This window comes from Anolis carolinensis, chromosome 5 (genome assembly GCF_035594765.1).
Source record: "Anolis carolinensis isolate JA03-04 chromosome 5, rAnoCar3.1.pri, whole genome shotgun sequence".
NCBI lineage: Eukaryota > Metazoa > Chordata > Lepidosauria > Squamata > Dactyloidae > Anolis > Anolis carolinensis.
The window spans coordinates 124,902,499-125,346,894 of record NC_085845.1 but is presented as its reverse complement, the minus strand read 5'-3'; the positions used below and the strand labels follow the sequence as shown (position 1 = coordinate 125,346,894).

Below are 444,396 nucleotides of genomic sequence, written 5' to 3'. Positions count from 1 at the left end.
GAATAATTTGCTGGTTAGCTAGCAAGCCATAAAAGGTAAAGGTTTTTCCCTGACAATAAGTCTAGTTGTGTCCGACTCTGCTGGTTGGTGCTCATCTCCATTTCTAAGCCAAAGAGCCGGCGTTGTCCATAGATGTGGACTGGCATGACTGCATGCAGCTCTGTTACCTTCCTGCCAAAGCGGTATCTATTGATCTACTCACATTTGCTTGTTTTCGAACTGCTAAGTTGGCAGAAGCTGGGGCTAACAGTGGGAGCTCCCCCACTCCCTGGATTCAAACTGCCAACCTTTCGGTCAGGAAGTTCAGCAGTGGTTTAACCCTCTGTGCCACCAAGGGCTCTAAAAGCCATAAAAGACACCAAATGGCTGCTATTTAGAACGGGAAATGCTGAGATGAGGATTCTGCCACCACACAACCAACCATTAAACACTTACTGCCTAAAATAGTCTCAGTTTAAGTAATGACATAGGTGGCTCTAAGAACTAGATCAGATACTTTTATTTTGATTTACAGCACCAAGTGTTTGAGGTGAGAAATAGCACTAATAGTATCAGGTGACTTTTCATATGAACTGGCACTATAGAAGAAGACATTATCAATTGCCAACACAAGGGAAGTTCCAATTCCATAAGAGCTAGAGCTATACTTTGAGCCACTGATGTCCGTTACAGAAGACACATTTTCCCAGTAGTGTGTGACAGAAGCTAAGCTGATCATAAGTGAATCTTATTAGCGTTGGATAATCCAGAACGTTGGATAAGTGAGACTCTACTGTATTTCACTGGGGAGGTAGAATTCTTATTGTGAGGTTCATCACTCCAATTACACCCTTGAAGATTTCTAGTTTTACAATCTGACAAAAAATGAAATTTTAAACACTGTGGTTAAGAGTATGGATGATTTTGGTAGCTTTTAAGAGGGCCAGGTAAAGCAATGAACAATATTGTGAACTTCATAAGAAACAACTAGCATGACTATTGACTAAACATAATTTTGTTTCTGTAACAAATTGGAAAAAACTACCTGGAATTTACAACAATTTACCTTATATTAAAACAACAAGAGCAGCAAAATACTAGCAGTCTTTCACAGAAGCGATTTCACTTAATAAAGTCAGTATTAACAACAGTTTCTATTTGTATCTAAGTTAAGTGAGCATACAATCTTTAATAACAATGTAACTATTCTAAATGGAACTCATGAATTATGGTAGACCACCAACAGGAAAAGTGCTTGCATTAGTTTCTTTTAAAAACTATTTTCAAGCAGTTGCTTTTGTGAGAGGGAACACATTAATGAAGGCCCGAGTCAATCCTTATTTAAGCATGAGGACCTTTTCCCTTGGCTCCAGCAGGCTTCGAATCAAAACAAATTCTTTTCTAATGACATGTTTATTTTCCCAGGTCTATTTATATATTGTAAAAGCCATGGGTATGTGCAGAACCCAAATGGTGTATGCTTTGCAGGAATATAAGGGCTGTCTACAGACGAGGAAAGATCAGATAACAAAACTGGCATCAGAGCTGAACTGATCTTGTAGGACTAGATGTTTCTTTTCTTTCTTACACTTATAACCATGTGTACTAACCATGTTTTATTAATCCGGTTTCAAAAATGGCACTATTTCATTTGTATCTGCAGATGACTTTTAAGTGTTGTCAACACAACTTGAAATATCTACATCAGTGAATTGGCTGCATGAGAAAAATGTAACAACTCTTTCAGTGTCTTGCAGCAACAATTGTAGCAGAACAGAGTGTCCTGTGACTTCTTGAAGTCTACAAAGCTTATTATGGTAAGTATTTTCATAACCAAGAACCAAATCAGATCTATAAAGCAGCAAGAATTTTACTGGATGTTTTATAAAGAAATATATGGCAGCATTCTAATGTTCCCCTTTTACTGTGATGTGAAGAAAGTAACTTTAAAGGGCCAGCCAAATGCACTATTGCCATTAATAGAAATCACTAAGTGGAGGAATAAATTGTAACAAACTACTCATAAGACAAACTGCATGGCAATGAGGCTGGCACTACTTTTCAAAAACCATACCCAAACATAAACAATGTATTTAATAATTATCAGCAGCTAATCTTTCTGACTCCTAAGGAACACTTGCTATTTTTAATACAGTATTGTCTCACTTATCCAAGCCTCGCTTATCCAAGCTTCTGGATTATCCAAGCCATTTTTGTAGTCAATGTTTTCAATATATCATGATATTTTGGTGCTAAATTGGTAAATACAGTAATTACTACATAACATTACTGCATATTGAACTGCTTTTTCTGTCAAATTTGTTGTATAACATGATGTTTAGGTGCTCAATTTGTAAAATCATAACCTAATTTGATGCTTAATAGGCTTTTCCTTAATCCCTCATTATCCAAGATATTTGCTTATCCAAGCTTCTGCTGGCCCGATTAGCTTGGATAAGTGAGACTCTACTGTAATTGTAATGAATTCATTTCAATAATAGTGCATTTTAGATTTCTGTAATTTTAGAAACTGACCACAAAGTGAGGAATGGGACACAGGGCCTTTCCACGCAGGCATATAATCCATAATATCTGCTTTGTACTAGGGTATCTAAGTCCACACTGCCATATAATCCATTTCAATGTGGATTTTATACAGCTGTGTGAAAGGGGCCTCAGAAAAGGAAATTGCATGATAAATTTTGAGTAATATTGCAAAATTGTTTTCTGCATATTCTTATGGGCTAAGTTTCAGATTTTTATATTTAAAGTTTCACTTCTCCCTAGTTAACACCCTTCTCAATCAGTTAGTTTAACATTGTGACATATCTTTACATTAAATAAATGCCTGATTGGGAATATGGCATCCTTTCTCTCTGCCCAACCCACATACATAGCAATTCTTTACGAATAAGATAGAAAAAAGCAGCAGAAAGACAAAGGCAAACCTCCTCCCGCCGAAAAAAAAAACATGCTGAGAAAACTCTGTGATTGGCTCACCTCAGGGTTGCCATATGTCAAAAATGACCTGAAAGCACACAACATCAAGAAACCTAATAAACTGATGGGTTTTAGTATACTGTAGAAAGGAGGAAATCATTGCCAAAAGTTTAAATAATAAAAGTGATATCATTTTAATAGCACTGATATATTTATACATCAAATGTACAGAGCAAAATGCCAGCATTATGAATTAGAATCATAGAGTGTTGGAAGAGACCACATGGGCTATGTAGCCCAACCCCCTGCCAAGCAGGAAAAGCACAATATAGAATCATTGAATTGTATTGTATTAAAAGAAGGGAGGCAGAGCGCAAAAAGGAAGCATAGGCATAGGAAGCTTTCTCTCCAGTTAAAGGAAAACAGAATTTGGTTCACAAAAGACAACAGTAGGTTATGATTGATCATAGCAGGCTCTGAACAGGACAGAAGAGGGGAAAGTACAAAATAAAAAGGAAAGGGTAACATAAGAAATATAAGTACCACAAATCCTACTTGTACAGCTGAAGACTTTCAAAAAAAAAAAGAGTATTTCCATGGGGAAAACAGTTGTTTAATTTCTTTAGAATTTTCACACAGACTAGCTGTACACAGTAATTGTTTTGCAAAATTAAGTCTAAACAATGCTGTGTTGCCATTGAGATATGCTAACTGTAAATACTCTGCTCTCGCGAAACTATTCCAAGTGATGTTATCTTACATATTTGAAAACTAAAACAATAAACAAACAGGGCTTGTCTTCTCTGTACACTGTCTGAAATCTGATTGACTGTATCAATTTTCCACAGTTAGAATCATAGAATCATAGAATAGCAGAGTTGGAAGAGACCTCATGGGCCATCCAGTCCAACCCCCTGCTAAGAAGCAGGAAATCGCATTCAAAGCACCCCCGATAAAGTTGATCTTTATTTTTAGAGCCTCTGCAGTAACAATGTATTCAACATAAAACAAGAGGTCCTGTTCTTCTGCTTACAAGTGAAAAGATTTGACATACAGGAGAATTGAAACAAAGTAAGAAAATAGGCAGAGAACCACAAGACAGTAAAGAGGTAAAGAGAGTAAAGAGGCATTTAGATATATCAGGAGAACATGGCAGTTGTGGTAGAATTCATTGTTGTCTGTAAATCCAGTTATGTGTTATAGGAAGGTCTTGTACAAATTCACACCAAAAATGATTTTACAAAAAAATCAATTTTAACAAGAAGTTACTTTAGTTTAAAACGAATTTCCTCAGGGAAGACATATTTTGCCTCTTAAAATACAGATGATCAGGGAGAAACCCCATACACAAGTGCTTCTCAAAGGCTAAAAGTACAGCAATGTTTATTAAACCACTGTTCTTGTATCAACATTATGAGTGACTGAAACAGAGACAGAAAAATTACTCTGGCTTGGACTGCAGTTTATTCTTTTCTGGCTCAAAGAAATATTTTTCAATAGCATCAACCAATTCATCCAGTTCTTTCTTCAATTTTTCAAAGTCACTAAAATTAAATAAAAACAAGACAAGCATGATGAAAACATTCATCACATATATTTCTATCTGTAGATTCTATAATGCATAAACTCCTTGTTCATGATATGAAACAGCAGTGCATTTGAGCCTCTCAGTCTCCTTAACACATCATTTTATCAGTTAATTCTAACTATCATCAACTGAATTTCCACTTCCAGGCTGTCTTCAATAAATTAGAAAGCAAGGGAAAAATATTGAAGAACATCTTTTCTGCTTTGTATAAGGCATGATCAGAACTGCACAGGCATTCAGCTTTCTACATTTTTGGGTAAAGGATTTCTGGAGTTGATTACTTATGGATTACAGTATACGTCACCATCTCCACTCCTGCCCTGTGCTATTTTTAATAGGGGCTTTGATAACACTGCTGTCACTGAGAGGAAAGTAAACTATACATGTCTACGAGGACATTAACACAAGTTAATACAGTAACAAACAAGGTGGATGGTATTGTACCACTGTAATACAATGGGATATGATTTGGTGGCTACCAAACCATGCAAACTGGTAAATGATTACTCTGTGGCAAACTTTCTTCCTAAATTTTAATAATAATCTGATAGAAAGAATATTTCCAAACCATACCTGTTCCCAGGAGGTGCACAAAGCTCTGCATAGTATTTGATTTTAGGTTCAGTCCCGCTTGTCCGCATAGTTGCCACACATCCATTATTGAAAGTGAATGTTATCATCTGGCTACTCTTACTTGAAGGGAGAACCTAAACCAGAGAATTTGATTTCATCAGAATTTTTGCCACTAAAAAACTAAGATGTGTGAAGTTGAAGTGACAGAAGATATCGTCTTTGTATAAATGCATTTTTGTATAAATGCATTTTTGTCGAACATTACAAAATTATGGTATATTTAACAACAATTAGCCAAATGTTCAACAGTTTCTCATGCTTTCTCACTGTGCAGGGAAATATCTCCAAGTGTTGTTTACCTATCCTAATTATGAAAAGGAGAGTTAGGCCAGATGGTTAAAATATGAACTTCCTCTCTTTATAAGGAAACTATACAACTGGGCACTGATAAGACATAAAGATGGTGATACTTGCGCTGGTAAACTCAAGTTTGCACTTCTGCGATGTGCTTTACATTGGGCTACCTCTATAGCAAGTTCGGAAACTTAAATTAGTTCAAAATATGGCAGCAAGATTGGTTACAGGAACATCTAGGAGTGAGCATATCACCTCCATGTTAAAGTCACTACACTAGTTGCCAATTTGTTTCAGGGCAAAGTACAAAGTGTTGGTTTTGATTTTAAAGCCCTACATGTTTTGGGTCCAGGTTACCTACAGGATCACCTTTCCCCATAGAATCTACCCTAGACAGTGAGGTCCTCTGAGTGGCGACTACTCCAACCAGTCAGAATCCGACTGGCAACTATTACCCAGAGTACCTTTTCATTGTCCACCCCAGTATTGTGGAACGACCTGCTGGAAGAGATCAGTCAGCTAAACCAGCTATCAGAATTTAAGATACAACTGATAACCTATCTCTCCTGCAGGCCTACCCAGTCAATTTTAACTGTGTATTTTAAAATCACATTCTATTTTTATTGCTTTAACATTTAATGTGTATGTTTTAATATGTGCTTTTATGGTTGTGTTTTAACTATGTTTTAATATGTAATTTTATAGATGTCTTTGACTGTGTTGTGCCCCACCTTCAGCTGAAAAGAGAAATAGGTAATACATTGTTGTTGTTGATATTGTTATTATTACTACTACTATAGAATGGCAAATATACTTTCCACACTCATCTGTGGATAAAATAAGAATTCACCAATGTCCTAGGCCAGAACTGTGCCTCTCAACCACAGGTGGCACTGACAATATTATGAGGTTACCTATTGTCGGAATCTGTGGTTTTCATGTCCAAATTTGCTGGTTGGCCACTATGCCACATTAGCCAATAAAACCGTTAGAAGACAATCATGTATACATGTATGTTGGTAGTGCCTGTTCTGCAATCAAATTTGTCAATTATTGGTATGCTAATCATGCTAGTACAATCTGTCTGTTCAGAATAAATACATGTTCTGATTTTCTCTAAAAATGAGTAATTAGGTAAAAAATTACAACTAACAGTATACAATGCTTTCATTGTACAAAGTGAAATACAATAATCTCAGTCACGCTTATTGAATCTTAATCTCCTGTGACACTATAGTAAAGCTGTTTGTCTATAAAATGCATTACACACTAACACCAAAGAGTGAAGAGTGGAATTTATTTCTAAACAAAGATATTTAAGAATATGGGGGGATGAATATATGCTGTGAAATATTGTATAGAAATAAGACAGCAACCTTTACGAGTTATACTTACAGCTTTTTTATCAGGCTGGTTACTGTCATACCCAGTAGTGAGATCCCTGACTCCAGACACTGAAAATCTCCCACAGGTCTTTGGGTATGTGCTCTTTCCATCACAGTTTCTAAGCTTCTCAAACAGTTCCTTAATGATCTTCTGATCGTGACAGATAAAATATGAAGCTTTGGTAACATGAAAGCCATACCTGTCAACATGAAACCATCACTTGTGAATCCATATAGCCTGTTTGTAGAAAGTATATTATATATATCATGAAATTAAACTCACTCATTGTAAATGTTCTTCAGTTGCTGAGACAATGATATATTCTTTGCTGCCAGAAAACTGGCCATCTCTGCAGTTATGACTGCAGCACTGACACCATCTTTATCCAAAACTACAGGGCTGCACATATACCCTGAAAAGGAAGGTTTCAGGAAAATGGTTGTTAAAATGGCTGTGTTGGATATTCTTGACAGATAATAAAATACATAGTTAGATTATGCTTCCAAGACAGTTATAGTTGCTAAAACCAAAGATAGTAATAAAAGATTTTATCTTCACACATATTCTAGTTTGTTTCAGGTGGTTGCCTATGATGCTTAAATCTTACTGAACTTAAAATAAAATACAACAAATAATTGCACGGTTCTCATTCAGCTTATTAATAACAAACTACAAGTATAAAATATATTCATGTATATTTTATAACCATAGAGCTTTGATCACTGATGAAAAGAAGTTCCACAGTCAGAAAGCAGCCACTAAGAAATTTGGATTTGGTACTAAGACAATCAGGGGCAGTGAGCTACATTGTCATTCTAATGGTATCTTGGAACACAAAATGGATACATTTTAAGATGCATATCAGTACATGTCAAGGCAATATTTGACAAAAATCAGCAAAAATGTAGTTTTGGGATAATGCAGAAGAATTTAGTATCTCATACTTAGTAAGGGTATTATTAAGTTCTTACACTCTTACATAGCAACAAAATTGAAAGATGGGATATGGAGGTAAATTATTTCTAAAACAGAATCCCATCCCCACTTTTAAAAACATTTTAGAAAAAATTAAGAACAATTGCACTCAATGAAGTTTTTTTTATTTTGTTAAAGAGACCTACCATCTAAGCATTTTCCCTATTTTCTTAATTAAACAAAGAGTTAAATGTACATGGTTCATTACACTAATATTTTATGAATTCCATTTTGTAGCTACGATTACTCTGAGATAATAAGTATTTATACATAAAGTATGCAATATATATATATATTTGTATGGAGGACAGTGCTTTATGCTATATGCAGTACGTACGTATGTGTGTGTGTGTGTGTGTGTGTGTGTATATATATACACACACACACACACACACACACACACACACACTGCATATAGCATAAAGCACTGTCCCCCATAGTTTTATACCTTATCAATTATCATGATCAGCAAAGGTGTTAACAACAGATGAAAATGAATAAATGCAGTTTTCGGTAACAAAATTTCATTACTGGTAAACAAGGGAAAATGTATTACCAATAGCTTCTTCAAAAGCAAATAAGACAGTTTTTCCTTGGTCTAGGAGCTGCTTTGCTCGATTTCCCATCCACTTGAATCCTGTTAATGTTTCCTGAAGAGAACAAGGGTCAGTGAGAGTATGTACTAGACTCATGAACAACATAAGGACATTTTTTTTACATATTTTATTCCTGCCGCTCAATCAGCTTACCTCAAAGTGAAAGCCTTCTTTAAGTGCGATAGCTCGTAGTATTTTGGAGGACACAGTGCTAGATAGCATGTATATGTCTTTGACGGCACCAGGATTCCGATTCTGATTTTTCCAGCAAGTGAAGAGCCACCAGCCTAAAAGAGCTCCCGATTCATTGCCAGAAAAAACTTTCCATTCACCACTGAGACAAAGGGAGAAAATTGTTTTTAAATAATTAAAAAAGCAATAGCTTGACAACTTTTGTGTGCAAGAAAATCAAGAACTGCAAGAAAAAAATCACTCTAATTCTTCCATGTGAAAAAAAGGGGGGGAGGGGTGTTTAGGTGTGCAGATCGATTTATCTCCCAGAGAAGTTGGAGATGTGTTAGGCATGGGCAAACGTTGGCCTTCCAGGTATTTTGGACTAGAAATTGCAGCCAATTTACCGACTGTTAGGAATTGTGGAAGTTGACACCTGGAGGGCAGAAGTTTGCCCATGTTTGATATATAGCCATTGAAAATAAAATGAATTAAGATATATTCTGCACTATCCCCAGGTACCATCAGAAAGATTTATGTTAGTTTTATAGAATAGAATAGCTTATATATAGAATATTCTATAGATTTATACTCCTATAAATCATGCTGAATTCTCCTCAAACCTCTCCAGTATGTTCAGTTGCTGATCAATTCCTCTGTTTGCTGTGTGCCATAGAAAAGAATAGGGAAGGGTAATGGGAGAGGCAGTGGGCAGGGTCATGCAAATTCCACACCAATTGGGAGAGTAAGAAACACTGGGATATTTGTGGTGGAGGAAAAACAGAAAATCTAGGATGAAATTATCCCCGTCTAAAAGCCCTCACTTGGGTGATGGGCAGTATGATGTTTGTGGAGGACACTGGCAGGGCTCTTGGACATGTTCACGGCGTTCTCTATAACCTGCAGTGTCATTGGAGAGAGAGCCATTGGTGTCTCCTGAACAGTGGGAGCTATAGCTATTTGTGGAAGTGGGAGCCTGTCTGTGTAGGTAGATATGCCAACAACACACACACATACATATTTTCACTTTTATTATGTGTACATATGTGCTGACAGGGGCTGCTGTTATGATTTTATGTACTTGTTTTATACTTTTGTACCGTTTTTACCTATTGTATGTTATATGTGCACCCTGGAGTGCCTTTGTAAGCCAGTCTGAGTCCCTTTGAGGAGATGGTGGTGGGATATAAATACAAAGATGATGATGATTGTCATTGTATTATTGCACAGTGAAATTAAATACCTTTTTATTTAATTTGATTTATTTTATTTTCTTATTTAATATATAACTTGAAGAGAAATAGGACAACTGTCAATACAGTATATAGGTATATATTTGGGTAATCGCATTAAAAGGAAAGGTATGTCTCAGCATTAGTGCAAGGTTAACTCTATAACCTATATTTATATAGGCTCTTGCACAAGGTCTGATGGATGGTTGTCATATATATTTGGTATTGCACTGTGTTAAATCTTTTATATATTGTATTTTACTATGTTATTTAACTATTTTAACTGTTTCATTATTTTATTGTATTATGATATACTGGTAGTAATCCTGCCAGTTGTGTAAGCTGCCCTGAGTCCCCTCGGGGAGAAGGGCAGGGTAGAAATATCAGAAATAAATAAAATATAAGCTTTGGAAAGCCTAGGGAGTGAATTTTCCTTTCTTGGGGTAATTTCTCTCACTTCCTGTTGTTTCACCACCTCATTTTTAAATATGAGTCATTTGTAAATCAAATGTTTGTAACTTGGGGAATGTCAGTAGACTCCCAATTAAAAATCTGTAGGAACATACATTCCGTTAAAGAGAAAGAAACAAGACATCAAAAGAATACCTTAAAACAAACAAAATAATGCCTACAGTCTTGTTTCATTATTTACTTTCAGCAGCTCTTGTGTAATCTTAACAATAGACTTGTTGCCAAGGACTGAAAGCAAACCAACCATACCCTTCTTGTTTCTCTGCAACAGCAAGCCGATCAGCATCAGGGTCATTGGCTAAAATGATCTGAGCTCCTTCTTTTTTGGCTAAAGCAAAGGACAGTGTCTGAAATGAAAAATGATAAAAGTGAAGCCTCAAGCACCATGAATATTGCAGGTTTTGTCATTAAAAAAGAAAATAATCACAGTTTTGTTATGCCCATATATAAAAGGCCAATATGCTTTCTACAGAGGCAAAATTTATATGACCATACATCAGACAGAAATTATTTAGCATAGATTCACACATTATTTGAATTGCACAGCTTGCAGAAACATGAATGTGGCAGCTTTCTGTTTCTGTGTAAACAAAAGGAATTAGGCTACTACAACGGCTTCTGAGAATGAGAACAAAGGAGAATGAAGGATGTTTGATAGATTTCCAAAAGAAAAAGCATATGTACACTTAAGAGAAAAAATGGACAAAGCATTTAGAAGTAATTCCAAAAACCAGTAGGAAAAGTGTCATAAAAGAAATGCAGAAAAGGTTTTACTAAATGATGATTACCAGTACGCCTTTACCCTCCTCAGGATTTGGGTATTTTACTGTTGGAAATTCTGGATCAGGATCTTTCTGCTCAGGAACAGCAAATGGAGGGATAAAGTCAAATGCCTTAAAGGCTGACTGCACAAATTCATGGCCTACACCATGCACAGAGGTATGGACAAATTTCAGCTTTGTCTCCTTGTTTATGTTCCTGAAATTAAGTACATCAATGGCATTAAATTTACATAAGTTCGTCTACTATTAAGTACAAATGCACGTGCCATATTACCATATTTCATTGCATAATAGTCGCCACCACGTAATAGTCACGTCCCCATTTTTTGGGTGGCAAAATTGGTATTTTTGTATTTTTGCATAACTGTCACAGAGCCGTTTAGGGCTGATTCCCCCTTCCTTCTTTCTCCCAAGGCAAAGCAGTTTAAAAACTATGAAATTGAGGTCTCTGGAACTCGGATCTTCCCTCCTTCCTCCTTTCTCCAAAGAGCTCTAGTTCATATTTTGTAATTGCCTTGCCTTAGGAAAAAGAAGGTAAGTTTTTTTTTTTTTTACTATAACTGGTTGTTTTTTTTTGTTTTGTTTTTAAAAAGCTGCATGCCCCAAACATTCTTATTACCCAATGCAAGCAACATGTTAATGTTCTAGCAATGTTGTGCAATTATAACCCTTGAGTTTAGGTGGACAACCCCCCCCCCCCCCACACACACACACACACAAAATGTAACAAACAACTACCTAAAAGTTTTTGAATGACTGTTGTTCCATTCTATGCTGGCACTACCAACAGCATTCGCACTGGGATTCTATGGAACGAGGTGAAGAATGTCAACATTAGTAATGGGCCCAAAAGTTGTTTCAATTGTTTCATCCGTGTTTTTGTTTCATGCCGTTCATTCGTTTGGCACATTATGGGAGACCCTCCCCAAACAGAAAAAGCAGTGAAACTAAAGGAAAGTGGGAACAGTAACCGTTTGGTCACCTGATTTTTGTCCCACTGGTGGCACTGAGTGGACTTCTCACTTCTCAGAGATGGGTTTACCCCACCAACCCTAACAACTCAAATGAATGCTGGAGAGAGGCTGAGGATCAGTGAAATGGTGAGACCCTCTAGCCCTTAAACTGAGGGGAAGGGGAACGTGGGAAGCCCTCCAATGTTGGCCAATGAGACGATGATTTTCATTCATTCGGATGAAAGAATGAAATAGCTCATTCAGAAAGTCCCAATTTTCGGAAGCAGCTCTGGAAAACGAGAACGAGGCCATACAAATGAAACAAAGAGAAATGGATAGCGATTCCATTCAAAAGTACAAGACTAGTCAACATACAACAGAGTTCTAATTATCCAACAATCTTTATTATCCGACATGCCAGCCGCGTGGCCCAGGGTGCTTGCTGGAGGGGCAAGATGCGGCTGGCGCAGACTTTTCCCTCCTGGCAAGCACCCGACACTTTGGAGAAGCCCGCTGCATATTGCTAGGCCAAGCACCCTGCTTGGAAAAGCCCCCTGCACGTTGCTGCCTAGAAAAATTGCTGTTTTTCTACACAGCAGCAAGCCTTTCCAAGCCGGTTGCTTGCTGGGAGGAAGGAGACTTTTCCCTCTAGCAAGCACCTGGCTTGCTGGGAGGGATAATAAGGCCTTCCTATTATCCAACAGTTTTGGTTATCCAATATTTGGCCTGCCCATTTCTGTCAGATAACCGGAACTCTACTGTATAAATAAGATGAAACACACAATCCAAAACTTTTGAGTTTTATTTTCCCAAGTATTTTTCCCCCTACAGAGAGAAAGGAAAATTGACTCACCACAGGGACTTCCTTGCGGGCAACAACCTCATTGTAGTTAATCTTTACACAGTTAAGATTTTATGACATAATTTTATTAATATCTTTGTCTCATAGAGATGTGGGCTTTTTGGGAAGAGCACACTTGTGCCTGCCACCCATTTCTTATTGTTGGCTCCTCTTGTTTATTTAATATAATTAGTGTAACATTTTACTTTCATCCTCAAATTACACAACAACACAAGCTTAAACCTTGCCTTTCTACCAGTGATCAGAAACAATCCCAATCGACCTTTGGGGAACCTGCTTTCAATTCTTCTTTTAGTTTTAAATATTTTGCAATAAAATTTAATCATAGAGATTCTGTTGGGATATTATTTTCCTGCAAATGTACCTGTGAAAGCAGTGTTTCTGTATGTCTTTGAAGTAGTCCTTGTTAATAGATGCATACGGATCATGGAGAAGGGAACTCTTATCAATCAGGCTGTCATCCCAGGCTTGAGGCCAGGGCTCTAGGTTTTCTTCAATAGCTTGTGCAATTCCTTTATCATGAGGAGCAATGATCTGAGAACCATTGTCCCAATAAACCTAAGAACATGTAAGATATAAGAAGATATTTCTTTCATTAGTAACAACTTGTATTAAGTTAATATAATCTGTGGCTGTAACCCTTGCCAACAAAATCAAATTATGAAATACCACAACACAAATTCCATTCTGGCTAACTTGGCTCATGCAATTAAAACTAAATCATTATATTCAGATGTAGAATCGAAAAGAAAAAAATCCAAAAAAAAACCATATGCAGAAAAATACCTTGTATCCATTATCCTGCTTGGGATTATGAGATGCAGTAACCATAATTCCAGCACAAAGCTTCAGATGGGTCACTGTATAGGGCTGTGGAAAATCATTAAAATAGTTAAATTAAAATGGAAGACAACTGATTGGAAAAAAATGCCCTACTTTTTTTCTCAGACCCCATAATTGCTATCAGTATACAAATTATTTTACCTGTAGTCAACAGATTCAGAGTGAACTTACAGAAACCCTTGCTTAAATGTTATCTTCTCTCTTTAAAAACAATGGTACTTCCACTGTTATTTCACCAAAGACAGCAGTTTTTCAAAGAATTGTATGAGATTCTTCTTTCAATTTGCAGCTAAAGTACAACATTGAGATGAGAAAGGGATGGGAAAATTCCCATTTAGCTGATACATTTGATATACATTTAAATAAATAATTCAATAAGTTTTATCCTTACAACACAACTGTGAAGGATGTAAAGATAAGAAATAATTATTTGTACAAGATTGGGTGATTAGATTTTGCAGCAAAGTCTCTCTGGTCCAAGTAGGACATGCAACCCACTGGCATTAGTGGTGAGCAATTGTGGCCTTCCAGACTGTACTAAACTGCAGTTTCCATCATCTTTCAACATTAATCTGCTGGCTAAGGAGATGCAAGGTAACATTTGGAAGGCTATGGGTTTCCAGGAAAACGTAGCAATAGCCCATAGTTTTAAAATAACTTTATAAAGACTTTTAGCTGTTTAAGAGATCACAAAATTACCATCTATAACAGGAACTGAATATCTGCTTGATGAATTCAAGTTATTTTCTGCACCAAAGACATAATGAGAGGTCTTCAGCTTAACCCTATTACAGGCACATCTGTCCAGATTGCAATACTTGTGTTGATATCATCATTTATCATAATTCTAAAATAATTCAAGGGTCCAAGACAACACAGAATGGAAGCAAAGAGTAAAAAAAATCTATTATATTTAAGCAGGCCTACTTTAAATAAATCAGTTCACAATAGTTTAAAAATTAACTATGAGGTCATCATACCACTTACACAGATGAAACTTTACTGAGTTCTGTTTGTTTATTGACCACTAAAGCAATAAATAGGCAATATAACAGATAAAATACAAACCTACCACGAAAGGAGTTGGTGTTATACCAGAAAAAAGGTATACAGGAACACCTTGACTGATGAATGTTGTTGCAGCAAGTCTTGCAAATCTGTTGGCATGGGCCCAAGGAAGGATATCAGAATTCAAAATTTAAACTTTTCATTTTTTTTTATCAAGCACTACATTAGACCTGATTCTAATTTAGTTGTCATCCAGGACATCCTAATAAATATTCTTTCCTCAACACAAAGATGTATCTCCATTTGTGCTGGAAACAGCCTATATTTCAAAATACATGAAGGGTGATATAACTATGTTCTCCATAAAAACTGCACAGATTAGATTACCAACATATAACGAATTCCTCCAAAGTGTGTACCATGAGAAAGTATATTCTAGTGCCTCACACAGATTAATAAATCATTAATAAAATAAGACTTAATAAAAGTATGAATAACGTATGAGTCCATGTACAAAGCAAGCCTACATCTAATTATTTATTCAGTTCAAACTGATTGTGTAGGCAGGAGCTTATCAAAAATCAAGGAGAGTCATTAAAGGGAAACCCATGACAAAGAGAATAGACAGGTTACTGCAGGTAGGATAATCATGGAAAATACCCATTCATGCATATGTTCTCATGTGATAATGCACAGAAGGAATTCATAGAAGATTATGAACTATTTCTAACACTAGAAGAAAAACAAGTTATCAGCAGGTCTAATATCTTCACCAAGCATGTGGAAAAATACTGGAACTCAAAAGCAGAACGCATACAAGATTGGCTTATGAAGATGTGTGAACTAGTTGAAATGAACAAGCTGATGATGTTGATTAAGGAGAAATCTTTGACCAGCTTTAAGAATGACCCTAGGGGCGTTAAAGCACTGAGCTGCTGAACTTGCGGACCAAAAGGTGCCAGTTTCAAATCCCGGGAGCAGAATGAGCGCCCGCTGTTAGCCCCAGCTCCTGCCAACCTAGCAGTTCGAAAACATGCAAATGTGAGTAGATCAATAGGTACCGCTCCAGCGGGAAGGTAATGGCACTCCATGCAGCCATGCCGGCCACATGACCTTGGAGGTGTCTACGGACAACGCCGGCTCTTCGGCTTAGAAATGGAGATGAGCACCAACCCCCAGAGTCGGTCACGACTGAACGTCAGGGGAAAACCTTTACCTTTACCTTAAAAATGGTATTTATTTATTACCTTTTCACACCAAAGATGGGGGACAAACTTTTACTACTTTTTTTTTAATTAGGAGAGTACTACTAATAGTCAAAGAGTGGCATTAGTGACATCCTAAGGGTATAGAAAAGCGAAGAAGTTAAAACCAACTGACAGAGAGTGTGAGGTTCATAGAGTAGGCACTGTTGTTGTATGTGTAGCATATGTTAAATTGTAGGGAGCTATTACTAGCCAACACTTATTTTGGTGCCTCTAATGTTAGCCCTGTTTCTGGGTATATGTGACCTGTCCATTCCAAAAATGGCACTAGTTTTCCCTTATCAGCTTTAGTTTTTTACGTACAGACGACATATACAAGTCTTTATCTGCTCGCTCATAGAAAACCATAACTATATCTAAGAAACTAGAGCTAATGCAATCTAGCCAATGTAAATTTTTGAAGCAATGCTCCAAATAACCACAGGAACAGGCCTAAAAACCACGACATCAAGATTTTCCCCCCTTGGGCCATGCAGTCATATGATGATGGTTGTTATACATTATATTGTATTAGTAGTAGCTTCTTTTTTATTTTTAGAAAAAGTACTTGTATCATTTTGTTTTGGTGGGTGAGGACGGTTTTGTGACTCTGTATTTTGTCTACTGTTTTATATAGTGGGTTGTTTGCAGCTTTGTTTGTTGAATAAAATTAATTTTAAAAAGCAGAACATATACTTTGTGCCTCAAACATTTAGGGTTTGATCATTGGTACCTTCCAGTAGGCTAAGTTAAACTTTCGAAAGCCTATGTAGACAGTAAGTGAGTTAAAAGTTGCTTAGGGCTCATCTACACTGACCAGTTTGACAACGTATAGCAGAGGGCTATACGTTGCACACGGTTAATTTAGGTTAACCTAAGTCAGGAGAAAGCCCAAATCCTGACCCAAGATTCAGGCTTTCTCCTGACTTAGGGGCAACAAGTATAAAGATACAGTAGTCCTATTACTAACTAATATACAGAATAAAACAATGCTAACAGACAAATTATAATCCTTACAGGCGCATGAGATTATAATTTGTCTGTTAGCATTGTTTTATTCTGTATATTAGTTAGTAATAGGACTACTGTATCTTTATACTTCTTATAGATTTCTGTGTACTTTAGTGTTTAGGGGCAACAAGGCCACTTGGGCTGGTTCCCAAGTGGAATCAGTTGCAACTTTCAATGCCATCCTGCATTCCTTGGACTCAGGCTGCTCATGGAATGACAGTCCTCCTGAGTGGAGGTGGTCCTCAGGCATGACAACTCAACTATATTGGTTGCAATTGGATGATTTTATTTTAGAAACTAAAATATTCATAGGATATGGCAGGGAATCTCAATGTATTTTTTTTTAAATAAACAGTTTAAAGGGTACTGTAACCATGCCCAAACACCTCAAGGTAGTTTACAGTAAAATCAAACATTGCAAAAACACAACTAAGACATGATAAATAAGCTTGAGGGATAGGGAAAACTAACTCAGAGGACCAAACAGTCTTTGAAATAAAGTTTACTTCATTTGGAAAGAATTTTCAAAAAATGGAAACCTTGATAAAGAGAATCTTCACAGTTCAGAACATATGTGTCACAATATTAACACATAGTATTTTTGTATGGAAAAGCCAATGTGTTTAAATAGTTTGAACATTAGGCTAGGATTCTGGAAACCAGGGTTCAAATTTGTGATCAACCGTGAAAGCCCTCTGGATTAGCCTGGACAAATCTCACACTCCCAGCCTTATAGGAAGCTAAAGACAAATCCCACCTGAAAAAATCTTGTGAAGTAAACTCCATTATAGGTTTGTATAGGACAAAACAACTTGTAGATACACAAGAATAATTTTTGTATAGAAAACAGTGTTTTGTAAATGTTTATGCAGTAAAAACTGTGCACAGTGCTACTTAACAGGTAGAAAATGTTTTCTGTGAAAAGTGTAAATTTGTGCATATTAAGTCCCTAATTACAAGATATTCTTTGCAAATGAATGCATAATGTTTGAGGTCTTTTCTTAGGAAACAGGTTAAATACATTTATAAATGGATTGTACAATCTTAGCAGAAAGTTGCTAGCTTTTCTGAATAAATTTGCCCAACCAGAGAAGCAGTAAGAAGTCTCCTAGTTCAGAACTGAAGGAAGACGCATTTCTTTTTTTCCAAAGAAAAAGAGGAACCTGTCACTTTCTCCTCTTCTACAACACCACAAAGGTCAGATTTCTGGCAGCCAGGGGGCAGCAAAGTAACATTTGGAGGCAAACCGGAAACTTTTCAGGCTGTAAAATTTTTAACTTTCACAAAACCTTTGGACAATTACATTAATCATATGTAATTTTATTAAAATAAGCAGTGATTCGACGTTTAAATTAATTTAACATGCTCTGATCTGTTTAAATTATTCTTACTCTCGCTGGACCATGTTCCTTTTTAATTAGTAAGTGTGCATGAGATTGCAGCCTTAACAACCCAAAGAAGAAAAATAAAAGTAACCACAGAGGTCCACCTTATCCTACTAAGGATGTAAATCTTCATTTGTTATGTTCTGACCTGCAGAAGTGAATGATTTCAAAATGTTCTTGACACTTAGTGATTTGAAACATTTTAAATGCTTTTTAAAAAGTATGTTAAAAACAAAACCACTATACTTTTTGCCCAGTATAAACAAACTTTTAAAACTTGGCATTTCAACAACACCAAGGTCACTGGTCCTTTTGATTGCAGGTTGCCATCCGGCTGGCAAAAGGTGGGTTATGACAATCTCTTTCTCTCCTCCTAGATATTTTCTTCCTCCAATAGTCCAGTTCTCTATTTGTGCTGCTGCTGATTTGTTGCCGCCACTGGGCAAGCGAGTGGTAGCAGTAATAGCAGCAGTGCAAATGAAAAACCAAGTTTCTGGAGGAGGAGAATAATGAAAATAGGAAGACTCTTGCCACACTTTACCTTTTGCCAGCAGAATGACAACCCACAGCAAAGCAGAGGGGGACCAGTGGCTGCAGTGTTGCTCCCTGCTGAAGCACCAACGAGTGGGAAGGAAAGTCTGTAACTGTGTCTAGGACACAACTTAAGAGGGGCTGGGAAGTTGATTAGGACTTCAATTTGGCAACTAAAAGGGCAGTGGAATCCCTTTAGCTACAGTCCCCCAACCTCAAGATACTGTACAAGTACACCTTGTTTTAAATATTGTGCTTATAATACGAACTATTTTTGTACCTTTTAAATTGTAGCAGGGACAAATTAATTCAACACATAGTCAAAAGAGTGGGCCATGTGTCAAATCAATGGACTCTAGCTATGATTTTTAAAAACCAGAAACACAAAATAACAAAAATGGAGTGTCAAAAAGCAAGGGATGCCTTATTTTCTATTAAATACATAGGTTTCTCCCACCCAGTGCCTCCAGATGAAAGTTCATCTAATCCCAACCTTATGATTTGTTAACCTTTGTAAAAGTACCTTTAGTCTAGAATACCTGCTTTTGATATGATTTTAGACTACTATTTGAAATGCTGATTCATGTTTTCACTTTTTGCTGCCACCCTTACTGTGTTTTGCCATGTTGTTTAGAATTACAATTCGTTTTTTTAAATGTGTTGCTTTTGTTTTAAAAAAAATCTTCTTTTTCACCCTGAACTAGTTCTAAGAAATGCAGGATACATGAATAAGAATGTTTGTACATGTGTAAAAATCCAACTATTTCAAATTAAGCCATGTTTTCTCTTAAGATTCAGGGGGGAAATGTGCTCACCCAATCCAAGTGTGCTCCTGATTGGCTTTTAAACATGGCAGGCAAATATTTAATCAATCAACCACTGCAAAGTGATCAACCTTACCTTTTGCTGCTGCCTCCACTTGAAGGATGAGCCCGAGCATCATAGCTAATTACTACTCCCCTTTTCTTTAGGTCACTGAAACTCTTTTCAAGATACCTACAAAATCCCTAGAAACAAAACAAGTTTTACAAGTTTTGTAAGGATGTCACATCATTTTGAAATACCTTGTTTAGAAGCAAATAGGGGAGGAGGAAAGAAGGGCTTGCAAAGCTAGGAAATGATCATGCACTCAAATGATGAGCCATGGGATAACTTGGTATAAAAAATACAGCACGAAAGGAGTATATCCCCACCATGTCCACTTTATTGTACTTTTTATTGATGGTCTTTACTATGGAAAATAAAACGATTTTGTCAGGTTTGCCTGAAAAGTGGTTTGTAAATATATGTAACATGAAGTGAAACTGCCACATTTTATTTTTCTCCTTTTTCACCAAATGAAAGAAAAACCTAAGGGGAAAGACTGCAAATAGGTAAATACACTGTTTAATTGACAGAGACGGCAAACACAATTTTTACTAGTAACACTCTTATACCTATTACACTTTTAAGAGAGCCTTGCTGTGGAATATACACAGTCTGTAGTGCCAATGCAGTATATTACCGGCAGTACATTTTGTGTTAAAGCTACATGGTCGTTATGTCATTGTGCAGATAGATCAGTGTGGTATTTATGACTGGGTCTCCTTTTTTTTTTTTTTTTACACATGCAAGCCATGAAAAAGGTACCACAGAAGAAATCTTGATTAGTCGTGTTCCTCCTTTATGGAAATCACTATAGAAACCAATTCACGTTTGTATATCTGGACTTTTGTTTATTTCTTTGACCATCTCTGGGTGCCATTTCTGATGTGCGACTTGAGAGGGGGAGTCCTTTCTCCCTCCCCTCTTTGAGTCAAGAGAGACCCTTGCAAACATCAGCAATGGTGCCTGGATTAAGAGAGGAGCTTCATACACTGCCTACTCCTTCCATAAATACTGCAGATAGATTAAGCAGCCTCTATAAGACTTGTCCCTATAAGTATTCTATTGTGCTTTATTAATTTACAGTTTTTGTACTAATCCACATTGCTTAATTTATACAAATGTCTTTTGATGTTCCTAGGTAAAGGTAAAGCTTTCCCCTGACGTTAAGTCCAGTCATGTCTGACTCTGGGGGTTGGTGCTCATCTCCATTTCTAAGCCGAAGAGCCGGCGTTGTCCGTAGACACCTCCAAGGTCATGTGGCCGGCATGACTGCATGGAGTGCCATTACCTTCCTGCCGGAGCGGTACCTATTGATCTACTCACATTGGCATGTTTTCAAACTGCTAGGTTGGCAGGAGCTAGAGCTAACAGCAGGCGCTCAAGCCGCTCCCGAGGTTTGAACCTGGGACTTTTCGGTCTGCAAGTTCAGCAGCTCAGCGTTTTAACGCACTTCGCCACCGGGGCTCTTATGATGTTCCTATTGGGTTATAATTCCTATGCATTATACAAGATATGCCTCACTAAGAGTCTATTTATATTTTCAATGAAAGACTTTCTTCTTGGCAGGGGTTGGACAGGATGGCCCAAGAGGTCTCTTCCAACTCTATGATTCTAGATAATAATAATAACAATAATAATATTTTATTTATATTCTGCTCTATCTCCCCGAGGGTACAAGGAGTGGATTACAACATACACAGTTAGGCAAACATTCAACAACAATAACAACAATTTTATTTCTTACCCACCTCTACTCGTAGCTCAAAGCGGGTTACAGAATAATTAAAAGACATGAAAATTGTAAAAATACCACAAATAAACATATTCAAATGTATTTCTAAAGAAGATATATATTAAAATGTATTTCTATAAAATATGTATTAAAATATACAAAACAGAAATTAAACAAAGGACACGTGTTTAAAATTCATGTTGAAAAGCATGTTTTAAATGCTTTGTCCTTTTAGTTTACAAACTGAAGAATCTGTAAATTACAGTTGTTTTAATGAATAATGTAATTGTTCCAAATAGAATTTAATGGGATTTTTCTAATGAAAAAGCTTCCAACATGGAAAACTTGCTTCAGTAACACAAAGAGAATGCTGATAAGCCTGTTGAAGAAAAACTGTGTAAGTCCTCAATCTTCCACTGTTTCAAATTCCAAGAAAATTTTACTCTGTTATTTTAGTTTTAAATCATGGCAAGTCAAAGTAAGTGGTATATTAGATCTCTCTGACAATGAAAAATACTATCAACTTTCTGTCATTTACAATCATTGTTCAGAAAATAGAGATACACTTGAGTTTTAAAGGCACATTCACTTAGATCTGGTACCTGAGTGGTCTGAATAATAGTCAAATCATTCATCTGAGATGTTCCTACTCCCATGGCTGCTCGGAGTCCTGCGGTTCCAAATTCCATCCGTGAACCAAAACATTTTTGGAGCTCTTCTGTCTTTCCATTTGCAACAAGCTGCTTGACAATTTCTGAGGTTTTAGGATTCTGTAAAATATTTCAAAGTTTTTTTTCTGTTGAGAATTCAAAAAGCCCTTTCCGTAACAATGCAGCATCTTAAATACGGTATATGATTACAGTAAGAAAACAGAAACATTTCTGAAAGCTTACTGTCCACCTCCACTGCCAATGTACCCACAGAAGATAAAGCTGGAAAAGAACATTGGACAGTCTGGGTTTGTGTGAAACTTTTGTCTGCACAAAAACATTGCATTTTGTACAAATTACACTTCTGTGGAAAGTACCTTGTGTTTTGTGTATATACAATATATTTCACAACACATACACTACATTTTTCCTAAATACATTTTTTTGCAAATGATTATTTTACAAAATTATCAAAGTCCTATAAAAGAAATGCAAATGTGTGCAATTCTTGTAATATATTGAGATACCTTCCTCACTGAGAAGATGAGAAATTGTGAATATGCTTCATTGCTATAGTTCTTAGTGACACTGTCAATTTGAGCAAATCAGGGCTGAACAGTGCTGCCTGGCATTCTATGTGAACCCAATGTTCAGGTTAGAACAAACTCCACATCTCCATTAATCTTTAATTTGCAAAGGCCCCATAGCAAAAGTGCTAACATTCTCCTAAAGTAGTGGCGACAGCACATGCCTCTCCTGATGTTGCTTAACTATAATGCCATTCATCCCTGAGCATTTGGCCATGCTCAGTGCTGATCAGAGATCAGGTACAATATTTGGAGAGTTCTGTCCTTTGAAAGCCACTGCATTAAATCTCTGAAGTGCAATTATTTTAAAAGGCTATCCATATTCCACACAATGCCTTAATTTATAGTCTGCCTTTTAGCTGTAAAGGTCCTCAAGGCTGCTTGCTGTTAAAACAAATGAAATCTTTATTCAGTTACAACACAATCACTGCACAGAGACACACGAATATAGCATCAGAAAACTGCAACCCATGTAGGAAAAGCCTATGTTGTAGCTACTCCCATATGCCAATCACCTCCCAAAACTGGGCAAAGCCAGCATGGGAAAGGGACTGTCTTCCTATAGTGCTCTCATATGACTTCTGGGATTACTTTTATGGCACAGCTAGGAGACACAACACAGCTGTTCCTATCTCATAAAAGCCCCCTGAGTAGTGATCCACAGCAAGAATGGATTACATCAGGGGTGTCAAACTCATTTTCACTGAGGACTACATCAGCTTCATGGTTGCCTTCAAATCACTGTTTGTAATTGTAAGACTATATGAATTTAACTATATTGCTCTGGCATTGAAAGCCTCACGGGCTATGTAAAATGACATGGAAGGCTGGATTCAGTCTTTGACATGTATGGATTACACTGTCATACTCTGCATAATGCCAGATATGAAATGAACTCCTATTAGATTGTTTGACCCTGAAATTTATTTTTGAGAACACATCAACTTTAGATAGCCATGGGACAAGCTATGGGAGAGTTTTTTTCACACCACATGCAGGCAGGTAAGTTACCTCTCATGCCTCTCACTGTTTACCCCTATTTAAGACCGTTTTAGTTAGAGGGGATTAGCATTTCATGTAAAGCTTTGTGGGGTTCAACCTAGATAGCCTCTTTCTCTGTAAGCCACCCCCTTCTTGCCCCTTTAAGAATCCTCCCAAGGGTGGAGGCTCAGGCAAAGCCCTTCTTGTTCCTTAAAGAACCAGTCATTTTAGAAGTGGAAGGTGAGGAAAGAGAGAGGCCAGGAAGGCCCACAAAATAGCACATCCAGATGGAGTTATGTTGGAGCCAAGTCAGAGACATTTCAAGTCAGAGATATTTTCAAGTAAAAGTTAGTTCAAGTCAAGCATTATTGCAAAGACAGACAGACATCAACATGAGAAGAAACAGCAGAGAAGTTAAGTAATTCAGAGCCCCTTTCTCAAGGACTTGAATTCTCTTACGATGACTGTGCTGGTTAGACTCGGGAGGAGAAAGGGGTTGAAACCTTTTTCAGTTATTAAATTTTGTTGACTGTCTAAGTGTCCTCCATCTGTTCCCTGTGCAACCGGTTCACCTTCCAAGCAGTTACACAACATGAGGGCAGAACATTACCCATTATCATTATGGCATTTACAAAGCATTTTATGTGTGTGGTACTTGAAAAACATCTGAAAGTATAAAGCCAGGGAATGAAATAGACATTATGTCTTCAATTCACTCTGATATAATAAACCTAATTAATATATTTAATTATATATTTAAAGCAGAGAATTGGAGTCCAACAACATCTGGAAGGTCACATAATTCTACTTCTGATTCTGAAGTTCTATACATCAGAACTAGAATGTTGAGTTGGTTGGGAGACATGTGACATGTGTTAAACTGGGTGTCCATTACAAAATCAAAACTGGAATCAAATAATTAATACTGCTATACTTCAACTCATTTGGACTTGTGCAGTGGTTTATTCTTTAACCCAGAAGTAGGTTCTATATTTTACATTATTACTAAGAATGGTTGTGGTTGTTATTCTTCTATATTCCACCCTTTTCCCATTAATGGGAGTCATTAATGGAAGTCTTATTGTTGTGTGCCTTAAGGCGATTCTGACTTTTAGTAACCCTAAGGCAGGCATAGGCAAACTTTTTTGCCATGGGGCCATTTGCCGGGCCTGGCCAGGAGGGTTGGGCTGGGCTGGAGGGCTGGGCCAGGAGGGTGGGTGGGGCAGGCCTGGGAAGAGGCAAGGTTGGGGGCGGGATGGGCCCGGGAGGAGGCAGAGTTGGGGGTGGGGTAGGCCCAGGAGGGGGCATGGTTGGGGGTGGGATAGGCCTGGGAGGAGGTAGGGCTGGGGTGGGGCAAGCCCAGGAGGAGGTGGGGTGGGGCACTGGAGGGATAAGGGGCATGGGGGGTGGGGCCAAATCACCCTCTGGCTTTCCCCCCAGCATAAAAATGGAGCTGCTTGCCCCATCCTTATGATGAGAGAAGGCTGAGGCTTTTGATCTCCCTCCCTCAGCTCCTGTCTGCCTCTCCCTTCTGCCATTATCAGAATGGGGCCTCACCTCATCCTAACGCTGGGAGAGGCAGGCAGCGGGTGAGGGGGCTTTGGAGCTCCCTCAGTCCCTGCCTGCCTCCTCCTTAGGGTCAGGCTTCTCCCGGCATCAGGACAGGGCCACACCTCTCCTGACACTGGGAAAAGGGGGACACAGGCAGCAGGTGAGGGGACTTTGGAGCTCCCTCAGCCCCTGCCTGCCTCCTCCTTGGGGCCAGGCGTCTCCCGGCATCAGGACGGAGCCACGCCTCTCCTGACCCAGGGAAAAGGGAGAGACAGGCAAGGGGGCTTTGGAGCACCCTTGGTCCCCGCCTACCTCCTTCTCCAGGCTGTGCTTCTCCCAGAATCAGGACAGAGCCACTCGCCACATCCTAATGCTGGGAGGAGGGCCTGAGGAAGGCACACAGTGGGCTGAGAGACTCCAGAGGGCTCCCAGCCACCACGTGCCTTCTTCTCGCATTCTTTCGGCATAAGGAGGTGGCGAACCATGACATCCTTATGCCCAGAGGACGAGAAAAATTGGAAGGCTGGGCATAAGTGCCCAGAGGGCCGTATCCAGCCCACAGGCCTTAGTTTGCCCATGCCTGGCCTAAGATGGTCTTATCACAGTGTTTTCTGAGACTAGCCATATGTGACTTGTCCAAGGGATGTGAAACTTGATCTCTAAAACTCAAATCACTATACCAAGCTTACAAATTCTTAAAACCAGTACAGATTAGAAACCATAAAAAGCATTAGAGAACTGTCTTCAGTAATTACAAACAATTTCTTGCTAAAGTTGTAAAAAGACAGACAGTAAAGAGCCATATCAAGAAATTGTAGTTTTTGAAAAAAGTCTTTATACAAAGAAAATATTGTAATGCACACTTGCAGTAAAACAGCATGCACTTCTAATTTGCCATCGTGAGTGCTTTATAAAGAAATCATTTTACACATGCACAAAAACAGCTGAACATCTAACCACATGGCTCCTATTAGCAGAGTGCTTTACAAAAAGAAAAGAAAAACTCACAGTACTTTGAATAATAATTTGTAATGGCTAAAGACCACAGTGATGGTTAGCCAAGTGAGTAGAAGGGGGTGGGGTGGGTGGCCAACCCAAAATGGTGAGATGACTCTCTTTCTGTTAATCTGTACATGAGCCACTTGAGTACACTATTCAGTATTGTGTACTGAGATGGAAAGGAGTAAAATGTTGGTTTAGAAAAAAAATGCCCCAAGTGTTTCACATGCACTATTTAAATCATTATAAAAATGAAGAGTGAGGCAGATGAATAAATGTTATCCATACGTTTCAGATTGAGTGGAGGAATTGAAGCTGACAATGACCTCTGCGAAGTATTTAGTAAGCTTGTGCCCAAAAGCTAGTTTGACAGTCACTAGAACTAGGGTTTCTCAACAATAGTCTGACTGTTATAAAATGTTTTTTTCTGAACAGTTTACTTAGCCTTATCTGTTACTTCCTTTGGGGAAGACAGAAAAACATTTGTGAAATGAGATCTCAGACAGCCTGAAGTCAAACATAATTGCTTTGTCCCTTTATTTTTGCTCACTGCTGATTTCTAAAACATTTTATTACACCCCCTGTTGTTTTGGCATAAATCTATATCAAATATATACAGGTTGGGCATCTCTTATCTGGAATTCTGGAATTTATAATACTCCACTATCCAAAATTATCCATATGGATATCTGAGAAAGTTATTCTTTTGCTTTCTGAACCTTTTTTCATGCACAAAGCTTTTTAAAATATTATATAAAATTGCATTCAGGCTATTATATGATGTGTACATGAAACATAAATTAATATTGTGTTTAGAGAGTTGGGTAATGCCACCAAAATATCTCTTTATGTATGAGAATACAAATTCCAAAATCGGAAAAAATTCAAAACCCAAAACATTTCTGATCCCATGCATTTTAGATATGCGATACTCAACCTATACACACATACATCTGCTGCTATTGCATTAGTTTTGCTTAATGTAATTTGAAGCAAATATTTGCAGGTAGTACTTTTAAGAACTAAAAGGAGCTAATGATGCACTGAATAGAAAAAATGACTCCCATTAAGTCTGCACTGTTTGCCCCATAATTCTACTCTCCTTCTGTTATCCAAACCTTTTGTCATTAACACAAGATCACTGGTCAATAAGATAGCAGTGGTTTTAGTTAAATTATGAATCAAGCTAATGTTGTAGTCTATTACTGAATCCTGAAACAATGAAACTAGCTTTCCCCCAGAATGATGTTCTAGTCAGGTGCTGTGTGAACCTAAAGATTGGAATCTATATGTGTAACAACTTGGAAACTTGAGTTCTTGTTCTGTAATAGTACAGATGGCACAACAATGCTTATCAGAACATTGATCTAGGATAAATTTATTTTTCGTAACCATCTTGATAGGAAGTGTGTGCACTTTGAACTGTTGGCTGTGTACATGATACACAGATTTAGAATCGGATATTTAATTCCACAGTTCATAGCATAAAGATTTACTTGTGCTTTGCACTTAAATCTTCAGAAGATGAATGACACATTACAAAAGACTTAATAAAATTTAATGACAGTGATAAAGCAGAGTAAGTAAAATGAAGTGAGTTCAATTATTTGGAGGGCATACCAGACACTAATGTAATGCAGAGTATAAATGTTTTAAATTAATGCACATAAATAAACTTTTTATACAAAACAAAACAAGTGGAGCAAAAGAACAGAGGCGAAAACCACTGAAGTTTAAGACACTCTGGAAAAGTGAATGATCTGACTCATCTTCAATTGCAGAGTTTGAATAAAAAGCCGCTAGACTAGAGAATGCTGAAACTCAGTTTGGTGGCCCTTAATGTTTGTAGAGCACAGTAAATAATATAGTTTGTACTGCAATCCATTCATCGCATAATATCATCCGGATGAATTGGACATGTGAAGGAAATAATATGATTTGTACTGAAATTCATTCATCGCGTAACATACTTAGGATGAATTGGGCATGTGACCCAGCATATGCTGTACAACCACAATCATATCTTTTCCCTACTGATAAAAGACACACTGGACATTGACAGAGTACAATAATACCTGTCAGAAGAGTAAATGTTCTTGCTTAGTTTTGAATACAAGAATTGGGGTAAAAGGTTCAGTAAACAGCACTGAGCAAGATTTTTGTTTCAAGGCTTTGTCTATTTTAACTCATACTAGTAAACTAAATCTGTGGTCCTAAACTCCACTTTTAGCAACTCACATTGAATTAAGTAATCCCCATAAAACAGAAGGTCCTAATAATTATTGAGGGATAACAACCAGTCCTAGACTTGAGGAGACCAGAATTTGACATGAGCCTCAGCCATGGTAACCCAGCAATTGTGGGCAAGTCACACTCTCTCAGCCTTAGAGAAAAGCAACATAAAACCTCATCTGAACAAATCTTGCTCAGAAAACCTTGTGATAGAGACATCTGAAGGTGGCCATAAGTCAGAAACGACCTGAAGGTGCAGAATGACAGTAACATCCGTTTTCAGGACAAGTCCTTTACTAAACATAACTTCTATTTTTAGTTTTTTTCATAAAGAGAGGAGTACTGCTGATACCGTTAAGAGGCACCTGAGTGCTACCAAAGCTGAAAAATAAATACCAAAGAAACATTGGAGGTAGGGAAGGAAGTGGCATATGCTGAAATAATTGTATTAATTTCAACATTTAGGTCATTCCAGCAATTATCCACCCACTCTGTGTAAGATGTTTCCCCATCACCATGTTTCTCTCCATGTGACCTTCATATGAACATTCACTTAAAGATCTGGGGTGTGTTTCAAAAAAAAGAATCTCTTGAAATCACATCAAAAAGCTAGTTGAAAGTGATTTAATTCAAAGTCTCACTAGAGCTGGTCCATTGAAAGATGGTAGGTCATTCAGGGTAAATACCACTGATTTCATGGGTTTGGTCTAGGAACATAATTGATTTTAGGCCTGAAGCTCCACTATCTTCAGCTGGACCAACTCAAAATGTCTCTCAGTCTATTGAGGGACAGCTCTTCTGTCATGTGGCCAGTTGATCTGCAAGTAAAAGACAGTGACACATTTCTGTACACTCCTGTATGCTATCAGCTCCAATAGGCTGGCCTCCAGTGATCCAAGGATAGTGGGATGGAAACGAAAAAAAGACCTGACCACTTTTCTATGCCACAGCCAGGCCTCTTAACACCCACAGGATGGACTGCTCTTCTTTTAGAGGGCTACTAACTCAGGATAGCTTTGGTGCTCATGGCTCACTATTACTTAACATGGTTTATGGTCCCCATGCCAGTGGAATGGTGACGTGACTCTGCACCAAATGTCAAGCAGAACTATAACTCAAAGGAGCTATTTAAGGTGCTGAAATCTTAAACAACAACCAAACAGATGAAAAAAGGCCAGACAAAGTGTTATTGAATGATTACAGCTGAACTGACTTGTAGAGGGCTACAAATCCCAGGCCCCATCTATATTGCCATATACAATGCAGATTATCTGATCTGAACTAGATTATTAACTGCATTTTAATCTAAACCCACACTGTATTATTTATTTATAATACAGGATTAGAGTTCTTTTTCCCATCCTTGACTTTCCACAGATATATAAACCCCACTTGCCTAATTTCCAACACACCTCACAACCTCTGAGGATGCCTGCCATAGATGTGGACAAAACATCAGGAGAAAATGCTTCTGGAACATGGCCATACAGCCCAGAAAACTCACAGCAACCCAGTGATTCCAGCCATGAAAGCCTTTGACAACACATTTATTTTTAATTTTTGTATTTGCTTTGCTTTAAATTGTGATCAAAGTGTGTGATTATTAGCCACCTTGAGTCCTCATTTGGGGGGGGGGGGGATGGAGTATAAATAAAGTAAGTATATATATAACCCAGTTCAAAGCAGATAATGTGGATTATCTGATATTTTTTTCGTGTCAGGAGCAACTTGAGGCGCTTCTGGAGTGAGAGAATTGGCCATCTGCGAGGATGCTGCCCAGGGGACGCCCGGATGTTTTGATGTTTTTACCATCCGTGTGGGAGGCTTCTCTCATGTCCCCGCATGGAGCTGGAGCTGATAGAGGGAGCTCATCCTCACTCTCCCTGGGTGGGATTCGAACCTGGCAGCTTTCCAGTCAGCAACCCAACCTTCAAGTCACGAGGCTTTAGTCCACTATGCCACCAAAGGCTCCATTATCTGATATGATAATTTGCATTATATGACAGTGTAGAAGGGGCTCCAGAAGTGATCCCCAACATCTATGGACCTCTGGGACCCCTGCCCTATATCCCAGGATTGGATCCCTGATTATCTGCTTTAAACTGGATTACTTGAGTCTCCACTGCCAGATAATCTCGGATAAGCATTAAATCTGGGATCAGATACTGGGATACAGGGCAGTGTAGAGGATCTTTTTCAATTTCCCAAACTTTGGGCTTCCAATGGTTTCGGACTTGTGGTTCCCAGAATCCTTCTTCCTTGGCCAAGGCAGATAAGGCTTCTGGGGATCAAAGTCCAAATCATCTGGAGGGTGAGAGTTCAGGAAGCACTGCCCTAGGCTCCTTCCACACAGATGAACTGGATTATACGGCAGTGTGAACTCAGATAACTCAGTTCAATGCAGATATTGTGGATTAAGTAAAGGTAAAGTTTTCCCCTGACGTTAAGTCCAGTCATGTCTGACTCTGGGGGTTGGTGCTCATCTCCATTTCTAAGCCGAAGAGCCAGCGTTGTCCATAGACACCTCCAAGGTCATGTGACCGGCATGACTGCATGGCGCGCCGTTACCTTCCTGCCGGAGCGGTACCTATTGATCTACTAACATTGGCATGTTTTCGAACTGCTAGGTTGACAGGAGCTGGAGCTAACAGTGGCCGCTCAAGCCGCTCCCGGGATTTGAACCTGGGACCTTTCGGTCTGCAAGTTCAGCAGCTCAGCGCTTTAATGCACTTCGCCACCGGGGCTCCTTATTGTGGATTATCTGCCTTGATATTCTGGGGACCCTTCCACACTGCTGGATAAAATCTCACATTATCTTGTGGGACTCAGATAATCCAGTTCAAAGCAGATACTGTGGATGATCTACCTTGATATTCTGGGTCATATGGCTGTGTGGAAGGGCCCCTAGACTCAAGACAGACAGCGCGGCCAGGAGGGAAAGGTGTTGACACTTGTGAAGAAGGAGGGCCTTCGTGGCTGCAGCCTGCGTGGCGAACTTCACCTGCCCACACTCCCTCTTCTGCGCAGGCGCAGTCGTCTCGGGTCATCAATAAGGATAAGAAACCGGCCTGTCTCTTCACAGCAGCGCGGCTAAGAAGGAGCCAGATGTTGCGTGTGTTGAGCAAACACCCCCCTCGAGCCACACAAACCCTCTCAGGCGAGGAAGGAGCGCAATGAAGGGGAAAGGAAGGCAGGGCGGAGAGAGCCTCTTTTTTCCGCTCCCTGCACGGCCCCTTTAAATCCCCCCGCCCGCCGCCTCTCACCTTGTCCCAGAGCAGCCACTGAGCCGCCGCCGCTTGGGCCCGCTTGGCCCCTTCCGCTGACGCAGCCATGCCTTCCCTCCGCAACGAGACAGCGACTTCACAGAGCAGCGCTCCAAAACCACTTCTGAGGAAAGCGCCTCACGCTGGCCGGCAAACGGTTGGCCCCGCCCCTGAGGGAGGAGCCATTGATGTTGGGCTGCCTCTATTGGTCAACCTTCGTCACCCCCTCACCAAAAGTATTCCTTGCTACGCTCCGGCCCGCCCCCCGTGACGTCACTGCACCATTGTACGCTCTGATTGGCCTAATGTACTCCTACAGAAAACAAAACTGAAATTCAACAACGCACACTCTTAAGAGGGTGTGACAGGACAATGGCTGGGTTGTTGTATGTTTTCCGGGCTGTATGGCCATGTTCCAGAAGTATTCTCTCCTGACGTTTCGCCCACATCTATAGCAGGCATCCTCAGAGGTTGTGAGGTATGGAGAAACTAAGCAATGAAGGTTTATATATACAGTAGAGTCTCCCTTATCCAACATAAATGGACCGGCAGAATGTTGGATAAGCGAATATGTTGGATAATAAGGAGGGATTAAGGAAAAGCCTATTAAACATCAAATTAGGTTATGCTTTTACAAATTAAGCACCAAAACATCATGTTATACCACAAATTTGACAGAAAAAGTAGTTCAATACATAGTAATTCTATGCAGAAATTACTGTATTTATGAACTTGGCACCAAAATATCACGATGTATTGAAAACATTGACTACAAAAATGCGTTGGATAATCCAGAATGTTGGATAAGCGAGACTCTACTGTATATATCTGTGGAAAGTCCAGGGTGAGAGAAGAACTCTGTCAGTTGGAGGCCAGTGTGAATGTTGTAGTTAATCACCTTAATTAGCATTGAAAAGCTTCATCTCCTGGCTTTTCCTGCCTGGGGGCATCCTTTGTTCAGAGCCATTAGCTGCCCCTGGTTCCCATGTCTGTTTTGAGGACAATGGTTGTCTCTAAGGCTTCTGTGCAGTGTTTCAACAGGAATGCACTGCTTTTCATTAAAAAAAATATCCAGCTTACATCTACTCAAGGGCAACCCATGGAAGGTGTGTGTGTCAAACAGGGATGTGTTATTGCCCCAATCTTATTTTCCATTTTATTTATTATTTATTTATTTATTTATTTAATACATTTATGTCCCGCCCTTCTCACTCCGCAGGGGACTCAGAGCGGCTTACAAATTAAATTTACATACAATATTATATTATTAGCATAGCACAATACTGGCAATAAATTACCATATTGTACTATACCTATATATTGTAATATTATTAGTAATATTACAGGTAACATATAATATATAATTAATATTATTATATTGTATTGTTAGCGTTATATTGTATTACAAAATAATATTAATATCATGCATATACAATATATTATAATATTATATATTATTGTAAATTATATTGTATATATGTATATATGTATACATGCATGTGTGTGTATACACACACACACACACATATACACACTATGTATACACACATATACATCGCTATGATGCTTCATCTTGTTGATGGGAAGCTTCCCACCTGAGTGGAAATGATCTTTCGGACAGATGGCAAGCTATTTAACCTCAGCAGACTGAAAGCCAAAACCAAAGTCACAACAACATCTGTTATAGAACTCCAATATGCCACTGATAACGTAATCTATGTGCATTCAGAGGAAGATCTACAAGCCACTCTAAACACCTTTGCAGAAGCATATGAGAAGCTCGACCTCTCATTGAACATCGAGAAAACCAAAGTGCTCTTCCAGCAGGCACCAGACAATCTTTCTGCAAGGCCACGAATATAGCTTAATGGTGTAACGTTAGAAAATTTTGACCATTTCTGCTACCTTAGCAGCCACCTCTCCACAAAATAATAATAAATTTATTTATTTTATTTATTTACAGTATTTATATTCTGCCCTTCTCACCCTGAAGGGGACTCAGGATGGATCTCATTACACATATAAGGCAAACATTCAGTGCCTTAACATAGAACAGAGGCAAACACAGGCTCCAAGCTGGCCTTGAACTCATGACCTCTTGGTCAGAGTGATTTGTTGCAGCTGACCGCAGCTGGCTGCTCACCAGCCTGCGCCACAGCCCGGGCCTGTTATTTATAATGTTATTTATATTTCACCACCATCTCCCAGAGGGACTCGGGGCAGCTCACAGAACATTCAAGGTGTGACATACAAAATACAAGTGCAAAACAAAACATAGACAATAAACAGTCAAACACAACATCATAAATTCACAGTACTCCCTGGTAAAAAACAATAAAAGGCAGCAATTGCTGTAGATAAAACAGCAGTATTCGATCTCAGAATTGTAAAGTGCAAATAAAGAATGTAAAGGTCCTCATATGTAATATTAGAGAGTCTAAACATGATCGAAAGCCTGTCAGAAAAGCCACGTCTTTAATTGTGTGCAGAAGGTTTGGAGGGTAGGGGCTAGCTTGATCTCCCTTGGGAGGGCAGTCCAAAGCTGGGGGGGCCACCACCGAGAAAGTCAACATTGACACTGAAATACAACACCCCCTGAGCTCTACGAGTGCAGCATTTTTCTGAATGAAGCAGTATTTGAGGACCAGGATATCCATAGGGACACCAAGGTGCTTGTTTATAAAGCTATTGTCGTCCCAACCCTGTTGTATGCCTGCAAAACATGGACTGTCTTCAGATGTCACACTCAACTCTTGGAACGATTCTATCAGTGTTGCCTCTGAAAAATCCTGCAAATCTTTTGGGAAGACAGGCGGACAAATGTCAGCATGCTTGGAGAAGCAAAACCACTAGCATTGAAGCAATGCTCCTACGCCAACAACTCCGCTGGACTGGCCACATTGTCCTAATGTCCGATCACTGTCTCCCAAAACAGTTACTATACTCCGAACTCAATAATGGAAAACGTAATGTTGGTGGGCAGAAAAAGAGATTTAAAGATGGACTTAAGGCCAACCTTAAAAACTGTGGCATAGACACGGAAGCCCTGGCCCTTGAGCACTCTAACTGGAGGTCAGCTGTGACCAGCAGTGTTGTGGTATTCAAAGAGGCATGATTGGAGGGCAAAAGGGATAAATATGCCAAGAGGAAGGCAAATCAAGCCAATCCTGACCGGAACCGCCTTCCATCTGGATACCGATGTCCTCACTGCGGAAGAACATTTGGATCAAGAATAGCACAGCCACCTACGTATCCACCGCCAAGACACTACACTTGGAGGGCCATCATACTCGGACAACGAGGGATCGCCTAAGTAAAGTAAGTAACTCAAGGGAATACTTCACTATTTTCCTGCACTGACACTATTTGTTTCAGATGGAGTCAGAATAAAAACTTTCTGCAACAGGGCTGAAGGTTGAGCTTGGGCCACCTCCCAACATCCACTAGGCCAATCACTAGTTTTCGTTCTGTTTGAGCTGGCAGAATATCAACGTTCAAAGCTTGGAGCTGTTTCTGACTTAGGAGGCAGCCAAAACCTCTACTCCCTCATCCCTTCAGTGGCTCCACTCCCTTTTGACCTTGGAAGCGGGCCCACAGAGAAGCATTACTACATTATTTCAAAGTCCACCTTGAGACATCCGGAGCTACTATTTTGGCATGTATTCAGGCCTCATACTATCTGTGACAGTCTGAATGTACGTGGCATTATGAAGTGAATGGTGGGTCATAATAAATTAGTAGTAACGTTGGCTTTCCATATTTACAAATTTAAAGTTTCGAAGATTTGATTTAAATGTATGTTTTTTTCTAGGACTCTCTAGAATCTACAGAATAACTCTGTCCTCAACGTCTGCCAGATCCAGGAATCTTGTTTATCGCAGTCATGGATTTGATCAAGGAGAATAATTGAATCTCTCAAAATACAAGACCCAGCATTTCTGCCATTGATTCAACTTCTGGGTGGTTTGCAAATACAGTAGAGTCTCACTTATCCGTCATAAACTGGCGGGCAGAATGACGGATAAGTGAAACTGACGGATAACAGGGTGGGTGCTCACAAGGCTTTCCACCAGCAGATTTCACTCATCCTGCAGCGTTCTCTCCAATAAAATCCCTGAAACAGAAATGTAATTTTGCCATGACCAACAATCATCCCCAATTTTTCCCCATGGTTCTTTCTAAGTAATTAAGTAGAAATAATAATGTTGGTTTGTGACTTCAAGTTATTTCTGACTTATTGTGAGCTTATCACAAGGTTATCTGGGCAAGAATTCTGACCCCAAGAGTTTCGCTGGTCTGCATACTTATCTTTTTAAACTTTTTATTTGAATATACGCAATTTTGCAATGCTGCAATGTTAAATTTAGAGAAAATAAATGCATTTAACTAGATAAGTGAATTACATGGGGGAGAAGAACAATCCTGCCCCTTGCCCCCGGAGACATTTCTGTGCTGGCATGCTGCCACAGAAACTGATCAGAAACTGGCAATAGGTAGTGCAAGATGTTGTATTATACAGTCCAGAGGTGATGGTCCTGCTTCTAAACTGGTTTACCACCCCATGTGGACAATTACAGATTTTGGAGGATTTTAGAATTCCAGATAAGAGATTTTCAACCTGTAATATGCTTTTTTTTGCCCACTACATTGATCTGTGGATAAGTCAACACTGTTTTTGGGCTGATATTTTGACTACAATTTCTAGATATATTCATGAGTATATAGAGTACTGTACTTCCATTACAATAGAAAAAACAGGAGCAGTGGGTCATATAGAAAGAACCTTTATTAAGCACTCCACAACAGCATTTAGGAGATGCTGTCATGTGGGTGGGTGGGTAGGGGGTGTCTCTTAAACATCCTAGGAAGAAACTATCAACTGCAATCCAAATAAACTCTATGAAACTAATCTTTATGTTGTAACACAATAAGCTAGCGAGATCTTCATTTCTGACTGTAAATATATCTACAACAATATGCTGAATGCACATATTGTTAAGAAGGGCTACATCAGGATCCTAACAGGCTCTAAAAGAAAAAGGAATCTCCATCCATCTCCTAAATCAGAACAGATTAATCTGAAAATGATTTCAACAGTGATTTGCTAGAGTAACTCAAGTAATATATAGTCAGGTAATGTTCATGGGCCAAATGTACATGTAATTCTAAATACAGTATTGTGCTGGTACAGCTGTACCAGAAGCTCCGACTTTATTTTCTTGCTGCAAATGTTTGCAATCATAGGACAGGCCACCAGTCAATCATCATTAAGTTTGGTTCCGCCCCTTGTTCAGGGCTCTGGGAGGGAAGGAGCCATTTTTGGGTCAGTCTCACTTAAGGAAGCTAAGCTATAGGACATAGACTAGCTCTTCCCGTAGAAAGGCTTCCTATCTCAATAACATACGAGGATACAGAATATCCGAGAAATCAAAAACAGGAGTCCCAGAGGGAAAGGTCCCAAAAGCTCTGGCTGAGAGCTTACAGCCTCTCAGCCTCACAGCTCCTGAGGGAAACAGCCCTGAAGTTTTCATAGAAACCTCGGAGAGAGAACAGCACCACAGATCCACGGGACCCCAGCTGAAACATCTGCAAGCCTTGGTTGGTAGGTCCACTCGATACCCAGACGCATTTGGAATCAGTAGTGGGTCCCACATCTACTAAGCCCATTTAATAGACAGCCTGGGAGAGATTATAAGAGGGTTTTCACAGTTATCCAAAGCCAATTGCCTGTCCCCTGGGGACAAGACTGAAAGGGCCAACAGTTTATTAAAGAAACCTTGAAGTGTTATTTGACTCCTTGAGGATTTATTATTTGTTCATCAATAAAGATTTTGTTATCTCATTAAAGACTCAAAGAACTATCCTTTTCGGGAAAATCCTCAACAACCTCTCTTTCGAGGCGCCCTGGCTTCCCGTTGGGCATAAAGTATACGTCCTATACAAAGACAATAGTTACAGGCCCAGCGCGTGACAGAACAAGTATAGTACCTGTTCTCTCATAGGACTAGGCATTCCTTATTATAAGCTTTTATTTAAGGTTTGGAAAGCTTTTCTTTTTATACAGACTAGTGCATATGGCAGAAATCCAGTATTTTGGATTATATTTGTAATGTAATTTATGAATGTGGACAACATGCTAATTTTACAGAAAAAAACAAGATTTTATTTTATTTTATTTTGGGTAATCTGTATGTTTCTGTGTTGGTAAATGAATGCCTATGCTGGAAACCGCCCCGAGTCCCTTCGGGGAGATAGAACAGTATACAAATAAGTTATTGTTATTGTTATTATTATTATTATTATTATTATTATTATTATTATTATTATTATTATTATTATATCTAGATGTATTAAGATCGATATTTTTGTTTAGTATTTTAGGAGAACTCAGAATTGATAACAATTACTCCCTGAATGTCAACCCAACATGTCATGAATTCTAGCTGCCTCTTGTTGCTATTTTGGAAACCTGGCAACACCAAGGGATAGAATTTTTTTTCTTCTGTCTGCATTATAGTATTAGAATTCTGACATCATAATATCTCATACATTTAATTCCAGAGCAATTCTTTCTTGCTTTCATTGTGACTCTTCCCCAGAAAAGTACTAGGGAAGGATGATTTGGCTGCAGTCCTAATATAACTCAGTGGCTGAAAAATAAAGACTAAACAAGGTAAATGATATTAATCACTATATATCCTTCAAGAACAGATGGAAGTCATGATCTCCTACCCAACTCTGCATTGTAAGCAAGCTCCTTCTTTTGAAAAAACAATTTTATTCCCCCCCCCCTCCACCCCCATGGGCTTTACCTTGTTGCATGAAATGGGTTGTTGTGTCCTGTATTTTTTCCTCTCATCACTGCTGTGAATGCAGCAGTACTATAGGAATTTAACTAGTGACCAAGCTTTGTCTTCCACTAATACAAAATGTGCACAAATATACCACCAACACCAACCAAAACCACCTAGTAGCAGTTGTGAAGCTATATGTTGAAGCTTTGTGGTCATCCATCCTGGTATCTTTGTAGTGAAGAAGCAAAAGAATTATCTTCCTTCCCTCTAGGGTGTTTGGTGGTGCTTTATTCTCATTTATTTCCAAAAAAAATTGGCAGGGCAACCAAGTTCTTTAATATTTCATAGGTGAAAAGAAATGTTCTGCTTAGGTCTTCCAGTATGATTCGATGGTCAACTGCTGGTGGAAGTCGACCACATAGTTGTGCTGGAGGACACTAGAAAGGATATTTGAATCCAAACCATGAATAATCAAAACCCACAAAGGTTACACCTGCAAATATTGAGGGCTGACTATATAACGTTGACATATCTTTGCACTCTTAGCAATATGAGAATATTAGTATCAGAATCTTTAGTTAGTGCTCCTCTACGCTGTCAATAAAATTATTTTATCAAATACAAACACAGAAAAAGAAGCTGTTGAAAGGTATCTTTCTTAGAGGAGGTGTTGGTTTATTGTTTAAGTGGCTGTAATATCGTACCATAATATTAATTAAAATTCATTTTTTCTTGACTTTTAATGGTTTCAGTGGTTGTTATTTGAGGTGAATTTCTCATAAAGTTACAAATTGGTTGTATGCACACTGGATTTTCTAGCTTTTCAGTGGTAATTTTGAAACTATCCTTGTAATGTACAGTGCAGATCAAATAACACTAGAAGCCTAGTTGGTTCTACTCTGGTTTCATTTTGTCATTAGTGAATATTCTGGTTTCATTTTACCACTAGTGTATATGTTTAAGTCAACTTAGTATATTAAAATTATGGATTTTGATATGATTTGTGGGTACACTGAGGATCATCCCACAGAGAGGGGAAAGTGCCAGTGCTGTCTTAGAGGGCCAGATGCCTGGACTTCTGTCACCACCATTTTCCCACCCAAGTATTCAAAAAGTGATGCTGTGGTGGAGAAAGTAAAGGAGTTTGGTGCTTCTTTGAGGTTCTCCAGGGACAGACTGAAGCCCCTTCTACACCACCATAGAAAATCCAGATTATCCACTTTTAACTGGATTATATGGCAGTGTAGACTCAGATATTCCAGTTCAAAACTGACAATCTGGATTATCTGTTTTGATAATCTGGATTATGTGGCAGTGTAGAAGGGGCCTAAACTCTTGCCTTTTTGCACTCTGCTCAGAGATGGTTTGATAAGACTGAAAGGATAGTACTTACATTGACCTGTAGATAAGTTTTACCCAGCTTTGGGTGGTTGATTGACTGATATTGAAATGGCAGACAAAGGTTTGAGGTAGTGAGACAAAGAGAGTTCTGGTTGCTGTAGAAAAAGACGTTTATTCTCAGTGGCCAGAGAGAATAAGCAATAGGAAGGACCTTCTCCTGTAATCAGGAAAGCGAAGGTACAGAACAAAGAAACACAGGTCCTTATATACCCTTTTTGCCTTCATCTACCTACGTCATAGAGGCATTATCCATCACCAATTAGTGTCAAAAAAGTCTTACTTTGCACTTTACTAAAAGCTACTTTTGCATTTTCCTAAAATATAGGCTACTTTCAAGACCTCTGACCCTCCATTAGGCCTTATTTAAGGAATTCCTATCTAGGCTTTCAGGGATCCCATTAATTGAAGAATTTTCCCGTATCTTAGCTTGTCAGGGAGTCATTAGCACTCCTACATGGCGCCAGGTCTTATCTTGACATCCTAAAAGCCTTAATTTGTCTTTTGTCCATTAGCATGGAGCTTTATCTATTCTTGTTGACACTTGACATATGTCTCTGGAACTTAGGGTGAATTTTGGTCTCTGCTTATGGGGAGACAGTTATTTGCTAGGCAGAGTGTATTTTGGAGCTATATGCACAAATTCTGCTAGGGATTACATATTTTCTATTCCCATTTCTAATATGATTACATTCAATATATAGTTTCCAATACAAGTATTATATTTTCCCAATACACCTTCATCAATATTATTAACTGTTATAATATTCTCATTTTACATTGTATTACTGTTTTTATTTTTTTATACTATGAATTGTGTTTATGTTGTTGTTTATTTTGTTTAATTAGGTTGTTTGGGCTTTTGCCCCATGTAACCACCTCGAGTCCCTGGGGAGAGATGGTGGCGGGGTATAAATAAAGTTTTATTATTATTATTATTTATTAGAAATTTCTAGACTTATACATGAGTATATACAATTTGGCTTTTTAATTTAAAACTTTTGGGGGAATCTTAATAGCTCTATACAACTGCAAATGTGCATGATTTCAACCATCTTAAAATGTATTTTAATTGTTGTATAGTTCACTGTGTTTTTAGACTGTTACCTTATTTTTAACTACTTTGATATTGTAAAACATATTGGATTATGCATTGCTCTCAGATTTTGGGTATGAGGAGGGACTGGACATTTTAACTAATGATAAAGCAAACACTTTGCTGAGCTTATTTCATCCCCTTTTATTTGTGATTTAAACTGCTATTATTTGTAGGACATTTGCTGGGGTTCAGAGCCTTCTCAGAAACACGACAAAGACGCTTTGCTGGGGAAAGTGCTGTTTGGACACTTGGTTATATGTGGAAGTCAGGGACCACAGCAGTGCCAAAATGGAAGCTGGTACTCCAGAAGGTGTCAGTTTCCAGCAGCCAACCAAAAAGATCCCAAAACGTCGGATAGTTATACCTTCTCTGCAAAGTTTTAAAGATGAGTATGAAAAAGTATCAAAGTATTATATGTCGAACAGAATACGGACTACAAAGTACAGACTATGGACTTTCATACCAAGAAATTTATATGAACAATTTCACAGGTAGTGTGTCAAGTACAAGTGATGGGAGTAGCAGTTCTCAATATTAAAGAGCCATAGTCTTCCACTCCCCCATTATAACTCCCAATGTGATCGTTTTATCAATATTCCATGAGCAATATCACCAAACTGTTTTGAGGTCAAATGACTGAAGTATTGCTCTTGGATGAATATATAGAGTATGGAAGCATCACAAGGAAATGCAAAATGTTATCTGAGACTATTTATTTATTTATTTATTTTATCATGTCAGAAGTGAATTGGGAATACAGTTACAATCTATATAAAAACTACAAAGTTAAAAACTTGGCATTATACTAGATTTCCTTTGACCAGAAGCTGGCCACTTTGAATGCCTCTGATATCACTGTGAGAAGGTCCTCCATTGTGCATGTTCAGACCTCATTGTAGTAAGTGGTCTGTGGCTTGCTTTTCTTCGCACTCGCATGTCATGGACTCCACTTTGTAGCCCCATTTCTTAAGATTGACTCTGCATCTCGTGGTGCCAAGGCGCAGTCTGTTCAGCGCCTTCCAAGTCTCCCAGTCTTCTGTTTGCCCAGTAGGGAGTTTCTCATCTGGTATCAGCCACAGATTGAGCTTCTGAGTTTTAATGTGCCACTTTTGGACTCTCGCTTGCTGAGGTGTTGCTGCGAGTATCTCTGTAGATCTTAGGAAAACTTTGTAGTTTCTCTATACATTATAACTGTATTCTCAATTCACTTCTGACATGATAAATAGACAACTCTTACTGCGATTTGTGATTTGGTGAAACACCAGCACTTTTTGGCAGAGAAAACCAAAGATCTTGCAGAACTGCAGTTCCCATGGTTCCAGAGCATTGATCCATGGCTGTTAACATTATACAAAAATATATTAATTCTACTGTGTAAATGCACCCATTGAGGGGTTCCATAGTGGCAATGATTATATATATATTTTGTTAACATGGGCACATCTTCTGATCTGACTGTTATGAACTATTTTCTGCTTTTAGTTTCATGGAATCTTAATATGCACAGGATTACTTTGCACCTAAATGGCATCTTACCTTACTGGATAATACTATTTGAATGTATTTGATTATATGCTATTGTCTGAGATGCATTATTGTTCCTTTTAAGTGTTTTATTTCAGCACCTAGTGGCTGATACTCATATCTTGTGTGCGCGCTTTTGCTTTGTTCCAGAGCTGCCAATTTATACTTCCTATTTATAGTTCTGCTAAATTGGATCCCCGTTGTGGAAGCCTTTCGAAAAGAAATCACAATGATTCCTCTCCTTGTGGTCCTCACAATTATTGCAGTGAAAGATGGCCTGGAGGATTACACGAAATACAGATTGGATAAAATGATAAACAACTTTGTCACCCATGTCTACTGTGGGTAAGTACACGAGAAACAACTTTTGTCTTTGCCAAAGTTAACCTTTTTGAAATAAAGCAGGACTTCCTGCAACCTAACAGTCTGGATTTGCCACGATGGAAATATCTGTCAAATGTTTCTTATTCATGACCAAGCATCTGATCTCCCAAGATTTCCTAGTATTGATTGTTTAGTTTCATTCTTGCAAATCCTGTTTTAGTCACCTCTGTGGATAATCTCCATCAAGGGATTGCTGAAATGAGTAAAACTGGATCAGATTTCCTGAACTATTCAATTTTTTCAAATGTCATTGGCCATTGTCTATTTCTAGGCCAATAGTTCCCAAACATGAGTCCTCTAGTCATGATCCCCATAAGGGCCATTACTATTTTTCTTTGTGCTGATGGACAACACATACCTGTTTTGATACATTTAGAAAGAAAATAATTCACTTTTGGATGTAAATCTCAAATGTGTAAGCACAATTCAAAATGTGGCATGGAACAGAAACTAGTAATTACCAGGTGAATGGTGCCTCTAAACTTTGTCGGCACAGACTTGCACTGTAGACAAGGCAAAATGAACACTCTTCACTAGGCATACAAATTATTTAGATGGCACAGGTGTGTAGTGTCTTCTTTTGAAAACATTCAGTTGCCACGCAGCAAAACTTGTAAATACATATACAGAAGACTTACTGCATAAAATCCTTCAGCTTAAAAGTGTTCATAAGACAGTTTTTGGCATCGAAAGAAGCCAAAATATAATTTATATATATAAAAAAACTGCAAGGTATATTTGCCAATACCTGCTTTGCCATTCAAGTAGCAGTTACTATTTCTTTGACTGAAATATCACTCAATAGACTGGCAAATGTATTGAAAGCATGGCAAATAAGAAGTACTAATCAAAATTAATCCTATAGCAATTTTGTTTATTGATTTAGCTAAACAAGTTGATTTTAATGAAGTGATTGAAATAATTGTATTGACAAAAGCTAGAAAATATATTTTGAGGTAATTTTATATTATTGTAAATTTTTATTATCTAAATCCATATAAATTTTTAAAATCAATATAAACATTACTTTCCCTCTTATACTCAAGAGACAATGGAAGTGATCAGTCAGTATCATGTATGGTTTCAGAAATGGAGAGGGGAGGAGGCAAAAAGCTGAAACGCAAGATGGAAGTCTTTGTCAATATTCCTCAGTCTGGAAGAGAATACAGCAAGATCCCCTTATGCATGGATTCTGTATCAATGATTTCACTTACCTACACTCCCCCCCCCCTCCCCAAGCATATTTGAGTCTGTCTAGGTCAGTGGTTCTCAACCTGTGGGTCCCTAGATGTTTTGGCCTTCAACTCCCAGAAATCCTTACAGCTGGTAAACTAGCTGGGATTTCTGGGAGTTGTGGGCCAAAGCACCTGGGGACCCACAGGTTGAGAGTCACTGGTCTAGGTCCTCCAGTGTGTTTCCATGAAATGCTTCCAGTGTATGTATCGTCAAAATATAGGGTTCACTGTTATCCATGATGTCTTAGAACATGCCCCCTGTGAATAAAGGGACCATACTATCCTGAAACTTGAGAATAATACTTTTTGTTCTACATCTCCTACAACACCAAAATGGCCTATATTCTCTCTGAACAGGTGATTATCATCTTTATGCATGGCCTGACATGGTCCATATAATCTATATTTCTCAATCGAGGACTAGTAATGTAACAGTGCTGACTGGGCCTCTGCGTATAAAAGAGATTTACTTCCAATGTGATATCAATGTTCTCCTTGAAAGGAATTCAGTAAGAGTTCTGTGTAATTACAGGCCACATCTATACACTCTCATACGGCCCATATGATATGGGTCCAATTTGTCATGCTTGATGCTGGATTGGTCTTGACAGGAGCTCCGTCAACTGCTGCAGAGGTGGGAGGGAGTCCCTACCATGCAGTAATGCTGCTTGTCAGCCACCCCATATGTTGCGGAGAGGAGCCCGGGTAACAAAGAATGGCAGTCTGGATAGTTGTGGCTGGGTCTGACGTTGTTTTAGCTAGGATCATGCCCAGTGAGATTCTGCTAAATCAGATCAGCCAGGACAGAGAACCAGCACTCCAGGTAGAATTATTTATTTATTTATTTATTTACAGTATTTATATTCCACCCTTCTCACCCCGAAGGGGACTCAGGGCGGATTACAATGAACACATATATGGCAAACATTCAATGCCAACAGACAAACAACATTCAGTTTAGACAGACACAGAGGCATTTTAACATCTTTCCAGCTTCACGATTCCGGCCACAGGGGGAGCTGTTGCTTCACCGTCCACTGGTGGCTGTTCTTCCTCATTCTTTTCCTCGTGTTTTGCTGGCAGTTTTATGGTGTTGTAAATTAGTTAAATTAGCCTCACGCATAAAGCGTACCTAAATTTTCCCTACTTGACAGATGCATAGGTCAACAGCAAGCCGGGGCTATTTTTTTTTTAATGGTCGGAGGATTAACCCGACCCGAGCTTCGAACTCATGACCTCTCGGTCAGTAGTGATTTATAGCAGCTGGTTACTAGCCAGCTACTACAGAGGTTTATTACAGTTCGGCTAAAAGGGATGCAAGTACCAGCCAACACTCAAAATGTACACACATAATTTCATTGAAAAATGGACACAGTTGACATCTATTCAGACTTCTCACACCTCCTCCTGATAGGCTGAGAAACCGGGCTGGCTAGGATCCATGCAGGGATTGGCCAGAGATTTCCCTGATGTCATTGACAGGAGTAGGGGATCCCTATGGTGGGAAGAGAAGCAGCAGATTATTGGTAGGTTTAAATGTCCAGCACATTGCAGATGCACTCCGTAGGAGGGTGCAAAACTGAGGTGGATGATGACGTGGATATGCAGATGATTCCCTGATTGACTCAAGTGTCCAGTTCTGTGGAGACAAAGGTGCAAAACCCAGAAAACAAAAAGTGACAAATCCAGATAACCAGAGACTTGGCTGCCTATTCAGAAGACTAGCGCGTATTCATATCTGTTTTAGCTTTCTCTTCTGTGGGAATGGTAAGTCTCTAGTCTTAGTCAAATAGGTAAACATTCTAAGATCTGATATTATCTGGCTTGGTAGATTGCTAAAGGGACCTTTTTAAATTGTGCAGTTGCCTAAGTTTCCAGGAGCTTATGTAAATATAGCAGGCACTAGGAAAGCAGATGCCTTAAGGATACATTTGAAACAAGTTTATACATTTAGAAATTGATGCAGTACACAATAAATGCAGTTTACACAAGAAATATTACTTTTATGCTTTTATTAAAAGATTTAGTTTTGATATAGTTTGGGGTACAGTTGCTGCTGGGTCTTCTCAGAGCCTCCAGCGGCTTCGACAATGTAAAACTTTGAAAGAGCAGAAAATGCTTACATTTTTTTTAAAATCATATCTCTAGCTTGAAGATTTTTTGAAGATGCCAGCCATAGATGCAGGTGAAAAGTCAGTCCCTGGACTTCCCACAGATATATATAAACCTTCCTTGTTGATTTTCTCCATTCCTCACAACCTCTGAGGATGCCTGCCATAGATGTGGGCAAAACGTCAGGAGAGAATACTTCTAAAACATGGCCATACAGCCCGGAAAACATACAACAACCCTGTGATCCCGGCCATGAAAGCCTTCGACAACACATCAGGACAAAATGCTACTAGAACACCATCATACAGCCCAGAAACCACACAACACTCCAGTGATTCTGGCCTTCGACAATTCAATCTCATTGTTTTTCAGTAACTCTTGGTGGGGGGGGGGGGGGTATGTGGCTCCACTGCCCCACTGCCCCAAAGTCGGGGGAGAGCCCGAATTTCCCCCCAACTTTGGATAACATTCCCCCATGTCAACCACAAGCAGCAGGTAGCCACCACTGGGCTGATCCTTTTCTGCACCTACCGAAATGCTCAGTTTAGATATGCCCAAATTCTCATCCAATCTGAGCATTTTTATGTGCAAGGTATGGACAATCCTGCACTTTTATTGACTTCATTTAAAATATATATTTTGAACATCATCCTCTACCTCAATTGTTATGGGTGCTTTTAAAAAGTAAATGACTCCTCATTTGTATTCCAGGCTAATATCAGAGAATCTCATTTTGTTTATGAAAAACCTAATGAGCTCAATCTTGGTTTTATTTTGCTTTTTCTGAGAAGAGAAGCTGGTAGGTTTTAATGAATTTATTGGCATGATTACTGATAATTAAAGAGTTTTCTTTTTATTTATCATTTAAAAATCTGCCCTTTTCCCCAGAAAGACTGGGGACTTTGTGGACAAGTTCTGGAAGGATGTTAAGGTCGGTGATTTTATCCAGCTGTCATGTAATGAGGAAATTCCTGCCGACATGGTACTGTTGTATTCTAGTGATGGAGATGGGCTCTGTCACATTGAAACCTCAAGCCTTGATGGAGAGACTAATCTAAAAGAGAAGCTGATCGTGAAAGGATTTGTAGAACAGGTATGTATTTGCCTTAGTTTTAAATATTGGATGGAGAAACCATGTGGCTATTACTGATATACCAATGAGTTTAATCAGAACATCTCTTTGACCTTTAATGTTGATCTTTGAACCTGATTATCTGACTCAGGTCTATGACACACACACATGCATGCACACACCATATACATAGAAAAAGTGTTTTTATGTGACAGTGAGGTGAGAGAAGTTAGGCCAAACCTATTTACTTTGAAAAGCCCCTTTTGCCGCATTTGTTGTTCCAGAAAGTGCCTTGAATTTGGTGAATGCTGATATTTATTCTATACAGTACAATACAAAATTAGCAGTATGATTGGGAACTGAGTCATGTTTTAAAAAATTAGCTGACTGCTGACTTAATTGTATTTATTCCCATGACTGCAAGATTGTTGTTGCTGTGTGTCATCAAGTCATTTCCTACTTATGGCAATCTTAATGCAAACTTGTGATGAGGATTTCTCGGCAAGATTTGTTCAGAGTGTCTGCCATTGCCTTCCTCTGAGACTTGAGAGAATGTGACATGTCCAAAGTTACTCAATGGGTTTTTGTGTCAGAGCAGGGATTTGAACTCTGTCTCCAGAGTTGTAGTCCAAAACTCAAACCACTATCTCTGACTGTGACATCCACTATGCATAACATAACATCAATTTCATAGATGAGTAATTGATTAAGGGAAACTGCCTCTCCAGACCATATTTTGGAGTTGTTTCTCATCCCCCAACAAAGGGCTTATGAGACAGGGTAAGGGCTTTCAGGGACTATAAGACGTGGTTGGAGACTACACATTCTCCACTCCCAACCTACTTGATCTCCTGTGATATAAATTCAACAACTAGGCAGATACTCTAGACAATATCACATGCTACTGTGTTATGTTTTCCATAAGTATATAGTTAAAAGAGATAAAAGTATGTGGGGTCCTCTAATTGGACAAATAACCCTTCTACTCATTTGGAGCCTCCAGTGGCCTAGGGGATAAAAGCCTTGTGACTTGAAGGTTGGGTTGCTGACCTGAAGGCTGCCAGGTTCGAATCCCAGCTCCATGCGGGGACATGAAAAAAGCCTCCCACAAGGATGGTAAAACATCAAAACATCTGGGCGTCCCCTGGGCAACGTCCTTGCAGACGGCCAATTCTCTCACTCCAGAAGCAACTCCGGTTGCTCCTGACATGAATTTTTTTTGATGGAGCCAGAATGATGTTTTGAGGGTTTCACTAGGGTTCCAGTGGATTGGAGCAGGCACAGCCATAGAAACCCACTAAATAACCTTGGCAAGGCATGCGCTTCCAACTTGCTCTATTCCATAAATTTAATGTATTTTTCTCCTCCTCCTCTTTCCCTGTGCTCATGTAGACCACTGAAATGGATCCAGAATCATTTTCATACAGAATTGAATGTGAAATACCAAACAGTGATCTCAATTGTTTCCGAGGCTTTATGTAAGTCCCTATAAGGACACCTATAAAGTTTTGATAGCATGCATATATTTCTCTTAATGAATATTCTGGGCAGATAAAAATTACAGCTATGTTTGTGTTATATTTTGCAGACAGCATACCAGTAAGGAACGAGTGGGGCTGAGTAAGGATAATTTACTGCTGCGAGGATGCACTGTCAGAAATACAGACATTGTCGTGGGAATTGTGGTGTATGCAGGTCAGCACTCATTGGTGAGGCGATGCTGGGTAGCACAACCCGAGAATCAGAGAAAGGAGAGCCACCCTTTGTAATCCTGACAAAGCCTCAAGTGTGGCGAGAAGTATTTTTGGACTGTTACAGTTATCCCTTTGTGATGCCAGATTAGAATGAAGATCCAGGAAATTTCAGGGAGACTTCAAAATCTAACACAGAGAGAAGTTTTAATAGTTGCTTCTTTAGTCCCATGAGATAGAATTTTGAATGTGTACAATATATATATTTGGTTTTAATGCCCACCAGTTTAAAATATTTCAGCACCACCTTTCCATTTAAAGGCCAAAACCTATCTCCATGCTGGTATTACAGTGCCAACATAGCAGAACTTTCTCACACCCTCACAGCCCTTGATACTAACTAGAAACTGGCCTTGGAGAAATCTCCAGCAGGTTTTTAAGATGCAAGAGGGAAGAGGATTCAGTGCAGAACAGAGGAAGTCATCCCCTCCTGAATCTGTTGACATATGCATTTCCATCAGTTTGATGAAGTACCCCAGTGGACGCAGGCCAGTTGACTAAGGACTCAGATGGGCAGAGGTAAAGTGGTGGATAGCAGGGGAAATCGTGGGGCAGTGGAGGGAACCCTCAGGCTCTATTCCCTCTCGTCAAGGTCTGTGGTCTTTCTTCCTTGGTAATTTCCCCTTCTGTCCCTGCTTCCTCTTCACCTCCTCTTCCCTTCTTCAATAAGAAGTCAAGTAAACATCTGACTCCTTTGGGCTCCATTGCCACAATGCATACTTTCACCCTCCCTATTCAACTTGTACGCAGAACACATCATGTGACATGCGGAGCTTGAGAAATCCAAGGCTGGAGTTAAAATTGCTGGAAGAAACATTAACAATCTTAGGTATGCAGATGATACCACTCTGATGGCCCAAAGTGAGGAAGAGCTAAGGAGCCTTATCACCAAGGTGAAAGAAGAAAGTGCAAAAGCTGGGTTGCAGTTAAACGTCAAGAAAATCAAGATTATGGCAACTACACCTATTGATAACTGGCAAATAGAAGGAGGAAACGTGGAGGCAGTGACAGACTTTATATTTCTAGGTGCGAAGATCACTGCAGATGCAGACTGCAACCAGGAAATCAGAAGATGTTTACTTCTTGGGAGGAGAGCAATGGCCAACCTTGACAAAATAGTGAAGAGCAGAGACATCACACTGGCAACGAAGGTTCGCATAGTCAAAGCAATGGTATTCCCCATAGTAACCTATGGATGCGAGAGCTGGACCATAAGGAAGGCTGAGCGAAGGAAGATAGACGCTTTTGAAATCTGGTGCTGGAGGAAAATCCTGTGAGTGCCTTGGACTGCAAAAAGATCCAACCAGTCCATCCTCCAGGAAATAATGCCCGGCTGCTCACTGGAGGGAAGGATATTAGAGGCAAAGCTGAAGTATTTTGGCCACATCATGAGGAGACAGGAAAGCTTGGAAAAGATCACAATGCTGGGGAAAATGGAAGGAAAAAGGAAGAGAGGCCAACCAACGGCAAGATGGATGGATGGTATCCTTGAAGTGACTGGCTTGACCTTGAAGGAACTGGGGGCGGTGATGGCCGACAGGGAGCACTGGCGTGGACTGGTCCATGAGGTCATGAAGAGTCGGAGACGACTAAACGACTGAGCAGCAGCAGCCACAATGCTGCCACAATGAAGCCCCACTGAGTCCTGCCAGAAATAGACCTGCCTCATGCGATGGACTCTGTGATGATCATCTACATGAAACCCCTGGGTGAGATCATCCGGAGTTTTGGAGTTCAGTGCCATTTGTATGCAGATGACACCCAACTCTATTACTAATTTTCACCGAAAGTCAAGGAAGCCGCTCAGACCCTGAACCAATGTCTGGCAGCTGTAATAGACTGGATGAGGATGAACAAATTGAAATTGAATCCAGACAAGAGAGAGGTTCTCCTGGTCAGCCGTAAGCCAGATCAGGGTATAGGGTGGCAACCTGAGTTGGTGGGGTTACGCTCCCCTGAAGACTCCGGTCAATAATTTGGGGGTCTTTCTGGATTCATTGTTAAGCCTGGAGGCCCAGGTGTTGGCGGTGGCCAGGAGGGCCTTTGCACAATTAAAACTTGTGCACCAACTGCATCCGTACTTTGAGAAGCCAGACTTGGCCACGGTGGTCCATGCCTTGGTCACATCCCACTTAGATTACTGTAATGGGGCTACCCCTGAAGAGTGCCTGAAAACTTCAATGAGTCTGCAGCCAGGTTACTTACAGGTCCTGGACACAGAGAGTGGACAATCCCACTGCTCTTGCACTGACTGTCAATCTTTTTCCAAGCCCAATTCAAGGTGCTGGTTTTGACCTTTAAAGCCCTAAATGGTTCAGATCCAACTTACTTATCTGACCACATCTCCTCATACCAAGCAACCCGCTCTTTAAGATCTTCTGGCACTGCCCTACTCTCACTCCCACCACCGTTACAAATGCAACTGACATTGATAAGGGAGAGAGCATTTTCGATGGCCGCCCCAACCCTGCAGAACACCCTCCCAAAATAAACTAAAACAGCTCCCTTCCTTTCTTCTTTCAAGAATCAATAAAACACTTTCCTGTTTAGACAGGCCTTTAGTGAAGGAAGCTAAGCTGGAGTGATAAGAAGCACCATAATGTTTATGGATAGGAACAAAGTGCAATATGATTTCACATGATGCCACATGAATGTGAATGTATATTATTGTTGTTTTAAACTGTTTATTTTATAATGTTTTAAATTTATTATCATTAGGAGCCCCAGTGGCAAAGTGTATTAAAGCACTGAGCTGCTGAATTTGTAGACCGAAAGGTCGCAGGTTCAAATCCCGGGAGCTGAATGAGCGCCCGCTGTTAGCTCCATCTTCTGCCAACCTAGCAGTTCGAAAACATGCCAATGTGAGTAGATCAATAGGTACCGCTCCGGCGGGAAGGTAACGGCGCGCCATGCAGTCATGCCGTCCACATGACCTTGGAGGTGTCTACGGACAACTCCGGCTCTTCGGCTTAGAAATGGAGATGAGCACCAACCCCCAGAGTCAGACATGACTGGACTTAATGTCAGGGGAAACCTTTACCTTTACCTTACTTATTATCAATGTATTGGATTGTTGTTTACATGATTGTAATATGTTGTGAACCACTTTGGGTCCCCTGAGGGAGAAAGGTGGGATATAAATAATGATTTATTACATTATTACTCCATTCTGGCAGTGGAGAGAAGGGGGGAGGGAGGTCCTTATAGAAGGTTATAATAAAATCACATCAAGATCAACATCATCAACAATAACAATTTACAAAAGTAATAGTCAGCACTCAAGCATCCAGACAGATATATTTTTAAAAAATCTCATATTAAAAGTTTGGGAATTTATACACATCTTTGAATAGCATCTAATAGACATTTCTATAGTCTCTAGGCAATCTTCTGTGCAATAGCTGAAAAGTAACAACTAGCAGTTGAGCTTGCCCTTTTGACCATAGTGTTTGCTGTCTGTATTATTGTTTTATTTGCTTGGTTACTTATGTCTTATGGTATGCAATGTTTTTAATTGATTATTTTATATCTTGTATCTTTGTTCTTAATTTTTGCCATGTTTTTAAACTGTTTATACTTTGTTTCTGATTGGGCTGTGCCCCCATGTTAGCCGCCCTGAGTCCCTTCGGGGAGATGATGGTGGGATAGAAAAAATAAAGTGTTGTTGTTGTTGTTGTTGTTGTTGTTGTTGTTGTTATTATTATTATTATTATTATTATTATTATTATTATTATTATTATTGCCCTTATAGTACTGATAAGCACATGGAAAGCCACTGATTTGTATTGGCTCCTAGGAATATTCCCGCCTAGCTCAATCTTACTGCTCAAGGATCTTCATCCAAAATACATTTATACATTCAGTCACTCTCTTTGGCAAGTATGATTAGATTGGCTCTCTGTGCTTTTCCCTTACTTCTCCTGATACTTTTGAATTGGCAGCATCACAATTAGTCCAAAGTGTAGGTTTGGGTTATTAGGCTTTTCTCCACCCATTTTTGATCTACCTAGCCAAGAATCTGAGAAACAAATTACACAGAGTTGGAATATTTGGCATGAGTACTAGGTATGCATCTTATTCTTCTTTGGCTTGGAGGAAAATGAGTTAGTTCTTAAGACTGGATCTCTTAAATGCAATGTGTTTTGTTTGTGAAAAGGTCATGAAACCAAAGTCATGTTAAACAACACCGGAAGCCGTTATAAACGAAGTAAATTAGAAAAGAAGCTCAATGGAGATATCATCGGGTGTGTCCTGCTTCTTGTTGTGATGTGCTCTGTGGTAGCTGTGGGTAAGTTAAGATCTAAGAAACAAGGTTGGATATTCTTTCATCCTAAATTTGTTTAGGATTTTTGGATTCTGTGGCTTCTTTTCTGCCACACCAGCTGTATGGTCTTATCAACTTTAGGCAATGCAGCCAGGGATGAGGAATGCTAACAGTTTCAACTCGATAATTTCTGGAAGGCTACACAGTTGCCTCCCCTACTTTGTAGAGCAATCTTATGACGGTTCACTCAGAAGTCAGACTGGCTGAGCCTAGTCCTTCTTGTTTCCTAGTAAGTCTACATGAGATTGCTGCCGAAATGGCTTCTGTATGAGTTCTGATTAGATAGTTATATCATAAACAGTTTGATATTCTGCTATCTGTGACAGTCTTTTATCATTGTACAGAATAGCACTACCACTTTTAAGTTATTTTCTCTTCATTTTCAAAGGTCGTGGAATTTGGTTGAGCAACCACCCCGGACAATATGTCTATAATAGCGGAAAACAGTTCGAGCCAGTCTGGGGAGGCTTTTTAATGTTTTGGACTATGATCATTTTACTTCAGGTAATTTTTAACTTGAGCAGAAAATATATCCCCCCCCCCGCCAAAGTTGTGTTTAGACTGCCATCTCCATCAGCTGTAGCTAGTCAACAATGAGAGAGGATGGAAACTGAAGTCTAACAATATGTAGTGATTTCTGTTTTGTTAGACGTGGAATGAACTTGATGGATATGTTCCAGATATTTCTTGGTACAAATGAGAAATGGGTCTGACCTAAAGAGAAACCAATGCCAAACCTACTTCTTTTTACTTTTGACAGGTTTTGATCCCAATTTCTCTATATGTTTCCATTGAATTGGTCAAACTGGGCCAAATTTATTTTATCCAAAATGACATTGATCTATACCATGAGCCCACAGACACCAAGATCCAGTGTGGATCTCTGAATGTTGCTGAGAACCTTGGACAGATTGAATATATTTTCTCCGACAAAACTGGAACCCTCACTGAGAACAAAATGGTTTTTCGAAGATGCAGCATTGCAGGGCAGGAATACGGCCATGAAGAAAATGGTAAGCCTGAGACAAAGAGATTGGTTTTCAGATAGTAACAAGAAATGAAATGTTTAATTAGAGTCTAACCCTGGATTTAAGTGAGAAGACAGACAAGTGACTTGTTGTTATTGACTTTTCCTGATCCACCTCCACTCACTTAGACTGGGAACCTGCTCATGGACAAAGATGGTTAGAACCAGTTGCCCTGAGGGGAGAAGTGCATAATAATAATAATAATAATAATAATAATAATAATAATAATAATAATAATAATAATAATAATAATGTGCGACTGTCACCTGGTATGGATCATTGATGTCGCCATACCAGGTGACAGTCGCATTGATGAAAAACAACAGAAAAAACCCAACCGCTATCAGGACCTCAAGACTGAACTTCAAAAATTCTGGCAGAAACCAGTACAGGTGATCGGCACATTGGGTGCCATCCCAAAAGATCTCAGCCGGCATTTGGAAATAATAGACATTGACAAAATTACGATCTACCAACTGCAAAAGGCCACCATACTGGGATCTGCACGCATCATCTGAAAATATATCACACAGTCCTAAACACTTGGGAAGTGTTCGACTTGTGATTTTGTGATACGAAATCCAGCATATCTATCTTGTTTGCTGTGTCATACAATGTCGATGTGTCAATAATAATCATCATCATAACAATAACAACAATAACAACAGCAACTTTATTTGTAAACCATCCTATCTCCCAGAGGGACCCAGGGCGGTTTCCAACATATATAGCAAACATTCAGTGTCAGCAAGGAGAAACATACAAACAAATTACAACAAAGCAGAGCACATCAAACAATATATAAGCGGCCTAACTTTAAAACTGAATAACAAACAAAAGTAGCAAAGATAAAACTTAAATAACCCATACAAATAAACACATAATATAAGTTTATCACAAGATAAAATATCTAGAAGTTAATTACTAAAACCTAAAGAGAGTTGGTGATTTCCCGCAGCCAACCGGTTAAAATCAATTCCAGTATCTGGACAAGATTTAGCATCTAGATAAGATTTAGCATATCTAGGTGAGGATGTAGGTCGAGGGGTGTTAGTCTTCCTCCTCTTCATATGCCAGAGTGCATAGATGGGTTTTAGCAGCTTTTTGAAGGTGAGGAGAGAGGGAACAGTTGTTAGTTCTTTTGGGAGGGAGATCCAGAGGTAGGGAGCGATCATGGAAAAGGTCTCCTCTCTCGCTCCCACTAGCCGTGTTTGAGGCGGGGTGGACCGGGAGCAGGACCTCCTTTGCAGATTGCAAAGCTCGAGCTGGTTTGTATACAGAGATGCAGTTCTGCAAATAGTGTGGGCCTGAACTGTTTATTGTTTAATTGTGCTGGTCTATGACTAAAAAAATTAATTGTTTGTTTGTTTGTTATTGTTTAACTGTTATTTGACTGTCTTCCATCACATACTAAGCAAACCTGATCCTTCTCAGCTTCCAAAACTGAATCTGAATAGGGTGATTCCTGGGTATCCATTGGAGTTTGATTTGAGGCTGCACCCTAGCCCTCACCCTCTGAAATCTGATAATATACAATAAGTATACAATACTTAATGAAATTGTGTATTTTATATAAAATGGCCAAAAATCAAGGTTTGCTTTTTGGAGTTTTGAAAACAATATAGTCAAGCTATGGATGGCTGAAACCATGGATGCAGAATTTGTGGATATGGAGGGCCACGTGTATTTAGGTTGCTTTTTTGGATCTCCTCCTATGCAATTAAATATATGGTTTCATTGACTTAGTAAGGGTGATAGATAGATTGATATGATCATACCATATTTGGAGCCCCCGATGGCATAGTGGACTAAAGCCTCATGACTTGAAGGTTGGGTTGCTGACCTGAAAGCTGCCAGGTTCGAATCCCACCCGGAGAGAGCGCAGATGAGCTCCCACTATCAGCTCCAGCTCCATGCGAGGACATGAGAGAAGCCTCCCACAAGGATGGTAAAAACATAAAAAAAATCCGAATCAATACAGTATAAAGGGCTCCAAAGGTACTACAATACAGCCTGGAAGTATACACGTGTCTGGCCAGTCTGAGGGCATATCAAGGCCACCACCACTATATTTCTCCCAGAGTTCTTAGGACATGCTGACTGTTAATTGTTAACTGTGGCCAAGGCACCAACATACCTTACAATTTAACTGATTGGGTAGGAACAGTCCCAGTTCTTTCTTGTTGGCCTCACATTTTCAACTGCTTCTAAAAAATTACAGTTTCATTTTTCCCTCCCTATTTGTTCTTATTTGGTCTTTATGTGAGTGAAGGAGAGAGAACTGAAGCTTATGGCTCCTTCTGTTGCTTTGCATGTTCTCCCTGTTTGGGTTTTTCAAGTGCAATGTGTAGCAGGATGCCTCTACATATGGCACACAATGGTAGGCTATTTTTGTCTATGCACATCATTTACATTTAACAGCTAAATAAAAACAAGCCAAGTTTCATGATTAAATAAAATAAATTACATTTTAATGTTAAATCCAGATTCTTTGGACTTAGCAATGATATTGTTGTGGTTCAACCTGATGAAGATGTGGGGCTTGGGGTTTCAGGGCCTGAGAGAATGCTGGGACCAGATGCAGTTTCAAGGCCTGACAGAATTCTGGAACCAGATGTAGCAGAGGAGAGGGAAAAGGAGGGGGGTTTAGAGCAAGATGCTGTCTCTGAGACTCCGTGTGAAAGTAGAGATGTTTTGGAATCCAGCAGCTAGGGAAGTGATCTTTCACCTACAAGGAGTCCGGATAACATTAGTTCATCTGGGGAAACAATTGACTTAGATACAGATTTGAGACTGCTTCTGAGGGGGGGGGGGGCAGAGATTCAGATGCAGAAGTGGGTTAGAGGAATGCACTAATGTTTTGCAGTTCTTAAAGCACAGAGAGCTCTGCTGAGTTTTTAGATCAAGCAATGTCGCGATCTATGCGAGGTGCTGCAGTCCCATTCCTAGTTCAGGCCTTTATCTCAAAACCCAAGATTCATTTTCATGTTTTGCGCCTTGTTTTCTGGATTTGCCTTGGGATTCATGTTTATGTTTCAAGCCTTGTTTCCTGGATTTATCCTACCTTTGGATTGTTTTCCTGTGTAGTTTGACCTGCCTTTTAGCCTGTGAGCCTTTCCTTCTATATTAACTCTTGGATTTTACCCTTTACTTCCTTCACAGTGTTTTCCTCTTTTTATATGTGTTTTCTTAATAAACTGTTTTGACTATCATGTTTGGCTTCATGGTATGTGCTGTGAGCAAGGTGAAATCCCGCTGAGGTGCAACAATATGTATATATGTTTGTGCATATAAACTCACTCACTCCCATATATTGAATCTCTCCATGGGGAAAGATTAGGCAAGTAGTAGATTCTAATTTCTCTTTCGCAGAGAACTGTTGTTTTCTCTCTTTCTTTCCTAACAGCCAAGAGACTAGAAACCTATCAACCAGATTATGAATCAGACCAGGATGAGGTGGCGTTATTTGCTTCACATTGTTCTTTGAAGCGCCTATCTAGAGGAAGAATTGGCCGAAAATCAAGTATAGGCCTAAATATGAAGTCTATGAGCCGTATGTTTCGCAGTGGCAGTATGCTTGGTACACAAAGTATGAAGCAACTAGCCTTCAGCAGCCCACTTGTAAGTTTCCTAGAATCCAAGGTCAATCTAACCTATTGTTGTATCAAAGCCACTAGCGAAGCCACACATATCTGTTTTTCTTTTTTTATTTCTGCCCTAAAAAAAGGAAGGAAATGTTTAGATTTTGTATGAATAACACTTTCAGTCATTTAGAAGCATATGCAACTTGTCAGAGCCTACCAGGACTATTGTTGTTTACAAAATTGTCTCATAAATCATTTGTCCACAAAAAGGAATGATGAACAGAATCCAAAATTACTCCCAACTAGAGGACAATTCAGTCAACACAATTACATTATTTGTGACAAATCCTGTTCATTACATATTGTTATTGGGAGTAACACTGAATTTAACTTTGTTGCTATGTAGGTGTTAGCCTTTCTCCCTCTATTAGTATACCCTTCAAAACTGAGTCTTCCAACAACACAATAGCCTAGATCTAGGAAAACATTGTCCTTTGGTTTGTGAAGCCCATAGGCACTGACAGCATAATCTCTGGGGATCTAGAGAACTGTAGTCAACTTTTTCAAATTTGGAAGAGCTCCTGAACAACATTTTTTAAAAATATCATTTTTAGGTACATGCCATTAAACTAGAGGAATCTAACTGTCCTTGTTTTTCGTGTACCTACAGGAAACTGATGTTGTCCCAGACCAGCGACTTGTAAGCAAATTCCGTCGAATCTCATTTAACTTCTATAAGAAGTATGAAACAGCTGAGCCAATTTCAGAGATAATGCAAATTTCTGAATTTTTCATTGCTCTGGCAATTTGCAATACAGTTGTTGTTTCAGAACCTGAAACAACAGGTACACAGCCCCCTCTAAAGGTAAGTGGGGGATAAGATGTGAGATGTTCAATAACCTACATCAACCTTGTCATCTAAAATGATGTCAAATAATATACAATACTTCTACACACATTTATTAAGCTGTCTCATCATTTGCCTTACCTGTCATGTGTCCAATTCTATGCCAGAAACAGCCTTAGACACAAGTGAAAGCAAATAAAAAAGGATTTACTTCAGCCAAAATAAAGATAATGCAATTTAGAAAACAGAAAGTACAATCTCGATGATAATCTTTAAGCAAACGCAAGATGATAACATGGTAAATGTTACAATGGCTGTGAAGGTGGAAGAAGGCTACAATAGATTGGGAAGCCACCATTGTCGTGTCAACCATACCACTGGTTGGGACCCACTCTGTGAAGACTGTGTGTTGATCGGCTGTGCACTGACCTCCACACAGTGGCGATAAGAACAGGACTGTGAAATCCAGAAGCCCCTAATCACAGGCTGGCACATGGGTGGTGGATATGGACTCAGTCCCACTACCTCAAAGTCCGAGGCAGTTGAGTAGCCATCAGACAAAGCATTCACAAGATTGGAAAGGGTGACCAAAAGGGCGCCCAAAAAGAAAATGAAGAGAAGCCCGCCGCCGCAGAAGGGGAAGCAGTTGCCATCAAGAATTCAAAGATGTTACCCAAATCCACACAAAAAATGGAAATGGAGAGTATGATAAATATGATAAAAGATAAAACGGGTAAAATCTGCAGATCAATGAAAGACAAATGGAAGGTTCAAAGAGTTTTATAATGAACTATACCAAACAAACGCCAGCTCCATAGAGGAAATCAGGAAATATGTGGAGGAAAACTGGGAGACTAAGCTGGAGGAGAAAGACAAAGAACTATTAGAACAACCTATTAAGAGGACAGAAATAGAGGAAGTTGTAATTTAAAAGCTAGAAAAACCCCAGGTATGGATGGATTGGGAACAGAGTACTATAAAAGTTTTAGAGACATATTGATTCCAAAATTGTTAGAATTGAATAACGGAATAATGAAAGGAGAGAAAATACCGGAATCATGGAGGAAGTCATTAATATTACTTATATCAAAACTTGATAAAGACATAACAGACCTAGGGTCATAAAGACCCATATCATTAGTTAATCAAGATGCAAGAAATATTATCAGCTATAATAACTAATAGAATGAATACATGCATGTACAAGTATATTTAAAAAGATCAATGTGGATTTGTAAAAGGAAGACAAATGTCAAATTTGTTAGGGAGAGTATTAAATAAAATCTGTGTGTCCCAAGACAGAAAGATAAAAGCAGGGATATTAGCACTAGATATATTTAAAGCTTTTGATTGTGTGGAATGGATAACATTAAGGGAGATTATGATTAAATTTATAATGGGAAGTAAAATAAAATAAATAAAATTGTTAGAAAAATATTCCTCAAAAAATTCAGCAGTAGAAGCAATTAATGATGGGGTGATAAAAGAAATAAAAGTGACAAGGGGAAAAAACAAGGATGTCCTCTATCACCAATTTTGTTTGCAAATGCCATTAGGAAAGATAAGAATTTAGAAGGTGTAGGAATAAAGGAAAAACAGAAGATGAGCTTATTTGCTGATTACACATTGTTATTTATTAAAACTATGGCTGGCAAAATGGATAGGATAAAAGAAATAAAAGTGACAAGGGGAAAAAACCAGGATGTCCTCTATCACCAATTTTGTTTGCAAATGCCATTAGGAAAGATAAGAATTTAGAAGGTGTAGGAATAAAGGAAAAACAGAAGATGAGCTTATTTGCTGATGACACATTGTTATTTATTAAAACTATGGCTGGCAAAATGGATAGGGTAAAGGAACACTTAGAGACATTGGGGAAAACAATGGGTTTGCAAGTAAATTGGAATAAATCAGAAATGATGTTATTTAATTATACAAAGAAAGAGGAAAAACTTTATAGAACAAGGCAATATAGGAATTAGAATCAAGAATAAATTAAAATATTTGTGAGTAATTATAACAAAAGATTTAAAAGAAATGGAAGAGGAAAATGTAGTCGCATTAAGGAAAATAGTTCAAAAATTAATAGAATATGAAAATATACATTTATCTTAGTTTGGAAAGATAACATTAGTAAAAATGAAAATACTTCAGAGGATAAACTTCATATTTAGAATGCTGCCACTTCAGATTATAGAAGAAGACCTGAATAGATTGCAACAAATGATAAATAAATACTGTAATGGCAGTAAAAGAAATAGATTAAATAAAGAGTTTTGGAACAGATCTCAAAAAAGGAGGAGGATTAGCACTTCCCAATATTAAAAAATATTATGAAGCAAATAGACTGAGATTGGTTATAGAAGGAATAATAAATAAGGAGGATATAGAATGGCTAAAAATAGATTTAAAAAAGTAGAGGACTAAATCTGGAATATTTTTTAAAAGAATTTACGAGAAAACAAATTAGTGAAATTGATAACCCGATGTTGAGTAATGTATTAGATATATGGAACAAATATAATGAAAGTTAATAGTGGATGGTTCATTAATAAGCCCAATTATAATGGAAAGGAAATTTCCAAAAAAAATCTAAAAAAACATAATGGATAAAAATTAAGAGAAGAATATGGATAAAATATGGGATTTGATAAAGGTTGGAATAAAAAAGGAAAGGATTATGGAAGAATTATGGGAAATAAAATTGTCATGGTTTCATTGTATACAACAAGAACAATGGATCAAAAACTGGGTAAAAAAACAATAAAAATGAAAGTAAGCTTAATCAATTTTAACAATTAATACAAAATGGAAGAGATAGAGAGGAACATAAAAATTAGAAAGGAATAATCAGTAAAATATATAAGATATTAAATGAAATCAATGAAGGAAAAATAAAAAATAACAATCTCAAGGAGATTTGGGAGGAGGATTTAGGGATGAAATGGAGTGGTCATAGTTAAGGAGACAGAAACATTTGAAAAATTTATCGATACAGGTTAAAGAAAATTATTATATGGAAATGGTATTTTACACCGATAAAAATAGCAAATATAAAAGAAAACTATTCAAAAAATTGTTGGAGAGGTTGCCAAGAAGTGGGCACATATATACATATGTGATGGCAATGTAAATATGCAAGTGAATTTTGGGGAAAGGTATTTAAAGAGATAGAAGGTATAATGAATATCAAGATAGAAAGAAGTCCTAGTATAGCTTCATTATCTTTATAAACAGTTGAATAAAGAGGAAAAAGATACGATATCAAATTTATTAACAATAGCAAGACTGCTGATAGCAAGGAACTGGAAAAGGGAAATAAATATACAACTGAAGAGTGGTATAAGGAAGTATGGAAATTGACAATAAATAATAAGCTAACTTGTAAATTAAAAGATAAAAGAGGGATATAGAAACAAAATGATTTCTGAAAATTTAGGGAGAGAAGATTTTAAAAGATGGGTGGAAAATTACCTCCACAAGAGGAAATGAAATTTTGGACAGATGATGTATAAAATAAATGGCTCATGGGGAGGGGAGCATGGTGGTATGGGATGTGTGTGTGTGTGTGAAAATTTATTGTAGAATTGTATTGAATATTGAATATTATTGGTCTGCTGTTTTAATAAATATTATTGTAATAAGAAAAAAAACCCATCCATGATTTTGGCAAGGAAATCTGCCCTCAATTTATACAGGAGGTTGATTTATACATTAGTAAATATGGTAGATAATTTGCTTGCATTTGTGTTTTCTCTTTGTTCTAAGAACTTGCAAAGCTTCCAACCAGTCTCTCTTATCAAAAGATCTCAGGGTGGTTAAAACAATATAAATATTTTAAAAAGACTAAAAACATTCTAGACAAAATTGACGAGTTAAAAACAAGTTTTTCAAAGATTAAAACCAGTTTAAAATCATGTATAAAACTTTTTGGAGTAAATCAGTGAGGTCCAAAGGCTTTAATTCACTTACCACTAAAAGTTAATCTGTCAAAACAATTTTGAACATTTCAGGAAAGAACATCCTTTTCTCCTTTCTTGTTTGTTTGTTTGATGGTGATTACTGATTCATTCTTGCTCTTTTTCAGAGGCGCTGGTCTTCAGTCGGCAAAGCATCTGCATTACCCATAGGTGATCTAAGGCATATGTTAAGCAAGTTTTCACCTCGAAAAATTAGCCCCACATCTGTTCAGACTCAAAGCATACGTGAAGAAAGACCACCAGAAAGACCCAAGAAATCACCAAATCTGACTGTCTTCCATGTACAGTTTCCAGCATCTGTAACTGCCCAATTCTCAGAGTCTTCAGTGAGCTCAGAAAGCGCTACAACATCTGAGCAAGAAGAAACGGAGCTTTCATGTTTACCTGATACTAGTAAAGAGGAATTAGTGTCTTTAGATGCACCAGACAAATTTCTTGTGCATGAAGGAATGGACCTTTTATGTGCACCAGGGCCTGATGTAGATGGATTGCCACTTGACTATGATCCAGCAGAGCTCTCCTATGAAGCAGAGAGTCCTGATGAAGCAGCACTTGTGCATGCGGCTAGGGCTTACCAGTGCACTTTGGTGGCTAGAAATCCTGAGCAGGTGGTGATAGACATGAATTATATGGGAATATTAACATTTCAACGGCTGCATATTTTGCCTTTTGACTCAACCCGCAAGCGAATGTCTGTAGTGGTTAAGCACCCAATTTTAAACCGTATTGTGGTGTACACAAAAGGCGCAGACTCTGTGATGATGGATTTGCTACAGAAAGAACCAACAGGTATTCATAACCCCTCTTATCTACTTTCCAAACTGACCCTACAGGAGACCTTTGCCTAACTGATATTCATATCTGATTGATTTGATCGATAGCCTATCTTTCTGGCAAAGCCAGAACTCACAGTATGTCTCAACATGAAAAAATTGATCCATGTGAAGTGTGAAAACAGTAACACTATTAGACAAAACTTTATTTTAACCGTGATGGTGTTTCCCACATTGAGAACTCATTTATCAAATCTTCAAGTACATTTATTTATAATTATTATTTAGCAACTTTTATTGTTCTTTGGTGAGATACCAGTTTTTTTGTTGTTGTTTGACAGAAAATTCTATAGACCACATGCATCTGCACCTCCTAGGATTCCATGGCACTGGGCTGCAGTGGTTGGGGTGGTGTCAGACTACATTGGCTTTCATAGGTTCCCAAACTTATTTGGCCTACCACCCCCTTTACAGGGAAAATATTATTCAGCACCCTGGAAATGATTTTTTTTAAAAAAAATTAATAGCAATTAAACAGATAGATATATGTACCTGTGGCCATCACTGCTCCCCTGGATTGCTGCAGTGCCCACCAGGGGGTGCTAACGCCTACTTTGGGAATCACTGGTAGATGAATCCTCAGGAGACAATTTGTTAAAATGCATTGCTCACATCAAAAATGAAAAGGCTCATGAATAATTATATTTTTGGTAGCATTGCACCTGGAAAATCAAAATATGTAATTATATATGATGTCAAGTGTGCAGGATTTATAGCCTATTTCTTCTCATGCTTTGTGAAAAGTCATTCCTGTGGAAAGTGGAAAAAGCTTTACAGATTCTAATTGAAGTAATAGCAAAAATGGTTTCATCTTGCTAGTTGGACATTTGAATATACTGGGAGTTTTTGGCATAAATTCCCCATACCAAAAAAGGGAAATGCTAAAGAATGTTCAAACTTCCGTACAGTGGCACTTATTTCACTTGCCAGTAAGGTTATGCTCAAGATCCTGCAAGGCAGACTCCAGCAATACATGGAGCAAGAGCTGCCAGATGTCCAAGCTGGGTTTTAAAAAGGCAGAGGAACAAGAGACCAAATTGCCAATATCCGCTGGATAATGGAGGAAGCCAGGGAGTTTCAGAAAAACATCTACTTCTGCTTTATTGACTATTCTAAAGCCTTCGACTGTGTGGACCATAACAAACTGTGGCATGTGCTTGGTGGTATGGGGATACCAAGTCACCTTGTCTGTCTCCTGAGAAATCTGTATAAAGACCAAGTAGCCACAGTAAGAACAGACCACAGAACAACAGACTGGTTCAAGATTGGGAAAGGAGTACGGCAGGGCTGTATACTATCGCCCTACCTATTCAACTTGTACGCAGAACACATCATGCGACAGGCGGGGCTTGACGAATCCAAGGCTGGAGTTAAAATTTCTGGAAAAAACATTTAACAACCATAGGTATGCAGATGATACCACTCTGATGGCTGAAAGTGAGGAAGAGCTGAGGAGCCTTATCACCAAGGTGAAAGAAGAAAGTGCAAAAGCCGGGCTGCAGTTAAAAATCAAGAAAACCAAAATCATGGCAACCAGACCGATTGACAACTGGCAAATAGAGGGAGAAAACGTGGAGGCAGTGACAGACTTTATATTTCTAGGTGCGAAGATCACTGCAGATGCAGACTGCAGCCAGCAAATCAGAAGACGTTTACTTCTTGGGAGGAGAGCAATGGCCAACCTTGATAAAATACTGAAAAGCAGAGACATCACACTCGCAACGAAGGTCTGCATAGTGAAAGCAATGGTATTCCCTATAATAACCTATGGATGCGAGAGCTGGACCATAAGGAAGGCTGAGCGAAGGAAGATAGACACTTTTGAACTCTGGTGCTGGAGGAAAATCCTGAGAGTGCCTTGGACCGCAAGAAGATCCAACCAGTCCATCCTCCAGGAAATAATGCCCGACTGCTCACTGGAAGGAAGGATATTAGAGGCAAAGCTGAAGTGTTTTGGCCACATCATGAGAAGACAGAAAAGCTTGGAGAAGATCTTGATGCTGGGGAAAATGGAAGGAAAAAGGAAGAGAGGCCGACCAAGGGCAAGATGGATGGACGGTATCCTTGAAGTGACTGGCTTGAACTTGAAGGAACTGGGGGCGGCAACGGCCGATAGGGAGCTCTGGCATGGACTGGTCCATGAGGTCACGAAGAGTCGAAAATGATTGAATGAGTGAGACGACAACGACAGGAGTTTTTGTACAAGATTAGTGCTTTACTTTTTGCCTACATTTAAAGATGTACCTTGCTATGGCTTTGTGTATAATCTTTTTCCATTATGGGTTATATTATAATAAAGATATATTTATACCCCCCTCCAAAAAAATGATTAGGGGACTAATGGTGAGTTTTATGAACTAGTAATATGTTACCATATATAGACATGGAATTATATAATACTTCTTAAAGGGAGTAAACTAGTCAGAACTAAAAAACATCAGACAGGGAATTGCAGGTTGGTAGATTAGTTTCTACATTAGCTAGTTTTGCTTTTGTATGTAGGTTTTGTGTATTGATTAAGTTTAGTAGTGTTGTTAGTTGTTGTCAGCTAGTTTTTTATATCAAGAAAAATGGGGGGGGGTTATATTTGATGCAAGATGTTGGCAGATCTCAGGATTGAACCTTTTCACTTTGTAGAAGTAATAACACTTTTTACAAAGGTGGAGGCATATTTCTATTTTACAAGCATATTTGTTTATCCCTTTAAACTCAGGTAATGAAAACACTGATAAAAACAGGAAGAAAATGCAGGAAAGGACTCAGAGGCATTTAGATGATTATGCATCAAAGGGACTCCGCACTCTTTGTATAGCCATGAAGGTAATCATTTTTTTTAAACTTAGCTTTATTCTTAAAGAATAGAATATATGTGTTACACCAAAAAAAAATAACCAAAAAACAAAACACACACACACACACAATAGAGCATCCCTACTTTGTGGCGATCAAGGTCTGTGATAAGGTGCACAGATATATATTCGCACATTGATCTTCCTTCAAATTGTTTCCAAATTAGGGTGACCCTAATGCAGTCATGGGCAAACTAAGACCCAGGGGCCGTATGTGTCCCTTTGGGTGCTTATCTCAGTCCCTCTTCATTTTCCCTGTCCTCTTGGCAGACTGACATGGCAGCCTACTGTTTCCTTATGCCAAAAAAAATGGGGGAGGAAAGCATGTAGCAGCTGATAGCCCTATGGCGCACTCTTAGCACCTTGTGTCTCACCCTCCTCCCGGCATATGGACAGTGCGAGCGAACCCATCCTTCTACCAGGCAGATGGATCAAGAAAGGCATGTGGTGGCTGAGAGCACTCTGAAGCACTCTCAGCCACTGCTTGTCTTGCCCTCCTCCTAACATAATGCCAAGAGAACAACCTGAGAATCGGGGGGAGGGGATGGGGAGGAGAATCGGGGCAGTCGCCATATAGCTCACCCCACCCTTATGCCAAGAGCTATATGGCATCATGGTGTTCAGTTGGAACTACAGTAGAGTCTCACTTATCCAAAATAAATGGGCCGGCAGAACATTGGATAAGCGAATAAGTTGGATAATAAGGAGGGATTAAGGAAAAGCCTATTACACACCAAATTAGGTTATGATTTTACAAATTAAGCACCAAAACATCATGTTTAACAACAAATTTGACAGAAAAAGTAGTTCTGTACGCAGTAATGCTATGTAGTAATTACTATATTTATGAATTTAGCACCAAAATATCACGATGTATTGAAAACATTGACTACAAAAATGTGTTGGATAATACAGAACGTTGGATAAGCGAGTGTTGGATAAGTGAGACTCTACTATACTTTAGGTCCAATGTTTGTCTTCCTTATTTACTGCTGCACTCCAGTTATGGTATGCCCCCCTCCACCTCCTGGAAACTCAATTTGTTCCAACACTGGTGTCTTTCCTGTGCAGAATCATAGCATGGCTTTTAATTAAAAACCTTGGGGCCATATTATCCCAATTTCATATGTGCTATGGTTGCCTTTTAATCCCACAGTGTCACTTTGGGGTGGTTTTTTTTTTTTTGGACTTCATGCCCCATAACCTGCCTGTCAACCCCAGTCGGTGTGGCTGAAGACTTGTCATTTAAAACTGCCTTTGTTCACTTCTTTTCTTGCTGTAATGGAAATGCCAAAGATATGCATCCTGACCAAAGTGTAAAACATTTTTAAGAGGAAGACTTTTAACTTCAGGTGACAGAAAGACTGATTGGAATTATAAAAATTCAGCTACATGTGCATTTTAATGGTTTTAAGTTGTAGTATTTCTCCTGTCTATCGTTTTGATGATTCTACAGATCTTGAGTGATGAGGAATATGAAGAATGGTTACAAGGACATTTTTTAGCTGAAAGCAGTATAGAAAACAGGGAAGAACTGCTCCTTGAGTCAGCAGAAAGACTTGAGAACAACTTGATTTTGCTTGGTGAGTTGGAAAGAAAAAAGTGGCTTACAGAAGAGTCTAAAACTCTTAAGTGCAAATCTAATAATTGTGACTTAATTCCCTGAAGTGGCAAAGCTGTGTCAAAAATATGCTTTTGACACATGAAAATGAAATTAAGGCCTCCAGACACTGAAACTAGGTAACTCTCAAAATCTCTTGGTTGTGTTGGGTGACCAAAGGTTCCACACAACCTAACATACAGAGCTCATTTTTTAAAGGAAGAAATTGATTAACAGTATGCTCCTTAATAAGTAACCTGTAATTAGCATGTCCAACATGATCATCTACAACACAGCAGGGGGAATAATGCAGACTCCAAAGACTTTTGGCTGCCCCAGAGGGAATGAATCTCCCAGCAATCTTTCCTCCCCAAGAACATTTCCCCAGCCATTTCTACTCTACAAAAAGGCACTTCTAATTCTTTCCCTGTCTTTTCATACTTATTGCTGAATGCAACTAATCAACATAACTCTTAAGTAATTCTGATCTTTCACTCATATCTCTCACATTTTGAAATCCCTTCAAATACTCAACCAATCACTAGTCACTCCCCAAAATTTCACATATTCACCTATTACCAACTGATCACTTATTCTATTACATGTAGTATACATCACACACATAACCATATACCATCCTTTTTCTGATAAGCACAATCACCTTTTTACAACAGTCCAGAGCATCACTGCAATCTTTCCCCATAGAAACGTGCAATGCAGAGCCTAAAGTGAGCAATGTTAAGTGACAGTGGCATGTCCCCTTAGGCATTCTTTTTCCCAAACCTGCAATAGGTTCCCTCCGTTATATTAGGGAGTGAAAGGCTATTTGCGGGTGTGTGTGTGTGAAAAAATGTGTTTCGGTAGATATGAAGGTCTCAAAATGGCCTTTTAAGTCCACATACGTTTATTTGCATTGCTCTTTACAGTTGGCTATTTTTTTTCTTTTTATCAACCTGCTTGTTGTCAAAGGTGCCACTGGGATTGAAGATCGCTTGCAAGAAGGTGTCCCAGAAACCATAGAGTCCCTTCGAAAAGCAGGGATTAATATTTGGATGCTGACTGGTGATAAACGGGAGACTGCTGTCAATATAGCATATTCCTGTAAATTATTGGAATCTACTGATCAGCTCTTCGTTCTCAAGAGTAACAGTTTGGTACATTTGACATTTTCCATAGTTGTATTTTACTGAAATGGTTTGCATTGCTCTATAATGACTGAAAGTCTGAATTTCATGGACTTTGGCCATGGCTAGGAGGCAACCCCTTTTGCATCAGAAAATAGCCAAGGTGGGAGTATCCACTGGATTGCTCAGGGCATCTAAAGTGGTGATTTTCCAACTCTAGTGCTGCAAGTGTTTTAGATTTCAAATCCCATAAGCATCAGCTGGTTGGTTAATGATCAGGAATTCTAGGAGCTGAAGTCCAAAACACCTGCAGGACCAAAGTGTAGGAAACACAGATCTAGAGATTGGCCATGCTGTAGAAGTGTTGAAAAATGAATGTTTTGTGCATTATTCCCTATTGAAATTTAAAACAAAATTTTATCTGTTACTCTGTTTTGGTTAAGACATGTATACATTTTAAATTGTGGTTGAAATACTTTCAAAAGCTACCCTGTTTTCCTGAAAATAAGACATCCCCTGAAAATAAAACCTAGTAGAGGTGTTGCTGAATTGCTAAATATAAGGCCTCCCCCAAAAGTAAGACCTAGCAAAGTTTTTGTTTGGAAGCATGCCCAACAAACAGAACACCAGAGCATGCAGAATTGGTAAATGTACTTACCATAGATTGTTGTACATGGAAATAATTGTAGTAACAAGAAATTGTTGATAGGATTCACAGTTTGTCTGGTTATGTTGATTTTTGATGACAGCTACTGTACAATATATAATAAATGTTCATTTTTTGTTCAACAATAAATGTGAATTCTTCTTCATGGAACAATAAGACATCCCCTGAAAATAAGACCTAACGCATCTTGGGGAGCAAAAATTAATTTAAGACACTGTCTTATTTTCGGGGAAACATGGTAGGTGCTAAAGAAATATTAGACTAACAGATGGCATAACACAGACTCTTGTCTCCAAAACTGGAGCAAATCTAAGTTTTCTAAGTTGATATCTGTTGTACTTTCCTGCAGCTTTGCTTGATTATCTTTAATGTGCTATGAAATATTTCATTAAAAGAGAATTAGTATGCCAGACAAATAATCTGTTTATATTTTGTAATCAAGAAGAGTCATAGATTTTTGCAATCTCTTTTGAAATACTCTGTATATGAAATAATGTGAAAAAGGACAAGATTATTTTCTATATGCTAATTATACCTTTTGATAGAAAAAAACATTGATATTGTTTGTGTCAAGAGTCAGACGCCAGTTACAAAACAGAGTTTATTCCGAAGATAAGCCAAAAAATAACATAAACACAGGAAATATCCTTGAAACACTTCACTTATCAGTGTTTCGAGAGTAGATTGGACAATAGTAACTCAAAAACTAGCCACGCTAATTTCCCATGCTGGCAATCAATAAAAAACTAAATTACGCTTCAATTCAGCTTTGGAAAACAAATAGAGTTAATTGCTGGAAAATAAACAAACTAGAAAAGCAGTAAAACTGCTTCCACGGTGCAGCTAAGCCGAGAGCCTCAAAGGGATGATGAATAGCCGTCGTCAGAAGAATCCAAGGTCAGGTCAGGAGGCAGCAGAAATTCCGAAAGACAAACCAGTAGTCAGAAGCCGGGAGAAGTAGTCAGTCAGAGGGCGAAGACAGAAGCCAGGTCAAATACCAATCCAGAGTCCGAAGAGGGTGCAGTCATCCAAACCAGGTCCACGAAAAGGCACAAAGATGGTATCAGCAGATCCGAATCACAGTCCAAGTCCAGTCTTCACGAAAGCACAGAGATCCCAATGGCGCCTCAGCAACACCTTGCCACACGCAAAGTGCAGTGGCCAAACATTCCCATTTTATTCCCCTTCCTCCTGGGTGACCAAACACTCACACCCAAACACCAGGTGTCCCAAATCTACTTAGAGTCTGAACTCCACACAGCTAGAGCTCGTGGATCTGGAGTACCTAGCAATTCGTCGGAGTCCCAATCATCCTGCCCACACTTAGCCCCATGAACACTTAAAGAACCATCCTCCCTTCTCCAAGCATCCCAATTGGGATCAGCTCCTGCAGAAACCCCAGGTTCAGAAGTATCCATAGACCCCAAATCCCCAGACATCTCCGGTGGCTGTGCCCATTCAGTGCCCGCTTCCCCAGCCACCACCTGTTCTTCAGCATCCATCTCCCCATCTGAATCTTCCTCAGAAGATCCCCCATATAGCTCTCTAAGTCGCTTCCTGCGCAACTCCTCCAGTGAACCCTCATCACGAGGGTTTTTTCTTCCTCTTCGAATTCCATCACCATCAACCATAATCCCCGAAGGCGCAGTCACAACAGTTTGATTCTAATCATTGCTATAACAATTAAAATTATTTAAAAACAAAAAATGAAAAATATTTTATCTCTTAAAATATGTTGTTAGATGGGTGGTAAGGAGGAGGGGAGCAATTTTTTGTTGATCACAAAATCAGGTCTTTGTTTTTTCATTTGACAACTGATGAATTATTTGAGTATCTTATTGAAAATATTGGGCAGGCAATCTAATTTTCCTTATTGGTATTTCACTAGCAATAATTGAGTTAGTATTTTAGATCAACTGTTGCGCTCTAACACTGAAAACATCTTTTCACCCAGCACCACACCAGAGTCCAGTAATTCTATCTAAAAATGTTTATTGAAAAAAGCATTTAAAAAGGGAAAGGGGCATTTCAAAAGGGGTCAACAGAATAAGAAATACAAAATAGCAGAAGTCCAAACATGCCAGAGTACATAAAATCAAGAGAACCAAAATCCACAACAGTAAGTTAACCATAAACCCATAAACCAGAAAGCAAGAACCTTTCCAAGATAAATCCTTCCAGGAAACAAAGACATGAACCAGAGAACTTGAATCATGAACTTGAGAGCATGGCAATGTGGTCTCCTCTGAAAGACATGAAGCCAGCTTTTCCTTAATTTAAGCCTGACCAAGTAGTCATGAGATCATGCCTAATGCATCTGGGCTTCAAGGTTTTCTCCTGGATTTTCTCAGAGCATCTAATTAGCCTATTTTTCATTCTCTCCATACTCAAGCCAAATCTCACTTTTCTTGAGAAATTCCCCATTAGATGAGGACCATTTCCCAGGGGATCTGGGACTTTCCCTTTCCCTTGTGGAGCCCAAAACATCAGCCCGTTCTTGGGTCTCTACCACTGCAGGGAAGAAATGAGGGTAATATCTACTAGCTGCAATTCTCTCCTGACACTAATAGCCTTGTCCTCTGACATGTCAGAGAAATCAGAAAAATCCTCAGCCTCTTGCTAACCAACAACACCACCTATCTCTTGCTAGAAATGCAGATCCATTATGGCAGATTTTTAAATAAAAACACTGGCTTACATTATGTTGTGAATAATCATGTATATCGCGAGCGCAGAAGAGCCTTTAAAATTCCCATTGATTTCAGTAGGAAATCTGTGGAATCTGCATATTTCATTAGTATTGAGCAAGGCAATATCCTGGTGTTTTATTTCCTTTTACAAACCCAAATTTCTACATGTATTGCTTGACTTCATAATACATCTTTCCCCCCAGGAAGCAGACAGTCAGATAGATAGACAGACAGATAGGAAAATATACAACTGGTTTCCAATTCCAGGTTAAATAAAAACAAAAGCTTTGACCGGCTTACTAAACACTTAACAAAGCCTTGCTCACGTGACAGGTTTGGACATCATGATTGTCCATAGTTTATCAACCATAAGCCATGTTTTTCTCATGATAAAAATGAGCCATCGCAACCCTGGAACTTACATACACACATTCTCTTCCTCAACACAGTTCAGAAGTGATTGCTTCCATTTTTTATTAAATGTCACATGCCATTTCATCCAAAGACAAAATTCCATGCTTAATCCTAATTCTCGTTTCTTTGAACCATGGCAATATCTGGTAAGAAGACTGGTTAGTTTCCCATAACCATAGTTATGGACCAAGCATATTAAACTAGAAATGAAAGCTTCTGATTGTGTCTTCTCATTTGTGTGCTAAAAGGAGGGGAAAGCACACTAGCTCATGGCTCTCTAACATTTCTAATTACTTATTTTTATTTATTTTTTCTGCCTCTCTGCAAATAAATAGCATGGAAAGCAACTAACAGTAAAATACAAATGAAAGCAAATACAGTCTTCCCTCTGCATCCATTGATTCTGTATCCATGGATTCAACCATCCATGACTTGAAAATGCAACTTTTTCAAATCTTGATTTTTTTTTTTAATATAAGGAACAGCATTTTACCCTGGATTTGTATATATCAGTGGTTCTCAACCTTTGGGCCCTCAGATATTTTGGCCTCAACTCCTAGAAATCCTAACAGCTGGTAAACTGGCTGGGATTTCTACGTGTTGTGGGCCAAAACACCTGAGGATCTACAGGTTCAGAACCACTGGTATATATGTCTGAAATGTTATATAAGCTCTGAGACATCAGCTCAGGGCCTTGGACGGGACCGGAAGGCTTGAAGACATCAACTTTGGCCAGCTAGATGGCACCTCACCCTCTTATTGCCATCAATTTCATATATTTTGGCTTCCACCCCCATCACAAGCTCTGTGTGTCGGGACAAGGGAGAGGGCTTTCTCTGTAGTGACCACCCAGATCTGGAACTCCCTTCATAGGGAGATTAGGCAAGCACCCACCCTCTCATCTTTTTAAAAGGAGTTAAAACTTGGCTCTTCCAGTGCACTTTTGAATAATCTAGTCCCCATGATTAAAACTCTATTTAAACAAATTTCACTATTTTTTGCACTTTAGTCTACTCTCTCCGGGAAAGTCCTACCTCACTCCAATTCTCTTGAGAATGTTTGAGTACTTTGTCCTTCTACGCTCCCAAATCGCACTATAATATATATCGCTGCACTTTTATCTAGACTGCCCTCCCATTTTACTCCACTTCTCCTAAATGGTGGTCCTTCTGTGTCATCATTCCATGGTTTTAAAATTGGGTTTTTACCATTATTGTATTATTGCTGTATTGTATCATTTGGTTTTATGTGTCTCATTAGGTTGAAGATGCTATCTTTACATGTATTTTACTTGCTTTTATCTGTTTTTTTGGGCTTGGCTCTGTGTTAGCCACCCTGAGTCCCTGTGGGGAGATGGAGGCGGGATGGAAAAATAAAGTTATTATTTATTTATTTATTTACAGTATTTATATTCCGCCCTTCTCACCCCGAAGGGGACTCAGGGCAGATCACATTACACATATAAGGCAAACATTCAATGCCTAAACATAGAACAAAGACAAAGACAAACACAGGCTCTGAGCTGGCCTCGAACTCATGACCTCTTGGTCAGAGTGATTTGTTGCAGCTGGCAGCTGGCTGCTCACCATTATTATTATTATTATTTTATTATGACACAACAAACAAGATAGATATGCTGGATTTCATATCACAAAATCACAAGTTGAACACTTCCCAAGTGTCTAGGACTGTGTGATGTATTTTCGGATGATGCGCGCAGATCCCAGCAGGGTGGCCTTTTGCAGTTGGCAGATCTTAATTTTGTCAATGTCTATTGTTTCCAAATGCCGGCTGAGATCTTTTGGCATGGCACCCAGTGTGCCGATCATCACCGGGACCACCTGCACTGGTTTCTGCCAGAGTCTTTGAAGTTCAATGTTGAGGTCCTGATAGCAGCTGAATTTTTCCTGTTGTTTTTCGCCAATGCGACTGTCACCTGGGATGGCAACATCAATGATCCAAACCTTGTTCTTTTCCACAACTGTGATGTCTGGTGTGTTGTGTTCCAGAACTTTGTCAGTCTGGATTTGGAAGTCCCACAGTATCTTTGCATGCTCATTTTCCAATACTTTTGCAGGTTTGTGATCCCACCAGTTCTTTGCTGCTGGAAGGTGGTACTTGAGGCATAAGTTCCAATGAATCATTTGGGCCACATAGTTGTGCCTCTGTTTGTAGTCTGTCTGTGCGATTTTCTTACAGCAGCTGAGGAGATGATCAATGGTTTCGTCGGTTTCCTTGCACAGTCTGCATTTTGGGTCATCAGCTGATTTTTCGATCTTGGCCTTAATTGCATTTGTCCTGATGGCTTGTTCCTGGGCTGCAAGGATCAGGCCTTCTGTTTCCTTCTTCAGGGTCCCATTCAGCTCAATATTATTATTATTATTATTATTATTATTATTATTATTATTATTATTATCATCATCGTTGCTACTACTGCTACTACTCTTATCCACACTGGGACTAAACAATACATTAAGGGCCAAACTATACATTAAAACAGGAAAAAATAAGCTATATTGCAATTAAAACTATAGCAATAGAAAGGAAGCAACCATCTTCATAAGCAAGCTCAGATGCCAGTGCCTGTCTGAATGAAAACGTCTTTGCTAGTCAGTGAACATACAAGAGAAATTGTGGTGTGGGTAATCTTGCTTCCCTCAACAGGGAACAGGAGAAAAGCTTGTGAGCAGCCATTAGTAAAGCCCTCTCTTCAATCCATACCAAATGTGATTCTTGGAGTGATAGTACTAAGAGAAGAGCTTACCACAGACATCTTAAAATCAAAACATGCTGGTATGTGACATGTCTTACCACCCAGATATGTATTACAATATGAAAGCATGATGTATAATTGTATAAGAAATTGAACACAAATTTCAATGTGTCATCTCACAAACCTCTTTTTCCTAACCAGGATGATTGCACAACGATGATAGAAGGTTTTTTAGAAGACATCAAGAGAAAAGCTTGTTCTAAAGAAAGGCGTAGCACAATTGCTCTCAGAATCTCAGCCAGTGCACATGTTAAGAAACCTCAGTTCAGTTATGCACTAGTTATAGATGGACCAACGTTAAAATTTGCTTTGCATGACCGTGTACAAAAGAAGTTCTTAGAGCTCACAGCAAGTGTTCGGGGAGTGATCTGCTGCAGAGCAACCCCTGTACAGAAGAGCCAGATAGTGACACTGGTGCGAAAGGAACGGAAGGTGATGACACTGGCTATTGGTGAGTGAGCGCTCTTTCACAATGTGTTAAAATGATTTTGAACTGTAAGAACAATGAATAGCAAGTAAATGTTTTGTTTTGCTGCTTACATTACCCTGTACAGCACCAGGTATAGTGGTGGTCCTATATAACAAACTGATGATGATTGTGCCAATTAATTTCAACTAGCATACACATCCATCTTGCGGCATTTCTTGCATGTAGCATGCTTTACTTTTGGGATTAATCATTGGAAAATCAGCCTGGGTTTGTCAGGGCTAGTGATGAGGATGAAGACGAAGGGCTGCTGCACCCAGCACATGAGTCAGGAGTAAGCAGAGAGCAGCAGCCTGACACTGAGGAATCTACCCCTGCAGAGCAGGGCCAGAAACCTCAGGGAAGTAAGGATACAAAGTTAGGGTAGGATCAGGAGCTCTGGGAAACAGATCAGGAGTTCCAGCTAGGATTCCAGCTAGGCTTCAATTAAGAACTGATGCCATCCAGATGAGGAGATCTAATCAGTTGGCCCAGAGGAGGACCAACAGGTGAGAGCATTTGGGAAAGTGGCATAAATAGCTGGAGGCTGGAACTGTTAGTTTGCTGTGAGCAACGTTTGTGGAATTGTTAAAGCTGGAATCGCTATTGGTGAAGTCTTAAATGGAACTTTGATTTTGGTGACTGAAGTACATTTTTGGACTAGGACTTAAATTGATGAGATTGATTGGTTTTGGCCCTTGGAAAGAACTCTAGATCATTTGTATGCTTTGCCTTTGTTGGACTGCTTGCTGTGTATGATTATGGACTGCTTTTGACTACGAAACAGTGAGCTGCTGCATTAACAGGTCCTTGACAGTTTAATTTACAAGGCTTAATTCTGAGGCACATATCTGTCTTGGGGCTGAAAATTGTTATTTTTGGGGAATACAGATTCTCTTTAATAAGCACATCAAAATTAATTCAGGATTATTATTCAGAGTAGCAATCACCACATTTACATGTCAAACAAAATAGGTAAGGGAACTTTAGGCCTTTGATTTGAGGCCAATCCCTTGGTGCAAAGCCATTCCTCACCCCTGCCTTAAATTGTGTTTGGCTCTGCATGGACAACCCACAAAGGCCTTTAAAATTCTACAATCAATGCTTGGCACACAAACAGATTCCGAGTATGGAGGAAAACTAAGATCATTGCCATTTTAAAACCCGGTAAAGATGCCTCCAATGCCAGGAGCTAATGACCAATCTCTCTCTTATGTCATCTATATAAAGTATATGAGAGGATGCTATTAAATCGATTAGGACCTGTTATCGAACCCAAGCTTATTGCACAACAAGCAGGTTTCAGATCAGGGAAAAACTGTACAGGTCAAATTCTTCATCTGACTGAGCATATCGAAGAAGGCTATGAGAAAGGCTGCATTACGAGAACAGTTTTTGTGGACCTTACGGCAGCCTATGACACATAGAAAAATGCTGCATAAAGTCTACCATATCACCTGGGACTTTGACTTTACAAAAACTGTCCAGACCCTCCTGGAAAACTTCAGCTTCTATGTGGAGTTTCAGGGCCGGAAAACTACATGGAGGAGGCAAAACAATGGTTTACCCCAAGGCAGCGTTCTTGCACCGACCTTTTTAAACATCTTCACAAACGATCAGCCACAGCCACCACTCACAAAGAGTTTTATATATGCCGATGACCTTGGCTTAACAACAGAAGCAAAAGATTTTGAAACAGTTGAAAACCAACTCACTAATGCCTTGAAAGATCTCTCCAGCTACTACAAAGAGAACCACCTGAAGCCTAACCCTTCCAAGACACAAGTGTGTGCTTTCCACCTACATTACCATGAAGCCAACAGGAAACTGAAAGTTACTTGGGAAGGCCAAGAGCTTGAACACTGTTTTCATCCTAAATACGTTGGTGTCACCTTAGTTCAAACATTAACATATAGGAAACACTGCATGAACACCAAGCACAAAGTAGCTGCACGCAACAACATCCTGTGGAAACTTACTTGCAGTGCATGGGGTGCAGACCCACAATTAATAAGAACATCAGCCCTGGCCTTGTCTTACTCAACTGCTGAGTACACCTGTCCTATCTGGCACAAGTCTGCCCATGCAAAGCAGGTGGACATAGCACTGAACGAAACATGCAGAATAATCACAGGATGCCTTAAACCTACACCTGTTGATAAACTCTACAAGCTAGCTGTCACGCCCTGGTAGCGGAGCACTAGAAACCAACACACGGAGGCCAATAACAATCTAATATCTTTATTAAGGAAATAGTAAAGTAGGATAAAAACAAGTAGAAAATGTAGTTCAGCAATAGACCTTTCAGGGAAGGTCAAATATAGTCTAGAAATATATTGTCCAGTACATAATATTAGAGTTCAAAGTTATAATCCCAAAACCGAAACACACTCAACTTCCAAGCAGTTTGAGTGGGGAAAGCTTCCAAGATTTTACTAGAGTTCAAAGTGAGTCCAAGGCAGGAAACTGAAGACAAGACTGGATACTTGGCACAAGATGCAAGGCTGGGAACACGGTGAGACAGGTCAAGAACACGGCAAGGCAAGGCACGGAGAGACTGGAGATAGCAGACTCAAAACGCAGTCCACACTTAGCTGGAACCGAAGTTAATCCTTCAGCTGACTCGTTGACTCCGCGCGGGCTAACCCGTGTGGGAAACTTTTAAAGAACTTCAAATCTTTCTACAAACAGGTGTCCAGAGCTTCTTTTCCCAAGGGAAAAGAACCGAAACACATCTTCATCCAGATGCGTTCCTCCCTGAAAATTCCCAGGAGAAACGAGCTAATTAGTACTCTGTCTGGCCGCTAATCTAGCGCTTTCTCTTGTTTGCGCTTTCTCTGAGCAACTAGTCTCAAAAAATTCCCTTCTCGCGAAGGGGGGAGAAGCGCTTGGAATAGCTTGTTCAAGGTCCGTTTTAATGAGCTCTTGGCAAGAATTGTCAACAAAAGGCATCAGGAATGGAACAGTCTCTTGCTGAGATGGCAGAAATCCCATGTCTTCATCTCCATGATCCATAATGGCGCTAGGGTCAGGACTCGGAGGCCCATGGGACATCACACTAGCTGACATTGCCCCTCCTGACATGCGACAGGAAGTTGCTGCTAACTGTGAGAGAAATAAGGTCGAACATTGTGAAAGCCACCCACTGCATGACTCTCAGCCTCCTCCCACCAGACTCAAATCAAGGAAGGGCTTTATGAGAACCACCACTCCTCTTGATGTTCCCCCAGCAACAGCAAGGGTGTCCCTCTGGGCAGCTAAACCAGGCAATTCCAACTGAATGGCCCCCATGAGGGTCTTCCTCCTGGGGCAAACCAAGAATGGGCAACTTGGAAGTCCCTAAACAGATTCAGAAGTGGAGTGGGCAGATCAAAAGACAACTTGGCAAGGTGGCACTACCTGGAGAAATCCTCCACCTTGTGTGACTGTGGAGCTATATGCTTTCCCACAATGTCCTGCCTCATGTAAGGAGGAGGAGTTGTTTAAAGCTACGGACAATGTGGTTGCTGTTGCCCGCCTTTGGTCTAAAACTATTTAGTTGCTTGTGATTTCCTTTATTTCACCACTTTTAAATTTATTTATTATGCAATGCTTTTGACATGAAATAAATAAAAGGCCTTCAGCTTGTGTTGCATTTGCAGCTTGTCCTCTTTGAGGTGTTGGTCAGATGCTTCCACCTTTACCAAACCGCACTTTTGTGTCGTTTGGCTAATATTAATTTTGAGCAGTATTAAAAAGCCAGCTTTTTATAACACATGGTCTGAAAGTGACTTGTATGAAATTAACTATAGCGTGAACCATAGTTTGTACCTTCAGATGACATGACAAGCAAAAGCTCCCATGCATGAAAGGAACAAATCTTGCCATAACTTGTTCCTTTCGACTACAGAATGGAACCAATCTCAGAGTGACTTCACACAGTAGAAATTTGAGTTAATCACACTTCATCTTTACAAACCCTCAATATCCTATACAAAGAATAGAATGCCTATCTATTACCAGATGGCTCCTTTCTACATCCTGGAATTATTCAAACTCAGGGAAGCACAATGACAGCAATTAGCAGTAGTGATTTAAGTCAAAAGTTTATCATTGTGGTTTGGAAAATCAAGATTGAGTAGCATTTCCCACAAGGAAAGATACATCTCTTTTTGTCTGCCAGGTGAAGTGTGTTCCATTAGATTTTTCTTATGGAGGAATATATAGCATAGATCTTTAACCAATGAGGAAGCAACATTTATAGCCCAGGAAAATCACCCTCTTCTTCCAGGCAGAAATACTTGATCAAAACTGTCTGGACAGATGGCCACCCAGGCTCCGAATAATGATAATAATGAAGACAATCTGTTCCTAGTTTGAAAGTGTTATTTCCTGTTTAATTGTGTAGATCTGGAGTCCAAAGGTGTGGGATGGCTTGGGGTGTGGGGATACATCTAGGCACACACACACACAGACAAGCCCCGGGAAAGTCTAGGTTTTTGGGAGGGATGGGAATCCACACCAAAGCATTTTAAAACCCGCTTTGGATTTTGGCACTGTCTGGAAGCACCCTTATATTGATACATGAAATGTAACTCTGAATATATGGTATGTCTGCCTTTTCCATCAACCCATTATTGAAATGATATCTTTACTTCTCTTCTGCAAGGTGATGGTGCCAATGATGTCAGTATGATTAAGCTTGCTGATGTTGGAATTGGAATCTGTGGCCAAGAAGGCATGCAGGTGGGTTAACTGATGAAATCATAAATGAAAACCTATATAACCTATAAATATATTGTTTAAGAGCTTTCAGGTCTGCAGAGTATGTAATACATTGCCAGTAGGATGAAAGACTGGGCATTGAAAATCTTAGCACTTTCATATTGAACTCCAAAATCTTCTACTAATTTAATTGTTTTTAAGTTGATTAGTTTTGTTACTTTGTTGGTTTTAATAGATGTATATGTTTTATTTATTTTTAAATTTTTGTGTGTAGTTATAATTAGTTATAGATGTTTTATTAATGGGACTATTTGTTTATTTTGTATTGTTTTATGGCATTGAATGTTTGCTACCTTCTTCTTCTTCTTCTTCTTCTTATTATTATTATTATTATTATTGTTATTATTATATTTTATGACACAGCAAACAAGATAAAATAATAATAATAATAATAATAATAATAATAATAATAATAATAATAATAATAAAACTTTATTTATAACCTGGCCTATCTCCCCAAAGGGACTCAGGGCGATTTCCAACAAAGGATAGCAAACATTCAATGCCATAAAAAAAACCAATACAAAATAAACAAATAGTCCCATTATTATTATTATTATTATTATTATTATTATTATTATTATTTTATTGCATGACACAGCAAACAAAATAGATATGCTGGATTTCGTTTCACAAAATCACAAGTCGAACACTTCCCAAGTGTCTAGGACTGTGTGATGTATTTTCGGATGATGCGTGCAGATCCCAGTAGGGTGGCCTTTTGCAGTTGACAGATCGTAATTTTGTCAATGTCTATTGTTTCCAAATGCTGGCTGAGATCTTTTGGCACGGCACTCAGTGTGCCCATCACCACCGGGACCACCTGCACTGGTTTCTGCCAGAGTCTTTGAAGTTCATTATTATTATTGTTATTGTTGTTGTTGTTGTTGTTGTTGTCACTACTGGAAGGAAAAGCACAGGTAGTCCCTGAATTGCAAACATCCAACTTAGAAACAACTCATAGTTAAAAATGGGCCCAAGACAACAGGAAATTAGAGAAATCTACTATTTTCCTAGGAAGGGAAGTTCACTCCTGGAAGAGTTATCATGGGGAAGTAGTATTTTCACTGAAGCTTTGTCACCGTTCCTTGTTTGCAAAAGAAGCCACATTTTTCAAAATCCAATTTCACAGAGATAGAAAAGGAAGTGAAATCTTCTGAACAGGGGCACAGACAGGAAAACAAACACTACAGGGATATGAACCAAGTTATCCAAAGCTTAAAGAATATATATTTTTGGCTGGAGTTATACTTAAAATGTATCTGTTCCATCTTACATACAAATTCAGTCTAAGAACAAACCTACAGAACCTGTCTTATTTTTAACTTGGGGACTTCCTGTACTGTGATATACAGTTGTACAGTTATAGATTGACCTAATCCATACCACTGCACTAGGGATACAGGTAGCCTTTGGACTGACCTCATGTGGCCCTTGGCATAATTTTTTTTAATGCTCTGTAAGTGACTAACTCCTGCTTCTTGCAGAGAGAGAGAAAAAGTGGGGTTTCCTATTTTTCATCTAGTTCAACAGGCATGATTGAAAACCACCTCTGGTTTCATCTTTCCCCACTGCTGGCATGGAGTGCTAGCTAAACTACTCATGAAGGAATGTATCCATACACAGAAAAAAATATTTCCCATTCCTGATTTACACTCTGTTAGTTCTCACAATAGCTTTATGTTCTGATGACGTAAAACTTAGGCAGAATGTATATTCTAATAAGATGCCTACTATGTTGCTGCAAGGATCTTTGTGGTACATATTCTTTGAAACTAATTCAGGTCTTAAAGATTATTCACTGGGGCTGATATACTCCTTGAATGTAGCACATACCTTGATGTTAAGTTAAAAGGACAAGATGTATTATTCAACTGGTAATGAATCAATGAGGAGCCCTGGTGGAGAAGTGTGTTAAAGCGCTGAGCTGCTGAACTTGCAGACTGAAAAGTCCCAGGTTCAAACTCCGAGAGCGGCGTGAGCGGCCCCTGTTAGCTCCAGCTCCTGCCAACCTAGCAGTTCGAAAACATGCCAATAGATCAATAGATCAATAGGTACCGCTCCGGCGGGAAGGTAACGGCGATCCATGCAGTCATGCCGGCCACATGACCTTGGAAGTGTCTACGGACAATGCCGGCTCTTCGGCTTAGAAATGGAGATGAGCACCAACCCCCAGAGTCGGTCACGACTGGATTTAACATCAGGGGAAACCTTTACCTTTGCTAATGAATCAATAGATAAACACATATTCTGAAATCAATAAATTAAGAACACTTTTTAAAAAGATATAGAGTAATGGTTGGAGGAGAGCTAGAAGACAAAATGGTGTGTTGATAAAATGGATAGGGAGAGGCAGTTGATGTCCATTGAAACTGGTAAGATTGGCAGGTGATACAATGTGTCTCACCCTAGACCTGAAGCCACCTATGACCAGATCATCACACAAGAGAGTACAGGCAATTTTTTTTATTGTAAAAACACACAAAAGATATATAGTAAAATCAGGGATAAGGAAATAAGGTGTAGCATCCAAAAAGTCTGCAATAAATTATCTCTTGTAAATCTAACAAGATACAGTAGATTCTCACTTATCCAAGACTCGCTTATCCAAGTTTCTGGATTATCCAAGCCATTTTTGTAGTCAATGTTTTCAATATATCATGATATTTTGGTGATAAATTCGTAAATACAGTAATTACAACATAGCATTACTGCGTATTGAACTACTTTTTCTGTCAAATTTGTTGTATAACATGATGTTTTGGTGCTTAATTTGTAAAATCATAACCTAATTTGATGTTTAATAGGCTTTTCCTTAATCCCTCCTTATTATCCAAGATATTCGCTTATCCAAGGTTCTGCCGGCCTGTTTAGCTTGGATAAGAGAAACTCTACTGTAGTTCACAAATAATCCCAAAATCTAAAAATGGCTTAAGTCCATAAGCAAAACGTGAACAAGGATACACAACAAGAACATGGAAAAACTCCCTGAATACTTGAATCCCAAAACCAAGACAAGAACTAGAGAACCCAGGCCTGGCTGTAACTTGAAAGCCATGTTGCCTGAACTGAAGAGCAGAGTGCCTGTTAGCTCCTAATAAACAGACATGAAAGCATTATGTCTACCCTGGAATTTTTGCTTGCCACAAAGCCATGTTGATCTACGAAGCTCAAATTTGCCTGCGAGCCTGGCTTAGGTCAATGTCACCAGGTGCATTTCCATGCAAATTTCTCATCAATTCATCTTCACTAGACTCCTTATCTGGAGAGGATGATTCCCACTGCCATGGCTGGCCTTGAGAATCAGAGGCAATTATATGCTCAGGTCCTTTATCTGTGCCTGTCTCTCTGTCTAAAGGAGTTTCACTTTCTGGCTTTGTATGTGAATGAATCCCAGGTCCTACATCAGAATGAATCCCAGGAAAGTCCACAATCCCATCTTACTCTTAAGTCATCAGTGAACTCATCAGCCCTTGACTGCTGCTGGGCTACAACACAATGTCAACAGCAGGCAGAAATGATTTGAAATGGTCTTGCAGCTGTAGCAATGATTCAGGACTGAGCATGCCAATGAAAACCCAAATGAATCAGAGTGAAGTAAAATCAGCTTCATGTTTATTGATTAATAGCTAGAAAGTCTGGCTTGATGTGGAAGGCAGATTGATTAACTAGCTAATTGTTGGTCGATAATTCACCTTTCTACCAGCTGAAATGTGAAGTTGGTTTTTATGGAGATGGAAGATGGAGATCAGGTGGCAGACAATCTAGCAATACTAAAGACCCTTAAATAATTCTCTTGCCATGTGCTTCATGCTATATTTAATTTCTATTTTGTTTGTTTTCAGGCTGTGTTGGCAAGTGATTTTGCACTTGCTCAATTCAAGCATCTGAAAAAGCTGCTGTTTGTTCATGGTCACTGGTGTTATACCCGGCTGGCCAACATGATCCTATACTTTTTCTACAAGAACTTGGTATGTAACTCTCACGGGTGGCATGATGCTTTTGCGAGTGGGTGAAAACAGTTCCTTAATACTTAGAGCAGGGAAGAATTAAGTAAATGTCTGTACTCAGAGTGGACCAGCAGAAAGTGAATCTGACCATCTGTTTGGGTTAAGGATCAGTGCTCCAGAGGCATTTGCAATCTATTACCCGTGAATGTGGTCTGTACCAAAATGTTGCCAGTCAGCATTAATAAGATCGTAACACATTGGCTCCATTATCAAAGCTTTTAAACAGGATCTTTCTGTGTCATTTCTGATTGGAAAACAATCACCCCAAACAGGCTCGTCTTGTCAGCTACTGGGTTTTCTTCTGAATTTTAAGAACCCTGAAAGATCTTCAGTGTGTCATGAACTGAGTATGAAAATAAATAGTAGCTATTTTATCAGGACAAATAAAAATGAAGTACTCTAAGGGCCCTTCCACATAGCCATATAACCCAGAATATCAAGACAGACAATCCACAATATCTGCTTTGGATTAGATTATCTGAGTCCAGACTGCCATATAATCTAGTTCAATGCAGATTTTATACAGCTGTGTGGAAGGAGCCTAAGAGTTTGGAAAACAGATTGCCTGTATCTTTTGGCTCCCGGATAAGTTAAACTGTATTGAATTTATGTAACCGTTTGATATTCCAAGAAAGCAGAAGTAATGTAATGCTTTTCCAATAGAAGTCTATTTGGTACTCATGTTGTCTTTTTTTAGCATTAAGTTCAATCTTGGTGGTTACACTTGCCCTGAGATGTACTGATCATGACCCAATCTATCACTAATGTACTATAGTTATAGACATGCATAAAAAGAAGATAATTTTTATCACAAGGTATATGAGAAAAGTGGCCCAAATTACAATGGTTACATAGAATTCACCTTTGATTAATAATAATCATACCCCAAAAAGCAAAAAGTAAGTCACAACACTCTACCTAAGTCAGAGTCTTCTACACAATCCCCCAGACACTGTGATGACCCATGGGCAATGTAGTCCCATTCCTGGCACTGTGGTGCCAGATGAAGAGGAAAACTTGGGTTTTTCACCGTTCGAGCCAGAATTGGAACTTTCCCAGCCAGATTTGGAAACCTTGCACCTGCAAGAGATTTGTCTTCCAGAAGTCTGTCAAACAAGCCCCGAGCCAAAATCTCCTACGTTTTCTCGCCATGCTTTTTGTAAACAACAGAGGGGAGTTCAACAGGCGTCTCGCAGGAGTGCTAGGATAGCTGCTAAGCATTCAGCTGATTAAGCCTGCTTTCCATGGGAAACTTTAAGGAGTCATGCATCTGGACTCAGAGAATAGCTTTCGTTTCTGGTTCTCCAGGGAACTGCTCTTTGGTGGGGAAACTAGACCCTATTTAGGTGTTTTGCCCACAAAGGGATCTTGCGGAGTCAATTCGTCAGCAACTGGAGTAGGTTGTGTGTGGACAGCGCTACTCCGCTTCTAAGCCTTTGTCCCTGTTTCCAAGCCTACGTTCCCGTTCCAGCCTTGTTTACCTCCGCGGACCTTGCCTTGCTTCCTAGGACTCAGCCTTGTTTTCCAGGACTCTGCCTTGCCTTGTTTTCCAGATTTTGCCAAGTAATTCCACGGATCTTGTTCTTGCTCCTCGTTCCTTGTTGCCTTGTATCAAGCCTTGTTTCAAGTTACTCCCTAGCCTCGCTCAAGTTCCATGGACTAAAGGACCTTGCCATCTCCCCTCACTTTGCCTGGCAAAGTGAGTGTTTCGGTTATTGGATTACAACTTTGGACCTTAATATTTCATATTGGACATTGTTTCTTTGGACTAATTTTGACCTTTCCTGAAAGGTCTATTTCTGGACTATTTCATACACTTGCTTTTATTAACTTTATATATTCCTTCAATAAAGATATTAGATAGAATCTGGCCTCGGTGTATGGTTATTGGTGCTCTGCAGCCTGGGTTGTGACAGTTTGACTCCGCCACCCTAAGCACCAATTAACCTAGGCCAGAATGTCTACCGGAACCGTGCCGGGTGGCCAGCCGCTCAGCTACACCATCGACAAGGACGAAGTGGACCGCATCCGTGACAAGCTCAATGCGCAGGATGGGGAAATTAGGGGTTTGAAGGAGCGCGGAATCCGCCTCCCGGCCATGGCGTTGCCAACCAAGTTCTCCGGAGAAGCTTCTAAGGTTCATGTTTTCCGTCGCCAATGCCAGGCTTATCTAGAGGCCCGTGCTGCCGAGTTTCCCCAAGAAGACATCAAGGTGGCGTGGATTTACAGTCTCCTAGACGGGCCAGCGGCCAACTGGGCGACGGCACTGTTCGACCAAGTCTCCCCACATCTAAGATCAGCGCAACACTTCTTGGATCACCTTAAGGCGACTTGGGGGATCGAGGACAATTTGGAGGCAGCCGGCCACAAACTCCGGCGCCTCTCCCAAGGAGACAGACCCTTGTCCCAGTACATAGCCGAGTTCCGAGTGCTGGCCCATAACACCGGCTGGAACGATGTAGCCCTCAGAGGACAATTTCGGGAGGGCCTCAACATCGAGATGCTGGAGGAAATCTCCAAGGTGGATCCTCCACACTCTCTTGAAGCCTTCATTGATCAATGTTTACGAGCTGAAGTCATGCTTGCCAACAGAAAGCAATGGATCCGAGGCCAGAGCGGTAGGGCTGGAGCGAAACCTCCCGCTCCCACCGGCGTCCAGCCGCGTCCTGTGTGGAGACCCCCGCCACCAGCCCCATACCCCCGAGGAAGCGAGGAGGTGCCAATGCAGTTGGGCAACGTGCGTCCCAGACTAGATGCCGCCGAGAAGGCCCGCTGCCAACGCCTAAATCTCTGTTGGTACTGCGGAAACGGGGGCCACTTTGCCAGAGAGTGTCCAGCCAAAGGGAAGCCCGCCGCTCGTCTGGCGGCGGCGTCCTCCACGGAGACGAAGACATCCGAGGCGGCTGGCGCGCAGCCGGCGGGGGAAGCCGGCGACCGGGCGTAGAGAGGCTCGCCAGCCCGGTCAAAAACCCCACTCAAGAGCCGCCAACCGGGGTCCTATTTCTCCTAGTGGTCACCTTGTGGTCAGTGAAAAAAGGACCCGTCATGGTCCATGCCATGATAGACTCAGGAGCCACAAACAATTTCATTGATAGAGAGTATGCTGACTCTCTGGGGTTACAATATCATGACTTCAAGAACGCCCGGGTGGTGCAAGCCATCGATGGCCGCCCCCTCAAGACAGGTCCAGTAAGCCAGTGGTCGGAACCCACCAGAATGTGGATAAGGGAACACATGGAAGAGATTTCCTTCTTTGTTACCGAGGTTCCCCACTTCCCTGTGATTTTGGGAATTCCATGGCTGACACTCCACGACCCAAGCATCTCCTGGTCCAACAGAGAACTGCAGTTTGCTTCAAAATATTGCCAAAACCATTGCCTAGTAGCCAAGGTCTGCCATGCCACAGACGCTGAACCCATTATCACCTTGCCCAAGAAGTACTCAGAATATTGGGATGTATTCAATGAAAAAGAGGCCGAGAGATTACCCCCACATAGACCTTATGACTGTGCCATTGACTTGGTGGAGGGGCCCCCGATCCCGCGAGGACACCTCTACTCCCTGACTGAACCAGAGCAAGAAGCTCTCAGGGAGTTCTTAGAGACAAACCTCCGCAAGGGGTTTATTAGACCCTCTCAATCCCCAGCCGCTTCCCCAGTGATGTTCGTGAAAAAGAAGTCAGGGGACCTACGCTTGGTGGTGGACTATAGAGCATTGAACAATATCACTAAGCGAAACCGGTATCCCCTGCCTTTGATCTCGGACCTCTTAGACCGGCTTCGGGGGGCTAAGGTTTACACCAAACTGGATCTTCGAGGAGCTTATAATCTAGTTCGCATCAGGGAAGGGGACGAGTGGAAGACTGCCTTCCAGACTAAATTCGGTTTATTCGAAACCCTGGTCATGAATTTCGGTTTATGTGGAGCTCCCGCAACGTTTCAACATTTTGTCAACGATATCTTTCAGGATTATCTAGACCGGTTCTTGATCATCTACCTGGACGATTTTTTGGTGTTTTCTAGATCGCAATCAGAACATGAGAACCACGTCAGAATGGTGTTACAACGATTGCGGGATCATGGACTTTATGCCAAGCTGGAAAAATGCGCTTTTGATCTACAAGAGGTAGATTTCCTGGGTTATCGTGTCTCGCCACTAGGGCTCACCATGGACCCGGCAAAGGTTGCAGCAGTATTGGAATGGCGGGCGCCAACCAACAAGAAATAGGTGCAACGCTTCTTGGGGTTCGCGAACTACTACCGCAAGTTCATTCCAGACTTTGCCCGCTGGTCTGATCCAATCACCAGCTGCATCCGAGGGAAACAGCCTTTCCGCTGGACAGAGCAAGCTGAGAAAGGATTCCAACAACTAAAGAAATTATTCACGTCACAGCCAATCCTTCAGCACCCAGATCCTGAAACCCCTTTTGTCGTACAGGCGGACGCCTCCGATGTGGCAATTGGAGCAGTACTCTTGCAACCAGTGGGAGAACATCTTCACCCTTGTGCCTTTTACTCTCGTCAACTGACTGCCCCAGAGAGAAACTACACTATTTGGGAAAAGGAACTTTTGGCCATAAAGGCAGCCTTTGAAACTTGGAGACATTGGTTAGAAGGGGCCAAATTTCCCATTGAGGTCCACACTGATCATCGGAATCTAGAACATCTAAGAACTGCTCGCAAACTAAATCAGAGACAACAACGCTGGGCTTTATTCTTTGAGCGTTTCGACTTCCAAATCCATTATGTAACCCCAGCCCAGACCAAACAGGCAGATGCTTTGTCACGAAAACCGGAATATGCTGCAGGGCGCAAGGAGACCTTTGAGTCCCAATTGCTGCAGCCCGAGAACTTTGCCACGCTCACAGTGGGAAACACCAAATCCACCCCAATTGAATCTACTCCCTCAACTCCAGGGCCCCTTTGTGCTCAGGAAATCAGGGCCAGTCAACAAACAGATGCCTGGGCTCAGGATCAACTTCGCCAAGGACTACATTTTCCCTTCTCGCTTAAGGATGGGTTACTTTGCTATAGAAATCATGTCTACATTCCCCCAGGACCGGGCAGAGAAAAGGCACTTCGTCTGTGTCATGACTGCAAGCCAGCAGGGCATTTCGGACTATTTAAAACCATGCATTTGATCCTAAGAGATTTCTGGTGGCCTAAGATCCGCAAGGATGTGGAAAAATATGTCAATACCTGCCCAATATGTCAGCGCTCCAAGACAAGACGGGAGAAGCCCTCAGGGCTTCTGCATCCCCTTCCTACTCCATCTCGCCCATGGGAAATAATCTCTGCGGATTTTATCACTGACTTACCACCTTCCTGTGGATTCACCACGATCCTAGTGGTGGTGGACCTTTTTACCAAGTTAGCCCATTTCATTCCCTGCGATGGCCTTCCCACGGCCAAAGAGACTGCAGATTTATTCCTTCAGCACGTTTTCAGATTGCATGGGTTGCCCAAGAGTTTGGTCACAGACCGTGGGTCCCAATTCACCTCTCGTTTCTGGAGAGCACTACAAAAACTATTGGGCATAGACTCTCGTTTATCTTCGGCTCACCATCCACAAACGGATGGGCAGACAGAGCGCACCAATGCCACTCTGGAACAATATCTTCGCTGCTATGTAAACTATCAACAGGACAATTGGGCTTCCCTGTTACCGCTGTCAGAGTTTGCCTATAACAATGGTGTCCAGGCTTCAACTAAAGAAACCCCGTTCTTTGCAAACTACGGCTTCCATCCACGTTTCTTCCCTCCTGTTATTGAAACCTCAGAGGTTCCCGCAGCAGAGGACTGGCTGCAAGAACTCACAGCGGTGCAACAACTTTTGCTCCAGCAATTAGACCAAGCCAAGGAGGACTATAAACGCCACGCGGACAAACATCGCCAGTCGGGCCCCGAAATCAAGGTAGGAGATCGGGTTCTTCTGTCCACTCGCTTTTTGCCCTCCCATCGCCCTAGCCGGAAGTTAGATGCCCGTTTCATTGGCCCCTATCCAGTGGTGGCGCAACTTAACCCCGTGACTTTCAAACTCCAACTTCCGCGCTCTATGCGCATTCATCCAGTGTTTCATCGCTCCCTGCTCCTTCCGGCGGATGGTGTGCGCCCTGATGCAGACCGGCCGGCCCCCACTCCTGTTTTGGTGGATGGGGAGGAAGAATTCGAGGTTCAGGACATTTTGGATTCTCGCTTTCACCGCCGCCGCCTGCAATATCTCATTGACTGGGCGGGTTTTGGCCCCGAAGAACGCTCTTGGGTAGACGCTTCCGCAGTCCATGCCCCCGATTTAGCCCGCCGCTTCCATCAGAACTACCCTGCTAAGCCGCGGCCCCGCACCTCGGGGAGAGAGCCCATTTTTGAGAGGGGGCTTGAGGGGGGGGGATAGTGTGATGACCCATGGGCAATGTAGTCCCATTCCTGGCACTGTGGTGCCAGATGAAGAGGAAAACTTGGGTTTTTCACCGTTCGAGCCAGAATTGGAACTTTCCCAGCCAGATTTGGAAACCTTGCACCTGCAAGAGATTTGTCTTCCAGAAGTCTGTCAAACAAGCCCCGAGCCAAAATCTCCTACGTTTTCTCGCCATGCTTTTTGTAAACAACAGAGGGGAGTTCAACAGGCGTCTCGCAGGAGTGCTAGGATAGCTGCTAAGCATTCAGCTGATTAAGCCTGCTTTCCATGGGAAACTTTAAGGAGTCATGCATCTGGACTCAGAGAATAGCTTTCGTTTCTGGTTCTCCAGGGAACTGCTCTTTGGTGGGGAAACTAGACCCTATTTAGGTGTTTTGCCCACAAAGGGATCTTGCGGAGTCAATTCGTCAGCAACTGGAGTAGGTTGTGTGTGGACAGCGCTACTCCGCTTCTAAGCCTTTGTCCCTGTTTCCAAGCCTACGCTCCCGTTCCAGCCTTGTTTACCTCCGCGGACCTTGCCTTGCTTCCTAGGACTCAGCCTTGTTTTCCAGGACTCTGCCTTGCCTTGTTTTCCGGATTTTGCCAAGTAATTCCACGGATCTTGTTCTTGCTCCTCGTTCCTTGTTGCCTTGTATCAAGCCTTGTTTCAAGTTACTCCCTAGCCTCGCTCAAGTTCCATGGACTAAAGGACCTTGCCATCTCCCCTCACTTTGCCTGGCAAAGTGAGTGTTTCGGTTATTGGATTACAACTTTGGACCTTAATATTTCATATTGGACATTGTTTCTTTGGACTAATTTTGACCTTTCCTGAAAGGTCTATTTCTGGACTATTTCATACACTTGCTTTTATTAACTTTATATATTCCTTCAATAAAGATATTAGATAGAATCTGGCCTCGGTGTATGGTTATTGGTGCTCTGCAGCCTGGGTTGTGACAGACACATGGCTATCTAAGGGCTGTTCCACGCAGCCATATAACCCTGAATATCAAGGCAGACAAACCACAATATCTGCTTTGAACTGGATTATCTGAGTCCACATTTTCATACAATCCAGTTCAATGTGGATTTTATACAGCTGTGTGGAAGGGGCCTGAATCTTTCTTAAAAGGCTCTTTATTGTCATTCTGCTGCTGATTATCATCTGCCTATGAGTCACAATGGCAGCTGCACAATATCTAGTGACTCTATCCATAATAAGTGCATCCTGACTGACAAGCAAAATTACCTTTAAAAAAATTAAAAACCATCATATTTGTCTTATTGGAGAGAAGTAGCTGAGTGGTCAATCCAAGGGAAAAGCTGCCCTAAAACTGGGGCCCATCAATCTAGATTTTCTTTAAGAACTTCTGGGGGGAGGGTGTTATCATTCCCCAATGCTTTACCTGATTTTAGCTTTAAAATTAATTTGAACACCTCAGGATCAGTAACGGGGACATCCAAGTAAATTAGTGCTCTTGATTGATAGCACCGCTATTATGGAAGTAGGCTTCCCAAGAGGATGCTGGAATATTATAATCATAGAATCATAGAATAGTAGAGTTGGAAGAGACCACATGGGCCATCCAGTCCAACCCCCTGCTAAGAAGCAGGAAATCGCATTCAAAGCACCCCCGACAGATGGCCATCCAGCCTCTGCTTAAAAGCCTCCAAAGAAGGAGCCTCCACCACGGCCCCGGGGAGAGAGTTCCACTGTCGAACAGCTCTCACAGTGAGGAAGTTCTTCCTAATGTTCAGGTGGAATTTCTTTTCCTGTAGTTTAAATCCATTGTTCCGCATCCTAGTCTGCACAAGGACTCCAAGGTCTTTTTCGCACACACTGCTGTCAAGCCAGGCGTCCCCCATTCTGTATCTTTGATTTCCATTTTTTCTGCCGAAGTGAAGTATCTTGCATTTGTCCCTGTTGAACTTCATTTTGTTAGTTTCGGCCCATCTCTCTAGTCTGTCAAGATCGTTTTGAATTCTGCTCCTGTCTTCTGGAGTGTTAGCTATCCCTCCCAGTTTTGTGTCGTCTGCAAACTTGATGATCGTGCCTTCTAACCCTTCGTCTAAGTCGTTAATAAAGATGTTGAACAGAACCGGGCCCAGGACGGAGCCCTGCGGCACTCCACTTGTCACTTCTTTCCATGATGAAGACGACGCATTGGTGAGCACCCTTTGGGTTCGTTCGCTTAGCCAATTACAGATCCACCTAACCGTAGTTTTGTCTAGCCCACATTTTACTAGTTTGTTTGCCAGAAGGTCGTGGGGGACTTTGTCGAAGGCCTTACTGAAATCCAGGTACGCTACATCCACAGCATTCCCTGTATCGACCCAACTCGTAACTCTATCGAAAAAAGAGATCAGATTAGTCTGGCATGACTTGTTTTTGGTAAATCCGTGTTGACTATTAGCAATGACCGCATTTGTTTCTAAGTGTTCGCAGACCACTTCCTTAATGATCTTTTCCAGAATTTTGCCTGGTATTGATGTGAGGCTGACCAGTAATTGTTTGGGTCGTTCTTTTTTCCCTTCTTGAAGATAGGGACCACATTCGCCCTCCTCCAATCTGCTGGGACTTCTCCCGTTCTCCAAGAACTCTCGAAGATAATTGCCAGTGGTTCTGAAATAACTTCCGCTAGTTCCTTCAGTACTCTTGGATGTAGCTGGTCTGGCCCTGGGGACTTGAATTCGTTTAGAGTGGCCAGGTGTTCCTGGACAACTTGTTTCCCTATTTGGGGTTGGATTTCCCCCAATCCTTCGTCCATTCCATGTTGCTGAGGTTGAAGATGGCTTTCTTTTTGTGAGAAGACCGAGGCAAAGAAGGCATTAAGTAGTTCTGCCTTTTCCCTGTCCCCTGTCGCCATCACCCCATCTTCTCCTTGCAATGGCCCTATCGCCTCCTTTTTCTTCCTTTTTCTACCAACGTAAGCAAAAAAGCCTTTTTTGTTGTTTTTTATGTCCCTGGCAAGCCTGAGCTCATTTTGCGCTTTAGCCTTGCGAACCTTTTCCCTACAGGAGTTGGCTATACGTTTGAATTCTTCTTTGGTGATTTCTCCCCTTTTCCACTTCTTGTGCGTGTCACTTTTGAGCTTTAGCTCAGTTAGAAGTTCTTTGGACATCCATTCTGGCTTCTTTGCACTTGTCTTATTTTTCTTCTTTGTTGGCACTGTTTGCATTTGCGCCTTGAGTATTTCACTTTTGAAAAACTCCCATCCATCCTTAATTGATTTTGAGATCAAAGTTGTGGAGGCTCTCTTCTACCATCCTCCACAATGTAATTGGATCATGCATCCAATTTCTCCTTAAGATTTTGTGCCTCCTTTTCAGGAGGAACCAGTTCTCAGGCAAAGTTGTTAAATTCCATTCTCCATAGGACTGTCTTCCAAAAACAGTTCTCTATAGAATCATAGACTTGGAAGAGACCTCATGGACCATCCAGTCCAACCCCTTGCCAAGAAGCAGGAAAATCTCATTCAAAGCACCCCCAACAGATGGCCATCCAGCCTCTGCTTAAAAGTCTCCAAAGAGGGAGTCTCCAGCACACTCCGGGGCAGAAAGTTCCACTGTTGAACAGCTCTCACAGTGAGGAAGTTCTTCCTAATGTTCAGGTGGAATTTCTTTTCCTGTAGTTTAAATCCATTGTTCCGCATCCTAGTCTGCAGGGCAGCAGAAAACAAACTTGCTCCCTCCTCCCTATGATTCCCCCTCACATATTTTATACATGGCTATCATGTCTCCTCTCGGCCTTCTCTTCTGTAGGCTAAACATGCTCAGCTCTTTCAGCCACTCCTCATAGGGCTTGTTCTCCAGACCCTTGATAATTTTAGTCGCCCTCCTCTGGACACATTCCAGCTTGTCAACATCTCCCTTCAATTGTGGTGCCCAGAATTAGACACAGCATTCCAGGCGTAGTCTGACCAAGGCGGAATATAGGGGTAGCATGACCTGGATCTAGACACTATACTCCTATTTATGCAGGCCAATATCCCATTGGCTTTTTCTGCTGCCGCATCACATTGTAGGCTCATATTCAATTTGTTGTCCACGAGGACTCCAAGATCTTTTTCACACGTACTGCTGTCGAGCCAGACGTCCCACATTCTGTATCTTTCCATTACATTTTTTCTGCCTAATTGGAGCATCTTGCATTTGTTCCTGTTGAATCTATCATATCTTACAACTGGATTTCCAGCTGCTTTTCTATGAAGGTCTATCTACCATGTGACATGTTCTTAAGCTGCAACCTTAAAGTTAGCTCTTGTCTGTACCTGTCATTCTATTACTATTAAATTGGTTGGTCTTAGGAATTTTATGCTGAAAAATACTAGATATATGCAGCTTTTGTACTGTTTCCAGAGGTAAAATTGGTGTAAAGGAGCAGTATTTGGCAGTTCCATTCATACAAGCCTGTAACTATAGACATATATAGTGTATATATATACTATATATACTGTAACTATAGACAGTGTTAGTATTCCAGGGGGTTACTGTAAATAATGTTTTACTTCCAGCAACAATTGTCATTTCATACAATTAAAGCAGAGTCTCATTTATCCAAGCTAAACGGGCCGGCAGGAGCTTGGATAAGCAAATATCTTGGATAATAAGGAGGGATTAAGGAAAAGCCTATTAAACATCAAATTAGGTTATGATTTTACAAATTAAGCACCAAAACATCATGTTATACAACAAATTTGACAGAAAAAGTAGTTCAATACGCAGTAATGTTATGTTGTAATTACTGTATTTACAAATTTAGCACCAAAATATCATGATATATTGAAAACATTGACTACAAAAATGGCTTGGATAATCCAGAAGCTTGGATAAGTGAGGCTTGGATTAGTGAGACTCTATTGTAGTTTTTAATCCCTGTTTCTAATCTTAATAGGCTTACGTCGGTCTCCTGTTCTGGTTCCAGTTCTTCTCTGGATTTTCAGGAACTCCCATGATCGACTACTGGAGTTTGATTTTCTTCAACCTTCTCTTCACATCAGCACCCCCTATCATTTATGGTGTGTTAGACCAAGATGTCTCTGCAGAATGTCTTCTGAGCAATCCAGAACTTTACAAGGCTAGTCAGAGAAATGAGGTATTTCTTGGCTCAGAAATACATGACAATTGATATATCTCATACATTTTTGGCTGTGTATTCCAGGCCCGTTATACTTACATTTTCAGACACATTCCATATTGTGTAAGTAATCTAACAAGGCAGCCATTTAAAGGGTGTCTGGTTATCCCTGGCTGTTCTATTTATTTATTTGTTGTGTAAGAAGTGAATTGGGTATAGTTATAATGTATTTAAAAACACAAAGTTAAAAACTTGGCATTATGCTAAATATCCTTTGACCAGAAGCTGGCCACTTGGAGTGCCTTTGGTGTTGATGTGAGAAGGTCCTCCATTGTGCATGTGGCAGGGCTCAGATTGCATTGTAGTAGGTGTTCTATGGTTTGCTCTTCTCCGCACTCTCATGGACATGCAGCAGGCTGTTTTATTGACTGTTGCTTATTCATTTTGGGTTTTTAAAAAAATGTTGTATGACAAAAGAAGGGCTCAATGGATGTGAGAGCCTTGTCCCATATTACATACCAGACAAACAGGTAATTTTGAACCTCTGGGAAGGGCTCCTAGGTGGATAAAGAAAGGAAATCTGACATCGTGAAATGACTTAACTGAAGTGGCAAAGGACACCATCTTCAGATATGGGTCCACAAAGCTCAAATAATTGCCACTTTAGAAGATACTATCCTATAAAAACCATCCACTCAATGTGACTTGATGGATTCTGTGACCTGTAATTCAAAATTCAGCTTTTCCAAGTTCCAATTCTAGGTTTCTATGCACTCTCAAGATACAATAACTTCTATGTATATCCATCTGCAAGGGCTGCTTACGAACATTTCTATTAGTTTGTCTCACTGAAAATAAGAATGTGTCTTTTTCTGTATCAGTTTAAAGTGGGATAGTTCAGGGGCATTCAAGCTCTTCCTGTTTGACCATGTGATTTCGAATTCTAGTTGAAAAGTTGTATTTTCTTGTGCCAAAAATGCTGATAAAATAAAGAGGCATATATATTGTCATTTGAATCCCTCATATGTGGTTTGTCATGCATTAGATTGGCTCAGACCTTCACTGAAAATTAAAGTCTCATGTCATGATGCTCTCCATACCCACTATGTATAATTTTAAGAGTTTCAGGCAAATAAACTAGTAAGCTATTCAAAATGACTAAAATATATTATTGTCCTAACAATGTGTTTCTCCTGTTTCTGTTTCAGCCATATGGCAAGTCAGCTTTTGCTGTGAACATACTTGATGGATTTTACCAAAGCTTTGTCTGCTTTTTTCTCCCTTACTATGCAAGTATCAAGAAAACCAGCCTTTTCTTCCACGACTATTTTAAAAGCAATACAAAGCCTTGCTTATTTGTGTATTATTTAAACCTTCTTATTTATAATACTTACTTGAATTTTGTATATTACAGAAAACAGTAGTGCTCTGTGATTTCAGTGCTGTATAGACTTTAATGGAAAGATAGGCACCTCACACTTTAAATTTAAATAATTGATCTTTTACAGACATACCGTAACTCTGGTATAGACCTCTACTCCTTTGGAAGCATTCTTAACACTACCATGTTCTTTATAATAATACTGCACCTTGTGATTGAGAGTAAATATTTGGTAAGTACATGATTGAATTCACAGATTGTTGTAGGAGTCACAGTTTATTTCTAGGCTGGGGGCAATGTGGGCATGTGGCCCTCCAGATGTTGTTGGACACCAACTTTTAACATTCCTTACCATTGGGTGTTCTGCTTAGGAGCTAGGATACTATGCTGGCTAGGACTGATGATTGTCTTGGTGGATGATCTCTGCTGGGAACAGAGATAAGTGTATCCATGTTCATTCTGCTATGAAAAATCTCTGGGGATCTGATAGTTCTTTCAACATCTTGATGTCTTGACAAACCTCTCAGTAGCCTTTGCTACCATCAGCCATGACATCCTTCTGAGCCTTCATTCTGGAATGGGAATTGAATGGCACTGTTTAGAGTGGTTCTAATCCTTTTTAGAATAGCAATTTCAGAAGATGGTGCAGCATTTCTCAACCTGGGGTTTGGGACCCCTGGGAGGGTCGCAAGGGGGTGTCAGAGGGGTCGCCAAAGACCATCAGAAAACACATATTTCAGATGGTCTTAGGAACCCCTTTGGCAGAGAAGGCTGAAGATCTTTTCACTGGTCCTTCTCCTCCTTTTTGGAAACAGATGGTGAATCCTCTCACCAAAGCCCAATTTGCCCAATTCTATCCCAGCAACTACAACTCCCAAATGTCAAGGTCTATTTTCCCCAAACTCTACCAGTGTTCACATTTGGGCATATTGAGTATTCATTCCAAGTTTGGTCCAGATCCATTATTGTTTTAAGTTCACAGTGCTCTCTGTATGTAGGTGAACGACAACTTCAAAACCAAAGGCCAATGCCCACCAAAGCTTTTCAGTATTTTCTGTTGGTCATGGGAGTTCTGTGTACTAAGTTTGGTTCAATTCCATTGTTGCTGGAGTTCAGAAGGCCCTTCGATTGTAAGTTAGCTATAAATCCCAGCAACTACAACTCCCAAAAGACAAAATCAATCCCCTCCCAACCCCACCAGTATTCAAGTTCGGGCATATCGGTTATTTGTGCCAAATTTGGTCCAGTGAATGAAAATACATCCTGCATATCAGATATTTACATTGCGATTCATAACAGTAGCAAAATTACCGTTATGAAGTAGCAATGAAAATAATTTTATGGTTGGGGGTCACCACAACATGAAGAACTCTATTAAGGTGTCATGGCATTAGGAAGCTTGAGAACCACTGTGCTAGAGGATTCCTTTTTGACCCCATAGCTATTAGAAGACCTATTCCTTGAGATGACTGATTACAGCGGCACATGCCTAAATTGCATTTTATTTGTATTAATGTAAAATGCTCTACTTGGGGCTGCCTTTCACAACTGTTCAGAAACTGAAACAGGTTCAAAATAATACAGCCAGATTGCAGACTGGGACTTCTTTAAAAGAGCCATGTAGTTCTTTGTTGTTGTTATGTATTTAAAAAATATCATTACTGTATATTGAACTTCAAATGCCGAACAAAACAGTTCCCTGCCCTCAATTTTATAATCCAAACATGATGCAAATAGAAAAGAGAATGACAACGTGGTAGAGGAGTTAAATCCAGCAGATACTGCCTCTTATTCTCTTCCTTTGAGGGCAGAGCAATGGCATTTGGGATGGATGGGGTTTATTTAATTTGCTTTTAGGTCTAGGCCTTTTCCACACAGCTGAATAAATTCCCACGTTATCTGCTTTGAACTGGAGTATATGGCAGTGTGGACTCAGATAACCCAGTTCAAAAGCAGATATTGTGGGATTTTCTGCCCTGATGTTCTGGGTTATATGGCTGTGTGAAAGGGCCCATATGCATGATGGAGAAACAGCTTCACTGGCTTCCAGTTTGTTTCTGGGCATAATAATAATAATAATAATAATAATAATAATAATAATAATAATTAATAATTTGGACAGAAAAACAAGAAAACTCATGACCATTCATCATTCACTGCACCCCCGCAGTGATGTTGACCGGCTATATCTGCCTAGAAGATCAGGGGGCAGAGGACTCTTACAAGTAAAACAAACAGTCAAAGAAGAAGAACATGCCCTTGCAGAATATGTAAAGCAAAGTGAAGAACCTGCTTTGATTGAAGTAAAAATCAGAAACTCCTCAAAACACAGCAGACAAAGAATCAGTACAAGAAAACCGCACTACAAACTAGAGCTGACAGCTGGCACAACAAAACACTGCATGGAAAGTTCCTTGACAAAATTGAAGGAAAAGCTGATAAGGAGAAGACCTGGCTATGGCTCACAAATGGGACCCTGAAGAAGGAGACAGAAGGCCTGATCCTTGCAGCCCAGGAGCAAGCCATCAGAACAAATGCAATTAAGGCCAAGATCGAAAAATCAGCTGATGACCCAAAATGCAGACTGTGCAAGGAAACCGACGAAACCATTGATCATATCCTCAGCTGCTGTAAGAAAATCACACAGACAGACTACAAACAGAGGCACAACCATGTGGCCCAAATGATTCATTGGAACTTATGCCTCAAATGCCACCTCCCAGCAGTAAAGAACTGGTGGGATCACAAACCTGCAAAAGTATTGGAAAATAAGCACGCAAAGATACTGTGGGACTTCCGAATCCAGACTGACAAAGTTCTGGAACACAACACACCAGACATCACAGTTGTGGAAAGGAAAAAGGTTTGGATCATTGATGTTGCCATCCCAGGTGACAGTCGCATTGATGGAAAACAACAGGAAAAACTCAGCCGTTATCAGGACCTCAAGATTGAACTTCAAGACTGGCAGAAACCAGTGCAGGTGGTCCCGGTGGTGATGGGTACACTGGGTGCCATGCCAAAAGATCTCAGCTGGCATTTGGAAACAATAGGCATGGACAAAATTACGATCTGCCAACTGCAAAAGGCAACCCTACTGGGATCTGCACGCATCATCCAAAAATACATCACACAGTCCTAAACGCTTAGGAAGTGTTCGACTTGTGATTTTGTGATATGAAATCCAGCATGTCTATCTTGTTTGCTGTGTCATACAATAAAATAATAATAATAATAATAATAATAATAATAATAATACAATCTTTATTTATATCTCACTTTTCTCCTACATGGTTGGATCTATGACTCTCACCTATCTCCCAATATCAACCGATCCAACTTCTAAGGTCCTCAAGGGAAGGTTTTCTCTCATTTTACAACCATCATAGGCATGTTTGCTGAGTTGGATGATCCCAGACTTTGGAAGTCCCTTTGGGGACAGCAATGTTGGTCCCCTCTGTTTTCTTTCTACCAACAGGAAAAGGTTTTCTATTTGATCAGGACTTTTAATATTAATTGTCTGTTGTATATTATCTCATTTTGTTTTAATTCAAATGGTCAAACTCCTTAGGTCTGGTACAGAGGGAAAGGTGGGATATAATTTTCAGCAGATAATTTCCAATACAAAAGCAAAAAGATATACAAACAAAAAGAAAAATGCAATTGAAAGGAAGAACAGCAAAAATGGAAAGGAGGAAACATACATTTGACTCTCAACTTGCCTAATGATGGTTATACACTTTATAGCTTAATGGTGTAACATTAGAAAACGTTGACCATTTCCGCTACCTTGGCAGCCACCTCTCCACAAAAGTCAACATCGACACTGAAATACAACACCGCCTGAGCTCTGCGAGTGCAGCATTTTTCCGAATGAAGCAGAGAGTGTTTGATGACCGGGACATCCGTAGAGATACCAAGGTGCTTGTTTATAAAGCCATTGTCCTCCCAATCCTGCTCTATGCCTGTGAAATGTGGATGGTCTACAGACGTCACACTCAACTCCTGGAGCGTTTCCATCAGCGTTGCCTCAGGAAAATCCTGCAAATCTCTTGGGAAGACAGGCGGACAAATGTCCGTGTGCTGGAAGAAGCAAAGACCACCAGCATTGAAGCGATGTTCCTAGGCCATCAACTTCGCTGGACTGGCCACGTTGTCTGAATAATAATAATAATAATAATAACTTTATTTTTATACCCCGCCTCTATCTCCCCGAAGGGGACTCAGGGCGGCTTACATGGGGCCAAGCCCGAATAAAAACAGTAGCAGTATAAAACACAGCAATAGACAACAACTTGCACAATAAAAAAATAAAACATAAAACATGCCCGATCATCGTCTCCCAAAGCAGTTGCTCTACTCCGAACTCAAGAATGGGAAACGTAATGTTGGTGGGCAGGAAAAGAGATTTAAAGATGGGCTTAAAGCCAACCTTAAAAACTGTGGCATAGACACTGAGAACTGGGAAGCCCTGGCCCTTGAGCGCTCTAATTGGAGGTCAGCTGTGACCAGCAGTGCTGCGGAGTTCGAAGAGGCACGAATGGAGGGCTTAAGGGAGAAACGTGCCAAGAGGAAGGAGTGTCAAGCCAACACTGACCGGGACCGCCTTCCACCTGGAAACCGATGTCCTCACTGTGGGAGAACATGCAGATCAAGAATAGGTCTCTTCAGCCATCTACGGACACACCCTCAAGATGGAAGACAATCATCCTCAAACTACAAGGGATCGCCTAAGGCAGGGGTCCCCAAACTTTTTAAACGGGGGGCCAGTTCACAATCCTTCGGACCGTTGGAGGGCCGGACTATAGTTGGCCACCGAGCAATAAATAATAATAATAATAATAATAATAATAATAATAATAATAATAATAATAAAAAGAGGATTGGCAGAGACCCTTTGGGCCATTGAGTCCAATCCCCTTCTGCCTTTGTGCACCGAAAGCACAAGCACAGCACCCCTAACAGATGGCCACCCAGCCTCAATGTTAATAATAATAATAATAATAGGGTTTTGGAACACAATACTCCTGACCTCACAGTCGTGTTAAAAAACAAAGTATGGATTGTCGACGTTGCAATCCTAGGTGACAGCAGGATTGAGGAAAAACAACTGGAAAAGCTGACACGATATGAGGATTTAAAGATCTATTACAAAGACTCTGGCACAAGCCAGTCAAGGTGGTCCCAGTGGTGATCGGCACACTGGGTGCAGTGCCTAAAGACCTTGGCCTGCACTTAAACACAATCGACACTGACACAATCCCCACCTGCCAGCTGCAGAAGGCCACCTTACTGGGATCTGCGCGCATTATTCGCCGATACATCACACAGTCCTAGACACTTGGGAAGTGTCCGACGTGTGATCCAATACAACAGCCAGCAGAGTATCTGCTGTGGACTCATCTTGTTGTATGTCAAATAATAATAATAATAATAATAATAATAATAATAATAATAATAATAAGGGTTGTAAGAGAAGAAGAGAACCCTTGGGTCATTTAGCCCAACCCCCTTCTGCCCTTGTGCCGTGGGGGCCAGATAAATGGCTTCGATGGGCCGCATCCGGCCCCCGGGCCTTAGTTTGGGGACCCCTGGCCTAAGGTATACACTTTACTATGTAAAATAACTTATCCCAATAAGTATATAAATTAACTGAATGCATGGATGTGTGAATGCATGAATCAATGCATAAAGCAGTGGAACTCTCTGCCCCGGAGCGTGGTGGAGGCTCCTTCTTTGGAGGCTTTTAAATAGAGTCTTGGTGGCCATTTGTCGAGGTTGCTTTGATTATTATTTCCCTGCTTCTTGGTACAGGGTTGGACTGGATGGCCCACAATGTCTCTTCCAACTCTATGATTCTGTGATTCTAATGCATGGATAAAATGAATGGTGTTTCTAGGTTTTTAGAAATGGATAGAAATGTCATCTCATTCAGCTAATGTTGTTGTTTTTATTTCAGACTATGATACACTTCTCTGTTTTTGCATTTAGCATCATTTTGTTCTTTTCCATTATCGGAACCTTTGGAGCCCTCTGTGTTCTTTGCAACCCACCTGCCAATCCATACTGGGTTATGCAAAGGCAGTTGGCTAATCCAGTATTTTATCAGATCTGCATCGTCACAACAATGTTGGCTCTACTTCCAAGGTATTTATCTGCTTTGAAACCAGACATTTCAGGATACATAGCTATTTTTATTTGGGACCTGCCATGTTGTGGCTTTGTCTTAAAAGCCTACGTCAAACATGAATGAATAATTAAATCAAAGTTTATTATAAAATCAATTGCCCCGAGCTAATTTTGACCAGTTGCTGAGTGTCCCTGTACAATACATGTGCTAGTTTTTGCACTACCTGGGCACCTCCTGCCCTTCCATCAGCCAGGCAATTCTCTCCAGGGATACTTCCTGGCATTCTTCCATCCCCATGTCCAGTAAACATCATATCATGCTTGAGGGTGGAAGAGATACAGGATCTTGACCAGAGAATCCTATTTATGTGCATATGATTATTCAGTTTACTGTTGCAGTCTTTATACGTATATACTCGAAGATAAGCCGAGTTTTTCAGCCCTTATTTATGAGCTGAAAAAGCCTCCCCCGGCTTATAATCGGGTCAAGGTCAAGCCAGCAGCGGAGCCTGGAGGCTGTTGCTTGCAATATATGACATATTTATCTCTCATCTTACCCTCCCTTATCAGTGTATTCTTTTCCAAAGCCTCCCTCACTCTTAACCAAGGGAATATTTTGAAAAGGGAATGAAGCCCTTGCAAGTCAGGAAGAATATATATATATACCCATTAATCTTATAGAAGCATTTTTCTCTGAAATATATGTTAATCTCTGCTACAGATATATAGGCATTTCCACCTGCAAGCCTTTACAAACCCTCTATGTACCTTTATATTTGTATCTATCTATCTATCTATACACATTAATTTTATATATGAATTTCCCCATCATATGTTTGCAAGTCTTTGCAAATCCTATAAACATATAGATAACTAGAGATTTCAATGTACCTGTATATCTGTATCTGTGTGTATACATTATTTTATATATGAATTTTTGGCTCATATGTTTGCAAGTCTATGCAAATCCTATACAGATATTATTATCTATATAGAGAGAGATCTAGATAGATATATATGAATATAGATTTGTAGGGCTTGCAAATATTGCAGGGGAAATGCGCGCGCGCACACACACACACACACACACAGATTTCTAGAAATATATAGGGCATAGATAAAGGTAAAGGTTTCCCCTGATGTTAAGTCCAGTCGTGACCGACTCTGGGGGTTGGTGCTAATCTCCATTTCAAAGCTGAAGAGCCAGCATTGTCCATAGACACCTCCAAGGTCACGTGGCCGGCATGACTGTATGGAGCGCCATTACCTTCCCATCGGAGCGGTACCTATTGATCTATTCACATCTGCATGTTTTCGAACTGCTACGTTGGCAGGGCATATTATATATATATATATATATATATATATATATATATATATATATATATATATATATAGAGAGAGAGAGAGAGAGAGAGAGAGAGAGAGAGAGAGAGAGGATATATGAATTTACCCTCATATGTTTGCAAGTCTCTGCAAATTCTATATAGATATAATTATCTATATAAAGAGAGATGTCTGGATAGATATGAATATATTCTTACCTACCTATATATAGGGCTTGCAAACATTACAGGGGGGAAATGAATACACAAATATATATAGACATGTCTAGATAGATATGAATATATATATATATATATATATATATATATATATATATATATAGCTTGCAAATATTGTAGGGGAAATGCACACACACACACACACACACACAGAGGGGGGATTTGCAAATGTTTCAGGGGGAAATGCATATGTGAAATTAGTATATATAATTATAGATCTATATCTAGCTCTGCATTGTTTATATAGACACTGAATGTTTGCCTGTTACTATGTTGGAAGCTGGTCTGAGTCCCCATGGGGAGATAGGACAGGGTACAAATGACGTTTATTATTATTATTATTATTATTATTATTATTATTATTATTATTTTATTGTTAATATCATATTGTTTTTGTTGACCCTACTTTTCCAATTACAGAGCTACTTTACTGTTTTTCTTTGAAATATGGTAAATATTGAAAAACCTTTAACCTACTAATGCCTCAATATAATTTCATTGGGATCTATTTTCATTTTGAAATTTACCAGTAGCTGCTGCATTTTCCACCCTTGGCTTATACTTGAGTCAATAAGTTTCCCCACTTTTTTGTGGTAAAATTAGGTGCCTCGGCTTATATTAGGGTCAGCTTATACTCAAGTATATATGGTATTATTTCATATGTAAGTTGTGAGAATAGGCAACATTTATCTCTTCATTTCATGTTTTGTAGTATGTTCATGTGTTGTCCCCACCACCACCACTTAACAACCCCAATGGAGGCCATAGTAGTATTTCTAAGCCACAACATGTTGGGCTAATTTTGGGGGGAGAAAAACTTTATTTTATATTTGAATGTCTCTCCTTTATATCAGATTTTCAGACTCTTTTCCTTTTGTTCAGAATTGTATTAACTTGAACTTGGTAACTGGAAATAAATTTAATCTAAATATCTCCCTACACTCTAGGTTTTTGTACAGAATAATAGAAAGCACAGTGTTTCCAAGCCCACTGCTGCAAGCCAGATTCCATGAAAGCCAATTTAAGCAAACAAAGATGTTCTGTATGAAAGTGATCCCAGTGGAAACTGATGACTAAAGAACAAGTGAGAAAACTTAAGAATATATGTATTTTTCCAATTTCTGGCCCACTGGAGAAGGACAGGTTGCTTACCTCCAACAGTATTTCTTTGAGTGGTTTTCTGCGAATTCACACAACTGGGTTTCAATGGCGTATATGCAGTGCTTCATCAAAACCTTCTGAAATCATTCGGCAGTTTTGGCGGTAACCCTACCCACCCTCTTTAGGGTATAAATCAGGCCTGCGCCACTTCGTCCATGTAAAGGGCAACTCACCCTTTCTGTGAGCCACCCCTTCTCTCTACAAAAGGGGAAGCCTGGCCCTTTCCCAATCTCACACCATTTCCATGAGAAGGCTGGGGAAGGGGCAGTGCTTCTCCTTCACAACAGCACTCAACTCTCACCTCCACATCTCTGGAGGGGTTTCCTTGTTGGGCAAGGCAAGCCTAAATATCCAAGGAGATGAGGAACTGCCGGTGAGAGCTACAAGGCCTCCCATGACAGACAGGCAATCTGACAATGGGCTGGGCTTCTCCTTTGCCAGTTGGTCTTTTGACTAGCAAAACTATTTTTTTTTTCAGATGGACATACAAGAAAACATCTGCCAGCACCCGGCAAGAAAATATCTACAAGAGCACAGAAAGTACAGAAAATGAAGGCATAAATACTCTGTGCCAACATAAGCATTACTTTTTGTATAAAAACAAAGAAGATACACATGTGTAATCTCATTGGCTCAGATATATCAAAGATCATTATACAGATCAATAAAAATCCAACATTTAAACAACCTTTGCCTCTTGTGTATTCCACACTAATGACAATATTATAATATACATGCAGAAAGAACAGAACAGCCGAAGGCCACATCTAATTTAAAATGAGTTCTCAAACAGTATTGAAAAATGAATGTCATTGTGGGTTGATCACATAACTGCTTTTCATATACCGTGTTTCCCTGAAAATAAGACAGTGTCTAGGTCTTATTTTCAGGGAATGTCTTATTTTTCCATGAAGAAGAATTTACATTTATTGTTGAACAAAAAAATGAACATTTATTATATATTGTACAGTAGTTGTCATCATAAACCAGCATAACCAGACAAACTGTGAATCCTATCAAGATTTTCTTGTTACTACCAATATTTCCATGTACAACACGTTATGGTATGTACATTTACCGATCCTGCATGCTCTGGTGTTCTGTTCGGTGGGCATGCTTCTAAACAAAAACTTTGCTAGGTCTTACTTTCGTGGGAGGCCTTATATTTAGCAATTCAGCAAAACCTCTACTAGGTCTTATTTTCTGGGGATGTCTTATTTTAGGGGAAACAGGGTATATAGTCAAGTGGTGCACCTTTAAAGAAAGCATTGGTGGTATAAGGATGAACAGGCTTTGGAAGAGGTTTTTGAGCTAGTTCATAGCACAAACCAATAACAGAGGCCATCCATTTTGAGAGTCTCTGGAAAGAAGGTCTTCCTTACAATACAACCCCTGTCCAGATAGGACAGAGCTCATCTTACATCTAAAAGACTCAGTCTCCTCTCCAAAGGAAATGATGGGTCCAGAAAAGAAGTTGGAAGTACAATTTTCTAGTTTAAGTGAAAAGCTATGGTCGAGTTGGATACTGGCAGGTGGAGGTTTTTTATACTCTTGGATTAAAAAAAAATGTAACCACAGGGTGGTGGAAGTTGGAAGACTTGCCAATTCTCTTTAGGTTCCATGAAATAGCTGAAATGTAACATTTCAAGCAGAGCCCTCAGTGGCGCAGCGGATTAAACTGCTGAGCTACTGGACTTGTTGACCAAAATGTCAGCAGTTCGAATCCAGGGAGTGGGGTGAGCTCACACTGTTAGCCTCAGCTTCTGCCAACCTAGCAGTTCGTAAACATGCAAATGTGAGTAGATCAATAGGTACCGCTCCAGAGGGAAGGTAAAGGCATTCCATACAGTCATCCCAGCCACATGATCTTGGAGGTGTCTATGGACAACGCCGGCTCTTCGGCTTAGAAATGGGGATAAGCATGACCCCCCAGTGTCGGACACAAGTAGACTTAATGTCAAGGAGAAACCTTTACCTTAACATTTCAACCACAGGGAAAGGGCATTTTCAGAAAAGATAGCCAGAAACTCCAGGATACCTTTGATAGAACGAACCGGAGGGGTCATGCATCAGTCCTGAAGAAACAAGCTGGACTGCCTACACTTACAGTAGGAACAGGTGTTGGAAGACCCATAAGTAGGAAGTAAGATCTGCTGAACCTTATCAGACAGGTAAATCAATCCTTAATTCTCTATGCAGCCAAGCATCAGATGTTGAACCCAACCATTCAAGATGGAGATAAGGTCCAGTTGACAATCAAAGTAATGAAACCTGTGTTCTCTCCCATATTTCAGGAAAACCCTTTGAACATATGGCCATATCAACTTTATGACTTATTCATTGGAAGACCATTTTACTTGGTATCACACTCCTTCAGGAGAGATAAAATGGGATATAAATAATGATTATAATATATAATAATATCCAGGCGAATTGTGTTCACTTTGAATGGACCCTCGCTATAATACCTGTCATCGAGATAAGGTAGTCCTGAGACCCGACATTACCTTCTGTGGTCTGCATTTGTCCTTAAGGCCTTCCTACCATCGCTTGCTTCACTTTACTTTCCACCCTGTTGCAATAGTTGTAGAAGTCTTTCAATGGAGAGAAGGGTATCAATTCCTGGATCCAACTGTGGTGGAGGAAAAGAGGTAGAACAGTAAAGCCAGTTATCATCCATGCAGGACTGCATGCTAAGCAGAAGGAAGAAGCTAAATCTCCTCTTCCTACATTTCATTCTGTTGACAAAAATTGCTAGATGGGGTTGCTGGCTGCATAATAAAAGAAATGTTGATCTTAAGATGGTTGCTTGGTTTGATCTCTTGGCATTTTCCATGCCAGATATGGTTTGTGGACAGTTCCATCAGCTTGCTTACTTATAATAAAACTGTTGTACTACCTTTATGTCTGAGCACAATTCTATTAAATGGTATTTGACAGATTGACACTCTCAAGGCAGTTTGCAACAATTAAAATATCATAATGAAAACCAGAGAGCATTAAATAAGCAAATAAAACAAATCTACAGACAGGACGCAACTACAATACAGCCGAAGGTTGGTAGCATAACAATCTTACAATCTTACCCCTGTCCAATATACGAGGGCTATCCACAAAGTAGATTACGTTTTGAAATTAAAAATGAACAAAGTATAGGAGCAAACATTTACCATATGCAGTTGAAAGCCACACCCAAATACCACATCTCACGTAGTCACCATTCAAATCTAGGCACTTACCATAGCGATGAATGAGCTTTGCAAATCCTTCCCCACTAAATTCTGCTGCTTGTGTCCCCAACCACTTGTTTCCAACAATGGGGGTGTGGCTGGCAACACAGCGTTTTGGCAACGCTGCACAGCTGCGGAAAGGAGTAACTGGCTGGTTGACGATGCAAGCAGCAGAATTTAGTGGGGGAGGAGTTGCAAAGCTCATTCATCACTACGGTAAGTGCCTAGATTTGAATGGTGACTACATGAGATGTGGTATTTGGGTGTGGCTTTCAACTGCATATGGTAAATGTTTTCTCCTATACTTTGTTCATTTTTAATTCTAAAACGTAATCTACTTTGTGGATAGCCCTCGTATGTCACTGAAGAAACTAATCTAACTTGTTGCCTCTACTAATCTTCCTTTTAAGTTTTAAAAAATAATAAATCTACTCTTTTAAGTTTTTTTTTTTTAAAAAAAAAATCCCATTCTTTAAAGTTGGGGTGTGGGGACAGCAGGATTAAATAATTTCTTTTTTAAATGGGGGTAATGATGCATTTGTTTTCCTTATCCATTTTTACTCACAAACTTCCTATAGATTGCAGTTCTCTAGCAATGCATTATTTATTTATTGTGTGAGAGGCAAACCAAGGGTACAGTTTTAATGTATTTGAAAACACAAACACAATTAAAAACTTGGCATTATACTAAATGTCCTTTGACCAGTAGCCTGCCACTTGGAGTGCCTCTGGTGTTGTTATAAGAAGGTCCTCCATTGTGCTTGTGGCAGGGCTCAGATTGCATTTTGTGGGTGGTCTGTGGTTTGCATGTCATGGACTCCACATTGTAGCCCCATTTCTTAAGGCTGGCTCTGCATCTCGTGATGCCAGAGCGCAGTCTGTTCAGCGCCTTCCAAGTCGCCCAGTCTTCTGTGTGCCCAGAAGTGATTTGCAGCATGCAACCAAACAAACAATGCATTGATGTTATTCATTAATACTAAACAGTTTGCAAAAGAAAATCCTGTGGGAAAGGGGAACCTCTGCTGGTAAAGAAGTGGTATTTCAGGATCTGTGGATTTATTTATTCAGAGTTGCTGGTTTCAGCTCAATTAAACATACGTTTGCAGTCAAGGCAGAAAATCCCACAATATCTTCTTTGACCTGGGTTATCAGAGTCCACACTGCCATATATTCCAGTTCAAAGCAGATAATGTGGGATTTTATTCAGCTGTGTGGCAAGGGCTTTAGACAATTGTGAACGAAAGAGTTCTGCCACTGAAGCAAAACAAGTATGACTTTTTTCTGTGTTGATCACTTTAAAGAGTTCGGAGGGACTACATTGGCCTCCTTATGGGAATTTGGAGGGCTATATATCACTTGCCATTTCCCTTACCCTTTAAAAATTTTAATGCCCCTATACCTGTCAGACTAACTCATTTCCCAGCATCACTATGCAAATAAAAACAATATCTGAAATATTAGCCATCTAAATACCATAAAGGCATTGAATAAAGTATTATCTTGGACTCTAAGCAGGGTTGACTCTGATAAATTCTTGAATGGAAGACCACTAACCAATACCAGGTGTTGTAAACTATAGTCCAAAAGAAAGAACGGCCAAAACCATCTCTGCTCATAAAGTTCACCATAAGTTGACATGTGATTTGAAAATGAGTGTGTCCTTGGCATGTGCGATAGATTAAAATGTTTCAAAGGTCATTACAAAATTAGGGGATGCTGTTGTTTCATTTCTAAAAGGTTTCTAAACTATAGTTAGTGAAAATTTCTTTACTATAATGAGAGTATCGATATTCCGTTACTTTTTCATTATATTATTAGGTAAGTTTCAATTCTTAAGTTTTTGCCCACATGTCAGATATTGCCTCGTAAGTATGAATTTAACGAATCTGATACAACTTAAGAGGACTAATGAAAAATGCACAACTCTAGTATTTCCAGTGGTTTTTCCAGGAAAAAATTGGTTTGCTGAAATTTTGAAATAATTATTTTCTTTCCCTGCCCTTTATTAATTAGTAAAATTATGCAGTAGCAAATTATGCAATGTCATGTAAGACCATTTTGTAATTTAAATGGAATGAATAACACAATTTCTTTTTGATTTTTTGACAGACCAAGATAAAAAAAGAAAGGCTTTCTAATACATTCTTCCACCCATCCAGAAAAACATATGTTATCAACCAAATAGCAATGGCTCAAATAGGTGCACATCTTCACTGATGCATAATTATGCAGGACCGTTTTTTAATGCAAATAAATGAAATATAACCCAGAACAATGAACAAACTGAAGTCTTCCCTTCCGCTGATTCATAAACACATATGCCTCAACATGCTTTTATGAAAGTCAATAGAATTCTAACCTTCCAGAAAGCTTTTATTAACATACCAAATTATAGACTGCATGAAAGCATCCAGACTGTAATAGTTATAAACAAAGACTTCACTACATACTTTCTTTAAATGGTTTAAGTTAAAATTTACTTGAGCAGTGAAGAAGGACAGGTTGCTTACCTGTAACCATGTTTCTTCGAGTGTACTCTGTGAATTCACACTAATGGAGAGGCTGCGCCTGCGCAGGTCCCAACGGAAAACTCTTCCCAAGCTGAAGTTTAAATTTTGGCGGTAGCCACGCCCCTCCGTCCCCGGAGGGCATATAAGGCAGCCCTCGGCGTCTCCTCCCCAGTTCCTACGCCGCTAAGGCAACGAGAAAGGAAGAGGGTTTGCCAGAGGGGAAGGAAGGGCGGGCTTGTGTGAATTCACAGAGTACACTCGAAGAAACATGGTTACAGGTAAGCAACCTGTCCTTTTTCTTCGTGTACTCTGTGAATGCACACTAATGGAGACTAGCAAGCTTAGGTCTCGGAGGCGGGCTAAGCAAACCCTGACAACGAGAAAATGTCCAAACATATGTTTATTAAACATCAAAACATGGTCCGAGGACCCATTAAAGTATTGCATTAACACACGCCAAACACCGAGAGCAACCCGGTAAGGCATGATATAACCATTTAAGAGCACATGTGTAAGTAGGAACATCATTCCCCCAAAGGGGGAAGGCAGTTGCAAATAAGGCACAAATTGTCAAAGAGAACAGTGCAAACATGTACCGAACAGGAAAATCGACAAAAAAGTCGCATGAGGAAAACATCCACAGAGAAGTCATAAATGCATAAGGTTTAGGACAAGCATGAAGATAAAACTGCCCTAGCAAAGGCTGAATCCTTTAAAGTTTTTTGGTCTACCTGTGATGACTCATGGGCCTTGTAGTCCTGCTCATGACATTGTGATACCTGATGAAGAAGAAAACTTGGGTTTTTTACCTTCCCAGTCAGAACTGGAATTTTCCCAGCCAGATTCTTCCCAGCCAGATCTGGGAACCTTGCACCTGCAAGAGAGTTGTGTTCCAGAAGTATGTCAAACAAACCCTGAGCCTACATCTCCTGTGTTTTCTCGCCATGAGTTTTGTAAACAACAGAGAGGTTTGGAAGCGGCCTCGCGCAGGAGTGCTAGAATAGCTGCTAAGAATTTAGCCAATTAAGCCTGCTTTCCATGAGAATCTTTAAGGAGTCAAACATCTGGTCTCAGAGATTAGCTTTCGTTTCTGGTTCCCAGAGAACTGCTCTCGGCGGGAAAGTTAGACTCTATATAGATGTTTTACCCGCGAAGTAACTTCGCGGAGTCAATTCGTCAGCCTCCGGAGCGAGTTGTGTCGGGACAGCGCGCTCCGTTCCAAGCCTAGTTCCTGTTCAAGCCTTGTCCTTGTTCTCAAGCCTTCGCTCCTGCTTCCCAGCCTTGTTTACCTTCGGACCTTGCCTCGCCTTCCAGGACTAAACCTTGCCTTGTTTCACGGATTTTACCAAGTAATTCCACGGGCCTTGTTCTTGTTCCACGTTACCTTGTGTCACGATTCAAGCCTTGTTTTCAAGTATCAAGTTAATTCCTAGCCTTGCTCAAGTTCATGGACTAAAGGACCTTGTCATCTCCCCTCACTTTGCCTGGCAAAGTGAGTGTTTCGGTTATTGGATTACAACTTTGGACCTTAATATTTCATATTGGACATTGTTTTCTTGGACTAATTTTGACCTTTCCTGAAAGGTCTACTTCTGGACTATTTCATACACTTGCTTTTATTAACTTTATATATTCCTTCAATAAAGATATTAGATAGATTCTGGTCCCTGTGTATGGTTATTGGTGCCTTTGCAGCCTGGGTCCTGACAGTTTGACTCCGCCACCATAAGCACCAATTAACCAAGGCCAGAATGTCTACCGGAGTCGTGCCGGGTGGGCAGCCACTTAGCTACACCATCAGCAAGGACGAAGTGGACCGCATCCGTGACAGACTCAACGCGCAGGATGGAGAAATAAAAGGGTTGAGGGAGCGCGGAATCCGCCTCCCGGCCATGGCGTTGCCAACTAAGTTTTCTGGAGAAGCCTCCAAGGTCCAAGTATTCCGCCGCCAGTGCCAGGCTTACCTAGAGGCCCGTGCCGCCGAGTTTCCCCAAGAGGACATCAAGGTGGCGTGGGTTTACAGTCTTCTAGACGGGCCAGCGGCCAACTGGGCGACGGCACTGTTCGACCAAGCCTCTCCACACCTAAGATCAGCGCAACACTTCTTGGACCACCTTAAGGAGACCTGGGGAATCGAGGACAATTTGGAGGCAGCCGGTCACAAACTCCGCCGCCTCTTTCAAGGAGACAGACCCATGTCTCAGTACATAGCCGAGTTCCGAGTGCTGGCCCACAACACCGGCTGGAACGATGTAGCCCTCAGAGGACAATTTCGGGAGGGTCTCAACATTGAAATGCTGGAGGAAATCTCCAAGGTGGATCCCCCCCACACTCTTGAAGCACTCATTGATCAATGTTTACGGGCTGAAGTCATGATTGCCAACAGGAAACAGTGGGTACGAGGCCAGAGCGGTAGAGCTGGGGCAAAACCCCCCGCTCCCGCCAGCGTTCAGCCGCGTCCAGTGTGGAGACCCCCACCACCATCCCCATACCCCAGAGGGAGCGAGGAGGTGCCGATGCAGTTGGGTAATGTGCGTCCCAGATTAGATGCCGCCGAGAAGGCCCGCCGCCAACGCCTAAACCTCTGTTGGTATTGCGGGAATGGGGGCCACTTCGCCAGAGAGTGCCCAGCCAAAGGGAAGCCCGCCGCCCGTCTTGCGGCGGCGTCCTCCACGGAGACGAAGGCGTCTGAGGCGGCTGGCACACAGCCGGCGGGGGAAGCCAACGACCGGGCGTAGAGAGGCTCGCCAACCCGGTCAAAAAACCCATTCAAGAGCCGCCAACCGGGGTCCTGTTCCTTCTAGTGGTCACCTTATGGTCAGCAAAAAAGGGACCCGTCATGATCCACGCCATGATAGACTCCGGAGCCACCAACAATTTCATTGATAGAGAGTATGCCGACTCTCTGGGATTACAATATCATGACTTCAAGAATGCCCGTGTGGTGCAAGCCATCGATGGCCGCCCTCTCAAGACGGGCCCCGTAAGCCAGTGGTCGGAACCCACCAGGATGTGGATAAGGGAACATATGGAAGAGATTTCCTTCTTTGTTACTGAGGTTCCCCACTTCCCTGTGATTTTGGGGATTCCATGGCTGACACTTCACGATCCAAGCATCTCCTGGTCCAACAGAGAACTGCAGTTTGCTTCAAAGTACTGCCAAAACCATTGCCTCGTAGCCAAGGTCTGCCATGCCACAGACACCGAGCCCATTATCACCTTGCCAAAGAAGTACTCCGAGTATTGGGATGTATTCAATGAAAAGGAAGCCGAAAAATTACCCCCACATAGACCTTATGACTGTGCCATTGACTTGGTGGAGGGGGCCCCGATCCCGCGAGGGCATCTCTACTCCCTGACCGAACCGGAGCAAGAAGCTCTCAGGGAATTCATAGAGACAAACCTTCGCAAGGGATTCATCAGACCCTCTCAATCCCCAGCCGCCTCCCCAGTGATGTTTGTGAAGAAGTCAGGGGAATTACGCTTGGTGGTGGACTACAGAGCATTGAACAATATCACTAAGCGGAACAGCTATCCCCTGCCCTTAATCTCGGATCTACTAGACCGACTTCGAGGAGCCAAGGTCTACACCAAGCTGGACCTACGGGGGGCTTATAACCTAGTTCGCATCAGAGAAGGGGACGAGTGGAAGACCGCCTTCCAGACTAAATTCGGATTATTCGAGTCCCGAGTTATGAATTATGGTTTATGCGGAGCTCCCGCAACGTTCCAGCATTTTGTCAACGACATCTTTCAGGATTATCTAGATCGGTTCTTGATCATCTACCTGGATGATTTTTTGGTGTTTTCTAGATCACAATCAGAACATGAGAACCACGTTAAAATGGTGTTACAACGATTGCGGGATCATGGGCTTTATGCCAAGCTGGAAAAATGCGCTTTTGATCTACAAGAGGTAGATTTCCTGGGGTACCGCATCTCGCCTCTAGGGCTCTCCATGGACCCGGCAAAAGTTTCAGCAGTATTGGAATGGCGGGCGCCAACCAACAAGAAAGAGGTGCAGCGATTCTTGGGGTTCGCGAACTATTACCGCAAGTTCATTCCAGATTTTGCCCGCTGGTCTGACCCAATCACCAGCTGCATCCGTGGGAAACAGCCCTTCCGCTGGACTGATCAAGCAGAGAAAGGGTTCCAACAACTAAAGAAATTATTCACGTCCCAGCCAATCCTTCAGCATCCAGATCCTGAAACCCTTTTTGTTGTGCAAGCGGACGCCTCTGATGTGGCAATTGGAGCTGTACTCCTACAACCGGTGGGAGATCATCTTCATCCTTGTGCCTTTTATTCTCGTCAACTAACCGCACCAGAGAGGAACTATACCATTTGGGAAAAAGAACTATTAGCCATAAAGGCAGCTTTTGAAACTTGGAGACATTGGCTAGAAGGGGCCAAATTTCCCATTGAAGTCCATACTGATCATCGGAATCTAGAACATCTAAGAACTGCCCGCAAGCTAAATCAGAGGCAACAACGTTGGGCTTTATTCTTTGAACGTTTTAACTTCCAGATTCATTATGTAACCCCAGCCCAAACCAAGCAAGCAGACGCCCTGTCACGTAAACCGGAATACGCTGCAGGACGCAAGGAGACCTTTGAATCCCAACTACTACAACCCGAGAACTTTGCCACGCTCACAGTGGGGAACACCAAATCCACTCTCATTGATTCAACTCCCTCTACTCCAGGGCCCCTCTGTGCTCAAGAAATCAGGGCTAGTCAGCAAGCAGATGCCTGGGCGCAGGACCAACTTCGTCAAGGACTGCTTTTTCCCTTTTCGCTTAAGGATGGACTGCTTTGCTATAGAAATCATGTTTATATCCCACCAGGACCGGGCAGGGAAAAAGCACTTCGTCTGTGTCATGACTGCAAGCCAGCAGGGCATTTCGGACTATTTAAAACCATGCATTTGATCCTAAGAGATTTCTGGTGGCCCAAGATCCGCAAGGATGTGGAAAAATATGTCAACACCTGCCCAGTATGCCAGCGCTCCAAGACTAGAAGGGAGAAGCCCTCAGGGCTTTTACACCCCCTTCCTACCCCATCTCGCCCATGGGAAATAATTTCTGCGGATTTTATCACTGACTTACCACCTTCCTGTGAATTTACCACGATCCTAGTGGTGGTGGACCTTTTTACCAAGTTAGCCCATTTCATTCCCTGCAATGGCCTCCCCACGGCCAAAGAAACTGCAGATTTATTCCTTCAACATGTTTTCAGATTGCATGGGTTGCCCAAGAGTTTGGTCACAGACCGTGGGTCCCAATTCACCTCTCGTTTCTGGAAGGCACTACAAAAACTATTGAACATAGACTCTCGTTTATCTTCCGCTCATCATCCCCAAACAGATGGGCAAACGGAGCGTACTAATGCCACTTTGGAACAGTACCTTCGCTGTTATGTAAACTACCAACAGGACAATTGGGCTTCTCTGTTACCACTGTCGGAGTTTGCCTACAATAATGGAGTCCAGGCTTCTACAAAAGAAACGCCGTTCTTTGCAAACTACGGTTTCCATCCACGTTTCTTTCCTCCTGTCATTGAAACTTCAGAAGTTCCCGCAGCAGAGGATTGGCTGCAGGAACTCACAGCGGTGCAACAACTTTTGCTCCAGCAACTGGACCAAGCCAAGGAGGACTATAAACGTCACGCGGACAAACATCGCCAGCAGGGCCCCGAAATCAAGGTAGGAGATCGGGTTTTTCTGTCCACTCGCTTTCTGCCCTCCCATCGCCCTTGCCGGAAATTAGATGCCTGTTTCATTGGCCCCTATCCAGTGGTGGCGCAATTAAACCCCGTGACTTTCAAACTCCAACTTCCGCGTTCAATGCGCATTCACCCAGTGTTTCACCGCTCCCTGCTCCTTCCGGCGGATGGTGTGCGGCCAGATGTAAACCGGCCGGCCCCCATCCCTGTTTTGGTGGATGGAGAGGACGAGTTCGAGGTTCAGGACATTTTGGATTCTCGCTTTCACCGCCGCCGCCTGCAATATCTCATTGACTGGGTGGGTTTTGGCCCTGAGGAACGCTCTTGGGAAGACGCCTCCACAGTCCATGCTCCTGATCTAACCCGTCGCTTTCATCAGACCTATCCCGCCAAGCCACGACCTCGCGCCTCGGGGAGAGAGTCCCAGTTTGGGAGGGGGCTTGAGGAGGGGGATAGTGTGATGACTCATGGGCCTTGTAGTCCTGCTCATGACATTGTGATACCTGATGAAGAAGAAAACTTGGGTTTTTTACCTTCCCAGTCAGAACTGGAATTTTCCCAGCCAGATTCTTCCCAGCCAGATCTGGGAACCTTGCACCTGCAAGAGAGTTGTGTTCCAGAAGTATGTCAAACAAACCCTGAGCCTACATCTCCTGTGTTTTCTCGCCATGAGTTTTGTAAACAACAGAGAGGTTTGGAAGCGGCCTCGCGCAGGAGTGCTAGAATAGCTGCTAAGAATTTAGCCAATTAAGCCTGCTTTCCATGAGAATCTTTAAGGAGTCAAACATCTGGTCTCAGAGATTAGCTTTCGTTTCTGGTTCCCAGAGAACTGCTCTCGGCGGGAAAGTTAGACTCTATATAGATGTTTTACCCGCGAAGTAACTTCGCGGAGTCAATTCGTCAGCCTCCGGAGCGAGTTGTGTCTGGACAGCGCGCTCCGTTCCAAGCCTAGTTCCTGTTCAAGCCTTGTCCTTGTTCTCAAGCCTTCGCTCCTGCTTCCCAGCCTTGTTTACCTTCGGACCTTGCCTCGCCTTCCAGGACTAAACCTTGCCTTGTTTCACGGATTTTACCAAGTAATTCCACGGGCCTTGTTCTTGTTCCACGTTACCTTGTGTCACGATTCAAGCCTTGTTTTCAAGTATCAAGTTAATTCCTAGCCTTGCTCAAGTTCATGGACTAAAGGACCTTGTCATCTCCCCTCACTTTGCCTGGCAAAGTGAGTGTTTCGGTTATTGGATTACAACTTTGGACCTTAATATTTCATATTGGACATTGTTTTCTTGGACTAATTTTGACCTTTCCTGAAAGGTCTACTTCTGGACTATTTCATACACTTGCTTTTATTAACTTTATATATTCCTTCAATAAAGATATTAGATAGATTCTGGTCCCTGTGTATGGTTATTGGTGCCTTTGCAGCCTGGGTCCTGACACTACCCTATAGTGAGACACGAATGTAAGGGGGTTGGACCAGATCGCTGCCCTGCAAATGGAGTCCAGGGGGATGCCCCTTAGGAAGGCAGTCGACGTGGAGAGACCTCTCGTCGAGCGCGGGCGGACCGACGGAGGGGGAGGTCGTTTGGCTAGTTCATAGGCCAGTTCAATGGCCTGAGCGATCCAATGGGACAGTCTTTGTGAAGAAATAGGATTGCCCAGTTTATCTGGAGCATGGGCCACAAAAAGTTTTGGGGACTTTCGAATGTCCTTAGTACGGTCCCGGTAGAAAAGAAGTGCTCTACGCACATCGAGGAGGTGCAGTCTCCGCTCAAGGGGAGACGAGGGGTCTGGGAAGAAGGCGGGAAGGACAATGTCCTGGTTAAGGTGAAAGGCCGAGACCACCTTGGGAAGGAAGGTGATGTCCGGACGGAGAACGGCGCGGTCATGATGAAAGCGGAGGTAAGGTTCATCAACCCGAAGGGCTGCCAGCTCCGAGGGTCTGCGCGCCGAGGTTATGGCCACCAGGAAGGCAACTTTCCAAGAAAGGAGACGTAGGTCGGTCGAAGCCAATGGTTCAAAAGGGGAGGCAGTGAGCTGGGAAAGCACGAGCTCGAGGTTCCACCCCGGAGTAGGAGGTTGAGACGGTGGGCAGATGTTATTGTATCCTTTCAAGAAGGTTTTGACAAGGTGATCGGAGAACAACGACGGTCTACCATGTTGCTGAAAACACCAGGATAGAGCGGCCAAGTAAGATTTCATAGAAGCAAGAGAAAGTTTTTGGTCTGCCAAAGACATAAGGAAGTCCAGGACAATCGGTACCGAGGTTGGGAAGGCAGTAATTCCCCGGGAGCGAAGAAAAGAACGAAAGCGAGAAACTTTATAAGTGTAGGCCCTGGTTGTAGCCGGCTTGTGAGCTGCGCGGAGGACCTCATGTAGGTTGTGCGGGAGGGAGGTCAGGCGAGAATCCTCCAAGCAGTGAGATGTAGAGAGGGGAGATCCGGGTGCAGGATCTGGCCGTTTTCCCTGGACAAGAGGTGAGGTAGAAGGGGCAGAGTGAAGAAGGTCGCTCTGGAGAGATGAAGAAGAGCCGGGAACCAAGGTTGACGGGGCCAGGCTGGAGCTATCAGGATTGCCGACGTCGGTACCGACCGGAGTTTCTGTAGGACCTTTGGTATGAGAGGAAAAGGCGGAAAGAGGTAGATCGGTTCCGCAGACCAGTCCAGAAGGAAGGCGTCTCCCAGGCAGCCTGGAGAGGAGGACGGGGGAAGTCTTGCCCCGTATCGAGGCAGCTGAGCATTCTGGGGAGAAGCGAAAAGGTCTAGAGTGGGGAAGCCCCATTTGTGAAAAAGAGAAAGAAGAGTCTCGGGGTCGAGCATCCACTCGTGGGAGGAAGTCGTCATCCTGCTGAGGGCGTCTGCCAAGTTGTTCTGGATCCCGGGAAGGTGAATCGCCGAGATTTGGATGTTGCGGGCTATGCACCAATACCACAGCTGGGAGGAGAGGAGCATCAGCTTCCTTGAACCCGTGCCGCCCTGTTTGTTGATGTAGAAGACTGCTACCGTGTTGTCTGATTGGACGAGGACAGACCTTTGGGAGATCAGGCGGGAGAAGGCTTTCAGAGCCTTGAAGATAGCAAGGAGTTCCAGAAAGTTTATGTGATTGGCCTTCTCGGAGGGAGACCAGAGGCCTCGAACAGTGAGACCCTTCATGTGGGCTCCCCAGCCGAAATTGGATGAGTCCGTGGTTATGGTGGTGGAGGGGGGAATCGGGTGGAACGGAAGACCCCTGCAGACGTTGGAGAGGGATTTCCACCAGAGAAGCGACCGACAAACATGGGGCGGGACCGAGAGAAACCTCGAGTTGGGGTGGCGAAATGGCTTGAAAACGTCTATGAACCACCTCTGCAGGGTCCGGAGATGGAGCCTGGCAAACAGGGTCGTGAGGACTGTGGAGGCCATGTGGCCGAGCAGTACTTGGATGGATCGAGCCCGAACCCTCCGGTGGGTCTCGCAGAAGATGATTTGTTGGCGAAGGGCTAGAAACCTGTCGAGCGGGAGGGAGACAGTCCGAGCGATTGAGTCGAACAGGGCACCGATGAAGCGAATTTTGTTCGACGGGGTGAGGTGAGATTTGTCGTGGTTTAGCTGGAGACCGAGAGATTCTAGAAGAGAGAGGGTGTAGTCGACGTGACGTCGGAGGAGGGCAGGGTCGGATCCGACCAGAAGCCAGTCGTCCAGATAAGGAAAGACTGTGATCGCCTGGAGTCGGAGGTGGGCAGCCACAACGGCGACGACCTTGGTAAAGACCCTTGGGGCCGTAACGAGGCCAAAGGGTAAAACGGTGAACTGGTAGGTTTGGTCGAGAACTTTGAAGCAGAGGAAACGCCTGTGGGCTTCTCGAATCGCTACGTGGAAATAAGCGTCTCGTAGGTCTATAGACACGAAGTAGTCTCCGCGTTGAAGCATCGGTAGGATGGAGGCGATGGACACCATCCTGAACTTGGTCGGGCGTATGAAGGTATTGAGCATACGTAAGTCCAGAATGGGGCGGAGGCCCCCGCCCCTCTTCGGGACCGTGAAGTATCTGGAGAAGAAGCTTTGAGGGTCCCGTACCAATGGAGAGGGCCGAATAGCCCCTTTCGCGAGGAGGGCGTCGACCTCTGCAAGAATTTCTCGGGAAGGGTTGGAGAGGAGGACCTGTCCCGTGGGCGGGAGCCCCTCGAACTCTAAGGCATAGCCTTCTTGGACAATTTTGAGAACCCAGGCATCTGAAGTAATAGATTTCCAACGGTGAAAGAAGGGAGCCAGGCGGTCCAGAAAGAGACCATGAGGTTGATTTGGCGGAAGAGAGAGGTGCAGAGGAGTGAGAACCGCATCGGTACCGAAGAAAGAGTCTCTGGAGGGAGAGATGGCGTCAGGAGCGCCGGTGAGGTTGACCAGCGGTGGGGGTGGTACGGCCACGTTGTCTCTGCGGCTGAGTCGCCCGACGAGGCTGTTGGCGGTTCTGGTTGTTGGATACCGAGGGACGCCTGAAGGATTGCTGGCGGTAAGAGGGAGGCGGGAAGCGCCGAAAACGTTGAGGAAACCACTTGGTGCGGTGTGTTTGAGGTTGGTCACCACATTTAGTGGCCAGAACTTTAAAGTCATGATTGGTTTTGAGCTTGTCGTCCGTACCGGAATTAAAGAGGCCCATGGCGTCGAAGGGGAGGTCTTCGATGACTTGCCTGGAGGAGGAAGACAAGCCGGACGACCTCAGCCAGGCGTGGCGACGAATGGCAATGGCGTGGGCGATCATTTTGCCGGCCGTGTCGCCCGTATGCTTAGCCATCTGGATTTGATGATGTGCTAGCGAGTCGGCCTCTTGTTGGAGGGTGGACATGACGGACCGGTCTTCATCCGACAATTTAGAGAAGAAGGGCTGAGCTTTCTCCCAAAGGATCTGCTGGTATGCCCCCATACAGGCCCCATAGTTCGCCATTCTACAGAGTAGAAGGGCTCCGGAATAGAGCTTCCGACCGACCGTGTCAAACCTCTTGCCCTCTCTGTCTGCAGGGGTAGTGGATTCACGGCCGGAAGACTGAGAAGCTTTAACGACCATGGAGTTCGGGTCGGGATGGTGTTTAAGCCATTCTAAAGTGTCGTCATCTGTACGATACCAAGACTCGATTCTCTTAGAGGTAGGAGGGAAGATTGGATGACATCCACGAAGATTGGATGACATCTAGGAGATAAGGCAAAAATGGCAACAGCGTGGCTGGAGGGGCCTGGGCTTGGACCCGTTTGAAGACCGGGTCAGTCACTGCTTTGGAAGTCTGCTTGATTTCCAGACCCAGGGCATCGGCCATTCTAATCATCTGTTCGGAGAAGGCCCGAATGTTGTCGGTAGGCGAAGGAGGGTCCACCTCATAGGCGTCATGAGGAGGAGAGAGATCAAGGCCTAAGGATACCACCGAGGCCGAGAGAGCGGAGTCAGGGCGATCTATATCGATCTCATCGTCCCCAGCCCCTTGAGGGGACTGGGGGGGAGATGACAACACAGTCTCTGGTGGCGGCAAAACCTCAAGAGCAGGAGCCATCTGTGGCCGAGTTTCTTTGGAGGCCGAGGCCTGGGCCGCTCGAGCCAGGCGAGTGGTCTGTCTACCCCGTTCCGGTGTCGAGGTCGGGGGAAAAAGCTGTTGACGAGACGAACGATGAGAGACAACAGGTCGAGGAGATGGCACCCTGACCACTGTCTGAGTGGAGTGGTGGGGTGAGTCCTGCAACTCGCCATCAGAAAGTTGCTGAGGAGAAGGTTGGCGAGGTCGCTGAGCGGGAGCGATCGGAGAGGATCTTCTAGAGGAAGTCGCCGAAGAAAGGACGTCCATCTTGGAGGAAGCAGAAGAGGAAGAGCGTTGGGTTGCCCTCTTCTTAGCGAGCGGTTGCTTCGATGGAACCCTCAAGGATTTACCCGGTGTGGGAGGGACCATTGCTGAGTCGGATTGGGTCCGACGAGCTTCCTCGTGAGCCCTTTTCAGGGCGATCTTCATCGCCGAGGTCGACGGAGGAGCTCCGAGATGGGATCGAGCCGAGGATACAGAAGCCACCGAGCTCGATGTCGAGGAAGGGCCGACCCGGCCAGAACGTGTCGACACCGTAGCCGTGGTGAGTGTGCACGGTGGTTTAGCGGCTTTAGACGATCTGGAGGCTCTGGACGCCTTAGACGAGACCGAGGGAGCTTTAGGTGTTGGAGCCGACATCGATCCCGGATTAAGCGGCGGCTTCGTGCCCGAAGTCGACGGAGCGGGTTCAGGGGCAAGCGATTTTTCGTAGAGCGCCGCTCTAAGCCTCGCGGCTCTATTCTTCCTTGCCTGAGCCGTTAGGGCCAGGCAGAAACGGCAGGTACCGACGACATGTGCCTCCCCGAGGCAGTAGAGGCACTTGGCGTGGCCGTCGGAATCAGGAATCTTAGCGGCACACTGAGTGCAACGCTTGAAGCGAGTCGTAGACATGAGAATCCGAAGTGAACCTTGCGGCGGAAAAAAAGGAACTGGGGAGGAGACGCCGAGGGCTGCCTTATATGCCCTCCGGGGACGGAGGGGCGTGGCTACCGCCAAAATTTAAACTTCAGCTTGGGAAGAGTTTTCCGTTGGGACCTGCGCAGGCGCAGCCTCTCCATTAGTGTGCATTCACAGAGTACACGAAGAAAAAGCAAACTTTCCTATTCCCCCCGCCTACATAACATATGCCTTTGCAGGCTAAAAAGTAGAGCTAAAACAAATATTAAGATGCAGAGAGCCAGTCCTAAGATGCATGCTTATAGGTGCCTCTCTGTTCCTGCACTGACCATTCTTCATTTTCTTCATCAGAAAATACACACACCATTCCTACTGGGTGTCTCTTTCCTTCTGTGCCTAACTTCTTCACTGTTGCAAAACTTGGCACAATTAAACTGCCAGCTCCAATATGTTGCCATTTTGTTTCTAAATTGAATCCCTGCTATACAGTGGACCAGGGCAAGATCCATTAGACCCAAGGTTATCAAATATCATAACTTATATTATGTGGTGCCTATATGACTTAGGACTATGTGGCCGTCTTGAGAAAAAACACAGATTTTTCCAGTGGACTCCCTAGTGAAAGACTGATTGATAGCAACCTCCGAAACTCATCAAGAACTTTGTTTACCCACTTGATTTTTGTTTTTTCCAAGCCTCACTTTGTGTAAAGATTATTCAAATCCTCCAAAGTCCATTAGTGCTAAATACTAGGCTTCTGCGATCCACAAAAAAAAGGTTCTAAACTCTGTTCAAAAGTAGGGGGCACTGGTGCTTCATTTCTAAAGTCATTTCTGAATTTTGAAGGCAAAAAGTTCAAAACTTTCTGAAACTTCTGAATCTTCATACGTACTTTGTTAATGGCAGTCACGCATGTGCATTAAGGAAAACATTACTGTCAATGGGGAAATTGAGGGGCTTCTCTCTCCCTCATTTTTTAGCTATCCTGATAAAATTTGCTACAGTGGTAGAGCACATTTACCACTGTTAGTCACCAAATTTCAGAACGTTTGACTTATCCAGAGATCTTTGGCAAACTTTCAAAGTTTTTTATAAAATTTTTTTTGAATAATAACAAAAATCTGTTCCTGGTTTGAAAATGTTATTTTCTGTTTCATTGGGTTGTCTTTACTTTGAAAGTCATTATTCTACTCCAGAAACCTTGTTTTTGTGGCAGAAACTTTGTTAAATTGGTGGACAGAGACTCAACAAAGCAAAATGTGCTATTTATAAGATGATGTCCCTTGCATAAAGACAAAGTTTTAGCAGTGTAATAAAGTTTTGCCATGGTTTATGACAGAAAAAATTATGAAGTGATATGTATCACCCAGGAACAGAAATTATAGCACACCATCAAACCACTCCTGATAAATGGCCAACGCATAACCCTACTAAATACCCATTCTTTCCAGTCTGGACAATGGAGCCCACACCCTCAAAGATGGGCACAGCAACACACCTTTAATTTTCAACCCCACCAACCCCAACTGTTCTCTCTTCCTCCTCACCCTGGTCTGTGATATCAGGAGAAAGTCTCAGCTAATGAGAAGGTAGATCCTAAGAGACATATTTTCTGACCAACGAGGGGAGGGAGGGGGAGATTTGGATAGCTGCCAAACTTTTAAATTGTGCTACACTTTTCTGTATAAGTTATGTCAGTTATTTTGGTGATTATGCTGTTCTGTCATCCATCTGGCCAGGTGAATAAACATCTGTTATTGCCTTCAAACCCAGTCATGTTTTTCTTGGCTTTCAAAGTAGCATGGTGTGCTGGGCAGTGGACCTACCCTGCCCCCTGGTGGCAGATAGCCGATTTCAGTAACAAGCATGTTTGACATCGTTGTTGCACTGGAACATCTGAACAATTAAAATACCAGAGATGCTAAAAGCTTGTTAGGACACAGGCTGAACTAGACGAAACACAGGAATAGAATTGAATAATAGAACAGAATAACCTTATTGTGATTGTACATCATACAACAAAATTAAATGCCATCCCAATGCACATTATATATGTAGAATACAAAAACAAAACACCCATCCTTCCACATTCTAATCACTATTGCACAACACTGTATTTGAGTGTGAAAACTTGGAGTGTGCCCATCTTTGAATATGAAAACATAGTTACAGCTCTGAGATAAAAGCTTTCTCAGCCTGTGTTGTCGAAGGCTTTCATGGCTGGGATCACAGGGTTGTTGCATGTCTTTTGGGCTGTGTGGCCATGGTCCAGAAGTATTCTCTCCTGACGTTTCACCCACATCTATGGCAGGCATCCTCAGAAGTTGCGAGGTATGGAAAAACCAAGCAAGGAATCTGTGGGAAGTCCAGGGTGAGGGAAGCAGCTCTTCTGATGTCTGTGGTGGAGTATCCATTGGCCTGTAGAGCCCAGTTTAGGTGGTTTAGTTCTCCTTGGAGGAGGTGAGGTTCGCAGATTCTTTGTGCACGGTCTGTCAGGGCTTTGATTGTGCTTCTTTTTTGACTTGGGTGATGATTGGAGTTATATATATAAACATTCCTTGCTTGGTTTTTCCATACCTCGCAACTTCTGAGAATGCCTGCCATAGATGTGGGCGAAACGTCAGGAGAGAATACTTCTGGAACATGGTCACACAGCCCGAAAGACATACAACAACCCTTTCTCAGCCTATTTGTCCTTGTTTTTATCATTCTATACCACCTGCCAGATGGTCATAATTCAAGAAAAGATGTCCTGAATTTGTTATTAATGCTAGGATATGATATTCTTTTCTTTTCTTTCCACCACACCACAATTTATCATAAAGCTATGAAAAAATGATGATGGTGCCCCACTCTCTTTCCCCTTGTTTCTAACAGGAAAATAACGTGACTGAGATGACTGTTCCTTTCTGTTCTGATCTTTTGTGTATGCAGTTTATTCCAAACAGTTTTGACTTCAAAGAATAATGAAAGTTAAAAAAAAAGAAAACACAAAATTTCTCTCCTTTTACTTCTCCTAACCTCCAATTTAGAGGGATTATGTAAACACCAGGTAAGAGCAGTGATTATAGAGACTTTCAATTATAAGTATACTTTGTCACCACAGGAATGCCATTCACAGGAAGTTACTTGACATTACAACTCCTCAAGGATAGTTTTAAAATGTTTCTTTAAAACATTTGCCACTTAAATGAAGTTAATTTCCTTCCCCCTTATTTTAGGGCAAGGGCGAGTCATGGTTCATATAGAATCATAGGAGCAAATGCCCAGAGTTAATCAACAACATGTAACATGACAGTGCAGCAGTAGTAATGTTTACCATTTTGTGTTTGCTAAGCCTTTTTGTATGCTGTTGGTACTTCTTAGAATAATACTTCATAATAAGTTAGTATTAATGGCATCCTTATACTGTGGTGAGGATGAAAGATAGCAGCTTACTCAAGGGCACAATAAGAACACAAGCTGCTACTAAAATGAGTAGCTTTCTGTCACACCATTTTAATGTCACTCCGTTTTTCCAGTAATGCGTTGGAAAACTTGTGTTGTATCCCAGCACTCTCATACTGATTGCTTCTTAATCTCAGCATTATAGTAGATCCAAGGCTTGTTGACACTAAGGGCTTGCTAATGATTAGGGATGATAACATCAATTGCTTTGCTTCCTCTGCATTATTTGCAATCTTCACAGCAGGGATACAATTCTTTGCTAATTTTTCTCTCCAAAAAAGGAATGAATCCTTTTAGCCAATTTTTCCCACTGCAAGAAATTTTTTAAAATCTTGTTGCTGCTCTGGCGATTATCCGGTGGAGTCCGCCAGGGTTCTGTTCTGCTCCCCATGCTGTGTAACATTTACAGAAAACTGCTGGGAGAGGTCACTTGATGTTTTGAAGTTTGGTGGCAGCTGTCTCAACACTGAACCAATATCTGTTGCCAATGATGGATTGGATGAAAGCAAACAAATTAAAACTTAAGACCTTGTTCCACACCCCCTCCCTTGTTTTAAACAGTTATAAAACGGAGGCAATAAAAATGAAAGAGCCCATCCCATGATGCAGGGGGACTTCCTATCTACACCCATCAAGATGCAGTAGTCAAATGTCATAAACAGTCCCAAAAACAGGAGGGTGGAGAAGATGGTCTGTGATCATCTTCTTCACTCAGGAACTGGGATATCCCATTGCAAAAGTACAAAAACAAGTGGGATAAGAGCTGTCAAAATCACCCACATTGAATTTGGGCAAATGGGCTGTCCTGTGGGAGATCTCCTAGCCAGCAGTGAGTCCCCGGTACTCTGCCATAATGCAGCCACTCAATCTTTTTTTTAGTAATTTTTTAAAAATGTAAAACTAAGAAATATCGCTACTTTAGTAGATCACTATTTTTCTTTGCCTTTAATAATGCAAATATCGATACTGCAAGAGTTTGATCCCTCGCAATACTGAAGTAAGACCCATTTTTAAAAACTAAAACAGGGAGAGGGCGAACAGTCCACTCACTCATGGGATAAGGTTGAAAACTGTTATTAACAGAGAAAACAGCACACTCAGATGACATGTGATAAGTAATGAATAATGGAACCTAGTGATTTGCAATGCTACAGGACTAAACATCATGATTACACATAAACAGGATAAGGTCCTTAATCTAGACAAGACAGAGGTGCTTATGGTTAGTGCAAAGGTAGATCCGGGAACAGATACTCAACTTGTGCTGGATGAGTTACACTTGAAATTTCAGATCCACTGCTTGAGTGTTCTCTCATACCCAATTGTAAGTCTGAATACCCAGGCTTCAGCAATGGCCTGCTTCTTGAGATGACATATGTGGCTATGTTGACTGTTTGGAAACTCAAGAGGGTTCAAAATGTGGCAGTCAGAATGCTGACCGAAATCAATTCTAGGGAGCATATAATTCCCTTGTTATAACAGCTTCACCGACTAGCAATTCATTTCCAGGCACAATTCAAAATGCAGGTCATGATCTATAAATTCCTAAAAAGCAGAAAATATGAACAACCGTATCTCCCCCATATGAACCCAACAGAGTTCTAAGGTTTACAAAAAAAGCCTTTTTCCTGCTCCTATCACCATCATAGCCTCACTTGGTGAGGGCACAAGAGAGAGAAATTGCAAATAAATAAATAAATAAATGGTATTTCTATTTTACCTCACAATAATTGGGGTAGGGATATGGATTATACCACCAACAACATATTATTGTAATCCTTCCCTGTACTGAAGTGATTTATTTTGGAAGAGCTTGTTGTATATAGGCAACGCTTGGTCCTGAATGGTTTAAAAAACACCTGCTCCTGTTGGAGATCAGATTAAAAGGCTTTACAAAAAAACTGTTCCTGATGGGGATAAGGACTGCTACAACCAGTTTGTTGACGTGGATCAACATAATGGCCTGTGTTTCTGGCTATGAAAACTATCAAGATTAGTGCCTGCACTTTAGAAATATATTGCTACAGGAGTTTTCAGAGCAAATAAAAATATGGAGTGACTAATAGTTTAGCACCATATAGAAACTGACATATATTCCACACAAAGACAACTGGGAATCTAGTTTGGGACTCCTATTTTGGTGCAGGATTTTGTTTCTGATATAATATAATATAATATAATATAATATAATATAATATAATATAATATAATATAATATAATATAATATAATATAATACGACCCCAGTACTCTAGGGAGAGTAGGTGTCCTCCTTCATGCCTGAAAGTTAGTCTACTGGTATACATGGTTTAAATGTATGGCAAAGAATATTCTCTCTCTTATTATAATAAAGTGGTAACCAGTAGATTACTGGTTCTCAACCTGTGGGTCCCCAGATGTTTTGGCCTTCAACACTGATAAATCCTAACAGTTGGTAAACTGGCTGGGATTTATGGGAGTTGTAAGCCAAAAAACTTGGGGACCACAGGTTGAGAACCACTGCAATAGATGGTTCAATTTTTTTCTTTACTCGATTAATCAGAAGACAAGCTAGTAGTTTCATTATATTGTTGTCCCGGAGCAGTCCTGGAGCACATCAATGAAAACACTGCATGGCATTCGAGAACTCATGGTAGATTATGGCGCTGTTTCATTTCCAGCATGGATACTGATGAAAAATATTGTTAAGCAAAACTACCATTACATACTACTCATCTTTTCTGGGAATAGGTCTCCCTTTACATGGACAGTCAGTGAGACAGACAGAGGATACAGTGAGTGGCATTACACCTACATGGATGGCATTATATTATCTACATTGTCCCTTAGCTTTGAGTTTAAAGCAGTGCACGAAGACTCTGATTTTACTCTGATATTTCCCTAATATGTCTTGGTCCACATCCCATACTGGACACTTTGGGGCTGTTTACTCATCGCTACAGTGTCTGTTTCCCTCCCACACTCACTTGCATGTGTTTTGTTTCCTTCACTGGCAGTGGGCGTGATAGAGGCTTCATTGTTAGCAATCTGTACACCCTTGCTTCCTCTTGTTCGTATTTATGAGAAAGGAACCAGGAAGAGCCGGGCATCTGTTCCTGCTTGTGACACTCTTATCTGTTGCAGTCCACCCAGTCTAGGAAAATAGAAAATTGATGTGATTTGAATTTTCCTTAGTTTGGAGACATGATTACATATCAGACCGTGTTCTTCTCCTCGTCCTGCATGTGTACATCCTGTACTGTGCAGCAATCAATCGCTTGTCTCTTTTTGCAATTATGGGAGTGTACATTTTCAAAGCCTAGCTCAGTGTTCCTAAGATAATCTAAAGGTGAGCTAGCAGCTGCTTCACTGCATTGCAGTGGGTGGATGTTTATGTTTGTACTGGTTTTATACACCTGTGTTCTGGAGGGGATTACATTCCATTCTATGGCTTAAGTAATATCCCTTTAAAGGGCAAAAACCAGAGGGAAACAACAACCCTGGCAATAGGCAGACTTGAAAAAGCCTATGTCTATTTGGGTTTGTGTATCTCTTTTGAATTTCTCCCCACACCTCTATTTTCTTGCTTGCCTTCCTCCTTGACTGATGATGTGTAATTTACATTTTTATCTGTAGGCTGAATGCAATTATTCATTCCCTGCATTGATATCCATTCCATCTGAATTCACAAATGTTGTTGTGACACTGATTGAATTTTAAATTTTAGTGGCTGAATGCTTCCAAGCTTCTTCCTTCTTTACATTTCTCTTGCTGAGTACCCACTCCAGATTTGAATGTTCATGTATTTTCCCAGGTTCCTTATTTTTGTTTCAACTTGTTGAGCTGCACTTTCTTTATCTTCCCGAGTTTAAGAATGCCTATGAATAGCCAGCAGCTGGTAGTACAAATACAATGATGATACAAATACGAGGGTTATCCAGAAAGAACATTACATTTTGGAATTTAAAATGAACGAAGTATAGGAGAAAACATTTACCATATGGAGTTGAAAGCCATACCCAAATACCACATCTCACGTAGTTGCCATTCAAATCTAGACACTTACCATAGCGATGAAGGAGCTTTGCAACTCCTTCCCCACTAAATTCTGCCACTTGCTTCCTCAACCACTTGTTTCCAACAATGGGGGCATGGCTGGTAACACAGAGTTTTGGTGATGCTGCGCAGCTGCGGGAAGGAGTCATCAGCTGGTTGAGGACAAGCGGCAGAATTTAGTGCAGAAGAAGTTGCAAAGTGTTTACTAAAGTGGGTGAAATTCAGTGAAGGTGATTTTTGTGAATGGCCATTGATATACACCAGTGGTTCTCAACCTATTTTTGATCAGGGACCACTTTGACCAGAGACCACTCTCCAACATTTGTACCAAAAGGGTTATGAATCTGTTTTTAGTCAACTTTAGATTCGGTTTAGTTATTTGTAGTGCTGATTCAGAAAATTGCATTGGATAGACCACATCAGCTCTAGTTTCTGATACAGAACATATGCCATCCAGTAGTCACCATCTGCTCACCCACAGAAAACCATATTTAATACGTGGTCTATCCAATGCAATTTTCTGAATCAGTACCCCAAATAATCCCAGGAACAGGCCTAAAAATGAAGACAAGACTCCCCCGTTTCCAAACGCCACATGGATTGGCTCCGCTCAGGGGGAGGAAGGGGGAGGAGAAGCAGCAGTCAGGAGGCTTGTTGTCATGCCTTTCATGGGTAGTCCCCTCCCGACATCCCCATTGGCTTGCCACTATAAGAAGGTTTCAGGAGATCAGTCACTCCATTGAAACAGTGTAGTAACAGTGAGGCCGTGGACCATATTTTAGTTCTTGGGGACCGTGGTCTACGGACCACAGGGTGGGAACCCCTGTTATAAATGAACACCAACTCTCACATACACCTCTACCATCCTGATTACTATCACCATTAATAAGCCCATTGCAGCTTTGAAACACTCACCCAGGAACTTTGAATATCTGCCAACATCTCAATCACTTTACCAGCACTGCATACTTTTTGTGCCTCTTCCAGAACATAACAGTGATTCAGGCTGTCCTGTTCTATATGACCTTCATCTTTCAGGGGAAACTTTTGAGATTCTGCTATTAGTTCCTTCTCACTGACACAACCTCTCTCAGAGGAAAGAAGACTCTTCTGCAACACAGTCCCATTTCTACACCATGTTTGCAGATTCTCTGAGGGCCAAACTATACATTATGTTAAATACACAGCAAACAAAGGCACATTTTTTTTCTTTTTCATTTCAAAATAAAGCATCACAGTGTACTATCACGGTTTCCTCCTATGCAATCTTGGGACCTGTATTGCAGTGATCCCATTTAGTATTCTGTGCTACAGATCTCCGGTGCATTCCATCTAGTGCAGTACTTGAGCTTTCTAATAGAATCTAATAGAATCTCTCCAAGCCGCAAATCCCATGATCCTGTAAGGCAGTTCGAATGGTATCTTACTGCTATAATCGGTTAGCATCTCAGCCCATATAACAGTGGGGGCAAATGTGACCAATAGGCTCCTATGGCTTTGGCACCTCCCATAATCCCCTATCCTTCTAATTTCTTTGAATTTTATATCATTTTTTTTTGGGGGGGGGGGGGCTCCAAACCAGCCAAAATCTACCAAAACTGCAGAAGTTTATTTATTTACAGTATTTATATTGCCATGTGCCATATACACATAGAACAAAGACAGAGACAGATGCAGAGGCAATTTAACCTTCTCCTGAGGGGATGTTTGATTCTGATTAAGAGAAGTTTGCTTCTCTTAACCCTATAAAGCATTCCAACTACTAAAAAATGCAGGAAAAGGATGCCAGCTGAAAACTGACCAAAACAAATCCAGCTAGAAGTGACATTGGGTGACATAAGGAAGAATAATGGTCCCCACCCCTTACACAGTTGCTCAGTGCTGCCCTATGGAGATGATACAAAGGGAAGGAAGGTTTAATCCTAAAACACGTGAGTCCTGTGAACAGAACATGCAATAAAATGTTAAAGACCAGAATGCTCTCTGGGTTTTCACCTATCATTTGAGACATTCCTTTTCATCCTCTTTCCTCAATTTTTCTTCTCCTGAGTTGGTTATTCTGAGTCCCCTGAGCATGTTATCTCCCCTTTCAGTGTCTGGCACCCCATAATCTTGTCTGAAAATATTCCAAAGTCCTTCAGCAGTAACACCAATGTAGCAAAAAAAAAATTCAGCACATCCTGTTTTATAATTAAAAGGGAAGGGGTCCAACCCAGACATTATGCCATTTAGAAGGAATGTGTCAAGTCAGCTGCATGGATGTCATGAAGCCACTGAACCATTCGGCCTCAACAAATGCTTTCTTCCCCTGCTTGCAGTTATAATATATTTGATAATAATGAATGCTAGCGACCATAACAGTTTATTATTGGCCATCCGGGTTGGAGAATATTTTTAAGCAAGTAATTAACATTTGCCCCGGTGACGAAGTGTGTTAAAGCACTGAGCTGCTGAACTTGCAGACCGAAAGGTCCCAGGTTCAAATCCCAGGAGCGACGTGAGCGGCCGCTGTTAGCTCCAGCTCCTGCCAACTTAGCAGTTCGAAAACATGGCAACGTGAGTAGATCAATAGGTACCGCTCCGGCGGGAAAGTAACGGAGCTCCATGCAGTCATGCCAGCCACATGACCTTGGAGTTGTCTACGGACAACGCTGGCTCTTCGGCTTAGAAATGGAGATGAGCACCAACCCCCAGAGTCAGACACGACTGGACTTAACATCAGGAGAAACCTTTACCTTTACCTAATTAACATTCAGTACTGCAACTGAAGAAGTGGGTTCACGAAAGCTCGTGCAAAAATAAACACTGATTAGTTTTAAGGATGTTTTCACATTAGTTGTTATTTATTTATTTACTGCATTTTTATCCCGCTCTATCTCACCCCGAAGGGGTCTCAGAGCGGCTTCCAGTTTGGCAATAATTCAATGCCACATCACAACATAAAAGCAAATAAATATGCAACAGATTTAACATTAAAAGCATTATATAAAACAGTGCAAATACATTTAAGTAACTGATTAAAATCATAGCATCTAATCCCGCAGTCATTGTCCAAGCCGATTCTCTAGTATGAACTTCATTGTTGCATATTGAACTGCGGTTGTACTACTCCCCAAACACTTGTTTCCACAACCAAGTTCGTAGGGTGATAAGAAAATGAGAGAGCAAGTGTATCCCATGACACCAATCCCATTGCCCTTACTAGATTAGAATAATGGTAAGGATAGCATTATTTGTTCTGCATTAATATTGTGAGTTCAGTATGCTATTTATTATTTATATCACACATTAGATAACAGGCCATTGACCATATGCCACTTTCCAAAATTTTACAATAAAATTGGCTGAAGCAAAATCACTAAAAATAGGATGCTTAGAAATAAGAGAAGACAAGGCTTTTGCACCTTTGGTAGTTCTATAGAAGGGGTATTTCAGTTAGTGCTGCCAATGTTCTTTCTTCTACCCAATTATGAAAGATGCAAGTATCCTGTCTTCTAGCACCCTGTTAAATAATTCCCATTGCTGTTTTCATTTCCTTCTCTCCATTTTCCATTTCTGATACAACAAATGCCCATTCAGTCATGGAAACATATTGAGTGACTTCGGGCAAATCATACTCATAACTGTTGTCGACGGCTTTCATGGCTAGAATCACTGGGTTGCTGTGAGTTTTCTGGGCTGTATGGCCATGTTCCAGAGATGTTTTGGACTTTAGCTCCCACCATTCCTAACAGCTGGTAGGCTGGCTGGGATTTCTGGGAGCTGAAATCCAAAACAACTGGAGGACCAACAGTTGGGAACCACTGAAATAGAAGAAGGCAAAGATAAACTCTGTACAAATCTCATCAAGAAAACTCCATGTTTGTTTGTTGGATTTATACCCTGCCTTTCTCCCAGACGGGGATTTCAAGGTGGATTCAAGTTTGCTTTAGAGTTGCCATAAATCAGAAATGACTTGAAGGCAAACAATAAAAAACAGCTTTATCCAATTTAGTACATTGTCATTTTTGGATTTATGCTCTTGGGTCACCAATATTAAACAATTCATGCACTCAGTCCGTTCATTCACTGTGGGAATACACTCAGGCCTGATATTAGCACCCACTTGCCCATTTGGACAGTTCTAAGCTGCCATTTGAAATTTTCTATCATCACATATTATTTACATAAGGCAGTGAGAAATTTAAAATGGTCACTTGTGGCTGCAGCTTCAAGGTAAGGACACACTGATCAAGAGAAGACACAGTTCATATTTTGCTCTGGGCTTGTGTCCCGCTTTTTCACTGTAGCTGACAGCTATTATGTGCTGCTGTTGGCATACAAAAGCTTTTGTTGTATATTAATGTCACAAAGGTCCCATTTTTTATTGCTCACATTGGTTGAAATGGTGAGACAGATGAAAGTGATGTGCCAATTCCAACATCATGGCTTTGCCACTCTAGCTCTTGCTATCCCAAAGGAATATGTAAGTGTTAGAAGAGCTTTCCTGCTTGCCTTTTGGGCCACATTAATATTATATTAGGACAAGTGAGAGAACATAATAATTGACAAGCCCATCTTCGTTTTGTTTTGTTTGTGTTCCACCTAGAACACAGAATTCATCCTATACATTCCTTCTGATGGAAAACTAAAATCAATTTAGAAAGCCAGATAATTGAGTGGGGAGATAGGTGAGGTTTTTGTTTGTTTGTTGTTGTTGTTGTTTTACAGATAGCACTGTTTTCATATTGTTTGGAAAATGATAGGGATGAAAAATGGGTTGTGTTTTTAAAAATATGTACAGGCAGTCCCTAACTTATGAACAAGATAGGTTCTGTAGGTTTGTACTTGAGCTGAATTTGTATGTACATCAGAATAGGTAATTTTTTAGTGTAACTCCAAACATCCATCTATCTATCTATCTATCTATCTATCTATCTATCTATCTATCTATCTATCTATCTATCTATCTATCTATATTCAAGCTTTGGATAGCACAGGAAAGGATTAACACCCTTGTGGTGGTTGTTGTGCTGTCTGTTCCCCTGTTCAAAAAGATGTCGCCTCTCTTTATGTTCATGTGAGAACTAGATGTTGGAAATTTTTGGCATGTTGTGGAAACAAAGACTGGTAATAAAGATTCAGTTGAGACACCCTTTTCCTATGATGACTCTTTTAGGAGTGAATTTCCCTTCTGTTGTCTCACACCCATTCTTAACTCAAAGTCGTCTGTGAATCAGATGTTTGTAACTCGGGGACTGTCTGTATAAAAGTGGTGTACTGATTCTAGTCAGATAAGTAATTTTCCCATGTTTTATTTGACTTTTTATCTCATGAATCTGCAGACAACCTGTTACCTGCCAGTTACAACTTCATGGTCCCTCACCACTGTCTATGTTGCCTAGTGCGGATTGGATCTGCAACCCAACAATTTCTTGCAGGCCATTTGGCCTGCTCTCATTTTATCTAAAGAGCCTTTAGCATTGTACATGTTTCAACTCCAGAGTTGACTATATTAGCTTTAGGACCGGAATGTACATTAACCCTGTTGTGTCAAATCTGGGACATTAATAAAACTTGTATTCTCCAGTTAACAACTTTCCAAAAAAGATAAAGGTAAAGGTTTTCCCCTGACATTAAGTCTAGTCATGTCCGACTCTGGGGGTTGGTGCTCATCTCCATTTCTAGGCTGAAGAGCCGGCATTGTCCATAGACACCTCCAAGATCATGTGGCCGGCATAATGGCATGGAGCACTGTTACCTTCCCACTGCAGCGGTACCTATTGATCTACTCATATTTGCATGTTTTCGAACTGCTAGGTTGGCAGAAGCTGGGGCTAACAGTGGGAGTTCACTCCGCTCCCCGGCTTTGAACCACCAACCTTTCAGTCAGCAAGTTCGGTAGCTCAGTGATTTAACCTGCTATGTCACTGGGGTTTTTTTGTTTCCAAAAAACAAAGCCCAAAATGGTATATAAAAATTAAATTGTGAAAAAGCAAGCATAAATATATAAATCAAATGATACAAATATGAATTATTAATTTTATTGAACTTCCTTTATGAACTATGCAAGCTTCTACATGTCTCATCAAAGGTGAATCCCATTACATTTAGTAATAATTATTCTTAGGAAATGAGTAGGTAAAGGTAAAGGTTTCTTCTGACATTAAGTCCAGTCATGTCTGACTCTGGGGATTGGTGCTCATCTCCATTTCTAAGACGAAGAGCCGGTGTTGTCCGTAGACACCTCCAAGGTCATGTGGCCGGCATGACTGCATGGAGTGCCGTTACCTTCCCGCCGGAGCGGTACCTATTGATCTACTCACATTGGCATGTTTTCGAACTGCTAGATTGGCAGAAGCTGGAGCTAACAGCGGGCGCTCACTCTGCTCCCGGGATTTGAACCTGGGACCTTTTGGTCTGCAAGTTCAGCAGCTCAGTGCTTTAACACACTTCGCCACTGGGGTTCTAGGAAATGTGTAAAGTATTATAAACTAATTCTGCAGCTGTATACCATCTCACTTGGAACAGAGAATGGAAATATGAGAATTAGTAATCTTTCACCCTTATACTCATCAATTGCTAGTTTGCATGTTTGCTGACTTTCTATTTGTTTGCTTTTCCACACCCACTCTTTTTCAGCTTCATTATAACCTACAGCCATGTTATCGCTTCTGTTTCTCTTTTCCCTGTGTTCGATCTTTAATCGATTTGCATTTGAGCATCAAGAAACCTGCTTCTGCTTTATGGATCTAGTTGTTCAGTTTCTGCCTTGCCAATTAGACTACTCTGCCTCGAAGATCCATTTTCCAAAAGTGTATATTATTTGAGATGATATTATGTTGGTCTTGTTTTGGTAGTTGGTTTTTGCTTATATTTATAAGTGACACATACATCACACGTTTGCAAAGCATTGGGCTCATATCATGGAGGGAAATATGTAGCTGTCCAGAGGCTGTTGGATTGCAGTCCCTATCTGTGAGAGGTTGTAATTTGACTATATTTGGAGGGCACACAATTCCTACCCCCAATCACATCCAGTTGCTAATCTCATCTATTATAACCATTGAATGAATATGGGTTTCTGCCTCATTGTCCCCTAAACAGGTAATACTGGTACTGATAATATGTCATTTTCAAGCTCTGTCTACAATTTTATTAAATCAAAATGAATAGAATTTAAGTAGACATGAACAAGACTGTGCTTAAGACTCTGGTTCCAAGGTGAATCACACTGAATTACATTCAACTAATGTAAATTATGTGGAAATACATATTAACAATATAATGTAACATTTGAATTGGGCAAAAAAATGTGAGTGCACTTTTTTTCAAATTACACTCCCATTTGTGAGATGTGAAATTTCTAAAGCTATTTCTGTACATACATGTATTCAAATAGAAGCTTAATTTTAGTGCAAATCGATGTACATGAAAAAACGACTCTGTGCATTTGCTTAATAAAGCAGATCTCATGGTGAGCCAAACAATGGGTGTGAGAAGTGGAGAAAGATTGTAGTTATATAAGAATCTGCAGGAATGCTTTCAAAAGCCAAGATTTGTAAAACAGGGAGAAACCCTTGGCTTGTAAATTCTTGTAAAGGATTCAGCGCTGGGATCATTACTATGATAACATGCATAACAAACTATCCAGAGCTGGGAATTGCTCAGCAAAACAATATCAGCAAGATAGTATCAATTTTACAAGGGGTATTTCTGTACTACATACAAGTTAGTTTGATCTTTAGGGACCTCATCACATTGAGGTCCAGAAGCCAGGAACAGTGGGGGCTGTAGTTTGGGAATGGAGCTGGAATTCTTTGAACAGTAGTTAGATGTCAGAGCTTTCTCTGGCAGAAAATTCTAAACTCAACTTCCCAAACTATAGATTCCAGAATTCCATAAAATGGACAACTTGTGGAAGTCTACAGGAGAAATTATACTTCCGGGAAACTCAAAGGACCACACACAAAAACAAATTATTTTTTGGCACAAAATCCCCAACAAAAAACTTTATTGGCTTTGGGGGGGGGAGGGTTCTGGGCTTCTAATGAACATTTTAGTTTATTTTTGAGGCAAATATGAGCCAAAATGGAGAAAAAAGAGGAGGGATACCATGTTTCCCTGAAAATAAGACATCCCCTGAAAATAAAACCTAGTAGAAGTTTTGCTGAATTGCTAAATATAAGGCCTTCCCCAAAAGTAAGACCAAGTAAAGTTTGTGTTTGGAAGTATGCTTGCCAAACAGAACACCAGGGCATGCAGGATTGGTAAATGTATGTACCATAGATTGTTGTACATGGAAATAATGGTAGTAACAAGAAATTCTTGATAGGATTCACAGTTTGTCTGGTTATGCTGGTTTGTGATGACAACTACTGTACAGTATAAAATAAATGTTCATTTTTTGTTCAACAATAAATGTTCATTTTTCTTCATGGAAAAATAAGACATCCCCTGAAAATAAGACCTAGTGTAACTTTCGGAGCAAAAATTAATATAAGACACTGTCTTATTTTCTGTGAAACACGGTACTTCATTGGCCACAAAAATAACTTAGGGAGAGGACTTTAGTTTAGTCCCCCCTAGAAGAGAACCATGAAAGCTAAAGTGGGGTTAAACTGCTATACGCACCCCAGGACTCTATTTATTTCTGCTGTGCACTGCTGTATATCTGCAAATAAACTATGCAAGATAATAGGAATCTTCTCCCAGGAAACCAAACTCTTCAGTGCATCCCACTAAAGGGAATGGGAGTATTCAGAAATACAATGCCAAGGGTGTTTGAGGGCAATGGAATAGGCTTTTGCACCTCTCCTGTTCTGCTTCTCCCCTCCTTTCTCCTCTTTATTGCAGTTTAAAGGCTTTAAAATCTTTGCATGCTTTACTTGGAGATCAACTTAACTGACAACAAGGATACTTGGTTGAGAAGTGAGAAATATATTTTTCTGCTTTGGCTATATGAAGTGCCTCTCCACCTTTCCATAGCAACTGAGCTCTGTGGCAGAGAACATAAGAAACTCTCTTACGACCTCATCAGATGGGGATGATTTTGGCAGCATGCAGTTCACCTATCCTTTTATGGCAGAGTACATTTCAAGACACACTGTAACTTCTGGTGGGGCTCCGTCATAAAAGGGAAGGTGAACGAGTGCATTCTTCCATGATGGAAACATGGGAGGTTTCCTGTGTTGCCTTGGATCAGTGGGGGAAACTGGTCGGTGGATGCTTCCCCATGGGATGGAGACTCTGGTGAGTCCGGCAATACAGAGCATGTGGCAACGGGTTTCCCATGCCCCTGGATTAGCACCACTGGAATTGCCACAAATTGTGGCATGTTTGATGAGGTTGTTATACTCACTGGCCGTTGGTCCACCTAGGCTAATACTATCAACTCTGGGTAGCAGTACTCTTGTTGAACCACAATGACTCCTTCCCTCAAAAGATCTATAATTCACCAAGGGCTCTGCAATAAATATTATTTTTTTATTTGTAATTGTTTTTTTTTTAACTTTTGCTACTTTGAAGCAAAAAAAAAAAAAAAAAGGTCCCAGGTTCAAACCCCGGGAGCAGTGTGAGTGGCCGCTGTTAGCTCCAGCTCCTGCCAACCTAGCAGTTCGAAAACATGCCAATGTGAGTAGATCAATAGGTACTCCTCCGGCAGGAAGGTAATGCCGCTCCATGCAGTCATGCCGGCCACATGACCTTGCAGGTGTCTACGGACAACGGCGGCTCTTTGGCTTAGAAATGGAGATGAGCACTAACCCCCAGAGTCAGACATGACTGGACTTCACGTCAGGGGAAACCTTTACCTTTACCTTTTTACTTTGAAGCAGCAGGGATCAGGAGTGGAACTACGGCAGCTTCTCCCCCACAAAGACTTTATCGTTTCTATTCCTTAATAAAGTGTACTTATTTTTCCTGACTTTCTGCCTAACCTGTATTTTTATATATTTTGATAAAATGTAGCAAGGCATTGTCTAGAGACAATCGCCTTTTTGTAACTTTGCTGAGGCATTTCCTGAGCAGGAGAGGTTGTTCCCAGCCAGAGCAATCATTATAATCCATTGTTCATGTATATGTAGAGATAGGTGACTTCCCCGCCAAAGACAGATAAACCCAAACTTGTTTGTCTAGTTATATGGTTCACTTGAAGCTGAGAGATTTCTGCCTGCAGAAACAAAGGCTCAGAGTATGTGCATTTGTTAAACCTCTTTATTGACAGCCAAGCCTTTGATTGCCCAAGATCATCACTTTTTGTTCCAGAAACTCTTATCTTTGTCTGGCATGGAACTGGACATTTGAGCTCATCAGAAACCCATCAGCAATTTTTTACTATTTGTTTTCTCTGGACTGCACCTTCCCGGGGACATCTCTGCAGCTGATTGGTCCTTCACTCTGATAAATCTGGCTGTCACTTTCCCTCCTGACATAGATCCTAGCCAGCCAATTTTCTAGTCAATCAGGGGAGCGGGCGGGAAGTTTGAATAGCTGTCAGAACTGTATAAGATGTCTTGTATTTCTCTGTATGTTTATGCTCGTACATTTTGAAGCTAATTGCTGTGTTTGTATCCTTTTTGGCCAAATTGTAATCAACCTCTGTGGTTTGTCTTCAACTTGGTGAGTTAGTTTTGCTGTCTTGGCCAGGCATGAATCTTCTTCCACTACAGTACCTCCCCAAGATTTCAGAAAGGGTTCTTTCTAAGCCCCTATCTGGAAATCCTTGGTATTCCTTGGTTGTTTCTGTATATACTCGAGTATAAGCCTAGTTTTTCAGCCCCTTTTTTAGGACTAAAAAAGCCCCCCTCTGCTTATACTCGGGTGAGGATCCTGGTTGGCTTATATTTGGGTCAGCTTATACTCGAGAATATATGGTACATTTATTATTTTTCTCTATTATTATTGGTATTATTACATTTATTATTGTACTCTATTATTGTTGCTACTATTACATTTATTTTGCTCTATTTTTTATTATTAATAATAATACATTATTTCACTGATCGTATTATTATTATTACATTTATTATTCTACTCTCTTTATTATTACATGTATTATTTTCCTGTATTTATTATTATTATTACATGTATTATTTTACTCTATTATTATTAAAAGGATACATAAGCACATTTACATTGAAGAAGACGAGAATAATGATTTAATCAGAGTTAGACAGTCTTATCTTAAATTAGAGCTTGATGTAAATATTCAAAAACATTTAACCCACTGATGCCTCAATTAATGTAATTTTTTAGTGGTAAAATTAGATGCCTTGGCTTATATTCAGGTCAGCTTATATTCGAGTATACGGTAATTTCAGCTCCACTGAAATTGGTGGTTTGGGGGGCCCAGCATGTATAGTTTTCCAGGAGGCCAAATCAGACACAGATGGGTAGAAGGTAAAATCAGATGTTTATTCTCAATAACCAGAGAGGATGTCAGCAGAGAAAGCACTCCAAAGTACTGACATATCTCAATAGCTAACTCCAAGCATTTTTATTTCATTTGACAACTATTGAAGAAACGCATGCCAGATCCTGGTTGGTTCAGAAACTGTTCAGCTAGTATTTGCATCCTGAGTGGCTCAAGATTTAGTTGGATGTTGTTGCTGGTTGGTTCTTTATGGTAGCGGGAAATGTAATAAACAGCCACTGGAGCATCTGAAGTCTCAGTCTGTTTATTCATCCATCTCCAAGAGGGGTGCAAGCAGAGAGAAATGCAGTGTATCATTGGGAAATGTGTCCATGATGGGCTTAATGGGTTGGCTCCAGTGAACACAATGGGGTTAGTCCAAAGTACGCAATGGGTGCTTGAGTATGATGACCATTTCAATGGGTGGGGCTGGCTTGGGACATGGGTGATAGATCTTCTCCACAGATTGCCCCGATCTTAACAAGAACAGGAAATAAATCCAGGAAATCTAGTACAAATTCATTGAGTGCTTCCACGCCTCCCAGTTCATTGTGTGGGGAATATGGAAATTAAAAGAAGGGGTCTGGGTGTGTTTGGACAACATTCCAGAAGCAAATCATAATGAAGGTTCCTATGAGGCAAGGGCATGCAAGCTGCACCCCATATTTTATATACCTTTATACATTTCATAATTTGGAGGTCCAATTTCTTGATATCACAGGCAATAATAATAATGATTATAATAATAACAATAATAATACTAAGTAAAGGTAAAGATTTCCCCTGATATTAAGTCCAGTCGTGACCGACTCTGGGGGTTGGTGCTCATCTCCATTTCTAAGCTGAAGAGCCGGCGTTGTCCATAGACATCTCCAAGGTCATGTGGCTGGTATGACTGCATGGAGCGCCGTTACGGAGTGGTACCTATTGAGCTACTCACATTAGCATGTTTTCGAACTGCTAGGTTGGCAGGAGCTGGAGCTAACAGCGGCTGCTCACGCCGCTCCCGAGGTTTGAACCTGGGACCTTTCGGTCTTCAGCTCAGTGCTTTAACGCACTTCGCCACCGGGGCTCCTATAATAATACTAGACTTTATTTATATTCTGCTCTATCTCCCCAGAGGAATTCAGAGTGGATTATAGAACACATATAAGACAAACATTCAATGCCTTTTATACAACGACAAACAATACACAGACAGAGGTAAAGGTCTTCCCCTTTTTTCACCTCTTGTGTCTGGAGGCAATGCTCAACTCCGGCCATGGGGAGATGCTCCTGTTTCATTTTTCCATACCGAGGAGCCTGTTATTCATAGATATCTCTGATCTGTTGCTAGTATGTTTTGCATATCTGCATGGGGCACCCTTTTACCTTCCCGCCAAGGTGGTACCTATTGATTTATTAGCATTACATGCTTTCGTATTGCTAGGTTGGCAAGAAGCTAGGGCTGACAGTCGGGAGCTCACTCTGACTCATGGCTTTGAACTGCCAGCCCTCCGGTCGACAGATTTCCTGAAGCTAGCGATTTAACCTGCTGTGCTACCGCAGCCCCATCTAGATACTGTTAAGCTTCTAGTCTCTGACAAGATTAGATAAATTCAGGTAACGTGATTCAGGAGCTTTCTCTACTTATTTCTTACTTTCTCTTACAGCTAGAACAAACAATGTGTAATCTCCCAAATCCAGTTAAAATGAAACCCCCACAATCCCTAACCATTGGCAATATTTGCTAGGAAAGGTTTGAGAAGGAGTCTCATAACATCTGGAGAGTTGCTGGTTTCACATCTCTGCTTTTTCAGAACAACTTCACTCTACTCCTTGCACATGAAACTAGTAAATCAATTTTGTTTCTTTTTGAAAGTTTTTTTATGTGATGTACAGCTGGAGTCTGTTTATTTTCCCTGGAACAGAAGAATCCAAGCCAGTGGCTGTTTAAATCAGGGCCAGGCTAAAGGCAACCTTCCAAATGTTTTGGACTGAAAATGGTAATATTACCACTGAATATGCTGCTGAGAGCTGATCAGAGCTATAGCATAAATTGATGATTCTTCCAACCACAGCTGATGTAAATCTTGCTACAGTTTCCATGCATAATCAATCCTGCATATGTAAACACTTGTCATCTATATTACTGAGAGAGGTCTCAGAAACTGTCATATTTATCCAGCAATGCACTGCATATTTATTCTTCAGGTCATGCTGCAAGCTTCATATTTAAAAGATATTCTAACATAGCCATTGTGGAAATTACCTTTAAAGGCAAACTGTCTTTTCTGCAGCCTTCCGAGTGATACAAAGATAATTAACATCACAACAGTATTGCATAACTGCCTCCTATATTAATAGGGAAATTGTTACATGGGTATGAATCTTCATGCAGACCACATAGCACCTTTCACAAAGAGGACAGATGATAATGTAGGATTGAGTGTAAGAAATTGAAGACAAAAATATTAATAAAATAATAGCAACAGTCAAATAAATCCTGAGTACATTCAGCAGGTTTGGGGCCCCATTTGTAGTATTTGAATTTTGCCATTATTATGTAGGAAACTGCTTTGAGTCCTCCCAGGGGTGAGAAAAGCGGTATATAAATGCAGTAAATAAATATTTTGTTGAAGATCCCTCTCAGGATCCTTTCACACAGCCATATAACCCAGAATACCAAGGCAGAAAATCCCACAATATCTGGGGGCCCTTCTACACAGCTGAATAAAATCCCACATTATCTACTTTGAACTGGAATATATGGCAGTGTGGACTCAGATAACCCAGTTCAAAGCAGATATTGTGGGATTTTCTGCCTTGATATTTTGGGTTATATGGCTCTGTGGAAGGGCCCTATGAGAGATCAGAAACAGTGCCAATTTCAATACATTAGCAGCTGTCTAACACCAACAGAAATTATGGTTTTAACCCAACCATTAGAGGTGCAGGGACCCTCTCCAGTTTTCACACTGACTACTTTATAATGATATTTCAGTACAGTCCAGCCCACTATTTATATTGACTACTGTTCTTTCCTATAGGGAACACTTTTGAGATGAAAGCAAAACCTATCCTTCACCGAAACACTCCGTGACCTAGCCTTTACAAGTGAGTGCGATATGTGTGTGTGTATCTGTGTCTGTGAAGGGTGCACAGTATTGGTTCCAAATATGAGCTTGCGTGGGGAAAATATCTCCTGAAGAGCTCCACCACCAACCATTCACTTCACCTCATTTTGTATTCATGCAGAAGCCCATAGAACCAATATGTTCCATTGGACAAAGACCTTGCCAAATATTTTTCATGTGATGTGCAGTTCTAGCACCATTAATGTTTCACGGAGCCACATAATGGGATAATTACATCACTTTAATGATCCAGACTCTGCAATTATTTATTTCCAAGTGTAGCTAAGATCTGATTTATATGTGACGTGGGTGGCAGGTAAAAACACTTAATCTGTTTGAGTATTCCTTGTACACTCTCATGGCATTTAATTATGTTTTTCCATGTGCGTTGATCTGGTGTTGAGACGTTGTCTGGCCTGGGCCCAGGAGAGACCCTTTCTGAATAACAGAGTTGGAATTATGTGGAATACCCACAATGGATGAGAGGCAGCTTGAGAAGTTCAATTCACTGGAGTTCCCTCATCTCTCTTTTAGAGTTCAGTCCTCTCCCAGGCCTGGCTTAACCCTTGATTCTTCATCCTGGTCTCTCATATCTCTAGAGAACCATAATAGCAGCATCTATTCATGTCCTGCAGAGCTGCAGAAAAACTACTTGGAGAAAGATGGAGGGGGAAAAGTTCCTGCTGTCAATCAGCAGAGGATCAGGAAAAATAGGACCTAATAATATGTACCGAAAATCTTCTGAAAAAACAAGAAAATCTTATATCTAGAAGGTTTCGACCTAAAAGCCAGCTGGCACTTATATATTTGGCACAAAGCAGCCAAAAACGATAAGAAAATATTCAGAAACCACATAATAAGAACTTCACTAAATAAGATATGAGAGAAATACAAAACAAGAATGTTCACCAAAACCCCAATGTGGCTATCGCCACTAGCAATAACTCAGAAGAGTATCCAAAGCAACATAAACTGGCCCACATACAGAGATGTCCTTACAAGTCAAGAAAATGAATATGTCCTAAAAACACAAGAAGAAGTATTGAAATCATTCAGACACCTATCATGGATCCACTACAGGCAAATAAAGGAACAATACATTGATAAACAAGAAGGCTTCATGAAGAAAGACACAGAATGGGATAAAATTCTAGAGTCCGTAAAAAAATTAATTACAAATATAAGAAACTCCTGCAGTGGAATACCGAGGAAGAACAAATTAAGGAAAGCATGGTGCAATGGGCCAGAGATATAGGAAGTAGGCTTGCTCAAATAATTCGTTTTCCCCGTTAACCGTTATTAATTCGTTATTTTCGTTTGTTTTGAAGCAATTTTGAAGCATTGGTTGTCCACACGTCTGGATATCGCGGTTTCGAATCGCGAGAGGCCGTTTTTCGTTATGTCGTCGTTTTTTTCGTTAGGAAAAAAAAGCTTTTGCAAATCACCCAAACTCCCACCATTCAGGCCCTTTCCTTTTGCCCCTCAGCAAAAGGGGCGTCACGGGCTCAGCCAATGGGAGGGGGCGAGGGGGAAGGAGGCCGAGGAGGAGGAGGAAGACGGAGGGGGAAATGGCCGCCGCCGCCGCCTCGCCCCAGCCCTGATTGTTTCCTGTCTGGAATTCCCATTTTCTGGGTGTTGTTCTTTTACTGTCCTGATTTTAGCTTTTCTGTAGCTAAAAATGCATATAAAATTGATTCTATAGGGAGGATAAATGATTGGATTTCAACTCCTACAGCTTAGCTTTCTCTGCCAATAATGGTACCATATCAAACTAAACCTCCCAAGATTCTGTAGCAGTGAGCCATCTTGGATATTGTAAGGGATTTATTATTATTATTATTATTATTATTATTATTATTATTATTATTATTATTAGACCTTGCTCCCAGGAAGGTGCCTTCGCTGTGGCTCCCAACTTATCTATCTATCTACCTTTCCACATATTCTCCACATTGTGTGTATGTGTATGTATATTATATATACATGAGCCCCGATGGCGAAGTGTGTTAAAGCACTGAGCTGCTGAACTTGCAGACCGAAAGGTCCCAGGTTCAAATCCCGGGAGCAGAGTGAGTGCCCGCTGTTAGCTCCAGCTTCTGCCAACCTAGCAGCTTGAAAACATGCCAATGTGAGTAGATCAATAGGTACCGCTCTGGCGGGAAGGTAATGGCACTCCATGTAGTCATGCCGGCCACATGACCTTGGAGGTGTCTATGGACAACACTGGCTCTTGGGCTTAGAAATGGAGATGAGCACCAACCCCCAGAGTCAGACATGACTGAACTTAACGTCAAGGGATACCTTTACCTTTACCTATACACACACACACACACACACACACACACACACATTATGCAGGGACTATATACACAGTATATATCACACACACACCAATTTAACAAAGTTTCAGCCACAAAAACAAAGTTTCTGAAGTAGAACAATGACTTTCACAGTAAAGACAACCCAATTTAACAGGAAATAAGACTTTCAAACCAGGAACAGATTTCTGCAATTATTAAAAAATGGTTTATTATAAAAGCTATGAAAATTCGCCAAAAATCAGAGGATAAGGGAAACGTTCCAAATTTTGGTGAGCTATCAGTGTTAAATGTGTTCTACCACTGTACCAAGTTGGAAGAAGATCACTCAAAAAATGAGGGTGGGAGAGTCCTGCAAAGTCCTCTCCCTCTGTGCTGTTTTTGGGAATTGCGCATGCGCGTCCGCCATTAACGAATTAATTTAGAAAATAACGAATTTTCGTTAATTTCAAATTTTTTGGGGGGCCAAATTCGGAAATACCATCAGAAACGAAAAGCTGCCCCCCTCTAGTTTTGAAACGAGTTTAGAATCAAATTTTTCGTGGATCGATCAAGCCTAATAGGAAGACCTATAAGATATGAGGAATGGGAATCAATCTGGAAGAAAAATATAAAACACACACATGCAACCAACTTAAAAGAAAACAATACAAAATGATTTATAGATGGTACATCACTCCGAAAAAATTAAGCCATTACAACAAAAATATTCAAACAAAATGTTGGAAGTGCAAGATGAATGAGGGCAGTTTCTACCACATGTGGTGGTCCTGTCCCGAAGCAAAGAAATACTGGAAAAAAATCCATGAAGAATGTGTAAAAATAATGGGAAAGAAACTACATATGAGACCAGAACTATACCCATTGGGTCTTAAAAATTTGAAATTGGACGCAAATGAGGAAGAAATTCTAAACTATCTGGTTATAGGAGCCAGGATTGTCTTTGCCAAATTATGGAGAACAAACCAGATCCTTTCAATTAATCAATGGCTATTAAAAGTATGGGAAACAAAGGCCATGGACAGACTAACCTTCCTGATGAAGAAACACCACGGACAACCAATAAAAGAAACAGACTGGTCAATATTTTAAGAGTACATAAGGAAAAGACGGACATACCCCGGAGAATTTCCATAAGAATAACCAGAAATACCCAAACCTAGCAATACAACATGTCTCTTCATGAGACAAATGACCCCCTCCCATACCCAAATTGACAGCCATCCTACAACACGGAAGAACCAACACCACAAGGGGACCACTCTCTACCATCTAAAGACCCAACCGACCCCCTAGAACCCCTCTCTATCCCCCTCCCTCTCCCCCTCCCTCTCCCCCTCCTCAAACTCACCCCTTCATTCCCCCCTTTTCCCTTTCTTCTTCCCCCCTTTTTTCTATAGCCCCCTTCCCTAGCCCCACCCCCTCCACCCTACCCCCTACTTATCCCCTTTTTTTGAACCCCACAATTTTAAACCTGTATGCAAAAATACTTAATAAAAATTATCCAAAAAAAAGAGTAAATCTTCTGATCCCTTTGAATCTATATTGGGTTAAAAGTTTCCTTGCCACAGTTCCCACAATAGGTAGATCATGACTATTCTACCTGGCTATGAGAGGCTGAAAGTTGTCATGCTCCAAAGTAACATTTCCAAACATTAGTTATGTCTAGAGACTTCTCAGTGGATGTTCCTAGACTGCAGACTGTATGGCTTCCATAGCTATTTTACCAGGAGCTAGAAGAGCCAGCCCCCTCTTTGCTTTCTGTCAACAAGATTTTGTTTTTGGTTCTGGCTTCTGAGAACTGACATTTTCAAAGGAAGGACTTTTAAAATTGTGATGTACTGTTTTAAGTGTGAACGTTTTTAGTTGTATGCTTTAGACTGTTTTCCATGTTAATAGTTTAATTCCATTTTACTGTTGACCTTTTTTTTAAAAAAAAACAACAACTGTGGATATTTGGTTTAATTTGTAAGTTTCCATAAGTCCTAAGTTTCAGAAAAAGATGGGTAAGATGATGATGGTGATTGGTGATGATTATTCTCTATAACATGTATAGCCAAGTACCAGGCTTGCAGATTGCTAATAAGCCAAATGGATGTGGTAACTGAAACATGACAAAACACATATGGAAAAGGGCTTTGCACGTAGCTCATCTCACATGTAACTCAGGTGTCTCACTAACCACTGGCTCCTTTCCCCCAAGGACTCCAGGTTCACTTTGTTATTGTCAAAATGTTCTGGCAGCTTAGCCTCTCCGGCACTTAGAAAAGTGGAGTGACTCAACTCAGTGCTTTATGTGGGAAGAATTTAAAATAGAGGCCATGGTAATTCTTTTATTTTGTTAATAACTTTTTCTCAATCTTCTCAATCTTATGGGTGTCTCGGGGAATCTGAGAGGCTGCAAATATAACCTGCGTGCAGCCTTTACCCTATGGGATCTTCTGTTGTTGTGTGCCTTGTAGTCATTTTTGACTTATGGTGACCCTAAGATCAGTGATTCTCAACCTGGGGTCCCCAGTTGTTTTTGGCCTACAACTCCCAGAAATCCCAGCCAGTTTACCAGCTGTTAGGATTTCTGGGAGTTGAAGGCCAAAAACATCTGGGGACACCTCGTTCAGAACCACTGCCCTAAGATGATCATATCATGGAGCTTTCTTGGTAAGATTTATCCAGAAGAGTTATGCCATTGTCTTCTTCTGAGTCTGGGAGAATGTAACTTGCTGAAGATCACCCATTGTGTTTTCATAGTTAAGTGGGGATTTGAATCCTGTCTCCAGAGTCACAGGACAGCGCTCAAACCACTAAGCCATGCGGGCTTCTCACGGGATCCTTACCCCTATTTGTAAAGGGCAAAAACTCCTAGTCAGGGTTCCCTGAAATTAAAAGGAGGAATATGGCTCCTTTTCACTTCAGTGAGGCTGATACAGGAAAATATGTCATTACATTATCTGGAAATATTTCATTTGTCTGCTAATTGTTTTAGTATGTAATTTTTATATACAAAATTTCCTCATTTGCCATATGTGCTCATATGTAAGCCAACCTCATGTATAAATCAAGGGTAGGTTTTGAGGCCAAATTTATGGAGGGTCATTCCGCACAGAGGGAACAGTCTTCTGCCGACACATGAGGCCAGCTACTCCTGGTTGTCACTGCCATCTCTCTGCCCAGACTTTCAAAAAAAGCCAGAAGTGGTAATGCAGTAGAGATAGTAGAAGGTGTTCGTGCTTTTTTAAAGTTCTCTCTGAATGGACTAAGCTCACCTTTTGCCACTCTGTTCAGAAAAGAGAATTGTTTCTTTTCTTTTTTTTTAAAGAGTTGAGGTACAGTACTAGTCACATTGACTGATAGATAAGTCAATCCAGAATTTTGGGGTTGATATTTTGACTAAAATGTCTAAACTTGAGTATATAGCATACTAGCTTATGTACCCAGCATTGCTGGGGTATGCATATTCTAAAGCTTCTCAGTACAGATTAATTCAGGTTATTGTTTTCTCCATGCATAAAAAATACACTGCTGTGAATATAGGATTCTATTAGGAACTGAATTATTTACCCAACTTTTGTCATCTTAAGGATTTCTTTCTCTCATCTCCAGCTTTTGGTTGCATTTGAGTACAGCATCCATTCTTATTTACTATATTTGGTTTTGGGGCCCTAACCCAGAAAGAGATTATTTTTATGTTGTTCAACCCTCATCATATTTCAAGCTGTAGAATATAGCATATGTGTACTAGGTTTGGTCCACATCCATTAAGCCATGTCAGAATATTTTGTGGAAAATACGTACGTACATACATGTTTGTTCCACAAACACTCTGCAGAAGACTAGAGTTTTCAGGAGGAGTGGTGGACCAAAATTTCCAGAATCTCCAAATAGCCTTGAAAGCTGCAGAATATGAGACTGCAGTCAAAAATAAACTTTTCCGTGTTCTGGGAGTGAATTGGAATATGTTACAAATCTACTACAACAGTGGTTCTCAACCTGTGGATCCCCAGATGTTTTGAACTATAACTCCCAGAAATCTCAGCCAGTTTACCAGCTGTTAGGATTTCTGGGAGTTGAATGCCAAAACATCTCGGGACCCATGGATTGAGGACCACTGTACTATGACAAGGAGCTTATGCAATCCAAAACATGTAGAGGTTGCGACCTGGAATTAAAAATATCTGGAAAGTGTGTATGAAAAAGATACGTTGGTCCTATGGTGATTCTGGTTTTGTTCCAGGTATGAACTGGCTTTAGGTTAATTTTAGAGACCAACAATCTTTACTCCCCCATTAATGTCAACATCGAATGAGATTTATAGCTGGTGAGCGGCTGGTGAATCCCTTGTGAATTCTACCACTCCCGATGAAACTAAAACCAGCAATAAATCTTACTGGCTGTGTTATATCTTGCTGCTGAAAGTTCATGGCATCTGTAATGAGAAGGTCTAACAGAACAATATATACCAAGAACATTGAATTTATAATGTAATATACATAATATATGGGCACATTCTCAACTGCCAGAGATATGTATTTCAGTGTGTCCATGTTGTACTTGTAAAAAAATCTGATGGACTCCAAACAACTCAGAATGGATTTTCTCCCCAGCTTCACTGATTCTGCTCCACATAGTTCTTTAGTAAAGGTTGGTGTGGCTTCTTATGTCCAGGCAACAAAAGAGAATATGAGCTGCAATTTAGGTTTAAGAGAAGTATTATTAACATAAAAGACATGACACAACAAGGGCGCTAAAAGTATTACAAGACTACACTAACGCCAGTTACAGTATTCAGTGCTGATCCCACCGCTTTGGGCTACAGATGCTAGGAGCAGCAACCTGTTGGAGAAGAGAATACTTTGTCACACATGCTGCTTGAGCCTCTTGCTTTCTGATGTTCCAACATCAGTGCTGAAAGATTACAATTTCCAACTAAATAATCCTAGAACTAAGATGTGACATGATGGTTTTAGTGACAAAAATAAAATATCTTCATTCATGTACAATGTTCTAATCTTATATATGGGAGAGATTGTATACATAGTATACAATAATCTCTACTAAAATTGACTTTTGGGTTTTGCATTCATTAACATGGAGCCCCCGGTGGTGCAGCGGATTGAACCACTGAGCTGCTGAACTTGCTGACCAAAAGGTTGGTGGTTCGAATCTGTGGAGCGGGCTGAGCTCCTACTGTTAGCTCCAGCTTCTGCCAACCTAGCAGTTTGAAAATATGTAAATGTGTGTAGATCAATAGATACTGCTCCAGCAGGAAGGTAATGGCACTCCAGGCAGTTAAGCCGGTCACTTGACCTTGGAGGTGTCTATGGACAACGCCAGCTCTTCAGCTTAGAAATTGAGATTGCACCAACCCCCAGAGTCGAACATGACTAGACTTAATGTTAGGGGAAACCTTTACCTTTACCTTATTCATTACCATTGTAACCCAAAATATCTGTCGAAGTACAAAAAGTATCAAAGGAATGCATAAATTCAATGAGCTTTTAAACAAACCCTTTCTTGTTTTGGTGAGTGGAAATATCTATTCAAAAATATGCATTTTGGCATGGAAATATTTATTTAACAATCAAATCCATGTGTGAATCCATTACTTTTAGCCGATCTAGTGAAAATGTGCATTCCCCCCCCCCCCCCAAAAAAAACAAAAACAAAACAACAACACTCCTGTTCTGTTTCTTAAACCAGATTTTGCTATTAGAATACTCTGGGAATGATCTTCATTTCCTAACAGTTTTTGTTCCCAAAGGGTTTTCACCATACAAAATCCCATATATCCAGGAAACAGTTAAATCAAACATCATCAGAAAACTGGAATGTTGAGGATTGGCTAAAATAAGCAAACGGGTGCCTATTCACGGCAGAACTGCATTCCTTCTGCTCATGAACTGAGGCACACTAGCACATAAAATAAGCTGGGGCTTCTTTGTGTATGGCTGTTTTTATAAGTTAGGAAAGAAATTAAAAGTTAATAATTCACTTATATGCATACAGTAGATAAAAAGTGCTATGGCCTGGTTGATGGATCAGAAGTTAACAATCACTGGAAGAGTTGTATCAATGGCATGCTCTAAGTGAGGATAGGAAAGACTCTCTGCCTTCTCTTGTAAAGAGAAAACAATCCCAAATACAGGCAGCCCCTGAGCTATAAACATGCAACTTACAAACGACTCATACTTAAGAATATGGGTGAAACAACAGGAAATGAGAGAAATCTACCCCTAGGAAGAAAAATTCACTCTTGAAAGAGTTATCATGGGGAAACAGTGTGTCCAGAAAAGCTTTCTAACCAATCTTTGTTTCCACAACGAGCCAAATTTTTCAAAATCCAATTATCACAGGGACAGAAAGTGAGGTGAAGTCTTCTGAATAGGGACACAGACAGTGAAACAAACACTGCAGGGATGTTAACCCTTTCCTATGCTATCCAAAGCTAAAGAATATATATATATATATATTATATATATATATATATATATATATATATATATATATATATATATATATATGCATGCTAGAGTTACATTTAAAAATGTATCTGTTCTGACGTACATACAAGTTCAACTTAAGAACAAACCTACAGAACATATCATGTTCATAACTTGGAGACGGCCTGTATTCTTCTAGTCCATTTACTCACGGTTTCTATGAAAACAGTCAAGAGTCTTGTAGCAGTTGAAAAGCTAACAAATATTAGCCTCTTTGTCTTCTGTGTGTTGTCCAACCATTCTCTGATGTCAAAGAAGAAAATATTAGGTGTATCTTAGCTGTTGAATTAATACAGTTTAACTTTAACTGTCCTGATTCAATTATATGGAATAATGGGATTTGTAGTTTGGTGAGGCACCAGCATACTTTGACAGAGAAGGCTGAAGAACTTACAGAATTCCATAGCATAGAATCATGATAACGAAAGTGGTGTCAAACCGCATTAGTGGTGCAGTGTGGATGCACCCATTGTTGCCATGATCAAGTTCAGAGCCTGAGATGATGGGTTTTTAAATTAACAGAAAAGTGTTAAACATTAGAAACTGGGAAATTATTTCATTGCCATCAACATAATACCTGACATTGCTTAAGTAATTTTCAAATAGTATATGGGATTTACAGAGAATGGCAGGATTGGAGGGGAAAGTCCAGTATCTCCAAGTAGTGTCTAGTTAAAATCAGTGCCTTGGGTCTACTCCCATTTTTCCCCAACAAGTTTCTTTAATTTTTTTTAAAGTAGACACGAGGCAAAGATCTTAACTAGACACCACTTTGGGCATACTGGGCTTTCCCCTCCAATCCTGCTACTCTGGAGTAAACCCAGAGCATTGATCTTAACTAGACACCACTTTGGTGATACTGGGTTTTTCTCCCAATCTCAGTACTTTCAATTACGGAAGTCCGAAACTTTAAAAGCTAGCAGTACGGCAACTTCAAAAGCCAAGAATACTACGAAGGAGAAATGACAGGAAAAACAAGGCTATTTGAATTTTTTGTATTTCTAATTATTAAATTATTTTTTAAAAACTAACATACCAGCTCTTGAAACAGGATTTTGGAAGGATAGGATGGAATCTGAAGTGATTCAGCACAGGCAAATTTGAAAGATCCCATCTTATATGTTTCCCCCCTTTTTTCGAGTTTCATAGAGATTCCTGAGTTCAGAAGACAATCTCTGACCAGCTCCACCTTCCCTCCAATTTCCTGACACATGAAAAAAACACTTTTGTAATGAGGCATGACAGGTCATACATCGTTTCCTTACTATTTTAAAAGTAGCTATAAATAGGGTGGTGGGTATGTGGGATAATATCCTTAATGGTAACAAATAGGGTTTTTTTTCCACATTGCTTTGTGATAATTAGCTAATATTTTCTGCAACGGATCTTGGTGTGGTGGTCAAGATTCAAGAAATTTTATTTATTTATTTATTTATTTATTTATTTATTTATTTATTTATTTCGGCAATTTCTATGCTGCATTTCTCCAGGATGGACCCAAGGCGGCTCACATCATATTTAAAAATATACATATAAAATACTTTAAAACTGTAAACAAGTATTAGAGGTTCATTAATCCTTAAAACTTTCCGTATTATTGAACATTAAAAGTTGAAATCAATCTAAAATAGAAATGCCTTTCCACCTGCCCCTAACCCAGGATGGGTTTTTCCATCTCTTTTTAAAGAGAGCTATTACATTTCTCTTACAAAACAACAAAATATGCAGTACACTCCAATTGAGTCTAGGAAGGAAATCTGCACCAAGAAGTGGATTTCTCCTTAGTTACTATTTCATGAAAGACATTTGATTATATGCTATTAAAAACGTACATTTTTTACAGAGCTGTTGTCTCAGTTTTTTCTAATGCACTGAAATGTGAAATTCACTTGAAATTCAACTTAATTGAATTCTGTCCAGCGAATTGAGCAAGCTGCAATTCATTGAGGGGCTGGAAGAGCTTAGGGATTTAAAATAAAGCTTTAGCAGTACCCTCACCAAAGTGCAGCATCCAGATTTGTTTTAAAGACAACCAAAGCATGAAAGCAATCAAAGTTTCTTGTGAAGATATTTTTGAAAAAACAATCCAAATCTGCTTTTAGTATAGAGATAACATTCCATCAATATTCCCAATGTTTAAAAAATGACAAAAAATAAAATAAAAAGGAAATTATAAGATAAGAAATCTTCTCCCCGGCTCAAGAGCTTATGTCTCAGTAGGGATACTTATTTCTTTGAGCTCATAGCCTTCCTCTGTCAGCCCAAATAAAACATTTAAAATCAACCAAAACAACACAGCACACATGTTGACTATATTCAGCAATGCTGATATTAAAACGATTGATCGTGCTGTTTCAAACACAAATGCAGCTGCTCAGTGTCTAGGAACATCGGTGGGAAAATATTCTGCCAGGGACAAAAAGTGGTTCTTTCCCAATATTCCAATTAATTTCAAAGGAAGTTTTCACTGCATGATCCCGGATGAGCAGAGGAAGGAAATGAGTCACAAATAGCCCAAATCCAAAATTAAATTAAAATCTGCACAAATTCCCTATGGGTGCAGAACAACTCTTGATACCCTTACACCTCTAACTGTTGTATGTTAGTGCTTAGCACCATGGGAATCAATTAGCACAAATTTTCTGGGAGAAGTAGAAGTAACTTTGGCTGAGAGAATGTATCCATAGGGTTTGAAGACAGAAAAAACTATGCCCTGTGGAAAAGAATAAGAGTCTGAGGAGTAAAGGGTACAGGAAACAAGAAAGCCGAGGAAGTATGATTTAAGAAAGAGAATCTATGTTGAAAGTTGTCTGAAAAAAGAGCAGATTCAAGACATTTTATACCCCGAGGAAACATCCACACTGGTGTTCTGCTTATTTCACATACAACAGATGACATAATTGGCTCCTAAACCTTACTTCAGCCCTTGCATCTTCCATCACAGAAGACGGTGGTTCATGATAGGCCATGTGGCAGGCCTGTTTCCATCTTTCTGGAGTGGAAATGGCTTGAGGGTCCAAGATGGGCAGCTTGGGTGTCCTTGCTGTCTTCTGAAGTTGTAGTTGCCTCATTTTGCATTAATGATGGGATTTGTCCTTCCTGGGAAACAAGGAACCATTTTGAGCAATAAATATAAATACAAGGGCTATATAAAAATTGGTCAAATAGAGTTAACCGAGCGTTTTGGGATTATAGAACCCTGTGAAGAGGTTAAATATGATTGTGCTGAATGGCTTGATTTGGCAAACTGAATGGAAATGGGAAAATATTCCTCACAACCTTTGAGGATGCCTGCCATAAATGCAAAATGCTTCTGGAACATGGCCATACAGCCAGGAAAACCCACAGCAACTCAGTGATTCCGACCATGAAAGCCTTCGACTGGCTTCGACTGGACTGGCCACGTTGTCCGAATGCCCGATCACCGTCTCCCAAAGCAGCTCCTCTACTCCGAACTCAAGAATGGGAAACAGAATGTTGGTGGGCAGGAAAAGAGATTTAAAGATGGGCTCAAAGCCAACCTTAAAAACTGTGGCATAGACACTGAGAACTGGGAAGCCCTGGCCCTTGAACGCTCTAACTGGAGGTCAGCTGTAACCAGCAGTGCTGCGGAGTTCGAAGAGGCACAAACGGAGGGCTTAAGGGAGAAACGTGCCAAGAGGAAGGAGCGTCAAGCTAACCCCGACCGGGACCGCCTTCCACCTGGAAACCGATGTCCTCACTGCGGGAGAATATGCGGGTCAAGAATCGGTCTCTTCAGCCACCTAAGAACACACACCCAAGATACCAAGGTTGGAAGACTATCATCCTCGAACGACGAGGGATCGCCTAAGTAAGTAAGTAAGTAAGTAAGTAAGTAAGAAAGCCTTCGACACCACATTGAATGGAAATGATTAGATGTGTGTCTTTTTGTTGTTGGAGATGGCTTAGTGGGCAGATACTTAAAGTTACATATATATAATCTTCTGTTTCACAGTGTCTCCTTTTAAGCTGCCCTGACAAGCACCTGATGTTTTTGGTATCATGGGATGTATATATTCACCCTCCAGCAATGCAGACCTTAATTATATTTTTCAGAACAGATAATGATGGTATTCAAGCACAAATCATCCTTTTCCTTCATTTTCCCCTTAGGCTATGCTTGGTGGTTCCTAATGTTAAGAGCAATGCTAGTTATCAAATAATTATCCACACAAGTACTGCTCCACTACACATTGCATGTGAATAGAGGCACATTACTTTGCCAGAGTAATAGACACTCACATCTATATGCTATATTAAATTTTGGTCATTGCCGGATGCTACTGATGTATATATAAGGATCAAGAAACAAAGGAGAAATCCACTTTAAGGTTTACTAATGATCTAGGCAGTCATAATGATTTATTATTGGGGGAAATGGAAACATAACAGCAGATTAAAACTTTTTACCATCAACTAAAAAGCCTCAAAATAGTCAGAAAGTTTGAAGTTCTATTTATTATTTATTTATTGGATTTATATCTTGTCTTTCTTCCAGAATGGTAGAACTGTATAGTAAGCTTGACTTGTAACTGTCAAGTAAGCTTTTAACTTTAACTTTAGCTGAATGGGTTGCTGTGAGTCTTTTGGGCTGTATGGCCATGTTCCAGAATCTTTCTCTCCTGACGTTTCACCCACATCTATGGCAGGCATCCTCAGAGGTTGTGAGGTCTGTTGGGAACTAGTCAAGTAGGGTTTATATATCTATGGAAGAAGAAAGAACTCTTTTCTGTTTGAGACAAGTGTGAATGTTGCAGTTGACCACCTTGATTAGCATTGAATAGCCTTGCAGTTTCAAAGCCTGACTATTTCCTGTTTGGGGGAATTCTTTGTTAGGAGGTGTTAGCTGGCCTTGATTGTTTCTTGTCTGGAATTCCCCTGTTTTCTGAGTGCTGTTCTTTATTTACTGTCCTGTGAAAGTAAATGCAAAGGTTTCCCCTGATATCAAGTCTGGTTGAGTCCGACTCTGGGAGTTGGTGTTGATCTCCTTTTCTATGCCGAAGAGCCGGCGTTGTCTGTAAACACCTCCAAGGTCATGTGGCCGGCATGACTGAATGGAGCGCTGTTACCTTCCCGCTGAAGCAGTAACTATAGATCTACTCACATTTGAATGTTTTCGAACTGCTAGGTTGACAAAAGCTGGGGCTAACAGCGGGAGCTCACCCCGCTCCCCGGATTTGAACCACCGACCTATTGGTCAGCAAGTTTAGCTCAGCGGTTTAACCCGCTGTGCCACTGGGGGCTCCATTACTCAGAAAACAGGAGCATTCCAGAAAAGAAACACTTCTCAACAATGGATTCCCTCAGGCAGGAAGAATCCAGGCTTTGAAGCTGAAAGGCTATCCAATGCTAATCAAGCTGATCAATTGAAACATTCACACCTCCCTCAAACAGACAAGTTTTTCCCCCCACCCTGGATCTTCCACAGATATATAAATCCCACTTGACTAGTTTCCAACAGACCTCACAACCTCTGAGGATGCCTGCCATAGATGAGGGCGAAACGTCAGGAAAGAATGCTTCTGGAACATGGCCACAGCAACCCAGTGATTGCGGCCATGAAAGCCTTCGACAACACAAGTCGGAGTGACTGCTGAGGTCCCCTGATTCAGAGAGTGTAAGGAAAATGTACTCTCAGAACATCCTTTCACCCTTACAGTGGAATCCATGGCTATCACAATACACCAAATGGGAAATCTCGCCCTAAACTCTCCAGCTCAGGGGTCCTCAAACTTTTTAAGTGGAGGGCCGATTCATGGTCCCTCAGATTGTTGAGGGGCCGAATTATCATTTGAAAAAAAAAAAAAACGAACAAATTCCTATGCTCACTGCACATGTCTTATTTGTAGTGCAAAAAAACAAACAAACTCCCCAGCAACAATTATTTATTTACTACATTTATACCCCACCCTCTCTCACCCCGAAGGGGACTCAGAGCGGCTTACAAGTTGTATGTACATACAATATATTATATTATTAGCATAGCACAATATTAGCATTATATAATACTATATTGTACTATACCATTATACCGTAATATTATTAGTAATATTACCTTTACCTATATAATATATAATTAATATTATTATATTATACAATATTATTTTATTGTATCATTATTATTAGCCGCCCTAAGTCCCCTATTGGGTGTCCCTGTGGTTTATTCCTTTGTCTCTCTCACCCGAGTTTTTATCTCTGTGTTCATGCGGCCCGCCCTTATTTTTTACTGTTTCTTTGATTTCTTGTTGTAATGTATATTATTATCTATTGTATTGTTTTAATTGTGTTATGATATGTTGTTTTTATATTTTATTATATTGTATTGCTCTGGGCATGGCCCCATGTAAGCCGCCCCGAGTCCCCGTTAGGGAGATGGTGGCGGGGTATAAATAAAGTTTTATTATTATTATTATTATTATTATTATTATTATTATTATTATAGAAGGGTGGGGTAGAAATACTGAAGTAAATAAATATTATATTGTATTACATTATAATATTATTATCAATATTATATGTATACACAATCTATATATATAAAAGAGTGATGGCATCAGGGCAGTGGACAAAACAACAAAAGTACAGGCCCCGCAACCTCGAAATTTGACAACACAACCCATCATCCATGCCTCCAGGTTGATACAACAAAAAGAAAAGAAAAATAAAGTCTTAATTAGAGGGAGAGCAATAATTTTTTTTATCCAATTGCTGCCAGTTTAGAGGGCTAATCTCTGCCCACTTGGTTGCCTAGCAACCAGCCAAGGGACAGCCAGGCTTCAGTTAGGGGACAGGCTGATTTAGGCCTCACTTAGGCTTCTTCCACAGATTATCTGATTTAAACTGGATTATATGGCAGTGTAGACTCAAGGCCCTTCTACACAGCTCTATAACCCATTTATAATCTTACATTATCTGCTTTGCACTGGATTATCTTGACTCCACACTGCCATATAATCCACTTCAGTGTGCATTTTATACAGCTGTGAAGAAGGGGCCTCATATAATCCAGTTCTAAGCAGATAATTTAAGATTATCAATATACAGTAGAGTCTCACTTATCCAACATAAACAGGCCGGCAGGATAAGTGAATATGTTGGATAATAAGAAGGGATTCAGGAAAAGCCGATTAAACATCAAATTAGGTAATCGTTTTACAAATTAAGCACCAAAACATCATGTTATACAACAAATTTGACAGAAAAAGTAGTTCCATGCGCAGTAATGCTATGTAGTAATTACAGTAGAGTCTCACTTATCCAACACTCGCTTATCCAATGTTCTGGATTATCCAATGCATTTTTGTAGTCAATGTTTTCAATATATTGTAATATTTTGGTGCTAAATTCATAAATACAGTAATTACTACATAGCATTACTGTGTATTGAACTACTTTTTCTGCCAAATCTGTTGTCTAAGATGATATTTTGGTGCTTCATTTGTAAAATCATAACCTAATTTGATGTTTAATAGGCTTATCCTTAATGCCTCCTTATTATCCAACATATTCGCTTATCCAATATTCTGCCAGCCTGTTTATGTTGGATAAGTGAGACTCTACTGTACTGTATTTACAAATTTACCACTACAATATCACAATGAATTTAAAACACTGACTACAAAAACATTGATTATGAAAAGGCAGACTGCGTTGGATAATCCAGAACATTATATACGTGAATGTTGGATAAGTGAGATTCTACTTTAATATGAAATAATTACTGGGATAGAATAATGCAGAACAATATAATCTCTAAAACCAGGACAGTAAATAAACAGGGGAATTCCACACAGGAAACAATCAGGGCCAGCTAACACCTCCCAACAAAGTATTCCCATCATCAAAGTCTGGCAAATCCTCTGTTTTCTCAGGGCCACAGACAGTAGAAGCACATAAAATATCGCAAACAACACCACTCTGAAAACAAGGGAATTCCAGACAGGAAAGAATCAGGGCCAGCTAACACCTCCCAACAAAAAATTCACTCAGGGAGGAAGCAGCCAGGCTTTAAAGCTGCAAGGCCATTACATCCTAATCATTTTTCCTAATTGCAGCATTCATACTTGCCTCCAACAGACAAAAAAAACCAATCAGAAATATTGTATATTCACAACCTTTAGGAAATAATATCCCCTGATGGCGCAGCGTGTTAAAGCGCTGAGCTGCTGAACTTCTGGACCGAAAGTCTGCAGGTTTGAATTGGGGGAGTGGAGAGCCCCCACTGTTAGCCCCAGCTTCTGCCAACCCAGAAGTTTAAAAACATGCAAATGTGAGTGCATCAATAGGTACTGCTCTGGCGGGAAGGTAACGCCGCTCTATGCAGTCATCCCACATGACCTTGGAGGAGTCTATGGACAATGCTGGCTCTTCGGCTTAGAAATGGAGATGAGCACCAACACTCTGAGTCAGACATGACTGGACTTAATGTCAGGGGAAAACGTTTACCCTTTACCTTAACTACCACCAGTTCCTCAATACTTTATTTCCCATACCACCATATTTTGCCACAGCAACGCGTGGCCGGGCACAGCTAGTACATTATATTATTACCATATCATTCATTTACAATATTACATTTACAATATTGGTAAATGAAAGAACAAGACAATATTTAAAAATAAAAATAATTTTAACCAACATACTGTAAACTTATCAGGATTTCAGTGGGAAGTGTGGGCCTGCTTCTGGCCAATGAGAGAATCAAGTAGGATTGTTGTTGTTGTGCCTTCAAGATATTTCAGACTTTGGGCGAGCCTACGTCTAAAACTGAGGACGGGGGCCAGGTAAATGGCCTTGGATGGCCGCATCCGGCCCCCGGGCCTTAGTTTGGGGACCCCTGCTCCAGCTGGTACTTCTTCTCAGTGAAGTTTACCTCAGACTGCGCATGCTCAGTTGGAGAGTGGCGGAGAGAGAGAGAAAGAGGGAGGGAGGGGCGGGGCTTGGACGGGAGGGGGCGGGGCGTGTGCGCACCGCGCCCAACCGAGGCTGAGGAGAAGGCGGCGCGTGGCACCAGAGGCGCGGGGTCTCGAGAGCGGCGCGCGGTCTCCTCTTCGGCCAGCCATGGCTCCGCGCGGACTGGCCCCGACGCCCGCCTCACGCTTTCCCTCCCTCTCCGTGGCGACACCTGAGGCGGCCGGCAAGCTCTTCTCCTCCGAAAGCGGTGGGTGTCTGGAGGACGTGGGCTTTGGGGTGAGGGGGCTCTTAAAGCTTCCCGGCGCCTTTCCAACTTTCCCGCGTCCCTTGGCTGCCTCTTCCTGCTTGACGTTTTCTTTCTCGAGGCGGGGCCAGCCTTGCTTGCCAAGTGGCGTTCTCTCTTCAGTCTTTTCACCGCATAGGGGTTGGCACTCTCCCCTCTTTCTCTCTGTGTTTTCTTTCAAATGCCAGTCCTATTTCTGCCTGCCCTTCCGTTTTGTGTTTACTTCCCAGTTCGGGTAAGATGCTTCAAAACTCCTCAAAGAGCTGGGCGTGTTGTGGTTTCTCTTTCTGGATAAGTTTACTGCAGTTCGAGCTTCACTCCAGAAGCTGTTTTGAATGAAAGCCTCCCATGTCAAGTGCACTTTGAAGCAAGTCTAAAGGGCATCCTGTCTTCATTTTTTTCTCCTCAGTGGTTCTCAACCTGTGGGTCCCCAGGTTATTTGGCCTATAGCTGCCAGAAATCCCAGGCAGTTTATCAGCTGTTAGGATTTCTGGGGGTTGAAAGCCAAAACATCTGGGGATCCACAGGTTGAGAACTACTGTCTTAAGTGATCTACACCAAGTGGTTCCCAACTTTTTTGACCAGGGACCACTTTGACCAGAGCCTTCGGTGGCACAGCGGGTTAAACCACTGAGCTGCTGAACTTGCTGACCGAAAGGTCAGCGGTTCGAATCTGAGGAGTGGGGTGAGCTCCTGCTGTTAGCCACAGCTTCTGCCAACCTCGCAGTTCAAAAATATGCAAATGGGAGTAGATCAATAGGAACTGCTCCGATAGAAAGGTTATGGCACTCCGTGCAGTCATGCTGGCCACATGACCTTGGAGGTGTATATAAACAACCCCGGCTCTTCGGCTCAGAAATGTAGATGAACACCAACTGCCAGAGTCTGACATGACTAGACTTAATGTCAGGGGAACACCTTTACCTTTACCTATCACGTTGACCAGGGACCATTCTCCAACATTAATACCAAAAGGTTAACAAATCGGTTTTTGGTCAAGTTTAGATTCAGGTTGGTTATTTGGGGTGCTGATTCAGAAAACTGCATTGGATAGACAACATCAGCTCTAGTTTCAGATACAGAACGTATGCTATCCAGTAGTCGCCATCTGCTTGCCCACAGAAAACCATATTTAATAATCTAGAGCTGATGTGGTCTATCCAATGCAATTTTCTGAATCAGCATCCCAAATAACCATAGGAACAGGCCTAAAAATGAAGACACCAAGAACATTCTTTTGGTTGGGCTGTGTTATTATCTGTGGATTTTGTTAAGCTCATGTTACAAAAAGAAGGGAAGGGGGCTGAGGTTGAAAAAAATACAAAAGCGGAGCACGAAACCCAAGAAACCCCCTAACGGCTTTAATAATAGTAGTAGTAGTAGTAGTAGTAGTAAAAAACGAAAGATTTATACGATCTGAAGAGAAACCAGAGCTCTCAACCATAACTTACAACTATCTGCATGTACCACCACAAGATCACATCCTTTCCTCTACAAATCTCACCACTACATAGATCCTCAAAAATCCAAATCCCCCTCTTTCCTCTCCCCCCCACTTCCCTTCTCTCCTATTAATACCCCCATACATATATTTGGTTTTCTTGTTTCCCCCTCCTTTTTTCTAACTACCTTCTCTTCCATTCCCCCCTTCCCCCACGATCTCTCGATTTTAAATTGTACTAAATAATCATCAATAAATAATAGTAGTAGTAGTAGTAGTAGTAATAATAATAAAAACTTTGGGGGACTAAACAGTGCCTAAACTAAAACTAAGGTAAACTAAACTGGGTGCAGTGCCTAAAGCCCTTGGCCTGCACTTAAACACAATCGGCAGTGACAAAATTACCATCTGTCAGCTGCAAAAGACCACTCTTCTTGGATCTGCACACATTATTCGCCAATACATCACACAGTCCTTAGACACTAGGGAAGTCTCCGACGTGTGATCCAATACAACAGCCAGCATAGTGATCTTGTTTGCTGTGTACTAATGTTGTGAATCAAATAATAATTACTTTGGGGGACTAAACAGGGTCTTACAAAGGGCTGTTTCCCAGTATAAGTCTTGTGTTTGGCAATGGGAGCTAACAATAATAATTACTTCGGGGGACTCTTTTCTGCTTTAAACTGGATTATACGAGTCTCCACTGTCAGATAATCTGGGATAAACATAAAATCTGGGATTAGATCCTGGGATATAGGGCCTGTCTGGAAGGATCCAAACTGCATTATTTGGCAGTGTAGATCCAGCCCCACTCTCAGATTCAGAAAACCCTGTGATTGGGTTGCTCTCAGTCAGAAATGACTGGAAAGGCACACAGCAGTGACAACTAGGAATGAGATTTCTATAGGTTTGGCTTCCAGACAGAAAAGAAAAGACTAAGGTCCCATTTTCTCTCTCCACTTCCATTTGTCTCTTCATACTTCTTGAGCAGCCATTAATTCTCTTCTCTCCCCCCCCCTCCCCCGTCCCCGATGCAATCACTTGGCAGTCATCTCTGTTAATGCAGGCATATTGCCATTCTTAGTGTTACATATTCTCAGAATTTCTTGCTAAACACTGCCAAATCACATTTTATAACACTTCTATATGGAAGGCACTTATTTGTAGGAACCCCCGGTGGCTGACCTTTTGGTTCGAATCCGGATAGCGGGATGAGCTCCCATCTGTCAGCTCCAGCTTCCCATGCAGGGACATGAGAGAAGCCTCCCATAGGATGGTAAAATATCCGGGTGTCTCCTGGAGAACGTCTTTGCAGACGGCCAATTCTCACACCAGGAGCAATTTGCAGTTTCTCAAGTCGCTCCTGATACGAAAAAAAGTTTTTGTGAAATTCTAATATGCAGATTGTCTGATGGGTTTCATTTAATGATAACTGCATATGTGTGTGTGTGTATTCACACACACATGCGCGCGCACACACACATACAAACAGTCTCCAAGTTATAGATAAGATTGACCCTGTGTTTTGTTCAGAAGCTGAATTGTATGTAAGTCAGAGAAGGTCCATTTTTAAAGTGTAACTCCAGTTTCAAAATCCATTTATCACAGAGACAGAAAGTGAGGTGAAATTTTCTGAACAGGGGCACTGACAGCAAAACAAACACCACATGGTGCTAACCCTTCCCTATGGTTTCCAGAGCTAGAGCTTTGGCTAGCATAGAGAAGGATTAACACTCCTGTGGTGTTTGTTTTGCTGTCATTGCCCCTGTTCAGAGGATTTCACCTCACTTGCTGTCCCTATGATAATTGGATTTTGAAAATTTTGGCTTGTTGTGGAAACAAGGATTGATGATAAAGCTTCAGTGGAGTCACCTTTTCCTCATGAGAACTCTTTCAGGAGTGAATTCCCCATCCCAGGGGTAGATTTCTCTCCTTTCCTGTTGTCTCACCCCGTTCTTGGGAAGATATGCTTTGATTGTTTTTTTAAAAATAGCTGTGGGATTGTGTGTTGCAAAATCAGAAAAGTAGCAAGTAGGTCGTTACTGTGCAGTTTGTAATTTGATTGTTTATATTGCCTGTTTAAACACTTTCTTAATTATATCTCTTGTGGCACTCTTGGGGGGGGCTATTCCCCATAACAAATAGGAATGCATATCAAGAATGGCTAATATTAGTATATTTCATTTATGATTTTTTTATATATATCTTGGTGCATGGAGGTGTAACCCTGATAAATGGGTTGAGGATGGTGATAGTGATAGCAGTTGTTTTGTCATTGCAGATAATCTGAAATAATAAAAGATTGTTAATATGCGTCTTTTATAAAGCCAATCGTTTTCTCTTGCCTCATTTTTGCAAATTATAGAAGGCAGTTGGAGGATTTTTAACTGCAGTATTTTGTCACTCCTTCCTCTTAACAACAGCAGGTCACAGAAGGTGCTGCTTCTCTCTGGAGTTCATTGACCTTTGTTTGAAATTCAACCTGCCCCCCCCCCCCCCCCCCCCCACAATTTTAGTTTTTCTGGATGAGATATTTTAGTTCAGTTTCTTATGGTAAATTCAGTCCATTCTGTGAACCTGAATTCACTAAAATAGCATTTTCCCCTAAGACACAGCAGTTGTTGTTGAAAAGAAGAAATCTGGCCTTGAAATAGTTGTTTTAAAACCCAGTTACTATTAAATTGTCCCATGGGTAGATGTCCGTTTTTTAGTAATTGCCTTGCTTTTCCTCAGGTATTTTAAAGAGTTCCGTTCTGTACACTTACTTTGAAGTAAGTGCAGGTTGAGCAATGATACTTTGAGTCTCTTTTAAAAGAGAAAAAGTTGGATGTAGATAACTATATGGGTATTAATACAGGGTGTTTGAAAAAGAACTCCCTAGTTTCCATTTAAATACCCTGTATATAGAATTCTGAAATCCTTCAAAATTCAACACTCCACATGTATGGCTAATATAGTGACACTTTTGGTTTCTGATGATTCAGTGTACACAAACTTTGTTTTATACACAAAGTTATTAAAATATGTATAATTTTTTTTCAGGCTATAAGGTGTAAATGAAACTTAAATGGATAGACATTAAGGGCTTGCTTTCATGCTGTTTTGTGGGAGTTTGTGGTCTGGCTGCTGCAGTTTGAAGATAGCTTCAAACTGCATTAAATTGTTAGTGTAGATTGGGTCAGAGTGTGCTTCTTTACAACTTATTCTTTGTATATCCTCACTTTGCTTTGATTTCTCAGGCCCAAACCCAGGTAAAGGAGTGCACTAAGGCTCATAAAGATGTCTTATGTAACAAAATTAGAAAAAAACATTCTGTTCCTGGTTTGAAAGTGTTATTTCCTGTTTAATTGTGTGGTACTTACTTTAAAAATAGTTGTTATACTCTAAAAACTTCATTTTTGTGGTTGTCACAAATTATGTTGAATTGAGTTGGTTCTCGCAGAAGCAGAGGAAGCAGGAGGACATTTTTGCTCCCTGGCTTCAGGTAGGATTTGGCTAAGATTTGGCTAAGATTTTAAACTGAGTTTGGGCTTGGCTCCTGTGGTCAAAGTCTAACTGTTGTGTGACTGTTGTGTTGAAAGAGAGCCAGGTACTTAAGTTGATTGACAGCAGGCATTGTCCCCTGTTAATTGAGTTTCTGGGAAAGCTTTATTTGCCAGTGTGAGTTTCTGCACCTTTACTAACTATCCTTTGCAGTACATACAGGAAACAAAGCAACATAAACAAATACACAAAGACGTGGTTTGTTGCAGTCTGCACATAAAGTGCGTGCATATTACTTAACTGTACAAAGATCCCACTTGGCCACCACGCTCACCAAGAGATGCAACAAAAGCAAAACATTCCCATCACATGCACCAGCTGTGGCATGTTCCGCTTTTTCACACAAAAACTAGACAACTACATCTGCTCCAAATGCAAACAGATGACTCTGATGGAGCAGAGGATCCAACAGCTCGAGCACCGTATTAAGACCCTTAAGGACATTCAGGCACTCGAGCTCTTCTTGGACACTGCACAACACGCTGCTGTAGATCAGCAGCCTGCATCACACCAACACCACCAAGACCATGATCAGGAACCTTATGGGGAGATCAACTCAAAGGTAGACAACCCTCAGGCTTGGAAGGAGGTCACCCATAGAAGGAGACGCAGGACCAGGCAGCCTCCGCAGAACTCCTCTGCTCAGCTGCATTTACACAACAGATTTGAAATTCTTACATCATTAACATACAATCAGGAAACACATCTTGTGGAGGACCACAGTTTCTTAGATACCACTCAGTGGACCATCCTGGATCAATGCGCAGGGGATAGCCCTGACAGGGACAGTGCATCACCACAGTCACACTTATGTAATCATGCAAATGCTCCACCCCCAATCATAGACCAGGAGCAACAGGAACATCCTTGGGAGAGTAATGGGCTCTCGGATGTATCTCAATGGATTGTCATTGATGAATGCACTGGGGATGTTGAGGAGGAGGACAACACTTTACACCTACATGATTCACTTCAACAGGAACACTCTTCAGGGGACATACACACTGTCTTGCACAAAAGGGACCCTGTCAATCCTCAAAGGAAACAGGTCTTGGTAGTAGGTGACTCCCTCCTTAGAGGAACGGAAGCCATCATTTCCAGACCGGATGGGATGGCTCGAGAAACATGCTGCCTCCCGGGGGCAAAAATACACCATATCACTCAGAGGCTCAGCAGGCTCCTAAAGCCCCATCACCCTCCCCACCTTATGTTGATTCATGTAGGTACCAATGACACCGCTAGGCATACTTTTCAAAAGATCACAAATGATTTTCGAGCTCTGGGAACAAAGCTAAAACTGTATAATGTACATGTGATCTTTTCATCCCTCCTCCCCGTTGTAGGACATGGCTCTACAAGGGCCGGAAAAATAGTACAGGTCAATAACTGGCTCAGAAAATGGTGTCAAGAGGAGCATTTTGGCTTCCTTGACCATGGTCTACTCTTCCAAGAGGATGGACTACTGGCAAGCGATGGGGTGCATCTCACACAAGTAGGAAAACATCTTTTTGCACACAGACTCACAAACCTCATCAGGCGCACTTTAAACTAAATCCACTGGGGGAGGGGAACAACAGCCTGGCGAACACTATATTACCCACGACCACAGGGAACCGCCGTAAGGCTAAACGGAGGGCTGCACAAACACAGCAAGGACCAAGTACAGAGAGCACAATAATCCCAAATAAACAGTTCGAGGGGAGGTCACAGGGGCTTACATGTCTTTACACTAATGCTCAGAGCATGGGAAATAAGCAAGACGAACTCCAACTCCTAGCACAGCACCACACATACGATGTCATAGGCATCACTGAAACCTGGTGGGATGACTCCCATCACTGGAATTTAACCATTGAGGGCTATAACCTCTTTCACATAAATAGAACAAAGGGGAGAGGAGGGGGAGTAGCTTTATATGTCAAAAACAGTTACGTTACAGAAGAAATGCAAGACTGTAATCCGGGAAACCAGCTTGAAAGCATCTGGATAAGAATCAAGGGAAGCGGGACTCAAAAAGATCTTGTCGTGGGTGTCTACTACAGACCTCCGAGTCAGGATGAAGGACTTGATGAAGCCTTCTGTCAACAGCTGACCAAACAGGCACAAAGAAGAGATATAGTAGTCATGGGCGATTTCAATTATCCCGATATCTGCTGGAAAACAAACTCAGCCAAGAGTACAAAGTCCAACAAATTCCTCACTTGCCTTGCAGATAATTTTATGGTCCAGAAGGTAGAAGAGGCAACAAGGGGATCAGCAACTCTTGATCTAATCTTAACAAATGTGGAAGACCTGATCAATACAGTTGAAGTGGTTGGATCCTTAGGGGCAAGTGACCATGTGCTCCTGCAGTTTGCAATACAAAGGAATGCTGAAACTAAGACAAGTCAAACACGCATTCTGGACTTTAAGAGAGCTGACTTCCAAAAAATGAAGGAATTACTGAGCGGCATTCCATGGACGCCGATATTAAAAAACAAGGGAGTTAAGGATGGATGGGAGTTTTTCAAAAGTGAAATACTCAAGGCGCAAATGCAAACAGTGCCAACAAAGAAGAAAAATAAGACAAGTGCAAAGAAGCCAGAATGGATGTCCAAAGAACTTCTAACTGAGCTAAAGCTCAAAAGTGACATGCACAAGAAGTGGAAAAGGGGAGAAATCACCAAAGAAGAATTCAAACGTATAGCCAACTCCTGTAGGGAAAAGGTTCGCAAGGCTAAAGCGCAAAATGAGCTCAGGCTTGCCAGGGACATAAAAAACAACAAAAAAGGTTTTTTTGCTTATGTTGGTAGAAAAAGGAAGAAAAAGGAGGCGATAGGGCCACTGCAAGGAGTAGATGGGGTGATGGTGACAGGGGATAGGGAAAAGGCAGAACTGCTTAATGCCTTCTTTGCCTCGGTCTTCTCACAAAAAGAAAGCCATCTTCAACCTCAGCAACATGGAATGGACGAAGGATTGGGGGAAATCCAACCCCAAATAGGGAAACAAGTTGTCCAGGAACACCTGGCCGCTCTAAACGAATTCAAGTCCCCAGGGCCAGATCAGCTACATCCAAGAGTATTGAAGGAACTAGCGGAAGTTATTTCAGAACCACTGGCAATCATCTTCGAGAGTTCTTGGAGAACAGGAGAAGTCCCAGCAGATTGGAGGAGGGCGAATGTGGTCCCTATCTTCAAGAAGGGAAAAAAGAACGACCCAAACAATTACCGTCCGGTCAGCCTCACATCAATACCAGGCAAGATTCTGGAAAAGATCATTAAGGAAGTGGTCTGCAAACACTTAGAAACAAATGCGGTCATTGCTAATAGTCAACACGGATTTACCAAAAACAAGTCATGCCAGACTAATCTGATCTCTTTTTTCGATAGAGTTACGAGTTGGGTCGATACAGGGAATGCCGTGGATGTAGCATATCTAGATTTCAGTAAGGCCTTCGACAAAGTCCCCCACGACCTTCTGGCAAACAAACTAGTAAAATGTGGGCTAGACAAAACTACGGTTAGGTGGATCTGTAATTGGCTAAGTGAACGAACCCAAAGGGTGCTCACCAATGCGTCGTCTTCATCATGGAAAGAAGTGACAAGTGGAGTGCCGCAGGGCTCCGTCCTGGGCCCGGTTCTGTTCAACATCTTTATTAACGACTTAGACGAAGGGTTAGAAGGCACGATCATCAAGTTTGCAGATGACACCAAACTCGGAGGGATAGCTAACACTCCAGAAGACAGGAGCAGAATTCAAAACGATCTTGACAGACTAGAGAGATGGGCCGAAACTAACAAAATGAAGTTCAACAGGGACAAATGCAAGATACTTCACTTCGGCAGAAAAAATGGAAATCAAAGATACAGAATGGGGGACGCCTGGCTTGACAGCAGTGTGTGCGAAAAAGATCTTGGAGTCCTCGTGGACAACAAGTTAAACATGAGCCTACAATGTGATGCGGCAGCTAAAAAAGCCAATGGGATTTTGGCCTGCATCAATAGGGGAATAACGTCTAGATCCAGGGAAGTCATGCTCCCCCTCTATTCTGCCTTGGTCAGACCACACCTGGAATACTGTGTCCAGTTTTGGGCACCGCAGATGAAGGGAGATGCTGACAAGCTGGAAAGCGTCCAGAGGAGGGCAACTAAAATGATTAAGGGTCTGGAGAACAAGCCCTATGAGGAGAGGCTTAAAGAGCTGGGCATGTTTAGCCTGCAGAAGAGAAGGCTGAGAGGAGACATGATAGCCATGTACAAATATGTGAGGGGAAGTCATAGGGAGGAGGGAGCAAGCTTATTTTCTGCTGCCCTGCAGACTAGGACACGGAACAATGGCTTCAAACTACAGGAAAGGAGATTCCACCTGAACATCAGGAAGAACTTCCTCACTGTGAGGGCTGTTCAGCAGTGGAACTCTCTCCCCCGGGCCGTGGTGGAGGCTCCTTCTTTGGAGGCTTTTAAGCAGAGGCTGGATGGCCATCTGTCGGGGGTGCTTTGAATGCGATTTCCTGCTTCTTAGCGGGGGGTTGGACTAGATGGCCCTTGAGGTCTCTTCCAACTCTACTATTCTATGATTCTATGATTCTATGAGATATTCATTGAAAAACTATAGCAAAAATGTCCTTCAGTATGTCCTGCAAAAACAAAGTTTTTGCAGTTTAATAAACCTTTTCTATGTTTTTATGGTAGAATCAATTAGGAAATGACATTTGTAGTCCAGAAACAAAAAAGTGTTACATAGTGTTATCTTCATCTTTATTATCTTGTGACACAACTGAGTCATATAATTTTGCCACAGGCTTCTTTCTATGATCCCTCTCCTAAGCCTAAAGATACTGCTTGCTGGTTGCTTAATTGCTGTGTTTTACGTATAGAGTATTTGAAATTCAGTTCAACGACATTTTTGAGAAATACTCAGTATCAATAACATTAAAAAAAACTGTATTGCAATAAACCACAAAAAGTAAAATTAGCTCTAAATGGAAACTTGACACTTAAGCAGATATTATTTCCTTTAAATTAAAATCAAACAATGGTACTTATTTCTTGGATTCTGCTTCAAGTTTTCATAAAATTATGAGTGTAAATTGTCCCTCCATTGTAAGTTTCACTGTTTTTCTCCCTACGCTACATTTAGATCTAATATTTCATGGAGAAGAGTTCAGATGGATGCACATATTTTAACATGAAGCTGTGTCTTTAAATTGGGGAGGTTTCAAATGTGATTTTGCAATTTGAGTTCATGCAGTAATAGAAAAATTCAGTCACTGCTTGCTTTTGCTGAACTTACTGCTCTTAAAAACTGTGGTCTTGGCTAGTCACTCTGCTTATGGCAACGGACTGTATAGAGCAGGGGTCCCCAAACTAAGGCCCGGGGGCCAGATGCGGCCCTCCAAGGTCATTAACCTGGCCCCCGCCCTCAGTTTTAGACATAGACTTGCCCAAAGTCTGAAATGACTTGAAGGCACACAACAACAACAATCCTACTTGACTATCTTATTGGTCAAAAGCAGGCCCACACCCCATTGAAATCCTGATAGGTTTATGTTGGTTAAAATTGTTTTTATTTTTAAATATTGTAATTGTTCATTTACTAATATTGTGCAATGGTAATAATATAATATATTGTGTATACATATAATGTGGCGCAGGCGGGAGAGCAAGCCAGCTGCAATTAACTGCAATGAATAATTCTGACCAGGAGGTCATGAGTTCGAGGCCCGCTCGGAGCCTATGTTTGTTTGTCTTTGTTCTATGTTAAAAGGCATTGAATGTTTGCCTATATGTGTAATGTGATCCACCCTGAGTCCCCTTCGGGGTGAGAAGGGCGGAATATAAATGCTGTAAATAAATAAATAAATAAATAAATAAATAAATAATATTATAATGTAATACAATATAATAATAATACAATATAATAATATTAATTATATATTATTACTAAAAATATTACAGTATAGTGGTATAGTACAATACAGTAATATATAATGCTAATATTGTGCTATGCTGATAATATAATATATTGTATGTACATACAACTTGTACGCCGCTCTGAGAGAGGGTGGGGTATAAATGTAGTAAATAAATAATTGTTGTTGTTGGGGGGGGGGGGGGGGTTGCACTACAAATAAGATGTGCAGTGTGCATAGGAATTTGTTCATTTTTTTAAAAATGATAATTCGGCCCCGCAATAGTCTGAGGGACCATGAACCGGCCCTCCACTTTAAAAGTTTGAGGACCCCTGGTATAGAGTAATGTTTCTGTTTGTGACTCAGTGTGGGAAGGTTGATCAACTGTTGTGCCACTTTTCCCCGTATTTTCTTTTGTGTTCCTCTCCTAGTCAGGCATTACATTTGTGACTTTAATTATAAATTCTTTTCATTCTCTGATACATTTAACTTCTCCAAAAATGCTCTACTATTTCAGTAGTACTGCATGTTTAGATACACTTTTATTTTGCTCATTTTAAGTAAAAAGAGGATCAAGATGTTCAATACAGTAGAGTCCAAGTGATTATTCTATCTCATGTCAGTAGAATTGCCCTGCTTTTTAGGAACCAAAACATAAACATTATTAGTCTCTGTGTAGCTTTGCATGGCATATTCAAATGGAAATTAGAGTTGCATAGTATTTAACTTTTCTGCTAGTTGAGGAGCTTGATCTCAGTTTTGTCCTTTCTTGTGAAGTCTAAAAGATAAAGTTATAAATTTATTGGAGTCAGTTTAAAAGGTGACAAGGTTTTTTTTTTGCCTTTTTTGCTTTTTAATAATGTTTAGTTAAGTGTATAAGTGACATACAGAATGTAAAAAAAAATCAAATATACATAATACAGATACGTTATTCCACCAAACTCACTCACCCACTCCACCCACCTGTGAAAAAGTGACAAAGAGTTTTCAAACTCATCAGAACTTCATCCAGTTCACTTATGACTTTGGAACAACTCACCTTGCCCAGCTTAAATTTCAACAGGTCCTAATAAAGGTACTATCTAGTCAAGGACTCCTTATCGTACTTTCCAGACATCTCCAGTGGTATCCATCAAGTCCTTTGCTCATCCATTTTAAAGAACTATAAATATAAACAAATTGGGAAACTGGAGACCAAAGCATCTAGCTTGCAACTTCTTGCCATCTTGTCTTTTTTTTTTAGTCCAATGTGAGCCTGGTGTTATTAATAGGGAGTAAGGATGTCAGGTGCTTGGCTTCATGTTATGCCAGGAAACATACCAAAACTCACAAAACCCAAAGAGGATTTGTTGTTGATAATCTTGGAAGAGAAGCTGCAAGGTATCCAAGAGCTTAGTGAGAAGGCTGCAAGATGCCCATGCAATAGTAGGATGAGCAGGGATGAGTGCAGTCAGGAACGAAGATGTGTGTACACATGTATAATGAATGAATGGGCCACGTGATTGTGAGGCTTTACTTGTGGAGTGCGTATTTGTAGGAGAAAGACAAGCTTCTAACTGATCTGGGGGTAGTGTGTATGTGCCTGAGGGTGGTCAAAAGAAAGCCACTGATGGAGATCCTTCTAGGGCAGGGGTGTCAAACTCATTTTTATCACATCAGCCTCATGTTGCTTTTTTGTAATTTTTTTTTTCATGTCAGGAGCGACTTGAGAAACTGCAAGTCGCTTCTGGAGTGAGAGAATTGGCCATCTGCAAGGACGTTGCCCAGGTGACTCCCGGATGTTTTTGATGTTTTTACCATCCTTGTGGGAGGCTTCTCTCATGTCCCCTTATGAGCTGGAGCTGATAGAGGGAGCTCATACACACTCTCCCTGGGTTGGATTTGAACCTGGCAGTCTTCAGGTCAGCAACCCAACCTTAAAGTCACAAGGCTTTAACCCACTATGCCATCGGGGGCTGTAATTATAAGACTACATAAATGCAAATAAGTTGCCATAACATTGAAAGCCTCGCAGTCCATATAAAATGATGTGGAGGGCAGGATTCAGCCCACAGGCCTTGCATTTGACACAAGTGTTCTAGGGGAATGTATGTATGATGGAGGAAAGTACTTTTAATGGTGAAATAGAATTAGCTTTCTCTGAAATGTATAGTCTATTGGAAAGATACATTAGATTGAGTGGAATCATGTAGGGTCAAGCTTCATGTTTTCCTTGTACTCAGGTTTATGAACAGTTATGAAATATATGAAGGTAAGTTGCCACCCAGTAATCTAATACATGAATTATTTGTCAGTAGTTAAATAATTAATATTAAGTTGGCAGAATTCAGTTATTGTACTGTGCATGTAGAATGCCCCACCCAGAAGTTTGCTTGAAGTGGAGTCTGATGTCCTTAGGGTATTAGATTTGGATATTTATTTACTCCTGCCTTCTGACAGGCATCTGGTTGACTTCACTATGTTACCTTGTATTGGTGGCTTCTTGTTTTTCTTGCGGTTTTAAAATATTGGACACTTTAAAAATTAAAATAGCTATATTGTGTCTTATTGTGCACTATACAGGATAAAGGTAAACGTAAAGGTTTCCCCTGACATTAAGTCCAGTCATGTCTGACTCTAGGGGTTGGTGCTCATCTCCATTTCTAAGCCGAAGAGCTGGCTTTGTCCGTAGACACCTCCAAGGTCATGTGGCTGGCATGACTGCATGGAGCACCATTAGGGTTAGGGTTAGGGATATACAGGATAGTGTATAGATAAAATAAATGAACAATTTAGCATAGTTGAAATATTAAGCAATCTAATAATGACAACATATTTAAACAAATTAAAACCTTTACAGAGTTGGGTAAAATTATTAGATTTGTCTTTTATGTTTTATCTTAACACTACTTTTAATTGCTGTAATATGTCATGGGAGCTTTCTGAACTGAAGGGTAGCTAGGAAGTATTTTAATAAACATTCGACTATCCAAGTATGTCAGATCTACAGGAGTCTACATTAGGACCAGATAAAATGCCAGATGTTGCATGCCTTCTCTTTTATTGCTTAAAACTACCATATGTTCATGGCTTACAACATGAAAACAGTTGGCGTAAACAGAAATAGCTAATTAACTACAAATTCTATGGATAATCACAGACTTCCTTCAAATAAACATGAGCATATATCTAATGTAGAGATAGAATTTAATATTTTATGAGGAACATTTTCTTGTTTGAGCAAATTGTTTTTGCTTGGCAAATGAAGGGAATGCTGTGGATATAACCTATCTTGATTTCGTTTGGGCCTTTTGAAAAAGTCCCCAATGATATTACCACAAAAGGTTAGTAAAATGTGGCCTTGACAGTGATACTCTTTGATGAATTGGGAACTGGTTAACCGGCCGAACCCAAAGAATGGCTCCCTTTTAATCTTGGAGAAAATTGACTAATGGGATGCCACAAGGTTCTTTCTCAGGCCCTATGTTGTTCAATGTCTTTATTAATGACTTGGATGATGGAATAGAAGGCATGCATAACAGATTTTCAGATGAGACCAAACTGGGAAGGATAGCTCCCAATGATGATCCAGAGGATATGATCACAATCCAAAATGACCTTAACAAATTAGATTGCAGGGCCAAAACTAACAAAATAAATTTCAACAGGGAGAAATGTATGATACTACACTTAGGCAGAAAAAATGAAACACGGATATAGGATGGGTGATGCTTGGCTTGACAGCAGTACATGCAAAAGGCATTTGAGAGTCTTAAGACCCTTCCACACAGCCATATAACCCAGAATATCAAGACAGACAATCCACAATATCTGTTTTTAACTGTTATCTGAGTCCACACTGACATATAATCCAGTTCAATGTGGATTTTATACAGCTGTGTGGAAGGGGCCTTAGTAGACCATAAGGTGAACATGAGTCAACAGTGTGATGTGGCAGCTACAACGGCCATTGCGATTCTATGATGCCTCAATAGGAGTATAGGCAGTCCCCAAATTATGAACAGGGAAGGTCTGTAAGTTTGTTCTTAAATTTAATTTGTATGTAAGTCAAAACAGATACTTTTTCTAAGTATAACTCTAGATTTTTCTTTTACAGTTTTGGATAACGTAAGGAAGGGTTAACACCCTTGTAATGTTTGTTTTGCTGTCTGTGCCCCATTCAGAAAGATTTTACTTTACTTTATGTCTCTGTGAAAGCTAGATTTCGAAAATTTTGGATTGTTGTGGAATCAAGGATTGGAAATAAAGCTTCAGTGGAAACACCTTTTTCCTATGATAACTCTCACAGGAGTGAATATTCCTTTCTAGGGGTAGATTTCTTTTCACTTCCTAGTGTCTCACCTACAGTACATTTGTAACTAGGAGTTGTAAGTAAGTTAGATGTTTGTAACTCAGGAACAGCCTTATAATGTCTAGATTTAGCAAAGTAATCATTCCACACTATTTATCAGATCTCACCAGGACTACTGTGTCCAGTTCACAATTCAAGAAGGATAGTGTTAAGTTAGAATATGCTCAAAGAAGGGCAATCAAAATGGTCAAATTTTGGAAATCAAGCCCTATGACAGTGGTTCTCAACTTGGGGTCCCCAGATGTTTTTGGCCTACAACTCCCAGAAATCCCAGCCAGTTTACCAGCTGTTAGGGTTTTTGGCCAAAAACATCTGGGGACCCCAGGCTGAGAACCACTGCTCTATGAAGAACAACGTAAGAAACTGGGTATGTTTAACTTGGAGAAGAGAAGGCTGAGAAGGGGACACAATAGCCATGTTTAAATATTTTAACAGATGTCACATTGAGCTTGTTTTCTGCTGCTCTGGAGACTAAGACACAAACAGTGGATTCAAATTATAGGAAAAGAGATTATACCTAAACATTGGAAGCAAGGGCAGGTTCAATCACCGTCCTGTGTAGTTCAGTAGATTTCTAGGAAAATTAGGAATGCGTTGTTTAATAGCAGTGTCATTCTAAAATAATGAAATAACGTTTCCTAATTTAATTAGATGTCACTTTGTGATCTGCCTGGACAGACACCCACCTGTAGATAGAACTAGAAATGGACGTGAACTTCTGCAGCTTTGCCATTTTGTGTGGCACTCACAATTAGTTCTATTTTTAGCATTTGGTAAGCATGGCTTCTATGATTCAGTTTCATGTTACTCAGTCAATGAAGTAAATAAAAACCAATACAAAATGATTTCAAGAGATGAAGCAGCACCAGAAATCATTATTTAAGTGCTTAAATACAGTCTTAAATACTGTAATATTTATTAGAACACAATTGAGGAGTGATTACTATAAATGTTGCAGTTCTGGAAGTTTCAAAGTAAGGGCGTTGTTGAAAAAATGCTTTGTTCTGGGGTGTGATGAGTAACAACAACAACAACAACAACAACAACAATGCTGATTGCATTATAAGGGGAAAGCTCCAATCAGAAGCTTCTTCTTTCACCAACAGCACAGCAAAAGACTAGAGCCTTTGCCTGTGATGTTAATCAGGTCTCAGATAACAGGCTCATAATATGGGTGTTCACTATTTGTGATAGGAAACACTTTAGTTCATTTTTTCAATTACTCGTGGACCTTTTGAGTTAAATGACCTGCTTTTATACTTGCATCCACTAGGTTAGGCTGTAGTCTGCTATTATTATATGCTCAGAATTAGATTTCTATATTTTGACTGGATTGATCTTGATGAGAAAGTACATTTGCCCCCAACAGTTACAGTTTAACCCAGCCTACATATCCCATGGTTATTGTGTGTTGTGTTTCAAAATAAAAGGTCTAGTTCCTACCATTCCATATCCCACTTCTACTTGAATCTTTTGCTGTCAGTAACCAGTGTTAAGTTGTGATAATCAATAATAATTGTTTCTCCTCTGCTGTATTTTCTTACTTAACTTGTGTATGGTATATATCCTTTCCCTCTGTTAGTGATGATAGTGGTTTAAACAAATTAGATGTGAGTAGCCTTGCCGATATCTTCTAAACCAGTGTTTCTCAAGCTGCGCTCCTTCAGGTGTTTTGGACTTCAGCTCCTAGAAATCCCAGCATGTTTACCAGCTGTTAGGAATTGTGGGAGCCGAAATCCAAAACACAGTTTGAGAAACCCCATTCTAAACTATCATCTGAATCCTACAATTAGTCTTGAGTAGAGCTGAGCTACTGGATTTGTTTATGTATAGACTCACCAAGGGTTTGGTGGAGTTATTCTAATTGGGCCTAACCAACAGGTTTCAACTTCTATAGGAAGGACCAGAACAAACCTTTGGGTGTTTACCAAGCCTGTTTGGGCCTGTCTGTCTTGGGCATTGCATATTCATACCGATGGCTTACTTTGAAAGTCAAGATGAGACAGAAAGAAGATTTGGGCCCCTTCAACACAGCTGAATAAAATTCCACATTATCTTATTTGAACTGGAATATATGGCAGGTGGACTCAGATAACTCAGTTTAAAGCAGATATTGTGGGATTTTCTGTCTTGATATTCTGGGTTATATGGTTGTGTGGAAGGGCCCTTGGGCTATTGAGGTATGTTCTGTTAAAAGAGCATTTTTCAAAGAAGTAGGCATGTTAGTCTCTTGCAGCATAAAAGGAGGAAGAAGGAGGAAACAGAAACAGAAATATGGCAATACCCTTAAGACTAACTGGTGTTTATTTTTCCATGAATTTTTGTAGATATAAACCTATTTCTTTGGATACAATAGAATGTTAATAAATACTCAGTTAAAACATATGCTCAAATCGAATGTAACACCATGCATAGGGCTACCATGGTTTCAGGTTTTTTCTTATCAAAAGAAGGTCTGTCTCCTTAAACTATCTGTACCTTTTAGGTTCTTGTGGTGATACCTCTCACAGGACACTGGGATTATTTGAAAATATATTTTAGTATGTTGCTTAAATCGATTCAAATTGAAGACCAAAGGTCTATATTTATGCAAAGGCATCCTTAGCTTTTAATGGATCTTGTATAAAGACCTTATGTAAATATTTTTGTGATCTTGACTGCCTGAAATACATCTAGATATAGGAATGTATTTCTTGCAGTGATGTAACTTACCTCTTTAAAAACAGAAACTGTTGGGAGGTGAGGGGAAGAATTTGAATTAATGAGAATTTTTCTGTGTGGCATGTCTAGATCTGGTCTCTTTTTATACTGCCAATGTATGAAAAGGTTCAGATCCAAACATGCCAAATATGTTGCAAAACTAATGCCCTGAATTTAAAATCAGTTGTTGCTAGACAGTCTCTGCTGGAAAATTACTGTATATTGTATTGAACTGCCGTATTACCACCTTATTACAATATATTTCTAAAAGTTTTTTTTATGTAAGCGAGCTAGATTATCCCCCTTTTTTTCTTTTGAAGTGTTGTGTTGCTTTAGACCAAAAGGCAGTCATCTAGTATTCTGTTCTGATGGTGCCCAACTAAAGGCCTATAGGAAGGCCACAAGCAAGAGATGCTGGTGTTATTTATTCTATCCTAAAATAGGCCTTTATCTTTCTAGAATTGTCCCGTGATCTCATAATAGAGCATCTTGAAATGCTTTTGCTAATTAGTGAGCATCTATAATATTGACCTAATACAAACTTGTTTAAAATCTTTCAGTGTCCTTTATTTTATCTGTGATATTTTGGAGGCGTGGGGGCTGTGTAGGGCATGCATAACTTAAAGGGAAGTGTATTGGCTACAGTTAAAAACCATCATGTGAACCAGAACTCATGTCAAGAATTGCATAATTCCATACAATCATGTAATTTTATGTCATATTTTTTTCAGCGACATACTGCCACTGGGGGCAAAATCTTATTGTGTAGCACATTGTACAGACTGAAAATCATTCTGTTCCTTTAAGAGAATAAAATAATTACATATAACTTGGATACAAAAGTTGAAGGTAGAATTTATTTACAAAATAATTACCAACTGCAATTGCTTCTAAAAATACTATTGTTATGAATGGAAGTATAATAAGGAGGGATTAAGAAAAAAGCCTATTAAACATAAAATTACATTATGATTTTACAAATTAAGCACCAAAACATCATGTTTTACAAGAAATTGACAGAAAACGTAGTTCAATACACAGTAATGTTATGTAGTAATTACTGTATTTATGAATTTAGCACCAAAACATTGCAACATTTACTACAAAAACAATGACTACTAAAAGGCAGACTGCCTTGGATAATACAGAACCTTGGATAAGTGAAGCTTGCATAAGTGAGACTCTACTATATAAGAAACTTCTTTTCTTTTGCCAATTTATGAGGAACTGGGGGAAGGGGACCCCTCCCTCATAAGAAACCATCAGTAGTAGGGAAAATTATTATCTTTTGTCTATGCAGACAGAAAACATTGGTTCCCACAAAAAATATATAGAAAAGGGATATATACTGACTACATTTTTTTTTTGAAATACTGTACAATCGAAAGAAGTACTTATGAAGACATCATTCTGAAAAAAATATATTCTGTGACCCAATTTTTCAAAAAAGAAGAAGGAGGAGGAGGAGGGGGAGGAGGAGGAGAAGGCTTAGATGAAGAATGCCCAAAAGGTCATTCTTCAATCCCCATTTTTTCTGCTTTTTTTTGGGTCTTCACATTTCTAGTTAGGAGAGGCATTTTGGGCCCACTTATGGTCTGTGCTCTGTGGAATTACATCCATGTTAAATAGTCAGTTCTATAGCTCCTGGAGGATCAGGTGCCAGCTGTGTCCAAGGATGCCTTTCTGTAACTTTAGGCAGTGTGCCATTTGTGCCCTTTCCTGGATCATGCAGCTTTGGTTGTTGTCACATATGTATTGGTCATCTATAGGGAGTTGCTCTTGAGGAGTGCACACAGGATGGAGCAAATATGGTAGTTCAGGTTTTGTAGGACTATAGCCACCATCCCTTTTTGCTATTAGCTGTTTGGTCTAGGGTTTGGAGAACTGAAGTCCAATAACAATCCTTGTAAGTAGGATGTAACTTGGTCCAACCCCTTGCTAAGGAAATACACTGACCAAAGCATGTTCTGGTGTTACTTTCTCAAATCATATTACAAACGTTATCTTGCCATTTCCATTGACTTTTGAAATGTTTCTGATCACATTTGATACATTTGAGGGATTTTTTAAAATGTGTATTCTAGTTTTCTATTTATTTTTAAAATGTGAAATGTTGGGGATAATAAGACTAACTTATTATTATTATCTTTAGACATTTGTAAGAAATGCAGCCAAATAAGGTATACAAAACAGTTTGAACACTTGAAAGCATTGGCGAAATATCATTTGTTATTTTATCCCGAATGTGAAACAATACTTTCTTTAGAGGCCTATTATTGCAGACAAAGATATGCCATAAATAGATATTTTAGATCACAAGGGCAGGCCAATTTGATCCTTTCCACAGTGGTCAGTATTTGATGTCTGACTGATTTTAGAATTGAAGGGCTGTAAACTTTCCAAAGGGAGGAATATATTTGAATGAAAGCATGTCCCATCTATATTTAAAGTTGCTCTATGTCAATGTAGGCCTCTATTGATATTATAGTTCTATGCTATATATATATATATATATATAGATAGATAGATAGATAGATAGATAGATAGATAGAGAGAGAGAGAGAGAGAGGGCTATATATATATATATATATAGCTGGGCATGTTTAGCCTGCAGAAGAGAAGGCTGAGAGGAGACATGATAGCCCTGTATAAATACGTGAAGGGAAGTCATAGGGAGGAGGGAGCAAGCTTCTTTTCTGCTGCTCTGCAGACTAGGATGCGGAACAATGGCTTCAAACTACAGGAAAGGAGATTCCACCTGAACATTAGGAAGAACTTCCTCACTGTGAGAGCTGTTCGGCAGTGGAATTCTCTCCCCCGGGCTGTGGTGGAGGCTCCTTCTTTGGTAGCTTTTAAGCAGAGGCTGGATGGCCATCTGTCAGGGGTGCTTTGAATGCGATTTCCTGCTTCTTAGTGGGGGGTTGGACTAGATGGCCCATGAGGTCTCTTCCAACTCTACTATTCTGTGATTCTATGATTCTATCATCATGGAGTGGAAAGGAGAACATACAGTTGTACCTCTCCTTTAAAATCAGTGAATTATTTTAACACTAATTAAAATATTTACATCCCATATTTTCTGTTGGCTTATACATAGTATGCATCTTCTGTTGATATAAACTAAAATAATGAATGTTGGATAACATAAGTGTTTCTGAAGCACCGAAGGAGTCATTCATACATTATGCTGAACTGGTTTAGTGAATTGTGGCTTGCAGTTACAAAAATAAGACAGGTGGACCATAGTTTATAATCATTGCTGTGCATTCAACTTCATAAAGGCAACACTATGGATATAAATACAATTTTCCCATGGTTTCTGTTACTTATTTTCATCTAGTTACAAACTGGTTGGCCAGTTCAGACACCATTAATTAGTGGACTAGTCATTAAAATTGCTACAAAGGGAGTAAATACTTGGCTGTACTCTCCAGTTGCAAATGTGTTGATTAGCTGGTATGGTCACATGTTTGCTAAATAATTTTACTTTCTTGATTGACAAATGCTGTCAATCACTGCCAATTTACGCTGTCAACTGTACAAACCTGACTAATGTAAGTAGTTTCATTCCGTTGTTTCCATAGAGTATCCTGATGTCTTGTTAAGCCATAACTTAAGAAGTACGACAAATACACCTGGAACTTCAGAAGGTAGCGCACATCCTGAGTATATAGCTTTTTTGCTGATTCCTGTCTTCTTCCTAATGGGTCTCCTGGGGATTTTGATCTGTCATATACTAAAGAAGAAAGGATATCGTTGTACAACAGAAGCTGAGCAAGAAGTGGAGAAGCTTCAAGAAAAGATAGGTAGGCCAGAAGGATCTTAAAAAGGATTCATTTCTGTATTGATAATGAGCATGTAAGAAAGCATATATTGGCATCATTTTGTGTTCTGTAATGCTCTGATTGTTGGGATTCTTTGGAGAGGCTAGATTCATATCTGCTGTCAAGCTTCAAAATAGACACTATTTCAGTGCAAAAGTTTCCCAAGCTTAAAATAACCTTTTATCTATGATCCCTAACCACTAATTAGAGATACAGGCAGGAAAAGTTGCAGATCTGATAAGGAAACTCAGTGAATGAGGCCTATTGGCTTTTGTTTTTTCCTCTACTGGGTTAGAGTGTTCAGATAGAATTGAGGTGACACTCTTTAAATACCCACTTTGCTGTGAAGTTCAGTAGATAGTCCCAGACTGGTCACGTTCATGGCAGGATGGTTAAGGAGATAAAAAAGATCCACATAAAAACAAGTCTGTGATGAGTACTTTAATTGTATTTTACTGCATGGCAGGGGGTTGGACTAGATGGTCCATGTTTTCTCTTCCAATTCTATTATTGTATGAAGCACTACTACGTCCCTTGGAGAAAAAAACAGGTTTGAAATGTATACACAAATAACACATAGCCAGAGCGGCCAGATTCAAAATCTGTAGGTTTTGTTTTTCCAGTCAATGTGTAGAAAAGGAATAATTAATATGAAAAGGATTGTGTAATTTTCCCTTGTGAAATTAATTGGCTGTTCTGTCACTGGGGGAAATACTTATTTTGGATTCAGAAAAATCTCAGGTCCAAAAAAAAGTAGTAGATTTTTTGTGTTCTTTCTGGAATATAAGCATATGAGAAGTTCACCACAATCAGTTCCCCTGGCCCTGAAGAAATTGGTGATGGTAAGCATCCTTTTGGAGTATATATATGTGTGTGTGGTGCGAACACAGGGAAATGGAGAGTGCAGCATCTACAACCTGACTCTGATCCCTTAGTGCAGGGGTCCTCAAGCTAAGCCCCATAGGCCAGGAGTTGCCCTCCAAAGTCATTTACCCGGCTCCCACCCTAAACTTTAGACTTAGAGTCAACCTAAGTCTGAAACTACTTGAAGGCACACAATAACAACAGCAATCCTAATTAACTTGATTATTTCCTTAGCCAAAAGCAGGCCCACACTTCCCATTGAAATACTGGTTAGTTTATGTTGGTTAAAATTATTCTTCATTATATTGTATTGTTGTTTCTTGATCTCTCACTACATATAAGATAAATAATAATAATAATAATAATAATAATAATAATAATAATAATAACAACAACAACTTTATTTATAACCCACTTCCATCTCCCCGAGGGGACTCGGAGCAGTTCACATGGAGACGAAGCCCAATCAACAGATAAAACAATACAAAGACAGCATATATAATTAAAACAATAACATTAAAATAACATTCATAAAATAAATAGCGAGCATCAGGACTCACAAGATATGTGAAGTGTACATAGGAATTAGTTTAGGTTTTTTTAAAACTATAGTCTAGCCCTCCAATCTGAGGGACAATGAACTGGCCCTCGGCTTAAAAAGTTTGAGGCCCTCTGGCTTAATGGTAAAAAAAGTTAGAATATTCCCATGTTTGGCTTATTCACCCATGTTTTGTACCAGGCACTAGTTACCATCATATTTAGCACTACATAGGGATTCCTGTGTTGGAGTTGGAGGTTGTAGAGTTTTATTGCAGGGAGAGTCTGATGTTAACATGAAGGGCAAGCAGTTCCATTTGCACTGCTGTCCCACAACTGTTAAATTGTAGCTAAGTACGGAGGGTCTCTCTCAAATGCAGCTCAGTTCCCAAGTGAAGATCTTTAGTGGTTCCTTAGTGCAGTCAGATCAGGGTTAAGCAGAAGCAGCTTCAGCCCAAAGGCTGTTATCAAGAATTGTTTTCCCTCAGGCTTGAATGCTATTTCAGAAATGAAAAAGCAAAATCTAGGTGCAAGTCAGGGTCAGGAGTGTTGTGATCGCAGAGCCTCCTGGCCTTCAACTATTATCTGGGACTGCTTGTTTACTTGGACAAAGAAGAGAAACGGGTGTGCAGCATCAGCCTCTACAATTTGGTGGGTGGTATAAACCCAGTGGATCTGTCAGGCCTTGGGATAACATAACTGTTTACTCATCAACCTTTTTAAAGAGCTCAGGCCTCGTTTCTTTCTTTAGTGATTGATCCTGGGGTGGAGACACTGCCATTGTATATGGCTGTCATGAGCTAGCTCTTAAAGGTTGCAGAGGCTTACTACAGAGAGGGATGCACATCAGAGACTCCCCGCTTTTATTTATTTATTTAAATCTGCAAGTGGCAGTTCAGTCTAGAATTCGTATCTCCCAAGAATGTTTTTTTTTGTATTTATAGAGGTATTAATTACTTTCATTTTAATGTTATTTATATTTTTGTGGAATTCTATTGTCATATAACTTGTTTTCTGTGTATTTTCTAACTTCTTCGTGGTGTCTGGTGAAATAAGCACATGTGGTAGTAATTGCCCCCAGCAATGCTCTCGGAACCTTAAAACAGCTGTTTGAAGTACTTTGGCTACAGCCCCGCCCATCTTCCCCAGAAGGCATATATGCAGAGGTGGGGATGTAGCTTCAGTTCCTTTTTTTTCCGCCGCCTTAGAGCAGCTCTTTGGGAACCTCTCTGACTGTGATTTCAAGTTTCATTGACCTGGACTGTATTTTGACGATTCTTACAAGTACTTTGGCTTCAAATTGGATTTTTCGCTATTCTGGATTTCTGACCCTGGACTGTCTGACTTCGGCATTGGTATGTCTACCCCTGGGTTTAAAAAGTGTGTTTCTTGTGGCTCTAAAATGCCAGATTCTGATGGACACAATCAGTGTCTTTCCTGCCTGGGAGAGGCTCATGCTGCAAAAACTTGCTCTGCTTGTTTGGCTTTAACACCACAAGCAAGGAAGAATAGAGAAATGAGGTTAACAGCCATTCTTTATGAGCGGGCTTTGTTTCCCCCTCCTTCCCTAGCTGGCTCCCAAACGCCACAGAAATTTAAAGGGCAGCGGCGTCCACTTACCCCTTCCAAGGAGGCCTCTCCCCTTCCAAAGAGGGCCAAGTCTAGCCCTCCAGCTACTCCCACGCCTTCAAAGGCTCTGGGAGATAGAGGAGAGGCTCGGAAGAAGAAGAAGAAGCAGCGTTCCGCTTCAGAAACGCGCAGCGCGGCCATGCTTCCAGGGCGCTCCACTCCCTGCGTGCAGGCCACGCCTCCTCCGAGGTCTACGCCATGGAGCACAGCGGTCCAAACGCCGGTTGGCTTGAGGCTTCTGCAGCCTTTGGAAGACTTCAGAGGCAGTGCGGCTTCAAACACCGTGCCTCTGCTACAGGCCCTGGTCACGGGTGCGGCCCTGCTCCCCTTGGCGGAGACAACCCGCCCACCGGAGGCAGGCGCCCAGGACCAGCCCCCACCTCCCGCTTGTGCGGTAGAGACAACTGGGGTGCGAGGAGATGCAGCTCAGCCTATGGCGAGCCCTTCCTTCTCTCAAGAGGCTATTGGAGCATGTAGCACGTCTGCTTCTGCAGCCCCTGTCTACTCTATGCTCAAACCCAGGGATGGGAGACTTGTCATGTCTCCAGACTTACCGTCTGGGTCTTTAAGGTACCTCAGCCCTATGCCTCTTAGTGCACCAGCCTTCCCATCGCCTCCACACAGGCAAAGGTATGCTGCTGCTATAGTGCAGCCCAACATTTCAATACCAGCCAGATCTGATTATATTCATAGATCACCAGGCGGTCGTGCCTATTTTTTTGGGCCTATATTAGTTCAGGACCAGCAGCCACCGCAGCTGCCATTGGTACCTATGCAACAGCAACAATCAGTTCAGGCTGCAGTTCAGCCTATTGTTAATCCTGTGCCTTCATTGCCACCTGAAAACCCTCAGTCTCAGTCAGGCTCAGAATCTGATACCTCTCACCATTCTGAAGCAGAAGATGAGGTTGATTTGGCACTGGACCAACCAGTACCATCAGAGACGGCTGGGTTTGTTGCCCTAATGTCAAGGCTTCATAGAGCCCTGAATCTACCTGTTCCAAAAACTGAAAAGACAGTTGATTGTCACTTGTTTCCGACAGATGAGCAGCAGCCATCAGCAAAGACAGCCTCAGCTCTCCCAGCAGTTCCCTATTTACTGCAATTGGCCACCACTCCTGATATTGCTCCGACTCTGGTTGGGGCAATACCACGAAAATGTGATGCTCTATATAAAGTGGACCTCGCAACAGCTCCCTGGGTTTCGAAACCTCCAAAACCCAATTCGGTTGTGGTCAACATGATGCAGAACAAACGTTCAGCTAGAACACATATCACACCAACTGATAAGGAGGGAAGGAAACTAGAAGCTGTCGGTAAAAAGGTCCATCTTGGAGCAGGCATATTTATTTATTTATTTATTATTATTTATTACATCACTTCTACCCCGCCCTTCTCACCCATCAGGGGACTCAGGGCGGCTTACAGTATAACCATACACATTAAAAACAGTTTTCATCAAATTTAAAAATCCATCAAGATTAAAAATTACAATAAAATTAAGAATAGCCATTAAAATATACATAATTATACATTTAAATATACATTTAAGGCGCTTTCCATGTTCATGTGGGGTCTGTCAGTAGGTCATATATTCTTATCTCATTTTTGCTGCTACTCATGCTCAAATGCCTGGTCCCATAACCACGTTTTTGTCCTCTTTCGGAAAGACAGGAGGGAGGGAGCCTGCCTGACTTCAATGGGGAGGGCGTTCCATAGGCGGGGAGCCACCACTGAAAAGGCCCTGTCTCTCGTCCCCGCCAGCCGCACCTGTGAGGCTGACGGGACCACGAGCAGGGCCTCATCTGACGATCTTAAGCTTCGAGGTGGGTCGTAGCGGGAGACACGTTCGGACAGATAAGCTGGGCCGGAACCGTTTAGAGCTTTATAGGCTAAAGCCAGCACCTTGAATTGTGCTCGGTAGCTAATTGGCAGCCAGTGGAGCTGGCGTAACAGAGGAGTAGTACGCTCCCTGTACGCCGCCCCAGTTATTAACCTGGCAGCCTCCCGTTGGACTAATTGAAGCTTCCGAACAGTCTTCAAAGGCAGCCCCACGTAGAGTGCGTTGCAGTAGTCTAAACGAGATGTAACAAGGGCGTGTACCACCGTGGCCAAGTCCGGCTTCCCAAGGTACGGTCGCAGCTGGCGCACAAGTTTTAATTGTGCGAAGGCTCCCCTAGCCACCGCTGAGACCTGGGGCTCCAGGCTCAACGATGAGTCCAGGATCACCCCCAGACTGCGCACCTGCGCCTTCAGGGGGAGTGTGACCCCATCCAGCACAGGCTGTAACCCAGTACCCTGTTCAGCCTTCCGACTGACCAGGAGGACCTCTGTCTTGTCTGGATTCAATTTCAATTTGTTGGCCCTCATCCAGTCCGACACAGCGGCCAAGCACCGGTTCAGGACCTGGACAGCCTCCTTAGTGACAGGTGGGAAGGAGTGACAGAGCTGGACATCATCTGCGTACAGATGACACCGGACCCCGAAACTCCTGATGATCTCTCCCAGCGGCTTCATGTAGATGTTAAACAACATGGGAGATAACACAGAGCCCTGCGGGACCCCACAAGTCAACGGTTGTGGGGCCGAGCAGGCATCCCCCAATGACACCATCTGGGACCGACCCTCCAGGAATGAGTGGAGCCACTGCAAAACAGTACCTCCAAGTCCCATTCCCGCGAGGCGTCCCAGAAGGATACCGTGATCGACGGTATCGAAGGCTGCTGAGAGGTCCAGCAGAACCAGCAGGGACACACTCCCCCTGTCCAGTTCCCGGCGTAGATCATCGACTAAGGCGACCAAGGCTGTCTCAGTACCATGCCCCGGCCTAAAGCCAGACTGTGCCGGATCCAGAAAATCAGTGTCAACCAAGAAACCCTGGAGCTGCGAAGCAACCACATGTTCCAAGACCTTGCCCAAATAGGGGAGATTGAAAATAGGCCGAAAGTTTCCGAATTGAGTGGGATCCAATGATGGCTTTTTCAACAGCGGCTTGATCACAGCCATTTTTAGGCTCGCTGGAAACTTGCCCTCCCGAAGGGAGGCATTTACCACCACCTTCACCCACTCGGCCAAACCCCCTCTGGCTTCTCTCACCAGCCAGGATGGGCAGGGGTCTAGGATGCATGTGGTCGGTCTCGCCTCTCCCAGGATCTTGTCCACATCCTCGAGCTCAACCAATTGGAATGAATCCAACAAAACTGGACAAGCAGGTGCACTCGTTACATCCTCAGAGACTGCCGTTAATATGGTGTCAAAGTCGGAACGGATCAGAGCGACTTTGTCCGCAAAGAACCGAGCAAATGCTTCACAGCGGGTTGCCGAGTTATCAGGGCTCCCACCTTGATTGGTGGGAGTTAACAACCCTCTGATGACACGGAACAGCGCCGCCGGACGGTTCTGTGCGGACGCAATGTTGGCCGCAAGGTGGGCTCTCCTTGCAGTTTTGATTGCCGCGGCATATGCCCTAAGATAGGAGCCTAGCCGTGTTCGGTCTGACTCGTTATACCCTGATCGCCACACGCACTCTAGTTCCCTCTTCTTTCGCTTCATCGCTGCCAGCTCCTCAGTAAACCAAGGAGCTGGTTTAGCTCGGTTACTCGAGAGGGGACGCTCCGGAGCAATCGTGTCTATTGCCCTAGTCATCTCTCCATTCCAGAGAGAGACCAGAGCATCAACAGGATCACCTGCCGAGGAGGCGGGAAATTCCCCAAGAGTCGTCAGGAATCCTGGATCCATAAGTCTCCTGGGGCGGACCATTTTAGGTCCACCACCCCTGCAGAGGTTGGGGGGCGCAGTAAGTCTAAACCTGATCAGGTGATGGTCGGTCCATGGCAACGGAGCGATGGTGAGCTCCTCCACACCGCCACCTTCCTCCCATCCCTGACAGAAGACCAAGTCCAGTGTGTGTCCCGCACTGTGGGTGGGGCCTGTTACTAATTGGGACAGCCCCATGGTTGCCATGGTGGCCATGAAGTCCTGAGCTGCACCTGAGAGGTTGGTCTCGGCATGGACATTGAAGTCCCCCAGCACTATGAGCCGCCGGGACTCCAACGCCAGGCCCGAGACCACCTCAGCTAGCTCAGGCAGGGAGACTGTAGTGCAGCGGGGTGGTCGGTACACTAACAGAATCCCTAATCTGTCCCGGTCTCCCACCCTCAGGTGGACACATTCAAACATGGTCGACTGTGGGACGGGGCACCTGGTCAGGGGGATGGAATCCTTATAGACCACCGCGGAATAACCTGGCGGGCAGAGCTGGGTGAGATTAACTCCTCCCATCTCGTCCAGCCAGGTCTCCGTAATACATGCCAGGTCTACATGCTCATCCAAGATGAGATCTTGGATGAAAGATGTTTTTCCGTTCACTGACCTGGCATTAAACAGCACCACCTTTAACCTGGAGGGACCGCCATCCTGGCTACCCAGATTAGCTATGTCAGGAGACCGTTTTGGAACTATTAATGTCCTACCAAAAACCCTAGGCCGAATTAAATGATTTGGTCTCCCTTTCCCGTATCTCCCCCTCCCAGACACCACCTCTATAGGGGCTCCCCACCCATCAGAACACCCTCCTCCCCTATCACACTGTCCTTTCCCTTTCTCTTCCCCTGGTCCAAACGATGTTATTTGGTTTACTAGTTTTCTGTTATAGATTGGCATCCTTTCACACCCATTCCCTTCCCCCACCCTGCAGTCCCCATAACCCTCCAGCCTCCCCCACCCCCCTCCAACAATACAAAGTGCAAATGCAGTTGTAAAGTGCAGAGGGTGCATGAGCAGCATAGGTATAGGGGTCTGAGCTGACTAAAGTGCAAGGCAGGCAGTGGGGATTATGATGGTGAACTAATTCAATATGGTGCAATATGGTATTATAAGGTGCCAGGGCAGGACCAATTAGAGATGATAGACTTAGTAAACTAGTCAGGCATATCCACACGTATGGCCCACTATGGCACCTACATGGCAGCTTATCAAGACTATCTGTGGAAAAAGATAGCCCCACATTTGGAAAGTTTGCCACAGGACAAACAGACCTTGGCTAAGATAGTACAACAGGAAGGAGTGGCGCTAGCTAAAGCCCAAAAAGAGATGGCAAAGCACTCTGCAGAGGCAGCAGGCAGGATGTTCGCAGCAGCTACAGTGATACGTAGACATGCATGGCTGAGAACTTCAACCTTGTCAGAAGAGGGCAAGGTCTTGGCAGAAGACCTTCCAGTCCATGATAAGGGACTGTTCAACCCTGAAACTGACACACAGCTCAAGAGCGCACAGGAGGTGCGTCAAGCTGCAAACAAGTATGGATTTCCTACCCAATCAACATCTAGATACCGGGGGAAATCTTATACGTCCACATCTTATAATCGTAAACCATACGAGGCACCAACAAGACCTTTGCCTCAGGCAACGGCATCCACATCCACCAAACAAACCTCAACATCCTGGTCCAGAGGACAGGGTAAGAACAAATCCCAACCAAGGGGAAAGCAACTTTTTAGCAAGACTTTGGTTTCTTTCCCTACCCTATCCCTCACAAATTGCACGGGTGAACACTCTCCTCTTTCGGATCACGACATAGGACATGCTCCGGCAGCAGATACACCTTTTGTCAAGTTTGGAGATCATTTGGCGCAATTTGCTCCTGCATGGAGAGCGATCACCACTGATAAGTGGGTATTACAGATTATAAGTTCTGGTTACTCTATTGAGTATTTCCAGCAGCCGCATACAGGCTGTATAAAAGCTATGCCACCATCTAAAGCAGGGGTCCCCAAACTAAGGCCCGGGGGCCGGATGCAGCCCTCCAAGGTCATTTACCTGGCCCCCGCCATCAGTTTTATAATATAATATTTTATATCAGTTTTAATAATATAATATATTGTATATACATATAATATTGATAATAATCTTATGTTATACAGTATAATACTAATAGTAATACCATATAATAATATTAATTATTTGTTATATATTACATATTATATAATAGTATAGTGGTATAGTTCAATATAGAAATACATAATGCTAATATTGTGTAATGCTAATAATATAATATATTGTATGTACATACAGCTGCTCTGAGTCCCCTTCGGAGTGAGAAGGGTGGGATATAAATGTAGTAAATAAATGCAGTAAATAAATAATTAATTTTAGACTTAGGCTTGGCCAAAGTCTGACATGACTTGAAGGCACACAACAACAACAATCCTAATTAACTTGACTATCTCATTGGCCAGTAGCAGGCCCACACTTTCAATTGAAATCCTAATAGGTTTATGTTGGTTAAAATTGTTTTCATTTTTAAATATTGTATTGTTCTTTCGTTGTTGTTGTTGTTGCACTACAAATAAGACATGTGCAGTATGCATAGGAATTTGTTTGTATTTTTTTTCAAATGATAATTCGGCCCCTCAACAGTCTGAAAGATTGTGGACCGGCCCTCTGCTTAAAAAGTTTGGGGACCCCTGATCTAAAGTTTTACAGGAGGAAATTCGCACCTTGTTAGACAAGGGAGCAATCGTTCAACTCCATCCATCAATGTTTTCACAAGCTTTCTTTTCAAGATACTTTTTAGTTCCTAAAAAGGATGGAGGCCAGAGGCCAGTGTTGGACCTCAGAGGATTGAATAACTATATCAACCCTAAAAATTTTGAATGGTGACACTGTCAACCATTTTGCCTCTGCTGCCAGATGGAGCATGGTTTGCATCCATTGACCTTAAGGATGCGTACTTCCATGTCGCGATTGCACCTCAGCACCACAGGTATCTTGCTTTTATGGTGGCACAAAAGGCTTTTTGCTTCCGGGTGCTCCCCTTTGGGATATCAACTGCTCCACGGGTTTTTACCAAGGTCATGGCTGTGGTAGCGGCACATCTCCGCCTTCAAGGGATAACTGTCTACCCGTATATAGTTATCGGAGCAGACATAGACTCTACCACTGGCAGAGCATATCTCCTGGATGATCGGTTTCAATCTCTTCGCATAGCACTACTTAACCCTCCTGCAAGGTCCATTTCCACGAGCCAGGGATGTCCAGTCAGCCTTGGGACATCTAGCATCCACAACAGTAGTAACACCTTATGCAGGGCTCAGAATGAGACCTCTTCAGATGTGGTTCTTGCGTGTCTTCGACCCGCTGACCCAAAGCCAAAACATCCGTCTCCCTGTTCCGGCTTATGTCCGCCAGTCCCTACACTGGTGGTTGTCCCGGGACAATGTGTGCGTGGGTGTTCCATTTCAGCAGCCACAAGCAACAGTGACTCTGACAACGGATGCATCCCTGTATGGATGGGGTGCACATTCCGGCTCCCTTATGGTCAAAGGCAAATGGACACAGCAGGAGGCCCAACATCATATCAATCTCCTCGAGCTCATGGCAGTACAGCGGAGCCTCCATGCATTTCAGGACTTGTGCCATGGCAAGGTAGTCCAACTATGCACCGACAATACCACGGTAGCGTGGTATATCAACAAACAAGGGGGCACAAAGTCACACTCCCTCCTAAAGAGGACCATGGACATATGGCATTGGTGCTTAGCCAACCACACCCATTTGATAGCTGTGCATGTTCCGGGAGAAGACAACAGTATCGCAGATACATTGAGCAGGGAACAAGACTCGACTCACGAGTGTTCCCTTCATCCTGCCGAAGCGACTTCTCTTTTCCAGAGGTGGGGCAGTCCCCTGATAGATCTGTTTGCAGCACCACACAATGCAAAATGCGATCTATTCTGTGCCAGACGGCAGGAAGACCAGACACGAGGGTGCCTGGGAGATGCCTTCATGTTCCACTGGTCGGGACCACTTCTGTACGTGTTTCCACCGATACCCCTTCTCAACAGAGTAGTATCAAAACTGTATCACGACAGAGCCAACTGCATACTCCTCACGCCGTTGTGGCCCAGGCAGCCCTGGTTTGCTCTCCATCGGATGATGTCGCAAGGGCAGTATCTTCCCCTTCCACTTCGCCCGGACTTGCTCACAGCAGACCAGGGACGCCTCCGCCACCCAGACATTGCATGTCTCAGACTCACGGCATGGAGGATTCATCCTGACCATTGTCTCAAGCAGTGAGAGACATATTGGATGCAGCACATAAACCATCAACAAAGCGATCATACGCTTACAAATGGAAAAAGTTTACTGACTTTGTCCGGCGACAAGACATAGAACTGTTGACAGCTCCAACATCAATAGTGTTGGAATTTCTTGCATCACTAGCAACTCAAGGCTTACATTTGCCATCCCTCAAGTGTTACTTAGCAGCAATCTCGGCAAATTGGAAAGAAACAGGACGCCAGTCTTGTTTCCAAGACCCTCTTATACAACGGTTTCTGCAGGGGTACAGAAACATGCGACCTCCAGTAACACCTCCTATACCGGCATGGAGCCTTCAATTGGTTCTCTCTGCATTACAGAAACCACCCTTTGAGCCATTGGCCTAGGTGGATCTCTCATATCTCTCATGGAAAGTGGCATTTCTGCTAGCTATTACCACAGCTCGAAGAGCAAGCGAGCTTTGTGCATTGAGAGTAGATCATCCTTATATGAGATTCCATGCTGACAAGGTTATCATGCGCACTGGTATCTCATTCCTTCCTAAAGTAGTCTCTGCATTCCATCTGACTGAGGATATTGTGATACCCTCATTTTTTCAGAACCCTTCCACTCCACTCGAACACTCTCTGCATCTACTGGATGCCAGGAGGGCACTTGCATATTATGTGGAAAGGACTAAAGAGTTCAGAGCTTCACCCAGACTTTTCCTGAAGTATGCTTCTCAATCAAAAGGTCTACCTGTTTCCTCCCAGAGGTTATCAGGATGGATTGTGGCCACCATTCGGCTAGCATATGAGCTAGCTCATCAGCAGCCTCCATTTGTCATCAAAGGACACTCTACTAGAGCGGTGGTGACTTCCACAGCATACAGCCATGGCATACCGCTCCACGAAGTGTGTAGAGCAGCCACATGGGCCACGCCACTCACCTTTGTGGCCCAGTACAAAGTGGATCTGCTCTCCAGGAAGCAAGCAGCATTTGGCAGAGCGGTTCTTGGATCAGCACTGTCATGACGCCCACCGACCATGGTGAGTAGCTTGCTAGTCTACCACATGTGCTTATTTCACCAGACACCACGAAGAAGAAGCAATGGTTGCTTACCTGTAACCAGGTTTCTTCGAGTGGTGATCTGTGAAATTAGCACATCCCCACCCATCCTCCCCGCTGATCATCATGACTTTTTTCTCTAGCCGCTTTCGGCGGCGGGGAACTGAAGCTACATCCCCACCTCTGCATATATGCCTTCTGGGGAAGATGGGCGGGGCTGTAGCCAAAGTACTTCAAACAGCTGTTTTAAGGTTCCGAGCGCATTGCTGGGGGGCAATTACTACCACATGTGCTAATTTCACAGATCACCACTTGAAGAAACCAGGTTACAGGTAAGCAACCATTGCTTTCATAGTTAATGGAGAATGTTGTTGAATTTTTTGTTTCTATTTTCAGAACTGAATGAAAGTACAAATGATAATAGTGACACTGTGGGGCAAATCGTTGACTACATTATGAGAAATGAAGGTACTTTAGCTTTTTAAAGATGAACATATTGATCTGGCGGTTAGACTTCTAAATCCTTTTGGTTCTTGTTGAATTATATTGAAGGTTTTCAGACATTTAAAGCTTTTAATTCATGGCACGCCTCATATTATGTACTTTAATGTATAAGAACAGAACTTGCACTGGCAAATTCTCTGTGCTCTCTGAATTTGCATTTGTACAGATAGTAAATGAGCTAACTCTGAAGAGTGTTTGTGAAAGAATATCTGGGAGAATGTTCAGGTCTGATACACTAATCACAAATTTAGATTGAATTGGACTTTCGTGACTTACTCCAGCAAAGCATAGATAGGATTGCACCTAGAGAAAGATTTTCCAGCCAAACTTCAGCCAGCTTTTAGGTCATGGTTCATTAATTTGCTTCTGCCTGACTTGTTTTTGGTATCTGTGTGTATAAGGAATACCCTCAAAGTGTTAAATATTTTTTATCTCTTTTACAGCTAATGCTGATGTGTTGAAGGCCATGGTGGCAGACAACTCTGTATTTGACCCAGAAAGGTAAAAAAAAACCCTCATGTATACTTGTCCCAACTTGCTTCAAAGAGTATTGTGTGAAGCACATTCACTGTTTGATAAAGTTACTTGTAGAAGCTGTTTGCTGAAGCTATTATATGGATGGGTTTGTCCTGGTGGTGTTGCAAACCCTATCTACTTTGTGTGTTCTATAAGAATTGCTTTTATTTCATTTTTTTCAAACTAATATTAAAAACCCTCTCCCAAATAAACATTTATATGAATAAAAGTACATGTGGGCATATAAATGTATGAATAGGGTGTGTGGGAAGAGATGAATGGGATGAGACTTGACATGGCATTTTCTTCACTAATACAAATGCTTTCCCTTTAGTCTGCTAAAGAAGAAACTGGCATAATTTTAAATATAAGAAAAAGTGAATGTAATTCCTGTTTAAAAGCTACTTCTATATCTATACACTCACTTAATTTCTTTAGCAGGTGTAGATGCAAAAGATTACTCCAAAGATTTTGTATAAAAGTGGAATTTATAATAAAGAGGAGAATAGAAAATAAAGAAGCTGTCTCTGTAATATTAATGTTTTTGTGGGTTTTTTTCTATCCCAAACAATAGCCCAACTAGTCCAGGTAGCCCAACTACCCCAGGTAGCCCTACAACTCCAGTTTCTCCTGTCTCACCTGGAGGGTCAAAACATACCTGTCGAGGCCGTCATTTGCATACTGTTGGTGGAGTTGCAGGGACAGGTGCCTGTACTCGCTGCAATCAGAAAAGATGGCATATTTTCAGTCCATCAAAGAAATCTAAAGAAGTAAGAAGAGGTCGGCATGGAGAAGTCACTGTGCTCTCTGTGGGAAGGTGTGTTTATTTGGTTTCAGTATCTCATTGCATTGATATTTCTGTATTCAGCTTCCCTTTAAACAGATGATGAAGCTGGTATTGAAAAGGTAATTGGTATGCTTTGTCCTGGTGGGTAAAATAATCCGTAATTGGGTGTATATATTGTCAGTTATCAGTAGTCAGCGTTATTAAAGAATGAAAGATTTCACTTTTCAATTCTGTTTGATTTCTTTTCTAAAATGGTACTGTCATCTTGGATTGTGCACTGTTTCTTTAGCACACATTCTTGAAGTTTTATTGAATCATTGTGAAAACCTAGTTTAAGTTAAAAAACATATAGAACAACAATATCTTTCTTCAGCTATCCGATTCCTTTCAATATAGACAGTTCTAAACAAGGTTTGTGGTTCCTCTCTTTGTAAAGCTAACAAGGATGAGAGGATCACAAATTGAATTCTGTGACTGGAAAGCTCAGTGGGCAGTAAGAAGATGGCTGCAAATATTTCATGATAGGGCAGAGGATTTGAGACATACCCTTTTACCATATATCACATTTTTGTTATGTTTTTAAAAAGAAAATTCATATTAGAATCAGTTTTTTTTAAAAAAAGAACTACTTGGATAAAATATACCTCATTATTCAAAGGTGTATGAGAGAAGATTGAGGCCTATTAATAGTTTGTGATTCTCCCTCCCCCAGATTTAGAGTCACAAAGGTGGAACATAAATCTGCTTCAAAGGAGCGCCAAAACTTGGTGTCTGTCAGCGGTGGAGAAGGTGTTAGTGGTGGAACACCAGCGACTCCTGTCAAAGAATGCCCTAAAGGAGTGACAGTTACACCTGCTGGGAAACGGGGATCCAAAGAACTGCGTTGCACTCCTCCCCAGCAAGAACAGAGAGCAAGATCTGGTTCAGAATAACAGGTGGGCATGTGGGTTATATAGACCCAAAACGGGTTCAGTATGCTGTTGATTTTAAATCAGAGTTGGAAATGACCTTTTGACTGAAGGTTCTTTTCAGGGTTGGATTACTTATTGGGGCTGCCCCAAACCCGGCGTAAAGACGCAAGGAGGGCCAGGTATTAAATGTATCATTATCATAATCAAAGCTGTGTCTCCACAGCTTAAAGATAATAATAATAAATAATAATGATCTTATTTATATCCTGCTTTTCTCCCTCACGGGACCTAAAGCAGCTTACAACATATTAAAATCACATAAACAACAATCAGTACATCACAATAAATATAAGCATAATAAACACATTACAAAAACACCTACAATATACATTCACAGTTCATGTGGCATTGTATTGAGACATGTATTGCATTTTACTCCAGTCCATAACATGATATTTCCTGTCATTCCTGATTAGTGATATCAAATTGTTACATGACTTATTTGCTTACTTTTATTTCCTCAAACCAATATTCAAAATGCCAAATTATGTAGTCCTTGTCTCAATCAACAAAAAAAACCCAGAAACACAAACATTTATCTTTTTATTTCACATTTCCATCTACTAACTAACGTATGACCTCCATTTGTAGAGGGAAGACATTCCTGGACTTTGTGTGAATATCTTAAGTCATAGATAATGGTGAACCCTATAATCTTCTGGGAGCCCCTAGTGGTGCAGATGGTTAAACCGCTCAGCTGCTGAACTTTCTGATCAAAAGGTCAGCAGTTTGAATCCAGGGAGCAGAGTGAGCTCCTGCTGTTAGTCCCAGTTTCTACCAACCTAGCAGTTCGAAAACATGCAAATGTGAGTAGATCTAAAGAATAGAACAGAATAGATCTAAAAACCAAACATTTACTGGTAAGAAATCAGAATTTGCTAGACTTGCTAAACAAACTGATTTTCCTTTTTATGAAGTACATCTAAAGTGTGTTCTGCATAGTCTACTGTAAACACTGCATAGCAGATTTGTGTAAATGGCTAAAACAGCTAGTAGATGACAGGAGGCTGTTGTGGCAGCATCAATGTTAGTAGTAGTGGGGCTAAGTGGAGTCGGGGAGGGGGGCAGGTGTGTGGAATTGCACTTCCTTTTGTTGACCTGGAAAAAATAATAGTGATACAGTAAATTGATTATAAACCCTTGAAAGGAAACTGGGAGTTCTGGTGGCCCTACAAATGATGGATTGCAGTTCTCATGATTCCTCCTTTATGGCTTTGCTAGTGAGGGCTGATTGGACTGTCACCAAAGGATGGCCTCTTGCTCCAAACATGGCCATTTTTGTGGGGAGATCCATCCAGATGCTTGCCTGTAGCATGCTGCACCTGGCATTTGCAGAGAAGTCTGGATACCTTAAGCAAACCAAACCTAATATCCACAAGTCTTGTATCTAAATTCAAACCCCACTATCCTGTAAACAGAACAAACTACAGTCTTCCAACTGTTACTGTATCACAACTCCCATCATCTCTAGTCATGATATCCACTGATGAGGAATACAAGAGTTGTAATCTAGCATCTGGAGAGCTACATAAAATGACATGATGGGTCAAATTTGGCCTGTAGGCCTTGAGTATGTGCGCTAGAATACAGATACTTTGTATAATGATAAAGATTATCGGACCAGTTTTAATATTAATATTGGATAATTGCTGCATATTGAAAACATGACATTTGCGACTTCAACTAATATGTCTGTTTTTCTCTCTTTCTCTTCCATCACAGATAGAGGCTTTTCGAAAAAGCACAGACAATGTATTTGGAAAAATGCCAACCTTGGACACTAATATCTCACCAAAGACTTATTTGGGAATGCAGTCCTGCTGTGCATTGCTTACATGATTGAATTTATGTGTGGTTGCATCCCAGATATTTAACATTTTTTTTAGTAACTGAAAACAATGATATTTTAGCAATCGGATTACTGTGTTATATGGTCAGCAGTTTTATATTTAAATTATAATACATTTCCACTTTTAATAAGGGGGGATTTAATGATTTTTTTTTTAATGGAAAAAACAAAGGTCAGGTTACCAAAATACTGTTGCATTATGTTGTATTACATTTTTAGAGGACTGAAGTTGGATATATTGCCCCTTTTTGGGAACGAATTGGAGGAGACCAAAGTTCTGAACCATATTTTGGACTTAATTTATTATTAAGATAACAGTGATGGGTAAATCAAGCACTACTTAATTATATTTCCTCTGTATACTTTCCGTAGTTACTATTTTGTGTTCAAAGCAATATGTGCAGCCTATTGTTTGCTCTTGAGACCACAATATATTCATGGTTGCTGAAGTATTAGATACTGATGCAATCTCAAAGCAGCCTATTTAGCTTTGCTGACTTTTCAATGAGTAACTGTGGAACCAATTTATGATTTTGTTTGTGTGTGTGTGCATGTGTTGATCTGAGCGTCTTAATTTTGGGGACTGGTGATTCCTTCAGCTAAATTGTGAAGACAACCTTCTGAGTTCTCTGAGATATTGCAACCTTTGGAGAATTTCAGAAGTTTGTTAATTATGAGCTCGAGATGCAAGTGAGAAAAACACTGTTCATAACATTATGTTGTCATGACCCGAGAGATTGTGAGCTATGCTAGAGCCAATTGATTTCCAGTATAACTCTTTTGTATATTTAATAATCTTTGTATTTTCAGTTTAGCAGAAATTAACGACTTGAGCATATGAAAATTTGGGTGAAGTATAGGAAAATGGAAACATGTTTGTTTTTCATCAAAAGTGCAGGAGGAAATATTTAAAGGGCAAGTTTTGTAAGTGATTAATCTGACCAAAATCCCTCTTATTCAAAAATTTTGAAATATAAATCAGTATTTTTCATTCAATGCAAATTGTGTGGGCCTTGAAACCAAAAACTTTATCAGAATGTCAATCCATTTTAGATTGCTTGCTTGATAAGAGAAAATATATTCCAGAACCTCACCTAAAAAATAATACATCTTGATATCATATATACTTTTTTTTGGAAGAATAGCAGCTAAGCATTTGGTGACACTAAGCATGTTCGGTTCTCATTGATCTGTTTTGGGCATTTTTGTTTAGTATTTTTTCTAAATACCTTTGTTGTACTTCTGGAAAGCTTCAGATTCCCAGCAGCCTCCAAATACTACACTTTTATGGGTAGATGGTATTATTTTGTTTATGTAATTCTGACCTTTGTATCTAGATGACCTTTGTATATGATGACCTTTGTATAGTCACAGCTAAGTTCTTCTATTGATTTCAGTGAGACTTAAGCCCAAGTCCTACTCATGCATATGTGATCCCTGATTGACTAAAACTATATAATTGACTTGAAAAATTCAATGTTAGACATATTACAGGATTTTTTTATAATTGTGAAATACATTTTAAAGATATAAGGGGAACTGGGAAAGCTATTATCCCTAGAAAGCACTGCTTCTGTGATAGAGGCCAACAGTTAGTCATGAATCTTTTATCACACTTTTGTGCTACACAAAGCATAATGGATGTAAAAGCTGCAACTCGTACTCTAGAGGCCAGTCTTTGTGTGTAAAGAAGGTTATTTTGGTGCAATCCTGTCTGTATAATGAAATGTGTCAGTGGATGAAACTTTGTTTGAAGCACCTGATTTATCTAGCATTCCAGGACCCCCTTGTAAAATCTATGATCAGCTTAGCTAGATGAAACTGCACTGACCATCTGTTCGAGTCGTTTCCGTGCATAAATCATGTATATACCTTTTTATCCTGTTGACAGAGCAGATTGTGGAAGTGGTGTTCATATGCCTCAAATGAGTATATCATGGTTGTCTTATAACACAAGCTACTGTATATTGTATGACGTGTGACTTGCCATAGTAAAGACAAAGCTCCCTTTTTACAAGCATGTGCATTAAATGTATTTTAACAATACGGTTTGTATGAATATTTTCTACAACTTGAAAAATAAAAATGACAAGCCCCTTTTTAAATGCTCTGTTGCATTGTTTTCTTTCAAGCCAGATGTCATATCCTTCATATTAAAATGTTGAAAATCTGGAAGGGGGATCTGGTCCATCATCAAATTCCTTAGGACAGGGAAGGCAATAATTCATCAATATGGGACATACATGCATTCCTGTTATCTTTCCAAAATAGTAAAGGGCCTAAATGGGTTGTGAGAACTCTTTGTTGTTAAGATAGAAAATGTGTGAAAATAACTGGAGGGTGTTAATGTAATTGTGATTGTAGATAACTTTATGCATTTGGCTGATTTCTCTGAAAGAGCAAGATGACAGTTTTGCAGGGAGAAAGGTTTTGATAACATAATTTCCATGTGTCTCATGTTATACATGTTTTTATGCACATATAGTAAATGGGCTTATTTAATGTTTATTTAAAATATCAATTTTAGGCAGTATGAACTTGCTCTCTGTGATCCATATTTGCCTAAAGGATTTGCTCATTGTTGTGGCAGACAAAATGTTAAGCTTATTACATGCTACAGTGCTTTTTTCAAAAGGTGTTAAGTTTAGGGAATAAAATCTGTGCCTAGTTTCTTTGTGAAACCACTCTTCTGTACAGCATGCAGTGGTTGCCGCTCTCTGCTTTCAGTTTTGATCTGAAAATAATATAAAGCAAGTATGATCACTCCTTGATAATATCACTTCTTTTATCATCCTTAGGGAGGGAGAGCTACACAAAGCACAACAAAAGTTGGTGATTGTAGAGGTACGACAAGAGCTGAAGTATTATAAAAAGTTTGTCACAATTTTATAAAAATGGATTCTATTCCTACTATTCCTTGTTTTGTAAAGAGAAGATTTACATAGACATTGTGAGTAAAGTTAAAAGATTATATGAACCTTAGTGTATTTAACTGATAAAGTTCTTGGCAACTTGTGCCAATGTAATGCAGGCTTTATTCTATCCAGTATAAGATTACACATGTATGTGTTTAACCTTCACTGATATGATTATTCACAGATTTACTGCCATCTCCACGACTGACTGAGCTGCAGACTGAAAGGTCCCAGGTTCAAGCCTCGGGAGCGGTGTGAGCGGCCGCTGTTAACTCCAGCTCCTGCCAACCTAGCAGTTCGAAAACATGCCAATGTGAGTAGATCAATAGGTACCTCTCCGGCGGGAAGTTAACGGCGCTCCATGCGGTCATGCCAGTGGCCACATGACCTTGGAGGTGTCTACGGACAACGCCGGCTCTTCGGCTTAGAAATGGAGATGAGCACCAACCCCCAGAGTCAGACATTACTGGACTTAACGTCAGGGGAAACCTTTACCTTTTTTACCACGACTGACATATGCAGTTTTTAAAATAGGGACTTCGGTAGAACCAGGATCCATCTTTAGCTGCATTCAGTTGAGACAGGCTTAGGGCCCTTCCACACAGCCAAATAACCCATAATATTAAGGCAGAATAACCAACAATATCTGCTTTGAACTGGAATATCAGAGTGTATACTGCAATATATCCCAGTTCAAAGCAGATAATGTGGGATTATATTCAGCTGTGTGGAAGGTGCCTTAGTCAGTGGTCAAACCTTTGGTTTGGGGAGGAAATCAAACAGAGCCTGGCCATTTGCATGTTCCCTTAGCTGCCTAGCTTTTACTTGGCTGTGCAGATAGAAGGGGATGAGATTGGAGTGATAGGACACATCTGTTTACTTGAGTGCTATTTTTGGGAGAAAAGGATATAAATAAGATAAAATCCTTCTTATAAATGGAATGGGAACTGTGCAGTCCTCCAGATATTGGATGCAACCCTCAGCAAGTGTGATTGATGATGAGGAATGCAGTTAAACAACATGCAAAAGGCTACTTCCTATTTTGGAAAGCAGATGCAAAGGTCCTTTATTAATATTTATACCCCTTCCATTAGGTTTAGAATATTCTAATTTATTCATTCTTGTTAGCATAAGTCAACTAACAGCAATTGCAAATGAGAGACTTCCAAGTCATCTTGTTATCATCAGCTCTGTTCATATCTTCCAAGGATGTGGTTTCTTTCATTGTGTCTGTCTATATATAATGCTGTCTTTATTTTCCTACTGTTTTCTGTCTTGTCAAGCATTGTTGGCTCTTTCTGAGTCACAATATGTCCTAAGTATGACATCTCAGTTTAGTCACTTTAGCTTCTAGTGACAGTTCAGGCTTTGTCTTTTTGCAAGTTCATAGTATCTGTAGAACACTCCTCCAGTATCACATTTCAAATAAATTGATTAAATGTCTATAATGGAGCTTCCTAAACTTGTCATGTTGGTGACACACTTGTTAGACATGCATCTTTTCACGACACGGTATGGAATTTTTTCCTTCACACTTCTTACGTACTGTAGTTGATTTTTGCATAGTTTCCTCTGTAGTCGCTCCATGTGATTCCTCACAAACATGATTGTCAACAGATTTTCTTTTCTTAATTAGAAACTTATCAATTTTAATAGTAATTATTGCAAGTCAATCAACAAATTGTGCAAATAATAAACTTTATAACTTTACCTACACTTAGGCAACATCGGCATTCCACTTCTGTAGTTATTAAACCTCTTTGGAGGTTTTTAAACTGGCTGGATGGCTATCCAGGGATGCTTTAACTATCTTCCTGCCTGGCTGAAATGGGTTGGACTAGATGCCCTCTGGGGGTCCCTTCTTCCTACTTGCTCTCTTTGGTGCAGCCTTTGTGGGGGCAGGAGTGGAGGGGAACACTTTTCAAGCAACAAACCTAGGGACTGCAGGTAACACACAAGTGTGTTACAACACACAGTTTGGAAAGCCCTGGTCTATAGAATCACAAAATGAATGTCCTTAGACTTATTAATGTCTTAATTATTAATGTCTTTAAGAGCCATATCGGCTTAGAGGTTTAAGGCAATACAGGAATGGGATGATGTGATGTATCTTTGCCAGTCACAAGCAATCATCATTCTCATCTCAATTTGGCTTTTTTTTTTTCAAAGGAAAATTGGAACCATGTAAAGGGTAAGTTGTCAACAAGTGCTTGTTATGATATTACACATTCCATATGCACACAAATGGAATGGAATGGAATGAATGAAAATGGTTTCGCTTTAATCTTGTTCTGTCATTATGACAAAATGTCATAGGTTCAGGAGGGATGAACGCATCTGCAATTTGCTGACCTAAAATATTGTTATTGTGTCCATTAGTTGTGTATGACTTCACGGTGTCTGTTGACTATGATAAGCCCATACATTTCACAGGATTTTCTTAGGCAAGGAATACTGTATATACTTGTGTATAAGTCTAGAAATTTTACTCGGAAATTGACTTCAGAAAACTGGGTTGACTTATCCACATTTAAAAAAATTGGGTTGACTTATCCACATTAATCCACATTGCCTTTAAGGGCTCACATCCACAGGCCACAAACAGCAATACTGGGTACTCCGGGTCAGCGCCACTGGAGTTTACACAACCAAACACCGAGCCAGTTCAGTGTCTGCTGGGTGTCCATACAATACAGCTGAATGGACACAGAATGGTGCCATTGGACCACCACCCTTACCTTCCCCTTGTTGCCCTCTGTTTGGAGGCGACCTCTGGGCTAATAGTCATTGCTTATTACATTCACTGACAATGGCTGGAGTGATACAAGAGAGGAGGGAGGAAATACTCCTTTCTTTCCACTTTGCGTTCTCCAATTGCTCTGTTTTATGCTCAGTGGTCACCGCTAAACCAAGGATGACAGGGAGAAGGTAAATTTCACCCCATGTCTCCAGGCTGCCCATGCCTAGGAAAAGTAGGGTGGCCATGTGAATGGGCATGGCTACTTCCAAATAGAAAGTGGCCAAACTGTTCATGTTGTTACAAAGTACAGGTACTTACCCCGTTTTCCCCAAAATAAGACCTACCCTGAAAAAAGACCTATCATGATTTTCAGCATTTCTGAGAATGCTCGAAATATAAGTCCTATTTCAAAAATAAGCCCTAGATATAATTAATTTTAAAAGTCAATTTGGGAAAATAAGACTGCCCCTGAAAACAACCCCTAACACATCTTTTGGAGCTAAAATTAATATAAGACCCCCATCTTATTTTGGGGGAAACCGGGTACTTAGGCAATCCCTCGTTGTCTGTGTATGATGGCCTTCCAAGTTCTTGGAAGATGCCTTTGTGTGAATTTTTTTAATGTTTTGGTGCACAGCCGATCAACATACAGTCTTCACAGAGTGAGGATCCCAACCAGTGGCATGGTTAACATGATGATGGCTTCTCAATCTGTTGTAGTTTTCTTCCACCTTCACAGCCTTTGTAACATGTACCATGTTCCGCCTGATCTGCCATTGAGGTCTTCAGATTGTGCTAGGTCTGAAACCTCCCCTGCGCCCCCCCTGCCCCCCCAGTAGTGGTTACACCCACAGGTTCATTGGAATTTGTAAGCCCCCTCACCACGAAAAGATGACAATCCATCAAGGGTAAGCTCTGAAGCTTCAGGGAGCCAAGCTGGCACATCCCACAAATATTTAAAACATTTAGCAGCCTCATCTTGCATTGGGTGAATGGACCCCATACATCATGTGGACATCTCAGAGTCCATTCACACTCTCCCCCCAACTTATTTTCCTTGTGTAGATAGCCCTTTCCTGCAAAAGGTGAGAGCTTAAGTCTATCTGGGGATAACTTAAAAGAAGCATGAAACCTCTCTATCTGCCACATTATAACTTCTAACCTGCTTGAGTGGGATACGTGGTGGCGGCCAGGGATGGCTGGTCCCTGAGCTGGTGCTTTTCTTTCCCCTTTCTGTGGAATGCCTCAACTTCTCCACAGCTTATTCCAAAATCGCTCATTTTGGGCCCCAATCTACCCTCAATTTATACATAAAGTTCACTTATACATGAGTACTCAAGAGATGGTATTTTCAGTTCCTTCTTCTGAAACACAGTCCACAGCACCCAATATTTGTTGACTATCTCCCATTCAAGTGTTAACCAGGGCTAACATTGCTTAGTTTCCCAGACCAAACAGGATCTGGTGCCTGTATGGAATTTTATCCCTTGAGAACTAACTTCTCTAAGTTCCATGGAGAATACTCTTAATGGCTATAAGTCATGACAGCAGTGGTCAGAGTCAGGGTGGGAACAGATCAGTCTATTTCAGGTTGATATCAGTAACAGGAACCCTGGTAGCGAAGTGTGTTAAAGCACTGAGCTGCTGAACTTGCAGACCAAAAGGTCGCAGGTTGAAATCACGTGAGCGGAGTGAGCGCCCACTGTTAGCTCCAGCTTCTGCCAACCTAGCAGTTCGAAAACATGCCAGTGTGAGCAGATCAATAGATACCGCTCCGGCGGGAAGGTAATGGCGCTCCATGCAGTCATGCCGACCACATGACCTTGGAGGTGTCTACGGACAACGCCGGCTCTTCGGCTTAGAAATGGAGATGAGCACCAACCCCCAGAGTCAGACATGACTGGACTTAACATCAGGGGAAACCTTTACCTTTACTATCAGTAACAGGGATGGTAGGAGGTCTGCTCCTCCAGATGTACAGCTCTTGTCAGGCCTTGCAAGCTTAGCCAATTATGAAAGATGGAAGCTGTAGTCCAAGAATGGCTAGAAGACCACACAGTCCCCATCTGTGGTGATCACTGCCATCATAGCATGCTAGAAATCCAAAGCAAATGAAGTGCTCTTTGCAATGAAACGAATGAAGGGGAAACCTTATAGCGGGGTGGATTTGAAACTTCCGATAAATACCACTTATGTAGCCTCACAACCCTACTCAACTAACTTTTTTTCGTTCAGTGTTTCTGAACTTTTTTGTCGAATGCAGCTTGTAGATTTTGCCTAATATGGAGATTAAAAGTAACAGCACAGTAAAGGAAATTAGTATTAAGTTTTCTCCCTCCCTGAATTTAAGGCCATTTTCATATTCAAAATAGAGTGACCTGAAAGATCAAAAAGTCTCACTAGAGTAAAATGTTCCTCTACTGCTTTCACTGTGACCCATTTTTGAACCTGTTCTGCATCTATTCAATAGGGAGTTTAAAGTTTGCCCTATGTAACCTTTCTTCTTTCAAATAGATTATGTGACATCTACAATCTGTTAAGCTGGCATTGGTAACTAGTCTAGGGACCAGTCTTTTGGGATGGAGCAGGAAAGATTTAGATTGCCAAAAACACCTCCTCTGAAAGAAAACTGACCAATCGTTCCTACCATTTATTTTAAACTAGCTTGGGAACCCGGCGGTGCCCGGGTTATTAGAAGAAGGCATTATTTGTTTTGGCATATTAGGTAATATCACTGAAGTTTGGTCCAGATCCGTCATCGGCTAGATTCAGGGCTCTCTGAATAAGGGTGAACTATAACTCCCAAAATCAAGGTCCATTCCCACTAACCCCTGCAGTATGTTCAGTTTGTCATGGGGCTTCTCTGTGCCAAGTTTGGTCCCAGTCCATTGTGAGTAGGGGTCACAGTACCAGTGAAGGTACTGCAAGTCCCATTATCCATGGCAAGTTTGCTCCAGATCCTTCGTTGGTTGGGTTCACAGTGCTCTCTGGATGTAGGTCAAGTAGAACTCCTGTAAATCATGGTGAGTTCTCCCCAAACCTCTTGTTCAGTTGCTGATCAATTCCTCTGTTAACTGTGTGCCATAGGAAAGGGTAGCAAAGGGTTAAGGGAGAGGCAGTTGGCGGGGTCATGCAAATGAAGGAACCCTGGGATGCCCATTCTGGAGGAAAAACAGAACATCTACGGTGAAATGGTCCCCGCATGGAAGCCTTCGCTTGGGGGGGGGGGGGGGGAGGGGGGGCAGAATGGTGTTTGTGGAGGACACAGGCAGGGTTTGGGCTCCAAGTTCATGGCACTCACTATAACCTGCACGTCAGTGGAAGGAGGGCCATTGGTGTCTCCTGCTCAGTGGAAACTATAGGTATTTGAAGAGGTGGGAGGCTGTCTGTGTAAGTGGACACATCCTCCACATACATACATACACATTTTCACTTTTGTTATATGTATGTATGTATGTATGTATGTATGTATGGATAGATAGATAGATAGATAGATAGATAGATAGATAGATAGTCAAAATTCCCCTAGCAATTCCCCTCCCAAATGATATTGAGCCAGACAACAAATAAATGTAATAGCTAAATGCTACAAAATTAGTAAACAACTCATCCTGCCAAAAACCTAATTGTTACCTTGTTACTAAAGTGCTTCAAAGTAACGTTGTAGGTCATTGTTTCAAAAACGTAACAGTTCTACTTTTAATAGATTACTTCTAAGCTCTGGGAGCCCTGAGCTGCTGAACTTGTTGACCAAAAGGTCAGCGGTTCGAATCCGGGGAGCGGGGTGAGTTCATGCTGTTAGCCCCAGCTTCTACCAACCTAGCAGTTGAAAATGTGCAAATGTGAGTAGATTAATAGGTACCGCTCCGGCGGAAAGGTAACAGTGCTCCATGCAGTCATGCCGGCCACATGACCTTGGAAGTGTCTATGGACAATGCCAGCTCTTCGGCATAGAAATAGCCATGAGTACCAACCCCCAGAGTCAGACACGTCTAGACTTAACATCAGGAGAAAACCTTTACCTTTTTCTAAGCTCTGGGAACACTTAAAAAATGAGGACAAAGCAGTGATTCCCAAACTTTAATTCGCCAGGTGTTTGGGCCTCAAACTCCTATAAGCCCTAGCTGATTTGCTTAACAGACAGGAATTATAGGAGTTGGAAGTCTCAACTATCTATGTAAATCACTGGAATACAGCATCACTTAACAGAAATACTGGCTGAAATACTGGATAGGAGTACTTCACTTTGTGCAAATGTCTTCACTAAATTTTTGCGAAGACCTCAAAGTCTGCATTCATCATGCATCACTTTACTGTGAAAGTTTAGAAGGACAAATGCTACCCAAGGCCAGTGGTAGATCATTAACAAATACTTTGGCATCTAGGCAAATGCTGGAAATTGTTTGGATTCCATTGCTTCAGCTAAATTGGGAACATGATCATGATGCAACAATCCTTTACACCTGGAGGTGGCAGTCTTTGTACATTGGGAAAAAAGCAAAGTCAGAAAATTGTTCTCGGGTTTTGCAAAATGAACCAGGGCAAGAACAATGTTTGATTAAATCTTGCCCTTCAGCTGAGGAACTTTGGGTTTAGTTTGTGTTACTAATCACATCCACTTGGGAATATGTTCTACTGAAACAAATAGCTCATAATTTTCGAGCAAACGTGCCTTTGATGAGGCTTTAAGATAGCTTCCAATATATCTCCATATATAAACTGTGTATGTGTATTGACTTATAGTGACCCCATGAATTTCATAGGGTTTCCTTAGATAAGGAACACTCAGAGTCTGGGCCATAGAGCAAATCAAGCCTGAATTCTCTTTAGATGCCAAGATGATTAAATTAAGACTGGCGTATTTTGGGCATATCATGAAAGGAAATGAGAGCACTGTTCCAAAGCAGATAGATATGTAACACAAGTTCTGGAACCTGCAAAGCCTAAGCAAGGCTATTGATGGCTTGCTATGAGTTTTCCAGCCTGTATGGCCATGTTCCAGAAGCATTCTCTCCTGACATTTTGCCCACAACTATGCCAGGCATTCTCAGAGGTTGTGAGGTCTGTTGAAAACTAGGGAAGTGAGGTTTATATATCTGTGGAATGTCTAGGGTGGGAGAAAAAACTCCTGCCTATTTGAGGAAAGTGTGAATGTTGAAGGGCCAGCTAACACCTCCCAACAAAGGATTCTCCCAGGCAGTAAGCAGCCAGACTTTGAAGCTGCGATGCTATTCAGTGCTAATCAAGCTGGCTAATTGCAACATTCACACTTGCCACAAACAGACAAGAGTTCTTTTTCCCATCTTGGACATTGCACAGATATATAAACTTCACTTGACTTCTTTCTAACAGACCTCACAACCTCTGAGGATGCCTGCCATAGATGCGGGTGAAAAGTCAGGAAAGAATGCTCCTGGAACATGGCCATACAGCCCGGAAAACTCACAGCAACCCAGGGATTTTGGCCATGAAAGCCTTCAACAACACAAGGCTATTGATGATAAGGTGACTTGGAAGTCTTTCAACTCATGTGCCTTCAAGTCGCTTCTAGAGTTATGGACAACCCTATCAATTTCATAAGGATTTCTTAAGCAAGGAACACTCAGACGTGATTTGTCAGTTCCTTCTTATCAGTTCACAGGATTGCCAAAGTTTGATATCAACTTCATGGCAGCTGACACAAACACACAACACTTCCTTTGAATAGGTAGATGCAAAGCCTTTGTCAAAACAACAGCTAGAAGTCATTTCTGTACATTTGAAAGTCATGAGTTGCAAATGGTTCATCTTCAAAAATCTTATTGCCAACAGTAGAGCCATTTGAGAAAAAGTAGCATGTGTGAAAATCAAATGATAAAATTTTGCTCTGCTTCACATGTTTTTGTTAACAAGTTGCACTGCATCCTTGACAGACATGAACTCGGAAAGAATGGCTGATGACAACTGAAGTTTGGGTGCCCTGTCAAGTAGCTTGCAATGTTTATCCTACCCCAGAGATAAGAAAGTGAGGCTAGGATTTGTAGTTCAAAATCCAAGGGAATATCTTACCAAATTTGCAATTAACGCATAGGGTTGCTGTGAGTTTTCTGAGCTGTATGGCCATATTCCAGAGGCATTATCTCCTGATGTTTCACCCAGATCTATGGCAGCCATTCGCAGAGGTTGTGAGGTATACTGGAAACTAGTATAGGGAGGTTTAGATATCTGTGAAAAGTCCAGGGTGGGAGAAAGACCTCTTGGCTGTTGGCGTGTGAATGTTGTAATTATTTACCTTGATTAACCTTTAATGGCCTTTCATCTTAAAGACCTGGCTGATTCCTGCCTGGGGGAATCTTTTGTTGGGATGTGTTAGCTGGCCCTGATTGTTTCCTGTCTAGAATTCCTGTTTTAAGGGTGTTGTTCTTTGTTTACTGTCCTGATTTTAGAGTTTCTAAACACTACTAGCTAGATTTGGTTTGTTTTCATGATTTCCTCCTTTCTGTTGAAATTGTCTGTATGCTTGTGGATTTCAATAGCTTCTCTGTGTAGTCTGACATGGTGGTTGTTAGAGTGGTCAAACATTTCTGTGTTCTGAAATAATATGCTGTGTCCAGGTTGGTTCATCAAGTACTCTGTTATGGCTGATCTCTCTGGTTGAGTTAGTCTGCAGTGCCTTTCATGTTCCTCAAGACCAGCTAATACCTCCCAACAAAGGATTCCACCAGGCAGGAAGTTGCAAGGCCATTAAATGCTAATCAAGGTGATTAATTACAACATTTACACATGCCTCCAACAGACAAGAGTTCTTTCTTCCACCTTGGACTTTCCACAGATATATAAACCCCCTTGTCTAGTTCCCAATATTCCTCACAACCTCTGAGGATGCCTGCCATAGATGTGGGCAAAACGTCAGGAGAGAATGCTTCTGAAACATGGCCATACTGCCTGGAAAACTCACAGCCACCCAGTGATTCCAGCCATGGAAGCCTTTGACAACACAATGAAGACATATTTTTCATAAGATAATCATAAGTATTTCTCAAATGTCATCAATGCATTTCATTTGGATCAAAGTATTCACAGCTCTATTACGGAAAATTAATGCAATGTATTCATTAATAATGCATCAAGCAATTTGGTGGTAAATTTTGTTTGTTATACATTTACTCAGGTATCATTAATCTCCATTAATGTCTGAATGGTTCCTCTCTGTGCTGTTTTCCACAGGAAAACTCACATCTAAGTTTTAAAACATTTCAGGCAACAACTAATACAATTCATCTTTAACTTCAGTCTGATCCATCTAATCACCAAGTCTAAGCTCAAAAGAAAGCAATAACTTCAAGAAAAAAACATTGTTTACTTTTAGTTTCTTTTGTGTCTTTACTCGTTTTACTTGAAAGCAGTACTGTCTTCATTCTTCTTCTTTTAGAAGGATTTGTTTGAAGGAGTTTTTCCATGTTATGTTATTTGTCTGTTTTTTAAATAATGTGTTTGAACAAGTCCTCAAAGCATTGCTGCTTAAGGTTTCCTTTTTGAACAACAACTCTGAATCCCCAATCAATGAAAATAACATTTTCAAGATCTGCTTAAGAATCAAACTATTTTTGGCATTGCAATGGCGCACATAAAGGAGAAGGAGGAGGACGGCACTTTTGAGGGGGACGGGGGGAGAAAGGAAAAAGATCTGCAAGCATGTTGAAAACGACAAATTTATTATATTTGGAAATGATTTTGATTTGCTGTAGACACACAATTCAAACAACAAAGCTCTTCAGGGAGGAATTTTGGCAAGGAACAGGCATCTTATTTTACAGTTTATGTGCACCGATACTGGGCCACGTGACGGTGATGTATATTAGACAGGGAGCTTTTAGGTCATGCCCAACAATGCTTTTCATGGACTCCTTCCATACATTCTTCTTGCGAATAAAGAGAAATGTAGTCATACCAATGCATGTCAAGACTTGTCATTTGCTCGCAAGCGTGTGTAATTTGAGTTCCATGTTAATTTGCACTTAGTCACACTCCAGACTGCAGCATACAAATCCCTTGCTCTTGTGTGGTTTAATTTTATAGCAAGAATCTCTTGTGCTTGGAAGCTACGGCATGCTTTTCTCTGGCAAGTCGGTGCTGAAAATTGACGTGTCAGAATTTGTGGTAAGGACAATGATGCACTTCGGCAGCATGACTAAATTGACACATTCCTGCTGTGTATACATACAGATGGAAGGAGAAGTAGCACCATTAAGCTTTGGTGGGAGAAGGAATAACACTATGTAACATGACTTTTGTTCATGGGTTATAAATGCCATTTCCTAATTGGTTCTATCAGAAAAACAGAAAAGTTTATTAAATTGCAAAAAAAATGTTTTATGGGCATCTTGCAGCACATTTTGCTAGAGTATTTCAATGGTTTCAACTAATTCAACATAGTTTGTAGATATTGGAGTTCAACCCCACACTGTCCAAGTCTCCAGTCCTCAATGAGGAATAGTTAGTTCAGTGGTTCTCAACCTGTGGGTCCCCAGATGTTTTGATCTCCAACTCCTAGAAATCCTAACAGCTGGTAAACTGGCTGGGATTTCTAGGAGTTGTAGGCCAAAACACCTGGGGACTCACAGATTGAGAACCACTGTGTTAGTTAGTTTAGAATAGGCTGAGGGAAATCCCTTCCCCTTATCTCCTGAATGACAGTTGGAATGTATCTATTTCTTCTCTCCTCTCTGTTTCTACTCTCATTCTGATTGGCTGTGTAGAATGGATACATGCCTTTTGTCTTTGACCTTTTATTTTTACATCTTGCTATGTGCTGTGTTGAGATCGCTCTCTGCTAGTGTGTCAGGAGAGATGTAGTGTTTGGAGATTTTCCCCTCTCTTTTGAACCCTAGGAAGAGATGGAGTTACAGAAGAGCTAGGACTCAGTTCTTTACTATTAAGAAATACATTTATTATTTTGCTGAATAAACCTTTTCTCATTTAAAGATTTAACTCTGGATCTTTGTCTCCTAAGCTGTAAATTCTGTACAGCCACATGGCACTTCTCGCTCTGCTTGCTGTGAGCTGAATGCTCAACTATATCCTGTTTTGTTCATATTTTGGATGCTCTGCTGTTTTCGGGTAGTTTTCCTTCCTCTAAAGGTAAAGGTAAAGGTTTCCCCTGATGTTAAGTCCAGTCATGACTGACTCTGGGGGCTGGTGCTCATCTCCATTTCTTAGCCGAAGAGCCGGCGTTATCCATAGACACCTCCAAGGTCATGTGGCCAGCACGACTGCATGGAGCGCCGTTACCTTCCCACCTGAGCAGTACCTATTGATCTACTCACATTTGCATGTTTTCAAACTGCTAGGTTGGCAGGAGCTGGGGCTAACAGTGGGCGCTCATTCTGCTCCTGGGATTTGAACCTGGCACCTTTTGGTCCACAAGTTCAGTAGCTCAGCGCTTTAACACACTGTGCCACCAGAGGCCCCTAGGCTTCCTCTAACACCCAGGAAATCCTAACAGTGGCAGCCACAAAAATGAAGTTTCTGGAGTATAACAACTGCTTTCAAAGTAAGTACAGTACTGCACAATTAAGCAGGAAATCAGGAACAGAAACAATTTTCAAATTTTGTTACATAGTGATAATGAAATTGAACACCTGCAGAGAAGAAACCTGTGTTAGGTTAAATTTGATGTACTTTGGAATATTTAGCATTTGGTGTGATTTTTTAAAAAGGGTTTATAAAAATACATAAAACTAACACTAAGCAAAATATTCTTCGATTTGATTTTTGGGTAGAAATCAACAATTACAGTGTAGATGTTTTGTCAAGGCACACACAGGCTAAATTTTTTCATTTGTTTTTCTAATATTATAAGGCACCATCCTTTCTCCCTGACCTCCTGGGCTGTGACTGGTTTCTCAATCACACATATAATCAGAAGTGACTGAATTGTGGATGCAACATCAAAACAGCATACGGTTAACCCTCTGTATCAGTGATTCCCAACCTTTTCTTGGCCAGGGACCACTTTGACCATGGACCGCTCTCCAAAATTAGTTCCAAAAGGGTTACGAATCAGTTTTTGGTCAACTTTAGATTCAATTCGGTTATTTAGGGTGCTGATTCAGAAAATAGCATTGGATAGACCACATCTGCTCTAGTTTCTGATACAGAACATATGCCATCCAGTTGCTGGATGGCGTAGTAGATTAAAGCCTTGTGACTTGAAGATTGGGTGAACTGAAGGCTGCCAGATTCGAATCCCACCCGGGGAGAGTGCGGATGAGCTCCCTCTATCAGCTCCAGCTCCAGGCGGGGACATGAGAGAAGCCTCCCACAAGGATAGTAAAAACATCAAAACACCCGGGCGTCCCCTGGGCAATGTCCTAGCAGATGGCCAGTTCTCTCACACCAGAAGCGACTTGCCGTTTCTCAAGTCGCTCCTGACACACACACACACACAAAGTTGTCACCATCTGTTCACCCAAAGAAAACCATATTTAATAATCTAGAGCTGATTTTCCCTGCATGTCTTGTAGACCTTATTTTAGGTTTCACGGCCCACCAGTGAGCCGCGGCCCACAGGTTGGGAACAACTGCTCTATATCTTTGGATTTTGCGTCAATTGATCCGCCTTCCACAGCTTGAAAATCTTTCTCTGCCTTTTCATTCCTAAAAGCAAACCTTAGTTTCACCATGTATATAAGGGACACCATGTTATGATGCCATTTTATATAATGAGACTTGAGTATCGAAGGTTTTTGGTATCCACTGGGAATCCTGGAACCAAACTGCAGTGGATACCAAGGGCCCACTTTATGCATTCAATCAGATTTAACTGAGTAATGCTGTTGCTGAGTGTAGTGTAAATAAACAAGCCAACACTGCTGCCTGGAATACATTGCCCTCCCCTAAACTTAAAAAAAAGTAGAAAAGGAGAGGATTTTTTTTTTGGCATAGCTGAAAATTTGGAGAAGAAAATTCTGTTGGTAGGTTTGGCCAACAGTTAGTTAAAACTGACTATTTTGCAGGTTCGCTTTGAGACAAGTGGAATGTCCCAGTGCATGTGAGCCCTGGAGGATCAAGAAAATTCCTGTATAATCTGGATGTGTGGCAGGATAAAGATTCAACATACTTTTTTTTGTTTCTGCCCCAAAGGGACGTGGAATGCTTTCGCTAACCAAGAATATCCTGCTTTTTTGTCAAAGAGAATTTGACCAACATATAAGTGTTCTGAATAGCGTTCTTTCTGTGTGAAAGATCTATAGCAACCTTTCCTTTTTCTTTCTGGTATTTGTTACAGCTGGCACCACCATCCTCTCAGCAAACTGCCTTGACTAGCAGACAATATGGAGTGGAGGTGGGTGAAGTGGAGGAGCGCGAGGAGAGAATGGCAGACTCAGGATAGTTTTCTGCAAAAAGAGGAAATGAAAGAGGATTGCCCGAGTGCCTTCTGAGTCAAGGAATGCCTGTTCTGTACCAGAACTGGGCTGAGCCAACAATCTCATTCACACAAAGGTCTATTCCTGGTGGCCCCAAGTTTTCTTCATTTCAGCAGTCACGAAAGAATCCGTTTGCTGTTGCTGTAAACAAAATCAAGGGTGGGAGCTGGAAGCCCTTGCCAATCTATTGCAAATCACCCTGAGACCTGCCAATAAATATTGATCTATTGTCTGTTCACTGTGGCATAGATCACTGGCACAAAAGCATTAGTCTGGATGATGTAAGTACCGCAGCAATATCTTGGAGAAGATGCAGCAACTGGGACTGCAGCAGCTGCTTTTGCTAAGTAACTCACTCAACTTGATAACACACTCCTTCCAGTTGTAGATGTCCTGGGCAAAGACCCACAACTGTTGTCCTCAAAGACTGAGCCTGCATTGTAGCATTTCTCACAAATCCTGGAGAGAACCTTAGGAGTATATTGATTGTCTTCTAATAGCCCTCTTCCTCCTCCTCTGAATCTTCTCCTGCTGTGGCAGCCTCAAGTGCTGCAAGTGCCTCAGCTACATCTGCATCATCATCCTCTGGCTCTCCTTTAGCCTCTTCATGGCCGTCATATTTGTTTTCTGATGCTACATCTGCCTTGGTACATGGAGAGGGGGGATCACTGGATATTTGGTCCTCAAAACAAGGGTTTAACAGGCCTGTCCTACAGGCATCTTCTCCTAAATTACAGCTTTTGGACTCCCATGTCAGGTCTTTACTAGGCCGGCTCGCGGACATGCATTCTGTACTTTGCTCTGCATGAGCGTGATGGCTCAATGGACTCTTGCTTCTGACTGCAATTAGTTTCCCAACATCGCCAGGATCATTGGGTCCAGTTTGGTGGGTGCCAATGCCTCGGTCATTCTGTATGACACCTTGAGTGGAAGCAGTGTTTTTACCTCTACACTGAGATTCCACATGGTGGACAGAATGTGCTGTTCCTAATGATAACTCTGGAGAACCTTCAGTCTTTTGAGTCTCATGATTATCACAAGTCTGTGACTGGGAAACCCTTTTATCCGAAGAATCCGATAATTCACTGGAGCACCTCTGTGTGCTGTTGACCTCTTTACTTTGATTTTTGTTGAGAACGGGAGAGGAATGGATACCATTGCACTTTGCAGTAGAGTTCCCAAGCCCTTCGCCAAGAAGAGCAGCCTCTCTGTGGTTTTGAGTAGCATCCTTGGTGTTGTTTAATTTGTTCCTGTTTGCTGCTGGTTGCACTTCAGAATTCTGCAATTCATTTTTTTGTACCTGAATGTTATTGTTGTGCCTGATTTTGAATTTGCTTCTGTCTTGCTCGCCAAACTTGTAGTTGTTTATTTCACTGATGTACTCAGATGTTTGCACTTCTTGGGGATCAAAGATGTAGCTGGAGAGAAAGCATTAGTTAGCACCAATTAGTATTTTCTCTCTCTGATGGAAGCACAACAAAATATATATGTCTAACTGTATTCTTCAAACCTATAATCTTATCCCAAGAATCACCAGTATTTACAATCCAAGGCAGGATAAGTACCCTGATGCCCTCCATATATTTTGGACTCTAAATTCCACCAGCCCCAAACTTAATAGCTAATGATTAGAGATTAAGATTCCTGGAGTGGAGACCTATGAGGGTTTGGGATTGGTGACAGAGATAGTGGTGACATCCATGCCTTAGATGATGATGATGCTGGTATAGTTGCTCTTTGAAGGTACTATGGAGAATATAGGACAGAAGATCTTTTTTTCCTATGTCTGCTCCTTGGCATGTAGGACCAGATACCACTGTCTATTTTTGTCTCTGGGAATATTGGGGCACATTTTCCTTATATGGACTCATCTACAGCAGTGGTTCTCAACCTGTGGGTTACCAGGTATTTGGCCTATAGTTCCCAGAAATCCCAGCCAGTTTACCAGCTGTTAGAATTTCTGACAGTTGAAGGGCAAAACATCTGGGGACCCACATGTTGAGAACCACCGATCTACAGTGTTTGACTTTTGGTCTCTTTCCAGTCATTGTAGGAAGCTAATAAAGCCTCTGGGAGGAGCAGGACGAGGCACAGAAAAATATTTACTTCTGAGAATTTTTGATTCCTGTTTTTCCACCCATTTTCTAGTTCCTCTATGTCACAATAGGAAAAAATAGCAATGCTGGCAATGAGATGGAGGTGGGAATGCTGTTGGCTGTTGGTTCTCTAAAATGCATCACTTGGGGACCTTTGATTCCCGGAAATTTCCTTTGCTCTGAACTCTCCTGGTACAAGGCATTTATAAGCACAAGGCTTTTATAAAAAGGCAGTGACCACATTTTCTTAGAGCAAGGGTTCTCAAAGTTTTTCAGACGCAAAGCCCTTTTTGAAGGAAAAGTTTCTTGTGGAGCCCCAAGAAATGTTTATATATTATATATAATGTATATATATCAGGCATGGACAAACTTTTGGACACAGGGGCTGCATTGTGTTTTAAAATTTGACAGACAGGCTGGGCCAGTGGCAGATGGATAGAGAATGTTTGTGAGAACTAATTGGGAAAAAAACATGAACAAATTTCTTTGCACACTGCACATATTCTGTTTGTAGTGCAAAAAAGAAAGTAAAAAAGACCAATGCAATATTTAAAATGAAGAACAATTTTAACCAACATAAATTTAACAATATTTCAGTGGAAGACCCCAGGGACCATCCAGTCCAACCCCCTTCTGCCATGTAGGAAAAGGGTTCTGGAAGCAAGGAAGGCATGGGGGAAAGGGTCTGAATTGAAAGGAAAGGAAGGAAGGAGTAACTAGCTGACCGGTACCTCCTTCCCCACTGCTGTGTATTTGGAGGAGATGGAGGAGGGAAGCGCAGAGCCTTTGACTGGGCTCCGTGGAGCCCCAAGGGCCCTGTGTAGCACAGTTTGGGAACCATTGCTTTAAAGAAGTGGTTCTCAATCTGTGGGTCCCCAGGTGTTTTGGCGTACAACTCCCAGAAATCCTAGCCAGTTTACCAGCTGTTAGGATTTCTGGGAGTTAAAGGTCAAAACATCTGGGGACCCACAGGTTGAGAATCACTACCTTAGAGTATCAGAAATAGGGTTGCTACCTCTTTAAAATACTTCCTCTCAGGACCCCTGGAATCAGGCACAGCATTTTAAAGAAAACAACAGCTGTGCTTTCTTTACTTGGAGGAGGAAATGTGTATTTGTGACTCCTTCCACAAGCAAGTAAAGCAGTCTGCCAGCTCTTGTACAATGCTATTCTTCTGGGAAGCAAACAGGGAGGGAGTGTGTATGTGGCTTCTGAAATGTATTAGCAAACAGCAATACCCAAAGGGCTTATTGGCGCAGGAATGGGGGTGAATGGGAGTAACTGTGATTCACTTGTTGCAAATGAGGAATATAATGGGTTTCCTGTGGCCCACAGTCTGCAAAATTGATACCCATAATTTAAATGTCATTGTTGTTAGTTATATTCATGGGAGTGTTCCAACTCAGCATATACTAGGGTAAAGGTTTGGTGCTCATCTCCATTTCTAAGCTAAGAGCCGGCACTGTCCGTAGACACCTCCAAGGTCATGCGGCCGACATAACTACATAGAGCATTAATACCTTCCCTCCAGAGTGGCACCTATTGATCTACTCATATTTGCATGTTTTCGAACTGCTAGGTTGACAGAATCTGGGGCTAACAGTGGGAGCTCACCCTGCTCCCCGTATTCAAACTGCTGACATTTCAGTCAGCAAGTTCAGCAGCTCAGCGGTTTAACCCGCTGCTCCACAGGGGGCTCCCAGCGTATACTAAGGATGAATAATTTGCAATCACATCAAAGCTGATCTAAATTTACTACTCTTAGAAAAATCAATTTTAAAAATATTAGCCAGCTCTCGAGTATTACTGGGTCTGCTCTCACCTTTGTATCATTTTACAGCACCTGCACCCCATCTGGATTCTTCTTGTTTGATATCTGAAAAGATACGTAGAAATACGTATGAGGCATCAGGTTATTTCTTGTATTGTAGAAAATACGGCCAACTGAAAACAGTTGGTTTCTCTCTGTCTCCCTATACAGTTCTGTATTTCATTTAAAAAGACAGAAATATGCATTCTGGAATATGGAGAAAGTGAAATGGGTAACTGGGAGAACAATTATTTCAATATTGTGGATGAAAAGCAAGGGTGTTTCCTTATTGCCAAGAGGGTTAAAACTACAAACCGGGAGTTATTTCCTTGGTAAAATATTAACCAGCATAATTTTGTACTCAGCCTGAAACCAGGAGCTGAAATTAAACATAAACCTTTTCTGAAAAGTGAGGTAGAAGCAGGGAGAACCACATTCAGACGCCTGTAATTACAGTGTATGGTAATTACACCACTGCAGCTCACATTGTAAACATTCACCCACTCTTATTAAACAGTTGCTGCCTCTTTATGTGCAGAAGGTGTTGTCTCTTTGTCTCCAATACAAGCCACATTTTGAGCAGGTATCAGGGTTGAAACATTATAAACACAGATGACAAGACAGGTTCATTTGTTAAAACAGCTTCATTTCAGAAATGGGGGCGGGAAAAAAACGGAGATAGCTGAGCACTTGGTTTGTACAATTTTTTTGCCACTTAGTGGCTTTGGTCAGAAATGAAATGTAGCGTTTCAGGCTTCCAAACTTGAAAAGCTTGTCAAATCTTCCTGAGAACCTTTTGAAAGTATTTAATCCAGTCAGATGGTCAAGACAAAAGAGTCTTGGAAAAAGGGCAGGACTTTTCATAAGCCTTTTTCCTAAACTGAAATACCTGGACTTCAGAGTAACTGTATGTTTGCCCAGAAGTTAATCATTTCACAAAACTGCAGCATTGACCTACATTTCTTTCCATCACCAAGCTAACAAATTGTATTATCATCCTTTCATCAGAGACGCATCTAGGCAGAGGGTGGGCTGGATGTCTTTGCGACACCTCTGACCGACTTTTTCAACCCTTTGACTCACAAAAGTTCCCAGATACAGTAGAAATTATTCACAAATATACTTTTATTGTATTTGTCCTTCCTTTTCATAAGAGATGTAGGCTAGTGTTTATAGCTAGTGAGATCACAGCATGAAGCCTAACTTTTTTTTTATTGTGTCAGAAGCGACTTGAGAACATATTGCAAGTCGCTTCTGGTGTGAGATAATTGGCCGTCTACAGAGACATTGCCCAGGGGATGCCCAGATGTGTTACCATCCTGCTGGGAGGCTTCTCTTATGTCTCCACAAGCTAGAGCTAACAGACAGGAGCTCTCTCCATTTCACAGATTCGAACCGACAACTGTCAGGTCAGCAACCCAACCTTCAGGTCAGTAGTTCAGCCGACAAGGGTTTAACCATTGTGCCACTGAGGCTCTTTCTAACTAATTGTGGACATATTTGCCCTTCCTTTTCATATGATAAGTGGATTAGTGTTTATGATTAGTGGGATCAGTTTCTAGCACAGAACCTAACTGTGCACATATTTACACTACAGACTTAATAATTACATCCTCTGCTCTGAGAAGTCGTAATTACATGATCTATATGAAACAGTCCTCATTTTAGATCAGTAGTTTTCAACTGTGGGTTCCCAGGTGTTTTGACCTACAACTCCCAGAAATCTCAGCCAGTTTACCAGCTGTTAGGATTTCTGGGACTTGAAGGCCAAAACATCTGGGAACCACAGTTTTAGATGGTTGTCCAGTTTAAACAGAAAGAAATCTGTGAACAGAAAGCATGGCCTTGAGCATACCCAACGCATGAAGCTTCAACAGTATTTATTAAATCTGCATCTTTATATGCATCTTTATATTTAAATCCAGGTATATAACTTTTATACAAATGTATTTCATGGGGGGGGGGTGTATTTCTCCACACATAATTGCCCACTGTAAATACTATGTTTGGAGTCGACTTTTATCTTTATTTGAAATAATTTAGAAATGGCTGCTGATTCCTTCCCAGTTGAAATTTTGGGGGAATTTTCATGTATATTCTATTCTGCAATAATCTCCGGCTGTCGAGGGAGTGCAATATTTGATTTTTTCCGGCTGTGCAATATTTGATTTTTCAAGTTTCCTGTCTATTCCTTTTCTAGTGTGAGGGATTATGGAATTAGTAAATAGCTTGATTGCAATGTAGGAAGAGATTCTCCACTATAGCAAAATATTTCCTCATAAGAGAAAATTTGATCAAGCTAAAATTGTAAACAATGTGCAATCAATGAAAACTGTAACTTAAGCCTTGTTGTTATTGTTATGAGTCTATGTCACTGGTTTTCAATCTGTGGGTTCCCAGGTGCTTTGGCCTTCACCTCCCAGAAATCCTAACAGCTGGTAAACTGGCTGGAATTTCTGGGAGTTGTAGGCCAAAACACCTGGGGACCCACAGGTTGAGAACCATTGACCTAGTGGGTTTCTATGGCCAAGCAGGGATTTGAACTGTAGTTTTCAGAATTCTAGTCCAATGCTCAAACTACTACATCACATGGGATATACTAGGGCAAAAAAAAAAAATGAAAGCCTACTTACCAATAAATCAGTGGGAGCTGGAGGATCATGATTTACTGTCTTGATGAGCAATAGCACCTGAAATGATAATTTTGGAACGTGGTTAGAAGATATCCTTCTATTTTGTGCTAGTTGTCAGTTATTTAGATTTGGATGTAGAAATGTTACCATCTCACAATTGAGCCTGAGGGGTTCCTTGAGAGATAAAATCAGGAAGCCATGTCTTGAGATTTCCGTGAATGAAAGTCAGTTTCAGATTTCACTTTTTTTTTCAAGCATACACTTGTTCCATCCCGTTTCTATATGAATTTTCATTTTTTTAAAAAATTCACATGAAAAATTATACACTTTTTTTGCACATCACCAATTAGATTCGGAAATTTTCCTGAACGGATGCATTTTTATATATGTTTTGAAATCTGCACTGGAAAATCCAGAAAAAAAATATTTTGTAGGTTGCTGATTAGTCCTGAGATTTGGACTTGGGAATGGTTCATATTAAAATGCAAAGCAAAAAATAATAATAAGTCAATCCCTACTCCTCATGCTCTAGCACTCCTGGGTCTTGAAGACTGTCTTCTGAGAGTGGGAGCAGCACAATGCACAGTGTTATGCTTATGATTTCAGCCACTGTCTCAGTTCCACATCTGATAGCATAGGCCATGGAATCATTTTGGCAGGAAATAACTAGGATAACTTGATGTCTGACTTGTTTGGGGACCTGGTCAAGAAAATGTGTGTGTGTGTGTGTGTGTGTGTGTGTGTGTGTGTGTGTGTGTGTGTGTGTATATATATATATGTTAAAGTTTGCCTCCTAGTTTTTAAAATCACAATGACCATTCCATATTTGGCTAACATTCTTTAGATATGGACATTCATACATAAATGGGTATCTAAGTTGGCTGAGAAATGGTCCCATTCCTATCACTAGTCCTATCAACTGTACCATCCAGACTGCTATCAATAAATGATAAATAGGCAGATGTCTTGATTTACTAATATTAATACCCTTGGAAGAAAAACAAGGTGACTAATTCAGAGAATCAAGACGAGAGTTTTGTATGAGTGCTGGAAGTTATAAGGAAACTGTAACCTGAGCAAGAATGATGAGTTAATACCATGCCTCGGTGTGAGCAATTTGAGAATAGATGCATTGTTTCCACCATGAAGGGCCTCTATTCATGAATATTTGTAGTTTGCAGAGATTCCCTTCCATTTGCCATGCCTTTTCAAGTGCCTCAGGAAAACCTTTCTCATCAAGCTGGCTGTGGCAGAAGTCTTGTTTGCCCTTGATGAAATTTCACATTGCAGAAAAATCTAGGATGTGTTCTAGGTTTGAATCTGTATTTGTGCAGGTCTCCAGTCAAGGCTACAATGCCCAGCTGCTAGAAGTAAGTGTATCCTCCATAGAAACTAAGTGTACCTTCCATACCAGCTTTGTGTTGATAAAGACTTTTCACTGAAAAATCTTGAATAAGATTCCTAAACAATCCTGAGTAGCTACAAACACCATCTGCAAAGCCATCTTGTGTGTTTGTTTGAAGATATATGATTACGGGAAGCATTGGCATGTGGTCTATCTAGACTGGGGTGACTATTAACATTGCTGCAAGGACACACTCCAAAAAAAAAAATACATAACTGGAATATGCAACACAGAGCCAGTTTGGACATGAACCAATGTTATGTAGCAGTATAGCCTGTTTGACTAGTATTTCTATAGCCTGACATCACCAACGTAGTGTTATTGCCATGTCATTTTATCTCTGGACTACAAATGAATCGTTTATTCATCCTGTGAACTCAGAAACCTTTTTCTGTCACTGCTTTGCTCATCGGAAACCATTTCTGGCATATTCAGGAACAGCAAAAGCTGGGAATTGCCCTAGGTCTTAAACTATTTTGAGGAAAACCTTTCTAACCTAACTGCTTTATTTGATATAAACCATAGAATCAGAGAACTGATTCAAGGTGCATGGACTTATCTTTAAAGACCCAAATAGTTTGGAGTTCAAAGAAACATTTGCTTGTATAGGAAAGGAAGTATGTTTTCCTTCTACAAAATAAGATTTTCTCTCTTATGGTAGTTTCACCTTGGGATATTCTTCCTCGGGAGGGACATCTGGTGCAACATTGTACTCTTTTTGATGCTGATACCCAAGTATTTTAAAATTAAATTTACATTGTTACCTGATTGAGAAGGTTTTACTACTTTCAGTTTTCATGTATTAGTAGGTTTATACTGTTTTTCAAAAAGGTGGCCATGTTAGCCGGCTTCAGCATCAAATGGAAAGAAGAAATGAAGAAGTGCCTTTGAGACTGATTTAGGTTAGCATGAGATTTCATGGATATCACATGGAAATGCACCTGAAGAAGTGAATTGAGATCCTTGAAAATTCATGCAAGAGCTTAAAAAGTCAATGCGAGTCTAGATTACATCAGTAGGAACAGAGTGTCAAACTCAAGAAGTCACAGTCCCATTAACTAGACCTTAACTAGAATACTGGATCAGGTTACTACTACTACTACTACTACTACTACTACTACTACTAGCTGTATCCACCCACACATTGCTGTGGCCCAGTCTGTTTTAATGGGAAAAAACCCTCAGAAAATAGTTCTTTCTCCCACCCTGGACCTTCCACAGATATATAAAGAGAAGCCTCCCACAGGATGGTAAAACATGTGGGTGTCCCCTGCAAGCCACTACGGGTGTGAGACAATTGGCCATCCTTGCAGGTAGGAAGTAGCCAGGGTTTGAAGCAGCAAGACTATTCAATGCTAATCAAGTTGGCCAATTGGAACATTCACACTTGCCTATAGCAGAAAATAGTTCTTTCTCCCACCCCGGACCTTCCATAGATATATAAAGAGAAGCTTCCCACAGGATGGTAAAACATCCAGGTATCCCCTGGGTAACATCCTTGCTGATGGCCAATTGTCTCACACCAGAAGTGGCTTGCTGTTTCTGAAGTCGCTCCTGACACCCTTTCTGGTGCTAGACCTTAGAGCCTTGGTCTTATGTAACTCCTCATGAGTAGCAGGGAGGCAGCCCTAGCCATCCCTTGTGGTCCCATCCACACCGGTTGCTAAAGGGTGGAGACTGCTTGGCAATTGCTTGTGCCATTGATAAGGGGAGGAGCCATCTGTTACGATGGTTGCTAAGGGAGGAGAGGAGTGCTTGGCTATTGCTAAGGGGAGGAGCTGTCTGTTAGGACGTTAGCTAAAGGAGGAGGAGACTGATTGGCCATTGCTTAGAGGTTTGATTTTACCTTTCTCAAGTGTGTCAGGTTTGTGAGGGTAGGCTTAAAACAGTTCAAATGGCAGTTCAAATGCTATGTTGTGTCCAAATTTCATAGCAATTGGTGGAGTAGTTTGGGACATATGAGGTCCCACACTGATGGACATTACGTTTTTATTTAGATATATGATGATAATGATTATATTTATGTATACCCAGCTTTATCTCCCCAAAGGGGTTCTAAGCACCACAATTCAGGAAGGATATTGACAAGTTAGAATGTGTCCAGAGAAGGGCAACCAAAATGATCAAAGGTATGGAAGCCAATCCCTATGAGAAATAGCTGAGGGAGCTGGATATGTAAAACCTGGAGAAGAGAAAGATGTGCGCGGACATGATATCCATGTTTAAATAATTGAAAGGATGTCACATTGAGGATGGAGAAAGCTTGTTTTCTGCTGCTCTGGAGACTGGGATGTGGAGCCATGGATTCACATTGCAAGAAAAGATATTCTACTCAAACACTAGGAATAACTTCCTGATTGCAAGAGTTTTGGAGTCAAATATGCTGCATTCTGGAGTTTCCTTCTCTGGAGGTTTTTAAGGCAGAGGTTGGACTGGATGGCCCTTGTGGTCTCATTCAATTCTATGATTTTATTATTATATTAAATAAATAAATCTCAAAGATTCTGCTTGATGTCTTCAGGTTTATAGATTACTGACTGTATTAAATACTTTATTTTGGGGAATCCAACAATGTTGTCTTGGGAATGGTTAAGATATTTTGGGAGCTGCAGTCAATCCCATTTGGAAGACACTAGAAGGGAGGAAGGTAATTAAAGTGAAGAGGCTTTTTGTGCTGATTCTGATATTTTCATTATTTTGTGTGCAATCTATGATAGCTTTTTCATATTAGCTTCTTGTTTTATTTTAACCTTCATCCGGGGAGCAGAGTGAGCTTCTGCTATTAGCCACAGCTTCTGCCAACCTAGCCGTTCGAAAATACGCAAATTGAGTAGATCAATAGGTACTGCTTCTGAATTCTAGAGCAGGATATGATGGTATGGTGTGTATGTATATACAGTAGAGTCTCACTTATCCAACATTCTGGATTATCCAACGCATTTTTGTAGTCAATGTTTTCAATATATCGTGATATTTTGGTGCTAAATTCGTAAATACAGTAATTACTACATAGCATTAATGTGTAATAAACTACTTTTTCTGACAAATTTGTTGTATAACATGATGTTTTGGTGCTTAATTTGTAAAATCATAGCCTATTTTGATGTTTAATAGGCTTTTTCTTAATCTCTCCTTATTATCCAACATATTCGCTTATCCAATGTTCTGCCAGCCCGTTTATGTTGGATAAGTGAGACTCTACTGTATACACACACACACACACACACACACACACACATATAGGCCCCTGTCCACAAGATTGTAGAGGCAAAATCAAGCATATTTCATAATATCCAAACACCCAGCACTAGCAAACACATTTCCATGAAGTGCAATATTTATTTTGAGTAACTGGCAGATCTTGTTTAAAAATAAAAAACAACAAATGCTATAGATTTGTTTGGATATTTTTATCCCGTTTGCTCTGCTAAAAATGTTGTACATGATAGGTGACACTGTTTACAAATTTTTAGGTGTCAATGTCACAATATGTTGGCCTTATAAGTCTAGATCTGTGTGAATTCTGTAAGAAAATATGACTCTGGAAGACCAAAATGTCCCATTGATATGAATAAAAGTTAAACATTGAATTGTTAGTCACCTTGTACACTGCTCTTCAGCTGAAAAGCAGAACTGAAGTCATCTTACATAAAAATACATTAAATGATCCAATTTGATCCCTTGCGCTATCATAAAGAGAGCTGGGGAGATAGTCCAAGCTTTTGTTGAATAGCATCAGTCATGGAGAACATTCTGAAAGCAGACAGATTAAGAGAGTTGCCTGCCTTTTATTTAGGTTGGCAGAGTTCTGGAACATTTGCATGATAGTTAGCAGTGTAACGGAGAACAGTTTTACCCATCGGTGAGTCAGCATGTTAGTGGTAGTTTTTAACTGTCACACAGACATGGAAGCTTGCAAATGTACAGGAAAGCTTAAAAGGGTACAGAAGCCCAACTGGGAAAAGAAGGCTGTCAAGACATCAAAGCTTGAAAAATGATTAGGAAAGCCTGAAATGAAACAAGAGCCCAGCCGGGAAAAGAAGCTTAGCAACCACACAAAAGAACACTAGATTCTAGTGGCAGCTGGGGTGTCCCATATCTGTGACAGTGGTGAATCCACTGAGTTTTAACCACGACTTTAAAAAAGAGTCATCTAAGGTGCTGATACTATTTTGGACATAGGTTTCAGCACCATGGATAACTCTTTTGAAGATAGGAGTACAGTGTAGAACAGATTCATTGCCCAATGGCATGGAATTCACTGGGTGCTGTGATTGGATTTATACTGAGATCACTGTCGTATATCTTGTTCTGTGAAGTGGGATTTAGAAGATGCCTTTGAATCAATTGATAGCTACTAATAAGAAACTACACTGAACATAGTAAAGGCAATGGATTGTGGCTAAAACACAGAGTTTCTAAGAAGTTTACATTACTCATTCTTGTTTGTAGGAATTGCAATGAAATTTAGAAGTCTGCTGGTGCTGCTGAATGCTATCACAACTTGATGCTGCAAGGCAGTGTTTTGTCAGCAGTTACAATTAGTGTTTTGTCAGCAGTTACAACAATGCTTAACTGGTTGCTGTTCATCCACAAAGGTAGCTTTGCTGTCAGTTACATTTACCCTAGCTTATTTAGATTTTGGGAGGGGGGCTTAGGATAAAAAGACCTTCACTTCTAGGTACTTGTTGAAAAATGAAAAGGTAGGATAACCAGCTTCACTATATTGTTTGGTATGAAGGAGAAAAGAAGAGACACAGGAACTATACTTTTGAGACATGATACCCTCTCCTTGTATTTTCAGACAAAACATTTGAGAACAGAGGTGCTGAGGCTGGGTTCCAGCCTCCTAGAAGAGCATACTAACTGTTGCGTAAAATGAATGGAAGCCAGCAATTTCCAGAAAAAGTTGGAGTTGGTCAATCAGTCCTAAACTTGTGAAAATATCTGGAGAATACAGCCTAATTAACAATGCTAATCTTAGTTCCTTGTAGAACATCATCATTATCATTACAACAACAGCAACACCAAAATTGGAAGTATGGAGGATGGATGTATAGATGGAAGCCAGCAATTGCCAGAAAAAATATACCTCACAAAGTCTGAGGATGCCTGCCATAGATGTGGGTGAAACGTCAGGAAAAAATACTTCTGGAACATGGCCATACAGCCCGGAAAACACACAACAACCCTGTGATTCCAGCCATGAAAGCCTTTGACAACACATTTCCAGAAAAAGTTGGAATTGGTCAATCATTCCTGAACTTGTGCAAAACTCTGGAGAATCCAACCTAATTAACAATGTTATACTTAGTTCCCTGCAGAACATCATCATCATAATTACAAGGACAACAGCAATGCCAAAATTGAAAGTATGGAAGATACTCATATTTTGTAGAGTGAGTCTAAAACTTTACTGTAATTTTTGTTTGAGTTCCCTGATATAGCATACTGAGTTTGATTACTCCATGATCAAGCATGTAAATTAGTGTGACAGATAAACTGACAAACACTTTAAATTGGGTGACCACAATGGAAAAGATCTGGAAGCCAAGTCCTACAAGGAGCAACTTAAGGGGTTGGGTACATTGGAGAGAAGAAGGTTAAGAGGAGACATGACAGCCATGTTAAAATATTTTATTGAGGAGGGCAAATTTGTTTTCTGCTACTCTAGGGGCTAAGACATAAAGTAATGGATTGAATTATCAGGGAAAGAGTTTCCACCTAAACCTTGGAAGAACCTCCTGACAGTAAGACAGTGGTTCTCAACCTCGAAACATGGTGGTCTCCTTCCCTGGACATTTTTAAACAGAGGTTGGATGGTCAAATATATTGGGAGTGCTGTGATTGTGTGTTACTGCATCGCAGGGGATTGGACTAGATGGCCCTGTGTGTTGTTTTTCAATTCTGTGATTCTATGATTGTAGTATGAAAATAACCCACTTTTTCCTCAATATTCCCAAAACAATAAAAATAGGGAGAATGTCTTGATGTTCCTCAACCATTCCCTGAACAATGCCAATCTGGGACATGGTCATTCCACCAACATCAACAACTGAACTTCCTAACTCAGTGTGAACACTTGAACCCATGTCTTTCTGATGAAAATCTGAGTCTTTCCCTGCTACATTATACTGCATTAGATTCCTTTTGTGCTTTAGTTTCTCTGAGCCACACTTGGATGTTCTAGGTTTTGAATATTGCTCTTATTTCTTCAAAGTCGGGCCAACAAACAGGAAAATGCAAGAGGTTCTGCCTGGATTCTAGTATTTGCATTATGAACAGAATGCCTTTTATTTGCATTTTTGAAGCTTTACCAACCCCCAACCCCCAAACAAACCAACCCTACAGGGATTTGCAACAGGGCCTGGGTACAATATATATGATCCTGGAAGTGATGGAACAGAAACTAAAACAGATTGATATTCAACATCTAGGATAAGTTTGAAAAGCTGATGGCAAAAATGTAATATAAGTAAAAGTGACTTAAAATTTAGTTCTAATCTTAAAATAAAAGTGTAAGGCCAAAGATGTCATCAATGGACTTTTCTCTAATATCAGGAGCCAGTTAGGCTTCAGACAGGATGGTACTGTTCTGCTTCAAACAGATAGGACTGTGGGAACAGAAATCATTAAAAGAAGATCTAGTGAGCGGGTTTATAACCTTTTAAAACAGTTGTTCTCAGCCTGGGGTCTCCAGATATTTTTGGCCTTCAACTACCAGTAATCCTAACAGCTGGTAAACTGGCAGGGATTTCTGGGAGTTGTAGGCCAAAAACATCTGGGGACCCCAGATTGAGAAACACTGTTTCAAAAAATAGAAATCTAACGTTATGCTAAACCATCAATTTTCTATTCAGACTATGAGACACAACAGACTCTTACTACTTGCATTTCCAAACTTTCAGTGCATTACATTTGTAGTTATTCGCTTTTTGTATATAGACTGCATCTTTCTCAAGGTTGTACTTTTGTACTGACTACACAAGCTAAATGTTTGCCTTAACTCTTCTGTCAGTCAGATTGTCAGGCTCAAAACTATATTTTTCTTTTCCTTCCAGAATTCTTCATGCAATGACAACCTGATTCAAGTTTAAAGTAAGAGGGCAAATGAGAGTTCATCAAATTTCAATCCACTCTGCTGCTGATCTTAGGTGAAGGGCAGATCCCCTTTTGACTGTGGTGAACAAGTATGTAAATACAAAGTGCACAAAATACAAAGTGCCAGGGTGCTGCCAATAATTAAATTTCAACCAAATTATCCAAAGAGTAAACATAAGTGGAGAAGAGGGTTTAGAATTATGTTATCGAGGACGTGGCACAGGCACTGATCGTTGATTTACATCTGTGAACAGCTAAGCAAAACAGTGCTTTGTTTTATATATGATATAATATCTTTTATATATGACCTGATGGAGGGTAAGGAAAAGTGAGCTCTTGGGGGTTCCTCGGGTTGAGATGCCACTAGTCTAGACATTACCAACAAGTTTACCAGATGACATTTGCCTAAAAGCTGCCAGCACACCAACATACTGCATTAGGAAACCTTGTTTCAAATGGATTTCCTGTCACAGTTCCAGTGTTTGGTGTCCCACGTGCCAGTTTGTCTGCCAACTGGAAGCACTCTGTTAATCCTCCTAAAATTTCAAAGTCAATACCGAGAGAATTCTAAAGTATCAGTTCACAGCATTGTTCTAAACCTGTTGGGCCAACCTTGGTACTTATGAGTTTGTATCCTCCCGTAGTAGAAATTACGCTGGGATAAAGGAAGCAAAATAATCCAATTATCATTACGCTTGTCACCTTATGACAACATAATTGCAGGTCTGAAGAGAGACTAATCTTGGAATCACCTACACATTTGGAATTATATATTTTGTTGGTGATACAATTCCTTCAAATACCTCTGTATTTCAATATTTCACAAATCAAGGTTCTACAACAAAACGGTACAATGCAATGAATCTCCAACTATGTATTTGTTAATTATTTCTGAACAAATACAGTATGCAGAAAGATGCATTTCAAAAGGGACATACGAGGGTTGAATGAAAAGTAATGTCTCCACCTTCGTAACTCCTCAACAGATGACAGTACTGGTATGCGGCAGGTACTGGCTTGTTCAGTAGACTCTCCTCCACAGTTCCATTTGGTGGGAAGCCTTAGCATTGAACGGTTGTGTTGTTAAAGTGTGAAGTATGGAACCCTGCACAGATGGTCGGTCAAAGTGACTTAAGCAATGTGCAGTCATTGAATTCTTGAGAGCAGAAGGTGTCACCCTAAAGGAGATTCATCAGAGAATCCATCTGTTCCCGATAATGAAAGAAGATCTGTGGGGACATCATCATGTTTCTGATGAAGACGTTGAGAGAACTGTGAGACGCTGGTCACAGAAACAGAGTGTCGACTTTTTCTGTGACGGCTTAAAAAACTTGTTCATTGTTGGCAGAAATATATCCGATTGTCTGGTGATTATGTGGAAAAGTGAATTGTGGTAGTTAAAGAGCACATTCTAAGGATTATTTCTGCATTTGATTTATTAAAATATTTTCATCCAAACCCAAGTAACGAAGGTGGAGGCATTACTTTTCATTCAACCCGTGTGTGTGTGTGTATCAACATTGTAGAATTAATGCAGCTTTATATCACTTTAAGTCCTCTGGCTCAATGCAAGGCAATCCTGAGATATGTAGTTGGTGTGACACCAATCCTCTCTGGCAGACAAGTCTAAAAGCCTTATAAAACTGCATCTTCCATGACTCCATAGCACTGAGCCATGGCAGCGAAAGTAGTGTCAAATGCATCAATTTTACAGTGTAGGTGCATACTAAATCTACGTTACAAACCTATATGGATTCTATGCTGATTTAACTACCATGGTTTCTACAAGGAACTTTCTTTGGTGAAAATGCTAATTGTGACAAGTACTGAGACTTTTCTGTTAGAGGTCCTTGTAGATACAAATGACTATATTTCTTAAGAGCTCCATGCAAAGATAACTTTGATTAAACTAATTTTATGTGATATGTATATGTCCTAAACATAAAATATGTATATATGCAGTTGTAGGGTTGCTAGAAAGAAAACTAGAGATAGTTCCTATACCTTTAATGATTCTGCAGTAATTTCAACAGGAGGTGCTTGTCAAGCAAGTACACTCTGGTAAACCTGTGCACCACTTTTCTATATTTGAATGTATTTTAAAGTTTCAACCCAAACTAAGCATTAATCTTAAAACAACTTCAATTGAACATTTAAAGCATCTCTCATATACATGTGTGGTGGAGGCTCCTTCTTTTAAAAAGAGTGTGAATGGCTATCTCTTGGGGGTGCTTTGAATGTGATTTTCCTGCTTCTTGGCAGGAGGTTGGACTAGATGGTCCACGAGGTCTCTTCCAATTCTATGATTCTATGGCATGGACACAAACACAAACATTCTTCTTTAAAAAGCAAATCAAAATACAATTACAGTAGAGTCTCGCTTATCCAACATAAACGGGCCAGCAGAACGTTGGATAAGTGAATGTGTTGGATAATAAGGAGGGATTAAGGAAAAGCCTATTAAACATCAAAATAGGTTATGATTTTACAAATTAAGCATCAAAACATCATGTTATACAACAAATTTGACAGAAAAAGTAGTTCAATGTGCAGTAATGCTATGTAGCAATTACTGTATTTATGAATTTAGCACCAAAATATCACAATGTATTCAAAACATTGACTACTAAAAGGCAGACTGCATTGGATAATCCAGAACGTTGGATAAGCGAATGTTGGATAAGTGAGACTCTACTGTATCACCCAGAAATGAGCCCCCGGTAGTGCAGTGGGTTAAACCCTTGTGTTGTCAGGACTGATGACTTGAAGGTTGGGTTGCTGACCTGAAGGTTGCCGGTTCGAATCCAACATGGGGAGAGTGTGGATGAGCTCCCTCTATCAGCTCCAGCTCCATGCGGGGACATGAGAGAAGCTTCCCACAAGGATGGTAAAAACATCAAAACATCCGGGCGTCCCCTGGGCAACATCCTTGCAGACAGCCAGTTCTCCCACAACAGAAGCAACTTGCAGTTTCTTAAGTTGCTCCTAACACACACAAAAAATCACCCAGAAGGAGAACAGAACAAGAGTAGAAGAGGTCAAGTCCGTGGTGTTCATTTTTTTTTTAAAGGAGAGGGGAGCAACAACTGAAATATTTTCAGGTAATTGCAAGGGATTTTAAGAATATGTGGTAGGATTGAAGATCCATCCCTTGTGAAGGGAGTTCCACTTCGAGGATGCTGAAGATTTGTCTTCATTTTCATCATCCATACCTATGTGAGGTGATGATAAAACACACCAAATGGTCTCACCTATTCACGTCACAGCATGGGAAAAGTTGTAAGGGAGGAGAGCAGGAGGCAGACGTTTGATAACAATGCCTGGAGTTATTCAAAGCTTATAAACAAGTAATAAACCAGCAAATTCCAAAATATATTGCTGTACCACTGTCGTTGGTCAAAAGGCAGCTATTTATTTAAAAAATCCTAACTGTTTAATCTTGTCAGTACTCCTTTCAAGTTCCTTCAAGGAGACGATAAGAATTCCCTCAGGACTTTTTCACTATTTCTGAGTTAATCGCCAAGTGATTGCTATCTCAGACACAGCTGTTCTCTACATTATTGCCTGAAACATTTCTGTGTGGAAAATATAAGCACAAATTTCTCCCGATGATAAAATAGAAGATAATCTAGGAAAGAAGTTATTTCATAGTAATGATAGCCCAAAGCACTTCCTTCTTTCCTTTCCCTTTTAGTAAAAACTCATCCATGATGCAGGGATAACACCTTGGTTCAAGACCAACTGATAAATAGATAATGCTGATATTCAGAATTATGTTGTTATATATGTGTGATAAGAGGTCTGAACACAGGACTTTTGCTTTCTTTTATGCAAACAAGTGAAATAGCAATTTTTCTTCACACGGTACTAAGGACAGAAAATAAATTTGTTGGTTTTTCATTTTATGTATTTCTAGGCGCAAAGATTACTGCAGACACAGACTGCAGCCAGGAAATCAGAAGACGTTTACTTCTTGGGAGGAGAGCAATGACCAACCTTGATAAAATAGTGAAGAGTAGAGACATCACACTGGCAACGAAGGTCCACATAGTCAAAGCAATGGTATTCCCCGTAGTAACCTATGGATGCGAGAACTGGACCATAAGGAAGGCTGAACGAAGGAAGATAGACACTTTTGAAATGTGGTGTTGGAGGAGAATCCTGAGAGTGCCTTGGACTGCAAGAAGATGCAACCAGTCCATACTCGCTGGAGGGAAGGATATTGGAGGCAAAGATGAAGTACTTTGGCCACATCATGAGAAAACAGGAAAGCTTGGAGAAGAGAGTGATGCTGGGGAAACTGGAAGGAAAGAGGGGCCAACCAAGGGAAAGATGGATGGTATCTTTGAAGTGACTAGCTTGACCTTGAAGGAGCTGGGGGTGGCGACAGCCAACAGGGAGCTCTGGTGTGGGCTGGTCCATGAAGTCACAAAGAGTCGGAAGCGACTGAATGAATAAACAACAACAAACAACAACAACCCTTAGGATCAAGGTAAAGTGCCTCTTGCTCCTGGAATCAGCAAGTTTCCAATGCTTGCAACACACTATGTCACTCACTTCCCAAACTGTACACACAGTTTCCCATTTGAAAAAATGTATACAAAATATGTCTATTTGTCTATTTGAAAAACGCACACACAAATGGTAAGCAGGAAAAATGCAGAAATGTTTAGAAAATAGAAATTGGATTAAACTGTAAATTTTGACAAAACTTAGATGTGAAAATCTCAAGCAGGGAAGACAACATGTGTGAATAGAACTGTTGCATTATTAAAAGAATGGATTGTTATCACTTTCTATACTATTGTTTCTGTTGTCCTCCAGTCAATAATAATAATAATAATTTTATTTTTATACCCCGCCTCCATCTCCCCGGGGGAACTTGGGGTGGCTTACATGGGGCCAAAGCCCGGGCAAATACAATAACAAACATAAAATATTTGTCTCCCTTTCCTTTATTGAGATGGATATTGAGGAAAATACGATTTCCCTTTCCTCCTCTTAAGTCTGACTAGTTTGTCTAAGGCCCACAGGCCAGATACGGCCCTAAGTATGAAATGACTTCAAGTCACATAACAACAACAATCCTAATCAACTTTACTATCTAATCAGCCAAAAGCAGGCCCAACTTCTCATTGAAATGATGCTGGCAAGTTTATGTTGTTTAAAATTGTTCTTCATTTTAAATATTGCATTGTTCTTTTGTGGGTTTTTTTGCACTACAAATAAGATACATGCAGTATGCACAGGAATCCATTCATGTTTTTCAAACTAAAGTCTGGCTCCCCAACTGTCTGAAGGACCATGAACCAGTCCAAGGCTTAAAAAGTTTGAGGACCCTTGGTCTGAGAGAACTGTTGTTGTTTCTAGAGATGCAGAAACATTTTTCATAGCAGAGTGTAATAATTTTTCACAGCCAAGTATGTGGTGATTTTTGTGGTTATTGCTTTGGTTTTGCTTGTTTTCAGGGGGACATTGTTTTAAATTAGGCTAAGTCAGGCAATGCCAATGCTAAGCATACAACCATTCCCTATACTGAATGTTATATGCTTAGCATTGATGTTGCCTGAGCTGGCATTGGGAAATGCTGAGAGAAACAGGTCTGCATTTTATGCAGGTTTCAGTTATACATGAGCTCCTAAAAGCATCCCTATTCCAAGGTGAAAAGGTTGGCTGCACTTCTCTTGGCTGAGAAAGGAGACAAACATTTTTCTCACTGTATGCCTTTGTGCTTCCGAGTTTTCTGTCAGATCTGGCATCGTGGAAAGGACTGCTTTTTGGAGCTCAGCATGTGCAATCTGCACCCCAAGATAACAGCTTTTTTTGGCTACTCTCCCCTTCATGGGGCAGAAAGTACACAGGGGAGATATTGGAAGCAAGTGAACAGGGGAGATATTTTGGCTATGTGCAGTATTTTCTGCTTTCAATGGCATGCAGGCTGATGGAAGTAATCAAGTAGTGAAGTCTACCCCCAGATAAAGAGTTCTAGATTTTATGTGAAAACCACATTGCATAAAGGGCCCTGGAACAGATGCTTTATGTAATAGATGAGCCTACTATGCAGAGTTATGTTAAGATGGAATCAGGCATCAAACAGGGATGTTTTATTGCGCCAACCTTATTTTCCATCTTCATCCCTATGATATTTCACCTTGTTGATGGGAAGTTTCCCACCAGTGTGGAAATCATATAATAATAATAATAATAATAATAATAATAATAATAATAATAATAATAAGTCTTTATTTTTGTATCCCGCCACCAACTCCTTGAAGGGACTTGGGGCAGCTTGCATGGGGACAAGCCCGGTAAGACATAGCTAAAATATAGCACCATAAAATTTATAAAAACAACATATAAAACAACCATTCAACAAACAACCAATAGCCTGACGTAGTAATCAATATTAAATTCGGGCGGGCAGGGGCTGGTGCAATACAGTTGCAAGGACAGGGCTGATGGATAAAATGCAGGAACCAGATGATAAGTTAGGGGTAGAAGGACAATATCAACTAGAACACTATAATTATAGGGCAGGGAACAGTGGAAAAGTGAAAGAGCAAGACATTGAGTTATAGCTGGGGGCCCAAAATTATCTCATGAACTGTTTAATCAAGGGCAAAGTGGAACACATTTTTAGGTCTTTACGAAAATTGGACAAGGTGGGTGCCAGTCTAATCTCCCGGAGGAGAGAGTTCCAGAGTGGGGGGGGGGCACCACCGAGAAGACCCTCTCCCTCGTCCTCACCAACTGCGCTTGTGACGGGGGCCAGAGCAAGTAGAGGGCCTCTATCAGACCGATTGCAAGTTATTTAATCTCAGCAGACTGAAAGCCAAAACCATGATCACAACGTCTGTTATAAAACTCCAATATGCTGATGATAATGTAGTCTGCGCTCATTCAGAAGAAGACCTACAAGCCACTATAAACACCTTTGAAGAAGCATACAAAAAGCTTGACCTCTCACTGACCATTGAGAAAACCAAAATAGTCTTTCAGCAGGCACCAGCCATTCCCTCCCCAATGCCAGAAATACAGATTAATGGTGTAACATTAGAAAATGTTAACTATTTCCACTACCTTGGCAGCCACTTCTCCACAAAGATCACCATCAACACTGAACTACAACACCGTCTGAGCTCTGCAAGTGCAGCATTTCTTCGAATGAAGCAGAACGCTTGAAGATTGCAACATTTGTAGGGATACCAAGATGTTTCTCTATAAAGCTATTGTCCTGTTATATGCCTGTGAAACCTGGACTGTCTACAGATGTCACACTCAACTTCTGGAATGATTCCATCAATGTTGCCTCCAAAAAAATCCTGCAAATCTCTTGGGAAGACAGATGGAAAAATATTAGCATTCTGGAATAAGCAAAGAATAAGCACTGATCCGCCACCATCAATTTTGCTGGACTGGCTACATTGAATGCCTGATCATTCTCTCCCAAAGCAGTTACTATATGCTCAACTCAAGGATGGAAAATTGAATGTTGATGAACAGGAAAAAAGATTTAAAGATGGGCTTAAAGAAAACTGTGACATAGATACAGTTGTGGCTCAGTCTGATGATGAAGGAGGATTTGGGAGGTTTACAGTCTGAAAATGTTGTGCAGTCTGAGCAGCAGCAGCAGCAAGAAGCTTTGAGTGTGTCAGAGGCAGAGAGCCAAGATGAGATATCAGAGGCTTCAGATCAGCATGACCTGGTGGGGAGAGATTCTCAGCCTTCTGAATTGGATGAGGAAAGTCAACAATCGTCAGGTGTTTCACTTTCAGATAGTGATAATGAGAGAGAGTAGCAATTAGACAGAGAGGCGAGGTTACTCTTGAGAATCAGGCTTCCCCAGCGTTCTCTAAGGATCTCTGCAAGGAAGGGGGAAGTTCAAGGGCAAAGGAAAGTGTTCATGTCTTGCAAAAATGGATAAATAGAAGAGATGAGGGGAGAGCATCTCAGATCAAGCAACTTTGCTTTTAGAGCAAGATCTCCTGCTTTATTCCTGTTTCAGGCCTCAAGTTCTAGTTCAGGTTTTGCCTATGGTTTCTGGGAAAGTATTTTGCCTTCATGTTCCCGTTTGTATCATGTACCTTGGAGTTTGCCTTGAAGATCATGTTTCTGTTTTAAGCCTTGACATCTAAGGATTTACTTACTGTTTTCTGGGACTTTGGATTCATAAGTACCGCCCATTGTATGTTAAATTTTCATACTAGCGGTTACCTCTGATTGGTTGCACCTGCATGGTTTTTTTTTTTTTATATAGCCTCAGGGTTCTCCCAATTTTAAGGTTCATCCCATGATTTTAGAGCACTTTAACTTCCTTCATGTTTACAAGTCTCAGTGCACTTTTGCCCAGTTCATTTTATGATTTTATTGCTGCGTTTTAACTTGTGTCTTACAAATGATTGTGATTTTATTTTATGCCTTTTAATTTTCACTTGTGTGTTCTTGGTATTTGATATTATTGTATGTCCGTTTTGTACTTGTAAGCCGCCCCAAGTCCCCTTGGGGAGATGGAGGCGGGTTATAAAAATAAAATAATAATAATAATAATTATTATTATTATTATTATTTTGATTATTGCATTTTCTTATTGCTTTTTTACCTTACCCTTTGCTACCTTTTATAAATAAACTGTTTATACCAAGTCTGTCTCAGTGGTGTGTGTTGAGAGCAAGGTGGACCTTCGCTAGGGTACAACAGATACTGAGAACTGGGAAGCCCTGGCAATTGAGCATTCTAACTGGAGACTGGCTGTTAACAACAGTGCTGTGAAATTCGAAGAGGCACGAAGGGAGGGCAAAAGGGAGAAATGTGCCAAGAGGAAGGCGTGTCAAGCCAACCTTTGTTGGGACTGACTTCCATCTGGAAATCAATTTCTTCACTGTGAAAGAACATGCAGATCAAGAATAGGTATCTACAGTCACCTATGGACCTACCACCAAGACCCTATACTTGGAAGGCAATCATACTTGGCCACGAGTGATAGCCTATGATGATGATGATGATTATGTTGTGGCTTTACTGGGTATTGTGAGAGGCAGAGGGAAGACAACAGGAGAGACTAAGTGTAGAATTTCCCCATGTCTCAGTAGGAACACAAGACTTGAGGCTGTCAAATGATTTGGTAAATCGGGGTTTCTCAAGCTATCCCCACCCTCCTTTCCAGTGTTCCCTTCAAAAAGGTGAATGTAATAGGCCTACTGGTCACAAAATGGTAGTAGAGAGGCAGCGCAAGTAATGAAATGGTGGTTAGTAGAAGCAAAGTTTGGCTGAATGGTTGTTTACAGATGTTATTGTTGTTTGATATGATCCTTCTTGGAAACTGTAAAATTCTTCGTTACAGAGATTTCCTTGCAGGAGGGAGTTCAACTACCTTTTCTCAAACCAAGTGCAAACATTGACTCTTCAGGTATTGTGTGACTCAGCTTCCTCAGTGCAGAAAGAATTTGATTATCAGGAAATGCTCAATAAAAAAGATGGAGAGTTTCATAATACATTTATATTACATATCCCCCTTCAGGTCTCTTAACATTACTTTCACTTTTTGTCACTGTTGCCCCTTTTATCTTTTCACATTGAACTTCTATCCTATTCCAAAATTCTTTCTCTGACCTTCTGCTGCTTTTAAATTTCTTTTCTCTTTTTTCTCTTGACTCTTTTATTTGTATTATATCTGGTTTTAAAAAAACAGTAACAAATTTGACATATGACACTTTCAGTCAAAACGTTCCCACTGACCCCTTTCTCTGAGGGAAAATGGTCCTCTTTACTCTTTACTTTATGTATGTAGTTATGCATGGTTTGAAATGATTTAAAACTATTTTATCCTGTTTTAATATGTCTTCCTTTAGCCTGCTTTATTTCTTTACAAATTGCTTTCTTGTTTGCCTTGTTTGAGTTTGGTCAAGCTGATCTTACTTTATTCTGGCCTGACACCTTTAGATAGACAATGGGATAAAATAACTTTAATTAATAAGTATTTTTTTAAAAAAAATGCCATAGTGTCAGACGTGAGATGGAAGAAGAGCGTAACACCTACAGATGACTAAGTGGCTCTCCTCTGCCTACTACTATGTAACCATTAGCTTTGTTATGGCTTCAGGGTGCTGGTTATTTATGGAAATTCTACCTGCTTCCTTTCCCGGTTTAATATGTTTATTTAAGCTATTCACAATCTTTGGGGTGTGTCCCAACATGGTAGTATTGTACTGTGTTTCCTAGCATTTTGAAATGTGACAAGCAGGTGTGCAGAATAAGGTACTAGCTGTCTTACAGTACAGCTCCATGCCCTGTCAGGGCCTTTCTAGGCAGGGCTAAATCCCGAAAAGAATTGGGATTTTAAATCCCAATTCCTCTTGGGATTTAGGTCACACAGCGGACCCAAATCCCTCACTTTTAGTGTGTGTGTGAGTGTGTGTGTGTGTGTGGGGGGGGGTGACTAGATGCCCCCAGCCCTAGCCCCTCATTCCCCCCTTAAAATTATCAGAGAGGTCTGGTTTCATCCTCAAAATAACATGCCAGTTCAGTCCGAAAGACCAGAGGACAGTGCCAGGCCTCTCTGGTAAGTTTAAGGGGAAAATGGTGGACTGGGAGGACAGAATGGCAGTGCCACTTTGGTTGTTTGGGCTCCTGGAGCCCACAAAACTGGAATGGCAGTAGGGATTGACTCTCAGGATCGTGGAAGGCAATCCCAAGACTCAGTCCTCGCAGGCCTACACCAGGAAAGATCCAGACATTATTGAAAGATCCAGATCTTTCCAAGAGTTTTATTAACCCAGAGTAAACCTGGAAATCCAGGTTTCCTCTGGGCTAATCCGGATTGGTCTGGAGTTTTGTTTGGACACCTCAGTTTAATCCAGAACCCATCACAGGTTTTGGCCCTGTGTAGAAGAACCCCTAAGGTAAAGGTAAAGGATTCCCCTGACGTTACGTCCAGTCATGTCTGACTCTGGGGCCGAAGAGCCAGACATCTAAGCCAAAGAGCCAGTGTTGTCCGTAGACACCTCCAAGGTCATGTGGCCGGCATGACTGCATGGAGCGCTGTACTTATTGATCTACTCACATTGGCATGTTTTCGAACTGCTAGGTTGGCAGAAGCTGGAGCTAACAGCGGGCGCTCACTCTGCTCCCGGGATTTGAACCTGGGAACTTTCGGTCTGCAAGTTCAGCAGCTCAGTGCTTTAACACACTTCACCACCGGGGCTCTAGAAGAACCCCTAGACTCAGCTAACCCAGTCCATCTCCTTCTTTAACAGTAAAATGAAGACAGTAGTCTTCACTTTCTTAGAATGCATATTAGTACATACTTGGGTACATGTTAAGGTCATATATAAACTGAAGCAGGATTTAGGGCAATGGTTCTCAACCTGTGGGTCCCCAGGTGTTTTGGCCTTCAACTCTCAGAAATCCCAGCCAGTTTACCAGCCATTTGGATTTCTGGTAGTTGAAGGCCAAAACATCTGGGGACCCATAGGTTGATAACCACTGTCTTAGGGCAAAATTATGGATTTTGATATGGCCTGTGGATAAATTGAGAGTCATTTCATGGAGGGAGGGGGGTATCAGCACCACCTCAAGGGACCAGCTGCTTTGGACACTGATGCTGCCATTCTCCTGCCTGGTTAAAGTCCTAACTCTGGCAAGAAAATGGCAGTGGCTCTTTAGCACTTTCCCTCAAATACCTGCTGCCATTTTTCCACCAGGGAATCCCTAAAAGGCCAAAAGCAGCACCACAACAGTGAAAATAGAGACAGTTGGTACCTTTTAAAGGTTTTGCTAGGATGACCTAAGCCAGTGGTTCTACAACTTCCAGAAATCCCAGCCAGCTGTTAGGATTTCTGAGAGTTGAAGGCCAAAAACATCTGGAGGCCTCAGATTGAGAACAACTGGACCAAGCTCTCACCTTTCATAGAATCATAGAGTTGGAAAGGGCCAAAAGTGCCATCCAGTCCAACCCCCTGCCATGCAAGAAGAGCACAATCAAAGCACAGTTGGCTATCCAGTCTCTGGCAGTTGGCTATCCAGTCTCTACTTAAAAGTCTCCAAAGGAGCCTCCACCACACTCCGAGGCAGTGAGTTCCACTGTTGAACACAGTTCTTATGGCCAGAAAGTCTTTCTTAATGCTTAAGTCGAATCTCCTTTCTTGTAATTTGAACCCATTGCTCCAAGTCCTAGATTCCAGGGCAGCAGAAAACAAGCCTGAGCCTTCTTTCTTATGACATATGTTTCAAATATTTAAACATGGCTATACTCTCTCATCTCAACCTTTTCTCCTGCAGAATAAGCAGACCCAGGTCTTTAAGTCACTCTTCATGAGGCATAGTTTCCACACTTTTAGAATTTCAGTTGCCATCCTCTGGACACATTCCAGCTTGTCAATATCCCTCTTGAATTGGAGAGACCAGAATTGAACACAGTATTCCAGGTGAGGTTTGATCAAAGCAGGATAGAGGCACCCATCACTTCCCTTGATCTAGACATTATATTCCTTTTAATGCAGCCCAAAATCCCATTGATTTTTCAGCTGCTACATCACATTGTTGGCTCATGTTCAACTTGTGGTCTACTTTTGCCATTCTATTCAGGCAACCATTCATTTTAGAAACAGTTAAGATACAGAACTTACATTGAACCATAGATATGCTGATCCAGATTCTTTGGGTCAATGTTTTGAATAAAAATGAATATATACAGTAGTTACCTATCTTACCAAGTCTCCTACTGTCTCATGCTCCATTGCAATTGTGCGATTAGTTACAATAGTGTTTTTCAAACTTCCTACAAACTATTTTATTTCCTTATAATTTACATTTTATGATGTTACATGAATTGTCTTGAGTGCACCAGGAGATAAAAATGTTATGATATTATTTTAATAAATAAAATAAAACATCACCATGACTCTTAGTTCATAGAAATTTTGTATTAAATAAACAGAATTTTAGCTGATAGTGTAAATATTAATAGGCTTAAATGTTTTCTTGATTACACTACTTTAAAACAATTGATTTTCACTGGCTGGTAGCAGATTCAATTGTTCTGTCTACTTTCCCCTGACAAAGCTGAAAAATATGTTCAGTTCAGAGAGGAAAAATACTCTTAACACAATATTCTGTGTTGCTAATTTCTTGGCAACCTGCAGATCGAAAAGGATAAATAAAGCAACCACAGAAAATGGTTGCATCATGACCACTTGGCCTAAAAGTAGTGCTGTATGTGGAAGTAACAAGCTTTGAAACAGCAAATTCATCAGGTCATTTGCTGAGTAGCAAAATGACTGGTGCAGAGTTGGAGAAAATATTTGGCAGAAGAAATGCAAACACGAGATCCATGACATCCCAAACTGTACATTTCTTTTGCACATTAGCTTCCAAATCACATTTCAAGAACACATAGTTCAGCCTCTGTATATCGTCTCCTTAGCACAATTGACAGCTTAGCACTATTGACAGATTTTTTTCCCCAAATGAAACAGAGAGTGTTTGAGAATTAGGACATCTGTAGGGATACCAAGGTGCTTGTTTATAAAGCTAGTGTCTTCCCAACCTTGTTATACGCCTGCGAAACATGGACTGTATACAGATGTCACACACAACTCCTGGAACGATTTAATCAGCGTTGCCTCCGAAAAATCCTGCAAATCTCTTGGGAAGACAAATGTCTGCACACTGGAAGAAGCAAAGACCACCAGCATTGAAATGATGCTCCTACGTCATCAACTCAATTGAACTGGCCATGTTGTCCAAATGCCTGATCACCATCTCCCAAAGCAATGACTATACTCCTAACTCAAGAATGGAAAATGCAATGTTGGTTGGCAGGAAAAGATATTCAAAGAGCGGCTTAAAACTAACCGTAAAAACTGTGGCATAGACACTGAGAACTGGGAAGCCCTGGCCCTTGAGTGATCTAACTGGAGGTTACTTGTGACCAGCTGTGCTGTGGAATTTGAAGAGGCACGAATGGAGGGTGAAAGAGAGAAATGTGCCAAGAGGAACGCACATCAAACCAACTCTGACTGGGACCGCCTTCCACCTGGAAATTGATGCTCTCAATGTGGAAGAACATGGCGGTCAAGAATAGGGCTCCACAGTCACCTATGTATCCACCGCCAAGACACTAGATTTGGAAGGCCATCATACTCGGACAACAAAGGATTGCCTAAGTAATTGATAGCTTAATTCAATTTGAATGATGGCTTTGCCTCTGGAAACTATCTGCACATCATGGTCCACGCCAGAGTTTGAAGAAGTCACTTTTTCGACTTCCTCATCCAGAATCCCCAAGTCAGGATGTCACAGTCCCAAAAAATGCTAACTTTCTAAGATCTTGTTTCTGATGGAATGTGCAAAGTTAACAGTATAATACTTCTCAATCAAATGTATGCCTGTATTTTATTGTACCAGATGAAAAACCAGCAGATCCCAGGTGCTTAGATTAAAGGAAAATGGTTACTGGAAAAGAGTATCTCACTTAAAGGAAAATAAATTTCTTAACCCTTAACCAGATTCAGCACATTGGATAGCTCCTTTACAGTTCCAATTAAAATCCAGAATAGAGCCATTGTCACATTAACATGAGAGTGTTATGGAAAAGAGTGATGGATCAAAAGCTATGAAAGATTGATGGACAATATTATTGAGGCAATTTCTGGAAATGTTTTTTTTTTAAAAAAAAAACACTCAGAGGATTATTCTACATTAATACTAAATATTTGGTGCACAAACCAGCATTATGAAATAGCGTATTTCCTTTGGTATTTGATTTTATAGACTATGGGAAAACAAATAACACACAAGAAAGTGGCCACTTTAGTTTTGGTCCCTTATGCATCCTGTTAAGGTCATGCAATCCACAAACAGCATAGTGGGGAAGCTACTAGCAGAACATTTATGTATGCCAAGCCGCCCATTGGAGTTGGAAGGGTAACATATTGAGAACAAAAGACCCTTGTGGCTTCCACAATAGTGGGGCAGTGAATCCATGCTGGTTGCAGCACAAACTTTAAAGAAGTTATTTAAGGTGCTGAAGTTTATGCTGCAATAGGCTTTGATATTATTTAGACCAGTGGTTCTCAAACTGTGCTCCAGGGAGCCCTTGAGGCTCCGTGAGAGGTGCTCCGGGGCTCCGCGGGCACCCCACCTCTTCTGGGGCTTCTGCTATTATAATTATCATTACAAAGGCTGGATGGCCATCTGTTGGGGGTGTTTGATTGTGTATTACCTGCATGGCAGAAAGGGTTTGGACTCAATAGCTCCGGGAGTCTTCCACTGAAATATTGTTAAGTTTATGTTGATTATTTTTTTTTCCATTTTATATATTGTAATTTTTTTGCACTGTGGGAATTAGTTCATACAAGCACTCTCCATCTATCTGCCACTGGCCTGGCTCATGCTTGATACTATTTCATTTTCAATTAGCCAATCCCTTGTTGTCCGAGTATGATGGCCTTCCAAGTGTAGTGTCTTAGCAGTGGATATATAGGTGATTGTGAAGCCCTATTCTTGACCTCCATGTTCTTCCACAGTGAGGGCATCAGTTTCCAGGTGGAAGGTGGTCCCGGTCAGAGTTGGCTTGGCACGCCTTTCTCTGGGCATGTTTCTCCCTTTTGCCCTTCAACAGAACTGCTGGTCACAGCTGACTTCCAGTTAGAGCGCTCAAGGGCCAGGGCTTCCTAGTTCTCGGTATCTATGCCACAGTTTTTAAGGTTAACTTTAAGCCACCTCTTTAAATCTCTTTTCCTGTCCACCAATATTCCATTTTCCATTCTTGAGTTGGGTGTATAGTAACTGCTTTGGGAAACGGTGATCGGCCATTTGGACAACATGGCCAGTCCAGCGGAGTTGATGGTGTAGGAGTATTGCTTCAATGCTGGTGGTCTTTGCTTCTTCCAGAATGCTGACATTTGTCTGCCTGTCTTCCCAGGAGATTTGCACACACACACATACACACACACACACATACAAATATATACATATACACGTGCACACACACATATTTCTTGGGGCTCTACAAGAACTGTTTACTTCAAAAAGGGCTCCACAGCTGAAAAAGTTTGAGAACCCCTGATTTAGACTAAAGTTCAACTAATCCAACGGGAGGAAGCTACCGTGTTTCCTTGAAAATAAGGCAGTGTCTTATATTAATTTTTGCTCCCAAAGATGCACTTATTTTCAGGGGATGTCTTATTTTTCCATGAAGAATTCACATTTATTACTGAACAAAAAATGAACATTTTATATATACTGTACAGTAGTTGTCATCACAAACCAGCATAACCAGACAAACTGTGAATCCTATCAAGAATTTCTTGTTACTACCAATATTTCCATGTATGTACAATATTTCCATGTATGGTACGTACATTTACCGATCCTACATGCTCTGGTGTTCTGTTCGGCAGGCATGCTTCCAAACAAAAACTTTGCTAGGTCTTACTTTCGGGGGAGGGCCTTATATTTAGCAATTCAGCAAAACCTCTACTAGGTCTTATTTTCTGGGCATGTCTTATTTTAGGGGAAACAGGGTAGGTTGATAACCGGAGCGGCGTACAGGGAGCATACTACTCCTCTGTTACGCCAGCTCCACTGGCTGCTGATTAGCTACCAAGCACAATTCAAAGTGCTGGCTTTAGCCTATAAAGCTCTAAACAGTTCTGGCCCAGCTTACTTGCCCGAAATTGTCTCCCACCACAACCCACCTCATAATTTAAGATCTTCAGGGGAGGCCCTGCTTTTGGTCCTGCCAGCCTCACAGGTGCGGCTGGTGGGCACGAGAGACAGGGCCTTTTCAGTGGTGGCTCCCCGCTTATGAAACGCCCTCCCAAGTGAAATCAGTCAGGCTCCCTCTCTACTATCCTTCCATAAACGAGTTAAGACTTGGCTGTGGTACCAGGCCTTCGAACAAGAGTAGCAGCATCAACTACAACTATATGTCTCAGGACACAATGACAGACTCGGTTTGGACTCAAAATGTGCCTAAATGTATATTTATATGTGTATTTTATGAATGTTTTAATGTAACTATTTTTAAAAAATTGAATTTAAATGTTATTGTAATTCTATAGGTGTGTTTACATTGTAAGCCGCCCTGAGTCCCCTTATTGGGTGAGAAGGGCGGGGTAGAAATATTGTAATTAAATAAATAAATAAAGTCAGAGCAGAATCATTGGCCCACTGGTATGGACACCAGCAGCTATCAAAGCAACAGAACATTAATGAATTAAACAACAATTTTCCTGGGGATTGGGTTTACCTTATGATAGTAAAGGTAAAGGTTTTCCCCTGACGTTAAGTCCAGTCGTGACCGACTCCATTTCTAAGCTGAAGAGCCAGCGTTGTCCATAGACACCTCCAAGGTCATGTGGCCGGCATGACTGCATGGAGCACTGTTACGATAAACGATATATATATGTGTGTATTTTGCATGTGTGATGCCCTATCGCATAGCTGATTTTTTGCTTTGAAAGGTTATGCACTTTAGCACTAAATATTAAATGGGGTGCTGAATTAGATTATGGCAGTTCTCAGTACCTGCTACAATCTTCCAGTTCATTCCTGAATTATACATTCCCTCCATATCACATGGTCAAAATCTCAATGAAAAATGCTAAGCCAGCTTTGGCACTTTCCTTAAGTTCACACTAGTTTGTGGTTAGACTCATAGTTCCCCTTCAGCATTTGAATGAGCAAACTAATAATCAAAGCACTTGTTGTTTTAGCATTTGACCTTTTGAAGTCTGCGGGATGGAGAAGGCAGTGGTGTGTGATTTGGATGCTCAGATTTCATAGCAGTTCAAATGCAATGCTTTGAGTTGCTCAAGTCATTTCTCTTCTCTTTTTCCCCTTGCAGGCGAAGGGAAGATTACTTACTTTTATAAAGGAATGCATTGCTTAAGGAAATTACACTCCAGACTGGGATTCCTTTGTTATGCATGGTTACATAAAACCGGTCTGTGTTTTTTCACAGTGCGGCAGCACACAAGCCTTGTTTGAGGTAGGGATCAAAGTGGAGTAGTAAATAAGTAAATGTTTTCAACTCTGATGTCACTAAAGCATATGTTTATTATAAAATGCATATCACATAAACTCAAATTAAAAGTTTTCACCAATTCCTAAATAAAGGCATACCTTCATTTTAGTCAGTGATATTAATTTATTAACCTTCTGAAAATGAAATAAAAGAGAAAGTTGGTTTATTACCAGTTTACAAGTTACAAGTCCCTGAGATAGAAGAACTGGCTGGACAAAGGGATATTTTTATCTTTGCAAAGTACAGACTAAATCCTGAAGATTGTTGACAAGATTGCGAGAAAAATATGCCAAGGGCAAGGGCTATTACCTTAAGACAGCCCGGAGTACTATGATTCATTTGAGTTCAGTTTTATGAACCAAAGTCTTTTGTTTCCTCATGTGATAGTCATGTGGCTATAGATACAGACCAAGCTTAATCCCTGGAGCTAAAAATGTAAATATATCAAGCTGCCAGACTGCTTTGAGACACATTTCAGTGCCAGGCTCATCTTGCACACTTTCCTTTGTTGGAGGAGTTTTGTCACTAATGGCTAGCCCTGATCCGTACCTTTCAGAACTGGGTGTATGCCTACCTCTACAAAGTAGTGCTAATAATTGTTTGTAGACAGTGAGCTTCCTTGTAGTTGCTAAAGAAGTGGGAAGGACACACAATTGGCTGTGGTCTATGCATCTTGCTCTGAATTGAGTAGAAGTGGGTGGTCAATACAATTTGTATTTTTGGCAATTTGTATTTTTAGCATTGGGGTGAGGGGTGAGGCAGAAGGAAATGAATTTACCTATTCATTAATTTATAGCATTTATTTATGCTGCCCAACAAATCAAGGAAAATAATGAAATCATATACAGGGCATCAGAAAAGTCAACATATACAAGCAGTCCCCGCATTATAAACATTTGACTTACAAATGACTAATAGTTAAGAACAAGGATGAGACAATATGAAGTGAGAGAAATCTACACCTAGGAAGGGAATTCCTGAAAGAACTATCATAGGAAAAAGGCTTCTCTGCTGAAGCTTTCGTACCAATCCTTGTGGGGCGATGCAACCACCAAAGACGCAGGGAGATGTTTACTTTTTTTTAAAAGGGTAGCGTGACTTGGCTTAGAATGTATGTAACAGAGGCTTGGATGTTGAAAACCAGTAACAAGTTTATTCAGGTACATAAGCTTAGCGGTTTCAATGTTGCTTCTCACTTAGAGGTACAATTCTTCAACAGTTACAATGATAACATGTGATGAAACAACTCTCAAAAGGTCCTTTGAACAGTTTAAACTTTTTTCCTTCTAACTGATGTTCTTAATTTAACTGATCACTACAGATCTAACTAGGATTTCTTTCCCTTCATTACTCAGACTCTACTGCTAACTTAAATAAGTCACTTGACACAAGATAGAGATCTGAACTTCCCTGGTTCTCACTACCTTAGAACCAGTCTTCCCTGTGATTCCCTGATCACAGACTGACTCTCTATTCAAAATCTGCTCTCTCTTACCAAACGGCAGTTGGCTCCGCCTATGTTTCTATGGCAACCTGCCTCAGAATGCTGAGCCAGCTACCATCCCCCATGCACTGATAACTCTAATACTTACCCACTCCAAACATATACCTATAATTAAACATAACAACTGTAAACCAAAATTTACACTTCACCATACCTTGTTTCCACAACAAGCCAATTTTTAAAAAATCTAATCATCACAGGGACAGAAAATGAGGTGAAATATTCTGAACCAAAGGGGTGTTAACCATTCCTTATGCCATCCAAAGCTTTAAAAATTAGTTTTGGCTGCAAATTGCACATGATTAAGAAAATACTTTAAAAATGTACCTACTCCGACTTGCATACAAATTCAGCTTAAGATCAAATGTACAGAACCAATATTATTCATAACTTGGAGACTGCCTGTATAGGGAAAACGGGAAATCGTAGCAAAATACACTTTTATTTACAAAATATTTATTTGCATGTTGGCCACCTGTTTCTACACATACATGACTATTCTCCCCTACTCATGGTGAACATGTTCCAAGATACGAGTCTGTTATTTTTTTCTTATTTAGGGGACTTTTGGGATATCCTGTATAAAAATCATCAAACCTACACCTACACCTGCTGATAGACTTTATAAACTAGCTGGCACGGCTCCACCTGATGTGCGATGGGAAGTTGCTGCCAACTGCGAGAGAAATAAAGTTGAACACTGTGAAAGCCACTCACTGTATGGATATAAGCCTCCTTCCAGTAGACATAAATCAAGGAAAAGTTTCATGAGAACTACTGTAGCAGAAGCCAGACTTCCCCTCTTCTCGGCTTCTCGTGTGTCTGTGCGGACGCAGTGGAAGTAGGAGACAGACAACTGGAGTTTTTTTTCCAAAGAAAGCAGTTTACTAAAGTTCATGCAGCTGCAGAGGTTCATCCCACGCACAACTAGGTGCTGAAAAGGGAGAACCCCGCCGACAGGGTCAAGTGTCTATTTATACAATTCAATGGGTTCGGTTTACGACCGCCCACATATCAAACCATTGGTGCATATTTGTGGTGCAGTATTACATTTCGTCATTACTTTCATTTCTCTCAAAACACATGATTTCGGGGAAATCATGTGATAACCCATCGGCTGTGTACCTGGCCTGCTCGTACCTCCTTATATGGCCATTTCCTCCTACCCCTTCATTCCTGCCTTACTACCACTCCTCTTAATGTTCCTCCAACAACACTGGCTGGGATTTCTGGGAGTTGTAGGCCAAAACACCTAGGGACCCACAGGTTGAGAACCTCTTTCCTAGGTCATGTGGCCGGCATGACTGCATGGACTGCTGTTACCTTCCTGCTGGAGTGGTACCTATTGATCTACGCACACTTGCCTGTTTTAGAATTGCTAGGTTGGCAGAAGCTGGGGCTGACAGTGGAAGCTCACCCTGTGTCACGGATTCGAACCACCAATCTTCCAGTCAGCAAGTTCTGCAGCTTAGCGGTTTAACCCGCTGTGCCACCATATAAGTTTTAATATATGTATTTTACTGAATGTATTTTATGTTGATGATGTATGTGTTGTGCCTCACCTCGAGCCACAAGAAGAGGTAAATAACAAAATAATAATAATAATAATAACTATTATTATTATTATTATTATTATTATTATTATTATTATTATTATTATCACCAGTCACATATCTACTATTTACTGAGATACTGAGAAATCACCCTAGACAACAAATTCTACACCCATGCCCATAGTGTTGAAGTTACAATTTGGGATGTAGATGATTTAGGTTTTCCATTTGTCATGAGCTGACATAAAATAATAGAATGCACGAATTGCAACTTTTCTTTATTTCTGTTCTCATTTTATATACACAGACTGACAGAAAAAAATTGAAGTAATTTGTTACCTACTTTCTACAATACAATTCTCTAAATAATGTACAAGGTCAAGTGTACCTTGAATCTTTCCTCCTAGTTATTTATTCACCCATTAAAGAAGTCTGTATCATCATTGTAGTTCATTTACTTGGACAGAAGGAAATGTGACACAAAGCTGCACTTATCTTGAAAACAATAGAACAAATAAAGAGCAAGGTTCTCTTGGCCTCCATGTTTTAAACTAATAACTAGGAAGCATAATCAAAATGACTCCTTTCAGATATAACAAAACCATCATTGAAAATGGGCTCCCATCCTGTAATGCTGCTGAAAATCTTTTGCCAAGTATGGAGTATCTCATTGACAACAGAGCCAGGATTTAGCAAAGGTTAATGTTTTAGGGAGCCTGTTGCTATAGTAATGATTGGAAACAAAACCAACCACAAATTCTCACTTCCTATACTTTCAAACACAATTGCCTTTCAAAAACAAACAGTAACAGAAAAACCATTCAAAGTGTCTAACTTACTAAAGCAAAGAAAGAGGTTGCAAAATTCAAACCCTCTGTGTTTGCATGTGCTCATGGCCATATACGTGTGTATTAATGCACTCCATGGAGATTTTAAAAAACAGAACAATTTACACATAGATCTCTTTTTACAGCTGCAAAGAGTCCTTTCTTCATAGTACAAAAAAGGAGGGGGAAGAAGAAAATGAAAAAATGATTTGTGTGAGCCTGATGAAAATGCTGTCAGCCTCAAATTACATAACAGATAGTTTAAAAAGAAAATATTGTTGGGATATGTTCTTCATGCCCTTCAACATCTTTTAAATACACTTCTTTTAACATGAATAATAGAATGCATAGTGTTCATATAGCACATTACAAGTGTCAACCGTCTTCATACCTATTCTTGCAACAGCTCTGTATAGCAGTGGTTCTTAATCTGTGGGTCCTCTGATGTTTTGGCCTTTAACTCCCAGAAATCCTAACAGCTGGTAAACTGGTTGGGATTTCTGGGATTTGTAGGCCAAAACTCCTGGGGACCCACAGGTTGAGAACCACTGCTGTACAGTATCACAATCCCTATATTATAGATGGCCCACCAATGGCACTGTCTTTCCTTAGTGGTGGGATTGTGTGCTCCCATGAGGCAAGAGACTATGCTGATGGCACCAGTGCCACTGGTAGGATCTCCCATGTCAAACAGACTTTTGCTGAGAAGACTAAGGACGCCATCACATGGAGGTCCTTGATGTGGGGGACAGTGATCTGTAGGGCAGCGGGGCAAATTGTGGGGCAATAGGGGGAATCTGTTGCCCAGCACCCCACATAGCCCGCATCACTCACTTGCCCATCACACTTCAGAAAGCGTACCTTTCTGCACTAGCTCCCACACTGTCCCCAACATTTTCTATCTGGACATAGGTAGTCTCTCATGTTCAGAGTTCCCTATCATAAAACACTTCACTGATGTTGCCAGCATGGAGCCCTGCTGGGAGTAGCTGTGCATCGTGCGATGAGATCAGTAGGCTCCATGCTGGTTGCATTGGTGAAGTTGGGGAAATTTGCCAATGTGATGAGGGTATAAGTGTGCCAAACGCCTACTGGGTAGCAGCAGAAGTAGAGAGTGACACCAGTGGAGCAGCCCTCAGAGACAACCACAACGAACACTCATTAGAACTGCACTGAAGGTGACATGGAAAACCTCCTTTTAAATATATTTTACTATGAAAATCCTATAATGAGACATGCCAAAATGAAACAAAATAGTGCTGAAAATGACACTCCCAGATTGGCTGGTACTCGACAAGCAGAAAACAATTATAAGTAACACTGTGCCTATTGATGCGCCTGGGCTGAAGTGAAAAAGATCTTTAGCAGCTGACATGGTGAAAGAAAAGTTCAAAGCTTCACAAGACATATTTTAATAATTTCTAATTTGTGGTAAAATGCCTAAAATTTCTGAAATGACATTTTAGCATAGGAAGGCTGGGTTAGACTTAATTCATGAAAAATACTTGAAAAGGGTTCTTGATAAAAAAAAGATTTAAGTTTGGGGTAACTAAGTATCACAGCTATTACAGGTTTTCTTAATCTTACTGTTGTGCAATTTTCACACAAAAAGAGACAATATTTTTTTTGCAAGAATGAGCAAACTGAGCCTTTGCTTCCTACTCTGTTGTGAGGCTTTTTTGTACTTGAAAATATAAAGTGGCCTGAGGTGAGAACAAAGATCTTAACACAAAGCAATATATCTGGAAGGGGACATGTGTGACTTCTGTTCTCTTTAGCATCCCAGTGCATTTTTAGGTTGCCAGCGGTGACGGGGAACCCAGCATTTCCTCTGCTCTTTTCAAAGATGTCACGCTGGCTCTTTATCACAAGGCTAATAAAAAAGTGGATTCCTGTGTTTTGCTTCCCCTCCCCATTTTTACAGACTTAATTCAACTGAGAATTGTTTCTTTTAATTTTATTATTTGTACCCTTTAAAAAATCAGCTTCATAAACACTTAATTACTAATAATCCATTTTTTCTGTGCACAGGGATAACATTTTCTTATGGTGCAGAACAGTGGTTCTCAACCTGTGGGTCCCCAGGTGTTTTGGCCTACAACTCTCCGAAATTCCAGCCAGTTTACCAACTGTTAGGATTTCTGGGAATTGAAGGCCAAAACATCTGGGGACCCAAAGGTTGAGAACCATTGGTATAGAAGTCAAACCACGGACTTACAAGACCTGACTTTTTAAAAAAGGAGATAATGATATGGTGCATATATCAGTGGTTCTCAACCTGTGGGTCCCCAGATGTCTTGACCTTCAACTCCCAGACATCCTAACAGCTGGTAAACTGGCTGGGATTTCTGGGAGTTATAGGCCAAAACACCTGGGGACCCGCAGGTTGAGAACCAGTCGTGTAGATGGTGGCGATGATAATTAATAATGGGTGTACACAAAAATCAACAATTTCAGGTACTTTATAAAACAAGTCAGACCAAAGTTATCTGAATGATATATTTGTCTTGGTCCTTACATGGGCTTTGTTAGTTGAATCATGGCCTTGTGAGGCTCATCTGGCTGTAATGCAGTAGAGGGCCTTCTCTTTATTGGTCCTCACCAGAGAGAATAATCTCCCCATTGAAATCAGGTGGGCTCCTACTCTTCTGGGTTTTCGCCTATCTGTATATTTTTCTAGTTGTAAACCCTATCAGTGGCCTCTGCTTTTTTAATGAGTGTTTCTCTGGGTATTATTGTTTCTGTTTGATCATTTTGTCCTTTCAAACAGTTTATTGTTTCTCTGTTATGCAGCATATATAGTAAGTGCTGGAAATACACAGCACTTGAAAGCAGCATATATAGTAAGTGCTGGAAATACACAGATAGTATTGTTGTTGTGTGACTTCAGGTTGCTTCTTATTCACAAGGACCCTAAGCTGACTCTATCACAGGGTTTCTGGGCCTGAGATATATGATTCACACAAGATCACCCCTTGGGTTTTCATGGCTAAGCAAGGAATTGAATCCTAGGACCTCATCACATGGAACGTTTCCCCTCGTTTATAGGGCACTTTAGGTCCATTTCAAGGATGAAGTGGCACAGAGCCCATCAGATGACATTTGCTTATTTCCGGGCATCATCCGTTGCCTTTTGTCCTTGAAATGGGGTTGAAGCGTGCTTAAAGGAGGTAGTTCAGAACACGGGTAAGAAATCATGTTCTGAGCCAGACTTGGCCATGGTGCTCCACAATCTCATCACATGTCAAATAAACTACTGCAATGTGCTCTATGTGGGGTTGCCTTTGGAGCAGCATACAGGGAGCATACAACCCCTGTGTTATGTCAGCTCCACTGGCTGCCAGTCTACTACTGAGCAGTGAACGCAATTCAAAGTGCTGGCTTTGGCCTATAAAACCCTAAATGGTTCCGAACCAGCTTATCTGTCCAAATGTATCTCCCTTTGAGAACAAGTTTGAGTGTTAAGATCTCCCAGGGAGGTCCTACTCTTGGTTCTGCCACCTTTGCAGGTGCAACTGGTGGGGACGAGAGATAGGGCCTTCTCAGTGGTGGCCCCTCAGCTCCCTTCTCAGTGAGATCAAATCGGCTCCCTCCCACCTGGTGTTCAGGAAAACCCCTGAAACCTGGCTGTATAAGCAGGTGTTTGGTGAGTGACAGAATTGCAGTATAACACCTCATCACGATACAGACATAAATGAAACAGCTAAATGATGACTATGGGATTGGTGCAATGTTCCATATGTTTCATGATGTCAACATGTATAATGTTTTCAAGGATTTAATTCATATTTATATGTCTATTGATTTTTAGTTAATTATGTCACGTATTGCTTTTTGTATGTATATTGTGGCATTGAAGTTTTGCCAAACTGTAAGCCACTCTGAGTTCCCCTTGGGCCGAGATAGAGCGGGATAGAAATATAGCAAATAAATAAATAAACAAATAAATAAAATATAATCTCACTGACTGCCCTGGCAAGTCACATACTCTCAGCCTCAGAAGGTGGAAAAAGAAAACCCTCTCAGAACAAATTTTGCCCTGATTACCGGTTCATTTTAGGATTACAGTGGATCAGAAACAAACTGAAAACACACAACCACACTAAAAATTAATTTTTTACACATCAGTTTTGTGAATACAAGAGCATAGAAACAAAAGACTACATTTTTAAAGAAATTACTGTTAAAGTTATAAGTTGAGTAGCAAGGGATAATGTATATTTTTTCTTTCTCAGGCAGTGACATACCTATTGCCACACTTGAAAAAGAAATCAGAGATTTCACCGGGGATTCCTTCTGAGTTTTTCACACCAATATTTTTTTCCACATCTACACTTGGCTGGGAGCAACACTTCGAGGCTTCACAGAGAAGTTATTTTAATTCCTACCTGGAGAAGTCTGGGTACCTGCAGCCCACGTGCTCTACAAACCTTCCTACCCTTTTCAATCAGTCTCTGCTGGAGGCATCTAATTCTACTGCTGTTCTCCACAGGAGTGATACTGGATTGCTGAACCTTAAATAACATGCAGCCATGTTATTTAACCTCCAAGGGGAATGTCTATCCTCCTGATTGATCCAGATATTACTTTCAAATGGGAGGTACTTCCAAAAACACAAACTCCTGGAGAAACACTGGATATAAGCAGTTCCTGATTTATATTTCAAATTTACCTCTATTTTTTAAAATTTGCATAGTATTCCAGGTGTCAGGAGTTGTGTGTGTATGTGTCGGGAATAATATATTCATGAGTCCAATGCTGATGTAGTTACATTGGCACTGGAAACCAATTGCTGCACACAATACCCATTTTGCCTTGATTGCTTAGCAAGTTAAACTGCATCCCAAGAGCAAAATTCCTACTTTGGCTAAAGCTTTGCACAGGCCTAGAGAGGCAATCTGAAGTAAACAGCTGTAGTTTCTAGCTAGGAAGGTGGTATCTTCCTTGTGTACACAGCAGGGAATCAATCACTATTAATTCAGTGATTGATTTGCTGTATGGCATTCCCACTTTTTTTGTCTCAAGTCACTCTTTGTGTCTTAAACTGAAAATTATTTGAGGCCTAGATGACTTATTACTCACATAGGTGATTTGATCTCCTACAGTATTATTCAAAGCTTACAATAGAAAAATCTATCAGTCATAATTAAGACTTCAGTAGGAACAATGTAATTTGCTTTCATATTGCTTCTTTTGAATCCTTCAGCTGGAAGATATGTTCCATCATTCTCCCATGAATCTTATGGAAATTTAGGCTCACATGCAAATATTCTTTCTGGAGGTTTATAAGCAGAGTCTGGGCGACCATCTGTCAGGAGTGCTTTGAATGTATTTTCCTACATGGCAAGGGGTTGGACTGGATGGCTCTTGTCTCCAACTCTATCGACCAAGGCACATGGCCATTAGAGCTGCTCCACTTTGTCAGGGAGCAGCTCTAAATGTGCATGAGCACAGCTTTTCTATATGTGGAAACTATATACTGAGGGACAAGAAAATGAATGTGTGAATTAAGGGGAATGTGTGTATAAATGTCACCTGAAGAGTTATACAGTGGGCCATTGATATCTGCTGGAGTTTGGATGCAGGATCTCCTGTGGAGACCAAAATCCGTGAATGTTCAACCTCCATTCTGTTGTAAAATAATGTTCTTTAGGTAAATAGGCATAATCAATGTTTGCTCTAGGTTTTTTTTAAAATCCAATATGTGGATGGTTCAATATGGAGGACCGGGTGTATATTCTGTATTGGTTTGTTCAAACAAGCTTGTCCTAATTTGATGGTGATAAATTCTAAGATGTGTACTGAAATGAAACAGCAGAAAATACAAGTATAGGAAGTATAGAAAAGGTGGACAAGCTACATTTGGGATTTCCCCCATTTGTAGAGCATTGGCGGTAGTGGCTGCTAAAAAAATTTCAGGTCTTGTGAGCACAGCCTCCTTAAGATTGTTTTGGTCCATGACTCATAAATGTGAGAGTTGGAAGCAGAACAGCATCAATGCTTGCATAAAGTGATGCCTGGGGAAGAATCCTAGAGAACATATCTGCTCTTTTGTTTCACCTCTCTCTTTCTCTTATTTATGAACTCATGCTGTTTTACTTCTGTCCTACTTGTAGAGGTTGGTTCCTTAATTCTTGCAAAAGTTATCTATTCCCTTTCCTCCTTTTATCTGGAAAGGGAGCATCCATGAGGTTCCTCCCCCAGGGTGTTGTTGTTGACGTTATGTTTATTTATACCCCATTTTTTATCTCCACAAAGGAGACTCAAAGGGTAGCTGACACACACACACACACACGTGAAAGTAAGCCTCTTATTTAACCTTACAAGAACATCCTGAGTACAGTATTTTCTCCTACTTCAAGTTCATATTGCACTGGCTACACTGCACTCTGCTTGACATAAATATTCCTAGAATAGAGATGAAAGCATTACATTTATTAATTACTGTGATTAGTCATTTAGTTTACTAATTAATTACTACTAATTTTGACGTAGCTTGAAAAAAAAAACTGATTAAAATACACCCTGTGCCTAAAGGAGCAAGATTCATCAGAGGGAGCACTGGAGGCTGCTGACATTGCAGTTAATGGGTACTGTTTATTTCCTGACTTCTCCAATATTAAGAAGCTGCACATACCACAGGGAAACATAAATGGATTGTTGTATCAAAAGGTCTCTTGATAGGATCAAGGCCCTCATGAATGAAATTATCTGATGACTGCAGCATGAACTGATGTGTGATGGGTCAAACATTATAGACAGAACGCATGTCCCTTTGCATTTCATTTCACTTCCAGATCAATATTTCTAGGTGGAGATCATTCATCTGGGAGTCCTGAAATGCCAAGTAATCAAGTGATGTGCATGCCTGGTGTGAACCAGATCTGATTCACATGACAATGCTGTTTCTAGCTTTTTCTAATATTGTTGTGAGAATAAATATGAGAGTAAATCATGGTATGTTGGATAAAAAGTCCTTTGATGTGTTATGCAAGGCACATTTAGTAAACTTTGTGGCAAAGGAATAAACTTGAGGTTGTGGATGATTTCATCAAATATAAATAGGTTACAACAGTTAAATTAAGATTTGTGTAAGGTTAAAAATGAAACAAAGAGGGACCTGGATCTCAGACCTGGATCTAATTCTAGTACAATGCTTGTGTATCTCCTTACATGAACAATGGTATGTTTCCCAAACCCACGCAAGCAGTATCCCAGAACTTCTTGTGCCACAGGAAAATGGTAGTGTTTTACTCAAACAAATGTGCCAATCGTTAAATCCATGGCATTGTCAAATAATATGATCTCAGAATCTTTACAGAACATAATGTGCCAATATCAGCCCTTTAGTTGGGCAAGCTTATGGCTGCTGAGTTACCATCATTAGACTTACTTCTGAGAAAATAATCCATCACTACAGTAATAATCTGTATTCCAAAACAATTGGGAGTTCACACATAGGAGCCAAAATTCATATGATACTCACACCAGAGTGAGGAAATGACAGACTTTGCATAATCCTTAGAGTATAAAAAAGTCATTGGGAAGATAGACAAAGTAAACAAAGAGCCCCCTAAAGATAAAGGTAAAGGTTTTCCCTTGACATTAAGTCCAGTCATGTCCGACTCTGGGGGTTGGTGCACATCTCAATTTCTAAGCCAAAGAGCCAGCATTGTCCATAGATGTCTCCAAGGTCATGTGTCTGGCATGATTGCATGGAGTGCTGTTACCTTCTCATTGGAGCAGTACCTATTGATTTACTCACATTTGCATGTTTTCAAACTGCTAGGTTGGCAGAAGCTGGGGCTAACCGTGGGAGTTCACCCCACTCGCTGGATTTGAACCGCCGACCTTGCGGTCAGTAAGTTCAGCAGCTCAACAGTTCAACCCTCTGCACTACCGGGGGCTCCAAACACCCCTAAAACAGGCTAATAAACTCGGAGGTTGTATATACATTGGAATATAATCCAGTTTCAGAATTCAGATGAACCACTTTGAACTGGATTATACAAGTCTTCACTGCCATATAATCCAGTTCAATGTAGTTAATTGCATTCAGAAACTGAATTATATGGCAGTGTAGACTGGACCTAAGTAATAGTATGTGTGGAAAACTATCCATTATGTGATGATGGACAGAAAATCTAAAGGAAGATGAAACAAACATGATAGATGCTGTCCTATTTCTCCCCTCCTTTTTAAATTGAAGGTTGTGCAGAGTTTATCTTCATTTCCATAGTAAGAATATGAATTTTTGGGGTATTGTAAATGTTAAAAACCTGTTCTCCCCAACTAGAACAGAAGGGTTGTGGGAAAGTTGTCATGGAATTTGCAGAACTAACAATTGCAGGCCACTGCATCATGAGGCAGACTTTAAGAGACTTAAACAGGATTTCTAACTCCTTGAAGCCTGAATAGGATATTTAGAGGAAAGCAGTGGGGGATGGAAAACAATATAGCACTTGTTTCCTTGATATGTTACTCGAAATGAGACAAAGACACCCGCTGAAAGATGTCGTTTTCAGTATTGACGAAAGTAGCACAATGACGATCAGATGTTAAAAGTAGAAGGCAAAGCAAAAATGAAGAGTGGATTGCTAAATGCTGAGAATCTGAAGGAGAGGCAGAATTTCAACACCTCTGTGCGTATAAGATAAAAACTAAAATACAGTCTGTTCTTCACTTTTGTGGGTTTCACTTTCGCAGATTTGGTTATTTGCAAATTTTTTGGTGCCACCTCTGCTGCTACTCTACATAGGGACTACAAAACTAGTAAGACTGAGGAAGCCCATGAACACACAACAAGGCTTATATCTTGGGACAGGTGCATAGGGGTTACAACCTCAACCCACAATCCCAATTGTATGAGGGTTGAATGAAAAGTAATGCCTCCACCTTCATAACTCCTCAACAGATGGCAGTACTGGTATGCGGCAGGTACTGGCTTGTTCAGTAGACTCTCCTCTACAGTTCCATTTGGCAGGAAGCCTTAGCATCAAACAGTTAAGTTGTTAAAGTGCGAAGTATGGAATCCTGCACAGACGGTCGATCAATGCGACTTTAGCAACGTGCTGTCATTGAATTCTTGAGAGCAGAAGGTGGCATCTCAAAGGAGATTCATCAGAGAATGCAAGCTGTTTATGGTGACTGTATTGATGTTAGTACTATGTGTCATTGGGCAAGTAAGTTTAAAGATGTTGTGGTGGGAACATCTGACTTGCATGACAAACAAAGAGTTGGATGTCCTGTGACAGCAACCACTGAGTTTCACAAGCAAAAGGTTGAGGGATCCTCTCTCTTCTGCAGGAGTCTACCGGATACCATGCAGCTGTGGACAAGTCTACATAGGGACCACCAAACGCAGCGCCCAAACAAGAGTCAAAGAACATGAAAGGCACTGCAGACTAATTCAACCAGAGAAATCAGCCATAGCAGAGCATTTGATGAACCAGCCTGGACACAGAATACTATTTGAGAACACAAAAATGCTGGACCATTCTAACAACTATCATGTCAGACTACACAGAGAAGCCATTGAAATCCACAAGCATGTGGACAACTTCAACAGAAAGGAAGAAACCATGAAAATGAACAAAATCTGGCTACCAGTATTACAAAACTCCAAAATCAAAACAGTAGATGGGAACCAACACAATGAGGACTTGACTGAACAAAGGATGCCCCCAGGCAAGGGACAAAACATTTCCAGTGCCAATTAGGGTGATTAACTGAAACATTAATGCTGGCTCCCAGTGACAAAGAACTCTTGCCACACCTTGGACTCTACACAGATATATATTCTTTCCTTTCCTGACTTAGTTTATCCATACCTCACAACCTCTGAGGATGCCTGCCATAGATGTGGGCGAAACGTCAGGAGAGAATGCTTCTGGAACATGGCCACACAGCCCGAAAGACATACAACAACCCTGTGATTCTGGCCATGAAAGCCTTCGACAACACAAAAGGTTGACAGATTGATTCAGGACAATCGTTGTATCACTCAGAGAGAAATTTCAAGCATGATCAGCATTTCACAAGAACATTATTGCTTTGCTTGGCTATCGGAAGATCTGTGCACGATGGGTACCCAGGATGCTGACCCCTGAAATGAAAGCGCACAGACTTGGAAATTTGCTAGGAACTCCTCTTGCATTATGAGAATGAAGGTGACAACTTTCTCCATTCAATTGTGACAGGAGACAAAATGTGGGTACACCATTACGACCCGGAGATGAAGTGTCAGTCTATGGAATATCAACACAAAGACCCGCCCCAGAAAAAGAAATTCAAGACACAGCCCTCAGCTGGAAAAATCATGGCAACAGTGTTCTGGGATGCAGATGGTGTTATCCATGTTGATTTTCTTGAACGTGGAACAACAATAAATTCAGAGCATTACAGTGCTGCAAACTGAAATGACAGCTAACAAGGGTCCGAAAGGAAAAGGGAAATGTTTTCCTGCAGCATGACAATGCCAGACCACACACTTCACATGCTACCACAGCAGAACTTCAGAGACTGGATCTCACCACCGTATGGCATCCTCCATACAGTCCAGAATTAGCCATCTGACTTCCATCTGTTCCCGATAATGAAAGAAGATCTGCGAGGACATCATTATGCTTCTGATGAAGACGTTGAGAGAACTGTGAGATGCTGGTTGCGGAAACAGAGTGTCAACTTCTTCTGTGGTGGCTTCAGAAAACTTGTTCATCATTGAAATATATCCAATTGTCTGGTGATTAACTACCACTATTCACTTTTCCACATTCTAAGGATTATTTCTGTGTTCGATTTATTAAAATATTTGCATCCAAACTCAAGTAATGAAGGTGGAAGCATTACTTTTCCTTCAACCCTCGTATCAAAGAGGAAAAGTGATGCTAATGGTCCCCAAACTGCCTGGGCAAAACAAAGAAACATAGTGCAGGGGAGACAGCCAGCAATTGGTTCTGTGTTTTGTCCTGGTCACATTGCTTCTGGAGCAAACAGAAAAACAGAATAGAGTGAAGCGATCTTGCACCACATTTTTTCTGGTTTCCCAGAATGAAGCAAAACACAGCAATCAATCCTTTAAGCCAAGCTCTTTATTTCTCTCCCCCTCCCCACCTTGAAGCAGCAAGACTGAGAAATAGAAAAACAAAGGGGAGAGGTTTGGCTTAGAGAATTTATTGCTGTGTTTTGCAGACCCACCTGCTTCATTTTGGGAAAACAGAAAACAATACAGATAAAACAGGTATGGTTTGGTTTGCCACCATGCAGCCCAGAAAATAGGGGAAGTGGGTGTTCAGTGTGGTGAAGCTTAAGCTTCAATATTTTCCATGAGGATCTTACATCCATAACCCCTGTGAAAATAGAGGGCTGACTTTACAAGTTACATATTGTTCGGGAGGATTTGTTGAACCTTTTTAGAATTAGAATGTTTTTTAATATTTTCCCCGCAATAAAACATACACATAAAAGTTGGCAGCAAAAATATGACGGAAGTATATTCTCACCTGGAAATTACAAAGGAAGACTGAAAGAGAGACTGCTGAATTAAATTATATTCACAAATTCCAATCCATTAGCAGACATATGAATAAAGACAATGATTTCATGATACAGTCTACCTCACTGGACAGACCAAATTTGGTGGTGTATGCTGGTTCCTCTTCACTTTTACTATGGAGCCCGTTGGCTCCCATCCCATGATGTACATCTACTTCTGGCAGGGCTACATTGCAAAACTGAAGAGGAAACGGCATATGCCACTGCTACAGCATCAAGGGAGGCTTCCTGTGTGGCATCAGGAACAATGGGCAGAGGTTGGGCGGTGGACACTCCCCCCCCCCCCCATAGGATGGAGTAAGGAGGAAGCCGGGTGATGCGGGGCGTGGAGCAACACGTTCCCCACCCCCACACCGGGCAGTACTGGATTTGCCACAATCAATGACGATTCTGGCAACTAATGTGATGAGCTACATTATAACTGCAAGAGTCATCATCATTGTACACAAAACACAAGGAATCTTTCAGAGTTTTGAACCCTGGTTCAAACTGACTTTTGGTAAGCAGATTTATTGCTTTCATACTTCAATACTATTTGAACCCTGCAAAGATTTGAAAAACCTGTACTGCTTCTGAAACCCTTCAATTAACACAATTAAGACAATTGTCATGCTTTGCATCTTTCTGGATTGTCTTATGTTTTACTCAAATCCCACAATTGTATACATGTGTTTTACATCTGAGGCTTTAATGTCACTTAGTGTTGATTCTAAAGAAGTGGATTGATGATCATGAAAGCTCATGCAAAAATAAAAACCAGTTAGTCTTAAAGGAACAGTCACATTTCCTTTTCTTTTTTCTTGGCCCTTCACGAATCATAGAATTGGAAGAGATTTCAAGGGCCATCCAGTCCAACCCCTGCCATGCAGATATGCATAATAAAAGTACTCTTAATGTTCAACCATTTAACCTCCGTTTAAAAATCTTTAAAGGAGGCTTCACTACATCTCAAGCAATTCCACTGTTGAACAGTTCTCAATATCTGGAAAGTCTTCCTAAGTGTAGTTCACATCCACTGCTCTAGTCTCTGGAGCAGCAGAAAACAAGTTTGCTCCATCAGGAATATGACATTCGTTCAAAGATGGTTTTCACGTTATCTCTTAACCTTTTTTCCAGGCTAAACATATTGATCTTCCAAGCTTTTCCTCATAAGGCATGGTTTCCTGGTACTATTATTTTGGTTGTTCTCTTCTGGAAACATTTGAACTTTTTCATATCCTTCTTGAATAGTGATGCCCATTCAATGATACAGTATTTTAGATAAGCAGAAAACCAAGATCATGGCAACTATACCTATTGATAACTGGCAATTAGAAGGAGAAAACGTGGAGGCAGTGACAGATTTTATATTTCTAGGCGTGAAGATCACTGCAGATGCAGACAGTAGCCAGGAAATCAGAAGACGTTTACTTATTGGGAGGAGAGCAATGGCCAGCCTTGACAAAATAGTGAAGAGCAGAGACATCACACTGGCAACGAAGGTCCACATAGTCAAAGCAATGGTATTCCCCATAGTAAACTATGGATGCAAGAGCTGGATCATAAGGAAGGCTGAGCAAAGGAAAATAGACGTTTTTGAACTCTGGTGCTGGAGGAAAATCCTGAGAGTGCCTTGTACCGCGAGAAGATCCAACCAGTCCATCCTCCAGGAAATAATGCCTGGCTGCTCACTGGAAGGAAAGATAATAGAGGCAAAGTATTTTGGCCACATCACGAGGAGACAGGAAAGCTCACCTATTAAGATCGCCTATTCCCATCATAATTACAACTATACTCCTCGACCTTTTGTACTGGTCGCTCTTTTCCTGATTACTTGTTATTAATTCAGGGCTCCTCCCTACCCAATGTGACCTTGAATGAATCTATTGCACTTTATTTAAAAATCTGTAACTTATAATGTGCACCTTGCTTATCCACTATTGCAACCTCATTGTTTTTAATTCGATGTTTTAATACCATGTTGTGTTTTGGGTTTTTTTTTGGTTTTTCGGTTGCTGTGTATATATTATTATTGGTTTTGTTTTCTGATGTTTCATATTTTATTTTGTATTGTTTTGTATCCGATTGTGCTGTAAGCCGCCCCGAGTCCCCTTCGGGGGAGATGGAGGTGGGATATAAATAAACATTCTTATTATTATATTATTATTAAAGCTTGGAAAAGATCACGATGCTGGGGAAAATGGAAGGAAAAGGAAGAGAGGCCGACCAAGGGCAAGATGGATGGATGGTATCCTTGAAGTGACTGGCTTGACCTTGAAGGAACTGGGGGTGGTGACGGCTGACAGGGAGCTCTGGCGTGGACTGGTCCATGAGGTCACGAAGAGTCAGAGATGACTAAACGACTGAGCAGCAGCAGCAGAATAGAGTGTTACTACTACTACTATAACCCTATTGATGTACCCTAGAATCACAATTACTTTTTTAGCTGCTGCATCAACTGTTGATTCATGTTCAGTTTGTGATTTACTAAAGACTTCATCACAAAGGCCCAGGGATTTGTCACAAAACTATGATGTCTCCATGGGAGATGTGGAGAACTCGTTGCTCCATGCCCCACATTGCATGATTTACCTGGGACCTCATCACATGGGGGGAAGCATCACTGCCTGGCTTCCCCTCATTGCTGATAAGGCAACACAGGAAGGTTCCTGTGTTACCGAGGTGGTATATTCCTTTGTGACAGAGGATGGCCAAAAGTGTAATGGGCTCCATCTAGAAAGGGGAGAACAAGCAGCATATGACGGGCCCATCTCATGAGCTGGTTAGATTCTAAGATCCCTTTCAGACATACTGTTGTCAAGTCAGGTGTCACCAGGGCCATAGCGGGGGGGGGGGGGGAGTTAAGGGTTCAACCCCCCCCCCCCCGAAAGGATTCACACTCCCCCGAAACCTGGTTTACTCATGAATTTTAACTGGTTAACCAATTTATGAGTAAACCAGGTTTTTATAATCTGACACATTTTTTTGGCTACAGCCCTGGGTGTCACCTATCCTATACCTGTGCATTTTAATTTTTCTGCCTAAGAGTAGTACCTTACATTTCTCCTGTTGGAATTCATTGTTAGCTTTGGTCCATCTTTCCAATCTATTAAAGTAATTTTGAATTCTGAACATGTCCTTTGGAGTATTAGCTGCTCAAATTTTTGTGCCATTCTGTGACACTGTCCTAGTCATTTATAAATGTGATGAGTAGCAGTGGCTCAAGCACAGAAAGGATCCACTTGCTTCCTCCTTTTTGTATGGCACATGACCAAGCGCTACATATGGTCAGGTTGTATTTGTGTAGTAGTCTAAGTAAAACATTCAAAATGATTGTTTGCCAGCTTATTATTTGATTCAAATTCTACAGTTCGCACTCATTCTACAGAAAACACAAAATGATTTCAAGAAAGCAATTACAGTGTGAAGTCAAACAAGAATCCTAGTGAAATTGGACCAAATAGTGCCAGAATAGGTCTATGTATATATATCAGCTTTGGGTAGCACAGGGAAGAGTTACCACCCCTGCTATGTTTGTTTTGCTGTCTGTGCCCTTGTTCAGAAGATTTCACCTCATTTTTTGTCTCTGTGATAATTGGATTTTGAAAAAAAATTGTTTTTTGCGGAAACAAGGACTGGTGAGGAAGCCTCAGTGGAGACATCTTTTTTTCCCATGGTAACTTCTCCAGGAGTGAATTTCCCTTCCTAAGGGAAGACTTTCTTTCACTTCCTGTTTGTGCTTTCCCATAATGTTATGCAGTGAATTCTTTCTGTTCTTAATTAGAAATTGGATGTAAGTCAGAAGTTTATAACTCGGGGACTGCCTTCACTAAACATGGAGAAAAACACTGACCCATCAAGCAGTACATTTGGCCTCACTGTGAGTTCATATACAGAGTTCATCTGTAGAGCTTGCTGGATGGCTTTGGGCTATCACTGTCTTTTTGTGTTGGTTCATTCTTCTTCAAAATGGGAACAATAGCAGCAGAGTTTTCAGGAAAAACAAAGGTCATCACATTGGTCCATAACAAAAACATGCACACAGATGTGGCAAAACCAGTTGTAGGTTTCATATGTTTACAGTACTAACAAAGAACAACCACTGAAGTTCAGTGGCAGAATTTGTGTTTTGCATGTTTAATAAAGAACTTGGAAGTTATATGCAACACAGTTGTCTATAATTAGCTCTTTTTCTTAACAGTAGTAAGTGCATAATGAAGTTGTATTTCAAGAGTAATGTAACAACTGGGAACAATATTTACTAGTATAACATGTCCTCCAGTTATTTTCATAGTTTCTTTTAAAAGGTATTTTATGCTTTGGGTAGGAATTTCAATCTCAAGGCATGTTCTCATTTACAAAAGGTGCCAAAAGCTATGATTAATGCAACAAAATGTTTTAAAAACATTGAAACAGTTGTTTCTCTACATTTGTGGGTTTGATTATTTATGAATTTGAATAACAATACATTATTCAACACTATGCTCAAGAGAAAGTTGGTTCAGACAACTAGACTCCTAGAGAGGTGTTCTCTCAGGTAAAATAATTTTTATTTCCCATTTTTGTGTGGGTCCTGCACTCCTAACTCTAATGAAAGTAGAAAGATGACTGTAATAAATACTGGTCAAATTATCTGTCAGCCCTGCAAAAAGCAACTAAACAAATTAAAAGCTATAGCTGAATTACAGATATCTCCAAATAAGCCTGGAAAAAAGCCCTGCAATAATAATATAAATAATGAATCTTTATTTATATCCTGCTTTTCTCCCTAAACGGGACCCAAAGCAGCTTACAACATTATATAAAAGACAATACAAAACAATATACATATGTAAAACAATAATCTATGAAAACAAATTTACAATAAGAAATAAATAAGCATATTTAAAACATTTGTTTAATACAATTATTGCAGGCAACTCAACAAGACATATGGTAAACATTAGCATGACTCAATAAGAGTCTTCATCAAAAGGAAGGTCTTTAGGTGCTTTTAAAAAGATGTCAGGGATGGGGCTGTTTTAACCTCCTTGGGGAGGGAGTTCTAAAGAGTTGGAGTGGCCACCAAAAAGACCCCCTCTCTCATCACTGCCAACCTCACTCTTCAAGGGCAAGAAAAACAAGTTTCTAGACACTCTTCAAGGGTAGCCCCACATAGAGCCCGTTACAGTAGTCTAAATGGGATGTAACCAAGGCATGGACCACCATGGCCAAGTCCAGCTTCTCAAGGTATGGTTGCAAGTGGCACACAAGTTTTAATTGTGAGAAGGCCCTCATGACCACCGCTGATACTTGGGCTTAGTGATGAGTTCAGGAGGACCCCCAGACTGAGGACCTGTGTCTTCAGGGGGAGTGTGACCCCATCCAGCACAGGTTGACACCCTATACCCTGATCTGCCTTCTGACTGACCTGGAGGGCCTGAAAGGATGCAGCTCTCAGTCAAAGTACCACACTGGGTTAGAAGAACCAATGACCTGACCGTATCAGACAGTTTTCTGTATTCCCAGAAACTATCTTTATGATTGTAGAAATTTTGAAATGCTGTGTACAAATGCTTCACAACACAAACATATACAATAGGCTCATTGTACATTGTTGGTGCAAAAGAGAAAAAGAAGGATCCCTGAATCACAGTGCCTGTACTCTAAAACTGGCAGGTTGTTACTTCTTGCCCCAGATGGATATCTATGTTCTCCTGTGCAGTATCAGACAAGATGGCTGTAGTGGCCCCTATGTATTTATTTCCGAGATATCCCTCCAGGCCTCTATCTTTACTGTCAAAACCAGTCTCAGGTCTGTTCGACAGTGGGTGGTTAAAAAAACAGAGAAACACAACTCAAGAGAGAACATACCTACAGTATTTCTTGTTTCTATTGTTTCTGTGGGTGCCATTTGGTTCGACAACAGTCCATGTGAAAACGATTTTGGAGTCTTAGTAGCCAGCAAGTTGAAAATGAGTCAACAGTGTGATGTAGCAGCTAAAAAGGCCAATGGGATTTTGGGCTGCATCAAAAGAAATATAGCACCTAGATCAGAGCTTTCCATACATTTCATTTTGGTGACACACTTTTGAGACATGCATCATTCCACAATGCAGTAATCCATTTTTACCAGCAAACTGGAAGTTAAACCAACCCCTTATAAGAGATACGGATGCATACATAAATTGTAATAAGGAAATTTATGGGGACTTAACATAGCCCATGAAAACCTTCCATTAACATTTTTAAAAATGTGTACATGAATTGTAAGAAAATAATTTCAATTTTCAAGGTTTTTGTCATTTTGTTAAGTTTATGCTTACTTACACACTGCAGATGACATGCTAATATGTTGTGACACAGTTTGGAATGCTTGCAGATAATGGATACTCAACTGGTATCCATAGCATAAATGCCTAAAAACAACAGATCCTGACGGATATTGGAAGCTAAGACGGGACAGCCTTGATTGTTACTTGGATGGGAAAGTGCTAAGGAATACTGTAGTCTGTATTACAGCAGAAGGAACTGCCAAAACACCTCTAAGCATTCCTTGCCTAAGAAAAACGATGAAACTCATGGGATCACCATAAAAATCATCATGATTTTTTTCATTCAAATTTGTAAAAATATATGATTTGTTGGACTCAGAGGTTTCCCATTTCATTTACACTGTGGCTGACTCAGAGTATGTTGCAACACAAAGTTTGGAAAGCTTTAATCTACATCAAGGGAAGTCATGGTTCTCGTCTATTCTGCTTTGGTCAGATCTCAGCTGGAATACTGTGTCCAATTCAAGAGGGATATTGACAATTTGGAACACATCCAGAGGTGGCGACTACAATGATCAAAGGTCTGGAGATTGTGTCTGGAGACAAGTGTGGCTTAAAGAGTGGGGGACATTTAGCCTACGAATAGCTATGTAGAAATATTTGAAAGGCTGTTGTAAGGAAGAGGGAGCAGGCTTGTTTTCTACGGCCCTGGAGTCTAAGACTTGGAGCAATGGTTTCAAATTGAAAATTCCACCTGAACATTGGGAAGAACTTCCTGACCATAAGAGCTATTCAACAGTGGACCTATCTGCTTCAGAGTGTCATGGACTGTACTTGAGGGACCATATCTCTCCTACCAACCCACTTGAGCCCTGAGATCATCAGGAGAGGCTCTTTTCTTGGTCCCACCATCATCACAGATCTTTTTGGTGGTGACCCTGCAGCTCTGGAACTCCCTTCATAGAGAGGTATGATCGGCCCCTCCATACAGGAAAGGAGATTCCACCTGAACATCAGGAAGAACTTCCTCACTGTGAGAGCTGTTCGACAGTGGAACTCTCTCCCCGGGGCTGTGGTGGAGGCTCCTTCCTTGGAGGCTTTTAAGCAGAGGCTGGATGGCCATCTGTCGGGGGTGCTTTGAATGCGATTTCCTGCTTCTTAGCAGGGGGTTGGACTAGATGGCCCATGTGGTCTCTTCCAACTCTACTATTCTATGATTCTATGATTCTATGATTCTATACTGGCTTTTCAATAACAAATTAAAGCTTTTCTGTGAAGCCAGACCTTATCAGATGAATGACAGATAACTGCTGGTAATATTCACCATTAAATGTTTCATTGGCACTGGCAACTGCGATATGATCTTGAAATTGATGTCTTAAGAACTGTATAATTTTATTTTTATAAATAACCTCAGTAGCCTGAGGTTAGGGAAACTTTTAATTGATACCTGTTGTATTAATTGTGTTATATGATGTGTTTAAATTGGGTTATTTTTAAATTACTATATGATGTTTCAGTTGATGATGTATTTGTGTGTCAATGTATATGAATTGTCCACCGTTTTGAGTCCCACCCATGGGAGAAAAGCAGGATAGAAATGAATAAACAATAATAATAATAGAGGCTTTTAAACAGAGTCTGGATGGATAACAATCTGTCAGGGGTGTTTTCATTGTGCTTTTCTTTCATGACAGGGGGTTAGACTGGATGGCCCATGTGGTCTCTTCCAACTCTATGATTGTGATTCTATTGAATCAGGAGATTTAAAGGTCTTCATCTGATGGGAGAGGTGTCATTTTTTTTAAACAGTATGATCTTCTTAAAGTTGCAGGTGATTATTGTGTGGTGCACTTAATTATGAAAAAGTGTGTGTGTTTGATAACAGATGCTACTACAATTAATATTAATAATACCACAAAAAAGCTGTTGAATGCTATAAAATGTTATTTCAAGCTGAGTGTTGATCAACAAAAGACCATGAATTTGGGTGACACCACATCACAGATCATCATAGAAATCATTAGCATATCATAACAATGTTTAGTTTTGATTTGTATCTTTAGGGGCTTAATGGAGGAAAGAAAAATAGATCATTGTCTACTTAATGGATTAAGTCAATTAGGGTAGAAAACATACGAATAAACTAGAATTCCAAGCCATGGAGTTAATTAATGGATAATTAATTTTTTCACTAGAACAACATTGTAATCATCCTTTTACAAAGTGAAAGCAATCATATTTGATCACCCCTTATTTGAAGGAAACCCATAACCAAAGTTCTCATGAGCAGTAAAGTCCTGTTCCTGTCCCTCAGTGATCCAAGCACTCTGAGCAGGGTCTAATCTAATGATGGGGATACTTTGGCAAGGCACATATTGTTATCCTTTTTGTTCTACAGGCCATGGCAGTCTTCTTCATGTAGATGAAACTTTTAAGGCCTCAGTTAGACAGAAGAGGATGTAGTACTGTTTCCTATGCACCAGCAGTCCTACATGGGAAGAAACGTGACCATGCCCCTCTACATTTTCCATGACAATACCTTCTCACTGTACTGCAGTGTCCCAGACTGTCATCATATTCATTTTTATCCCAGTTTTTTTAAAATAGAAGCTTTAATGATTGTGAAGTGATTTAATTGTACCATAAGCCTAGTCGATGAAAAGGTGCTCAATTGATTTTTTAAAGACAATTTTCTTGATAGATTTAGGAGCAATGTAACAAAAGGACTTGCATTCTCATAAACCACAACAGTTCAGACTATAATGTTCTAATCAGAGCAGTTATTTCTTTAGTGCATTGTAAAGTCGCTTCATTGACAACAGTGCAAGCTGCAATCCATAGACACGGAACGCACTATAATTATGAGGCCTCTCTGAAACATTGTTTGCATTTCCACTCCACTATTCAATAGAAAGGTGTTTCATTTCTTATCTTAATGTTATTTGCAGTCTTTTCCAGGGCTGTACTGGAACAAAGCCTAGAGCTCAAGAAAGCATTTGTTCCTTTAAGAGATTTAGTATTGTCTGGAGTCAGGACAACTCGCCATTTAATCCATTTTTCCCCTCAGAAGAATAGGGTCTCTGTTCACCAAAGTTATCAACCAGAACTGTACACAGTATGTCAGGTACAATATAGTGAGGTAGCTCACGGTATCTCATGTCCATAAGTAATGTGTAAACTTCTCCGGTAAGTTCTTGTTTATAACCTGACTGCAAAAATGAATGAATGTGGTTTGTGCACATAGGAAAATGTCTCCCTTCCCCACCACATTGTATATCCCAGCTGTAGAACTGTCTGCCTGCCTCAACACCTTCAACAGCCTGATTTGAATCAATTAAGTTGAGGAAATTTTCACCATTAGTTTTTGCACTACCTAGGAGAACCCCCATTGTTATGTAATGCTGCATTCCTGTGTTTTGTGTATATGGATTTAAAGTCACTTGTCTTGTTTAGAGCTTGGTTGTAGATTACTGGGATGAGCTTGTATCATCAATAGTAATCACTTCACAACAATGGTAAACATTACTTTTTTTTTTTTGAAGTACAGTTGGCCCCCAACATTTATGCGTTAGACATCTGTGGTTTCGCAACTTTGCCACTGCCACAATCCTGATGCTTTCTAGGACAGGAGCAGTGCTTCACTTGGGTTTCTTAGTCCATAGAAATAGGAATGTATATAGAGTTAATGCCCTCCAGACCTTGGTTTAGTCTCTTTCCCTATTTCTATGGGTTATGGATCATGAGGCATGTACATTGCCATTCCTGGAATCCTGTTCCCCATCTTAGCTTGGAGCCATTGTGTGACTGTGCATTCAGCAGCCTTGGGCTTCACAATGGAAGCACTGGAAGAATCATTTCTGCAGCCACCCCTCTACCAAAACCTGAAGTTGCCATGCAGGAGATGACCAACTATACCAGAAGCCTAGGCCATTCATATGCACATCTACACAGCAGTTTGGGAAGAAGGAGAAGATGAGTGATAGCCACCATGGTGAACTGCTTCCTGAAAGTTGGGTACTGTATGCATATTCACAGCAATTTGTGCTTCAGAAGGAAGAAGGAGATGAGTGATCACCTCCACCACCAGTTGCCTTTCAAAGCTGAGGCTGTTATTGTTGCGCCTCAGCGGGGTTTCACCTTGCTCACAGCACCAACTAAGAAACCAAACGTAAAAGTCAAAACAGTTTATTAAGAAAGCACGTATAAAAAAGAGAACACCGTGAAGAAAATAAAAGGTAAAAACTAAGAATAACATAGAAGGCAAAAATCACAGGGAAAAAGCCAGAATAGATCAAACTGTTCACAAAAAACAATCCAAAATAAATCCAAAAACAAGGCTTAAAACTGGAACATGAATCCCTAGGCAAATTCAGAAAACCAGGAGCAAAACCTGAACATAAATTCCAAAATATTCTATGAAACAAGATGCCAGAACATGATCTTGAATCTTGGGTCTTGAACTAAGGCTTGAACGAAGAACAAGGCTAGAGGACTGCACAGGGTTAGTGATGTTGCTAGATCTAAAACTCCCACACAGCTCCCTCTGCTTTAAGGACTACAAAGCATGAACACATTCCTCTGACCTTGAGGGGCCCGCTTTTGTCTATCTCTCTCACAAATTCTTTCTGATTTTCTGCACCTGAATCCTTCCCCCCTCAGCACCAGTCTCGAATATGTATCCAAGTCAACTGCTCCCCCAATGAGCTAAAGTTATCAGGGCTGCTTATAGATGAAAGATCACCTCCCTGGCTGCTGGATTCCAATATATCTCTACTTTCACACGGAGATACAGAAACAGTCTGTTGCTCTAACACCCCCACTTTCCCCCCCTTCTTTAGCTGCATCTGATTCCAGCATTCTTCCAGACTCTTAAACTGCATCTGATTTCTCAGGTCCTGAAACTGCATCTGGTCTCTGAGACCCTGAAACCCCAAGCCTCTCATCTCCATCAGATTTAACTACAAAAGTTGTGTGTCCAATCACACCACTGCCCTGGCTTAAGGAGGAAAAGGGACCAGCAATTATTATTGCCAGAAATGTTCATGTTGTGGCCTCAGGTTTCTGGATGGCGAAACGGGAATTGTCACTGCTGTCAACCTGCTCTCCCGAAGTCTAAGACTGCCATTATCGCACAGCAGTGCTGCACCCTGAAAGCAATAGAAACGAGCAACCGTTTCACCACAAAGTGCCTCCCAATACCTGGGGCCACTTTGTACATGTTAAAATAAGAGCCTTATGGTTTGTGGGGACAGGGAGAGAAATTATTGCAACCGCAAACTGCCTCTTGAAGCCTGGGGGTGCTACATGCACATTCACATAGTAGCCCTGCACTTCAGGAGGAAGGGGCAATGAGTGAGTGGCACTGTTGACAACAGTTTTTCAAAGATGTCTAGCACGTAGAAAAAGAAACAGGGAAACTGAATGTAGGGGTGGACAGAGAAGGAGATAGGAAGAGCTAGGAAAGCCTGGATATTACAAGGAGGTTGGCCACTGCCAACAGAGAACAGAGGGAAGGTGCTCTGCTCCCTGCGTATCTCTCAGAACCTTTTCACTGCCTTTCCCAACATTCCTCCCAGACTCTTTCACTCCACTGTGCCTTGTAAAATACAACCTGGCCATGGGAGAGAGAGAGGTTAGACAGCTGGCAAAAGAGGCAGGAGCAGCATGTGAGCCCACCATATCAGCGGCAGTGCCCCTTCTCCCCTCATCACCCAAAGATGGTTTTGGAGCCACTCACTTTTTTACTTGTTCCTATAACTGCCATAAATGTGAAGTTCCAACTGTATGGCATGCTTTTTGGGGTTATAATTGGGTTTCACCGTGAATTTAGAACTACAACAAAGAGCTTGGAAATATTACTTTTTCATTTACAATTCCAAGAATTCCCCATGTCCGCTGAGGGCTCCTGAGAATTGTTCTTCAAAAAGTAACATTTCTCAAGCTCTTCTAAACATTAGTTTGAGCTTGAAAAATTCCTTAAAATCATTGGGCTTTTTGAAGTGGTCTACAAAAGGAAAAGCCCTTTAGGCTCCAACAAGAAGCAAAATCCACCCAGGAGCTTTACTTTCATTTTCAATCACACGCTGGCATTTGAATAGCTATCTTAACAACAGAGGAAAGATGCTATCGATGGCTTCAACAAATAATCAGCAAATGGTTCCATGTATTCTGGCAACTGAAGTGAAAGTCTGACATAAATCTATGAGACATCTGGTAAATTCATTGGAAAAAGAGATAATACCTCACACAAACATCAAAAGAATAGAACCACACAGCAGGCAAATATTCGCTTTTCCATGCCCCTCCCAGAGCAGACAAACTGAAAATAGAACATCAAGACAATAATTCCTTTTATCTTTAAAGGGACAATAACTCTTTTCACATACTGAAAGGTATGACTGTATCAGCATTAAGAGTTATTACTACTATTCCTTCAAAGCTCTGAAACAGAGGATCCAAAATTTGCCTTCCCTTACATTGTCGAACCAAATAGTCCCATGAAAATCAAAGTGATCAATAATAATGGATAAGTATTAGACTCTAGCCCCACAGAACGTATTGCTGATATGAGTAGGAAGGGCCTAGACATAGATATACAATTTAATTTATGCCTCTGTGTGTTTGGATTCCATAGATTAAGAACTTTAAATATTAGTAACTTAAAAAACAATATGAGAAATTATGACTACTGCACAGGACATGTGCAGGAGAAACAAGTAGTACAAAATAGAGAGGGAGCAAAATAAAATTGTGCTTTCTGAGTTTCCGATTATGATACAACAATTAAGGTAAAGGAGCCTGTTAGCAAAAAGGTGAGTTTCAAATCCTTTATCAACTATCAATTACTTTGAGAACCTAGGTGACAGAAGGCCTGCTTTAAACTACACTAAGCTACCTAAATTTATGAAGGAACTCGTCACAGTCATTTGATCACCGTAAACTATGGTGATAGCATCTGGTGGATGTATATACGAGAATGCTGACAAAAGAAAGTTATCTACCACACATGGCTCAGTCTATATCAGAGGCAGAATGGGCAAGGATGAAAAGATTGGACTGCTTCTAGTCTAGACAACTGCGGAAATGAAAATGGGGACAATCTAGATTAATATCCTCATAATTCAACTAAAACTAGTCCAATCAGGGAAGGGACTGGAAGGACCACCTAGTACTAGGAATACATAGCACCCCTAAGAGATGGCCATCTAATTTCTGTTAAAAAAAATCTCCAAAGTCCAGCCCCCACTACTCAAACAGCTCTAACAGTCAAGAAGTCCCTCCTGTTGTTTTGATGGAAACTCTTTTCTTGTAACTTGAATCAATTGGTAGTTATATGTTCTAGCCTGTGAAGCAGCAGAAAACAAGCTTGCTCCAACTTCTATATGAGTGGAAAGATTACAATAATTTCATATTTATTGAAATATTTAAAGCTATCATGTCACCTCTCAGCAGACTTCTCTACTCCATGCTAAACATTCCTGCCTCCCAAAGTTGTTACTTATAGGGCTTGATTTCCAGATGTTGAGTAGCACTAGATCTAAGGCAGAAGTCTGAGGCACTTCATTAGTAATTTCTCTTTAGGATGAAGTGGAACCATTGCTTGAATGTTCTGTGAGTTTAGTCTGTCAAACAATTACAATTCCACCTCAAGTATCACTGTCTAGTCCAGTGGTTCTCAACCTGGGGTCTCCAGATGTTTTTGGCCTACAACTCCCAGAAATCCCAGCCAGTTTACCAGCTGTTAGGATTTCTGGGAGTGGAAGGCCAAAAACAACTGGGGACCCCAGGTTGAGAACCACTGGTCTAGTCCTTGGCGACCACATATGGCACACACTTTGACCACCATCACAGAGTGCTTTAAGTGGAACCACTGAGGAATCTTAACTTACAAGCCTGGTAGTGGTAGCTGTGGAGTTTCTGAATTTGCAGTAAAAGTTGAAGAGGGACTTGAAAAACAGGTATGACAGATGGCCTCGCAGTTTCAATCCTTGGGCTTTCTCACTCGCCTTGTATTTTTAGCCTTAAGATTCCTCCATAGATTTGGTACACAGGCTTCAATGTCATCACAATATTGGATATGTGGATATACTCATCATGTAATAACACATTATTGATGTTTTTAATTATTAAATTAAAATATCCAGAAAATGCAGACAGCAAAACCAGCAAAATGTGAACATATAACTAATAAAATATACATGTAGCCTTTATCTCCTCCAGTTTTTTCTTCTCTATTTCTAATAGACTAGACCAGGGGTCCCCAAACTAAGGCCCGGGGGCTGAATGCGGCCCTCCGAGGTCATTTACCCGGCCCCCGCCCTCATTTTTATAATATAATATATTGTATATACATATAATATTGATAATAATATTGTAATGTAATACAACACTAATAAGAATACCATATAATAATATTAATTATATATTCTATATTACATATAATATTACTAATAATATTACAGTATAGTGGTATAGTTCAATAAAGTAATATATAATGCTAATATTGTGCTATGCTAATAATATAATATATTGTATGTACATATAATTTGTAAGCCACTCTGAGTCCCCTTTGGGGTGAGAATGGTATGATGTAGTAAATAAATGCAGTAAATAAATAAATAATTAATAAATACATTTTAGACTTAGGCTCGCCCGAAGTCTTAAATGACTTGAAGGCACACAACAACAACAACAACCCTAATTAACCTGACTATCTCATTGGCCAGAAGCAGGAGCACACTTCCCATTGAAATCCTGATAAATGTATGCTGGTTAAAATTATTTTTATTTTTAAATATTGTATTGTTCTTTCATTTGTTTGTAATTTTTTTTCAAATGATAATCCGGCCCCTCAACAGTCTGAAGGATTGTGGACCGGCCCTTGGCTTAAAAAGTTTGAGGACCTCTGGACTAGACTCTATTTTTATGTGCCCATGTAAACCCATCCTTCCAGCATTCATTGTGTTCTGACTGGCTGGATCTACACGGGCTTGCCCAGCTTTTCACACCTGAGATATATATATCTCACTATGAGGTTAATTACTAATTCCAAGATATGATATGTATGCAGGCGAGTTCCCCACCGCCACCCCTGTGTATTTATTTATTTTTTCCTTCCTTCTTCCTCTTCACCTCTATCCTAGTATCCTTTATTTTCCTGTATTAGATATTCTCTCTTCAGGGTTTCCTTCTCTTCTCATTTGCCTATTCCATCCCAACCAGATCACAGAACTTAATCTTGCTGATTTGTGTATATATGTGTCTGCGTGCTCTTTATATTTGATGTGATGCATGTAGGTTTCAATAGGTCTTGAGACCAAAGCATTGCCCTAATATGAGATGTAGACAAGTATTTTACAGGAAAAATGAATGAAAAATTGGGTGGAGGGATCTGCTTGATGCAATGGACAGAATCAGCACTCAGGAATCACTTATGGCAGTGCTTCTCAACCTGTGGGTCCCCAGGTGTTTTGGCCTACAAAACAGCTTACCAGCTGTTAGGATTTATGGGAGTTGAATGCCAAAACATCTGGGGACCCACAGGTTTAGAACCACAGACTTATGACTTTCCCTGAATATTTCCAAAGACAGGATTGGACAGTGACTATTCTTTTCATATGAAGATGACTTCCACTTCTTTATTACTGTTTTTACATTACTTATACCTTTATCGTACACTTTCTGCTAGAGCAGGATCAGGCAAAGTGTGTCTCTCAGGTCACAATGCCTCAAGGCTATTTTTGGCAGTCCTTGACTGCTCCAGACTCTTTTCTCCACCTCCCCTCAGGGAGGCCAACAAGAACAACAAATCTCTTTCTAAATAGACTTTCAGCACCATACCACACACTTTAATATTAAATTCATTTTTTTTCAAAGCCAAAAGCGGACTTGTAATGTATTCTGCTTGCTCTGTAGCATTTCGGGCAGCATGGCAGAGGCTCAGAAAGTCCCACAGACCTTAGAAAATTGGCAATTAGACCTCACACAGTTGTTTACTCCTGTGCTAGACAGTTGTGTCATGGGAGTAAATATTTTGAAGGAAAAAACAATACAAACAATTTTGGCTGTGCAACAACTCATACAGATTTTCTGTTAAGAATGTCTCAAGAATACCATCTTGGAGGATTTGAAAAGAAGTTTACACTAATACTTCTAGAACATTGCTAATCAACATTTTGTTCTGTTGATAGTTCTAAAGATGGCTATATCAGGGTTTTTTTTAAAAAAAAATGCTGTAATATTTATTTTAAACCCAGTCCAACCACATAGTCTCTAAGTATATTATCCAAAAGCTAGGAGGTACATGATTCAGCAAATGTTTCTGTGTACATAACTGGAAATATTTCTGAAAATGTTTTGGTGTATACACAATTCTGGCAACAGTCTCCCAGTGGCCAGGCTATTAACAGGAGTTAATTATAGAGAGCCTACCACCCCCCTACTAAAAGAGTTCAACTGGCTGCCTATTTGTTTCCGGGCCCAGTTTATTACAAAGCCCTACACCAGTGGTTCTCAACCTGGGCCCCCCAGGTTGACCTACAACTCCCAGTTTACCAGCTGTTAGGATTTTTGAGAATTGAAGGCCAAAAACATCTGAGAACCCCAGGTTGAGAACCACTGCCCTACACATTTCGGGTCCGGTCTATTTGTGCGACCGTGTCTCCTCCTATGAACTTGCTCGGACCCTGAGATCAGCAGGAGAGGCTCTTCTCACAGTCCCATCTCTGCTGGTGGAGATGAAGGAGGGAACCTTCTCTGTGGCAGTCCCCTGGCTCTGGAATGTCCTCCGCAAGGAGATTTGATTGACTCCCACATTAACAATTTTCAGGAAGGAACTGAAAACATGGCTGTAGAGATAGGCCTTTGAAAACAGCTAACCATAATTTTTGCCGACGAAGTTTTAAATAGAATTTTAGCTGACCCTGGTGCGCATACTAACAAGAACAGGTCATACGATATTTAATCTTTTCATGTCTATATGTTTTATATGTTTAATTATTATATAGTTCATATTGATGTGTGACATTTATACTCCTTCCTATTTATTATGACTTGCTTTTATTTATGGTGATTTAATTTTGTTTTGATTTGTTATGTCTTTTATTATCATTTATACTCTTGTCTTGTTGTAAGCTGCTCCAAGTCCCTTTGGGAGATGGGGCAAAATATAAATAAAGCTTCATTAATTCACTCATTAATGTTATCGTACTTTGGGGTATGAAACTAAAATTACAGGCAATCCTCGAGTTACAAACATACAACTTACAAATGACTCATAGTTAAGAATGGGGGTGAGACAACAAGAAGAGAGAAAAATTTGCCTTTAAGAAGGAAAATTCACTCCCGAAAGAGTTATCAAGGGGAAAACATGTCTCAACTTTATTACCAATCCTTGTTTCTATACCAAGCCACATTTTTCAAAATCTAATTATCACGGGACAGAAAGTCAGGTGAAATCTTCTGAACAGGGGCACAGATAGCAATTTAGCATCATAGTATGGGTGGCTTTGCACAGCCTCTGATGTTACAGTCATAATTCCTCAGCTGCGTGAAGCTGAACCTCTAGATAAGCAACGTAACTCTATCCTTCATGCTCATTTAAAAAAAAAATGACAGGCACTTTGCAATTCCAAAGTGTTGGGTAAAAAAAATGAATTTTTTACAGAGGTGAATGTGACAGGTGTCACCACAGATGCACCTGGATTTGATACACAAGGTAAGTCTTGGTACTGTGACTTCGCCTATCAATAGCCTCTAATGGCTTCATTACAGTAGGTGGCAGATTGGCAAAGCATATCACATGATGCTGTATGATAGAGACTGTGTCAGTTTGTTACCTCCAGAGGCGGTCCACCGGCGAGGCCACTTAAGCGGCCACTGGTGATGCAATCATTCTGGGGGCGCAGTGAGGCCCCAAGAAAGATGGCACCACCTCCGCCTCCTTCTTCGGGCCTTGCGGGCCTTCTTTGGGCCTCCTGGACCACCGGAAGGACTGACGCGGGCTCCAGAAGGCCTGCCCGGCCCACAGGAAGGGCCGACGCGGGCTCCAGAAGGCCCAGCGCAGGCTCTGGAAGCCCGCGCCGGCCCTTCCGGTGGGCCGGGCGGGCCTTCTGGAGCCCGCGTCAGCCCTTCTGGAGGGCCAGGCGGGCCTTCTGGAGCCCGCGTCGGCCCTTCCGGAGGGCCAGGCGGGCCTTCTGGAGCCCGTGTCGGCCCTTCCGGTGGGCCGGGCGGACCTTCTGGAGCCCGTGTCGGCCCTTCTGGTGGGCCGGGCGGGCCTTCTGGAGCCCGCATCGGCCCTTCTGGTGGGCTGGGCGGGCCTTCTGGAAACCGTCGTTGGAAGCAAGACAAGTGGGGTTTATTTGTCTATGGAATAATGTCCAGGGTGTGAGAAAGAGCTCTTGTCTGTTGGGAGGCAGGTGTGGATGTTGTAATTAATCACCTTGATTAGCATGTAATGGCCCTGTGGCTTCAAGGCTTGGCTTCCTCTTTCCTGGGAGAATCTTTTTTTGGGAGGTGTTAGCTGTCCCTGATTGATTCCTGTCTGGATTTCCCCCTCAGTGTTGTTCTTTATTTAGGCTTTTCCTTAATCCCCCCTTATTATCCAACATTTTCGCTTATCCAACGCTTTTATTTTTGGTTGGGGGGGGGGGGCGCCAACATTTCTGTTCGCCTATACTTGAAAATTATTTTGGACCTGCTCTGGCTACCTCTGTGCAATAAAGTCCTAAATGACCAGAACTACTTCTAAAATTTAGTATTGATTACAGTGGTGAAAAACAGCTTCACATCCTGGTAAAAAACATACTTGGGTAAATATAATAACCCTGTAAGGCTGCCAGGTTTTTTTTTTATTTAGCCTGCCTATAGCTATACAGAAAGCAAAGAACAAAAGATGCACAGCAGGTGCGGCTTTGTTTGGTATGGGAACAAAATGGTGCACAAGTATTCAAAAGGAATTGGTACATTAAGTCAGGAGAAGAAATGATTGATAGAAGACTTATGCCTGTTTAAGTATTCACATGAGCATATATAGGGTTAAAAGTGGGGATGGAGATGAGAGTGGTAGACTAGTCTCTCCTGCATCTGGAAGTAAGTTAGACTTTCGCACACCAACTATAAAGTTCTGAAGAAGACTGTAACCATGGCTGATTGTGGTTTACAAAGAACCCATGAACAAAACCTCTACAATTTCAGGGATCCTGTTCAGTCTTTCCAGGACTCCTGTTGAGAGCTTTGTAACTATGTTAGCTGAATGTGGTTAAAGAGCCTTTTCACAATACTGCTCAACACAGTACTGTGAGATGGGCAACTATGGAAGAGGCAAAGTCCTTTTTTTCATACTCAGTCCATAGGCCTTCTTCCCTTCCTGGCCATATGATTTAGTGTATGCCAAAATAATTGGGAACATCATGGGCATGGCTTATAGCAGTGTAGTCCAACACGCAGCCTACAGGCCACATGCGGCCCACCAATTCATTTTTGTTGGCTCTTGCCCTTCTTACTGGAAAAATATTTTACTTATGTAATTAAATATTAATATTTTAATTATGTAATTAAATATTAATTACGTAATTCATTTTCTTTCTGGAAAGTTTGATTGGCCCTCGGGTAACTGAAGACTGGACCACACTGGCTTATAGAAACATAGAGCTGGAAGTCCAACCTACTGCCCAATGTAGGATCTCTAGCAAGAAGACCCTCAGTAGGTAGCTGTCCAGCTTCTTTCCGAAGATGTTCAAAGAAGAAGATCCCACCACCTCTCTAGGCAATTGGTTCCATAGATGAACCATTCTCACTGTTAAGAAGTTCCTTCTAATGCTTAACTGAAATCTACCCTCCTGTAACTTAAAACATTTACCCTCTTAGATAGCCGAGAACAAGCCTGTGCCCTCCTTTTGTAGCAACTCTTGAAGTATTTAAAGAATATGTTCATGTCTCCTCTTGTGTGTCCCCCCATGTCCTTGTCTCCAGTTTTAGGCCTGTGATATTCAGACAAATATCTGAGCATGGTTATAGTTTCACTAGTTATAGTTGAAAGGTTATCACATAGAAGAGGGAGAGAATTGACTTCTATAATTTTGGGCGCAGAACTAGAACTATTGAGTAGGAACTGGAAGGAAACACTTTTTTGATGGAATGTTAGACAAAATGTCCTCTAGTGCACACTGTTCCACTTTGGATTAGACCAGTGGTTCCCAACCTTTGGGCCTCCAGGTGTTTTGGACTTCAGCTCCCACAGTTCCTAACAGCTGGTAAGCTGGCTGAGATTTCTGGGAGTTGAAGTCCAAAACACCTGGAAGCCCAAAGGTTGGGAACCACTGAAATAGACTAAATCATATTTGCCATTACTGAAGCAGACACCAGAAGATTTGACATTATACTAGTTGGGAGACTGTGGGAATTGCAACCCTGAAAATAACCTTTCAAGCTCCGGACTGTACAATTGAGGGTTGTAGTTGAAAGATTTCTGTAGAAACAGAGGCTGTTAACCTCTGGCTCTCCAAAGGGTTTGGACTTCCATTACCAGAATCCTTGGCCATTAAAGATTGATAGCTACTAAACTGAAGGACTTCCATTATTTGTGTCTAACTTTTAAATTTGATTATTACAACTGAGTTTCTACTTGACATGTAACTGTTAAAGGCAAAAGAAGGCTGCCAGAAAGAAAACAAAGAGGTACCTTGATACTTAATCATTTACTTGTGAGCAGGAAAAGTACTTGGTGACTAATCTGTTTAGCTTTTGTTTTCTGTATCCAAACAATAAGCAGTTATTCTTTGTTAATTATCATATTGTTTGCAACCATGCATGTCACCTGCAGGGGTGTGAGTTTGTTATTTGTATTCAACAGTTCAACTAGTATATGTCAATATCAGAGAAACCCATGGCAAGATGGGCATCAACAGAGATTAACCAGGTGTTGCAGAAAGGAGAGGATGGAGAAAGGAACAATGAAGTCATATAAAAAGTCATGGAAAGTGCACAAAACACTTGTTACCAACTTGTGTAGCATAGGCATCAGTGTCTTTTATAAACAAAAAGATTATAAAGGCATACTAGAGCTTTGAAAAGGGTAACATTTTTGAAAGGGTAATCACTAGGTCTGTGCAATCAATAAAAATGTTTTAATACTCATTACTAAATGGGGGGGATTTCTAAAGTGTTTCTAAAATTTCATAAGGGGTCCGTATCATAACTATAATGAAGTAATTCAGGGGCTCTTTTCTCCCTCGTTAGAGCTATCAGGATGAAACTTGCTACAATTGTAACACACATTTACCACTGTTAGTCCTCCAAGTTTCAGAAGGTTTCACTCATCCACTGATTTTTGAGAAAATTTTAAAGTTTTCACAAACAACAATTTTTTAAAAAAACTACAAAGCTATTGCCTTGATTTTCTCTACAATGACACAAGATAACCAGAATATAATTCCCCCCAAGCTTCAGAAAGATTCACACATCTACTGATTTTTGGAGAATTTTTCAAGTTTTGACAAAAAACTTTTTAAAAAGTCACAACAGCTATCTTGTTGAATGTCTCTATATGACACATGACATACCATAGAACTTCAACTTAGGGATTTCCCTCCCAGTTCAAAGTTTGGGGAGTTGAATTTAAATAAGTTTAGCAAGAACATGTTTTAAAAACTGCAGCAGAAAGCAACACATTGAGACATATCTCCCTTTCTACCGTGTTAGATGGAATCATTCTACTGTGGAAATGCCTGTGATAATACAAAATTCCCTGTAAGACATTGCTTCTGTGTGTAGCTATAAAAAGAAGGAAGAAGGAAATGCTTGCAAAACGTACTATTTTAGATTATGATTCCTAGAATACCCCACAACAATTAGTTATACATACTAAAATACAAATTAAATTGATCATGGTATTAAAAGATAAAATTTTAAAAAGGTTAAAACTCCTTAATAATTTTAATAACCTTATGCAGCGGGTATCCATTATCATTATGTTTATTTATATCTCGCTTTTTCTGTTCACAAAGGAGACTCAAAGTAGCTTCCATTAAAATCATTTCAATGCAATTTAAAATCTACAGATATATAAACATTAAAACAGAATGAAATATCAATGGTATTTTAAAAAGTCACAGTGAAAATCTATTGTGTGTTGGTTTCAAAACACCTTTTATATACAGTGGTGTAGTGCAGTGGTTCTCAACCTGGGGTCCCCAGATGTTTTTGGCCTGCAACTCCCAGAAATCCTAACAGCTGGTAAACTGGCAGGGATTTCTGGGAGTTGTAGGTCAAAACATCTGGGGACCCCAGGTTGAGAACTACTGCTGTAGTGAAATGTTGCCCCTTATACATAATTGCATGTAGATTTTTAAAAATATATTCTAGTTGTAGATGGTGGAATCTGTGTATGCATACTCTGTAGATACTCTGGTCTAAATGTATATGGAAGTCCAGCTTGTCTTGACTACAACTACAACTCTCAGGATTCCACAACATAGAGTCAGGGAAGTTAAAATTGTGTTGAACTGTAATAATTGTGCATTACAGATTCATCCTGAGATAGGAGTCCTATAATCAGATCAGATATCTCCAGGAATCAGTTCAAGTGGTACACTATGTTCATTGTGTGGCATAACAACTTTCACTTTTTTATACTTAGAGTGAATCTACATTTTTGAATGAATAAATTTGAAATTGTTTCGACTGCTATGGATCAATGCTATGGAATCCTGGGAGTTGTAGTTTAATGAAGCATCAGTCCTACTTGAAAGATGAGGCTGAAGACTTTGTAAAACTACAACTTCCATGATTCAATAACATTGAGCCATGACAGTTAAAGTGGTGACAAACCACAATAATTCGACAGTGTAGATACACACCAAGTCATTTTCCTTGAACTTTCAGATCTTCAGGCATAATTCAAAGTTCTTTAGTCTGCTCTTGGTTCTTCTGCAGATTTGACTTGCAGTTTAGTTATTTTAGGTGGTCATGCTTTCAACAGATTCGTTATATAGACATTTCTAAAGCTTTGGAGCTAGCCAGAAAGTAAGCCCTGTTGGACCAACTAGAAAATACTTCAGAGTAAATATGTTTTGATTTGTCATATATGCCATAGGTCAGTTACAGCAGTCCTGAAGAATTATGGACCTCTAGATGATGTTGGACTGCAGTTCCCCTTGTTTCTCCTCATTGGCTATGCTGGCTAGCCCTGGATTGTATCATGGGCCAGCCAAGAACCTAAATCACTTTATCATTGGTATTAATTTTGTTTGAAATGGATTTGTTAAAAAAACACACCAGTCTTAACTGAACAATGTTCTTATGTAATACACTGTGTGGCAGCAATAATTAGCATGGCTATTTTTGGATATCTGTTTAAGGAAACACACACTTTTCATGTTAATGTTTGCTTAATGCTTAGCCAACGGACAAAAGGGTGAGAGAGAATGAAGAATAACCACCAGCTATTGAAATTGGTAGGTCCTTTTTTCAAATTGTCGTATCAATTTGTATTTTAAATTATGACTATATATAAAGTGGATGGCTTCAGATCATTCCATAATGAATATCTCAAAAAGACAGATGTGAGAGAATATAGTTACATAATGTTCCTGGAACACTTTGGGAGAAAAAAAAGAATAGCAAATATTTAGCCAAGGAGTTCCACAGTTCCAAGTCTTTAGCACTAAACATATAAACCTTTCCTGAATGTTTGTGGCCCAGTGCTATGTTTGGACTCAGGATTTCACACATTTGTGCTGCGGCTGCATTACAGCGATCAAATGTGGACTTAATAAACCACACTTCTGTTTTGCTCCTTCCTAAAAAGAACAGCAAAATGAATCAAGAGGATGCAGTCACCTGCAGTTTCCTATAATTGAGAAATGGTGATTAATGGCATTTTCACTCAAAATGCTTCTAGAAAAGTGTCATTTAAAGAAGCTTTTAAAAAGGAATAAGAAAATGTTCTTTTCTTGCCCTAATTACATTGTTTCCACTTGCTATGTTGTTTTTCAAAATAACTTTATCATGCGCTCATTACAGAAAGTAATATATTATACAGAATTGCATGACTTCCTTGCTCTCCATCAAATGCCAACCAGCCACGATTACGCAATAGTACTGGATATAAACTACCTCTTAAAGAAATCCTCTTCCTTAATGTTGATGTAGATGTAGATGGTGACAACACATCCAGGGACAATCGTCATCTGCTTGTAACGTTTCTATATCCACACATCAAGAATCTCTGCCTGAGGGCTTCCTCCACTTGCTCCAGACAGTGGAAGTCCATGCTCCGTTTCCTCTGTATTGCTCTCATTTACTCGGCTCTTGCAACAGGGTGTGTTATTGAAACTGGCCATAACAGGTTGGGTTTGTCTCCAGTTGTGGTGTTTTAACTCAACCAAATTTAATAGTAGGTTTAATCTTGTTAGGAATCTGCTTGTGCTTATTATAAACATGTCCTGCTTCCAAAAGTAGCAGGGAAAGAATGCTCTGGGTTTCTGTTGTTATCTGTATGTATTTGCATATAAATATACTACTACACTAAATACATAAACAGAAAGATGCACCTAATTCCTTTCCTAAGATGCCAACAGCTCTGTGGGAAATGGATAGAAACCTTGGGAGATGCTTGTGGTCAAGTGTGAACATATATAACTGAATATTAGGGATGTGCAAAAATCCGGACGAGGGTCGTAAGTGTTTCATTAAATCTGTATTTACAACCTGCGTTACAAAGACAGCACAGTGCCGCCACCCCATGCAAATGAATCAAAATGTCTGGTTACGCAGATTTGTAAAAAGTGCATAACTCTCTTAAGTCCCAGTGAGTCTGCTTACTCTTTCAGGGCAAGCAAATCTCAATAGATACAGCAGCTATGAGGGCTTGGTTGCCATTGTGAGCACGTGGAGGAAGGGAGGAGGGTAGCAGGCAGGGAGCAGCAAATGAATAGCTTAAGCCTAGCGATAGCATAGCACACAACTAACTGAATTTGTCCATTCAGTAAGGCTTTTGTTGCAAGGGATTCCTTTTAGGATTGACACAGCCAGGATTAGGATTCCTTTAGATTCATTTTCTTTACATGTATGTATGTGTGCGGTGGGTCTAGGATTCATTTTGGGTTTTTTAACTTTTTATTGTTTTCTTCTTCTTCTTCTTCTTCTTCTTCTTCTTCTTCTTCTTATTATTATTATTATTATTATTATATAATTGTTTTTATTTGTAAAACTTTGAAAATTTCCTACAACTCAGGAAATGAGTGGATTTTTCTGAAAGATAGCAGAAATGATGCCCTGCCCCTCTTCTGTCACTGTTGAAAAATTCCAGCGGGCTCCTCTTTTGTTTGTTTTTTTAATTGGGCAAAACTTTTTAAAATTCCTAAAAATCAGTGGATGTGCAAATCTTTGTGATACATGGGAGGAAGAATGCTCTGATTATGTCATGGCATTGTAGAGAAATTTGAGAAGAAAGCTCATGTAGTTGTTTTTAAAAAAGGTTGTTCATAAAAACTTCAAAAATAGCCTAAAAATTAGTGGATGATCAAAACATTCTGAAACTTAGGGGTGGGGTTAGAGTGCCATAGGGTAATGCCCAGTTAGTGTCTCCATTGGCGTGAATGGGTGCATAACGTAAACAAAAACTGAACTTTTTTGTAACTTCGTAATAGATATGACATGAACCCCTTACAAGTTTTTTTTAAAACACTTTAATATCAAAACAGGGGTTGCACTAATGTTGTTAAAACAAATGAAGCAATATTTTTGAGTCATGCATACCCCTATTGAATACTAAAGACTGGATTGTCCATGCCAACACATCTCTAATTTCTCTGCATGGTTACAGAAGTTGGACAGTGAAGAAAGTTGACTAGAAAATTGACTTTAAGTATGGTACTGGAAGAGAATTCAACACATGCCACTGACTGCCAGAAAAAAGGGCAAAGCAAGGCTGAAATTTCCGTAGAAATGAAGATGAGATGCTCATACTTTGGACTTGAGAAGGCATGGCTCATTAGAAAGGACAATACTTTTAGCCCTCCAAATTCACTGGGGTTAGAGATGCAGGGCCCTTGTAAAATGGAAAAGTGGAAACTACAAATAAAAAGCTACTTTTTTAACTTAAGAGAACAACTCTATGGTCACATACTGCTGGAAGCTAGTCAAAGAATCATGCTGTAAAACCTATGAATGCTTGCATTACTGTTTTGTCAAGGAATCTCTAGATCCTCCTGTGAAATACTATGGTGGACCATAGAATCATGCTGGAAGATCTAGATTATCCTTGAAAGAATGTATTATTCAAATTTACAAAATAATTAAATCTGAAAAAGTGAAATCCACAATTTGGGGGGTTTACTATAATATAATGTGGAAGGCAATAGATAAGAAAAGAGGGAGAACACATACAGACTAATAGACTCAGTCAAGGAAGCCTTGAAGTTTGAAAAACCTAAGTAGAGCTATTGATAATGGGGTGATTTGAAAGTCTCTTATTTATAGGGTCACTATAGAATCATAGAGTTGGAAGAGACCACATGGGCCATTCAGTCCAACCCTTTGCCATGCAGGAAAACCACAATCAAAGCAACCCCATCAGATGACTATCCAGCTTCTGTTTAAAAGCTTCCAAGGAAGGAGGTTCCACCACACTCCGAGGCAGAGAGTTCTACTGTTGAACACCTTTTACAGTCAGGAAGTGGAATCTCCTTTCCTGTAACCCATTGCTGAGTCCTAGCTTCCAGGGTAGCAGAAAACAAACCTGCTCCCTCTTCCTTATGACATATTTTCACATATTTATACATGAAACTGAAGTCGACCTAATGACAATTAACAACAGGCAGTTAACATCAACAATACAGATTCTTGTGCATTCTATATTTAGTTGTTATGTGTGGACCCAATGTGCCCATATTTTTGTATAATGTTCAAACAGGAAGATCTTCTTTTTAAAGATCTTTAGGCTTTGATAAGAAGTCTAGATCTGCACAACAACTATAGCAGCAGCAATATTGCATTCCAGTTGCTTGCCTAGAGAACTCCTAAAAACCTTTCTATCCTAATAGATGGATCTACAGTCCCTTACCTAACTTGTATATCTTTTAAGTTTCTCTGATTCTTCAGTGGGAATAATTTATAGAAAAATAAATATTACATTATGAACCCAATAACTAAACACACAACAGGATATAGAATGTATCAACTCGGTGTATCATCTTAAATAACAAAGAGACCTTAATCAGTAGCTCTCAACCTAAGGGTCTCCGGGAATTTTGGCCTTCAATTCCCAGAAATCCTAACAGCTGGTAAACCGTCTGGGATTTCTGGGAGTTGTAGGTCAAAACACCTGCAAACCCAAAAGTTGGAAACCACTGGATTAGACTAAATCATGTTTGCCATTACTGAAGCAGACACTAGAAGATTTGGCATTACACTAGTTGGGAGATTGAGGGAATTGCAACCCTGAAAATAACCTTTCCAAGCTCTGGAATATATCTATTCCAATATATCTATTCCAGCTTAACCTTCCGTACATTGGCACCGGATGAAGCCAAAATGTACTCTTGTTAGTGCCATAATAAATGTCTTTTTTTGGGGGGGCGGAATGTAGTGGTTTCTTTGTCAGAGAGATGGAAAATCTTTTCTAGGTTTTAGCCTAAAATTTGAAAAAAAAATCCTTTGAAAAATGTAGGTGTCCTATTTAACATCTGGGCAAAAATTCAGAGCTGATTCACCACCAGACCAATAAGGCAACTACCAGCCACTCTAGTTTGTTATATTTCTATCCAAACTTTTCCGCAAGGGACTCAAGTTAGAGTGCACTGTTTTCAACCCCCTTCTGTTTTCATAACAACTCCATGATGTATGTTATGCAAAGCAAGAGTGACTAGTTCAGTGGTTCTCAACCTGTGGGTCCCCAGGTATTTTGGCCGACAACTCCCAGAAATCCCAGCCAGTTTACCAGCTTTTAGGATTTCTGGGTGTTGAAGGCCAAAACATCTGGAGACCCACAGGTTGAGAACCACTGGACTAGTCCAAGATCGAGGTTTCTCCGTAAACTCCAAAGGGAGTGGCCATTTCAACCCAGTGTTCCAACCACAGCTGCCCTTGAAGGTATCACTATTTTGTTTTTTATCCCAAAATGGAAATAAAGGCAATCACTCACCCAGAAGAACAATGAGTTCCTTGAATCCTAGCCTCAAAGTAGATCTCAAAGGGACTTTCTAAATGCTTGGATTGGATAAGCAGGTGACGAAAGGGGAGGAGGGGCTTAGCTTGGGTATGATAAGACAATAACAGTGAGAAATGCTGAGTTACTAAACTTTGGGAAATGATACAAACTGTCTCACCTTCCCTTAGTGCTGTGATTTCCCTCTCATAACCCATAAAGATCATGGGAACAACTCAACAAATCATTGTCCATTCAGAGAAAAGTATCATACTCTACTACTTTGGAGGTGCAACTCACACATTGTTATCACACACATTACTGCCAATCTTTGTTGTTGTCTTATATTTAACCCATTGAGCCGTGGGTTAAAACTTGTGCCAGCTTAACTGCTGACTTGAAGGTTGGGGTTTCGAAACTGTGAGACGGGGTGCACTCCCGTCTGTCACTTCTAGTTTCCCATGCGGGGACATGAAAGAAGCCCCTCGCAGCATGGTAATACATTCGGGCGGCCCCTGGGCAACGTCTTTGAAGATGGCTGATTCTCTCACACCAGAAGCAACTTGCCTTAATTTGTCACTGACACAATAAAAAAACTCTTATATCTTTTGTTCTTGGCTTTTTATATTTATTTTTTATTTATTTATGCCCTTTTTTATCTTGTCATCAAACTTCCCATTTCCTCCTAGCCACCCAAGTTTCTCCTGTGCTCTTGGCCTGGATGGTCTTTCAGACATTACACAGGCCAGCAAATCCAGTGACTCAAAATCAGTACCCTATAGAACAGCGGTCCCCAAACTAAGGCCTGCAGGCCAGATGCAGCCCTCCATGATTATCTACCTGGGCTCAGCCCTAATTCTAAATCTAAAACAACTTGAAGGCACACAGCAACAACAATCTTAATTACATTGACTCTCTCATCAGCCAAAAGCAGGCCCACACTTCCCATTGTAATGCTGGTAAGTTATTGTTGATTAAAATTGGGTTGCTGTGAGTTTTCCAGTTTGTGTGGCCATGTTCCAGAAGCATTTTCTCCTGACATTTTGCCCACAACTATAGCAGGCATCCTCAGAGGTTGTGAGGTCTGTTGGAAACTAGGTAAGTGAGGTTTATCTATCTGTGGAATGTCCTGGGTGGGAAAAAGAATTCTGGTCTGTTTGAGGAAAGTGTAAATGTTGCAGTTGGCCACCCTGATTAGCACTGAATGGCCTTGCAGCTTCAAAACCTGTCTGCTTCCTGCCTGAGGGAATCCTTTGTTGGGAGATGTTAGCTGGTCCTGATTGTTTCTTGTCTGGAATTCTCCTGTTTTTAGTATTGTTCTTTATTTACTGTCCTGATTTTAGAGTTTTTCTAATGCTGCTTGCTAGACATGGCGGTTGTCAGACTACACAGAGAAGCCACTGAAATCCACAAGCATGTGGACAATTTCAACAGAAAGCAGGAAACAATGAAAATGAACAAAATGCTAATCAAAGTGGCCAATTGCAACATTCACATTTTCCTCAAAGAGATAAGAGTTCTTTCTCCCACTCTGGGCCTTCCACAGATATATAAATCTCACTTACCTAGTTTCCAACAGACCTTACAACCTCTGAGGATGCCTGCCATAGATGTGGGTGAAATGTCAAGAGAGAATGCTTCTGGAACATAGCCACACAGCCCGGAAAGCTCACAGCAACCCAATGATTCCATCCATGAAAGCCTTTGACAACACAAACAACTCTTTGCCAAGTCCTTCCAGTATAAGCAGCCCCTGAGTTACAAACGACTCCTAGATAAGAAAGGGGGTGAGACGAAATCGACCCCTCAGAAGGGAAATTCATTCCTGAAAGAGTTATTATCATGGGGGGAAAGGTGTCTCCACTGAAGATTTATCAACAAGCCATGTTTTAATAAAGCCAAAAGTTTCAAAATCCAATGATCACAGGGAGAGAAAGTGAGGTGAAGTCTTTTGGACAGGGATACAGACAGCAAAACAAACAGTACAGGAGTGTTAACCCTTCCCTATGCTAGCCAAAGCATATGTATATATGTGTCCGTATATTTATATCTGTGTCCGTATATTTGGTTACACTTCTAAAATATACTTCAAAGCATATGTGTGTGTATGTTTGTGTGTGTTATTTGGCTGGAGTTATACTTCAAAAATATACCTCAAAGCATGTGTGTGTGTGTGTATTTGGCTGGAGTTACACTTAAAAAATATACCTCAATGCATATATGTGTGTGTGTGTGTGTGTATTTGGCTGGAGTTACACTTCAAAATCCAGTATAACTCGAAGCATATGTATTTGTGTGTGTGTGTGTGTGTGTGTGTGTGTATGTATATTTGGCTGGGGTTACACTTCAAAATTTTATCTCAAAGCATATGTGTGTGCGTGTGTATTTGTGTGTGTGTGTATTTGGCTGGAGTTACACTTCAAAAATATACCTCAAAACATATGGGTGTGTGTTTGTGTGTATTTGGCTGGAGTTACACTTCAAAAATATACCTCAAAGCATATGTGTGTGTGTGTTTGTGTGTGTGTGAATTTGGCTGGAATTACACTTCAAAAATATACCTCAAAACATATGGGTGTGTGTTTGTGTGTATTTGGCTGGAGTTACACTTCAAAAATAAACCTCAAAGCATGTGTGTGTATTTGTGCATGTATTTGGATGGAGTTACACTTTAAAAATATACCTCAAAGCATATATGTGTGTGTGTTTGTATATTTGGCTGGAATTATACTTCAAAAATATACCTCAAAGCATGTGTGTGTGTATTTGGCTGGAGTTACACTTCAGAAATATACCTCAAAACATATATATGTGTGCATGTATGTTTGTGTGTGTGTACTTGGCTGGAGTTACACTTCAAAAATATACCTCAAAGCATATATATGTGTGTATTTGGCTGGAGTTACACTTCAAAAATATACCCCAAAGCATATATGTGTGTGTATTTGGCTGGAGTTACACTTCAAAAATATACCTCAAAGCATATATATGTGTGTATTTGGCTGGAGTTACACTTCAAAAATGTACCTCAAAGCATATATATGTGTGTGCGTGTGTGTATTTGGTTGGAGTTACACTTCAAAAATATACCAACTTACAAAGAAACTCACCTTAACAACAAATCTACAGAACCTATCTTGTTGCTAACTTGGGGACTGCCTGTATATTTGAAAGTCCTAGCCATCTAGACACCACAAGTTGCCTGAGGTGGGGTCAGGAGATTCCTCTCTCCCACCATCCACTTTCAGATATATATATATCCCTGAACCTATGGTCTAAGCCTCCTCAAGAGGAAGGCTTTTAAAATACCGTTGCTCCTTTTGAAAGAGAGATGTGTGGGAGCCTTGACAAGAAAGGGGGAACCTGAGGGAGCCTTCTCATCCACACCTGGGAATGTGTCCCAAAGTTTCCCCAAGTTTCCCGCCTACCTGCAGCCTCTGCGCCTTCCAGGCTGCTGCTCAGCTTCTCCCATCGCCAAAGCCGGGCTGCCTCCTTTGAAGGCGAAAAGGGAAAGAAAGGCAGCCTCACAAAACTGCCCCTTTTTCCAGCCCGGAGCGAGTTTGCCTGACCTCTTAGGCAGCTTGCCCTGGGTGCCATTGGGCAGCCGGGCGTCATGTGACCACCGAGGAAAAGAAAAGCCCTTTAAAAAACAAACATACACACACACAGAGTTTGCATTGAAGACGTCCTAGGAGACTCTCTGTTGTAACCCTTTACCTGCAAGTTGGAGGAGGGAGAAAACCGGCCAAACCTCCTAATGCAGTGCTGCAAGGCAAGGAAGCAGCTTCCTTGGGATGCCTTTTGATGGTAGCATTGGACAAGTTTGGCAGGCGAATCCAACTTACTTACTTACTTAGGCGATCCCTCATAGCCTGAGGATGATAGGCATCCAAGTGTAGTGTCTTGACAATGGATGCATAGGTGGCTGTGGAGATACCAAGTCCTGAGAAATCTGTATAAAGACCAAGTAGCCACAGTAAGAACAGATCACGGAAAAACAGACTGGTTCAAGATTGGGAAAGAAGTATGGCAGGGCTGTATACTATCGCCCTACCTATTCAACTTGTACGCAGAACACATCATGCGACGTGCGGGGCTTAAGGAATCCAAGGCCGGAGTTAAAATTTCTGGAAGAAACATTAACAACCTTAGGTATGCAGATGATACCACTCTGATGGCTGAAAGTGAGGAAGAGCTGAGGAGCCTTATCACCAAGGTGAAAGAAGAAAGTGCAAAAGCTGGGCTGCAGTTAAACATCAAGAAAACGAAGATCGTGGGCCGGGCTGTGGTGCAGCTGGCTAATAACCAGCTGCAATAAATCACTACTGACCGAGAGGTCATGAGTTCGAAGCCCGGGTCGGGTTAAGCCCTCGACCATTAAATAGCCCGGCTTGCTGTTGACCTATGCAGCTCCGAAAGACAGTTGCATCTGTCAAGTAGGGAAATTTAGGTACGCTTTATGCGGGAGGCTAATTTAACTAATTTACAACATCATAAAAACTGCCAGCAAAACACGAGGAAAGGAATGAGGAAGTACAACCACTAGTGGACAGTGAAGCAACAGCTCCCCCTGTGGCCAGAATCGTGAAGCTGGAAAAAAAAAGTTAAACGCCTCTGTGTCTGTCTATATATGTTGTTAGTCTGTTGGCATTGAATGTTTGCCATAGATGTGTTCATTGTAATCCGCCCTGAGTCCCCTTCGGGGTGAGAAGGGCGGAATATAAAAACTGTAAATAAATAAATAAATAAATAAATGGCAACCAGACCGATTGACAACTGCCAAATAGAGGGAGAAAACGTGGAGGCAGTGACAGAATTTATATTTCTAGGCGCAAAGATCACTGCAGATGCAGACTGCAGCCAGGAAATCAGAAGACGTTTACTTCTTGGGAGGAGAGCAATGGCCAACCTCGATAAAATAGTGAAGAGCAGAGATATCACACTGGCAACGAAGGTCCGCATAGTGAAAGCAATGGTATTCCCCATAGTAACCTATGGATGCGAGAGCTGGACCATAAGGAAGGTTGAGAAAATGAAAATAGACGCTTTTGAACTTTGGTGCTGGAGGAAAATCCTGAGAGTGCCTTGGACCGCAAGAAGATCCAACCAGTCCATCCTCCAGGAAATAATGCCTGGCTGCTCACTGGTGGGAAGGATATTAGAGGCAAAGCTGAAGTATTTTGGCCACATCATGAGGAGACAGGAAAGCCTGGAGAAGATCACGATGCTAGGGAAAATGGAAGGAAAAAGGAAGAGAGGTTGACCAAGGGCAAGATGGATGGATGGTATCCTTGACATGGACTGGTCCATGAGGTCACGAAGAGTCGAAAACGACTGAATGAGTGAGACGACGACGACGATGTTCTTCCGCAGTAAGGACATTGGTTTCCAGACAGGGTTGGCTTGACGCACCTTCCTCTTGGCTTGTTTTTCCCTTAAGCCTTCCATTCGTGCCTCTTCGAATTCTGCAGCACTGCTGGTCACAGCTGACCTCCAATTAGAGCACTCAAGGGCCAGGGCTTCCCAGTTATTGGAATCTATACCAAGAATTTGTCTTTAAGCCCATCTTTAAATCTCTTTTCCTGTCCACCAACATTATGTCTATTCTGCCTTGGTCAGGCCACACCTGGAATACTGTGTCCAATTCAGGGCACCACACTTGAAGGTTGACAAGCTGGAAAGCGTCCAGAGGCGGGCAACTAAAATGATCAAGGGTCTGGAGAACAAACCTTATGAGGAGCGGCTTAAAGAGCTGGGTATGTTTATCCTGCAGAAGAGAAGGCTGAGAGGAGACATGATAGCCATATACAAATATGTGAGGGGAAGTCATAGGGAGGAGGGAGCAAGCTTGTTTTCTGCTGCCCTGGAGACTAGGACGTGGAACAATGGCTTTAAACTACAGGAAAGGAGATTCCACCTGAACATCAGGAAGAACTTCCTGACTGTGAGAGCTGTTTGGCAGTGGAACTCTCTGCCCCAGACTGTGGTGGAAGCTCCTTCTTTGGAGGCTTTTAAGCAGAGGCTGGATGGCCATCTGTTGGCGGTGCTTTGAATGAGATTTTCCTGCTTCTTGCAGAGGGTTGGACTGGATGGCCCGTGAGGTCTCTTCCAGTGAGGTCTCTTCTACTATTCTATGATTCTATGTTTCCCGTTCTTGAGTTGGGAGTATAGCAACTGCTTCAGAAGATGGTGGTCAAACATTCGGACAATGTGGACAGTCCAGCGAAGTTGCTGGCGTAGGAGCACCACTTCAGTGCTGCTGGTCTTAGCTTCTCCCAGCACGCTAACATTTGCCTGCCTGTCTTTCCAAGAGATTTGCAGGATTTTTTGGAGGCAATACTGATGGGATTTTTCTAGGAGTTGAGTGTGACGTCTGTAGACAGTCCGTGTTTCGCAGGCATATAGCAGGGTTGAGAGGGCAATCGCTTTATAAAAAGCACCTTGGTATTGTGAGGATTTGTAAAAGAGGCACCATGATGTGGTGAGTTGACTGGAAAGGGCATGTGGCGACAGCTGATTGGCTGAGCCAGTCAGGAGCCAGAATTCCGATTGGCTGCTGTCTCTTGCTTGGTGCTGATGCAAACGGTTTTTACTTCTACTTTCATCTCAGAGAGGGAGAACAGCTGACTGGAAATTGGTCAGGAAGGAAATGGCTGCCATACTCTCTGAAGTATTATTTATTTATAGGACAAATGAGCCATAGAGACTGTTTATTCCCTATATTCTCTGTTTGAATTTATAAAGACAGCTATATATATTGTTGCCCTGTTTGAACTTTTGAACTAAAGTAAAGATACGGTTACTTGTTACACAAGCCTAAGTGACATTTTATTATACTGCAGGGTTTATTTTGATTCAGAAACTGTGGTAAAGCTTCTATTTATTTATTTCTACAACCCTCAACAGGTGTCCCTATGGATGTCCTGATCCTTAAACACTCTCTGCTTCATTTGGAGAAATGCTGCACTCGCAGAGTTCAGGCAGTGTTGCATTTCAGCATTAATGTTGCCTTTTGTGGAGAGGTGGCTGCCAAGGCAGTGGAAATGGTCAACATTTTCTAATGTTACTCCATTAAGCTGTATTCCTGGCATTGCAGAGTGATTGGATGATGACTGCAGGAAGAGCACTTTGGTTTTCTCTTTGTTCAATGAGAGGCCGAGCTTCTCCCCATCTGAAAGCCTTCACTTTGTTGGGGAGCAGTATGTTTGTGGAGGACTTTGGCAGGGATCTTGGACATGTTCATGGCACTCACTATAACCTGCAATGTCATTGGAGGGAGGGCGGAGGGCCATCGGTGTCTCCTAAGTAGTGGGAGCTATAGTTGTTTGTGTAGGCAAGAGTTTGTCTGTGTAAGTGGACACCCCAGCCATATTTTCACTTTTATTATGTGTACAGATGTGATGTATGTATATGTGTGTGTGTGTGTGTGTGTGTATTCTACATTTGATTTTCTTTATTAAATCTTTTCAGTATTGTTCTATTATCTGAGTGGAGGCTACTAGGGACCGCTAGAGAGAGGATACTTTATTTTATTTGGGGGGGGGGGGATTTGAAGGAGGAAAACTATTTCCTCCATTTATCACTGGTTATAGGCTAATATATTTGGTCATTTAGATCAGTGGTTCTTGATTTGTGTCCTTTGCAGTGTTTTGGACCTTTCTCTCCAAGAGGCCCAATGCAGTATGATCAATGGTTCCTGATTCTGGGAATGGAGATTAAAAATATCTGGATAACTAGTGTTCTTGATTTTTTTCAGGTTCTTTTCTTTGGATAATTTTTTTAAATTGTTTTCTAAACAATGGATTTTCTCTTGCTTTAGGCACACACAACTGAGTAGGCAAGGCCAGATTTCCTTGTATTCCCAAAATACAACACAGTGGGATGAGCTGCTGAACAGATTTGGTTATGCAAAGGGTGGAGTGCGGGTGTGGCTCTGAAAATCAGATTTGGTGGGCAGCGCTTGACTTGTGGAAGTGCTTGTGGTCAATTCTGATGGAGGGGTTCTCCACTTGCTGCCCCACATCATAGCCAATCCCACTTAGCACCCAGCCGACTTTCTGTGTAACTTGTATGATGATGATGGTGGTGGTGCTGCTACTACTACAGAACTGACAGGAAGGATGGTAAGTTAGTTTCAGCTTTAAAATGAATGGGACCCAGCACAGATAAAAATGAATAGTAATTGGAATTAAGAGTCATAGAGTTTCCAGTTCTAGAGAACAATGGTGACCAATATTTTTAATCTTTTTAAAAAAGGAAGTCAAATAACATAATAATTACTTGAAATTGGCCCAGAAATGGTAGAGATGAGAGTGCCCGAAGGACTGCCATGAACCATCTTCTTTTCCAGTGTGAAGCAACAAGTGAATGTTGAGTGATTTTAAGGCTCACTTTTCAAACAAAGCTCAACGAACGTGCTGACAATTAAGGAAATTGATAAAAAGTGCCTAGGATTTGCTTCTGAATCTTCTACAGTACGCAGAAAAAATGTCATTAAAATATATTGGAGAAAAGTAAGTTTTAAAGCCTCTATATTAACTTGTGGAGCCTCCGCTGGCTCAGTGTGTTAAAGCGCTGAGCTGCTGAACTTGCAGACCGAAAGGTCCTAGGTTCAAACCCGGTGAGCGGAGTGAGCGCCCGCTGTTAGCTCCAGCTTCTGCCAACCTAGCAGTTCGAAAACATGCATATGTGAGTAGATCAATAGGTACTGCTCTGGTGGGAAGGTAACGGCGTTCCATGCAGTCATGCTGGCCACATGACCTTGGAGGTGTCTACGGACAACGCCGGCTCTTTGGCTTAGAAATGGAGATGAGCACCAACCCCCAGAGATGGACACGACTGGATTTAACGTCAGGGGAAACCTTTACCTTTACTATATATATATATTTTATTAACTTGTAAGGTTTATTCTGTTTTATTACTTTACGTGTTTATCTGCTCATGTGTTTGTTGGGGTCTGTTTTTATTGTAGTTTTTATACGGCATTGAATTTTGCCAGAGTTGTAAGCCACTTTGAGTCCCTTCCAGGGTGAGAAAGATGGGATATAAATGAAGTAAGTAAATAAATAAATATTATGAGTTGATTTTGAAAGGATGGCTCAATTATGAACTTGCACATTCATTTTAATCTTTAGTTGCTTATTTGTAATCGCAAAATAAATTATAGGAATATTTTAGAGAAGACTTCTCACGAAGATGGGCAAAAGATACCCTATCCCCACACGTATGAATTACAATACTAGCTACATAGCTGTGAGAAATTTCATTTTGTTAAAAAAAAAGTAAAACAAGACACAAATGCCAAATGCTGGTTTTCCACTGAATATGCACCTTTGATGAATGGAGAAAATGGAAATCGCGACAAACTATGGAATGTAGTATTAATTTATCCTTATATTCAGATCTGTGGACTGGTTGCAACAGTGATCAATACAATAGAAGAGTGTTGATTTCCAGTTATGTGGTCTTTTATTTGTGACATCACAAAAAAGATGTGGGAAGTGGCCAAGGGGGAAATGTCTTCAAGGCGATTGCACCACCTAGTGGTAATATTGTGTCAAGAGGTTTTGCTATTTCTCAATGTAAATGGGAGCTCTCAGCACAAAATCATCATACTGAACACAATAGTAATTCCCAGAAATATTCTAAAGGAGGGGGGGGGGGGGAGAATATAATTTTGTCTTTGTTACTTTGAAACTCTGGATAATGTATCTGTTGACCTACAATTATGATAGCAGTCATCTCAGGTAGCAACTCTGTTCATTGTACTGTATGAACGGAGAGTTCTTGTGGGAATGATGACTCTATTTTGGAAATAAACCTTTCAGTACGATGCACTTGGATGGTGGTGGTGGGGCAACTTGATTTGCTGCTCTGCCCATTAGCAAAATCCCTTGGTTTAGTATTGACCTAGAGATTTGCTCTCCACAAATCCATGTTTCACATTCACCTTGAACTCAACTGCTATCAGCCTAAACATAGGTCTACCAGCAATCATTTCCGTTTTATAGTCTGCCTCTTCAGAAATCTCCATCTAGACATTTTTGCAGTAGTATCTGCAAGTGAGAAGTCTATATTTTGACTTGTATTGCATTAAGCATACGGAGAAGCATTGCATAGCATCCCTAAAGGTATATCTCTCTCAGGGATGTCAGGTACTTTACTATCATATACAGTGGGCATGTTTAGCTCCAAAGCACTGCTTAAGCACATTATTCTACATTTTATCATAGGACAGAACAGCAGCCATTAACACAGTTGGGAAAAGCATAAGCTCTGTCGTCAGACTTAGCTCATTGCTGAAGCTGGCATTCTCTGTTTCTACGGAGACAAATACTCCCGGCTCAATCTGTGATGCGATATCAGGAAGTGGATAAGCCTTGGGAATCACTTTTATATTGAATGGATATTGCTCATAACTGCTCAACAAAGCTGGAGAGCAGCAGAGAACATCACTGAAATTCCACCCATTCCAGAAGGAAAGATGATTTCCCAATAAAATTGGAATGCCTTCATTTGTTTCATTATATAGTTTATATTTATTCATACAAACAATGCATACACAAGACTGTATATTGTTTGAAGACAGCAATAGATTTCTAATTTAACAACTCTGTAACAAAATTTAACTAAATTGAACATTTATGAAAATATAAATCTCTGATTGGGTAGTTCTTCCCCAACAATACAAAGTTTACATAAAAACATTCAATATGATCTATTGGTTGCAAACAAGTTAGGAAAAGTCATTCAAGTCACTTGATATATACTACATTGGCTTTCACACAGAATATGCACACACTGTAGTTATTCGCTAGCTTAGGTGCTTATTTTTGTCAGAAAATCAGTCACTGAGGCTCAAAACACAAAAGACGTTGGCAGTCCCATTTATTAGACCTAGGTCTGCCCAATAAAGTGCATAAAGTGAAGCTTTTGTGTGTCCAATTTTTAAAGCAAAGGGATAATAGGGGATGCCAAACCTTGTCTACATCCACAGCTTTACTCCCCTCCCAAAGATGATGATCTCTCATGCAGGATGAGGGCTCAGCTGTATGGAGGAAAAGGCTGTGGGGAGGGAAGATTAAATATCACCATACATAAAAGCCTTTCACTCTCAAAATCAAGTCACTTTATACACAACTGGGAAAAATTCTGCTTTAAACAAACAGGTCTTTCAATCTCATATGTGGTTTGAACCTCAGAGTTTGGTTGTTAACTATTAAAAAGAAAAGGAAATCTGTTGACTTTGTATCCTTTGAAACATATGTCAAGGACATGCCATGTTTAAAATAAGTAGTGAAGTAATCCCACAGCTCAGACTAAACTAAAGTACCTGCACATAAGTCAAATGACATTATGATCTTGTAATACCAAACTCTATGTATCTGCTTGTAAAGCCAGCATTAAATTCGTATGCAATGTCAACTTCATGTTGTAGTTTCTGACACTGAGGTGGAACCGGTATTGCTATCATATAAACACTTGACAGCTAAATCTTAGGGCTGGTTCATATATGTGTGTACATTGTTTGATTCTCATTCCAGAATAATTGAGCACTTAAGGACTCTCAGCGGAATATCTGCATTGAAAAATGTTGTTTGAATTGGGACTAAGTTGGTGATGATGAGTTTGTGATTACACTACAGTTAATGAATGATACATATCTGAGGGCCTTTCCAGACAGGACCTATATTCCAGGATCTGATCCCAGGTTTTCTGCTTTAGACTTGATTATATGAGTCCGCACAGCCAGATAATCTGGGATAAACAAAAAACCTGGGATCAGATCCTGGGATATAGGGTCTGTCTGGAAGGACCCTGAATGCAAATCAGCATTCCAGAGATGTTCATACTAAAATGTTTTGAAATAGTACTTCTTTTGTACAAAATACTTCCTGTCAGGAATGGGGTGTTGGCCTATTTTTTTGAATCTCCATTTAAAACTACACTTGTAGTGATTGACACATGTCTTTTGAAGGAGAATGCCCCATTAATACACATGCAAACCATTCACACTGGTGGTGCCTGTTTTTGGCATCTCCCAAGCAAATGGGAAGGATTAGCCACCCTAATCCCAAGTACTTTACTTTAATAGAGCTGTGGACAGAATGTGTATAAATTATCAGTTCATCAGTGGGTTCAGCTAAATGAGCTAAGTGATGAAAAATAAAGGACCATATTTCACCATGTTTGCATTAAAATTGATAAAAGTACTAGAAAAAGGCCATGAACAGTCCTTCAGCAGGAAGTGAAGAGGCATAAATACTGTATATAGAAGTAAGAAATTCATTATAAAGTGGAACAGTAAAGAACCCTTTGGGGCAACTGGAATTTTCAGCACATACATAAGCATAATGTTAGTCCCAGAGTATTTGGTCATTTGATCTGTGTTTCACACAGGAAATAACAGGAATGACAGTAAGGCAAACACTACAAGTATCAAGAGCAATACACAGCATGTCTGAATGCTTCCTGCTCAGATTTCAGCAAGGATTAAAAAATGGACTTGCTTATAACAGAAGGATTAAGATATCTGTTTTAAAATAAAAGAGACAATAGAATGAGAGGTGGGAAGAGGATGTCACTGTTTATCCCTAATGCCCTTTTCTTTGAAGATTTTTTTTTTGTATACACAGTACTAAAATACACTGTGAAAGAGACAGAAAACAACACAATTTCAGGGGTTAGGACCCTTTCTTACTTGATTAAGATAATTAGTAGTTCCTATCATTTGTACCTTTGTAACAAAAGAACAGGAATACAAATACAAATGTACAATTTGCGTAAAAGTGTTTTTGATTATAAGATGACTGATTAGCTACCTCACATGTTGCTATTTTTAAAGTTTGGCTTCTATCCTATTTCTGCGGAATCAGTGGATGCAATCCAAGCAGAGTGGAGTAAAGTCAAATCCGGTGAGATGTGTTTGTTTCCAATCAAATCAGTAACACTTAAATGTGTTGAACAGCTGTTGGATTGTGCTTCTCCTTTTTTTCAAATATTTATTTATTTACTTATTTACAACATTTATACCCCACCCTTGTCACCCGAGGGGACTCAGGGCGGGGTATAAATGTTGTAAATAAGTAAATAAATAAATATTTTTTTAAAAGGAGAGGCACAATCCAACAGCTGTTTAACACATTAGTAGAAGCTACTAATTCAAATGTTTATGGAATGCATCAAGTCTTCCAGGCCGACATGTGACATCTTATCATGTGCACCATTAGAAGGATAAAACCCATTTTTGCATGCTGTACCTATTTCAAGATACCTGGAGATTTAGACTTACAGCCACCTGATTTTTTTTTAAAAATGGCTGGTTTACCTCATTCCAATATGAAACGTAGCTTTGAGGCTCAAACATAGCTTTATTTATTGTTAAAAAAGCTTTAAAAATCATTTCCAAAAATTTGTGTAATGTGAAAATAATGTTGATATTGCTAGAAATTTTGAGCTAAGGGCCTTGGATTAAGATTCACATTTGAATATTTAAACTTGCAACCCATTCATTTTAATTGTTCTCTTTTCAAACTTGTTATAACAAAATACAAACAAGATAAACAGAAATTTGTTGTGTGGAATGATGAACTGTTTTGTCAAATATATATAATCAATTGTCAGAAGTGAATCCGTGCCCTCTGCAATCTATGGCAGAACACACTTTGTCATAGCAGTAGTTATGTTTTTTGGTTGGGGTTGCTTCACTTGCCTCTGGGTCTGTCACTGTAATTGGACTATCTCTTGCAAACACTTCTGTAGACTCTCTCCAGATGCAATCTGCTGTCACCTTGAAGCTATAACTGTGACACTTCGGTTTAATCACTTGTGTTGCATTGTTGAAAATCTGTCGGCTATTTGAAGTAGCAATTTTAATTTTCAGTGCTGCATCCACTCGATCCACTACAGTGTAAGTGCCTATGCTTCCATCATCAAAGCCAACAATAATGTTCAAATGCCTCTGGGAAAGAGCAAGGAAAGTTGGAGTTTTATAAAGGGAACAAGCACCAATATTTTTGCCATCTGCCAATCTCATTACGATTAGGATGGAAATTGCACCGTTATCATCATCCTCTTCACCAGTACGAAAACAAATGTAGACAAGGTAGCGGCCATCCTGGGACAGCCTCTGCCTCCAGATAATGCCAGAAGCATGAACAACACGAAGCTTGCCACTGTGAAGATCAAGTACATTGATATTCTCATCACCACGGGATATAATCCCCAGTTTCCCATTGGGTGATATTTCAAAATCCTCTAAAGTCTTTAAGAAAGTGTTGGGGAGTTGCACACGTCTGCAGATGACTTCTTCAGTAAGACTCCAGATGTTCACAGTTTCAGTTGATGTTATAAAGACCACTATGTCAGGGCAATCTGGGATCAGTTTGATATCAACAATAGTTATCCCATCATCGCAACAGAATTTCTTGGTTATACTCCCAGTCCAGAGACTCACTGCCAACACTTTATTTTTTGTCATTCCAACTACAAATGTATTAGCAGTGGTTATAAATGCATTCTGTAAGGCAACAAGAATATTGCAAACTCTGTGGCCTGTCGCCAGTCTCCAGACTCTTGATGCATTTTGCTCACAGAGGGAGACAACAAACTGATCATTGTGTGTTATCAGCAACTGGCTTATCCTTTGACCATTAATGCGGAAGAGATTTTCACCAGAACCAGTTTGCCATACATACTGACTGCATTTGTCGTCGGAAGTAATCATCAACTTTCCATTGGAAGTCAGCACACAATTTTCAACAATACTTTCATGCTTAAATATAGCTTCAATAAATCCCGTGCCAAAGTTCCACTTATGTATAACTTCAGACCCATCAAGTGTGTAAATCACTTCACCTTTGGCGGGCAACACCAGTCTTTGGATTGGCTTGCCAGTTTTGTCAATATTGGACATTGCAGTTATAATATCTATATCCCAGATAGAAAGGACACCACTGGTAGATAAGGAGAGCAGCATATTATGATGATTTGACTTAATTAATTTGACAATATTTCCTGAGAGTTCTTGTAAGTTTGCCATACACTGTCCTGTGTCTCTCCTCCAAACAAAAATGGCAGAGGTATTTTCAATAGAAGCAACAATGCAGTCACCGTTTTTGGACAACACAGCTGATATAAAGCGTTCATTGTGTTTAGCTCTAAACTTTTCAGCAACTTTCCACATGCCAGTGTCCAGCAGCTCTATATTAAGTGCCTTACATATTAAAATCGCACTTTGGTCTTCAGCTAGTTCAATACTGATAAATTCACTGTCTCCCCTCTTGCAATCAAAGTCATCTGTCAGTTGGGGGTTGGTGATTTCTTCAGTATTCCAAAGGGAAAGACCACCTTCACTGTCCACCATCACCATCTCTTGAGCTGTATCTAGGACCAGAAGATATTTAACAAACCCACCAGAAAATTCTGAAGTCACAGTAGCCAGCTTGTCTCCACTGCCTAAATGGAATATAGATGCTGTATTCAAGTACTGTCCACAGAAAGCATACATTCCATCTGGGGAACACTGGACACAAGTCACTTCATACCAGCAATGGAATTGATAAAGTGGCCATCCATAAAGTAGATCTATTACAGTAATGTCTTTGCTAGCTTCTAGCCATGAAAGTGCATGATTTATTGAGAGAGTAAACCCATTTATAAAACTGGAACCTACACCAATTCCACCATGCTTTGATCCCTTAATCTCTACCTCAGACAGAAGGCAGGAATTTAGGTTGTCATAAATCAAGAGTGTGTTCTTTGTTGTGGCCACAACAAGGTACTTTTCATCACTAGAGAGTTTCATGCCCAGGATTACTGACTGAGCTGTTGTTATTTGCCGTAATAGCTGACGAGTCTCTACATCCCAGGTACTGATGGAGCCATTTTCAAGAGCTACAATGACTGTACTTGGATTAAAGGTAGGCAGGATTTCGGTGACTTGAGTGCAACTGGAAGACAACGGTAGTCTCTCAGGGCTGTAAGTTACATCCATTGAAGAATGCAGCGGAACAATGGAGCAGTATTTCGGACCATCTTTATCACATTCCAGAAGAAGCTGTCTCAGTTTAGGCAATGAACTAACAACTGGAAGAAGTCTCTGCTGTAATTCAGCAGAGAGGGTACCTGGATATTTTATCACTTTGTATTTTATAGCGCGAAGTGTGTTTGCAAGGAATTTTAATTCTTTTTCTTGTGAATAGTTGTAGGCCAATTCCACATCAGAGAGGGCTTTGTCAAACTGTCCAATTTTGATCATAGTATATAACCAACTGAAATTCATAATGACACCATACAGCATGTCATCTGTTTTCCCACACTGAGTCAAGTGGTGTAAAAGTTCTGTCATTTTTCTGTGGTTGACAAAAAAGATGTCAGGTTCCAGAGGGTTACACTGGAATACCCAAGGCTGATCAGGTGACTGCCTATCAAAATTGGTCTGATCCATTATATGTTTTTCTTCATCATTCATGCTCCTACTGTCACTATCAAGGCAACCATTCAGGTACTGGTCTTCATTGTAAAGAGACTTCCTTCTACCTCCCGACCAAACACCCAGGAAATATTCAGCCATCACTGTATGCATTTCATGAACATCTTCTTCATTATGAAGATACATCTTTTGGGCAATAAGTTGTAGATGCCTGTTTGCCCATACTAAAAGGGTAACATTTTTAACTTGCCTTTCCATTAAGTATCCAGTTAGTCCTTCTTTCAGTCGTGCAATATAAATGTAAGGAACTCTCAATGGGTTGTGATGCCTGATGCTGTCATTTAGTTCGAACATAACTGTGTTATCAAGAGCCAAAATGTCTTCCAGTTCCATTTCACTGAGACCAGACTTGGACATGGTGATGTAACCAATGGCACGTGAGGCAAGTCTGGGTCCACAGTTGTTTTCTACTGACCAGAACATTTGTTCTATACTATCATGAACAGTCACACAGAGAGAAGACTCATCAACATCTTTGTGAGATCTCCAATTTTGGACTTCTCTGAAGGTTAAATTTACAAACATAGGCAGTGTGCATCTGGAAAAAGCTTCATTGACATAGATTTGCTGCCCTGATGTTACTTTTCTTTTAACTTGGAGCAACTGTTGCTTGAGAACTTGACTACACATCTTCCTGTCTCTAGGTGTCAATTCAATGTAGTTATCCTCATTATGTATAAGGCACCTCAATTTTTGCAGGATTCCATGTTTGTTTGGCAGTGTTGACAAGATAATTCTCACTGAACGGGGCAAATGAATAGGGAGCCACCATAGTTTTCTGGCATCATCATTATCTGACAGCTGCTCCACAGCATCAAATATCATAACCAGAGGTCTATGAAATGTAGATTCATTCAAAAGATTTATAAATAACTCCCGGAGGTCGTGGATTTTTTTGGGATAATTTTGCACGAGGCATCTATAGTTAATTGCTAATTGTTCACAAATACTTTGAAGCAGGTTCCTTAGGTCTGTACTCATCTCAGTGGATCCCAAAAATCTGATAACTACTACAGGGTCAGATTCTGGTCCCATTTCTTCCTTCAACCAACCATAAGCCTACAAATACAGAAACGTAGATAGGTTATTATCTGAACTACCAGAACAACAAATAAAGCACAGTAAAAAAACAAATACATCTTAAAATAGTAAATATTGATGAGAATCAAATTAAATATCTATATTGGGAAGTTCAGCCCCATGGAAGTAAAGTCTATACAGCTGACCATCAATTTGGTTAAAGCTGCTGTGTTCCTTTCTTAGGTCTTTTTTCTTGCTTTTGCTGCACATTTTTTCTTTCCTTACAAAGTAACTGGCAAATGGGAGCCTAATAAATCAAAATACCCTTATGCTGGCTGTTCTGCGGTTTGAATCTGGGGACAGCAGTGTGAACTTCCCTCTGTCAGCTCCAGCTCCCCATGCAGAGACATGAGAGAAGCGATGGTATAACATCTGGGAGTTTCCTGGGCAACATCCTTGCAGACGGCCAATTTGCTCACACCAGAAGTAACTTGCAGTTTCTCAAGTTGCTCCTGACATGAAAAAAAGCTTCTAATATACAAGTGCTAACATGATTATTCTTCTGTGTATCTTACATAAATGGCCACTGCCTAGCACTATGTCATTTCTTAGCTAACCAGAATGATAGCTACATGATTTCTTTGGGATCTTTATTCCAGTGCAAAGCATTGCTTTGCAAGTTTGTAAGTCTTATGGCTTACCCCGTTAAACAGCCCTACTGAAGAGTCAAAAGAATCTTGGCTCTAAAATAGCCAAGATCTATACTGATCTGTTCTGAGGGGGGAATACATGGAGAAATCTTAGGAGGGTTTAGAATTACAGCTTTCTGTAAAATATGGTTAAAATAAAAACAGCTTTGCATTTCTGTAGCTACGTTTATTATAGTATAGCAAATACAGATAGGTTTGTGTACTTTACCTTCTTTGCAACTTCTGCTAATAAGAAGGTTTTTCCAGTGCATGGTCCTCCATATATGACAAGAGGGTTAATGTGGCCCATTTTCCTAGGCCGGATGTATTTGTGCATAATATTCCTAGCATCACACTTGTATTCATAGAATGAAGAGTAGGTTCGACACAGTGAGGAATGTTGAAGGACTTCATCATAGAGCCAGTCTGTCTCTATATCAAAATTCTGTTGCACAGTTGCTTGAATGATATCAACCATGTCTTCATAAAACTGTTTGCCAAGCCCTTCAATGTAGTGGTTCTCCACTTCTTGTGTATAACCATATTTGATGTCACAATGGGTGACAGAAGTGTAGACTCTCAGATTTGATGATGCTACAATGGTAGGAACAAATTCATCCCTGAGTTTGATGAGTTTCTCAAGTGCTTCTGGGTCACGTGTATGCTTTCCACCTGTGTGAAGAACATCCATGTATTTCTCCATCTCTGGAACTTTAACAAAACGCTCTATGTTTGCAATCTTCCGTATGTAGCAAACACACTTCTTTAGGAAAGCTGGGGTTTGTTTTCCTAATGCAAAATCAAATTCATCTTCGATAGCTGGGAGGGGAATAAAAAGAGGAAGAGGAAATCTAAAGCTCCTACAAAACAGAGTGAAAAATGCTCTGTTGAATCTAACTCCACAATAGGCCACATACTTTCCCCATATTCTGTTGCTGGTGATAGGGCCCCAAAAGGAAAAAAATAAATGCATTTTGTGATTTTTTTCCCCATTATCTTTCCTATTTTTAAGTCACCCAGGAGCATGATAAAGAGCATGGAAGATTCTAGGTACTGTTATATCTGATTTATAATTATGTATGATTAGTGATTAAAATTAAAAGAAAAGCAAAATGTTTCCTGTTTTGCACATACTCCCCTGAGCATGGAAATATGCTATAGATGATAATTATCAGTGTATATCTGCCTGTGCATTGCGTAACTGCATTTAAGGTTTACCAGAAAAAAGATATCTCTTTGCTTGACTGTGCTTCATTTTCCCCTTTTCATATAGCATCTTCACAGCTGTCTTAATAATCATCTTAATTTCTTCTGTTATCTCCTGCCATTTGGTCTCACTTACAGGGTTTGAGGATGCTTCCATCTTAAAAATGAGAAAAATAAAAAACAAATTAGTGCTGTCAATGCCAGCACTTGCACCTTTGCCAATAATGGAGGTTACAAATACGCTAACAACCAACAATGATTCAAGATCTAGCTCAAATAATTCATCAATAACAAAGCTGCCTTAGACATCAAGGATATTCACACATTTCTCTGTATTTTGCAGAATGTGTAGAAAAAACATTCATGAAGGTAACTCATGAAAATTCTATAGCAGGGCGTCTAACAGTTACAGAACAGAATGTAAACCAAACTACAAATAATAGAATAAAAGCCAATTGACAGTTTGAACTATGGCAGAAGAATGTGTCTTTGCATTGAGAACTGCCTGAAAATAAAAGCCTAGAAGGAAAAATATAGATTTTTCTTGAATTTAGGGAGATTTTAAAAAATTATTAAACATTTTATTAAACATTAAACTTTGTATATTGTATTTTATGACTATTTTATGACTATTTTATGATTGTTTTAACTGTTTTAATCATTTTAGTTTATTTTATATCAGTGTAATGGCATCAATTGCCACTTGTAAGCCGCCTTGAGTCCCCTCGGGTGAGAAGGGCGGGGTATAAATAATTGAAATAAATAAATAAATAAATAAATTTTCAATTTATACAACATAAAAGGGAGAAGAGGGGGGGAAAAGAAAAAAAACATTGAGAGGTGGAGTTATTGTTAATAGATTAAATTGTTACAAACATTAAATATGTTGCAAAAGATGGAAGGGGTCAAAGAAAAGGAGCAAAGAAAATGATAAATGTACAAAGTTTTCTTAATGTCCTTATTACATTGGGAAAAAACAGGCTTTTAAAAGCAATTTTTCTCTTTTTATACATCTATTTCTTCATTTCAATTACAAGGATGATATAAAAGCCAAAAAATTCTATGTATCTACTATAGTAAAGGGCAGAGTCATGTTGTTAGTCCAATAGCCAATCTTCTTCCAGTATTATCTCAAGATCTTCTAGTACAGTAGTTCTCAACCTGTGAGTCCTCAGCTGTTTTGCTCTTCAACTCCCAGAAATCCTAACAGCTGGTAAACTGGCTGGGATTTCTGGGAGTTGTAGGCCAAAACATCTGGGGACCCACAGGTTGAGAACCAATGCCCTAGAATCTTATTTCAGTTTCTCTTCATTAAAAGTTCATCATCATCATCATCATCATCATCATCATCATCATCTGTCCATATTCTTCCAAGTAGGGACAATTCCAAATTATTCCATATTCCTTTTAGTATCTTTTTAAAAGGGTAAAGGGGGGGGGGGGTAAAGGTGTCCGACTCTGGGGGTTGGTGCTCATCTCCATTTCTAAGCTGAAGAGCCAGCGTTGTCCATAGACACCTCCAAGGTCATGTGGCTGGCATGACTGCATGGAGCACCGTTACCTTACCGCCCGAGTGGTACCTATTGATCTACTCACATTGGCATGTTTTCGAACTGCTAGGTTGGCAGAAGCTGGAGCTAACAGTGGACGCTCACTCTGCTCCCGGATTTGAACCTGCGACCTTTTGATCTGCAAGTTCAGCAGCTCAGCACTTTAACACACTGCACCATCGGAGACTCCTTTTCCATATTTTTCCATAATTATTTTTGAATAGTTCAGAGCTATTATTTGTCAATTGAATTCCTATATATTTTACTTTAGGTGTAATATTGATTTTTGTCTTTTGTTTCAGCAACTTGAACTTCTCTTTATACATATTATGAGTATAACTTTTACAACTTTTGTTTTGTCTTGACTGATTGATAGTCCTGCCACATTTCCAAATTCCATTATTATTTCTAATGCTTTTGGAATATTCTGTAGAGGATTTTGTGTCAAAATCACAATGTCATCTGCAAAGAGTCTTAACTTGTAGTTTTCTTGCTTAATTGTTAAACCTTCCATATTGGTTTTTGATTGAATTTGCCTCATCAATACTTCCACTGCCAGTATAAAAGGTAAAGGTGAAAGTGCGCATTCTTGTCTGACACTTTCTGAATTTCTGTTTTTTTAGTGAAATCATCATTTATTTGTATTTTTACAACTTGTTCATAATAGATTGCCTTTACTCCATTTCCATTTTTTTCTCCATAGTCTATTGTCAATAGCAATTCATAAAAGTCCAAGAAAACTTCACTTTTCAAGTGGACTAATGCTCCACTGTTGGGAGAAGTGGCAAAAAAGGCAGCTTGTAACTAATTTCTTTTTGCCATATCCACATCCGTCTCCAAGTACTAAACGTCAAAAATGGCATTAATATTGATGGTGGTTTCTGTATTGACAGTGTGAATGCCTCCACCTAGTGCTTTCATAGTAACAGTATCATTTATATCTACGACAGTAGCAGATTGACTGCAACAGTATCATTTTTAATGATTATATCAATAATGAAAACAGACCTTATAAACAACTAATGAACTGTATTGATCCATACTTATATATCAACAATATGAGAATGGAAACTAAGTTTGGAACTTCCAAAGTCATATATGTCATAAAGGCTGATGTGTGAAAAAGGTGATTTAAATAAGATATACCAGTAAAATATATTGACAGAGCCAGGCAGCTGAAGGCAGTTTTATTCAAATCCAAGCATGGATGAATATATGTTCTCCAGGCCAGGACCCACAAGACACTTAGTGGAGGTGAAGAGCAGACTTATGATCAAGAACATAAAGTTAAGATCACAGCCCTAATTTTTATAGTATGATAAATTTTTATAGTATAATAATAATATTATGATGTAATACAATGCAATAATAATTATAATTCACTATTATAATTGTATATTTATATTAAATACAATATTACTAATAATATTGCAATATAGTTGTATAATATAATATATTGTATGTATATATACTTGTAAACCGCCCTGAGTCCCCTTCGGGGTGAGAAGGGCGGGATATAAATGTTGCTAATAAATAAATAAATAAATATAGTAGGCTTGGCCAATCCAGAGGTTTTTTGTTAATATTAGAAGCTGGTGATAAATGGAAGCCTATGTCCTTTGCAGTTTGAGTACACTGGCGCAGTCTTTTGCTTCAGGCCTTGCACTTTCTGGAGCCAGTCCAATTCATATGTGCATCATACTGAACCAAATCTAATTTTGAGACAGTACTATTGCATGTACAATATGTTATAGTGGTAAGAGCTGAAAGCAATTTCCCCTAAACAAGGGTTCAGTTTGAAATCTGAAGAGGTTTATTTTTCTGCATCTATTTCTGCACTGATTGGTTTGAAGACTGCAACCCTCCAAGAGCAGGTTCAGAGCTGTTTTGCTTTGGGATCCTGTTCTATTTTACAAATGAACTCTGAATGGTGTAGCCATGGAATAGGATAATTCATTTTCCTAAATTATCGGCTGTTCTGTCGGCTGTGAGGAAAGATGCCAAGTGGAATGGTGTATATGCTTCCGTGTGTACTCTGGCCTCTTGCCAGCTCTGAACTGGACTGCAATCAAAAAATTATTTTGCTCAACAGCCTCTAGATATTAATGTCTCTCTATCTCTACAAACCAGTGGAGTGTTTGAACTTTTTATTTAAGGGTGATCAAATTTGTTCTCTTGAACTATACGCAGCTCCTGGCCAGTCAACTGAATCAGAAATAGAGAGAGAAAGAGAAAGAGAGAAGAAGAAGAAAAAGAAGCAGCAGCATGAATAGGAACTGTGGAAATTTGATTATGATATCAACAGGGCTATAGGATATATCTGTATGAATATATATCTATACTATGAACTATAAATACAACTGCCATGGCTTTCCCAGATGACTCCTTTCCCATCAACCCTATGGAATGATTGCATCCAGAACATACTATGAAACAAGTTGAAGTCTACATTAAATGAAGGTGATTTACCATATTGGGATTGCTCTTCAGCATTTCAGATTTTGGTTTCAGATAATAAGTTGGTGGCACTGCATTCTCATCTCTGCAATACCACTCTTCCAAAATCCTTGTTTCCAGTTTTGCCTCAACAGTAGCATCCAGAATCATTTCAAATTCTGATGATTCCACTTCTCCTGGTATTCGCATACTTCCGTATTTTTCTCCCAAAAGGCCCTGTGTAGACATAAGAGAGAATACAGTTTAGTAACAATGCTAAAGAAATATTTAGTTGATGATTTATTTCCTAGTTTGGAAATGTCCCACTTGCTATGAAGACATAGTCATATCTATGTTCAGCCTTCTTCAGTAGACCCTCAGTGAACTGGAACTTATATTTGACCTTGTCACACACACCTCTGGAATTGCTGTGGATCGCCGCAGATCATGGCGATCCCAGTGATGCCCACCCAGGGGGATTGGGTACCTGTTGCCCCATGCCCTGCAACATCCTGTCTCCCCCCCTACCTCATCACATGGGGGAAGTGCGAAGAAGCTGGCTCTTTCCATTGATTTCAAGGGAAAGACAGGAAGCCTCCCATCTTTTGCTGCCAGCTTATATTTGGTGGAGGCAGGTTTTTTCCCCAGTTTGGTCACGGAGCCACCCCGGATGTACTTCTCTGGTGAGTGATGGGAGTCAGTAGGATCAGTGGACAAACTTGCAAAAATCTGTTGCCACTGCCAAAAATAAGCCTGTGTGAAGAGGTAAATAAACCAGAACTCCTAAGCAACTGGAAAAAAAATCAAAGAAATAATACTTTAAATAAAAGTTAAAATAAACTAATTATTAACAGAAAGGCTATATTAATTTATGTTTGGTTTATTCATCTTAATTTGCTTTTAATTACGATATTTCAATATTAATATCAGGTATGGTATAGTATGGGGTATACTATTAGTTAAGCCTATTTTACTAGTAACTCTCAAGCAACCAGAAACTACATTTATCCAGCATCTATAATACCCATGACTGCTGGTTAATTGAGAGTCTACTATGATCTATATTTAAGAATTATTGGAGCAATACTGGAAGGAGCTGTAATTTTCCATACACTTAAATGAAAGCAATCCATACAAATCCAGGAGGACTAATTGCAAAGTAAACTTGTACAGGCTCAATCTGCTTGATTTCAACACCACAGTCATTTGGTTGTATGTACCAATGAATCTAACAGGAGCTTGATCCTAAGCAAACCTGTATAAGGCAGTGGACTGCATATCCAAAATATGCATTACAGTGAAGAAAAAAAAAGACAATGTAGACAAAACCCTGTTTTTTAATGCCACAAAGTATCATTCTTCCCTAATTTATTTGCTGTAAACTCTTGCCAGTTTAAAACTAGAGTGCAGTCAACAGAATATATTTGGTCTATCATACAATGATATAACTATTTATCTGCAGTGTTCAAGCATATTATCCAGCGAAGCCAGCTGTGGTTCTTGAGATGGAATCAAGAAGTGAATCAAGAAGTAGAAATTGAGAAACAAAATAGGAAAAGGGGTTGGAGACATGAAAGTGTGGGAGGCAACTGGGCAAGTCAGAGGTAAAAACAGGGTAGCAGCAGGAACTTAAATACACATACCGCAAATATTTATTTATTTACAGCATTTATATTCCACCTTTCTCGCCCTGAAGGGGACTCAGAGTTGATCACAGAACACATATACCACAAACATTCAATGCCGTTATACAGAGAGGACAGACAACAGATAGAGATATAAATATAGGCATTTTCCCATCTTCAGCATCCTGGAGGTTGTGCTCAATTCCGGCCACAGGGGATGCTGTCACTCCATCCTCTATGTCGAAGAGCCCAGATCACAGACTTCCTCCTTTCTTTGATCATCGGCATTCTCTGGTATTTACTTTTTATGGTGCCATAACATACCTCCTCGCTTAAGCGGTATTTAATTTTATCTACTCACAGCATATGTCAGTATGTGTGTATATACCATATATAATCTTATTTATGTATTTAATTGAGAAATGGGATCTATTGCCAATATATGTGCTCTGATGTCAACTTGCTTGAACAAGTTTCTACTGCAGCCTATTCCCCACCCCATACTGTGTACAATACTAGCACTAAAGGCAGTGTGGATAGTTTGGGATATGCTGGAAAATAATCCTACGGAAACTACACAGTAGTAATCAGACCCATCCAGCTCTGGATCAAAATACTGCAGTGTGTGGCAGAAATGATGCTGCTGTCTCCTGTTTTAAAACTATAACAGTATACTTTAATAAAGAGTTATTTTAAATGAGGTTGCAATTAGGCATATGGGAATGATGCTCGGAAGCTAGTGTGCCATTGTATCCCCTGCGCAATGCTTTGGCGATCATAACAAAGACATCAGAGAGAAAATGGCTCTCCTGGGTGCCAATTTTGGAGCCTTATCCTAAAACTTTATTCATCTGTAAAATTAATTAGTTATTTGTGACATTAAACTAAGTATTTGGAACTATAGATAGAGAATGCCAAAAATGGTGTTAGGCAGATGGCATTCAGAGTGAGAAAAGGCAATTAAGTATGCAGATGAAATTTACCATTTAAATGCCTTATTTTACTGAAATGTTGAAACTCCATCCAAAATAAAGTGGAGATATTTAATGAGTGTGTTTTTCCAAGAGTACTCAGATCTTTTATATGTGAAAGTAATTTGTTCTTTGGATGACTAAAGTAATGCCCTTCCTCGCAAGATTTAAGTTTTTATTGCAATTCAATCACAGAGAAATTTTACTGAAATTATTTTACTCCTTCAACTGAAAAATACTTCAAGCAAGCGGGTTTCATTCACTTTCCACAGTTTGTAAAGTCTAACAAATATGGTGTATTACGTCACTTTTCAAACATTTGGGTGGGAAAAATGAGTATTCAAGTTACTTAAAACAGACTTCTAAGTCTTATAATTTGTGACAACTAAAGATTAATTCCATGTAACCAGGCAAGGCAGACTTTCAAACATAGTTATTTCATTTTTGTTCGTTATTATGCCTGACAGAAATATGCATGGAATGGTAGTTTTTAAAAAAGCAACTTTGGGAGATTTATGGGCTTAAAAGCCAGCAGAATTGGATGGGGGTTTGCTAAGAAATAAGTTCCACAGTATTCTTTGGGGCTTATTCCTAACAGTGTGTTTAGGATTGCAGCCAAAATAATTGGACCAACCATACATATGAGAAATAAACTTTCTTTCTGGCTAGAGGAGAATGCTTTTTAGGGAACAATTACTAGATGTTCTTCTCAGAAACCAGCACTGTATCTGAACTGATTTTTTTGTCTGCTTACAGACACAGAATCAAACAAGTATTGAGAAGTGGGCCCCATGGACTAAAAACCCAGTATGTACTTAATCTATAAATCTATAACTAGTTAGATTTGAAAATGGACTACTAATTGTAGGTAATTAGAAGTAATTGGATTCCTGAGGATTTTAATACAATTCCTGTTTGTCCACTCAAATAAACTAGTGACCTAAAATTATCATTTTAAAAACAAAGAACCTATGCTGGGCAAAAAGACAATAATTTTAAATAATTTTAACTTAAATATTGAGGGTAGTTGAAATAATAATACAAGTGGAAACTGAGAACATTTTGTAATGGGGGCTTTACTATCCCAGAAGGGGGATAGTGTCGATGAACATTTTAATGCAGACAACAAATGCTTAGGAAGCAGATTCCTGATTTATTACAAGAGGAGATTTCTATTCTTTGGTTTACATTTGTTTATTAATTAATAAAAGTAATCAGTGGGAAAAAGAAAGTGAATAACAACCTAGTCTCCAAAATGAAAATAGCCATAAATACAGCGATGCCAGAACTGAAAACATTTCAAAACTTCCAATGTATTGGAACTTGCTTCTATGTAAATATGTACAGGAATGATCTGCAAAGTAGTATTGCACTTGAGAGATATTACAAGGTTATTAAATTGCCCTTTTCTAGCTGTACGTAATTTATAATTTTTTGCCACATTATCATGCTACCCTTCTTTCAGGAAATCTAAAAGTGTGTGCTCTGTTTTGATCTATAAATCCTGGTCTACAATGATCTACAAAAACTGTTTCATTTTTAATCTGTCTGTGGTGCAATCCTAGACATGTCTATTCTGATATAAAATCTTCTGCATTCAATGTGCTTATTTAGGACTGTATATAACTTCAGTCATGTCTTATGCACAGGGGGGCTCTCATTTTGGTCTGCCACTAGCAGCAAATAAAAATTGTGTTTGTCATTGAATTCAGTGATTTTCTAAGCAGCCTCAAGCCTCAACATGACATTGGGATAAAATACCTTCAAACAATGAGACATTTTGGGTCTTTTCAATTAATACTGAAGTGATTACAAAGTCAAAAAGCTTCCTCAGCTTTTGCCAGCCCTTAGATAAAGGCAGAACAAATTTTTAGAAGAAATGAGTTAGCAAGTGGCATCCTCAATGGCCAAGGGAGCAGGGCCAGTAAAATCTGCTTCCACTGAGCAATTTAGATTAAATATAGAAATATATGGCCTTATGCTATCAATGGATAAAAAGATGTTACACTGAATAACATGACATGAAATGGCAACCTGAAGACCACATATTAGTCTAAAAGGACTAACTACCCCTTTCTGAGGTCTTCATGGCCATCTGTCAGGGACACTTTGATTGTGCTTCTCCTGCATGGCAGGGGGTTGGACTAAATGCCCCATGTGGTCTCTTCCAACTTTATTATTCTATGATTCTATGACACAGCAGATTGTGTCTTACAGAATCAAAACAAAAGTGAATAAATGAATTAAAAAGAGATATAAGCAACATAGTACCTGTATATTGGCTGAAATAAATAAGTGTGGTGGTGTTCAAAGGAGAGCTTGAAGAAAGATGGATGGATCCCTTTTGGCAAATTATTCTCATAGGAATTTTTATTTACTTACATTAAATGCTGTAGAACAGTAGTTTTCAAAGTGTGCTCTGTGAAGCATTTGGGGCTCCACAAAGCATACTGAGGGCTCCTCCCTCTAAACCTACATCCTCTTTCCTGCTCCTCCCACTACCTCACCCCCAAAGGTTCTCCCCCTTCCCTTGCCCCAAAAGGCTTCCCCCCCGGCTCACTCACCACCCAGATCCTTTCCCCCTCATCTTCTTTGCTTCCTATTTCCCTCCCACCAGTCGGGGGGGAGGGGGTGCTTTGATTGTGTTGTTTCTGCATGGCAGGAGGGGGTTGGACTGGATTGCCCCTGGCATCTTCGACTAAAATACTGTTATGTTTATGTGCAGTGTGCATAGGAATTTGGTTGTTTTTTGTTTGTCAATTAGTTCACACAAACTCCATCCATCTGCCACTGGCCTGGCCAATCTGTCAATTTTTAAAACTCAATGCGTCAAAAGGTTTGTCCATGCCTAATATATAATATAATATATAAACATTTCTTGGGGCTCCACGAAAAACTTTTGCTTCAAAAAAGACTCTGCAGCTGAAAAAGTTTGAGAACCCCTGCTATAGAATACCCTTAATGCCAATGGATTGTTCAGCCCATAAATAATTATTTATCTATCTTTTTAATCTATATATATAAAAGGGTAATGAAATTTTGGCCTAGGACAAAACAACAAAATTAAATACCCCACAACCTCGAAAATTGACAGCACAAGCCCTCATCCATGCCTCTATGTTCATACAACAAAAAGAAAAGAAAAATAAAGTCCTAATTAGAGAGAAATAATTGTTTTTATACAATTTCTGACATTTAGAAGGCTAAGCTCCACCCACTTGGTCTCCTAGCAACCCACTAAGCCCAGGGGACAGGCAGAGTTAGGCCTCACGCCTCTTCCCCACTGCCTATAAAATACAGATTATCTTATTTGAACTGGATTATATGGCAGTGTAGACTCAAGGCCCTTCCACACAGCTATAGAACCCATTTATAGTCTTATATTATATGCTTTGAACTGGATCATCTTGATTCCACACTGCCATATAATCCACTTCAGTGTGCATTTTATACAGCTGTGTAGAAGGGGCTTCATATAATCCAGTTCTCAGAAGATAATATAAGATTATAAATATGCTGTAGAGTCTCACTTATCCAACATAAACAGGCCGGCAGAACGTTGGATAAGTGTATATGTTGGATAATAAGAAGGGATTCAGGAAAAGCCGATTAAACATCAAATTAGGTAATCATTATACAAATTAAGAACCAAAACATCATGTTATACAACAAATTTGACAGAAAAAGTAGTTCCATGCGCAGTAATGCTATGTAGTTATTATTGTATTTACAAATTTACCACCAAAATATCACAATGAATTTAAAACATTGACTACAAAAACATTGACTACTAAAAGGCAGACTGCGTTGGATAATCCAGAACATTGGATAAGCGAATGTTGGATATAAGTGAGATTCTACTGTAATATGAACAAAAAAATCACTCAGGGAGCAAGCAGCCAGGCTTTAAAGCTGCAAGGCCATTACATCCTAATCATTTTGCCTAATTGCAGCATTCATACTTGCCTCCAACAGACAAAAACATCAGAAATATTGTATATTCCCAAGCTTTAGGAAATAATATTCCCTGTTGGCGCAGCATGTTAAACCTCTGAGCTGCTGAACTTCTGGACCGAAAGGTCGTAGGTTTGAATTGGGGGAGCGGAGGGAGCCCCCACTGTTAGCCCCAGCTTCTGCCAACCCAGAAGTTCGAAAACATGCAAATGAGAGTAGATGAATAGGTACTGCTCCGGCGGGAAGGTAACGGCGGTCCATGCAGTCATGCCACATGACCTTGCAGGAGTCTACGGACAACGCTAGCTCTTCGGCTTAGAAATGGAGATAAGCACCAACCCCCAGAGTTAGACATGTCTAGACTTAATATCAGGGGGAAACCTTTACCCTTTACCTTAACTACCACCAATTCCTCAATACTTTACTTCCCATACCAGCATACTTCGCCACAGCAACGCATGGCCGGGCACAGCTAGTGGCTTATAAATTAACATGTTATATTTCATAACTAGATGACAGTCTGCTAGAACACGTTATTTGATTTTTAAAAAAGATATATTAAAAATACATGAGAAAATCAAAATGCAAAATTATTAGCTACAAGTTGTTAGACATAAGAATGTCTAACAGCTGCTGTGCAAATAGTTATACATTTTTAATTTTTATCTTAGCAACAGAGTTATTGATGTGGAAAAGAAACAAGTTCCTGTGTTGTATGTTTATTCCAGTCATCCCCAATGAGGTCAGGACAGTACACATGGACCTGTTTATCCTCTAAGTTGAGTTTAAATGTGATGAAATACCAGTTCCACCTTCTGAGCTCCATAGCTGGGCTGGGACTGAACACAGATTCTAGGCTGCTATGCCATGCCCTAGAAGACTACACTACTTTTAAGAATGTCATACTCTCCAACATTTCACAGATGAAAAAGTAAAAGCCAAGTAAGAAAGGCTGCAGGAGTTTGACTTTGCCTGAGACAAGAGTTTCTCCCACTGAGTTAATAATATGTAAAATACTTTTACACTTTGAATTCAGTTTGCAACCACTAATAAGCTGGGAAATGGGATGAGAAGAGAGAAACTGGGGACATTTTTAAAACAGCTGAAAATTTGCAATGGCAAAATAATTGGAACTATCCCTGCATAACTGGGAATGTTAAAATTAGGGACAAAATTGTGATATGTAACAAAAGGAGAGGCTTAAGGTATCCCCAAAAATTGCTTTTTTAAAACAAACAGGTATATTTTGACGAATTCCATTTAGCCAGTATAAAACACAAGTTTCCAAATGTTGGATGTACAAGAGTAAGCTGTAAATAGTTGGTATCTCCAACTGTATCCTATCCTTTCACATTCATTTTGCTTTTTGTGTTTTGTGTATTCAACAGTTAAGCAGTTAACAGATACTTATTTTCTTTATATTTTAAAATATATGGCACAATATTAAGCTATATGACTGCTACTACAGCTGTGATAGTGATGATGACAGAGTCTTCAAGTTTTCCCATACTCTGAAAACACCTTGTCATGTTATGCAAAAACACATTATTTTCTTCATCATTATCCAGAAAATGGGTACATTACCACTGCCTCTTCCCAAAACCAGTCCCAGAGGCATGACAGAACTTGTGGCTGTGTTACAGTTGTTTTATTTGTAAGAGCTCTTGCGTACCATGGTTCACAGCTCATTCTGATAGGGAGCTACTTTTTAGTGTCTCTGGTTTTCAAATGACTATCAGATCATTCTTGGTATGTTTGATAATTTGAAAGGTTTAGGGCACAACTCATTCAGCCACAGAACTGTCACTCATAGCTTCTTCACTTGAAGCATATTTTGAGTTGGTTAGGACTGAGAAACTGTCAGTACCTATTTACTTAAGGAGTTCACAAGCCAAGGTTTGATGCTTTGAGCACATACACACACTAACACCCAGTATCCTGTGTGCCTCAATTTAAACGTGTTTTCTTTTCTTAAAATCTGGGGACATATTGTCCATAAAAAAGAAATTCAAGTTTTTGCTTTAGTGTTTTGAAATGACATTTGATCAAAGTGAATAACCGTTAGCTATTGAGCTTTTTGCTGCAAGGTAACTGGAAACACTGGAGTATCCTTGTGATGTATGGGCATTAGGCAGAAGAAGAACTGAAAGTGTGATGTTGTAAAAGCAAATGCTCCTGAATAGTAAGGTGCCTGGAAAAGGGGCAGATGTTATGTCAACAACAGTGTGACCAAAGGAACATAGGAAATTGCTATTCCATTTGAACAAAGCTACTGGAGCCCTTTTGACAAAAGAAATACCTATTAGTAAAATTAAATTACATGTAGAGAACTCTACCACAATGGACAGCATTTTAATCAAAGGGCAGAAGATGCTGCATCTAGTAATATTTTATCAGTCAAGCCAATACTCATATACTGTATTTCTAAGCTATCAGTGAACCATATAGGCAGCATAGACTTGATGAAGATATTTTAAAGAAAGGCTAAAAACTCAGACTTCAGTTGATAAGCTAATTCTTTACTGCAGTAGTCCACACTTAGAGCAAAAAGTATTCTCATAAATAAAGTGCCAAATGCAACTGAAATAACATACATCATATAGCCAAGAACTGACTGAACATCACACACATACACAGTTTCCTTAGAAAATCCATCATATACAAATGAAGGTAATATTACATAGAATTCCTTCATATATTTATGGATGATCATGAAAAGCTAACTATGAACCAGCAATCTCAAACCTTTTAACATGGAGGTAGTCTTGAAATAATTTTCAGGTTTCTGGAAACTAGGAAGACAACAGATACACAAGACGTCTTGTGCTCTAACAACAAAGAGCCAACCAGGACTCCACACAAGATGGCAATTTCAATGCGTACTCGATGGGTAGATCTTAAAGGCCAGGGACTGGATGGCAGGGAACATTATCTGAAACATTTATAACCTAGGTTGCATATTGTTTGATAGGTCAGAAAATGCCACTCAGACCTTCTCTGAAAACTAAATCACAGGTATTTTGAAACAAGTAAAGAGAATCAGCACCTGAAACTGCTAAAAGAAAAACTGGCAGCCAAGGCAGTTGTCTCGAGATAAGTAGAAAACACTTTTTTCAAAGTGGGCCAATTAACAATCAAGTGGCAACTGTGAACTACTGCAACCATCTGAACTCACTTCAGATGGTTGCAGTGGTTGTGAGGTCTCTTCTTTTTAATACTGGTTGTACTTGATGAATTAACCAGAACTAATGAATTGTAATTTGCGCTACAGCTGCTATCTGAGGGCTCATTTACTCCTGTAATTTTAGTGCAGATTGAACTGCATTATATGATCAGTGTTGACTTGTATAATGGTATTTGACTGCTTTGAAGTGGATTATATGACCATACAATGCAGTTCAAGTTGCACTGTAATGGCAGTGTATATGGGGCCTGAGACTCCAGGAGCAGTGCTGAGTCTATAAAACTCCTCATGGTATGAACCTAATCCTTTAAGGAATATGTGACTGCCTGCAAAAGAGATAGAAGAAAAGGGTGCACTGAATCTCTCACCAATAGTTCTCACATCCTCCAGCTGTCCTGATTTGGCAGAGCCCCATTTAAAGCTTTGTCATCCCATCTTTAAAATGCCCCAATGTCTTGCTTCACCCTCTTACCTTCACCTTACTTTAACTGCTGCAAATTGAATGCAAAGTGCAAATGTACCTCCTAGCTTGTGGACTTTTCCTCATTGATAACTCTTACCATCTTGATCACAATGTGATGCCACTGGCCACATGTGCTCAGTTTCATTGTGAACTGTTAGGAGGTATGAACTCTCACATACCAAGATTATGCATTATTTATGGTTGTTAAAAGTATTGTGACAATGAATATATCAACTTCATAGAACCAGTTGTGGTACAAAAGATTCAATTTTTCTGTGGTGATAATAAGATAAATTTAGATGAGCCTTTCGGGGGGAAATATATAAGTACTCCTCCCAACTATGTAATTCTAAGGCTATGGATGAAAAATAATCTGAAGAATTAAATAGATCTGGGACCTGTCTATATGGACCAAAATAGCCCAGTTTTGCTACTTTTATTTGCAGCTTCAATGGGGTCCGCCAAGCATCATCAGATGATGCGTGGCAGGCCCCATCCACATTCCTCCCGAAGTGGAGGGGAAGTGCTAGAATGTACTTTCTCCTCCACCACAGAGAAGAAAGTGTGTTTTGGGTAGCTCTGATTGAGCTGTCCACACTTTCCCCCCCTTTTCTCCATATGATGGAAGAAAAGATGGCAGGGCAATGTGCATTGCTGCGCATTGCTGCCCTTTCTCCCATCTGATGGGGACAGGAATGAGGGTGCCAACATGCCCTCTCCTGTCCCCACCATATGATGAGGGAAGAAGGGAGGGCTCACAGGGCATCATGAAGAACCCTGTGCTCCTTCCCTTTTTACCAGTGACTGCTGGAGCAACGGCATGACCCCCCTGGACTGTGTGAAGAGGTCTCTGATCCTGTCTGTCCTCCATTCATTCAGGCTCATAATCCATTCAGGCTTACAACCTACATTAGATTAAAAAAAGTTTTCAATAATTCTTTGTAAGTTCTGGAATGTCTCTAAAATGTTGTTTTCCCAAAAATACTTTGCTGCATTTGTGTCTATTAACAGACAAGTACATTCTAGTTTCAAATTCTTTTATGGTACCCTACATAATATGACCCTGTCAAAAAGAAAACCTGCACAGAATTGTACTAGCTACTTATCAGTGTTCCTGCACCACGAGAATATATGTAATTCTTTCTCTATCTTCTCTGCATGGTTTAAAATGAAAGAAACCTGTTGTTTACAAGCTTGGCCACTTAACAGATCCAAAGGGGAAAAGTACCTCCACAAAACAGGGGTGGTTTTATTCACTTCTAAGTATGAATGCTATTCTTATTACTCCTTTAGCAACAACTGCATTTCAGTCTGCACTTAAATTGCTAAAGCTTTTAAAATCTAAAACACGATTGGAAAATTGTTAGATATAACCAGCAATTAATATGTATAGCTTTGGTCTACGATTTACAAAAATTGCCAACAAGTGACAAAAACAATTGCTACACTTTTCTTTGAAGTCTGACAATATTGGAAAAATTTCTAAGAGCGCGCAAAAATTTCTAAGAGCGTGCAAAAATCTCAGTGCTTCCTCTTCCAATAATTCTTCCATATTTTTATGCTCTCTTTTTGACTTTTTATTCATCTCTTTCTTCTTCAGCTTTGCATCTCTTTTAGTACCTACTCTCCAACATCCTCCTCTTTCCCAATATTTCCACTGGAGCTTCATTGTTGCAAGACCTGTGTACCATTTATAAACTGTCCCCTATTATTTTGAAATGAGACTCCATCTTGAATTACAATAGCTGAAGCTCATCATTCCTAGTAAGGTTACATAAAATATTAATCCATTCCCATTTCTGTACATAATGGCATTGGGATTTACAATTTCATAATTTAGTTGGGACAAACACCTGGTTTTCATAGAATCATATAGTTGGAAGAGACATTCAGTCCAACTCCCTGCCAAAAAGCAGGAAAATCACATTCAAAGCACCCCTGATAGATGGCCATCCAGCTTCTGTTTAAAAGCCTCCAAAGAAGGAGCCTCTACTACACTTCGGGGCAGAGAGTTCAACTGCTGAACAGCTCTCACAGTTAGGAAGTTCTTCCTAATGTTCAGGTGCAATCTCCTTTCCTGTAGTTTGAAGCCATTGTTCTGTGGCCTAGTCTCCGGGGAGCAAAAAACAAGCTTGCTCCTTCCTTCCTATGACTTCCCCTCACATATTTATACATGGCCATCATGTCTCCTCTCAGCCTTCTCTTCTGCAGGCTAAACATGCCCAGCTCTTGAAGCTGCCCCTCATAGGGCTTTATCATTTTAGTTGCCCTCGCCTGGACACTTTCCAGCTTGTCAACATCTCCAGGTGTAGTGTCCAGAATTGGACACAATATTCCAGGTGTAGTCTGACCAAGGTAGAATAGAGGGGTAGCATAAATTTCCCTGGATCTAGACACTATACTCTTATTTATACAGGCCAAAATCCCATTGGCTTTTTTAGCTGCCACATAACATTGTTGGGTTATGTTTAACTAGTTGTCCATGAGGACTCCAAGAACATTAATCTAATAGAACCCTCTGGATAAGTGCTATTTATTTTTATTTTCACTGGCTCCAGGGTAACAGGGAGGGGGCTCTTCTTCAATTTCATTAGCAAATATCCTGCCATCGTGAAGGATGCCAGAAATTCATAGATTTCTTAGAGTTGGAAGGGGCTGGAAGGGCCACTTAGTCCACCCTTCTGTCATGCAGGAATATAGTACAATTGTCATATCTGTGGGGGATATATTCCAATAATCCTGTGGATACCTGAAATTTTGAATAGTTGCAAACCTTACATTTTGATTATATTCAGGGTTAAATCATATAATAGAATTTCCCTGGCAATAGCCCTAGAATCACATTGGCAACAAAGGTCGACATTAGTTAAAACAATAGTATTCCCCATAGTAACCTATGGATGTGAGAGCTGGACCATAAGGAAGGCTAAGTGAAAAAAGATAGAAACATTTTAACTGTGGGGTTGGCAGAAAATTCTGAGAGTGCTTTGGACTGTGAGAAGGTCAAACCAGTCCATACTCCAGGAAATAATTCCCAACACCTCACTGGAGGGAAAGATATTAGAGGCAAAAATGAAGTACTTTGGCTGCAAAATGAGAAGACAGGAAAGCTTGGAAAAAATAATGATGGAAAATGGAAGGAAAAAGGAAGAGGGGCCAATCAAGGGGAAGATTCACCCCCCGGCACTATGATATGCTGATGTACAAGTCTTTATCTGTCCCTTATAACTGACTATGTCTACCTCGCAGCCCTGCTTACTGGTATTTGACTCCTTGATGGAATATACCGATTGAAACTGTAGCTGGGTCCATTTTAATTGAACTGTTTTTTACTGTTGTCTTATGATATTGTTATTATTATGATCAGTATGTTCATGCTGCTGTATGGTGTTTTTGACTATTGACTGTTTTTTGCATACATCTTGGAAACCGCCCTGAGTCCTTTTGAGGAGATGGAGCGGTATATACATAAATGTTTATTATTATTATTATTATTATTATTATTATTATTATTATTATTGACACAACAACATTGTATGACATAGCAAACAAGATAGATATGCTGGATTTTGTATCACAAAATCACAAGTCCCAAGCGTCTAGGACTGTGTGATGTATTTTCGGATGATGTGCGCAGATCCCAGTAAGGTGGCCTTTTGCAGTTGGCAGATTGTAATTTTGTCAATGTCTGTTGTTTCCAAATGCCGGCTGAGATCTTCTGGCACGGCACCCAATGTGCCGATCACCACCGGGACCACCTGTACTGGTTTCTGCCAGAGAATAATAATAATAATAATAATAATAATAATAATAATAATAATAATAATAATAAGTATGGATGGTATCCTTGAAATGACTGGCTTGTCCTTGAAGGATCTGGGGGTGGCAATGGCTGAAAGGGAGCTCTGGCATGGGCTGATCCATGAGGTCATGAACAGTCGGAAGTGACTGAACGAATAAACAACAAGAACAGAATTGCCCTGGAAGATCTAGAAAGACTGTTAAATACTTTTGGTGAGGCATGCATCAGGAGGAATATTTTTTGCAGTGTGGGTAAGCGAAACTGTGAATAATGAATCTGTGGATAAAAGGACACAAGTACAGTACTCCTGGAAGATCCAAACCCTGTTGAAAGAACTGTGCAGGAGTTCTGAGGCAGTGGATGCTCTTTACCCTGTTGAGCAACTGTTACTGTCAATAATTTTTTTCCTAATATTTAGGTGAAATGTCCTTTCTTGCAATTTGAATACATTGATTTGGAATCTATTATCTGAAGCAGCAGAAAATGAACTGGTTCCATCTTCTAAATGGCATCCCTCCAGATATTTAAAGATAGCTTTATATCAGTATTCTCTTCTTCAAGTGAAAGATACTCAACTGCCCAAGTTATTCCTCAAAAGGCTTCGTTTCCAGACTTTGCACACAGCAGGTAGCCTGCGACAAACCTGTTTCACTACTGGCTTCAACAAAGAGCTGCTCCTCGGTTAACTTATTCTAGGGGCCTTTCCACACAGTCATAAAACCCAGAATATCAAGGCAGAAAATCCCACAGTATCTGCTTTGAACTGGGTTATCTGAGTCCACACTGCCATATATTCTAGTTCAAAGCAGATATAGTGTGATTTTCTACTTTGATATTCTGGGATATAGGGCTGTGTGAAAGGGCCCTAAGAGTACTTTTGCTCTAGCATGGAATAATGGCTAAAAGAATATGATATAATGTTAATACAGGAAAAAGAGGGCCAAAACACATATCAAAAAGATGCAACAGACAGAAATCAAAATTTCCTGTCATATTTATGCTTTAAAATCCCATGACTTCAACAGATGACTTTCCTTATCTGTTTGCCCTGATCCGTAACAGTAATATAACGGCAGTGATAACAACAATATATAATATGTGAGAATATGCTATATAAAACTTAAACCAGCATCTGAAAAATCAGAATTAGAAGAGACTTTTTAGGAAGTACGATATTTTGTTAATATGCCTGAAGAAAAACCTAACTGCATATTAGATTCTAGGTTAATTAAGTAAAACATTATTTTATACCCACAACAAAACATGGACCTGCAGATGTTTTCAGGCAATCTTCTAATAGCCTCATGCGGGTTTTCTGGAGCTCCGGGCTATGCCATTCCTCTGGTTCTACTCCCCAATACAAATCGATGACCTGGAAAATCCATACAACAGCACTTTTGTTAATGTGTCTTACAATACTGCATTCTGATAAACAACAGTGAAGACAACAGCTTGGAGATATTGGCCAAAATGCCATTGAAGTGCATAAAAATAGCATAAAAATAGCAGCATAAGAAGTTCCACTTTCTCAGAGGTCTCTAGGTCAGGCCAGAATCTCATGCTGCCCTTTTCCCACTTTTCTCTTGGTGGGTGAGAAATTAATGATCTCATTTGCAATGAACACCGTGGTCTCTGTTCCACAACTGGTGGCATAGCTGACAGATTCACCATCCCTTCCTCTATTTATATCCAACTCTTCTCCCAGACTGTATCAGATATCATAGCAGTTTACATAACAATCCAATGGTATTGCTAGGAAAACACAGAAATGGCCATGCCACCTTGTCTAGCAGCTGGCCACAAAGCAAGAGCTGGTGGTGGAAAATCAAAGGCCTGGCTGAAAATTGTTACTATGTCTTTCAGAGAAGACAAGCTTCTCTGGCAGGGTAACATGCATTAAATGTCATTTGTATTCTTTTTCTTTAATATATTGTGTTTTTGGAAGCAACCATGTTGATGAAGCTAACATGACAGATGGCTTGCTGTTTAGCATTTGTTTTGTGCCTACAGTTCCAATCTGAATAATGTTAGGAAGACTCAAGGTTGTGTGTTTGTGAAAAACGGCTATATTTATTTAAAGTGATTAAGTGATGCAGTGTGGTTTCACTTCATATTTTAACACAGTTGGATAGGTGTTACATTACTGCAAGACATTAATTTAAGTAACTATATTTGGGATGGTACCAGATCACAAATTTTCTCCTGCATCTGCAAATATGTGGAGATAGTCTATATTAGTTCCTCAATGTGGAAATGAGCTAAAAAGCCCTCCCAACATGAAATAAGATATATGTGGAGTCTTTTCAGAAGGTGTTAGTACTGTGGGGCAGCACAAATCAAATACTGTATTAGGTTTTAAAACATACAAAGATGTTCACTACATCCAGTGGTAACAATTAATCAACATACAGTAGAATCTTGCTTATCCAACCTTCGCTTATCCAATGTTCTGTATTATCCAACGCAGTCTGCCTTTTAGTAGTCAATGTTTTTGTAGTCAATGTTGCAATATTTTGGTGCTAAATACGGAAATACAGTAATTACTACATAACATTGCCATATATTGAACTGCTTTTTCTGTCAAGTTGTTGTGAAACATGATGTTTTGGTGCTTAATTTGTAAAATCATAATTTAATTTTATGTTTAATAAGCTTTTTCTTAATCCCTCCTTACTATCCAACATTTTCGCTTATCCAACGTTCTGCCGGCCTGTTTATGTTGGATAAGTGAGACTCTACTGTATATGAAAAAAGGGGTGGAGTTGGAAAACATTACATATATACATAACGGGGCAGGATTTGGGCTTTTCCCTGACTTTCATTAATCTCAGGTAAAGTTGCATTAAGGTGGCCTTCCCTGGGTTATTCTGGGTCAGCCTCATATGGAATATCTCTACGATGGGGCTGATCCATTTCCACACTGATGTAACTGGTCAGGTTAGAAATGCCCCAAATCCTAAATTACAACTTTTGTATTTCTTATGGGGATATTTGAAAATAAAATAAAAATCTTTGCTTTTGTTACAATTCTCCCTATCTTTCCAAATCTTTTCACATTTCTCTCCAGATTTTGTCCCGATTATTTTGAAACACACTATTATGGTTGAATAATGTGCAGAACTTCTATTTGTTGTTGTTTCAGTTTGTTTTAAATTGTTTTAATTTTATTATGGTTTAATTGCTTTTTAACTTTTGAAGGCTGTAATTTTCGACTATGTTTTAACTCTTGTGATACGATTGCCAAGATCAAAACTCCTTTCCAAATCTACTTTATTATGCGTTGGCTGAATAGAGGGAGGGGGTTCATTCTGTCTGTAATTAGGGGTGTGATGTATGTACAGTAGAGCTCCGCTAATCCGAGTGTCCATATTATCTGAGGCCCTGGGTGCCCACCCTCTCTCCCTTCCTCACTTACCCTTCCCTCCCTAGCTCACTGGCTTGCTCAGAAAAAGGAGGATTGCTGGGAGCAGTGGCGGGGACAGCCTGCATGCCTCCCGTGGGAGCTACACTGCCCCCGGCACTTCTCCCAGCGATCCTCCTCCCTTTCTCCCTTGGTAGGCTGGCTATCAAGGTAGAAGGGGAGGAGGATCATCAGGAGAAGCTATGGGGGCTGTGCAGCCCCCAAGCATGGCTTCCAGGCTATCCCCGGCGCTTCTCCCTGTGATCCTCCTCCCCTTCTCCCTCGATAGCCAGCCTGCTGAGGGAGAGGACGACGACAGGGAGGATGAGGAGGAGCCTCTTCCCCAGCAACAGGGGAAGAGGCTCCTTCTTCTGCCACCCTCCCTATTATGTGACAATTTCACTTATCTGATATTCTGTCAGCAAGTTTAAATCGGATAAGCGAGACTCTACTGTATATATGTATACGTATATTACATCGTGGTCGATGCTCTTTAGTTTTTACCCAATTTGGATCCCTAGAATGATAGCTCCCATCACTCTCATCTGTCATGTGGATTGGGGATAATGGGAATTGCAACTCAACAGCACTTGTGCTTCTAAGATTGGGGAAAGGTTAAAGCACATATTAGTGTTAGGCATCATATCCACAAGCCTAAATTCGAACCCCATTCTCTTGACTAAACAGAACAAACAGCAGCCTTCCAGATGTTACTACATCACAACTCCCATCAGCTCTAATCATGATGTTTAATTATGAGGAATAAAGAAGTTGTAGTCCAGCATCTAGAGACCCACATAAAATGACATGGTGGTCCAGATTTGGACTTTGGGATTTGAGTTTGACACATGAGTGAATGGCAAGTCCATCAGGTTTGGGGAAAGACAAAAAAAGCCAAGGCAGGTTACTTAGCTACATATAGTTAATTAAGTATCTTATTTGGAATTTTAACCAATAAAAATAGCTCACATCTCAGACCTCTATGTTGCCCTATCTCCTGAGGGTGGAGGCATACTGGTGATGTTCACTGTTTCTTCCAGTAATCCGTGGCACAGCAATTGGAAGCATAATCCCTGTTACAATTCTTCTTCATCATTGGGGTACTTTTCCAATCAAAGCAATAATGCCATGACTGTGAATGTGTAGAAACTGTGAATGTGAACCAGTTACAGATCCATAGCTCTAATTCACGCATCTTAGTGAATTCCAGACATAATAAAGCTAAATATGCAATAATTGCCTTGATGGATCAGGTGGAAGATCAATTTAGTGTGGCAATCTAAGCACAGCCAAAAAGATACCCATGGGATATCCCAAGCAGAGTATGGTGACAAAACTATACTCTATCCCAAGCAGAGTATGGTTTTGCTTCTTCTCAGCACCAGACACCCCATTTTCAGGAAATGCAGCTTCAAGTCAAATACTGTGGCTGATAACAACTGAAGGACTAATTCTCAGAGAAACCCTAATACTTATTGTGAAGCTTTTTGCTTGTATTGGAAGGATCTTTAGAAAATAAAACTCTTTTCCCTTCTGTTTGCGTGTCACACTAACACTATTTCTGTGTGATGTAAACAAACAGAAAAGCTATGTCCACATCCTCTCCTTTTCTTTTTATCTGTCCACACAGTTGGAAGGAAGAGCTCAGGAGCTGTTAATTCACTATCATTTCTTATGTTCAGAATTTATTTGTCAAACCATGGTTTTGATGTTGGCTTGTTTAAACTAACCATAATTTCAACTGCATAATGATTGTTTGGGTCACATTTTGGGAAATGTAAAAGGAAAAGACTCCTGTCACACATCCTTGATTTTGCATATCACATTTCACTATGGTTATGTGTTAAGAGATAAATGTTGCCATTTTAACTTCACTATGTTGGAAAATAAAAGATTATACCCATGTATAGACGCTAGATGGAATATTTTCAAACTTTCTATGGTGCATATGCACATATTTACCCTACTAACTCATCAATTTTATAGCTTTTTTCAAATAAACCCAGTGCTGTGCTGGTGGCAGTGGTTAAAATTATTTAATTTCTCCTTGACAATAGGGGAATGATCAATTTGTCAGTAGTACAGATATGCCACCTAGTTATGGGAATGTTTCTTCTGTTTGGAAAGCATGATTTTATTTCACTCTAGTATCATGTTTCTCCAAAAATAAGACACTGTTTTATCGATTTTTCCTCAAAAAAGCACACTATGGCTTATTTTCAGGGAGTGTCTTTAAGCATGGTACAACTATCTACATTTATTCAACTATAGTTACGTCGTCTTCTTCTGGAACATCGTCATAACTCTCCACACCTGGAATTCCATCCTAAATTTCTTTCGAATCCATTTCCTTTAGAACCATTGGCCCCAATCTATCCATGAAACTTGCTTGGAATGCATGGGGAAACAATATTGTCAGTGATTTTATCCCTTACTGATGGAGCTGCTCGCACCTCTTTGGTCACCTCCAAGACAGCAGCTGTCATGATGGGACAGATGAGAAGGGTTGCTGCATAGTCACACCTATCACTATGTCTTATTTTTGGGCTATGGCTTATATTGAGCAAATACTTATAAATCCTGCTATGGCTTATTTTATGGGTGTGTCTTATTTTCAAGGAAACGGTATTAAGCACTGCTATGGTTGCTGAGGTCAGAAATGCAAGAATGTCTGAAAGCCTGCAGAGATGGTGCAGGCTTTCTCATAAGATTGCCATAGCAGTAAAGCATATAACACATGAAGCTATCTTGTTTGTTTTATACATTTTCATTTACAGGGGGAAACCCTAATCTTAAAATTAAATTTAAAAAATGAACAACAACTCTCTGGACATTTATTTAACATCAGCCACTCAATGACCTTTAAAAAGAAATTTGCAAAAGCAAAGCTTGGCCTTCAGCACAAGTTGGCATACTGCTGTCCCAGTTCTGGCTTCCATGTGCCAAGTATAATCACATCATTACAATTCAATTTTTTTGGACACTGGACTGAAATAATTTGATGCTTGATTTGTTATGCACACATACTCTTGAATAAAATAGTCTCACTTGATTTTTTTTACTGTTATTTGTTAAAATGCATACAAAGTTGATGATTTTGTGTCATAGCTCTACAATGTCAAAGCCAACAGGGGCAGGTAAACATTTGGTTTAAGATAATCCATCCTTTAGGAATGATTGCAAGATTGTTTGTGTCTTCAAAGTGATAACAGGATAGAAGCTGATGACAAGCAGACAATTCAAAGATGTCATAACACAAATTCCAAGAAAAATGATGGTAAAGAGTGATAAACTACAGTAGAGTCTCACTTACCCAACATTCGCTTATCCAACATTATGGATTATCCAACGCATTTTTGTAGTCAATGTTTTCAATACATCATGATATTTTGCTGCTAAATTCATAAATACAGTAATTACTACGTAGCATTACTGCGTACTGAACTACTTTTTCTGTCAAATTTGTTGTATAACATGATGTTTTGGTGCTTAATTTGTAAAATCATAACCTAATTTGATGTTTAATAGGCTTCTCCTTAATCTCTCCTTGTTATCCAACGTATTTGCTTATCCAACATTCTGCTGGCCCGTTTATATTGGATAAGTGAGACTCTACTGTACATACTTTATGCCAGTGCTGGAAGTATTGAAGCTAATTTGTGTAATTTAAAGAGTTCAAAGTAAGATTATAGCATAGATGATGTGGGAATATCATGAAACTGGTAGAATGGTGATAATTAGTGGAACTCCTATGACCTTGCAAATTGAAGAAGGCACTGATTGTAATAAATGAGAAGACTTATAAAGAACACATTCATTCCTTAATTACTGTGATTAGGAAGACTGGGGGGGGGGGAAGTAATATAATATTGGAGACGAAATATCTTAAGGATGAGAAAGAAGTCAGGAAAGAAAGCAGAAGAGAAAATGAAGTGCTAATGAATGGCTCCAAATACTAAGAAAGCTAGGTAAATGAATGTTCATATTACGAAAGGAAAGCATTTTTTTTGCATATAATAGCTGTGCTTGGAGGGGGGGGAGGCAACTCTCTAGGCAATTCACTAATTTAATTGACATTATTGCTACATCAATCATCTGTCCTGCTCATGGCTATCCCGAGGAGCCAACTTTTCCCCCAGCTATTGAGCTGGGAATGTCCCTGACCTCATGCTGCACTTTGGCTGATTGCCTCTGAAGAACACTGACAGTACAAAGATCTTCTCTTGCATTTCTTTGCTTAGAGCTGGTGGAAAGATGAGATGAAGGACAGCTTTATTACTGTGGTATGCTTCAGTCCCTGGGCAACTTTGGGAACTGAACCTGATGTGAAAGGCAAGAATTGATCTGGTCCTCTAGGCTAGCCAATAGCCAATCAAAACTTGTGATGTCTAGGATATGGTTGTAGGTATAATTGTGGTCAAACTTCGGATGCAAATCAAATTAAGAACATGAGACAGATACGCTGGGTCTGAGAAAAAGCCTACATAGCCCAGCATTTCCAACTGCTAAAGAGTCTCTTAAGCAGGGGTCAATTCAAGCGACCCAATTATACTGCCTGTTGTGCCCCAAGAAGACCCTCAATATTTATCCCTAGTTAAGTCCTTTTTGGTTAGAGGGATTAATATTTTATGTACAGTTTTTAGACAGCCTCTTTGCATTTGAAGCCTCCATCACCCTGCCCCTTTAAGAATCCTCTCAGGGGCAGAGCCTTAGGCAAGACACTTCTGGTTCTTGGAAGAGTCAGCCTTTTTCGTGACTGGAAGGTGAAGAGAGAGGAAGGCCGGAAGATCTACAAAATAGGATATCAAGTCAGAGTTGTATTCAAGTTCAGTCAGATCTATATTCAAGTCCAGTCAGAGTTAAATATTGAGATGATCTTAAAGACAGTTGAACAGCATACAAGAAAGAGACAATAAGGAGAGATAAAGATTCAAGAGCCTCATGTCAGCCAGAACTGTGTCTATCTTTCAAAGACTTTACCTCTCCTCATAAAGACTTTGTATTGAGACTCAGGAGGAGAGAAAGACTAAAATTCTTGTCAGTTAATAAATTCTTGTTTGATTCAACTATAGTCTCTGATCTGTTCCAGTCAGTTCACCTTCCAAGTAGTTAAGATAGCATGGGGACAGAACAGAGCCATTATTCCACTTTAACTGCTATGGTTCCATCCTACGGAATTCTGGGACTTGTAGTCTGGTGAGGCACTACAGAGCTCAGCTTGAGCATTCAAAATGCCCTTCTCTAAACTGCAATCACAGTGCTCCATGGCAACTAAAGTTGAATAACAGTACTATAATAACACAGTGTGAATGGCCATAGGATATGAAGCTATAGCACTCTTTTGGTCCTGTTTCTCAAGAATTGGTATTGCAACACATGCTGCATTTGGAGATAAGGTTCAAGAGAATACTCTCCATTCATTGTCTCCATGGCATGCATAGTTTTATGTATTTCTACTACATTTCTCCTTACTTTGTTCTAAACTAAGAAATCTTTGTAGATTTTAAGTACAAAAGTGCTGAATGCTGAAGAGTGTTGGGAAGTTTCTTCGACCCCTTCATTACTTAAATCACCCTTTTCTGCATCTTCACATCATTCCCTTTGAAGTATATTGACCAGCATTTGGTTAATATTTCAAGGACAGTCATGCCATAGACCTTTTATATTCAAGAAATATGTGAGTACAAAACTGTACTAGGAAATAGTATATGGACACATTTAATATAAAATATGTGGCTTGTTGAGAATGAGCACAGCATTTAAAAAAGAAAAATGAAAGGAACAGTCAGGTTCACAGACAGTATAGATTATAGCTTACAAAATGGAAAAGATGACAGCATGGTTAAACATCAGAATTTAAAAAGCCAAAGGTGCTTCCATACAATATTTAAAAATATATATTAACTTTAAGGACCTCTAGATGGCGGAAGTGTGAAAAGAGCACTAAAGCAAGATAGGGAAAAAACTCATGACTTTTACCACACAGGTACTTTAAACTGAAGTTTATCACTTTAACCTACATACGGTAATTTAAAAGTATTTAAAATACTTCCCACTGTAGTATAAAGCAAGCCCTTCCTGGTACTATCTGTGCTATAGGATAGCAAGCAAAGTGTTTGTGGAGACTGGATTTTTCTGAGGGGAGAAAGATTTTGCTTTTCCACCAGAAGTGGATGAAGAGAGAAGTGGGTTCTTTCTTCTTTTCTACTTGAAAAACCAACTGAAGGTATATCTATATGTGCCCATCTGGGAGCAAATGTCCCATTTGCTTTGGTAAGTTGCTCTAGCCTAAAATGAGAACAGATGGCACCTGTTTCAAAGTGAAAGTCATTTGTCCTGTTCATAAACACTCTGGCTGCAGAAAACATGCACAAATGCGAGTGATATCATGCATATACCAGCCTTTTACTTTCAGTTGAATCCATTTTAAAATTTAGGAGGGCTAAAGATTAGCTGGGGAAACCAGTTGAGGGAATTATCCTGACTAAGAACATTCCTCTCTCTAGATTAGAACTGTCAATTGTAACTGACAGCGGGTCTCTAGGAATTCACTCAGGATTATTTCCTCAGCCCAACCATTATCTGGTAGTATTTCATAGAAGTATTAGTTAGGCTTCATCCTATTTAGCTTCTGAAATTAAAAGAGTTCAGGCACACTGAGTATGGTAGGGTAGTGATGGAGGTCTCTTGTTCATAGCGTCACCCGAAGCTGAAGCTGATTTGATAGCAATTAACAGCAAAATTTCTAAAACCAGTTAGAACCAGAGTTAAAGGGACCACAGGGCCATCTTGACTGACCCCATTCTGCCATTCAGGAATACATCAATCAAAGCACTCCAAACAGATGGCTATTCAGCCTCTGTTTACAAATCTCCAAAACAGGGAATTTTATCACTCTCCTAAAAGCATTTAAAATAATGCCAGTGGTAGCATAAAACAAGCCCAAATATTAGTGTTGTGACTGCGCCTTCGGGGACTGTGGATGATGGTGGTGGGATCAGGAGAGGAAGGAAAAACCCTCGCGAGGAGGGCTCCTTGGAGAAACTGCATTCAAGCCAGAGACTAGAACACCAAACAGCTTGCTTCACCTTGCATCACCAGTGTAAGCTGTGCTCTGTGTTTAAATGCCTGTTAATAAGTCACCTCTTTGTTCTGGTATTCTCAAACCAAGATTCCTCCTCTACCATTTTCTTTCACCTTCCTTGTGTGTCGAGTCGCTTACTTTAGACAGGATGCCTGAGGGCAAGCCCTGCATTTTGTTTCATGTACAATGTCTTATGTACTGTTGAAATTCTACCAACAGCAGCAGACTGGCATACAAAACACAGAGGCAGTTCATGGATGCAACATACTCTTACACTTTTTGTATAATTTTACATCTCATGTTCTGAGAAGCTTGAAACTATTCAAGGGAAAAGAAATATCTGACTGGTCACATTCATGACCTAATTTCAGAAAATGTAAACAAAATGGCTAGTAGTTGCATGTGCATTGTCAGCTGCCCTGAGGAGGCTTTCCTGAATATTCAGGATTATGCATTGGCTAAGCCTTTGTCAAAACCACAATGAAGGCTCTACTTTTTGTTTGGGAATCTAGGGAAATAGTCTAAGATTGCATCCAGGCAATCATTTTCCATGTAGTTTAAAATGGGCTATGGGCTGAGTTCAATGCTTATCATATTGGACAAACAAATATTTACTTGTAGGGAGATGAAATAAAATTCTGACATTCTTTCTCACAGCAAATCTCAGAGCTCATCCAGACAGGGCCCAAAATGTGTGAGCTCTTGCACTTTTACCGGAGGCATCCAAAGCATCCAGTAAAAGAGGAATAATTTGTAACAAAGCAGGAAGACTCTGCATTGTCATGAATTATTTAGATGCTCCATTAGACCTAGGGCTTCCTGAAGAGCCTGGGTCTAATCGAGTATAGGCCCTGTGTGGACTGACCCCTGGGTAGTCCTGGGATTACTGAGGGGTCAGTTTGCACAGCCCAACTTGCTTCTTCGGGCCCTCTTCGGGTTGGGGAGGGAAACCCCCCTCCCCAACCCCAACCCCCCCCCCCCCAAAGCTTTAAAATAAAAGAAAAACCTACAGGACTGCCATTATGTCTCTTTGGAGGCTTCCTGGTGCATATCAATGTTGCACTAGGAGGTTAGGGGATCACTCCCCCCCCACACACACACACTTCCTGGCATAATATTGGCATGTGCCAGGAAGTCTCCAGAGATGCATAACAGTGGCCCACTAAGTTTTTATTTTATTTTAAAGCTTTTAGGGGGGATTTGAGTTGTCCCCATGCCAGTTACCATGCTGTAATGGGGACAAGCTATAGGAAAGCCCACTTTTTTGTGAGCTCATGTGCCATCAACTCTGACTTATGGAAACCATCTCCAAAGATTTTCCTGGCAAGATTTATTTAGAGAGTTTGGCACTGTGTGTGACTTGTGTCAGATCACTCAGTAGATTACAATGGCTAAATGTTAGATTCAAACTCTGATGTCCAGTATCAACAGCAACAGACTGGAATACAAAACAGGCTGATGCAGCAGCTGCACCCCTTTTGAGAAATGGAAGACATAAAGATGGTAGTGCATGTGCTGGTTGGACTTCTGCAATGCGCTGTACATTGGGCTACCTCTCTACCAAGTTTGGTAACTCCAGTTCAAAATATGACAGATTGGTTATGGAGGTATCTAGGGGTGAGCATATTATACCTACACTAAAATCACTCCACTGGTTGCCAATTTTTTGGCAAAGTATAAATTATTGGTTATGATCCTTAAAGCTCTATATGATTTGGGTCCAGGTTATATACAGGATTAGAGTTTGTACACATCTGATACCACTCATAAGGGCATAATGGTGAGAGTAAGTTATTCTTTTATTCTATTTGCAAGCCTCTCAAACTCATCTGGATTGGCCACTAAATAGGCCTTTGGTGGATTCAGGTAGGCTCTTATTTTCTTTGCTAATTTACTAGCACAAGACTAGTAGGTGACCTTCAAGATGTTGTTAGGCCATAGCATTCCTCACTAACAATCAACAAGACAAGTGGTTGGGAATGCTAGGAGTTGTGGTACAGAATTATCTAGAAGGTAAAACATCTCATCACATATAATAGGAATATTTCCTTTAGTAAGTAGCTCTAGTCTGAAATGAGAACATATGGTACTTATTCCAAAGTAAAAGCCATTAGTCCTGTGTGCAAACACTTTGGATGCAAACAACATGTGTGAATGGAAGTGATATTATGCACACACCAGAATTTTGAACCTTGTGCTAGCAATTGACTCCATTTTTAAACTCAGGATTGCTAAAATTATCCTGACTCCTTCTAGGCAAGTATTATCCATTCCGACTGGCAGCAAATCTCCAGGAATTCACAGCCTCAGCCGTGAATTATTGCTGTCATCTGGTAGTCTTTTATATAAGTATTATCCATCCTGATCATGTTTAGCTTCTGAAATTAGTTGTTTTCAAGGTGCACTGAGTATGGCAGGGTAGTATTGGAAGTCAATCCTTCATAGGATCACCCTAACTTCAAGTTGACGATACTAAACTAACACAACAGCTTTGATGGCCACAAAGATTTTAAACAAACACTAATTTGTGGAATATGGTTTATGCATACAAGAAAGCACATTCCCTTTCCCTACTGAAGCCATACTATTAAAAACTGGTAGTATTACACTGTGACAACACCCATTTGTAAGTATATTAATAACAGATTTACTGAGACACAAGTCTCATGAAAAGATAATAGTTAATATAAATTTGGTTGAATGAAACATCCAGATGAAATCTTGTGACATAGGATCCATCCACATACAATCACAGTTTCAATTATATAGACAAGTACGGTCCTCATAGGAAAATGTCTTTGTATAGACAGGCATGGGATTTTCTCCAGTTGCAAGTAATGGTCATTGCACAGTGCTACGTTTGTAGTTGAGAATCAGTCAACAAAAGGGAATAATGAAAGGAGAAGGAAGCCCATGTCAATTCTTCCCACATGAGCAGCTGTTCCTGCATGGGACTTGAAAATGCCTTTATTTTGCACTCAGTATTATAACACTGTTGAATATAGGGTGTTGAAGGGAATGCCTGAGCATAAATATTTAAATATTTAAGGAAGATAGTTTTACCTGAAATTCTAGCCCATAGTTTTCCCTGCAGAATTCCCGCAGTTTAGGATATATATGTTCTCGTAATGCACTTCTTTCTGCTACTGTATCTGTAAATAAGAGAAGAAAAAAGCTTGTTAACAATGCTTATGACAATTTTGTATTTATAGCAATATAGTTTATGTAGAGAGAAACCTAATAGAAGTTGTGAGCACAAATCTAATGCAGCAATCTGAATTCTATGCTCTAGGGAGTATCTGCTGAAAGGCTTATTGTGACATTTGCCAATATTATTTTTAATATTCCAGCCATTTAATCTATTTTGTATAATATTTCTGAGTACAAAGTGGTGATCAAAGGACTATTCCTGGTCCTTGAACTATTAGCTGCTGGGCTCCAGTTAGTTTCCAGGAACGAAAGAAACAATTGCAGCTGATAGACACAAATATGCTTCTGGTCTGTCATTTTGGGGGGAAAAATCTACTTGTCCACATTAAATAGATGCATTACTCAAAAACAAAGGTCACTCCAAAAGCTAGCAGAAGTCTAACTGTTAATGCCGTCTATCATGCTATAACCTTATGATAATTCAACATCACGTTTTAAAATTTAAAGTGTACTGGTAATCACAATGATACTTTTTCTTCCTTCACTCCCTTGAAACACAGGTTTTTCCGACCCTCTATAACAAATCTTGAAGGTGCACAGGGAAAGCTGCAGGTGAGAAGGAAAATCACCCCTCAATTCCATGGGATTATGTTGCTTTACTACAGGAAATCTATGACTAAATCCTGAGGTGTGTTTCAAAACCCATTTTCTCTTTATGTTCCTTCAAGTCAATTATAAGCTATGGTGACTCCATCACAGGGTTTTCCTGGTAATATTTATTTGGATAAATTTATAAGGCTAAGAGAGTGTGACTTGCTCAAAACTACTTAATGGATTTCAACAGCTGACAAGACTCAGACTCTAGTCACCTAGTCCAACATTCATTTAGTCCACATTGGCTCTCATTTATCTTACACACACACCTTATCATACACATTAATATTTAACTTGCATGTGCCATGAGTGCTCTGTAAACAAGCTCTTCATCCTGGTACGTGAACTCACGATTCAGGGAAACATGAAAGACTCTTTCTTCCTTGGCAAATGTTTTAAAATTTTGTAAGAATTTTTTTTTACATTTATCTGAGCTCTAAAGAAAAACAAAACTTGGCAAAGTCAAGTCATCTACCATAACAGCAAAAGCTCTTTATTTGACATTAGAACTCCCTAAGGATGTAAAGAAATCCTATTATGAACTCCATCCTGATACACACAAATAATGTTGAATAGGAGTTCAATAATTAAGAATATGATTTTAAACAGAAATAAACGTATATTATCTTTGGGTCCCAGATGTTTTCACCTACAACTCCCAGAAATCCCAGCCAGTTTACCAGCTATTAGGCTTTTGGGGAATTGAAGGTCAAAACATCTGGGGACCCACAGGTTGAGATCTACTGCTGTAAGGGATGAGAAAGCTCAGACAGAAGGTTTGCTTTTTTAAGTAACAACCTTCTGCAAAGGGAAAGAGATATTTAAATACAATTTTCTTATTGCCAAAATAGAAATGGCCCAGAAGTTATTTCATACCAGTAGCATGTTAATTAGGTATTCTAAAATCTGTTGCTCCATAAAACTATAGAAAGTCAATAAAACTACAAAATTTGCTACGAGACAGTGACAGATGAAACAGGTTTTCCAGCAGGACAATCCTTAATATGTCTTTTTCCAGAGGATAGCCCCGTGGGGTTTGCTCAAGATTGTTTAGGAATGAAGTCTGGGGTGGGGTCTTCCCCTAGGAAGAAGGGAAGTTTTTGCTCATTAGCCTCCAAAAAGCTGTTCTGCTCATAAGGAGCTGTTCTGGCATACATTGGGTTCCCTTTCCTGGAACAGCATGCTGACAGCTGGGGTGGAGAAGGAGCAGATTAAAAATGACCTTGCTCTTCCTACCAGAGGAGCATCCCATTGGTGGAACTTCATTCAAGGAAATAATTGATCTCATTCACTATTATTAGCTTTGCCAACATCTGGTGCTTTGGTTTTAACAACAGCCTGGTAAGCAACAATGGGTGCTTAGGGTGTTACATTTACCTATGAAGTGAATTCAGTGGAGATCATTCTGAGAATGCATGTACAAGACTAAACTGCAAGCCATACCATTTGTGCTTAAGCCATGAATATTTATTGTATGTAACAAGGACTAGGTACAGTTATTGATTCTTTGAGCATTGCTGACATTGGAGACCAAAGAAAGATCAATTATAAAAAAAATAATTCATGAATGATGTGACTACAGTGTCTGATAAACTAAAACTCTGGCTAATCTCAGGCAGAATTTGCTGAAATATGTCACCTGATTCTTTCTTCTGTCATCAGGAGCAGCTAAACAAGCCACCTTTTGCATGAGTCATGAGTCCTAACTTGGCAAGCTGGCTTGTTTTCCCCTCATCATGTTAGAGACACAAAAATGAATGTGGATTTCACTGGCTTGTCAGAGAAGAGACATGCGTATTGCCAAGTTAGGTCTTTGCAAGGGACATTTATCCCACTCACAACTGCATGCTGCTTCAGTTACAAGAAGCCAGAATTCTGATTTATGTGACATTCAAACACAATGTGTAGTTCATTTCAACTTACTCCTGACTCCACTGTCTGAATAACAGCAATATGTCAACTTTAAACATTGATCCTGCTTACCACTACTCAGGCAGATAGCTCACCTCTTTTTCCTTTGACTTTTAGAAAGCGCCACATGTGCTTTTATCTATTTATTGATAGACAACTGTTTTTAATTGTAACATCACTTTGGGAATTTAAATTCTTAGCTAGATCATAAACAACAGCTAATCATTGCCTTTAATATCTGAACACGTGTTGATCTGATAGTTTCAGAACTTGCTACTTCTGACAAAAGATAAATCAGAACTAGATACAAAGAGTTATTTTAAATCAGCCTTGTGAACCTAAAATAGATATATCTTTATATTAAGGCTGCAATCCTAAACAAAGTTATAAAGAAATGCCAAGAGTACATCTGTGTAAACATGCAGATGACTATGCTATTAAAAAAGCAACAAATGTGCTGTTTTGGTTTGCAGTAACATATTAAGAAACATTTTTCACTATAAACATCAAGAAAACACGTTAAAATACAACACACCCATTGGTTAAGGGGGAAAGTAAACTGGTTGAATACAGTTCTTAGTATACTATGCATTATTGCATGGGACCATTGGTAAAAGTTATATTGGTAAAAATGGATGACTTCAGTTTCAATGACACTCAACAATTTCCAGCAACAAATTCCCCTGAGCAGCATTTTTTTCAGGTACATTACTCTGAATCACTGTGTGTACTGCTCATGTTACAAAAACCTTTTGAGTATTACCAAGGAAAATAAAGCTGTCAATCTTCCAATGTTATGGCAATGTTGTCTCTGCATATAATACAGCAATAATAACAGTCATTTACATTTCTACAAAGCCTTTCATCTGTCTCACACTACCTTCCCAGCCTTAGAGAAGGTTTTACTCATCAGAGCTACTGTCAGACACTGAAAAGTGCTGCCATGAGTACAGCTTCCTTCCATATGTGAACTCTTGAGTATCAAACCCAAATCCAATCTCAGGTTTGAAGATTTTTTTTCTTTTGCTCTTTGAATTGATCTTCAAATGTAGAACATTTCTACCTGGAAGCCACAGTTATCAAGTACCTCTTCTGGAAGAGAGGCTCTTGAAGAAATGTTTACTGCCAGCACGTTTTGGGCTCTTTCTTGTGTTACTTTTTCCAAATATCTCCAGATTTGTGCGGTCATGAAATAGGAGGGGAAAGTTTGTGTAACTATCATAAAGATGACCCTAAAATTCACCATACAGAAGCGAGTTCTCTCTTAGTTTGCCAAAAGGTAAATTTGAACTCCCATTGAACCTAACCATTCCAGAGTGTTCATACCACCTAGCAACCAGAAATGATCATGCAGATATCCCTATTCCCATCTAGTTGTTTGTGGTAGGAGTAAGATGCCCAGTAATTTTGTTTTAAGCCAGCTTTAAAGTGTGGCATTTCAAAGATTTCTGTTCAGTCTCATGGCTATTAGACCACTGAGCACCATGGAGTATTCTCATTCTTTCACAATATCTGCATGATGTTACTGAGTGACATCATTGCGGTTTTTGGAACTGGGTATCATCCCTGCCAATAGGATGAGGCAAGGCCCTAATGCTGCACGACTGCTACCTAGATACTTAATGGGCTTGGTAAAGGGCATAAACAGAAGCAGAATTCTGACAAAATGGAGTATGTGGTTGATGGTTCCCATTTTTGAAACTTGTTTGAACACAGGGTTCCATTCCACAGTTAGTTCTGCCACTGGAGGCAAAGTGAGACTGGTGGCTGTGAACATCTGAGACACCTTTTAGCTGATCTGCAAGCTAGGGCTGTTCCAGGTTGTTTTGTACTTAAAGAAATTTTATTGAGACTCTCATAAAAAGGGCCATTTGGGATGTGGTTAAGACCTGTCTCTACTACTAGGTAAAGTGAAATACTAACAACAGAATATCGAGGTCATAGAAGTAAAAGAAATGAGAAAAAAGTAACCTGACCAATAATTTAAATTGAGACAGAGCGGATCTCTGAAAGGTAAAACTTTTCTTTATCTTTCAGAGTTTATCATGTCAGCACATAGTTCACAGATAGCAAATTGATAAGATCCAGGGACAAGTAAGTTGTCCAAAAACTGATTACAAGTCAGATGTAAAATCTAACCTCACAATGTCAAATCACACATTTGTTCTCTAAAAGCACAGCAAAACATCCATTTTAAAGGAGACAAAGTGGTGATGCTGATAGAAAACATACAGACACCCACCAATCTCATATCCCCAAAATACACTTGTAACCAAAATATGTATTATATCACAGTAAAACAAAAAATAGTTAATACACACATAGTGCTCAGAAGAGTTATGAAAAATTAGGAGGGAAAATTAAATAAAACATGATCCTTTACTATGCCCTTAACAATTTTTCAGATTTTCCAATAGGTCAAAAATATGGAAACTTTGATGAATGTAAGGGGGGAAAACAATGAAATGTTTTCCTTTGTAATGAATGGTGTTTTTTGGAATATTTGTTCAGAGGGGTTTGCCACTGCCTCCCTCTGAGAGAGAGTGATTTGTCTAAGGTCACCATGGCAGAGCTGGGGATCAATCCCCAATCTCCAGAGTTGTAATGCACTGCCCAAATTAGTACACCATGCTGTCTTACTGAAAGATGCATTGCAGGGAGTTAGACTGGATAGTCCTTGTGGAAACTACAAAAATTATGCAGAGAAACAATCTGAAAATCTGATTAAGAATTGAACTCCAATCAAGACTTGCTGAGTGAAGTGACCGATATCCACTATACATAAACAACACATAGGGTGAATTCACAATTTCTGTGTACCAAACAAAAGCCATTCATTTTACAGTTCCATAAATATGCCAAATATGAGTTATGAATAAATCATTTTATGTTGCTTAAGCAAGTTTAGGTTGGATAAGAAAGTACTGATGACATTCCTAGCTTTGTTATATTTCTGGCCCTCAGATAATCTTTTCCTTCCCTAAGATTTCAATATTTCTAGAATGCTATATCCCTATAAATCTCTCTTCTACACAAACATTCTATTGCTGATCTATGGTTCACACAGTATGTATGTGGCTTCACATACCCAAAAGGCATCAGATCCTGTCTGATCTTGGATGCTAAGCAATCAGCCTTGGTTCGTACTTGGATGAGAGGCAACCAATAAATGTCAGGTGCTGCAATCTATATTTTAGATGAAGAACTGAAAAAGTCAGCTCTGAGTATTCCTTGCCTATGAAAACACTATGAAATCACGAGGTTGTCATAAGTCATCATGTGACTTGAACTTCTTAGAATCATACACTACTGTTTTCTCACACAGTCAATCCAATATCAGAAAACACAAATATTTATTTCCCACTCCCTGCCAATTTTATTTTCTAAGATTGCCATATACAGGCCATAACCATTCTGGGGAACAAAGATGGTGCTGGAGGATAGGAATTTGCACTGCAGAATGAAGTGTTTCAGGCTGAAATGCTTCACATAATAATTATTTTGAAAATCAAGAGGGGTGGATGGGTTGACCAGTGCCAAGGAAGATGTTCTCAACCAATAGTACCTTTGGGTGGAGGCGTCTTGATTACTTATTTTTGGCATTCATGACACACTACGATGGTCTATAGTATTCCAACATGGAATTTGGAAATTACTGCTGTAGGATGTGTAACAGATATCTCTTAAGGATTCAGGGAACAATTGATTCCTTTAAATTACACATGTATAGTATGCTGAGGACACTATTGATTTTCCACTATTTAATATAGACACAGTGTACTGCAGCATTCAGCTGAATGAATGAATAAGACTGCATAGTGTCTTAGAAAGGGATTTCTATACGTTAATTTCTAACAGTCGCAGTTCTGGCACATGAATACTCCAAGGCAACAGTAATATATTGTGTATTTGACAGCAGCCTTGTTAGCATCAGACAATAACACAGAAGTTATAAATGTTTTACATTATTAACACAGAAGATTGATGCATCTGAAAGGCCACAAACAGTAAAGTCTACAAGTAACAGAATTAGTGTAATCAAAATTAATTTATAAATACAGTAGAGTCTCACTTATCCAACATAAACGGGCCGGCAGAATGTTGGATAAGCAAATATGTTGGATAATAAGGAGGGATTAAGGAAAAGCCTATTAAACATCAAATTAGGTTATAATTTTACAAATTAAGCACCAAAACATCATGTTATACAACAAATTTGACAGAAAAAGTAGTTCAATACGCAGTAATGCTATGTAGTAATTACTGTATTTACGAATTTAGCACCAAAATATCACGATGTATTGAAAACATTGACTACAAAAATGCGTTGGATAATGTGTTGTCGAAGGCTTTCATGACCGGGATCACAGGGTTGTTGTATGTCTTTCAGGTTGTGTGGCCATGTTCCAGAAGTATTCTCTCCTGACGTTTCGCCCACATCTATGGCAGGCATCCTCAGAGGTTGTGAGGTATGGATAAATTAAGTAAGGAAAGGAAAGAATACATATCTGTGTATAGTCCAAGGTGTGGCAAGAGTTCTTTGTCACTGGGAGCCAGCATTAATGTTTCAGTTAATCACCCTAATTCAACCAGAGAAATCAGCCATAGCAGAGCCTTTGATGAACCAGTCTGGACACAGAATACTATTTGAGAACATAAAAATGCTGGACCATTCTAACAACTATCATGTCAGACTACACAGAGAAGCCATTGAAATCCACAAGCATGTGGACAACTTCAACAGAAAGGAAGAAACCATGAAAATGAACAAAATCTGGTTACCAGTATTACAAAACTCCAAAATCAAAACAGTAGATGGGAACCAACACAATAAGGACTTGACTGAACAAAGGATGCCCCCAGGCAAGGGACAAAACATTTCCAATGCCAATTAGGGTGATTAACTGAAACATTAATGCTGGCTCCCAGTGACAAAGAACTCTTGCCACACCTTGGACTATACACAGATATATATTCTTTCCTTTCCTTACTTAATTTATCCATACCTCACAACCTCTGAGGATGCCTGCCATAGATGTGGGCGAAACGTCAGGAGAGAATACTTCTGGAACATGGCCACACAGCCCGAAAGACATACAACAACCATGCGTTGGATAATCCAGAACATTGGATACGTGAGACTCTACTGTACTAGTACCTCTGTGTATGCAGAATATGTTTCTGATTTTGACAAAAACTATAACAATATAAGGTAAGGTAAAAGTAAAGGTTTTCCCCTGACGTTAAGTCCAGTCGTGACCGACTCTGGGGGTTGGTGCTCATCTCCATTTCTAAGCCGAAGAGCCGGCGTTGTCCGTAGACACCTCCAAGGTCATGTGGCTGGCATGACTGCATGGAGCGCCGTTACCTTCCTGCCGGAGCGGTACCTATTGATCTACTCACATTGGCATGTTTTCGAACTGCTAGGTTGGCAGGAGCTGGAGCTAACAGCGGCCGCTCCCGCCGCTCCCGGGGTTTGAACCTAGGACCTTTCGGTCTCCAGCTCAGTGCTTTAATGCACTTCGCCACTGGGGCTCCTTAACAACATAACTATAATCACAACTGTTAGTACATTTAAAAGCAGATTAATGCAATGAATGTATCAACCAAATGTATAAATCTCCATTCATATTTAAACAACTAGTGAAGGAATTATGTTTTGAAACCTGAGACCCAGCTCAGCAAAATCATAAAGCTTTTATAATTTCAGTAATATTCTACCAATTGAACCCCCTTCTATTAGCACAAAAAACCTAAATGAACATACAAAATGGGCATGTGGAAAGGACAGATCAAAATTGTGTAATGCATGTAACACAATTTTGATCTGTCCTTTCCACATGCCCATTTTGTATGTTCATTTAGGTTTTTTGTGTCTGCATAATTTTGCAGTAATTAATATAATCCTGGAAGTCAAGCAGGGTCAGCTTGGGTTTTTCCTTGTATGGGAGACAATCAATAAGTACCAGGTGCTGTAGGCCACTGCTTCTTAAACTGTGATTCCCAAACCTAAATGGTGTCCCTTCAGCTCAATGTTGGCATCCTGAAAAATTTGACAATAAAAAAATCCCTGCTCTGTCATCAAAAGCTTTTGACTGATCTTGGGAAGTCACCATAATCTTAGCATTGGTGGAATTGAATGGCAAACTTCCTCTGAAGAAATCTTGCCAAGAAAACCTTGGGATGGGGTTGACATTAGTTGGCATACAACAATTGCAACCCACATGTGTTACTTTTTAAAAATAATGTTCAAAGTTCTGCTTAAAGGACAGTACTGTATATGGTATATAAATCTAAATAAAGAATAAAACAAATCACTTTGACTTCCTGACTTTTAAAACCAGCAATTGTTGAGAAGCAAATGAAATTCTAAATAGAGTTTCTTTTAGGGGGTTACTGCTGCTGAAAAGGGTCAGGCAAAGAGTTTCCAGTCCCTGCTTCAGTTCACAAATGAGTTAATTACAGTACCTTTTAAATGTTGGTTCCTAGTTTCTAATAGTGCTACTATTAGTAACTATACTAGTTTATCTCCCTTATTTTTGCCATCTATCTTTTCCCCAATGTTTCTTAAAAACTGAACTGCATGCTGATTACAGAAAGTTACAAATAGATAGGTGAGCAGCAGGTTACTGACTCTGAACATGACCTTGAAGTTGAATCCCTATCTACTGGCCCAACTATTTTCATCCTTCAGTAATAGTTTTTAGATCTAATCATCTAAGCACACACATAGATATTAATAAATATAAACATTTATTTATAAAACATGAACAACTGAAGTGAGAACAAAGATCTAAAATGGAATCTGTTAGATCCACATACACAGAAAGGGTGGATATCTGAAGGCATCTCTAGTTATCCCCAGCTTATATGCTTTTGTTATTTGATAATGTTATTAGGTAATGCTCATAGTTAGAAAACAGGAAATGAGGAAACCAAACAAGGCCATACCCCTCGCCTCTCACTGGCCAGAAAAAGTCATGTGATGAGGCTAACTGGTAGAGATAAGGTGAGTTATAAAACCATTGTTCCAGTGGCAGCCATTGTCTTACCTATACAAGATTGGTTAAGAGCCTCATGCAAATGCTCTTTTTTCATATATTTTTTTGTATGCCTGAATAAACTCTTTTCTATTCTATTGGTCCTAAGAAACATCTGGGTCATTTGTAACCTGTCCTGAAATTTGGGAGCTGTTTTCCCTGCCAGATGGGTAACAGAAGTACCTCCAAGAAACCCAGTGTGGATTTATATTATGACTTTCAGGGATAGGATAACTTCTAACCTTGAATCTTACATCATGACAGCAACAGGTAAGTGAATATACCTATGTATAAATGTAGATATTTACATAAGGATTAAATCTACACCCAGTAATAATGTTCAGATCATTAAAAATCCTTAAGTGAGCACTCATGAATAAAAGAAAGAGCAGCAACCATCTGGTTGAAAACCCTTTCTACTGCATCCCAGTTTAATTGCTGAAACCTGCTTGAATAAATATACCAAACACCATCATTTATTTTCCCACTGTTAACTTTACTGTTGGGTTTTATCTTAAGATCAGCCTAACTGGCAATTTCCTTCAGAGAAGCAATTACATTCTTTTTTATACTGTTCAAAATCTTGCAGACAGTGAGGCTTGAATTAAGCACTCTGGTATACTAAATTGTCTGGAATGTGGGACCATAAGGGGCAATTTCACTCAGGGAACATACTTGCTCTCTCTGGGAAGGGGGTTATTTTGGATTGTTGGGTTTTGATATTGTTTTGTCATATGCCTTTTAAATTAACTCTGATTTATGATGATCCTATCACAAGTTTTTCTGGACATGTTTTCTTCACAGAAGGGTTGCCATTGTTCTCTTCTCCAGGCTGAAAAAGTGAGATTTACCTAAAGCCATTCAACAAAATAGGGATTCTACTTCATCAATCAAACCACCGCACCATGGTGGTTCTCAATAGGACAATATTAGGGTTGGCAGGGAAAAAAACATTGCAGAGCTCCTTCAGAATCCTTGAGTGAAGGATAGCCTGGGCAAATCCACACTGTTTCACCTAATGGATAATTTATTTATTTATCGTATCAGAAGCGAACAGAGGGTACAGTTGTAATATATTGAAAAACACAAAGTTAAAAGCCTGAAATTATACTAAATGTCATTTGACCAGTAGCTGGCCACTTGGAGTGCCTCTGCTGTTGCTATAAGAAGGTCCTCCATTGTGCATACAATACCCAAAAAGGGAAAAGCTAAAGAATGCTCAAACTTCCGTACAGTGGCACTTATTTCCCATGCCAGTAAGGTAATGCTCAAGATCCTGCAAGGCAGACTCCAGCAATACATGGAGCGAGAGTTGCCAGATGTCCAAGCTGGATTCAGAAAAGGCAGAGGAACGAGAAAACAAATTGTCAATATCCGCTGGATAATGGAGGAAGCCAGGGAGTTTCAGAAAAACATCTACTTCTGCCTTATTGACTATTCTAAAGCCTTCGACTGTGTGGGTCATAATAAACTATAGCATGTTCTTGGTGGTATGGGGATACCAAGTCACCTTGTCTGTCTCCTGAGAAATCTGTATAAAGACCAAGTGGCCACAGTAAGAACAGACCACGGAACAACAAACTGGTTCAAGATTGGGAAAGGAGTACGGCAGGGCTGCATACTTTCACCCTCCCTATTCAACTTGTATGCAGAACACATCATGCGACAGGCAGGGCTTGAGGAATCCAAGGCCGGAGTTAAAATTGCTGGAAGAAACATTAACAACCTTAGGTATGCAGATGATACCACTCTGATGGCCGAAAGTTGAGGAAGAGCGGAGGAGCCTTATCACCAAGGTGAAAGAAGAAAGTGCAAAAGCTGGGTTGCAGTTAAACATGAAGAAAACCAAGATCATGGCAACTACACCTATTGATAACTGGCAAATAGAAGAAAAAAACGTGGAGGCAGTGACAGACTTTATATTTCTAGGCGTGAAAATCACTGCAGATGCAGACTGCAGCCAGGAAATCAGAAGATGTTTACTTCTTGAGAGGAGAGCAATGAGTAATCATGATAAAATAGTGAAGAGCAGAGACATCACACTGGCAACGAAGGTCCCCATAGTCAAAGCAATGGTATTCCCCATAGAAACCTATGGATGTGAGAGCTGGACCATAAGGAAGGCTGAGCGAAGGAAGATAGATGCTTTTGAACTCTGGTGCTGGAGGAAAATCCTGAGAGTGCCTTGGACCGCAAGGAGATCCAACCAGTCCATCCTCCAGGAAATAATGCTCACTGGAGGGAAGGATATTAGAGGCAAAGTTGAAGTATTTTGGCCACATCATGAGGACACAGGAAAGCTTGGAAAAGATCATGATGCTGGGGAAAATGAAAGGAAAAAGGAAGAGAGGCTGACCAAGGGCAAGGTGGATGGACGGTATCCTTGAAGTGACTGGCTTGACCTTGAAGGAACTGGGGGCGGTGACGGCCGACAGGGAGCTCTGGCGTGGACTGGTCCATGAGGTCACGAAGAGTCGGAGACGACTAAACGACTGAGCAGCAGCAGCCATTGTGCATGTGGCAGAGCTCATTGTAATAGGTGGTTTGTGATTTGATCTTCTCCACACTTGCATGTCATAGCCTCCACTTTGTGGCCCCATTTCTTAAGTTTGACTCTGCATCTCATGGTGCCAGAATGCAGTCTGTCCAGCACTTTCCAAGTCTTCTGAGTGCCCAGGAGAGAGTCTCTCATTTGGTATCAGCCATAGATTAAGGTTCTGAGTTTTAACCTGCCAGTTTTGGACTCTCGCTTGCTGAGGTGTTCCTGCGAGTATCTCTGTAGATCTTAGAAAACTATTTCTTGAATTAAGGCATTGGCGTGCTGGCTGATATCTGAACAGGGGATGGGCCGGAGATGTCACTGCCTTGGGCCTATCATTGCTGGCTGCTACTTCCTGGCGGATGTCAGATGGTGATACCAGCTAAACAGTATAATTTACCCAGTTGGTGTAGAATGTAGACATCCTGTGATAATTTCACATGTCTCATTAAGAGCCACACCCACTGTGTTCCACACTGGGCATGCGTAATCAGTAGCAGAGTAGCAAAGCGCAAGGGCAGATCTCTTTACTGTGTCTGGTTGTGATGCCCAGATTGTGCCAGTCACCTTTTGTATAATATTGTTTCTAGAACCCACTTTTTGCTTGATATTCAAGCAATGCTTCTTGTAGGTTAGATCATGGTCCAGGGTAACTCCCAAGTATTTTGGTGTGCTGCAATGTTCCAGTGGATTTTTCCTCCAGATAATCCTCAGAGCTCAAGTTGCTTGTCTGTTCTGAAGAGGAACAGTACACGTCTATATTTTAGACGGATTAGGGATCAGCTGGTTTTCCCTGGAATAGGCAGCAAGAGCACCTTAAGCTTGGGAGAACTTCTGTTCAACCATTTCAAAGCTCCCTGCTTGGGCAGTGATGGCACGATCGTCAGCATAAATGAAACTCTCTGTCACTTCTGGCAGTTGCTGGTCATTTGTGTAAACGTTAAACACGCTCCCCTGAGGCAGGCCATTTTTCTGTTTTCGCCATCTGCTTTTCTGGCCCTGGAGTTCAACAAAAAAGTTCCTGTTATGTAGCAGATTTCATATGAAGCAGGTGAGGTGGTAGTCCTTTGTGATATTGTAAGTTTTCCTCAGGAGAAGGCGATGATTTACAGTGACATAAGCTGCTGACAGGTCTATGAAGACCTCCTGTAATCTGCTGCCTTTCAAAACTATCTTCTATGTGCTGAGTCAGGTTCAGATTATTGAATCATTAATATGCTATGATAAAATCTACACTAAAAATGGTTACAGATTTGTAGCTGGAAAAAGGTGTCACTAATGGAATATTTCCACAGTTTTTCAATGATTCCACATCGCAATAATGTCTGGAGAGTGATGATGTTGTGAGATGAGACTGATGCACCAGCAGAAGGAAAGAATTACTGTAGTTCTCTAACGACATTATGTATAACACTTTTAATGGTTAACTGTTTAAATTTAGATACAGTTTTAGAAAACATTAAGAAACCACATGGTATACAATTAAAATAGCAACTTTAAAGGGCATTCATACATTACAAAATTCTTTTCCCCCCAAATTAAACATCCACAAATTCTGTAGAAATCAGAAAAGCCTTGATTATAAGGACCCTTTTTGGTTTTCTGAAGCAGACATTGTTAGCATTTTGGGTTGATGTGACCTTACTGCATCTTGCCCCTGCACCAAATCAGGTCACTACCATAATTTATGAAGTCCCTACCCAAAGAGAAAAATGATGACTACAGGTACAACACAATGGACTAAATGACCCAAAAAGTTCATTCTAACTTTATGCTTGCATGAGTTATTCTAGATTTATGTGAATTTAAGCATGATTGACTCTGCCCTCCGGTTTGATCCTTTATTATCCTTCCTTAATTAAATCCCTGGAAAAGAGGATAAAGTAGCTATCTTAAACTCTGCTTACATTAAGGAAAATGCTAAAAGTTCTAAAAATATTCGCTGATTATTATTCTGGATGTAATAGTCAAGCATCTCCTTTTACCCTGTATTCTAAGCATTGCTGCCTAAACACCTGGGACTATTCTGAGGGCAGAAGTTCTAGAGAATCATAATATCACAAGTGCCAGTTGCTCTTATATCAGTGCAATTAATACTAATGGGGACCTTTACAAGGCCCAAAGTATCTCTAGATGTTAGCTTTATCAAGTGGCATTTTTGTATGCTTTATGAAATTAAAACCAACAAATGCAAGACACACTGTTTTCTAGCCAGAACTTAATAGTATGCTTCTTCTGCTTCAATTGAATCAAGAGGGTACAATCTTTCATACAACTCTCCATGTTCTTTTGAAAGTCTGCTCCAAAGGCCTGGGAAACACTTGCTGTTTGTTTTTGATACTATACAGCAGGGGTCCCCAAACTAAGGCCCGGGGCCGGATGCAGCTCTCCAAGGTCCTTTACCTGGCCCCTGCCCTCAGTTTTATAATATAATATTTGTATATCAGTTTTAATAATATAATATTGTATATACATATAATATTGATAGAAATAATGTAATACAATGTAATACTAATAATAATACCATATAATAATATTAATTATCTATATATATAAAAGAGTGATGGCATCAGGGCAGCGGACAAAACAACAAAACTACAGGCCCCCCAACCTCGAAATTTGACAACACAACCCATCATTCACGGCTCTAGGTTGCTACAACAAAAAGAAAAGAAAAATAAAGTCCTAATTACAGGGAGAGGAATAATAGTTTTTATCCAATTGCTGCCAGTTTGAAGGCTAAGCTCCGCCCACTTGGTCTCCTAGCAACCTACTCAGCCCAGGGGACAGGCACAGTTAGGCCTCACTTAGGCCTCTTCCACAGATTATCAGATTTTAACTGGATTATATGGCAGTGTAGACTCAAGGCCCTTCCACACAGCTATATAACCCATTTAGAATCTTATATTATCTGCTTTGAACTGGATTATCTTGACTCCACACTGCCATATAATCCACTTCAGTGTGCATACTAAACATAAAGACATCCATACAACAGACATTCAATACCACCACTACCTCAACAATTTCTCACCAACACCACCAGACAAAGCCACAGCAACACGTGGCCGGGCACAGCTAGTATATTATATATTACATGTAATATTACTAATAATATTACAATATAGTGGTATAATTCAATATAGTAATATATAATGCTAATATTGTTCTATGCTAGTAATATATTATATATAGATATAAATTGTAAGCCGCTCTGAGTCCCCTTCGGGGTGAGAAGGACAGGATATAAATGTAGTAAATAAATAAATAAATAAATAAATAATAAATTTTTGACTTAGGCTCGCCCAAAATCTGAAATGACTTGAAGGCACACAACAACAATAATCCTAATTAACATGACTATCTTGTTGGCCAGAAGCAGGTCCACACGTCCCATTGAAATCCTGATCGGTTTGAGTTGGTTAAAATTGTTTTTATTTTTAAATATTGTATTTTTCTTTCGTTGTTGTTGTTGTTGTTTTTGCACTACAAATAAGACATATGCAGTGTGCATAGGAATTTGTTCATTTTTTTTCTTCAAATGATCATTTGGCCCCTCAACAGTCTGAAGGATTGTGGACCGGCCCTCTGCTTTAAAAGTTTGAGGACCCCTGTTATACAGGGTGGAAGGTACAAAAGTTCTGCTTTTTCTAGAGGAAGCAACAGAATACCAATGGATTTAGTTTCAAATTTGGAATTATTAGAAGAGTTTTTCTGCATGAACATATGGTCAACTTTGAAGAATACATTTTCCCTGTTTCCAAATAGCTATCTATCCACTGTGTAGGTCAGATGGATTCCAATTCAAGAGGTAATTGCTTAAAATTCAAAACTTGCATTGTAAGTGCTAATCGACAATGTTATCGCACAACTTAAATAATGAGGGCAAATGGTAAGTTTTGGCTTTACTCAATGCTTTTGATGGGAAACAATAATTAGTTTCTATACAATAAAGACTTGGCGCAAAAATGTTTTGTAACTAATTCTGTAAGGGCAAAAGCTGCATTCTATAGTGTTAAGGAACTCCATATATATGAAGATGAAACAGGGCTGATATTTGGAGGGACGGATCCAGGAGCACTCTCAAACTATGAACACAGTCTTTTAGGAGGAGTGTCACCTCATCCAGAACTGGTTTACATGCCTCCACCCCCAGATTAGGACGCTTGATGGCAAGCACCTCTGTTTTGTCTGGATTCAGTTTCAATTTGTTTTGCTTCCTCCAAGCATTCATTCAGAGACATGCAATTCTTAGCAGAAGCTATTTTGGAAGGCATGGAGAAATATATTTTGGTCTCATCAGCATACTTAAAACACCCCAGCCCATGCCTATGGATGATTTCTTCCAGCAGCTTCATGCAAATATTAAAGAGCATTTGAGATAGAATGGCACTTTGTGGGATACCATATAGAAGCTCCTTTTTGGAACACCACCATCTGGAACCTGCCTGAGAGGTATTACCGGAATCACTGCAACACAATTCCTCCAATTCCCAGCCCCCCTCCCCCCAGGCATTCTAGAAGGATACCATGGTCGGTGGTATCAAAATCAGCTGAGTCAGAAGCATCATTTTCTTTATAATAATAATAATAATAATAATAATAATAATAATAATAATAATAATACTTTATTTATACCCCGCCACCATCTCCCCAATGGGGACTCGGGGCGGCTTACATGGGGCCATGCCCAAAACCATACAATATGACAAAATATAAAACAACATATCATAACACAATTTAACAATACAATAAATAATAACATACATTACAATCCAAAATTCAGAAAAAGCAATAAAAACCAGGGCAGGCCACATGAACACTAAATTAAAACTTGGTGAGAAAGACATATGAATAAAACCACGGGGAGCAGGGACATAAAATAGTGGAACAGTCTAGAGGATAGATATCCCAAGGGAATAACCGAAGGAAAATATGACAGTTACTCTCCAAAGGCACACCGGAAGAGCCATGTTTTTAAGTCTTTCTTAAAGGCTAGCAAAGTGCCTAATCTCAATGGGCAGTGAATTCCACAGTCGGGGCGCCACAGCAGAAAAGGCCCTCTCCCTTGTTCCCACAAGACGGGCCTGAGATATAGGCAGAGGCGATAGGAGAGCCTCCCCTGACGATCAAAGAGATCAGGCGGGTTTATGATAGGAGATACGGTGACTAAGGTAGGCGGGTCCCAAACCGTTTAGGGCTTTATAGATGATAATCTGCACCTTGAATTGGGGCCGGAAAATGAACGGCAGCCAGTGGAGCTCCTTGAACAAGGGAGTAGATCTTTCCCTGTAGTTCGCCCCCATTATTAATCTGGCCGCCGAGCGCTGGACCAATTGTAATTTCCAGGCCGTCTTCAAGGGAAGCCCCATGTAGAGCGCATTACAGTAGTCCAGCCTAGAGGTAACTAAGGCATGCACCACCGTGGTCAAGTCAGACTTCACGAGGTATGGTCGCAGTTGGCGCACAAGTTTGAGTTGTGTGAAAGCCGGCCACCGCCGACACCTGAGCCTCAAGCGTCAACGCTGAATCCAGGAGGACTCCCAAACTGCGGACCTGTGATTTCAGGGGGAGTGCAACCCCATCCAGCACAGGCTGTGGATTTGCGTGTCATCTGCGTAGAGATGGCAACACCCGCCAAAACTCCGGATGACCTCTCCCAACGGTTTCATGTAGATGTTGAATAGCATGGGGGATAGAATAGACCCTTGTGGGACCCCACAGGTCAAAGGCCAGGGGTCCGAGCAGGTATCCCCCAGCTTCACCATCTGGGAACGGCCCTCCAGGAAGGACCGGAGCCACTGAAGAACTGTGCCACCGAGCCCCATCCCGGAGAGCCTCCCCAGAAGGATACCATGGTCAATGGTATCGAAAGCCGCTGAGATGTCCAAGAGGACCAGCAGGGTCACACTCCCCCTGTCCAGCTCCCTGCGGAGGTCATCCACCAAGGCGACCAAAGCCGTCTCGGTACTGTACCCAGGCCTGAAGCCAGACTGCGAGCGGTCCAGAAAATCAGTGTCATCGAGGAACTCCTGGAGCTGCGTATACTGTACTCATTCCAGTTTTACCTCCCTCTCTTGCTCTCCATCCCTCTTCTCTTCATAAAGTCAAATATACCAGGAATGAAAAGCACACAAAATCAACTAACTCAAAATTCCTCAAAGCAGACAAGAGCAAAGCAGAGAGCAATCTCCCAAAGCGGACAAGCAGACAAAGAGCATAAGGCACAATAGCTCCCTTGGAGCCCTAAAGCCATTTACTATCGCACTAGCTATCCCTTTGGCACTAGTTCTTAGCTCAAAATGCTGCTTTTATGTCAAAGCAAAGCCCAGGCTGAGCAACAGCTCTTAACTCAAAACACTCTTAAGTTGGAACACTCTTAAGGTGAGGTTCCACTGTACTACAAAATTATTCCCTAGGCAGAAAAAGAAAAAAAATCTTGGAAAAGTGCTAAAGTAGTAAATACCCTGAGGGAGATTCTCAATCTGCTGCACTACGTAGGCCAATAAAATTACTCAATGGGGGTCAAAAAAGCTACTTCAAGCATTGTTCATAGATAAAAGAACTGTATATATTTACCCAGTTGAGACTGGTTTTATGCTAAATTGTATTTTAACAGATGTAATAAGTAAAACTTTAAACATACCTTATGTCAGAAGCTCATCTCCCCCAAAACAAAACAAAACACACAAAAAACACCAGTTGTAATAATATTATTACTTGTCTCACAAGCAAGGTTGTCTTCTCCCACACATACTCTTTGCTCTAGTAATAGAGAAAAATAGCAGCAGCAGCAAGCAACAATTGTCCAATTACGGGTACATAATTTCTTTCTTTTTAAACAAAGAAAATGTAATAAATCTTTTAGATGATATTTCATTGCTAATGAGCAGCATTGATGTTAACTAATATACAACTTGCTAAACTTTTATTTCAATTTCAGTCCATCCCATTATCAGTACACGTTTTAAAACTTAAGATTTCGCAGAAGAGTGTGGAGAAATTCACAGCAAAGAAAATGTTTGAGATTATTTATAATACTAAAATTAACAGATCTGTCTAGATTTTATTTCAGTTAATTTAGTGTATTTAAATATATTTAATACTAAGAAAGTCATCAGCTATTTTAAGATACATTTTAATTGATTCAAATGGATAAATATATAAAATCTAATACTTTAGTAAATTAGATTTAAATTGAAAGAAACAGAACAACATGGCATAGATAAATTTTCAATCCAACATTAAAAAAATAACCAAGCACCAGCTTTTCTCTATCTTTAAAACATTTTGTGCTTAAACCAAAAGATAGAATCAATCACAAAGGAGATGGAAAAATGAGGTATATATAAGCTGAAGAACTTACTTTTAAATAATGAATTTATACAATCAGAGTCTCTCAAAAGTAAATTAAAACTAATAGATCTACCTTAATTGCAGTAAATAAAAATGAATCCTTTCCTCATTAAATGAAGTAGAACAGAGGGTACCCACCAACTTCACTTGAGATGCATTGTAGTAGTTGCCGTTATTTGCTTTCAGGTCAGCTTTGAACAATGGAAACCGTATCAATGAGAGACCCAGACAAACCACAGTCACTAACTACCCTCCTCAAGCTTTGTTGACTTTTTTATTGGGCATATCCATCCTAACAAATACTTCTTGCCATTCTGTAGTACAAATAATACAACCAGGCAAGTTTCAAGTTTATATAGAATATTAGAAGAGAACTTTAGAAAATCCAAAGAAGTGACACTTGCATAGGAGTCAGATCTATGAAAAGAAATATCAGAGAAACAATGAGGTGCAATTTGGACAATACCACTCAAAACATCAGGCTAAAGAAAAGGTTTTAATATTCTCCAAAAGTGATATTACTGCCCAGCTAAATAAGAAGTATGCCTGGCATACTGATCCGTAGTTACGAGATAATAAAGGGAAGCTACGATCTCATAGCTTTTGGGATCCACATTTACTGTTATTAGTGTGACCCACAAAACCTACTTTTCCAGTCAGGAAGCACCCTCAACAAAAGGATTTTCAAGACACTGTAAATTAAGACACTGGGAAATGATATCTTCCAAGTGCGTTGGGTGTGGGGTGCCTTGAGAGAAGAAGTTCCATCAGAACCCCTAGAGCAGTATTTCTCAACCAGGGGTCCCCAGATGTTTTTGGCCTTCAACTCCCAAAAATCCTAACAGCTAGTAAACTGGCTGGGATTTCTGGGAGTTGTAGGCCAAAAACATCTGGGGTTGAGAACCACTGCCCTAGAGCAATCCCCAGATGTCTGTTCTCAGTGTGCAGGGCCTATAGGAATGAGTAAGTGAGAGGGTTGGTGTTTAGCTGGTTCATCAATCCAGGGCCTGGAGAGCCAAGGAGGGGGCCATTAATTTCTGATGGCTCCCCTCCCTCAAACCCTCCTTATAACCCCCTTTCATTGCATGTAGCTCTTCATGCTTTTTACCAGGACCTGTCTAATTTTCCTACTAAACTAATGGATCATTTCACCTTTTTTTCCCAGATAGGACCCAACTGTATTCTTCTGCTGCTTCAAACAATAAAATACGGACCTGTAACACCCCCCCACCCCATTTCCATATACTTGGGAGGTTTATATCAGAGGAAGGCAACTGTACTAGTGTCAGGGCCTGTTTTCTATTTCTTGGACTACCTAAAACAATACAGGGAATGACAGGAGGCCCACTTTTGTTTTGAAAAACTGTGTCTCTCCCCCCCCCCCCCAAAAAAAAAAGTTAGACTATGCATTTGTGTGTAGGAAGAATGCAACCTATTCAATGGTTTCTGCAGGATTCCAGAGACATAATTCACACATTTTCTTTTGGCTAGTAAAAATGCCTTGTGTATCTATATCTAGGGATGTTGATGGCTGCATGACTGGGAGATACATTATAACATTAATGTGATTTGGCACCAATTTAACTGTCAAAGCTCAAAGACATGGGATCATGGAAGTTGTAGTTGGACAAGACACCAGCTCTATTGAGAAGAAGGTGAAAGACCTTGTAAAACTACAGCTCCCCTGATTCCATGGCATTGAGTCACAGCAGCTAACATGGTGTCAAACTGCATTAATTCAGTGGTGTAGATGCATCATGGGTGTTACATGTGACCTCAGGGCTATATTTTGAACATTTCTGGGTTATATGTTAGCTGACAAAAAGAACGTAGCTCAGAAGCCAGTTAAGAATAATGTTACAAAATAATGTTACAAACTATTTGCAGCAATTTACCAGATGGTTTTTGGATTTCATTAAGCTTGTCACAACTAAACAAACAACATGATTGCCTTGTTAGTACACCTTATTCAGATTCTCTGGCTGTCACAAGCAGCTGTGGCAGAGTTCTTTAACACATTTTGTTGATACACATGGATATTTAGGGATACACAGGTCCCAGGAAGCCTCATTAACAGATTAAAAGTGGGCCAAGCATTCAGCAGAAATGACACACTGTTGTAGGCTAGGAACAAAGAGGGAGCTCAGCTGTTACTCAAGAACACCCAGGTGACTTTCTCTACACCCCTTTTGATTGCCATACATTATGTCTTCCTATGAAAAAATGGGCCTTTGTGCCAGTGGGATTACTGAGGAGCATAAAATCAATACCCGTCTATGTAAAGAAAGAGAGAAGCACTTGCTGCTGCTAGAGTTTATGATTCAGCAGTATCCATTGGCTGTTCTTGTATTTATCAAAACCTGGGGGACAGAGATAAAAGAATCTGGGAACAATGCAAGTGTCAGTCTTGTATCTTCCATTATACATTACATGGGAGTTTACAAATCCACACTTGGGAATTACATTTTGGAAAGCAACACAAAGTGGGTGGATTCCAGAAACCACAACATACTTTTGCCTTTCATGAGAAGCTGTAGTTTATGGTTAAAGATGCCTGACTGATGTTGCACTTCCTAAGGGAAAACACACTTTAATCTGAAGCAAAATGTGGGATGGAATTGTGGGTAATTTTCCTGACTATAAATTTCCACTGCTTCCCAGTGCAGTAAAAAAAGTACTTTCCCAAGAACTATGAGGGATTTGGGGAGCTATAGTCCAAAAGTCTAAACTCTGATGGGAAAATCGCTCAGGACCTCAAGGCAGCCAATCTTCTGAATGTTAACACATAATTAATCCCACTGTGGGATTTACCATCAAGTAAGTGTGCACAGGATTGAACTTTCATATTGTCTTTACAACAGTTTTAATGATCTCCTTTGAAATGTAAGATTAATAATGAATGAATGAATAAATAAATAAATAATAAAAATGTTATTTCTAATAGAAATTAACAGGTTTCTATTTAGTTCTCTACACAAGAGCAACTAGTTTATAAATAGATATGTACAGAGTTGCACTGTAAACAGCCCAAATGTAACTGGGCACAACAACATTTTTGAATGAGGTGGAAACTAATGGTCCACATTACTTGGTTGGCAGTCAGGAAATACACAAAATAAAGGGATTTTCAGTTTAGTCCTAAATAAATACTACTTAGTTCAACCAGGTAAGTGTGAGTGTGACTGCAACCTTTGCTATCCTGCAAGATATATTTTTTGTTTTACAATGTTTACATTGTTGTGCACCAGCAGAAATGACAAAAATATTACTGAGTGTTCTCATGCAGAGAATGGAAGAATGTATTATTTGATCAGAGCAATAGGACAAAACATCTTGAAATGATATTTCTCATGCCTTCTTTCTGAAAATCTAATCTTGTTTCTCCTTAAAGATATTCTGTGTATAAATTCAACAATTAAAGTTACAAAATGCAGCTCTGACTTACCTCATTGCCAACTGAAAACCATTCTGCTTCTCCATACTCTTGGCCATGACAATCAAATATTTTTGCACTATCAATGCTTTTAGAGTACTCCATAGATTGAACCTTTGCCAAATGAAAACCATTCCATTTCTTCATAATCTGTCTTGACAGTGATCTTTTGTTCCAAGTATAGCTTGTTTACAGGGGCAATCAAATATGGCATTACCATTTCTTACAGACCATTCATTTAAAAAAAAATTCTATATCATCAAAGGCTTTACTGTAATCTATAAATCTGACTTTCTCCTGATTTGTTATTGCATTTCATTAACTAATATATGATCTTTGCTACCTCTTTTCTTTCTGAATCCAGCTTGGAAATCAGATAATTCTTGCTGCATACTGGCTTACTATACAAACCTGCAAATCTTCCTTTTACACTCCTTATTGACTTTTCCAGCAGTCAGGGGATTTTCATATAAAAAAGCTCCTTCTGGAACATAGAGGGGGAAGGTAAGGGTGGCTGTCCATTGGGTTTGGTGCCACTGGGACATGCAGACTACATCCAGCCATTGGATCAGTTTAGTGTTGCACAGTGTAGACATTCATTGTCCTGATTTGGAGTTTCTCCTAATGTCTTGGACCAAATATACTGTTTCTTCCTTTTCCCTGCACTGGGAAATATAATGATCTACTCCAGATAAGGCATGGCCACCAGTGGCAAACTGGCAAGGGTGAAAGCTTGTCCAATGGCAAGTGGGCGCCCTTAAACATTAGACAATATTTTTGAGGAATTAAATGATAGCCTTCTAGGTGAGGGTAGACCTCCTTCGTCTCCTGGCAAACAGTATTTTAGACCCATTCCACCACAACTTCCTTATATTGTTCATTCCCCAAAAGCCTACTTGGAAATTGACTTCCCTCCCCATTTCACTGAGGCTACATTATACAGGGCAAAATTACAATGAGGAAGCACGTCAGAACTGTTTTAAACTGGTGGCTCAAATTTTAGTGTAAGCTTATACATTTATTTCCTTTCTATCTTCGTTCCCTCTTTCCTTATTTTCATTCTTTTTGTGAAAAACGAGAAATCATAGAAATGAGAGAAAACTACCAAAAGCCACAACTAGGATCCATATAGAAGGAGGCGGGCATACATGGTTAAAAGAAAATTAAAGTGAATTCTAGTTGGAGATGAAAGGCAGATCCCAGATTTGAAACAGTCTACTGCTTTATCATAGATATTTATTACAGCCAATTGTTTTCTGCTTGCCTTTTTTTGCATATTTAATGCTTGTCTCTAAATACTCATGAGTAATATTGTGTTCTGTTTATGCATTGAATCATAGAGCCTTACGCTGTGGAAATATTGATTGTATACTTCCCACCTAGCTATATAACCCAAACTATGACATTTATTTATTGTTACCCAGATATTCTATGAAGCTCCCTAGTAAATATTTTACCACCATGTGCACACCAAATATGAGGGCTAAATGCTGAGCCAAAGCACTACAGTAATGCCTAATTTAAAATATAACTAACCATGAGCCATCTTGATGAAGTTCCTGAATTACTCTTCACTTCTCCAGAACTTCTCACCATATACTGCTCTAGCTGAAGTCTCAGTACATATCACCCTGAGTGTTTTGTTGGATCAGAGATAAGCACCTTGATCAAAACAAGTCATGAAAGTATTCAGAGACACTACTGAAAATTGAAATGGAAAACCAATTACCTAAATATTCTATATGCTTGTGCAAATTATTGAGAACAGTGGCAAGATGCCCTTTGCTGACAAATCCTTCTCCTTTTCAGAGGAAAGGATGGTTAGCATTACCTAGTATGATAAAACCATAAGTCTATGTAATTAATATTCAAAAGCATAAACATTTATTTAACAACTAGCATGCTAGTTTAAGGGAGTTGGGAATTTTGGAATACAGGCAGTCCCCAAGTTATGAACAAGATAGGTTTTATATGTAAGTCAGAACAGGTACTATATATAAATAGATAGGTAGTTCGATAGATAGTTCGATAGATAGATAGTTTTAGATAGCATAGGGAAGAGTTAACAGCTCTGTGGTGCTTGTTTTGCTGTCTGTGCCCCTGTTCAGAAGATTTCACCTCACTTTCCTGCAGAAACAAAGATTGGGGAGAAAGCTTCAGTGGATATACCTTTTTTCCATGATAACTCTTTCAGGGGTGAATTTCCCTTCTTAGGGGTAGATTTATCTCCCTGTTGTCTCACCCCAATTCTTAACTATGAGTTGTTTGTTAAGTTGGATGTTTGTAACTTGGAGACTTCCAATAATAGGGATCTGAAACAGGCCAGGAATGAGATCATGATAAAGAATTAGTTGAGATTTTTTAAAAGAGTGATCTAACAATATATTTCAGAAATAAATGAGTATACATCAGAATAAAACTACAATCTTATGTCATTAACATACTTACTAGTGATAACCTTCTTAAGTTCTTAGAATTGTTGTTAATAATATATTATTAAGTTGCTTGTAATAAGCCCTACTGAATTTAGTTATATTTAGTCCTAGCAAAACATATATAAAACTGTGCAATAGTTTGTAATATATTCAGGTACACATTCCTTGTGAAAGTTCAATGACAAAGCAAGATCACTATTCTTCTCAACCAGGCATGAGCAAACTTTGGCCCTCCAAATGTTTTGGACTTCAACTCCTACTGGCTATTAGGAATTGTGGGAATTGAACTCCAAAATACCCGGAGGGCCAAAGTTTGCCCACGCCTGTTTTAAACCAACACAGGGAGGACTGAAGTATGTGCCAACAGTGGGAATCATCTAACCATAGTAGTTATCTACATAATCTTAAACAATGAATTCAGTATTACTACAAGGATAATTTAAAACAGCTTAAAAGTGTTGTGCCATTTAGGCTTCTTTAACCATTTTTTCCTCAGTATCTAATTTGGCTCACTTTTCTCTTAGAGTTACAGTAGAGTCTCACTTAGCCAAGCTAAATGGGCTGGCAGAAGCTTGGATAAGCGAATATCTTGGATAATAAGGAGGCATTAAGGAAAAACCTATTAAACATCAAATTAGGTTATGATTTTACAAATTAAGCACCAAAACATCATGTTATACAACAAATTTGACAGAAAAAGTAATTCAATATGCAGTAATGTTATGTTGTAATTACTGTATTTACAAATTTAGCACCAAAATATCATGATATATTGAAAACATTGACTACAAAAATGGCTTGGATAATCCAGAGGCTTGGATAAGTGAGACTCTACTGTATTTCTAAAGTTTAAATTGATAATGTCACTAAAGTCACTAAATTGACTATTCCCTGATGTATCAAAAAAGATGGAAACTTGATATGGGACTTTACCTGAAGGCGATTATTCATATATATTTTTTAATTATAGTGTGTGTGTGGGATTGTTGCAACCTTGAATCTTTTCTCCTGAAGACATCCCAGTCCTGGGAAGAGGCAACACTGATGTTACATTGTGGCATTATTGCCTCCAACACTCCACTATTTTCTGGAGGGGAACAGAGAGCACGACTCAGTAATGGCTCACATGGTGTATATGAGAAAGCACCTCATTCTCTCTGGGAAAATACTATTTGGCATTGAGTGTGAAATACCAGTGCATGTTACCCAGGACAACAACTGTCAGCTGGCATACACAATATTATTGGGCTAGACAGACTAATAGTTATCTGACTCATCAAAGCAGCTTCATTTGTTCCTGCTAGATACAACTAATCCAACTTAAATTTTGCATTGATTCTTTCAAGAGTGTTCCTTGTAAACAGAATCATTATAATTGCACAGAATATTTCTAAATTTATGAACTAATTGTACATTTCAATACAGTTAGTATGCCTAACAGGAAAACAGCTTGTGGGAAAAATCTGTGAAACAGTTGAATTGCCAAGTAATTCAAGTCAAGCAATTTACTGTTGATTTGGCTGACAGCCTTGGAAACACCTTTGAGAAGCTGATTATGCTTCAAACAAAACTTATTTTAACAACAGTTTAAAATCAGTTTTAAAAACACTAGATTTGACCTAGATTTACAAAAGAAAAAACTAGTTAGGTGGAAGGTCAGTACCGCTGGTTCTCAAGGCAGGCCCTTCAGCTCCAGGGAAATGTTACTCTGAGGGATGTAGGTCCTTGTTGAAATCCATGCAGCTCCACTGTAGATTTAGTGCAGTTTGGCACCACTTTAACTGCTATGGTTCAATGTTATGGAATCATGGGTTTTGTACTTTGGCAGAGAAGGCTAAAGACTGGCATTGAGCCATGGCAGTAAAGTGGTGTTCAACTGCATTAATTCTACTGTACAGATTGACGTAGGGGCACCATCTACAAATACAGCTCTCCTTACGTGCAGCAACCCTATCCAATTTCTGGGCCCACCTCTTCTGACAGCACAGTCTAGCTAAAGCTATGCACAAGTAAGTTACAATCATCTACACATGTATATAAGAATAAGCTTAGCTGAATAGTATAGGACTTATTTGAAGTCCCCATTGAAAACAAAGGAATCGTTTTGGTATGATTTTCAGTTTAAACCTGAAAAGTAAAATTTCCTGTGCACAGAAATTAAAGCAAAACCTATGTCATTCTATTATCTTTTTTAGTATTTATGTGTATTTAAATATAAGTTTTTCATTACAATTTTTATAAAAACAGCTGAAGGTTTATACATAGCTTACATTACTTATATGCCCCAATAAAATTACCTGTTACCTCTGCCACCTAAAATACTGCACCAAAAAAGGAATAAAATCTTAAAATTGACTTCCAACCTCCCTACCAAAGACCTTAAGATGAAAATATTGTTATCCTTAAGATGAAAATTTTATCATCCCACTATCTTTTTCTCAGAAAAACTTCTCTATTCTACATTTGCCCTATTATTGTTATATTTAATCTTCAAACCCCACAGGCATGTTTATATATTCTTTCTTTTTTAAAATAAATGTTACAAATGATTCCCATTCATTTTTAAAAGACTTCTCCTTTATCAGACAAGTTAACATCAATTTCTGCCAATTCCAAGAGCTTCATAATCCAATGTTCTTTTTAAGGTAAATCTTTGTTATTCCACTTTTGCACATAAAGTATTCTTGCTGCTAGAATCATACACTTCAATAACTTTAATTTCAAGTTCTTGATTTGTTCATTCAGAAGCTCTAATGAAAAATAAAGTTGGATCTAATTGCATTTTTATTTTAAAAATCTCTTGCTAAAGACTCTGTACCAATCTCATTTTTTGTGCTTTGGCACATGTCCGTTACATATGATAAGAAGTTGTGTTTCCCATTTTTGGCATCAGTTTTTAGTGTCTTTATACATCTTTGATAATTTGGCTAGAATCAGGTTCCATCCGACTTAATTTTATAAAAAGTCTAATTAAGATCAAAACTTCAAATGCCTTTTCGTTCTCAATGGAATTTAGTTGGGACAGATTTGGGTTGGAATGAGATCAGAAGAACTCAGTAGTAATTACCAGCTTTCAAAAAAATCTCTGCTGATATTTCCAGTTGATGCATCTACCAAATGAATGTGGTTAAGAAGTGGTTTGTGGAATATATATTAAAGCAGTATCCCAGAGAATACATAAATACACCAACATCAGCACTCAAAATGGCATCCCAATTCGCAAATACACAACTTTAACTTGCATATGAACACTTGTTTAAATACTTTAAACATTTTATATGTGTAATTCACTGACTAGCTGGAACTTAGATTCCCTGATACTAATGACTAGCAATCAATCTGACTTTTAAATTGCATGACATGAAATGGTGGGGAAACTCCATTAACCATTTGTAGTAGAGCCTAATCATATGCATGTTAACTTAAAACAAAGTCCTGTGGAATAGTGGAATTTATTCCCAAAACAGCATACAAAGAGACCAGCCTTTCAGTGATCAAATCTCATGATCTTTGCTAACCATGACCTATTGCATTATCGTTTTAAGTAATTTCAGCTATCAGTTGCACTAATGAGATTTTTCTTTATTTGCAATAGAAGATAGTTTAGAGGACGGCTGCTGAATAGCAGATGAAGGCAAGATGCTTCCTTTCACTTAAACTGTCCCTAAGAAAATTGTGGAGCTATCAAGCTCTATCACAGAATGTATACTCTGCATGCAAAAAAGTCAAATCTATGATATGATTAATTAAAATACCATAAGAGGCAGAAATGGAAAAATATGTCTGCCTGTGGCCCTGGAGAGCTGAGCTACTGATGATGACAGTAGCCATTAATGAATAGATGTACCAATGGTGCAACTCAGAAGCTCATTGGATATATGTAAATGGACAGCCTCAAGTATTGCTTTTGCATGCTCCCTTACACCTGCAAGGATGAGAGTAGCCTGGATGAGAATAGATAATCCATTTACTTTGTATTACAAGCCCTGGTTTGAGTAAATTATGGTTTAACATGACAGGATCATGAAGCAATGTGATCCTAGTTTTTTTTCAACAAAACACAGCTTTTGAGATATAACAATAAACATGGTATGTGAAAAAATACTGTTGTTGAGGAAGCGGATGATGCTAATCTCTTTTTCATGACCTTGCAAGATTTAGCATTGCATATGAAACTGGCTATCCAAAGACCTGGTTTGGCAGGCAGCAGATTATTTGAACATTGTACTATTTTGTTAGAGGTCTCACCTAGCAGATTTGCATTCAAAGCCTAGACTACTTTGTAATTTCAAAATGGTAAACAATCTTGGTTTAATAAAATCATCTATTTGTTGATCCCTTTCATCTTTGACTAGGGTAAGAAACTATCAAATGTATCTAGCAATCAGTTATAGCTTTAATTAAGGGACAGGGAAAAGGCAGAACTGCTCAATGCCTTCTTTGCCTCGGTCTTCTCACAAAAAGAAAGCCATCTTCAACCTCAGCAACATGGAATGGACGAAGGATTGGGGGAAATCCAACCTCAAATAGGGAAACAAGCTGTCCAGGAACACCTGGCCTCTCTAAACGAATTCAAGTCCTCAGGGCCAGATCAGCTACATCCAAGAGTATTGAAGGAATTAGCGGAAGTTATTTCAGAACCACTAGCAATTATCTTCGAGAGTTCTTGGAGAACGGGAGAAGTCCCAGCAGATTGGAGGAGTGCGAATGTGGTCCCTATCTTCAAGAAAGGAAAAAAGAACAACCCAAACAATTACCGTCCGGTCAGCCTCACATCGATACCAGGCAAGATTCTGGAAAAGATCATCAAGGAAGTGGTCTGCGAACACTTAGAAACAAATGCGGTCACTGCTAATAGTCAAAACGGATTTACCAAAAACAAGTCATGCCAGACTAATCTGATCTCTTTTTTCAATAGAGTTACAAGTTGGGTCGATACAGGGAATGCTGTGGATGTAGCCTACCTGGATTTCAGTAAGGCCTTCAACAAAGTCCCCCACAACCTTCTGGCAAATAAACTAGTAAAATGTGGGCTAGACAAAACTACGGTTAAGTGGATCTGCAATTGGCTAAGCGAACGAACCCAAAGGGTGCTCACCAATGCGTCATCTTCATCATGGAAAGAAGTGACAAGTGGAGTGCCGCAGGGCTCCGTCCTGGGCCCGGTTCTGTTCAACATCTTTATTAACGACTTAGACGAAGGGTTAGAAGGCACGATCATCAAGTTTGCAGACGACACAAAACTGGGAGGGATAGCTAACACTCCAGAAGACAGGAGCAGAATTCAAAATGATCTTGACAGACTAGAGAGATGGGCCGAAACTAACAAAATGAAGTTCAACAGGGACAAATGCAAGATACTTCATTTTGGCAGAAAAAATGGAAATCAAAGATACAGAATGGGGGACGCCTGGCTTGACAGCAGTGTGTGCGAAAAAGACCTTGGAGTCCTCGTGGACAACAAGTTAAACATGAGCCAACAATGTGATGCAGCAGCTAAAAAAGCCAACGGAATTCTGGCCTGCATCAATAGGGGTATAGCATCTAGATCCAGGGAAGTCATGCTCCCCCTCTATTCTGCCTAAGTCAGACCACACCTGGAATACTGCGTCCAATTCTGGGCACCACAGTTGAAGGGAGATGTTGACAAGCTGGAAAGTGTCCAGAGGAGGGCAACTAAAATGATTAAGGGTCTGGAGAACAAGCCCTATGAGGAACGGCTTAAAGAGCTGGGCATGTTTAGCCTGCAGAAGAGAAGGCTGAGAGGAGACATGATAGCCATGTACAAATACGTGAAGGGAAGTCATAGGGAGGAGGGAGCAAGCTTGTTTTCTGCTGCCCTGCAGACTAGGACACGGAACAATGGCTTCAAACTACAGGAAAGGAGATTCAACCTGAACATCAGGAAGAACTTCCTCACTGTGAGAGCTGTTCGACAGTGGAACTCTCTCCCCCGGGCTGTGGTGGAGGCTCCTTCCTTGGAGGCTTTTAAGCAGAGGCTGGATGGCCATCTGTCGGGGGTGCTTTAAATGCGATTTCCTGCTTCTTGGCAGGGGGTTGGACTGGATGGCCCATGAGGTCTCTTCCAACTCTACTATTCTATGATTCTATGAATTAATCCAGTAATCTTCAATATTTTCAAACCTAGCCATGACTTGTAACTCCAACTAAAAATATGGGGCACAGATTTTTCTACTTTTTTCTATAGAATGAGCTGATGTAAATGAGGAAAAAACTTCTGTTTATGAAGGAAGCAATTAAGATGATGAAATAAGTGATGAAATAAGAAAAAAATGGCTGCTGAAGTGTCATTTTCCATATTGATTAAAAGGTTGTGTCCTTCTTTACATTTCATATACGGTTTTCTTTGTCTTATATATCTCTCTTACAACAAACAAATACACCTTATCCCCAGGAAACCATGTTGGTGATACTAACACATAATAAAACCAATAGATTAATTAGTACAGGGGGAAGGCATAACTGGGGAGGCTTGAATTAAAGCAGACTTTTTTTTTTTGAGATTATTGTATTTGGGTGTGTTACTAATATAGAGAGTGACAATGAAAATAATACATGACAAATTTTATGAGTAAATGTTTTAATTAGTGAAAAGGATGCCTACTGTACGTACTCATATATATATATATATATATATATATATACACACACACACACACACACACACACACACACACACACACACATACACACACACACACACATACAATACTTGATCAAAATAATCAACCACAAAAACATAGGTGAACTTATACATGGTCACTGGCCCTGAGGCAGCACTAGTGTTTCTCTCTGTGAAATGACACTCAAGTTGTCCAAGAATCACATAAAAATCCATAATTTTGGCTCCTGAACTCTGCCTCTGACTTGTACACGTGTATATATGATATATTGATATTCAGGTAGTGAAAAAATGTATTCAAATATAACCAGTTTATTAATTGATTAAAAGACAGATGGACGATCAAATGAACATTCTTGAATTAACAAACAATCATCTTACTTTATCTTGCATTTTCAGAAGCTTAAGACGTACTATGCTTGTTAAATGCTGCCTATATTTATCTGTAAGACCACATCTCTCAATTTTTCAGCTGTGAAGATGCAGCTACTGACAACACAATGATAAATCCTTTCAAAGGTTTCTCATTATGATCTTGTAATCCTAATTTAGATAGCTTGATCAAATGGTTTGATTATCTTGGACTAAACTGTCAACTAAAAAAATCTTTCCTCCCTAAAAAACAAGTGAGGAAGAAGCAAAGTTTTCAGTGAAACCAAAATACAATATATGCCTATTGATTGTTCACCATTAATTACAGTATATTATAGAATCTATATACATGGTTTCATATATTGTGTTGTACATCTTTAGCGGAATTTATTCTAGCTTCAAACATTCTGTTCTTTATTAGAAAGTTATCTATTTTATTTTCAACAATATTGTATAGATGAGCTTACTCACTGACCTTCACCACTCCTAACAAGAACTGTTAAATAGCTATTGAATTCATTAAAAGAGATTTAAAGAAAGTGACAGTGTAAAAATTAGAACAAGACTCTAATTTGTTAGAAGCAAAAGACAAGAACAGGTGCTTGCATTTTAAAACTTGCAACCTATAACTGCTACCAGTATTTATTTTGCATTTTTGTTTTTAAAAAGCTTGCTGTACATGTATTGCTTTTTAAATACAAATCTCTGTAAATTTATAGCCACATGAAAAAGTTAGAAATATCAAAAGATGCCTTCTGATGATTATCAAGCTGCCCTTTGGTAAATCTGTTTGGAAATGATAAATTCTAGGAACTTTGCTTCAGCTTTGAACCTTGATTTCTTCTCAGGTTTTATTCATAGTTAAGAATGTTTCTATCTGCAGAATAATGCAAAGAGCAAAGTCGTCCATGTGGCTGATTAAAAAAAACCTTTTGGGGTTGAATAAGGCAGAATAAGAAGCAGATGAGAAACGTGGGATTCCTTGTGATGAAGCTAAGGAGGAATCTCCGTGATCTGTGAGATCATGCCTCTGGTAGAGCTGCTAACTCAGCTAAGTCTGGAGACTGTTCCAGCAGCAATGTACAGCTGCCATGAAAGTACAGATGCTCCACGTACAGGCCTCAAGGAAGTTTTGACAGAGAAAATATATGCATCTCCCATTCATCTTGCACTGCTCTTCCTGCAAGTCACAAGCTGGAGGCAAGTATTTCCCGGGACACCGAGTACTATGACAGAAGGCTTTCAGGCCCCTGGTTTCTAGAGGGCCTCTGTGTATCAATGTAGGGGAATTAATGTGCAAGAAAAGAAGAGAAGAGCAAGAATTGCTCCTGCCAGCCAATGTGGGTGGCAATATCCTTTAGCAATTTGTTTCAATGAAAGATGGGGTGGATCAGAGAGATGCCTGTTCATCACAAACCAGAAACAGAATATTATCTAGGATTATTCATTTTAGGTTTGAAAAGATAGATATCTCTTTGGAGTGCTTCAGTCTGAACTTCTGCTTTGTCAAAGGGGTTAGACTATATGGTCTTGCAATTTCTTCCGGATTCTAGTATTCCAAATGCATTGTAATAGTCACCAGAGCTCTCTTTTTAAATATAGAATGAATGTGCTTAATCTTTAAGGAGAGAGGATAGACCACAAAATAATACTGGTAAACAGATAGAATATGCATGGATTCTCACTTTAGCAAGAACTTACCAACGTAAGTGGAAAATCAGGACTGTGATACAAGCTATTTAACTTTAAATACTACAAAAGTCCCAAATGGCAATTTGCTCCAGTTTTAATGATTGCTTCACTTACTGACCGACTTAATAGAAGGGCAGTGGTTAGGATGTCAATCAGTGTTCTAGATACCTGGAATTCGGTACACATATAATCCATGAGACTCCCTAATTATTAGCAAAGTCTTTAAAAGGGAAGAACTTGCAAGACTCTCACAAATTTAGCACCCACAGCTTTTTTTAAAAAATCCAAAAAGCAAACGTAGATTTTGCCAGTTTATACAAGGGATGTCACTTTATTATGCTATTGCTTATAATGCAAAATGTCATCCAAGGATTATGGTATCCACTGGAAGTTCACGAACCAAACCCCAATGACTCATTGATATTCCAAATGGGTGAAGTCAATCCACATTCAGTAGTGTAGGGGGCAGTTGTAAGAAAAATCAGAAAGAAGCAAAGTATTCTACTTCTGTAATTGAGGCACTCAAGGTGAGCTAGAAAATCATAGCTAAGGATGCATTGTTGGAGGAAGATATGCTTTTAAAGCTCCATCAATAATAATATAGTAAAGCACAAGCACAAACACAAACACAAAAACTGCTCATCCAGAGAAACCCTAAACTACAAATCCCTAAATTCTGCAGGAGGCAATCACAGCATTTAAAGTGGATTAAAGTGGATAAATGCTCAAGTGTGATAACGCCCTCTGTTGAGCTGAAATGTCCATTTCCTTTGTTCTGCATGGTGGATAATAATCAAAAGTGATGGGGAAACTAAAAAGCCCTAGCAACTGTTTGTTACAGTTGGTCCTCTGTATCCATTAAGAGTATGCATAACTTCATGTTTAATTCTTTTTTTGTATCAAATTTGTTAGATTTGTACATATGAATCAATATTAGAAACATGCAAGAAAGGTGGGGAGGGGGATTTAAGAATCGAAACTCTCAACAATAATTTTCATTAAAATTCTATAACAGTTGGAATGCCCTGCCCTAAACTACATTCCCCTGAATGCAGTGCTCAGCATCAGAAAGCCCCAATTGCACCAGCTGTTTGGAGTCAGTCTAATAATAGTAAATAAAAATATAGAATCTGCAAAGAGGACTAAAGTAAGTAATAGTATAGATCTGTGCTAAGTTGAAGTTATGTGGTTGTGTGTCATAAAGACAGGCAGACATTCAAGGGAATTGCTGTTGTCGCTTTTTGGGTGGATAAATTCATAGAATCATCGAATCATTGTGTTGGAAGAGACCTCATGGGCCATTCAGTCGAACCCCCTGCCAGGAAATTGCATTCAAAGCACTTCAGAGAGATGGCCAGACATTCAGCCTCTGTTTAAAAACCTCCAAAGAAGGAGCCTCCACCACACTCCAGGGCAGAGTTCCACTGCTGAACAGTTCTCACAGTGAGGAAGTTCTTCCTATGTTCAGGTGGAATCTTCTTTCCTGTAATTTGAAGCCATTGTTCTATGTACTAGTCTCCAGGGCAGCAGAAAACAAGCTTGCTCCCTCCTCCCTATGACTTCCCCTCACATATTTATACATGGCCATCGTGTCTTCTCCCAGCCTACTCTTCTGCAGGCTAAACATGCCCAGCTCTTTAAGGTGCTCCTCATAGGGTTTGTTCTAGAGACCCTTGATCATTTTAGTCACCCTCTGGACACATTCCACCTTGTCAACATCTCCCTTAAATTGTGGTGCCCAAATTTTTTGTTAAAAAAATTTAAATCCCCAAAAATCTGTAGATGTGTGAATCTTTCTGAAACTTCTAGGGATTGATGACCTGATTATCTTGTGCATTGCATGTAAAATTCAAGTAGATAGCTCTTGTAGTATTTTTTAAAAGTTGTTTATAAAAACTTTGAAATTTGGTGGGCTAAAAGTGGTAAATGTGTTCTAACACTGTAGCAAGTTTCATCCCAACAGGTTTAAAAATGAGGGAGAAAGGAGCCCCTGAATTTTCCCCAATCATAGTAATTTAATTATGCGCAATTACTGTAACAAAATAGTAATGATATTTCATTACTCTAATTATAGTAATAAATGTGGTTCCCAACCTGTGGTCCGTGGACCATCAGTGGTCCCAAAGAACTAAAATATGGTGCACGGCCTCATCGCTGCAACGCGAGTGACTGGTCTCACAAAACCCTCTTATAGTGCAAGGCAACTGGGATGTCGAGAGGGGAGAGGCTGACTACTCACAAAAGGTGGGACAACAAGCCTCCTGACTGCTGCTTCTCCTACTCCTCCCTTTCCCTGAAAGGAGCTGTTCCATGTGGCACCTGAAAGCAGGGGTGCCTTGGTGTCTTTGTTTGTAGGCCTGTTCCTGGGGTGATTTGGGGTGCTGATTCAGAAAATTGCATTGGATATGATTTTCTGTGAGCGAGCAAATGGCAACTACTGGATGGCATATATCCTGTATCAGAAACTAGAGCTGATGTGGTCTATGCAATGCAATTTTCAGAATCAGCACCCCAAATAACCAAACTGAATCTAAAGTTGACCAAAATTTCATTCGTAACCCTTTTGGTATGAATGTTGGAGTGGTCACTGGTCAAAAAAGGTCGGGAAACACTGTTTTAGAAATGAAATGCCAGCACTCCCCAGTTTTGTAATGACTTCCAAACCATTTTTGATGGATCACATGTACCTAGAAAATACATCCTGTATATCAGATATTTAAATTACGATTCACAACAGTAACAAAATCACAGTTATGAAGAAGCAAGGAAAATAATTTCATGGTTGGGGGTCACAACATGAGGAACTGTATTAAAGGGCTGTGGCATTTGGACTGCTGGGAACCACTGCCCTAAGCGCTGTTGGGTTGCATTTCCCATTTCCTCCATTCTGCATTGTAGTTAATAATCAAAAGTGATGGGAATTGTTGTTGGATACCTTCTGGAGATCCAAACTGGGGAAATGAAAGAGTGCTGACAACTGTATTGTCAAAGGCTTTCATGAGTGGAATCACTGGGTTGTTGTGAGTTTTCTGGGTTGTATAGCCATGTTCTAGAAGCATTCTTTCCTGACATTTCACCCACATCTATGGCAGCCATCCTCACAGGTTGTGAGGTCTGTTGAAAAACTATGCAAGTGAGGTTTATATATCTGTGGAAGGTTCAGGGTGGGAGAAGGAACTCTTGTCTGCTTGAGGCCACCTTGATTAGCCCGGCAGCTTCAAAGCCTGTCTGTTTTCTGCCTGGGGGAATCCTTTGATGGGAGGTGTTAGCTGGCTCTGATTGATGCCTGTTTGGAATTCCCTTGTCTTCTGAGTGGTGTTCCTTATTTACTGTTCTGATTTTAGAGTTTTTTAAATACTGCTAGATAGATTTTTTTTTCATTTTCATGGTTTCCTCCTTTCTGTTGAAATTGTCCACATGCTTGGACTGGGCTCTACAGGCTAGCAGTGGTTCTCAACATGGGGTTTCCAGATGTTTTTGGCCTTCAACTCCCAGAAATCCTAACAGCTGGTAAGCTGGCTGGGATTTCTGGGAGTTGTAGCCAAAAACATCTGGGGACCCCAGATTGAGAAGCACCGGACTAATGGATACTCATTAATGGATAATCACTTCGGATATCAGAAGAGCTGCAAGACCAAGAGCAAGCCAGGTGAGTAAAGACAAAGATCCTTATTTTGACACCTCTAACAAAGGATTTTCCCCAGGCAGGAAATAGCCTTTGAATAGGCTTTGAAGCTGCAAGGCTGTTCAATGCTAATCAAGGTGGCCAATTGTATCATTCACACCTGCCTCCTACAGTCAAGAGTTCTTTCTCCCATCCTGAACCTTCCACAGATATATAAACACCACTTGCATAGTTTTCCAACACACCTCACAACCTGTGAGGATGCCTGGCATAGATGTGGGTGAACTGTCAGGAGAGAATGCTTCTGGAACATGGCCACACAGCCCGGAAAATTCACAGTAACCCTGCATTAGGAAAGTTGAGAACCACTGATAACAGGAACTTTGTATCTAGCTGATTAATAACAGTATGAAGTAGCAATGAAAATAATGTTATGGTTGGAGGGTCACCACAACACAAGCAACTGTAACAAAGAGTTGCGGATTTAGGAAAGTGGAGAACCACTGCCCTAAGTGCTGTTGGGCTGCAATCATATTATATTCAATATATTATAATCAAATAATATTATGATGTAATACAATGTAATAATAATTATAATTCACTATTATAATTGTATATTTATATTACATGCAATATTACTAATAATATTGCAATATAGTCGTATAATATAATAATAATAATAATAATAATAATAATAATAATAATAATAATAATAATAATCTTTATTTATACCCCGCCACCATCTCCCCAATGGGAACTCGGGGCAGCTTACATGGGGCCATGCCCAGAACAATACAATATAACAAAATATAATAGAACAACAAATCATAGCACATTAAACAACACAATAAAAGAAAATATACACTACATTAAACAAGATCAAAGAACAATAAAACCAAGGGCGGGCCACATGAACACTAGATTAAAACTCGAGGTGAGAAAGGAAGTAGGAGTAAAAACCACAGAGGACAGGATCATAAAGTGGCGGTGCGATCTGGAGGACAAATATTGAAGGAGAGCAGCAAAAGGGATGTATGTAGTGATTACTCTCCAAAGGCACAACAGAAGAGCCATGTTTTCAGGTCTTTCTTAAAGGCTGCTAGTGTGGGGGCTTGCCTAATCTCACCGGGCAGTGAGTTCCACAATCGGAGGGCCACAGCAGAGAAGGCCCTCTCCCTTGTTCCCACAAGGCGGGCCTGAGATATTGGCAGTGGTGACAGGAGAGCCTCCCCTGACGATCGAAGGGATCGGGCAGGTTTATGATAGGAGATACGGTCACGAAGGTAGGTGGGTCCCAAACCGTTTAGGGCTTTATAAATGATGGTCTGCACCTTATATTGTATGTATATACAGTAGAGTCTCACTTATCCAACATTTGCTTATCCAACGTTCTGGATTATCCAACGCATTTTTATAGTTAATGTTTTCAATACATCGTGATATTTTGGTGCTAAATTCGTACATACAGTAATTACTACATAGCATTACTGCGTATTTAACTACTTTTTCTGTCAAATTTGTTGTTAAACATGATGTTTTGGTGCTTAATTTGTAAAATCATAACCTAATTTGATGTGTAATAGGCTTTTCCTTAATCCCTCCTTATTATCCAACATATTCACTTATCCAACGTTCTGCCGGCCCGTTTATGTTGGATAAGTGAGACTCTACTGTATATTTGTAAACCGCCCTGAGTCCCCTTCGGGGTGAGAAGGGTGGGATATAAATGTCACTAATAAATAAATAAATAAATCCCCATTTCCCCCATTCTGCACGGTGGTGGGTAATAATAAAAAACGATAGCAGTTGTTGTTGGATACTATCTGGAAATCCATACTGTGTGGAAATGAAAGAGTGCTGACAACTGTGTTGTCAGAATCACTGGGTTGCTGTGAGTTTTCCAGGCTGTATGGCCATGTTCCAGTAGCATTCCCTCCTGACGTTTCACCCACAGCTGTGGCAGACATCTTCATAAGTTGTGAGGTCTGTTGGAAAACTATGCAAGTGGAGTTTATATATCTGTGGAAGGTTCGGGTGGGAGAAAGAATTCTTGTCTCTTGGAGCATTGAATAGCCTTTGTTGTTAGTAGGATTTTAATACGTATGACGTACTCTGATTGTTGTTTATGTTGTTTATGTGATTTTAATATGTTGTAAGCCGCTTTGGGTCCCGTGAGGGGAAAAAGCGGGATATAATAATAATAATAATAATAATACTAACAACTTTATTCTTGTATCCTGCCCCATCTCCCTGAAGGGACTCGGGGGCAGCTCATATGGGGACCAAGCCCAAAATACACTACAAAATACAACAAGATACATTTAAAACATATAAATGTACAAAATCAAAGGCATATGAAATACAATAAACAACATAATCATAATAACCAATAACCTTCTAGGCACAGTGAGTATAATCAGGATTGGAGGTAAGGCAGTAAGATTTATTTATGTGCAATATCTTGCAACCTCAGAGCTGGACCAGAATAAAGAATATAAATAAAGTTTTATTTATTTGTATTGTCGAAGGCTTTCATGGCCGGGATCACAGGGTTGTATGTTTTCCGGGCTGTACGGCCATGTTCTAGAAGTATTCTCTCCTGATGTTTTGCCCACATCTATGGCAGGCATCCTCAGAAGTTGTGAGGTATTTATTTATATATATTTAAATATTTATTTGTTTGCTTATTATTTCAGCTTTAAGGTCTGAAAGGCTATTCAATGTTCCCCCAGGCAGGAACATCCAGACCTTGAAGCTGAAAGGCTATTCAATGCTAATCAAGGTGGCCAATTGAAACATTCACACCTGCCTCAAACAGACACTCTGAGCATTCCACAGATATATAAACCCCACTTGCTTAGCTTTCCAATATACAGTAGAGTCTCACTTATCCAACATTCTGGATTATCCAACGCATTTTTGTAGTCAATGTTTTCAATGCATTGTGATATTTTGGTGCTAAATTCGTAAATACAGTAATTACTAAAAGGTATAGGTTTGCCCTGACGTTAAGTCCAGTCATGTCTGACTCTGGGGGTTGGTACTCATTTCCATTTCTAAGCCGAAGAGCCAGCGTTGTCCGTAGACACCTCCAAAGTCATGTGGCCAGCATGATTGCATGGAGCGCCGTTACCTTCCCGCCGGAGCAGTACCTATTAATCTACTCACATTTGCATGTTTTAGAACTGCTAGGTTGGCAGGAGCTGGATCTTACAGCGGGCGCTCAAGCCGCTCCCGGGATTTGAACCTGGGACCTTTTGGTCTGCAAGTTCAGCAACTCAGCGCTTTAACCCACTTCACCACCGGGGGCTACAGTAATTACTACATAGCATTAATGTGTAATGAACTAGTTTTTCTGTAAAATATGTTGTATAACATGATGTTTTGGTGCTTAATTTGTAAAATCATAACCTATTTTGATGTTTAATAGGCTCTCTCTTAACCCTTCCTTATTATCCAACATATTTGCTTATCCAACATTCTGCCGGCCCGTTTATGTTGGATAAGTGAGACTCTACTGTACATGCTTTATGCCAGTGCTGGAAGTATTGAAGCTAATTTGTGTAATTTAAAGAGTTCAAAGTAAGATTATAGCATAGATGATGTGGGAATATCATGAAACTGGTAGACCCTCACAACCTCTGAGGATGCCTGCCATAGATGCAGGCGAAACGTCAGGAGAGAATACTTCTGGAACATGGCCACACTGCAAGGGAACACTCACAGCAGCCCAGTGATTCCAGCCATGAAAGGTTTCGACATACATAAGGAAGTACTGTAGTTGTTGGATACTAATTGGGCCCCCTGGTGGTGGCGCTGGTGTTAAAGCGCTGAGTTGCTGAACTTGCAAACCAAAAGGTCCCAGGTTCAAATCCCAAGAGCGGAATGAGCACCCGCTGTTAGCCCCAGCTCCTGCCAACCTAGCAGTTCGAAAACATGCCAATGTGAGTAGATCAATAGGTACCGCTCCGGCGGGAAGGCAAGGGCGCTCCATGCAGTCATGCCGGCCACATGACCTTGGAGGTGTCTACGGATAACGCCGGCTCTTCGGCTTAGAAATCGAGATGAGCACCAACCCTCAGAGTCGGTCACGACTGGACTTAACGTCAGGGGAAAACCTTTAACTTTACCTACCTACTTGGGGAAACTAAAGAGCCCTGAGAACTATTTATTCTAGTTGGCCCTCTGCAGCCACGGATTCCGCTTTTTTTTTTTTCTTTCGTGTCCGGAGCAACCTGAGTTGCTTCTGGTGTGAGAGAATTGGCCGTCTGCAAGGACGTTATTCAGGGGACGCCCGGATGTTTTGATGTTTTTACCATCCTTGTGGGAGGCTTCTCTCATGTCCCGGCATGGAGCTGGAGCTGATAGAGGGAGCTCATCCGCGCTCTCCCCGGGTATGATTCGAACCTGGCAGCCTTCAGGTCGGCAACCCAACCTTCAAGTTACAAGGCTTTAATCCTCTAGGCCACCGGAGCTCCTGCAAAGGGAGCTTGGGACAAACTAGAGCGAAAGCGTCGCTCAGCCTTGGCGCCAAAAGTCCCTCAGGCGAAAAGCAAGGGCGAGGCGCAGCGGCCGGGTCTTTCCTGGGCTTACCTTCGGGGTTGGTGCTGACGAAGACCCGGACGCTCCTCCCGCTGGGCGCCAAGTGCGAAGGCAGCGCCGACAGGTTCCCGGAGAAAGCCGCCCTCCGCAGCGCCGAGTCCCGCGGGGAGGACACCTTCCCCGCGCCCCCCGTCGGCCACATGGCCGCCGCTGCCGAAGAAGCCGCCACCGCTGCCCGCCGGGCCGCCCGCCTCCCTCGGCCGGGCTGGAGGTCAAGGGGACGCTTTCAGGCGAAGGCGGCGGAAAACATGCCTCTCCCGCCAAAGGGAGCTCGGCTTCGCCTCAGGGAGGCATGATAACAAGCAGCGGCGAGGAGGCAAAGCCTTTTCTCTCAGTCAGCCTCTACTTCATCTGGACTGAGGCGGGAAGCAAGCAGGCAAGCAAACCCAGTGCGTTTCCCAACCTACTTCTTCTTCTCTGCGAAGTTGTGCAGAGAACGAGATATTTTATAGTCCTGTCAGGCTGCACGAGGGGCTCCCAAACCTCCTCCTTTTCTCTGTCTCTCCTTCACAGAGGTTCGGACAATCCAGGAGGAAACGGCGAAGGGCGGGCTTTGTTTGGCGGGGCGATGAAATATTCAGGAAGGTTTGGCGCCCGCCGTGCTTTTCCTTCTTTGGCGGAGAGAGGGGCTGCCCCCAGCCGCAGAGCCAACGGAGAGAGGGCGATGCAGCTGCCTCCGCAGCAGGCAGGCGGCATATCTTGCCGCGCTCTTCAAGGGATGGGATGTTCCCCACAGAGAGAGACACACACAGACAGACACACACATACGCAGCCACGCAAAGCAGCGCTTCCCAGGATCTCTGCACTCGCTTTCTGAAAGTTTGAGCTGAATAGCTTGACAGCTCCCTCCCTTTCCTACACACACACTGCCCCCATCTACAACGACGATTGCTTTAAACTGAGGTAGATAAGACCACAAACTCCATAACAGCCAGTGAAGAAAGCCCTTCATGCTCTATGGCAGGGGTCCTCAAACTTTTTAAGTGGAGGGGGATTCACAGTCCCTCAGGCTGTTAAGAGGCCGGATTGTGATGAAATAGTCCAAAATTAGGATCGTTGTTGTATGCCTTCAAGTAATTTCAGACTTAGGTCAACCCTAAGTCTAACGTTTAGGGCAGAGGCCAGGTAAATGACCTTGGAGGGCCCATGGGCCTTAGTTTGGGGACCCCTGATCTAGATGATCTCATAAGACCATAGGTAAGCAAAGAGATCTCCAAAGACCATCTAGATCAGTGATGGCCAACCTATGACACACGTGTCAGCACTGACACCTAGCCATTTTTGCTGACACACTGCCGCATGCAGATTGATTGGATGACTATGTCTTTTGTGGCCAAATTTGGTGTGATTTGGTCCAGTGGTTTTGTTGTTTACTCCATGGGAATTATGCACATTACATTATATATCTATATCTATATCTATCTATCTATCTATCTATCTATATATATATATATGGGTAATGAAATTTCGGCCAAAACAACAAAACTACACATCCCAGAAACACTAAACTTGGCAGCACAACCCCTCATCCATGCCTCTATGTTCATACAACAAAAAGAAAAGAAAAATAAAGTCCTAATTAGAGGGAGAGGAATAATTGTTTTTATCCAATTGCTGCCAGTTAGAAGGCTAAGCTCCGCCCACTTAGTCTCCTAGCAACCCACTCAGCCCAGGGGACAGGCAGAGTTAGGCCTCACTTAGGCCTCTTCCTCACTGTCTATAAAATACAGATTATCTGATTTTAACTGGATTATATGGCAGTGTAGACTCAAGGCCCTTCCACACAGCTATATAACCCATTTATAATCTTACATTATCTGCTTTGCACTGGATTATCGTGACTCCACATTGCCATATAATCCACTTCAGTGTGCATTTTATACAGCTGTGTAGAAGGGGCCTCATATAATCCAGTTTTAAACAGATAATATAACATACTTTATTTCCCATACCACCATACTTTGCCACAGCAACGCGTGGCTGGGCACAGCTAGTCTCACTTATCCAAGCTTCACTTATCCAAGCTTCTGGATTATCCAAGCCGTTTTTGTAGTCAATGTTTTCAATATATCATGATATTTTGGTGCTAAATTCGTAAATACAGTAATTACAACATAATTACTGTGTATTGAACTACTTTTTCTGTCAGATTTGTTGTATAACATGATGTTTTGGTGCTTAATTTGTAAAATAATAACTTAATTTGATGTTTAATAGGCTTTTCCTTAATCCCTCCTTATTATCCAGGATATTAACTTATCCAAGCTTCTGCCAGCCCGTTTAGCTTGGATTACTGAGAGTCTACTCTGTGTGTGTGTGTGTGTGTGTGTGTGTGTGTGTGTATATATATATATATATATATATATATATCTCATTCTATTATTATTCTATTATTATTGTAGTATATTATCATATTATTATTATTATATTATTCATTATTCATGACTACATTGAAACTAGAATAGAAAGAAATCAGCATGGAAACTGCAAGAGGTACCATAGATTGTTGTACATAGAAATAATGGAAGTAAATTTTTTTTTAGTAATAATAATAATAATAATAATAACAATAATTTTATTTTTGTACCCCGCCACCATCTCCCCAGAGGGACTCGGGGCGGCTTACAGATATAAAACCAGCATACAGTAATATCATATACAAAAACACACAAATAAATTTGGTTTATTGAACAGTTATATATTACAATTATATATTTTTGTTATTTAAACTATACATATTGCGAAATTATGGTTTTTTTTCTCGAAGTGACACACCACCCAAGTCATGCTAGGTTTTTTGGTGAATTTTGACACACGAAGCGCAAAAGGTTGCCCATCATTGCTCTATGGTGTGTCATCATCACGATCAAGCTGGATTGCCTCTGTAACATGTGTCAATCACAAGGCCCCCAGCTGAATCCAGCCCCCCCATGTCATTTTATGTGGCCCTCCAGATGCTGGAATGCAGTGTTCCCTCACTATTTTGCAGTTCCCTTATTGCAGATTCACTGTTTCGTGGTTTTTCAGTAAACTCTAAAAGACTATTATAAATCATTAAAAAATTACAATTTACAGCCTAAGGAAGGGAGGAAGGATAAGCCACAGGGAGAGAAAAGGAGCCCAAGTTATATTTTTATATTTTATATTTTTATATATATACAGTAGAGTCTCACTTATCCAACATTCACTTATCCAATGTTCTGGATTATCCAATGAACCCTAAAAACATTTATGTGGAGCCAAAATCTTTTATGGGTTTAGGCTGGGCCTGTAAAGGTCTAATCCAGCCCTGAATTGTGTAGATTTGGGAGATGATCACTGCCAGAGAGAGGGAGTTGTGACCTTAACAGCTTTCTCCCTCTCAGTTAGCCTTCCTCCTCTAGGAGTAGTGGAGAGCGCTGTCCTTTCCTCAGTGCTGAAAACAGATTCTATGCCCTGCCTGGTTGACTTTTCTACAATGAATTGATGGTAACATCACTTGTTTTCAGAACGGAACAATGTGCAGGCCAAGGATGTAGCTATCAGGAGGGAGAGTAAAATGAGGGCATTGACTCCCTCAAATATGAATTGCTCCCCCCGAAATGTTCCTTTATTCCCTACGTTTCTAGCATTAGAAAGAATGGGACACTGAAGGCGCATCTCTAGACTGTAGAATTAATGCAGTTTGATAGCACTTTAATTTACCATGGCTCAGTGCTAAGGAATCATGAAAGTTGTAATTTTACAAGGACATTCACCTTCTCAGTCTAAGAGTAATACTACTACTAATTTTTTATATCCCAAAGGGACTTGGGGCAGCTTACAAAACAGCACATAGTAGTGCTGTAACACATAAAATACAAGTTAAATATATCAACATTGGTGACCTCACAAGTTAGAAATCCCAGGATGTCATGGCATCAAGCCATGGCTGTTACAGTGGTGTCAAATTGCATTAATTCTACACTGGAAATGCCTCCTGACGATCATGCACACCTCCAAGCCTTAGGTCACCTGTGTTCACATTTCTTTGGTAGCTTTGCCTGTCTTTTTTATTTGGATGCTTAAACCATATTTCTAAATGTTCAGCTGAAGTTTGAAGATACTGCAGTGCTAGAAGTTTAGAGACTGAAGGGAAATTTCTAGCTGTGAGAGAATTCTTTTGAGGGGCAATGCCTTTCTTTGACTCCTCTTTAGCACCCTGTTGTGATCATCTAGATGACCATCAAATTCACCAGTCATGCAAGACCAATTGGGAATGTTAGAACAAACTGAAAAAAAGATCCCCCCCCCCCAATTTGCAAGAGATATATTCCTGAACCTACAATGGAAACAGAAAGCTATGAATAATAGCAAAGCCTATTGAAATGAATTATTTCCATTGTAACTCACCATAGTCACCCTGGGAGACCTAGAAAATTGCTAGGTCCTCTGGAGTGACGCTATGGTAATTTCTGACAAAAGCGTATCATAATATCACTGGAAGACCTAAAAAAAATCCTACAGAGGGCATATTTTGTTGTATGCAGATAGGTGAGAATGTGGGTAGTGGTTTCATGGGTACTGAGATTTATTCTGAAACACCCACTCAACCAAATGAACAAGTCCTATAAGTAAGTATAAGCGTGTTGTAACAAGCTACACAGATTTTACATGGATCATTTTCTCCCACTCATTCCAGGCAAAGGATTTGCATTGCATGAATCAGCCCAGAATACCTACTCTCCAAAGAGCCACACTGACCAAATTCACCAAGAGTGCATCAGTCGATGCGAGTGATACAAAAAAGCCACAATATTCTATAGCAACCTTCCTTTCCTCACCTCAAACAAAACATCAGTATGCTGCCAAACAGTCCTAAACAGCCACTTTTGAAGTACAGTAGAGTCTCAGTTATCCAACATAAACGGGCCGGCAGAACGCTGGATAAGCGAATATGTTGGATAATAAGGAGGGATTAAGGAAAAGCCTATTAAACATCAAATTAGGTTATGATTTTACAAATTAAGCACCAAAACATCATGTTATACAACAAATTTGACAGAAAAAGTAGTACAATACGCAGTAATGCTATGTAGTAATTACTGTATTTACAAATTTAGCACCAGAATATCATGATGTATTGAAAACACTGACTACAAAAATGCGTTGGATAATCCAGAACGTTGGATAAGTGAGACTCTACTGTAATAATGTTGGTGAAATTCAACACTTTTGTAATAGTTATACCCACTAAGCTCACCAGAATTTTAAGTTCACATGAGCATCATCAAGAAGCCACAAAATTTCACAGGTATCACTGTATTCAAGAAAGCAGTCTAGAATTTCCACTTTCCAAATACATTGGTACGTGGAATATTGCTCTTGATGGTACCCTTCATATAGTAACAATATGGAAATATATATGAGCACTAGGAGACCATTTTCCTTTTCAGTGTACTTTGACTAAAATTTAACAGCTTTGCTCTGGTAAAATAAAAGTATTTTAGGGCCAGTGCCACCTCTTTTTCTAAAATACTACATAGTTACTGTATTTCACCACGTAATAGTTGCCACTGCATAATCATCACATTCCCTTTTTGGCTCCCCCTCCCTTTTCTCATGCCATTATCTCAGGTAGTTTTAAACAAAACAAAAACAAACACTGAGCCCTTTCTCCCTCCTCTCCTCTTCCCTGAAAGACAGTTTAAACGTGGACCCTTTCCTCCCTCATCTTTGTCTCAGAGGTAAGAAACTGGCAAAATAAGGCACCAATTTTATTTCATCACGTAATAATCACACCTCTTTTTACAACAAAAAAGGGATTATGGGATAAAATGTGGTATATGTAATGATTTAGCATGCCGAGTTTTCTGTAATTTGGCAGATATATAAGAAGGTCCCTTGTAAGGTGTGTGACATATACAAACAGTAATACATAGGGTCTGATATACATCTCTGCAAACAATTCAGAATTTCTAGGCTAAGATTTTCAGCTATTTGATTATTTATTTATCTTAATTGTATTTTAACTGATGTGTTTTAATGCTTCTGTAAGCTTACCATTTTTTAAATCATGTTAGAAGCGAATTGAGACAAGTTGTTTCTGGTGTGAGAGAACTGGCTGTCCTTAGAGACGTTGCCCAGGGGACGCCCGGATATGTTACCATCCTGTTAGGAGGCTTCTCTCATGTCCCCACACAGAAAGCTAGGGCTGACAGATGGGAGCTCACTCCATCTTACAGATTCGAACCTTCAATGTTCAGGTCAACAGTTCAGCCGGCACAAGGGTTTAACCCAGTGGTTCTCAACCTGTGGGTCCCCAGATGTTTTGGCCTTCAACTCCCAGAAAAATCCTAACAGCTGGTAAACTGGCTGGGATTTCTGGGAGTTGAAGGCCAAAACACCCGAGGACCCACAGGTTGAGAACCATTGGTATAACCCATTGCACCACCGTGTCCCCTTTAAGTTTAATGCCATAATAATATTTAACTGTTTGTGTTTTTAATTGTAATGTGTTTTAAATGTGGGCCAGTTTGGGTTTCAATGGCCATTGGGTTTCACAATGGTTTCAATGACAATGTTGTAGAAACCCCACATTGTATGTCTACTTTTATGTGGAGTTCACAGCAAAATAAAAATCTAGGGGAGTAAAGTGTTCTGCTCAGATGCTTCAGAGTTAAATATGTAGGCTCAAAATCTGAGCTATTGCTGGAGTCGCCAAAGGGGAGAGAGAATGTGTGTGTATTTTACATAAATCTATTGATATTGTGTAAGGTTATTTTCCCCTTCTGGGGGGATGATTCAGAGTTCATTCTAAGCATTGTCTACATATTTGCTTTTGAAATCATGACCTTAGGATACTTCCCTGCCCTATAGACTTTAATACTGAGACAGAAGAAGCCAGAGGTATGGAAATGCAGCCTACAAGGACATTATTGATCATCCTTCAAGTGCCTCCCCCAATATTTATATTATTGAACTTCCTCTATTCAAAATGCTCTCTGTACTGTTTAGGGACTGGGAAAAACATGGAATTTTGTTTTTGTTGTTTTGGCCTCCTGGGCTGTTTTAAGCTGGTGGAGGATTTTTTTTAAAAAAAGGCACAATTCCAGGTTTACTTCTTAATTTTTTAAAATAAAAACTTACCTGGGGCTGGAATTACTCAAAGGGCCAAAAAACATAGTGAAATTGAATCCTAGAGGGAACTACAAAAGGTAAAAACAAAAACAAAAAAAACCAAGACCAAAACCAAACCCCATGGAGGACAGCTTAGGGCATGGCCCTTGTGGTCTGGTAAAAGGGTAATATAGTCCTGGACAGTTTCTCAGTTCTAGTGCAGATAGATACCAAGCATTGCAGTGACATATAGAGGAGTAAACTTAGTGGATGGAGATCCAAGTTTAAATCATTTATTTCTGGTTCAAGCAGGAGCTGCAACAAAGCAAAGAAAATGCATTTCTTGAAATCTAGATGGAGGGTTTTTGGAATGTTTTTATTATGGCTGACACTTGAAAAAGCATATTCACTCATCCTTTGTTCTGTCTCATCTTGCTTATTTATATTCTCCTTTTACTTTGGTCAATATTGAAATTACTGCTGTTGCTGTTAATTGTTTTCAGATCACTAACAACGCTAAGAAAATGAGACCCCCAAGAGTCTTCATCATCATAAGTTGAAGTTGAGTTCTTGAAAATGTAGGTTTCCTTGACTGAGTCAATCCATCTGCAATTTATTCTTCCTCTTTCCATCTTGGCTTCAGCTTTACTAAGCCCAAATACCTTTCCTAATGAGTTATAGCATCTCATGATATGGCCAATGTATGATAGCCTTAGTTTAGACATTTTTATTTATTAGTCTTTTTGGCGGTCTATGATGTTTACAGAAGTTCCCTTCCGTACCACATCTCAAATGAGATCTTCCTGAGTTAATTCTCTGAAAATACATAGATCTAGAAATAAATATTTTATACACTTCGCTAAGGTGAGTCTGAGAGAGAGTTGACTTGTAGTATTGTGCAATATTGCTGATGTTTGCGAAGAGGAAACGGGGAACATATGGATCTCCAGGGGTTGTGTGGCAGCTTATTTCATCCATAATCAACATATCTAGTGGAGAGGGACACTAGATATACTCCCCCCCCCAAAAAAAACCATTTCCTATGAGGCTCTAATATATTGGATACCAGTCTCTGTAGCATATGCATAAGTCATAATATTTTCCTCTAAAGCAGTAATGGGAGAAGTATCAATAAATAATCCTTAACTAGGCGGACATGACCTTTATATACTCTTTCTTTTAGAGAACTCCTATCATGCCTCTATGTGATTTAAAATTAGGCGAAAATGGGGTTCGGTGGGGTCCCTCAAACTAGTTGTGACTTTTATTTAATTTTGTAGATCTAAGGCAAATGATCAGATGTGTTGATACTTTCTCTATATTTTTTAACCTTTGTGTTATTGTGTAGTTGCATTCAGCTGCAATTGTTACTGACACATGTTGTCAGCAACAAGTCATTTCAGAACTAATCTGAAAGTCGTGACTCAGTTTTTACCTGGAAGCACAGCTTCAATTGTGCCTTACATAATTTAACAAAACATCTCATGTCATTTGTCAGTGTTTTTTCTTAAAATTGTCAGAATCATATGTGAACTATTAGAATACATACAAGACTTTAACAATAACACCTAGAATTAAATTGTTGCTGTATTTAGTTGCTGGAAACAGAGACCGTATCACAATTGACCTGAATAAATTGCAACAACTATGACCATAACTCTAATCTGTCACAAAAATAAAGAATGTTATTAGTTTAGCCATCATTTTTCAACTAATTAAAATAATCTCTAGTTTCTTTCAGGTCATGATGCTGCCTACAAGGAACAAAATATCCCAGTATGCTTCTGCCATCCCTACTTTATACATTAATACAATTTGGATGACAGAGAACACAACCTGCTCTTGTAGCTATCAGTTATGTTTGCTTTCACCTTCAGGAACTGTTTCCGTATTGACTTGTCAGTTGATGAAACACCAACATAAATAGTAGAGAAACCCTGTGCAGCATGCTTGACAGAACTCACATTGAACACTGGCAAAGCTTATTTAGCTTGTTTATAGCTGTGAAGAAATGTTATTTTGTTAGGAAGGGGAGATAACAGAAAATAAATGTGTTTTCTGAGATTGAATCTTCATATTTCTAGATGTAAAGGTAACCCTATTCGAGTTTATAATACTGTCATAGGCAAAACAGATTGTCTGATATGCAACGTTGGGAAACATAACATTGGAGACATAGCTATGATGTCTTCAGATGTTTTCAAAAATCTTATTGTTTTAACCTCATGGCCCCTCTCTACAGAGTTTCCACTTTTTAAATAGTGGAGAGCAGAGTGGTTTTTTGTGTGTGTGTGTCAGGATCAATTTGAGAAACTGCAAGTCGCTTCTGGTGTGAGAGAATTGGCCGTCTGCAAGGACATTGCCTAGGGGACGCCTGGACATTTGATGTTTTACCATTCTTGTGGGAGACTTCTCTCATGTCCCCGCATGGGGAGCTAGTGCTGACAAACGAGAGTTCACCAGGACTCCCCGGATTTGAACCGTCGACCTTTCAGTCAGCAGTCTTGCCAGCACAAGGGTTTAACCCATTGCGCCACTGGGGGCTCCAAGTGGAGTGGTGAGAAATGATGGATCCGACTCTCTCTGAGTCATGAAACTATGATACAGGCAGCTTCAGAGGCCCTGTAACAATTGGGCTGACCACACATGTAAATTCCAATTGTTGCAGTGTTATAACTCTAGATTATGACTATAAATACTGAACAGAACACTGGTCCTAATTTATGTTTCCCTGGTGAATTTCTGATAAACATCCACAATTTCAGTTGGAAGACAATTTAAATTCATTTTCACATATACTGTATACATATACATGGCTCCTCCAAACAGGGCAAATGTGTCAAGAAATTGTATTAACTGGCATATTTCTTGCTTTTAAAAATAATCTAAATGATATCTCTGTTGCCTCAGACTTTTTCTGTTTGCAGCACCAACTGCAACATTTTATTCCCATCCTTAGATGGTTTTCTGTTTGATTCTGAGACATAGGGCAATCCAGACAGTAAAAAGACCAGACAGTGTAAGGTTTTATTCCTTTCTTTCCAATTTTATTTTGGCGATTTCTACTTGTTTTGTTTACTCCAAACTATTTCCTGTCAGCTCTTGGTATAGCTAGAGATTTTTTTACAGCTCCTCAGGTTGGTTTATTGTAATTAAGTATACATTTGGAAAGAACAGGAATAAAATCTGGGACTTTTCAATCAGTTTGGATGCTCCCAAAATGGAACAAAATGTTTCTTGCTTGTTTGCACATTTCTTTTCATTTTTTTAAAAAAAGAGTTTTAGTGCTATAATGCATCAAGATGACTATATCAAAGTACAGGCAGTCCCCAAGTTACAAACACATGCATGCTTTGGATTTGGATATCATAGAGAAGTGTTAACACCCCTGTGGTATTTGTTTTGCTGTCTATGCCCCTGTTCAGAAGATTTCATCTCACTTTCTGTCACTGTGATCATTAGATTTTGAAAAAAATATGTATTGTTGTATAAACAAGGATTGGTGATAAAGCTTCAGTGAAAAATTTCCCTTCCAAGGGGTAGATTTCTCTCACTTCCTGTTGTCTCACCCCATTCTTAACTATGAGCATTTTGTAAGTTGGATGTTTCTAACTCAGGAACTGACTGTATATTCAAGTTTAACAATATCCTGAAAAGTTTTATTTCAGATCCTAGAAATTGCTACAAAAAAACCCATCTAAACTAAGGAATGGAACAAGTAGACACAAACAACCAGCAACAACAACCAGCAAAAACTAAGAACCTATGGCCGAAGAACTCATGCTTCTTTAGACCAACGTGGAATATCCCACAGACATATGAATGTGAGTGAGAGCTGCTGAACTTGTCAGGGGTAAATACTCTCATTCCATTTCAGACTTTGATTAAATACAGCCCATGTGACCAAATCAGACTAAGGATGGCACCCATGAGATCCTGATCATGAAATGATAGTACATATATTTATAGCAATTTTACTTTTAAAATCCTGTTAACCACTGAAAATCGAGTTTAGTTGTGGGAGGGAATAAATCATCATAGATTAGTTATATCTGGGGTTATATATATCTTAATGCTCTCATGTTCCTAGCTGATGCTCTAAACCACACGCATCAAATGCAAGGCCCACCGACCGAACTTGGACCGCTGTGTCATTTTATGTGGCCCATGAGGCTTTCAATGCAAGGGCATCATAGTTACATGTATACAGTCCTACAATTACAAATAGCCCTTTGAAGGCAACCATAAGCTTCATGTGGACCTTGGTGAAAATGTTTGACATGCCTGATCTAAACTATCATGTTTGTATTATCGGAACCTGGTAGTTTAATATCTGGGATATATGACTGATTTAAAAATAATTAATACAGGTTGAGTGCCCCTTACCTGAAATGCCTGCAGCCATCAGTGCTTTCGATCTTGGATTTTTTCAGCTTTTGGAATGCCTGTATTTTCATAATAAGATATACTCAGGTCTAAACTCAAAATCCATTTAGGTTGTATATATATCTTACAGACATAGCCTGAAACTACATAAATCATATTGTGCATGAAACAAAGTCTGTGTGCATTGAACCATCAGAAAGCAAAGGTGTCATTATCTCAACCACCCATGTACACAGTACACAGGATTTTGGGATATTTTTGATCTTGGAATTCCAAATAATGACTGCTCAACCGGTAAGTGGAAACAGGGGGAATTATTTTAATTTTTTCAGCATTCCTGTTTTTTGTGTGCACTTTATAGACATTTGCACTTAGAGTCTCAGTGTTTCAATTCTGCATTGCGAAGTCCATTGCTTTCTAACTGAAATGGTAGTGCAGAGTCTACACAAATGAAATTAACATTATGAGAAGAGTAGACATGTTAGTCTTACTGTTGGAGAGTCCACGGGGAAAATGTGTCAGCTGTTACGTAGATAAAAAGTGTGGAAGATGCAGATTCTGCCACTATTTTCCCACTTTTTTGAGTTCTCAAAGGATTTCCACTGTGGAAAATATTTTGATTTAAAATTTTAAACACAGAATACCAGGAACTGCACTAATAGAAATCATGAAATACTCTGATACTCCCCTGAAATCTAGAGTAAACTGCGACTTTGAACAAATGTAAGCAGTTGTGCAATTTCCTATTCCGAAAGTGGCCACAGCTATTTATAACACCATTCTACTTTCCATGGGCCTGGACAGCCTGGAGAAGGGGATGGAACATACCTTGCCTCATTGATTTGTCATTTGTGGTGTCCATCATGCACAGAAAATGGTGTTGGATACTGCTAGGTGTCTGCAGTGATGAAATCTAGAATGACAAGGTGATCGGAGAAGGGAGCAGATAAAGAAGGAAGCGATTTCTTCCCTGCTATCTCTTGCATCACTTTGTCATTCTGGCTACTGAATGGTGTCCATTTATTTTGGTCCGGTGGTCACCGTAAAGGCCAGATTAGCAGCGGGATAGCTAAGAGTTGCACTTGAGCAGCGGTGATCCAGTTCAGGTCCTGCTTGGCTATGTGGCCACCATACATCTGATTGATTATTTTGGGATTCAGCTCCTGAGCTGACTTAAAGCCTTTCCAGACAGGGCCCAAAATGCGGGTCATGTCAGAATTTTTCCTGAGATGTCCAAATGACAGCTCAGATAAAAGAGGATTAATTCAGGACAAAGCAGGAAAACCCTGCTTTGTACCCAAATTAATTAGATACCCCATTAGACCCAGGCCTTTCTGAAAGATCCGGGTCTAATGGGGTATGGGCCCTGTGGGGACTGAGTACCAGGTACTCCTGGGGGCCAGTTCCTACACGCATCGCACACCTTTTGGGCTCATGTAGCTCAAAGATATGAGATGGCACCCACCCCCTTCCCACCCCTCAAGTTTTTTATAAAAAAATAAAAACTTACCAGGCTGCCATGCTTCCTCTCCAGCAGCCCTCCTGGTGCATAGAAATGAGGCGGCAGGGGTTGGGGGGAGGAGGAAAATTGCCTCTCCCCCACCCCTGGTGCATCATTTCTATGTGCCAGGAGGGCTGCTGGAGAGGAGGCATGGCAGCCCATAAATTTTTCTTTTATTTTATGGCTATGGGAGGGGGTTGAGGTGGCCCCATTCCAGCGCAGCACATGCCGCACCCGAGACCTGAAGCCACTTATGACCAGAGCATCACACAAGACTCCAGAGTATAGGCAAATTGTTATTTGTAAAAAAACCCCCACAAAAGATATATAGTAAAAAGCAGGGATAAGGAAATAAGGTGTAGAATTCAAAAACTCAGCAATCAATTGTCTGTTGTAAATCCAAAAGCAAGAAAGTGCAAGAATAGTCCCAAAATCCAAAAACAGCTTAACTCCATAAGCAAAACTTGAACAGGGTACACAACAAGAACATGGAAAAACTCCCAGAATACTTGAATCCTAAAACCAAAACAAGAACTAGAGAACCCAGGCCTGGCTGTAACTTGAAAGCCATGTTGCCTGAACTGAAGAGTAGAGTGCCTGTTAGCTCCTAATAAACAGACATGAAAGCATTACATCTGCCCTGGATTTTCTGCCTTCAGAAAGCTGTGCTGATCTACAAAGCTGGCTATCTACTGGAATTTGCAGGCCAACCTCCTGGCTTAGGTCAATCTCACCAGGTGCATTCCCATTCTCATCAGTTTGTCTTTGCTAGACTCCTTATCTGGAGAGGATGATTCCAACTCCTGGGACTGGCTTTGAGATTCAGAGGCAAATACATTCTCAGGCCCTCTATCTATGCCTGCCTTTCTGTCTAAAACAGTTTCACTTTCTGGCTCTGTATTGAGGATGAATCCCAGGACTTGCATCAGTATGAATCTAAGGAAAGCCCATAATCCCATCTGACTCTAAGTCATCAGAGAACACATCAGCCCCTGACTTCTGTGACTGCTGCTGGGCTAGAACACCATGCTGGAACGGGGTTATCCCCCTGGGAAAGCCAGTGTTTTGGGAAGGGTGTGGGGACATAAACCTGCTTTCTTTAACCTGCTCAGAAGTGGGTTCAAGATCTGTCTGGAAGTGCCTTCTGAGGTGTGGAGTGTAGCCTCTAGCAATGCAGATGGAGGTTACACTTCACATTACATTGGTTGGACATCTTGGACATTCTGCTTTTAATGTTTTTAATTTCTGGTTTTAATGTTTTTAAAAACCACTCCTTGTAATGTTTAAGCATTTCAAACTTCTGGTCTGAGACCATAATAAAATTCATTCAGTCTTACTGATGCAGAATATCCCATTCTAGATAAGTATGACTTTTTCTGGCCAGTACAGAAAAACTTTGATAAAAATTGTTATACATGGGTTAGAGGATACTATAAATATAATGAATACGGGATAACATATTCTAAGATTTGAAAGAGATGTGTGAATGATTTTCTATGTCAACAAGTCATAAACATTGTCAAAGCATTATATGGTTTATTTTGCATTATGCAGTGAAATTAATCAACAGGAAGCAAAATAGTACTTCTGTTCTTATCTGGTACTGCTGAAATGCAAATAGGGGAATATTACCCTTTCATATTTAAGTTTTATCATGGTTTGCCAGTTGGCAGTCATACAAACAATGTTATTTCATCTTCACCTTTAAAGGAAATCTGCCTTATCTTCTGTAACTGCTGCTGTGTTGGTAAAATGTCAAATGGAGTTGTTGTTGTTTTCCTTTTTCTGATTTTTAAAAGAAATGTGGCTGTCTAAAAATGCTCAGTTCCCTTATAGTATAAGAAGGAAAATCTTGCCATATTGTCCCAAATTTTAAGCGTAGGTTGTTAAATCATAACATAATTGCCTAATAATACTTATTAGTAATGATTCTTCAATTCCTCCCCTTTATTTATTAGCAGTCCCCTTGTCCATTTTCCCCTTTCATGTCATCAGTATTTAGCCTATTAATTAAACAAAGTTAAGCAGTTAAGATATCAATAAGTGAGTTAAAATATGTGATCCCTCCCACTTAACTAAAATGATTTAATAGCTATTTATTTTGGATGAATCAAGGTATCTAGTTGGGAAGTGTCTTTGGGATATGGATCTTTCTTTTCCTAGGAAATTCATTGTTGGCCATGCATCTCCACTGCAACTGTGGCTTGAAATTCAGCAGCTGTACTAGTGAATTTAGCAACCTAAAAATATTTTTAAAAGCAGGAGTAGGCACAGTGTGGCCCTGTAGACTCATGGAGACCCCTGGGGATATTTTTGTAGCCCTCAACTCTTCCAAAATCCCCAAATTAATATATTTTCTGACACCCCATGAAAGGAATCATGTTATTCTTTCTGGAATCCTCTGGGTGTAATAGTTTATCCTTTAAACAGGGGGGCGAGTATCTATTTGCCATTTGTTTATGTCTTCAAGTTGTCTGTTGTCCTATTATTATTATTATTATTATTATTATTATTATTATTATTATTATTATTATATGTTTTATCTCCCCAAAGGGGACTCAAAGGGGACCTATGGTGACCCTATGAATTTAATATAGTTTTCTTGGATGAGAGTGGGGCTGACCTTGCTTAGTCTCTAAAACTAGATAGGATTGGTGCCTTTAGGGCAGTGATTCTCAACCTGTGGGTCCCCAGATATTTCACCCGGGGAGAGTGCGGATGAGCTCCCTCTATCAGCTCCAGCTCCATGCGGGGACATGAGAGAAGCCTCCCACAAGGATGGTAAAACATCAAAACATCCGGGCGTCCCCTGGGCAACGTCCTTGCAGACGGCCAATTCTCTCACTCCAGAAGCAACTCCGGTTGCTCCTGACACGAAAAAAAAAAAAACTCCCAGAAATTCTAACATCTGGTAAACAGGCTGGGATTTCTGGGAGTTGTAGGCCAAAACTCCTGGGGGCCACAGACTGAGAACTATTCCCTGCTTTAGGGTATTTTGGCCAGTCCCTGTAGTATTTAAGATCACCATTTAAAGTACTAGTAATTGACTTCCATCCACTTTGATTTTTGTTTTATTTTTCAATAGTCTCCACAGACCCTGGAGAATCCCATGACATAAAAGTGGTCATCAGACTTGCATAGTATTCCAGTCCCAGTTTAAAGCAGCAGAATATAGTTCTTCTAAAGGAAGAGTTGGCAGTTTGCCACCACTTTTTGATGGTTAACTGTAACATCCTTGTTAAAGAGTAAGTCTTACTTGTTTTAAAGGGAATTCTTGATTTGCTTGTGAAATTCAGCATTGTGATATGGAGCTCCTGGGGTGATGAAAATGGAAATAGAAATGGATTTCTTATGAAGAGAAGTCATCTGTGGGAGAATTATAGCAGGAATGAATACTTAGCTTATATACAGTCTGCATGTATGTACAAATAAACATAATACCGTGAGGTTTGCCAGTTGCCCTTTATAAGGAATGCTCCTTATTTGAAGGTTAAAAACTTGATATAGATAATAAGAGGATGCTCTTTATTTGAAGGTCAGAAAGCTGATCTCTTCTAGAGACTGAACAAAATAATAAAAACCACATATTTGGGGGTAAGGATGTAGGCCTTTCCTATGCATGACATAATTTATGGATGTGGACAATATGTAGATTTTAGAGGGAAATTCATGGCTAGGTTAACTGAAATCAACATTTTCTTTTGATATTTAAATAGACGGCAAACTATTCAATAGTTTCTTCCTGATTGCCATGGATTTCAATTCTCCCAACATGCCTTTTTATTTTCTTTACTTGTACATGTAGCAGAAAGTGTAAGTGCTCCTCTTGCTTCTTTGAGACTAAGACCTTGTCTTAATCTAAAAGTGTCCCTGAAAGCTCTGCCTTGAGTAGTTCAGTGATCTCACATTCCCTCCTGCCTAGCATCCTGCTGATCCCTTATTATCCATGTTTCCTGCTTCCTGATGGCCTTATTGTGTTGTATTCTACTCTTCTTGGCTATCTTATCAAATGCCTGTGCCTTTCTGCCACCACTCCTAAGCTGCAATCTCAAGGAAGAAACTATAGACTCAAAATTTCTTCAAGGATCCTTGTAAGATTGCTAAAAGACATTCCTGTTGTGGGAGAACATTGTTAGGTTGCTCTGTCAAATCACACTACCTTTATCTGTTCCTCCTCCTCTCCTTCCAAGTATTTAGGTAGCCAGTACAAGTTAGAATAATTATAGCAATATCCAAACAATAGGTGGTTTTCTGCATTTCGGATAGAGTACAGAAGTGACCAGACTGAGACTCTTGAGTTATATTCATGTGGATTTTGTCCTGTATGTTTCTGTAGGACATTCCCCTGCCCTTTCATATGTATAGATTCTTGTAGCATTCTGCATTAGGATGTGGAGGCAGAGCCTGTAAAATGTGGCTTTGCCTTTTGAGCTCCTGCATGTATCACAATTCGTTCATGATGAAAACATTGCTTCCTTTATTGGACTCTCCAGTTACACAGTCAGCACTGCTTCTGAGACAGTAGACCAGTGATTCCCAACCTTTATTTGACCAGGGACCACTTTGACCAGAGACCACTCTCCAGCATTAGTACCAAAGGGTTGTGAATCAGTTTTTGATCAACTTTAGATTCAGTTTAGTTATATGGGGTGCTGATTCAGAAAATTGCATCGGATAGACTACATCAGCTCTACGGTAGTTTCTAATACAGAACATATGCTATCCAGTAGTCGCCATCTGCTAGCCCACAGAAAGCATATTTAATAAGCCTTGACACAATAAGACAGTTTCGCGAGACCAGTTGCTCTCGTTGCAACAGTGAGGCCGCGGTCCATATTTTATTCCTTGTGGACCACTGGTGGTCCATGGACCACAGGTTGGGAACCACTGTTGTAGACAGTCTCACATTCTACATTGCTAAGACTTTGATTAACTGTGTGAGCCTTCTTAAAGGACTTTATCACATGAAGCTACTATTCCATGGCATTTGTGTGCTGAGGGATAGTGGCAACCTACTAGGATTATCACTATCGCCATTGCGTTACCACAGCCATACTTCCTGTAAAGACAATAACAACAACAATAATAAAATAATTTGTTACCCACCTCTCCTTACAACTTGAAGCAGGGTACAACACAGTCAAAATAAACTTTATTTTTTAAAATAAAGTTTAAAATGTATCTTCACAATAACAGGAATAAGTCGCAATGAGGGAAATCAAGGGAAAGTGAAAGAGCAGATCAATCTTTCTCCTTGATATCACTTTTGTGCTAGCATTCAGGCATAGAAGCAGAGCTGGGATCATTGCAACAGTTGTGTGCTGGTGCCATGGCATGATCAGAGGCTATTGATATGTTTTCCTATCAATAGTAAGAGATAGGTTTGTTGTGAGAAGGTGACAGAGCAGCAATAGCTTGCACATCACATTGTGCTATAGGAATTGTCAATAGAAACTATTAGTTTGCCACCTTATTTGCCGCAGCTAATAATTAGAGTAACCACTGTTCAGATTCAAGTGAGACTTGTGAATGAAAACCTATGATCAGTTCAGTCTCTTCTTATAAATAACCATTAAAGATACATCAGCCTTGTACTGTCTTGCATCTAGTCATCCTAGAAATGTTATAACAGAATTAAAAATTGCATTTCAGAAGATTCTATATCTAGAATGCACATAAGATGCCTGCAGTCAACCTTAAAGAAGACCATCTGTTACAAAAATATCTTCAGTATTTTTCTCTCTCATTTGAATGAGCTAAACTTCCTGTGTAATTAGAGCTCCAGTCTTGGATGCTCTTACTCAAATGTAAGCGTCTTTAAACTTTTACAACTTGCTTCTAAGTAAACATAATTAATTACTGTAGAGACCTTAAATTTCAATGTTTGCTGTGATTAAAACAGTCTTTTTAGTGATTAAGCTCAAGAGTGGAACCTATAAGTTGTGTGTCAACAAGCAAGTAGCAAACATACGGGTTTATAATATAACACCATTGCTATATAAGGTGGCAAGAAGATGCAAAAAGATGAAAGAGATCCTATACATTTAATCATGGCCTATAGGAAAATTCAGATGTTTTAACAAATTACATGTGCTAGAGTTGTGGCTTTTGTGCAGCTCTTAAAGGTGAGGTTCTCTTTTCCATCTGCACACCCTTCTGTTAAAACAACCATTCTGTCTAAATTGCAATCTTTATTTGGAAAATAATTCTCATGTAATTCAGTGATATATACCTACTCTATTTAAAGTAAGAGTATGGATGAGGTGGGCAAAGGAAAATATATTGGATTCAGATGAACAGTCCGACCCTCTATGTCTTTACCCAGAAATGAGTCCAACTGAGTAATTTGTTTTCACTGAACTCAAGTAGAAAGCTTCCCTGCTCAGCACATTAAACCTTGTCTACCTTTAAAAAGTAAAGGTAAAGGTTTTCCCCTGACGTGAAGTCCAGTCATGTCTGACTCTGGGGGGTTGGTGCTCATCTCAATTTCTAAGCAGAAGAGCCGGCGTTGTCCATAGGTCATGTGGCCGGCATGACTGCATGGAGCGCCCTTACCTTCCCGCCGGAGCGGTACCTATTAATCTACTCACATTGGCATATTTTCGAACTGCTAGGTTGGCAGAAGCTGGAGCTAACAGCGGGCACTCACTCCGGTCCCGGGATTTGAACCTGGGACCTTTCGGTCTGCAAGTTCAGCAGCTCAGCGCTTTAACACACTTCACCACTGGGGCTCCCAACTGTCTACCTTTATATTTGGCTATTTTAGGTATCTAGCTATGCCCAGGTTAGGTAATTTGTTAGAAAAAGTCATCCATCCTTTCTAGATTTTATGAATGATCTCATTATAAAATGCATAAAGTTATGGGTAAACAACCATTCCCATCATTCCAAGTTCATCCCCCCATGTGATCATGAGGGATATGTGTGCCAGTGTGGTCCAGAGTCATCATCAGTGGGATTCGCCATAGTCTGTAGATGTGGGTGATCTACAACTCCCATCATCCCAGATCCATTGCTAACCCCAGCAGTATTTAAAGTTGGTCATGAGGAATATATGTGCAAAGTTTGCTCCAAATCCATCATTGGTAGGTTTTGCAGTGGTTTCTGAAGTTTTACGGCAATTCCCATCATCCTCTGCCATTGCCCCCACCCTGTATATCCTGCCAGTACTTATTTGGTCATGTAGGGTATGTGTCCCAAATTTGGTCCAGATTCGTCATTAGTGGGGTTCACAGTGGCTTCTGGATGTGGGTGGACTGCAACTCCTATCATCTTGGGTCCATCGTCCTCAAACCCCAAAAGTATTTTCTGTTGATCATAGAGGGTCTGTGTGCCAAGGTTGGTCTAGATCAGTGGTTCCCAACCATTTTTTGACCAGGGCTCACTTTGAGCAGGGACCACTTTGACTAGGGACCACTCTCCAACATTAGTACCAAAAGGGTTATGAATCAGTTTTTGGTCAACATTAGATTCATTTTGGTTATTTGGGGTGCTGATTCAGAAAATTGCATTGGTTTCTGATACAGAACATATGCCATCCAGTAGTTGCATTTTTTCGCCCACAGAAAACCATATTTAATAATCTAGAGCTGATGTGGTCTATCCAATGCAATGGTCAGCTCTGTGGAAAGGAGTGGAAATAAAATAATAAAATAAAATAAAACAAATAAAGAGGAAGGAGGTTTGTAGACCAGATTTTTCATTCTTGTGGCCCATTGCTTGGCTATGGCCCTTGGGTTGGGAACCACTGGTCTAGATCCATTGCTGGTGAAAGTGACAGGGATCTCTGGGTGTGAGAAACATTTTGGAAATTGCCCATAAACATACATAAATACACATACACACCCAAAAACCCACATACAGTAGAGTCTCACTTATCCAACACTCGCTTATCCAACGTTCTGGATTATCCAACGCATTTTTGTAGTTAATGTTTTCAATACATCATGATATTTTGGTGCTAAATTTGTAAGTACAGTAATTACTACATAGCATTACTGCATATTGAACTACTTTTTCTGTCAAATTTGTTGTGTAACATGATGTTTTGGTGCTTAATTTGTAAAATTATAACCTAATTTGATGTTTAATAGACTTTTCCTTGATCCCTCCTTATTATCCAACATATTCACTTATCCAACGTCCTACCGGCCCGTTTATGTTGGATAAGTGAGACTCTACTGTACATACAAATGTTGACATTTATTATGTACTAGCTTAGGTACCCAGGTCTTTTGTAATGCTATTTGTAAGAAAAAGTCAATGTTTGCTTTTGTTTTTATGAATGCTCCAATTAGAAATCACATAAGAATGTGGGTGAACTACAGATTCCAGCATTGTGTGTCATTTCCTCCCAAACCCTTCCAGTATTCAAAGTTGTCCATGTAGGGTATGTGTGCCAAGTGTGGTCCACATTCTTTCTCAGTTGGGTTCATAATTCTCTTTGATTGTGGGTGAACTACAATTCCCAACATTATCCCCAAACTCTGTCTACAAACCAGCAAGGATTTAGATGGAACAGGCACTCTGGTAGTGACATTTTTCCTGGAGCTTTGGTTTGTAGAGTAGCAATCTCTTAGGTAGTAAAGAGTTTTATTTTGCACAGTGGCAATGTTTTACATGTTACAGGCAGACTTCAGTGCTCTTCAAGCAGGAGAACTCTTGTTTCAAGGCTGGCAACTCTTTGCATGCTTGAAAGCTGTTGTGTTATCACAACTTGGTGTGGATGTTATCCATTCTGCTTTGGTGCTTCCCCCTGTTTGTACCCTAATACACTCCTTAAAACCCCATCCCTGCTTACTCTTACAAGCTGGGTTTATATGGTTGGTGATCCCTGGACAAAAGTGTGATTGGCAAAGCTAAGGTCCATCGGTACTCTAGAATTAATTCAGTTTGACACCACTTTAATTGCCATGACTCAATGCTGTACAATGCTATGATTTATAGTTTGGTGAGGCACCACGCTCTTTGGCAGAGAGGGTTTAAACTAAAAACTCTTGTGATTCCATAATATTAATTCATCATAGTTAAAGTGGTGTTGAAGTACTTTAATTCTACTGTGTAAATGCCATCCCTCCGGCCAGTCAAGAATCATTGTGTGGTCAATATGGCTTTCATGATAAAAGTTTGCAGGAAATATTCCCACCAAAAACCCAAGAAATGTGTGATTGTAATAAAAACACTGGTTTTTGTTTATTCAGGGCCAGGGTAGTGACATCAGATATCTTATGGTTTATGAAATTGTCTGGGGATTAAAATGAAACTAGCTGTCAGTATTCTTTTAAATACTCTCATTTAAATGAGCTTTTGGGTGATAGTTTTTTTTTTTCTTGTCTAGCTCCTGACCTGCTGCTTCAGCCCTGCCAAAAAATCTCTGCACTTGTTCCAAAGCTAGAACAAAGTACTTAATCTCAAAGACAAGCTTTGAGTGGAGCTAGGAATTTCTCTGTTTGATCCTTTAAAAAAATTGTGCCCGAAATGATAAGCAGTAGGATTTCTGGCTCAAGTCTACTGTACCTAATAGAGATTTCTCTAAATTGATGGAGCATGTTGCATAGCCTTACTAAATGCCATCATGGATATGTTCTGCAACTGTTGCTGTGCTGAAGCCATGCTCTGAAACATTACGAGGAAAGGACTTGCATTGGGAGAAGGAGGAATGGCATTGCCTCACCAATTTGCCTTCTAGCACAGCACATGGCTTGGCTCACTTGCTCAAGACAGCTGGAGAGGATCTTCACTTCCCCCACAGGAAAAGCTGGGCATGGTACATTAACTAAAAGTCTGTCCACATTCAATTGTGGTTTCTTCAACAAAACCCATGAACACATTAAACAATATCTTCAAGGCAAAACTGGAAAGTACCATAAAGGAAATGAGAAAATCTAAAGTTTATGTTCAATATATTGCATTGAACAGTGTTCTCTATGTTCTGCATTGTAATTCTCTGAAACTGGGAATAAATACTTTTCAAAATGAACAAGAGGACTAATTTAAACTGAGGAACTAGTTGTAGCCTGTGCAGCATCACATCAGTATAATTAAACTTATAATAATAATAATAACTGTTTTCTATCCTGCCTCCATCTCCGTGCAGGGACTCGAGGCAGTTTGGGGGACTGATGTCTATTGTACTGGGAGACTTAAAGTTTAAGAAAAATCTTAGAGGTATAACTATATTGCAGAGACAATGCAGTGTAATTCCACTTTAATTGCCATGGAATCATGGGCCTTGCTTTTTGCCAATAAGAGCTGTTGTCTTACCAAAGTACAAATGCTAGGATTCCATTGCATTGAGTCATGGCAGTTAAAGTGATGTCAAATTATTAGGTGATTTCAGCTTCCACAAGAACTGTGGGTTTGGAAACCCTGTGTTTCAAGCTTTCCAGAAGGCCAAATGAGATATAGATGTGTTGAAGGCTATATTCACAATAGATTTGTGAGTTCATGGGTGTGTTTGTTTGAAGTAAAACTAAGATCACTGGTGCAATGGGAAATTCAGCAGATAATAGCCTAAGCAGAGAATCAGGGTACATTGTATTGCCAATTATGGCAATCTGGTGCCTCTTATTTTGAAAAGGAAAGAGCTTTAACTTTTTTTTAAGTTTCAAATGAAAAAACCTCAAGATATCCACATAGTTGGACTGTTGTAAATCAGGGGTGGGGAATGTGCTGTCTCGGGTCTGGGGCGGAGATCATTTTGTTTGGTCCTTAGTCTCCCACCCAAATATTAACCAAGTATTGACTCGGATCTTGTGCCTTTAACAATCCTTGAAAAACTGCATCTCACATGAAGTCAAAAGAAATTTCGGTCACACAGAAAAGTCCTCAAATGTTGATGATATGAATGCTGAATATGTTCTAAATTCAAAATACCTGATATAACAAAATGAGCAAAGCAGGGAGGCTAATTATAACAGATTTTCTTTTAAAATGGTAGCTGACACCAACCTAAAATGTCTTTAGGATTTTTGTTGTTAAGTGTGTCTGAGGCAAACTTCTCCCATTTCCAGCTCACACTGTTTCTACCCTGACTCCCAAACAGATGTTCACTATGAGGCTTTTCTGTGGTATTTTATTGTTGTATTGCTGGAACTTATATTAAGGCTTCTTGATGGAAAATATACACTGTGGAGGCTCTTGAAAGTTGAAAATAGAATAAAAAAATATTTTCTTAAAAACAGGCAAATAATTACTTCAGAGAGGTTCATAAGCGTAATCGGTCACAGACGCTTTTCAGCTTAACTTAGTTATATGTTTCAGAATTACTTCACTTAGTTTCAAACAGTTCCAACCAACCAATCTATCTATTGGTCACAAAATCCCTCACTCTATTTGCTGAGAATAGACATGAGTTCCCCTGGGTTGTTAATTAACTCTAACCTAGAGTCCTTCTATTAACCAGCCCAGTAGTGAGAGTCAATCTCTTGAGTTATCTTCCCCTCAAGAGATCCCAACTGCCTGACTTAGCCTATCAGTTTCCACAGCTTTCACTTCTCTCTCACACACACTCCCAACTCCAAAACTGAACTGCTCTCTTCAAACCTTAAAACAGAACTCTCTCCTTCAAACCTCAAAACAAAACTCCCTGGAGCTCTTTTTTTTTTCTCTGCACTCTAAGACTTGGCTCCTCCCATCTGCTCTGGTTGGCCAATCCTAGGAGTCTCTCTCTAAGCTCCTCCCCCTTTCTAACCACACTCAAGATGGCTGCCTGGCATTCCTCAACAAAATGGAGGCTTGCCCCACTCACTGTTACCCAGGCTTAATCCCAGGCCTAATAGGTAAGGTTCACTACACCTGATTATAACAGTGATCAAAGCTCTTCTGTGGGCCTGGTGCCACTTACTGTTCAGACCTAAACCACTTTCAGGTTCCTCTCTTTGTGCAGATGCATCCTGCTCCTTCTCTTATTTTTGCCATCTGAGCTGAAGCTGTTAAGCAAGTGTGTGAAACTTTTGTTTGGTTTTCAATGTATAATTTATAATAATATATGAATATATAATTTTATAATTATTTTTAATAAATAAAGGTATGCTCTACGAATGATATTATTTTTGTTGTTTATTCATTCATTTGCTTCCGACTCTTTGTGACCCCATGGACCAGCCCACACCAGAGCTACCTGTCGTCCGTCACCACCACCAGCTCCTTCAGGTTCAAGCCAGTCACTTCAAGAATAACATCCATCCATCGTGCCCTTGGTCGGCTCCTCTTCCTTAATAATAATAATAATAATAATAATAATAATAATAATAATAATAATAATAATTTGCTGGATTTCGTTTCACAAAATCACAAGTCGAACACTTCCCAAGTGTCTAGGACTGTGTGATGTATTTTCGGATGATGCGTGCAGATCCCAGCAGGGTGGCCTTTTGCAGTTGGCAGATCGTAATTTTGTCAATGTCTATTGTTTCCAAATGCCGGCTGAGATCTTTTCATATCCAGCATATCTATCTTGTTTGCTGTGTCATACAACGTCGTTGTGTCAATAATAATAATAATAATAATAATAATTAAAAAAAAACTTTATTTATATATTGCCCTATCTCCCGGATGGGACTCAGGGCGGTTTACAGTCATAAAAGCAAACACAAACATTACATAACAACATAATACACATTATTAAACAAAGTAAAACAATACAATTATAACAATAAATCACACATACATGACCAGATCAAGGGGACAGGAACCTTCTTCCCGTCCTTCTTCCTTTGATTTTCCCTAGCATCAGTATCTTCTCCAAGCTTTCCTGTCTTCATGATGTGGCCAATGTACTTCATCTTTGTCTCTAATATCCTTCCCTCCATTGAGCAGCCGGGCATTATTTCCTGGAGTATGGACTGGTTGGATCTTGCGGTCCAAGGCACTCTCAAAACTTTCCTCCAACACCACAGTTCAAAAGCATCTATCTTCCTTCATTCAGCCTTCCTTGATATTATACATACCCAAATAGTCCATGGCTAAAAAAAAGGTTTCCCAATTTTGCTGTAAATAGAAGAATTGGGATACATTTAGCTCCTAAATGTATCTGTAAGGCCAACTTGATTTTTCTATTTGGTATCTGATTTAGCTGTGATTTAACCAAAATGGGTCTTCCTTTTGCAGAGTTTTCACTCAAGATGAATTCCCCTAAAAGAGGTATACATAAGTGATGCTTCCATATATCTGATGGCTATTTCTTTCATTGTTACCATTAATGGTGTTGTCTGGGGATGATGGGGCATGTGCTTTAACAACATCAGAGAAGTGTAAGGTTTCCATGGCTGTGATTTAAACCTTAAGAAGGAAACATTTGCATCTCTAGTTGGTAGTCATTTTAAAGGAGATAAAATACTGCATGTTGAGTGATCTTTTGTAACTCATCAGATATTCTGGGCATGGTGAAAAAGAGTCCAGCCATCTCTGATGGAATGAAACTTAACACTGCCTGGGTTCACTTCTTGACTGCAGCAATTTGTTGATCAGTATCTCTGGCTCTTATTATTTATAGCCTTGGCTGTGATGGTTCTCTTGGCCCTTCAGGGAGATTAATGAATCTGTTCTCATGCTTCCTTTCCCTTAAATCGGTTTTATAGACTAAACCAAAACGTTCTTGCATATGGAATGATTCATCAAAGGAAGGCTGAACAGAGCCTTTAGCCTCTTGCTTTTGCTTCAGTGCCTCGCTTCTCAGATAAATCTTCCTTTGTTTTTGTTACCTGGTCAAAATGGAGGGCTGGGTCACAGTGATGTGTGACTGACTATTCATAGAACCATGCGACTATTTAGTTCAACAACCCCCCCCCCCCCCCCACCATGCAAGAATACACAGTCAAAGCATTCCTGACTGATGGCCATTCAACGTCAGTTAAAAATACCCCAGTGAAGGAGACTCCACTGCATTTTGGGGCAGTATACTCCACTATAGAACGGCTCTTTTTGCCAGGAAGCTTTTCCTAATGTTTAGGTGAAATCTCTTCTCCATTGCTCTGTGTCTCCGTCTTTGGAGCAGTAGAAAAGAAGCTTGCTGCCGTCTCAATATCGCATTCATATCCATTCTTAACCTCCTGTCAGCTCTTGAAAGCTCTTGAAAGCTCAAAACAGGTTCACACAGGCAGTTCCATGGAAACTCTTTATTGAAGGCCTTCTTTACAAGATGAAAAAGTAGCTAGAACCGATGTATCCCCACCAAACCCTGAGTATATCCACCTCCTACCTTCCCCCCTTCCCACATTCACACGTATCTGTTATATAGTCCTTTCCCTTGAAAAACCAGAGCTGGCCATAAAACCCATCCTCCTGGCCAGATGGCTCTTACCATTTAGATTATCTCCCACCCTCCATTGATCTGGCAGGATGTGGAGAGTACAGTTGTTATGAATTCTTGGCTTTCACATCCTGACACCTCCTCTTCTCCAAGCTAAACATATGCAGCACCGTAACTGCATCTGATATGGCTGGATTTCCATAACTCCTCACATTTACTTTCCATAGTGGGTGCATATCTATAGGGGAAGATAGAGATTGAATCATGCTACGTAGTGATGGGCAAACTGCCAATAGCAAGAAGGCTGTTGAGTATGTGGAATGAAAAAAGACAGGATGGAGGCTCATTAATGTGTTTTAGAGATATATATTGCTTCTTGGTGAATTCATCCCAAGCTTTAGTTTGGGGGGAGCCCCCGGTGGTGCAACAGATTAAACCACTGAGCTGCTGAACTTGCTGAATGAAAGGTTGGCAGTTTGAATCCGGGGACCAGGATGAGCTTCCGCTGTTAGCCCCAGCTTCTGCCAACCTAGCAGTTTGAAAACATGCAAATGTGAGTGGATCAATAGGTACTGCTCCGGTGGGAAGGTAACGGTGCTTCATGCAGTCATGCCGGCCACATGATTTTGGAGGTGTCTATGGACAATGCCAGCTCTTTGGCTTAGAAATGGAGATGAGCACAACCCCCAGAACTGGACATGACTAGACTTAATGTCAGGGGAAAACCTCTACTTTTTTCCTTTATCTTAGTTTGAGGAGAAGGATCAGCACCTTGGATAGCACTTGTACAGCCTGAATTAAAATGCAGAGCCACTGCCTGTCACTGAATACAGCAATGACCTGGCAGTTTCCCCAGAATTTTCAAAGTTACCTTTTTAAAGCCATCTATTGTTCAGTTCATTGAAAAGCCCAGGAAAAAAAAAAAGAATGGTACCTTTCCTTCAGTAACTCATTATATCACTCCTTCCATTGCTTCTCATAACAGAGAGGCATAAAACCTTAAAAAATTACACCCATGATGCTTATAAAATGCCCTGAAAAAGTAAAGTTGAATGGTAGAACTTTTATCAGGGCTCTGTATGGGAATTAGGTCTTCATAAGCAGATTTATGTGTGTGGGAATTTGAATTGATCATTTTCCATAAAGGGCTGCTGTTACATTGCAGAGCCAGCAAACTGTTCATTGCACTATTTACACTGATGTGCAGCAAGCACTCTTGCTGGTGTCTCAATATGCATCTTCACAATTCGTTAACAGAATTTCATATTGTTATGTATATGAACATGTTATGTATAAAAAGGAGATGTAAGAATCCAGTGATTATTTGTAATATAGGATCTTTTTCATTGCCATTTTTAAATGTAACTTGTTACAAGTGTAATATTATTACAAGTAAGTAGCAAGTTGCTGGTAAGCATTTTGGTTTTTATATGCTTTTGTAGAATTTTTATAGTAGTTGTGTGTTTTGACTATGCTGTGACCTGCCTTGAGCCATGAGGAGAGGCAGATAAAAAAAATAAATTCTTATTATTATTCTTGTTATTGTTATTTAGTTGTAAGCCATTCATTTCAACCTCTGTGTTTTCCCAGGAAAACATCTTGAGTTCTCAGGGAGTGCCTGAAAGAGTTTCTCCAATGTGTATTTGATGAATGGGTTCAAAGGAATAGTAAAAGGTAAAGGTAAAAGTTTTCCACTGACAATTAAGCCTAGTTGTGTCTGGCTCTGGGGGTTAGTGCTCATCTCCATTTCTAAGTCGAAGAGCCGGCGTTGTCCATAGACATCTCCAAGGTCATGTGGCCGGCATGACTGCATAGTGCACCGTTACCTTCCTACCGGAGCGGTACCTATTGATCTACTCTCATTTGCATGTTTCCGAACTGCTAGGTTGTCAGAAGCTGGGGCTAACAGCAGGAGCTCCCCCTGCTCCCCGGATTTGAACTGCCGATCTTTCAGTCAGCAAGTTCAGCAGCTCAGTGGCTTTACCCACTGTGCCATCGGGGGCTTCTTATAGGAATAGTACCATGTTGTAAACAAAGAGTTAGTTTTTACACTTATGTTTTTTGTTAATGGGGTTATATCTGACAGTCATTACACCAAGGACAACCTTAATATCTTTATATTTAAGATTCTTGTAGTTGCCCTTCCAAGTCTTAGTCTTTGTCTGATTTCTGGACTTGCCATTTTGATTAATGACTGAGCCAAGATATTGTGATGAGAATTATCTGTGATCAGTGGAGACAAGCAATCATGCTGTCATAGTGTTTGATATATTCGATATATTTGAAGATATATATTTACCATGGGATACACTATGAGCAGAAACATTCTTTTAGCCACTCTTGGAAAACTGCTATAATTAGTTGACTTACAGAATCTGCTTCAGAAAGCAATACAAGACAGATAAGTTATTTGAAAGCAAATTAATACAACACATGGAAAATACTCATGTAATATTGGATTCGAAATTCCTCCTGTAGTGATCTTGGCACGAGAATCAAAGATACAAATATACGGGTGTTCCTAGTTTTTGTCTGTGAAAAGTTGAAGGGGATAGATGTCTCAGAAGTTGTTTGCTTAATCTTCAGGGAAAGAGGTCAGCCAGACTGCTCAGACGGTGAGCTCTGCCAGATAATCCATTGTGCAAATAGCTAAGGTTGCATGGCTGTCACCGCAAGGTTAAGATATTGTAGCTATCAGTAGGAAAAAAAAAACACATTGTGACAAAATGGCTGGGGAGCAGAAAATCAAACTGTATTGGGGTGGGGGTGTGTGTGAAATGTTCATCTCTGGAAGATGTTAACTATGTCAGAGATTGTGGAAAATGGCATTCTAGTTAATATTAAAGTACATAATGTTCCTCAAATATACACAACACGGGATGCTTATACAGTAGAGTCTTGCTTATCCAACATTCTGGATTATCCAACACAGTGTGCCTCCCACCCGTATTCACAGCTGTTTCTTTAGGAAGTCGGACACGACTGGACTTAATGTTTCTCTAGGAAGCAAGGACTGAACATTGGATTTAACTTTGGACAATGTTGTTACTGTAAGTTTATTTTATGCAATTCTATCTTTATCTGTGGTCAATTTGTTAGTAGCTAATGTTTTTGTAGTCAATGTTTTCAATACATTGTGATGTTTTGGTGCTAAATTTGTAAATACTGTAATTACTACATAATGTTACTGTATATTGAACTACTTTTTCTGTCGATTTGTTGTAAAACATTATGTTTTGGTGCTTAATGTGTAAAATCATAACATAATTTGATGTTTAATTTTTTCCCCTCAATACCTCCTTATTATCCAATATTTTTGCTTATCCAACGTTCTGTTGGCCCGTTTATATTGGATAAGTGAGACAATACTGTATTTAAAATAACCATATGGTTCCAATACTACATTTGTATTGTGACACATATAACCCAGTTCCTGTAGTCAGAGGTTTTGGGTCTTGAGCAACTTGAGAAACTGCAAGTCACTTCTGGTGTAAGAGAACTGGCTGTCTGCAAGGACGTTGCCCAGGGGATGCCTGGATGTTTTTGATGTTTTACTATTCTTGTGGGAAGCTTCTTTCATGTCCTCTCATGAAGCTGGAGCTGATAGAGGAGCTCATCCACACTCTGCCTGGGTTAGATTCAAACCAGCAATCTTCAGGTCAGCAACCCAACCTTCAAGTCATCAGTCCTGCTGGCACAAGGGTTTAACCCACTGCGCCACTGGGGACTCCGCAGTCAGAGATGACTTGATTCATATGTGGACATGTAGTATAATCTCATATTATAAAGAAAGGAGTTATGCAACCAGCCGGACACATATGGCTCAAGGGCTAATTTTGTGGGTTACCAAATCTTCCAGGATTCCTGCTGATGCTCCCAGTGTTCCCCAAACACAAATATGGAAAATCATTTTGTGCAGCCTTCCCTGAATGCCTGGAATCTGAGCACAAATTTAAAAAGATCAGAGGATAGTCATAAAATCAAAAGTAAGATAGAGCCATGCTACAGGAAAAGTGTCTTCTACCAAGGAGAACTTGGGAGGCTGAATAATTATTAAGCTCTTATGAACTCCTCCAGTTTCAGCTGCCATTTTCTGACCTCCAAGGGAGAGACAACAGGCAGGCTAAGTTCCACCATGCCTTGTTCACAGTGACTGGTGAGAACCCCTCCTTCCTGATACCAACTGTGTCTGAGAAAGAAAATAGTGCCCTTGGTCTCAATGGCTGGATAGCAAAGGGTTCATTGGTCAGCTTAAAAAATCACATGTACAGGTAGGTCCACATGTGTCCTATGGGACACATGGGGGGCTGGGCTGTGGCGCAGGCTGGTGAGCAGCCTGCTGCAATAAATCACTCTGACCATGAGGTCATGAGTTCAAGGCCAGTCCATGGCGGGGTGAGCACCCGTCAATTAAAAAAATAAAATAAAATAGCCCCTGCTCGTTGCTGACCTAGCAACCCAAAAGATAGTTGCATCTAGCAAGTAGGAAATAAGGTACCACTTATAAAGTGGGGAGGCAAATTTAACTAATTTACGATGGAATGAGGAAGTGCCGTCACAGTGGATGATAAAGCAGCTGCTCCCCCCTGTGGCCAGAATCGAACATCCCCTCAGGAGAAGGTTAAATTGCCTCTGCGCCTGTCTCTGTCTCAGTTCTATGTGTATATGGGCATTGAATGTTTGCTCTATATGTATATAATGTGATCCGCCCTGAGTCCCCTTTGGGGTGAGAAGGGCAGAATATAAATACTGTAAATAAATAAATAAATACATAAGTTGTACATTACATTCAAACATTCTAAGAATTAACAAGGTGCCCCCTTTTTCTGCAGGTGCATACATAATATAAATTAATCCAGTTTGACACTACTTTTACTGTTATGACTGAATGCCATGGAATCATGGGAGTTGTAGTTTTACAAGGTCTTTAGCTTTCTCTGCCAAAGAAATGCTGGTGCCTCACTGAACTATAGATTTCAGGATTTCATAGCATTGAGCCATGTCAGTTAAAGTGGTGTCAAGCTACATTAATTCTACATTGTCAACATATCCTGAGTTTCTCCCTTTTTCTCTTTTTCTACTGCCCTCTTCCAAGCCATCTCATCTCATAATATGGCCAAAGTAGAACAAAGTACGATATAAATCTCTTGTATACAGAATAAAATTACAGCTCCCAGGATTCCATAGCATTGAGACATGGCAGTTAAAGTGATGTCAAACTGCATTGATTCTGTGGTGCAGATGCACACTCAATCAAGGAAGTCATGGCCCTGAGTAAACCCAAGCAGGCCTGTTGAAAATAGAGTAATTTGGAGGTCTCCCATTCCTAGGGTCACCATAAGTCAAAATCAGCTTGAAAGCTGTTAACAATAATGTTTGATCAATATGCAGCAGAAGCTTGTAGCTATCGTATTGGTGGGGCAGTGAATCTGAGCTTGTAAATTAACCAGCCAAACCGGTGATTTCTGAATTCAGGTTAAAACAAAATCTCTTTGTCACTAATACGGCCTACTGACCTGCACAGGAAATATGTCAGTTTTCAAAGAATATCATTTTTCTTCTTATAAATGCTCCTTATAGATGTTTTGGGTTTTTGCCAACATTAGCTTTTAAGAACATTTTTGTTCTAGCACAGCTATTACTGAAACAGCCAACACAAGTGGAATATTCAACAGTTAGCCAAAGGAATCTGTAATGATTTTTGCAAGTACTTGTGCAAGTACTTGTAGAATGGTTTGTGAAAAACCATATAGGACCCTTTTCATAATATAGCAAGGTGAATCTGCATTTGCCCTGATATAAGCTTGCATTTATATAAATCATTTCAACATTTTTCTATGTACTGAAAAATTATGTCTGCTGTTTGTTTTTGGGATTTTTTATGTTTTAAAAAAACCAAGGTATTTCTGTGTAAAATGTGATTTTTTTTTCCACAGCAAACCTATGCACTCAGCTTTAAGACAAAAGTGCATTTTGCAAAAGACAATGCTGTGCAAAAGTAATGCTTTTTGGCTTTCCCCCTGTTTAAAACTTATCATTTTCTACATCAGAAAACCACTTTTTTGCATAAAGAGATTTTCTTGAAGAATAACTGTTCTTTGTTTTCCTGACATGCTCTTTTCATGAAAGATGTAAAAATTAATGAGTATTCTTGACATCTTTTCCCCAATCAGAGAATATTAAATGTGACACTGCATTGCTCATATGATCTTTGAAGGACGTTGGCCATAATATAGTTTGTAGTTTCATTAACGTGTGCTTTGGCTTGTCTAGCTACTTTGCTCTTGTTTTTCTCCTTGTATCTTCTGAATACTCTTTACAAGCACCATGTACAATGTAAATTTTTAAAATTTGAAAAATAGTTTCTTCTGCTCATGGTTCATGCCTTTATTTAAAAAGCACTTAATTTCCTGCTAGGATAAAATAAAATGAGAACAAACGATCTCAACTGGTGATGAGTGGTGTTTAGTCACTACTTCTTATCAGATTTTGTTTAACTTATATTGTAAGCAGCTCTGAATCCTGTTTTGGGATAAAGGCAGATCTAAATGAAATAAAATAAGAAGATCTGAAACCTTGTACAGCTCTTCAAATGTGTAATAATGGAGTGGAGATGGGAACATATAATTCCACCCTAGATATCAGTTGCCCCGACTTGACTGAGAAGATCAAAACTTCAAACCAAGGCTGTAGTCACATACAACTCAATGCAGTCACGGTCCTCCATGTAGTGTTGCTGCCATGTTAGTGGGATGTTGAATTCCTTCCTGGTTTTAGGCTGCTGAATTCACTCCCCCAAACTAGGTTCAGCACCTTGGATAGCTACTTTAAAGTTTTCTCCAATGCTATGATCTCCATGTGAATGAATGGGATTTTCAATAACATGGGAGTCTGAAAAATAATTTCTTAAATGTAGCATAGGATACAAATTTGCCTACTAGTCATAATGGTTGCAAACCTTTTTGCATCAAGGCAAAGAACAAGATGGTGCAGGAAAGTTGGCAATTGAATTTTATTTTACTACTAGTGAGAAGACAGCATTTTCCATTGCTCCAGAACTCAATAGGATATGTGCATGTCAGAGAGAGTCATAGAATCATAGAATCATAGAGTTGGAAGAGACCTCATGGGCCATCCAGTCCAACCCCCTGCCAAGAAGAAGGAAAATTGCATTCAAAGCACTCCTGACAGATGACCATCCAGCCTCTACTTAAATGCCTTCATAGAAGGAGCCTCAACCACACTCTGGGGCAGAGAGTTTCACGGCTGAATAGTTCTCACAGTGAGGAAGTTCTTCCTAATGTTCAGGTGGAATCTCTTTTCCTGTAGTTTAAAGCCATTGTTCCGTGTCCTAGTCTCCAGGGTAACAGAAAACAAGTTTGCTCCCTCTTCCCTTTGATTTCCCCTCACATATTTATACATAGCTATCATGTCTCCTCTCAGCCTTTTCTTCTGCAAGCTAAACAGGTCCAGCTCTTTCAGCCACTCCTCATAGGGCTTATTCTCCAGACCCTTGATCATTTTAGTTGCCCTCCTCTGGACACTTTCCAGCTTGTTAACATCTCCCTTAAATTGCCGTGCCCAGAATTGGACACAGTATTTCAGATGTGGTCTGACTAAGGTGGAATAGAGGGGTAGCATGACTTCCCTGGATCTATACTCCTATTTATGCAGGCCAAAATCCCATTGGCTTTTTTAGCAGCCGCATCACATTGTTGGCTCATGTTTAACTTGTTGTCCATGAGGACTCCAAGATCTTTTTCACACATAGTGCTGTCGACACAGGCGTCCCCCATTCTGTCTTTGCATTTCATTTTTTCTTGCGAAGTGAAGTATCTTGCATTTGTCCCTGTTGAACTTCATTTTGTTAGTTTCGGCCCATCTCTCTAGTCTGTTAAGATCGTTTTGAATTCTGCTCCTGTCTTCTGGAGTGTTAGTTATCCCTCCCAGTTTGGTGTCATCTGCAAACTTGATGATTGTGCCTTCGAACCCTTCATCTAAGTCATTAATAAAGATGTTGAACAGAATTGGGCCCAGGGGGCGGGGGGAGAAAAAAGATCAGTGTGGGCAGCTAAAATATCTTGGATATGCTGTTACATTCAACAGATGCGTTGCTTCCCTTTGTTTCATGATAGGGCTGGCCCTCCTTGTCATGCTATTTGTGTAACATGAATTTCATGTGTTTGTGGGGCCCTGGAAATTGAGGGCTTGCTTTGTTATTTGCTCATTATATTCAGAACCAAGAACCAAATTCTTGGGATCTATTCTGTCTTATCTACATTCCAGTAATGTTTCAAACAACATTTTCTATCTCTTGCCTGATACTGACTCTGAGATAACTTGCAAGGTTTCCTTTTCACTCTGGTGGCAATGAAACTTCAGGCAAGAGTGATCACTGCTACTGCAGTTTATTGTTATGGGGATGCTCTCATCTAATCTAATATTATCTAATCTGATTATAGCATTGTTTATGTTTAACAGGTTTCAACTGTATTGTATTTTAATCGTAATAATTCTGTCTTTATGCAAAAATTGTATGCCATTTGTTTTATGTAGTGCATTTATATCGTTGCATTTTTATATTGTATTTATTTATTTAGTATGCAAATAGCCTACTATCTACTATAAGCACAAGCATGTTATTCATGTATCACTTGTTTGAAGGACATGTGAAGTCTCAAAGCACACAATTGCCTCTTGTCAATCCTGGGAGAAAGGAAGAATGTTCTATTTTGGGATATAATCCATTTTCTAAAAAAAGAAAGAAAGAAAAGAAGTTCAGTGGCAGTTAATGATTAATAGACAAATTCCACAGTGCTATCAGCAGGAAGCCAATCTAAGTGTGGGGATAGCCTCAATAATTGAAGTGAAGAGGTGATTGAGTTTTCTATTAGTTATAAATGATAACAGAAGCTTTCTAACCAGACAAGCTGCCCAGTTGATAAAGAAACTATACTCATTGACATAATTTATTTTCATAAATGCTGTGTTGCACACATTAAAAGAGAGCAATGTTTACATGCAGAAAAGTGCAAAATAATTTACTATGCTTAACATGTTTCAAATGCTACAGGATTGTAGTGGATACAGCTAGATTAGATATTACTAATGCAGTAACAGATTAAATGGATGCATTTTTTCCACCATGGAACCCTTGGTGTCGCAGAGGCTTAAACTGTTGAGCTGCTGAACTTGCTGACCGAAAGGCCGGCTATTAACTCCAACTTCTGCCAACCTAGCTATTTGAAAACCTGCAAATGTGAGTAGATAAATAGGGACCACTCCGGTTACAGTGCTTTATGCAGTCATGCTGGCAACATGACCTTGGAGGAGTCTATGGACAATGCCGGCTCTTTGGCTTAGAAATGGAGATGGGCACCAACTCCCAGAGTCGGAGACAACTAGACTTAGTATCAGGGGAAAACTTTTACCTTTTCCACCATTGCTGGAAGGCCAAGACCTTTAAAAAAATAGAGTCACTGTTGGCAACAGAAGCATCTGTATTTTTCTTAGTGATATGTTTTAAATTGTGTTTTAATGTACCTCTAATTTAATTGGACAGAAATAAATCATATACATTATCACTTAAGTTCATTTATGTGATTAAAACACATAAATGACCATCTCCTCAACATTTTAGATATTCATTGTATTTATTTATTTATTTCCATCATTTCTATCCCGATTTCTATCCATCATTTTAGATATTCATTGTAACATTTTAGCTTTGGTGTTCTCCTATCATTGTCAGCCCCACTGGCTTGCATTTTCCTGCTCAGTGTAGTCTTCTTTTTTGTTCTTTGTTTTTTTCTTTTTCTCTGCTTTTTTCCTAAACTATAATTTTAGTGTGGCTTTCAGAACTCGTGCTATGCCTTATAAAATAAAGTACACCTATCAGTACCATGAAAGAAAATAAAAAAGGAATGGTGGAGGTTATAAATGGCAGATTACTGACCTTACCTCATTCTGAGTGCCAAGATGGACCTGGCTTCTAGAGGCTTGGCTCTGAATGGATCTATGAAAACGGGATGGTGAAAATGAAATAGTGTTTCTTTGCGGTTGCTGTCACAGAGTAGGCTATAATCCCATACTTCAGTACTATTCAACTGGATTTATTCTGAGTTTGCTCAAACACATTCGAGTTATTTTTTCACATTGTGGCATTTTTAGACTTTGAGGAAGGGTCTCTTGACTTTAAATATGTTCAGAATAGATCTGGAAATCTCTCTTCTACTTAGTTTCACTAGCTCTAGGCTTAAAGCAAAGAGAAAATATGTGGCAGTTGGTGAACTTGGCTAGCATTACTTTTTGCCACTGGCTATGGTGTTTAAGAACAATGGGAATTGTAATCCAGTTACGTCTGGAGGGGCCCTTATTTTCCTGCTTTTTTCTAAGTCCCTTAGGGGAGAAAGGACATGTTATAAATAAAGTATTATTATTATTGTTATTATTGTTATTTTACTGACAAAAACACAGCATGATACACAGCAAACAAGTTGTATCTGTTGGATTTTATATCACAAAATCATAAGTCGAACACTTCCCAAGTGTTTAGGACTGTGTGATGTATTTTTGAATGATGCACGCAGATCCAAGTAAGGTGGCCTTTTGCAGTTGACAGATCGTGATTTTGTTAATGTTTATTGTTTTCAAATGCCCGCTGAGATCTTTTGGCACGGCCACCAGTGTGCCGATTCCCACCGGAACCACCTGTACTGGATTCGAAAGTCCCACATTATTTTTGCATGTTCATTTTCCACTACCTTTGCAGGTTTGTGATCCCACCAGTTCTTTACTATGGGCAGGTGGTAATTGTGACATAAGTTCCAATGAATCATTTGGAACACATAGTTGTGCCTTTGTTTGTAGTATATCTGTGTGAATGTTGTTGTTGTTATTGTTGTTATTGTTGTTATTGTTGTTATTATTATTATTATTATTATTATTTTGTTATGACACAGCAAACAAAATAGATATGCTGGATTTCGTATAAAAAAATTACAAGTCGAACACTTCCAAGTGTCTAGGACTGTGTGATGTATTTTCGGATGATGCATGCAGATCCCAGTAGGGTGGCCTTTTGCAGCTGACAGATCGTAATTTTGTCAATGTCTATTGTTTCCAAATGCCAGCTGAGATCTTTTGGCACGGCACCCAGTGTGCCGATCACCACCAGGACCACCTGCACTGGTTTCTGCCAGAGTCTTTGAAGTTCAATCTTGTGGTCCTGATAGCGGCTGAGTTTTTCCTGTTGTTTTTTGTCAATGCGACTGTCACCTGGGATGGCAACATCAATGATCCAAACCTTTTTCCTTTCCACAACTGTGATGTCTGGTGTGTTGTGTTCCAGAACTTTGTCGGTCTGGATTCGGAAATCCCACAGTATCTTTGCGTGCTCATTTTCCAATACTTTTGCAGGTTTGTGATCCCACCAGTTCTTTGCTTCTGGGAGGTGGTACTTGAGGCATAAGTTCCAATGAATCATTTGGGCCACATAGTTGTGCCTCTGTTTGTAGTCTGTTTGTGCGATTTTCTTACAGCAGCTGAGGATATGATCCATGGTTTCATCGGTTTCCTTGCATTATTATTATTATTATTATTATTATTATTATTATTATTATTATTATTATTATTTGCATCAGTTGAACCTTGCTTGCAGAAATTGCCTGTTGCTGTTATGCTCCTGTATAAGTTGACCTTATGTATATATTGAGGGCAAGGTTTGGGACCAAAATTATGGATGGTGATATGACTGTCATTTCATGGAGAAGGGGGAGCACCAGTACCATCTGAGGGGCCAGCTGCTCCTGACTGCCACCACCATTTTCCCACCCCGGCATTCAAAAAGGCCAGAAGTGGTGCCATACCCGAGACAGTAGAGAGGAGAGGAACTTCTTTTAGGTTCTCCTAAAAGACTAAGCTCTTTCGTTTCACCACTTTACTCGGAGAAGAGGATGGTTCATTTTTTCAATATGAATTAAGGTACGGTACATTGACCTGTGGATAAGGGTCAAGGTTTTTTTTGCTACTTTTTTCCTAAAATTTCTAGACTTATACATGAGTATATATGGTACTATTTGAGCTGCTGTATTACACTTTGTTTTGTTTCTATCAAAATGGCCAGTAGACCTTTTTAAAGCCGGTTATCCAGTCTAGTAAATCATTTCTGAATTATAAGTAAAGGAATCTCCTTCCTCCTATTTTTCACCAAGGTTGTGGACAACTAGTGAACAGAAAGGGAGGTTTGCATGGGGAACTTGTAACAAATTCAATTGCCTTAGGCTAGTCAGTGCAGGTTTTGTGATGGAAATATTCTTTTAATTCCCTGGAAGCAAATAAATATGTAATGACAATGTGGGCTGCAGCATCTACATCAGGAACAATGAGATTCTGTTCCAGATGAATTATAAATGAGGCACCCAACAATTTCAGTAGATGCTACCTTCAGGCTATGGTGACACATTTCATAGTTCGTCTCCAAATAGGTGCTGCATTGAACATCTGCAAGGAAGTCATCCATCTGTTTTAACTTTGATAGCCCCGTTGGATGTCAAAATGCAAAGGTCACCAAGGTACAGTCATTCTTCTGTTACTTGGTAATACTATTTAAATTGTAAGTATTTCAAATAATGTTTAATCATTTGAGTAATTTCGGGAAAAGTTAAAATCTACTTTAAAATAAAAACCTTTTACATTCTTTTTAAAAAGAATTCCAGGTCTTTCACATTTAATATTTAGGGAATAAGCAAATACTAAGAACTTGTTTTTATAATTACACTGCTATTTTACTGTCCAGAGGTAGTGCAGGCATTTGAAAAGTTAAAACCATGATCCATTTAAAAAGTGTTGTAACTAAAGTTGTGGTTTTATACACCCTTGGCTAAGAGTAAGCTACACATGGTACAGAAAGATTTGCATTTGTAAATTTTCCTGACTATAGCTCTCATAACACTGGTCAACAAACATTTTGGTGCTTCAAATGTTCGACTTATTTCTGGGTATATTTGACTTGCTGATTCAAAAAAATGGCACTATTTCTCTTCCATCAGCTCTAGTTGTTGATATATAATCTATATACCAGCCGCCATTTGGTCATCCACAAAAAATAATTATAACCATTTTGAATAAATTAGAGCCAATGTGGACCATCTAATGCAATTTTCTGAATCAGTGCCCCAAATAATGCCAGAGACATGTATAAAAACCAAGACATCAAGAATTTTTTTGGCTATGCTGGATAGGGGAAATGAGAGGTCCATGCCAAAAATATCTCAATGGCTGCAATTGTCCATCTTTACTATAGAAACTTTCATTTGGGAAGAAGTAAGCCCCGCTGCACAAATTACGTTATGAATGATAAATTTTAGATCTGGGGATAATTGTCTAAAGGTAGACAAAAATCAGCATGCTTTGTGGAGGATCTTGTTTATTTTCTCATGTGATGGGTACTTGAGCAACAGTTGGATTTTAAATAAATGCAGGGAATTATAATCCCAGGATCTCTGTCTGAAATTCTATTTGCATATACATAATTTGCTTTGGGCTGAATGGATTCTGGGATAGTGTAATGGTATAAATACCTCTGTTTTTCTCTTAAAAAATGTCAAAACCTGTTCACCTCTCCCACTTGGGCCTAAATTATTTTATTTTATTTATTCATTTGCTTCATTTATACACCACCTTTCTCAACTTTAACGTTGATAAAGATTAACTTTTTCAACTGTTAATCTCAACTGGAGCAGACCTATGTTATTAATTATAACATGATAAGTCAAGACTTGTATAATTTCTATTAATTTAATAAATCTATTCTAGTTTAATTAAACAATTGGAATTAGGTCTTAATTCCAATGGGTTAAATCGCTGATCTGCTGAACTTGCTGACCGAAAGGTTGGTGGTTTGATTCCGGGGAGTGGGGTGATCTCCCGCTGTTAACCCCAGCTTCTGCCAAGCTAGCAGTTCAAAAACATGGAAATGTGAGTAGATCAATAGGCACCGCTCTGGCGGGAAGGTAACAGCACTCTATGCAGTCATGCCAGCCACGTGACCTTGGAGGCGTCTACAGACAACACTGCCTCTTCAACTTAGAAATGAAGATGAGCACCAATCCACAGAGTTGGACATGACTAGACTTAATGTCAGGGGAAAACCTTTACCTTTTACCCTAAGGAAGAAAAACAAGACATGGTTGAGAAATACGTTGAAGAAACAACCACTTTCAACTTTTGCTTTTGACATATCAATACCATTTCATTTTCTGTTTGTTTTCCAGAAGAATACAACACAAAAGTTCTTTTGTGGTGCAAGATTGACAAGGTAGTTCAGGACTGAACACTGTAAATGCCATAGCTGAAAGGGAGATGGATGTCTTTATTTGCCTTGTGCTTGTAAAAAAAGCCTTTCCTGCTGTCCTTGTGATTTTGAAAGCTATTTCAGTGTCAAAATATGCTCCACTCATTTTATAATTCTATGACAGCATTGTTGACTAAATAAATGTTCTGAAAAATGCCTAGATTGTCTTGATTCTAGAAACAATTGCTATTATATTCTTTCAAACTTTACATTTCTTGTGTGGTAGGATATTGGAAGCAGCCTGTACCAGGTACAGGTTTCTTGTAGAGGACATAAGATGGATATATACAGTAGAGTCTCACTTATCCAACACTCACTTATCCAATGTTCTGGATTATCCAACACATTTTTGTAGTCAATGTTTTCAATACATCGTTATATTTTGGTGCTAAATTTGTAAATACAGTAATTATTACATAGCATTACTGCGTATTGAACTACTTTTTCTGTCAAATTTTTCTGTCATGTATAACATGATGTTTTGGTGCTTAATTTGTAAAATCATAACCTAATTTGATGTTTAATAGGCTTTTCCTTAATCCCTCCTTATTATCCAACATTTTTGTTTATCCAACGTTCTGCTGGCCCATTTATGTTGGATAAGTGAGACTCTACTGTACTGCCAAATAATACGTTTTGAGCTGCATTATATGGTCAGTGTAGGCCCATATAATATAATTTAGATTCTTTTTTGGGGGTCTTACACTGACCATATAATGCATTTCAAATTGCATTATTTGGTAGTGTAGATCCAGGCTAGATCTACAGTGCCATATAATGTAGTTTCAGAATCAGAATAATTGCATTGAGTTGAATCATATGAGACTACTGTGCAGTTAAGCTGAATTCTGAAACTGTATTATATGGCAGTGGAGATCCAGCCCCAGTCACAGAGAAAAACTGTTGATTTAGGCTAGGGGGAAACAAGGGGTTCATTCAAAAATTGGTAATACTGATCTGGTAATTTGAAAATGATTAAATCTCCCCCTGACTTCCTTTCTCTCAGTTGTAGGCAAGTGTTGATTCTTTGGCGGTGGTCAGACTTCGGCTCGATTCACTCCTCACTATTGGTTATTAGAGGTGTGCACATTATCATTTTGGTGCCCTGGATTCTGGGGATTTGGGGGATTTGACAGCCAAATGCATGAAAAAGAGCCTGGTGGTGTGTGCTTGGGACTTTAATTCCCAGAAAACCCCCCTTGTGGTTTTTAAAGAAAATTGTTATGGTATTTTTTTTTTAAATCCCAAAAATCTGTGAAATGGTGAAATGTTCCGAAACTTGGCAGGCTTACAGTTGTAAGTGTGATCTACAAGTGAGGGAGGTTTCGTGCTGATAGGCATAAAAACGACATAGAAACGAGCCTCTAAAGTTTCCCTATTGCCCAATATTCCATCCTTACACTTTGTTGTCCTTCAGTGGCAAATCTGTGTCATGATCCATCTCTTTTCTTTGCTCAGCACAACAGGATGACTCATAATCTCCAGAATACACATCACATCCATCTTAGCTAATGTACAAGCTAAAGAGATCTGGATTTATTCATACTGAAGCAAAGTCAAATAAATGACCTGATCAAAATGGAACAGTGACACTCTAGCTGGTATTCACTTGCAATCTCAAAGAAATACATAAGTTTATCTTTACTGGTATGACTGCATACTGCTACTTACCCTGAGGTCAATATTAAATGGTTACAATCCTGAATGAAATCAGCTGATTGGATAGGCAAACTGATTTCAATAGAATTCTAGCTGACTCATTTCGCTGTACTTAAGAGATGTAGTAAATAGGTATAATATTTCGGTTTGAAAGATGCACAGTGAAGGTTTACAGAAGGATAGTAATGAAATGGGATCCCGGCTGACCAGCTTTCCCATTGACTGCAATAACTTTTTGTTCAAAGTTCCATATGGGTCACTGTGGACAAGACCCTGTTAAGTACCACGCTTGGATGGCATTCTGGTGATCATTGTGTTCTGCTCTAGTATCTGTTCCAAGTTGGGGGATTTGGAGTTGTGTCCACATCCTTTGCTGATCTTTACGCCATCCCATTGCACTGTGGGCAAATCAGAAATTGCTTTTGTAAAAGGACAGAAGATGCCTCCTTGCATACCTGCCGAAAGTTTAATGTACAACTCTCAACATAGTGCTGCAATATTGGGATTTTCAATTCTAGTCAATATTTGTTCTATCTGATTTCCATTTTGCTAGCACTGTTTCGAAGTTGCTTAAAGATTTTGCCCTTTCCCATAGTTTTGTGTGACAGTCTTCCAATAAACCTGTGAATGATAAGAATAACAAACCTCCGAGCCGTTGTTTGAATTATCATGTAAAGGTTAGCTATGTCACATATACTCTTAAGGAACAGGGAGTAAACAACATAATGAACATGGAGTAAGTATAAGAACAAGCAATATGCAACACAATTTTGGTCCTGGGTTATAAATGTCATTTCCTAATTGGTTCTATCATAAAAACATGGAAAAGGCTTGTTAAACTGCAAAACCTTTGCTTTTTGCAAGACATCCTGCAGCACATTTTGCTATAGTTTTTCAATGAATATCTCATAGAGTCTCAACCAATTCAACACAGTTTGTGGAAGTCACAAAACAAAGTTACTGAAGTATAAAAACTTCTTTCACAATAAGTACCATACAATTAAGCAGGATATAACACTTCAAAAACAGGAACAGATTTTTTTTCAAACTTTGTTACATAGTATAATATTCTAGTCTTTGAGTTTACTCTTGCAGGTGCTGTGATCATTCTGCATCTACACTGTAGGATCAATGCAGTTTGACAACACTTTTAACACTTTTACAAGACCTTTAGCCTTCTCTGCTGAAAAAGGTTGCTGCCTTACTAAACTACAAGTCTCAGGATTCCATAGCATTGAGTGGTGGTGTCAATCTGCATTAATTCTACAGTGTGGGCACCCAAAATAGGAAAAAAGAGAATGACAATAAGTTATTACTCTTGTCTTCCATGACAAGAAACCTCATTGTGGGTTCATCCTGTTACTGTAAGTGTGAAAAAAAGAATCCTACACTATAACAATGCTTGCATAGCTTGTTGTTGGGAAAGGAGATTTATAGATAGCTTTAAGCAGTTATTTTATGCACAATTGAAATCTTGCTATTCTTTTTAAAATGGAGGAAAGATACAAATGGTGAATAGGGAAGAAAGATAAAAAAGAAAAGACAATACATATAAGAACACTGAAATTGTGAGACATTTTAATTGGCTTTAAAATCATCTGTTTAAAGTAAGTACTAGGTGCATTCTATCCAGAGTTTGGATTTTTTTTAAAAAAACTACAATTCATAGAATCGATAAGTCATTCATGGCGAGTAGTTCAGAAAAAATAGCATTTACAGCTCTGGTTCTTTCTCACAAACAGTGAATGGCCATGCTCATCTACAAGGTTTAGCGGTAGATAAGATGTTATTTGAAATATAGATTAGTTTATTTATGTATTTCTTTCAAAGATGCTGGATTCTTGCAGGTCATGACGTTTTAAAAGCTGATTGTATGAGAAAAATCAAACTACATCTTTTTTCTTAAAAAACCTCATGTTTTCTTTTTGGGAGGGGGGTTGATACATCATAGATTTTTTTCTGTCACATTCACTTATCTCACTCAATATTTTGGTTTAAGATATACGATGTGTCATAAGCATGAGCCTGCAGGAGTCAAATGAAAGACAAATTCTCATTTGTTATTCCCCTTTTTTGGGTTTAAAACAACCGTGCCAGACTCATTTTTGGGATGTTAATGTGTGCAATGGGTTTCAAATACAATTTTAATATTTAAAACTACATATTGAAAGGAGCCATACAAATATAGAAGTGAGCTTTTCAATGAACTGAAATTGGATCCAAACATCTACTATGGCTAGAAGCAAAATGTGGAAATGTTACTGTTGTATCCCATGAAGACCCTCAATGTTTACCCCTAGTTAAGCCCTTTTTAGTTAGAGAGATTAATATTTTATGTACAGTTTCTGCGGGGTCAATCTAGACAGTCTCTTTGCATTTGAAGCCTCCATCATCCTGCCCCTTTAAGAATCCTCTCAGTGCCCCTCAGGCAAGACACTTATGGTTCTTGGAAGAGTCAGCCTTTTCGTGACTGGAAGGTGAAGAGAGAGGAAGGTCGGAAGGTCTACAAAATAGCACATCCAGTCGGATACTCAAGCCCAGTCGGAGTTGTACTCAAGTCCAGTCAGAGCTGCATTCAAGTCCAGTCAGAATTAAATATTGAGACTATCTGAGAGACAGTTGAACACCATACAAGAAAGAGACAATAAGAAGAAATAAAGATTCAAGACTCTCAGTTCGGTCACAACTGTGTCTATCTCTTACCTCTTCTCATAAAGACTTTGTAGTGAGACTCAGGAGGAGAGAAAGTCTAAAATTCTTGTCAGTTAATAAATTCTTATTTGAATCAACTACCTATATAGTCTCTGATCTGTTCCTTGCATAGCCAGTTCACGTTCCAAGTAGTTAAGATAGTGTGGGGGCAGAACGGTTACTTTTTGGGACAACAGCGTTAAGAATCTCCCATAGGTCTTGCCAGCTGGGGGATTCTGGGAACTGTATTTTCAAAAAGCACTTTTTGTTTAAACAACAGACTCAATGGTTTGAATGCCAGTAAGAGTGTAGACAATATTTTATTTTGTCTCTAAGAAACAAAACAAAATAATCAGCATGACAGGCAACAAAACAGTTAGGAAACAGCATTCCTAGTAACCTAATCAGTGGTTTCAGAATATTCAGAGTGTATTAAAAGGAGAATGGAGTAATGTAATTAAGCATCTAGGCTGGAAGATATAACTTGAAAATGCCATGCTGCATATACTGAATGTTTCCATTCTTTTTAACAAATGCATCTGGCATTCTGTTAGTTACAGTTCAGCTGTCTATAGCCCCATCTACATTGCTAAAAACCACAGCACCCCCAATTTGATCTTTGCTTCTGGCAACAGCACGTTAACCAGATTTGTTAATAAAACCAAACAAAAAGCCCCAATGTCTATCTCATAGGGGAAAGAGAAAGTTCAGTTTTCAGTCATCCTATGTGTCATGCTAGTATTTAAAGATACTACTGAAATATTTTCATAGCCACTTTATGATCAAAAGGAGTCTTGGATCTACTCACAAAATAATTACTAAATAACACGTAGCCCCCCTCAAAAATAATTGCAGTTAAACCCACATAGCAATCTTCATCTACCCTGACATTTCCAAGGTATGTCGGATGGAAACTGACTGGGAAAAGGTTGAGAGTTATAGTCCCACATGTCTGGATGATATTGAGTTCAGGAAGACTGTAGTCAGGCACATGTAACTTGAGATATTTAGACAATAAAGTATGTGGAATATTTGCAGAGAATTAGGCTTGCTGCTTAAGGGGAAGCTCTTTGAAAAATTACAAGCCAGAAAGTTTCATTACACATGTGTTTATGCTAAAACAGTGGTGGAACATTTGACTGCTAGTTCTTGGATTGTGACTCCTGGCAACTCTAGTCAAACTAGTCAGTTGGAAGAAATGCAGAGAGTTGCAGTTCAACAATACTTGAGGGACTGCATTATTTTTGATTATGTGCTAAAGCTATGCTCTTTGCTCCTTTTTAGGCCTAGAAATTAGAATGAAAGCAATAGCGGCTAGTGGTTTCCATATCATGGGTGTGTTGAATCTATTTTGGATTTTATTCCAAGCTTTCAAGGAGCTATCTGAGATGCTGGACAATATCTCTAGACAGGGTTCAGTGCCCTGGATAGCTCCTTTAAATGCTGGCATAAAGCTCGGTGTGGTTTCACTGCACTCCGACATGGAAGCCTTTAACCATCTTGCTTGACCACTGAAGATACATTATAGACGGAAGTCCTGCACTATTGTGTCTTAAGCACCTCAAAACATGGGCATCCTAAAATAGTTGTAAACCAGTGGTTTTCAACCTGTGGGTTCCCAGATGTTTTGGCCTTCAACTTCCATAAATCCTAACTGCTGGTAAACCAGCTGGGTTTTCTGGGAGTTGTAGGCCAAAACACTTGGGGACCTACAAGTTGAAAACCACTGTTGTAAACATTCATTAATCAACATTAGATACAAAGTAGACATCTAAATCTATGGGTAATTTCCTAATGTGATTCAACTTGGAAGTAAGAAATGAATTTGTACTTGTGGCTATTATCAAGAGATTTCATGAAGCAAATTGCTAGCCAAAGTGAATATGAGCCTTGTGAAGCTAAAGTATAAAAGGTAAAGGTTTCCCCTGACGTTAAGTCCAGTCGTGATCAACTCTGGGGGTTGGTGCTCATCTCCATTTCTAAGCCGAAGAGCCAGCATTCTCCATAGACATCTCCAGGTCATGTGGCCGGCATGACTGCATGGAGCATTGTTACCTTCCTGACGGAGCGGTACCTATTAATCTACTCACATTTGCATGTTTTCGAACTGCTAGGTTGGCAGGAGCTGGGGCTAACAGCAGGCGCTCATTCCGCTCCCAGAATTTGAACCTGGCACCTTTCGGTCCGCAAGTTCAGCAGCTCAGTGCTTTAACACACTGTGCCACCAGGGGCTCCTAAAGTATAAAGTATACTTGTGATAAAGTAAACACAACTAGCACCATCAGTATGATGACAATTTTGGGCTAATCGGAGCTGTTCATCAAACTTCTTGGTTGTATTTGAAAGGAATTCTGAGATTTATTGGAAGTGAAAGGAGAAAAAAGGTCAAGGTGATCTTGAACTTTTAAAAAATTGCACAGTGATATCTGATGAAGACCCAGGGGTTTTTATTTTGCCAGCACATCAGATTTGACCTTCTGTCCTCACAGTCTGTTGTTACTTTGTACAAATATGTTTCCCAAGAAATGCACTCATTTCTGTCAAACATACACTTCTGATATTATTTGTGAATGACCTCTTTGGTCCAGTATTGCAAGCATATTTTGGATAATTGGAGTATGTTTTACACAAGATAACAATTTCATATAGAATAATGTAGTGATGTCCACCAGCTTGGACCATCATTCAAGGGGATATGATAAATTAATGGTGATCAAAAGCTACTCATAATTATGACTACGTAGTGCCTCTATGAAAATTATTATTATCTGCACAAAATATGATGCTCTCTGCACAAAATACTGTGAATTATGTGAAGACAACTCTTGGGTTGCAAAAAGTCTTCAAAGTCATGTTCTGAAGATGATGTTTTTTTTGACCATGAGAAGAAAATGGCAGCAATTACCTGTTTCTTCCTTCAAGAAGAAAATTAGCAAATAATAGATTAATGATTTTATTATTACAAAATGCCTTACAGGAAAAATGGCAGGCTTAATTCTAGTTTCTTCTATTGATGAAAATGTAAAACAGATTGCAAAACAGCTGGAGTGCTGTTGATTGCATCTTAAAGTTCAAAGCTAGGAAATGATCAGAAATAAAAAAGGAAACTACATTACACTAATCAAAGAACCACACCTTTATGTTGGGGGTGAAAACGTTTAATGCTAAAGTGATACTGCTGATATAAATGAATTTACTGAAATAAGAACTTTGTCTGCAAATCCAAACTTTTGTGGAGCCCAAAAAGAATGGTTGACCATAAAGCCTTTTGGTAGGTGTAAGCTTCAACTGGCAATGGATTTTGTTTCTGTCAGCACCAACACTCCAGAGCAGTTTTCAGGATTAGGGGTAGTGGCAGATACGAAAAAGGACATTTTAAATGCAATTAATTGTATATCCTAAAATGTCCTACTATTTGCAATAGCTGGTAAACTGGCAGGGATTTCTGGGAGTTGTAGGCCAAAAGACCTGGAGACCCACAGGTTGAGAACGACTGGAATAGAGAGTGGTGACATCTCGTCTTTTGTTTCAAGATATATTGAAACATTGAAATATTTAAAAATATTGAAATATTTTGAGTTAGCTGTGTCATTGGTAGAGCATTGTTAGACAGATAATCGCATAGGTGGGGCACCATGACTGAAAATGCCCTATATTTCTTGCTCCCTTTTACTTCTTTTAGCAGAAATTCAACAGGACAACTGTTGCAGATGAAATATGGGCTATTGGTACAGGGATATATAATCATCTGTTCTTATAGAAATAGCTTAAGCTGGTTCTTATGGTTTTGACACAATTTATTCATTTTATCACAATACTCATTTTAAAAAACTAAAATTGTAATTTATTGTTATTTTTGAAGACTCTGCAGCAACTTTTTTTCAGATATGAAGATGCCTGTTTTCTGACATTTGGTGAACAGTTTGTTAGTGATTTAGTCCATATCAATGAGTTGATCAAAAACAAATGTGATTTCACATATTGTGAAATCAAATGGTTATGCTGTCTGGGAAGATTTTGAGAGTTATAGTAACTTTTCAAAACTTTGGGTTGGGTCTATACTTAGTCATGCTTAATGTACTGATGCTGTGTTACTTCAAGTAGTTTCCAGTGCATGGTGACTATAAGATGAATCTATCACTGGTTTCCTCGGTAAGATTTTTGCATAGGATGTTGCCCATTGCTTTTTGCAAAGCCTGAATGAGCGTGACTTCTCCAAAGTTATTCAGTTTCCTTGGCCAAGTGCTAATTTGACCCCTGGTCTCTTAAAATTCAAGTAAAACACTGACACCAAAACTCTAAGCTTGCTCTCCCTGTTTAAAGCATGCTGATCAAAATGTGTTATTACTTATTTGATTATCTGTATTCTAAGCATGCCTATTTCAGTAGGTCTACTATAAGGATGAGTGAATGTTCAAGTCACTCTGTAATTCCATCTAAGTCTAGTAGAACATTCCCTGTGTTGAGAATTTTCCAACTTGTGCAGATGTTTAGACACATTGGCCTAAATCAAACTGGATATCTCAACACAAGTAGAACAACTGAATCAACAAAAATTGACAAGAGAACACATAAGTAAGGACCACTGATTTAAAGTGTCTAGTCTAAATGGATTTAGATCAGTTGTAGGAATTATATAACCTTCCAAATATTAATAGATCACAACTCATAGCATCCTATTTGGTAAAGATAATGACAAAATTGAGTTAAAATATATAATTCCTACACTAATTTAAGCCATGTCATTAACCATGAGAGTAAATATAATGAAAAACATATATGGAGATGCCCAATTGATTTCAATAGAAAGTTGAAACAAAATCTAGAATTGTTTTTAAAAATAACATTTTTGGTATCTAGTTGTCAAGAAGTAGCTTGGGGATGGATATACTGTGAGATGCTGTTGCTATTGTGGGATGCTGATTTAACTTGCCCTATTGTAACAGCCTTGGTGCCTTATTGCTCAGTGTGTATGTTCAGAAATAATAATACAAATACAGCATAAGTATTCAATATTGTATGGACAAAGACATTCCTGCTGAAATAAGCTGCTAGATGGGTGTATGTGTATATGTATGTGTGAGTGTAGAGAATATATAGGTAAAGGTTTTCCCCTGACGTTAAGTCCAGTCATGACCGACTCTGAGGGTTGGTGCTTTCTAAGCCAAAGAGCTGGCGTTGTCTGTAGACACCTCCAAGGTCATGTGGCCGGCATGACTGCATGGAGTGCCGTTACCTTCCCGCCGGAGCGGTAACTATTGATTTACTCACATTTGCATGTTTTCGAACTGCTAGGTTGGCAGGAGCTGGGGCTAACAGAGGGCGCTCATTCCGCTCCCGGGATTTGAACCTGGCACCTTTTGGTCCGCAAGTTCAGCAGCTCAGCGCTTTAACACACTGTGCCACCAGGGGCATACACACACACACACACACACACACACACACACACACACACACACACACAGATATATATAGAGAGAGGAAGGGAGGAGGAGGAGGAGAAGGAGTCATTCTACAGCTCAGATAAAGGTTAACATAAAACATTGTCTATCACAAAAGATGCCTTAAAAGCATTTTTGTAAGTATGGAAATGACATAATGTTATAAACTATATAGTTAGCCAAAGAAGAAATTAGCAATTATTTATGTCTACGAGCCTTTCATACATGTGCTATGAAACCAAATTTTGTTGAAGAAGCCTATAAGCAATGTATAGTGATTAAATCAATTGTTGATTACAAATTTTTGATTTTTGAAATACGTCTTGAAGTCCTACTATAGTTCACATTTAATACACATTCTGTACACCCTGTGTACTATAATGCACAACTTTTCCAACCCAAGGACATCAGGCATAACCTTCTAAAGATAGTTTAAAACAGGAATGTGCAATCTGCTGCCCTCCAGTTTAGGTCTGCTGACAAGTCTGGTCATTGTACACAATTTCTGTGATGTCTGAAATTGAAGAGAGTGCCAATCTCACCACAAAAGCTGACCTACTACTGGTGCCTCCCCCTGTTTATCTTTGTGAGGACGTCTGGTTGCAAATCTTAATCTCATTAAAGGATTGGGCCTCCAAATGTTGTGAAACAAGTGTTCCTTCTGTCATTCAGATGTCTCTTCTCTTTTGACCAGGTCTCCCACCTCTAGATGTGATGGGTTATCTAGATTCAATTCAATTTGCTTTTAATTCTGATTATGGGGTAGAAACAGCTTGGGTTGATGGTGAATGACTTATGGTGGAAATTAGATGGGGAGTGTGTCCCTGTGGCTTCTACTGGGCATCTTAGTGGTTTTCCGTGGAATCCTTTTTGGCTTCATCACAGGACTGCAATATAAAACTTGTTTTACATTGACTCTAGTGCTTCTGGAGTAGTTTGCTCAGAACTTTATTTCTAAACATCTACTCATAAGGAAGTTTAATACTTTTTAGTTGTCTTTACCCCCAAGTAAATACACATAGGATTACAGCCTTTCAACAAAAAAAGAGATTGAAGAAAATTGCTAAATCAATTTGCAATCTAAAGTGCCTGCACACTGTGATTTAAAACACATATACTGAAGCCCAACTTATCAAGTGTATAATAATAGAACCAATTTATTCAACAAAGCTGTCATGTAGTTTAGTGGACAAGTCACACTAAATTAAAGACCAGAGTCCCTGCAGTGAGATATTTCATCAGAAACGTTGGTTCTCAAAATACTACTATGCATAACACTATGTGTCTGTAGCATGTTGCTTAGGAATAGCTATTATGTTGCCTTCTTCTCTGCCACGAGTAATGGCTATTCGTTAAAGGGCAATGGTTCCTCCCTTGTTCTAATCAGTGTGTTATATTTAAACATCTGGCACATTGGTCCTCCATAGCACTAGCTTGATGACTGCCCTCTCCAGAACAGGAAACCACAAATACACATTTCCAAGTGACTGACATTTTCATAACAGCTCTGTCACTCACCAGGTAGTTCATTCTGATTAGCTAAGGCAAGACATTCATCCGTTCAATGGCTTTGCTGCACATCAGCTCTTGCCTTTTAATAGCACTAAAAATTATTGCTGCCCTTTTCCCTTTGCGAATAAATCCCCAAGTTTTAAACTGATTCAAACAACGTCCAAAGTTGCTCTGTCTATGAGGCACCTTGAGCAACAGGCTTGGTAGTATCAAACCTCCCATTCTGTAGTGGCTGACAATAATACAGATTAAACAGGAAAACCTGATAAAGCATAAAAACAAATATTTTTAAAAGATAATAGGACTAAATAGCTTATGAGGTCAACTCTAAGGCTTTATGGAAGAAATTGGAAACACAATTGAATCACAGTAATTTTATTTATTTATTTATTTACTAGCTGTGCCCGGCCACTCGTTGCTGTGGCAAAGTGGTGGTGGTATTGGTTAAAAATTGTGTAATTTTTATTTGACGTTATTTGTATTTTTAAATTAATTTTATTGTAAGTTATCTTTTTATTTATTATATTTCATTATGATCTTGTATTATTTTTAGTTATTTTCTGTTATTATAGTATTTTATTGTATTAATTTTTTAGTGTTTTTAATTTTTTTAGTGTTTTTTATTATTTTTTATTGGGTTGCTAGGAGACCAAGTTGGAGGAGCTTAGCCTTCTAACTGGCAGCAATTGGATAAAAGCAATTATTCCTCTCCCTCTAATTAGGACTTTATTTTTCTTTTCTTTTTGTTGTATCAACCTAGAGCCATGGATGATGTTTTGTCAAATTTCGAGGTTGGGGGGCCTGTAGTTTTGTTGTTTTGTCTGGTGCCGTGATTCCATCACTCTTTTATATATATAGATTTATTTGTCGTGTCAGAAGCGAACTAAGGGTATAAGTTGTAATGTATTTGAAAACATAAACAAAGTTGTGTTGTCGAAGGCTTTCATGGCCGGGATCACAGGGTTGTTGTATGTCTTTCGGGCTGTGTGACCATGTTCCAGAAGTATTCTCTCCTGACGTTTCACCCACATCTAT

The 444,396-nt window shown here is 40.1% G+C and overlaps 5 protein-coding genes and 1 long non-coding RNA gene across 12 annotated transcripts; 3 read left to right on the top strand and 3 right to left on the bottom strand.

The window, feature by feature from the left end:
• Positions 1-3,088: 3,088 nt before the first annotated feature.
• On the bottom strand, positions 3,089-164,336 carry pgm2 (phosphoglucomutase 2). Of its 2 annotated transcripts, XM_062982222.1 has the most exons (16): positions 164,136-164,336; positions 158,391-158,571; positions 109,282-109,406; positions 22,086-22,253; positions 19,785-19,891; positions 14,778-14,862; positions 13,649-13,732; positions 13,227-13,420; positions 11,054-11,243; positions 10,515-10,612; positions 8,545-8,725; positions 8,352-8,445; positions 7,103-7,232; positions 6,830-7,019; positions 5,081-5,214; positions 3,089-4,463 (listed from the first exon to the last, which is right to left on the bottom strand). In XM_062982222.1, exons 4-16 carry the CDS (start codon positions 22,170-22,172, stop codon positions 4,361-4,363), a joined length of 1,677 nt encoding a protein of 558 aa, XP_062838292.1. In that variant the 5' UTR covers positions 22,173-22,253; positions 109,282-109,406; positions 158,391-158,571; positions 164,136-164,336; the 3' UTR covers positions 3,089-4,360. The 2 variants fall into 2 exon arrangements, with proteins under 2 accessions (XP_062838292.1, XP_003226297.1); XM_003226249.4 differs by lacking the exons at positions 109,282-109,406; positions 158,391-158,571; positions 164,136-164,336 and adding an exon at positions 31,747-31,912.
• On the top strand, positions 31,962-107,461 carry atp10d (ATPase phospholipid transporting 10D (putative)). 4 transcript variants are annotated; one of them, XM_062982220.1, is made up of 24 exons: positions 31,962-32,224; positions 41,211-41,528; positions 42,712-42,906; positions 47,181-47,385; positions 48,757-48,842; positions 48,953-49,059; positions 53,272-53,403; positions 53,828-53,943; positions 54,200-54,452; positions 57,874-58,088; positions 58,722-58,916; positions 62,986-63,667; positions 66,425-66,531; positions 68,017-68,143; positions 69,130-69,314; positions 75,970-76,279; positions 80,943-81,019; positions 84,904-85,029; positions 96,356-96,556; positions 97,747-97,827; positions 98,047-98,151; positions 103,879-104,066; positions 106,561-106,697; positions 107,253-107,461. In XM_062982220.1, exons 2-23 carry the CDS (start codon positions 41,326-41,328, stop codon positions 106,688-106,690), a joined length of 4,026 nt encoding a protein of 1,341 aa, XP_062838290.1. In that variant the 5' UTR covers positions 31,962-32,224; positions 41,211-41,325; the 3' UTR covers positions 106,691-106,697; positions 107,253-107,461. The 4 variants fall into 4 exon arrangements, 3 of the variants coding, with proteins under 3 accessions (XP_062838290.1, XP_062838289.1, XP_062838291.1); XM_062982219.1 differs by lacking the exon at positions 31,962-32,224 and adding an exon at positions 38,278-38,419; XR_010006644.1 differs by lacking the exons at positions 31,962-32,224; positions 107,253-107,461 and adding an exon at positions 38,278-38,419 and having other exon boundaries at positions 103,911-104,066.
• A 116-nt stretch (positions 164,337-164,452) lies between the features above and the next one.
• rell1 (RELT like 1) lies at positions 164,453-205,311 on the top strand. The gene is made up of 7 exons (XM_003226251.4): positions 164,453-164,653; positions 186,202-186,423; positions 198,976-199,047; positions 199,527-199,584; positions 200,174-200,416; positions 201,099-201,321; positions 203,080-205,311. Exons 1-6 carry the CDS (start codon positions 164,554-164,556, stop codon positions 201,316-201,318), a joined length of 915 nt encoding a protein of 304 aa, XP_003226299.1. The 5' UTR covers positions 164,453-164,553; the 3' UTR covers positions 201,319-201,321; positions 203,080-205,311.
• Positions 205,312-216,538: 11,227 nt separating this feature from the next.
• c5h4orf19 (chromosome 5 C4orf19 homolog) lies at positions 216,539-301,053 on the bottom strand. The gene is made up of 4 exons (XM_003226252.4): positions 300,591-301,053; positions 226,809-226,865; positions 224,188-224,241; positions 216,539-221,687 (listed from the first exon to the last, which is right to left on the bottom strand). Exons 3-4 carry the CDS (start codon positions 224,217-224,219, stop codon positions 220,763-220,765), a joined length of 957 nt encoding a protein of 318 aa, XP_003226300.1. The 5' UTR covers positions 224,220-224,241; positions 226,809-226,865; positions 300,591-301,053; the 3' UTR covers positions 216,539-220,762.
• A 3,646-nt stretch (positions 301,054-304,699) lies between these two features.
• nwd2 (NACHT and WD repeat domain containing 2) lies at positions 304,700-391,282 on the bottom strand. Of its 3 annotated transcripts, XM_062982218.1 has the most exons (8): positions 390,482-391,282; positions 348,102-348,190; positions 335,810-335,926; positions 321,084-321,308; positions 320,589-320,792; positions 316,582-316,726; positions 315,593-316,182; positions 304,700-314,713 (listed from the first exon to the last, which is right to left on the bottom strand). In XM_062982218.1, exons 1-8 carry the CDS (start codon positions 390,630-390,632, stop codon positions 310,775-310,777), a joined length of 5,460 nt encoding a protein of 1,819 aa, XP_062838288.1. In that variant the 5' UTR covers positions 390,633-391,282; the 3' UTR covers positions 304,700-310,774. The 3 variants fall into 3 exon arrangements, with proteins under 3 accessions (XP_062838288.1, XP_003226301.2, XP_008117219.2); XM_003226253.4 differs by lacking the exon at positions 321,084-321,308 and having other exon boundaries at positions 390,482-391,277; XM_008119012.3 differs by lacking the exons at positions 321,084-321,308; positions 390,482-391,282 and having other exon boundaries at positions 335,824-335,926; positions 348,102-348,116.
• A 4,683-nt stretch (positions 391,283-395,965) lies between these two features.
• On the top strand, positions 395,966-400,462 carry LOC134299430 (uncharacterized). The gene is made up of 3 exons (XR_010006643.1): positions 395,966-396,195; positions 398,071-398,145; positions 399,299-400,462. It is a non-coding gene; the product is annotated as an uncharacterized LOC134299430 (long non-coding RNA).
• Positions 400,463-444,396: the final 43,934 nt, after the last annotated feature.

Coding starts and splice junctions, on each gene's coding strand:
- pgm2 (XM_003226249.4), bottom strand. CDS start 31,815: ATGGCTGCGTCAGCGGAAGGGGCCAAGCGGGCCCAAGCGGCGGCGGCT. Junction 7,233..8,351: donor TGCTTTTGAAGAAGCTATTG/GTAATACATTTT, acceptor CTTCCTTTTCAG/GGTATATGTGCAGCCCTGTA. Junction 7,020..7,102: donor CTGAAGAACATTTACAATGA/GTGAGTTTAATT, acceptor TCATGTTGACAG/GTATGGCTTTCATGTTACCA.
- nwd2 (XM_062982218.1), bottom strand. CDS start 390,632: ATGTGGCCGACGGGGGGCGCGGGGAAGGTGTCCTCCCCGCGGGACTCG. Junction 348,191..390,481: donor CGTCAGCACCAACCCCGAAG/GTAAGCCCAGGA, acceptor TCTTATTTACAG/ATACAGTAGCAGAAAGAAGT. Junction 314,714..315,592: donor TAGCAGAAGTTGCAAAGAAG/GTAAAGTACACA, acceptor CTGTATTTGTAG/GCTTATGGTTGGTTGAAGGA.
- c5h4orf19 (XM_003226252.4), bottom strand. CDS start 224,219: ATGGGGTGCAGGTGCTGTAAAATGATACAAAG. Junction 221,688..224,187: donor TGCTGTAAAATGATACAAAG/GTGAGAGCAGAC, acceptor CTTTCTCTCCAG/CTACATCTTTGATCCCCAAG.
- atp10d (XM_062982220.1), top strand. CDS start 41,326: ATGGAAGCTGGTACTCCAGAAGGTGTCAGTTTCCAGCAGCCAACCAAA. Junction 85,030..96,355: donor ACTTTTTCTACAAGAACTTG/GTATGTAACTCT, acceptor TAATCTTAATAG/GCTTACGTCGGTCTCCTGTT. Junction 104,067..106,560: donor ATGTTGGCTCTACTTCCAAG/GTATTTATCTGC, acceptor CCTACACTCTAG/GTTTTTGTACAGAATAATAG.
- rell1 (XM_003226251.4), top strand. CDS start 164,554: ATGGCTCCGCGCGGACTGGCCCCGACGCCCGCCTCACGCTTTCCCTCC. Junction 164,654..186,201: donor GCTCTTCTCCTCCGAAAGCG/GTGGGTGTCTGG, acceptor TTGTTTCCATAG/AGTATCCTGATGTCTTGTTA. Junction 199,048..199,526: donor CTACATTATGAGAAATGAAG/GTACTTTAGCTT, acceptor TCTCTTTTACAG/CTAATGCTGATGTGTTGAAG.